At 43.9% G+C, this 576,716-nt stretch overlaps 16 protein-coding genes and 2 long non-coding RNA genes across 38 annotated transcripts; 8 read left to right on the top strand and 10 right to left on the bottom strand.

Annotated features, from left to right (window-relative positions):
- The first annotated feature begins 36,695 nt into the window (after positions 1-36,695).
- Positions 36,696-103,282, top strand: LOC124008637 (fidgetin-like). Its single transcript, XM_046320108.1, has 3 exons — positions 36,696-36,883; positions 37,757-37,787; positions 96,765-103,282. The coding sequence occupies exons 1-3, from the start codon at positions 36,770-36,772 to the stop codon at positions 98,951-98,953; spliced, it is 2,334 nt and encodes a 777-aa protein (XP_046176064.1). The 5' UTR covers positions 36,696-36,769; the 3' UTR covers positions 98,954-103,282.
- Positions 103,283-108,826: 5,544 nt separating this feature from the next.
- On the bottom strand, positions 108,827-120,006 carry LOC124008687. Of its 3 annotated transcripts, XR_006834133.1 has the most exons (5): positions 119,885-120,006; positions 119,700-119,747; positions 117,792-117,863; positions 111,467-111,615; positions 111,153-111,312 (listed from the first exon to the last, which is right to left on the bottom strand). It is a non-coding gene; the product is annotated as an uncharacterized LOC124008687 (long non-coding RNA). The 3 variants fall into 3 exon arrangements; XR_006834134.1 differs by lacking the exons at positions 117,792-117,863; positions 119,700-119,747; positions 119,885-120,006 and adding exons at positions 108,827-109,306; positions 112,775-113,578 and having other exon boundaries at positions 111,221-111,312; XR_006834132.1 differs by lacking the exons at positions 117,792-117,863; positions 119,700-119,747; positions 119,885-120,006 and adding an exon at positions 112,775-113,568.
- A 71,494-nt stretch (positions 120,007-191,500) lies between these two features.
- Positions 191,501-269,888, top strand: LOC124007879 (potassium voltage-gated channel subfamily H member 7-like). 5 transcript variants are annotated; one of them, XM_046318687.1, is made up of 18 exons: positions 191,501-192,027; positions 192,718-192,948; positions 207,809-207,964; positions 223,284-223,754; positions 225,698-225,718; positions 226,500-226,523; positions 227,376-227,590; positions 232,663-233,088; positions 238,326-238,564; positions 238,859-239,019; positions 239,249-239,448; positions 242,044-242,287; positions 259,939-260,144; positions 261,853-261,952; positions 262,913-263,209; positions 265,807-265,966; positions 267,378-267,576; positions 268,349-269,888. In XM_046318687.1, exons 1-18 carry the CDS (start codon positions 191,952-191,954, stop codon positions 268,628-268,630), a joined length of 3,708 nt encoding a protein of 1,235 aa, XP_046174643.1. In that variant the 5' UTR covers positions 191,501-191,951; the 3' UTR covers positions 268,631-269,888. The 5 variants fall into 5 exon arrangements, with proteins under 5 accessions (XP_046174643.1, XP_046174642.1, XP_046174644.1 ...); XM_046318686.1 differs by having other exon boundaries at positions 242,035-242,287; XM_046318688.1 differs by lacking the exon at positions 225,698-225,718 and having other exon boundaries at positions 239,249-239,449; positions 242,033-242,287.
- A 1,734-nt stretch (positions 269,889-271,622) lies between these two features.
- On the bottom strand, positions 271,623-278,450 carry LOC124007878 (grancalcin-like). The gene is made up of 8 exons (XM_046318684.1): positions 278,288-278,450; positions 275,373-275,555; positions 274,758-274,827; positions 274,524-274,567; positions 273,680-273,827; positions 273,180-273,293; positions 272,793-272,851; positions 271,623-272,517 (listed from the first exon to the last, which is right to left on the bottom strand). Exons 1-8 carry the CDS (start codon positions 278,309-278,311, stop codon positions 272,491-272,493), a joined length of 669 nt encoding a protein of 222 aa, XP_046174640.1. The 5' UTR covers positions 278,312-278,450; the 3' UTR covers positions 271,623-272,490.
- Positions 278,451-285,021: 6,571 nt separating this feature from the next.
- LOC124008774 (dipeptidyl peptidase 4-like) lies at positions 285,022-295,937 on the top strand. Its single transcript, XM_046320311.1, has 25 exons — positions 285,022-285,181; positions 285,324-285,411; positions 285,968-286,060; positions 286,414-286,505; positions 287,041-287,115; positions 287,374-287,426; positions 289,475-289,547; positions 289,948-290,068; positions 290,314-290,468; positions 290,901-290,998; positions 291,130-291,271; positions 291,475-291,513; positions 291,645-291,743; positions 291,846-291,970; positions 292,117-292,241; positions 292,606-292,656; positions 292,746-292,844; positions 292,956-293,025; positions 293,259-293,453; positions 293,986-294,040; positions 294,202-294,301; positions 294,430-294,488; positions 294,612-294,684; positions 294,934-295,007; positions 295,154-295,937. The coding sequence occupies exons 1-25, from the start codon at positions 285,179-285,181 to the stop codon at positions 295,244-295,246; spliced, it is 2,250 nt and encodes a 749-aa protein (XP_046176267.1). The 5' UTR covers positions 285,022-285,178; the 3' UTR covers positions 295,247-295,937.
- Positions 295,938-297,867: 1,930 nt separating this feature from the next.
- LOC124008771 (glucagon-2) lies at positions 297,868-300,796 on the top strand. The gene is made up of 6 exons (XM_046320307.1): positions 297,868-297,967; positions 298,164-298,264; positions 298,538-298,693; positions 299,269-299,385; positions 300,005-300,148; positions 300,363-300,796. The coding sequence occupies exons 2-6, from the start codon at positions 298,170-298,172 to the stop codon at positions 300,385-300,387; spliced, it is 537 nt and encodes a 178-aa protein (XP_046176263.1). The 5' UTR covers positions 297,868-297,967; positions 298,164-298,169; the 3' UTR covers positions 300,388-300,796.
- Positions 300,797-300,883: 87 nt separating this feature from the next.
- Positions 300,884-313,831, top strand: LOC124008772 (adenylate cyclase type 10-like). Its single transcript, XM_046320308.1, has 32 exons — positions 300,884-301,306; positions 301,450-301,554; positions 301,689-301,727; positions 301,835-301,978; positions 302,288-302,493; positions 302,612-302,702; positions 302,798-302,886; positions 303,122-303,313; positions 303,610-303,731; positions 304,115-304,191; positions 304,377-304,566; positions 304,785-304,840; positions 304,938-305,109; positions 305,382-305,574; positions 305,694-305,780; positions 305,899-306,179; positions 306,582-306,793; positions 306,958-307,089; positions 307,392-307,679; positions 307,827-308,138; positions 308,385-308,427; positions 308,519-308,732; positions 308,901-309,041; positions 309,153-309,319; positions 309,626-309,782; positions 310,144-310,348; positions 310,479-310,575; positions 310,650-310,765; positions 311,007-311,124; positions 311,330-311,525; positions 312,213-312,401; positions 313,040-313,831. The coding sequence occupies exons 1-32, from the start codon at positions 301,150-301,152 to the stop codon at positions 313,256-313,258; spliced, it is 5,007 nt and encodes a 1,668-aa protein (XP_046176264.1). The 5' UTR covers positions 300,884-301,149; the 3' UTR covers positions 313,259-313,831.
- Positions 313,452-373,111, bottom strand: LOC124008769 (sodium-driven chloride bicarbonate exchanger-like). 3 transcript variants are annotated; one of them, XM_046320305.1, is made up of 26 exons: positions 372,758-373,110; positions 370,818-370,865; positions 348,869-348,950; positions 347,262-347,417; positions 346,094-346,235; positions 345,850-346,010; positions 345,443-345,631; positions 344,605-344,693; positions 343,999-344,156; positions 343,727-343,814; positions 343,450-343,596; positions 342,955-343,049; positions 340,784-340,958; positions 340,302-340,435; positions 339,374-339,619; positions 337,431-337,536; positions 335,535-335,696; positions 334,900-335,013; positions 334,563-334,724; positions 333,971-334,222; positions 333,573-333,815; positions 333,168-333,290; positions 316,840-316,907; positions 316,440-316,553; positions 316,110-316,148; positions 313,452-315,528 (listed from the first exon to the last, which is right to left on the bottom strand). In XM_046320305.1, exons 1-25 carry the CDS (start codon positions 372,803-372,805, stop codon positions 316,136-316,138), a joined length of 3,315 nt encoding a protein of 1,104 aa, XP_046176261.1. In that variant the 5' UTR covers positions 372,806-373,110; the 3' UTR covers positions 313,452-315,528; positions 316,110-316,135. The 3 variants fall into 3 exon arrangements, with proteins under 3 accessions (XP_046176261.1, XP_046176260.1, XP_046176262.1); XM_046320304.1 differs by lacking the exon at positions 316,110-316,148 and having other exon boundaries at positions 372,758-373,111; XM_046320306.1 differs by lacking the exons at positions 316,110-316,148; positions 370,818-370,865; positions 372,758-373,110 and adding an exon at positions 368,331-368,793.
- A 10,752-nt stretch (positions 373,112-383,863) lies between these two features.
- LOC124008773 (T-box brain protein 1-like) lies at positions 383,864-387,858 on the bottom strand. The gene is made up of 6 exons (XM_046320310.1): positions 387,126-387,858; positions 386,716-386,870; positions 386,498-386,619; positions 386,079-386,231; positions 385,875-385,936; positions 383,864-385,307 (listed from the first exon to the last, which is right to left on the bottom strand). Exons 1-6 carry the CDS (start codon positions 387,653-387,655, stop codon positions 384,695-384,697), a joined length of 1,635 nt encoding a protein of 544 aa, XP_046176266.1. The 5' UTR covers positions 387,656-387,858; the 3' UTR covers positions 383,864-384,694.
- Positions 387,859-389,289: 1,431 nt separating this feature from the next.
- LOC124008300 (26S proteasome non-ATPase regulatory subunit 14) lies at positions 389,290-411,561 on the bottom strand. The gene is made up of 11 exons (XM_046319464.1): positions 411,407-411,561; positions 410,616-410,665; positions 408,692-408,763; positions 408,465-408,584; positions 408,273-408,343; positions 407,878-408,028; positions 390,797-390,904; positions 390,609-390,683; positions 390,184-390,309; positions 389,585-389,647; positions 389,290-389,470 (listed from the first exon to the last, which is right to left on the bottom strand). Exons 2-11 carry the CDS (start codon positions 410,661-410,663, stop codon positions 389,372-389,374), a joined length of 933 nt encoding a protein of 310 aa, XP_046175420.1. The 5' UTR covers positions 410,664-410,665; positions 411,407-411,561; the 3' UTR covers positions 389,290-389,371.
- Positions 411,562-412,895: 1,334 nt separating this feature from the next.
- On the bottom strand, positions 412,896-417,448 carry LOC124008480 (motile sperm domain-containing protein 2-like). Of its 8 annotated transcripts, XR_006834102.1 has the most exons (9): positions 416,939-417,055; positions 416,792-416,847; positions 415,405-416,442; positions 415,245-415,252; positions 414,779-414,839; positions 414,605-414,701; positions 414,328-414,457; positions 414,076-414,178; positions 412,896-413,749 (listed from the first exon to the last, which is right to left on the bottom strand). XR_006834102.1 is itself a non-coding variant. In XM_046319782.1 (8 exons), the coding sequence occupies exons 5-8, from the start codon at positions 414,834-414,836 to the stop codon at positions 413,738-413,740; spliced, it is 477 nt and encodes a 158-aa protein (XP_046175738.1). In that variant the 5' UTR covers positions 414,837-414,839; positions 415,245-415,252; positions 415,405-416,442; positions 416,792-416,847; positions 416,939-417,055; the 3' UTR covers positions 412,896-413,737. The 8 variants fall into 8 exon arrangements, 6 of the variants coding, with proteins under 6 accessions (XP_046175738.1, XP_046175737.1, XP_046175734.1 ...); XR_006834101.1 differs by having other exon boundaries at positions 415,245-416,442; XM_046319782.1 differs by having other exon boundaries at positions 414,605-414,839.
- Positions 417,449-417,540: 92 nt separating this feature from the next.
- On the top strand, positions 417,541-419,771 carry LOC124008097 (gem-associated protein 8-like). Its single transcript, XM_046319070.1, has 4 exons — positions 417,541-417,629; positions 417,885-417,930; positions 418,085-418,481; positions 418,768-419,771. Exons 2-4 carry the CDS (start codon positions 417,928-417,930, stop codon positions 419,025-419,027), a joined length of 660 nt encoding a protein of 219 aa, XP_046175026.1. The 5' UTR covers positions 417,541-417,629; positions 417,885-417,927; the 3' UTR covers positions 419,028-419,771.
- On the top strand, positions 419,074-458,503 carry LOC124008096 (neuronal membrane glycoprotein M6-b-like). 4 transcript variants are annotated; one of them, XM_046319069.1, is made up of 8 exons: positions 419,074-420,113; positions 421,887-422,092; positions 453,110-453,296; positions 453,455-453,614; positions 454,303-454,471; positions 454,976-455,049; positions 455,329-455,394; positions 457,181-458,503. In XM_046319069.1, the coding sequence occupies exons 2-8, from the start codon at positions 422,089-422,091 to the stop codon at positions 457,322-457,324; spliced, it is 804 nt and encodes a 267-aa protein (XP_046175025.1). In that variant the 5' UTR covers positions 419,074-420,113; positions 421,887-422,088; the 3' UTR covers positions 457,325-458,503. The 4 variants fall into 4 exon arrangements, with proteins under 4 accessions (XP_046175025.1, XP_046175024.1, XP_046175022.1 ...); XM_046319068.1 differs by lacking the exon at positions 419,074-420,113 and having other exon boundaries at positions 421,760-422,092; XM_046319066.1 differs by lacking the exons at positions 419,074-420,113; positions 421,887-422,092 and adding an exon at positions 434,578-434,733 and having other exon boundaries at positions 457,181-458,499.
- Positions 458,504-464,115: 5,612 nt separating this feature from the next.
- LOC124008210 (ras-related protein Rab-9A-like) lies at positions 464,116-467,762 on the bottom strand. The gene is made up of 3 exons (XM_046319322.1): positions 467,619-467,762; positions 465,642-465,679; positions 464,116-465,116 (listed from the first exon to the last, which is right to left on the bottom strand). The coding sequence occupies exon 3, from the start codon at positions 465,039-465,041 to the stop codon at positions 464,436-464,438; it is 606 nt and encodes a 201-aa protein (XP_046175278.1). The 5' UTR covers positions 465,042-465,116; positions 465,642-465,679; positions 467,619-467,762; the 3' UTR covers positions 464,116-464,435.
- Positions 467,763-470,650: 2,888 nt separating this feature from the next.
- LOC124008209 (transcription elongation factor A N-terminal and central domain-containing protein) lies at positions 470,651-472,437 on the bottom strand. Of its 2 annotated transcripts, none has more exons than XM_046319320.1 (2): positions 472,270-472,437; positions 470,651-471,949 (listed from the first exon to the last, which is right to left on the bottom strand). In XM_046319320.1, exon 2 carries the CDS (start codon positions 471,936-471,938, stop codon positions 470,793-470,795), a length of 1,146 nt encoding a protein of 381 aa, XP_046175276.1. In that variant the 5' UTR covers positions 471,939-471,949; positions 472,270-472,437; the 3' UTR covers positions 470,651-470,792. The 2 variants fall into 2 exon arrangements, with proteins under 2 accessions (XP_046175276.1, XP_046175277.1); XM_046319321.1 differs by having other exon boundaries at positions 472,304-472,434.
- A 49,698-nt stretch (positions 472,438-522,135) lies between these two features.
- Positions 522,136-533,469, bottom strand: LOC124008503 (ribose-phosphate pyrophosphokinase 2). 2 transcript variants are annotated; one of them, XM_046319821.1, is made up of 7 exons: positions 533,180-533,469; positions 528,276-528,459; positions 525,065-525,163; positions 524,702-524,826; positions 523,690-523,863; positions 522,890-523,049; positions 522,136-522,628 (listed from the first exon to the last, which is right to left on the bottom strand). In XM_046319821.1, exons 1-7 carry the CDS (start codon positions 533,299-533,301, stop codon positions 522,536-522,538), a joined length of 957 nt encoding a protein of 318 aa, XP_046175777.1. In that variant the 5' UTR covers positions 533,302-533,469; the 3' UTR covers positions 522,136-522,535. The 2 variants fall into 2 exon arrangements, with proteins under 2 accessions (XP_046175777.1, XP_046175778.1); XM_046319822.1 differs by lacking the exon at positions 528,276-528,459 and having other exon boundaries at positions 533,180-533,304.
- Positions 532,371-546,924, top strand: LOC124008504. Its single transcript, XR_006834106.1, has 3 exons — positions 532,371-532,429; positions 546,212-546,297; positions 546,494-546,924. It is a non-coding gene; the product is annotated as an uncharacterized LOC124008504 (long non-coding RNA).
- Positions 536,912-574,443, bottom strand: LOC124008502 (FERM and PDZ domain-containing protein 4-like). The gene is made up of 16 exons (XM_046319819.1): positions 574,313-574,443; positions 557,952-558,068; positions 555,635-555,798; positions 551,193-551,295; positions 550,300-550,345; positions 550,077-550,181; positions 546,546-546,653; positions 546,185-546,316; positions 544,560-544,679; positions 544,036-544,172; positions 543,630-543,756; positions 543,263-543,352; positions 542,893-543,075; positions 542,345-542,480; positions 541,184-542,230; positions 536,912-540,926 (listed from the first exon to the last, which is right to left on the bottom strand). The coding sequence occupies exons 1-16, from the start codon at positions 574,351-574,353 to the stop codon at positions 537,541-537,543; spliced, it is 6,042 nt and encodes a 2,013-aa protein (XP_046175775.1). The 5' UTR covers positions 574,354-574,443; the 3' UTR covers positions 536,912-537,540.
- Positions 574,444-576,716: the final 2,273 nt, after the last annotated feature.

The following is a 576,716-nucleotide window of genomic DNA, read 5'->3' as shown; positions in this document are numbered from 1 at the left end:
CCGGCAGAACAGCGACGCTACCTCTGGTAAGACGAGGGGTGTGTCGTTTTGTCAATAACAGCTGGTGCATGATGTCTAATATTAAAGAAGTCTTGAGGTATTGCTCGTCTGAGGTAGAGTACCTTATGATAAGCTGTAGACCACACTATCTACCAAGAGATTTATCATCTGTATTATTCGCAGCCATCTATTTACAATCACAAAGCGAAGCTGGCACTAAGACCGCTCTCATCCAACTCTATAAGACCATGAGCAAAGAAGAAAATGCTCACCCTGAAGCGGCACTCCGAGTGACCGGGGACTTTAATGCAGGCAAACTTAAATAAGTTTTACCAAATTTTTACTAGCAAGTCACATGTGCCAGGAAAAAAACCTAGACCACCTTTACTCCACACACAGAGATGCATACAAAGCTCTCCCCTTCCCTCCATTTGGCAAATCTGACAATAATTATATCCTCCTGATTCCTGCTTACAAGCAAAGAGTAAAGCAGGAAGTACCAGTGACTCGCTCAATACGGAAGTGTTCAGATGACGCAGATGCTACACTACAGGGCTGTTTTGCGAGCACAGACTGAAATATGTAACCAGGAGTCATCCAATGGCATTGAGGAATACACCACCTCAGTCATCGGCTTCGTCAATAACTGCATCAATGACGTTGTCCCCACAGTGACTGTACGTACATATCCCAACCAGAAGCCATGGATTACAGGCAACATCTGCATCGAGCTAAAGGCTAGAGCTGCCGCTTTCAAGGAGCAGGAGACTAATCCGGACACTTATAAGAAATCCTGCCATGCCCTCAGATGAACCATCAAACAAGCAAATTGTCAATACAGGATTAAGATTGAATCCAGACTACACCGGCTCTGACGCTCGTTGGATGTGGCAGGGCTTGAAAACTATTATGGACTACAAAGGGAAACACAGACACAAGCTTCCCAGTGATGCGAGCCTATCAGACGAGCTAAATGCCTTTTATGCTTGCTTTGAGGCAAGCAACACTAAAGCATGCATGAGAGCACCAGATGTTCTGGATGACTATGTGACAAAGCTCTCAGTAGTCAATGTGAACAAAACCTTTAAACAGGTCAACATTCACAAAGCCGCTGGGCCAGACGGATTACCAGGACGTGTACTCAAAGCATGCACGGACAAACTGTCTTCACTGACATTTTCAACCTCTCCCTGACCGAGTCTGTAATACCTACATGTTTCAAGCAGACCACCATTGTCCCTGTGCCCAAGGAAGCAAAGGTAACCTGCCTAAATGATTACCGCCCCGTGGTACTCATATCAGTAGCTGTGAAGTGCTTTGAAGGTTGGTCATGCCTCACATCTACAGCATCCTCCCGGACACCCTAGACCTATCAAATTCACATACCGCCCCAACAGATTCACAGATGATGCAATCTCAATTGCACTCCACCCTGCCCTTTCACACCTGGACAAAAGGAACACCTATGTGAGAATGCTGTTCATTGACTACAGCTCAGTGTTCAACACCATAGTGCCTACGAAGCTCATCACTAAGCTAAGGACTCTGGGACTAAACACTCCCCTCTTCCCCCCCTGCAACTGGATCCTGGACTTCCTGACGGGCCCCCCCCAGGTGGTAAGAGTAGGCAACAACACGTCTGCCTCGCTGATCTTTAACACTGGGGCCCCTCAGGGGTGTGTACTTAGTCCCCTCCTGAATTCCCTGTTCACCCACGACTGAGTGGCCAAACACGACTCCAACACCATCATTAAGTTTGCTGACAACACAACAGTGGTAGGCCTGATCACCGACAACAATGAGCCAGCCTATAGGGAGGAGGTCATAGCCTCATTATTGTTATTCTTATTGTGTTACTTATTATGATTACTTTTTATTTTAATCTACTTGGTAAATATGTTCTTCTTCTTGAACTGCACTGTTGGTTAAGGCTTAAGGGCTCGTAAGTAAGCATATCACAGTAAATACTACACTTGTATTCGACAATGCATGTCAGAGCAAAAACAAAGCCATGAGGTTGAAGGAATTGTCCGTAGAGCTCCAAGCCAGGAATGTGTCTAGGCACAGATCTGGGGAAGGGTATGAAAACATTTCTGTAGGATTGAAGGTCACCAAGAACACCATGGCCTCCATCATTCTTAAATGGAAGAAGTTTGGAACCACCAATAATCTTACTAGAGCTATAGTTGCCTGGCCAAACTGAGCAATCGGGGGAGAAGGGCCTTGGTCAGGGAGGTGACCAAGAACCCGATGGTCACTCTGACAGAGCTCCAGAGTTCTTCTATGGAGATGGGAGAACTTTCCAGAAGGACAACCATCTCTGCAGCTCTCCACCAATCAGGCCTTTATGGACGGAAGCCATTCTTCAGTAAAATGCACATGACAGCCTGCTTGAGGTTTGCCAAAAGGCTGTTGGTGGCAACATCATGCTGTGGGGATGTTGTTCAGTGGCAAGGACTGGGAGACTAGTCAGGATCGAGGGAAAGATGAACGGAGTAAAGTACAGAGAGATCCTTGATGAAAACCTGCTCGAGAGCGCTCAGGACCTCAGACTGGGGCGAAGGTTCACCTTCCAACAGGACAACGACCCTAAGCACACAGCCAAGACAACACACAAGTGGCTTTGGGACAAGCCTCTAAATGTCCTTGAGTGGCCCAGCTAAAGCCCAGACTTGAACCCGATCGAACATCTCTGGAGAGACATGAAAATAGCTGTGCAGTAACGCTCCCCATCCAACCTGACAGAGCTTAAGAGGATCTGCAGAGAAGAATGGGAGAAACTCCCCAAATACAGGTGTGCCAAGCTTGTAGTGTCATACCCAGGAAGACTCAAGGCTGTAATTGCTGCCAAAGGTGCTTCAACAAAGTACTGAGTCAAGTGTCTTAATACTTATGTAAATGTGATATTTCAGCTACATTTATTTATACATTTGCAAACATTTCTAAACACCTCTTTTTGTTTTGTCATTATGGGGTATTGTATATAGATGGATGAGGGGAAAAAACGATTGAATCCATTTTAGAACAAGGCTGTAACATAACAAACGCCTACTGTCAGTATTTGTCATTATATAAAGAAAATAAGATGTCCATGTAGGCCTATCTCACGATATCTAATGACTCAATATCATGACTCAACACCATATCATGTATGATATCCGGAGGGAATCCCAAAATGATTTGTGCATGAAAGAAAAATGTGGATTTCATAGTTGTCAAATTATTGACCATGTGCTGAAAACTCATAAATGCATCAGAAATCGTCGTTATTTTCGGCATATCAAGATCCAGATATGGACCTCAGCCAAGAAAAGCATATCTGGAATCAATATAGCATATCTTGAATGTGCTGAGAACACAGATATGCGATGTATACAGTCAGTATTTGTCAACATGAAGAGAGGAAATAGGATGTCGCACGTCTCAAGATATTGAATGAGTCCATATCCGGCCATAGGACATGTCCATGTGTGATATTCAGAGTAATTCCAGCATCATACATGTCTAAAAGACACGTCTGGATATGGTGCAAATCCACAAATGGTCTGTATTCTCTAGAATATCAAAAAACGTGTGAAGCAAAGATATCCCCTGATATGGACCCTTTTAGCCCAGTGCTTGCAACGTATACATTAGAATTAGAATCATTGCACATTGAGTAAGGCTATGTTTGTTTTAGCAGTAAGCTACAATATTCATTTCAAACTGTCAGATGCTGTTGCTGTCTGCCACACTCTGGTATCCCTTTTGTCCGTGTGTGTGTGTGTGTGTGTGTGTGTGTGTCAAAGACATTAGTCCTTCTAAGTGCTATCAAGGCATGCAGCATCCTGCCTCTTCTCGTTTGAATATTCAAAAGTGAATACTCAAAAGCGGCAAAATACAAAAAGTGTCAAACAGTGCATGGTCACGGCAACGAAAGCCTTTTTGTCTCGTCAAGAGTAAACCAATTGAAGACACTTTTCAATAGGCTTTGTGTAGGGCCCTATGTAGCACTGTGAAAGGTTCTTCCATCAGTATAGAGATATTGTGTCAATGGTTTTAGGTGTATTGAGGATGTGTCTTGTCCATGTATTAGCTTAGAGAGGTCGATAGCATTTATCCCTGACGGTATTTACTGATTTGTGATTATTTGTAACTTTTCATTCACCTTTTCTTGAGCCTGAAAAGACACGTTGAAATTGCGTATGGATGAAGTACAAAACAACTAAATGAATGTTTGCTTTATGACATTTGTTCATTTTTCGGACTTTTAGCTGAACAATATTGTTCTATAAGTCATGCCAAAACATGACTGTACTGTGGGAACAAACACATAGCCTATGCAGGGGATAAAGAGCATTGTGACATACCAGGAAACTGATAACACTAAAAAATGAGTGAAATGTATTAACCCATAGTAAAGTTCATCCCAATAGGAGCTAGCATTACACAGGAGCTATACCTGACCTTTCTGACAGCCAAAAATGTCATTGAAGGTTTAAGGCAAAGAAATCCAGTCATATTTAACCAAGCCTTCAGAATCTTTGACATTTTCTCTGATGTTACCACTGGATGGCACCCTGAATACTCTGGCTGGATCCCAAATGGTACCCTACTTCCTGTATAGTGCACTACTTCTGATCAGGGCCTATAGGGTTCTATTATACAAAGGATAGATTTTGGACGTACACTCTGCAGTGTTGGCCTTCCCTCGTAGCCTTTAAAGACATACAATCATCACAGGTGTTGGCAGAGCTCTCAGTACACTCAGAAACACCTCTGAAAGGAGGGGATGGTGACAGCTCAGATAAATCCTGGGTCCCGTCTTGCGATGTATGTATTGCAGTCAACACAACAAAGATGGATACAGTTGAAATTCAGGGGGGAAACACTTCACTGCAACACACATAATGATCTCAAAATAGGTGATTATTTAGCGGCAAAAACCACCTCTGGTTATCTATGACTTTATTTTTAAAAATGAAGAAAAATGTTTCTCCATTACCATGGTATGCACACAAGCACTTAACCCTAAACCTAACCCTAACCCTAAACCTTAACCCTAAAACTAAACCTAGCTCCTAACCATAAACCTTAACGTAAATCTAATCCTAATACTAATTCTAACCTTAACCCCAAACCCCCTAGAAATAGCATTTGACCTCGTAGGGACTAACAACATGTCCTCAGTTGGTTTGTTTGCTATTCAACTACCCTAACCCTAAACCTAACACTACCCTAACCCTAAACCTAACACTACCCTAACCCTAAACCTAACACTACCCTAACCCTAAACCTAACACTACCCTAACCCTAAACCTAACACTACCCTAACCCTAAACCTAACACTACCCTAACCCTAAACCTAACACTACCCTAACCCTAAACCTAACACTACCCTAACCCTAAACCTAACACTACCCTAACCCTAAACCTAACACTAACCTAACCCCAAACCTAACACTACCCTAACCCTAAACCTAACACTACCCTAACCCTAAACCTAACACTACCCTAACCCTAAACCTAACACTACCCTAACCCTAAACCTAACACTACCCTAACCCTAAACCTAACACTACCCTAAACCTAAACCTAACACTACCCTAACCCTAAACCCAACCACGTACTCTTTCCCTTACCCTAACCCAAAAACCTAACCTTAACCCTAAACTTAACCCTAACCCTAAACCTAACCCTAACCCAAAAAACCTAACCTTAACCCTAAACTTAACCCTAACCCTAACCCAAAAACCTAACCTTAAACCTAACCCAAAAACCTAACCTTAACCCTGAACTTAACCCTAACCCTAAAACTAGCCTTAGCTCCTAACCATAACCCTTAACGTAATTCTAACCCTAATACTAATTCTAAATTTAACCCTTAACCCCCTAGAAATAGCATTTGACCCCATGGGGACTAACAAAATGTCCCCAGTCGATAAAATGTTTGTTTGTTTACTATTCTAACACGTCCACACGCACACACGCATGCACACACACACACACACACACACACACACACACACACACACACACACACACACACACACACACACACACACACACACACACACACACACACACACACACACACACACACACACACACACACACACACACAGACATCTTCGCTGCCATTCACTAAACTGGAGGCATAGCTCATCTCTTCTGAGCCGGAACTTAAACCAGCAAGTTATAAGCCAGGGGGAGAATCAGAGGGGATCATGGGAGGAGAGGGTCTGAAAAAACTCCAACACCACTGGAGACCTCCATTCCACCACCCACTCACATTCCCTAATTCCAGTTGGCAACCCCTCACACAATCATGCACACACACACACACACACACACACACACACACACACACACACACACACACACACACACACACACACACACACACACACACACACACACACACACACACACACACACACACACACACACACACACACACCACCCCCACAATTAATTTCTGTCAGTCTTTCAGACTGAAGAGCATAGCTACCCTATGGACTAAACATTGGTGGTGATTGGGAGGAGAGGAAGGCTTGACTCAAAGACAGACTGCAGTCCTTTACACCTGCTGTGCTCTACATAAACTGTACCAGGAAGAAAGATACACTGTCATTGTTGGTCCATGTCTCTTGTTGATTCATGTGTGTGTTGTCTATGACTCTCTTTTGTTCACTGCTCTCTCTCTCTCTCTCTCTCTCTCTCTCTCTCTCTCTCTCTCTCTCTCTCTCTCTCTCTCTCTCTCTCTCTCTCTCTCTCTCTCTCTCTCTCTCTCTCTCTCTCTCTCTCTCTCTCTCTCTCTCTCTCTCTCTCTCTCCTGGGTGCTATTCCCTGCTACATGTGGTGATGTGACACCTCCATGCCTGACCAGGAGAGCTCAAGAGACATGCACACACCACACACCCCTGCCCTCTGGAGTGTTCCTGAGATATTCCCTGCTGGGAGAGATGACAGGGAAACAGAGGTCTAGAGACCTATGTCCGTCATTTCACATTCACAACCTTTCAGGATATTCTAATACTTGGGAACTCATACTTCCATCAGCATACTACACAACAGCCTGAATGTTAGAGTAGTAGAAGATACACACCTGTGTTAAGTGTTAACCTATAACCATTAAACTACTGGAATGCAACAAATTGCATCTCACTATTGTGTGTGTGTGTGTGTGTGTGTGTGTGTGTGTGTGTGTGTGTGTGTGTGTGTGTGTGTGTGTGTGTGTGTGTGTGTGTGTGTGTGTGTGTGTGTGTGTGTGTGTGTGTGTGTGTGTGTGTGTGTGTGTGTGTGTGTGTGTGTGTGTGTGTGTGTACACGTACGTATGTGTCCTTTGCATGAAAACAATCAATGTTACCTTCCCGCTCATGGCCATTTAGAGAGAGAAAGACTTTCTAAATGAATTAATTACAAATGATTCTAAATGTCAAGTGTAGATAAAGCTTAATACCCTGGCTCCTCCTCGCTGCAGCAAAGAAGCTTTTAAATGGCTCGCTGCCAGTCTCTATCTGCCAAACGACACCAAGGTTACCGGCAAAAGCGGAAATATTCATAATATATGCAAAACCGTCCGGCGCTACCCATGGACAGTGTTCATTTGAATTCAAGAGCTGATCTCAAACCTTTGACAACTGCTTAAGTAATTAGTTGGACGAAATGTTATGCTGGAGACCAAAAAAAAAACAGACGAGAATATTTTTCACGTTTTATCTTTGGCTTTTGATTCTAATTGAATGCGTTTAGGAACTTTCAGGTTTGACCTGGGTTTGATCTTATGGGTTGTACACATAGAGAGGAATTAGGATATCATTTGTTTTTACTTTTAGCAGATACATAGTGTACGGTTCTATGAGAAGACTGTTTCTTCAGCAAGTATTGCTCGTTGCGTCCCTCGTTTTTTGCATGTCTATTCTAATTCAGTAACGATCGATATTTGATAATCAACCACAGGAGGTTGGTGGCACCTTAACTGGGGAGGACGGGCTTGTGGTAATGGTTGAACAGAATGAGTGGAATGGTATCAAATACATCAAACACATGGTTTCCAGCTGTTATTACGAGCCTTCCTCCCCTCAGCAGCCTCCACTGTAATCAACATACAGCATGCAACAAATAAACATTGCTCTAGGTTTCTCCATTTTCCTAGCAGGAGAAAAGCAGCTTTGAGTACAGTAACATTGACTTGCAGATTTTGGCCAATGCATAATTAATATACGACAACACAACATCCTGTTTTGTTGTAAAGAAAAGCCAAGCTCAGTGTCGGACACAGGATAGTGCTGTTATTCTATTGTTTTTTTTTTTACTGTGCAGGCCTGTTCACAATGGTATTATTAGCGTCTGCCCATATCTCCCAGGTTGGGTGTCACAGTCCTATAATGAGAATCATACTCCAACTACTTGGAACTAGGCCAGAACCCATTGAAAGCCACCCTCCATGCCGAACACATTACCGCAGTGTATTCATCTAAAGAGACTCCGTGTTTGTGTTTACCGAGCTTGATTCACTTCCAATTAGAGGGAAATAATTACACTCCACGGGACGAGGGATGCAGCCGTGTGACAAAATGGGGAAGGGACAAGAGGTTGCTTGTGACACATTGAGAGGGAAAAAACAGGAAGCAGGACTTTAACAATTTGATTAGATGAAAAGGGGAGTGTTTAAACATTATGTTCTAGGAGTGCATTTTCTTTGACACTTCAATATTCATTGAGAATTGGTGGTTAGTTGTCTTTTTATGTATTCAATATATAAAAAAATATATCATTGACATTTTAGTTATATAGCAGACGCTCTCATCCAGAGCGATTTACAGTAGTGAGTGCTGGTCCCCTCAACCCTGGTATGGCAAGCACCATGCTCTACCAATTGAGCTATACGGGACATTGTAGTTCATATTTATAAGAAACACACTTGAATAAACAAATATCAGCACTTTTTATCGACAACACTGTGGTCGCAGTATTACATAAAATTTGAATGCCCTTGGGAATACTCAGTTTAGAAAAGCACCATGGCTAACACATAACACAACCCCACGGGGAACCCAGCCACGGGCTGTTCACTCCCTTACCATCGGGCAGACGCTATCGGAGCATGAGGTCTGATACCAACAGGCTCAGAGACAGTTTCTATCTACAAGTCGTCAGATTACTGAACTCTTGAGCTGGACTGACCACCTGCTCTGATTCTCCACACTTAGAACACATGCACTTACTCACTCACACATGCACACACACACACACACACACACACGCACGCGCACGCGCACGCGCACACACACACACACACACACACACACACACACACACACACACACACACACACACACACACACACACACACACACACACACACACACACACACACACACACACACACACACACACACACAGATATATATATATTCATTCATGCTAAACACACATCACAACTGCTGCTACCAGACTCTAATTTATAGTAATGCACAATTTAAACACTTGCCCCCAATCCCCTCTTCCACAAAATGTATAAATATTGGACTATAAATTGTTCCTTGCTGTACTATACTTGTGCTAAAATGTTTATTCTATTCCACTGAATCATTTTCTTTGTTTGTATTCTTATATTTGATTATTTATTGTAGTTGCATTGTCCTGAAGGAACCTGCAAGTAAGCATTTATTTGGACAGTGTATACGATGTGTATCCTGTACATATGACTATTAAAACATGAACGTTTTTATTTTCAGACTGAATGTATGCCGGCTTCAACAGAGGACTCTCTATGGAGAGAACATACAGCAACTCAATGAATATGGAATGTGCCTTGTTACCATTGCAAAGACATTACAATGTAAAAATTCATACAGTGCCTTGCAAAAATATTCATACCCCTTGGCGTTTTTCCTATTTTATTGCATTACAACCTGTAATTTAAAATGATTTTTTGGGGATTTCATGTAAAGGACATACACAAAATAGTCCAAATTGGTGAAGTGATAAAAGTAACTTAGTAAAATTAAAATTCTGAAAAATGAAAAACTTTAATGTGGTGCGGGAATATGTGTTCACCCCCTTTACTATGAAGCCCCTAAATAAGATCTGGTGCAACCAATTATCTTCAGAAGTCACATAATTAGTTAAATAAATAAATCTGTCACATGATCTCAGTAAATATACACCTGTTCTGAAAGGCCCCAGAGTCTGCAACACCCCTAAGAAAGGGGTTCCACCAACCAGGCGGGACCATGAAGACCAAGGAGCTCTCCAAACAGGTCAGGGACAAAGTTGTGGAGAAGTACAACATTGAAAGAATATGGCACCACAACAAACCTGCCAAGAGAGGGCCGTCCACCAAAACTCACGGACCAGGCAAGGATGGCATTAATCAGAGAGGCAACAAAGAGACCAAAGATAACCCTGAAGGAGCTGCAAAGCTCCACAGTGGAGATTGGAGTATCTGTCCATAGGACCACTTTAAGCCGTACGCTCCCCAGAGCTGGGCTTTACAGAAGAGTGGCCAGAAAAAAGCCATTGCTTAAAGAAAAGAATGAGCAAGCACGTTTGCTAAAGCAACACTCGTGTGGTATAAGGGGAAACATTTAAATGTCTTGGAATGGCCTAGTCAAAGCCCAGACCTCAATCCAATTGAGAATCTGTGGTATGACTTAAAGATTGCTGTACACCAGCGGAACCCATCTAACTTTAAGGAGCTGGAGCAGGTTTGCCTTGAAGAATGAGCAAAAACCCCAGTGGCTAGATGTGTCAAGCTTATAGAGACGTACCCCAAGAGACTTGCAGCTGCAATTGCTGCAAAAGGTGGCTCTACAAAGTATTGACTTTGGGGGTGTGGGGGGGGGGGGGGGGGTGAATAATTATGCACGCACAAGTTTTCTGTTTTATTTTGTCTTATTTCTTGTTTGTTTCACAATAAAAACATATTTTGCATCTTCAGAGTGGTAGGCATGTTGTGTAAATCAAATGGAAAAATGCCAAGGGGGGTGAATACTTTCGCCACTGTATATAGACAGATAAGTCACCAACAAGAAAATATACAGTAGCTAAAGGTATGATAATATGCTTGACTAACATGGTTCCAACAGGCACTATTTGTAAATATGTGTGTGATTGTACCAACCCTTTTTAGAGCTCAAGTGTCCTTGTCCTTGGGACAACAAGGGCATTGTGTACTTCCTCTCTGGCTACGCTAGCTCATCCTGGATGGCCATTCATTCCTACGTCCTTCTATAATAACATTTCCATCACAAACTGAGCTAGGCTGGAAAAAAACGACACATTTCTGCCTCTGCTTTTTAAACAGGTTGTCTATTGCAGCAAACGCTATTTAAAAAAAACCTTGTACAAGTCAATGCAGAGAGAGGAAGAGATCAGATGTGTACGGATGCCGGTGTAAAAAAAGCACACTGGATTTTCAAACTGCGACAGCTCAAGGGAAGTGGAGCTGTTAACGTATTCTGATGGTCAGTACCAAGGCCAGTACCAAGGCCAGTACTCCGATCCGTCTCTGGATCCACCCAGTGGAGGCTGACAAGGTTGGCTTCTATTTGATTCTGGGACGGCAGCGTGAAGATGAGGAGGCAACATACTGTAACATTCATCTGGACTCACTTTTCCTGTAGATAAGCAGCTTTGGAAACCAGACAGATACACAGTTAGAAGGACCAACGTTCTGAAATTGAGAGCTATGGAGAAAAAGATACAGACGGACAGACATACATCTATATTGGGATGCTACACACACACACACACACACACACACACACACACACACACACACACACACACACACACACACACACACACACACACACACACACACACACACACACACACACACACACACACACACACACACACACACACACACACACACACACACACACACACACACACACACACAGCGCTGATTGCGCTGTGTTGTGATAGCAGCCTTCTCTCTCCTCACACACACCTGGGGCTCCTATGAGGTTGCTACGGGGTTGCTACGGCATAGCTGTCACGTCCGGTCGCCATGGCGAGGGATTGATGACACCCATTGGCTGCTGAAGATGTATACATCATGTCTGTCTAGGGCTGCAGTAACCAGATGGACCCTGACCATCCATTCTCTGTCAGGGACACAGCTGCCCTGCTCCGCCCAAACCCCCTCCCTCTTGGGGCACTAACAAGTCTTCATTGCTCCATAGGAAGGTGGCAGGGATATATAGTGCGGGATATAAGGGTGGAGGGGGATGAGGGGGTGAAAGCATGCAAACTCAATCACAGGGTTTTCTGGGGAAGATGAGGCAATGTCTATCATAGTGGAGATTCTTTGCTACCAGGATTCTGGCTCGGCCAGGTCAGCTTTACAAAAGTAGCCTTTATTTGTGTTTTTTCCTTTTCAAACAGCAAATGTGGATAAACAGTATCAATTGTGTTATGTACTTTCCAAGGCTTTGGGCTTTTTGAGTGAATACTCAGAAGAGAGAAATAATCTGATGATTCATTTTTTACTATTTCGTCAGCTACATCTTCCCCCAATGGCAGTTTTAAGACAGAGACATTTCCCTTTGTTTGACAATGACAAACTGTAGTGTTCAGAGAAGGAATGCTTGCAGAAATATTCTCCAATATTCAATATTATAGTTTTGTGTTATTTACATTTGAATTAAAATGACACATTTGGTTATATACCCAATGTTTTTGATGTATCATGATAAGTGCAAACAGAGCATAATGTGGATGTATGAGTGTGTACATGTGTGTTGTTTTGTGTGTGTGTGTGTGTGTATGGGTCTATGCAGCTGTGTGTTTGCATCTGCCCCCCTGGGTATATGCGTGTGTACATATGTGAGTGTGTGTGTTTGTATGTTCATGTCTTGCAGGTGAGGGTTAGCGCATCTCCTGCCCGAGTTCATTGGTGCCCCCTATGAGGAGCGGAACGAGATCTCTAGATCTCTTAACACAGAGGGCCGTGTGGAGTTCTTCCCTGTCCACCCACTCCATTATAATAGTCTAGCTTAGTGTGACTGACAGAGCCTCTCTGTGCTGTGATTGAGTGTATCGATCTCCACCGCCGACCGCACTACTCCGGACACCGCAGAGGAGGAGACCAACAATCAGATCCTTCACTCGCAGAAAAAGCCTTCCTCATCTTCCTTAATCATTCCGTCAATGATTAGCGGCAGGCTACTGAGGGGTCTGACAAAGACATCTCCCACTGAAAGGGTTTCTTTTATTTTTTACTTCTATTCCTCGACTATGCCACCTGCCCCCTTTTTTTCATTGGCCTTTTTCTGTTGGAATGGTGTGTGTGTGTGTGTGTGTGTGTGTGTGTGTGTGTGTGTGTGTGTGTGTGTGTGTGTGTGTGTGTGTGTGTGTGTGTGTGTGTGTGTGTGTGTGTGTGTGTGTGTGTGTGTGTGTGTGTGTGTGTGTGTGTTGGAAGGGAGGTTTAGAGATGGGACCCCTCCTCCTTACCGAATAACCCCACCCAGTTGTTTGTCAATCGCCAATCCCAAACTGCCCCTTCCTTCCGTCACACCCCATTGTGCGACACTCAATGAGCTGGCAGCGGTCCACGTCCGTACCCTCCACAGTGCTCAGTCAAAGCTGTTTATCAGACAATGATCCTCCCTTTTTATCTGTATTATTAGAGCTTATGTTTGTGGAAGCAAGATCTTGTGACTGATTAAGAGATGTGGACGGAGTGGGATTTCGATGATATTGTTATCGGATTATTACAGATCTTGTGGGATCTTGTTTGAGGAATAAACAGGGCAGTTTAGTGTAAACCCTACAGCCAACTGCATGAATCCCATTGGAAGTCTATCTCTTGCTCTCAGTCCTTCGCAAGGCCTGCGTTTACACTCCTTATTCAACAGGAACAAAATAACATCACTTTCTCCTTCTGTTTACCAAATGTCTTGACCATATGAATATCTCTCACTGGCCTTTCTGTTAACCTTTCATTTTACTCAGGAATATGGTTCTACATTTTTCACCAGTATATTCATAGCTTGAATTTTGGTGGGAAAATCTCCACAAATATTTTGGCACATCATTTCCTTCAAGCTTATACGTGGCGGTTACAAATGACAAAACATCTATTCAATGGCTTATCAATTTGCCGCGATTTACAGTGCGGACATACCACTGTACCACTGTTATGAAAAGCAGCAGAGAGGACTCCTTTTGTGTGTCAACACAATCCCTCTCTCCTGAGTAGCTCTCCTACCACGACAATAGGCTCTTCTCTCTCCACATCAGCCCGGCCATTCCTCCACTTATTCACTTATTTTATTCACTCTTCGCTGATAGAATTGGACATTTGTCTCACTTTGGGTGGAAACTCAAGGTTGCAGCTCCTCTCGCCCACCTAACTTAGGTTTGCTGAATACCCATTATCGCCCCACACTCCAACCACACGCTGTCTGAAGGCTGCGGAGGGGAGAGGATAAAAAGAAAGCAGAAAGGTTTTAGCTATAGCTGCTACAAGCACTTGTGAGATCTCGCTGCATCTTAATTCCTCTCTTCCCCCGAGTCTGTCGAATAGGGAGATTCAGCGGGAGCGACTATAGAGGGAAGTGGAGACAGAGGAAGAGCACTGGTCGAGTTAATTAACTGATTGGTTAAGTCGGTGGCTCAGTGACCGGAGTACGTCGCACCACTCACTGCTCAATCCTTTATTATTCTCAGTTTATGGGCTGTAAGGTCCAACATTTTTCCTGGTCAGGCCCAATTATAATGACACCAACAGCTGTGTGAGGCCATGGCCGTTTGAACCATTTGGATGACTACATGGTAAGGATTGGAAGTCTAACACAAACACTCTATAGGGGACACACAGAAATATAAAATCAAATCAAATCAAATCAAATCAAATCAAATTTATTTATATAGCCCTTCGTACATCAGCTGATATCTCAAAGTGCTGTACAGAAACCCAGCCTAAAACCCCAAACAGCAAACAATGCAGGTGTAAAAGCACGGTGGCTAGGAAAAACTCCCTAGAAAGGCCAAAACCTAGGAAGAAACCTAACCGGGCTATGTGGGGTGGCCAGTCCTCTTCTGGCTGTGCCGGGTAGAGATTATAACAGAAAATGACCAAGATGTTCAAATGTTCATAAATGACCAGCATGGTCAAATAATAATAAGGCAGAACAGTTGAAACTGGAGCATAAAATGCATTTGAACAATTGTTATTATCGATGTCATACTCAAGAATAGTCTTTGTTAGGCTACACTCTCCTTGTTTTGCCTTTTTTCTTTCCATATACAATTTTCCAGACAGGTGTGATATTATTATTTTCCAATTTACATTTAGATCTAGACGTGGAATAAAGAGAATTTGTTCGACTGACTGAAGCGTTCCCTGGTTCGTTACGATAGGAAGTCTAGCACATGATTACACCATGGCCCTTCATCCAGGAGAACACTAGAGTCGACAGCCCAAATGTGCCCATTTTCAATTACCTCCTATTAGGAATTTCAATATCAACCCGCACTAGAAAAGGCTTCTCAAGCCCACCCTCTAACCTACACACACACTCAATACAGACCCCAAATGGGCCACTACGAGCCACTACGAGCCCGTAAAAACATGGCCGCCATTGAAACGATACAGTTATGTCATTTTGGAGACGGGGAATTGAGTGGTACTCTTCTCAGAGGAGGACCCGGCTTCGGTCCCTCTCGAGGAGTAGTGGGAGAAGATACAGGGAGGTAATCACTGCTTTTACAAGCTCCACTTCTTATGGATGGAGGCTGGTCCTTGTCTTTGGTGAAAGCAGCTCTTCAACTTCCTCCTTCAGAAACAATGTATTACTAGCAAAGCCACAGGTATGTAGTCATGTTAGAGTCATCCTCTGTAGTTACTATTTCGCTTCAACGGTGTGACCTATAAGTTGGTTTGGTTTTGGGGGAGTGTCATTGCAAGTGCATAATCAAATAAGAGGAAGGAACACATGTCGGGTATATGTATTTTTAAGGCTTATATTTGCAAGCGTCATTCTGAGCAGATGAGTACAGTACTGTTGGGTATACTTTGTGTTTTGGACAAGTTACCATGATGAGAAAAAAATACTGCAAAATTACAAAATGGTTGTAGGACTAGGCTAACGTTATTAGGGGTTTTCCCTGGACATATTGAAAACCCGTTGGACTAACAAACCAACCATTAACCAGACTGTGTGAGTGAGTAAACTGTGTAAGTACATAATGAGTGGCATCAGTCTTCACTAATGTCCTGCCGCCAGTCTATTCAGAGTGACACCAGACAATGGCACCTTTCTCTGGGAAACCAGGGTGCATCACAAATATCACCCTATTCCCAATGTAGTGCACTACTTTTGACTCGGGCCCATAGGGCTATAGTCAGAAGTAGTGCACTATATAGGGAATAGGGTGCCATTTGGGACTCATATCAGGTTATTCAGGAAGAAGAGTGGTTAAAGAGATGCTGATTGTATTTCTGTCTATCTTTTCTCATGACAAACAAGAGGCAAGGGATCCAATTAAATTCAATTCTTGAAGATTCTCTCCTCAACCCTGGAGACCGTAACTTTTCCTCTAGGATGACTTGTGTTCAACTACATTGCCTCTGTTTGTTTGTCAAAGGATTAATTAATGAACAGTTGCAGTGAGTTGTCACTAGGGAGGGGTTTGTGGGAAGAATATTATTGATTCATTCATTTATTGTATGTATATGTACAGTGTGTGTGTGTGTGTGTGTGTGTGTGTGTGTGTGTGTGTGTGTGTGTGTGTGTGTGTGTGTGTGTGTGTGTGTGTGTGTGTGTGTGTGTGTGTGTGTGTGTGTGTGTGTGTGTGTGTGTGTGTGTGTGTGTGTGTGTGTGTGTGTGTGTGTGTCCTTTTGAGAAGTGTAACTTGGTACGTGTGGATTTGACCTCATTTTAACATTCTGTCATAAAGATAACATGTTCAACCTAATAAAAAACATCTTCCCATCTCAAGAGGTTCATTTTTTTAAATACTGCAGTAGGTGCCTGTTAATTAAGTGCCAGATAAAGTAACAGTGTTGACTGTAACAGGGTTGACTGTAACAGGGTTGACTGTAACAGTGTTGACTGTAACAGGGTTGACTGTAACAGGGTTGACTGTAACAGGGTTGACTGTAACAGTGTTGACTGTAACAGGGTTGACTGTAACAGGGTTGACTGTAACAGTGTTGACTGTAACAGGGTTGACAATTTCATCAGATATCAGCCAGGAATCCCCTTGTGACAGGGGGAATGGAAACTTGTCGTGTGCAACAGGGAGGGGGAAATGAATGCTTCACCAAAAGAAATGACATTGGTAAAAGTCAGAAATGACTTTGTCAAAGCAACAACAAAAAACTAGGACTTTGAGATGATGGTAGAAACCTGGAGACATGTTTGAGCTCGGTGGGTTAAGATCTTCCGACAAGTCACAGAGGGTGCACGGAGGGACTTGTCAGAATGCTGAATTTTTACACTTTAGAAAGCCTTTATCCATGTAAAAAAAATCAGAATTATTGAATTCTCCATGCGGTCTATATTAATGGGCTTAACTTATTATAACAGGCTTTTTACAATTCAATATTTGTGCAAAATTCTACTTAAACTATCACAGGGCGCAAAAGGCATTCATTTCATGGAACGACACAGATATTTCTATCCTGCATGTATCCGTGTACAGTATGAAATACACGGTTTAGTAATAGCTGTTAACTCAGGTCCTGAGCAGTTCATTTTTGTTAAGAATATAACAGACTTGTTGGCAACATTGTTTAAATGGCACATCACATATGGTAGAGGAGCTAGGAGCTGTGAGACCCACTGTTGAATGTGATGGATAGTGAAAAGGCCTTCAGGCTAGCATCACTTTCAGGCAGTGTCTCTACTTATCCATGATTCATCTCCCATCTCCCATCTCCTCTCTCTCTCTCTCTCTCTCTCTCTCTCTCTCTCTCTCTCTCTCTCTCTCTCTCTCTCTCTCTCTCTCTCTCTCTGCCTATCACATTCTCTCTCTCTCTCTCTCTCTCTCTCTCTCTCTCTCTCTCTCTCTCTCTCTCTCTCTCTCTCTCTCTCTCTCTCTCTCTCTCTCTCTCTCTCTCTCTCTCTCTGCCTATCACACTCTCTCTCTCTCTGCTTCTCTCTCTCTCTCTCTTTCTCGCTCTCACTTTATATTAATGCAACAACTACATTGGTGGGGAATGAGATGTGATATAACAGGTAAAATATAGATTAAAACGTTCAGATGCATTACAATATACTCCAACCCATTCTCTGATATTTCTATACAACCTGTGGATTAGCTGTGCATCTGCCCTGAAAGCTGGAACATATACAAAATTAAACTCTCCAAACGTGGAGAGTCTCACAGTTGGAGTCTCACAGTGTTCCAGAATACCTGAGAAGTCTCACAGTGTTCCAGAATACCTGAGATGTCTCATAGTGTTCCAGAATACCTGAGAAGTCTCATAGTGTTCCAGAATACCTGAGAAGTCTCACAGTGTTCCAGAATACATGAGAAGTCTCCCAGTGTTCCAGAATACCTGAGAAGTCTCACAGTGTTCCAGAATACCTGAGATGTCTCATAGTGTTCCAGAATACCTGAGATGTCTCCCAGTGTTCCAGAATACCTGAGAAGTCTCATAGTGTTCCAGAATACCTGAGAAGTCTCACAGTGTTCCAGAATACATGAGAAGTCTCCCAGTGTTCCAGAATACCTGAGAAGTCTCACAGTGTTCCAGAATACCTGAGATGTCTCATAGTGTTCCAGAATACCTGAGAAGTCTCCCAGTGTTCCAGAATACCTGAGAAGTCTCACAGTGTTCCAGAATACCTGAGATGTCTCATAGTGTTCCAGAATACCTGAGATGTCTCCCAGTGTTCCAGAATACCTGAGAAGTCTCACAGTGTTCCAGAATACCGGAGAAGGAGGCAGGTTTCATGTTCCTGTCACGCAGGATTCCTACAGCACCGTGGTGACACCCACTCAGATCCCCCCAACCCCCCACTGATGACAGACCAGCACGCTGTTTCATATATTCTGCATGGGAATGAAAGGAAAAAGAGGAGGAGGAGGGTGGGAAGAAGAGGAGGGGAGAAGGAAGTAGAGAGTGATGGAAGGAGGACGAGGGGAATGAGGTGGAGGATGAGGGGACGAGGAAAGTATACAGGTGAAGAGGAGGATGAGGATAAGTGAATGAACAGCAGCAAGAGGAGGGAGAAGAGGAGGATTAGGAGGAGGGGGGAAAAAGGTTAGAGAGTAGGGTCTGGAGTTTTGATGGCGGTGCCTTCAGGCTCCTCCAGGCGATAAGAATCACTGTCTTCTGAGAAGTCCCCAACGTCCTCGCTTAGCTCGGGCCCCTGGAGCGGAGAGGAAGAGAGGGGGCCCGCAGGGCGCTCTGTGATCATTAGGATTCACACTGGCTTTGGCAGCAGGTCTCCCTAGCCACGGACACCGCATATTTAGACCCAGGGATGGCTCCCTCTCCCCCCTGCTTGTTGTGAGGGAGGGCTGGGGAGACGGTAGCCATGCAACAGGACTGAGGAGCAAAGGGCTCAGGCGGAGAGTTGGATTTCAACTACATTTACATCGACATTCACTATACTATACACTTCTCTGTGTAAGAGAGCAGCTTGGAATGTGCTGTTGTTGTTGCGTTGGACATTTGTTCTGTTGTTACTGTATGATATGATATATGTTGTTTTCTCAGAAGATGACGTTTGTGATTCATTCTGTATGATTCAGCCCTATTCAGATGAGTCGGAAGGCCTTTCATTGCTGTTTTGAATAATACATATGCTGTGACCATTAACTGGTTGTCATTGTGTGTTTAAACAAATGGCATAAATACAGGATGGGGTTCTTGTCTTCCACGTGATGTAAGTGGCTCAGGTGGTTAGAAAAGGACACCCCAAAACATCCCTCACCTCCCTCGCCTTCTCCCCTCCACCTCCAGCTACACAGCTGTTGTGTTGGTATCGATTTCTCCGGCCCCACTCTTTCCCCAGCATCGTTATATAGGCCAGGGGAACGACCATTGGGCCCAGCCAACAGCCTAGCAGATGGACAAACCTTTACCCGGCTCCTTCAGAACAGCAGTAGATGTCACGTTCTGACCTTAGTTCCTTTCTTATGTCTTTGTTTTAGTTTGGTCAGGGCGTGAGTTGGAGTGGGTAGTCTATGTTCGTTTTTCTATGTTGCGTTTATGTGTTTGGGAGAGGTGTGAGTGGTATGCACCAGATCTCCAGTGCTCACCCACATCCCGGTTCAACCTGTGCCTGCACTCTGGATGGTCCGGGCTAAAATGGTGATCCAGCCAGGAGGAGTGGTGCCAAGGCTGCGCACCAGGGCTCCAGTGTTCCCCCACAGCCCGGTCCATGCGGTGCCTCCTCCAAGCACCAGGCCTCCTGTAGGTCTCCCCAGCTTGGGGGGTCCTGAGGCAGCCCCACGCACCAGGCTGTCTCTCCGTCTCCTCCCTCCAGGTCCGCCCGTCTGTCCTGAGCTGCCAGAGCCGCCCGTCTGTCCTGTGCTGCCGGAGCCGCCCGTCTGTCAGGAGCTGCCAGAGCCTCCCGTCAGTAAAGAGCAGCCAGAGCCGCCCGTCAGTCAGGAGCTGCCGGAGCCGCCCATCACGCTCACGCTGCCGGAGTCTTCTGCCTGTCCAGTGCTGCCGGAATCTCTCGCCCGTCTGGTGCTGCCGGAATCTCCCGTCCATTCAGGGCTCGCTGCTAGGGTCCCCAGTCCGAGGTCGCCGCACTAAAGGCACCACTGAGGTGGGGAAAGAAGCGGCAAAGACTGTGGTGGAGTGGGGTCCACGCCCCGTGCCAGAGCCACCACCAAGGACAGACGCCCACCCAGACCCTCCCCTATAGGTTCAGGTTTTGCGGCTGGAGTCCGCACCTTTGGGGGGGGGGTACTGTCACGTTCTGACCTTAGTTCCTTTGTTATGTCTTTGTTTTAGTTTGGTCAGGGCGTGAGTTGGGGTGGGTAGTCTATGTTCGTTTTTTCTATGTTGCGTTTGTCGTTTTGTTCAGTGTTCAGTTATTTTATAAAAATAATGGACGCTTACCACACTGCGCATTGGTCCTCCTCTCCTTCTCACGACGAATATCTTTACAGTAGATGGATGGAACACTCCTTCTAGGCCCGGAGAGAGAGAGAGACGCAGAGAGAGACTCAGAGAGACAGTGTAGTTGTTTTAATTGTTTGTGGTGTTAGTTGGCCTGGCTCTATAGACTCCACGCTGCAGGCTAGTTCTCAGGGGACCGGCACCCGAATGCAGGTCGTGACCCCGGTGCTAGCGGTGGAGCCTGACACACGGCAGGATCGAACTGAGGTACATATCAATTAACTCCCCAATTAACAGACACAAACAGATGCTGGGCCCAGATACTGAAGGGACAGGACAGGGAGCTAGGTAGCAGGAGAACAACACCGAGCTGTTTGTCTATGTGGAACCAGTATGTTATTAAGGGCTGTTCAGCTCTAGCCGAGGTGGCATTGATTGTGAATGGAGCATTGGTCTGGAGAGGGCAGGTACATGAAGGTTAGGAGATAGACTCAATCTGGCCATTAGGAAATATATGCTTCAGCTAGTGTTCCAGAAGCTTTTTTGTCAAAGAATGGCCTATATATTTAGCCGACATATTGAGCTTGCAGACTACAGCCTATAAAGGACAATGTTGCTATGCTAAAAGCTGAAACATTGTTTACCATGTGAAGATGCTCTTTAAAATACAATCTATGCACTTTATAGTCACTCTATGTGACAGGAGGTTGGGTACTCAGTTAAGAAGCACTGCCATTTCTGTGGGACATTCAATGCCCACGTCTGTTGTTTGGAAAGGCCTGTCTGTCAGGGAAGCACATCTCCTGGTACAGAGGAGAGGGTCATGTGGCTGACAGTGCTCAACTAGTAGTTATGGCAGCCCTGCCACGGCTCACTGACTCCACACAGTCACAAGGAAGGAGATGAGAATCATCAACGGTGTCCTCTTCTGCTGCACACACACAGGCACGGTCGTGCGTGGCACACACACACACACACACACACACACACACACACACACACACACACACACACACACACACACACACACACACACACACACACACACACACACACACACACACACACACACACACACACACACACACACACACACACACACACACACACACACACACACACACAGAAAGACAGACATGCATGGACGGATGCATGTCCCACCCAAGCACACATACTAACAGACACGCGCACATATATGCACCAAAGTAACCCACAGGCAAAAACGCAAACACCTTGACTTTGTCTATCAAAATACAAATACAAATGGCTTGAAATACCTCATCAATATGCCGTAATGAATCAGAAGTATTTAACTTTTACTTTTGCCATTTTCATGGTAAATCACTACACTTTTAAGGCCTTTATATTCATTCAATTGTTTAAGCCAGGCTGTGGCGTAGTCGGCAGACTGCTATCAGACTGAAAATATGTCTCACCCCATGAGTGACTGCCCCAGTTATTAAGAAAAGCCAACAGTCCTTTAATCTCCTTTACTACTTAATGCTCCAAACTAAACGCTCCAGTGTGGAAGGCAGCGAAGCCTTCAAGTATGAAACATGAATATCTGCACTCAGGGGTTGGCCAATAAACTCTATTATAATGCATCAGGATCTATCTGGGGGCCACTTTGCACATGGTTCTAAATGTATCATACTATCGCTGTTCGAGACATGACTTCACAATCTTGTGATGTAAGTATTATTGCAATTCATGAAATTCAAATACTTATGTTGGGCCGTTAATTTGAACTGTAAACCGCAGGGAGAGATATTTACAACTGGATGCTGTGTGGAGTTGAGGGCCATTTTAATTTCCTTCCATTAAAGGAGTCAGTAGAAATAGGGAGAGAAAAGGGGGAGGACTGAGCCGTTGCGAGGTGTGACTGGCTGTCTTACTCTGAACTTCCCTATCCATGTCACTGAGGCATTTACTTACATCAGTTTCAATTGCAAAGGTCACATTCCTACACATTTACATGTAGTTGTGATAATGCAGCTATCCTAGTGAAGGCAGGCTTCTCCTGGCCTCCTGGTGTAGCTTGCTCTGTAGCAAAGCGCTGCATTTTGCATGAGCATTCTATAGTATTGTTTCCTGTTACGTCCTGAAGGAATCGCGCTACACACACTCTCGTGCCTGATAAGACGTGTGTCCTTGTAAGACATTAGAACAGGAACACAGTGTCCTGGGGGTCAAGACAAACAGACAAAGTTCTCTGGTTCAAACTGGCATCATCAGCCACTAGATTAAAGAACCCACAGTGGAAGCTCATGGGTGTTGTGGCCAGCCTATCACAAAACCGCATGTCTCCTCAAATCAACCAATCACAGATGATTTCACCCTTGTCAGTGGTAGAAATGATTGTTTGAAGGTTTTAGCCGCTGTTACTGTTGCATTCACAAAGTGTGGAAAGAAAACACGTGAAGGGCAACATCGTCTTTCAAATTCATTTGTGCTGCAGAAGTTTTACGGTATCTTTTGACAGATCTGTGCTCTTCTGCGTGATTAAAACGTCCCCCTCAGTGATTGCCTTGCAGACAAATCAGCTCATTCTATACCTGCACTGCACCTCCACTTCAAGCCGTGCTCATCCTCCAAAACATTGTCTGGACGGGGAGTTCCCGACGGCCTCACCTTAACCCACAATAATCTCCCATAAGTGGCCTGTGATCTCACATTAGCAGTCATTTGTCAGATGACGCGGGCCAATGCCACGGGTTCAAACTGAAATTGGAAATGCCTCAGTGCGCCCCAACAGCCCAGACGTAACCTCTCTTTACTCTCTGTAACCCAGGCCAAGATACCATTATCTTCAAGGTATTCTAAGAGAAAAGGCTTCTGAATCTTTTGGTCATTTCAACTGTTTTGGTGAGCTCTTTGTTATCTCTCCGAGGTTCTTTCATTCATGTTCAGGCTCCGAGAGGAATGTTTTTAATGAGCACAGATGGAATTCAGAAGTCATTTTGTAGAGAGGCTGGAGAATTAAATCCAGCGGGGTTTTTGAATGTCGTCTCTGGTATCCAATAGCACCATGGAAAGAATGGCGTAGACTAGACTCCATACAGTATGTGCCTTGGGTCCTTTTCTACAGACAGCCTTATGACAGCATGATAATCATCATGAGACTGTGAGTCATTTAAAAATCAAAAACAAATGAAAATAGAATCAACTGGAACACTCTCCACTCATAAAAGGAACATATACACTCAAGTTCAAAAATTTGGGGTCACTTAGAAATGTCTTTGTTTTTGAGTCCAGCGTCCCGGAGTCCCCTCTTCACTGTTGACGTTGACACTGGTGTTTTGCGGGTACTATTTAATGAAGCTGCCAGTTGAGGACTTGTGAGGCGTCTGTTTCTCAAACTAGACACTCTAATGTACTTGTCCTCTTACTCAGTTGTGCACCGGGGGCCTCCCACTCCTCTTTCTATTCTGGTTAGAGACAGTTTGAGCTGTTCTGTGAAGGGAGTAGTACAGTACACAGCGTTGTAAGAGATCTTCAGTTTCTTGGCAATTACACAACTAGCCTAAAGAAGGCCAGTTTTATTGCTTCTTTAATCAGGACAACAGTTTTCGGCTGTGCTAACATAATCACAAAGGGGTTTTCTAATGATCAATTAGCCTTTTAAAATGATAAACTTGGATTAGCTAACACAACGTGCCTTTGGAACACAGGAGTGATGGTTGCTGATAATGGGCCTCTGTACACCTATGTAGATATTCCATTAAAAATCAGATGTTTCCAGCTACAATAGTCGTTTACAACATTAACAATGTCTACAATGTATTTCTGATTAATTTGATGTTATTTTAATGGACAAAAAAAACGTGCTTTTCTTTAAAAAACAAGGACATTTCTAAGTGCCCCAAACTTTTGAACGGTAATGTATATTTCTGGTGAAATGTATTATCACTGATTATCACTATAGCAACTTTATTTTTCTTTATTTAATCACATTGTATCTACTCCTATTGTTGCAACACAATTGTTGTTGTGGTTGTGTCTGTATACACATGGTACAGTGTGGACACAGTAGTAGGACACTATCTGAAGACCAGGTACCTTCAAGCTGTGAACCTGCAGCACATCTGTAGCACATCCAAGTGGAACGCTATTGAATCAGGAGAGTAAACCTCAGGGACATGGTCTAGCACACCCTGCTATATATATATATATATATATATATATATATATATATATATACACACACACACACACATGCTGAACATACACAGCCCCTTGCTAATTGTGTAGACACATTGGTGACCATGAGATGTTGTGGAGTGCTGCTGCCTGTGCTGCACCGAGCAGAGTAAGTATAATACTGTGCTCTCTGTGACCTGTAACCCCCTCACTGTAACAGGAGGTACACATTCCCATACTGTATGAGCTAGAACTGCAGTGAACTTGTAATAACGCATCACTGAAATACTATATCTCTAAGGACCAAGATGCACAATCCTATAATGTACTAGAACATTACCTAAAAAAAGGTTGAATTTACACATACATTTGGGGCAAGTCAGGATTTGACCCTAATTGAAAGATTTGAGTGTGATACTATCAAGACAATCATTCACTCACACATTGTTTTATCCCTTGAGATTTTGACCCATTACCAGGCAGAGAATATACAAGATGCCAACTGTTTCAAAGGACTGCACCATGTCTGCTAAATGGCATATATTACTGTTGTTATCATATGAAAAGGCCAGAGCAGGACTGCATCATGTGAAAAGGCCAGGCCAGAGCAGGACTGCATCATGTGAAAAGGTCAGGCCAGAGCAGGACTGCATCATGTGAAAGGGCCAGGCCAGAGCAGGACTGCATCATGTGAAAAGGCCAGGCCAGAGCAGGACTGCATCATGTGAAAGGGCCAGGCCAGAGCAGGACTGCATCATGTGAAAAGGTCAGGCCAGAGCAGGACTGCATCATGTGAAAAGGCCAGGCCAGAGCAGGACTGCATCATGTGAAAAGGCCAGGCCAGAGCAGGACTGCATCATGTGAAAAGGCCAGGCCAGAGCAGGACTGCATCATGTGAAAGGGCCAGGCCAGAGCAGGACTGCATCATGTGAAAAGGCCAGGCCAGAGCAGGACTGCATCATGTGAAAGGGCCAGGCCAGAGCAGGACTGCATCATGTGAAAAGGCCAGGCCAGAGCAGGACTGCATCATGTGAAAGGGCCAGGCCAGAGCAGAACTGCATCATGTGAAAAGGCCAGGCCAGAGCAGGACTGCATCATGTGAAAGGCCAGGCCAGAGCAGAACTGCATCATGTGAAAGGGCCAGGCCAGAGCAGGACTGCATCATGTGAAAAGGCCAGGCCAGAGCAGAACTGCATCATGTGAAAAGGCCAGGCCAGAGCAGGACTGCATCATGTGAAAGGGCCAGGCCAGAGCAGGACTGCATCATGTGAAAAGGCCAGGCCAGAGCAGGACTGCATCATTTGAAAGGGCCAGGCCAGAGCAGAACTGCATCGTGTGAAAAGGCCAGGCCAGAGCAGGACTGCATCATGTGAAAGGGCCAGGCCAGAGCAGAACTGCATCATGTGAAAAGGTCAGGCCAGAGCAGGACTGCATCATGTGAAAGGGCCAGGCCAGAGCAGAACTGCATCATGTGAAAAGGCCAGGCCAGAGCAGGACTGCATCATGTGAAAGGACCAGGCCAGAGCAGAACTGCATCATGTGAAAAGGCCAGGCCAGAGCAGAACTGCATCATGTGAAAGGGCCAGGCCAGAGCAGAACTGCATCATGTGAAAAGGCCAGGCCAGAGCAGGACTGCATCATGTGAAAGGGCCAGGCCAGAGCAGAACTGCATCATGTGAAAAGGCCAGGCCAAAGCAGAACTGCATCATGTGAAAGGGCCAGGCCAGAGCAGAACTGCATCATGTGAAAAGGCCAGGCCAGAGCAGGACTGCATCATGTGAAAGGGCCAGGCCAGAGCAGAACTGCATCATGTGAAAAGGCCAGGCCAGAGCAGGACTGCATCATGTGAAAGGGCCAGGCCAGAGCAGAACTGCATCATGTGAAAAGGCCAGGCCAGAGCAGGACTGCATCATGTGAAAGGGCCAGGCCAGAGCAGAACTGCATCATGTGAAAAGGTCAGGCCAGAGCAGGACTGCATCATGTGAAAGGGCCAGGCCAGAGCAGAACTGCATCATGTGAAAAGGCCAGGCCAGAGCAGGACTGCATCATGTGAAAGGGCCAGGCCAGAGCAGAACTGCATCATGTGAAAAGGCCAGGCCAGAGCAGGACTGCATCATGTGAAAGGGCCAGGCCAGAGCAGAACTGCATCATGTGAAAAGGCCAGGCCAGAGCAGGACTGCATCATGTGAAAGGGCCAGGCCAGAGCAGAACTGCATCATGTGAAAAGGCCAGGCCAGAGCAGGACTGCATCATGTGAAAGGGCCTAGATAGGAGACAGAGAGCCATGGCGGTCAATGACGCCAGCACTCTACCACTCTCAATTAAGGGCGAACTCAAGAATAGACCTTTCAAGTAGTTAATTAGATAAAGCCAGTCGTTCATTCAGTGGAAGACTACGCCACAAACAATGAGGTGGTTACCAGCCATGAGCGGCATTCAAAAAAATACGGCTTATCACCATGGAGATGTGAGTTGGCTTCGATATCCCAACGTAAAAGAGTCGTCAGGTTGAAATGCAGATAGGATGTCATTATAATTTTTGGGGGCCTAATGATGGTCATTATGTGCCAGCCCTGATTGAATTCCATTTGTTAGTTCCACATTTGAGCCGAGTTGGAATAATTACCATTTAAGTGTCTCCATTAAAATTAATGTAAAATTGTTCATGGCCCAGACGTCTCTGGCTTTTTTGAGACTAACATGTTATTCTTTGATTGAGAACTGTTAAGAGGATGTACTTTAGTTTTAGTTATAATATAGAATGAAGGAGAATATGAAATGGATAGGTGGTTTTATGTTGATTTAATTTGAATATATTTAAATTATTGCAAAGTGTTAAATCAAATATCATATTAATTAATGTAATTTAATCATTAAAGCATACCACATGGAAAACATTAGACTATTTAAAGGTCTGCAATGATGAATTTACTGTGTTAAATGAGGCCTCACCTCCTGGTTACACTAGTGACCATATCCCCCGAGCATCCCGCTAAGGCAGAGGTGTTGCTAACATTTACGATAGCAAATTTCAATTTACAAAAAAAACAGTGACGTTTTCGTCTTTTGAGCTTCTAGTCATGAAATCTATGCAGCCTACTCAATCACTTTTTATAGCTACTGTTTACAGGCCTCCTGGGACATATACAGCATTCCTCATTGAGTTCCCTGAATTCCTATCGGACCTTGTAGTCATAGCAGATAATATTCTAATTTTTGGTGACTTTAATATTCACATGGAAAAGTCCACATACCCACTCCAAAAGGCTTTCGGAGCCATCATCGACTCAGTGGGTTTTGTCCAACATGTCTCTGGACCTACTCACTGTCACAGTCATACTCTGGACCTAGTTTTGTCCCATGGAATAAATGTTGTGGGTCTTAATGTTTTTCCTCATAATTCTGGACTATCGGACCACCATTTTATTACATTTGCATTGCAACAAATAATCTGCTCAGACCCCAACCAAGGAGCATCAAAACTCGTGCTATAAATTATCAGACAACACAAAGATTCCTTGATGCCCTTCCAAGACAAAAACCTTTACCCTTGCGCAATACCCTAGATGCAGTTGCACCCCTAAAAACTAAAATCATTTGTCATAAGAAGCTAGCTCCCTGGTATACAGAAAAAAACCGAGCTCTGAAGCAAGCTTCCAAAAAATTGGAACGGAAATGGTGCCACACCAAACTGGAAGTGTTCCGACTAGCTTGGAATGACAGTACCGTGCAGTATCGAAGAGCCCTCACTGCTGCTCGTACATCCAATTTTTCCAACTTAATTGAGGAAAATAAGAACGATCTGAAATGTATTTTTGATACTGGCGCAAAGTTAACTAAAAAGCAGCATTCCCAAAGTGAGGATGGCTTTCACTTCAATAGTAATAAATTCATGAACTTCTTTGAGGAAAAGATCATGATTATTGGAAGGCAAATTACGGACTCCTCTTTAAATCTGCGTATTCCTCCAAAGCTCAGTTGTCCTGAGTCTGCACAACTCTGCCAGGACCTAGAATCAAGAGAGACACTCAAGTGTTTTAGTACTATATCTCTTGACACAATTATGAAAATAATCATGGCCTCTAAACCTTCAAGCTTCATACTGGACCCTATTCCAACTAAACTACTGAAAGAGCTGCTTCCTGTGCTTGGCCCTCCTATGTTGAACATAATAAACGGCTCTCTATTCCCCGAATGTGTACCAAACTCACTACAAGTGGCAGTAATAAAGCCTCTCTTGGAAAAGCCAAACCTTGACCCAGGAAAAATAAAAAAACTATTGGCCTATATCGAATCTTCCATTCCTCTCAAAAATGTTAGAAAAGGCTGTTGCGCAGCAACTCACTGCCTTCCTAAAGACAAACAATGTATACAAAATGTTTCAGTCTGGTTTTAGACCCCATCATAGCACTGAGACTGCACTTGTGAAGGTGGTAAATGACCTTTTAATGGCATCAGACCGAGGCTCTGCATCTGTCCTCGTGCTCCTAGACCTTAGTGCTGCTTTTGATACCATCGATCACCACATTCTTTTGGAGAGATTAGAAACCCAAATTGGTCTACACAGACAAGTTCTGGCCTGGTTTAGATCTTATCTGTCGGAAAGATATCAGTTTGTCTCTGTGGATGGTTTGTCCTCTGACAAATCGGTGTTCCTCAAGGTTCCGTTTTAGGACCACTATTGTTTGCACTATATATTTTACCTCTTGGGGATGTCATTAGAAAACGTAATGTTAACTTTCACTGCTATGAGGATGACACACAGCTGTACATTTCAATGAAACATGGTGAAGCCCCAAAATTGCACTCGCTAGAAGCCTGTGTTTCAGACATAAGGAAGTGGATGGCTGCAAACATTCTACTTTTAAACTGAGACAAAACAGAGATGCTTGTTCTAGGTCCCAAGAAACAAAGACATCTTCTGTTGAATCTGACAATTAATCTTGATGGTTGTACAGTCGTCTCAAATAAAACTGTGAAGGACCTCGGCGTTACTCTGGACCCTGATCTCTCTTTTGACGAACATATCAAGACTGTTTCAGGGACAGCTTTTTTCCATCTACGTAACATTGCAAAAATCAGAAAATTTCTGTCAAAAAATGATGAAGAAAAATGAATTCATGCTTTTGTTACTTCTAGGTTAGACTACTACAATGCTCTACTTTCCGGCTTCCCGTATAAAGCACTAAATAAACTTCAGTTAGTGCTAAATACGGCTGCTAGAATCCTGACTAGAAACAACAAATTTGATCATATTACTCCAGTGCTAGCCTCCCTACACTGGCTTCCTGTTAAGGCAAGGGCTGATTTCAAGGTTTTACTGCTAACCTACAAAGCATTACATGGGCTTGCTCCTACCTATCTTTCTGATTTGGTCCTGCCGTACATACCTACACGTATGCCACGGTCACAAGACGCAGGCCTCCTAATTGTCCCTAGAATTTCTAAGCAAACAGCTGGAGGCAGGGCTTTCTCCTATAGAGCTCCATTTTTATGGAACGGTCTGCCTACCCATGTGAGAGACGCAGACTCGGTCTCAACCTTTAAGTCTTTACAGAAGACTCATATCTTCAGTGGGTCATATGATTGAGTGTAGTCTGGCCCAGGAGTGTGAAGGTGAACGGAAAGGCTCTGGAGTAACGAACCACCCTTGCTGTCTCTGCCTGGCCGGTCCCCCTCTTTCCACTGGGATTCTCTGTCTCTAACCCTATTACAGGGGCTGAGTCACTGGCTCTGTCGCAGCCAGCGGCGACCGGGAGGTCCGAGGGCGACGCACAATTGGCGTAGCGTCATCCGGGTTAGGGAGGGTTTGGCCGGTAGGGATATCCTTGTCTCATCGCGCACTAGCGACTCCTGTGGCGGGCCGGGCGCAGTGCACGCTAACCAGGTTGCCAGGTGCACGGTGTTTCCTCCGACACATTGGTGCGGCTGGCTTCCGGGTTGCATGCGGCTTGATTGGGTTGTGTTTCGGAGGACGCATAGCTTTCGACCTTCGTCTCTCCCGAGCCCGTACGGGAGTTGTAGCGATGAGACAAGATAGTAGCTACTAACAATTGGATACCACGAAATTGGGGAGAAAAGGGGGGAAAAAAATGTAAAACAAAAAAAGGAATAAGGCTGGAACATAACAAAATGTGGAAAAAGGGAAGTGGTCTGGATACTTTCCCTAATGCCCTGTGTTGACTACACTATGCATGCTTAACAAGTCTGACCTTATCATGTATGGATTAGACTGCAATCTAATTGGCAAACACTTCTCAATGTGATCATCTTTCCACTATGCTCTGAGTGATCCACTGTGCTGTATTGATGCCATGTGCTGTATTATAAATAATCCAATCAACAGCAGTTGATACGACACTCATTAGCTACCACCTGAAATCTGACTGACACGACATGTCTGCATGTTTATGAAAAGGACATGTTTTGTCTGTCTGGTTTCGCAGGCCTAAAAAGCATGTTTCTATCGTGCAGCAATAACAAACAGCAGCATGTATGGTGTCCTTGCCCGCTGCAGTGGGAGTCCTCTCATGAGCCTGTCCACCTGAGTGGATGTAAGTGTGTGTTTGTGTAGCAGGCAGCGTTAACACACACACACACACACACACACGCACGCACACACGCACGCACACACACACACACACACACACACACACACACACACACACACACACACACACACACACACACACACACACACACACACACACACACACACACACACACACACACACACACACACACACACACACACACACACACACACACACACACACACACACACACACACACACACACACACACTCCCCTAATATAGCCATTCCATAGCACATTCACACAGCAGCAGCAGCGGGCGGCCAGCCTACCAATGCACACGGTGAGGGGATTTGGCCAGCACCTAATCAATCAATGACAGATTACCTCGAAAGCCACTTCCACAGCCATTAAGGCAGGACAAATGCAGAAATGCATCTGAACAACTTGGAGTTTTAAGCCAACAGTGGGACTTCCTGGTTATTTGTCAAAGTCACTACTGCTGAGCCGCATGACTGGGTGCACAGGGCGAGTGTGTGGTGCGACTCACGTAGCAGACAGAGGCAAACCAACCGGGCGGGAGAGAGAGCGAGTGTGTGTGTGTGCCTGGAATGTGTGTGTGTGTGTGGGTGTGTGCGCGCGCGCTCGTGTGTCTCTATGTGTTTGCGCCTCTATAGCCGTGACTCAGTGGGCCCAGTGGCGTTTACAGTAAATCACATTGCCTTTATTGCCAGATTTAGTAGCTTATTCTCAATAGGCTCCGTTCAATCTAAGCTCCGACCCATCAGGGTCTTAGTCTCAGTCCATAAAGGACAGCAGACCACACACCAGCAGAGACACACAGACCTTTCAGCCTGTCTACTCAGTCTATTTACTTCCTGATTCTCTGAACACTAGGCACTATGGAACAGTGACTGGGTTTCATTGTAAATACTCTCATTTTTCTCCCTTAGGCTTTCATTGCTTTTTGAGGGTGTTCTTTTTATATCAGTGTTCTCTATTCACTGGGGGTTTCTATGCAATGTAACTGCACTTAATAAGAGACACCAACACAATCTTATTTCACATAGGTACTATTACCAAGGGAACGTATTGTATTGTAGGGAATTTAGAAAGGTGAGATTTTTATGTTAGATTTCAGCTTCATTCAAATTGTCCTTGACATCTTTATTTGTTAATAAGAATAGCAGGTTAAATGTTTGCATAATGATTTATAAATGAGGAATACAATTATATCTGTGATTTGAGGATTATAGACATCAAGGAAAGAAAATAGATTTGTATTCTTAATGTATGTAAAACACATTCTCTCAATTTAAATGTTTGATCTGTGTGACAGTTGATAAAACTACTTTGCCTTTATACAAAGCTGCTTGTTTTGTTTTTAAGGACGAGAAGCATCACAAATTAAGCTTTTTAAGATGTTTTTGGATCCGGCACTTCAGTGGCCCACTAAATAATGCATAATCCAATCATAATATGACACCAGACAATGTTTTTCTTTTCATTTTCAGGATGACTGGGGGAAAAAAACAGACATTCCTCCTGTAATTGATGTAAAACAAAAGTACAGCTTGTGGTCTTGAAGTGATGAAGGGTGACATCAAAGTCCCCGGGCGGAGGGGCTGTAATCCAGACAGTCACGTGACTAGGAACCCCTTCTCTAACCCCTGTGAGTGTAAGGAAGGAAAAAAGTTGTCAACGTCGAGGGTGTGCATGTGTGTGTGTGCGTCACCAAATGTCACATGCATGTGTGTGTCGACAGTGTGTGTGTGTGTGTGTGTGTGTGTGTGTGTGTGTGTGTGTGTGTGTGTGTGGTAGGACGGAAACGAGGAGGGTGGAGCGAATGTCTACTGTGGGTTTAGCATCACTGTACACCCCCTCCTATTCAATTAAGAGCTAAAGCTCATTAGTGGCAGCACCACATCATTACCTCTGAAATGGTTAATGACTTTAAATCCATTTAGATTAATGTAGCAGTAAAATCACGGCTAGGCCTGCTCAAATTCAACAAGGCCATGCTTACACATACAGTATACACACACACACACGCACGCACACACACACACAGTCTATCTAGCCTATCCATTACTCTTAAGGAATCATGTTGGTGGTGGCGGACTGAGCTTTCTTGCAAATTCCCTTTCAAATTGGACTTGTGGTTAATTTGAAAACTAAATCCGAATGATAGATGACTTTGGGAGATTCGTACACTAGGTGGTATTTTACCGATTAGTGTCAAATATTTCATGCCATCGTTGAATATTCAGTATCCCCTGAATTGCTGTCTTCACTGCAATTTGCAAATTAGATGCAAATATTCTGCCTACCACAGGAGGGTATTTTATGTGTGGAGACTACACAGTACTTTCTACATCAAGTCTGAAGTACTCTAGGTACTCCACCATTTCCTGCAAAAAAAAAATAGTGTAGTTGATCAAACTGAAAGGGACAAAGATATTACGCAAGTAGAGAGAAACCAACACAATTCGGAAGACATTTCTGAGTGTATGTGAAGTGTGGATATTATAAGGGAAGAAAAGGAGACAAATTCCATGTGTCCTGCCTGCTGACACAAGGACAAAAGGCTGGACACAAGGTGTGTGTGTCCTTGCGTGCGTATTTTCATGTATGTGTGTGCACTGTATGTGTATGCATGTGTTTGTGTATTTTTGTATGTATGCATGTGTGTTTGTATATGTGTGTATTTGTGTGTGTGTGTGAGTGTGTGTTTACACACCCACAGCACCGTCAAGAATCACAGCGTGGCTGTATCTCAGAATGACCTCCAAGCCAGTCGGCAGCTGTGTGGACCTCACAGCCACGTAGGTACACCATCACGGTGGCTGGCACACACAAGGGCGAGCCAAAACCCCCTCCATTCTCAGCCCCCAAACCCTCCTACTGATTCAACCCTCTGTCTCTGTTGCATCACTTTCTATCGCCACAGCAATACCACTCCTAGTAGTGTGACTCACATTCAGCTGTGGCCTCCTATCGGCCTCAGTCCAGTTTAGAGTCCAGGTTTCAACATAATGGGGGGGACATTCTCTCAATGTGTCAAGTACTTTTTTTGCAACAAAATAAGGGTGAGATTTACTCAGCATGTGAAGAAAATATGCAAATACAGTGAGTGTACAAAACATTAAGAACATCTTCCTAATATTGAGTTGCACCTCGCCTTTTGCCCTCAGAACAGACTCAATTTGTCGGGGCATGGACTCTACAAGGTGTCGAAAACGGTCCATGTTGACTCCAATGCTTCCCACAGTTGTGTCAAGTTGGTTGGATGTCCAACTTGACGTAAAACTGTTGAGCCTGAAAAACCCAGCAGCATTGCCGTTCTTGACACACTGAAACCAGTGTATCTGGCACCTACTACCATACCCCATTCAAAGGCACTTAAATATTTTGTCTTGCCCATTCAACCTCTGAATGTCACACATACACAAAACATGTCTCAATTGTCTCAAGATCTTTTTCTAACCTGTCTCCTCCCCTTCAGCTACACTGAAAGAAGTTGATTTTAAAGGTGACATTAATAAGGGATCATAGCTTTCAACTGGATTCACCTGGCCAGTCTATGGCATGGAAAGAGCAGGTGGTCCTAATGTTTTGTACACTCAGTGTACATTGCACCTCTTACTTTTAGCGTGGAAAATATCTGTATATCTGCTTGTCTGTCGGTCTGTTGGTCTATCTGTTTGCTTGACTGTCTGTTGGTCTGTCTGTCTGCTTGTCTATCTGTCTGTCTGCCGGTCTGTCTCACTGTCTGGAGGTATACCTGGGGACCACAAGGTGGTAGACCTACATTGGAACCTGTTTTGGGAGGTGTGATGGGAACTGGAGCACTGGGATTTGGAATAGCTCCATGCTGAACTGATGATGTCCAAACCAGAGGTCCCCGTAAAAGGCCAGTGAAACCCTACAGTATAGAGCCAGCCCTAGCCTGTCAGTCAGCCAGCCAGGCCATGTGTGATCAGGGGCTAAATTGAAGGGGAACAGAGTGGAACAGATGGGAGCATACAGTGGGAATTGAAGCGATTCTCTGTTAAAAATGGTCATCGAAATTGCAACCCCTTTTGGGGACAGTTTTATAGCACTTTAAAAAATAATTCACAATTGAACCTCTTTGTGCGTCTAGGTGTGTGTGCGCGTGCACACTCACACATGCGCGCCTGTGCAAGTTTGTGTGCGTTGTGCGTGTGCGTTTGTGCGTGCGTGCGCGCAAGTGTGCACTCAGTGTCGTCAACTGTTCTTTTGTGAGCACTGAAGACCATCTCACTATTTTTTAAATGAACGTATTCCCTTTATTTCAACTGTATACAAATCAAATTCCTCTCTCTTATTTGATTGTGTAAATAAATAAAAGATATCAGCCATGATAATTGGGATGTTTCAATTGAGCCTTTATTTGACACACTGAACTTCATCTGACAGTTGTTCCATCTTTGATGTCTTGTTTAAATGTGATCTCCCTACTGATGCTCTGATAGTGTGTTAACTGGGACAGCTCAGCTCTAATTAGGACTCAGATAGATAATTCTACATTGGTGCTATAATTATCATTGGGAGACACAGCACTAGGGCTAGTGGAATGAGTGCGTGTGTCTGTGTGTGAGCGCGCGTGTGTCACACAGCAATCACACATGCACACGATAGGCTACATTCCCAGATTGTTCTCTAAATATGGGACAATGGTTATTGATTTCTTATTTTCAATTGTTCTTTTTATCAGCAACCTATTATAAATGAACCACAGATTAAAAGTATCTGCTTAGACAGATCCAATCTCATAGCCTACAATAGTCTACTGTAGCTTTTACTTGAACACAATCACGAGCTTCTGCTTATTTCCCAATACAATGCCGCCTCGATGTCTATTGGTATAACAAGATAATAACCTTGCATAATTACCCCTTTACGCGGGACTTTGAATTTCTGGTCTTTGCATCTAGACGCATGCGCAATGCAAGGCATACTGGTCAGTCTCCGAAGCAGCTGTTTTAGGGTTTGAAATTCCAACATGGCAGTGGCTGTGGTCAGTGTTGCCTGCGCTAACTTGGAATGGTTTTAAATCGCAGGCAGGCTCGCTTAACCTACCGCACACTCATTCATCAGCAAGCTCCACCGTGGATCGATGTTGCTCTAACCCCAGAGGTCGACCTGTCGCACATACAGGTAAGCCTTTGCAGAACTAGTTTCGAGATGTCCGCAATTAAAGTAGCCGTTATTAGGCGAGTCTTGCCTTAAGCAGGGAACCCAAGCGCTTTATCCGTAAAGACACCACCACCCTCCGAGACGCAATGGATCATACGGGATTTAAGCATTCACAGTTAAAAACAAGTTTTAGTGGTTTTGCAAATCATTTATCAACGAGTTTGTTCATTTTAGAATTGTAAAGTAGTGCATTTGCGTTTTGGATTAGTGGTACTTAAAACCGCATGGGTATGTTGTGTTCTAATTTAGGCGATCCAAGGGCTATTGCTCGGTTCGAATGACAGTGCATGGGGAGGGGGGGGGGTTGAATTGTTTCAAAGTAGCCAACTTTTATACATGCACACGGTGATTACAACAAGTATCCATCCATATTGCATCTTATCGTTCGCATGAGCGGATGCAATATCACAGTCCTTATGACACGCTATCTATTGTTAAAGCACGAGAGTAGCCTATGCTAGAGCTTGTATATTTTTGTTAGGCGAGAGCGAATTCACCACATGTAACTTTCTCGATAACATAATAACAGTAATCAATGCGCAAATGATCTGGTGTGAACCAAGTGGGTGCACCATCATATGATTTGCCCCCCCCCCCCCCTCCCTCTCTCTCTACAGTGCTATCCAACAGCGTTTTGCAGCCAGGGTCCACTTTCCCTGTAATAGTATGCATGTAGGTTAGCTGAGTATTGAGTAGCCCTGACTAGAAGGTCTCACGTTAAACTGAAATGTGAGAGTGGAGAGTATTGCTTCTTATGTAAAACAACCTTTGGAATTCCTCCTCGTCCAAATTCCAATTCCAATGCTCTCCCCTCTTCTTCCCCGTTATTCGCAGCGAGACATGATCAGTAGCAACAGCGTCTATGGTAGGTTCTTTTTTTCCTAATCTTTCATTTGATGAACTGTTGTTGTTATTTATTAAATTGTGGTTGTTTTGACCGTGCTTGTTTTCAAGCATGCGTTTTGTGTCAGTTTCTTTAAAACAATGTCAGGAAATATTATTGATGTACGATGAGATATGTTGCATGCGTGTACATTGTTTTGTGAGAGTTTAGCAAGGTAGGCCTACATGTTGATTTTTCCACGCTATTAGGTCTACCATCCTCAGGCTTGTGTCCAAGTTAAAACGATTAAAATATCAAAATGATTTTGCATGATACTCCATCTTGGCCGAATTGTTGCCACTCTCGGAAAACAAATGATTACTGTAGTATACCTAATGGAATATGCCTCGCATCAGATGGTCGCCGTGAATGCAAACGGAACCTTGACGTCTGTCTGTCTGTGCTGGTTTTGAATGCACATCACTATGACGCCGATATGTTTTCTGAATTGCTGCACCCAGAACCCCTTTCACACGCTGTGCTTGGGCAATAGTAGGCTAACAGGAATGTCTCCCAGGTCCACTTGTTATGTAGGCTATATTCAGAATATATTAGTCTGCTTAAATTATGATTAATATAGCGGTACACGTGTTATACTAATCTTCAAGCGTTGTTATTATGGATACACTACTAGTAAATGAGTATAATCAAATTATTAGGAGAATAGACTGTAAGGTTAGCTTTTGTTAGTCTCAGGTGTGGCAAACAATCTGTAATGTAATCACAATATATCAGTCATTTATCCGTCATTTGTTTTAATAGAATGTTTCTTGTACCAGAAACCTACCCTACAAATAAGAATTATAGATAGTAATTTATTATTAACCTCATCAGAAATGACAAACGTCTGTTTTAAGCAGCTATTAATAACACATTAAGAGGTCACCTTTGTCACCATTAGGCCTTTATCAACATGGAACACTGAAATATATAGCCTAGTTAGGCTATTAGACACATATTTCAAATTGATAAAAGACCATTGAGATATTTTGCATCAAAACCAAAATATCCCGAATGAGCATGACAATAATTCCACTTTGTCCTGAATATGTGATTGTAGAAGATTTCGGCCTTATCCCATTCTCTGGACTGGCTTTGTGACGTTCATCCGTATGCATCGTACAAACTGTAATGTGAGGTGTGCGATTCAAAAGGGACAGGAATGAACTTTTTCGAGGTCACCAAAAAAGAGTGTTTGTTCTTTAGATAATGTCGTGGAACAGTCATCACAAGGTTGGCCAGACAGAATGTTATGCACCAAGTCTAATGTTGTATTTCTCTGTGTGTTCCGAGAAATAACAAATAAGGACTTAGCCTACTTTCTTCAACATCAACATTTTGTTAATTTGTCATGTTAATTTGTCACTGTTTTCACTTGTTGTTTTTTACCTTTAGTATAGAGATGAATGTTCATATTAGCCTCTCTCTCTCTCTCTCTGAAACGCACCACAGCTCGTGGTCACATATGTCGATTGATTATCCATTTCCACCCCCTTACTTTACTAATTCATTAATTTCATGTAAATCCACTGTATATTCGCTGAATGATAGAATAGATGAGTTTTCATTTGATTAGCCCACATAATGCAGCTTGTTATAGTGTAGGCTAATACAGCCAAGAACTTCTCTGGGATGAAGATGAAGACTGTTTCAGATGGAGATATTTCCACTGCATTGTAAAAATGTCCCCTTGCTATAGTGCTGTTGTTTGATTCATTCTCAAATGTATTTTGCTTGATTTATACAGTACATCTGTATTCTGTTTTCCATTCTATTACGCACATCATGGAGCCTGTTTGCAAATCCAAATATCTCCGTTTGGGCCCCTACAGATGAGTGATCTCTTGTCGCATAAGTCAAGGCAAAAGCCCGTGTGAACATTAAACACGATTTATTCCTTAAAAAAAAAAAATCAGGACAACTATCTGTACTGGTATTTACTGGATTTAATTAGGTTATTTCCTAAATAAGGAAGTTGACGTTCTACGTCATTTAGTGTAGTGATGGATAGCTGGTATGCACCGAGTAGTCTCTTAGTGGTGTTTCTACCCGGTGGTTCTCCTGATAAATTGATAGAGAGACGGAAGTTGTGGAGGCTACAGGCACAGAGAGTGACTTATACCCCGTGTCATTTATACTGGCTGTTGCTGATGTAACGAGAGTTGTGTGTGTGGGACGGGGGTGGGGGGGAGTGTGTGTATGTGTGGGTGTGTTGGATGTATGTGTGTGCATGTGTGGGTGTGTTGGATGTATGTGTGTGCATGTGTGGGTGTGTTGGATGTATGTGTGTGCATGTGTGGGTGTGTTGGATGTATGTGTGTGCATGTGTGGGTGTGTTGGATGTATGTGTGTGCATGTGTGGGTGTGTTGGATGTATGTGTGTGCATGTGTGGGTGTGTTGGATGTATGTGTGTGCATGTGTGGGTGTGTTGGATGTATGTGTGTGCATGTGTGGGTGTGTTGGATGTATGTGTGTGCATGTGTGGGTGTGTTGGATGTATGTGTGTGCATGTGTGGGTGTGTTGGATGTATGTGTGTGCATGTGTGGGTGTGTTGGATGTATGTGTGTGCATGTGTGGGTGTGTTGGATGTATGTGTGTGCATGTGTGGGTGTGTTGGATGTATGTGTGTGCATGTGTGGGTGTGTTGGATGTATGTGTGTGCATGTGTGGGTGTGTTGGATGTATGTGTGTGCATGTGTGGGTGTGTTGGATGTATGTGTGTGCATGTGTGGGTGTGTTGGATGTATGTGTGTGCATGTGTGGGTGTGTTGGATGTATGTGTGTGCATGTGTGGGTGTGTTGGATGTATGTGTGTGCATGTGTGGGTGTGTTGGATGTATGTGTGTGCATGTGTGGGTGTGTTGGATGTATGTGTGTGCATGTGTGGGTGTGTTGGATGTATGTGTGTGCATGTGTGGGTGTGTTGGATGTATGTGTGTGCATGTGTGGGTGTGTTGGATGTATGTGTGTGCATGTGTGGGTGTGTTGGATGTATGTGTGTGCATGTGTGGGTGTGTTGGATGTATGTGTGTGCATGTGTGGGTGTGTTGGATGTATGTGTGTGCATGTGTGCATTCACTCTCACATAGTATTATCATGTTGTACTAAAGATCTAAACACTAAAGATCACTATCCACTACACATCCCTACTATATTAGAAACGGAAACTGACAGCGCCAATGATTCCCCTCATTATGTACATATTGTCTCATTTTATGTCTTTGTCAGAAGCGCCGTAATAGTTGCTCAAAGAGATAATGAAGGGGAAAGTAGAGATATTAGAGAGGGTTCAAGAAAACGGTCTTCACAAACAGAGACACTAATATATAACAGTCTCCTCGCGATTACTTTGTTTATCTAGCTAGTGATTTTCCCTCTGACTCAGAGTGGTTACAGAGAGCGGTTTGGCGTTAAGGCTAGCTGGACTATTCCCTGTGGGACTAAAGACAGGAATTAGCCTGACAGTTTCTATCCGTCTGTAATGTTTACCATTAAAGAAGCCCTCTCTCTTATTAACGTTCCAAAATGACTCCCTTGCATATACTGAACCCTGGGGAATTACTGCTCAGGAAGATGTATGTAGATGGATTCCTTGTAATGTTAAAGAAAGAGACACTTGTCAGACGCTCTCTCTCTCTCTCGCGCGCGCAAATATCAGTGGACTTCTCTCGTCTGCAGCTCCTGACAAAGGCCGGCTTCAAATGAGATCTAGGCAGGGTTGTCATCTTTTAGCAAATATGTTAAGTGTTGTCTTTTGTGCTCTCCCCGTTTCAGCGAGCGAGGAATGACCCCAAGGGAGCCTGGCTCATGCAAATCTCCCCTCTCTCTCTCTCTCTCTCTCTCTCTCTCTCTCTCTCTCTCTCTCTCTCTCTCTCTCTCTCTTTCTATCTCTCTCTCTCCAAAAACTAGTCCCTGGACTTGTGGCAGCTGGCTATGTTGTCTTTGTGCGTGTCTCTCTGTGTGTGCTGACAACCCTCTCAGTGATCTAAGTTAGAGAGGCACACGGCGCTGGAAAAGGGAGGCAGCTGTCTGTTGCTATACTGTCTGTGAGACGAGGAAGCATTCGTTCTGCTGCTGCAAAGATGAACGGCCACCAATCCGTAAATCCTTGACATCCAGCCTGCCCCTCCTCGCTCTCCTCCTGCACCCCCTCCTCGTCTTCCTCCTCCTTCATTTCTTTGGATCCGTCTGTCAGCTCTGGCTGTCTGTTTAGATGTTTGTGTGTGTGTGTTTGGTGTTCCTCTGACTGACAGTGTATGGGCAAAGGCATTCTTTTGGGAAGTATGATAGTCCCAGAGACAAACGCCTAAATCCTTCCTCGAGCCATTTGAACGGTGATCTGTTTGTTCTTCCCCTCTGCCATCATACTGTTATCATTCTGAGTGCTGACAGCCCTGTGTCTTGTGGGGGTTTAGGAGAGAAAGAGGCCTCCTGATGTACAGTATCTGGTTTAGTACAGTAATACTTGTTACTGTATCTGGTCTAGGAGCATATATACAGTACAGTGCCCTCAGAAAGTATTCACACCCCTTGACCTTTTCTACATGTTGTTGTGTTACAGCCTGAATTTAAATTGAATTCAATTTAGATTTGTTGTCACTGGCCCACACACAATACCCCATTATGTCAAAGTGGAATTGTGTTTTTTGACATTTTTACAAATTAATAAAAAAAATGGAAAGCTATAATGCCAATAACTATTCAACCCCTTTTCTATGGCAAGTCTAAATAAGTAAATAAGGAGTAAAAAAATAAGGATTAAAAATGTGCTTAAGAAGTCACATAATAAAACAAGCACACATTTGATACACACCTTGGATGGTGTATCAATATACCCAGTCACTACAAAGGTACAGGTGTCCTTCCTAACTCAGTTGCCGGAGAGGAAGGAGACTGCTCAGGAATTTCACCATGAGGTGACTTGAAAAAAGTTACAGAGTTGAATATCTGTTATAGGAGAAAACTGAGGATGGATCAAAAACATTGTATTTACTCAACAACACTAACCTAACTGAGGATGGATCAAAAAGATTGTATTTACTCAACAACACTAACCTAACTGAGGATGGATCAAAAACATTGTATTTACTCAACAACACTAACCTAACTGAGGATGGATCAAAAACATTGTATTTACTCAACAACACTAACCTAACTGAGGATGGATCAAAAAGATTGTATTTACTCAACAACACTAACCTAACTGAGGATGGATCAAAAACATTGTATTTACTCAACAACACTAACCTAACTGAGGATGGATCAAAAACATTGTATTTACTCAACAACACTAACCTAACTGAGGATGGATCAAAAAGATTGTATTTACTCAACAATACTAACCTAACTGACAGAGGGAAAAGAAGGAAGCATGTACAGAATAATAATATTCCAAAACATGTATCCTGTTTGAAATAAGGCACTAAAGTAATGCTGCATAAAATGTGGCAAAGCAATTCATTTTGTGTGTTAATACAACACATTACTGAGTACCACTCTCCATATTTTCAAGCATAGTGGTGGCTGTATCATGTTAAGGGTATGCTTGTAATCGTTAAGGACTGGGGAGTTTTTCAGGATAAAAAATAAATAGAATTGAGCTAAGCACAGGCAAAATCCTAGATGAAAACCTGATTCAGTCTGCTTTCCACCAGACATTGAGAGAAGAATTCACCTTTCAGAAGGACAATAACCTAAAACACAAGGCCAAATCTACACTGGAGTTGCTTACCAAGATAACAGTGGATGTTCCTGAGTGTCCAAGTTACAGTTTTGACTTAAATCTACTTGAAAATGTATTGCAAGAGCTACAAATTATTGTCTAGCAATGACCAACAACCAATTTGACAGAGCTTCGTGAATTTTTAAAAGAATAATGGGCAAATGTTCCACAATCCAGGCGTGCAAAGCTCTTAGAGACGAAACCAGAAAGAGTCACAGCTGTAATCTTTGCAGGTGCTTCTACAAATTATAGACTGAGGGGTGTGAACACTTATGTAAATCAGACATGAATGTATTTAATTTTCAATACATTTGCAAAAAAAACATGTCTAAAAACATGTTTTCACTTTGTCATTATGGGGCATTGTGTATAAATGAAAAATAAATAAATGTAATACATTTTGAATTCAAGCTGTTACACCACGGAATGTGGAACAGTGTAAGTCAAGTGGCGTGAATACTTTCTGAAGGCACAGTACTTTAGGTACCACCATATACCCAGTAATAAGGGGAGGGATATCTTTTTTTGTATGTGTGGATGTTTTCATTATGGTGACGATAATCTGCACTTTGTATTCATTAGCCCATTTAGTATTTTGAGTATGCTATTTTAAGTGGGCCCCATTATTGTCAAATATATTGTTTTAATTTTTTAAAATGTAAAATACTTTCCCCACCATTCAACATTACAAGTGGGTTTCGGGGAGTTTTTTTTCTGACGTTGTAATTGGTGCAGAAAGACAAGTGTGAGAGCTCAGGTGTGTGTTGAGATTTGTGGTAGTAAATTAGTAGACAAGTAAAGAGATCAGAATGGGGCCTGGAAGGAGAAGCAGTGTCAGACAACAGTCCACTAGTGACCATCCACCGTTTAAAACACTTTTGCCCATCATGCAATTATACTCATCTGAGGAACACTGAGACAGACAGCACACATCTCAGGAACATCGCACAGTTTCTTCATCCCAAGTTCGGCTAAATTCACCTTGGTGTGAATACAGGAATTCAAATAATATCTTCCCTGTGCTTGGCAAGTACTCAAAGTGTTTGAAGTTCCCCTGTTTTTTATGTCATGCATTTTCATAGGTTTAATCAAATCGAAGCTATGGATTTTTCCCCTCCTTTTTTCACTGCCCATCCAGAATTTTAATCAGTCATTTCTCACCCCGCGTGGCTTCTCTCCTGCTCAATCTCTCCATACTACCCATGGCTAAGATTCTCCTGGATATTAACACATTCTACCGAGATGATGGGAAAAGTTAAATATGCTAAAGACTTATTAAAGCTAACGTTCTGCTACCGGATATTCGACTTCGTTAGATCCACTATAGACCACGGCTTATCCTGTACATTGTATTTTCAAATGAGACCTTCGATGGTTCTAATTAAGTTATTGATATGGACATCTGAGTTAAACGGTGCGTTGATATGCGAATTGCCTGATGAGGGAACCAGTTATTAAACGATGACTGCTTGTTCCAGGGCTGCTGGGGGGGAGTGAAAAAGACAGCAGCAGAGAGAGAGAGAGAGAGAATTGAGTCATCTCTCATCTGCCTGTGATCTGATCCTATATCTTACTCTGTGCGTCTCGGCTGGTGTACAGCTTGATTAGGCAGACGATCATCGGAGAATCACGCAATCTCTCTCTCTCTTTCTCTTGTCAGCCGCGGTCAAGTAAGTCCCTGCCTGGCATATTCATTCACCCAGCCCCTCTCTCCGCAGAGCTGTGTGTGTGTGTGTGTGTGTGTCTGACAGCTTGGCAGGCTGCCAGGGGGGTGGCACAAAGGACCTTGAGTGGCTGGGCTGGGTGTGTTATGTGTGTGTGTGTGCGGCACGGCCAGCACGGCAGCCTGTGGCCTGTCTCCGGGAGGGAGGGGAGAGAAACAGACAGCGAGGACGGAGGAGAGTAGTGTTTTGTAAAGTGCCGCGTCCAGCAGAAGCGTGTGCATAATCAGGTTGATCTGCGGGGGACCTGTGGAGAAGGGCGTGTGTCTGTGTGTGGCAATGTGTATGCAAGCATGTTTTTGTCTTGTGTGTGCTTGCTAATTTGTGTGTTAAGAGTCTCTATCAGTTTTTGTGTGTTTGTGTCGGGTGCGGGTTTGGCTGTGTTTGAGAATGTAGACTCTGCTAAGGATGGTACTGTATGCACTGGGTAATGAGATGCAGCTCTGAGCTCCTCAACCTGGTTTCATACATTATCCATATAGGCAGATACACGCGCGGTATTGACTTTAGAGTGGGTGCCCATCAGTCGTGGGAGTTGTTTTGGGTCAAAGAGGAAGATTTGTTTTTCAAACCCAACCGATGCAATTGCTTCCATTATTTTCAGAAGGTTTTGTTTTTGACATGTAGAAACTATATCCTCTTATACTTGTAACTCACCACTCACTTGTTTTTTAGTCTTATTAGATAGAAAACATGCAAAAATCAGTGTGTGTGTGTGTGTGTGTGTGTGTGTGTGTGTGTTCTTCTTGTATGTGTTTCTGTTCTTAGAGTGTGTATGGCAAAAGAACCTCATCACATTTAGACAGAGTGTTGAATTGAGAGACTTGGCTAACTTCCACCCTCCACCCGGTCCACACATTAATCCTGTTCTCCACACTCCTCCGGGCCAATGAGAACCCTGGGGGGTCTCAATGACATGATTACTAATGTGTGCTTTGGAATAAAGACTGCCGTTGTGTCCTGCAAAGCTCATAAACCACTGTATGATTTGTCCATTGTTGTCAAATCACTTTGCTTTCGCCAAGAACTAGGCATTTCACTGAGGGCTTAATGCTTTTGAAACTGTCAGCGACGTATTCGAGTTCCTCTTTTGTTACTTTGGCCGGGAAACTGCCAAGAGCGCTGCGCTGAATATTGTTGTCGGGATAGAAAAGGGGGGTTTTGCCAGAAGAGTCCATTGAGCAGACTGAATGGACCATTCATATTTAAGAAGAATTACCGAGGCGCCATATTGTTGGCGCAACAAGGCTAAACGCTCTCCAACAAGGGTGAGATTGTGCGTATTTTGACGAGTTGTGAAAGTGTAGAAAGCATGGGTCCTTAAAAAAGTTTCAAAAAGGACTGCGGTGGGCCGTATGAATGGAATTAAATCATTGTTGCAATATTATGAAAAGTGGTGTGAGTATTTTGAAAGTGGTAGTAGATAGGGCTGGTAATTGGCAGGGACCTCACGGTACAATATTATCACCATACTTAGGTGTCGATACAATATGTATTGTGATTCTCACGATTCTATATGTATTGCGATTCGAAGATGGAGAACAAGCTATGAAGTGGAAAATACTGGACTTTAGTGCAGGTACAGCCAACTAACGCAAAAATAATATTGTAGTTTTGTCAAAACGGTACGATGCGAAATATCTTCAAAAATAATATCCCGATATGTAACTGTATCGATTTCCCCCCCATCACTAACTGGTAGCTGTAGATTTATCTCAGGGTCGAACACATTTGTCATTTTAGAGACGGCTAGAGGTGATAGTTGTATGGTTGTACTTCAAAGCACCATATTAAATACACAATGTATTGTTAAGAAAGCAAAAGGTTCACTTACTGTTCTCCAGAATGGGTTTTATTGAAGCTCGTGATACTGCAACATTTCAACTGACCCACATTTGTCCTGTGCCAGTGTCAGTTATCCCTCTTTTCCCATGAATTCTGCAATGTAACCCAGTTATTTGCTACAGACACCTTTCCCCCAGCATTCTCCACTAATAATTCTAATAGCAGAATATTCTTAACAACAGACACAACCTTTAGAATGTACTACCCAGCCCAACACATTTTGATTCCAAGAACGTTGTAGGAAAACCAAAGGAGAACCATTAGGGAATGTTACGGGAATGCTCTGTGCTAGCTGGGTACAGTACCGCACCCATTCATTTGTTCTGTAAGCACTAGAATCTCTGCTCCCTTGGAAGGAAGTCCAGTCCTGTTTACAGTACGGTGTTAGCACGCTAGGCTATCCCTTAGCATAGTGTCATCTGGTCTAGAGCCTTTATGTCACCCTGGCCATGCATTCACCCGGGTATTAATCACCACTGTGGATCTGCGTATTAGAGGATTATCAGATGTATTGTTTGGCTGCCTGGGACTGTAATGGGTGTTTAATTACTCAATAAAAGCGCTTTTATGGATTCCAGTCCTCCCGTGTATCGAGCAAATGGTATTGATCTGGCTCTCCGCTGCAACATGATCGCCTGTGAAGGAGAATTAGAGCTGCCCGCCTGCCTGCCGATGGGCCCGCTCGTTCATTAGTAGCACATTACATACTGGGTTGGTTCAGACATAAGATTGGTAAGATCAGGGTCTGGACAAGACAAACAGTTAGCTTCTGTACCTTAAACGTGTAGATTTCCTATTACACTTTTTCCCGGAAGTTAGTCTGATTTCAATAGTATCATTATGAATATGGTTATGTGGTGTTCTGTTAGCACAATTAAGACTCTCTCCTATGACTTGCTATAGTCTAGCTGAGATATAGAGTTAAGCTCGGAGATGTCTACCTGCTAAACAGCTTGTTTCTGTAATCTGTATGCCCATTGTGGTCTCCCAGGCACAATGCTCATAATGCCGTATTTCTCCAGCCCTCCCCCGAACGATTACAGGGGTGTGAAATCATCCTAACACGGGGGAAAATGCATGTGTATTAGGAGATTATAGTAGTTGAGTGCTATCTTTAAGTAGGTCTTCCATTGTGTGTTCGCGCATGCGCACATGCGTGGAATGACAGTACCAAATATCTGATTTGGCAATCTCTTGGTTTTTAGGCCACACCTGAATAACGTGACAAAGACTACATCTAATCCTTAATACTGTACGTTTATAGGTCACCTAAGGCAAATCAATCGTAGTCTCTCTCATATCTTCAAGCATTTGAAATGAATGTTTCCCCACTTAACAGTGAGACAGAGGAGTCAGTGTGGAGACGTTAGTGGAAAAAAGAGAAAAGGCCGCGTAGCGTGGGGGAGACGGACCTCGACAGAACATAATAGCAGCACTGTCCAATATGGACTACAGTGCCTTCGTAGATAAAGGGATTTTCATGGCGATTCACTTGAACACAGACATGAGTGAAATGTGCTCGGACTGTGGATAATGTGAAGTTATTCTCACCTCTCGCAACGATAGTTGAATCCTTTGTACTGTGCCGGTGGTCAGGGAGAGATATTGTACGGTTGTATTTCATAGATATTAGATTTAGAGCTTAGTATCCATGTCCGGCCACATCAATCATCAACCACACTCTATCACTTGTAAATAACCTGAGATGATCATTACTTCAGTCCTGGGGTCATGGTTTTCCACCATTTTCACATTGTATATCCCTAGCTTCCATTAAACATCATATAGATTACTATATGGTTAGCAGCCAAATTATTATTTTGATGAAAAGAAAAACAAGGTTAATTTGACATAGAATGGGCTATCTACATACTTATGTGCACTTGCATTCGTCTATGTCTGATTAATGTACCTGAGCAATCTAGAACATAAAGATATGCATATTCCCTCCCCTTTTACCCTCATGTATCCCCCCCCCCCCAGTACCATCTCTGTGGTCAGAGTGAGTGTTGGAGAAGACTATTCATTCCGTGCTGAACCGGTGAACTAAGTCATCTGAATGTGCAAGAGGGACAGGCCTATTGGTTTACAAATCAATTGGCTGCATGTCCATGCCATTAGGTTGACATGTTACGGACGCAGTAAGAAGTGGTCGTAGAGGCAGGCTGTGGTTTGTTCCCCTGCTCCCCTGGACCTAGTCCAGCTACTAGACTCGCTTATCTCTGTTTCCATTCATTCTCTCTGTCTTTTCTTCGCTCCACCACTGTTTGGCTATTCTCAGTGGATGAGTGCTTCAGGGGATATTGCTTACGGGAAAGTGTTTGTGTGTGTGTGTGTGTGTGTGTGTGTGTGTGTGTGTGTGTGTGTGTGTGTGTGTGTGTGTGTGTGTGTGTGTGTGTGTGTGTGTGTGTGTGTGTGTGTGTGTGTGTGTGTGTGTGTGTGTGTGTGTGTGTGTGTGTGTGTGTGTAGAGGAGATATTTTGGCCAATGAACCCTTGTTTAGCTCCATCCTCCAGCTCTGCTTTCTTGGAGTGAGTAAGTGCTCCCCAGGGAGAGAGGGCTGTAGTTTACCCAGGCTTAATGCACACATACGCACACGCACACACACACACACACACACACACACACACACACACACACACACACACACACACACACACACACACACACACACACACACACACACACACACACACACACACACACACACACACACACACACACACACACACACACACACACACACACACACACACACACACACACACAGGCTCAGTGATGTGTGGTGCTGTGGGATAGAAAACAAAAGTAATCTTAAGAGATTCCCATGTTGGACACTGCCTCATAGCCTCATTTCTCTTGGCTGAAGTCAATTTAGGAATGTGTTTGAGTAGCTAATTTAATACACAGTTCAAAATTGCCCCCACCTCTATAAAAAATCAAATCAAATTTTATTGGTCACATACACATGGTTAGCAGATGTTAATGCGTTTGTAGAGAAATGCTTGTGCTTCTAGTTCCAACAGTGCAGTAATATCTAACAAGTAATCTAACAATTCCCAACAACTACCTAATACATACAAATCTAACAAGTAATCTAACAATTCCCCAACAACTACCAAATACACACAAATCTAAAGGGGTAAATGAGAATATGTACATATAAGTATCTGGATGAGTGATGGCCGAGCGGCATAGGCAAGGTGCAGTAGATGGTATATAATACAGTATATACATGTGATATGAGTAATGTAAGGTATGGAAACATTATTAAAGTGGCATTATTTAAATTGACTAGTGATCCATTTATTAAAGTGTCCAGTGATTGGCTCTCAATATAGTATATACATGTGATATGAGTAATGTAATATATGTAAACATTATTGAAGTGGAATTATTTAGAGGGGCATTGTTTAAGGTGACTAGTGATCCATTTATTCAAGAGTCCAGTGATCGGGTCTCAATGTAGCCAACAGCCTCTCTGAGTTAGTGATTGCTGTTTAGCAGTCGGATGGCCTTGAGATAGAAGCTGTTTCTCAATCTCTCGGTCCCAGCTTTGATGCACCTGTACTGACCTCGCCTTCTGGATGATAGCGGTGTGAACAGGCAGTGGCTTGGGTGGTTGTTGTCCTATAATAAGGCCCATTGCAAAATGTTATATGCAATTCACTACAGGTACCTGTGTGATCTAGTCTAGCTGGGCTAGGATGTTGTAATTCACTGCAGGTTGTCATGTACACTTTTTCCCAGGGTGGAATAGTTCTCAATCGTTCTAATTGTGGAGTCATATTGTAAAAAATTTCACAGCGTGGAAATGTTCCCCGTCAATAATTGCATGCTGAGCTTGTGTAGATGATTCTTTCACACCTCCTCGCTCTTGATTTAGCTAGCTAGCATAATTAGCTGTAAACTGGTCAAGATGACTTGTTCTCAGAGGTGTGCCATTTTAATTTGTTTGTATAGCGAGCTAACTAACTAACAAACAAATAGATGCACTGTCAATCGAAAATGTGGTGCCCAAGTCTTTGCAATCGCAAAAAATCTCTCCTCACATCAACCCTCAGCACTTTGATGCGCGAGTCCGGGTATTTATATGCTGAACTCACGCCTCAACAAGCTTCTGATTGGTCAGAGTCAACACTCCTGGCCACCGTTGATTGGCAGATGTGTGAAGCAAATGCACATGCCCACAGAACAGTTTTTCGAGGCAGGGTGTGAAAGAAACATCCACACGAGCTCAGCCATCCACATAAAGAGACAAGCTCAGCCACCCACATGAAGAGACGAGCTCAGCCATCCACATGAAGAGACGAACTCAGCCATCCATTAAGAGACAAGCTCAGCCATCTACATAAAGAGACCAGCTCAGCCATCCACATGAAGAGAGACTCAACCATCAGAATGGACGAGCCATCCATCATTAAGAGACGAGCTCCAGCCATCCACATAAAGAGACGACCTCAGCCATCCACATAAAGAGACAAGCTCAGCTCCAGCCATCCACATGAAGAGAGACAAGCTCAGCCATCCACATGAAGAGCCATCCACATGAAGAGACTCTCAGCCATCCAAAAAGAGACAAGCTCAGCCATCCACATGAAGAGACGAGCTCAGCCATCCACATAAAGAGACGAGAGAGACGAGCTCAGCCATCCACATGAAGAGACGAGCTCAGCCATCCACATGAAGAGACGAGCTCAGCCATCCACATAAAGAGACGAGCTCAGCCATCTACATGAAGCTCAGCCATCCACATAAAGAGCTCAGCCATCCACATTAAGAGAGCCATCCACATTACGAGCTCAGCCGTCCACATAAAGAGACGAGCCCAGCCTTCCACATGAAGAGACGAGCTCAGCCATCCACATGAAGAGACGAGCTCAGCCATCCACATAAAGAGACGAGCTCAGCCATCTACATAAAGAGACAAGCTCAGCCATCCACATGAAGAGACGAGCTTAGCCATCCACATAAAGAGACAAGCTCAGCCATCCACATCAAGAGATGAGCTCAGCCGTCCACATAAAGAGACGAGCCGAGCCTTCCACATAAACAGACGAGCTCAGCCATCCACATGAAGAGACGAGTTCAGCCATCCACATGAAGAGACGAGCCCAGCCATCCAAATAAAGAGACAAGCTCAGCCATCCACATGAAGAGACGAGCTCAGCCATCCACATGAAGAGACGAGCTCAGCCATCCACATGAAGAGACGAGCTCAGCCATCCACATGAAGAGATGAGCTCAGCCATCCACATGAAGAGACGAGCTCAGCCATCCATTAAGAGACAAGCTCAGCCATCCACATGAAGAGACGAGCTCAGCCATCCACATAAAGAGACGAGCTCAGCCATCCATTAAGAGACAAGCTCAGCCATCTACATAAAGAGACAAGCTCAGCCATCCACATAAAGAGACGAGCTCAGCCATCCATTAAGAGACAAGCTCAGCCATCTACATAAAGAGACAAGCTCAGCCATCCACATAAAGAGATGAGCTCAGCCATCCACATGAAGAGACGAGCTCAGCCATCCATTAAGAGACGAGCCCAGCCATCCACATAAAGAGACACTCTCAGCCATCCATTAAGAGACAAGCTCAGCCATCCACATGAAGAGACGAGCTCAGCCATCCATGAAGAGACAAGCTCAGCCATCCACATGAAGAGACGAGCCCAGCCGTCCACATAAAGAGACAAGCTCAGCCATCTACATAAAGAGACAAGCTCAGCCATCCACATAAAGAGACGAGCTCAGCCATCCATTAAGAGACAAGCCCAGCCATCCACATAAAGAGACAACCGCAGCCATCCATTAAGAGACAAGCTCAGCCGTCCACATAAACAGACCAGCTCAGCCATCCACATGATGAGCTCAGCCATCCACATGAAGAGACGAGCTCAGCCATCCACATAAAGAGACGAGCTCAACCATCCACATAAAGAGACGAGCTCAGCCATCCATTAAGAGACAAGCTCAGCCATCTACATAAAGAGACCAGCTCAGCCATCCACATAAAGAGACCAGCTCAGCCATCCATTAAGAGAGCACAGCCGTCCACATAAAGAGACCATCCACATAAACAGAAGCTCAGCCATCCACATGAAGAGACTCAGCCATCCACATGAAGAGACGAGCTCAGCCATCCACATGAAGAGACGAGCTCAGCCATCCACATAAAGAGACGAGCTCAACCATCCATTAAGAGACAAGCTCAGCCATCTACATAAAGAGATAAGCTCAGCCATCCACATAAAGAGACGAGCTCAGCCATCCACATGAAGAGACGAGCTCAGCCATCCACATAAAGAGACGAGCTCAGCCATCCACATGAAGAGACGAGCTCAGCCATCTACAAAAAGAGACAAGCTCAGCCATCCACATGAAGAGACGAGCTAAGCCATCCACATAAAGAAACGAGCTCAGCCCTCTACAAAGAGAGACGAGCTCAGCCATCCACATGAAGAGACGAGCTCAGCCATCCACATGAAGAGACGAGCTCAGCCATCCACATTAAGAGATGAGCTCAGCCGTCCACATAAAGAGACGAGCCGAGCCTTCCACATAAACAGACGAGCTCAGCCATCCACATAAAGAGACGAGCTCAGCCATCTACATAAAGAGACAAGCTCAGCCATCCACATAAAGAGACGAGCTCAGCCATCCACATTAAGAGACAAGCTCAGCCATCCACATTACGAGACGAGCTCAGCCGTACACATAAAGAGACGAGCCCAGCCTTCCACATGAAGAGACGAGCTCAGCCATCCACATGAAGAGACGAGCTCAGCCATCTACATAAAGAGACAAGCTCAGCCATCCACATGAAGAGACGAGCTTAGCCATCCACATAAAGAGACAAGCTCAGCCATCCACATTAAGAGATGAGCTCAGCCGTCCACATAAAGAGACGAGCCGAGCCTTCCACATAAACAGACGAGCTCAGCCATCCACATGAAGAGACAGTTCAGCCATCCAGCCATCCCCAGCCATCCAAATAAAGAGACAAGCTCAGCCATCCACATGAAGAGACGAGCTCAGCCATCCACATGAAGAGACGAGCTCAGCCATCCACATGAAGAGATGAGCTCAGCCATCCACATGAAGAGACGAGCTCAGCCATCCATTAAGAGACAAGCTCAGCCATCCACATGAAGAGACGAGCTCAGCCATCCACATAAAGAGACGAGCTCAGCCATCCATTAAGAGACAAGCTCAGCCATCTACATAAAGAGACAAGCTCAGCCATGCACATAAAGAGACGAGCTCAGCCATCCATTAAGAGACAAGCTCAGCCATCTACATAAAGAGACAAGCTCAGCCATCCACATAAAGAGATGAGCTCAGCCATCCACATGAAGAGACGAGCTCAGCCATCCATTAAGAGACGAGCCCAGCCATCCACATAAAGAGACGCTCTCAGCCATCCATTAAGAGACAAGCTCAGCCATCCACATGAAGAGACGAGCTCAGCCATCCATGAAGAGACAAGCTCAGCCATCCACATGAAGAGACGAGCCCAGCCGTCCACATAAAGAGACAAGCTCAGCCATCTACATAAAGAGACAAGCTCAGCCATCCACATAAAGAGACGAGCTCAGCCATCCATTAAGAGACAAGCCCAGCCATCCACATAAAGAGACAACCGCAGCCATCCATTAAGCCATCCACATAAAGAGACAGCTCAGCCATCCACATGATGAGCTCAGCCATCCACATGAAGAGACGAGCTCAGCCATCCACATAAAGAGACGAGCTCAACCATCCATTAAGAGACAAGCTCAGCCATCCATTAAGAGACGAGCTCAGCCGTCCACATAAACAGACCAGCTCAGCCATCCACATGATGAGCTCAGCCATCCACATGAAGAGACGAGCTCAGCCATCCACATAAAGAGACGAGCTCAACCATCCATTAAGAGACAAGCTCAGCCATCCACATGAAGAGACGAGCTCAGCCATCCACATAAAGAGACGAGCTCAGCCATCCATTAAGAGACAAGCTCAGCCATCTACATAAAGAGACCAGCTCAGCCATCCACATAAAGAGACCAGCTCAGCCATCCATTAAGAGACGAGCACAGCCATCCACATAAAGAGACGAGCTCAGCCATCCACATAAAGAGACGAGCTCAGCCATCCACATGAAGAGACGAGCTCAGCCATCCACATGAAGAGACGAGCTCAGCCATCCACATGAAGAGACAAGCTCAGCCATCCACATAAAGAGACGAGCTCAACCATCCATTAAGAGACAAGCTCAGCCATCTACATAAAGAGATAAGCTCAGCCATCCACATAAAGAGACGAGCTCAGCCATGCACATGAAGAGACGAGCTTAGCCATCCATTAAGAGACGAGCCCAGGCATCCACATAAATAGAAAACCGCAGCCATCCATTAAGAGACAAGCTCAGCCATCCACATGAAGAGACGAGCTCAGCCATCAACATGAAGAGACGAGCTCAGCCATCAAAATAAAGAGACAAGCTCAGCCATCCACATGAAGAGACGAGCTCAGCCATCCATTAAGAGACAAGCTCAGCCATCTACATAAAGAGACAAGCTCAGCCATCCACATGAAGAGACAACCGCAGCCATCCACATGAAGAGACGAGCTCAGCCATCCATTAAGAGACAAGCCCAGCCATCCACATGAAGAGATGAGCTCAGCCATCCATTAAGAGACGAGCCCAGCCATCCACATAAAGAGATGAGCTCAGCCCTCCATTAAGAGACAAGCTCAGCCATCCACATGAAGAGACGAGCCCAGCCATCCACATAAAGAGACGAGCTCAACCATCCATTAAGAGACGAGCCCAGCCGTCCACATAAAGAGACGAGCTCAGCCATCCACATGAAGAGACGAGCTCAGCCATCCACATGAAGAGACAAGCTCAGCCATCCACATAAAGAGACGAGCTCAGCCATCCATTAAGAGACAAGCTCAGCCATCTACATAAAGAGACAAGCTCAGCCATCCACATAAAGAGATGAGCTCAGCCATCCACATGAAGAGACGAGCTCAGCCATCCATTAAGAGACGAGCCCAGCCATCCACATAAAGAGACGCTCTCAGCCATCCATTAAGAGACAAGCTCAGCCATCCACATGAAGAGACGAGCTCAGCCATCCACATGAAGAGACGAGCCCAGCCGTCCACATAAAGAGACAAGCTCAGCCATCTACATAAAGAGACAAGCTCAGCCATCCACATAAAGAGACGAGCTCAGCCATCCATTAAGAGACAAGCCCAGCCATCCACATAAAGAGACAACCGCAGCCATCCATTAAGAGACGAGCTCAGCCGTCCACATAAACAGACCAGCTCAGCCATCCACATGATGAGCTCAGCCATCCACATGAAGAGACGAGCTCAGCCATCCACATAAAGAGACGAGCTCAACCATCCATTAAGAGACAAGCTCAGCCATCTACATAAAGAGACAAGCTCAGCCATCCACATAAAGAGATGAGCTCAGCCATCCACATGAAGAGATGAGCTCAGCCATCCATTAAGAGACGAGCCCAGCCATCCACATAAAGAGACGCTCTCAGCCATCCATTAAGAGACAAGCTCAGCCATCCACATGAAGAGACGAGCTCAGCCATCCATGAAGAGACAAGCTCAGCCATCCACATGAAGAGACGAGCCCAGCCGTCCACATAAAGAGACAAGCTCAGCCATCTACATAAAGAGACAAGCTCAGCCATCCACATAAAGAGACGAGCTCAGCCATCCATTAAGAGACAAGCCCAGCCATCCACATAAAGAGACAACCGCAGCCATCCATTAAGAGACGAGCTCAGCCGTCCACATAAACAGACCAGCTCAGCCATCCACATGATGAGCTCAGCCATCCACATGAAGAGACGAGCTCAGCCATCCACATAAAGAGACGAGCTCAACCATCCATTAAGAGACAAGCTCAGCCATCCACATGAAGAGACGAGCTCAGCCATCCACATAAAGAGACGAGCTCAGCCATCCATTAAGAGACAAGCTCAGCCATCTACATAAAGAGACCAGCTCAGCCATCCACATAAAGAGACCAGCTCAGCCATCCATTAAGAGACCACAGCCGTCCACATAAAGAGACGAGCCCAGCCTTCCACATAAACAGACGAGCTCAGCCATCCACATGAAGAGACAGCTCAGCCATCCACATGAAGAGACGAGCTCAGCCATCCACATGAAGAGACGAGCTCAGCCATCCACATAAAGAGACGAGCTCAACCATCCATTAAGAGACAAGCTCAGCCATCTACATAAAGAGATAAGCTCAGCCATCCACATAAAGAGACGAGCTCAGCCATCCACATGAAGAGACGAGCTTAGCCATCCATTAAGAGACGAGCCCAGGCATCCACATAAATAGAAAACCGCAGCCATCCATTAAGAGACTAGCTCAGCCATCCACATGAAGAGACGAGCTCAGCCATCAACATGAAGAGACGAGCTCAGCCATCAAAATAAAGAGACAAGCTCAGCCATCCACATGAAGAGACGAGCTCAGCCATCCATTAAGAGACAAGCTCAGCCATCTACATAAAGAGACAAGCTCAGCCATCCACATGAAGAGACAACCGCAGCCATCCACATGAAGAGACGAGCTCAGCCATCCATTAAGAGACAAGCCCAGCCATCCACATGAAGAGATGAGCTCAGCCATCCATTAAGAGACGAGCCCAGCCATCCACATAAAGAGATGAGCTCAGCCCTCCATTAAGAGACAAGCTCAGCCATCCACATGAAGAGACGAGCTCAGCCATCCATTAAGAGACGAGCCCAGCCATCCACATAAAGACACGAGCTCAACCATCCATTAAGAGACGAGCCCAGCCGTCCACATAAAGAGACGAGCTCAGCCATCCACATGAAGAGACGAGCTCAACCATCCATTAAGAGACAAGCTCAGCCATCTACATAAAGAGACAAGCTCAGCCATCCACATAAAGAGATGAGCTCAGCCATCCACATGAAGAGACGAGCTCAGCCATCCATTAAGAGACGAGCCCAGCCATCCACATAAAGAGACGCTCTCAGCCATCCATTAAGAGACAAGCTCAGCCATCCACATGAAGAGACGAGCTCAGCCATCCATGAAGAGACAAGCTCAGCCATCCACATGAAGAGACGAGCCCAGCCGTCCACATAAAGAGACAAGCTCAGCCATCTACATAAAGAGACAAGCTCAGCCATCCACATAAAGAGACGAGCTCAGCCATCCATTAAGAGACAAGCCCAGCCATCCACATAAAGAGACAACCGCAGCCATCCATTAAGAGACGAGCTCAGCCGTCCACATAAACAGACCAGCTCAGCCATCCACATGATGAGCTCAGCCATCCACATGAAGAGACGAGCTCAGCCATCCACATAAAGAGACGAGCTCAACCATCCATTAAGAGACAAGCTCAGCCATCCACATGAAGAGACGAGCTCAGCCATCCACATAAAGAGACGAGCTCAGCCATCCATTAAGAGACAAGCTCAGCCATCTACATAAAGAGACCAGCTCAGCCATCCACATAAAGAGACCAGCTCAGCCATCCATTAAGAGACGAGCACAGCCGTCCACATAAAGAGACGAGCCCAGCCTTCCACATAAACAGACGAGCTCAGCCATCCACATGAAGAGACGAGCTCAGCCATCCACATGAAGAGACGAGCTCAGCCATCCACATGAAGAGACGAGCTCAGCCATCCACATAAAGAGACGAGCTCAACCATCCATTAAGAGACAAGCTCAGCCATCTACATAAAGAGATAAGCTCAGCCATCCACATAAAGAGACGAGCTCAGCCATCCACATGAAGAGACGAGCTTGGCCATCCATTAAGAGACGAGCCCAGGCATCCACATAAATAGAAAACCGCAGCCATCCATTAAGAGACTAGCTCAGCCATCCACATGAAGAGACGAGCTCAGCCATCAACATGAAGAGACGAGCTCAGCCATCAAAATAAAGAGACAAGCTCAGCCATCCACATGAAGAGACGAGCTCAGCCATCCATTAAGAGACAAGCTCAGCCATCTACATAAAGAGACAAGCTCAGCCATCCACATGAAGAGACAACCGCAGCCATCCACATGAAGAGACGAGCTCAGCCATCCATTAAGAGACAAGCCCAGCCATCCACATGAAGAGATGAGCTCAGCCATCCATTACGAGACGAGCCCAGCCATCCACATAAAGAGATGAGCTCAGCCCTCCATTAAGAGACAAGCTCAGCCATCCACATGAAGAGACGAGCTCAGCCATCCATTAAGAGACGAGCCCAGCCATCCACATAAAGAGACGAGCTCAACCATCCATTAAGAGACGAGCCCAGCCGTCCACATAAAGAGACGAGCTCAGCCATCCACATGAAGAGACGAGCTCAGCCATCCACATGAAGAGACAAGCTCAGCCATCCACATAAAGAGACGAGCTCAGCCATCCATTAAGAGACAAGCTCAGCCATCTACATAAAGAGACAAGCTCAGCCATCCACATAAAGAGATGAGCTCAGCCATCCACATGAAGACACGAGCTCAGCCATCCATTAAGAGACGAGCCCAGCCATCCACATAAAGAGACGCTCTCAGCCATCCATTAAGAGACAAGCTCAGCCATCCACATGAAGAGACAGCCATCCATGAAGAGACGAGCTCAGCCATCCACATGAAGAGACAGCCCAGCCGTCCACATAAAGAGACAAGCTCAGCCATCTACATAAAGAGACAAGCTCAGCCATCCACATAAAGAGACGAGCTCAGCCATCCATTAAGAGACAAGGCCAGCCATCCACATAAAGAGACAACCGCAGCCATCCATTAAGAGACCATCCACATAAAGAGACGAGCCCAGCCATCCACATAAACAGACGAGCTCAGCCATCCACATGAAGAGACGAGCTCAGCCATCCACATGAAGAGACGAGCTCAGCCATCCACATGAAGAGACGAGCTCAGCCATCCACATAAAGAGACTCAACCATCCATTAAGAGACAAGCTCAGCCATCTACATAAAGATAAGACATAAAGAGACGAGCTCAGCCATCCACATGAAGAGACTCAGCCATCCATTAAGAGAGACAAGGCATCAGCCATCCATCCATGAAGAGACTAGCTCAGCCATCCACATGAAGAGACAAGCTCAGCCATCCACATGAAGAGACGAGCTCAGCCATCAAAATAAAGAGACAAGCTCAGCCATCCACATGAAAGAGACGAGCTCAGCCATCCATTAAGAGACAAGCTCAGCCATCTACATAAAGAGACAAGCTCAGCCATCCACATGAAGAGACAACCGCAGCCATCCACATGAAGAGACGAGCTCAGCCATCCATTAAGAGACAAGCCCAGCCATCCACATGAAGAGATGAGCTCAGCCATCCATTAAGAGACGAGCCAGCCATCCACATAAAGAGATGAGCTCAGCCCTCCATTAAGAGACAAGCTCAGCCATCCACATGAAGAGACGAGCTCAGCCATCCATTAAGAGACGAGCCCAGCCATCCAGCCATCAACCATCCATTAAGAGACGAGCTCAGCCATAAAGAGACCTCAGCCATCCACATGAAGAGACGAGCTCAACCATCCATTAAGAGACAAGCTCAGCCATCTACATAAAGAGACAAGCTCAGCCATCCACATAAAGAGATGAGCTCAGCCATCCACATGAAGAGACGAGCTCAGCCATCCATTAAGAGACGAGCCCAGCCATCCACATAAAGAGACGCTCTCAGCCATCCATTAAGAGACAAGCTCAGCCATCCACATGAAGAGACGAGCTCAGCCATCCATGAAGAGACAAGCTCAGCCATCCACATGAAGAGACGAGCCCAGCCGTCCACATAAAGAGACAAGCTCAGCCATCTACATAAAGAGACAAGCTCAGCCATCCACATAAAGAGACGAGCTCAGCCATCCATTAAGAGACAAGCCCAGCCATCCACATAAAGAGACAACCGCAGCCATCCATTAAGAGACGAGCTCAGCCGTCCACATAAACAGACCAGCTCAGCCATCCATTAAGAGACAAGCTCAGCCATCCACATGAAGAGACGAGCTCAGCCATCCACATAAAGAGACGAGCTCAACCATCCATTAAGAGACAAGCTTAGCCATCCACATGAAGAGACGAGCTCAGCCATCCACATAAAGAGACGAGCTCAGCCATCCATTAAGAGACAAGCTCAGCCATCTACATAAAGAGACCAGCTCAGCCATCCACATAAAGAGACCAGCTCAGCCATCCATTAAGAGACGAGCACAGCCGTCCACATAAAGAGACGAGCCCAGCCTTCCACATAAACAGACGAGCTCAGCCATCCACATGAAGAGACGAGCTCAGCCATCCACATGAAGAGACGAGCTCAGCCATCCACATGAAGAGACGAGCTCAGCCATCCACATAAAGAGACGAGCTCAACCATCCATTAAGAGACAAGCTCAGCCATCTACATAAAGAGATAAGCTCAGCCATCCACATAAAGAGACGAGCTCAGCCATCCACATGAAGAGACGAGCTTAGCCATCCATTAAGAGACGAGCCCAGGCATCCACATAAATAGAAAACCGCAGCCATCCATTAAGAGACTAGCTCAGCCATCCACATGAAGAGACGAGCTCAGCCATCAACATGAAGAGACCAGCATCAAAATAAAGAGACAAGCTCAGCCATCCACATGAAGAGACGAGCTCAGCCATCCATTAAGAGACAAGCTCAGCCATCTACATAAAGAGACAAGCTCAGCCATCCACATGAAGAGACAACCGCAGCCATCCACATGAAGAGACGAGCTCAGCCATCCATTAAGAGACAAGCCCAGCCATCCACATGAAGAGATGAGCTCAGCCATCCATTACGCGAGCCCAGCCATCCACATAAAGAGAGAAGATACGTAGAGACAAGCCAGCCATCCACATGAAGAGACAAGCTCAGCCATCCACATGAAGAGACCAGCCATCCATTAAGAGACGAGCCCAGCCATCCACATAAAGAGACGAGCTCCATTAGCCATCCACATAAAGAGACGAGCTCAGCCATCCACATGAAGAGACGAGCTCAGCCATCCACATGAAGAGACAAGCTCAGCCATCCACATAAAGAGACCAGCCATCCATTAAGAGACAAGCTCAGCCATCTACATAAAGAGACAAGCTCAGCCATCCACATAAAGAGATGAGCTCAGCCATCCACATGAAGACACGAGCTCAGCCATCCATTAAGAGACGAGCCCAGCCATCCACATAAAGAGACGCTCTCAGCCATCCATTAAGAGACAAGCTCAGCCATCCACATGAAGAGACGAGCTCAGCCATCCATGAAGAGACGAGCTCAGCCATCCACATGAAGAGACGAGCCCAGCCGTCCACATAAAGAGACAAGCTCAGCCATCTACATAAAGAGACAAGCTCAGCCATCCACATAAAGAGACGAGCTCAGCCATCCATTAAGAGACAAGGCCAGCCATCCACATAAAGAGACAACCGCAGCCATCCATTAAGAGACGAGCTCAGCCGTCCACATAAACAGAAGCTCAGATCCACATGATGAGCTCAGCCATCCACATGAAGAGACGAGCTCAGCCATCCACATAAAGAGACGAGCTCAACCATCCATTAAGAGACAAGCTCAGCCATCCACATGAAGAGACGAGCTCAGCCATCCACATAAAGAGACGAGCTCAGCCATCCATTAAGAGACAAGCTCAGCCATCTACATAAAGAGACCAGCTCAGCCATCCACATAAAGAGACCAGCTCAGCCATCCATTAAGAGACGAGCACAGCCGTCCACATAAAGAGACGAGCCCAGCCATCCACATAAAGAGACGAGCTCAGCCATCCACATGAAGAGACGAGCTCAGCCATCCACATGAAGAGACGAGCTCAGCCATCCACATGAAGAGACGAGCTCAGCCATCCACATAAAGAGACGAGCTCAACCATCCATTAAGAGACAAGCTCAGCCATCTACATAAAGAGATAAGCTCAGCCATCCACATAAAGAGACGAGCTCAGCCATCCACATAGCCAATTAAGAGACGAGAGACACGAGCTCAACCATCCATTAAGAGAGCATAAAGAGACAGCCATCCACATGAAGAGACGAGCTCAACCATCCATTAAGAGACAAGCTCAGCCATCTACATAAAGAGACAAGCTCAGCCATCCACATAAAGAGATGAGCTCAGCCATCCACATGAAGAGACGAGCTCAGCCATCCATTAAGAGACGAGCCCAGCCATCCACATAAAGAGACGCTCTCAGCCATCCATTAAGAGACAAGCTCAGCCATCCACATGAAGAGACGAGCTCAGCCATCCATGAAGAGACAAGCTCAGCCATCCACATGAAGAGACGAGCCCAGCCGTCCACATAAAGAGACAAGCTCAGCCATCTACATAAAGAGACAAGCTCAGCCATCCACATAAAGAGACGAGCTCAGCCATCCATTAAGAGACAAGCCCAGCCATCCACATAAAGAGACAACCGCAGCCATCCATTAAGAGACGAGCTCAGCCGTCCACATAAACAGAGCTCAGCCATCCAGATGAGCTCAGCCATCCACATGAAGAGACGAGCTCAGCCATCCACATAAAGAGACGAGCTCAACCATCCATTAAGAGACAAGCTCAGCCATCCACATGAAGAGACGAGCTCAGCCATCCACATAAAGAGACGAGCTCAGCCATCCATTAAGAGACAAGCTCAGCCATCCACATAAAGAGACCAGCTCAGCCATCCACATAAAGAGACCAGCTCAGCCATCCATTAAGAGACGAGCTCAGCCATCCACATAAAGAGACGAGCCCAGCCATCCACATAAACAGACGAGCTCAGCCATCCACATGAAGAGACGAGCTCAGCCATCCACATGAAGAGACGAGCTCAGCCATCCACATAAAGAGACAAGCTCAGCCATCCATTATGAAGAGCCATCTACATAAAGAGCTCAGCCATCCACATAAAGAGACGAGCTCAGCCATCCACATGAAGAGACGAGCTTGGCCATCCATTAAGAGACGAGCCCAGGCATCCACATAAATAGAAAACCGCAGCCATCCATTAAGAGACTAGCTCAGCCATCCACATGAAAAGACGAGCTCAGCCATCAGCATGAAGAGACGATCCCATCAAAATAAAGAGACAAGCTCAGCCATCCACATGAAGAGACGAGCTCAGCCATCCATTAAGAGACAAGCTCAGCCATCTACATAAAGAGACAAGCTCAGCCATCCACATGAAGAGACAACAGCCATCCACATGAAGAGACGAGCTCAGCCATCCATTAAGAGACAAGCCCAGCCATCCACATGAAGAGATGAGCTCAGCCATCCATTACGAGACTCAGCCATCCACATAAAGAGATGAGCAGCCCTCCATTAAGAGACAAGCTCAGCCATCCACATGAAGAGACGAGCTCAGCCATCCATTAAGAGACGAGCCCAGCCATCCACATAAAGAGACGAGCTCAGCCATCCATTAAGAGACAGCTCCACATAAAGAGACAGCCATCCACATGAAGAGACGAGCTCAGCCATCCACATGAAGAGACAAGCTCAGCCATCCACATAAAGAGACGAGCTCAGCCATCCATTAAGAGACAAGCTCAGCCATCCATAAAGAGACAAGCTCAGCCAACATAAAGAGACGAGCTCAGCCATCCACATAAGAGACGAGCTCAGCCATCCATTAAGAGACGAGCCCAGCCATCCACATAAAGAGACGCTCAGCCATCCATTAAGAGACAAGCTCAGCCATCCACATGAAGAGACGAGCTCAGCCATCCATGAAGAGACGAGCTCAGCCATCCACATGAAGAGACGAGCCAGCCATCCACATAAAGAGACAAGCTCAGCCATCCATAAAGAGACAAGCTCAGCCATCCACATAAAGAGACGAGCTCAGCCATCCATTAAGAGACAAGCCCAGCCATCCACATAAAGAGACAACCGCAGCCATCCATTAAGAGACCTTCCACATAAAGAGACGAGCCCAGCCTTCCACATAAACAGACGAGCTCAGCCATCCACATGAAGAGACGAGCTCAGCCATCCACATGAAGAGACGAGCTCAGCCATCCACATGAAGAGACGAGCTCAGCCATCCACATAAAGAGACGAGCTCAACCATCCATTAAGAGACAAGCTCAGCCATCCACATAAAGAGATAAGCTCAGCCATCCACATAAAGAGACGAGCTCAGCCATCCACATGAAGATTAGAGCTTAGCCATCCATTAAGAGACGAGCCCAGCCATCCACATAAAGAAAACCGCAGCCATCCATTAAGAGACTAGCTCAGCCATCCACATGAAGAGACGAGCTCAGCCATCAACATGAAGAGACGAGCTCAGCCATCAAAATAAAGAGACAAGCTCAGCCATCCACATGAAGAGACGAGCTCAGCCATCCATTAAGAGACAAGCTCAGCCATCCATAAAGAGACAAGCTCAGCCATCCACATGAAGAGACAACCGCAGCCATCCACATGAAGAGACGAGCTCAGCCATCCATTAAGAGACAAGCCCAGCCATCCACATGAAGAGATGAGCTCAGCCATCCATTAAGAGACGAGCCCAGCCATCCACATAAAGAGATGAGCTCAGCCCTCCATTAAGAGACAAGCTCAGCCATCCACATGAAGAAACGAGCTCAGCCATCCATTAAGAGACCAGCCATCCACATAAAGAACGAGCTCAACCATCCATTAAGAGCTCCACATAAAGAGACGAGCTCAGCCATCCACATGAAGAGACGAGCTCAGAGACAAGCTCAGCCATCTACATAAAGAGACAAGCTCAGCCATCCACATAAAGAGATGAGCTCAGCCATCCACATGAAGAGACGAGCTCAGCCATCCATTAAGAGACGAGCCCAGCCATCCACATAAAGAGACGCTCTCAGCCATCCATTAAGAGACAAGCTCAGCCATCCACATGAAGAGACGAGCTCAGCCATCCATGAAGAGACAAGCTCAGCCATCCACATGAAGAGACGAGCCCAGCCGTCCACATAAAGAGACAAGCTCAGCCATCTACATAAAGAGACAAGCTCAGCCATCCACATAAAGAGACGAGCTCAGCCATCCATTAAGAGACAAGCCCAGCCATCCACATAAAGAGACAACCGCAGCCATCCATTAAGAGACGAGCTCAGCCGTCCACATAAACAGACCAGCTCAGCCATCCATTAAGAGACTCAGCCATCCACATGAAGAGACCAGCCATCCACATAAAGAGACGAGCTCAGCCATCCATTAAGAGACAAGCTGCCATCCAGAAGAGACGAGCTCAGCCATCCACATAAAGAGACATCAGCCATCCATAAAGAGAGCCATCTACATAAAGAGACCAGCTCAGCCATCCACATAAAGAGACCAGCTCAGCCATCCATTAAGAGACGAGCACAGCCATCCACATAAAGAGACGAGCCCAGCCTTCCACATAAACAGACGAGCTCAGCCATCCACATGAAGAGACGAGCTCAGCCATCCACATGAAGAGACGAGCTCAGCCATCCACATGAAGAGACGAGCTCAGCCATCCACATAAAGAGACGAGCTCAACCATCCATTAAGAGACAAGCTCAGCCATCTACATAAAGAGATAAGCTCAGCCATCCACATAAAGAGACGAGCTCAGCCATCCACATGAAGAGACGAGCTTGGCCATCCATTAAGAGACGAGCCCAGGCATCCACATAAATAGAAAACCGCAGCCATCCATTAAGAGACTAGCTCAGCCATCCACATAAAGAGACGAGCTCAGCCATCAACATCCACATAAACAGACAAGCTCAGCCATCCACATGAAGAGACGAGCTCAGCCATCAACATGAAGAGACAAGCTCAGCCATCTACATAAAGAGACAAGCTCAGCCATCCACATGAAGAGACAACCGCAGCCATCCACATGAAGAGACGAGCTCAGCCATCCATTAAGAGACAAGCCCAGCCATCCACATGAAGAGATGAGCTCAGAGCTCAGCCATCCATTAAGAGACGAGCCCAGCCATCCATAAAAGCGTCTGCTAAATAAAGAGATGAGCTCAGCCCTCCATTAAGAGACAAGCTCAGCCATCCACATGAAGAGACGAGCTCAGCCATCCATTAAGAGACGAGCCCAGCCATCCACATAAAGAGACGAGCTCAACCATCCATTAAGAGACGAGCCCAGCCGTCCACATAAAGAGACGAGCTCAGCCATCCACATGAAGAGACGAGCTCAGCCATCCACATGAAGAGACAAGCTCAGCCATCCACATAAAGAGACGAGCTCAGCCATCCATTAAGAGACAAGCTCAGCCATCTACATAAAGAGACAAGCTCAGCCATCCACATAAAGAGATGAGCTCAGCCATCCACATGAAGAGACGAGCTCAGCCATCCATTAAGAGACGAGCCCAGCCATCCACATAAAGAGACGCTCTCAGCCATCCATTAAGAGACAAGCTCAGCCATCCACATGAAGAGACGAGCTCAGCCATCCATGAAGAGACGAGCTCAGCCATCCACATGAAGAGACGAGCCCAGCCGTCCACATAAAGAGACAAGCTCAGCCATCTACATAAAGAGACAAGCTCAGCCATCCACATAAAGAGACGAGCTCAGCCATCCATTAAGAGACAAGCCCAGCCATCCACATAAAGAGACAACCGCAGCCATCCATTAAGAGACGAGCTCAGCCGTCCACATAAACAGACCAGCTCAGCCATCCACATGATGAGCTCAGCCATCCACATGAAGAGACGAGCTCAGCCATCCACATAAAGAGACGAGCTCAACCATCCATTAAGAGACAAGCTCAGCCATCCACATGAAGAGACGAGCTCAGCCATCAGCCATCTCAGCCATCCATTAAGAGAGCCATCTACATAAAGAGCTCAGCCATCCACATAAAGAGACCAGCTCAGCCATCCATTAAGAGACGAGCACAGCCGTCCACATAAAGAGACGAGCCCAGCCTTCCACATAAACAGACGAGCTCAGCCATCCACATGAAGAGACGAGCTCAGCCATCCACATGAAGAGACGAGCTCAGCCATCCACATGAAGAGACGAGCTCAGCCATCCACATAAAGAGACGAGCTCAACCATCCATTAAGAGACAAGCTCAGCCATCTACATAAAGAGATAAGCTCAGCCATCCACATAAAGAGACGAGCTCAGCCATCCACATGAAGAGACGAGCTTAGCCATCCATTAAGAGACGAGCCCAGGCATCCACATAAATAGAAAACCGCAGCCATCCATTAAGAGACGAGCTCAGCCGTCCACATAAAGAGACAAGTCCAGCCTTCCACATAAACAGACTAGCTCAGCCATCCACATGAAGAGACGAGCTCAGCCATCAACATGAAGAGACGAGCTCAGCCATCAAAATAAAGAGACAAGCTCAGCCATCCACATGAAGAGACGAGCTCAGCCATCCATTAAGAGACAAGCTCAGCCATCTACATAAAGAGACAAGCTCAGCCATCCACATGAAGAGACAACATTAAGAGACGCAGCCATCCACATGAAGAGACGAGCTCAGCCATCCATTAAGAGACAAGCCCAGCCATCCACATGAAGAGATGAGCTCAGCCATCCATTAAGAGACGAGCCCAGCCATCCACATAAAGAGATGAGCTCAGCCCTCCATTAAGAGACAAGCTCAGCCATCCACATGAAGAGACGAGCTCAGCCATCCATTAAGAGACGAGCCCAGCCATCCACATAAAGAGACGAGCTCAACCATCCATTAAGAGACGAGCCCAGCCGTCCACATAAAGAGACGAGCTCAGCCATCCACATGAAGAGACGAGCTCAGCCATCCACATGAAGAGACGAGCTCAGCCATCCACATGAAGAGACGAGCTCAGCCATCCACATGAAGAGATGAACTCAGCCATCCACATAAAGAGACAAGCTCAGCCATCCACATGAAGAGACGAGCTCAGCCATCCACATGAAGAGACGAGCTCAGCCATCCATTAAGAGACAAGCCCAGCCATCCACATAAAGAGACAACCGCAGCCATTCATTAAGAGACGAGCTCAGCCGTCCACATAAAGGGACGAGCACAGCCTTCCACATAAACAGACGAGCTCAGCCATCCACATGAAGAGACGAGCTCAGCCATCCACATGAAGAGAGGAGCTCAGCCATCCACATGAAGAGACGAGCTCAGCCATCCACATAAAGAGACGAGCTCAACCATCCATTAAGAGACAAGCTCAGCCATCCACATAAAGAGACGAGCTCAGCCATCCATTAAGAGACAAGCTCAGCCATCTATTATTATTATTATTATTATTACATAAAGAGACAAGCTCAGCCATCCACATAAAGAGATGAGCTCAGCCATCCACATGAAGAGACGAGCTCAGCCATCCATTAAGAGACGAGCCCAGCCATCCACATAAAGAGACGCTCTCAGCCATCCATTAAGAGACAAGCTCAGCCATCCACATGAAGAGACGAGCTCAGCCATCCATGAAGAGACGAGCTCAGCCATCCACATGAAGAGACGAGCCCAGCCGTCCACATAAAGAGACAAGCTCAGCCATCTACATAAAGAGACAAGCTCAGCCATCCACATAAAGAGACGAGCTCAGCCATCCATTAAGAGACGAGCCCAGGCATCCACATAAATAGAAAACCGCAGCCATCCATTAAGAGACGAGCTGAGACGTCCACATAAAGAGACGAGTCCAGCCTTCCACATAAACAGACTAGCTCAGCAATCCACATGAAGAGACGAGCTCAGCCATCAACATGAAGAGACGAGCTCAGCCATCAAAATAAAGAGACAAGCTCAGCCATCCACATGAAGAGACGAGCTCAGCCATCCATTAAGAGACAAGCTCAGCCATCCACATGAAGAGACGAGCTCAGCCATCCATTAAGAGATAAGCCCAGCCATCCACATGAAGAGATGAGCTCAGCCATCCATTAAGAGACGAGCCCAGCCATCCACATAAAGAGATGAGCTCAGCCCTCCATTAAGAGACAAGCTCAGCCATCCACATGAAGAGACGAGCTCAGCCATCCATTAAGAGACGAGCCCAGCCATCCACATAAAGAGACGAGCTCAACCATCCATTAAGAGACGAGCCCAGCCGTCCACATAAAGAGACGAGCTCAGCCATCCACATGAAGAGACGAGCTCAGCCATCCACATGAAGAGACAAGCTCAGCCATCCACATAAAGAGACGAGCTCAGCCATCCATTAAGAGACAAGCTCAGCCATCTACATAAAGAGACAAGCTCAGCCATCCACATAAAGAGATGAGCTCAGCCATCCACATGAAGAGACGAGCTCAGCCATCCATTAAGAGACGAGCCCAGCCATCCACATAAAGAGACGCTCTCAGCCATCCATTAAGAGACAAGCTCAGCCATCCACATGAAGAGACGAGCTCAGCCATCCATGAAGAGACGAGCTCAGCCATCCACATGAAGAGACGAGCCCAGCCGTCCACATAAAGAGACAAGCTCAGCCATCTACATAAAGAGACAAGCTCAGCCATCCACATAAAGAGACGAGCTCAGCCATCCATTAAGAGACAAGCCCAGCCATCCACATAAAGAGACAACCGCAGCCATCCATTAAGAGACGAGCTCAGCCGTCCACATAAACAGACCAGCTCAGCCATCCACATGATGAGCTCAGCCATCCACATGAAGAGACGAGCTCAGCCATCCACATAAAGAGACGAGCTCAGCCATCCACATAAAGAGACCAGCTCAGCCATCCATTAAGAGACGAGCACAGCCGTCCACATAAAGAGACGAGCCCAGCCTTCCACATAAACAGACGAGCTCAGCCATCCACATGAAGAGACGAGCTCAGCCATCCACATGAAGAGACGAGCTCAGCCATCCACATGAAGAGACGAGCTCAGCCATCCACATAAAGAGACGAGCTCAACCATCCATTAAGAGACAAGCTCAGCCATCTACATAAAGAGATAAGCTCAGCCATCCACATAAAGAGACGAGCTCAGCCATCCACATGAAGAGACAAGCTTAGCCATCCATTAAGAGACGAGCCAAGGCATCCACATAAATAGAAAACCGCAGCCATCCATTAAGAGACGAGCTCAGCCGTCCACATAAAGAGACGAGTCCAGCCTTCCACATAAACAGACTAGCTCAGCCATCCACATGAAGAGACGAGCTCAGCCATCAACATGAAGAGACGAGCTCAGCCATCAAAATAAAGAGACAAGCTCAGCCATCCACATGAAGAGACGAGCTCAGCCATCCATTAAGAGACAAGCTCAGCCATCTACATAAAGAGACAAGCTCAGCCATCCACATGAAGAGACAACCGCAGCCATCCACATGAAGAGACGAGCTCAGCCATCCATTAAGAGACAAGCCCAGCCATCCACATGAAGAGGTGAGCTCAGCCATCCATTAAGAGACGAGCCCAGCCATCCACATAAAGAGATGAGCTCAGCCCTCCATTAAGAGACAAGCTCAGCCATCCACATGAAGAGACGAGCTCAGCCATCCATTAAGAGACGAGCCCAGCCATCCACATAAAGAGACGAGCTCAACCATCCATTAAGAGACGAGCCCAGCCGTCCACATAAAGAGACGAGCTCAGCCATCCACATGAAGAGACGAGCTCCGCCATCCACATGAAGAGACGAGCTCAGCCATCCACATAAAGAGATGAGCTCAGACATCCACATGAAGAGACGAGCTCAGCCATCCATTAAGAGACGAGCCCAGCCATCCACATAAAGAGACGCTCTCAGCCATCCATTAAGAGACAAGCTCAGCCATCCACATGAAGAGACGAGCTCAGCCATCCATGAAGAGACGAGCTCAGCCATCCACATGAAGAGACGAGCCCAGCCGTCCACATAAAGAGACAAGCTCAGCCATCTACATAAAGAGACAAGCTCAGCCATCCACATAAAGAGACGAGCTCAGCCATCCATTAAGAGACAAGCCCAGCCATCCACATAAAGAGACAACCGCAGCCATCCATTAAGAGACGAGCTCAGCCGTCCACATAAACAGACCAGCTCAGCCATCCACATGATGAGCTCAGCCATCCACATGAAGAGACGAGCACAGCCATCCACATAAAGAGACGAGCTCAGCCATCCACATAAAGAGACCAGCTCAGCCATCCACATGAAGAGACGAGCTCAGCCATCCACATGAAGAGACGAGCTCAGCCATCCACATGAAGAGACAAGCTCAGCCATCCACATAAAGAGACGAGCTCAACCATCCATTAAGAGACAAGCTGAGCCATCTACATAAAGAGATAAGCTCAGCCATCCACATAAAGAGACGAGCTCAGCCATCCACATGAAGAGACGAGCTTAGCCATCCATTAAGAGACGAGCCCAGGCATCCACATAAATAGAAAACCGCAGCCATCCATTAAGAGACGAGCTCAGCCGTCCACATAAAGAGACGAGTCCAGCCTTCCACATAAACAGACTAGCTCAGCCATCCACATGAAGAGACGAGCTCAGCCATCAACATGAAGAGACGAGCTCAGCCATCAAAATAAAGAGACAAGCTCAGCCATCCACATGAAGAGACAACCGCAGCCATCCACATGAAGAGACAAGCCCAGCCATCCACATGAAGAGGTGAGCTCAGCCATCCATTAAGAGACGAGCCCAGCCATCCATATAAAGAGATGAGCTCAGCCCTCCATTAAGAGACAAGCTCAGCCATCCACATGAAGAGACGAGCTCAGCCATCCATTAAGAGACGAGCCCAGCCATCCACATAAAGAGACGAGCTCAACCATCCATTAAGAGACGAGCCCAGCCGTCCACATAAAGAGACGAGCTCAGCCATCCACATGAAGAGACGAGCTCAGCCATCCACATGAAGAGACGAGCTCAGCCATCCACATGAAGAGACGAGCTCAGCCATCCACATGAAGAGACAGCCATCCACATGAAGAGATGAACTCAGCCATCCACATAAAGAGACGAGCTCAGCCATCCACATGAAGAGACGAGCTCAGCCATCCATTAAGAGACGAGCCCAGCCATCCACGTAAAGACACGCGCTCAGCCATCCATTAAGAGACAAGCTCAGCCGTCCACAGACAGAGACGAGCCCAGCCGTCCACATAAAGAGACGAGCTCAGCCATCTACATAAAGAGACAAGCTCAGCCATCCACATAAATAGACGAGCCCAGCCATCCACATAAATAGACAACCTCAACCATCCATTAAGAGACAAGCTCAGCCATCTACATAAAGAGACAAGCTCAGCCATCCACATGAACAGCCGAGCTCAGCCATCCACATGAAGAGACGAGCTCAGCCATCCACATGAAGAGACTAGCTCAGCCATCCAAATAGAGACAAGCTCAGCCATCCACATGAAGAGACGAGCTCAGCCATCCACATGAAGAGACGAGCTCAGCCATCCTCATGAAGAGACGAGCTCAACCATCCACATAAAGATATGAGCTCAGCCATCCATTAAGAGACAAGCTCAGCCATCTACATAAAGAGACAAGCTCAGCCATCCACATGAAGAGACAACCGCAGCCATCCACATGAAGAGACGAGCTCAGCCATCCATTAAGAGACGAGCCCAGACTTCCACATGAAGAGATGAGCTCAGCCATCCATTAAGAGACGAGCCCAGCCATCCACATAAAGAGACGAGCTTAGCCATCCATTAAGAGACAAGCTCAGCCATCCACATGAAGAGACGAGCTCAGCCATCCATTAAGAGACGAGCCCAGCCGTCCACATAAAGAGACGAGCTCAGCCATCCACATGAAGAGACGAGCTCAGCCATCCACATGAAGAGACGAGCTCAGCCATCCACATGAAGAGACGAGCTCAGCCATCCACATGAAGAGACGAGCTCAGCCATCCACATGAAGAGACGAGCTCAGCCATCCATTAAGAGACGAACTCAGCCGTCCACATAAACAGACCAGCTCAGCCATCCACATGATGAGCTCAGCCATCCACATGAAGAGACGAGCTCAGCCATCCACATAAAGAGACGAGCTCAACCATCCATTAAGAGACAAGCTCAGCCATCCACATGAAGAGACCAGCTCAGCCATCCACATAAAGAGACCAGCTCAGCCATCCATTAAGAGACGAGCACAGCCGTCCACATAAAGAGACGAGCCCAGCCTTCCACATAAACAGACGAGCTCAGCCATCCACATGAAGAGACGAGCTCAGCCATCCACATGAAGAGACGAGCTCAGCCATCCACATGAAGAGACGAGCTCAGCCATCCACATAAAGAGACGAGCTCAACCATCCATTAAGAGACAAGCTCAGCCATCTACATAAAGAGATAAGCTCAGCCATCCACATAAAGAGACGAGCTCAGCCATCCACATGAAGAGACGAGCTTAGCCATCCATTAAGAGACGAGCCCAGGCATCCACATAAATAGAAAACCGCAGCCATCCATTAAGAGACGAGCTCAGCCGTCCACATAAAGAGACGAGTCCAGCCTTCCACATAAACAGACTAGCTCAGCCATCCACATGAAGAGACGAGCTCAGCCATCAACATGAAGAGACGAGCTCAGCCATCAAAATAAAGAGACAAGCTCAGCCATCCACATGAAGAGACGAGCTCAGCCATCCACATGAAGAGACGAGCTCAGCCATCCATTAAGAGACAAGCCCAGCCATCCACATGAAGAGATGAGCTCAGCCATCCATTAAGAGACGAGCCAAGCCATCCACATAAAGAGATGAGCTCAGCCCTCCATTAAGAGACAAGCTCAGCCATCCACATGAAGAGACGAGCTCAGCCATCCATTAAGAGACGAGCCCAGCCATCCACATAAAGAGACGAGCTCAACCATCCATTAAGAGACGAGCCCAGCCGTCCACATAAAGAGACGAGCTCAGCCATCCACATGAAGAGACGAGCTCAGCCATCCACATGAAGAGACGAGCTCAGCCATCCACATGAAGAGACGAGCTCAGCCATCCACATGAAGAGACGAGCTCAGCCATCCACATGAAGAGATGAACTCAGCCATCCACATAAAGAGACGAGCTCAGCCATCCACATGAAGAGACGAGCTCAGCCATCCATTAAGAGACGAGCCCAGCCATCCACGTAAAGAGACGAGCTCAGCCATCCATTAAGAGACAAGCTCAGCCGTCCACAGAAAGAGACGAGCTCAGCCATCTACATAAAGAGACAAGCTCAGCCATCCACATAAATAGACGAGCCCAGCCATCCACATAAATAGACAACCTCAACCATCCATTAAGAGACAAGCTCAGCCATCTACATAAAGAGACAAGCTCAGCCATCCACATGAACAGCCGAGCTCAGCCATCCACATGAAGAGACGAGCTCAGCCATCCACATGAAGAGACTAGCTCAGCCATCCAAATAGAGACAAGCTCAGCCATCCACATGAAGAGACGAGCTCAGCCATCCACATGAAGAGACGAGCTCAGCCATCCACATGAAGAGACGAGCTCAACCATCCACATAAAGATATGAGCTCAGCCATCCATTAAGAGACAAGCTCAGCCATCTACATAAAGAGACAAGCTCAGCCATCCACATGAAGAGACAACCGCAGCCATCCACATGAAGAGACGAGCTCAGCCATCCATTAAGAGACGAGCCCAGACTTCCACATGAAGAGATGAGCTCAGCCATCCATTAAGAGACGAGCCCAGCCATCCACATAAAGAGACGAGCTTAGCCATCCATTAAGAGACAAGCTCAGCCATCCACATGAAGAGACGAGCTCAGCCATCCATTAAGAGACGAGCCCAGCCGTCCACATAAAGAGACGAGCTCAGCCATCCACATGAAGAGACGAGCTCAGCCATCCACATGAAGAGACGAGCTCAGCCATCCACATGAAGAGACGAGCTCAGCCATCCACATGAAGAGACGAGCTCAGCCATCCACATGAAGAGACGAGCTCAGCCATCCATTAAGAGACGAACTCAGCCATCCACATGAAGAGACGAGCTCAGCCATCCACGTGAAGAGACGAGCTCAGCCATCCACATGAAGAGACGAGCTCAGCCATCCACATGAAGAGACGAGCTCAGCCATCCATTAAGAGACGAGCCCAGCCATCCACATGAAGAGACGAGCTCAGCCATCCACATGAAGAGACGAGCTCAGCCATCCACATAAAGAGACGAGCCCAGCCGTCCACATAAAGAGACGAGCTCAGCCATCCACATGAAGAGACGAGCTCAGCCATCCACGTGAAGAGACGAGCTCAGCCATCCACATAAAGAGACGAGCTCAGCCATCCACATGAAGAGACGAGCTCAGCCATCCACATGAAGAGACGAGCTCAGCCATCCATTAAGAGACAAGCCCCGCCATCCACATAAAGAAACAAGCCCAGCCTTCCACATAAACAGACGAGCTCAGCCATCCACATGAAGAGACGAGCTCAGCCATCCACATGAAGAGACGAGCTCAGCCATCCACATGAAGAGACGAGCTTAGCCATCCATTAAGAGACGAGCCCAGCCATCCACATAAAGAGACGAGCTCAGCCATCCATTAAGAGACAAGCTCAGCCATCCACAGAAAGAGAAGAGCCCAGCCGTCCACATAAAGAGACGAGCTCAGCCATCTAAATAAAGAGACAAGCTCAGCCATCCACATAAATAGACGAGCTCAGCTATCTCCATGAAGAGACGAGCTCAGCCATCCATTAAGAGACGAGCCCAGCCATCCACATAAATAGACAACCGCAGCCATCCATTAAGAGACGAGCTCAGCCGTCCACATAAAGAGACGAGCCCAGCCTTCCACATGAACAGCCGAGGTCAGCCATCCATTAAGAGACGAGCTCAGTCATCCACATGAAGAGACTAGCTCAGCCATCCAAATAGAGACAAGCTCAGCCATCCACATGAAGAGACGAGCTCAGCCATCCACATGAAGAGACGAGCTCAACCATCCATTAAGAGACAAGCTCAGCCATCCACATGAAGAGACGAGCTCAGCCATCCACATAAAGATATGAGCTCAGCCATCCATTAAGAGACAAGCTCAGCCATCTACATAAAGAGACAAGCTCAGCCATCCACATGAAGAGACGAACTCAGCCATCCATTAAGAGACGAGCTCATCCACGTGAAGAGACGAGCTCAGCCATCCACATGAAGAGATGAGCTCAGCCATCCACATGAAGAGATGAGCTCAGCCATTCACATAGAGACGAGCTCAGCCATCCACATGAAGAGACGAGCTCAGCCATTCACATGAAGAGACGAGCTCATCCAACCATTAAGAGACGAGCCCAGCCATCCACATGAAGAGACGAGCTCAGCCATCTACATAAAGAGACGAGCTCAGCCATCCACAAGAAGAGACAAGCTCAGCCATCCACATAAAGAGACAAGCTCAGCCATCCACATCAAGAGACGAGCTCATCCATCCACATGAAGAGACGAGCTCAGCCATCCACATGAAGAGATGAGCTCAGCCAACCATTAAGAGACGAGCCCAGCCATCCACATGAAGAGATGAGCTCAGCCATCCACATGAAGTGACGAGCTCAGCCATCCTCATAAAGAGACGAGCTCAGCCATCCATTAAGAGACGAGCTCAGCCGTCCACATGAAGAGATGAGCTCACCCATCCACATGAAGAGACGAGCTCAGCCATCCACATGAAGAGATGAGCTCAGCCATTCACATAGAGACGAGCTCAGCCATCCACATGAAGAGACAAGCTCAGCCATTCACATGAAGAGACGAGCTCAGCCAACCATTAAGAGACGAGCCCAGCCATCCACATGAAGAGACGAGCTCAGCCATCTACATAAAGAGACGAGCTCAGCCATCCACAAGAAGAGACGAGCTCAGCCATCCACAAGAAGAGACAAGCTCAGCCATCCACATAAAGAGACAAGCTCAGCCATCCACATGAAGAGACGAGCTCAGCCATCCACATGAAGAGACGAGCTCAGCCATCCATATGAAGAGACGAGCCCAGCCATCCACATAAAGAGACAAGCTCAGACATCCATTAAGAGACGAGCTCAGCCATCCACATAAAGAGACGAGCTCAGCAATCCACATGAAGAGATGAGCTCACCCATCCACATGAAGAGACGAGCTCAGCCATCCACATGAAGAGATGAGCTCAGCCATTCACATAGAGACGAGCTCAGCCATCCACATGAAGAGACGAGCTCAGCCATCCACATGAAGAGACGAGCTCAGCCATCCACATGAAGAGACGAGCTCAGCCATCCACATAAAGAGACAAGCTCAGCCATCCACATGAAGAGACGAATTAAGCCATCCACATAAAGAGATGAGTTCAGCCATCTACATAAAGAGACAAGCTCAGCCATCCACATAAAGAGACGAGCTAAGCCATCCTCATAAAGAGATGAGCTCAGCCATCTACATAAAGAGACAAGCTCAGCCATCCACATGAAGAGACGAGCTAAGCCATCCACATAAATAGACGAGCTCGGCCATCCACATGAAGAGATGTGCATGCAATTATTTAACTGGGAACTATTTCACACTGGGAAGATTATTACATGACACAGGTACCTGTGTGAGCAAGGCTAGCTGGGCTAGCATGTTGCTCCATCCTCCAGCTCACACGGGTACCTGTAGTGGATTACAACATGCTAGCCCAGCAAGGCTTGCTCACACAGGTACCTGTAGTGGATTACAACATGCTTGCCCAGCAAGCCTTGCTCACACAGGTACCTGTAGTGGATTACAACATGCTAGCCCAGCAAGGCTTGCTCACACAGGTACCTGTAGTGGATTACAACATGCTTGCCCATTTGCAACATACCTGCAACATGCTTGCCCAGCAAGCCTTGCTCACACAGGTACCTGTAGTGGATTACAACATGCTAGCCCAGCAAGCCTAGCTCACACAGGTAACTGTAGTGGATTACAACATGCTAGCCCAGCAAGTCTAGCTCACACAGGTACATGGATTACAACATGCTAGCCCAGCAAGTCTAGCTCACACAGGTACCTGTAGTGGATTACAACATGCTAGCCCAGCAAGCCTAGCTCACACAGGTACATGTGTCGTGTAGCCCAATGTACATGGTCATTGAACACTTGCTCCCTTTAATAATGTTTACATAATGTTTTACCCATTTCATATCTATATACTGTTTCTAATCAAGGCTCATTTTATATAACTACTGCTGTACACACCTTTGATATTAATTTCACACCTTTGATGTCCATACGGTCAATATACAACATTTTTACGTTGTATATATTTATATATAGCTCGGGGCGGCAGGTAGCCTAGTGGTTAGAGCGTTGGGACAGTAACCGAAAGGTTGCTAGATTGAATACCTGAACATGGCAGTTAACCCACTGTTCCTAGGCGGTCATTGTAAATGAGAATTTGTCCTTAACTGACTTGCCTAGTTAAATAAAGGTTCAATAAAAAATACTTTCAACTCTGACATTGCTCGTTCTATTTCTTAATTTTTATTTTGGGGATTTGTGTGTATTATTACGTATATTGCACTGTTGGAGCTAGAAACACGAGCATGTCACTGCACCTGCGATAACATCTGCAAAATATGTCTAGGGACCAGTAACATTTGATTTGTAGTTGGGTGTGAGCTAGGCTAGCATGGCTATCATGTTGTAATTGGGCTAATGTGTAGAGCTAGGCTACCTGGGCTATCATGTTGTAATTGGGTTCATGTGTAGAGCTAGGCTACCTGGGCTATCATGTTGTAATTGGGTTAATGTGTACCTGGTCTTGGAGGGTCAGTCAAGTGGTGTGTCGCATGTCCTTTCCTTTCCTTTATTCTCTCTCTCTCTCTCTCTCTCTCTCTCTCTCTCTCTCTCTCTCTCTCTCTCTCTCTCTCTCTCTCTGATTGTCTGAAAGTGTGATCACAGTAAGGTAGGGGATGATTGACTTATTGCAGTACTGTGTTGTCCAGAGGAAGGAGGTAGACGTTGCCCATAGCAACTGATTTAGGGTCAGATATTTTCACCGAAGCTAATGATGTCATCTCCTCAGCACCGTTAAGGTTCATTGCACTCTTTCACTTTTACCATTACGAAGCCATTTTAGGCGTTCTCATTCAAATCAATGTCCTTGTTTTTTGAAGTGAGATACTGGACAAACGTTTGACGGTGCTCACACGAAAAGTGTGTTTCTAATATCCGCTTTACACTGGTTTATCTGTAGTACAGCTTAGACCACTCTAACACCTTTCGGGTACATTAACGGTGAATGTGATTAAAGCCAGAGATCGATAGAGACTGACACACTGCTGGTGGGTGTCACCAGAGGTGTGTGTGTTTACGTGTGCTCGTGTGTGTTTGTGTGTGTGTGTGTGTGTGTGTGTGTGTGTGTGTGTGTGTGTGTGTGTGTGTGTGTGTGTGTGTGTGTGTGTGTGTGTGTGTGTGTGTGTGTGTGTGTGTGTGTGTGTGTGTGTGTGTGTGTGTGTGTGTGTGTGTGTGTGTGTCACGGTGCACCCACCCCAGTAATATGAGAGCAGACACTGCCTGTTAACAGGCCTACAGCTGCTGTCAGGCACTCTCTCTAACTCTGTTAGGGCCCTTATTGATTGCTCATTATTACTGTTCCCTGAAAGATGAGCTTCCCTTATGATTACATTAAATCTGCTCTCTCTTATTCCTCTGAGACACCGTCTGGCTTATTGCTACCCCCCATCACGTTCCAACCTCCAAGATGCCATATTAAGTAGGAGGTAGGCGTTTTGTAATCGCCGTGGTTTTGCCTGTTTAGTTTGATGCTTCCAAAATACCTGTCTGGAAATTGTTTGAGGAATTGACTAACCTGGTCTCTCTGTGAAATGGAAATAAGCGATGATTGATATTCTTTTTGTCAATTGTAATTATACTTAAAATAAGAATTTCTTTATTTCCTCCCCACTAATTTGATGTAATACTAAAACACTTATTGTAGAACAAAAGGGAAAATAGAGGATAAGAGATGAAATTATGACTAATGACATTAAAGATATTTTCTTTGTCAATGAAGCAAGTATCTGTGTCTTTCCTCTTCCTGTGGTGTGATATCATGAGTGAGTTGTCTGAAACATGGATCCGTCAGTCACGGGCTGGTTCTTTTAAAGTTTGGACTTTTCCAAATCTACCCCTCGGTCTCAGAGCTGCATCAGAAGCCATCTTATCACTCAGTCCCAATGAATTATTCAAAGGAATCGACGGCGTCAGTTCAGTCTGAGAACCTGTGATGATGTTACACTGACTGCCTAGCTGGCTTGATATTCACTCAGAGAACTGTAATGGATGTCCTCATAGAGTTAAACTAACAGCTCATTCCAACTTCCAAAAGCACAAATGTCTCGGGAGCAAAGAGATTGAAATATATGTGGTGTAGTTTGGTTGGAGTTATTTATATTTTGAGAGTGTGTGTGTGTGTGTGGGGGGGGGGGGGGGGCTCCTCAGAGGTAGACTGGGGAACGTTAGTGAGAATCTCTTGCCCCCTCGACACGTCTGGCTCAGTCTCAATGCCACAGATCGATGGCCATATTGATCCACTGTTTGAGTGTTTAGACAACCTGTGTGAATTCCACCAGAATGAAATCCACATTGAATTCAAAGTAGAGGTATTTTAGACTACAAATGAGTCTGTAATTAACCAATGGTTTTTGTCATGTTTTACCAAATTGTAAAATATTATTAGCAATATTAAAGTAAACACATTTTTTTAAATTCCGTATAATTTCAGGCATGAATGAAATAATTGCAAACAGTCAATAATGTCCTTTTATGTGGTGTGTCTGTATCCCTTCATGTAGATGTTTGTTGGATGAAAAACCCGCCTGAGCTGGCAGTGCCTGATGTGAAGTGTGAAAGACTTGACACCTTTGACGTCCAAACTGATCCCATGCATTTACAGTTCAATATGGAGGTTGGGGTTATTTCAGAATGGTGCTGTTCAGTAGTAGAGACAGGCTGTGCTCTGCTGACAGCAGTTTTTAATCTGAGCCAACTCCTGTTTGGAGCGGGCCTCTCTGACCCCCATCTCACCAATACGCGGTCGCCCGCCTTTTCCTTTTTTGGAGAATTGTCAGGGTGGCTATCGTCAGATAATTAGCAGCAGCAGAACTCTTAACTGGTGACTCCTCTCTCTGTTGGAGGGGTTTGCACTGTTGGCTATGGCAGTGTATAGTTTATTCTGACACAAACCACTATCAAGAAGCGCATGCATTCGATGCACACAAGCACGCACGCACGCATACACACTCATTCACAAACAGTGTCACTTTGACAGCCATGCCTTGCTCGTCCGTTACCGTGCCAGCCGCAGCACACACACACACACACACACACACACACACACACACACACACACACACACACACACACACACACACACACACACACACACACACACACACACACACACACACACACACACACACACACACACACACACACACACAGACAGGAAGCCAGTGACAACAGACAACGTGATGCATCAGTGGCTGGTGTTCAATAACCATTCAAGAGGAAACTCTGGTTCCACTGTTGTCAGAAGGTTCAAAGTTATGTGACAAAACTCTTTCAAATGAAGATAATAGTAATTGTAGGTATTTCTTGTCCGTGAAATGTACCAAATTGGCTTTAATTGACATTTGATTTCCATGAACAATATTTTTCAAGTCGACACCAGACTGGCACTCAAGGAATCACATATCTCGAGTCCACATTCGTTGTAGGGGACTTTAACATAATAAATCTAAGGAAATTCCCAAAATTCCACCAACACATCTCTTGCCTCTCGCAGGAAAAATAAGTTGGACCATTCTCCATTCCGAGACGGGCACAAAGCCCTCCTTCAACCCCCCTTCGGCTAATCAGTCCACACCTTCATTCTGATCCTGCAGATTTGTTAAACGCTGGTCTGACCAATCAGAATTTATGCTCCAAGACTGAGACATTTTCTGGGTTGCCTCTGACAATAGCATCAACGAGTAAACAGACTCAGTCACAGGGTTCATCAGGAAATGCATAGAGGATGTTATCCCAACAATGACTACTCACACATATCCCAAACAGAAACTGTAGTTCAATAGCTACATCCGTGCAAAACTGAGAGCGCGAACCAGCGCATTCAACTTGGATTTCTGGGAATATGGATGAATACAAAAAGACCAGCTACGAGCTCTAGAAATAAAACCAAAGACGAAAAGAGACAGTACAGGGATTACATTTAGACGGATCTGGCGCTAGACGCATGTGGCAAGGACTCCAAACCATTACGGACTACAAGGGGAAAACTATCAGCATGGCGAACACAGATGCCTTTCTCCTAGACAAGCTAAACAACTTCTTCTGTAGGCCCGTTTCGAGGTAATCAACATTGAACCCTCTACGAGGCCCACTACTGCTGTAGAGGACTGAGCTCTCAATCTCTGTGACTGTTGTGAGTAGGACCTTCAAGCATGTGAATACTCGCAGAGTGGCCGCATCCTCAGAGCATGTGCAGACCAGCTTGCTGGAGTATACAAACTCTCCCTGTCCCCGTCTGTGGTGCCCACATGCTTCAAGATGTCCATCATTGTCCCTTTACCCAAGCAAACTAAGGCAACTCGCCTAAATTACTATCGCCCTTGTAAGACTATTCAACAATAAATACAAAACTCAGAGAACTAGAGATCAATGGAGCTAGGTTTTTTCAGTTCAACCGTCTGTTTAGAATCTGTGTATGGGTTCCAGTTTGGGACTCATCCAGGCGTGTGGCAAGTTCTCATTGGTCCAAACTATCTATACATTGAAGCCTGAAACAGGATACTTTGTATTTGGCCATTGGCCCAATTTTACTGCAGTGAATTCTAGTTAGTCAACCACAGGCTAGGCGTCGGTATAAACTACATCCTGTCTCAGTGGAGGAACAATGAGAACAGGGAAGAATGAACATCGAACATCCACTTTCAAGCATAACAACTATGAAATGTTCTCTTTGAATAAATCTATTCCCCCCCCCCCCCTGATTTGCTTTGGGGTCTGTGTTGTTGAAGAATAACATCAACTGCTAACATCCTGTAGCACTCACTTCTGTCATCATGAAGTGCTTCAACAGGCGGGTCAAGGACCACATCAGCTCCACCTTACCTGACACCCTGGACCCACTCCAATTTGCATACCTCCCCAACAGATCCACAGATGACGCAATCACCATTGCGCTACACACTACCCTCTCCCACCTGGACAAGAGGAACACCTATGTGAGAATGCTGTTCATTGCTTACAGCTCAGCATTCAACACCATAGTCCCCTTAAAGCTTGACACTAAGCTCAAGGCCCTGGGTATGAGGACCATCTGCAATTGGATCCTGGACTTCCTGACAGGCAGACCCCAGGTGGTGAGGGTAGGCAACAACACCTCTGCCACGCTGACCCTCAACACGGGGGCCCCATACGGGTGCATGCTCAGCCCCCTCCTCTGCTCCCTGTGGTGCAAGGGAAACAGCCTCTCCCTCAGTGTCAGCCAAACCAAGGAGCTGATAGTGGACTACAGGAAACAGGGGGAGGAGCCCTCCCCTATTGTCATTGACAGGGTTGCAGTGGAGAGGGTCAAAAGCTCCAAGTTCCTCAGCGTCCACATCACAGAGAACGTGACATGGTCCGATTACACTACCACCGTAGGTGCCTGAAGAAATTTGGCATGGGTTCTCGGATCCTGATGAAGTTCTACAGCTGCACATTCGACAGCCTGGTACGGCAACTGCTTCGCCCGAAACCAGAAGGCCCTATAGAGGGCCTAATACATCACTTTGGGCGACCTTCCTGCCTTTCAGGACATCTAAACCAGGCAGTGCTTGAGGAAGGCCCAAAAGATCATCAAGGACTCCAGTCACCCGAGCCACAGACTTTTTACTCTGTTACCATCCGGCAAGCGGTATTGGAATATCGGGTCACGGACCAACAGGCTCCGAGACAGCTTCTACCACCAGGCCATCAGACTGCTGAAAAACTCAACCTAGCTCTCCCTGCACAGACCTGCACATTAGAGACTATTTGCAGATTATATATGGACCATAGAAATTCTTTGCACTGACTACCACACACACACACACACACACACACACACACACACACACACACACACACACACACACACACACACACACACACACACACACACACACACACACACACACACACACACACACACACACACACACACACACACACACACACACACACACACACACACACACAGTCAACGCTGCTGTTCTATTATATACTATTGATCTCACTACCCACTTAATATTAGTAAATATTGTGTAAATCCAGTCCATTATTAATGTACAAATACCTCTATTACATCTACTATTTTGGACTCTTCTCATTGTTATTACTGATCACTGATTAATGTACTGCATTGTTATTATTGATCACTGGTTAATGTACTGCATTGTTATTATTGATCACTGGTTAATGTACTGCATTGTTATTATTGATCACTGGTTAATGTACTGCATTGTTATTATTGATCACTGGTTAATGTACTGCATTGTTATTATTAATCACTGATTAATGTACTGTATTGTTGTTACTGATAGCTGGTTAATGTACTGCATTGTTATTATTAATCACTGGTTAATGTACTGTATTGTTGTTACTGATCGCTGGTTAATGTACTGCATTGTTATTATTGATTGCTGGTTAATGTTCTGCATTGTTATTACTAATCACTGGTTAATGTACTGCATTGTTGTTACTGATCGCTGGTTAATGTACTGCATTGTTATTATTGATTGCTGGTTAATGTTCTGCATTGTTGAGGGAGCTAGGACATAAGCATTTCGCTGCATCTTGTAAATTGTGTTTGGGACAAATACATTTGATTTGACAGTGAGTTGTATGCATATTAGAGGTCGACCGATTATTATTTTTCAACACCGATACCGATTTATTGGAGGACCCCCCCCAAAAAAAGAAGCCGATACCGATTAATCGGCCAATTTTTTACATTTGTAATAATGACAATTACAACAATACTGAATTAACACTTATTTTGACTTAATATAAAACATCAATAAAACCAATTTAGCCTCAAATATATAATGAAACATGTTAAATTTGGTTTAAATAATGCAAAAACAAAGTGTTGGAGAAGAAAGTAATATGTGCCATGTAAAAAAGCTAACGTTTAAGTTCCTTGCTCAGAACATGAGAACATATGAAAGCTGGTGGTTCCTGAGTCTACAATATTCCAAGGTAAGAGGTTTTTAGGTTGTAGTTAATATAGTATTTATAGGACTATTTCTCTCTGTACCATTTGTATTTCATATACCTTTGACTATTGGATGTTCTTATAGGCACTATAGTATTGCCAGTGTAACAGTATAGCTTCCGTCCCCCTCCCCGCCCCTACCTGGGCTCGAACCAGGAACACATCGACAACAGCCACACTCAAAGCATCGTTACCCATCACTCCACAAAAGCCGCAGGCCCGTAATCATTCATTCAAACAGGAATTTCGTGAGTTTTGCCAGCAGCTCTTCGCAAGCACAGCGCTGTTTATGACTTCAAGCCTATCAGCCTAATGGCTGGTGTAACCAATGTGGCTTGCAGCGCAAGGGGAGTAACTACTCCAAATCTAAAAGCGAGCTACGTTTGAAACGCTATTAGCGCGCACCCCGCTAACTTGCTAGCCATTTCACATTGGTTACACCAGCCATTAGGCTGATAGGCTTGAAGTCATAAACAGCGCTGTGCTTGCGAAGAGCTGCTGGCAAAACGCACGAAAGTGCTGTTTGAATGAATGATTACGGGCCTGCTGCTGCTCAGTCAGAATGCTCTATCAAATCATACTTAATTATAACATAATAACACACAGAAATACGAGCCTTTGGTCATTAATATGATCGAATCCGGAAACTATAATTTCGAAAACAAAACGTTTATTATTTCACTGAAATACGGAACCGTTCTGTATTTTATCTAACGGGTGGCATCCATCAGTCTAAATATTCCTGTTACATTGCACAACCTTCAATGTATGTCATAATTACGTAAAATTCTGGCAAATTAGTTCGCAATGAGCAGGCAGCCCAAACTGTTGCATATACCCTGACTCTGCGTGCAATGAACGCTAGAGAAATGACACAATTTCACCTGGTTAATATTGCCTGCTAAACTGGATTAGTATTTATAACTATTGATTATGATTGATTGTTTTTTCTAAGATAGGTTTCATGCAAGCTAGCAATTTACCTTGACTTCTACTGCATTCGCAAAACAGGCAGGCTACTCGTGGAGTGCAATGGTTAGAGCGTTGGACTGGTTAACTGTGCAGTTGCAAGATTGGAACCCCTGAGCTGACAAGGTGAAAATCTGTCGTTCCGCCCCTGAACAAGGCAGTTAACCCACAGTTCCTAGGCAGTCATTGAAAATAAGAATGTGTTCTTAACTGACTTGCCTAGTTAAGTAGAAGGTATAAGAAAAAATATTTAAAAAATAAAATAAGAATCGGAAATCGGTGCCCAAAAATACCGATTTCCGATTGTTATGAAAACTTGAAATCGGCCCTAATTAATCGGCCATTCCAGATTAATCTGTCGACCTCTAATGCATATGTTGATATTGTGTCTCATTTAGAACCTACGGACCGTGAATCCGATGGCCTGCTCTGTGATTTCGTTGCGTTTGTACGCGTCATCATGTGGATTATTCTCTGACTAGTACATTAGAATAATGAGCCTTTCTCTTCTAGTGTCTCTTTGTGCTGCTGCGGTAACAACCCCGTGAATAGTTATTTTGGATTACCTATCAAAGTCTTCTTTCCCCAAGCACCCGATAGATGGTACTTCTAGAAATGAGTCACTTGAAAATGATCATCGTCCAACACCGTATAAGGTAATGGATAACCATCACACTCCATTTCCCTGCCTCCTCACCCACACAAACGCAGCACTCTTGAAATATGATGCATCTACTGTGCTTAGCGGGCACTTAATGTCTGAAAGCACCCTGTTTGCGTTGATTTACCGACCGCAACGGTAAAAAAAGAGTGCGCCTCGCGACGTTTAGTGTCTCGCCACTTGTTCACTCAATAATTATCTCATTTTATTTACGCAGACAGACAGCTTTAGACGAGGTGAGAGCCTTCCCCTCCATTATCTGTAGGTGGGCCTCTCTCGCTGCCTTTCTACTGCACCCCCACCCTCAGAGTCCACAGTCCCTTAATGACGTCCTCCACGTCGAGGACTTTTCCAAGTTTCGATTTCACGAGGAACACACAGTGCACATAGATATGTAGGCACGCGCGCGCACACACACACACACACACGCACACGCACACGCACACGCACACGTACACGCACACACACTCCACCTGTGTTAAAAAATAAACGTTGAACTGAATGACACAATGACTCTCCTCTACCGGTCGTCCAATCAATGTGGTTTCTAAAAGGATTAGGGCCTTCAGTCTGAAATCTATTTTAATTACTTAACAAGCAGGTAAACAAAGTCGCGGTGGCATCGCCAGTATAGATCCAGGCTGGGGTGTATCAATACCACCTAGCCCTGTGTTAACCCCTGCAGACCCTCTAAAGAAAGGAGATCTTGGGCCCCTCCCAAATTGTAGCTTATTACCTATAAAGTGCACTACGTTTGAACAGGGCCCATTTAGCACTGGTGAAAATTAGTGCACTGTATAGGGAATAGGGTGCCATTTGGAACAAAGTCCTGGACTACGCCACCAGGAGGATCCCATCACCTCTAAGAGGTTTAGAATATATGTAGATGAGGTCCCTCAGCAGTGGCTTACTGTTTTAAATGAGCCCTGTTTTTTTCTACCGTCCTGAGTGTCAGCACATTCTGGGGACGTATTAGGACATGTCCATGCTTGTTAAGGTGAATCTGCAGGATTGCAGTTTGTGTGTGTTCGTGTGTGTGGAAGGTGTTGGAGATGAGGGAGGAGTCATTACGTTGGCTAACAGCGGTGAAAGACATTGTCGGTGTTAACACTGGGTTAAAATGATGTCTCAGTGGGCTACAGGCCCGGTGTGTGTTTATGTATGTGTGTGCTGTGTCTTTGAGAGTGCCATCGTGGGTATAACCGGGTGATTAGGCACGGTGCGCCAGTCACAGGAAATGGACTGTCTGAATGACAGGCCCGACTGCATTAAAGATGAATGGCGAGGCGCTAGGGCGTTAGCGTCCCCGTGTCGCAGCAGCGGCGGCTTAGAGCTCACTCTGAATATCTCTCAATTTCCTCCCTGACTGACATGTGAAGCCATGCACAATTTCCTTGATCCGGAGCATTTGTTTAACTGCGCTCTCCGTTTAACCCAGAGCTCCGATAGTAGGTCTAGTAAAAGGCAATTTATCCCGTGTCAATTTATTATACAGCTCAGGGGAAAGTGTCACTATATTTGCCTAGGTAGATTTGTTTGTGCTCAATGGAGTAATCCAAAGTGTCTGTATTGTCATGTATCTGTATTGGCATGTGTCTGTATTGTCATGTGTCTGTATTGTCATGTATCTGTATTGTCATGTGTCAGTATTGTCATGTGTCTGTATTGTCATGTATCTGTATTGTCATGTATCTGTATTGTCATGTGTCTGTATTGTCATGTGTCTGTATTGTCATGTGTCTGTATTGTCATGTGTCTGTATTGACATGTGTCTGTATTGTCATGTATCTGTATTGTCATGTGTCTGTATTGTCATGTGTCTGTATTGACATGTGTCTGTATTGACATGGACTCTTCACAACATTAGCTCACTTTTAAGGTCTGAAAACATCTGGCAAACTTTTACTGGAGAGTGAACTATCACTTTAACTATCCCTGAAAACATCTGGCAAACTTTTACTGGAGAGTGAACTATCACTTTAACTATCCCTGAAAACATCTGGCAAACTTTTACTGGAGAGTGAACTATCACTTTAACTATCCCTGAAAACATCTGGCAAACTTTTACTGGAGAGTGAACTATCACTTTAACTATCCCTGAAAACATCTGGCAAACTTTTACTGGAGAGTGAACTATCACTTTAACTATCCCTGAAAACTGGCGGGTTATAGTTTCAAGAGCAAATCCATACATGAGGGAGAATTAGTAGGGATGAGGGATCACCAAATTACTAGGAATATTTAAAGGATATCTGTTGGATTTTCTAAAATGACGTGTCACTCAGAATTTCCCGAATTCCAGTTGGTGTTATAATGTTTTTTAATATAAAATCTAATTTTGGTTGATGACAGTTTATCTTTTGTGTCTGTGTTGTCATGTGTCTGTATTGTCATGTGTCTGTATTGTCATGTATCTGTATTGTCATGTGTCTGTAATGTCATGTGTCTGTAATGTCATGTGTCTGTATTGTCATGTGTCTGTATTGTCATGTGTCTGTATTGACATGTGTCTGTATTGTCATGTGTCTGTATTGTCATGTGTCTGTATTGTATTGTCATGTGTCTGTATTGAAAGTGGAAAGTCACTGCTCGCTGTCTGTACTTTTAACTTGCTCTGTTTTTGTGGTTCTTGTTTTCCCTCAGTCTAGTTGTTGTCATGGTAGGCCACCGGACAGCGGTTGGGCTTCAAAGGCTGGTGCTTGGGCTTTGCTTGGACTGTGGGGGTTCGTAACTAATTGGTCAGGTTTTGGGTTCAAGCTATTTTATTTTAATTTTGTTTTATATATATTTCTGTTTTGGAAGGGATCTGTGGAGTGACAGATAATATTTCTGGGATGAAATGATCTGATCCTCAGACATTGGAATTTAAACATTCACGCGAGGTGTTTCAGCTCCATCTTCTCAGACACAAAGTGCTTCTTTAAATCTGCATTTACATACCAACAGAAGAGAAACAAATACTTCAAATATAACTTCATTTGTTCTATTGTCTTTGAGGTTGAACCCCAGACTCCCAAGTCCTTGCTTTCCCTTCTGTTTCAAGCTCTATAAACAGGCAGCTTGATTCTAAGTGGAGTTTTCTGCCTGACAATCTATTGTATACAGGTACCCACATTTCTGAACAGCACTATGAGTATTAGTGGGCCACCACACAATAGTTACCTTCATTAGAAGTACACAAGCGTTTAGGAATCCAGATGACAACATTGATGCAATGTTATGGTTGGGTCATACACTAAGAGTCAAACAGTAACTTCTTAGCTTAGGGACCTGACATCAGTATTTGTAAGTGCAGAGGTTCAATCAATTAACCAAAACACTGAAAGAATTTTGATTGCAGTGTCTGACACTCATTCACGACTAATTACTTAATTAATTGCATTTTAGAGGGCTTAATCACATTATTTTACACGGCAGGTAGCGTGCCAATACGCCATCACCACTGGCTTAGTAACAGTGTCAACGTGGCAGCCTCATTAACAAGGTGACGCACACACACACGCACGTACACACACACAATATCTCGCTGAATTCGAGGTTAAACGATGCCCTCTGCTCTATTTCAGTAATTGCTGTGACCATTTCCTCATGAAATTTAATTGGTCTCTTATTCTCATTTGATGAAGTTAGATCACTTGTCAATCAGTTGCTGCCACAAATTCAGTCTTTCGCCACATTTCATTTCAAAACACACTGCCGAACATGTTCGGAATATATTGCGGCATAACTTGTTTGGCGTGCATAGTACGAGATGACTCGTCGGAAGAGAAGAGCTCTTTGGATGTGTGTTTGTTCACGTCTGTCTCTGTAAACGCACAGGTCTGAATTATGACAGGGCTGAAATAGGCCGTCGCTCACACTACACTCTCTGTGCAGAATCACACAGCAGACGGACTTCAAAGAGCTCATTAGTGCTTTCTAAAGAACTGTTTACTCCACACACACAGACACACACACACACACACACAGACACAGACACACACACACACACACACACACACACACACACACACACACACACACACACACACACACACACACACACACACACACACACACACACACACACACACACACACACACACACACACACACACACACACACACACACACACACACATACGCACACACACCCCTTTCTAATATGCAGCCACGTTGATGCCAATGTCCAGAAACAGAAATGAGTTAGATTTGACCTTCTATATGACGGACAGAAAGGACACAGACATGCCTTGATGCTCTCTGGACGAATCCAGATGTTGTTGGATGTTGTTGCAGATGAGCGCATTAATGCTCGGCCAGACTCACACACTCTCACTCTCTCTCAGAGAGCGCGCACACACACACGCACACACACATACAAACAGTTCCTGATCAAAGTCTAGTTGCTCTTGACAATTTTGCTACACGGCCATTCATGGTGATCCATATTCTTGCATTGGATGTTAATATTAAGAATGTTTTCAATTAGAGTGGCATAATAGTTTTTCTAAGATTAGAGATTTGTGTATTCCATGTTTTAACCATCACGTAGACTACAATGTATGATTCAAGTGCCAGTCTTAGGGCCTGTTCCATGTCTTTGTGGAAGTGCATGAGGTTCAAAGAGTTGAGTTCAAACTCATATGCCCTCATCTGAATAACGGGAGAGTAATCAGTGTTACCTGATTTAAATAGTGCAAGTTATCATTTGGCCCTCATTTGCATAGTGGAGGTAATCACTCTGCGTCTCAAATAGGACCCTATTCCCTATATATTGCACCTCTGGACCAGGGCCTATAGGGCTATGGTCAAAAGTAGTGCACCATGTAGGGAATAGGACACCATTGAGACGCATGCTGTGGCTTTACATTAACCCCCTGATTGGAGAGATGAAGGCACTGATGGAGCCTGACACATCTCTTAGAAGTGTTGGCTTTATTGATGATGGAATTATAAAGATTTCATGTTTTCTAAATGGATTTAAATAAGATAGGGGTGATTGAGGTTTTCTATGTTAATATTACGGTGATAAAAGGGAGGTTAGGTGGTTGTTTTAACTGGGCTGGAATTTGGAAGATGTGTTTTATTTTTTTTACTGCATAGAAGGTCGTGTGGGTGTGTATTTATTTGTGTGTGTGTGTGTGTGTGCTTGAATCTGTTGCACTGCATACCCTCTCTCTCACCCTCTATTTCCCCTATAGCTTCTCTCTCTCCCTTTGTCCCTCTCCCCCTCTGTCATCCCCCCTCTCTTTCCCTCCTTCCCTCCTGTGTGTTTCTCTCCATTGACATGCTGGCAGCTGAACCGTGGTCCCCAGAGCAAGGCCCAGTACACAGTACTAGGAGTCAGACTGTGAATTCTCCAACACAGGCAGGGAGGAGGGAGGGAGGGAGGCATCTCTAGTTAATAATGACACTGTGAGGGGAGAGACTAGCTAGCACTCCAAGGAGAGAGACCATGCTGCTGTGAAGAGAGAGAAAGAGAGAGATGTTGTTTTGGTAGACCAGGGTATTGTGAGAGAGATACAAAGAAGATATACTGTTGTGTTGAAATATTGAAGAGAGATACTGTATTTTTTAGAGATTACAGAAGGGTCTTTATCCCACCCAAACTGTTACTACCATAACCTCTGAACTACTTCATACTCTGCTATCTACAATTGAAATGATCATTCTTCCAATAAATTATATTTACCCCAAAAATTGAAATGCCATCGAAGTATTTTAGAACTTTAGACAAATATTGCAGCTATCGTATATTGGGGAAGTTGGGAGGTTTTTGAACCTCACAATTAGTGTAAAGGATGTGAGAAATACTGCAATAACCACCCACATAGCTATCGGGTGTAATGTCTTGCTGGGTACAAGACATAACCTTCTCCATTAGCTAACCATGACAAATATTATTATAAACCGGAAAATCACAGAGTTGAGAATAATATTTTCTGCTGATGCTTTTTTAAATGTAAATGTAGTTTAAATCCGGATGCATTATGTTTTAGAATTCTCAAATGAGCTGCATTGGCAAATGAATACCTTTTTGTTTTTAACTCCCATCCTTACCTAAACTTCAACTTTTTTACATTTTGGCAATTAGTTCTGTGTGGAACCTCTAAGCCCAAAATATACGTTGAGTATATCCAAACACATTTTACTTTTTTTGACAAAACAAGAAAATAATACAGATGCTATATGATTAATTATCAATGACAACAATTATTCCCATCATGCAGCAGTTCTTTTTCAGAAACCACTGTCAATGAAACGTCATGTTATGAAACACACCACCACCCTGTTCCGTTATATTAGCTGATTGCTGTTTATTGATCAATTTAATCCAGGTTGAAGTATTTCCAAGCCATTTCTGTCCGTCGAGGTTCATATAGTCATTACAATAAGGAGCGTGACATGTGTGCCAGCCCCGGCAAGACTCCCCTCGGCTAAAACCTTGTAAATGAACACAATTAGCACATCGTCATCCTGCTAATTAGCTGCTGGTGTCTGGCGAGACGTCTGGGAGAGAGAATCAGAGAGGAGTCTGGGGGATTTCCCCCGCTCTATTACCAAGCAAACACCATGCTATGCTGACACGCCGAGCGTACTGGAGATGTGTGTTTGTGAATATGTGTGTTAGTGAATGTGTGTGTGTGTGTGTGTGTGTGTGTGTGTGTGTGTGTGTGTGTGTGTGTGTGTGTGTGTGTGTGTGTGTGTGTGTGTGTGTGTGTGTGTGTGTGTGTGTGTGTGTGTGTGTGTGTGTGTGTGTGTGTGTGTGTGTGTGTGTGTGTGTTCACGCCAGTTCCACTTTTAAAAAACAAAAGGAACGTCCGTGGTACGGTAATTGTAAGGCATACAGTGCTTAAACGGCCTCCGACAGTGGATTCATAAGACATGCTACTGAGACTGAAGAAAGGACAGAGGATGGTCATAAATGATCCTCATAATCCGCTGTGTGTTAAATCAAATCAAACAGAGTCCGATCTGAGAGGAGGCTCCTACGACGATGTGGGTCTGGCCTTTGATAGCACCATGCTTTGATAGTGAGATGACTGTGTGTGTGTGTGTGTGTGTGTGTGTGTGTGTGTGTGTGTGTGTGTGTGTGTGTGTGTGTGTGTGTGTGTGTGTGTGTGTGTGTGTGTGTGTGTGTGTGTGTGTGTGTGTGTGTGTGTGTGTGTGTGTGTGTGTGTTAGTATTTGCAGATAGTCTTCGGGGATTATATAAAATAGTGGCTCTTGAGCCTCAGAGGCAACAAAGGGAGCTAGGTGACTGAAGTGTGTGTGAGATGTAGCGAACGAGCCAGAGGAGGGGGGAGAGGGATGAGGACAAAGATGGGAGGGGGTAATGAGAGATGGTGGACAGGGAAAAGGTGCGAGAGAGAAAGGGAAAGAGAAAGGTAGGAGAAAATGGAGATGGAAAGGCAGAGAGAGAAAGAGAGGTGACGGGGTGGAGGTGCAGTCCGGCACTGTGCGGTGTATAGCGGAGGCCTCATACACAGGGTGTTGTAATTCATAGCCAGCTGTGGCTCTGGTGTGTGTGTGTGTGTGTGTGTGTATTGATGAAAGCAGCAGAACACTGACGACGGGGGGAGATTGCTTTGCTGCACTAGGCGAAGCGCGTTCTGAAACCATCTCCGGCCGCCTGAGATGAGAGAGGGATTATGGAGTGACCTGCCATGTCTGTGTCATATTGTTCTGTGCAGGGTGCATTATTTTGTCCTAACCTGGTAGCGACCAGCCCGGTCCCAAGGCAGAGAGGCAGTGTCCTTCATGTGATCTGTCAGTACTCGTGTCATATTTACCATCCGTATTCCTAGAAACAAAAGAAATGCAATCAGAAAAGAATCAGACGACTTAAATGACGACTTAAACGACTTAAATGTCAAGAATGTTCGTTAGTTAGTCATTTTCATGAATGTAATATTTTACGTTTATTAAAGATGCACTTTGCAGAAATCGCTCTGATTTCCTGGCTGCAAAAATGATAATAGTTCGCCTAATTTCAGTTTATGTGACAAAACAAGCAATTATAGTATAGAGAATCATTGTACCATCTAAACCGCTGTGTAACATATTTTCCATAACCAAAATATTGTATTTTTAGCTGTTTGAAGTTGGTGAACAAAACCGAAAGTAAAAGACGTAAAAACTAAGCTTATGAACAGAAAGCATGAAAATAGTGCACATAGAACAGATCTACCGCTTCTTAGACTTGCTTTCAATGAGAATGACAGATCTATAAAATGCATTTCTACGTGAATTTGGTCGGGTCGCCCAAAATGTTACATATTGCCGCTTTAAGCCATTCACTAAATGAAACTGATGGACGTCAAAAATAAAATATACAATTATTATTCACAGTAATTATTATTCAATATACAGTAGCACGTAATGTAAAACTTCATTAAACTAGAACACGTTTTGCTCAGTCGTACATTAGTCATCATGGATGTTAATTATTGATCATGATGTGTGAATCATGTCATAAATGACCCACTGTATAACCTCATAAATGACCCACTGTATAACCTCATAAATGACCCATTGTTTAACCTCCGAGCTCAGATTCATATACACATTCATGAGTTGTATTCTCGATTTTATATTGAAGAAATGGCAGCAGTGAATCTCCATGATTAAGCAAAATACAGTGAGTACTATCATAAGCATGACAGTGTTTGATCACACCCAATAAACTGTCATCACATCACAGCCATTATAATCAATCCGTTGAAGGCATAGCGAAGACCAATTGACAGAGAGCCTAAGTGAAGAGATGCTGAATTTTGAGTGGCTGTACCTTGTCTTATAAATAAGACCAACCTAACTGTCCTGTCTGTCTCTATGCTCTTGCCGTTGCAGGCCTAAAGATGCAGTGGACCCCAGAGCACGCGCAGTGGGCGGAGCAGCACTTTGACATCACCTCCACCACGCGCTCGCCGGCCCACAAGGCCGAGGCTTACCGGGGTCACCTGCAGCGCGGCAGCAGCACATACCAGTACGCCTGGGCCAACGACGACATTTCTGCGCTCACCGCCTCCAACCTGCTCAAGAAGTACGCTGAGAAGTACTCAGGCATCTTGGAGATGCCCAGTGAGAGGGCCCTGCTGAACTCCTACTCCGAGGCCGGGATGAATGGCAGGAAGGGGGAGGGCGAGGCCTGGCAGGAGGGGGTCTACTGCGTCCCCGAGGGGATGTCTATGAGGAAAGGAGGGGTGGTGGCGGAGGTGGCTGGTATGTGCAGCTCTCCGTCCCCGAGCCTGGCCTCCAGCGGCCTAACAGAGCCTGGTTACTCCAGCAGCAGCTGTGGTAGTCACACCGCCACGGCCCTCCACTCCTCTGCAGGCTCCTCTCAGGAATACGGCCACAGCTACAGTGGCTCCTACCTGGGCTACAGCTCCCAGGTCACCACCTCCCCGCTGCACAGCTCCGGTCTCTTGCAGCCCCCTCCTCCGCCCCCACACCCCTCCCTGGTCCCGACCTACAATGGGGGATCCTCCAACCTCTCTGGCTACAATTACCCCCATGCCGGGTACCCCTCCCAGAGCGCTGTGGGGCCAGGCTACAGCCCCGGGGGAGCCCCCCCTCCATCCTCCTACCTACCGTCAGGGATCGCCGCTCCCACCCCCCTGCCCCCCTCCTCCACGCTCCCCGGGTACCCCTACCAGTCGCACAACCTCGGCCCCATCGCGCCCACGCCTCTGAATGGGAGCTCGTCCAACTCTCTGAAGAGAAAAGCCTTCTACATGACAGGGCAAGGAGAGATGGACTCCACTTATGGAAATTTTGTCTATGGCCAGGCGCGCAGCTCCGCAGAGAGCCCCATGTACAGGGTACCGGACAGCAGCATCTCAAATGCGGGCGGAGGGAACAGTTTTGACAGGATCGCTGACAAGTCATCTTTGCCGTTTAATCCCCACAAGCAGCCCATGGCCTCTGAGCAGTCTGCAGGCGGAGCACTCACCCCTCCGTCCTATGCCTCCACCCTGGGTGGCTCGCGCTCGGCTGACTCCCTGGGCAGCTTCACCTCTCCCTCCCTAAGCGACCAAGGGGACGAGCACCGCGTGCACCTCTCCCACCTCTCCCTGACAGGGGCGACCTCATCCTCCCGGCCCGCTGAGGAGCAGCTGAAGAGCAGTGACCCCCACCTCCTGGACATGGTGACCTCTGAGATCCTGCAGCAGGGACCCCCGGTGGACTGGAGTGACATTGCAGGCCTGGAGCTGGCCAAGGCCACTCTGAAGGAGGAGGTTCTCTGGCCCATGCTACGTCCGGACATGTTCAGGGGCCTAGGTTCGGCCCCGAGGTGCATTCTACTGTTTGGTCCCAGAGGGACGGGCCGAACGTTGCTGGGCCGCTGCATGGCCAGCCAGCTGGGGGCGCCCTTCCTGCAGCTCAGAGGTTCCACCTTGGCCACCAAGTGGCTGGCAGAGGGTGACAAGATCCTGCAGGCCTCCTTCCTGGTGGCGCGCTGCCGCCAGCCCTCAGTGCTGTTCATCAGCGACGTGGACATGCTGCTGTCGGCCCAGCTCAACAACGAGAGCCCCATTCACCGGCTCAAGGCCGAGCTCCTAGCCCAGCTTGATGCGTTGCTCCTGGGGCCGGCCGATGACTCCAACAACCACGTCCTGGTGGTCTGCTCCACCAGCAAGCCCCAGGACATGGACGAGGGGCTGCGACGGTACTTTGGACGGCGGGTCCTGGTGCCGCTGCCGGACGGTTCGTCCCGGCACCACATGCTGAGCCAGCTGCTGTCCCAGTCCCAGCGCAAGTACTGCCTCAGTGAGGAGGAGCTGGTGCTGCTGGTCCAGCGCACCGAGGGCTTCTCCGGCCTGGACGTGGCAAGGCTGTGCCAGGAGGCCCTGGTGGGCATGCTGCACACCTCCTCCCAAGGCCTGGACCTCTCGGTGAGCATTATGCCCACAGGCCAGATGCGACCCCTCACCTACCAGGACTTTGACAGTGTTTTTTGCAAATTCCAGCCCAGTATATCGCAGAAAGAGATCGACACATACACCGAGTGGAACAAAATGTTTGGGTGCGGTCAGTGAACCTCGGGAGGGGGGGGTGTCCTCAAGAAAGGGGCGTTGGGAATTCTTTGACCTGGCTGTGGTGCTAACCAGAGAGGAAGTCACACAAGAGGGGCGACGTAACCCCCCCACACATGAGACCTGACACCAGAGGTGGAGAAACATCAAGAGACTTAGTTGGAGTGATACCTGATGGTTTGGCAGGTAACGAGCAGAGATTTCATTAGGATGCTTGACATTGCTAAAGCCAGGCATTGTTTACACATTTTGAAGGGATCAACTTGAGACAGAGGAGGACCCTGTGTGTATATATATATATATACCTTTGTTGTTGTCCCCTAAAATGTAGTTGGCTAACCAAGTGCCTGTAGTGGTGCTTTCTAAATTCTAATTTCTTTTTTATGTACAATGATTTCGTTTGCCTCACAATCTACATTAATGGCATGTGCTGATATTAAGAGCTTTAAACTTCAACAGCGAGATTAAAATTAGAGTGGCGGTTGCCAATGGAGATGGTCAATTTTTTTCTCCTGCCATTTCACCAAGTATCAACAGTATTCCTCAGGGGGTGACAGTAATCTGGACCCCCGATCCATACACTTCATCTCTTTTGATCCTCTGTCTGCAAAGAAAAACTCAGGAAAGTGTTTGTGAATTGTACAGTACCTCAATGACATCACCACACATAAGCACTATGATCCTCTGAGAGTATTAAGACCAGGATTTTTGTCATTTATATCATATCTAGAGAAACAGTGTTAGGTTTACCTCGAACCTTCTAGGCAAGACGGTCAAGGAGATGAAAATGAATGTAACCAGATTTAGTTCTGGAACGACGGGACAAATAAGTCAATATGGAGGTGCTTAAAGTGAAGAATTTGGGGATGTGTTCCGTTTCCATTTGAAGTTTTTTCGAAAATGCGATGCCCTAGTGTGTTTTTCTGATCCTGCCTTGTGTATTGATTGAATCAAGAGCGTTGTTCACCTGGTGTTTTAATGAGGTACTGATGACCACGTATAGTGGATTATATTGTTGTCAACAACCCACAACTCTTTAGATGGAACAGTGGACATTTACATTTACATTTACATTTAAGTCGTTTAGCAGACGCTCTTATCCAGAGCGACTTACAAATTGGTGCATTCACCTTATGTGGACTTCGGTTGCTATTTCGTTATCGCAGGAAGCCATAGAACTGCTGTACTTGACGATGAAGCAGACACCAAATGAAAGAAAGCGAACGGTGCCGTGACACAGTTGTGTGACTCCGTATATTCCCAGGATAAATGCAACATCAGGATCACACATACTTTCTGTTTCACCTTGGTTGGTTTTAACTCACCTAGGAGGCAGCAGAGCCTCCGACCCAAATTGGCTAGTTGCTAATGACTGCTCTATGTCAGCCAGTTGAGTCAGTTTGAATGAGAAAAGGCTGCCATCTTTATTCATCACCGAGGTCAGAGGTTCAGCACCAGGGGCTCAATTCCAAACCGGTTTTCTGTTCCTTACCAGAGGTCCTCATTGGCTTAACCAGGTACAGATCTGACATGATTGGATTGTTCACAGCGGTATGGCTGTAGAGCCACCTAGACCTCTGGAATGCTCTGGGGATTTTCGGTCATATTGCTAACACCTATCCAGTTGTGTCATATCTGCAAGGAGACTCAACAAGGGCTTGCGGGTAGGAGCTAGAAATTGTTTGAAGATATTTGGCCAATCGCATCTTCGTTGTACAGTATGTGCACACATTACCCCAAGAACATGGTCAGGGTGAATATACTACTAATTTGACACTCGTCCTGGCTCTTAAAGGCCCAGTACAGTCAAAAATGTGATTTTTCTGTTTTTTATATATATTTCCACACTATGAGGTCGGAATAATACTGGGAAATTGTGAAAATTATGATAATGTAATTTTAGTGTAAGAGCTGTTTGAAAAGACTGCCTGAAATTTCTGCCTGTTTTGGTGGGATGGAGTTTTGGCCATTCGTGGTGATATCACCATGTGGTAAATTAGTTATTAGACCAATAAGAAAGAGAGTACCAAACCTCTCTGCCAATAACAGCACATGTTCTGTTTTCCACTCCACACTCAGACCACTCCCAGGATGTCCTAGCAAAATTCTTGCTTGAGAAATTGCCCTTTGCTGAGAGTTATATATATATATATATTATTTTGTTTTACCATTTTAATTGAAAGCAATCACAGTAAGGTACTTCAATGTTACCCAGAAATGATTTGATATTGAGATAAAAACAGCTGCATTGCACCTTTAAGAAACGTCCAGTCAGTCTAGTGTGGTCAGTTCCAAAAGACCCACAGAACAGTGATTCATAGCTCATTGTGTTGCATTTGAATGTATTTAGTTTGCTCTTCTTTTGTTCTCTGTGCGTGACTGTTGCTAAGCACCACAATGGCGATGTTGAAGTACCGTAGGTGTATTATTATTATTGTACAGCAGCTGCACTAGAGCATTCCTTTGTGTGTATTTCTGTCTCGTCTTTAATAATCACGGGTTTGCAATCCCCGAGCACTGAGATTGCCAGTACCACGTTGCTTGCGTTTACGTTTTTGTCTGTTTTGTCAACTTGTGACCAGTGTAACGTTTTACCTCTTCCTTAGATTGGTATTCTTTCCCGTTCTGATTTGCATACCTTTTCCATTTTAGCACTCAAAGGAATTTAGATGTAACTTGCTGTGGCTGCACATTGCACTCGTCTACCACGACGTCTCGGATATTTAAGATTGAACACTTCTCCAACTTCTCTCACCTCGGGTAGATTAAAGGGTGGATCCACGGAAGTAACACGACCGTAATATAACCACTTACATGGCCTCTGAAACTTTGACTCAAATGATGCTTCACTCATATAAAATAATGGTATGTGGGTGAAATGTACAATGTTTTATTGATATACTACAAACAAACAAACCTTAAAACACAAAACATCCATGTTGAGGTCTCCGCTTTTGTTTACCTCTGGAGTTACTTAAGAATTAGCTGGATGCACTTTCACCTAACTTTAATTCATCGGAATGTTCAAATGTTTCACACACCTTACACGGTGTCAACAGACTAATACACACAGCCTGAGTGTGCTGTATGTGTAAAAGCTCATCGCTAGAAGGCTTATTCTCGAAATAGAAAATGTAGTCTCCTACATTCTCCTTGACCCGCAGCCCAGGCGTGTGAATCTCACTTCTCCATTCACTCTCACTGAGGAGAGGAAAGGACACGCTGAGGTGTGTGTGTGTGTGTGTGTGTGTGTGTGTGTGTGTGTGTGTGTGTGTGTGTGTGTGTGTGTGTGTGTGTGTGTGTGTGTGTGTGTGTGTGTGTGTGTGTGTGTGTGTGTGTGTGTGTGTGTGTGTGTGTGTGTGTGACAGCGCGGCAACAGCACGTGGAAACTGCAGTGCAGTCTGTCAACAGCCTGACCAGAACGCGGTCTATCCCATAATTCAGTCTGCCATCTCTAAACTGGTGTACATGAGAGCACAAAGAGCCCATTCCTTCACATATACAGTACTTTCGACACAACCAAATCACTTGAATTGTACTTTCCAACCAATCTTATTTTCTTTGTTTTGTTGCTATGTACTCGGCTTCATTTTTGTCTTTGTACCAGAACTGGCAAGCAATGTTATTGGTGGTTTCTGTGTTTGTTTATTTTTCCCTTTCTATTCAATCATTTTATTATAGTGTTCTTTAAAACATTTCTACCTCATGGCTACATATTACACATGTAGTATTTCATTTATGTCTTTTGAATGTCCTACATTTGTTGAAAAATCTAAACAAAAGAAAAAGGAAGTGGGTGGGGAGCAGGAAATCACAGGTCCTTGAGCTTGAGTCTACCTCAGAGGCACTGAGCAGAGGAGATGGTGGTACAGTCTAACGTGTGTCTGACAAAACTGGATGCACACTCACTCAAGACACCGAGCGACATATAGACACACAACACCCGCAAGGAAACATTTTTGGTGGACGGGAGAAAACTGTTGGACTTTGCAGGTCCTCTCCGAGGTTTCTCTTGATGCATCAACCAATGCGTTGCTTTAATCTTTGGTGAACTGTAGTTGTGTGATTGTGTATATTACGTGGGCACACATGAATATGATTTGGTTTGTGTGGGATTTTATATATAATTAGTATATATAAAACACACTTGCACAAAACTTTAACTGAGTGTAACGTGTTTCTGTTGTACATATTTATATACATAAATACATACAAAATGCACCACATACATGTTTATATGTGTGAATATGTTGCCATACTTGGAGTCGACTTAAATGTATTTTCATGTAATCTGTCTGAGGTACAAAAGACAACAACTGATTCATTAAAGATGTTTTCTTGAAATAACATTTTCTGGTTGTATTTTTTAAGATCTAAGGTCTTCAATTGGGTTTTTGTGTTCCTTGAAAATAAAGCTTGTTTTCATGACATCCTCTAACTGTGTTGAATGCCAACATAACAGTAGAGTTTACACTCTTAGAAAAAAAGGTGCTACGTAGAACCACAGGGCTCTCCGGTTTGTCCCCATATGGGAACCTTTTTTGGTGCTAGGTAGAACCCTTTACCTAAAACCCTCTATGTAGGACTCTTAAAATGAACCCCATGTATATGGTTCTTCCTAGAACCCTCTGAAGGATCCTTCCAATAACCATTTTTTATAATCTAAAGGTTCTTCCTAGAACCCTTTATGAATGGTTCCACCAGCCTTTAAATGAATTATAGCAATACATTATACACTGATTGTACAAAACATTATGAACACCTTCTTACTAATGAGTTGCACCCCCTCCACCCTTTTGCCCTCAGAAGCTCCTTCATTTGTCAGGGCATGGACTCTACAAGGTGACGAAAGCGTTCCAAAGGGATGCTGGCCCATGTTGACTCCAATGCTTCCCACAGTTGTGTCAAGTTAGCTGGATGCTCTTCTTGATACACACAGGAAGCTGTTGAGTGGGATGAACCCAGCAGCGTTGCAGTTCTTGACACACTCAAACTGGTGTGCCTGGCACCTACTATCATATCCCGTTCAAATGCACTGAAATCTTTTGTTTTGCCCATTCACCCTCTGAATGGCACACATACACAATCCATGTCTCAATTGTCTACAAAAATCCTTATTTAACCTGTCTCCTCCCCTTGAAGTGGTTTTAACTGTTGACATCAATAAGGGATCATAGCTTTCACTTGGTCAGTCTATGTCATGGAAAGAGCAGGTGTTACTAATGTTTTGTACACTGTATATATCATGAGGCCTTTCATTGAGGGCCTAGTTATACCCTAACAGAGTGGTGTTAGGAAACCCTGGTTTACAGGCACTTCAGGCCTGCAATTCACATTATGCTATCTTGCAAAGTGATGTGTAATTCCTAATGGAATCCAGACAGAGTTAGGATATCCAACAAGTCTAATTTTTTATCACCCGCAACATTCATTCAGAATTAGGGAAGATTGAATACTGAGACTACCTCAATGATCTAAACGGTAACAACCATCTCTTTAACGTGGGCAATAAGTCCAACGACTAACAGATTGGTTTAGTTAAAAAATATGTTATTTGTCTTTGTGTAGCATGAAATTAAATCAACCAATCAATGTACATGCAAGAACACATTTGAAAAAATTCAAAAAATCCCCCTAAAATAGAACATGCTGGAAAATATGATATATGGTTCCATGTAGAATCCCTCTTGCCTTCAAAAGATCCCTTATTGCCTTTCCGAAGAATCCTTGCCTTCCAAAGATCCCTTATTGCCTTTCCGAAGAATCGTTCTTGCCTTCCAAAGACTCATCAAAGACCCCTTTCTTCCAAAAACGGTTCTTAGGATGTTATAATTCTAGGTAGAACTCTGCCTTACAAAGAAATGTTGTCTTCCTGAAGGGGTTCTTCAGATCAAAACAGTTCTTGGTAGAACCCCATCTCTCTGCAAAGAACCCTTTTTTTCTAAAAGTGTAGTTTCGATTTAAATCAAGGCTGTAATTTTGAAAAAACAAAGTCCCTGCTCTGCAAGATCTTAGTAATATATATATATATATATTTTTTTTGGGGGGGGGGGCTAATTGAATTGTTTAAATATACTTTAATGTTAAATATTGTTTTTACACAATGTACATTTCCTGTAGTGCAAATGATTTGATATCAAACACAAATAAAAAGGAATATCTTCACAGCAAGATGCCCTGTGTAAGCAGTATACAGTAGATAATGCACATTTTTTAACAAACCTTGTGCCACCTCAACCTGCAACGTGTGCAATTAAAATATTTCTGTTTTTGCAGTGCACCAAAAGTGTAGTCATACATTTCTCTCATTAAAATGTAACAATTCATTTATTTTTGTGGGTAAAGTGTCAAGTGAAAACACTAAAACCTTACCTCACACAAAGAATTCACATAAAATGACTACCATGAATGTAAATTAGGTGCTTTTTTCTCTACCATTTTTGAAAGCATCATTATATGGTTGATGGTAAGCGTAGGAAGCTAGCTACAGTGTAATTAGCTGTGCAAAGCAGACGGAGATTTCAGGTTGCTGAGCAATGGAGTTTCTGCTTGGTCTTTGTCTATTGTACTTTGCTACATGTTATCTCTATGAGGTCTGTGAGATTTGAGGTTCAGCCACTGCTCCTTTTTCTTGCCTTGCTTTTAAAACAAAACATGAAATGTTAACTTGATTTGAAAAGCTACAACCAGTCCCATCCTTACTGCGTGTATGTACATTCTACTACAGTTTGGCCCAATATGTTGCAGGTCCAAGGTCTTCTCATTACAATACAAAACTTGGATGGGCTTATAGATACAGTACATAATGTTAGCTCATTCAGGTTTCATTGAAACAGTTATATATGTATGTATATGTTATGGTAATCGTACGACTACCGGTAGATCATTGGTGGAGCTCTGTTAAATCAATGTGTTGTCATTTTGTTGATATCAAAGAGGCACTTACTCCTGTGCTCTTCATTTGCATTGCAAATATTGGTGTGTGCATGCCTGCGTGCGTGTATGTGTGAACTTGGAGGGTTACTCTGGTAACCACTGCACACCTAGAATCACCTGGCCAGAGCAAGACTCAATAGGATACACCTAACATACCTCTCCCCGCACAACAATTCACATATGCAACGTGATAATTCTCTTTATGTAGCCTTAAATGTGCAATAGATTCAAATTGTGAGAGGAAATTGCCCAAAGCTCTAGAAGAGGTGGATGGAAAGAATACATTATGCAAATAACACAAAGGACTGAAGCACTTGAAAGCCTAATTCCACTATAATCAGCATACTGTGTCGTTTAATATGTTTTCACCTCTTATTAAAAGTGACTGTTCTTCTGCACTGTCAGCCGGCTGGATCTGACATTGGACTCAGACCACGGACAGACCATCACACTTTCGCATTCCGCCGCCAGAGCTTTTAGATGATGGTTACATATCCCCCCCCCCCCCACAAGTAATTATGCGCCGGAGTCCAGAAATAAGGTTTAATTACACAGTAATCGCCTCTGATGGACACTAGGAAGTGGTGAGCACTGCCAGACTGCAATCCATCAATGACAAACCTCTGTCCACTTTTAATTCCTCCTCATTTGCATCATAACCTCCGCACCAAGTTGCACAACCGCTGTTAAATGCTAATGGGACCTGTCTCTCCACTCAAAATGAATGCTTAAGCCCCATTTCACTCCCTCGCTCTTTTATCCTACTCTATCCTTTCTCTCTCTTTTTTTCTCTCTCTCTGTCCATCGCTTCTCCCTTTCTCTCCCTCCCTCTCTCAGCCAGCGTTAACGGGTGAAGAAAACCCACAGCGTGGTCAGTGATGCGCTAATTGGGAGCAGTTTTATCTCTCCAGCACTAATAGCGGCCCTGCACCGACAACCCTCAGCATGGATGGTGTGGAGGGTGTGAGAGGAGGATGGAGAGAAGAGGCGAGGAAAGGAAAGGAGGAGCGTAGTGGGCATGTCCTGTATAAGAAATGTAGATCACAGCACAGATCTAAGTATGATTGGCCCCTCCAGTCATAGTTACTGCGAGTCTGGAGGGACCCCGTACACAATTTCCAGCTTCATTAATTGAAAATTGTGTTTTTCTTTTCCCTTTTGGTGGGGGGGGGGTGAATCAAATAAAACACCTTGGCCATTTATCAAGCATTTTGTCTGTTTTATTCCCACCACTCCTTGACGATGAAGTGGGGGACTATCTAATAATCGGTGCAGTCATGAGGAGTCGCTATAATCCAAGCCCTGATTGTTTCACCGCTCTAACAGAGAAGTAAATAACCACAATGTTTTGCTGTGTTGATGCAGAGACTGTGTGGAAAATAATAATTTGAAGTCTCATCACAACACACATCATGGAAATAAATCTGATATTAAATATTCCACACTGGCTCTTGATAGCGCACACAAACACCTTCTTTTTTCATCATTAGCGCATCTTGTTCATTGCATTTTACCGTAATTGGAATCAACATGTATTGTTCGAATTTGTGACCTCCTACTTGTTTTCCCTCAGATGCATAAAAAAAATATTCATGTTGAGAGGGACTGATAGCAAAGAACACAAGGTACTATTTTTTTAAATCAGCGTTTGTTTTATTAGCGTCGTGTTTCTTTAAGCAAAGTGTTGTTGAAAGAGGCCCTTAGTGGTTCAAAGTTCCTATTTTAATCAATTTCAGTGTTTTAGAATAAGAATTTTGCATTCTTAAGAAAATACATTCAACTACTTAATCTATCATCTGTGTGTCTGTTTTCAAACAGGTAATATTTTTAAGCAAATTATTTGGGGTGTAGGTTTTTAGAACAAAACGTAAGACACATTCTTAAGTATAATCTTGAAGAGTGCACAGACTTTGTTTCCTCAACAATGTCTGTTTTCCTAGAGCTGGTCTCTTCCCAACACTGTCACTCCTCAGGCAGCCTCGATGCCTCCCTGCCTCGCTCTCAGAAGACATAACATTAATTTGTGCCCTTTTAAAACAAGCGTGCTTGGAGGTTTCAGAGAGACATCGCAAAACAATATATATCTTAGCATGTTTTTAAAGGGATAGTTCACCCAAATTACAAAAAGCACATTTTTTTGTCATTTGAGTGAACAATCCCTTTAAGGTTGTCAAGACTGGATATTTTTTGCTGATGCTTAATATGTAACTCTGGTTTATTAGTCCTTTCCCTATGCAAATTATACATTATTAATAATGTATTATTTTTATGATAATACATGATTATGATAATGAGAGACATCTTTTAATGCATGACATTGACATTGAGATATTGATAACACGTTGCATTTTGCCATGCAAATTGTATGTCTGGAACTTATGGAATAAGCCTAATTGACACTTACTTCAGGTTGTCGATAAATACATGGACAGTTCAGTCTCAGTGATAACCGCCATTTGTTATACTCAAGCCAATACACCATTCACTTATTCAGTTTCATTCATGATGCCTTATCATATCCGATAGAGACAAGATCAAATGTTCTCTCTCTTCACTATAGCACTGCTATTCATAGATGTACAGTATCTTCATTGACTATCATCACAAGTCATCGGAGATGTAGCCTATCCGTATCCCTGCCCAAACATTTTAGATTAGAGTTGATAGAGCTAATAGACAATATGGCGGGTATAACGTCCCTTATCAGTGCGGCGCTCCGTCTATTACTGAGCCCCAAACGTTCGCTAATGACTCAAACAAGCGGAGATCAGTTTCATCCAGTCCCCCTCAATGACGGGGAGTCAGATGCTGATGTCTTCATTTCATCTCCCTTCTCCCACCGTTAATGCTTAAATGGGACTCTGTTGAGTCGGTCGTCACAGGAGAGTAGAGCTTTATTAAAAACAATGGCTATAAAGTAGAGCTTTATTAGAAACAATGGCTAGAGTAGAGCTTTATTAAAACAATGGTTATAGAGTAGAGCTTTATTAAAACAATGGATACAGAGTAGAGCTTTATTAAAACAATGGATACAGAGTAGAGCTTTATTAAAACAATGGGTACAGTGTAGAGCTTTCAGTTATTTTAGAGCTCTTACTGCTTTGTGTTGTCAGATTACACTGTGCTTTAACGCTCTCAGACACACAGGCAGAGGCTGTCATGTTTGACTCAGCCGTGACTGATGGACAGGCAGACAGATATGCAGCAGAGGCCTACTGTGGGGCATTAGCGTGTGTTCACATAGTGTGATAGCAGCGCTAGATAGCCTGACAAAAGACAGACTGTGAAGTTCTGAAGGGATTTTTGGTGGGTTTCTCCTCGAATCTATCGTCTGGTGTGTGTGTTTGTCAGACTGACTGCTTGACTGCTTTTTGTTCAGATCATTTCATAATAGTCTTTCCATCGTTTCTTCCTTCCTTTCTGTAGACAGTGGAGTAAAATAGTTGGGAGAAAGACCAAAAAAATGGGAGAAAGACCAAAAAAAACCTAGCACATGGAATTGAAGCTGAAGCAAAGGACATTCGTTATCCTTCCCGATCAACCTGGTCTCAGAGCATTTCATATTATTTTATATGTACAGTTGAAGACGGAAGTTTACATACACTTAGGTTGGAGTCATTAAAACTCGTTTTTCAAACACTTCCAGTGGGTCATAAAATGATGTCTTGGCTTCTGATAGGCTAATTGACATAATTTGAGTCAATTGGAGGTGTACCTGTGGATGTATTTCAAGGCCTACCTTCAAACTCAGTGCTTCTTTGCTTGACATCATGGTAAAATCAAAAGAAATCAGCAAAGACCTCAGAAAAAAAATTGTAGACCTCCACAAGTCTGGTTCATTCTTGGGAGCAATTACCAAATGCCTGAAGGTACCACGTTCATCTGTACAAACAATAGTATGCAAGTATAAACACCATGGGACCACGCAGTCGTCATACCGCTCAGGAAGGAGACGTGTTCGGTCTCCTAGAGATTAATGTTCTTTGGTGCGAAAAGTGCAAACCAATCACAGAACAACAGCAAAGGACATTGTGAAGATGCTGGAGGAAACAGGTACAAACGTATCTATATCCACAGTAAAACGAGTCCTATATCGACACAACCTGAAAGGCCGCTCAGCAAGGAAGAAGCCACTGCTCCAAAACTGCCATAAAAAAGCCAGACTATGGTTTGCAACTGCATATGGGGGGACAAAAAAACAAACATTTTGGAGAAATGTCCTCTGGTTTGATGAAACAAAAAATAGAACTGTTTGGCCATAATGACCATCGTTATGTTTGGAGGAAAAAGTGGGAGGCTTGCAAGCCGAAGAACACCATCCCAACCGTGAATCACAGGGTGGCAGCATCATGTAGTGGGGGTGCTTTGCTGCAGGAGGGACTGGTGCACTTCACAAAATAGATGGCATCATGAGGAAAGGAAAATTATGTGGATCTATTGAAGCAACATCTCAAGACATCAGTCAGGAAGTTAAAGCTTGGTTAAAGCTGGGTCGCAAATGGGTCTTCCATATGGACAATGACCCCAAGCATACTTCCACAAAGTTGTGGGAAAATGGATTAAGGACAACAAAGTCAAGGTATTGGAGTGGCCATCACAAATCCCTGACCTCAATCCTATAGAAAATGTCCTGCAAATGTGTGGGCAGAATTGAAAAAGTGCGAGCAAGGAAGCCTACAAACCTGACTAAGTTACACCAGCTCTGTCAGGAGGAATGGGACAAAATTCACCCAACTTATTGTGCGAAACTTGTGGCAGGCTACCCGAAGCGTTTGACCCAAGTTAAACAATTTAAAGTCAATGCTACCAAATACACTGAATACTAATTGAGTGTATGTAAACTTCTGACCCACTGGGAATGTGATGAAAGAAATGAAAGCGGAATTAAAATAATTCTCTCTCTATTATTCTGACATTTCACATTCTTAAAATAAAGTGGTGATCCTAACTAAGAAATCAAATTTTTACTAGGATTAAATGTCAGGAATTGTGAAACTGAGTTTAAATGTATTTGGCTAAGGTGTATGTAAACTTCCGAAGGTGTATGTAAACTTCCAACTGTAAATATCTGAATTCACATTTACAGTGTTACGTGAGACCTGGCTGTCAACATAGGCAGTTTGGTGCCACTTTCTATGAGGACCTCTGTTCATAGCAGTGGAGGCTGGTGACTTGAATAATTGAGGATGATGGGAGACCCACGGTATAGGCGCAGAATGCACGGAGACAACAAAGTGTGTTTTAAAAAATCGTCAAAGACTAATTATTTTAACCTAAAGCATTTAATAAAGTCATTTATGGTACAATATTATGGGGAATGAGGGGGCTACTTACATCATGTTGGAAAGGGATTACAGCAGTGATTGAATGAAGGTATGAGGCATGAGTTGAGTTATGAGGCTTGACCAGTGCAGGACAGGATTTGACTGGGAAGACAAAAAATCAATAACACAACACACTACACAGTTAGACAAAAGAGCTAACAATGAGTTAGTCCAAGCAAGGAGTCAAATCACTGATGTGTAATAATGTGATTGGTTCTACATACAGTAGTGGGAGAAAATTGATAGGGGTACTCACAGTGCTTGGAGGGGAAGTATTCAATGTGCGTGCCAGTGTAAGAGCGGGCACATGAGAAGGGGCTTCAGTTAATGTCAGGAGAAAGTTGACGATGGTAGTGAAGTGGAGTAGTCATCACCTCTTAAATCAGGGAACAGGAAGGGACTTGGCTGTAAATACAAATGTCAGATACATTCCATTACAGCTGCGCCATCGTAGGTTTGGACAACTTGCTCTATGAAGTCTCAAATTTAATAAAGTCAAACACGGACTACGCATCTCGCTCACTCGACACATCAAAGAAATGTTCCTGAATAAAGCCCTGATCATCCACATAACTGATGATAACTGACAACTACAAGCAGACTGGTGGCACCATAGGTCCCAGAGCGATGGGGCAATTTTATCCACCGAGACCTGGAGTTTTTCCTTATACAACTAGGAAAGCTCTATGACAGTGTATGACAGTGATTAATCAGTTGTAAAAAAGGTTTTATATGGGCTATGATGTGACCAGTTTTCCTAATCAGGTCACATGGTTTGAAAAAAATTCCTGGCCCTGAAAACACGGTCAAACTGCAGCTACCTTATATTTGTTCATCTAAATTATATTTAGACAAGATTAGGAGTGGGATTTCGTCGACCCAGACACATAGATAACAACTGATAGACCATAGAACTCACCGGGCTGAGCTTGCTTTATGCATGTTTTCATCATGCAGGCCTATGCAACTGTAGGCCTTATAAAAAAATGTACTCAAATCTGTCATCACTATTATGTTGATTAATTCATTCCAGTTAATCGTTTTGTATTTTAAAAATATAAGCAGCCAAGCCAGCCCAATTTTGAATAGAAACTCAATTTGATCACATACATATTTTCTACTGACACACAAATGGACTATAAATACATAACGTTACCAATTAGTTTACCCTGACCAGATGGACAGGGTGCATAGGCTGTATGCATCTGCTCTTATTAGTAGCCTACAGTTGATCAGACTGAAACATATCTGGGTTGAAAACGAGACTTTCTCATGTTTAGGTGTAGCCTAGGCTGCTGCAACATTTATGTAATGACTTTTTGCTTGTGTCTGTTCGGAGTGATTATGTGTTATCATTTTTGCTAAATAAATAGCGGAAGAAAGTGGAAAGTCTACTTGAGTGTACAAGAAAAAATGCGCTGCGTCAACCGCTCTCTTTAATCTAACTTGTAATGGATGATGCGATGGAAGCTATCAAATCGTTCGGAATTGTTTTCGACAAAGCAGAAAAGGCAGAAAGTTACATATGTTCAGCAAGTGTTAGTCCATCGTAACGTGCAATTACCTCTGCAAACTCGTTGTAGTAGTTGCCCTTGTTGGTGGAACTTTCCCTCTCGTCGTGTCCTCTAAAAGTAAATCATTACATGCCCAAAAACGCAGTGGTGTTGATAAGCAGCTTGATAACATCCCTGTTTCTTCTTACTTTCTCGTTGTGTGGTGCAGTTTGAATACGCAGACCTTTGTCATAATCGATGCAGCTTTTTCCCAGAATCTTGAATCTGATGTGGGCATTTATGTGCTCCCTGCTCCTGTTTTGCCATTTAGCTGAACGATCAATGTTGTTCAGGTCACTGTACCCACCTTTCGACCAAGGCTCAGACTTTCCAAAAAGCAGGTAAGGTCAGCAATAAATGCAGCTTCGATGAAAGTTCCCTGTTAACCAGATATACTTTTGATACCAGTTGGTATTGAACGCCCTCAACTTTTCATCCTTCATGAAGCTGAGCTCAGGCAGAGGTCGAACCCTGCATTTAATTTGCAACTTTTCCATGTCCCCCTGAAAATGAAAGGGGTTCTTCAACAAAACGTCCATAACATTTTCGGCAGCATTGGCCATTCTGGCAGAGAAAACTACACATTCGCGCTGGTAACTAGCTAGCTAGTGAAGTTAACAAGGCAAATTTAAATAAATTGCACTAACTGGACACAAAAATAAAGTTCTAAAACCAAGAAAACAATTCATAATATACCTCCTCCATCACCTGTAATTTGAAAAAAACTAATTTGAATGGAATAAAATCCCCAAAATGCTAAACTATCATTCTTCATTCTTAATTCAACAATGTCACCAAATTTCTCAACACATAGAATACCCATAATGCTCTGTGACACAATCCCAATTCAACACACTAGGTTTATTCTCTGATTGGATGGACAACATGTCAGTTTATACTGCAAAAGCTTTGATTGGTTGGAGGGCATCCTCCGGAAGTGGTCATAATTACTATGTATGTCTATGGAAGGGTGTGAGGCCTACGAGCCTCCTAGGTTTTGTATTGAAGTCAATGAAGCCAGAGGAGGACAGACGCTAGCTGACCTCAGGCTACACCATGGCGCTACCCCAGACAGTGCTTTTGAAGTTACTGTAGACCTTCATTGCAAAACCATGTATTTCAATCAATTATTTGGTGACATAGGAATATATTTGGTTTAGTTTTTATCTAAAAAGGATAACTTTTTTTAAATGTTTCACAATAATAATAATAAATTCATATCACTGAGGAGGATGGTCCACCCCTTCCTCCTCTGAGGGGCCTCCATTGGATCATAGAGGTTAGACGATGTGACTACTCTCTCGGCTACAGAATCACACCATGTATGACTACCAATGGTTACATCCATTTAGTAGTTTTCCTGGTTGTTTTATGTTAGTTAAGACAATTTACAGTCCACATTATCACCACACACTTGTCTTACATTTTCCACACGAGTTCACCCGTGTTAGTCCAGTGGGTAGTGGGGGTGGGTGGATGGAGGACCGCAATGGACAAAGAAGGGGGAGAGGGGATGTCAATGTCAATCAGGTGTGGATGGAATGACTTCATTACAACCAGTAGGATTCCAGACCAGACCCTGGAATTGTGTGTGGTTGGGAATGGGGGGTCAGTAGGGAGTGAGGGAGGGATGGAGGGATAGGCAGAAGAGGAATGAGATGGGAATCCCTGTTTTATCCTCTGTGTGATGGAGAGATCCAAATTGATGTCTGCCTGCCTGTCTACCTGTCTGTCTCTGTAGTTTGATAGCCTTCCAGTTACATTTACCAAGACCCAGCCCAAAATGTACAAACCTAGTAAAGAAGATGGAAACAGACTTAGTAGTGCTGTTTCAATAGGACAAAAGTAGAAGTATAATAGAGACAAACACACGCAGCTGTCTCTCTCAACGCCCTCCAAGGACAGTGACGAACAGCAGAGGAGAGGCAGACAGAGGCCGGCGAGTGTCAACAGACCAAGGTCATTTCAGATTGAGAAGTTTGTCAAAATGTGATGACATCAGCAGCAGTCCGTAAAGCGTTATTGCACCTTGCTGCAGGTGCCACTGTGAAACAGTCTGAAATTACAAAAACGCACAAGCTGCCAGAGCACTGCCAAGAATGATTGCCCCTGGAGTTTTTTCTTTCCTCTCTCTCGTTCTTGCTCTCTCTCTATTCCCCCTACCTTCTCTCTCCCCCACCCCAGAACCCCCCCCCCCCAACCTGCCCCTCCTCTCTCTATCTCCTCTCTCTTACACACATGGATAACTGCCAGATGTGAAATGCAGGGAAGGAGGGAGAAATAGGAGGGGGGATACAGATCTAGATTTAATGATATTAAACATGTTTCTTGATGCTCAATAAGAAGCCTATTATGATTGATACAAGGCCACTGACACTTTATCTACGCAGTAACAGAATCATCTGTCACCCAACTGTATTGAATCATTAATATCCGCTCTCTCACTGTGTTTTTTTCCCCTACTGTTAACAGTGACTAATCATCTGTCTAGTTGCCGATGTCTCCGGGTGCTTGATCGGATAGTGTTTGTGAAAACCGACGCAGCTGGGAAGATTGAGAGGGGCCCCATTATGTTTGCTAGCTGCCTGTAGCGATATCCGGCTCTTCTTCTCTCTACATAATACAATGCCAGTAAATAAGTCACGGAGTGTCCAGCGCCACTTCCACTCTTATTTTATTTTGAGTGCTTCCGGTGAGTTGTTCTCCACAGGATGAAATGCTGTTTTATATGTTGGGTGCCTGTCAAGACGCTCCAGCGGCAGACTAAGAGAGGCTGGTGTACAGTAGACTCTTCTAGGCTGAGCTGCATGCTCTATAAGGATACTGCCACGGATCCCTCCGGAACTTTCACCACACACACCTGTCCCCTATTCCAACTGATTAGTGTTTGTATATATGTGCCCTTTGATTTCCATGGTCTTGTCGATTATTGTTACAATGTCCGTTGGTGCAGGTGAGTACCTGTGCTGTGTGTTTTGGGATTTCGTGCCCTTGTGGATTGCGCAGATGATTATGGGTCTCGTCCCATGTGTTAATCATTGTGCGCTAGTGTTATTTATTTGAGGTATTCCTCGCTCTTTTGTTTGGGTTTCAACCCTGTGTTTTTGTAACGTGTTTAGTCTTTGTCCCAGTGCCTTAACACGGCACACCGTAATTTGGGTGAAATTTTAAATAACTGTTACGCTTTCCTGTGCCTGTCTCCCGAATCATTGTTACCAACGTGGCAGAAGAATTGACCATTGAGGGAGACAGCGGGAATGACCCGTCCGACGACGCTTCGACTGGTCCGTCCAGCGTCGCCGCAACTTCAGCAGCTGCGTCTGTGTCGTCCGACGTCGCCACAATGGGTCCATCAGACGACGTAACGTCAGCAGCTACAACTGGCCCGTTGTTCTTTGCTCTTTTGTTTGGGTTTCAACCCTGTGTTTTGTGTAAATGTGTGTGTTTGGTCTCCGTCCCCGTGCCCTTACACGACACGTCGTAATTCGGGGTATAATTTAAAAAAACACTATTACGCATTCCTGTGCCTGTCTCCCGTAACTCTTCATACCAACGTTGACAGATACAGTGTAGGCTACAGTATTATAGTACTTTACATGATTTGTTTGAACGTTGAATTGGCAAAATAAATATGTGTAGCCGGCCGAGGGAAAAACCTTCACTTCGTCAGATTTGGACTTTTCGATTTTTGCTAACTGAGATATCTTTATCAGAACCCGAGTTCTGAGATTTTAAAGTTGACTGCAGCCAAAAAGTTAAAACTGACGAAACAGCATTCAAAGATTTTTTCTAATTCCGCTGAGGCATGAGAGAAAAACACCAACACTCAGCTTGTTTCAAAAGAGATTGTCACTAGATTTATCATTTTGAAAGTAGCAACTGCTGGTATTGTTTGCATGTAATAATCATTACTAGAACACATTATTATACTGTACAATAATAGATACAAATATTTGAATTGGAGCTGAAATTATGTCAATTTTAGTCTGATTATGAATCATCAACAAGAAATCCTTAAAAATAAAAATATTATAGAAAGATCTGATTGATTTGACTATCTACAACACTGGATGGCATGAAAGATGACAAAAATTATGATAATCATTTCAATTCAGCTGTCAGGAACGTGTATTAGAATGAGTTGCCAACGTCTCAATGGCCAGGAGGGACAATCTCATTTGCTGAGAGATGAGATTAGTTTGTCATAAAGGCAAAGTAAAAACAATGCAATACTCACAACACTACAAGAAGTAAGCAAAATAGTACAGCACTAGTGTGCAAAAGCCAACAAAGTGACTGTGTAGTGTCGTGTGTTGACTGAGACCTGGTGTTGTTGAAGGCCGGATGGCAGTGGGCAAGAAGGATTTAATTCATATTGATAATAATCATTCATATTGAGAGTCATGATTATTATCTCTCTCTCTCTCTGACTAGCATGCAAAAAGAGACCTCTAAGACACACAAACACCTCTCCTTCCAGTTCTCTGCTGCCAATGACTGGAACGAACTACAAAAATCTCTGAAACTGGAAACACTTATCTCCCTCACTAGCTTTAAGCACCAACTGTCAGAGCATCTTACAGATTTCTGCACCTGTACATAGCCCACCTATAATTTAGCCCAAACAACTACCTCTTTCCCAACTGTATTTAATTTATATATTTATTTAGCTCCTTTGCACCCCATTATTTTTATTTCTACTTTGCACATTCTTCCATTGCAAAACTACCATTCAAGTGTTTTACTTGCTATATTGTATTTACTTTGCCACCATGGCCTTTTTTTCCTTTACCTCCCTTCTCACCTCATTTGCTCACATTGTATATAGACTTGTTTATACTGTATTATTGACTGTATGTTTGTTTTACTCCATGTGTAACTCTGTGTCGTATCTGTCGAACTGCTTTGCTTTATCTTGGCCAGGTCGCAATTGTAAATGAGAACTTGTTCTCAACTTGCCTACCTGGTTAAATAAAGGTGAAATAGAAAATAAAAACACAAACTACTAGGTCATCTTATTTACCTTACCTGAATGCTCCATGGTGACGACCACGTTGGATCCAGCGCTGGCCGCCAGATCCATGAGCGTCCCTTCATCATCTTACCCAGAGGGAAATAAACATGTTTCAGTACTTTATCAGTCTTTTTTATTTGAAGTCAATAGTCATGGAGACCCAATTTTTTTTTATACACACACATACTGTACACACACGCAAAGAAGGGTCTCTCTTCCTCTTCAAACTACTCTCTTATCTCTGTCTCCCTATCTCTCAATTAATTAACATGAACTTATTAGCTACCTAACGTGTTTTGTGGGATACAGGGATGAAAAATACCATGGCTGGTGAAATAGTCGGTGAAACATTAAAGCTAACGTTAGCTATAGTAGCTTGTCTTCAAACTTGTCTTCAATAGTACTGTCACTCCAACAACACTGGCTATAGCGTACATCGAACAATACAAAGAAGATGCAGGTAGTGAAATCCTTAAGAGAAGGGGTTGAAACCGGTTCAGGGAACAGTTTCCCGAAAACCATAAAATTATGGGTTTTTTTAAGGAACAGAAACAGAACATGGAGTGAAAGTGATCCATACTGTTCCGGAACAGAAGCGTTATTTTTAAAGCATGAGAACCGGTTAATAACACTATTTTACATTCCAGGCACAACAAGACGTAACAAAGCGCCTATGCAAAGCCCTCACTCTGCCACTCAGAAACCTATTCCAGTGTCTGCCAACAAGCTGGAAATCTTTGCATGTCGCCTGTCTGTGTTTTGGCTACCTGCTACCTGCTATTTATATTTTTGACTACTTTTACTTCACTACATTCCTTAAGAAAATATTGTACTTTTTACTCCATACATTTTCCTTGACACCCAAATGTACTTGTTATATTTTGAATGCTTAGCAGGACAGGAATATAGTCAAATTCCCACACTTATCAACCAAACATTCCTTGTCATCCATACGGCCTCTGATCTGGCGGACTCACTAAACACACACGCTTTGTTTATAAATTAAGTCTTAATGTTGGAGTGTGCCCGTGGCTTTCCAAAAATAAAAATAAAATTGTGCCATCTGGTTTGCTTAATATAATGAATTTTAAATGATTATACATTTTCTGATACTTAAGCATATTTTAAACCAAATACTTTTATACTTTTACTCAAGTAGAATTTTACTGGGTGACTTTTACTTGAGTCATTTTCTATTAAGGTATCTTTACTTTTACTCAAGTATGATGGTTGGGAACTTTTTCCACCACTGCCCCTCCCCCCTCCAAAGCATAGGCTACTATACTGACGTTACAATCGTGATTCAGAAAATAGAGAGATTTTTTTATTAGCTAGAGAAGAAATTGATAAACTTTTCTAATGCTAGTTAAGGATACTTTAGGCCTAGTTATCATGTCTCATGTCGGATGTATTAACTACAAAAATGTTCCGGTGCCGCTCTGCACACACAAGCTTGTTAGCTAGTTAGCTCAAGATTGTTGGCTAGCTAGCTCAAAGGACATTCAAAGTTCCCCCATAGAAGCTTCTCCTCCTAGGTATAATTCTGTGGACCTAATTCACATAATGCATGTCATAACAAAATCTCCAGCGCTTCAAGCTTCCTCCACATCTTGCGCCATAGGTTACACTTGTCTGTCCATCACGCATGTAAACAACTAGCTTGCCTGCTCTATCCACACTGATTGGTGAGGTCATTTAATGAGCTAAATGTAAACACCTGTTGAGTTCACAGGTTAAAAAGGGAACAGAAAGGAATGCTATAAACCTGTACTTTTTGTTGGATTCTAACCAGTTCAGAACTTTATTTTGCTGGTCGGAAAAGTGGAACAAAAATGAAGAAAAAAATAAAGAACAAAAGGATTTGAAAATAATTTACGTTCCAATCCCTGCTATTAGAGTGTGATGCCTGGCCGTAAAAATACCTTGCTTGCTCCTCGTTGAAGATGCTCTCTCATCTCTCCATCCATGATCTGAGGTGACAGACAATCGTTGGGACCACTCGTAAAATAATCCTTCATTACCAGTAATTCAGAGCATAGTGGCAACTTTGCTCAAAGTAATGACAACTAACTAGCAAAATCATACAACAAGCAACATGGCTATTTACCTGAGAAGTCAACGGTGATTGATGTCTAACTAGAAAACAGGGAGACAGCATAAGTGTGCATGCACCCTTTCTCACCTGTGCACTCATTCACAGCCCCTCGAAGATTAAAAGCAGTGGACTAGTGTAATCGTATTGGTAGACAAGCCATCTACACCTAGCCAATGCTTGTTCATCTTTGAGGGGAGTGAAGGCGAGTGGCCAGGTCTAGGCGGCTTACAAGAAATGGGATGAGGCTCAAAACGACATAGCTAACCAATGACAAGTTTAGGATAGGATGTCGATTGCTTTGCTTTCTAAAATCAAAATAATTCTGAACTGCTGAAATGACTGCAATACTGTTCATATATTTTGATCAATTTCATGTCATTTTGGCCAGATAATAGGCCTACCACTGATCAAGTAACAAGTGTGAACCTCTTTTATGAACGTTACTCGTTAGCTCCAGTGTACGGCTACTTGTAGACAAACTCTAAATCTGACCCTTCTACTCATAACTACATTGTTGATTGTAAATGATAACTTTATACTACCACTTTACTAACAAGCTAGCTATTTATTCTGTGTCTAAACCAACATGATTTCATTTATTTCTAGCATGTTATCTTAAATGGGCCAAGTCAGCTGCGACACTCTCAGGTCAGGGAAGTTCGAGCTAAAGTCTTCAAATTGGGCATGATAGCTAAATCAAATTTTAAAAAACATGGAAATTAACAGTATTTTATAGTATCCAAATAAACCACAAAAACAGTTTTCAGTTGCATTTTGGCTTTTTGCCAACAATGAGTCGGCGTGACATCCGGTGGTTTCTATAATAATCCATTAATGGATTATTATTTGGAAACACCTGATGAGATTGTATGTTATGATATTCCACCGGATTATTATTATTATGTGAATATCGACTCAGACTATAGTAATAACGCTTGAAAGAAGAACAAGAACAATCTTGTTCTTGTTCTTCTTTCAAGCGTTATTACTATAGTCTGAGTCGATATTCACATAATAATAATGATGCCCACAAATTGGGGAAAACAAGCATTCTTTCCCAGTGTAAAAGAGGCAACTTCATCGTCGATTTTTTGTGATACAGAAAATAACAAAACATGCCAAAAAGCTGCTGTGTTGTTCAATATACATGTAACCAGGTCAAAAATCCCGACCTACGATTCGCAATGCCCCCCACATACGGAAATAGAGCTTGCGAGAAGTGCCCTGTGGCTTCAGGCCTACCCTAGGCTACACGTAGCAGTGTGTGTGAAACATTTAATCACAGGTAAGACATTTGACTTCTTTAGCATAGCTTGTTTGTAACTACACTCACTACTTGAAGCTGTATAGTCCGTTTGAAGCTGTATAGCCCGTTTGAAGCCGCATAGTCCGTTTGAATCTGTATAGCCAGTTTGAAGCTGTATAGCCCCGTTTGAAGCTGTATAGTCCATTTGAAGCTGTATAGCCAGTTTGAAGCTGTATTGTCAGTTTGAAGCTGTATTGTCCGTTTGAAGCTGTATAGCCAGTTTGAAGCTGTATAGCCAGTTTGAAGCTGTATAGCCAGTTTGAAGCTGTATTGTCCATTTGAAGCTGTATTGTCCGTTTGAAGCTGTATTGTCCGTTTGAAGCTGTATTGTCAGTTTGAAGCTGTATTGTCCGTTTGAAGCTGTATTGTCAGTTTGAAGCTGTATTGTCAGTTTGAAGCTGTATAGCCAGTTTGAAGCTGTATTGTCAGTTTGAAGCTGTATAGCCAGTTTGAAGCTGTATTGTCAGTTTGAAGCTGTATTGTCAGTTTGAAGCCGTATAGTCCGTTTGAATCTGTATAGCCAGTTTGAAGCTGTATTGTCAGTTTGAAGCTGTATTGTCAGTTTGAAGCTGTATTGTCCGTTTGAAGCTGTATAGTCCGTTTGAAGCTGTATAGCCAGTTTGAAGCTGTATAGCCAGTTTGAAGCTGTATTGTCCATTTGAAGCTGTATAGTCCATTTTCTATCACTTAATCAAGCCATGGCTGAACCCTTCCTTCTCAACGTGTCAGTGAAATGGTGAACCCAGGTAAACCCTTGGCAGAGGATACGGCATGACTAGTAATCACCACTAATAAGATACGTCTTCCCTTGAAAGACTCCCAGAAAAGCCCTCAATTCATTCCGAGCACAGTCAAAGGCATGGGGACCCTATCCCTCTCTCTCTCTCTCTCTCTCTCTCTCTCTCTCTCTCTCTCTCTCTCTCCCTCTCTCTCTCTCTCTCTCTCTCTCTCTCTCTCTCTCTCTCTCTCTCTCTCTCTCTCTCTCTCTCTCTCTCTCTCTCTCTTCTATCTTTCACCTCTCCCCCTCTCTGAGGCCTCTTCATTATCATTCTCAGGTTATTCCCAGCTCAGTGAATCTGGGGCGCTCGTGAATTAAGGGAGAATTAAGAAGCTTTTGCGGAGCGAAGCCTCTCCAAATCTCACCCCAGATGAAAGGTGTACAGAGACAAGGCTGTATGTGTGTATCAAGTGTGTGTGTCTATGTGCGTGTGTGTGTGTGTGTGTCTGTGTTGAGTCCATGTGCATGTGTCCATGCCTTTTCCGGGCCACGAGCCAAGCAGAGCTCCCTGCAGGCCACAACTGCTGCAACCGTGGAAACATGGCCACGCGATGTAGCCCGTTGCTTTCTGACCGCAGGTGTGGCCACGTGGGAAACAGTTTTCCAGGGGACCGTGAGGCACGAAACCCTCCTCCCAAGTCCTGCCTCTCCTCCAGCCTCTCCCCCTCCCCTTCCCCATATCCCTCACTGGCGATTAATTAGAGTGTTGCCGGAGTAAGACCAAACCACCAGTTATCCGGGGCTAAGCAGCTCTATCATCTCTCCCCCACTACTCTATCATCTCTCTCCCACTCCTCTGTCATATCTCCCCCAATCAAAGAGCACTGAGCAGCAGAGAGAGAGAGATAGAAAGAGAGAGAGAGAGAGAGAGAATGATAGAATGGGAACAGAGTAGAAGAGCCTCTGCTGTGGCATTTAAGCTGTGGCATTTGATTTGGAATCCTCAGGTAGGGTGAATCTTCTCTCTCTCTCAACCTCCCTCTCACTCCAATCACTGTCTTTGTCAGTGACTTTCACCACCACTCTAATCAGAATGAGTTTCGGAGTGACTTGTTTGGGAGAAGTGGATGCCAAAAGTATGGGGTGGAGTCAGGATTGAGTGACGTTCCTACTGGAAGTGAACAGGTACTGGTCTAGCACTGTGGCCAGTTGGACTTTATAGCAGTTTGAAAAATACATGCTGTGTTCTCTCTCTCTCTCTCTCTCTCTCTCTCTCTCTCTCTCTCTCTCTCTCTCTCTCCACCCACCCACCCCAGTGGCCAGTGTCAACATACAGAGTGAGAGGTAGGTGAGGGAGGTCATTGTCAGTTCTGCATCTGTCCGTCAGTGGGGGAGAAGAGGAGGCGGGGGAGATGGGGGCTGGGGGGGGGGGGGTGACTTCCAGAGCTGTACCCGTCTGTCCCCTGCCCACGCTGGGCTGTCACATCACGCTCACTCCCCTCTCCTCCCCCTTCTCTGGAGCCATCTCCACTCACACCAGACCAGCCTTCACTCTGTTTCTTTTGTTTTTTTTAACCCTACTGTCTTTCTTCCATCCTTCCATCCAGATAACGCCAGTGATCCGTTTCCCATTTCTGCTGGAATTATTCTCTGGTCGTGTAATTATAAAATCACACCGCCAATGTCAAACAAAGCTGTTGTATCGATTGACCGAGCGGACGGATTGATTGAGGCGCATTTGCATGGAGATCAGCTTCGAGATCCTAATCGATCAGCCGGGATAAAGTAAAGTCGTCTCTGGACTCCTCGGCTTTCAGAGGTTGAGGTGAAAATGTATTTGTTTGTTTGATACACTTTACACATGAATTGCTCTAATGAATGATACAAATTCGCAAGGTACAAAGCAATGTGATATGACTTGTAAGTTTGTTTTTGACTTCATTATCTGATAGAAGAACATTGGAGAATGAATGCTAATGTGAATCGATGGGGATACACAGCATTACCATAACTCAGTACAACAGGCCTACCATAGTCCATCTTTAGGTCCATCAGCATTTTCCCCTCTCTGGCTTACAGCATCAACAATGGGATCTGTTGTTTCTATCATTGAAATGGCTACACTCAAAGACTTTGCCGGGAACATGATGCTTGTGTTGTTGATTGTTTGCTGGGAGCTTCTTATTTTCTCTTGGGTTCCACCCTAAACATTACAGTACCTCTCTTGGAAACAATGGCTTTCCACACGCCGACTGAATTTCACTACTGATAGGACCGTGATCGAATTCACTCATAAATCAATGTTGTTCAAAACCCAAGCTGTTTCTGTTTATTCCAATACAGCTCGGGCATAACAAGTAACGTGTCATATTGGCCCATACTCATAAATTTATATAACACATTTTCTCCTTGGCCAATGTAGCAAATAAAATCTGTAGTGGAGCCAGGAATGGTCACAGCCCCCCTTCTTTCAGATCATTGGGTGCAAGGGAGAGAGAGAGAGAGAGAGAGAGAGAAACAGAGAGGGAGGAGGGGGTGAGGTTTTTGGTGTACACTGTAGTATTGACTGCTGGACCGCAGCCACACGTACACAAGCGCAGCATCCAGATATGGAAAGCCTGAACGCTGCCTGTGTCTCGCTGCCTTCTGGCCAGGGCCGAGGGTGAAGGAGACGCTACCACACTCTCCTTGTCAGAGACAAGGGTAATTACTGCTGGCTGAAATTACTCAACATTTGTTTAGAAGCTCCCCTGAGCACCCCTTAAATAGATTGTTTCTACTAGAACGCCGATGCCGTTGAACCCCCCCCCCTTGTCTCTTGGTCTCTCCATCACACTGCAGTCCCAACAAACACACACACAATGCAAACCCCCAGCCTTGTCCCTTGTTAAAATAAACACAGTAGAAGACAGACCCTGTGCTAGCTGTGGTCCCCTCTGCTCTATGTATTGAATGGCAGGGCCGTGTTAGATAGGCTTTTCATTAGCTTCATTAACTCATTGGTTGATTTAGGAGGGGTATTGATTGGACTTTGCAGTGTTACACGCTCTGGTTGGTGTTAAAAACAGGTTGTTTTTGTGTATGTTCTTTAGTCATACTTACAGTGAACCATTGAAGAAACACCAAACCCTCCCTCCCCCCTCCCTCCACACATAGCTTTACATGTGGTTTGGTTGTTTTAATTCAATATTGATTTCTCTATACCTCTCTCTCTCTTCTCCTTTTTCTCCCACTCTTTTTCTGAAGGCTGGTTGAATTCACACAATGGATCCCCTCAGTATGCATATAAAAGGGAAAAACAGTTGAAGTCAAGGCCTGTCCCTGTATTTATTGTATGAGATGGTTCCTGTCAAAGATGACATTCTGAAACACTTGACCCACAAAAATGAATTCTTGGCCTGTGCCTAGTGACAGCAGATAGTAATTCATTCTTTTGAAATGTGCTGAGAAAGAGGGAGCGTGTGTGTGTGTGTGTGTGTGTGTGTGTGTGTGTGTGTGTGTGTGTGTGTGTGTGTGTGTGTGTGTGTGTGTGTGTGTGTGTGTGTGTGTGTGTGTGTGTGTGTGTGTGTGAGTGGGGTGGTAGAGTGTGTGAGAGAGGGGGGAGGTAGAGAGAGAGAGGGAGGTAGAGAGAGGGGGGCAGAGAGATGGATAGGGGGGCAGAGAGATGGATAGGGGGAGAGAGAGAGAGAGAGAGAGAGAGAGAGAGAGAGAGAGAGGGGGGAGAGGGAGAGGAAGAGAGAGCGATGGGTAGGAGAGAGCGGGAGAGAGAGAGAGAGTGAGAGATACGCCCAGGCCGTAAGCAGGCAAACAGGACCAACCCCCACTCTTACACTAGCCCAAGCCAATGGCATGTACCAGATGCTCAGCAGGCTCTGCTCACACTTACTGGCCTGAGGCCAAACCACACGACCAAAAACATTGGGCACTTTATGGAACACAAAGTCTTCACTAGCTCATCCTGGAATATCCAAGGCCTGAGGTCATCTGCCTTTGGCCTAAAGAGCAGGAACCTGGACTTCATCAAAGAAATCGGAAATACAGACATTGCCGTCCTACAAGAAACCTGGTATAGAGGAGACAGACCAACTGGTTGCCCTCTAGGTTACAGAAAGCTGGTCGTTCTATCCACCAATCTACCAGGTGTGAACCAAGGAAGGGACTCAGGGGGTATGCTAATTTGATATAGAGCAGACCTAACTCACTCCGTTAAATTAATCAAAATAAGAACATTTTACATTTGGCTAGAAATTCAAAAGGAAATGATCTTAACAGACACAAATGTCCTCCTGTGTGTTACATATATCCCCCCACTAGAATCCCCATACTTTAATGAAGACAGCTTCTCCATCCTGGAGGGGGAAATCAATCATTTCCAGGCTCAGGGACATGTACTAGTCTGTGGCGACCTAAATGCCAGAACCGGACAAGAACCTGACACCCTCAGCACACAGGGGGACAAACACCTGCCTGGAGGTGACAACATTCCCTCCCCCATATGCCCCCCTAGGCACAACTATGACAACATAACCAACAGAAACGGGTCACAACTCCTGCAGCTCTGTCGCACGCTGGGTATGTACGTAGTCAATGGTAGGCTTCGAGGGAACTCCTATGGCAGGTACACCTACAGCTCATCTCTTGGCAGTAGTAGTGTAGCCTACTTTATCACTGACCTCAACCCAGAGTCTCTCAGAGCGTTCACAGTCAGCCCACTGATACCCCTGACAGACCACAGCAAAATCACAGTCTACTTGAACAGAGCAATACTCAATCATCAGAGCAATACTCCAGAGGCATCAAAGCCAAAGCAACTGAGTAATATTAAGAAATGCTATAGATGGAAGGAATGCAGTTTGGAAACCTATCAAAAAACAATTTGCCAAAAACAAATTCAATCCCTTTTAGACAACTTCCTGGACAAAACTTTCCACTGTAATAGTGAAGGTGTAAACTTGGCAGTAGCAAATCTTACATTACATTACATTTAAGTCATTTAGCAGACGCTCTTATCCAGAGCGACTTACAAATTGGTGCATTCACCTTATGACATCCAGTGGAACAGTCACTTTACAATAGTGCATCTAAATCTTAAAGGGGGGGGGGGGGGTGAGAAGGATTACTTATCCTATCCTAGGTATTCCTTAAAGAGGTGGGGTTTCAGGTGTTTCCGGAAGGTGGTGATTGACTCCGCTGTCCTGGCGTCGTGAGGGAGTTTGTTTCACCATTGGGGGGGCCAGAGCAGCGAACAGTTTTGACTGGGCTGAGCGGGAACTGTACTTCCTCAGTGGTAGGGAGGCGAGCAGGCCAGAGGTGGATGAACGCAGTGCCCTTGTTTGGGTGTAGGGCCTGATCAGAGCCTGGAGGTACTGAGGTGCCGTTCCCCTCACAGCTCCGTAGGCAAGCACCATGGTCTTGTAGCGGATGCGAGCTTCAACTGGAAGCCAGTGGAGAGAGCGGAGGAGCGGGGTGACGTGAGAGAACTTGGGAAGGTTGAACACCAGACGGGCTGCGGCGTTCTGGATGAGTTGTAGGGGTTTAAATATACTGTTTCTTAACAGTATATTTGACCTCTCAGCTTCCCTATCAAATCTATAAAATCTCAAATAGAAAACCGAAGAAAATGAACAACACTGACAAATGGTTTGATGAAGTATGCAAAAATCTAAGAAAGAAATTGAGAAACCTGTCCAACCAAAAACATAGAGACCCAGAAAACCTTCACTACGGTGAATCACTAAGACATTACAGAAATACACTACGGAAAAAGAAGGAACAGCACGTCAGAAATCGGCTCAATGTAATTGAAGAATCCATAGACTCTAATCACTTCTGGGAAAATTGGAAAACACTGAACAAACAACAACACAAATAATTATCTATCCAAAATGGAGATGTATGTGTAAACCACATCTCCAATCTTTTGGGCTCTATAACAAAGAACAAACAGGACAAAATAAAAACCCTTGATACTGATGATACTTTCCAAGATGGCGTAGCAGTAACTCGTCCTGTCGTATCGTCTCTCTGTAAATATCGTCTCTTTTTCATTTTAGATATTTTAGATATTTTTTTCTTCGCATATCTTTAAAAACATTTTGCTAAACCTAAGCTTCCAAATACTCTTCTGCAACCCGCCAATGTAGCTACTTTTCCTAAAGTAGTTATATTTACTTCGAAACCGGAACCCTTCAACTGAAGCTAGCCAGCTATGCTAGCGGTCTTCAGCTAATCTTTAGCTCGGAAAGCTCTCGCCAGTTCGAACAACGCGACGCTAACCAGAGCATAACGGACCTATTTATTTTTTATTTTTTACCCCCGGATTCCCACCACAAACGGAACATTCTTCAGCTGGATCTTCACAACTAGCTATCGAGCTAAACAGCAACCCTGGTTGATTACTCCTGGCTAGCGTTTCCACCCACGTAGCTTGAAGCTAGCCCGGCCAGAGCTCCTAGCATACTCCTGGGCTACAATACCTTGACAACGACCGGTCTATCGATGTCACCGCATGAAGAGGAATAAACAGACTCACCCCATCGCAACGTCCTACAAAGGCTAACTCTCTAGCCCTCGCTATCTCCTTGCGTGGTCCTTCTCTAGCTCAGTTGGTAGAACATGGCGCTTGTAACGCCAGGGTAGTGGGTTCGATTCCCGGGACCACCCATACGTAGAATGTATGCACACATGACTGTAAGTCGCTTTGGATAAAAGCGTCCGCTAAATGGCATATATTATTATTATTATATAACTCGGCATGCTAACTGCTAGCTTGTTTAGCTTGTTTAGCCCAGAACACACCCAAGAACCTCCAGAAGCTAATCAGCTAGCTACAAGCTATTTAGCTACCAGCTAGCTAGCTACAAGCTATTTAGCTACCAGCTAGCTAGCTACAAGCTACTTAGTCATTGTTAGTTTTCTTAACCTGGATAACACTCGCCAGCCCCCCTGCCCCTGGACTCTGATCACTTGGCTACATAGCTGATGCACGCTGGACTGTCCATTAATCACGGTACTCGATTCTGCTTGTTTGTTTTATCTGTCGGCCCCGTTGCCTAGTCAATGCCATTTTACCTGCTGTTGTTATGCTAGCCGATTAGCTGTTGTCTCACCCACTGTTTTAGCTAGCTTTCCCAATTCAACACCTGTGATTACTGTATGCCTCGCTGTATGTCTCTCCCAAATATCAATATGCCTTGTATACTGTTGCTCAGGTTAGTTATCATTGTTTTAGTTCACTATGGAGCCCCTAGCCCCACTCCTCATACCCCTGATACCTCCTTTGTCCCTCCTCCAACATATGCGGTGACCTCACCCATTACCACCAGCATGTCCAGAGATAAAACCTCTCTCATCATCACCCAGTGCCTGGGCTTACCAACGCCATACCCGCACCCCACCATACCCCTGTCTGCGCATTATGCCCTGAATATATTCTACCATGCCCAGAAACCTGCTCCTCTAATTCTCTGTCCCCAACGCTCTAGGCAACCAGTTTTGATAGCCCTTAGCCGCACCCTCATACTACTCCTTCTCTGTTCCGCGGGTGATGTGGAGGTAAACCCTGGCCCTGCATGTCCCCAGGCACCCTCATTTGTTGACTTCTGTGATCGAAAAAGCCTTGGTTTCATGCATGTCAACATCAGAAGCCTCCTCCCTAAGTTTGTTTTACTCACTGCTTTAGCACACTCTGCTAACCCTGATGTCCTTGCCGTGTCTGAATCCTGGCTCAGGAAGGCCACCAAAAATTCAGAGATTTCCATACCCAACTATAACATCTTCCGTCAAGATAGAACTGCTAAAGGGGGAGGAGTTGCAGTCTACTGCAGAGATAGCCTGCAAAGTAATGTCATACTTTCCAGGTCCATACCCAAACAGTTCGAACTACAAATTCTGAAAATCACTCTCTCCAGAAATAAGTCTCTCACTGTTGCCGCCTGCTACCGACCCCCCCCCCCCCCCCCAGCTCCCAGCTGTGCCCTGGACACCATTTGTGAATTGATTGCCCCCCATCTAGATTCAGAGTTTGCTCTGCTAGGTGACCTAAACTGGGATATGCTTAACACCCCGGCAGTCCTACAATCTAAGCTAGATGCCCTCAATCTTACACAAATCATCAAAGAACCCACCAGGTACAACCCTAACTCTGTAAGCAAGGGCACCCTCATAGACGTCATCCTGACCAACTGGCCCTCCAAATACACCTCCGCTGTCTTCAACCAGGATCTCAGCGACCACTGCCTCATTGCCTGTATCCGCTACGGTGCCGCAGTCAAACGACCACCACTCATCACTGTCAAACGCTCCCTAAAACACTTCTGTGAGCAGGCCTTTCTAATCGACCTGGCCCGGGTATCCTGGAAGGACATTGACCTCATCCCGTCAGTTGAGGATGCCTGGTCATTCTTTAAGAGTAACTTCCTCACCATTTTAGATAAGCATGCTCCGTTCAAAAAATGCAGAACTAAGAACAGATACAGCCCTTGGTTCACTCCAGACCTGACTGCCCTCGACCAGCACAAAAACATCCTGTGGCGGACTGCAATAGCATCGAACAGTCCCCGCGATATGCAACTGGTCAGGGAAGTCAGGAACCAATACACGCAGTCAGTCAGGAAAGCTAAGGCCAGCTTCTTCAGGCAGAAGTTTGCATCCTGTAGCTCCAACTCCAAAACGTTCTGGGACACTGTGAAGTCCATGGAGAACAAGAGCACCTCCTCCCAGCTGCCCACTGCACTGAGGCTAGGGAACACGGTCACCACCAACAAATCCATGATTATCGAAAACTTCAACAAGCATTTCTCAACGGCTGGCCATGCCTTCCGCCTGGCTACTCCTACCTCGGCCTACAGCCCCGGCCCCCCCCGCAGCTCCTCGCCCAAGCCTCTCCAGGTTCTCCTTTACCCAAATCCAGATAGCAGATGTTCTGAAAGAGCTGCAAAACCTGGACCCGTATAAATCAGCTGGGCTTGACAATCTGGACCCTCTATTTCTGAAACTATCCGCCGCCATTGTCGCAACCCCTATTACCAGCCTGTTCAACCTCTCTTTCATTTCGTCTGAGATCTCCAAGGACTGGAAAGCTGCCGCAGTCATCCCCCTCTTCAAAGGGGGTGACACCCTGGACCCAAACTGTTACAGAGCTATATCCATCCTGCCCTGCCTATCTAAGGTCTTCGAAAGCCAAGTCAACAAACAGGTGACTGACCATCTCGAATCCCACCGTACCTTCTCCGCTATGCAATCCGGTTTCCGAGCCGGTCACGGGTGCACCTCAGCCACACTCAAGGTACTAAACGACATCATAACCGCCATCGATAAAAGACAGTACTGTGCAGCCGTCTTCATCGACCTTGCCAAGGCTTTCGACTCTGTCAATCACCATATTCTTATCGGCAGACTCAGTAGCCTCGGTTTTTCGGATGACTGCCTTGCCTGGTTCACCAATTACTTTGCAGACAGAGTTCAGTGTGTCAAATCGGAGGGCATGTTGTCCGGTCCTCTGGCAGTCTCTATGGGGGTGCCACAGGGTTCAATTCTCGGGCCGACTCTTTTCTCTGTATATATCAATGATGTTGCTCTTGCTGCGGGCGATTCCCTGATCCACCTCTACGCAGACGACACCATTGTATACACTTTCGGCCCGTCATTGGACACTGTGCTATCTAACCTCCAATCGAGCTTCAATGCCAAACAACACTCCTTCCGTGGCCTCCAACTGCTCTTAAACGCTAGTAAAACCAAATGCATACTTTTCAACCGATCGCTGCCTGCACCCGCATGCCCGACTAGCATCACCACACTGGATGGCTCCGACCTTGAATATGTGGACACCTATAAGTACCTAGGTGTCTGGCTAGACTGCAAACTCTCCTTCCAGACCCATATCAAACATCTCCAATCGAAAATCAAATCAAAAATCGGCTTTCTATTCCGCAACAAAGCCTCCTTCACTCACGCTGCCAAGCTTACCCTAGTAAAACTGACTATCCTACCGATCTTCGACTTCGGCGACGTCATCTACAAAATTGCTTCCAACACTCTACTCAGCAAACTGGATGCAGTTTATCACAGTGCCATCCGTTTTGTCACTAAAGCACCTTATACTACCCACCACTGCGACTTGTATGCTCTAGTCGGCTGGCCCTCGCTACATATTCATCGCCAGACCCACTGGCTTTAGGTCATCTACAAGTCCATGCTAGGCAAAGCTCCGCCTTATCTCAGCTCACTGGTCACGATGGCAACACCCATCCGTAGCACGCGCTCCAGCAGGTGTATCTCATTGATCATCCCTAAAGCCAACACCTCATTCGGCCGCCTTTCGTTCCAGTACTCTGCTGCCTGTGACTGGAACGAATTGCAAAAATCGCTGAAGTTGGAGACTTTTATCTCCCTCACCAACTTCAAACATCAGCTAGCTGAGCAGCTAACCGATCGCTGCAGCTGTACATAATCTATTGGTAAATAGCACACCCATTTTCACCTACCTCATCCCCACAGTTTTTATTTATTTACTTTTCTGCTCTTTTGCACACCAATATCTCTACCTGTACATGATCATCTGATCATTTATCACTCCAGTGTTAATCTGCAATATTGTAATTATTCACCTACCTCCTCATGCCTTTTGCACACATTGTATATAGACTCCCCTTTTTTCTCTGTGTTATTGACTTGTTAATTGTTTACTCCATGTGTAACTCTGTGTTGTCTGTTCACACTGCTATGCTTTATCTTGGCCAGGTCGCAGTTGCAAATGAGAACCTGTTCTCAACTAGCCTACCTGGTTAAATAAAGGTGAAATAATTTTTTTTTTTAAACCAAAAAGGCCTGTGGTGTTGATATATCCTCAATGAAATGATCAATTATACAGACAACAAATTTAAATTGGCTATCCTAAAACTCTTTAACATCATCCTTAGCTCTGGCATCTTCCCCAATATTTGGAACCAAGGACTGATCACCCCAATCCACAAAAGTCGAGACCATTTGAACCCAATAACTACTATGGGATATGCGTCAACAGCAACCTTGGGAAAATCCTCTACATTATCATTAACAGCAGACTCATTTCATCAGTGAAAACGATGTACTGAGTCAAATGGACTTTTTACCAAAGTATCATACGACAGACCACGTATTCACCCTGCACACCCGAATTGACAAACAAACAAACCAAACCAAAAGCAAACTATCCTCATGGTTTGTTAATTTCAAAAATGCCTTCGACTCAATTTGGCATGAGGGTCTGCTATACAAATTGATGGAAAGTGGTGTTGGGGGTAAAACATACGACATTATAAAATCCATGTACACAAACAACAAGTGTGCGGTTAAAATAGGCAAAAAACACACACATTTCTTCCCACAGGGCTGTGGGGTGAGACAGGGATGCAGCTTAAGCCCCACCCTCTTCAACATATATATCAACTAATTGGCGAGGGCACTAGAAAAGTCTGTAGCACCCGGCCTCACCATACTAGAATCTGAAGTCAAATGTTTGCTGATGATCTGGTGCTTCTGTCACCAACCAAGGAGGGCCTACAGCAGCACCTAGATCTTCTGCACAGATTTTGCCAAACCTGACAGTAAATCTCAGTAAAACCAAAATAATGGTGTTCCAAAAAAGGTCCAGTTAACAGGACCACAAATACAAATGCCATCTAGACACAGTTTCCCTAGAGCACACAAAAAACTATACATTCCTTGGCTTAAACATCAGCGCCACAGGTAACATCCACAAAGCTGTGAAAGATCTGAGAGACAAGGCAAGAAGGGCATTCTATGTCATCAAAAGGAACATAAAATTCCGACATACCAATTTGGATCTGGCAAAAAATACGTGAATCAGTTATAGAACCTATTGCCCCTTATGGTTGTGAGGTCTGGGGTCTGCTCACCAACCAATACTTATCCAAATGGGACAAACACCAAATTGAGAGAGCAGAATTAGGCCGAGCAGAATTAGGCCGATACCCACTAATTATCAAAATCCAGAAAAGAGCAGTTAAATTCTACAACCACCTAAAAGGAAGCGATTCCCAAACATTCCATAACAAAGCCATCTCATGGAGAAGAGCCTGGAGAAGAGTCCCCTAAGCAAGCCTGTCCTGGGGCTCTGTTCACAAACACAAACACACCCCACAGAGCCCCAGGACAGCAACACAATTAGACACAACCAAATCATGAGAAATCAAAATGATAATTACTTGACACATTGGAAAGAATTAACAAAAAACAGAACAAACTGGAATGCTATTTGGCCCTAAACAGAGAGTAGACAGTGGCAGAATACCTGACCACTGTGACTGACCCAAACTTAAGGAAAGCTTTGACTATGTACAGACTCAGTGAGCATAGCCTTGCTATTGAGAAAGGCCACCATAGGAAGACCTGGCTTTCAAGAGAAGACAGGCTATGTGCAAACTGCCCACAAAATGAGGTGGAAACTGAGCTGCACTTCCTAACCTCCTGCCCAATATACGATATTAGAGACACATTTCCCTCAGATTACACACATCCACAAAGAATTTGAAAACAAACCCGATTTTGATGAATTCCCATATCTACTGGGTGAAATACCAAAGTGTGCCATCACAGCAGCAAGATGTCTGACCTGTTGCCACAAGAAAAGGTCAACCAGTGAAGAACAAACACCATTGTAAATACAACCCATATTTATGCTTATTTATTTTCCCTTTTGTACTTTAAACATTTGTACATCGTTACAACACTGTAAATATACATCATATGACATGTGTAATGTCTTTATTATTTTGGAACTTCTATGAGTCTAATGTTACTGTTCATTGCTATTGTTTATTTCACTTTTGTATATTAACTACCTCACTTGCTTTGGCAAAGTTAACATGTTTCCCATGCCAATAAAGAGAGAGAGAGAGAGAGACTGGAAAAGAGAGAGAAAGAAAGAAAGATAGACAGAAAGAAAGAAAGACAGAAAGAAAGAGAAAAAGAAAGACAGAAAGAAAGAAAGAAAGAAAGAAAGAAAGACAGACAGAAAAGAAAGAAAAAGAAAGAAAGAAAGAAAGACAGACAGACAGACAGACAGACAGACAGACAGACAGAAAGAAAGACAGAAAGAAAGACAGAAAGAAAGAAAGAAGAAAGACAGAAAGAAAGAAAGAGGGAGGGAGGGAGGGAGAGAGATGGGGAGGAAAGAGAGAGATGCAGACAGAGAGAGAGAGAGAGAGAGGAAGAGAAACATAGGGATGGAGGGATGGAGGGAGAGAATGAGAGAGAGATGGGGAGAGAGAAGGGGGAGAAGGTGGTAGATGGACAGGGAGGGAATGATATCTTGTCGTTGTGAGACCTGGAGAAATAGAAAACTCTAAAGTGACACATTTTCTAATCACATAAGCTACTGTATGATGATAATGTCTCTATCCTACAGTAGAAATATTTGCGGACATACTATATGTTGCTGTAACATAATACCACATTCGAGGCCAATTTGTCTTAATTACAAGAGTATACAGAATCACCCCACAGAGAGAGACATTAGACAGAGCAGGGAATGAGAGCACAGTCTCTGTCTGTTAGAAAGAGTAGACACACACTGCCCCCACCCCCCCCCCCCCCACTCACACCACCAGCCTTCCGCACACATTCCCCCCTACACAAACTGCTGTCAGTTTGTCTAATAAAATCCCTTCTCTGTGGTGCTGTCCAGCCCAGCCGCCCCATCCCTTACCTCCTATGTCGGGGCCTAATGGTTGTCCACCACAGAGGTGACTGTGTGCAAATAAGGCCCGAGCGCTGGTGAACATCCATCACGGACCCCTGGAGGCACATTACACCCCTCTAATGGCCACTCTCGCCTTCATTATGATATTAATACGCCACGTTTCCACTGTGATTTCATTTGTTAAGTGGCAGAGGCTCGCCGTTGGGGGGAGACAAACTGTTTTTTCAGCAGCCTACACTAAAGCCTCCCTCCCCACACCCCCCACCTGCCACCCCCACCTCTCTCCCTCCCCTAGTCTCCTACCCTCCAACCCCATCTGATGTCTTTTAGTTTCTGTCCATTACACCATCTACCATCATATTGGTCTTTCTGTTGTTCTCTCTATCTTGTTTAAAAACTAAACAGAACAAATTCATTTTCAAGTTTTATCTTACCCCTGTTAAATTAAACAGTATGCTCCCAGATACTTCACCGTATTGCCAGATATGCAGGACAGAGAAAGGAACAGGTTTTGCATATATTCTGGCACTGCAATAAACTAATGGATTTCTGGTGCTCTATTCATACATCCACTCAGATTATTTTAGATATGGAATTGGTACATCCCCAAGCCTTTACCTCCTTAATCACATGCCAAGTACAACGCTTGACTCAGGCAAGACAAGGTTGCTGATAATTATTTCATACTTTGCAAAGAAATGTATTCTTGTGTGTTGGAAAAATCAAAACCTATCCACTTTTCAACTGTTGTTAAAAACAAGCAGATTTTTTGGGCCATTAGAAAAGTGAACAATGGACCCACATTCCTGCAAGTATGGTCACCTTACTGTCTTTTATTGAAAAAAGCTCTTCAAAAGTGTGATATTTCATCTACATAGTTGGTACTACTTGATTCAAAAAGCTCTGAAAATATATCTGCATTATGAAATCTGCTGCTATTTATTACTACGTTATAATGCTAACTGTACTTTACAATTATATCTGCTGCTATTTATTACTACGTTATAATGATAACTGCACTTTACAATTATATCTGCTGCTATTTATTACTACGTTATAATGCTAACTGTACTTTACAATTATATCTGCTGCTATTTATTAATACGTTATAATGCTAACTGTACTTTACAATTATATCTGCTGCTATTTATTACTACGTTATAATGCTAACTGTACTTTACAATTATATCTGCTGCTATTTATTACTACGTTATAATGCTAACTGTACTTTACAATTATATCTGCTGCTATTTATTACTACGTTATAATGCTAACTGTACTTTACAATTATATCTGCTGCTATTTATTACTACGTTATAATGCTAACTGTACTTTACAATTATATCTGCTGCTATTTATTACTACGTTATAATGATAACTTCACTTTACAATTATATCTGCTGCTATTTATTACTACGTTATAATGCTAACTGCACTTTACAATTATATCTGCTGCTATTTATTACTACGTTATAATGCTAACTGTACTTTACAATTATATCTGCTGCTATTTATTACTACGTTATAATGCTAACTGTACTTTACAATTATATCTGCTGCTATTTATTACTACGTTATAATGCTAACTGTACTTTACAATTATATCTGCTGCTATTTATTACTACGTTATAATGCTAACTGTACTTTACAATTATATCTGCTGCTATTTACTACTACGTTATAATGCTAATTGTACTTTACTATAATATCTGCTGCTATTTATTAATACGTTATAATGCTAACTGTACTTTACAATTATATCTGCTGCTATTTATTACTACGTTATAATGCTAACTGTACTTTACAATTATATCTGCTGCTATTTATTACTACGTTATAATGCTAACTGCACTTTACAATTATATCTGCTGCTATTTATTACTACGTTATAATGCTAACTGTACTTTACAATTATATCTGCTGCTATTTATTACTACGTTATAATGCTAACTGTACTTTACAATTATATCTGCTGCTATTTATTACTACGTTATAATGCTAACTGTACTTTACAATTATATCTGCTGCTATTTATTACTACGTTATAATGCTAACTGTACTTTACAATTATATCTGCTGCTATTTACTACTACGTTATAATGCTAATTGTACTTTACTATAATATCTGCTGCTATTTATTAATACGTTATAATGCTAACTGTACTTTACAATTATATCTGCTGCTATTTATTAATACGTTATAATGCTAACTGTACTTTACAATTATATCTGCTGCTATTTACTACTACGTTATAATGCTAACTGTACTTTACAATTATATCTGCTGCTATTTACTACTACGTTATAATGCTAACTCTACTTTACAATTATATCTGCTGCTATTTATTACTACGTTATAATGCTAACTGTACTTTACAATTATATCTGCTGCTATATATTACTACGTTATAATGCTAACTGTACTTTACAATTATATCTGCTGCTATTTATTACTACGTTATAATGATAATTTTACTTTGCAATTATATTTGCTGCTATATATTACTACGTTATAATGCTAACTGTACTTTACAATTATATCTGCTGCTATTTACTACTACGTTATAATGCTAATTGTACTTTACAAAAATATCTGCTGCTATTTATTAATACGTTATAATGCTAACTGTACTTTACAATTATACCTGTTGCTATTGGAGGTTGTTTTGTATGTCATATATTTTCTGTATGTCTTTCTTTCTTTTCTTTTTGTCTTTATAACTGTTATAAAATATATATATACTGTATATATAATAATAAACAGACCAGTGGGTACACTAAGTTAGCACAATGTTTCTGAATGTTTCTAGAATGACACAGTCTTCGATTTTATGTAAATCTGTGCCCACTCTGAATATGACAAATATCTCCACATACTTCAGGGTTGAGCTCATCTGCTAGTATGACCGGAGCATGTGAACTGATGGACCAGATGGCTAACTGTGTACCGAGCACAGTCACGTTGTCACTGCGCCTTCACCTATGTAGAGAATGTCAAAATCAGAGGCTGGCAACCTGTACATACATAGAGTGACACAGACCCAAGCACTTTCCTCTCAAAAATGCCATTGTGGAATGATAACCTTTTAAAGGGGAACTCTACAGTTGAACAATAACAAACCGGTGACCCTGCCACTGTTTAGGTAAAACGCTGAGGGATGGTGCTGGAGAAATGTAACCACTCTCAAATTCCTAAACGGAGCTCTGGATGCAACAACTGACCGGCCATGATGTCAACATTTTAGTTATAACCAGGTTTTGATACTATACATTGTGTTCACATTTACATAATTTACAAACATTGGAGTAAAACAAGCTTATTTGGGGTTCTGATGAGGTATGACAGGTGAACAAAGCTCAGGAATCACTCAAGATCAATTTTTTCAAGACTCAATGGGTATACATTATTCATTTATAAGTCCAAAAATGGATGTAGCAATTGCCGATTGCCCAATTAATGATTAAACCTTGACTCAAAATATATTGTGACCATGCATGGGTTTAAAGAGCTGTTGAATAATGGTGGTTGGAAAGCAATCCTTCTCTACACTCTAATAAACCAGGTCCCTAATGAACAAGTAGCTTACTCACCCAGGAACATATGTAATGCACACACACCACCCTGTCTGTCCACTCTCACTGCAAACTACAGAGGTTTCAAGTCTAAACAAGCATGTCCAAGGGAGACTAGCAGGCCCTTTTTAATGAACCCTAAATACACGTCTCATGTCACAAGGTGTTGTTACTACCATAAACATACTCCTGTGTCTGTCTAAGGATAGCTTTATCTCCTTGAAAAATAGAGGAGAAGAGTGTCATTTGAAAAAATATATTAAAAAAATAATAATATAATAAATAAAAAATTGCTGGCTGCAGATGAGCAGAGTGGTTGCAGACACGTGGGCGGAGGAGTGGAAATGAGAGAAGGAGAGCGGAGGAGAGAAGCGACGCTGTCTGTTGTTAGATGTGGCGGCACGAGGTCTCCACCAACCAGACACAATAACTCAGCCTGTGCAGCTTGTAAATGGTTCCCCCTCTAAAAAACAATGGAACCATAACAAACCTGGCTGGCCAGGGTAAGAAAAACCAACTGAGAAAATATTTAAAGGAACGTTCCACTGAAAATACAACCAACATGATTTTTCCACCTACCCTGGCTGTCTTAAGAAATCAACAACAGCCAGGGAAATTGAAAAAATCCTGTTTTATTTTGAGTGGACCACCCCTTTAAACATGTGCTAGCCTTGATGGGTATATAAATAAAGTCATGTGAAACTACATGTACTGGGTTGATGGCTATGGGTATTGTGCAAATTCGTTATCCCATTTTTGTGGTTAAAGTAAAGGTGTTGTATATAAATTGCGATTGTACTTTGAAACCAGAAGAGCACATTAGATATGATTATCTTAAAAGCTTGTCTTTAAATGTTAGTCTGTATGTCCTTTTTCCCCCTTTTCTCCTCGAACTTACAATGACTGCAACTGATGAAGTAAAGAGATGGGGAAAGGGATGGGGGGGAGACCAAAGAGAAACAAAATCGAAAGTGAAACAATTAAAATACTAAATTCCCTCTCTGTTTCCTGCGAAGAAATAACCGATGAGTGTGGCCCTCTACCCCGGTGAAAGACTGAATTCATCCACTGAGAAAATGAGAGAGAGAAAGAAAGACAGACCGAGAGAACGAGAGGAGTAGATGAAAGACAAAGAGAGCTGTAACTAAAGAGACCATTAGGATGTAGACAGAGAGAGAGAGAGAGAGAGAGAGAGAGAGAGAGAGAGAGAGAGAGAGAGAGAGAGAGAGAGAGAGAGAGAGAGAGAGAGAGAGAGAGAGAGAGAGAGAGAGAGAGAGAGAGAGAGAGAGAGAGTGAGAATGAGAATGAGAATAGAGAGGGGAAGAGAACTCAGAATGAAAAAGTTTTGGGGTTTCCATTGAAGTAAGAGGAGAAATAGTCGCAGAAGAGGCCAAGTAGGCCAGAATAAATAATCCTTGATTTAACGTCTAATTCTGAATCCCATATTAGCTGGCGAGGTTTTAATGTAAATATGCCATTATGCTGTCATTAGACTGATCAGACTAGCATGCCTGCAGGTCACTCCAGTCACTGTTAATTTTGCAGGCAAAGGCTTTTTTTCCCCTCTTGAAATGTTAATAACGTTATATTAGTTAATGTAGCGTGACTAAAATTCCGATTTGCTATAATTCATTTTAATATCTGTGACTGGCTGGCCTGATCATTTTTTGAAACGCCGCTTCCCAGCCCGAATACAAGATTGTAAATTGGACTCATTTGCATGGGCTGGTTAGACCATGTCTTCTCTCGCAATTTAACCATCATCAAATCAATTTGATAATTTTCTTTGCTCTTTGAGGTACAACTGTTTCCGAATTTGAATAATGCCAACCGTCACATTTAATGAGGTGTTATAGCGTTTGTCAGAGCAGGAGCGTGTGCTGCGATGCTTCAAATTCAATGAGACAACATTGACAGCCACATCTTCATCAAAGCAGATTATTACATGTTAGACAATTACTATTCCCTTTTATTCTTAATGATCTTGTATCTACATTAAGCTCTCTAGTTATTTGTATCTGTATCATCCTACAATATCACCAGCGATGTCTTATTTCCAATTGATAAGAATGGATTCAACACCAATATATCTATCATCAGAATCCATAACATCATGATATGCATGCAACTAATGGCAAATAATTCCACCTACCAAGGTCTAAATGACTTGAGGCTTTCACACCTTCAGCCAAAAGGCATCATGGGTAATGTAGTGTTTGTGTTCACCATGCACCCAAATTGCACTGGGGCTGCTCGTTCAGTGCACTCCACAGCTCACAGTAAATTACTACATAGGGGGGAGGGGATTTCTCTTGATGGCTGCCAGGGAATCCTCTTGACACAGCAAAAGAGCTCTCTGGGGCTCTACTCCTCCATGGTGGCTGAATCATAGAGCCAGACTGGACTGGGACAAAGGGACAAGAAACTGGGCACAGAGGGCTCCATACTGGGGGATGAGGGACTGGGATAGGGAGAGGAGTGGAGGGAGGGAGGCTCCTCTGGGAGATCTGCTAGGGTGGGGGAGACAGGGAATCAGTGGTGATTATGGGACAGAGACTCAGGAGGGAGGTGGGGGAGGAGAGGGAGTAGAAGGGGGAGCTGAAGGAGGAGAGGTAGGAGACGAAGGAGCGGGTGGAGAAGGAGGAGAGGGAGGAGAGGGAGGAGAAGGAGGGCAATCCACCATGGGGAATAGAAGAAAGCCAATAGAATTATCCAGTGATGTCAGAACAATGCCGACACTTAAAGCTTAATTCAACCGTTTACATTTTATGCAAATAGCATATTTTAAGGAAAAAAGAGAATAACATAAGACTCAACAACATTTTCCTCATGGAAGCTGATACATACATTTTTCAGCAAAACAGTCTGCTATTATTACTATTGATCCAGCATTGATCATTTACTCAGTTCTCCATCAGAACATATAAAAAAACTCTTGAAGCTGGTTAAACCGTAATAGAATAACATCGCTGTAGCCTCTAATGCCTTAGCTCCTATCTCCTCCCCCCTTCCCCGGTAGGCAGAGCATATTCAGTGCGGTTGATGTTTTAATCATGGCTGCTGGGCTCATTGTGATGTGCAGCCACCTCTGGGCTCTCTAATTGTCTCAGGCCAGGCTGGCTCTGCTGATCGCCCTGCTACGTCTGGAATGGCTAATGACTCACAACCAGGCAGAGCTAGGCACAGAAACCTCCACCATGCCCATGTTGGGAAGCGGCAAGATGTTGGGGAGGGATGGATGAGGTGTGTGTGTGTGTGTGTGTGTGTGTGTGTGTGTGTGTGTGTGTGTGTGTGTGTGTGTGTGTGTGTGTGTGTGTGTGTGTGTGTGTGTGTGTGTGTGTGTGTGTGTGTGTGTGTGTGTGTGTGTGTGTGTGTGTGTGTGTGTGTGTGTGTGTGTGTGTGTGTGTGTGTGTGTGTGTGTGTGTGTGTGTGTGTGTGTGTGTGTGTGTGTGTGTGTGTGTGTGTGTGTGTGTGTGTGTGTGTGTGTGTGTGTGTGTGAACGTCATGGATCAGAATATCATCAACTGCAGACAGACACCGTAGAGCCTGATTGCGTCTGAATCCTCCATGCTCTGAAGACCATGTTCATCCCATAGACAAACCCTGAGTGATTCCCATTCATTTTGACCACCTTCTAAGGAGACACATTACACAGGCTTCCAGACCATTCCGTTTCTCTACACAAACATCTAACAAACAGCCCACACTGTCAGTAATCTCTCCTTAACAACGGAGTGGAGCCCCATGTCTCCATGCCAGCCTGCAGGATGATGTGGACTTAAGGATAAAGGGCCTATTGCTTATGTTGCTGATTGTACACCCGTGGATAAGGCTTCCAGGTGTAGCAGCAGAAACCTAAGCTGCTTCGCTGTTAGATGTGAGGGCGTGACACACAGAGATCGACTCAGGCGTTCTTTAGGCATCATCAGACAGCGTGAATACAGTAAAGTACAGCCGCTGTTGGATGTGTAGCGCCGAGGGCTCGTATCTTTGTACCGATGTCTGGCGAAAAACTGTAGGGGGATTTACTGACCCACGACGCACCAATAAAGCGCTTGGTTTATGTCGATGAAGCAGAAACGTCAAGCTTCATGAAAAAGAGGTTAACGTCATTCCCAAGATACCTTCTACAGTATCTGACCTTGGTTGGAGAGGGCGATTCGCGTCTCGGCGAAACCAATTGTGTTGTTATTCTAATGTTTTGAAATGTGGGGCCTTGTGAAAAGACTAATAAGGCAGCCTTAGTAACACAAGTGCTACATATGCTTAACAGCCTAGACTATTCTCCTGCTGCATATTAGCATCCCATTTGAGTTCCGAGAGACTTCACAATGCAGGGGGTCAATAGCATGGATGGGGTCAATGCTGAAGACGGGGCCTCTCCGTGAACTGTACGTCTTTGCATACTGTAGGAAATCTATTGCATTGGAAGTCAAGTGGCCCTGAATGCCAATGGTAGACCTTCCAGGTTGCCTGCTTTGAAACACAAAAGCAGGTGGGCCAATAGTGTTCTGCTTAATTTTTTACTTTTTCAAGAGGCAATTCCGGAATTTAACCTCCGAATATGATCTCTTTCCCCCTTCTCTTATGCGATAGATGTGAACACTCGTCACGGAGAGACAAATACAATTTGGCCCCGTCCATCTAGTCAAGGGAGTGATAATCCAAATCCACATTTGGAGCTCTGATAAGACAACCTATTAAATGTCATTATAAAATGGGTGGTACAAATTGTTAGTGTTGTAGCTATCTTCAAATGCCTAATGTCTTGAAATAGCCCCGGTGATTTGAATCATTTGAGCATTTCCTTGCAATTAGTTTGCCCATAATAACGCTGTGGCTAATTTCTGTTCAACGTTTGACATTATAAATGTAATTGGCTTTCATTCAACGCTCCGATGTGACACATCTATCAAACCTCACAGGCCTCTGTGTGTGTGTGTGTGTGTGCGTGCCTGTGCGTGTGTGTGAACGTGCATGGTGCATGTGTCTAAACCCGTGTATGAGCCTTTGTACACGTGCCTGCGTGAACATGCGTGAGCAGCATGACAAATCTCACCTAAACACCCCCTCCTTTTTTCTCAAATACACATTGTTGACCAACACCCTCTCGGATGGTTATATTTACAGTTATTGCCTCAATAAAAAACAAGAATCTATAATGCGTTTTAATTATAGTTCTCAGGTGACCTGTGTAAAGACAATTTTACCCATTAATGAGTCAGTCAGTTGAAGGCTTTTGTCTCCTGGTACTTTTCATAGCCACCACACCATGTCCAGGGTTGCTTCCCAAATGGTCCTCTTTTATTCCCTATATAACCCCAGGGGCCCTGGTCAAAAGTAGTGCACTAGATTGGGAATAGGGTTCCATTTGGGATGCAGCCCACCATTCCATACAGCTGGTACATAACAGCTCTCATAACAGTTAACATGCTAGTAGAGCACATCGGGCCTGGCTAATTTGAGACGGCTATTTGGGAGGGTCACGTGGAAACGTCTCAGGGGGAAATGGTTCGCTCCGACACACACCCACACTACATCTACTGGTCCCTGCGGTATAGAGGATTATGGACAATGGTGATCTCGCCCAACCCCCAGTTAACATGGTATAACCTGAACCAATTCATTTCATCAAGGGTTCAACTATTTAATATGGGAGAGAACTTGGGAATAAAAGACAGATATTTAAATGGCATTCAGATTCAGATTCAGACAACTTTAATGTCCTCAAAGAGGCAATTCATCCGCAGTCATAAAACATATAAAAAATATTAAATAAATAGCAAAGGATATTTACAAACAAATAGGCAGGGTAAGTGCTGTTTCATAGTGCAAGTGCCAAGAGCAATTAGTCCAGCATTTGTTACGTTTCAGAATTGCATTCGGAATAAACGAGTACTTGGCCCTATTTTGTTAGACCTTGGATAGTCTGTACCTGCGTCCAGAGGGAATGAGCTGGAACTCAGGGTGGAGTGGAAGGGAAGAGTCAACTATTTTATTGGCCTTCTGGAGGCACCTGTCCAGGTAGAGAGATGACAGTTCTTGCTGTTTCTGCCCCATTATTTCTCCACAAATCCTGACTATCTTGCCCAACCTATTTTTCTGTGCAACCTTGATATTCCCAAACCAGCAGATTAAGCAATAGGACAGAACGCTCTCAATTAATGATTTACAATAGAGAACCATGATGGTTAGATCAACATTAAAACAGTGCAGTTTCTGTAGGAAATACAGTCTCTCTTGGCCTTTCTTAAAAATAGCGTCAGGACACTGATCCCAGGACAGCTGGTTATCAATGACTAGCCCAAGGTATTTGTACTCCTCCACTATTTCAATGGGCTCACCTTCTGTCAGCGATGGTGTGTGCATGGTAAATGTTCCTTCCAAAGTCAATCACCACGTCCTTTGTTTTTGATGTATTTCACACCAGACAGTAAAGTCATTTAGAGCTGGTCCGTGCTCCGTCTCATTCCCTATGAGAAGACTGACCGAAGCAGTATCGTCAGCATATTTGATCCGGTGGCACCCTGGGAACCGGCTCAGGCAGCTGTCTGTATACAGTATGTATAGTACTGGTGAAAGAACACTGCCCTGTGGGGTTCCAACTGAAGTAGTGTGCACCTCAGATAGTGTGTTGCCAACTCGTACCTGCTGAGACCTATCGGTTAGGAAGTCGGTGATCCATGTGATAAGAATAGCGTCAAGTCCGAAGTCTCCTCTCAGTCTGCCCGCGAGGACCAACGAATTGGTTGTGTTAAATGCCTGGGGAGAGATGCGCAAACATGATACGCACATGGGTTTTACCGCCCTCCAAATGCATGTACACCAGATGTAAGAGCGAAAGGATGGCATCATATGACCCCCTCTCTGACAGGTATGCAAATTGGAGGGGGTCAAGAAGGTGACTGGTGGTGTTGATGATGTATGTCTTGATGATCTTTTCAAGAGATTTAATCAGAAGAGAGGTCAGAGCGACAGGTCTGTAATCATTTGATGCAGACGGATGAGAGGTTTTTGGGACAGGTACAATAGATTTTTTCCCATAAAAATGGAAATTTCCAACGTATCCAGGCACCGCTGAAATAGAGAGCAGAAGACACCGCACAGCTGAGTGGAGCAGCATTTGGGTTCTAGACTCAATGACAGACATGGGATCTAAAGAGAGAAAGTCTGTGGAGAGTCATTAAGTTACTTTGTGATCGACATCAGTTGTTTCAAGGACGGATATTCTCTTTGGACATGTAGAATCTCTATTTCTTTGTTTTGTTTTCTTGAGGAAACATGAATATATTAGTATAAAGTAGTGATTTCTGTGCCTTTGCACTCTTAAAGAAATACAAGGTCCATAAAGTTGACAAAGTAAACATGAACATAAGGTAGTGAAGGTAAATGTATAGTTTGAATACTAAGGTGAGAATAAGGTCATTGCGGAGAACAGCCTTGGGCCAAACACAAAAGACGACAACTAATGCAAGACAATAACATCATCATTTCAATTACAGTTAAATGTGAATATAAAAAGCCATTTTCCTTTATATCACAGCTACCTCAACTTGAATCAATACATCCACTTACCAATTATTACGCTTATAAAGATTCTTATAACACCCAGTTTATTTTGTGGATTTGAATAGCTCTCCTGATGCGTGGACCTTGACCAAGCCTAACCATAGAAAGATGTGAATACATGAGTTTGTGTACAAGTAATGACAATTTTAGATTTGGAATAAAAGGTTACTGAAGTGATGATTAATGATATTGAACATAAAAAATTCACCTTGAGACTCTCTGGCGAGGCTTTTGCTAAGACAAACACATGAATCTATTACTAATGACCGTTAATGTGTATATGCTCTGTGTAATTTCCCAGTTTCATATTTTAATAACAGGGATATAATGAATTGGTATTTAGAAATGGAACTATCTCCATATACTCATTTAATACCATTACTGACCAAATTAACCTTGTACCGGGCTTAATTACGTTTAGTTCCATTTGGTTGATCATGCAATTTAGATAGAGGAGGATGTTACAAATGGACAAGCTCAAAATGCAATGCTTTTATGGAGTTTGTGTAGCTCTTGCAGCTTGCTAGGGAAGTCCTCCATTATTTCACACTTAAAGGGATACATTATGTTCCACTAAAGTGCGATGGACATGAACGTGCATTCTAAATAATAAAAGAATGATAAACTGAGACCATATTTTACAAGTATTACATTAGCCAAGATGTAACATGCACATCCATAATGAGATAGCTGTTAACCAAATGTTGCAGAAGAACCACAACAGCACAGACGCAGCGAGGGAGCTAAAGACCACAGCATCAATATCACCGTGACATTTTTCCCCTCGTTTGATTAAAACTCGCACTCCGACAAGCTGTCAACTGTCTGTCTTTCATCCGTCTACGTTGAGCCGTACGACATTATTCAAACGGGAGTCTGAATTCTAATGAGAATTCAATTGACATCTTATTGTTGAGTCTGGAGATGTAAATCAATTTAAATGAGTTATTGTACTGCAGACCTGGGTTCAAATAGTATTTGAAATCTTTGAACTACTTTTAGTGTTGGCCTGCCCCGAGTGCCAGATGGGCAGGGTTTGCAGTTTTGTGGCTATTCTATTGATTCAACTGCGCCAGGCAAGCTCAATAAATCCCTGCTAAACTATTTCAAATGATTTTAAATAGTATTTGAACCCAGATCTGCTGTACTGTATGCGTGTGGAGCTTTGGATCGCTACAGTCTAAGTCTAAGCTATGGGAGGAGAGAAGAGAGGGAGAGAGAGAGCATTGGGTCCGACGAGAACGGCCATCAATACACTGATACACCTCGTCATAAATCCTTACGGTGCAGGAACAATGAGTTGATAAGATCAATGGGCCTTTCACCCCGTAACATTTACAGATTTGATCTAGATCATACCGCTTGCTATCATTATTCTTCCTCTTTACCTCCCCCTCCCCTTCATCATGCAATCTTTATTACATTCATTTTTCCAACGGTGATATGTTCACTTTGAAAAATAGGGGATTCAAATGTCAAGAGGAAGGGGTTTTTCTCCCGAGAACAGGACTGTCTCATGAAATCTGATCAACCATCAACCCTCCAGTTCTTCCTTTTGCTAAATAAAGTGTACTTTTTAGTTTCAAGGACCAGTGCGGTCACAATTCTGTTTTTCCTGTGATTGGGCACAGGGCAGCGCACAATTGGCCAAGCATCGTCCATTTTTGACCGGGGTAGGCCGTCATTGTAAATAAGAATTTGATCTTAACTGACTTGCCTAGTTAAATAAATGTTAAATAAAACATTCAATATATCATATTGTACAACAGCTGATGAAACTAACATTGTAAAATAAAATAAAAATGTGATCAGTGTTATTTCCTGATAGTTGCTGGGAGAAAATCTAATCTACACAGGACCTTCTAATCAGAACAGGACCTTCTAATCAGAACAGGACCTTCTAATCAGAACAGGACCTTCTAATCAGAACAGGACCTTCTAATCAGAACAGGACCTTCTAATCAGAACAGGACCTTCTAATCAGAACAGGACCTTCTAATCAGAACAGGACCTTCTAATCTACACAGGACCTTCTAATCAGAACAGGACCTTCTAATCAGAACAGGACCTTCTAATCAGAACAGGACCTTCTAATCTACACAGGACCTTCTAATCAGAACAGGACCTTCTAATCAGAACAGGACCTTCTAATCAGAACAGGACCTTCTAATCTAACAGGACCTTCTAATCAGAACAGGACCTTCTAATCAGAACAGGACCTTCTAATCAGAACAGGACCTTCTAATCTACAGAAATCAGAACAGGACCTTCTAATCAGAACAGGACCTTCTAATCAGAACAGGACCTTCTAATCAGAACAGGACCTTCTAATCAGAACAGGACCTTCTAATCAGAACAGGACCTTCTAATCAGAACAGGACCTTCTAATCAGAACAGGACCTTCTAATCAGAACAGGACCTTCTAATCAGAACAGGACCTTCTAATCAGAACAGGACCTTCTAATCAGAACAGGACCTTCTAATCAGAACAGGACCTTCTAATCAGAACAGGACCTTCTAATCAGAACAGGACCTTCTAATCAGAACAGGACCTTCTAATCAGAACAGGACCTTCTAATCAGAACAGGACCTTCTAATCAGACCTTCTAATCAATCAGAACAGGACCTTCTAATCAGAACAGGACCTTCTAATCTAATCAGAACAGGACCTTCTAATCTAATTCTAATCAGAACAGGGACCTTCTAATCAGAACAATCAGGACCTTCTAATCAGAACAGGACCTTCTTCAATCAGAACAGGACCTTCTAATCAGAACAGGACCTTCCTTCTAATCAGAACAGGACCTTCTAATCAGAACAGGACCTTCTAATCAGAACAGGACCTTCTAATCAGAACAGGACCTTCTAATCAGAACAGGACCTTCTAATCAGAACAGGACCTTCTAATCAGAACAGGACCTTCTAATCAGAACAGGACCTTCTAATCAGAACAGGACCTTCTAATCAGAACAGGACCTTCTAATCAGAACAGGTGCTTTTAAGTTGTTCAGTTTTTGTTATTCTTTTGTTTTTTGATCTTGTGTTTGTTGTGTAGGAAATAATACAGCCTTTACTTTCATTGTTTATTTGTGTTTTCCTGTAAAGCACTATGTGTTGCCTTCCATGTCTGAAATGTGCTGTATGAATAAAGTTTTATTTAATTTAATTTGTGCATTCAAATCACTTGAACGTTTGCTACGTTGCGTAACGGTTTGTACTGAAAGACACATTTTCCCCGAATGTTCTTTTATGTTCTTGAACTGACTTTGAGGTATGTTTGCTGTGTTCGGTGGGTGTGCTGAGAAGTGGTTAGAAGCAATGAGTGACATATTTAAAAGGCAGCAGTACATTTTGAACCCAGTATTCAACCCCTCCCTGTTTTTCAACTGGTCATTCAGTACAACACTGTTTCCGTTCAATTGAACACTCTATTATGTTTTTATGTACTGAACATACTTATTACCCAGAAATGTTTTGAAATAAAAACTGCTGCTTTTGACCTTTTAACATGCATTCTTAAAAAATATTTATAGTGTGTGTTTCTGCATCTGTGCGTGTGCCTGTGTGTGCATAGGCTCAAATAAAATAAAATAAAATGTTATTGGTCACATACACATGGTTAGCAGATGTTAATGGTCACATACACATGGTTAGCAGATGTTAATGGTCACATACACATGGTTAGCAGATGTTAATGGTCACATACACATGGTTAGCAGATGTTAATGGTCACATACACATGGTTAGCAGATGTTAATGGTCACATACACATAGTTAGCAGATGTTAATGGTCACATACACATGGTTAGCAGATGTTAATGGTCACATACACATGGTTAGCAGATGTTATTGGTCACATACACATGGTTAGCAGATGTTAATGGTCACATACACATGGTTAGCAGATGTTAATCGTCACATATACATAGTTAGCAGATGTTAATGGTCACATACACATGGTTAGCAGATGTTAATGGTCACATACACATGGTTAGCAGATGTTAATGGTCACATACACATGGTTAGCAGATGTTATTGGTCAAATACACATGGTTAGCAGATGTTAATGGTCACATACACATGGTTAGCAGATGTTAATGGTCACATACACATGGTTAGCAGATGTTAATGGTCACATACACATGGTTAGCAGATGTTAATGGTCACATACACATGGTTAGCAGATGTTAATGCAAGTGTAGCGAAATACTTGTGCTTCTAATTCCGACAGTGCAGTAATATCTAATATATAATATAATAATATATGCCATTTAGCGGACGCTTTTATCCAAAGCGACTTACAGTCATGTGTGCATACATTCTACGTATGGGTGGTCCCGGGAATCGAACCCACTACCCTGGCGTTACAAGCGCCATGCTCTACCAACTGAGCTACAGAACGACCACAATATCTAACAAGTAATCTAACAATTTCACAACAACACCGTCTACACACAAGTGTAAAAGGATGATTCGGAATATGTACATATAATTACATGGATGAGTGATTGCCGTGCATCATAGGCAAGATGCAGTAGATGGTATAGAGTACAGTATATACATATGAGATGAGTAATGTAGGGTATGTAAACATTATATAAAGAGGCATTGTTTAAAGTGACTAGTGATACATTTATTACATCCAATTATTAATTAATAAAGTGGCTAGAGATTTTGAGTGTATGTTTATATGTTGCCAGCAGCCACTCTGTGCTAGTGATGGCTGTTTAACCGTCTGATGGCCTTGAGATAGAAGCTGTTTTTCAGTCGTTCAGTCCCAGCTTGATGCACCTGTACTGATCTCGCCTTCTGGATGATAGCGGGGTGAACAGGCAGTGGCTTGGGTGGTTTTTGTCCTTGATGATCTTTTTGGCCTACATCGGGTAATGTAGGTGTCCTGGAGGGCAGGTAGTTTGCCCCCGGTGATGCGTTGTGCAGACTGCACTACCCTCTGGAGAGCCTTACGGTTGTGGGCATAGCAGTTGCCGTACCAGGCGGTGATTCAGCCCGATAGGATGCTCTTGATTGTGCATCTGTAAAAGTTTGTGAGTGTTTTCGGTGACAAGTCTCATTTCGTCAGCCTCCTGAGGCGCTGTTGTGCCTTCTCCACCATGCTGTCTGTGTGGGTGGACCATTTCAGTTTGTCCGTGATGTGTACGCCGAGGAACTTAAAACTTTCCACCTTCTCCACAACTGTCCCGTCGATGTGGATAGGGGGGTGCTCCCTCTGCTGTTTCTCGAAGTCCACGATCATCTCCTTTGTTTTGTTGACCTTGAGTGTGAGGTTATTTTCCTGACACCCTCACCTCCTCCCTGTAGGCCACCCTCCCATCTCATCGTTGTTGGTAATCAAGCCTACCACTGTAGTGTTGTCTGCAATCTTGATGATTGAGTTGGAGGTGTGCATGGCCACGCAGTCATGGGTGAACAGGGAGTACAGGAGAGGGCTGAGAACGCACCCTTGTGGGGCCCCAGTGTTGAGGATCAGCGCGGTGGAGATGTTGTTTCCTACCCTCACCATCTGGGGGCGCCCCGTCAGAAAGTCCAGGACCCAGTTGCACAGGGCGGGGTCGAGACCCAGGTTCTCAAGCTTAATGACAAGTTTGGAGGGTAATATGGTGTTGAATGCTGAGCTGTAGTCGATGAAAAGCATTCTTACATAGGTATTCCTCTTGTCCAGATGGGTTAGGGCAGTGTGCAGTGTGATTGTGATTGCGTCGCCTGTGGACCTATTGGGGTAAATCAGCAAATTGGAGTAGGTCTAGGGTATCAGGTAGGGTGGAGGTGATATGATCCTTGACTAGTCTCTCAAAGCACTTGATGACAGAAGTGAGTGCTACGGGGCGATAGTCGTTTGGCTCAGTTACCATAGCTTTCTTGGGAACAGGAGCAATGGTGGCCCTCTTGAAGCACGTGGGCACAGCAGACTGGGATAGGGATTGATTGAATATGTCCTGGTCTGCGCATGCTCTTAGGACGCGCTAGGGATGCCGTCTGGGCCAGCAGCCTTGCGAGGGTTAACATGTTTAAATGTTTTTCTGGTAGTGTGCCGTGTCAGTGGCACTGTATTGTCCTCAAAGCGAGCGAAGAAGTTGTTTAATTTGTCTGGGAGCAAGGCGCGACGGGGCTGGTTTTCTTTTTGTAATCCGTGATTGAGTGTAGACCCTTCCACATACGTCTTGTGTTTGAGCCTTTGAATTATGACTCTACTTTGTCTCTATACTGATGCTTAGCTAGTTTGAATGCCTTGCGGAAGGAATAGCTTCACTGTTTGTATTCGGTCATGTTTTCGGTCGCCTTGCCATGATTAAAAGTGTCCCCCAGGGCTCTGTTCTAGGCCCTCTCATATTCTCGCTATACACCAAGTGACTTGGCTCCGTCATAACCTCACATGGTCTCTCCTATCATTGCTATGCAGACGACACACAATTAATCTTCTCCTTTCCCCCTTCTGATGACCAGGTGGCGAATCGCATCTCTGCATGTCTGGCAGACATATCAGTGTGGATGACGGATCACCACCTCAAGCTGAACCTCGGCAAGACGGAGCTGCTCTTCCTCCCGGGGAAGGACTGCCCGTTCCATGATCTCGCCATCACGGTTGACAACTCCATTGTGTCCTCCTCCCAGAGCGCTAAGAACCTTGGCGTGATCCTGGACAACACCCTGTCGTTCTCAACTAACATCAAGGCGGTGGCCCGTTCCTGTAGGTTCATGCTCTACAACATCCGCAGAGTACGACCCTGCCTCACACAGGAAGCGGTGCAGGTCCTAATCCAGGCACTTGTCATCTCCCGTCTGGATTACTGCAACTCGCTGTTGGCTGGGCTCCCTGCCTGTGCCATTAACCCCCTACAACTCATCCAGAATGCCGCAGCCCGTCTGGTGTTCAACCTTCCCAAGTTCTCTCACGTCACCCAGCTCCTCCGCTCTCTGCACTGGCTTCCAGTTGAAGCTCGCATCCGCTACAAGACCATGGTGCTTGCCTACGGAGCTGTGAGGGGAACGGCACCTCAGTACCTCCAGGCTCTGATCAGGCCCTACACCCAAACAAGGGCACTGCGTTCATCCACCTCTGGCCTGCTCGCCTCCCTACCACTGAGGAAGTACAGTTCCCGCTCAGCCCAGTCAAAACTGTTCGCTGCTCTGGCCCCCCAATGGTGGAACAAACTCCCTCACGACGCCAGGACAGCGGAGTCAATCACCACCTTCCGGAGACACCTGAAACCCCACCTCTTTAAGGAATACCTAGGATAGGATAAAGTAGTCCTTCTCACCCCCCTTAAAAGATTTAGTTGCACTATTGTAAAGTGGCTGTTCCACTGGATGTCATAAGGTGAATGCACCAATTTGTAAGTCGCTCTGGATAAGAGCGTCTGCTAAATGACTTAAATGTAAATGTAAATGTAAAAGCAATGGTTCGCGCTTTCAGTTTTGCATGAATGCTACCATCTTGTTAGTGAAAGTTTTAATAGTCACGGTGGGTACAACATCACCAATGCATTTGCTAATAAACTCGCTCACCGAGTCAGCATATACATGCGTGAAGAAACCGGGTGGCTGTACTGACTCTGATAACATATCCCAAGTGAGCCATGTTTCCATGAAACAGAGAATGTTACGATCTCTGATGTCTCTCTGGAAGGCAACCCTTGCTCGAATTTTGTCTACCTTGTTGTCAAGAGACTGGATATTGGCGAGTAGTATACTTGGGAACAGTGATAAATGTGCCCGTCTACGGAGCCTGACCAGAAGACCGCTCGGTCTGCCCCTTCTGCGGCGCCGTTGTTTTGGGTTCAGATCCATTGTCCTGGGTGGTGGTTACGAACAGAGGATCCGCTTCGTTTTCCTGGTCTTATTCCTGGTCGTAATGTTGGTAAGTTGACGTTGCTCTTATATTCAATAGTATCTTCCCAGCTGTATGTAATAAGACTTAAGATTTCCTGGGGTAACAGAGTAAGAAATAATACATAAAAAATAAAATAAAATACTGTATAGTTCCCTAAGAACGCGAAGCGAGGCGACCATCTCTGTCGACGCCATCTTGCATTTTGTGGTTGTGTGTGTTCTTGTACGTACCAAGGCTGGCTGGTAATAAGGAAGACAGCACTTTCAATAACCTTGACGGACAGATTAAAAAGAGGATTCAACAGCACTTCTTCCCATGAGCACTCCACACACACACACACACACACACACACACACACACACACACACACACACACACACACACACACACACACACACACACACACACACACACACACACACACACACACACACACACACACACACACACACACACACACACACACACACACACACACACACACACACACACACACACACAGGCATTGCCGATTCTCCCTGAACTGTCACTTATTTCAGGATGCAGGTTAGCAGAGACAGGGTAAAGCATAGAAATATAATGACTAAAATGGACATTCCTAGTCAAGTGTAACAATGAAATTGTCGTGTCTGTTCTTGCGATTCTACTTCTAAGGGGTTCAGGACCATTTACCCCTGATGGGAATGGGAGAGATGCACTATCCAGTCTATGCTATTTGTATCTTGTACGTCGCCCTCATGGTTACCATTGACGCAAAAGGGGACCTCTGTTATGCGAGTGATATTGTTGTCTAATGAATGGTGTGTGTCCCAGCTCCTGTTCCTCACTGTCATCCTCATCAACCCGCTCACCCCCTCCCACCTGTTTGGTGTCTCTCTTCCCCTCCTCTCCCTCTCTTCCTCCTCATCCAGGTAGTGTCTCTCTACCCCTACTCTCCCTCTCTCCCTCCTCGTCTGGGTAGTGTCTCTCTTCCCCTCCTCTCCCTCTCTCCCTCCTCATCCAGGTATCGTCTCTCTACCCCTCCTCTCCCTCTCTCCCTCCTCGTCTGGGTAGTGTCTCTCTACCCCTCCTCTGCCTCTCTCCCTCCTCATCCAGGTAGCGTCTCTCTTCCCCTCCTCTCCCTCTCTCCCTCCTCATCCAGGTATCGTCTCTCTACCCCTCCTCTCCCTCTCTTCCTCCTCGTCTGGGTAGTGTCTCTCTTCCCCTCCTCTCCCTCTCTCCCTCCTCATTCAGGTATCGTCTCTCTATCCCTCCTCTCCCTCTCTCCCTCCTCGTCTGGGTAGTGTCTCTCTACCCCTCCTCTGCCTCTCTCCCTCCTCATCCAGGTAGCATCTCTCTACCCCTCCTCTGCCTCTCTCCCTCCTCATCCAGGTAGCATCTCTCTACCCCTCCTCTCCCTCTCTCCCTCCTCATCCAGGTAACGTCTCTCTACCCCTCCTCTGCCTCTCTCCGTCCTCATCCAGGTAGCGTCTCTCTACCCCTCCTCTGCCTCTCTCCGTCCTCATCCAGGTAGCGTCTCTCTACCCCTCCTCTGCCTCTCTCCGTCCTCATCCAGGTAGCGTCTCTCTACCCCTCCTCTGCCTCTCTCCCTCCTCATCCAGGTAGCGTCTCTCTACCACTCCTCTGCCTCTCTTCCTCCTCGTCTGGGTAGTGTCTCTCTACCCCTCCTCTGCCTCCCTCCTTCCTCATCCAGGTAGCGTCTCTCTACCCCTCCTCTCCCTTTCTCCCTCCTCGTCCGAGTGGCCTTGTCAATCCCCATCAGCTTCCTGAATCCTCCAGTTCCTCGGAACGCTCCGGAGCATTCGAAGGCCGGGGGCTCAGATCCCGATCCCGCTCTGAGTCTCACAGAGGCTTTACGGAGTGAGCCAGCCCTTTGAAGGTTCACAACGTAGCTCCTAGGCACATAGTATAAAAATCTAACTGCTCAACACGGCCAGGTTCACAGGTGAATCTAGGAAAGAAAAGTTCCTGATGTGAATCCAACAGACAGAGAGAGACAGCAGAGGAGGAGAGGAGGAGTGGTGGAGTGAAGCAGAGGTGTAGTGGAGGAGAGGAGGAGTGGTGGAGTGGAGTGGGGGAGAGGAGGAGTGGTGGAGTGGAGGAGAGGAGGAGTGGTGGAGTGATGGAGGAGAGGAGTAAAGGAGTGCCAAATGTCTTGCATAGCACCGTTTGTCTCCGATGATTATTCAATCGTTATTCAAGATAAAGAAGATGTCATTTCCAAACAAAGGGGCAAGAGACTAATCATTATTTTAGTGTTGGACCTTGATAGGCAAATGTTACAGACCTGTACCTTTAGAGAAAAAACACATGATTTCACATGTGAAATCATATGAAAACATGTTTTAGAACAATTCACATGTGATCACATGTAAGACAGGGGTGGGCAATTCCAGTCTTCGAGGGCCTGATTGGTGTCACAGTTTTACCCCAGCCCCAGCTAACACACCTGACTCCAATAATCACCTCATCGTGATCTTCAGTTTAGAATTCAATTTGATTAATCAGCTGCATTTGCTAGGGATGGGGGGAAAAGTGTGACACAAATCAGGCCCCCGAGGACTGGAGTTGCCCACCCCTGCTTTAAGGTCTACAATATCCTAATTGGAAATATTGTAATTGCTAACTAGTTGAGTTAACTGAATTTAATTGCCTCGTAATCACTACACACATTGCCCTCATGCTACCCGATAGCAGTGGATATTTACCCTTAAGAGCATGAAACAAAGTAAACGTACTCCCTGGAATCTCCATGATTTCCTCTGAATGTCAGACAAGGGCATTAGTGCTACTAGGCGGGCCAGGACTAAGGATGAAAAGGTCAAAGAGGATTCCAGACATATCAACAATAATCTGCCGGAAATCTATAAACCCTTTTTAGAGAGAGTGAAGCATTCATTTACACTCCATTTGTTTATAAACACTAAATCAACATTGTTTCCGGTAAATCACCAATGTTTCGGCCTCAATGTGCCTCCTTCAGGGTAATGTCACTAATGCTTGATCCAGGCTATCTAGACAAAACAGGGCAATTAGTGCAACCAATGAAAATATTGAGGGGTGTGTCATAATTATTGGGTTGAATAGAATGAATTGAGTGAAATTGTTACAAGACAATAGTTTACAGCATATTGAATATATTAGGCTATTGTTATCATTATCATTAGCATAAGATTAGCATCAACATACATTATTGTTTAATTTAATTTCACATATTCTGTACAGTACCAGTCAAAAGTTTGGACACACCTACTCATTCCAGGGGTTTTCTTTATTTGGACTATTTTCTGCATTGTAGAATAATAGTGAAGACATATTAAATAACACATATGGAATCATGTGGCAACCAAAAAAGTGTAAAACAAATCCAAATATATTTTATATTTGAGATTTTTCAAAGTAGCCACCCTTTGCCTTGATGGCTGCTTTGCACACTCTTGGCATTCTCTCAACCAGTTTCATGAGGAAGTCATCTGGAATGCATTTCAATGAACAGGTGTGCATTGTTAAAAGTTAATTTATGGAACTTCTTATTTGGTGAAAGACCAGGTCCATTTTATGGCAAGAACAGCTCAAATAAACAAAGAGAAACTAAATTAATTAATTAATTTAAGACATGAAGATCAGTCAATAAGGCTAATTTCAAGTGCAGTCACAAATACTATCAAGCGCTATGATGAAACTGGCTCTCATGAGGACCGTCACAGGAAAGGTAGACCCAGAGTTACCTCTGCTACAGAGGATAAGTTCATTAGAGTTACCAGCCTCAGAAATTGCGGCCCAAATAAATGCTTCCCAGAGTTCAAGGAACCCGCACATCTCAACATCAACTGTTCTAAGGAGACTGTGTGAATCAGGCCTTCAAGGTCGAAACTCTGGAATGAAACCACTACTGAAGGACACCAATAAGAAGATGAGACTTGCTTGGGCCAAGAAACACGAGCAATGGACTTTCGACCAGTCCTTTGGTCGGATGAGTCCAAATTTGATATTTTTGGTTCCAACAGCCATGTCTTTGTGAGACGCAGAGTAGGTGAATGGAAGATCTCAGCATGTGTGGTTCCCAACGTGAAGCATGGAGGAGGAGGTGTGATAGTGTGGGGGTGATTTGTTGGTGACTTATTTAGAATACAAAGCACACTTAACCAGCATGACTACCACAGCATTCTGCAGCAGTACGCCATACAATCTGGTTTGTGCTTAGTGGGATTATAATTTGTTTTCAACAGGATAATGACCCAACACACCTCCAGACTGTGTAAGGGCTATTTGTCCAAGAAGGAGAGTGATGTAGTGCTGCAGCAGATGAACTGGCCTCCACAATCACCCGACCTCAACCCAATTGAGATGGTTTGGGATGAGATGGACCGCAGAGTGAAGGAAAAACAGCCAACAAGTGCTCAGCCTATGTGGAAACTTCTTCAAGACTGTTGGAAAAGCATTCCAGGTGAAGCTGGTTGAGAGAATGCCAAGAGTGTGAAAAGCCGTCATCAAGGCAAAGGGTGGCTACTTTGAAAAATCTAAAATATATTTTGATTGGTTTAACACTTTTTTGGTTACTACCTGATTCCATATGTGTTATTTCATAGTTTTGATGTCTTCACTATTATTCTACAATTTAGAAAATAGCAAAAAATAAAGAACAACAATGTTTACAATGTCATTAAATATTTGTTCCATGTAATCTTTTGATTCAACCATAATGCATAATAAGCATCATCAATAGCGGGAACATATTGGGTGTACGCTGATAAGCTGTAGATATAATATATTAATTTATAAGACTTGTTCAAATATAATTGTTAATGAAAAAACTCTCCTAACTCTAACATGCAATGATCATAACATGAATAGTGTAAGGAAGAGTACGAATGAGTCAGAGAACTTCCCAACTGCCTCAACGTCGTTATCAACTTGATGATGTGCCAAAGAGTGATGCCAATATAAGCTAGTCTAGACCATTTAAAGTTATTTCCAAACCCATTCGACATTGAAGTACTGAACCTATTCTAGTGTTTATCAGACCACTCAAGGGATTTCATCACATCGAACGCCCCCTTTAAAACGTAATCTATTGCTTAATTAAACTTGGCAAATGTGAAATGTGAATGTGTGTATCCGGCGAGGAGCTAGCACTTCATTGTCCCTTCATTTAGGACCAACGACACTGTCCTAATGAAGATGCCGTTGAGATTTATTGCCATTATGCGCCGCAATTAAAGCATTTTGCTTGAGCACATTGGGCTTTGACTCGGCTGTCGCACATCACATGTCGACATTTTCTGCTTCCGCGAGTCTCTGAGGAATTACAAAATCCCCAAGTCATTGGTCGACGGCGGGTGGTGGTGTCGTCTCGAAGCCGCTCCGTATAGCAACACAGTGAGCGCTCCATTGAAACGTGTGAAATTGTAATCAGAGATGATGCGAGGAGAGAGCTGTAATTAATGTCGTCTGTCACCGAGATTATGGCGGTAAATTTGGAGGACGTGCAAAGCGGCGAGAGAGACATTAGCTAAATTATGTGCTGTGGGGTGATGTTCGACTCAGTAATGCAGGCATGAGCATATTTAAATGTTACCATCAGAACATCAATCATTTAGTGCTAGTGAAATGAAATGTGAGTAAAAAAGTCAGGCGACAATCAGAAGATCTGGAGTATTAATTGAAACAAGGGAGACACACACCGGCTCAGACGCACTACTTGACACAACATCTTTCATGAAAACTCTCACACCAGCCTCTCACACCAGCCTTACAGACACATTGGCCAACACACTTACTGTACTCCACATACTTTCTCTCAAACCGATGTGGACTGATACTTCCCTTTCTCTCAAAACGATGTGGACTGACACTTCCCTTTCTCTCAAACCGATGTGGACTGACACTTCCCTTTCTCTCAAACCGATGTGGACTGATACTTCCCTTTCTCTCAAAACAATGTGGACTGACACTTCCCTTTCTCTCAAAACAATGTGGACTGATACTTCCCTTTCTCTCAAACCGATGTGGACTGATACTTCCCTTTCTCTCAAAACAATGTGGACTGACACTTCCCTTTCTCTCAAAACAATGTGGACTGATACTTCCCTTTCTCTCAAACCAATGTGGACTGATACTTCCCTTTCTCTCAAACCGATGTGGACTGACACTTCCCTTTCTCTCAAAACAATGTGGACTGATACTTCCCTTTCTCTCAAACCGATGTGGACTGATACTTCCCTTTCTCTCAAACCGATGTGGACTCTCAAACCGATGTGGACTGATACTTCCCTTTCTCTCAAACCGATGTGGACTGATACTTCCCTTTCTCTCAAACCGATGTGGACTGATACTTCCCTTTCTCTCAAACCGATGTGGACTGATACTTCCCTTTCTCTCAAACCGACGTGGACTGATACTTCCCTTTCTCTCAAAACAATGTGGACTGATATTTCCCTTTCTCTCAAACCGATGTGGACTGATACTTTCTCTCAAACTGATGTGGACTGACACTTCCCTTTCTCTCAAACCGATGTGGACTGACACTTCCCTTTCTCTCAAACCGATGTGGACTGACACTTCCCTTTCTCTCAAACCGATGTGGACTGACACTTCCCTTTCTCTCAAACCGATGTGGACTGACACTTCCCTTTCTCTCAAACCGATGTGGACTGATACTTCCCTTTCTCTCAAACCGATGTGGACTGATACTTCCCTTTCTCTCAAACCGATGTGGACTGACACTTCCCTTTCTCTCAAACCGATGTGGACTGACACTTCCCTTTCTCTCAAACCGATGTGGACTGACACTTCCCTTTCTCTCAAACCGATGTGGACTGACACTTCCCTTTCTCTCAAACCGATGTGGACTGATACTTCCCTTTCTCTCAAACCGATGTGGACTGATACTTCCCTTTCTCTCAAACCGACGTGGACTGATACTTCCCTTTCTCTCAAACCGATGTGGACTGATACTTCCCTTTCTCTCAAACCGATGTGGACTGATACTTCCCTTTCTCTCAAACCGATGTGGACTGATACTTCCCTTTCTCTCAAACCGATGTGGACTGACACTTCCCTTTCTCTCAAACCGACGTGGACTGATATACTTCCCTTTCTCTCAAACCGACGTGGACTGATACTTCCCTTTCTCTCAAACCGATGTGGACTGATACTTCCCTTTCTCTCAAACCAATGTGGACTGACACTTCCCTTTCTCTCAAACCGATGTGGACTGATACTTCCCTTTCTCTCAAACCGACGTGGACTGATACTTCCCTTTCTCTCAAACCGACATGGACTGATACTTCCCTTTCTCTCAAACCGACGTGGACTGATACTTCCTTTTCTCTCAAACCGACGTGGACTGATACTTCCCTTTCTCTCAAACCGACATGGACTGATACTTCCCTTTCTCTCAAACCGACGTGGACTGATACTTCCCTTTCTCTCAAACCGACGTGGACTGATACTTCCCTTTCTCTCAAAACGACGTGGACTGATACTTCCCTTTCTCTCAAACCGACGTGGACTGATACTTCCCTTTCTCTCAAACCGATGTGGACTGATACTTCCCTTTCTCTCAAACCGACGTGGACTGATACTTCCCTTTCTCTCAAAACGACGTGGACTGATACTTCCCTTTCTCTCAAAACGACGTGGACTGATACTTCCCTTTCTCTCAAAACGACATGGACTGATACTTCCCTTTCTCTCAAAACGATGTGGACTGATAGTTCCTTTTCTCTCAAGCCATGTAGATTGATAGCGCAACAACACACACTTTCATTAGGTGTCTCTCTACCCCGGCTTAGGGATGTGCATTACTGATTGCTTCGCCAACGGCGGACGCCTCGACAAGCTACAATAGATGAGAGACACAACATGTTGGAGAGCCGGATCACTGATAGGTCGAGGCGGAGTACGACAGGCTATCCCATCAGTCTCAGTGTGTCAGCCTCCTATCCCAGCAGACAAATGAAGGCCTGAGGTGGAATCTGGACGAGAAAACGGATCTCTCTCCCCCTGCTGAAGGATTCATCAATGGGCTGGGTTAAACAGGACTAACATGTATCAGTGTCATGTTATTCCTGTAAAGAGAGAGGGGAGAAGCTGGTGGTAGTGGGTTGGAAGTGGTAAAAGTCAACCCTGTTGGATTGATTTGTGAGACAGAGATGCTATTTGTGAGGAGTGTGAGGAGTGAGTGTGAGGAGGTGCGAGTGGGAGGGGACTCCCTGGGGTTGTGTGTTGAACAGAATGGCACTCAGCCCCGCATATTATGTCAACACCAACCAGCATCCTCGGTTATGGGTGCATTGTGGGAATTGTAGTGAAAAACTCAACCCAAATCAGTTGATAAGATAAACAAGACGAGGTCTTAAATAACCTTACAAAGAAGCGAGACCTCCACTGTCATGTAGACCATTATGATGCCTCTGGACAGCAGGATGAGAAGCTAGAGAAAGAGATGGAGAAAGGAGGATATGTGGTAAAGAAGGATGAGAACAGAGGACAGAAACCCCTCAGCTAATGACAGGCTACTCTGCATCACTGCACTGACTAATGAGCTCTCTGACAATGGTGAGCTGTAGGACTGGTAAGTGTGTGTGTGTGTGTGTGTGTGTGTGTGTGTGTGTGTGTGTGTGTGTGTGTGTGTGTGTGTGTGTGTGTGTGTGTGTGTGTGTGTGTGTGTGTGTGTGTGTGTGTGTGTGTGTGTGTGTGTGTGTGTGTGTGTGTGTGTGTGTGTGTGTGTGTGTGTGTGTGTGTGTGTGTGTGTGTGTGTGTGTGTGTGTGTGTGTGTTTGTGTGTGTGTGTGTGTGTGTTAGAAAGAGTAAGAGAGCGCATGATGGTGTGTGTTCACTCAAAATGTGGTGTGCTGAGATGAAGTGTGATTTACTAAGAGAGAGAGAGAGAGGGAGGGAGAGAGAGAGAAAAAGAGAGAGAGAGAAAAAAAAGAGAGAGAAAAAGAGAGAGAGAGAAAAGGAGAGAGAGTGTAAGACTGGCAGCTGAGTACAATATCTACAGTACCTTGCAATAGCCTCCAGACCCTGAGAACCGATCCTTGGTGCATGACAGTACTTCACTCTCTTAATAATTCACATCATATTGATTTAGCTACCTTAGTGCACACTCCTCCCATGCCCTGAGAGAGAGTGATAGAGGGAGAGAGCCAGAAGGAGAGAGAGAGAGAGAGAGAGAGAGAGAGAGAGAGAGAGAGAGAGAGAGAGAGAGAGAGAGAGAGAGAGAGAGAGAGAGAGAGAGAGAGAGAGAGAGAGAGAGAGAATATCCACCTGTATGGCTTCACATTAACATTGATAGAAGACAGCAGCATGTCAGAGAGATGAGGTGGTTCTCACATCGCCCGTACACTGCAGTTGGCTCGACTATTCAGGGAAATATGTAATCATTGCTTCAGACTGATAACATGTTTGGACACTGGTATTAGTAATGAGAAAAGCTTGTCAAAAAATCTTAAAAGGACCGTATAAGTGACTGAGTACTAAGAGTTTTAAGAACTTGATGATAATGACGATGACGATTCGTCAAAATGTACATTTTTGGTTCCATTTAATCACTTTGGAGGTAAAGCCGGATGAGAAAGATGAAATGGTAATGAGTGTCTGGCCTAACGTTGCTGTTCTATTGCTCACCCTCTTATCAGAGAGCCAAGAGGAGAATTAGTATTCCTCTATTGTCAAAACGCTGGTCCGTAAACTCTGCTCTTTAAATATTCATTAGCTTCTTCAAAAAAAAATCGTCTGGTGCTCTCCTCAGATTTATAATTCAAATGATGGGACGGTTGGATTTGGTGACATTTCCCTCCTAAAGACGCCTCTATCACTCACGCCAGTGAGGGTGGTTTAAGGAGATATTAAAAAGGTATCATTTACTGGAAGCATTAAGAGCGCTTTAATTCATCCTCCAGTTAATTGCAATAGAGGGAGAAAGATGTTCCCCAGGAGAGGAACTGGACCTCACAGCGGTTGAGTGTGCTGGTTTTTCCTCTATGTGTATCGCCATCTAGTGGAAACTAGTGGAGATTTGTGACGTTTCACAACCTGTGATAAGCGAGTGAGTGAGTTTCAAAACGGCTCGTCCAGGATCAGACCTTTCTTCATCCTCCTAATGGTTAAGGTTGGGTTTGAGGGTGGTTCTAGATCTGTTACTTAACGTCTACTTCTACCTCAAGTCTGTGAAGAAAGACTTCTCAGCTGGATCATACAGTGAGGACTATTTTAGACTTCTATGACATACTGTAGACATAGTCCATGTCTATGGCCTGGTAGATATCATAACCCAATCTTAACTAGCACGAAACCTGTGAAATATTTATAATATACTATATTAGTCCTAATAAAAAAAAGATTCCAAGATGCTCATGCATTGTTCTTCAATAATAATTGACAACTCTGTACACTAATAACAAATGCATACCAGTTGAATGAGAGTATGATGACATAATACATAACAATAATTATAAAGATTATTAATAAATATTACATATATGCCATTTAGCAGACACTTTTATCCAAAGTGATTTACAGTCATGCGTGCATATATTTTACTTATGGAATTAGCCATGTTTTACATATGGCATGGCATCAGAACATCAGTATTATCATGGGTAGTGTTCTGGCGTGGGTGGTCAGGTTGGTGGACTACACACACAGGTGCTGTCTAGAACTCAAAAGGGTTCTTTGGCTGTCCCCATAGGAGAATCCTTTGAAAATACCTGTTTGGTTCCAGGCAGAACCCTTTTGGGTTCCATGTAGACCATTTCCAAGGAGGGTTCTACATGGAACCCAAAAGGGTTCTACCGGGAACCAAAAAGGGTTGTCCTATTGGGACAGTCAAAGAACCCTAGACTGTCATGGTGGTATTATGCTAAACGACTGCCCTCTGCTGGATCTATAGTGGACTGTCCTATCAGTGGTAGGATGAGTATTACAGTATGATTAGCATTATGTATGATTAGTCAAATCACGCGTAAGCATAGAGCTAATGATCCTAAATCCTAATAATTAGGACCACTGATCATCAGGACCGCCAAACCTGAAGTTCATATTTACATCGACATTATATAGTGTGCTGTGCATAAAGAGTAGTATGAATGACGACTGTATGCCTGCCTTGTCATTCCTGTTACATAATGCCTTGAGTTTTTTCCTCCTTGTGTGTGTAATCTGACCAGGAAAAACTATGGGCTTAGTATGAGTTGTGATGATGCATGACTGAATTTTTTATATTTCAAATCAAATGTTACATTTGTCACTTGTGCCGAATACTTGATCCACCTTTCCAAGGTAGACAGCGGTGACATGCAATATGGGCTAAACGAATTGATGTTACCGAGACACTCCAACCTTGGTTTGATTAAGCGCATAATTGTGAACACTACACTCTGTTTAAGTAATGTTGTAATTTGATCAATAGAGTGTTTAATTGACAATGGGTGACTGGTGGAAAGTTACTATTGCATTTTCTCCCAGTATAAGATGTCTAAAGATCTGAGGACTGTATCAATATTTAAAAATCAATGGAATGGAACCAAGTAAGAGGAAAAACATTCAAATATGCTCTCTAGGTATAGACCACAGTAAAACATGGGGGTGTATATTAATATTTACTTTACCTAATAAAAACATTGGCCGGGAGGATTTGTCACAAAAGTATTGGTAATGTACATTGGGCTTTTCTCTAATTCCATTATTTATCCCTCACACTGTACGGTGTCCATATTAGGACATCTTCAGTCTCAGCGGAAACAGTCCTAATATGGACGACATGTCTTTAACTCAATCTGGAAGCTGAGGTGATACCAACAGTCTGTGTCTGTTTGAGAGGCCAAACAACCCAGGCACATTGAGTTGCCTTTCATCTCTGTCTCATCCAAATGATTCCAGCACCCAGCTCCATTCCACCAACGCCACTGTGAGTTTAATTGACAGGGGAACCTGGCTATTCACTCCCTGAACACTGTCCAGTCTACAGACTACAGAGTCGTTTCCATGTGTATTGCACCTCACCCCTGTGAGATCTTTTACCCTTGGCCACATTGGGGCGACCTTGTGGTATCAGTGTCCCTACTATGTAGGCCTAGAGCCAAGTGTAAAGCTGAGCTCTCCTCACACATGATACTGGGATGGAACCATTTAGGGATCAGAAGCACCTTCCAACTGGAGCAAGAGGAACGGCACTTTTCCAAGTGAAAGCTATTCTTTGACCTGCTAAAAAGCTTTGAATTGCAGTACTGCATTTGATGACTTACAATGAGTTACAAATGTACAATAGTATGTTAGCCTAATGGGTTCACTCAGTCTATGGTGAACTTATTTCAATGATGTTTTGGAGAAATGATAGACAGGTATTCTTGCTTAAAAGCTGTGGTACAGCTTCTTACTCGAGCTCCTTCCATGAACCTTTTACTGGACATAGTGGTAGATGGACTATATGTTGTAACAGCGTTGATACGGTATTATACGTAAAGCTTAGTCGTGTGACAAATGTGTTTCTCTTAGCTCAGCTGCTTTTGAGGAAGGGATCCTCTGTAAGAGGCTCATGGGAACCATGCTTGAAGGGGTTTGAGATAGGATGAACTAACAGGCCACTTATCTGCTATCTCCACCCTAACAGAGGAATCTGGGCTCTTATACGCTCAGTAAAATGCTGTGGCTGGGTATCTTAGGAGTTCAGCCTCTTGTTCATCCTCTAAGCGGTTAAGTTGACAATCCAATGGTCGAGAATCAGACACGACCTAGGGCTTCGAACAGAGAGTGTTTTTTTGTGTGTATATTATCTATAGAATTGGTTTTCAATAGTGATTCGCATGGGCAATCCGTAGGGTGCATGTTTTTGTTCTAGCCCAGCACTAGTGCAGCTGATTTATGTTGCGTGTCATTTTGTGGTTTTGTGGTGGACATCTATGCTTACCAAGAGTCTGCTCAGGTACAACAGTGTCAACAAAACAGTATCCCAGGTTGAATTTGATATGATAAATGATTGATGGATGGTTGTAATGTCCATTTGAATATGAAACTCTCAAGTGGCTACAGTGAGGAAAAGGCCATGGTCAACATCAGCTTTCCTTATCTCTGTCTTTAAGCAATTAGCATACCATCTCTTTATTCAACCAGTCAACAAGTCCATTTAAAGGACAAGCTGGAGCTCTCCTTTCAAATGACTTGTAGAATTACGTATTGTGTTTCCTCTTGAAGACAAAACCAGGTAAATGATGGCAATTCACTTTAAATTAGAGCCTTGAGCTTAATGAACGTCCAAGCCAGGGCTTCATTTCACTGTTTTAAACCCCCCTTTCTGGTGATATCAGTTGTTTTGGAATGGCTCTCTGGGTAATTATTGCCCCTCTTTCTTTAGGATTACTTGCGGGTCAAATTATTCTGTGAGATGTCCAAATGAATGGCCACTCCAGATGCCATGATTATGACACTATGACACTATGAGTTGTGGTGTCACAAATTTACTTTTGGCAAAGTAACTATGCCAACATTGATCAAGTGACACTCAGATTAAAGATTTAGTAAGGGGGAGCAAGGAGACAGTGGCATCGGTCTCAAATTACCCTATTCCATATATTACCCTATTACCCTATTCCATATATTACCCTATTACCCTATACCATATATATTTTGAGTCTATAGGGTTACTACATAACAAACTTGTTTGGGACGCAACAAGTGACATGCAAATTGGGGATTGGGCCAACGCTATTTGTTGATTGTGGATCCAGAGGGAGAGTCGATGTGATTGGTCGAGGAAGAGTGTTGACTGCTATAAGATGACAACATGTTCCTCGAATGATCCTCGTATGTCCTTATGCCACAGTCTGTTTACTGGATTGCGCTGAGAGCAACATGAGACCGAAGGGAGAAAGAAGAAAGGTCTCTCTATATATACAGTAGCATGGTTGAAGTGTGTTTAGTCACAATCCCCACTAGAGGGTGATACTAACGTTCATATGTTTATGTCAGATAGCATTAGGACATCTCTCAATCTATTGGAACTCAATTATTCCAAAATTATACTTGAAACCCATTTTGATGCGTTCAATATCAAGTCAAGGCCACAACGAGAATCGTCGATGATCATTCACAAATGTATACAGCTCATATTTGAAGATTGCTGAGTTGTCCAGATACCTCTCGTACCATATGTTCCCATAGTGTTTCTCCCTCCCTTTCTTTGTAGGGCAAATGAGTGAATAAATAATTGAGTTATGGTGAGGACCATGTACGCCAGACAATAAGCTGCTCCACAAATCAAACAAGTTAAACATCTCAGTATAGAACAATTCTTTGCAATGCTTTTCATGTTGCCACCTGGGCAAGATATCACTTTACCCTACAGTCTTAGAATGGGGCCATTCTGTGGCTGACTGCCCTATAAGGGAAACGGAATCACTCTCACCAGTACCAGTCATTGCGTAAGATTATAGGGCACTTCTATTTCCTCTGCCCTCAATACCCAACAGGCCTGGGCTCCGGTTTCACTAGCATGGCTCTCTCGTCTTGTCTAAATAAGGTGTACCCTGTGTTTGAATGTTCCAATTGATTCTCTTTGATGACATCCCCATAGGGAGTTTGACTGTAGCATTGCTGTACCATAGAAGCATAGCATAACCCCCTTACCAAGGGTTTTGTTAAGCAGTCTGCAATATATTTGTCACTTGAGCGTACGGGACAAAATGTATAACCAACTGACTCTCAAATAAAAGTGTGGTGGTTAGAGCGTTGGACTAGTAACCGGAAGGTTGCAAGTTCAAATCCCCGAGCTGACAAGGTACAAATATGTTGTTCTGCCCCTGAACAGGCAGTTAACCCACTGTTCCTAGGCTGTCATTGAAAATAAGAATTTGTTCTTAACTGAGTTACCTAGTTAAATAAAGATAAAATAAAATATAGAAAGGCATCGATATATCAATTTGAGTTGATCAATGTACACTCACAAAGTCCCTACCAATCAGTCCTGCAAAAGGAAGCAGAGGAGGCTAGTGGGAAAAGCTATGGGAAAACGGGCTCATCGTAATGGCTGGAAGGGAATAAATGGAACGGAGATAAACATGTGGTTTCCATATTTTTAATGTATTGGATACTGTTATATATATTCCATTCCAGCCATTACTACGTGCCAGTCCCCCTGTAGCTCCTCCCACCAGCGACACTTCCGTTTTTCTGCCGTAATTCCTTGTTTTGTATACTAAGAATGAGCCTCAAATGTGCATCGTCAAGAGAATGTATGGTGTGGTATACCTCAGGGCAGAGTCCTTGGGCCGTTAATCATCTCTATTTAAAAAAGATTTGCAACTTTTCTTTCAAGAAGCTAAAATAACTACATGTATGTTTGCTGATGATTGCACACTCTACACATCAGCACCTACAGCCAGTGAGCTCACTGAGACTCTTAGCAAGGAGCTACAGTCAGAATCAGAATGGGTAATTAACAATAAACTGGTCTTGAATGGTTCAAAGCATTCTCTTAGACCTAAACCTCAACTGGAGTTGTGCATAAAGGGTGTGACCATTGAACAGGTTGAAGAAGCTGTACTCCTAGAAGTAACAATGGATGGTCAGTTATCATGGTCAAGTCATATTGACAAAGTTATTGTTGTGAAGATGGAGAGAGGTATGTCTGTTATATAAAATATATTCTGTGTTTTTGACACAAAAATGATGGTACTAGTTGCTCAGGCTCTGGTCTTGTCCCTTCTTGATTACTGTCCGGTCATATGGTCAAGTGCAGCAAAGAAAGACCAAGAAAAGTTGAAGATGGCTCAAAACAGAGCAGCACGCCTTGCCCTTAACTGCACAGAACTAACATCAACAACATGCATGATAGTCTTTCATGGTTGAGGGTTGAGGATAAATGTACTTTTATTTATTTTATTTTTATTTCACCTTTATTTAACCAGGCAACTGCGACCTGGCCAAAATAAAGCATAGCAGTGTGAACAGACAACACAGAGTTACACATGGAGTAAACAATTAACAAGTCAGTAACACAGTAGAAAAAAATGGGCAGTCTATATACAATGTGTGCAAAAGGCATGAGGAGGTAGGCGAATAATACAATTTTGCAGATTAACACTGGAGTGATAAATGATCAGATGGTCATGTACAGGTAGAGATATTGGTGTGCAAAAGAGCAGAAAAGTAAATAAATAAAAAACAGTATAAAAACAGTATGGGAATGAGGTAGGTGAAAATGGGTGGGCTATTTACCAATAGACTATGTACAGCTGCAGCTATCGGTTAGCTGCTCGGATAGCTGATGTTTGAAGTTGGTGAGGGAGATAAAAGTCTCCAACTTCAGTGATTTTTGCAGTTCATTCCAGTCACAGGCAGCAGAGTACTGGAACGAAAGGCAGCCAAATGAGGTGTTGGCTTTAGGGATGATCAGTGAGATACACCTGCTGGAGCGCGTGCTACGGATGGGTGTTGCCATCGTGACCAGTGAGCTGAGATAAGGCGGAGCTTTGCCTAGCATGGACTTGTAGATGACCTGAAGCCAGTGGGTCTGGCGACGAATATGTAGCGAGGGCCAGCCGACTAGAGCATACAAGTCGCAGTGGTGGGTAGTATAAGGTGCTTTAGTGACAAAACGGATGGCAATGTGATAAACTGCATCCAGTTTGCTGAGTAGAGTGTTGGAAGCAATTTTGTAGATGACGTCGCCGAAGTCGAAGATCGGTAGGATAGTGAGTTTTACTAGGATAAGCTTGGCAGCGTGAGTGAAGGAGGCTTTGTTGCGGAATAGAAAGCCGACTCTTGATTTGATTTTCGATTGGAGATGTTTGATGTGAGTCTGGAAGGAGAGTTTGCAGTCTAGCCAGACACCTAGGTACTTATAGATGTCCACATATTCAAGGTCGGAACCATCCAGGGTGGTGATGCTAGTCAGGCATGCGGGTGCAGGCAGCGATCGGTTGAAAAGCATGCATTTGGTTTTACTCACGTTTAAGAGCAGTTGGAGGCCACGGAAGGAGTGCTGTATGGCATTGAAGCTCGTTTGGAGGTTAGATAGCACAGTGTCCAATGACGGGCCAAAAGTATATAGAATGGTGTCGTCTGCGTAGAGGTGGATCAGGGAATCGCCCGCAGCAAGAGCAACATCATTGATATATACAGAGAAAAGAGTCGGCCCGAGAATTGAACCCTGCGGCACCCCCATAGAGACTGCCAGAGGACCGGACAGCATGCCCTCCGATTTGACACACTGAACTCTGTCTGCAAAGTAATTGGTGAACCAGGCAAGGCAGTCATCCGAAAAACCGAGGCTATTGAGTCTGCCGATAAGAATATGGTGATTGACAGAGTCGCCTTGGCGAGGTCGATGAAGACAGCTGCACAGTACTGTCTTTTATCGATGGCGGTTATGATATCGTTTAGTACCTTGAGTGTAGCTGAGGTGCACCCGTGACCGGCTCGGAAACCAGATTGCACAGCGGAGAAGGTGCGGTGGGATTCGAGATGGTCAGTGACCTGTTTGTTGACTTGGCTTTTGAAGACCTTAGATAGGCAGGGCAGGATGGATATAGGTCTATAACAGTTTGGGTCCAGGGTGTCTCCCCCTTTGAAGAGGGGGATGACTGCGGCAGCTTTCCAATCCTTGGGGATCTCAGACGATATGAAAGAGAGGTTGAACAGGCTGGTAATAGGGGTTGCAACAATGGCGGTAGATAGTTTCAGAAATAGAGGGTCCAGATTGTCAAGCCCAGCTGATTTGTACGGGTCCAGGTTTTGCAGCTCTTTCAGAACATCTGCTATCTGGATTTGGGTAAAGGAGAACCTGGAGAGGCTTGGGCGAGGAGCTGCGGGGGGGGGCAGAGCTGTTGGCCGAGGTTGGAATAGCCAGGCGGAAGGCATGGCCAGCCATTGAGAAGTGCTTATTGAAGTTTTCGATAATCATGGATTTATCGGTGGAGACCGTGTTACCTAGCCTCAGTGCAGTGGGTAGCTGGGAGGAGGTGCTCTTGTTCTCCATGGACTTCACAGTGTCCCAGAACGTTTTGGAGTTGGAGCTACAGGATGCAAACTTCTGCCTGAAGAAGCTGGCCTTAGCTTTCCTGACTGACTGCGTGTATTGGTTCCTGACTTCCCTGAACAGTTGCATATCACGGGGGCTATTCAATGCTATTGCAGTCCGCCACAGGATGTTTTTGTGCTGGTCGAGGGCAGTCAGGTCTGGAGTGAACCAAGGGCTGTATCTGTTCTTGGTTCTGCATTTTTTGAACGGAGCATGCTTATCTAAAATGGTGAGGAAGTTACTTTTAAAGAATGACCAGGCATCCTCAACTGACGGGATGAGGTCAATGTCCTTCCAGGATACCCGGGCCAGGTCGATTAGAAAGGCCTGCTCACAGAAGTGTTTTAGGGAGCGTTTGACAGTGATGAGGGGTGGTCGTTTGACTGCGGCTCCGTGGCGGATACAGGCAATGAGGCAGTGGTCGCTGAGATTCTGGTTGAAGACAGCGGAGGTGTATTTGGAGGGCCAGTTGGTCAGGATAACGTTTATGAGGGTGCCCTTGTTTACAGAGTTAGGGTTGTACCTGGTGGGTTCCTTGATGATTTGAGTGAGATTGAGGGCATCTATCTTAGATTGTAGGACTGCCAGGGTGTTAAGCATATCCCAGTTTAGGTCACCTAACAGAACAAACTCTGAAGCTAGATGGGGGGCGATCAATTCACAAATGGTGTCCAGGGCACAGCTGGGAGCTGAGGGTGGTCGGTAGCAGGCGGCAACAGTGAGAGACTTATTTCTGGAGAGAGTAATTTTCAAAATTAGTAGTTCAAACTGTTTGGGTATGGACCTGGAAAGTATGACATTACTTTGCAGGCTATCTCTGCAGTAGACTGCGACTCCGCCCCCTTTGGCAGTTCTATCTTGACGGAAGATGTTATAGTTGGGTATGGAAATCTCTGAATTTTTGGTGGCCTTCCTGAGCCAGGATTCAGACACGGCAAGGACATCAGGGTTAGCAGAGTGTGCTAAAGCAGTGAGTAAAACAAACTTAGGGAGGAGGCTTCTGATGTTGACATGCATAAAACCAAGGCTTTTTCGATCACAGAAGTCAACAAATGAGGGTACCTGGGGACATGCAGGGCCTGGGTTTACCTCCACATCACCCGCGGAACAGAGAAGGAGTAGTATGAGGGTGCGGCTAAAGGCTATCAAAACTGGTCGCCTAGAGCGTTGGGGGCAGAGGATAAGAGGAGCAGGTTTCTGGGCATGGTAGAATATATTCAGGGCATAATGCGCAGACAGGGGTATGGTGGGGTGCGGGTACAGCGGAGGTAAGCCCAGGCACTGGGTGATGATGAGAGAGGTTGTATCTCTGGACATGCTGGTTGTAATGGGTGAGGTCACCGCATGTGTGGGAGGTGGGACAAAGGAGGTAACAGGGGTATGCAGAGTGGATCTAGGGGCTCCATTGTGAACTAAAACAATGATAACTAACCTGAACAACAGTATACAAGGCATATTGACATTTGAGAGAGACATACAGCGAGGCATACAGTAATCACAGGCGTTGAATTGGGAAAGCTAGCTAAAAACAGTAGGCGAGGCTAATCCGCTAGCACAACAAACAGCAGGTAAAATGGCATTGACTAGGCAACTGGGCCGACAGATAAAACAAACAAGCAGAATGGAGTACCGTGATTAATGGACAGTCCAGTGTGCGTCAGCTATGTAGCCAAGAGATCAGTGTCCAGGGGGAAGCGGTGGATGGGCAGGGAAGCTGGACTGGCGAGTGTTATCCAGGTTTAAAAAGAAACTAACAATGACTAAATAGCTTGTAGCTAGTTAGCTGGTTAGCGTCTGGAGGTTCTTGAGTGAGTCATAAAAATAAAATTAAAATTAAAAGTAATAGCGATTCCGTATCACAGTGGGTGAGGCAGGTTTCCGGAAGGTATAAACAAAATACAAATCAAAAAGAGATAGAAAGTAAATGGGTTCAGAGAGTGTTTGGGATGCGGTGATTCAGACGGTTAGCAGGCCTGTGCTATCAAGCTAACAGTTCGTAGGCCCGGGCTAGACAAGCTAGCCGTTAGCAGGCCAAATTAGCAAGCAGGGAGATAGCGAGGGCTAGAGAGTTAACCTTTGGGGGACGTCGCAATGGGGTGAGTCTGTTTATTCCTCTTCATGCGGTGACATCGACAGACCGGTCGTGGGCCCGGGTAATTGTAGCCCAGGAGTATGCTACAGGTGCTCTAGTACGCTAGGTGAGCTGGAGACACAGCGTTTCAGAAAGCTTGGCCAGCAGATGGATCTTTGGCGATGTCGCAACGGAAAAGCTTGTTGAAACCACCTCGGACGATTATGTCGGCGGACCAGTCGTGATGGATCGGCGGGGCTCCGTGTCGGCAGTAAAGGGTCCAGGCCAATTGGCAAAAGAGGTAATGTTGGACCTCTTCGGCTAGTCGGGAGATGAGCTTAGCTCGAGGCTAACTGGTGCTTGCTTTGGGGCAGAGACGTTAGCCAGGAGTAGCCACACGGATTGCAGCTAGCTAGTTGCGATGATCCGGTGTAAAGGTTCAGAGCTTGCGGTAGGAATCCGGAGATGTGGTAGAGAAAAAGCAGTCTGATATGCTCTGGGTTGATGTCGCGCTGGTGTCCTAGTTAGCTTTGAAGACCGCTAGCAGTGGCTAACTGACTACTAGCTAGTAGCTAGTTAGCTGGCTAGCTTCTGATGGGGGTTCCGGTTCTAAAGTTTAGAAAAAGCAGATCCGTACCACATTGGGTGATGCGGGTTGCAGGAGAGTATATTCAGCCTATAGTTCGAAAGTGAGATTAAAATACGTACGAAATATATACAGAAAAAAACGAGGAAAACTATATTTACACCAGACAGGACCAGACTACTTCTATTATAGTCTTTTTAAGAAACATTTATGTTTTGAAAGTGCCTTGTACAACCTATTTGCATACACTTCAAACAGACATACATACCCCACTAGGCACGCCACTGTGGGTTTCATCACGGTACCCAAAACAAAAACAGATTTAATGCATCGCTCAGTTATGTATAGAGCCATGTCATGGTGGAATGCTCTGTCACCAGAGGTTACTCAGTTATGTATAGAGCCATGTCATGGTGGAATGCTCTGCCACCAGAGGTTACTCAGTTATGTATAGAGCCATGTCATGGTGGAATGCTCTGTCACCAGAGGTTACTCAGTTATGTATAGAGCCATGTCATGGTGGAATGCTCTGTCACCAGAGGTAACTCAGTTATGTATAGAGGCATGTCATGGTGGAATGCTCTGTCACCAGAGGTAACTCAGTTATGTATAGAGGCATGTCATGGTGGAATGCTCTGTCACCAGAGGTTACTCAGTTATGTATAGAGCCATGTCATGGTGAAATGCTCTGTCACCAGAGGTTACTCAGGCAAAAAGCAAGTTTAGCTTTTAAGAAACAGATTTTAAAAAACATATTGTATCACAGCGCCTCTGCTCTTTCAATATACCTTATTTAACTTTAATGTACAGTACCAGTCAAAAGTTTGGACACATATACTAATTTCAGGATTTTTCTTTATTTTGACAATTTTCTACATTGTATAATAATAGTGAAGACATCAAACCTATTTATTAACACATATGGAATCATGTAGTAACCAAAATCAAGATATGTTTTATATTTGAGATTCTTCAAAGTAGCCACCCTTTGCCTTGATGACACCTTTGCACACTCTTGGCATTCTCTCAACCATTTTCAGGAAGTGGTCACTTGGAATGCATTTCAATTAACAAGTGTGCCTTGTTAAAAGTTCATTTGTGGAATTTCTTTCTTCCTTAATGTGTTTGAGTCAATCAGTTGTGTTGTGATAAGGTAGGGGTGGTATGCAGAAGATAGCCCTATTTGGTAAAATACCAAGTCCAAATTATTGCAAGAACAGCTCAAATAAGCAAAGAGAAATGACAGTCCATCATTACTTTAAGACATGAAGGTCAGTCAATGAGGATAATGTTAAGAACTTTGAAAGTTTTTTTAAAGTGCAGTCGCAAAAACTATCAAGCACTATGATGAAACTGGCTCTCGTGAGGACCGCCACAGGAAAAGAAGACCCAGATTTACCTCTGCTGCAGAGGATAAGTTCATTTGTGTTACCAGCCTCAGAAATTGCAGCCCAAATAAATGCTTAAGAGTTCAAGTAAGAGACACATCTCAACATCAACTGTTCAGGGGAGACTGTGTGAATCAGGCCTTCATGGTCGAATTGCTGCAAAGAAACCACTGCTGAAGGACACCAATAAGAAGAAGAGACTTGATTGGACCTGTGAGATCATCTGTTCTTTAGTCTGATGAGTCCAACTTTTAGATTTTTGGTTCCGTGGAGAGACGCCGAGTAGGTGAACAGATGATCTCTGCATGTGTGGTTTCCACCTTGAAATTTGGAGGAGGTGTGATGGTGTGGGGGTGCTTTTACTGGTGACACTGTCAGGGATTTACTTAGGATTCAAGGCACACTTAACCAGCATGGCTACCACAGCATCCCATCTGGTTTGCGGTTGGTAGGACTAAAATGTGTTTTTCAACAGGACAATGACCGAACACACCTCCAGGCTGTGTAAGGGCTATTTGACCAAGAAGGAGAGTGATGGAGTCCTGCATCAGATTACCTTGCTTTCACAATTACCCGACCTCATCCCAATTGAGATGGTTTGGGATGAGTTGGACCGCAGAGTGAAGGAAAAGCATCCAGCAATTGCTCAGCATATGTGGGACTGCTAGAAAAGCATTCCAGGTGAAGCTGGTTGAGAGAATGCCAATTTAATGTTGTTCTTGTGGTCTCTACATTGTTATGTATTTGTACATTTCATGTGGACTCCAGGAAGAGTAGCTGCTTGTGCAGTAGCTAATGGGGATCCTAATAAACTCAACTATACAGCCAGCAGGCAGGCTTACTCTCTCCAGTACAGTGATTGTGTAATCAATATCGGGTAACATTTTCCACCTATAAAGGGCTTGTAATGGGTTTATATCTAGTTAATATAAATAATCAATAAAAAAAATTATATAATCCTCAATTTTACAACCGCATCAATTCTAATATGTTAATAAAAGAGATGAGGGAGAGAGAGGTCCAGATACCCCTCCATTTATCATTTGATAGAGCTAACTATATAGTAGCCATTTGTGTTCATCCCTCTGCGTCCACAGATAGAAGTCAAGTTGGGCCTAGGTCGATAGCCTCCTCTGTCTCCAAATGAAGGAAACCTTGTCAAGCTCTGAATTGATCGTTTTTCCAACTGCACTGTCATTCTGAAGTCCTTTGTTTAACAATGGTTTATGACGGTTGTCTTTTGTGTTTGTGTTTGTTTGTGTTGTGTGTGTGTGTGTGTGTGTGTGTGTGTGTGTGTGTGTGTGTGTGTGTGTGTGTGTGTGTGTGTGTGTGTGTGTGTGTGTGTGTGTGTGTGTGTGTGTGTGTGTGTGTGTGTGTGTGTGTGTGTGTGTGTGTGTGTGTGTGTGTGTGTGTGTGTGTGTGTGTGAAAGCTTGAAATACTGAAGAGAGAGCTTTGACTACCAGGCAAACCAGGAGAGAGAGGAGATTGTCAATCAGTCTTCATCGTTTAGAACAGGCAATCCCTCTTCAACCATCCCTCCGACCTAGTGCCAGGGAATGGATTCAAACTAATGTCTGTACAAAGGACATATGATGGGAAATCCCATGCTGCGTTATGGCTGATCCTAAAGCTCTAGTCTTAACTGCCATTGATAAAGGCTTGGGTTCTCTCCCTGTCTGCTACAGACAGACCACACAAACCACCTAGAGGCCAGCAGCAGCTGTCTTAACACTGATCCCAGATCTGGCCTGGCTCCCACTCTGACTGACGAGGTGAGAGAGAGAGTGGAGGGGAGAGACAGAGAGAGTGAGAGAGAGTGAGAGTGAGAGGGAGAGAAAGGGAAAGAAAGAGAGAGAAAACATGCAAGATAGGAGGGGCGAAAGGGAGAGAGAGAGATCGGAAAGCATTAGTCTCTTAGAGGAATATTCTTATTTCTAATAGAGGGAGGAAGGGAGGTAGGGCGGGATGAGAGTAAGGAGGGGGGATCTAGGGATGCTCGAGACAGGGACAAGAGGAGTTGCCACGGCAACCTCCGAACACCCAGACTGGCTGGAGCAGGCGGAGAGAGACAAGATCGTGGGTTGACTCTGTGGGTTGGATCGCTGTCAGAGGTTTGACAAAAAAAACAGGGCCTAATGAACGCCAGAGGGGTGGAGGGGGGAGCAAGGGGAGTTTTGGAAAGGGGTGGGGGTGATGAGTCTGTCTCCATAGAGACCCTCCAATAGGCAAGGCAACTGAAACTGTACGTGCTGACAAGGATGGTTGTACACACACACACACACACACACACACACACATCTCAGCACACCACATTTTGAGTGAACACACACCATCATGCGCTCTCTTACTCTTTCTAACACACACACACACACACACAAACACACACACACACACACACACACACACACACACACACACACACACACACACACACACACACACACACACACACACACACACACACACACACACACACACACACACACACACACACACACACACACACACACACACCCCTGTGTGTTGGGACTACCCATGTCCTTGAATGCAGCTCTCAAGGAGCTCCCAGCTCTCCTGTCATTAGCAATCATTGTCAACAGAAAAACTAATTCCATACAGATTTTGGCTTATTTGCATATCACTGAAATTAGCCAAAATCTTCTGGAATGACCACTAGACAATTGTTTTGACCTTTGGCATTCTTAAAGATGCAGAAGAGATAGAAGTAATATTGTTTTTAGATAACTGTGAATGAGCCGCAAATATTTCAAATGTTTACCTTTTGCACAGAAGCAGTAATATAATCTGTATCACAAATGGCACCCTATTCCCTTTATAGTGCACTACTTTTATGGGCCCTGTTAAAAAGAAGTGCACTGTAAAGGGAATAGGGTTCCATTTGGGACAGGTGCATCATCTCCATTGCTGATGACTAAAGTAGCCATAGTCGACTTCCTGGACCGTAGTTCGCCTGTATGATGCTATAAATACATATGAGCATTCTAAACACTGCAGCTATTGTAGCAATGAACAAAACAAGGAATTTATAAATGATTAAGGATCTTATAAATGTTATATAAAGTCAGTATAAATGATACCTTTGTCTAATTATGTGAGTACTCTCTCTAGCTACCGATGGCCAGACAAAAGACAGGGGATTACAAGGAATGGAATCATTTGCCATGTAAACAACATCTAAAAATACGTTGCCCATGTGAGAGTGCTTTATGACTACACTAATCCGGTAGTATTGTCCATCTAATGTCCAGCCTGTGGTTCAGCCATTGATTTCTGTGGTCGGAATGGGCCACATCTGTATCCTCTTTCATTATCTGAGTGTCCGAGACATCCATTATTGACTCAGTACAGCCAAAAGACCCATTAGAAATATGCTGGGGATAAATGTTGCCCACAGCATGCAATACATTTAGTATTCCAGTTTCATTTCTCTGAATTCCTTCGTAAACTCTCAGTTTACGAGTATTCTGCGTGATCTGAGAAGAAGTTCCAAAGAATCACCCTTGCGGTGTGCTAGACCTGAAGAAGAGCAGCAAACGCACGAGGTCAGCGTGCCATGATAGAATGTCTTTGAGAGACATTCATGAATAATGGTTCACATTTGCATTTAAACATAGATCTAAACAATTTAGACAAAGGTCATGGAATTAACCAGCGAGCTCAAAAGAACAAAATCAGGATGACCTTTTAGTGGATTACAAGACATTCTTCAATTCATTATTATGTTGTTTCAGAACATTCTCCAGCTATTTCATTTGACAGATTTAGTCATCACCACCTGTGTGTGTGTGTGTGTTGCATAATAAACCTATTCATTAGATAGCTCTTTGTGAGTACACATCTATTGGATAAGGTAAGGCGTATCAGTCGTTCAGTATTCTACCAGAAGCAGGTTCCCAAGTGCTTACATATGTTTTCACCCCTAGAGGACATGTTCATGATTAGGGTGCTAAGCTATGCCTCCTCTCAACACCTTGCACAGCTTTTTACAGAGAAATCAGGCGGGCCCAAACTGCCTGATACTTACAATAGGGAACTAATAAACCCACTGAACACATTGTCCTAAATGTGTCCTGTTCATTCAATTCTACAATGTACTTTTCGTGTACCTTTCAACATCTCATGAGGCGACACATTTTTGCACAAGGAGAACATCCTATGTCGTCTCCACATTCCCCTCACTCTCACCCTGCTAGACACCCACAGTGGTTGGCCCGGAATGTTGGGTGTGTGGTGATTGAAACAAGGTACAGTGTTCCTGGTGATACATCTGAGGAATGGGGGGGGGGGGGGGGGGGGTGTCACATCTTGCTCTGGTGATGAGCTGTGGAAGTCACGGCCTGTTAGCCTGGATGGTGACAGTGACAGAAGACAAGGATTCAGATATGCACAAACACACACACACACACACACACATGTCGGTATCTCTGGAGGTGACAGGACAGGCTATCACTGCCATACCAACACCTTGGCCCCTGGGCTGCAGCCAGCCTTTCCCATCAACTCTGTAACCAAAGTGAAGAAGCCGGTGGAAAATGTGTGGGGCACAAAGAGGTTCTTACAGGTTTCCATCTATCTACATTTTCCCTGTTACTCAATGATCTTTGTTTTGTTGAATGTTTTCGTTGCATGTGAAATCGTACTGGTAACAAGGATCCATGTACCAGATGTAGGGAGAGAGATGTGAATGTGCAGGTACTGTAACGGCCCCAGAAATGTAAACACTTGAGTTAATGGGGGATACAACGTATATTGAAAGCAGGTGCTCCCACACAGGTTGTCACACCCTGACCATAGTTTGCTTTGTATGTTTCTATGTTTTGTTTGGTCAGGGTGTGATCTGAGTGGGCATTCTATGTTGTGTGTCTAGTTTGTCTGTTTCTGTGTTTGGCCTGATATGGTTCTCAATCAGAGGCAGGTGTTAGTCATTGTCTCTGATTGGGAACCATATTTAGGTAGCCTGTTTGGTGTTGTTTTTTGGGGGTGATTGTTCCTGTCTCTGTGTTTGTTTGCACCAGATAGGGCTGTTTCGGTTTTCCACGTTTGTTGTTTTGTATTATGTTCATGTTTAGTTGTCTTATTAAAAAACATGAACTTCAACCACGCCTCGTTTTGGTCCGCCTCTCCTTCGACACAAGAAAACCGTTACACAGGTGTGATCCTGAGTTAATTAAGCAGTAAATATCTCATCATGCTCAGGGTCATGTATAAAAATGCTGGGCGGGCCATTATTTTGACCATTATTTTGGCTATCGTTGGCTATGCCCCCATAGGATGACAGTGCCCCCATCCACAGGGTGGTCTCTGAATGGTTTGATGAGCATGAAAACTATGTAAACCATATGCCAAGGCCGTCAAGGTCACCAGATCTCAACCCAATTGAACACTTATAGGAGATTCTGGAGCAGCACCTGAGACAGCATTTTCTACCACAATCAACAAAACACCAAATTATGGAATTTACTGTGGAAGAACGTCCCACCAGTAGAGATCCAGAGACTTGTAGAATCCATGCCAAAGCACATTGAAGCTGTTCTGGCTCGTGTTGGCCCAACAACTTATTAAGACACTTTACGCTGGTTCTTTCTCTATTTTAGCAGTTACCTGTAGAGTTGACCTTTAAACGCTCTTTACTAGGCTAAATATGAGCATTAATATTTATGTTATTTATTTAACCTTTATTTAACTAGGAAAGTCCATTAAGAACAAATTCTTATTTACAATGACGGCCAACTGCGGCCAAACCAGGACGATGCTGGGCCAATTGTGCGCCTCCCTATGAGACTCCCAATCACGGCCGGATGTGATACAGCCTGGAATCTAACCAGGGTCTGTAGTGACACCTCTATCACTGATATGCAGTGCCTTAGATCCCTGTGCCACTCTAAAGATGTGCACAGAGAGAGAGAGAGAGAGAGAGAGAGAGAGAGAGAGAGAGAGAGAGAGAGAGAGAGAGAGAGAGAGAGAGAGAGAGAGAGAGAGAGAGAGAGAGAGAGAAAGAGAGAGAGAGAGAGAGAGAGAGAGAGAGAGAGAGAGAGAGAGAGAGAGAGAGAGAGAGAGAGAGAGAGAGAGAGAGAGAGAGAGAGAGAAGGAGAGATAGATTGATAGAGCAATAGATTGAGTGAGAAAAAAGAGGAGAAAGGGGTCATTCCTGGGAGCAGCGAGGTATTTGTCCTGGTGTGATCTGTGGATTAAAAGCCCTGGCTGCTGTTTCTAAATTGCTCCACATACTGACAACAGATTCACTAAAAATGAATGGGCTGACAGAGTGACAGATGCAAGCTTATGTTTGGGTATTCTCCTTTCAGCAAACAAACCGGGGGACACCCGGAAGTTAAATACATTGGCCTTTAGAGTACAGTATATCTAAATGCATATAAATCAAGAAATGGTGCTCTACAGATTTAGAATCTTCATTTGATCACACTTGATTTAAACAAATTCACTGAAAAACCACACTTACACACAGTTATATTAACAGTATTGCACTTTTCATATAGCCTATAACCAACTAACAGTGGTGGGAAAAGTACCCAATTGTCATACTTGAGTAAAAGTAAATATACAGTACTGGAAAATGACTCAAGTGAAAGTCATCCAGTAAAATATTTATTGAGTAAAAGTCTAAAAGTATTTGTTTTTAAATATACTTAAGTATCAAAGTATATGTAATTGCTAAAATATACTTAAGTATCAGTAGTAAAAGTATAAATCGCTTCAAATTTCTTATATGAAGCAAATCAACGGCACAATTTTCTTGTTTTTTTATTTACGGATAGCCAGGGGCACACTATGAGGGCACAAGGCGAGACCCAAATGCAGACACAGGAGGCAGATGGTAGAGCTCTGATATTCATTATAACAAAGGGAGTAGGCAAAGGCAGGTCAGGGACAGGGGAGAGTTCAGAGTCCAAACAATACCAGACGATAGGCAGTCCCGAGGTCAGGCCAGGCAGGGGTCAGAAACCAGATCCGAGTCCAAAAACAGTACACGGGGATAGGCAGGTTGTCAGAACAGGCAGAGTGGTCAGGCAGGCAGGTAGTCAGAACAGGCAGAGTGGTCAGGCAGGCAGGTTGTCAGAACAGGCAGAGTGGTCAGGCAGGCAGGTAGTCAGAACAGGCAGAGTGGTCAGGCAGGCTGGTAATCAGAACAGGCAGAGTGGTCAGGCAGGCTGGTAGTCAGAACAGGCAGAGTGGTCAGGCAGGCAGGTAGTCAGAACAGGCAGAATGGTCAGGCAGGCAGGTAGTCAGAACAGGCAGAGTGGTCAGGCAGGCAGGTAGTCAGAACAGGCAGAGTGGTCAGGCAGGCTGGTAGTCAGAACAGGCAGAGTGGTCAGGCAGGCAGGTAGTCAGAACAGGCAGAGTGGTCAGGCAGGCAGGTACTCAGAACAGGCAGAGTGGTCAGGCAGGCAGGTAGTCAGAACAGGCAGAGTGGTCAGGCAGGCAGGTAGTCAGAACAGGCAGAGTGGTCAGGCAGGCAGGTAGTCAGAACAGGCAGAGTGGTCAGGCAGGCAGGTAGTCAGAACAGGCAGAGTGGTCAGGCAGGCAGGTAGTCAGAACAGGCAGAGTGGTCAGGCAGGCGGGTTCGGAGTCAGGACAGACAGGGGTCGAAACCAGGAGGACTAGAAACAAACAGAGACCGGGGAAAAATAGGAGCAAGGAAAAACCGCTGGTTGACTTGGCAAACCAGATGAACTGGCACAGAGAGACAGGAAACACAGGGATATATACACCGGGGATAGTAAGTGACCCCTGGAGGGGGTGGAGACAATCACAAGGACAGGTGAAACAGATCAGGGTGTGACACACTCCAACACTCAGACATCATTTACAAATTAAGAATTTGTGTTTAGTGAGTCTGCCAGAGTCTGCCAGATCAGATGTAGTAGGGATGACAGGGGATTTTAAACCTTGTGGGGTGTTCATGTTTTTGTTATTCACCCAATATTCGCTGGTCTGATGAATCAACAACATTATTTGGCTTTTAAAATAATACAGCCATATCAATTTACGTAAAAATACTTAACACTTAATACTTAGATGTTGACTTATATCAATTACAAGCAATATAGACAGCATACATGGTTCATATTTGCCATTTACCTCTGCTAGATCACATTTATCAATAAAAGCGGTATTTGTTTTCTGGAATAAAATATGATTTTTGTAAACAAAAATCCATTATAATCGAGACATGGGTGGAATAAATCATGTTTCTCTTGAACAAATATAAATGAAACAAGGTTTTCATCCCTATTTATGTTTATTGCTTTGAACTAAACAAATTGGAAGGACAAATTTTGCATACAGTATTTAATGGAAATGGTAAGTGAGCCCCATTGAACACAAATCACGGCTGGTCTACACACCACATAAGGGACAGAGCTTTACTGTGTGTTGCAAATGCATTTCTTGCACTTGATGCATGTGCAATGTGTCTTCCTGTCCTTTTTGGGTCCACACACATCGCAGTGCTTCTTCTTGTTGCCACCGGCTGCAATCTAGAATGATGAAAACACTTAGATCAGGAATTTTACTAACATCTCACTCACATATATAGTTACAGCAGGCCAAGGTAGGAGAGTCAGACACACATACATGCAACAACTTACTTACGGTATTGGAGTTGTTGGTTCTGTGGGTCGGGCGAATGGGGCACCAGCATCCTCCTCCTGAATCCTCCTCACAATGGCTGCAGAAGCTGGGGTCCTTGGGATATGTTGCCTGCAGTGGATTTGTGGTCTTACCAATGCCTTGCCCAGCTCCTCAAGAAAGTGTCGTCTCCTCTGGAGCTTCCCTCTGTTCCAATCTGGGTTCAATGCCATCCAGATGACAAACACGTTGCATGCCAAGATGTCCAAGATGTTGAACAATTTCACAAGAGGCTAGCATAGGGTTCTTCTTTTGAAGCTGTAGCCAGTCACCAGTGTGTCTAAATTGTCCACTCCTCCATTTGTGGCATTGTAATCTATTATGATTTCTGTTTCGTTGATGTTCCTGGCCACAGATTCTTCCATCCCTATGCAGCGTACTCATGGGTACCACATTTTTGCCTTTCTTTGGCACATAGGACACTAGGGAAGTGTCGGCTGTGAACACAAACTTAGAGGAATTGATAAGCCTGTTCCGTGTATTCAACAGCTGAGGTGGGAGCTTTGGCTTGTTTTTTTGTACTGTTCCTACCATTTTCAGATTCCTCTTGAGGAACTCCTGTCCCAGCTTGTGCGAAGTAAAAAAGTTATCGCATGTGATGTTGTGGACATGGAGTCCCTGTGTCACTTCCAGGACAACCCACATCCCTTGGTTCTTCTCAGGGGCTCCTCCATCTGGCTTCCACAAATACACTTGCAAGTTCCACACATATGATGAAGCAGACCAGATCTTGATTCCATATTTTGCGGGTTTAGACTGTTTGTACTGCCGCGGCCCCTAAATGGCATAAGCTGCTCATCAACAGTAACGTTGGGTCCAGGGTTATAACACAGGGGAAGGCGGTCCACCCACTTGTCCCACTCTGACCTGATTGCAGCTGGCTTGTCTCTCTGCCGCCAAACTGGTCTGGTGTCTCGGTATCAAAGGGATAATCCTGGAAATAATGTGGAGGTTTTCTAGAGGCATTGTTGAACGGAAAAGTTCTCTGCCAGTTTCTGCATCCTACAAGGATCCTGTGGATTCCCCTTTGGATCTGAAAACACCAGCAAGGATAAGAACCCCAAAGTATGCATGTAAATGAGTTTGGTCCATCTCCTTCCATCTCTTTCCAAAAACACACCTTCCCTCCAAATGAGTGCAGTCCAGAATGATTTTCTGGTTGGTGTCTGGGATGAACAGTTCAAAAGAAGACTTTATGTTCTGAACATGAGTCACCACCATCCGCATCAGCCCTGGTTGCATCCTAATCATATTGGCAGCCATGAGGGGTGGCTCATTCCTTGGGCAAGAAGACCAGTCAATTTCACAATTTTTTGACATTCATATTTCTCCCCCTGCAGGCTGCTGATGGGCTGGTTGCTGACAGGCTGGTCCTGGGTCCAGCTGCTGACGGGCTGGTCCTGGGGCTGGCTGAAGGACAATCTCATCCTCTTCTTCTAACTCACTGTCAGACTCCGAATTGACAGAGACATGTCTTAATCTTCCAAAATGGAAGACGGTCCTTCCACACTAACTTCTCTCTCTGCAAAATGTATTTCTAAGGCCCTCTGAGCAGAGATTATTTTTGCCATACTGATTGATTGTGGTAAGAAGCCACACATGCAAAGCTATTTATTTGTTGTGTCCCTCCCTCAATTCGGATCTGGCTGGGGTGCAGTGTGGGAAAATACCGTTAAAAAAAATGTATCAAAACACCCCACAAAAAACAAACGGAAAATCCGTCCGCAAACCTGAACCTATAGGGGAGGGTCCGGGTGGGCATCTACTCTCGTGGGGGCTCCAGTGCGGGACACAGACCCCTCTCCGCTTTAGGCTCCCCTATAGGTGCGAGGATTGTCACCGGGACCTCTGGACGTAGATCGTCGCTGCAAGCTCTTGACTGGGGACCGTTGCTGCAGGCTCCGGACTGGGGACCGTTGCTGCAGGCTCTGGACTGGGGACCGTTGCTGCAAGCTCCAGGCCATAGATCATCACTGGATGCTTCGTGCCATGGATTATCACTGGAGGCTTCGTGCCATGGATCATCACTACAGGCTCCGGGCCATGGATCATCACTACAGGCTCCGGGCCATGAATCATCACTACAGGCTCCGGGCCATGGATTATCACTGGAGGCTCCGGGCCATGGATTATCACTGGAGGAGATGAAAACGGAAAATCATAATTTATATATGATCCCCAATCAGAGACAACGATAGACAGCTGCCTCTGACTGGGAACCATACTCGGGCAAAACAACAAAGAAATAGAAAGCATAGATTTTCCCACCCGAGTCACACCCTGACCCAACCAAACATATAAAATAAATAAGGATATCTAAGATCCGGGCGTGACAAAAGGGTAAAGAGTGTGAGAAAGGCGGGAGACAGACAGGTTATTAGTGCCATGTTTGAAACAGCAGGCCCATGGAGGAAGAAGACGAGTGAAGGCACACAGCAAACCTTTTTGTTTCATTTTTACTTGTTTTCACCCCCACACACACTTTTCCACATTTTTCAACCCTCAGGTGCAGTGGACCAGAACACCACATATGTAATATAAATGTGTAGTTGGGTGCACAGTGTGCACTCAATGAAAATGTGTTCTTTTACATGTTCTTCACAGAAAATGAACCAAGGCCAATGAGTCTCAGCTTGAAAACATGCTTAATTGTGTAATTTTTATTTTAGTAAACATTGAAAATGGGTCCCACAGACCAGAACACCACACAAGTGTTAAGAGCGTGAATTGGACCATTTTCCTGTCCTGCTTAGCAATCAAAATGTAACAAGTACTTTTGGGTGTCAGGGAAAATTTATGGAGTAGAAAGTACATTATTTTCTTTAGGAATGTAGTGAAGTAAAAGTAAAGGTTTTCAAAAATATAAACAGTAAAGTAAAGTACAGACACACCAAAAATCCAACTTAAATAGTACTTTCAAGTATTTTTTCCACTGCCAACTAATAACCTAACCATCGATCAAGCAACATTATGAACTAAACGTTCAAATCCTGTTGCTGCAGGATTATTTTGTTGCGACAATGCTGGTCAAATTAAGATCCTACATCTGTATATGCAGCGTTAGCCTTTTTCTTCCCATAATTAGTATGTCGTAAATATTGAACAAATATTGTGTAACATGGTGTAAAACAAGCCAGACTGTATCATGAAAAACTTTTTAAAAATACTATCCCTCCTCATCTCTTTTTAACAGCCCCCTCCTTTTTCCCTTTCCATCGCCCTTTCTCTTGCTCCACCTAAATAGCGCACTGTGAGTATTTGGGAGAATGGAACACAGCCTCTATCTCTTCTATAATCCCCCCCTCCCTCCCTCCATCCCTCTCTCATTCGAACATATTCAGCCACTGCCCTCTCTCTCTCTCTCTGCATTTCACTCTTGAATGAGTCAAACGTGACTCCTGAGAGAAGGATTACGCCAAGCTGTGTTTATTTTTAATAAATACTGTAACAGCTATCATGGACAAGAGTCAGGGGGAAAATGTCTCTCAGAATTGTTGCTAGCTACACGTCTTTTACTATTGCCAAGAGAAATCATTTTGTGGGTAATTTCAGTAAGCACTATCTGCCGTCACACCTGCAGCCTACGGGTCTCTCTCATCCAGATAAGATGGAGTGAAACTGTTCCTCGGCTTATTGTCTTGCTGGTGATTTAGGGTAGGTGAGAGCAGAACACATTCCTATTGGTCCACTTCATGTATAGTCGTAGGGATCACTGCCGCTTTCATTACATGGCTATAAGCCCTCCATGTGAACTATATTTCCCACGTCCATGTGTCTTAACAGAGAGGAAAAATAATCAACAACATACAGTATTGCAGACTGCCATTTCATTGAAGTAGAATGCTAGATTTCAGACACCTTTTGTCTTTTTTTGCTGTTTCTTGCGACGTTTTTGGAAAGGACAGTTTGTTCTTCTCCACACTCAAATATTGTTCTTTGTCTCCTGTTTCATCCATTTGAATAATCTGACCACATTAGATACAGTTCAGTGAATATAGTGACAGACTGCGCGGCAGTGCCAAAACAGTGCCAGTCCAATCAGTGAGCTGAGTGTGTGAAATAAGCACACTTCATAAAAGGCTGTCACACCGGCCCTTAATGTGATTCAGACTGTGGGGCAAGCATGCCCTTTTCAGTGGTGTGTGTGTGTGTGTGTGCGTGTGTGTGTGTGTGTGTGTGTGTGTGTGTGTGTGTGTGTGTGTGTGTGTGTGTGTGTGTGTGTGTGTGTGTGTGTGTGTGTGTGTGTGTGTGTGTGTGTGTGTGTGTGTGTGTGTGTGTGTGTGTGTGTGTGTGTGTGTGTGTGTGTGTGTGTGTGTGTGTGTGTGTGTGTGTGTGTGTGTGTGTGTGTGTGTAATGGTAATTTATGACTAAGTAGTTTGGATGTAGTGAACTACTTTTTCAAATGATCTCCAGTTAAGTAAACATAGGTTTGCAAAGCTATCCGTAATTTACCAAAGTTACCAGAATCCTCCTTAATATATAATTCATATATAATTAACAGGTAGTCTATGGTAACTTTTGTCATTTATACTTTTACAAATAAATATTAAATGTACAGCAGGGATGTTATAATATGTTTTACAATAAGGAAGAATGTTCTGTAAAATATATTACAGCATCTCTTCTGTAAAGTAAAATTACAGTATTAAGCTGGCAACTGGTACAAGTATAATGCTGTCGAACTACAGTGAAATTCTCCCTGAAATCTGAATGTAAGAAATAGAATACATTTGAACATAAAATACATTTATTCAAATTGGTAACAACATAAAAACCAATTAGCAACATAATCGACAATAGAAGTAACAACAGTTAACATATATGGTTAACTAAGAACTACTGTTTTTATTTATTTACTTTTCTGCTCTTTTGCACAACAGTATATCTTCCTGCACATGACCATCTGATCATTTATCACTCCAGTGTTAATCTGCCAAATTGTAATTATTCGCCTACCTCCTCCTCATGCCTTTTGCACACAATGTATATAGACTATTTTTTTTCCTACTGTGTTATTGACTTGTTAATTGTTTACTCCATGTGTAACTCTGTGTTGTTGTCTGTTCACACTGCTATGCTTCATCTTGGCCAGGTCGCAGTTGTAAGTGAGAACTTGTTCTCAACTGGCCAACCTGGTTAAATAAAGGTGGAATTGAAAAATAGAAAAAGAAAAAAGAAAACATGCAGTTGCAGTTAACTAAGAAAACAACAAGTTGTCAAGAACGATACTTATAAACAAGTCAAGGTGCAGTACCAAACCAGCATGTGATACGAATATTCTTCCACTTCACCACTGCTAAGAAGATACTTAATCAAATATTCTGAGCGTCACGTGTCTCACCCGACAGTATGACGTTGGCGTCTGAAACTGAAACATTGAATCTACTGTAGCTATAAGCTATTTAAGTGAAGAAATATAGTATGTTAGAGTCATTTTTACAGGAGGCTTCAAATAACAGTTAATAACAATATTTTTTTCTGCATTTGACCCATAATGCAGTGCAATCTACAGCATTAACGCTGTAAAACACATGTGCAGCATTTTACTGTACATTCTACATGGTTTTACTGTTGAAATGACAGACAAGTCTTACAGTGTAGAGAGACAAATCGGAATTACTGCTCTGTGTGGTCATCATTTGGGGATGCAAAAGTTCTAAATCCTGACTTTGTCTGCTTTTTGACTATCTTCCCCTGCGGCCTGGCTATTGTATTGTTTTCTCAGTTGGCCAGATTGATGGTGAGGTTGTGCAGAGATTCTGAGACAGATGTTTTTCAGAGGGAGTGCGTGTGTGGGGTGGGGGAATACAAATGAACTTGACATAGTCGTTCAAAACGGAGTTTTGTTACGACAACTTCAGCACCATGGACAGGGAACAGCATCTGCAACATTCTCCCCCTTCTCTGTAACTTGATATAATCATTAGTTTCATAATCATAATCACTGTTTCCATTGATTCATTTTGTCGAACTGTATCCTTTTCTGTATCTGATAAACAACAGTCATCTTGCAGTCATCTTATGCATTCTATGCATTGGCAGTTACAGGAATGCCACAGTCAACGGGAGACATACACCCACGTGTTTCCCACGGGTCAATGTAAAAATAGACGATACACCTTTATTGCCCTGGCCTGGAGTCACGCATAGCTCCTTCTCAACGCATGGATATACGATTTCCTCCACAGCCTTGATTGAGCTGAGCGCGAGGTGCATGAGCTGAGCGCTGCCTGAGCGGGGTAACGTCACTGTCCGTGGCACCGCAGCATCAGTCCATTCTCCACAACAGCAGCAGTAGCAGCGAGCGCAACGCTTTAGAGCGGCGGCAGGGTCCCTCACATGATCATTTTGAAATGTTGGAGAAACTACGCTGTGCAACAACCTTTTACTACAGAGTCAATGCGGGCAAAGTGGACTTTGAATGCTTCAAAATGTGCCCCAGTCGGACCATATTTATGTTGAAATAAGGAAAAGCTCGGAAGAGCTAAGAGGGGGAGATTTCCTAAGGATGAGTGTAGACAACGGGGAGACATTCAGGCTTTAACGGTTGGAACCACTACAACTTGAGTCTCAGGAGAAAGGTGCTTGGACAGCGGAATCTTTCTTATTTTTGGCAATAATCATGCCTGTTCGGAGAGGTCATGTTGCGCCACAAAACACCTTTTTGGGGATAATTATAAAGAAATTTGAGGGACAAAGTGAGTATTATCTTTGTGTTTTTACAATAATGTATCTTAAAATTCATAATATTCATTTTGTTGGGAAGTTGTATTTGCCTTGCTTGCGCACACATTGTTTTTATCTGAATATTGGAATTTCGACAACACATTTTTTTTTAACAATCAGTAAGAGTAGAGCTGATATTGTTGTGCTTGTGATACTTTAGAAGTGGGAGAGTTGAGGTTAAAATCATTTAAATATGGGATATCATTGAGCATTGTTTAAGGTACTTCGAAGGAGCAACAACGTATGTTTCTCCACAAGATTACATGGCAATAAGTAGTATCCAAACAACAGACATATAACCTTTTTCAAATACTCCCACATTTGAAATGGTTATGGTCAGGTGGTTATGTGCCAGTTATTCAATGTGGATATCTCAGTTTTATAGTATGGCTATGGCATAAACATGAATCAAGAGGAAATGAAGCACACACCTCCATTAACAAATACTAAAGCAATGCACCCTTAGCCATGATAAGACTAAAAGAGAAATGTTTAATTGATCATCTGTATATTTTGTGATTCATAATACAGTGAATATTTTATTCTGTATATAAAGCATCATGCAGAGTGGTATTATCTCACATACCTCTGATGCTACCATGAATGTGTTAACCATCCCATTCTTCCCCACTATGATCATACACTCTTCTACACCTTCACAGATAAGAAATTCATTATAGCCAATGCCCGGGTTCAGAACTGCGCCATCATCTACTGCAACGACGGCTTCTGTGAGATGACCGGCTTCTCACGGCCGGACGTGATGCAGAGGCCGTGCACCTGTGACTTCCTCCACGGAGAGTTCACCAACAGGCATGCCATCGCCCAGGTAGCCCAGGCTCTGATGGGGTCTGAGGAGCGCAAGGTGGAGATCACCTACCACCGCAAGGATGGTGAGTACAGACTACGGAGTCCTCCCCACTGGGCTTGTTGCTCATGCTTTTGCATTTATATGAGAAATTTGAAGCAAAATACGGGTCAGTGAATAGTAACAGAATAATGCAGGAGAGAGAGGTAACGGAATGGGCTTGGCTTGACAATGGACTTTTCTGGGCGTCTGAAGTAAACACTTCAGTAGGTCATTTGTGTTGAACAAAAAGACTTACAGTGTATGTATGACATCTCATTTAGTGGCGCTCAGATAGGGGGGTTTCTGTCTAGAGCTTTTGAAGTAGAAAAACAGTATCTGTTTGTGAAGACAATTGCATCTCCATTCACTGTATACAAAATTGAACATTTTAATACATAAAAAGGTGACATATAATTGAATGAGTCGTTTAGTTTAAGCCGCTTCTGAATTTTCCATGGAGATTATGAGTTGGCATGACAGCTGCTATTGTTTTGATGGGTCACATGCTTAGCGAGTGGCAGAGTGAACGTTTAAACCACCTCTCCCATATCCAATAACCAGGGTCACCCAGGGTGCATGCGGATGCCCTCTAACGATGAGATTCCTTCCTGTCCAGATGACTAAGCTTGTAGCCGTTGCGTAATGGTCAAGGTGTATGTAATCACTGGCCTGGCTGACATTTCCACCTACAAGGGCTGAACAGTTTTATAAGAGCTGGTTGAAGCCGGGTTAAAGTTGGTGACTGGTCATGAAATGTGGTTTGCTGTGTGCTGACGGGACATTTTCACCTTGTTAAAGAAATCCTGGTGAGAACGCTGCATGTGGATAGGGGGATGTGGACAGGTAGGGTGGAGGACAGTACTGGAGAGATGGATGACGGAGGTATAATGTGGAAGAAAGAGAGGACAACGTGGGAGAATGTTTGAGGGAACTAGGGACTTGTACTGTTACTAAGCCAGTCTGGGGGTCTGATAAAGTGATTTAGCTCGACAGAGGTGTGGATGAATAGCTGGGGTGTGAAGTGGCCCTGGTAATAAACACATCATTACCACAAACTCATATCAGTGCTCCAATGCTTCTGAATGGACCGTCTCTGCAGTATGTTTTTCCAACATAGGAGAGGCCTCACAGGCATCGATCGCTTAATGAGGACACAAATACCTTCATGTTGCATTGATCTTCAAACCTGCCGTGTTGGGAGAATAAATCAATAGTGTCTGTCCTGCTATCTTTCACTGGCCAGGCCGCCCCCTAGAGATGGGATGAAGGGATGAAAAGAAAGATTGGAGGGGTAGAGAGAGAGGGGTCCTCATTATTGTTGCTGGAGCTGTAAGGCTCTAATTACCTCCCGGGTCTAAACTTCCTGAATCTGTAAGTTGCGTTCCAAATAGATCCCTTTTTCCTATATAGTGCACTACTTTTGACCAGGACCCATAGGGCTGTGGTCAAAAGTAGTACACAAGTAGGGAATATGGTGCTATTTGGGAATCAGACCATGAGCCATCTTTCTAGGGAGGGTCACAAACCTCTCATAACACAGATAGGGTTTTCACCTCCTTATAACAATTGATTTGATCGTAAGCGTTACATTATAATAAACTCATATTTTGGGTTAAGTATTGGTAAAACGACATGACATTGGTATGCACATCAAGGACGTAGGCATGGGTGGGCCTGGGTGGACACAGGCCCACCCACTGGGGAGCCAGGCCCTGCCAGGCCACCCCCCCCCAATCAGACTGAGCAAAAAGACCCTGAGGAACATCAGGAAATTACGACCTTTCCAAAAAAAGGTCTAGGTACACTTGAGGGAATTTTTCAAAAGAGGATGTATGATCATGACCTCCTAATCATCCCCAGCATCAAATTAGCTCATTCATCCCTCCTAATCTCCCCTTTAGATATTCTCCAGGTCTTTGCTGTAAATGAGAATGTGTTCTCAGTCAATGTACCTGGTAAAAATAAGGGTAAAATAAATAAATACATTTCTGAAATCCGATTTCTCTCTGATATTGTATTGCCGAGGGAGATGTGATTGTGACGTGGGTGATTGGTCATTTAGTTGGATGCCCCGATGGACCAATTGGAGCCTGCAGGCCAATCTCCTCCAATTTACAGTAATCCCCTGGCCATTAGAGCCCGTTTCTGTCCGTTACAGCCTGTGAAGGATTTTCTTGCCTCAGCAGAGTTTTGTCAGGCAGATGAATCTGTTATGAGTTGACATCTTGACCTTTTGGTGAACCTTTGGTGTTCCTTTTCTAGCTTGGTTCTATTATAAAGTTACAGCACAAAGTCTCTCTCCTCCTCGAACCATTTCCTGTGCTTACATCAGACATTAGGTATTGCGTTGTCCTTTAGTAAGTGAGGTATGCCTCTCGCTCGGACCGGCTGTGCATTCAAGGATCCAAAATGGCTGCTTGCCTCGCGTCATACAGCATAGAGGTGCCGAGTGGGACGCCATGTTGTAATGATCTTAACACCGTCTGTATTCTGCTATCAACCTTGACTTCTTTCAAATGTACCACCCAAAGTGGCACATTTCAGTTGTGTCTTTCAGTTCCACGCTGTCTCGGTTTGTCCTGGATACTACAACGACAAAAACACACTTAAGGCCATGCAGGTTGTCATGTTTTGTCTTATATTGTCTTGTCATTTTGCTTTTCCTTCTGTTCGTTTTCCCCCTGCTGGTCTTTTTAGGTTCGTTCCCCTTTTTCTCTCTCCCTCTCTCTCTCTCTTCTCTCTATCGTTCCGTTCCTGCTCCCAGCTGTTCCTATTCCCCTAATCAATCATTTAGTCTTCCCACACCTGTTCCCTATCTTTTCCCCTGATTAGAGTCCCTATTTCTCCCTTGTTTTCCGTTTCTGTCCTGTCGGATCCTTGTATATTGTTCACCGTGCTGTGTCTTTGTATCGCCCTGTCGTGTCGTGTTTCCCTCAGATGCTGCGTGGTGAGCAGGTGTCTGAGTCTGCTACGGTCAAGTGCCTTCCCGAGGCAACCTGCAGTTTATGATCGAGTCTCCAGTCTGTTCTCGTCATTACGAGTGGAATTGTTCTTTATGCTTTATTTACCGCTCCGAATTGTCTAGGAGTACTGAATATTTACTTTACTGGATTAAAGACTCTGTTTTCGCCAAGTCGCTTTTGGGTCCTCATTCACCTGCATAACACAGGTGGCTTGTTCTCTTGGAGATGGAACAAGACAATCTCCTTGTAATCACTCTACATCTTGTAGTGTGTGTCGGTGGTAACGTCATTTGTTCCGATTCGGTCCCTTTTTCAAATGTAATCAAGAGGAAACCAGAGTTTGATGCCTCTGTGCTGCGATGGGATCCTTTGGCAATCTTCACATCCATCCGTGTTTCCGATTGGTCTTGATGAACGCTCACTGTAGAGTTCTATTCTGTTCTCCTTCCCTGTCTCTCACTCTGCCGAAGTAGTGTAATGACAGTCGTGACATTCTGTCACACAACAACATCCTGTTTTTACAAATGCTTCATCTCAACCTATCTTACTACATGCAGACACTTCTATTCAATTGAATGCAGTCGTCGCTCTGTGTGTGTGTGTGTGTGTGTGTGTGTGTGTGTGTGTGTGTGTGTGTGTGTGTGTGTGTGTGTGTGTGTGTGTGTGTGTGTGTGTGTGTGTGTGTGTGTGTGTGTGTGTGTGTGTGTGTGTGTGTGTGTGTGTGTGTGTGTGTGTGTGTGTGTGTGTGTGTGTGTGTGTGTGTGTGTGTTTTCTCAATTTGGATTTGAATTTCTCAACGTATTCACATATTCAAATGGAATAATCACACAGCCTTAACCTCTATTACGCAGAGCAGACTGTGGGGATCGGGTGAGTGGAGAAACCCATACATGCTGTGTGGCATCCCAAATGGCTCCTTATTCCTCATTTAGTGCACTACTTTTGACGAGGGCCCATAGGGTTTATTGGGCCCATATTTTTATTGTGTGCTGGGCAGGTCACGAGGGTGACACACACGAGAGTAAGTCAACATTCCATCTAGACCAGAGGGTCAGAACGGCCCAAACACATACACATTAGGTAAACAGAGAGGGAGAGGACCGACGAGTTAGTGACTGTAGAATTTCAGTGTTTTGCATACATGATTCAACACAAATTCTTACTTTTACTCCCTCTCTCTCCCTCTCTCTCTCGCTCTCTCTGCTCTCTTTCTCTCTCCATACTCTCCCTTTCTGTCCTCTGCTCTCTCTCTGCTTGCTCCCCCCCCCTCTCTCTCTCTCTCTCTCTCTCTCTCTCTCTCTCTCTCTCTCTCTCTCTCTCTCTCTCTCTCTCTCTCTCTCTCTGTTGCGCTGTCTGTCTAGATCTGTAGGTGCCACAATACTGACTCCTTCCAATCAGTGGCATATTAAAAATGAAACATTACATTGACTACCTCATGAAGCACAGTATTTCTGTATTTCTGAGTAAATGTGCCATTAGGCTAATCCTACACACTTGAGAAATATAACTCTGTCCCTCTATCCCTCTATCCCTCTATCCCTCTATCCCTGTGTGTGTGTGTGTGTGTGTGTGTGTGTGTGTGTGTGTGTGTGCGTGCGTGCGTGCGTGCGTGCGTGCGTGCGTGGGGGGGGTGTATGCATGTATTTACGTTCAATTTGTTTAGTTATTGTCTTTGTTCAGTTTTGTTTGGTACTTATAATATCAGTGAGACAATAATTTGCATTCATTGGCTACATTAAAGTCCCTATCATTCACTCTGGGTTTCCGCCATAGGCACTGAACACATCTAAATAGCATGAAGCGAAGCTCTCTGTCACCATTGGTATGACAAAGTACCAACCTGCAGTAGTATGCAAATTTCCTCGAAGATAAAAGGGCTATAACACCCACTCCGACCTATCCCATCTGGAATTATGAGTGGTGATACGAGCGATGATATGTGCATAAAGCCATCTATTGAATTGAATGACTTTCGAGCGCAGAGAGTGGAATGTCATTTTTATGTGGATTTGCTGTGCAAACAAGATCATCTCTCTGCAGTATGGCCTGTAGTCAAATCTGCTATATCAGGTTCCACAGTCTCACGGAATCAGGAGAGAAGACTGAGGTAATGTCAGCAACAGTGCATATGCTACTGAAGCAAAAGAGATTGAAATACGGGAGGAAGAAAGAGGGACAGAGAAGGAGAAAGGGAGGGAGGAGATGGAGAGAGATGGAGAAAGGAACGAGGGAGGGAGGGATAATATGGAGAGGGATACTGGGAGAGAGAGATACAGTGAGTGGGAGGGAGGAGAATTCAGGTGCTGCTTAATATTGGATGGATATTTCCATCACGGGGACACCCTCTTGATTTTAGTCCAAGCTCCTCTGAGCAGCCTGTCTCAATTATAGATGAGCCTGGCACCAGCTATCTCTGTCTCTCTCACTCTCTCTCTCCCTCTCTTTTCCCCATCTTTCTCTCTCTCTCTCTCTAACGCTCTCTCTCTCCCACTCTCTGCCCCCCCCCTGTCATGCTGAAACAGGAAAGGGCCTTTCCCCAAACTGTTTCCACAAAGTTGGAAGCACAGAATCGTCTAGAATGTCATTGTATGCTTAAGATCTCCCTTCACTGGAACTAAGGGGCCTAAACCAAACCATGAAAAAGAGCCCCATACCATTATTCATCCTCCACCAAACATTACAGTTGACCAATATATGCATTCGGGCAGGTTGAGTTCTCCTGGCATCCACCAAACCCAGATTTGTCTGTCGGACTGCCAGATGGTGAATCGTGAGAACTCGTTTCCACTGCTCCAGAGTTCAATGCTGACGAGCTTTACACCACTCCAGCCGACGCTTGGCATGATGGAGCTCCCAACGAAACAGTTATTGTGCTGACGTTGCTTCCGGAGGCAGTTTAGAACTAGGTAGTGAGTGTTGCAACCGAGGACAGATGATTTTTACGCGCTATGCAATTCAGCACTCAGCAGTCCTGTTCTGTGAGATTGTGTGGCCTACCACTTTGCTGCTGAGCCGTTGTTGCTCCTAGACGTTGCCACTTCACAATAACAGCACTTACAGTATTCGAGGCATCAGTTTAGCCTTTTTATATCCTCGTATTTGACAAACGGACTTTTTGTAAATGTGGCATCCCATGATGGTGCCACATTGAAACTCACTGAGCTCTTGAGTAAGGCCATTCTACTGCCAATGTTTGTCTATGGAGGTTGCAAGGCTGTGTGCTTGATTTTATACACCTGTCAGCAACGGGTGTGGCTGAAATAGCCAAATCTACTCATTTGAAGAGGTGTCCACATAATTTTGTATATATAGCGTACAATATGACAGGGATGAATAGCTGTGATGTTGTGGATAGGTTTTCCTTGTGCACCCGTTCGATTTGCACGACCGTCAAGGTTTATGACTTCCTAGCCTGTTGGTCGGTGTGTCGGAGAGCAGGCAGCTTGCATGTTGAAGCAATAAGCAAACTCTTGCATTGGTTAGTTATGTATGACAATACATAGTGTGAAACAGGACAAATATAACCACTCCCTACATTGGGTGTAGAATGTAGGCCTATTGTAGAATGAAACAGTAAAATAATTTATTTCAGGCTACTTCCTTTAGGGGCAAATTTTCCGCTGTGTCTTTGCATGGCCATTTGGAAATCAGTTACATTTCACAATGAATTCCTCTCTTGCCTATTGTGCCCCTCCCCCTCCTCATGTACCCCTAAACCAGAGATTGTTTTAGTCACAGAGTTACCGCATAGTGTTGTCATAGCAACAGATGGAGGATGGAACCAGCCAACATATATTCTCTTGTCCTCTTCTCTAATCTATCATGGCATGTCTCTACCAGCACCTGAAGCACTGGAGCTCACTGTAGCCATGACAATTGTCAATTCCATTCTCATGAGATGTGCAGATTGCTGAGTCGTGCTGTTTGAGCTGTTCAAGGGATTATGGGACGTTCAATGAGACATTTTGTCAAAAGAATTTGAGAATTTTGTTCTTAATTCTGTTAATTGTCATTAGTACCCTAGTTGTGATACTGGATATGCCTAAGACTTAGCCATAGGGTAGCCTACATAGGGCCATGCCCGTGTAAGACACTATATACAGATGTAGGATCTTAATTTAAACCAGTCTGCTCCAGCAGGAAAATAATCCAGCAGTTACAGGGAATGTGAATTATTATGTGGATTATAATTAATGGACATTTTGTAGGGGTTGATAAAAAAATGTTTTCAAAGTGGAAATGACAAACTTTAAGAAGTCTTTTTTAACCAGAAATACACTAGAAGAAAGTTATCCTGCAACAGGGTGATCAAATTAAGATCTTACATCTGTAGACACTCCTATATTCTATCTCCACAAATGTCACCCGTGGGGAACCATGGGTATCCGACCTGATGCAGAACTCTACCCTAGGAGATGCCATGCCTGGTTGAGTATGGATGGATGTAGGGCAGGGTGTCCAGGCTTTTAAACATCTGAATCAATGAATGAGATCCTTGTTGATTTGTTGTATTTTTGAAACAGGTGTGTTACTTCTGAACAGGAACTAAATTGATGTATTGCTTTGACTAACTGACTGATTGACTGACTGATTGACTGACTTGATGGCATTACAATGACCTCCAAGCAGCAAACAAAGTAGCCAGCCAGGCAGGCAGTATTCTTCCCCCTTCTCTCTCCTCCTCTCTCTTCCCACCATCCCCCCTCTTTTCTCTCCTCCTATTTTCCCTCCACCCTCTCCCCATATGGCTACAGTCCTAGAGGCTATCTTATCCAGATCCTAGCAGTGCACCAGATCCCTGCAAAACAACACCCTGCCCAGCAAGCTACCGTCAAAGAAGATCAGCCAAACGACATATTGACAGGGAAAAGATAAATATTTTGTAGGTTATTCACTCTCCATTTTGATATATATTCTACATATGGAAATCAATATTTCCAAATGAGCTTAGATATCTCCTCTTAGGGTTGTCAGTGAAATGCATATAGGCGTAGGTGTACAGTTGTGGCCAAAAGTTTTGAGAATAACACAAATATTAATTTCCACAAGTTTGCTGCTTCAGTGTCTTTAGATATTTTTGTCAGATGTTACTATGGAATAGTGAAGTATAATTACAAGCATTTCATAAGTGTCTAAGGCTTTTATTGACAATTACATGAAGTTGATGCAGAGTCAATTTTTGCAGTGTTGACCCTTCTTTTTCAAGACCTCTGCAATCCACCCTGGCATGCTGTCAATTAACTTCTGGGCCACATCCTGACTGATGGCAGCCCATTCTTGCACAATCAATGCGTTTGTCAGAATCTCCGGGTTTTTGTTTGTCCTCCCGCCTCTTGAGGATTGACCACAAGTTCTCAATGTGATTAAGGTCTGGGGAGCTTCCTGGCCTTGGACCCAAAATATTGATGTTTTGTTCCCCGAGCCACTTAGTTATCACTTTTGCCTTATGGCAAGGTGCTCAATCATGCTGGAAAAGGCATTGTTCGTCACCAAACTGTTCCTGGATGGTTGGAAGAAGTTGCTGTCGGGGGATGTGTTGGTATCATTCTTTATTCATGGCTGTGTTCTTAGGCAAAATTGTGAGTGAGCCCACTCCCTTGGCTGAGAAGCAACCCCACACATGAATGGTCTTAGGATGCTTTACTGTTGGCATGACACAGGACTGATGGTAGCGCTCACCTTGTCTTCTCTGGGCAAGCTTTTTTGAATGGAATCAGATTATGTTACTGACTTTGGGGAGTCCAAAAGTTACGTTACTGACTAGTAACTGTAACGGATTACATTTAGAATGTAACCTACCCAACCCTGGGCTTGCCTCACAGGAACTCACCAGTCCATTACTAATGCTAAATGCCAAGCTGGCATCCACACGGTAGCCCAGCCCAAGGACGGCCTTTGACAGAGATCAAATCAGCCAACCCTCCGATGCCATAAGAGAACGCCCCGGGCACCGCGACCTATTTCATCACTTCATCATTTCTGCCATTCTTCTCAATTAGAGTTGACGCCCAGATTATCAAAGCACATTTGCATTGGCAAAACGCCGACATTTACTGCTTGCTATTTCTCCTCGTTTCTGTCCATTTGAATCTGCGTCAAGCGTTGCGCTCCAAAGGAGAGGTGCTGTATGATAACCGTGTCTCGGTGCTCGAGACTCAAAACGTGGACTAAACACACGGACAAGTGCGGGTATTCGGACACGGCCATAGACTCTCCCTACTTGAAGGTTTGGACAAACGGTGAAGAAGTGACATTGAATGAACAAGATACTGTATGTGTGTATGTGTTCGGTACAAACATCTAGCTGCCAACACATTTCCTGCAGGTGTTCTCTACATTTCAACATCTGTAAAATTCTGAAATGAGCATGTAGTATGTTGAAGCCTAGTCGAGTGTCAATCAGTCTCTTTGAAAAGACGATGGTAGCTTTATGCAACGCCTATGTAGCGCCAGCATATGTCTAGTCTAATTTTGTCTGGAGTGTGATGATGTATACACTGAGTATACCAGACATTGGGAACACCTTCCTAATATTGAGTTGCTGGCCCAAGTTTACTCCAATGCTTCCCACAGTTGTGTCAAGTTGGCTGGATGTCCTTTGGGTGGTGGACCATTCTTGATACACAAGGGAAACTGTTGAGAGTGAAAAACCCAGCAGCGTTGCAGTTCTTGACACAAACCGGTGCGCCTGCCACCTACTACCATACCCTGTTCAAAGGCACTTAAATATTCTGTCTTGCCCATTCACCTTCGGGAATGGCACAAAAACACAATCCATGTCTCAATTGTCTCAAGGCTTTAAAATGATTCTTTAACCCGTCCCCTCCCCTTCATCTAGACTGATTGAAGTGGATTTAACCAGTGACATCAATAAGGGATCATGGCTTTCCCCTGGATTCACCTGGTCAGCCTATGTCAGGTTCTTAATGTTTTGTAAACTCTGTGTATTTCTTGCTCCGTTCGGAGCGTGGCTCTTTCCAAAACCCACTGAGCCTTCAATCACTCTCCATGGTCTTCTAGACAAGTCGACCATTTGCGATTGCAGGGACACTGTATGGTGCTGGATGCATCAAACAGATGAACAAAACAAAAGTAGCATCACCTCATCAATCCATTCAGGGCATGGACAGGGTCGTATTCACCGGGCACCAAACTAAAGAAAAATGGACGGAAACGGGGAGCAACTACCTGAACCGGTCCAATAACAAGCGCTTGTTTTTTCGTTGAGAAGCGTTTTGCTACGTTGTGCATTAGCGAATACAAACCAGAGCAAGGACACAGAGCTGCATGGGAGGGGCCCGCCTAATGGAGTTAGGTCATAGGGGAAACCCTGGGGTAGAGTAACGCTTTCCCTTCCCTCCAGGATCAGTTGCTCTCCTCTCTTTGTGTTTTTAAATGTCCCCTGGAGGGAGGATTACATTTCTGGAGCCTCCATGGGCTGCTTGAGTGTCTCTCTCTCTCGCTCTCTCTCTCTCTCTCTCTGAAGGTGGGCGGAAAGAGTCTAGTCGACCATTAAGGAAGCTTTGACAATTGAAGAGAAGGAAGAGCATGCACATCCAACATGTGGGTGCTGGAGTAGGAAATGATACACAGATGAAAAAGGACCAAGCAGCATGTGGATTCTCCTTCCTCCTTTCCTTGTCAATTGCCTTAAAAATGTCTAATCCCGACGACAACTTGGATTGAAGTGCGGTACTCTACAGTGCACAGATCAACTAGAAGAGGGACTGTGATTTCCACCACGGAGGTGAAATAATCTCGTCCTGAGCAGTTCCTGAAACAGCTCTCTCCTTCTCCCCTGCAGTGACAGCTGTCAGGAATTAGCTTCTACTGTGGTTTCTGCCCTCAGGCCAATACGGTACCAACCATCAGCTAGCTCCCCCATTGCTGCACGCCTCAGCTCTCATCAGTGTCACTTCCCTACCTCCCACTACTCTAACTTCCCACCACCGTCCCTGTCCTCTGAGAGGGCAATCTAAAATGACTCCCACTGCAGGGAAATTCACAGTATATACCTATCTATGGAACCATCTGTCAAGAACTATCCATACGCAATTATCTCCTAGGTGGGTTGTTGTACTGCAGTGTAGATGGTAAAAGCTGTGGAACTGGCAGAGATGGAGGGGGAGAGGGAGCGAAGGGGGGGGGGACAGAGAGAGAGACTGACAGACAGACAGAGAGATAGAGAGAGAGAGAAAGAGAGAGTGAGAGAGAGAGAGAGAGAGAGAGAGAGAGAGAGAGAGAGAGAGAGAGAGAGAGAGAGAGAGAGAGAGAGAGAGAGAGAGAGAGAGAGAGAGAGAGAGAGAGAGAGAGAGAGAGAGAGAGAGAGAGAGAGAGAGAGAGAGAGAAGATGACTTGACAGGGTTGATGATTCTCTCTTAAAGGGACCAGGGACTGACTGTCTGTGTGCTTCAGCTGCTGAGATGGAGCCTCTTGATGAACACCATTGTTTTAATTATTGATAGTGGAAATAGAATCTAATGACATTTTCCAGCATCTTGAAACGGAAATTAATTATGAGCAGTAAGCACACATAGGCCACTTTGTTGTGTATTCACACACACACACACACACACACACACACACACACACACACACACACACACACACACACACACACACACACACACACACACACACACACACACACACACACACACACACACACACACACACACACACACACACACACACACACACACACACACACACACACACACACACATAACCTTTCGAACCAGGATGAATGATCACACTCCCAAACCCCCTGTTGTTCATCAAATGGATTTCAAGGCTTCAGTCACTACAGTAGCAGTTTCAATTAGACGTACAAAACTTGACTGGGACAGGAGAAATAACATAAATGATTAGGAATCGTCCTTTTCCTGAACTTTTCTCAATGTGGCGAATGCTGCAGTTGAACAAACATCAAAATGTATCTTGAATTTGTGAGATCATTGGTGCTTTTCCATTAACTACCGTCAATGTAATTTGAATAAAAACACATGGTCTTTTCTCTCTTCCTGTCATTTACACCTGCTGTGGCATGTATAGCCATAACATTTGGCCATCACTAGCTAGACATTGTTAATGTTGTAAATGACTATTGTAGCTGGAAACAGCTGATTTCAGCCCCATCCTCTGACTCAGAAGAGGAAAGAGATTGTAGGGGGAGGAATAACGTTAAATCTTTCAAATGCTAAATCATTACTTGAATAAAAAATATATGTTCATGTTATTTTTTAAGTTTCCAATACTGCGGTTGTATGTTACTGTATACAGAAATACCCACTAGGTACAATACTGTAAAGACCAGCGCCCATTTTCACAAGATTGGACAGACAGAGAGGACCTGATCGTAGATCAGCGCTCCTACTCTGAGACGCTTCATGAATACAGGCCCATGTCTTCCTCAGTGATGTATTGTGTTTACAGGTGTGTTCTCCCATTACACAGCACCATGTAAATCAGCTTCATCATGGCCTATTACATTTAGTTGGACAGGGAACATCTGCCTAATTAATGCCACTGGTAGGCTGTGTGTGTGTGTGTGTGTGTGTGTGTGTGTGTGTGTGTGTGTGTGTGTGTGTGTGTGTGTGTGTGTGTGTGTGTGTGTGTGTGTGTGTGTGTGTGTGTGTGTGTGTGTGTGTGTGTGTGTGTGTGTGTGTGTGTGTGTGTGTGTGTGTGTGTGTGTGTGTGTGTGTGTTGAGACTGAATATGATCAGATCTGCTGTTGAGACTGAATATGTAGGCGGAAAGCAGAAATTAGCATCAGCACCTGCGGTGATCTTTTGATCTGTCTGTTTATAATACATCAGGTGTCTTCCTGAAGAGAGGCTGAGTGGATATCTTATTTCTTACATCACAGAGAGAGTGAGAGAGAGAGAGAGAGAGAGAGAGAGAGAGAGAGAGAGAGAGAGAGAGAGAGAGAGAGAGAGAGAGAGAGAGAGAGAGAGAGAGAGAGAGAGAGAGAGAAGGAAGGAAGGAAGGATAGAGAGGTAGATGAAGATAGGGCTGGGAAAGGAAGAGGGACTGAGACAGATAAATAGATAGATAGATAAAGAAGAGGGACTGAGACAGATAAATAGATAGATAGATAGATAGATAGATAGATAGATAGATAGATAGATAGATAGATAGATAGATAGATAGATAGATAGATAGATAGATAGATAGATAGATAGATAGATAGATAGATAGATGGATGGATAGTGGATGGATGGATGGATGGATGGAGTGTGCTTGTATTTTGCATGCATTTGTAACCCGTGATTGATATGGGATTTCTGCAGTGCTACATATGGGATTGCTCCATTCATGACTCCTTCGTGATAATAACTCTCATTTGAATAATTTGAATTTGAGAGAGATTGATTTAACCCACACACGCCACAACGCAGAGCCACACTCAGACATACACAGAAGCACACCCACATGCAAAGACAGACATGCAAATCTAGTGTCATCAAGGTCAGTCCAGATTACACGATGAAATGTTTAGAAAGCATGATCATTATAATCACACCCTCACAACACACACACCCCAGCCTCCATACACATCCCAGCCTCCACACACACCCCAGCCTCCACACACACCCCAGCTTCCACACACATCCCAGCCTCCACACACACCCCAGCCTCCACACACACCCCGGCTTCCACACACCCCAGCGTCCATACCACCTCAGCCGCCACACACACACACCCCAGCCTCCACACACACCCCGGCCTCCATACACACCCCGGCCTCCATACACACCCCACCCTTGCAGCACCAGGGTTGTGGGATCGATTCCCACAGGGGACCAGTATTAGAACGTATGCACTCACTACTGTGAGTCGCTCTGAATAAGAGTCTGCTGAAATGTAAATGTGTGTGTTTCCTAGCGGTAATGTGTGTTTTTCATGGTGTAAAACTGGCAGGGCTGGTTGTCCCATGGGACCATGCCGAGCTATTAATAGGCTGGCGGTGACAGCAAGACTTTGATCTGCATGAGAGAGAAGCACTTTAAGAGAAGAGATGCCATGTGATCTATATATAAAACATATGACACAGGCCATCACAGTAATGACAGAGGTTCCACCTCCATTGTAGGCAGAGGATATGTTGAACAAAATCTATTTGTCTTCACTCTCATCTCTCAGTGTCCCTCATTCATTTTGACACTGTGGCCAATGCAAAAGCGTACAAGTACTGCATGGCTTATCATTTGCAATGCACATTCAGGGTTTTCAGTGTGCTTGAAATACACCTGTGGGACTATTTTAGTGTTATTGTCTGCCATTTCAATCTCAATTTAACCCAGAGTGTTTTAAGTGCATCGTTTTCCTTTTTCATACGGGATGCGTCGGCCATATCCTGCCCACTGGGCTTCGATCACAAACCACCGCTAACTCTGGGGGCGATGCTGCCTTGTGATGAAGGGGGAACATTAACACATGTTAATTACACTTTAAGGGATGACGTCGTCTCGTTTATTTGAGTCCCGGCGATGACTTAAATGTCGTTAATGAGACAGGGATTAGGTTGATTGCAGTGAACCATAATTGGTATTAACACAATCCATTTTGGGGTTTTAGTGAACACTCATCCACAGGAAGGGACTAAGACTCAGGGAGGAAGACTGAATGCATTTGACAATGAGAATCTATAATAGTATAATGTTAACAGTGATAATGTTTTACCAGCCTCAACATACTTCTGATAATAATTGATTGAATTCATATAGGGCTTCTTACTAAATGCCTTTAGTTTGGAATAACACAATGTTCACATATTTGCGATCACACCCCAGAAACATTTCTCTCTTGACCTTTCCATTTGTTCTCTTTTATCCCCACCTTCCTTTATCTAAACCATCCTATTTGGACAAAGATATCTAAATGTCAATGAGCATCAACTCTAGTGTGAAACCTGTGTCTCTTTTTCCTCTCCCGTAGGCTCTGACTTCCTGTGTAACACCCACATCATCCCAGTGAAGAACGAGGAGGGCATGGTCATGATGTTCATCCTCAACTTTGACTACATCCTAGAGGAGGACAGCAGTGACTCTCTGGAGGGACTCAACCACACGTCTCCTGCCAAAGCTGAGCCAAGTGAGTAACCTGTCAACGCCTAGGCTTTAGCTCAGTCGGCTAAAACCCTACATTCAAATGAAACTTTACCAGAAAAGGGACTGAATGTCTCTGACACTCTGTACAGGAGTAACACAGTAGTATATCCCAAGGAAAACTAAACAATGGATTGAAACATTACTCTTTCATTTACATTACATTTAAGTCATTTAGCAGACGCTCTTATCCAGAGCGACTTACAAATTGGTGCATTCACCTTATGACATCCAGTGGAACAGTCACTTTACAATAGTGCATCTAAATCTTAAAGGGGGGGGGGGGTGAGAGGGATTACTTATCCTATCCTAGGTATTCCTTAAAGAGGTGGGGTTTCAGGTGTCTCCGGAAGGTGGTGATTGACTCCGCTGTCCTGGCGTCGTGAGGGAGTTTGTTCCACCATTGGGGGGGCCAGAGCAGCGAACAGTTTTGACTGGGCTGAGCGGGAGCTGTACTTCCTCAGTGGTAGGGAGGCGAGCAGGCCAGAGGTGGATGAACGCAGTGCCCTTGTTTGGGTGTAGGGCCTGATCAGAGCCTGGAGGTACTGAGGTGCCGTTCCCCTCACAGCTCCGTAGGCAAGCACCATGGTCTTGTAGCGGATGCGAGCTTCAACTGGAAGCCAGTGGAGAGAACGGAGGAGCGGGGTGAGTTCCCTTAATGAGTACAGTTTCATACCGTTTCCCCTTGGCTAGTTTAATGTTAGATGTTCTTTACCGTACGGCCATCAGATTTGCCACCAATGCTCCTTATAGGACACATCACTGCACTCTATACTCTTCTGTAAACTGGTCATCTCTGCATACCCGCCGCAAGACTCACTGGTTAATGTTTATTTATAAAACCCTCTTAGGCCTCACTCCCCGCTATCTGAGATATCTACTGCAGCACTCATCCTCCACATACAACACCCGTTCTGCCAGTCACATTCTGTTAAAGGTCCCCAAAGCACACACATCACCTGGGTCGCTCCTCTTTTCAGTTCGCTGTCGCTAGCGACTGCAATGAGCTGCAACAAACAATCAAACTGTCACGCCCTGACCTTAGAGAGCCGTTTTATTTCTCTATTTGGTTAGGTCAGGGTGTGATGTGGGGTGGGCATTCTATGTTTTGTTTTCTATGTTTCTTTGTTTCTATGTTCTGGCCGGGTATGGTTCTCAATCAGGGACAGCTGTCTTATTCAATTATTCAAATAAAAAGAAAATGCACGCTCACCACGCTGCTCTTTGGTCTACTTCTTACGACACCCATGACAGAACTACCCACCACAAAAGGACCAAGCAGCTTGGTAAAAAGGAGGACTGGACATGGGATGACATTCTGGACAGCAAAGGATCCTGGACATGGGAGGAGATCCTGGCCGGAAGGGATCGCCTTCCATGGAAACAGGTGGAAGCAACCAGGAAGGCGGAGGCAGCTGGTAAAGGGGCTCATCGTTACGAGGGAACACGGCTACCAAGGAAGCCCGAGAGGCAGCCCCCCCAAAAAAATTAATTTGGACAAAGTGTTGGAAACCTGAGCCAACTTCCCGTGCTTACCGTGGCGAGCGTAGTACTGGTCAGGCACCGTGTTATGCGGTGGAGCGCACGGTGTCTCCATACGGCCCACGGCCCAGGATATCCTGCATACTTAGGTATCCCTTTTTTCCTCCTTTGATTGTGGGTAGTTGACTTTTGTTAGTGGCACTATACCCCTGTAAGCTTCACGGTCATTTTGTATTGTTTATTGTTTTTGTTGGCGACATTATTCAACTAAAAATCAAATGTACGCTCACCACGCTGCGCTTTGGTCTACTTCTTACGACGCCCGTGTCACAAACAGGACAGTTTTACCTCAATTTCTTCAGTCAAAGACTCAATCATGGACACTCTTATTGACAGTTGTGGCTACTTTGCGTGATGCATTGTTATCTCTACCTTCTTGCCCTTTGTACTGTTGTCTGTGCCCAATAATGTTTGTATCCACCCAATGTTCATATGCTACAGCAACTAGCTAAATGTTTTGACATGGCCCCAAATGAATATAGTTGGGTTACAGTTTTCATATTTTAACCGACGTGTTACGAACGCGTCTGGTGTAGATTAACAAAATCAAATGTCCGGTTTGTATGAAAGACACTTGGCCTTTGTTTTTTGTCATCCCCAGATCTACAGTAGTCCCACCATGTGTTCACCACTCACTCGACCTTGTGAACTACTGTACACCCACAGTTATTCCTCGGCTTGGCAGGGCTGTCTCTGTCTAATGCTTCCCAGTGGTGCTGTACTTGCTCTCATTGCTTCCTCTACAGGCATTGACATGTAAAATGGCCCCCACAGACCCAGAGAGAGGTCATTCCTTAGATCAGAGTAATTGGAGGCCCTTACAGGCTTTAGTGCTTGAGAGAGAGAGAGAGAGAGAGAGAGAGAGAGAGAGAGAGAGAGAGAGAGAGAGAGAGAGAGAGAGAGAGAGAGAGAGAGAGAGAGAGAGAGTGTGTGTTTGCGTGTTTCTATAATCATATTTGCGTAGTAGACAGGTTTTTAGGATTTCCACACATGGAGAATTTGTTTTAGCAGCCTTTATAAAAGCGCATTTCATGCAGTTCTACATAATTTACATGATATTAGCAGAACACTTTTTATCCCACACCTCACTATTCAGGTACTGTAGGATGCCATTTTGGAACTTCAATTATTTTTTAAATATCTATAATTATTTGTTTATTATTATTATTATTATTGTACATCATTGTTATTATAGTAGGCCTATTTATTCATCTAAACCTCTTCTTTAAATATGCTAAATATGTTTTGTTTCATTCTGTTGAAACATTTTCTTTGAATAAATTAAGTTCGATCTGTCTAGGTTATAAGTAAGCCATTTGTAAAATATATATTGCTTTAATTTGTTGGTTACGGAAGGCACTAGGTTTTCTTTGAAAATGCTGCAATATAGCCTGTTCAATAATGTTTGTGGTTTAAACCAGTTCACAAGGTTTTTGGTTCATTCCGTCGAGTTATTTTCTTTGGCCAAATGAAGTTCCAACTGTATGATGTGCCTATAAACGATGGCCTGACTTACTGCACTTTTGATATGACCTTAATAAAGTTTAGAAACGTTTGTGAAGGTTTGGTGTGGTGTGGCTATTAGCTTATCATACTGTAGGCCTAAGACATGAAGGCAGTGTGCACCAGCTGACTGACTGGTGTCATAGCATGCCCCCTCCATCTCTCTCTCTCTCTCTCTCTCTCTCTCTCTCTCTCTCTCTCTCTCTCTCTCTCTCTCTCTCTCTCTCTACCTCTCTCTCTCTCTCTCTCTCTCTCTCTCTCTCTGTCTCTCTCTGTCTCTCTCTCTCTCTCTCTCTCTCTCTCTCTCTCTCTCTCTCTCTCTCTCTCTCTCTCTCTCTCTACCTCTCTCTCTCTCTCTCTCTCTCTCTCTCTCTCTCTCTCTCTCCCCTCTCTCTCTCTCTCTCTCCCTCTCTCTCTCTCTCTCTCTCTCTCTCTCTCTCTCTCTCTCTCTCTCTCTCTCTCTCTCTCTCTCTCTCTCTCCCTCGCTCTCTCTCTCTGTCTCTCTCTGTCTCTCTCCCTCTCTCCCTCCTCTCTCCCTCTCTCCCTCTCTCTCCCTCTCTCTCTCTGTCTCTCTCTGTCTCTCTCTCCCTCTCTCTCTCCCTCTCTCTCTCTCTCTCTCTCTCTCTCTCTCTCTCTCTCTCTCTCTCTCTGTCTCTCTCTCTCTCTCTCTCTCTCTCTCTCTCTCTCTCTCTCTCTCTCTCTGTCTCTCTGTCTCTCTCTCTCTCTCTCTCTCTCTCTCTCTCTCTCTCTCTACCTCTCTCTCCCTGTCTCTCTCTGTCTCTCTCTCCCTCTCGCCCTCTCTCTCTCTCTCTCTCTCTCTCTCTCTCTCTCTCTCTCTCTCTCTCTCTCTCTCTCTCTCTCTCTACCTCTCTCTCTCTCTGTGTCTCTCTCTCTAAAGTTTTGCACATGTTACACATCAGAACACAAGGAATAGTGTTTTTGTCATTTGTTATAGACTGTTTTTAGGGACATGTAAATGTAACTCATTTGACCAAAATCCCTTGTTTATTGATGGTGCTGGCTGCGTGGGTGGATGCCCTAATCGGTTACGCAACCATTGCAAATGATTGACCGGTAAATGTATCAAATGTCCGATAAATTCAAATCTTCCCAGTCACTTGTCCGGCGCCAGATTTTCCTAACGGAAACCCTGATATACAGTGCCTTCGGAAAGTATTCAGAACCCTTGACTTTTTCCACATTTTACAAGGTTACAGGCTTATTCTAAAATATATATATTTTTAAACGTCCCTCATCAAGCTACACACAATACCCCATAATGACGAAGCGAAAACAGGTTTTAGACATTTTTGCTCATTTAGAAGAAAAATAAATAAAAATGAAATATGACATTTACATAAGTATTCAGACCCTTTACTCAGTACTTTGTTGAAGCACCTTTGGCAGTGATTACAGACTCAAGTCTTCTTGGGTATGACGCTACAAGCATGGCACACCTGTATTTGGGGAGTTTCTCCCATTCTTCTGTGCAGATCCTCTCGAGCTCTGTCAGGTTGGATGGGGAGCATTGATGCACAGCTATTTTCAGGTCTCTCCAGATATGTTTGATCGGGTTCAAGTCCGGGCTCTGACTGGGGCACTCAAGGACATTCTGAAACTTCATCCCAGTCTGAGGTCCTGAGCACTCTGGAGCATTAAGGATCTCTCTGTACTTTGCTCTGTTCATTTTGCCTCGATCCTGACTAGTCTCCCAGTCCTTGCTTCTGATAAACATCCCATAGCATGATAGTGCCACCACCACCATGCTTCACCGTAGGGATGGTGCCAGGTTTTCTCCAGACGTGACACTTGGTATTCAGGTCAAAGAGTCTAAAAACCTGTTTTTGTTTTGTCATTATGGGATGTTGTGTTTAGATTTTTTATGATTTAAAAAATATATAAAATAAGGCTGTAATGTAACAAAATGTGGAAAAAGTCAAGGTGCCAAAGGCACTGTTTCCAATTATAAATATTAAGCATTGGCTACTCATCTGTGATGGCCTATGCGCTCGTACCAATTTCTCAGATAAGCTACTTTGAAAAATAGCTCTGTTTTCTCAGAATCACTGTTGTTGTTGAAAATGTTTTTTTTGTTAGCTTCAGATTAGTCTTCTCTTTTCAGCAGTAGGCATTTGCTTTCAAATTTAGAAATGAAGTATTTTGAAATTTGCAAGAAGGCTAATTTACAGCTGCAACCAACCATAGAAATATAATCCATCGATGGCCGTTCCCATTCAAGTCAGGACTGGCAGCCATTGCTTGTGTACCCATTAGTTTAACAGTCAAGTGCCAGGGTAAGAGGTTCCAAAATCCTTCAAAGGAGGATTTTGGCCACAACGCAACAAGCTGTTCTGTATTTGGCACACGTGCAGCCCAAATTGCAGCCTTCCCAACTATAAGTGCTTGTGATGAAACGTAATCCCCAGCTATTTGTTAGACACTATTGATCCTCTGTAGCTCTGTTATGCTCTCTAGTATTTTGATTTATTTTATGTATGTCGGTTCAGACAGGAGAAATATAATTTTGGAGAAAGAATATTTTTTATATCGGCTGTTCTTATAAGGGTCTCACTCCCAGTTCCTCAAAAGCACCTCTGCCAAAAGTGTGGGGCGGGCAATCCCATAATTGAACGGAGCATGAAAATAAACGATTCAGGACAAAAAACATGAATTTCTAAACATCTCGGCAGTGTGAATGCTGCTGTCAGACTGACTCATTTACAAGGTGGAGTCTTGCTCTGCTCACCTACCTTCACTCTCACCTTCTCTAAAAGCCTCTTTAAACTGGTACAGGGAAATTATCGTTTTCGCACTTTGGCTATTTAGGTTGGAACATTTAGCCCTTGCACATTTCAGGACACCATTTTTTCCTCATTCTTCCAGAAGAATTGTTCCTTTTCTTCTGTTAGCAGATAGATGATGGTCATGACTCATAGCGGTCCCTGCATAATTAAAGACCACAATTAGACCTGGTCCAATACAGAATTCTGTTACGCATCACCCTCTGTGGTTTAGGGCAAAAACCGGATGCAATGGAAAGAGAGCCTGTGATATGTCTTCCGCTTTCGCAAGTTAACAAGGGAACGCTCCATCTTAACTCCTCCACATTTACTGGATTGGTTCAACAGTGCAGAAAAGAACCTCCCCCGACAGTCATTTTTATCTTGACCTGCCAGAAAGAAAGAAAAGCATTTCAGGCGTTTCTTTTCCACCTGCTTACGTCGGGTTAGCCATGCAGAAATGCTCCTACGTGAACATTGATTAAGCCCCATGCACACAAATGACGTAAGGGCTCAGCGAGGGAGTCAGAGAGAGAATGATGCTGTGGCCTTAGCTTGACCCAGGGAGTGCTCGGCCATGCATTAGGTGCTGCTGCTACAGTATGTATTGCTGCTTTGTGGTGTGTTGGTCAACCATAGTCTAATTTCACACCCCGTCTTAGTCGGTTTTCTCTTTGTATTGATCAGGGTTGCTGGAAATGGTGCTTGGTATGGACCCAATAATGGCATTGATGTTTGGATGGTTTGAGAGCCAATAGAATGTATTGCCGGTGGTCAGTCGTGTCTCTTTGGCTTCGTGTCGTAAGGGTTGGAGATGTCAAGGAAATGTTTCCATTACTTGTTGAGAGGAGCGAAGGTACAGGGGCGGTCATTCAATGTTATAGGCATATCTATGTGATATTGAAGTACTATTCATTCACCCCTGGGGTTCTTCTGAAGACATTGACTTCTATACTCTTAGAAAACAGGGTTCCAAAAAGGTTATTGGTGGAGATATATTTTTATTGAACCTTTATTTAACCAGGCAAGACAGTTAAGAACAGATTCTTATTTTCAATGACAGCCTAGGAACAGTGGGTTAACTGCCTTGTTCAGTGGCAGAACAACAGATTTGGACCTTGTCAGCTCAGGGATTCAATCTTGCCATATTTTGGTTACTAGTCCAACACTCTAACCACTAGGCTACCTGACACAGTGTGGGGGATGTGTTGTTACCTACCCTTACCCCCTGGGGCGGCCCGTCAGGAAGTCCAGGATCCAGTTGTAGATGGAGGTGTTTAGTCTCGGGGTCCTTAGCTTAGGGATGAGCTATGTGGGCACTCGGGTGTTGAACGCTGAGCTGTAGTCAATGAATAGCATTCTCACATAGGTGTTCCTTTTTTCTTGGTGGGAAAGGGCAGTATGGAGTGCAATAGAGATTGCGTCATCAAAGGATATTTTGGGGCGATATGCAAATTGGGGTGGGTCAAGGGATTCTGGGATAATGGCGTTGATGTGAGTCATTACCACCCTTTCAAAGGACATGGCTACAGACGTGAGTGCTGCGGGTCGGTAATCATCTAGGCAGGTTACCTTGCTGTTCTTGGGCACAGGGACTATGGTGGTCTGCTTGAAACATATAGGTATTGCAGACTCGGTCAGGGACAAGTTGAAAATGTTAGTGAAGACACTTGCCAGTTTCCGCATGCTCAGAGTACACATCCTAGTAATCCATCTGGCCCTGCAGCCTTGTGAATGTTGACCTGTTTAAAGGTTTTACTCACATCGGCTACGGAGAGCGTGTTCACACAGTCACCCGGAACAGCTGGTGTTCTCATGCTTGCTTCTGTGTTGCTTGCCTCAAAGCGCACATAGAAGCCATTTAGCTCATCATTTAGCTCATCGTCTCGCGGCTGTGCTTCCCTTTGTAGTCTGACTAGCACCGGAGCTGGTGTAGTAGGATTCAATCTTAATCCTGTATGGACGCTTTGCCTGTTCGATGGTTTGTCAGAGGGCATAGCGGGATTTCTTATAAGCATCTGGGTTAGCTCAGTGGAAACTAAATATAAAATATAGTCGATGCATAAGTATTCAGCCCCTTTGTTCAGGCAAGCCTAAATGAGTTTAGGAGTCAAATTCTGCTTAACAAATCACATAAAATTTGTAAGAACTCACTCTGTGTGAAATAATAGGGGTTGACATGATTTTGAAATGACTAACCCTCCCTCTGTCCCCCATACTGTACATACACCATCTGTAAAATCCCTACGTCAAGTATTGCATTTCAAGCACAGATTCAACTACAAAGACTGAGCTGCAAGACAGGAATAAGACTGCTCAGGGATGTTACCATGAGGCCATTGGTGATTGTAAAACTGATACAGAGTTCAATGGCTTTGATGGGAGAAAACTGAGGATGGATCAACATTGTAGTGACTCCAAAAGAATAACATAAATATACACAATTTTAATATTCCAAAACATGCATCTTGTATGCAACAAGGCACTAAAGTAAGACAACATGGCAAAGGAATACACTTTTAGGCTTAAATACAAAGCCTTATGTTTGTAACATATCCAACACAACACATCACTGAGTAATTCCTATCTAATTTTCAAGCATGGTGGTGGCTGAATATTGGTATGGGTATGCTTGACATCGGCAAATACTGGGGAGTTTTTCAGGATAAAAAGAAACGGATAGGGCTAAGCACAAGCAAAGTCCAAGAGCAAAACCTGCTTCAGACGGCTGTACACCAGAGACTGGGAGAGGAATCTTACAGCAGAACAATAACCTACAACACAAGGCCTACACTGTGTTGCTTACCAAGAAGACAATGGATGGTCCCAAGTGGCCAGACAGTTTTTAAATCTGCTTGAAATACTATGTCAAGACTTGGAAATAGCTGTCTAGCCATGATCTCCAACATCTTGACAGAGATGGAAGAATTCTGAAAATAAAAGTAGGCAAATAATGCACAATCCAGGTGTGAAGCTCTTAGAAACTTACCCAATAAGACTCACAGCGGTAATAAATGCCAAAAATGTTCTAACATCTATGGACTCAGGGAGATGAGCACTTATGTTTAATTTATTATGTTTTTATTAGTCCCCCCAAAAAATCGAATTTGTCTTCCACTTTGACATTACAGAGTATTTTGTATAGATTGTTGACCAAAAATGCAATCCAATTGAATCCCATTTTGTAACACAATAAAATGTGACGAAACCCAAGGGGTCTGAAATCCAAGGGGCAGTGTACATCCTCCAAAAGGAGAGACTGTATGGAAATCAGAATGAGTGCACTAAGCACCTAAACTGCATGGCTGCATATCCACTTCAAACCATCCATCTTCAGCAGAATCACAGCTTGAGGGAGGAGATCCATTTTTTTGAATGCTTTCTATTCTGCCTCGGTGAGGATTGAAAGCATATCTCTAGATATCCCTCTCTGATATCCCTCTCTTTACTTCATTATAATGATTATTTCATTATAAAGTCACCATTTCACTTCAGGACTGGGGGATCTGAGTTCCATTTAATATTCAATGCAAATATTACGGACTAGCTGGTATCATAGCAACGGGGGATGGTGTTTGTGCATGCACTGGCTGCTGTGCAGTGTTATCTGTGTGTGTTTGCAGAGAGAGTGCCATGCTCCCTGCCTGTAGTTCTACTGCAGTGGGCTAAATCAGGGTCACACAGAGTGATTCTTGTTAGTCTTAAACAAATCTACTTTGAAACAAAAGTATATACCTCACACACATGGTTATGGTTTTAAATAAAAGAAGACCCAAATCAAACCAACTCAAATATTCTTGGTCACATACATGTGTTTAACAGATGTTATTGCGGGTGTAGCGAAATGCTTATATTTCTAGCTCCAACAGTGCAGTAATATCTAACAAGTAATATCTAACCATTTCACAACAATACACACAATGCACACACATCTAAGTAAAGGAATGGAATTAAGAATATATAAATATTTGTACGAGCAATGTCAGAGTGGCATAGACTAAGATACAGTAGAATATAATAAAATACAGTATATACAGTTGAAGTCAGAATTTTAAATACACATTACCCAACTAGATTTAAACTCAGTTTTTCATAATTCCTGACATTTAATCCAGGTAAAAATACCCTGTCTTAGGTCAGTTAGGATCACCACTTTATTTTAAGAATGTGAAATGTAGTTGTAGTAGTAGTAGAGAGAATGATTTATTTCAGCTTTTATTTATTTCATCACATTCCCAGTTTACATACAGTCAATTAGTATTTGGTAGCATTGCCTTTAAATTGTTTAACTTGGGTCAAACATTTTGGGGTAGCCTTCCACAAGCTTCCCACAATAAGTTGGGTGAATTTTGGCCCATTCCTCCTGAAAGAGCTGGTGTAACTGAGTCAGGTTTGTAGGCCTCCAGTTCTGCCCACACATTTTCTGTAGGATTGAGGTCAGGGCTTTGTGATGGCCACTCCAATACCTTGACTTTGTTGTCCTTAAGCCATTTTGCCACAACTTTGTGGAAGTATGCTTGGGGTCATTGTCCATTTGGAAGATCCATTTGCGACCAAGCTTTAACTTCCTGACTGATGTCTTGAGATGTTGCTTCAATATATCCACATAAATTTCCCTTTCTCATGATGCCATCTGTTTTGTGAAGTGCACCAGTCCCTCCTGCAGCAAAGCACCCACACAACAGGATGCTGACACCCCCGTGCTTCATGGTTGAGATGGTGTTCTTCAGCTTGCAAGCATCCCCCTTTTTCCTCCACATAATGATGGTCATTATGGCCAAACAGTTATATTTTTGTTTCATCAGACCAGAGGCCATTTCTCCAAAAAGTACGATCTTTGTTACCCATGTGCAGTTGCAAACCATAGTCTGGCTTTTTTATGGCGGTTTAGGAGCGGTGGCTTCTTCCTTGCTGAGCGGCCTTTCAGGTTATGTCGATATAGGACTCGTTTTACTGTGGATAAATATAATTTGTACCTGTTTCCTCCAGCATCTTCACAAGGTCATTTGCTGTTGTTCTGGGATTGATTTGCACTTTTCACACCAAAGTACTTCATCTCTAGGAGACAGAACGTGTCTCCTTCCTGAGCGGTATGACAGCTGTGTGGTCCCATGGTGTTTATACTTGGGTACTATTGTTTGTACAGATGAACATGGAACCTTCAGGCGTTTGGAAATTGCTCCCAAGAATGAACCAGACTTGTGGAGGTCTACTATTTTTTTCTGAGGTCCTGGCTGATGTCTTGATTTCCCCATGATATCAAGAAAATAGGTACTGAGTTTGAAGTTAGGCATTGAAATACATCCACAGGTACACCCCCAATTGACTGAAATTATGTCAATTAGCCTATCAGAAGCTTCTAAAGTCATGACATAATTTCCTTTAATTTTCCAAGATGTTTAAAGGCACAGTCAACTTAGTTTATGTAAACTTCTGACCCACTGGAATTGTGATACAGTGAATTATAAGTGAAATAATCTGTCTGTAAACAATTGTTGGAAAAATTACTTGTGTCATGCACAAAGTAGATGTCCTAACCGACTTGCCAAAACTATAGTTTGTTAACAACAAATATGTGGAGTGGTTGAAAAACAAGTTTTGATGACTCCAACATAAGTGTATGTAAACTTCCAACTTCAACTGTACATATGAGATGAGTAATGCAAAATGTAGTCATAATGTAAACATTATTAAAGTGGCCAGTGATTTCAAGTCTATGTATATAGGGCAGCAGCCTCTAATGTGCCTGTGATGGCAATTTAACAGTCTGATGGCCTTGAGATAGAAGCTGTTTTTCAGTCTCTCGGTCCCAGCTTGATGCACCTGTACTGACCTTGCCTTCTGGATAATAGTGAACAGGCAGTGGCTCAGGTGGTTCTTGTCCTTGATGATCCTTTTGCCATTCCTGTGACATCGGGTGCTGCAGGTGTCCTGGAGGGCAGGTAGTTTGCCCCTGGTGATGTGTTGGACAGACCACACCACCCTCTGGAGAGCCCTGCGGTTGCGGGCGGTGCAGTTGCCGTACCAGGCGGTGATACAGCCCGACAGGATGCTCTCAATTGTGCATCTGCAAAAGTTTGTGAGGGTTTTAGGTGCTAAGACAAATTTCTTCAGCCTCCTGAGGTTGAAGAAGAGCTGTTGCGCCTTCTTCACCACATTGTCTGTCAGTGATGTGTACGCCAAGGAACTTGAAGTTTACCACCTTCTCCACTGTGGTCCCGTCAATGTGGATAGGGGGGTGCTCCCTCTGCTGTTTCTTGAAGTCCACGATCAGCTCCTTTGTTTTGTTGACGTAGAGAGTGAGGTTATTTTCCTGGCACCACACTCCCAGGGCCTTCACCTCCTCCCTGTCGGCTGTCTCATCATTGTTGGTAATCAGGCCTACTACCGTTGTGTCATCTGCAAACTTGATGATTGAGTTGGAAGCGTGCATGGCCACACAGTCATGGGTGAACAGGGAGTACAGGAGGGGGCTGAGCACGCACCCTTGTGGGGCCCCAGATTTGAGGATCAGAGAAGTAGAGGTGTTGTTTCCTAACTTCACCACCTTGGGGCGGCCCATCAGGAAGTCCATAACCCAGTTGCACAGGGCGGGGTACAGACCCAGGGCCTAAAGCTTAATGGTGTGCTTGGAGGCTACTATGGTGTTGAATGCTGAGCTATAGTCAATGAACAACATTCTTACATAGGTATTCCTCTTGTCCAGATGGGATAGGGCAGTGTCCAGTGCGATGGTGATTGCATCGTCTGTGGATCTATTGGGGCGGTAAGCAAATTGATGTGGGTCTAGGATGTCAGGTAAGGCAGAGGTGATATGATCCTTGGCTAGTCTCTCAAAGTACTTCATGATGAAATGAGTGCTACGGGGCGATAGTCATTTAGTTCAGTTACCTTTGCTTTCTTGCACCTGTACCGTGTCAGATATAGAGTTGAAATGTATTACATTTTGAGTTTGCATCCCAATATTACACATCACAGAAGACTGAAAAATAACAAAACTGTTTGACATAGAAACACAAGATTTTACGAGTTATTTCGCCCATGAGGCCACTAAAGGGACATTTGGTCATTTGAAAGGGCTACAGTGCAGGAAAGGGCTACAGTGGAACTCAGCACGGCAAGGAGCATCATTCCTAGTGACACCTTTAAAAATGATAACAGGCCAATGCATATATTCTTTTGCCACAAATACATTGGCATATTATTTGGCATGCTTCATTTTCTATCCAATTAAGGGATTCTTAGCCTGTAGGTTTTTATCCTTTTGAAATTGTGTGTGTGGGGGGGGGGGCATAAAGTGGATATGCTTATGGTGAGGTAGATGTGTTGTCTTTCCTATATTTCCATGAATATATTGATTATGCACTTCTTCATTCATTTATTTGATAGGGACAGATACAATTAAACCATTGACAAATGAAAAATAATAAGAACCAGATGCACTGGAATATGTGTTGATTTTCATTGGAATCTAGTTGGTGTGTGAAAGTAACACCTTCAAAGTAAGTGACCCACGTGTGACCCACAGTGTCGAAAACTGGTTGTCTACTCCTCGTCATGACTGTCAACAAAGAAAGACGAGCTAAGGGCACAACAAAAGAACGCCTGCTGAACATTGTCAATCATCTCTCTGCTATTCCCCACACTGCCTTTAACAATTCAACCTCTGAAATGTCATGTCGCAGGCACGTTAGCTCACTAAAGCCCAAATATCAAGAGGGATATGGAGCGGAGAGTATTTTCTTTTTCATACTTTATGCTTGTTTTTTTTGTATTCGCTTTTAGATTCATAGAGTAAAGTAATACTTCATCAGGAAAATTACTTTTGGAAGTTGTGTTATTTTATGAAATTCTTCACTTATGTTTTCAGTTTTTAATAGAACATGTACTGTTTTAATTACAGAAATAAAGACGTCAATGTCTCCTGCAGTATATAGATTGTCCATTTTCCCTTTTTTCCATTACTCAGTGTTAGGTAGCTTCTGTAAGGGTGCTTGGATGAGGCTGAGAAGACCACTGGTAATAACATGGGATTTTTGTTCCGGGAAAGAATGCTTCACTAGACTCAATGGCCCTGAGCTGGCACGAACTGGCTTAATCAATGTATGTACTATACGTTCTGTTGCCATGGTGCGATGTCGTGTTCACATACATTACGACACATGTACTGTAACATGTTAACTGTGTGCACAGACTAATGATGGTTTCTACAGACTAGGAGGAGAAAACACACATGCCTCGTAGTTCTGACTGGGATTGTAGTTTCAAACATGAGCGTGCGTGTATGTGTGTGTGCGTGCACCTGTGCATGTTTGTGTGTATAGCCACTGTATATCTGTGTTAGGTCACCCCGGGAACATCTTATACATTTGAAATGAGATCTTCTGACAAGGTCCCCAATGTCCTTGAACGCAAGATGCCTCCACTTCAGACTTCCTAGCGCATTGACAGATCCATTAGTAACATCATTTGGACAAAGATGATCTCTTTCTCCAAGGGTATTAATCAACCATCGGAAACCTGTTGTAATTTTATATTTTATGGGACTCTAATATATTAATGGCGGTTTCGTCAAACGTCTGAATAATTGAAGGAAGCTGAAGGTGGAAGCTAGGCCGTTGGGATAAGAGGCATTTGTTTTGATCTTGCTGCTCTTCTTGAAATAAATGTTGGCTAGCTCCTTTTGAACAATATTGGCACTCACTGCTTGATATCTGGGGAGTGAGCTGGAAACTGAGGATTAGCATGAGCTACAGAGCATCCCTCCAGTTCGCCATCTTCCCCTACTTGTTTCTACCTAGTCACAATTTATATTTACATTTACATTTAAGTCATTTAGCAGACGCTCTTATCCAGAGCGACTTACAAATTGGTGCATTCACCTTATGACATCCAGTGGAACAGTCACTTTACAATAGTGCATCTAAATCTTAAAGGGGGGGTGAGAGGGATTACTTATCCTATCCTAGGTATTCCTTAAAGAGGTGGGGTTTCAGGTGTCTCCGGAAGGTGGTGATTGACTCCGCTGTCCTGGCGTCGTGAGGGAGTTTGTTCCACCATTGGGGGGCCAGAGCAGCGAACAGTTTTGACTGGGCTGAGCGGGAGCTGTACTTCCTCAGTGGTAGGGAGGCGAGCAGGCCAGAGGTGGATGAACGCAGTGCCCTTGTTTGGGTGTAGGGCCTGATCAGAGCCTGGAGGTACTGAGGTGCCGTTCCCCTCACAGCTCCGTAGGCAAGCACCATGGTCTTGTAGCGGATGCGAGCTTCAACTGGAAGCCAGTGGAGAGAACGGAGGAGCGGGGTGACGTGAGAGAACTTAAATTAAACAATCAAATGAAGAATTCCTCCGCAATGAATGAAGTCATCAAGAACCACTCTGAAAAGCGCAGTTTTGTAAAAAATGATTTCTCTTATTGTTGGAGATATTCCAAGCATCACTGTTGAAAAATTGTACTCTCTCTATCTCTTTCTCTCTCTCCAGGGAAAGGTAGATTGTTTTGTTTCCGGCTCCCAGCCTTACACCTCCTGGGCATCAGTAAGCAGTCCCTCCCTCAGCAGGACCCTGACGCCGTCATAATCGACTCGCCCCGCCGCAGTAAAGAGTCGGTGGCCACCCGCGACTTCCAGTCACTGCCCACCCGGGAGAGCTGCAGCCCCTCCTACGCCAACGACACGCGGGCCCTCATTGGCCCCAGCCACTGCTCCACCCCTGTGTCGGGACCCCTGGACCACTCGTCCCCCAAGGGGCCATTCTGGGACAGGCTGGTTCCTCAAGCGGTTCCCCAGGCCCAGCCCCAAACTGTGGGCCCTCTGGCCCCCTCCATCCCAGACCTGACCCCCACCGCGTCCAGGGAGAGTGTGTGTAGTATCCGGAGGGCCTCCTCTGCTCAGGACATGGAGGGTTTTGGCTCCAACTCCAAGATGGCCTTCAGGGACCGACACGCAAGTGAAGGTATGTAAGTCAACACCACCTCCATGGTCAGAAATGCTTGTCTCCCCCATCCGCCTCATCCTGAGATGTTATGCTATATTAAATCAATTTGACCTTGCTGTTCTTACACAGTAGATTTGGTCCCAATCCCAACCATTGTTATCATGTGGTACCAATCAAAGCTGACCTTGGATCAGTGAATGAGGTTAGCTCCCCCAGCTCAACTTTACCTACTCTTAGTCATCAGGCAGCGCCACATCTGTCCTGACTCCTGAATTACCACATCTATCCTGACTCCTGAATTACCACATCTATCCTGACTCCTGAATTACCACATCTATCCTGACTCCTGAATTACCACATCTATCCTGACTCCTGAATTACCACATCTATCCTGACTCCTGAATTACCACATCTATCCTGACTCCTGAATTACCACATCTATCCTGACTCCTGAATTACCACATCTATTCTGACTCCTGAATTACCACATCTATCCTGACTCCTGAATTACCACATCTATCCTGACTCCTGAATTACCACATCTATCCTGACTCCTGAATTACCACATCTATCCTGACTCCTGAATTACCACATCTATCCTGACTCCCGAATTACCACATCTATCCTGACTTCTGAATTACCACATCTATCCTGACTTCTGAATTACCACATCTATACTGACTTCTGAATTACCACATCTATACTGACTTCTGAAATACCACATCTATCCTGACTCCTGAATTACCACATCTATCCTGACTCCTGAATTACCACATCTATCCTGACTCCTGAATTACCACATCTATCCTGACTCCTGAATTACCACATCTATCCTGACTTCTGAATTACCACATGTATCCTGACTCCTGCATTACCACATCTATCCTGACTCCTGAATTACCACATCTATCCTGACTCCTGCATTACCACATCTATCCTGACTCCTGAATTACCACATCTATCCTGACTCCTGAATTACCACATCTATCCTGACTTCTGAATTACCACATCTATCCTGACTTCTGAATTACCACATCTATCCTGACTCCTGAATTACCACATCTATCCTGACTCCTGAATTACCACATCTATCCTGACTCCTGAATTACCACATCTATCCTGACCCCTGAATCACCACATCTATCCTGACTCCTGAATTACCACATCTATCCTGACTTCTGAATTACCACATCTATCCTGACTTCTGAATTACCACATCTATCCTGACTCCTGAATTACCACATCTATCCTGACTCCTGAATTACCACATCTATCCTGACTCCTGAATTACCACATCTATCCTGACTCCTGAATTACCACATCTATCCTGACCCCTGAATCACCACATCTATCCTGACTCCTGAATTACCACATCTATCCTGACTTCTGAATTACCACATCTATCCTGACTTCTGAATTACCACATCTATCCTGACTCCTGAATTACCACATCTATCCTGACTCCTGAATTACCACATCTATCCTGACCCCTGAATCACCACATCTATCCTGACTCCTGAATTACCACATCTATCCTGACCCCTGAATTACCACATCTATCCTGACTCCTGAATTACCACATCTATCCTGACTCCTGAATTACCACATCTATCCTGACTCCTGAATCACCACATCTATCCTGACTCCTGCATCACAGATCACCTTTCCACCCACAGTCAACAAGAGGGGTACAGTACCGCCTCAGAATCTCCCTGTCTCTGTACCCAGCTAATATTTCTATCCCTCCCTACACCATTGTATCTGCATTTCTCATTCCAAGGGCCCCAGCGGCTGACACTGTAATACATCTACTTCATGACAATGAATGGTGTGACGGCGATAGGGCTTTTATGTGGGTCGTCTCTCATCACTAGCTAGCTACGTACAGATCTGGAATCTCCTCTCACTCCTCCACCTTACTCCCATCCCCCTCTCTCTCCCTCAACACTATCCAATCGCAGACAATGGTCGTAATATCAAAGGTAACAACCCCACGTTCCTTGAACATAGCACGGATATAGAGTATATGGCCTGAACTGCTTGCTGCATGGATTTTTCCATTCAACAACAACATAAGCCTGTGTTGAATGCTAATGCATGGAAACCATATGTTTGATACCATTCCAGACATTATTATGATCTGTCCTCCCTTAAGCAGCCTCCACTGAATTCTATGTCAATGGAATGTTATCAAATATCCGAGAGCCTTTTAACCTCCAGAAATAAATGAAATGACTGTACTCTCCTCTGAAATCAATGTCTTTACGAGCCTAAAAGTGCATTCTGGATCAATACCTACCAGAGGAGGCTGGTGGAAGGAGCTGTAGAAGGACGGGCTCATTGTAATGGCTGGAATGGAATTAATGGAACGGAGTCAGACATGGTTTCCATATGTTTGACATGTTTGATACTGTTCCAATATTCCATTTACAATGAGCCCTTCCTCCTATAGCGCCTCCCACCAGCCTCCACTGATACCTACTCCATTTAGAGGAGCATCTGATAAATGTTATCCGCTATCATTTTGTATTCTTAACTTTAGATATTATGTCTCCGATTTCCAGGATATTTTTAATTACCATAACATAGTGGCCAGATTTTTTTAACCTAAAATCACTCTGATGTTGCTCAAATAAATGTAACATGACACTCAGGAAGTGCCAGCAGAATTATCCTGACCTTTGACCCCTCCCCTCTCTCTGAGGTCACTTCCTCTTTACGCTGCTCTCTACCTCCCTCCCTCTCTCTCTCCTGATTCGCTAGTGTCTCGGTCCTGGATGGCTGGGGGTATGGCTTGAGCTTTTCCTATATGTCTGTAATGCACACATACTGTACCGTACAATGCTGCTGTAGCATGAATTCAAGCTGCGCATGTCTTTTGTGTGTGTAAGTATCACTCACTGTAGTCTCAACACTCGTTTGTGAAAATGGGAGAATGAGTCATCCCTCCATCTTCTCCTTTTGGATCAGCAGTTGACACATTCCCTGTCTTCTCCATATTGCCCACAGAAGTTACTATGTGTGACAGTGTGTATGTTGTTCAACGTGGTGAGGTTTTATGGCACTGTTGTACTGTATTTTCACATAGTAACATAGAGTATTTGTGGATGTTTGAATCACAAAAGCCATATCCATATGGTGTCAATGAGTCAAAACCTTGACTGAGATATAAGTATATAAGTATATATTTCCTTTGTTCGTGGACATAATTATGTCACACTAAAATTGTTCATTACACCAAGTTTGTCATTTCTACAGCTGTTGAATGGGAGGTAACAGGATCAAGCAGAGGGTCGGGGTGGATCTGTCTGACTGTTGTATTTCTACTGTTGTCCTGTGGTTGTTCACTTGTCTTGTGGCAGCAATTGAGTTCACTCAAGAGCAAAAAAATACTCACGCTCCCACGCATAACAAATAGACACAGCAGCCTATTGACACACCTACCACATGAACTGCACTTGAGGTCCCCTTTGTAAACCATTAGCATACCGTGAAACTCTCAAGCTGTGTCAGGCACTACCTTGCTAGCCTAGCCTAGCATCACCGCACTAGCCTACCATAGCATTGCCGCTCTAGCCTAGCCTAGCATCACAGCGCGAGCCATTTCCAAACCTCTCTCTCCATTAAATTCTCCTCCAGGGCCCTTCAACCAGATCAAATCCAGTCTTCTGGGCTCCACGTCTGACTCTCACCTCAACAGATACAGCACCATTAACAAGATCCCCCTCATCACGCTCAACTTCTCAGAGGCCAACAACGACAAGAAGTGCCCCTCCCCTCCGTCCTCCGAGAAAGCCATCATCGCCCCAAAGGTCAAGGACCGAACGCACAACGTCACCGATAAGGTCACACAGGTAAGAGGTAATGAAAGGCCATGTGCCTTGTGCTCAGTAGCGTTGGTGCTCACTGACATAAGCCAAGATGTTGGAGCTTCACTCAATCAAGTATAATGTTGGAGTTAGAATCCATTCTCTAGAATCTGTTCCATACAGAGGACATGTATTTTCTGTGTGTTTGTTCTGTACAGACAGTTACAGATGTATCGTGTGCTGTAGCTGGATGGACTATTACCTCATTGAATAATCACATGAATAGTCATCTGCCCCAATGTTATACAGTAGAGAGCGGTAATTATCCCCTGCCCCACACACACACGGAACACCACCAGGTCAGAACACAGTGTCTGTACACGCTGCTCTGTTGTTACTGTCTGACGTTATCTAATACATTGAAACTCAAGCGGCTTGTTTTAATAAGTAAACCGGTGAAGGTGTATATCACCCGTAGGGGGGGGGTTCAGACAGATTCTCTTACCAGGGCTCAGGGATACACTCTAGTTACACACAGGTTAGAGGTCATCCTCACCATCCTGTCTGCCGGCCTCCAGGCCTCCAGGCCTCCAGGCCTCCAGGCCTCCAGGCCTGTCTGTCTGTCTGTCTGTCTGTCTGTCTGTCTGTCTGTCTGTCTGTCTGTCTGTCTGTCTGTCTGTCTGTCTGTCTGTCTGTCTGTCTGTCTGTCTGTCTTCCCCGTGGTGAGTGTGTGTGCACAGTACACTGACGCCTCCTTGTGTGGGTCCCTTTGGGGGAGGAGGGAAACCAGGCTGCCTGTGTGTACTCCTGCCTGCGTGCTTGTTTGTCTGTGTGTCCGGGTGTGTCACTATGGCAGAGCTGGTTGACCTTTAAGATCTGTCAGGGCCACTTTGTCCAGAACAGATGAGGATGTTGCTTTTTCTACTGATAATGTGTATAAAGTTGGCAGTCGGTTTAAGATGAGGGAGGATGATAATTTTTATTTTATGAGCATGGCCTTATTCTATTACAGAATATTGGATGACAGTCATTCATATTCCATACACCCAGTTCAATGTAACATCGATAGGTTTAGCCTACTACATGATACTGTACCCATCATAAGGTTGCTACAACCTAGCCTATGAATTCAAGTTTACAACGTGCCTAGGTGCATAGGCCGAGGGAATTTTGAGCAGTCAAGGTGAGAGGCAGTGAAACATTCAATACCGCCTTGCACACTCTTGCCTACAGCTAGCTAATGTAGCGTGTAATCATTAGTCCAACAATTGCAAATTAGAGATTCTATTGGACAAATTCAGGTATGTTTATCCCCATTTTGTTATGTTTGCGAAATGTTTTTCAACAGAATCGGTGGTATGAATACACACCTGATCACACGCAAACAGTTCACTTTCATAGCAGCCACATAATAACATCATGATCACTTCGCTCGTTGTAGATGTAATTCCTTCTCAAAACTATGTGTACAACACAGTGGCTGTCTGTGACCAGGCGAAAAAGCCTTTCCAAGCCAAACCTTAATACAATGACCGCTTACCTCTACACACAGACAGTTGTCACATCATAGTTAACTAGAACTGCCCCTGAACAGGCAGTTAACCCACTGTTCCTAGGCCGTCATTGAAAATAAGAATTTGTTCTTAACTGACTTGCCTAGTTAAATAAAGGTAAAATTAAAATTAAAATAAAAAACTAACACGTTAGTAAACTCGCTACAATCATGCAGTACAGTGTACAGTTTATCAGTTACACTGGCAAGCCACGGTGGCAATACATTAATAAAACCAAAGCTTACCTTGACTTGGAAGAGTTCCAGTGTTGGATAGCTATAGCCAGCTAGCTAACATAGCATCCCTCTCTGTTTGAGCCAGGTGTTTGAGTAGGCTAAACTAGCTAGCTGCATTCGCTAGCTAAGTGAAAGCGAATGTTTTAAAAAATACAACCAAATCTCTCTCTCGCTCTTGCTTCTCCTTTAATATTGGAAGAAATTAACTTGTTCAAAACTGTTCAACTATGGTCTTTCTCTCTTTAAGACAACTACTCACAACATTTTATACACTGCAGTGCTAGCTCGCTGGAGCTTCTGCTTTCAGTACTAGATTCATTCTCTGATCCTCTGATAGGGAGGACAGCAAGTCAGTTCATGCTGCAAGAGCTCTGATAGGTTGGAGGACGTCCTCTGGAAGTTGTCATAATTACTGTGTTAGTCTATGGAAGGGGGTGAGAACCAAGAGCCTCCTAGGTTTTGTATTGAAGTCAATGTACCAAGAGGAGGACAGATGCTAGTTGCATTCCGGCATTCACCAAGGTGCTACCCTACAGAGTGCTGCTGAGGCTACTGTAGACCTTCATTGCAAAACAGTGTGTTTTAATCAATTATTTGGTGATGTGTGTGTGTGTGTGTGTGTGTGTGTGTGTGTGTGTGTGTGTGTGTGTGTGTGTGTGTGTGTGTGTGTGTGTGTGTGTGTGTGTGTGTGTGTGTGTGTGTGTGTGTGTGTGTGTGTGTGTGTGTGTGTGTGTGTGTGTGTGTGTCACATCTCAATAGTGGGTTGCGGATCTTAGTATTTGTTGTGATTATTTATATAGTTCAGGGATGGGATACTCCAATCCTCAGGGGGCCAGAGCAGTGTCACACCTTTCCCCCATCCCTAGCAAACACAGCTGATTCAACTAATTGCATTCTAAACTGAAGATCATGATTAGTTGGCTATTGGAGTCAGGTGTGTTAGCTGAGGCTGGGGCAAAAGTGTAACACCAATCAGGCCCCCAAGGAATGGAGTTGCCATCCCTGATATAGTTCATATTGGATATACCTACTGCAGTGGAACACTGTTGTTATACAGCAGGCCTATGTCAGATAGAGTTATAGTTGATGATCTAGACTCATAACAGACTCTTGTTTCTCTTTCCTGGTTGTATGTTTGGTTAGAAACCATCTGCTGCTTACTATTGAACAGATTACATTGAACATGTTTTTTCCTTTTCACCATCTCATTCTGTCATTTGATCAAACTAGACAGTTGCTTGTTTCTTTAGTATTTTATATATTTCTCTGACTGTGAGGCCCTGAGCTGCTGTTCCCTGTTCCTCCCCTGTTGTCTGAATGTGACGCCCTGAGCTGCTGTTCCCTGTTCCTCCCCTGTTGTCTGAATGTGACGCCCTGAGCTGCTGTTTCCCTGTTCCTCCCCTGTTGTCTGAATGTGACGCCCTGAGCTCCGGTTCCCTGTTTGTCCCCCGTTGTCTGGATGTGACGCCCTGAGCTGCTGTTCCCTGTTTGTCCCCCGTTGTCTGGATGTGACATCCCAAGCTCCTGTTCCCTGTTCCCTTGTTGTCTGGCTGTGAGGCTCACACTGTTCCAGGCGATGTCTGGAGACCAAGTCTCTCCAGAGTTTGTGCTCTAGGCTGCAGAATAAACCCAGAACTCAACCAGACTAAACAGATGGATGATTGACATGAGTCTGTGCTGTAGATTGATAAGCGGCATCAATGCATGTTGATGCTCTACATAAAACAACACGTTTGATACTTAATGTTCGCTCCATGAAGGTTTTATTTCTCCAGGTTTTGATGGGTTTGCTTCAGTTTTACCAGTTGTTATGTCATGGCTTCGCTTCAGTTTAGCCTATTTTTATTTATTGTCAACAATACATGTTGCGGGTCACATGACAAAACAGCACTGGCCAAGACAGGAAATGACACTCCAGTATTCTAAATACTCCAACAATACAAACAAATAACGTGAGAGGGTGAAATGAACAGACCACTCATTTGCATACCGTTATTCCAGATGACAGAGTTCCTTCGAATCCACACTAGGTGCATCAAATGATTATGTCTGAATCATTTATTCAGTAACAGATCAGGGGGAACGACGTGCTCAACTGAGCTCTCGTTCTATAACTTGACTCCTCCCTGGGCTTGCCAGCAGGCTCAGAGACAGTTTATCTATGTAACCGTGTGGCTCAAATTAGATGTTGCCACTAACCACAGATATCGGATCAGATCACCCAACCCAAAATGGATTAACAGGATCATCTAGGCCTAGAAACGTCTGACATTGAATCAGAGATTAGGTACTCCTTTTACCAACTCCTTACGAATGCAGCAGCCCAGTAGGCCACATCGACTAATCTATCCACATGGTATGTGATTCTGCCTGATTTAGGTGGTTATGTCATCAAGAATCACAAAACAGCACGATCGTTCAAAAAGAGGTTTCTCGTGACAATCACTGCCTTTTGCTTCTTTTCCACTTAGAGCAAAGGGCAGTTTGATGAAATAAATCAAACTGCCTGTAGCCTACTTACCAAAACTTTTAATGAAGATAACTACTGTAGCTGGACATGAATAATGAAAAGCTTTTTTCTCTCTCTGCCCTTTATTTGGTGATTTACTTTAAAGGGTGTGATATAGTGGAGGGTTGTTCTATTGACCTGTAATCACACAGGGGAGGGGACAGAAGACATCTAATAACCAATTTCATTATAATCACATAAGCCCGCTGCCCTTCATCCCACTCACACACAGGGGTTGCCGAGGCGATCCCTGCCAGGGTGCGACTAGGAGTAGGCCTAGATGATGGAGGAAATAATTGGAAATAATTACTTGAATTGACCATCATGGAGCATCGACTTGAATGGGGATTCCCATTCTAGTAATTCTGGTTCTATGGTGAAGTCGGCCAAAATGGAGCCCTAATTCCATTTCCAAGGCTCTATTTCAGCTCGCGCTTCTCTCCATCTACAATAATTACTTCTCTGCCCTTGGGTGAAGCACTTTACCTTTCTCTCTCCTCCTCTCCCTCCCTCTCGCCACAGTGATAATCAGCCATGAGAAGCAGAGACAGAAATGTCTTCCCTGGCATTGAAGTGTCAAGCTGCAGAATGAATGACTATATCCCACAACGATAATCACCTTAGTGTCATTGAGACTACTATCTGCTCTGTGATATTGATATTAAAAGTTATTCAGGGACAGGCCATACTGCAACTGGAATATTTGGGATATTGATGCAATTCAACATTCCTTAAATAGTGCTTTTCCTACATAGAAGCCTCCATTTTCTTCATGTCTTCACTTTACGTCCTCTTAACTCTTCCCTCCTTCCTCCTCAGGTGCTGTCGCTGGGCGCAGATGTGCTTCCCGAGTACAAGCTCCAGACGCCCCGCATGGACAAGTTAACCATCCTCCACTACAGCCCCTTCAAAGCGGTGTGGGACTGGCTCATCCTGCTGCTGGTCATCTACACGGCCATCTTCACGCCCTACTCCGCCGCCTTCCTCCTCAACGACCTAGAGGAGCAGAAGAGGAGGGAGTGCGGCTACTCGTGCTCGCCGCTCAACGTGGTCGACCTCATGGTGGACATCATGTTCATCGTGGACATATTGATCAACTTCAGGACAACCTATGTGAATCTCAACGAGGAGGTGGTCAGCCACCCGGCGAAGATAGCCATCCACTATTTCAAGGGCTGGTTCCTCATCGACATGGTGGCTGCCATCCCCTTTGATCTGCTCATCTTCGGCTCAGGATCGGAGGAAGTAAGAGAAAACGCGTAGACTCTTTTTACACTACTAAGCCAAGCTGAAACTGAGTCAAACCAAGTTGTACTATGCTGTGTTGGCCTGGTTACATATCCACCATAGTTACGGGAACAGTGCTTGAAAGAGCCATTTGCATCGGCCTAATCGAGTGAATCGGGCATTAGTCACTTAGTCGCTTACTCACAGACACGTGTCACTAGGCCTCGGGTCCAAGTCGTGATGACATGGTGCTCCTCTAGTTTTCCCTCATTCTCTGTAATGTTTGAATTAAAGTCGCTTAGTCACTTACTCACAGGCACACGTCAGACAACCTCAGGGTCCTCGTCGACATGACGGTGCCCCTGTAGGTTTCGCTAGTCAGGCGCCTCTCGTTTTCACATCTGATTTGGTCTCAGTCTGTAGCTATGGCAGATTGCCTCGGGCGTCCTAAAACTGTTGAACGGCGTCTGCCTCTCAAATAGCTAAGACTGAACTGCTAAACTGCAGTTTGTTGTTGTTCATTTGTCTGTGTTGCTTTTGGCTCCCATCAGGTGGAACAGTAGCTTTCTAAGTTCTCAACTCGAGAAAAGGAGAGAGGGAAAGACAGAGCAAGAAAGATGCAGATTAAAAGAAAGATTGTTGAACTGCAGTGAGAGGGAGAGATGTGCTCCTGCGTATGAGAGGGAAAGAGGAAGAGAGAGGGACGATTTATCTACTCTGATTACACCCACAGGATGTCAATATCTCAGCCGAGCAGCGACTGCTAAGTGTGTCCCTTGCTGGCACATCACAGAGCGGGACAGAAGAGGGTACATGATGTTCCAGAAAGAAAAAAAAGATGTCTCCTGCAAAATGATGACAAGTGAGCATGTGTAGGGAGCAGTGGTGTGTCAGAGCAGTGATTTGTCGAGTCATTATTTACCATCAGGTGTCTTGTACCAGAGAGTTACCCTCCGTCTGGGTTTGTCAGTGAATGGCAGGAAGAGGAAGTGGAACAGACAGACGAGTGGTGCCATGCCACAGCGTGTGTCCAAAGTAATATATTGTTTCTCACTTTTCAGGAAATAAGCAGCAGAGGCGACATTTTATGATAACACGTGCAGGCTTTTTGTGTAAATCCTGCAGCAACAACCAATTAAGAAAATTGACATCCAAATTGAATTCGTTGATCATTTGAATGAGGTGTGTATCAGTGCTGGGCTGAAACAAAAGCCTGCATACCCAGACAGTAGTTTTCCAGGACCCAGATTCATGCCCGAGTTGAGCATGCGTAAATGCAACGTAGTTGCCTTTTTATGGCCTTTTCTCTCTATGCGTAGTCTTACTTTAAATTGAAACATGAGAATAGCATGCTATTTACCCACTATTTGTTTGAGGTGGAGCTAGAATAAATGAAGGTGTGGAGGAGGTGTGTCTACAGATTCTGACCTTTACCTAATTCCCTCATAATTCCACCACCTTGACGTGCAATGAAACCATGAACAAGTTTAGCGAATTTACCGGTTCCAAGTGGAAAATGCATCTACTTCATTTCTTTCTGATAGAAATAGTACCGATCTCCGTGCACTGTAGTTTACAACTTGGTAGGATCTATTGATAAGAGCTAGGTAAATGACTAATCCGTTTGGAGAAGGGAATCGTAAATACACATAGCAATTGTTTTTTAGATGATTTTTCCTTATGGTCCCTGGAGACGAATGTGAAACCAGCCATATGGAAGAAAACTGAAAATCATATTTTTCACAGTGAAATAAGATATAAATAGCTGTGCCGTTATTCAGAATTGTTATTGTGTGCCCTCATAATTTGAAAAATTTGGAGACCCAAGCTATAGGCTTCTGTAGGGCTGGAACCTCCCAAGTTGATGTTTACGCTTTATAATGTTTTGATTATATGCTTTTCTCTGTTTTATTTTCCAGTTTGTATCATGATAAACATTAGCCACTACCAGGAGCCGCAGTCAGTAATACCCATATGGATTTCTTTTCGCATCATTCATTTTCTTGAGGGTCGCTAGCATTAGTGGATCATATCTGGCTAACGTTGCGCAATATTTTGGGACATGTAGCCTATTTGAATCATTATGGAACTCAGACCAGCCGGTTAAACCTGGAACCTGGCACAAGGCTCACAGCAACTAGACCGTTGTCATACATTTCCATGATTAGTGAGAATGAAGGTTATATTTATACAAAAAGGTAACTCCTTTTGCCTTCTTCCAATATTTCATGGATTGAATTTGAATATGACAGCTTTCAGGATGAATCAAACCACTGTATTCTTATTCATCAGTATCCAGTATTTAGTGCGTAGACTCCCCCCCCCCAAAAAAAAAAAAATGTATGATTCATACATACTTTCCTAACCCTAAAATGTGCCGAAATAATCTGCAAGAGTATTTTTAAATCTTGTTGGTACTGAAACGGAGAACAATATGCATAGATGGCTTTCTTTCATTGATCCCCATATTCTGAACCTGTTCTCTTCATGTTTTCCATTGAGTCTGTTGACAATTGTAATTAAAACCTTATTTAAAGAGATACATGTACTGAAAATCCCATTGAATGAAAACTCCACGGGAAAATATGTTGGCCAGCAAGTGGGAAGGTTTTCAGCAGTTGAATTAAATGTATACATAGTGTGCAAGGTAGCCAACTAAATAAGGTAAATCTGTATACTGATGAGTGCATAGGAAAGGCGTGCGTGATTGGCTATGAAAAGCCAACTGACATTTACTCCTGAGGTGCTGACCTGTTGCACCCTCGACAACCACTGTGATTATTATTATTTGACCATGCTGGTCATTTATGAACATTTAAACATCTTGGCCATGTTCTGTTATAATCTCCACCCGGCACAGGATGAAGAGGACTGGTCACCCCTCATAGGCTGGTTCCTCTCTAGGTGTCTTCCTAGGCTCTGGCCTTTTGGGGAGTTTTTCCTAGCCACCGTGCTTCAACACCTGCATCGTTTGCTGTTTGGGGTTTTAGGCTGGGTTTCTGTACAGCACTTTGTGACATCAGCTGATGTAAGAAGGGCTTTATAAATACATTTGATTGATTGATTGCGTAGGAAAGGCATCAATTCCTAAATCGGGATCGGGCCCCAGGAACGTAGTTAGAAAACCCTGTTGTAGCCAGTAGCCTATGGGATTATGTCTTCTATTTCAGACCACAAGCCATCATGTGTTGTCTGCCTATCAGGGGTTGTGGAGAGTGGACAGGCCAACACAGATGACTAGCAAACCCCATCCCCGGATTTATCATCAGGGTTGTTAGGGAGAAGCTTTAGCTCTCCACTCTTCAACTCACAAGCACTGCAGACTTAAGCAAGTACTTTAATCAACCATACACTAATACAGCCTACTAAAGCACCCCTTTTCACTCTGCACATCCGACATTCCAGTCAAGATCAACAATTAGGACCAATTCTAAAAACCCGGAAAGAATTTCTGATTGATTTAGGATATGCCCTGTCTGTCTGAGACTGATTTCTCTTCCCGGTTGAGAAGTACACCCTTAGAAAAAAGGGTTCTTCGGCTGTCCCTATAGGAGAACCCTTTTTGGTTCCAGGGTTCTACATGCAACCCAAAAGGGTTCTACCTGGAGCCAAAAAGTGTTCTTCGTAGCGTTCTCCTTAGCAGCCTTTAATGAACACTTTCGGAGACAGAGAGCTGGTTTCAAGCGCAGGGCACAGCAGATGTTTATTGTAAAGGACCACAGAAGGAGTCAAGTAGTTTGGTCCAGGGGCAGGCAGAAGGTCATACACAGGGGGTCCAAAAAGGCAACAGTACAGACAGGGAAAAGTCGAATAACGTCATCTGGGAGATCAGGCAATAGGTTGAGAACAGGGAATCCGCTAAAGTACAGGCAGGGAATAGGCAAAAGGCATCGTTAGTGAGACAGGCAGAAACTATCATACACGGGAGGATTAAATTATGGGGAAACCAGCGCTCCAATTAGAAGTGTGTCACAAAACAAACAATACCTGACAAAGATGGGGTGCAAAGAACTGAACTAAATAGTGTGTGAAATGACATACAGGTGTGTGAACAGGTGATCAGAATTCAGGTGATTGGGATCTGGAGAGTGAGCTACATTCAGGGGATCTACGTGTTTGAGAGTGTGAGTTGGAAGCAGACGTTACAGGGACAGCCAAAGAACCCTTTTAGGTTCTAGATAACACCTTTTTTTCTAAGAGTAAAATAGACTAAATCTGCTGTAAATGATTGCAGCGATCTAGAGGGAAGATCTGGGCGGATGGCCCGGGCGGGTTTGTAATGGAGCTTTCAGAGACTCAGCAGTAGCATCCGTGTCCCTCACCAGAGCACATTCACCTGTGACAGAGTCAAGTCAGTGTTGTGCCATAAATCAGACCCCCTTCTATGAGACAAGGAACCATAGTCACTGTCAAATTGAGTCTCATGTGTAAACGGGAGAAGCACCCTGTAAATAAACGTGTGCAGGTGCAGAGAGCTGAGTGACTGTAGAGGACAAAAAACAGTAGTAGTAATGACTTCCCTCAGGATATTACTATAATCGTTGGTCCTGAGGAGACGAGGAACAAACTATTAGAATTTCCCTAAGACTCACTTATGCTGTTTGCAGACTGTGCGACACTAATAAATCAGCTCTTATCTCATGGCAGGCCGTGGTCGTTTTTGTTGTTGTTGTTGTCACCGTGTTCATTTAGCTGGGCAGGAACCGAGATGGAGAGATGCCAGGATGGAGACTGTTGAAACTGAACAGAAGGAGGGGTGGGAGGACAGGAGAGGCGTGGTGTTTGCTTTCATGCTGCCTGGCTGGAAGACTTGGACGTTCTCTGTCAAAAGCTCAGTTCTTTTAGATTTTCTTTTCTTTATTGTTCTTTAAAAACATTTTTTTTCTGCAGTCGTCTTAGTATGTAGCATGTAGGCTTGATAAATCCCCCTTTCCCCTCATTCCTCCTAACAACATTTTAGAATGACGTAAATATGTTTAGACAGCAGTCTATTTTTTGCAGAGTTCCCTTCCATGTTCAGTGATTTAGAAACTGGAATTAGAAACTGGATTGTGGTCATTTAGCCAAGCTTGATTGTAAACAGTACTATCTTAACCCTAACTCCTAACCTTTGATCTGACCTTAAGGTTACCCCAAATAACAACAAATTGCTTCCTGTTGTGGTGCATCCAATTAACAAATAACTTGCCTGGACTGTACTGCAACACTCAAACCCCCAGCCAATCACAGCTCTGTTTACTTCTATGTCCCCTCAGACCACAACTCTGATTGGGCTACTGAAGACCGCCCGGCTGCTCCGACTAGTTCGCGTGGCCCGTAAGCTGGACCGATATTCAGAGTACGGCGCCGCCGTCCTTATGCTCCTCATGTGCATCTTTGCCCTCATTGCCCATTGGCTGGCCTGCATCTGGTACGCCATCGGCAATGTGGAGAAGCCCTATCTGGAGCACAAGATTGGCTGGCTGGATAACCTGGGCGTGTCCATTGGAAAGAGGTAATAGGCAAGCCAAAATATACTGAATTACTGAATATCATAACAACATGTACCATGGACTTGTGCCTCAATTTACCCCAATACTATTTACTGTATCACATGACTCTTTAATAACGATGCAGTTGAATGATCGGAAATAACTTTAGGATTTGTTAATTACACTAAGAAATATTGGTACAAAATCAGATGTATAAAAAAATATACTTTCCCCATTATTATGTTGGGATAATACTGTAGAAAAAATACAGTGAAATGTATCGAACCATGAACTGAGTGTACTGTCTCACCCCCTAGGTACAACTACAGTGACCCCAGCTCTGGCCCGTCCATCAAGGACAAATACGTCACGGCCCTCTATTTTACCTTCAGTAGTCTGACCAGCGTGGGCTTTGGCAACGTCTCACCCAACACCAACTCCGAGAAGATCTTCTCCATCTGTGTCATGCTGATTGGCTGTGAGTGTTTAGACTGAAAACAGATGGAATGAATGAACGAACAAACAAATGAATACATTATACATATTTCGACAATGAATCACTATTACTGTAAAGCCAAGTAGTACTACTCAATAAGTTATTGTACTACTATATTCCTAGCTACTGATTAATTAAGGGAAATTAGAATATTGCTAACAGTGATGACGACATGATGACCACCTGTCTGGTGTGATTCTCCCTCTCGCAGCCCTGATGTACGCCAGTATCTTTGGTAATGTGTCGGCCATCATCCAGCGGTTGTACTCTGGTACGGCGCGGTACCACCTGCAGATGCTCCGGGTCAAAGAATTCATCCGCTTCCACCAGATCCCCAACCCACTGAGGCAACGCCTGGAGGAGTACTTCCAACACGCCTGGAACTACACCAACGGCATCGACATGAATATGGTGCGAATGGGGGGGGGGTGTGGGGGGTTGTGTAGGGAGGAGGGTGGGGGTGGGTGGGTCGGTCGGTGGGGGTGTAAGGGAGGCTGTGTGTGTGTGTGTGCGTGTTTGTGTGTGTGTGTGGGGCTAATAAGTCTTCCAAGTGAGACTTTGGCAAAAATAAATGCTCATATTGGGACATAATGTTAGTCATATGGTGGGATAAGGGAATAGATAATGGTTAAGTCTCAGATTGATGACTCAGATTGCTGCTGTTCTTCAATAGGTTTTTCATGTTCAGCCCCACAGTTTGACGATGCGGTTATGTTACTGCCTTGCTGTGTTTCTCCTACAGTACTTAGCTTCTCGGTGAAGCTGTTCAATGTATTTTTCTGACCTTAAACAACCTTGTCTCCAAGACGGTTCTTACCATTAACATATGGCCCAGTGTGTTCCCTTAGCGACATGGTTATATGACATTATTATGATCTTGATTAGGATTCTAAACTCTAGAATGAAAGCCATGGATACTGTATGTAAACCGGCTTTTCCCCTGGTGATGTTAACTGTACTTATTTAAATGTGTCTTTTCCTTGTCTGCCTCATGTCAAATGGAATGACTTCATCACTCTGGTAAGAGCAGGAGGTACTGTGTTCAAAGAAACGTGTTGTTTTCAAAAAAAGGCATAGTGTAGTAAATCGTTGACCAAGACGGAAATCAAAGAATACCTTTGTTAAAATCCATAACTTTGTCTTTATAGTCTAGGAAAAAAGCATGATAATTTGAAGGCATGCTCCCCAGTTACTTTTAAATAGTGTAGTCCTCTCTAGATCATGCCTTGTACACTGAGTATAGAAAACATTAAGAACACCTTCCTAATACTGAGTTGCAACCCCCCTTTTGCCCTCAGAACAGCCTCAATTCGTCAGCACATGGGATTCTACAAGGTGTCGAAAGCGTTCCACAGGGATTACTGGCCCATGTTGACTCCAATGCTTCCGAGAGTTGTGTCAAGTTGGCTGGATGTCCTTTGGGTGGTGGACTATTCTTGATACACATGGGAAATTGTTGAGCGTGAAAACCCAGCAGTGTTGCAGTTCTTGTCACACTCAAACAGGTGCGCCTGGTACCTACTACATTACCCCGTTCAAAGGCGCTTAAATATTTTGTCCTGCCCATTCACCCTCTGAACGGCACATATACACAATCCATGTCTCAATTGTCTTAAGGCTTAACAATCCTTCCTTAACCTGTCTCCTCCCCTTCATCTACACTGATTGAAGTGGATTTAACATGTGACATCAATAAGGGATCATAGCTTTCACCTGGAAAAAGCAGGTGTTCTTAATGTTTTGTCCACTCAGTGTACATACTGACTTCCCTATTGCATGCCAGCCAGTAGTATAACCCTCAGTGCTTCTAGCAGCCCATATTGTCCATCACAGATTGACTTGCATGTGGCTTGCCACAAGGTCGCCGTTTGCACGAAATCTGTGTGTTCAAACACAATCACATAATTTTATATGGCAGTTAGAGGCACAGACAGCCTGGCACTGCCAGGTTTCCCTCCATGTGGGAGGCTTGGCACACATGTCCAGCGATATTGCACCTGCACTGCACTTGCCAAATGTTGTTCAATCTCTCCTTTCCAAAATCTTCTGCTATGATTTTATTCCCCAACTATTGAAAAATAGCCTCTCTTTTTCAAGAAATGTAGATTTGTCCAGATTAGTTTTTTGTTAATAAGGTCATTGTTTTGTATGTGATATAGAGTAAGAATGTTTTATTGTTTAATGTTCCCCTTTTGTGTGTTTGAAGCCTTCCCTTGCCCTCTGGTCCTCTGTGATTTCACAGTTCAAGATTTGATCCTCTGTTTACAGTCATCTCGTGACCTTTAACCTGTAACCTTTGACCCTGTGTGGTGTTCAGTCCCAGGCAAATGACTTGTTTTCCAATTGAGGGCATTAATGTCACTGAATCATTTAGGTGACATTTTTTCCAGTGATACTATTTGCATTTAAGCATGTAGTAATTTAAATAGTTGAAATACTTGTCACTCTGATCCTTAAACTCTAAATGACATGACAGGTTAATTCAGTTTTGAGGTAAGTATTTTATTTATTCACTTTTATAATAAATCTGAATCACAGACACTAATGATACCCCACGAAGATAGAAAGTTCCCTCATGAGCACACTTGTGCTAATTATTTATTTATTTATCAAAGGGAAGGTGTGTTTCCATGTCTGTTTCCATGTTTTCCTAGTTTGTTGTGTCTTGTATAGCAGTGTTGGATATCCATCTGTTTACCCCACCTGCTATTACTCTGATTAAAAACTATGGAAAGATGCCATAAAAATACCCCCTCAAACAGTCACATACGACAATGCAGTATTTAGATTTTGAGAAGAAGACCAAAACACAATTGGCAATTGTATCAACCCACTGGATTCCAAACCAAATCTGTCTTGCAAACTCAAACCAAACCCACACCCAAAGACGTCTCAAGTTAGTTTGACAGCACACCTCTGATAACACCATAAATACTTCCGTCCCAGTCCTATCTGACCATTCTCCTATTGCTGTGGCCTGTCTTTTCACGCCCCCAGGTCCTAAAGGGTTTCCCAGAGTGTCTCCAGGCTGATATCTGCCTCCACCTCAACGCGAGTCTGCTCCAGGGCTGCAAGGCATTCCAAGGGGCTACTAAGGGCTGCCTGAGGGCCCTGGCCATGAGGTTCAAGACCACGCACTCCCCACCGGGCGACACACTGGTCCACTGTGGAGACGTGCTTACTGCCCTCTACTTCTTGTCCCGGGGGTCCATCGAAATCCTCAAGGAAGACATTGTGGTGGCCATTTTGGGTATGCGCTACTCAAATGTGGACGTTGTTTATTGTTTCACATTGTTTATAAATATATCTTTATTTAACCTGGTAGGTTATTGAATACACATTCCCTTTCACAAGAACAACCGGAAGAAAGGTTGCAATTAAAACCAAGTTTCATTGTTTACATCCATTTGACACTTCAGAGGTATTTTGTGCTTTGTAAAAAAAGTCCCAACCGAAATATACGCGAGACACTAGTTACTGCAACAATAACTTTGTCCTTGTATTCATGTCGGGCTGTGGAAGGTGTGCTGTTCTCCAGTAAATTGACATCCTGAAGATGTGGCTGTGTGAATACCTATGGCTGTGTGAATACTTCCTTACTAGATGTTCACACTACTCAAACACTTCTAATGATTTCCCTCTGCCTGAAGGTCAGCTTAATCAGGCTGTTTGGATGAGAAACAGTCTTAGAACAGCAGCACTGCAGGCACACTTTCAAACACTGTTTTTGTCTCTGAACAGTTCAAGCGGTACTGGAAATGAATAGTAACACAGCACAGTTCAGGTGTCCCAGTGCTGCACTTCTCATCAAAGTGTGTGTGTGTCTCTTGCCTCTGTGTGTGTCTGTATACCCTCTGTGTACTATTTATTAGAGGCTAGTCTCGCTATTCTGCTATGCCTGGGTGAGCAGCTGACATCTCTAATGAGCACAGATTCTCATGGCTCCTTCCAAGAACAAACTGTGATAGACAATAGCGCTGTATAGGAGGGTTTTATAGCTGGGAGAAGAGAGAGAGAGGTAGCGGATAAAGGAGAGTGCGATAGAGGGGAAGATAAAGAGTGGGGGGTGAGATGGGGGAGAGAGAGAGAGAAAGGGGCGGGGGGGGGGGGACAGAGAGAGTAGAGAGTGGGTGGAGGGAGAGAGGGGAACGTAGGGTGGTTTATTGGATCATGTATTATGCTATCTAATTGCCTGCTGAGGGTGATGGAGTGTTGGTGGGGTTAGCAGTCGCTGCTCGCAGGAGATATTGACATCCCTGGGATGTAATCAGAGTAAATCTCCCCTTCATCTCTCCTTCCTTCTTTCCCATCTCCTTTATCTCTCTCTCTCCTTTTCTCTCTCTCTCTCTCTCTCTCTCTCTCTCTCTCTCTCTTTCTCGGCGTCAGCCCAGCGCCAAGCAAGTGTAACAGGCTAAGCATTGTATAAACTGCTCATTTCTCACTCGGCCAATGAGCTTCAGCAAAACGCAGCGACACAATAGGGTCATGGGAAGACGGCGGTCGTGTTCCCCTGCTCAGACATTGCTGATGCATGCCAGATCTTACAACTCCTGGATAAGTATTTTGCGCATCAGTTAACCAGATTATACAGTATGTTATAGCAATCAGATGGCTGACGTTACAGTTGATGACATGGCAGGTAACCATTGGTTGACACATGCAACAGCTAAGCAGGGGAAAAACCACAGGTGTGTTGAATGAGATGGGTTTTAATAAGGACTCGTTTACCAACGGTAGTCACACAAATGCTAGTCAAGTATTTCTATGCAAATTCTATTGTGAATTAGTAATTGCAATTAGTGTGTAATCGACAGAGAGCAATAAACAATTAATTGTATCTGTAAAATAGATGTTGCATCGAGCTTTTGAAGTTAAATTGGTGAACTGACCAGAGGAAAGACTAGGTGCTTGTCCTTACTCTCACCTTAACGCCTGCCCAGGTTTGGACAACGCTGTATTCGTTCATTTGACCATGGAGATCTAGGCCAAGAGCCAGGCCATGCTGTGGGGCACGTACACACACACACACACACACACACACACACACACACACACACACACACACACACACACACACACACACACACACACACACACACACACACACACACACACACACACACACACACACACACACACACACACACACACACACACACATGTTGGTATCTCTGGAGGTGACAGGACAGGATATCACTACCATACCAACACTGTAAACTGACAGGTCTGGAAAGGTGACAGGAAATAATGATATCACTACCTCTTGGTCATTCCAGGTCAGCCCTATAAGTCACTGACAGGTCTCCCTGTTGTCATATAGTCACAGCCCTATAGACATCAGCGTTGTCATATAGTCACAGCCCTATAGACATTCACAGCCTCTTGTTGTCATATAGTCACAGCCCTATAGACATTCACACTACCTCCCTGTTGTCATATAGTCACAGCCCTATAGACATTCACACTACCTCCCTGTTGTCATATAGTCACAGCCCTATAGACATTCACACTACCTCCCTGTTGTCATATAGTCACAGCCCTATAGACATTCACACTACCTCCCTATATAGACATAGTCACACTACCTCCCTGTCACACTACCTCCCTGTTGTCATATAGTCACAGCCCTATAGACATTCACACTACCTCCCTGTTGTCATATAGTCACAGCCCTATAGACATTCACACTACCTCCCTGTTGTCATATAGTCACAGCCCTCCCTGTTGTCATATAGTCACAGCCCTATAGACATTCACACTACCTCCCTGTTGTCATATAGTCACAGCCCTATAGACATTCACACTACCTCCCTGTTGTCATATAGTCACAGCCCTATAGACATTCACACTACCTCCCTGTTGTCATATAGTCACAGCCCTATAGACATTCACACTACCTCCCTGTTGTCATATAGTCACAGCCCTATAGACATTCACACTACCTCCCTGTTGTCATATAGTCACAGCCCTATAGACATTCACACTACCTCCCTGTTGTCATATAGTCACAGCCCTATAGACATTCACACTACCTCCCTGTTGTCATATAGTCACAGCCCTATAGACATTCACACTACCTCCCTGTTGTCATATAGTCACAGCCCTATAGACATTCACACTACCTCCCTGTTGTCATATAGTCACAGCCCTATAGACATTCACACTACCTCCCTGTTGTCATATAGTCACAGCCCTATAGACATTCACACTACCTCCCTGTTGTCATATAGTCACAGCCCTATAGACATTCACACTACCTCCCTGTTGTCATATAGTCACAGCCCTATAGACATTCACACTACCTCCCTGTTGTCATATAGTCACAGCCCTATAGACATTCACACTACCTCCCTGTTGTCATATAGTCACAGCCCTATAGACATTCACACTACTCCCTGTTGTCATATAGTCACAGCCCTATAGACATTCACACTACCTCCCTGTTGTCATATAGTCACAGCCCTATAGACATTCACACTACCTCCCTGTTGTCATATAGTCACAGCCCTATAGACATTCACACTACCTCCCTGTTGTCATATCACAGCCCTGACATTCACACTACCTCCCTGTTGTCATATAGTCACAGCCCTATAGACATTCACACTACCTCCCTGTTGTCATATAGTCACAGCCCTATAGACATTCACACTACCTCCCTGTTGTCATATAGTCACAGCCCTATCATTCACACTACCTCCCTGTTGTCATATAGTCACAGCCCTATAGACATTCACACTACCTCCCTGTTGTCATATAGTCACAGCCCTATAGACATTCACACTACCTCCCTGTTGTCATATAGTCACAGCCCTATAGACATTCACACTACCTCCCTGTTGTCATATAGTCACAGCCCTATAGACATTCACACTACCTCCCTGTTGTCATATAGTCACAGCCCTATAGACATTCACACTACCTCCCTGTTGTCATATAGTCACAGCCCTATAGACATTCACACATTCACCCTCCCTGTTGTCATATAGTCACAGCCCTATAGACATTCACACTACCTCCCTGTTGTCATATAGTCACAGCCCATTCATAGACATTCACACATTCACACTACCTCCCACTACCTCCCTGTTGTCATATAGTCACAGCCCTATAGACATTCAGACATTCATTCACACTACCTCCCTGTTGTCATATAGTCACAGCCCTATAGACATTCACACTACCTCCCTGTTGTCATATAGTCACAGCCCTATAGACATTCACACTACCTCCCTGTTGTCATATAGTCACAGCCCTATAGACATTCACACTACCTCCCTGTTGTCATATAGTCACAGCCCTATAGACATTCACACAGCCCTATAGACATTCCCTGTTGTCATATAGTCACAGCCCTATAGACATTCACACTACCTCCCTGTTGTCATATAGTCACAGCCCTATAGACATTCACACTACCTCCCTGTTGTCATATAGTCACAGCCCTATAGACATTCACACTAGTTGTCATATAGTCACAGCCCTATAGACATTCACACTACCTCCCTGTTGTCATATAGTCACAGCCCTATAGACATTCACACTACCTCCCTGTTGTCATATAGTCACAGCCCTATAGACATTCACACTACCTCCCTGTTGTCATATAGTCACAGCCCTATAGACATTCACACTACCTCCCTGTTGTCATATAGTCACAGCCCTATAGACATTCACACTACCTCCCTGTTGTCATATAGTCAGCCCTATAGACATTCACACTACCTCCCTGTTGTCATATAGTCACAGCCCTATAGACATTCACACTACCTCCCTGTTGTCATATAGTCACAGCCCTATAGACATTCACACTACCTCCCTGTTGTCATATAGTCACAGCCCTATAGACATTCACACTACCTCCCTGTTGTCATTCATAGTCACAGCCCTATAGACATTCACACAGCCCTATAGACATTCTCCCTGTTGTCATATAGTCACAGCCCTATAGACATTCACACTACCTCCCTGTTGTCATATAGTCACAGCCACACTACCTCCCTGTTGTCATATAGTCACAGCCCATTTCACACTACCTCCCTGTTGTCATATAGTCACAGCCCTATTCAGACATTCACACTATAGACATTCTCCCTGTTGTCATATAGTCACAGCCCTATAGACATTCACACTCCCTGTTGTCATATAGTCACAGCCCTCATTCCTGTTGTCATATAGTCACAGCCCTATAGACATTCACACTACCTCCCTGTTGTCATATAGTCACAGCCCTATAGACATTCACACTACCTCCCTGTTGTCATATAGTCACAGCCCTATAGACATTCACACTACCTCCCTGTTGTCACAGCCCTATAGTCACAGCCCTATAGACATTCACACTACCTCCCTGTTGTCATATAGTCACAGCCCTATAGACATTCACACTACCTCCCTGTTGTCATATAGTCACAGCCCTATAGACATTCACACTACCTCCCTGTTGTCATATAGTCACAGCCCTATAGACATTCACACTACCTCCCTGTCACAGCCCTGTTCATGTCATATAGTCACAGCCCTATAGACATTCACATATAGTCACAGCCCTATAGACATTCACACTACCTCCCTGTTGTCATATAGTCACAGCCCATTCATAGACATTAGTCACAGCCCTATAGACATTCACACTCCTCCCTGTTGTCATATAGTCACAGCCCTATAGACATTCACACTACCTCCCTGTTGTCATATAGTCACAGCCCTATAGACATTCACACTACCTCCCTGTTGTCATATAGTCACAGCCCTATAGACATTCACACTACCTCCCTGTTGTCATATAGTCACAGCCCTATAGACATTCACACTCCCTGTTGTCATATAGTCACAGCCCTCCACACTGTTGTCATATAGTCACAGCCCTATAGACATTCACACTACCTCCCTGTTGTCATATCCCTGTTGTCAGTCACAGCCCTATAGACATTCACACTACCTCCCTGTTGTCATATAGTCACAGCCCTATAGACATTCACCTCCCTGTTGTCATATAGTCACAGCCCTATAGACATTCACACTCCCCCTGTTGTCATATAGTCACAGCCCTATAGACATTCACACTACCTCCCTGTTGTCATATAGTCACAGCCCTATAGACATTCACACTACCTCCCTGTTGTCATATAGTCACAGCCCTATAGACATTCACACTACCTCCCTGTTGTCATATAGTCACAGCCCTATAGACATTCACACTACCTCCCTGTTGTCATATAGTCATTCAGCCCCCTATAGACATTCACACTACCTCCCTGTTGTCATATAGTCACAGCCCTATAGACATTCACACTACCTCCCTGTTGTCATATAGTCACAGCCCTATAGACATTCACACTACCTCCCTGTTGTCATATAGTCACAGCCCTATAGCCCTATAGACATTCACACTACCTCCCTGTTGTCATATAGTCACAGCCCTATAGACATTCACACTACCTCCCTGTTGTCATATAGTCCAGCCCTATAGACATTCACACTACCTGTTGTCATATAGTCACAGCCCTATAGACATTCACACTACCTCCCTGTTGTCATATAGTCACAGCCCTATAGACATTCACACTACCTCCCTGTTGTCATATAGTCACAGCCCTATAGACATTCACACTTCCCTGTTGTCATATAGTCACAGCCCTATAGACATTCACACTACCTCCCTGTTGTCATATAGTCACAGCCCTATAGACATTCACACTACCTCCCTGTTGTCATATAGTCACAGCCCTCATTCACACTGTTGTCATATAGTCACAGCCCTATAGACATTCACACTACCTCCCTGTTGTCATATAGTCACAGCCCTATAGACATTCACACTATCCCTGTTGTCATATAGTCACAGCCCTTAGACATTCACTACCTCCCTGTTGTCATATAGTCACAGCCCTATAGACATTCACACTACCTCCCTGTTGTCATATAGTCACAGCCCTATAGACATTCACACTACCTCCCTGTTGTCATATAGTCACAGCCCTATAGACATTCACACTCCCTGTTGTCACCCCTCCACTGTTGTCATATAGTCACAGCCCTATAGACATTCACACTACCTCCCTGTTGTCATATAGTCACAGCCCTATAGACATTCCTATCCCTGACATTCACACTACCTCCCTGTTGTCATATAGTCACAGCCCTATAGACATTCACACTACCTCCCTGTTGTCATATAGTCACAGCCCTATAGACATTCACACTACCTCCCTGTTGTCATATAGTCACAGCCCTATAGACATTCACACTCCCTGTTGTCATATAGTCACAGCCCTATAGACATTCACACTGTCCCTGTTGTCATATAGTCACAGCCCTATAGACATTCACACTACCTCCCTGTTGTCATATAGTCACAGCCCTATAGACATTCACACTCCCTGTTGTCATATAGTCACAGCCCTCATTCACTGTCCCTGTTGTCATATAGTCACAGCCCTATAGACATTCACACTACCTCCCTGTTGTCATATAGTCACAGCCCTATAGATTCATTCATATAGTCACAGCCCTATAGACATTCTCCTCCCTGTTGTCATATAGTCACAGCCCTATAGACATTCACACTACCATCACAGCCCTGTTGTCCCTGTTGTCATATAGTCACAGCCCTATAGACATTCACACTACCTCCCTGTTGTCATAGTAGTCACAGCCCTATAGACATTCACACTACCTCCCTGTTGTCATATAGTCACAGCCCTATAGACATTCACTACCTCCCTGTTGTCATATAGTCACAGCCCTATAGACATTCACACTCCCTCCCTGTTGTCATATAGTCACAGCCCTATAGACATTCACACTACCTCCCTGTTGTCATATAGTCACAGCCCTATAGACATTCACACTACCTCCCTGTTGTCATATAGTCACAGCCCTATAGACATTCACACTACCTCCCTGTTGTCATATAGTCACAGCCCTATAGACATTCACACTACCTCCCTGTTGTCATATAGTCACAGCCCTATAGACATTCACACTCCTCCCTGTTGTCATATAGTCACAGCCCTATAGACATTCACACTACCTCCCTGTTGTCATATAGTCACAGCCCTATAGACATTCACACTACCTCCCTGTTGTCATATAGTCACAGCCCTATAGACATTCACACTACCTCCCTGTTGTCATATAGTCACAGCCCTATAGACATTCACACTACCTCCCTGTTGTCATATAGTCACAGCCCTATAGACATTCACACTACCTCCCTGTTGTCATATAGTCACAGCCCTATAGACATTCACACTACCTCCCTGTTGTCATATAGTCACAGCCCTATAGACATTCACACTGCCTCCCTGTTGTCATATAGTCACAGCCCTATAGACATTCACACTACCTCCCTGTTGTCATATAGTCACAGCCCTATAGACATTCACACTACCTCCCTGTTGTCATATAGTCACAGCCCTATAGACATTCACAGCCTCCCTGTTGTCATAGTCACAGCCCTATAGACATTCACACTACCTCCCTGTTGTCATATAGTCACAGCCCTATAGACATTCACACTACCTCCCTGTTGTCATATAGTCACAGCCCTATAGACATTCACACTACCTCCCTGTTGTCATATAGTCACAGCCCTATAGACATTCACACTACCTCCCTGTTGTCATATAGTCACAGCCCTATAGACATTCACACTACCTCCCTGTTGTCATATAGTCACAGCCCTATAGACATTCACACTACCTCCCTGTTGTCATATAGTCACAGCCCTATAGACATTCACACTACCTCCCTGTTGTCATATAGTCACAGCCCTATAGACATTCACACTACCTCCCTGTTGTCATATAGTCACAGCCCTATAGACATTCACACTACCTCCCTGTTGTCATATAGTCACAGCCCTATAGACATTCACACTACCTCCCTGTTGTCATATAGTCACAGCCCTATAGACATTCACACTACCTCCCTGTTGTCATATAGTCACAGCCCTATAGACATTCATATAGTCACAGCCCTATAGACATTCACACTCCTCCCTGTTGTCATATAGTCACAGCCCTATAGACATTCACACTACCTCCCTGTTGTCATATAGTCACAGCCCTATAGACATTCACACTACCTCCCTGTTGTCATATAGTCACATTCACACTACCTCCCTGCCATATAGTCACAGCCCTATAGACATTCACACTACCTCCCTGTTGTCATATAGTCACAGCCCTATAGACATTCACACTACCTCCCTGTTGTCATATAGTCACAGCCCTATAGACATTCACACTACCTCCCTGTTGTCATATAGTCACAGCCCTATAGACATTCACACTACCTCCCTGTTGTCATATAGTCACAGCCCTATAGACATTCACACTACCTCCCTGTTGTCATATAGTCACAGCCCTATAGACATTCACACTACCTCCCTGTTGTCATATAGTCACAGCCCTATAGACATTCACACTACCTCCCTGTTGTCATATAGTCACAGCCCTATAGACATTCACACTCCTCCCTGTTGTCATATAGTCACAGCCCTATAGACATTCACACTACAAATCCTGTTGTCATTAGTCACTCCCTGTTGTCATATAGTCACAGCCCTATAGCCATTCACTATGTTGTCATTCACAGCCCTATAGACATTCACACTCCTCCCTGTTGTCATATAGTCACAGCCCTATAGACATTCACACTACCTCCCTGTTGTCATATAGTCACAGCCCTATAGACATTCACACTACCTCCCTGTTGTCATATAGTCACAGCCCTATAGACATTCACACTACCTCCCTGTTGTCATATAGTCACAGCCCTATAGACATTCACACTACCTCCCTGTTGTCATCACAGCCCTATAGACATTCTGTTGTCATATAGTCACAGCCCTATAGACATTCACACTACCTCCCTGTTGTCATATAGTCACAGCCCTATAGACATTCACACTACCTCCCTGTTGTCATATAGTCACAGCCCTATAGAGCATTCACACACTACCTCCCTGTTGTCATATAGTCACAGCCCTATAGACATTCACACGGCCTCCCTGTTGTCATATAGTCACAGCCCTATAGACATTCACACTACCTCCCTGTTGTCATATAGTCACAGCCCTATAGACATTCACACTACCTCCCTGTTGTCATATAGTCACAGCCCTATAGACATTCACACTACCTCCCTGTTGTCATATAGTCACAGCCCTATAGACATTCACACTACCTCCTGTTGTCATATAGTCACAGCCCTATAGACATTCACACTACCTCCCTGTTGTCATATAGTCACAGCCCTATAGACATTCACACTACCTCCCTGTTGTCATATAGTCACAGCCCTATAGACATTCACACTACCTCCCTGTTGTCATATAGTCACAGCCCTATAGACATTTGTCATATAGTCACAGCCCTATAGACATTCACCTCCTCCCTGTTGTCATATAGTCACAGCCCTATAGACATTCACACTACCTCCCTGTTGTCATATAGTCACAGCCCTATAGACATTCACACTACCTCCCTGTTGTCATATAGTCACAGCCCTATAGACATTCACACTACCTCCCTGTTGTCATATAGTCACAGCCCTATAGACATTCACACTCCCTCCCTGTTGTCATATAGTCACAGCCCTATAGACATTCACAGCCCTACATTCACACTGCCTCCCTGTTGTCATATAGTCACAGCCCTATAGACATTCACACTACCTCCCTGTTGTCATATAGTCACAGCCCTATAGACATTCACACTACCTCCCTGTTGTCATATAGTCACAGCCCTATAGACATTCACACTACCTCCCTGTTGTCATATAGTCACAGCCCTATAGACATTCACACTACCTCCCTGTTGTCATATAGTCACAGCCCTATAGACATTCACAGCCCAGCCCTATAGACATTCACACTACCTCCCCCTGTTGTCATATAGTCACAGCCCTATAGACATTCACACTACCTCCCTGTTGTCATATAGTCACAGCCCTATAGACATTCACACTACCTCCCTGTTGTCATATAGTCATTCAGCCTCCCTGTTGTCATAGACATTCACACTACCTCCCTGTTGTCATATAGTCACAGCCCTATAGACATTCACACTACCTCCCTGTTGTCATATAGTCACAGCCCTATAGACATTCACACTACCTCCCTGTTGTCATATAGTCACAGCCCTATAGACATTCACACTACCTCCCTGTTGTCATATAGTCACAGCCCTATAGACATTCACACTACCTCCCTGTTGTCATATAGTCACAGCCCTATAGACATTCACACTACCTCCCTGTTGTCATATAGTCACAGCCCTATAGACATTCACACTACCTCCCCTCCCTGTTGTCATATAGTCACAGCCCTATAGACATTCACACTACCTCCCTGTTGTCATATAGTCACAGCCCTATAGACATTCACACTACCTCCCTGTTGTCATATAGTCACAGCCCTATAGACATTCACACTACCTCCCTGTTGTCATATAGTCACAGCCCTATAGACATTCACACTACCTCCCTGTTGTCATATAGTCACAGCCCTCATTCACACTACCTCCCTGTTGTCATATAGTCACAGCCCTATAGACATTCACACTACCTCCTGTTGTCATATAGTCACAGCCCTACATTCAGACATTCACAGCCCTATACATTCACACTCCTCCTGTTGTCATATAGTCACAGCCCTATAGACATTCACAGCTCCCTGTTGTCATATAGTCACAGCCCTATAGACATTCACACTACTCCCTGTTGTCATATAGTCACAGCCCTATAGACATTCACACTACCTCCCTGTTGTCATATAGTCACAGCCCTATAGACATTCACACTACCTCCCTGTTGTCATATAGTCACAGCCCTATAGACATTCACACTACCTCCCTGTTGTCATATAGTCACAGCCCTATAGACATTCACACTACCTCCCTGTTGTCATATAGTCACAGCCCTATAGACATTCACACTACCTCCCTGTTGTCATATAGTCACAGCCCTATAGACATTCACACTACCTCCCTGTTGTCATATAGTCACAGCCCTATAGACATTCACACTACCTCCCTGTTGTCATATAGTCACAGCCCTATAGACATTCACACTACCTCCCTGTTGTCATATAGTCACAGCCCTATAGACATTCACACTACCTCCCTGTTGTCATATAGTCACAGCCCTATAGACATTCACACTGCCTCCCTGTTGTCATATAGTCACAGCCCTATAGACATTCACACTGCCTCCCTGTTGTCATATAGTCCTCCCTGTTGTCATATAGTCACAGCCCCCTATAGACATTCACACTACCTCCCTGTTGTCATATAGTCACAGCCCTATAGACATTCACACTACCTCCCTGTTGTCCTCCCCTGTTGTCATATAGTCACAGCCCTATAGACATTCACACTACCTCCCTGTTGTCATATAGTCACAGCCCTATAGACATTCACACTACCTCCCTGTTGTCATATAGTCACAGCCCTATAGACATTCACACTACCTCCCTGTTGTCATATAGTCACAGCCCTATAGACATTCACACTACCTCCCTGTTGTCATATAGTCACAGCCCTATAGACATTCACACGGCCTCCCTGTTGTCATATAGTCACAGCCCTATAGACATTCACACTACCTCCCTGTTGTCATATAGTCACAGCCCTATAGACATTCACACTACCTCCCTGTTGTCATATAGTCACAGCCCTATAGACATTCACACTACCTCCCTGTTGTCATATAGTCACAGCCCTATAGACATTCACACTACCTCCCTGTTGTCATATAGTCACAGCCCTATAGACATTCACACTACCTCCCTGTTGTCATATAGTCACAGCCCTATAGACATTCACACTACCTCCCTGTTGTCATATAGTCACAGCCCTATAGACATTCACACCTCCCTGTTGTCATATAGTCACAGCCCTATAGACATTCTCACAGCCACACTGTTGTCATATAGTCACAGCCCTATAGACATTCACACTACCTCCCTGTTGTCATATAGTCACAGCCCTATAGACATTCACACTACCTCCCTGTTGTCCCAGCCCTATAGACATTCACACTACCTCCCTGTTGTCATATAGTCACAGCCCTATAGACATTCACACTACCTCCCTGTTGTCATATAGTCACAGCCCTATAGACATTCACACCCTATAGACCTCCCTGTTGTCATATAGTCACAGCCCTATAGACATTCACACAGCCCTATAGACCTCCCTGTTGTCATATAGTCACAGCCCTATAGACATTCACACTACCTCCCTGTTGTCATATAGTCACAGCCCTATAGACATTCACACTACCTCCCTGTTGTCATATAGTCACAGCCCTATAGACATTCACACTGCCTCCCTGTTGTCATATAGTCACAGCCCTATAGACATTCACACTACCTCCCTGTTGTCATATAGTCACAGCCCTATAGACATTCACACTACCTCCCTGTTGTCATATAGTCACAGCCCTATAGACATTCACACGGCCTCCCTGTTGTCATATAGTCACAGCCCTATAGACATTCACACTACCTCCCTGTTGTCATATAGTCACAGCCCTATAGACATTCACACGGCCTCCCTGTTGTCATATAGTCACAGCCCTATAGACATTCACACTAGTTGTCATATAGTCACAGCCCTATAGACATTCACACTACCTCCCTGTTGTCATATAGTCACAGCCCTATAGACATTCACACTACCTCCCTGTTGTCATATAGTCACAGCCCTATAGACATTCACACTGCCTCCCTGTTGTCATATAGTCACAGCCCTATAGACATTCACACTACCTCCCTGTTGTCATATAGTCACAGCCCTATAGACATTCACACTACCTCCCTGTTGTCATATAGTCACAGCCCTATAGACATTCACACTACCTCCCTGTTGTCATATAGTCACAGCCCTATAGACATTCACACGGCCTCCCTGTTGTCATATAGTCACAGCCCTATAGACATTCACACAGCCCTATAGACATTCACACTACCTCCCTGTTGTCATATAGTCACAGCCCCCTATAGACATTCATTCACTACCTCCCTGTTGTCATATAGTCACAGCCCTATAGACATTCACACTACCTCCCTGTTGTCATATAGTCACAGCCCTATAGACATTCACACTACCTCCCTGTTGTCATATAGTCACAGCCCTATAGACATTCACACTGCCTCCCTGTTGTCATATAGTCACAGCCCTATAGACATTCACACTACCTCCCTGTTGTCATATAGTCACAGCCCTATAGACATTCACACTACCTCCCTGTTGTCATATAGTCACAGCCCTATAGACATTCACACGGCCTCCCTGTTGTCATATAGCCTCCCTGTTGTCATATAGTCACAGCCCTATAGACATTCACACTACCTCCCTGTTGTCATATAGTCACAGCCCTATAGACATTCACACTACCTCCCTGTTGTCATATAGTCACAGCCCTATAGACATTCACACTGCCTCCCTGTTGTCATATAGTCACAGCCCTATAGACATTCACACTGCCTCCCTGTTGTCATATAGTCACAGCCCTATAGACATTCACAGCCCTCCCTGTTGTCATATAGTCACAGCCCTATAGACATTCACACTCCCTGTTGTCATATAGTCACAGCCCTATAGACATTCACACTACCTCCCTGTTGTCATATAGTCACAGCCCTATAGACATTCACACTACCTCCCTGTTGTCATATAGTCACAGCCCTATAGACATTCACACTACCTCCCTGTTGTCATATAGTCACAGCCCTATTCAGACATTCACAGCCCTATAGACTCCCTGTTGTCATATAGTCACAGCCCTATAGACATTCACACTACCTCCCTGTTGTCATATAGTCACAGCCCTATAGACATTCACACTACCTCCCTGTTGTCATCACAGCCCTATAGACATTCACACGGACATTCACACTAGCCTCCCTGTTGTCATATAGTCACAGCCCTATAGACATTCACACATTCACACGCCTCCCTGTTGTCATATAGTCACAGCCCTATAGACATTCACACTACCTCCCTGTTGTCATATAGTCACAGCCCTATAGACATTCACACCCTGTTGTCATATAGTCACAGCCCCATTCACACTGTCCCTGTCATATAGTCACAGCCCTATAGACATTCACACCTCCCTGTCCACAGCCCTATTGTCCCTATAGTCACAGCCCTATAGACATTCACACTACCTCCCTGTTGTCATATAGTCACAGCCCTATAGACATTCACACTACCTCCCTGTTGTCATATAGTCACAGCCCTATAGACATTCACACTACCTCCCTGTTGTCATATAGTCACAGCCCTATAGACATTCACACTACCTCCCTGTTGTCATATAGTCACAGCCCTATAGACATTCACACTACCTCCCTGTTGTCATATAGTCACAGCCCTATAGACATTCACACTACCTCCCTGTTGTCATATAGTCACAGCCCTATAGACATTCACACTACCTCCCTGTTGTCATATAGTCACAGCCCTATAGACATTCATATAGTCACAGCCCTACATTCACCTCCCCCTGTTGTCATATAGTCACAGCCTCCCTATATAGTCACATTCACATTCACACTACCTCCCTGTTGTCATATAGTCACAGCCCTATAGACATTCAGACTACCTCCCTGTTGTCATATAGTCACAGTCCTATAGACATTCACACTACCTCCCTGTTGTCATATAGTCACAGCCCTATAGACATTCACACGGCCTCCCTGTTGTCATATAGTCACAGCCCTATAGACATTCACACGGCCTCCCTGTTGTCCTATAAGGAAGTGCCAGGAGGACAGGTATAAATTTAACAGTGCATTTGGAAATGATTCAGACGCCTTCACTCTTTCTACATTTTGTTACATTACAGCCTTATTGTAAAATGGATGAAATAGTTATTACGTCATTAATCTACAAAATTCAAAAGGCACTCGCACATCTGAGCAATCTAATTTGCAGGTGCATGGCAACAATTGAACAAGATGAAGGAAACAGGAAACCGCACACTGCTCTTGATAGTATCACCGGTCTCAGAGCTCGGACGAAGGCCGTGTGGCCGATACGTCAGCTTATTAAAGATCGGTGATACTACCAAGAGCAGTGTGCGGTTTCCTGTTTCCTTCACGTCATTAATCTACAAAATGCCCCATAACAACAAAGTATAAACACGTTCTTATACATTTTTGCTGGTGTCTTTAAAACATGAAAACTGAAACATGTCACGTGTGCTCCCTCTCCGGCCTCTAGGTCACCAGGCTGCTCATTATGGTGCACACCTGTCACGCGCGTCAGCACCTAATGACAATCATCTGGACTCCATCACCTCCTTGAATACCTGCCCAATTTATGTCCCTCCCTTTGGCTCCTTCCCCAGGCGTTATTGTTCCTGTTTCAGTTTCATGTCTGTGTGTTGTTTGTGTTTCTTGTTTTGAATGGTGTTTCATTTATTGATTAAACGTTTCACTCCCTGAACTTGCTTCCCGACTTCCAGTGCACATGTTACAAAACATCACATTTACATAAGTATTCAGACCTTTTACTCAGTACTTTTTTGAAGCACCTTTGGCAGCGATAACAGCCTTGTGTCTTCTTGGGTATGACGCTACATGCTTGGCACACCTGTATTTGGGGAGTTTCTCACGTTATTTTCTGCAGATCCTCTCAAGCTCTGTCGGGTTTAATGGGGAGCATCGCTGCACAGCTATTTTCATGTCTCTTCATGTCTCTTCATGTCTTTCCTCCAGACGTGACGCTTGATATTCAGGCCAAAGAGTTCAATCTTGGATTCATCAGGCCAGAGAATCTTGTTTCTCATGGTCTGAGAGTCCTTTAGATACCTTTAGGCAAACTCCAAGCAGGCTGTCATGTACCTTTTACTGAGGAATGGCTTCTGTCTGGACACTCTACCATAAAGCCCTGATTGGGCTGCAGTGATGGTTGTCCTTCTGGAAGTTTCTCCCATCTCCACAGAGGATCTCTGGAGCTCTGTCAGAGTGACTATCGGGTCCTTGATCACTTCCCTGACCAAGGCCCTTTTCTCCGATTGCTCAGTTTGGCCTGGCGGCCAGCTCTAGGAAGAGTCTTGGTGGTTCCAAACTTCTTCCATTTAAGAATGATGGAGGCCACTGTGTTCTTGGGCACTTTCAATGCTGCAGAAATGTTTTGGTACCCTTCCCCAGATCTGTACCTGGACACAATCCTGTCTCGGAGCTCTACGGACAATTCCTTCATCCTCATGGCTTGGTTTTTGCTCTGATATGCACTGTTAACTGTGGGACCTTATATAGACAGGTGTGTGCCTTTCCAAATCATGTCCAATCAATTGAATTTACCAGAGGTGGACTCCAAGTTGTAGAAACATCTCAAGGATGATCAATGGAAACAGGATGCACCTGAGCTTGATTTCACATCTAATAGCAAAGGGTTTGAATAATTATGTAAATAAGGCGTTTCTGTTTTTATTTTTCGATAAACCTGTTTTCGCTTTGTCATTATGGGGTATTGTGTGTAGATTGATGTGATAAAAAATATATATTTTAGAATAAGGTTGTAACGTAACAAAATGTGGAAAAGGGGTCTGAATACTTTCAAAATGCACTATTAGATGACCTCAACAGACAGCTGAGCTGCATTATGGGAAATACACCAGGTGGTTCAGCTGTTTGTGGGTCAAGGCATGTGTGTCATTACGTGCATGTTATATTTCACCATGTTTATCAAACCTTTATCTTTCTTTCTCTCCCTCTCTCCCTTCCATTTACCTCTCCCCCTTTATCTCTCTACCCACTCCCCCTCTCCCTTCCCTACCTCCCTCTCCCTTTCATCTCTCTACCTCCCCTCCTGTCTCCCTCTCTCCTCCCTCCCTCTCGTTTTCTCCCCCTCTCTCCTCATTCTCTCTCTCTTCCAGGGAAGAATGACATCTTTGGGGAGATGATCCACCTGTACGCCAAGCCGGGGAAGGCCAACGCGGACGTGCGGGCGCTCAGCTACTGTGACCTGCACACCATCCAGAGGGAGGAGATCCTGGAGGTGCTTGATATGTACCCAGAGTTCGCCGACTACTTCCTCAGCAACCTGGAGCTGACCTTTAACCTCCGAGACGAGAGCGGCAAGGTAAATACAGACGGACTGACAGACAGACACATACAGTGCCTTGCGAAAGTATTCGGCCCCCTTGAACTTTGCGACCTTTTGCCACATTTCAGGCTTCAAACATAAAGATATAAAACTGTATTTTTTTGTGAAGAATCAACAACAAGTGGGACACAATCATGAAGTGGAACGACATTTATTGGATATTTCAAACTTTTTTAACAAAAAAAAGTTGGGCGTGCAAAATTATTCAGCCCCTTTACTTTCAGTGCAGCAAACTCTCTCCAGACGTTCAGTGAGGATCTCTGAATGATCCAATGTTGACCTAAATGACTAATGATGATAAATACAATCCACCTGTGTGTAATCAAGTCTCCGTATAAATGCACCTGCACTGTGATAGTCTCAGAGGTCCGTTAAAAGTGCAGAGAGCATCATGAAGAACAAGGAACACACCAGGCAGGTCCGAGATACTGTTGTGAAGAAGTTTAAAGCCGGATTTGGATACAAAAAGATTTCCCAAGCTTTAAACATCCCAAGGAGCACTGTGCAAGTGATAATATTGAAATGGAAGGAGTATCAGACCACTGCAAATCTACCAAGACCTGGCCGTCCCTCTAAACTTTCAGCTCATACAAGGAGAAGACTGATCAGAGATGCAGCCAAGAGGCCCATGATCACTCTGGATGAACTGCAGAGATCTACAGCTGAGTTGGGAGACTCTGTCCATAGGACAACAATCAGTCGTATATTGCACAAATCTGGCCTTTATGGAAGAGTGGCAAGAAGAAAGCCATTTCTTAAAGAGATCCATACCAAACATGTGGAAGAAGGTGCTCTGGTCAGATGAAACCAAAATTGAACTTTTTGGCAACAATGCAAAACGTTATGTTTGGCGTAAAAGCAACACAGCTCATCACCCTGAATACACCATCCCCACTGTCAAACATGGTGGTGGCAGCATCATGGTTTGGGCCTGATTTTCTTTCAGCAGGGACAGGGAAGATGGTTAAAATTGATGGGAAGATGGATGGAGCCAAATACAGGACCATTCTGGAAGAAAACCTGATGGAGTTTGCAAAAGACCTGAGACTGGGACGGAGATTTGTCTTCCAACAAGACAATGATCCAAAATCTACAATGGAATGGTTCAAAAATAAACATATCCAGGTGTTAGAATGGCAAAGTCAAAGTCCAGACCTGAATCCAATCGAGAATTTGTGGAAAGAACTGGAAACTGCTGTTCACAAATGCTCTCCATCCAACCTCACTGAGCTCGAGCTGTTTTGCAAGGAGGAATGGGAAAAAATGTCAGTCTCTCGATGTGCAAAACTGATAGAGACATACCCCAAGCGACTTACAGCTGTAATCGCTGCAAAAGGTGGCGCTACAAAGTATGAACCTAAGGGGTCTGAATAATTTTGCACGCCCAATTTTTCAGTTTTTGATTTGTTAAAAAAGTTTGAAATATCCAATAAATGTCGTTCCGCTTCATGATTGTGTCCCACTTGTTGTTGATTCTTCACAAAAAAATACAGTTTTATATCTTTATGTTTGAAGCCTGAAATGTGGCAAAAGGTCGCAAAGTTCAAGGGGGCCGAATACTTTCGCAAGGCACTGTATGGAAGGACAGAAGGATGGATGGATGGATTGGTGGGTGGATGGATGTACCATGCGACCGGTAGGCAGCACAGATAAAATGTTAAGTGGTGTATTTTCTTGTATGCAGCCTCAGAATGCAGAGTCAGTCTACCCATCCCCCAGTGATTCTGATGGGGATGACATCAAATGCAGAAGAAGGCTCACTAACAAGAGGAAATCTTCCGCAGGTGAGTTGAGGTGGTTTTTATGACAACTCTTTTTCAAACAGTTCAACTGAGCCAGCCTGTTTTATACAATATCATGCATTTTAGTTATTTAGGAGACACTCTTATCCAGAGCAATTAGGATTAAGTGCCTTGCTCAAGGGCACATCGAGAGAGAAAAATTCTCCACCTAGTTGGCTCTGGGATTCGAACCAGCGACCTTTCACTTCATGAAAGTGTCTCCAAGTTTGAGAAGACTGTATTCATACACAGGGAATAGTTTTCATTTGGCTTCTAAGAGCTCTGTAAGTTGGGAGGCATTGTTGCAACACACCACTCAACAGTTTGGTATCCATTCAAACTAATTAAATTGGTCACCATGGTTACAGTTTTTCAGAATACAGTTCCATCTCCTAAAATAAACCCCTCTCCCACCATGTCATGTTGACCTGTACTGTAGATTGTCCAAATGTGTTTTTGTCTAATTCAGACAGATTGTACCACATTAAAAGTATGGCAATTAATGTTCTACATTTTTCAGCCATATCATATCCTTCAATGCATGCCATTGGATGTTATCTCTCCTGTACTTATTTTCCTTCACATTTACTGACAGTTTCCCTCTCCGCTCACCTTCCCTCTGCTTCTGTAAAGGCAAAGTTGCAAGCACACAATGAAATATATAGAGTATCTTTAAGGCAGCAAGACTCTGAGGCAGCAGCAGATCTGGTGGGGACCGTTTAGAGCACGACACCTTCCTATTGTTTGGGCTGCCGAGCTGCTGCCTCCCAGAGGAGCTGTCTGTAACAAAGAACCCAGTGTTCCTCCAACACACACTCACTCACACACAAATGCACACACACACACACACACACACACACACACACACACACACACACACACACACACACACAGAGACATGCATGCATGCCCACACGCACGCACAGACACACTCATCCTGATTGCCCTCCTCCTTCCCCACAGGGACCCAGATCAAAGAGACGTCGGTGTTCTGCGATGGTGGTGAGCGGGAGAGGCAGCTCTACCCCTCCTCCCAGGCTGTAGCCACCGTGGTGGAGGAGAGGAGAGACTCAGAGGAGGAGAGGGAAGAGGAAGAAGAGGAGGAGGAGGGAGGGGAGGGGGAGGAGCAGAGGCCTCTGTGCTCAGGGGGGCAGGGTTACCCCTTGGTGAGGGACCACACCTTGGGACTTGGGCTGGAGGACGTTGTTCCGGACGCGTCGGGGGGAGGAGACAATGTGGAGAGGAGCCAGTCTTATAAAGGTACAGTTAGAAGCCTCTAAAAATCCCTACAACAATGCTTTTAATGGCTCGGCCAAAAGCTGACCCACCAATTCAAATGAGCTCCATAACCATTAAAAGATCAAAATAACATTTTATCTTGCAACAACGACCTGGTAAAATGTCCATACCAGAAATAACCTTCAGTGAGTGTATGGGTAGCACAGCACGGAGGCCAGAGGGCCCAAAACAACCAATGGTCACACGACAAGACATGTCCTTTCAAGCCCTTTTCTACAGAATATTGAGTAACTGTACTGTAATTAATTTGGATAAAGGAAATTACCCTGGGCCACTGGAGCAGGATGTCACACATATTAAAAATCCAAACAAGGATTAGGGCTCATCGCCACGGCAACTACCATTATAAGAGGATTATTTATACCCGACAACCAACCAGGGTCATTGGTCTGGAAATGCAGGGTTTCGAACACACTCTGTTAGATGTTTTCATTTACTGTATATATACTGTTATTCAGTGGTAGAAAATGCATCAATGCTAATATTAAAGCAGAGTGCTTCGACTGACACAGTATCTATTGAGGTACTGTTCTAGCACGGTGTTAAGGCGTCATCTAAAACCAAGCAAAACAGGAGGTAAACTAGCTATGAAAATAGAATTAATATAATATATGCCATTTAGCAGACGCAATTAAGCTCCTGGGGCCAGGAGTTTTCCCTGGTTAGGAAACATGGTCAGGAAAACCTCAGGCCCTACATGGTCAATCCTAGCACTGATCCCAGACCATTTTTTCCCCAGTGAGTAAGAAGAAGACAGGACTGGTGAGGCTGGCTTCTTACAGGCCATAGGTTCATTTCAGACCTGGCACTCTTACAGGTTTGTTGGAAAATCCTGTTCATGTTTTATCCCTCGCCAATTTGCCACCAGATGCCAGCTCATTACCTTGTTGATGCCTGGTTGGCATTAAAGATGGCAGGATCTATGGTGACCAGCTTGTGAAAGAGATCATGAGCTTAGCTTGTTTGTTTAATGCTTTGTTTATCGGCCCTACACACCTATGACACACACACACAGAGAGACACATACACTTTCTCTACTCCCCCAAACACGACTTTCACAAATAATTATCCCTAACATAACTACTTTCTTTGTAAAATCCTCAACTACTTTGTTAATATGTTAACATCAATGTGGTAAAAATGATTAAAACTGCCTCGATATGCACATAGCCACTGTAACAATAACAATTGGGAAAATGAAATGACACGTTTCTATTTGCGTCTCCAGAGTATTGCGCTCCACGATGAACATTCCTGTCAGCATGTGGTGATTTGAGAGTAATATGCTGTAATTCAGTTCTTAAGCGGATGATGATGATTCCTGGTTTGAGTAGGAGGCAGGCAGTGTTGCCTGCTGGATATTGATTCCTGTAATCACCTCAGCGTGGAGGCAAAATAAATGGTAGCTTCTGTTCTTGACATCTTTCATTACTGTAAAAGCTATCTTCCAAGCATGATCAACTCAATCACTGAGTCTAGTGCAGTGCTTCGGTCATCACTAGTCACCACAGCCACAAATTCATAAACCCTGCCTACCCTTCTACAATTTCTCCACTTAAAATCGGATTTTAAACCTAACTTTGACCCTAACCACACTGTTAACCCTAATTCCTAACCCTAACCTTAATTTAAGACCAAAATACCAATTTGTAAGTCGCTCTGGATAAGAGCGTCTGCTAAATGACTTAAATGTAAATGTAAATAACATTTTGGTTTTCATGAATTTTTACGACACAGCCATTGTTGACATTGTGGCTGAGGTTTCTAGTTACAACCCAATGTCTTGCACTGGGTTAAGGTTAGAGTACATATTTGTTCTAGGCCAGCAGTAACACATCTACATATCTAGCTGTTGGTTAGTTGAATTGGTTGTTTTACTACTGGGCTACAACAAACATGTGCAACCTTTTGGGGTACCCAAGGACTGGAATTTAATCCAACAAAGGTGCAGGTTTTACTTCTAGCCCTGCACTAACATACCTGCTTTAAGGGCTGGATGATTGTGGTATTTCTTTCTATATCAGATTTGCTAGTGCTGGGCTAGAGCAAAACGGTGCACCCCTGTGGGTCCACAGTACTCGGACTGAAGAACATTGTTGGCATTATAGCGATATAACACAGTGGTAGACATCTATCAGGTGTGTACTATTCCTATCGACACCCACTCAGTAGCTGTAAAAGACTAGACCAACTTTTTTTGTGCCTGAGGGGGAAATGATTCTGGACACAGTGCTGCTATTACAGTATCTAACAACCAGGTAAGAATGTGAGGGAGAGAGTGATTGATGCTATAACTGCTGGTTATACAGTGGGCCTAATGTACCCATTGATCAATTAAATGGTAGCCTTTGACAGGACTGGTATGGATGAGGGACCGCTATCTATTGCTGGTTAGTACTCTGTACCTTCTCAAGCCACTACGGTCATCAGACAATACTGTTGGCAAAGGATCATACCTAACTAAAAAGGATTCAATGTTCTGTGGGAAATGATTGGTGCTGTGATTTAGTTGTATATATAATGGTATATTAAATGCGTTTGTGCATGTGTGTGTCTAGACCTGCGTGGGGAGGAGTGGGGGTGCGTGCGGCCCAGGGAGGTCCTGGAGGAGTCGGCCCAGGACTCCCGAAGTGGGGTCGGAGAGGAGGACAGTGAGCCGGACAACACCTACGGAGAGGTGGAGCAACGTCTGGACCTGCTGCAAGAGCATCTAAACAGGTGAAGGGGAGATACGAAATTCTGATCTGATCGTAAAAAAAACACACAACTTTAACCAAGCCGTTCTGGTGGTAAACAGACTACACCGTCTTCAAATAACCCGAGCCCAACTATCACTACATCCCACTGCACTGTAGACTAGATACACAGCAAGGTTTTTCCAGTACAACAGCCATCAGAATACAACTGGGTTTACCGTACACATCCACGGTCCACGGTAAAGCATTGCTTGTAAAGTAAGGCTCACTATATAACACAGAGAGTTGACTTCTGCATACGTTCTATATGGAAGGGATCCAGCTGCTACAGACAGCAGACAGCATCGCCTATTTTTAGCTGCCGCCCGTGAGACGCAATCGCAACACAAAGACAGCAGACGTCACGGCAGAGTTTGGAGGGGAGGGTTGGGAGATGGTGCGGGGCAACAGCAGACAAAGGGAGGGGTCAAATCAGCCAAAAAGTGGGAGGAGGCCTCTGAGTCAGTCCGACTCTTTCTCTTTCTTTCTCTCTCTCTCTCTCTCTATATATATATATACGTTCCATCTATATATAGCCTATGCTCTCTTTCAGTTTTTCTCTCTCTCTCTCTACTGTATCTTCCCTCCCATATCCCTTCTTCCACTGGAAGTGGCGGTTACAGACTGGCCACCTCAGGCTCTTTGTAGGCGTACGTCGCTCTCATTTCTCCTGCTTTAGGGAGGTAATGGGCAGATGCCTGGCCACTTAACAGACATGGCGGCCACACTACCCTGCCTCATCTAGCTGGAGCACGCCTGCCGGGGGTGTTGATCGGCTCAGATTGTCTTACAGCTCAACAGCAACTGTGACAAACACTGGCTTGTTCTCTGTCCGCAGTGCTCTGAAGGCAGTATGGGAGTGTCGTGTCTAGATACAGTACACAGGTCTGTGTGTTTGTCATTGGAAATAAATCCATTAAAGTTATATATTTCAATATTAGCTTTTCGAAACCTTGAAGGTGTTGTAAGCAAAAATGGAGAAAAATCAAGAAATGATCATTCACAAAATAGAAAAATAATTGAAATTGTGATGACATTTTGCTTGGGGTGGAAAGATCTGAAACAGATAAAGATGTGCTTTTGGACAGGTTTTGCAGCGTGTGTCTTCTCTGAATTGTAAGGGTTGGGGTTCCCTCTAGTGTTTGCATTGAGTATTACTGACTGCGCTCTCCCAATACAACCCCAGACACATGCATAAAACGAAACCAACAGTAGCTTAAGCTAATACATAGCTAATACACTGAGGACATATTTTAAGGTGCTCAAACTTTTACATAAATCACGCATTGACGTAAGTGGCAGATTTATTTTTAAAATGTGAGTGACGCATGTGGATCGCAAGCTAGGACCCACCCCTGATGCTGTCTCCCTGACTCCCCCCACCCACCATCCAGGCTGGAGTTCCAGATGACGTCAGACATCAAGGCCATCCTCCAGCTGCTGCAGAGGCAGAGCACCGTGGTTCCCCCGGCCTACAGCATCGTCACCTCCAGCCCAAAGTACCAGAGGCCTGCCATCAGGGTGCAGCCTGTTTCTGCCATCAGGATCTCAGAGCCTCAACACAGCCTCAACCCTGCTTCACCACTGGCTCAGGTATACTGAACCAGCCAAGTCTACACTAGCCCTCAGAGCTGTATACTGTGTTATGCATAATGGCTCTGTATATACCGGCTAGGCACATTACACTCCCCAGTCGATATACTGGTCTATAGGTGCATTATCACTGTCTGTTCTGTATACTGACGGATGGTTACATTATTTGCTGACCAGCCTGGTCTCAGAGCAAAACGTATTATATTTGACTAAAAATCCATGCCATCCATTTAGTTTGATATGTTACTTTATGTTAGGGTACATTACATTGACTATACATAACATAGTAAACATAAATCCGGGACACTCAAATTAGCATGATATGTTACGTTTGGTACGGACAAAAACGAAAGGAACGTCTAGCAACCTAAATATTGCGTATTCAAACCTCATCACAGACAACTTTTGTATTTTAAATCATTAGCAACTACTTGCTACTTTTTAGCGAATTTGCCACTAATTAGCATGTTCACTAACCCTTTCCCTAACCCTATAACCTAACCCCTAACCCGAACCTTAACCCCTAACCTAACGTGGCATATCATACTAAAGCAGTCAAGCATAATATATCATACTAAACGGGTAAAATGCAATCAAGACGTAGGATACTATACGTCATGCAATTATTTTATTGTACGGCCGTTATTACATTGGTCGGCCAATGTAATGTAACCTAACGTAAAGTAACATATCATACTAAATGGAGTGGCACAGATTGTTTTGAATATAATACATTTTGCTCTGAGACCAGGTTGTGCTTACTGCTTCACAGAATCCTGACATGGAGAAGCCGCTGAACAAATCCAAAGAATCTATGTCGGGCCAGGGTCCCACGGAAATGACCCCGGAAGAGGACCTCGGAGCGGGACTGCTAGAGAAGGACACAGAGCCCAGACACATACAAAACAAAATTGACTCTCCAGAGAAACAACAACAACCTAGTGCCCTCTTCCCCTCTGCCAGACAAGCCTCGCTCCCCGACGCATCACCTGAAAATTCAGAAACGTCAGGACTCCACAGGCCGGTATCCGACCCTGGGCTTCTGGGAAGGTAGGCCATTTCGCCTACCTGCGCCCCTCTTTCTCACTACGGAAAACTTGGGCTTCTCTCAAAGTTTGACTCAGGGTCTTAGAAGGAGACTGTATATGCAAGGAATACTGTCAACTTTCTTCCACTCCTTTTCCAATATTTTCTGCCGGTCTCTGATTTAGATGTGTTATATAGTACATTTATACAGCGGTATTTATACTGTATATTACTAATATCTGTAATGATCTACCATGTACATATTTCAGATGTAACACTGCCAGCAACACAAAGGCACCTAACATGCTTGTTCTTCCAAGAGAGAAAAGTGCATGTTTTGGAAGTGTTTTCTGTTGCATGTTCAAAACACAACACCATCTCATGCACTGCACAGTCATGGTGTGAGGTCGGCATGCTTTCAGAGTAATGAGTATCCGTTATATCATTTTTCCCAATCGATCGGGACAAAGCCACGTGAAACTCTCTTTCAAAGGCATTTTCAATCTGAAAATAAGTGTGTGGTTTTAAACTCATCGCGTTAATGACCTTATCAAACAGACACCATGTAATGCATTTGGCTAATTAACAATCTCCACGTCCGACATGATATACGATAATATTTCATCATATACTGTGCCTAAGTACCTAACGTCCACATGTCTTTCAAAAAGTCATCTGATCATAAGAGACAAAGAACCACTATGTAAAATACATTATTCTATTGGATTATAAATACACAGATATGCAAATGAATATGATTTAAATGGTTGGGAAAGCTCTTCTACAAAGTATCCCGTACACTGCTAAAGTATTCCTGGGAGAGTTTATTTGTGATCACTTTGCACCACAAGTCTCTTTCATGGGGCCATGAAAGCAATAACGACAACATTAAAACATTCATTTACACACATGAATAATATACATATTTGATTAAATCTAGAAATGAACACGGGTAGAAGCCCAAAAGTCGAAATGGTCTTTAAAGTGTGTATGGCATCAACTAAAACAGAAACTAAAGTACTGTATTTCAAGTTCTGTATTCTTGTAAAAAAAAAAATGCAAATGGTCTCTACTGTATATTTGAATTTACAAAAAGGGATACTTATCCACTTGATATAGCTACTTTCCTCCCTGAATCACTGAATATGTTTTACCATTGAAAATATTGTCAAAAAATAATTTGGTGGGAAGTGTGTGCATAGTTGTTTTGATATTGTATTACTGTAATGACACACACAGGGGCATGAACAGGGTGGACTGTTTTTTCCGATATGTAATCGATGTGCAGGATCATTTCTCTCTTGAAAGGGCCTGCACTTAACGAAATGCATATCATTGTATAAAAGGAGTTGGAACGCAACATTACATGTTCAGATGTAGAAAACTACAATGAACAGCAACTCTCTAAAGCTGAATTGCTCAGATGTATCTTTTTGGAATTGTAATAAGAGGAATCAGGCCAAATTCTATTTCATTTTCCTAACGAGTTATTGAGTAGTTACATGTAACGGTACAGTAGACATAGCAGTATGACTTCATCATAAAGACATCCAAGTTCCAGAAATCAACTACCACATTGTAATCAGTCACTATTGTCCGTTGCCAATCATGCAAAGGAAGAGCCAATAGCAGTTTGACAGATTTGATTGTTGTCGAAAAGCAGGAAGTCAACCCGCTGAGTCTACCTTTAATTAATACCTTTCATAAGTACTGTACCCCACAATCTTTACAAGCTTAAATTTTTCTTTCCATGCATGTTTAGGGGCTTCCATTTATATTCCAATAAAACGGATTTTATTGCTGTTTCTAGCCAAGTGACAAAATCAATGCTGAGACGGTGTCAGAAACCGACAACGTAGAGATTCAGGCTGAGATGGCAGCTTAGCCCTCGCTAGCCTTAGCTTTACTAACCTATATTAGCCTTCACAAATGTCCTAAACACATTTATTCAGCTGAATAATATGCATTCAATTCAGCAATGTAAATGTATTGAATATGGACGGATTCTGCATGTTGCAAAGTAAGTCATTTTAGTTATGACTTATTTTACACCTACAAACATAGTCAGATGTGTGGTATTGCATGGATCAACATCTGCCGGCAATTTGTTGTAACAGATTTCAAAACAACGTGTTTGTGATTTATCATGAAGGGGAGAGCTGGTGTTATAAAATGATAAACAATGGTAATAAATACTCAATGTTTCTAGAAGATAACACTTAATATTCCATCATTTTTAAGTGTTTTGGTTCAATTGTGTATCAGCCCAAGAAGTGACAGATACAATATGAAGAACACATATCATGCTCCCATATGTAGCAATTAACATATATACAAATAACTTTGTAGTCAGAGCAAATGGAATATAGGGAAGTCAAATTCATTGGGAATACTATAGCTATGCATGTTTTGTAGCAGTACTTAGGTTTGAATTAAAGGCAGACTCAGCAATATGACATATTGCTGAGTCTACTTTTAATGTCAGATCTTACCGGCCATATCCTATGAGTTGCGCCCATACACAGCTATAAGCCTTTCCCGAAGGCACAGGTCCTTCGCTGCATTTCATTGTAATGCCAGTTGAGTGGCCACAACTACTCTATCGGTTTTAAAACCCACCACAGATGGGCTGAAACTCACGCAACCCTGGCGAAACACGCTAAAGGGTTTCTAGTAGAAGCGTTCCAGAGCTCAGACGCGATACAAAGTAGCTGAAACATGACGTGTCCAATGAAGAGGGCCCCACTGAACTTTTCATAGAGTGGCTACCTGCACAGGAAAACATTTATAAAATGTGTACTTTAGAGCTAAATGTCACTTTTTAAATCTAGTGCTGTTCACAATTGTTTTTATGCATTTTTTAAAATGTTTGCCACTGTATTTTATACAATGCAACACTTAACAGCTAATATGAATGTTGTCCTGGAATATACTGTACTTAAAGACATTTAATATATTGTGTACATATATTGATGAAAACCATTTGTGGAATTGTATAAATGAATAAACAGAACACAGACTGACTACAAACTGAATTTATTGTGTTGTGAATGACACCAATATCACTGATGAATGGCCCAACGGTCATGAAGCACTTAACTACATGTCTGATAAATATTTCATCCTGAGTTATGCAAATTGGCATCACAAAATTAGAGACATTGTCATTGTTAATGGTAGTTAATGCATGCTTTTCTTCGCAAAGGAATAACAGTGCCCGTTTACCACAGTGCGTGTTATTCATTTATATTTGTGAATTCCATAATGTTTGATTCATTTGTTTATCATGCTAGGCCACATTTGATTTAAATCAAGAGATGCATATAGTTACCTTAAACAAAAAGGCAAAGCTAGCATAACTGTATATTTGTAATAAAAATATGATATATACCTATACTTTAAAATGTGTTCAATGTAAAACTAGTTCACACCTATATAGTGGTTATAAAACAATATAGTGGTTATAAAAACAGACCATATACAGTGATGGGGATGAATATGGAAACCGTATGATCTGAGGCACAAAAGTCATCATCATAAAGATCAGTAACAGCTTTGCCATCCCTTTCTTTATTCAAATCTACCACTGTCCTTTAGCAACAGAATTTACAACAAGCGGATACATTTAGAAACACGCCATATGATACCTGGCAAATCTGCACATTCTTGCATAGCGTACAAGAAAGGCAGACATTATGGCAAGCAAACAGTTTCTGTTGTAAACTCCTTCCCCATTTTAAGTTGGTTATGGGACTCAACCTAAGAAAAATTGGCTAATATTGATTGGTGCCTTCCCATCATTTAGGGGAAGTGGTCAGCGAGCCCCAAACTGCCGGTCGAAGCACCCCACTCTCTGACTCCAGCACGGTATGGGCCGGACCACACCACTCAGATGGACATCGTACACAGGATAAACTTCAGGAGGAAAAATCAAGAGAAAATTAGCTAATTTCGATGTAATTACTATAGTCAATACTGTACTAATTACTATAGTCAAGTCAGGACAGGCTATTGGGAATCACAGTACAGGCTGGGGAATGAGAGAGAGGAGAAAACTGGGATGTGTTCATCAGGGCATACTAAAGTTTCAAAATGAAACCAAAAACACGTGTTCAGATAGTACCTCCCCGTTTCAAAGTGTTTTCGTCCGTATTGTGCCTACTGAACACAGCCCTGAATTGCACACTTACGTCATCGTATTGGAAGTTGACAGCCCCCTGCTGCATCTGGTCTCTCCTCCTGAAGCTCTCTGTGGAGACGCATAGTAAAGATGTAGGTGTACTGTGGTGAAATTTGAATGCCATTCATTGGACAACAATAACCTAGCGAGACACGCACTGTGTTAATGAGCCTGTGAATGTACAGACACAAAAGAGACCAGGACAAAACAAGACAGATTACACCTCAAAAGACAAAAGGATTGGAATGAGTAAAAGTTTAATGAATGACAGAATTTATTTGATTTTATAACGAAATCCATAGCTCTGGATTGTGAGGAAATGTGAAATGCTGGTCAATAAAATAAAAAAACTGAAGTTAAACATCTTAATTGGCAGCCTCCCAAGTCACCATCTTACCTGTGAGGGCGCGAAGCTTCACAGCACATGCCACATAGTCGTCAAAGTAGATCCGGCCAGCCTTGCTGTAGCGTTTGATGACAGCGTTCAGAGCTTGCGGGCTGATCCTGTAGCCTGTAGTAAGAGATCACAGCATGCATTCAATTAGTCATAAGCCAACATAGTATTAGGATTCATCCATAGTGACCACTGCATTTAGTTGACAATGATCATAAACATCAGCCTTTGCCTATTGTCCATCTACTTTGCATCAAGAAGGGACTCACGGACCAATACCTTGCAATTATCTCCAGCTACAACAAAATTATAATTATTGTAGGAGTCTATCAATAGTTTAAATCATTTAAAGAAGTCAAACCTCCCAACCCCTTTCAGATGCTGCATCTGAACCAGGCCCTGGAACGTTGCCCCTCTTTGGATGACAGAATGGACTGTCCCATGTCGTCATCCTATCAGAATGGACTGCCCCATATCATTAGCCTGGCAGAGCACCGACTCACCCATAGCGGAGATGGACTGGGACATCTCATGGGGTTCCACCGTGCCACTCCGGTCCTGGTCGAACATCATGAAGTTCTGCTTCCAGCTACTCAGGGCAGCAAACAGCTCCTTGAACTCAATGAAGCCCAGCTTTCCGGTCATGTCTCTCTGGTGGGAGGTTAGTTAAAGGGTTAACTTTGTTCGTTAGGTAAGAAACTAAAAACGGCCATGTGAACTGGTCTCACAAAGGATATGATGAGTTGTGTTAAATGTGGGAGAACTTGACCTTTCTGCGACTAAATCAATTCCATAAGTAACCCTCTGTCTCAATACAGCCCACTTACAAATCGCATCATGTGCTTAATCTGAAAATACATTATATAGAACATCCCAAACTGCAAATGCTGACTGTTGTACATCCTTGTCGTAACGTCTATTACTCTACATAAGAAGCATGAACATGTTCAGGGAGAAACAGGACTCGCTCTGAAAATGGAGCTACAGGCATGACGCAACTAGAGCATGAGGCAAGTTCTATCTTGCAAATTCATTGGCAAATGCATACTTGAATGGGACCCAGTAGACTAGGCCATGAATAGGTGTGAAATATACTGCAGCCAGGAAGTCATTTAGGGGAATTCAAATGAATCATCCCAAGTCACCTCCTGCTCAAAGCTTTCTCACCTGTTAAAAGAGAAGGATGAACTCGGCACTGACACATTAGGTTTATTAGTTCAGTCACATTTATGACTGCTATTCATTTTTCACCAGCAAGTCAAAGAAGCAAAGTGCAATACCAAACAAACTTCAAATGACACTGGCCAGAGGCCCAGTCCAAGAGATTCATTGATATAGAAAGGATACATCCAGCATTGCGATCATGATTCTACATGTCTCCAAACTGAAGGCTGTTGGAGAAGAGAAACCATGATCACACAATGAACAAACAAACATACAATGACAACAGAAAACCAGTGACAAATCTTTGTAAAGACTATATTAACGCGGGATACTAAAATCATAAAACACACACAACATAATCTAATCATTTATGAACCACAAAGTGAACCTTGATCATGGGACTGGGTGTGAACTTACGAGTATAGGTCCCACTGATACCAGTCTGTGTAAGACACCTCTGAAGCTCCTCTGCATCAATCTCACCATCCTGCACAGAGGAATATATATATCCCTGTAAGATTACTCTCCAGCAACAACATATCATTACTATGCAATGAATTTAATTTTTAAATGTAAAAAAAAAAGACTTGAATGTCTTGAGATCACTTTGTGGTGTAACCATGACATCACCATGCATGTGCCAGTAATGTTGCATTCTTTTTGTTGTCGTTGCATTTTACCCCCTTTTTCTCATGATATCAAATTGCGAACTCGTCTCGTCGCTGCAACTCCCCAATGGACTCGGGAGAGGCGAAGGTCGAGTCATGAGTCCTCCGAAACATGACCCGCCGAGCCGTGCTTCTTAACACTCGCCCGCTTAACCCGGAAGCCAGCGGCACCAATGTGTCGGAGGAAGTCAAGCCTGCAGGCGCCCGGCCTGCCAAAAGGAGTTGCTACAGCGCCAAGCAATGCGATGCAGTGCCTCAGACCGCTGCGCCACTCGGGACGCCAGTAAATGTTGCATTCTATCCAAAGAGGAATATTTACTGTACCCATGATCATGAGTTTAAATGAAAATCATTGATCACTCACCTGTCCTGCTATGGTAGTAAAGTATCCCCACATGGGGTCATTAACAGGCTGCCGAGGAGGAGCAGAAAAGGTCCCAGGGTAGCCTCCACCATTCTGGGGGTAGCCTGCCTGGGGTGGGCCTCCCATGGGTCCACCCTGCATGGGCATACCCTGGAGTTGCATGCCTTGCATTGGTCCTCCATACTGACAGGGACAGAAGAGTACAGTCATCATGTAACAGGGCTTAAGGAAAACTTCCCAAAAAGGACTAATTCAATAGGATTGTAGCACTCAACAAACAAGCAGCTATATACGGCGCCTTCACCATATACTTTTTCACACATTTTTTGTGTTAGTCTGAATTTAACATCGATTCAATTGAGATTTCGTGTCACTGATCCAACACACAATACCCCTTAATGACAAAGTGGAATTTTGTTTGTAGAAAATGTTTGAAATGAATAAAACATGTAAAGCTGAAATGTCTCGAGTCAATAGGTATTCAACACCTCTGTTATGGCAAGACTAAGTAAGTTCAGAAGTAAGAATGTGCTGAAAAAAAATAAATGTAATCACATAAGTTGCATTGACTCATTCCATGTTCAATAATAGTGGTTACCTTGATTTCTGAATAACTACCCCATATCTGTACCCCACACATAAAAGTATCAGTAAGGTCGCTCAATCGAGTAATGAATTTCAAGCACATATTCAACAACAAAGACCAGGGACATTTTTAAATGCTTCACAAAGAATGGCACGAATCAGTAGATGTGTAAAAAAATATCTGCTTTCCAACACCGGGAGGCGAGGCAAATTCACCATGCAGCAGGACAATAACCTAATACAAGGCCAAATCTACACTGAAGTTTACTTACCAAGATGACATTTAATGTTCCTGAGTGGCCTAGTTACTGTATTGACATAAAAACCAGCTTGAAAATCTATGGCAAGGCAAGAAAATGGCTGTCTAGCAATGAACAATGACAGAGCTTGAATATTTTTTTTGTAAAGAATAATGGCCAAATATTTTACAATCCTGGTGTGCAAAGCTCTTAGAGGCTTACCCAAAAAGACTCACAGCTGTTATCGCCGCCAAAGGTGCTTTTACAAAGTACTGGCTCGGGTGCGAATACTTATGTAAATGTTTTTACTTTGTCGTTATGGTGTATTGAGTGTAGATTGGTGAAAAACTGTATAATTTAATCCATTTTGAATTCGGGCCGTAACACCAAAATGTGGAATAAATCAAGGAGCATGAATACCTTCCTGAGGCACTGTAGACGTTCTTACACTAAGGCCTGATGCCTTGGTGGGAAGCAAACAGGTGTACTATTACTGACGTTTGGACAGGACGTCTTCCTCAGTAGTCATTCTTAAAGGATATAGTCAGGTGATTGTTTATAATTGAGTGATGTGCATTCTTTCCATTTTACCCATTTCAAAATATTTTCACTGTCAATATTAGCAGGTTGTGGACCTATTTCTAAATGTAGTGAGGGGATATTTGCACTGACAATATAAGCAGGGTGTGGACGAGACCATGACTCCAACTCCATTCCGCCACTGGAAATCCCCTTTCAACTTGTGCGGAAAACGCCCGGCGCTCCAACGCTGCCCAAATGTTCGGTCTAAATGTGACAGTTTTGTAAACATTTGGAACTTAACTTTCATATAAGTGAGAAAAAAATGCCATATACACTTACGGTACGCAGTTTAGGAAAATTTCACCCGGCTGTATTTTCAAGAACACCAACTCCAACCGAGACGACACTTCCTCACCTCCAATTTCCACTTCAAAAATCTGCAATGGAGCATAACTAGGGAGGACGTTTTGTACCTCAGCTGAGGGCTGTGTTTTTGAAATTATGTCTGGTAAAACGTTGCATAACTGCATACAGTAAGTGTATCTTATGGATTTGAAAGACTCTTTCTCCCGATGTGAAAGTTCCAAAGGTTTCCAAAACTGTATTGCAAGCAAGGATTATAATGTTTCTAAATGTTAAAAACAGAGCATTGGGATTGTAGTTCATTGATCCAGCTGAAGTCCATATGTTCAATTGAGTCCCAGACTCAAGATCTGGGTATAAGCCAAGTCCCACTTGGGTTCTTGGGGGCTACTGTAGGTGTGGACATATATCCTAGGTCAATGCAGTGACCATGACAGCGGTTGAGAGGTTGAGCTGTGGGCCATGCTAGAGGGGTTGAAACAGTGTATGTAGCCAAGACTAGGCTACTAACTACAGATAGGCTAACTAGTTACAGTAGCCTAAATAGCCACCTACTTAGTGCATTTACATGGGGTGATTTGAAAATACAGCATTAAGTGCTTCTAAAGACTGAATTTTGCCAGCTGGTATTTTGTCAATTATTAACATTACTCAAAAATAAACAAAGCAAAAGTAAACATGTCCTCCCCCAAGAATGATGCAGTGCCACCCTTGGGCAAATTGAGAAATACACATTTCAGTCAATTACATAAACTCCCACATTGGGCCAATCCGTGTAATTTTGTAAATTCCGGATGACAATGACAAGACGATTATTTCAGCTAAGTTTAATCAACATCGACCCAAAGCTGTCAGAGATATCGTGTGTGACTAATGTACAGGGAGACAGATCCACAGTCCCCTCAGAGTTCATCGAGGTCAAAAACTATTACTGAGGGCAATATCAACTTTTGTCACAATCAAGATGTAGCCTAACAGCTACTTGCCAAAATGACTGTGCCTTGAAAGATGCGAAACCTTTTAATGTCGATACTTAGAAACGATTGCACTTACAACTGACCGTGTTCCAATGTTTCATCACAACAAAGATACATTTTAGGGGTCTTATCTGAGCACTCCCCATATCGGAAATGGAATAGGCCAAACTCCTGATGTATGTAGACTACTGTAACACCAGGTAAAATAACACATGAAGCGTTTACTCACCCCGCCATATCCTGGATAAGCCATTTGTACACTATAAAGAATTGCCACAAAACGATTCGATGCACTGAAATGTTTCGATGTCAGTAAATGTAAACCAAAACCGAACTCGTTACTTGAAATGCACTGCAACAACGTAACGTGTACATAATTTCCGGTCGTCACTAGTTACTACAGCCACAATATATAAAACCCGCCCATTTCTACAATTTATCTTCTTAAAATGTGATTTTATACCTTTTATAACTTAATCTTAACCACAATCTTAAACACACTGCTATCCTTATGCATAACCCTAACCCTAAATTAAGACCAAAAATCGAATTTGTATATATATATCTTTTTTTTACGATATAGCCAACTTTGACATTGTGACTGTGCTATCTAGTGGAAACCATAATATCCGATAAAGTGTTGCGAGAAGGCGGAAGTCCGAATTGGCTAATTGACTGATAGTGAAGATAGCCAATGAGGAAGCTCATAGCATTCAATTAGCTCCAGCAGCATTCTTGGTACTCTGTTGACAGGCAGGTAGGCCTGCTGGCCATTAAAATAGAATAGAATATAAGGCATCCAAATAGCAATGTTCTTGTTCACCGGCTCCAACCAAGCATCACTCAGAAATAGACCTTGATAGAGTTAAACATAGTCTTATTGAAGCCAATAATGGTGTATTATTTCAACATCCAATAAATTAAATTAAGATTGTGAGGTTGTCTTGATTAAGGCAAGTAAAAATAGGAAAAGCTATCAGATATTTATATTTTTCCTGCACAATAATCGGATCTAAAATGTACAAGGGCTGACTGGCCTATAATGAATAAGCATTTACATTCACCAATAAGAACTACACAGACTAAAAAATACCACTATCTTCTTCACACAATAGTCAATAGTCACCACAAGAGGGTACCCAAGATGCAGCTTTAAAGGCCATTTCATTAGGCTACCAAAACCAGAAGCTTCACACTTTTCAAAATTGACAATCCTCACAAGAGATTACTTTTGAGAAAATTGTATCACAAAAACATAATAGTACAACAACACATTTGACTAGAATAAAACACATGCAATATGCATGCAATATGTAACTTTTTAGGCGACCTGACCAAATTCACATAGAGATGTGAGTTATAGGTCTGTTATGCTCATTGAAAGCAAGTATGTGCGCTGTTCTATGCTTCCCGTGCTTACGTTTGTTTTTGCACCTTTTACTTTCGTTTTTCTAAACTAGCTTGAAACAGCAGAAAATATATTTTTGTTTAGCGGTTTAGATGGTACAATGATTATTTACACTATACTTGGGTGTTTTGTCACATAAACTGAAATTAGGCACGCTATTAGAATTTTTGCAACCAGGAAATGGCAGAGCGATTTCGACATAGTCCATTTTTAAAGCATTTCTACAGGTATCAGACATGCCAACATATAGAGGCTTACACAGACTCACAGAATATAGAGTACCACAGTATGAGTCTGAATACCCATAAACCCTAGCGGTCAAACAAGAAATGTTCCAATCGTTTTTCCACCATTCATTTTTCACATAGGGGGTTTTAAAAATACTTAAAATAAGGGCTGTGTTTCGTGTAGGCTTACCCTGGTGTGATCAGACGTGCTACCCTGCTGTTTTCGACTCTCTCTTTCTACCGTACCTGCTGTCTCTTACTGAATGCTCGGCTATGAAAAGCCAACTGAAATTTACTCCTGAGGTGCTGACCTGTTGCACCCTCTACAACCACTGTGGCTATTATTTGACCTTGCTGGTCATCTATGAACGTTTGAACATCTTGGCCATGTACTGTTATAATCTCAACCCGGCACAGCCAGAAGAGGACTGGCCACCCCTCAGAGCCTGGTTCCTCTCTAGGTTTCTTCCTAAGTTCCTGCCTTTCAAGGGAGTTTTTCCTAGCCACTGTGCTTCTACATCTGCATTGCTTGCTGTTTGGGGTTTAAGGCTGGGTTTCTGCATAGCACTTTGTGATATCAGCTGCTGTAAAAAAGGCTTTATAAATACATTTGATATGATACCCAAGTAGACTCGCGGATGTAATCGCTGTCAAAGAGGCTTTAACAAAGTACTGAGTAAAGGGTCTTAATACTTATGTAAATGTGATGTTTTGTAACGTGTGCGCTGGGAGTCGGGAAGCAAGTTCAGGGAGTGAAACATTTAATGCATTTTTGCTTTGTCATTATGGGGTATTGTGTGTAGATTGATGGGGGGGGGCAATTGAATCCATTTTAGAATAAGGATGTAACATAACAAGATGTGGAAAAGTCAAGGGGTCTGAATACTTTCCAAATGCTCTAGACAGTAGTCACTACGAGTAGACATTGAATAGACATCACCAGGTAACATTGATTAGACAGTAGACATTGATTAGACAGTAGAAACCACCAGTAGACATTGAGTAGACACCACCAGGTAACATTGATTAGACAGTAGACACCACCAGGATACATTTATTAGACAGTAGACACAACCAGTAGACATTGATTAAACAGTAGACATTGCTTAGACAGTAGACACCACTAGTAGACATTTATTAGACAGTAGAAATTGATTAGACATTAGACACCACCAGCAGACATTGATTAGACAGTATACATTGATTAGACAGTAGACACCACCAGTAGACATTGATTAGACAGTAGACACAACCAGTAGACATTGATTAGACAGTAGACACCACCAGTAGACATTGATTAGACAGTAGACATTGATTAGACATTAGACACCACCAGTAGACATTTATTAGACAGTAGACACAACCAGTAGACATTGATTAGACAGTAGACACAACCAGTAGACATTTATTAGACAATAGACATCACCAGTAGACATTGATTAAACAGTAGACATTGCTTAGACAGTAGACACAACCAGTAGACATTGATTAGACAGTAGACATTGATTAGACAGTAGACACCACCAGCAGACATTGATTAGACAGTATACATTGATTAGACAGTAGACACCACCAGTAGACATTGATTAGACAGTAGACACAACCAGTAGACATTGATTAGACAGTAGACATAACCAGCAGACATTGATTAGACAGTATATATTGATTAGACAGTAGACACCACCAGTAGACATTGATTAGACAGTAGACACCACCAGTAGACATTGATTAGACAGTAGACATTGATTAGACAGTAGACACAACCAGTAGACATTGATTAGACAGTAGACATTTATTAGACAGTAGACACCACCAGTAGACATTGATTAGACAGTAGACACTACCAGTAGACATTGATTAGACAGTAGAAATTGATTAGACAGTAGACACCACCAGTAGACATTGATTAGACAGTAGACACAACCAATAGACATTGATTAGACACTAGACATTGATTAGGCAGTAGAGACTACCAGTAGACATTGATTAGACAGTAGACATTTATTAGACAGTAGACACCACCAGTAGACATTGATTAGACAGTAGACACTACCAATAGACATTGATTAGACAGTAGACACTACCAGTAGACATTGATTAGACAGTAGACACCACCAGTAGACATTGATTCGACAGTAGACACTACCAGTAGACTTTGATTAGACAGTAGACACCACCAGTAGACATTGATTAGACAGTAGACACTACCAGTAGACATTGATTAGACAGTAGACACTGCCAGTAGACATTGATTAGACGGTAGACACCACCAGTAGACATTTATTAGACAATAGACATCACCAGTAGACATTGATTAAACAGTAGACATTGCTTAGACAGTGATTAAACAGTAGACATTGCTTAGACAGTAGACACAACCAGTAGACATTGATTAGACAGTAGACACCACCAGTAGACATTGATTAGACAGTAGACACCACCAGTAGACATTGATTAGACAGTAGACACTACCAGTAGACATTGATTAGACAGTAGACACTGCCAGTAGACATTGATTAGACGGTAGACACCACCAGTAGACATTGATTAGACAGTAGACACCACCAGTAGACATTGATTAGACAGTAGACACTACCAGTAGACATTGATTAGACAGTAGACACTGCCAGTAGACATTGATTAGACGGTAGACATCACCAGTAGACATTGATTAAACAGTAGACATTGCTTAGACAGTAGACACAACCAGTAGACATTGATTAGACAGTAGACACCACCAGTAGACATTGATTAGACAGTAGACACCACCAGTAGACATTGATTAGACAGTAGACACTACCAGTAGACATTGATTAGACAGTAGACACTGCCAGTAGACATTGATTAGACGGTAGACACCACCAGTAGACATTTATTAGACAATAGACATCACCAGTAGACATTGATTAAACAGTAGACATTGCTTAGACAGTAGACACAACCAGTAGACATTGATTAGACAGTAGACACCACCAGTAGACATTGATTAGACAGTAGACACCACCAGTAGACATTGATTAGACAGTAGACACTACCAGTAGACATTGATTAGACAGTAGACACTGCCAGTAGACATTGATTAGACGGTAGACACCACCAGTAGACATTTATTAGACAATAGACATCACCAGTAGACATTGATTAAACAGTAGACACCACCAGTAGACATTGATTAGACAGTAGACACCACCAGTAGACATTTTACAACTGTATGTCGGTAGTTACTACACTTTTTCATTCTTTCAATCCTAGCCTACTGATAAACTATCACAGTCAGTGAAGGCTGCTGAGGGGAGGATGGCTCATAATAATGGCTGAAACAGCACAAATGGAATGGCATCAAACACATGGAAACCGTATGTTGGATGTATTTGATACCATTCCACTTATACTGCTCCGTCCATTACCATGAGCCCGCCCTCCCCAATTAAGGTGCCACCAACCTCCTGTCATCACAGTGTACCTTCAAATGCCACAGTTTTCCATCTACTCAAGGGACAATAGGAAGCTATAGGAGACAAGGACTGTGTGTTGTAAAAACCAAGGACAGAACAGCCAGAGAGAGAGGAAAAATCACCAGTATCAACCATGGCTTTGTGGTATGATGTTGCGCCATAGTGCTCACTGTACTCCACTATTAACCCCTCCTCCCCCTCTCTCATTCCAGGAACGCCAATAAAACCTAAAACGTGTTCAAAGTGACACCTGGAAACAATTTCATTAGCCCTTAACCATGAATCTGAGAGTAGATACTGTAAATGGAAAGATCCGCAGTGTAATGCTCCTCAAACTATACTGCATCAGGCAAAAATAGAGTGATCTATTTGTTTGCATAGGAAGTCCGGTCTGAGAGAACGAGAGCAGCAAAGGCTGCTAGTGCTCAGGTCAATAAAAAAAAGAACCTGATATTTGTGAAGCTTTTAACTGGCTTTTAGTCTTTATCTTCAAATGCTCATCACTTATGGACTCATCAGTGACCCTTCCACTAGTTATTGAGCTTTTCAACCCATGTTACTGTATCCTTCCTCATCAAGACAGCTATATAAGTATTCCTCTCTCTCTCTCTCTCTCTCTCTCTCTCTCTCTCTCTCTCTCTCTCTCTCTCTCTCTCTCTCTCTCTCTCTCTCTCTCTCTCTCTCTCTCTCTCTCTCTCTCTCTCTCTCTCTCGGTCTCTCAACAAAGAGCTTTTTCTTGTAAAATTGCTTGTTTGTCTGTCTGTTGACATGTTGTAAAAGTTAACGTAACCCCTATCTATTTTTGTTGCCTTGTACACAAAGTCCATGAGATGGAGTAAGTCCTACGCAGAGAAACTGGTTGAAACCGATAACCAGAAGCATAAATTCACAAGCTGGGGGCCTCTGACATCATGATCATAATTGTGAGTCATGTAAAAAATCAAATGTGATGACAATGTCATAAAACCCTTGAGAATAAAATAGAGGGGGCTTTGTTGTTGACCATGAAGTAAAGGCATTACATCACCACAGAAATTGGAATTAAGCTTTGAGAATCATTCCACCACCTTTGGTTGAGTTACAGCTTACTGTGACAATTCAATTAATCTAAAGAAAAATGTTAATAGGAAAGCAGCCAATAAAAAAGTCACTAAATTACACTTAATATACACTCATTTGGTTCTCAGATATACTGTATCTGAATGTAGACCGGTATTTGTTTTCACACTTCTGTTGGGATCCCACGCTGATTAAAGAGGGGAACCTGACCTGAACCCCAAGTAGGAAGTTCATTAATGAAGTTTGTAAATATAATTTGTAGCCATGAGTAGTTTAGAGTAGTGATAATCTTTGACCCAATGTGCAGGGGGATGCGCATTAGATCTCGCCCAACTGTGACGTCAGTGTCATCCAACGCAGTTGTGAATTAGGCTACATTGTTTTTATACCATTAGCAGTGAGACAGGAAACGTCAGTTTATTGTTGATATTCACTCAAGAGTCATATGTGACTACCCTGCCCTCACAAGGACATATGCCTTACAAAATGCCCAAACAATTCCCTTCAAAAAGGGAGATAAAACATGTATGCCTAATTCAGATTGAATGGAATTATAAAATAATTAAATACTGTAAATGCAGTGTCTGGATGCCGTTGTAGAACAAGAATAGCCATCAATTAATCATTTGCGTGTTGAAGGCTATTCTTGTTCTACAACTGTTCAACGGTTTTGTGTATGAAATTTGTGTATGGATGCAATCCGACAATAGTCAATAAGTAACCATAAACTTCACCACAAAAACAGGCGCTGGGGAAAAAAATAGACACGTTCAAACTTCACGAGCTTTACCTTGGACTTCGGAATTTTATTGCCCCAGCTTTATAACCGACGTTGAGATAATATTTTACAGAAATTATCTTGCGCAGAACTTTATTTTGCACCATTTACACTTCAACAGTTTAGTGGGTAACGTGTTTACTGTCAATGTGATTTTGAATATAAACGGCTTCACCACCTTCAAATCGGCAGGATGGTAAACTTCAAAACTTCAATGACAATCATTTGTTTATAATACAACATAACATTTCGTTGATGAACAAGTGTCGCAAATCTAGATACCTCAAACAACGATTTATTTCATAACATTTTTCCATCATTCTATTCACCTTTGACAGAATACCATAGGTAAGGTGGTGTTGGGACTTTTGGGGCTAGCTGTCGTCATCATCTTGATAGCAGTGCCCACGGCAATATATCTGAACGGTGAGTGGTTCCACTTTCAGTTGCTTTCAGTGACCCATTAAATTGTAGCCTACCATAACTGTAAAAAAAAACTGTTTAGAATATGTATTTTATTATTACAATAGAACATTGCATACACTGGATAATAATATTGTATTATTGTAACAGAACACTGCATAAATTAAACACTTTTACATAATCCATGTGCCATACTAACATGTAGACCTAGTCCTTTATTGCTTTAGAAATGTAGGACCTTGTTACAATATCACATCTTCTATGCAGGTACCACATTTGTGTAGCCTACTAGCACATTTACCTCAGTTATAGCAGCTCTACAAACCCAGTCAAATGTACATTGCTCTTACATTGTTATCTGTTACAATCTTATAGTCCTCCTCCCATGATCCATATCTATTTTTACCAAGACCCTGTTTAATCATGTGTAAATGCAGTGTAGTCTTATGAGTCATTATAGTAGCCTATGACTTGCTGTCATTTTCACTGATACATTCCTCCTAGTATAGAGTATAGTACAATACATAAGTGAATGCTAACTTTGAGCCCCATGTTTCAGAGGACAAAGTGACGGCTCAGAGGACGTTCACTCTCAGTGATGTCTTCAATAGCTCCATCAGGGCCAGATCCTACAACATGCGCTGGATCTCAGGTAAAACACCCTAGAAGCCTAATCAATCAACTGTATGTAAATGAGTGGATGGCTGTTATGTTCAATCCAGTCAGTAATTGTGTGCCTGGAATGTATTACACAACACTCTCTCCCCGGTAGGATGTACGTTTAGATATAAGTCAACAACACAAAGTTCCCATTAAAAAAAGATAAGAAACAATAAAGAACAATACTAGGCCTACGTACTGCATCTATTTAAATGGCACACTTTGGCTTTTTGTTAAATCATCAGTGCTAGGCAGAGATCCGAGTAGCAACACTGCTGATATTTCAACTTAAACGTCAGTTAGTTGGTTATTATTAAACTCCTCTCTTCTTTCCCCTCCTCATAGACTATGAGTATCTGCATCAAAAAGACGGTGCAGTCTTCCTTCACAACCTGATTACAGGAAACAACTCAGAATTCCTGAGCAGCATCACATTTGTAAGATACCCCTCATGGGTGTGTGTGTGTGTGTGTGTGTGTGTGTGTGTGTGTGTGTGTGTGTGTGTGTGTGTGTGTGTGTGTGTGTGTGTGTGTGTGTGTGTGTGTGTGTGTGTGTGTGTGTGTGTGTGTGTGTCTGTCTGTCTGTCTGTCTGTCTGTCTGTCTGTCTGTCTGTCTGTCTGTCTGTCTGTCTGTCTGTCTGTCTGTCTGTCTGTCTGTCTGTCTGTCTGTCTGTCTGTCTGTCTGTCTGTCTGTCTGTCTGTCTGTCTGTCTGTCTGTCTGTCTGTCTGTCTGTTTCTCTGTCTGTCTGTCTGTCTGTCTGTCTGTCTGTCTGTCTGTCTGTCTGTCTGTCTGTCTGTCTGTCTGTCTGTCTGTCTGTCTGTCTGTCTGTCTGTCTGTCTGTCTGTCTGTCTGTCTGTCTGTCTGTCTGTCTGTCTGTCTGTCTGTCTGTCTGTGCATATTTGGAAGTAAGCATGGTGAAGGAAGGAGTGTTTGTGTCGTGTATAACACAGCTCTTTTTTTGTTGAAAAATAGGATCAAGTGGCTGCCTCTGATTATGTAGTGTCTGCTGATAAAAGATATGTTGCTTTCAAGAGCAATTGGACCAAGGTAATGTATTGTGCTATTTAATGATTTGTTGCTGCTGTGCTATCCTGCTGTGAAGTAGCTATGTGTGGCATGTCATTGTGGTGTGGTTGTTGTTGCAGAATCAGACTTATGTGCCCAAAGTAATTGCCCTGCAGGGATAAATACAGTTTAAAAATAAATACATCTAATTGAATTAATGTATTAATTCATGTATATAAGTAATTGATCTGTGCTACTAATCAAATTCCTAATTATACTTTGCTTCATTTATTTAAACAGATATGGAGACACTCCTTCACAGCTTCATATTCTCTCTATGATTTGGCAGACTCGTAAGCCTCTTTCAACTGTTCTTATCTGCAAATGTGTACTATACACACATCTTCAATATCCCTTTGACTTTGAGAATTACATATGCAGTGTAGAGAACATAGGGAGTTTAATTTTATTCATGGGACTAGTGCAGGAAATGGTCACCAGTACTCAACAAATAGAGGAACTGAAGAGGGCCATAAAATGTATTGTTTACTGCAAATTATTCATAGGGACGCAATTACAGTGCATTCGGAAAATATTCTGTCCCCTTCCCTTTTTCCACATTTTGTTACGTTACAGCCTTATTTTAAAATGGATTAAATAACAAAATCCTCATCAGGGTGGCAGGGTAGCCTAGTGGTTAGAGCCTTGGACTAGTTGGACTAGTAACTGGAAGGTTGCAAGTTCAAACCCCTGAGCTGACAAGGTACAGATCTGTCATTCTGCCCCTGAACAGGCAGTTAACCCACTGTTCCTAGGCTGTCATTGAAAATAAGAATTTGTTCTTAACTGACTTGCCTAGTTAAATAAAGGTTAAAACATTTTATAATAATCTACACACAATAACCCATAATGACAAAACAAAAACCTTTTTAGAAATCTTAATTACAAATAAAAAAACAGAAATACCTTATTTACATAAGTATTCAGAGCCTTTGGTGAGACTCGAAATTGAGCTGAGGTGCAAACTATCTAAAACATTTTAGAATAAGGCTGTAACTAGAGGTTGACCGATGAATCAGAATGTCCGATTTAATTAGGGCCGATTTAAAGTTTTCATAACAATCGGAAATCGGTATTTTTGGACACCGATTTTGACAACAAAAAAAATACACCTTTATTTCATCTTTATTTAACTAGGAAAGTCAGTTAAGAACACATTCTTATTTTCAATGAAGGCCTAGGAACGGTGGTTCCTAGGAACGGTGGAACGGTGGTTCTGCTCCTTCAGGGGCAGAAGACAGAATCTTGCAACCTTACAGTTAACTAGTCTAACGCAATAACGACCTGCCTCTTGTTGCACTCCACAAGGAGACTGTCTGTTACGCGAATGCAGTAAGCCAAGGTAAGTTGCTAGCTAGCATTAAACTTATCTTATAAAAAACAATCAATCAATCATAATCACTAGTTACTGTAACTACACATGGTTCAGGATATTACTAGATATTATCTAGCGTGTCCTGCGTTGCGTATAATCTGACTGAGCATACAAGCATACAAGTATCTAAGTATCTGACTGAGCGGTGGTAGGCAGAAGCAGGCACGTAAACATTCATTCAAACAGCGCTTTTGTGCGTTTTGCCAGTAGCTCTTCGTTGTGCGTCAAGCATTGCGCTGTTTATGACTTCAAGCCTATCAACTCCCGAGATGAGGCTGGTGTAACCGAAGTGAAATGGCTGGCTAGTTAGCGTCACTCGCTCTGAGACTTGCAGTGGTTGTTTCCCTTGCTCTGCATGGGTAACGCTGCTCCGTGGGTGGCTGTTGTCGATGTGTTCCTGGTTCGAGCCCAGGGAGGAGCGAGGAGAGGGACGGAAGCTATAGTCCTATAATTCCTATAATAACTACAACCTAAAATTTCTGACCTGGGAATATTGAAGACTCATGTTAAAAGGTACCACCAGCTTTCATATGTTCTCATGTTCTGAGCAAGGAACTTAAACTTTAGCTTTCTTACATGGCACATATTGCACTTTTACTTTCTTCTCCAACACTTTGTTTTTGCATTATTTAAACCAAATTGAATATGTTTCATTATTTATTTAAGGCTAAATTGATTTTATTGATGTATTATATTAAGTTAAAATAAGTGTTAATTCAGTATTGTTGTAATTGTCATTATTACAAATAAATAAAAATCGTCCGATTAATCGGTATCGGCTTTTTTTGGTCCTCCAATAATTGGTATGCGGTGTTGAAAAATCATAATCGGTTGACCTCTAGCTGTAACATAACAAAATGTAGAAAAAGTCAAGGGATCTGAATATGAACTGTATATGGTGTTTTGTCAAACTGAAAGACATTAATAATAATTAATACTGTTAGTTTTTATTTACTCTCATTTTAGGACATTTCTCAGTACACCAGACATCCCTCACCGAGTCCATTTGTTTGCATGGGCACCAATAGGGAACAAAATGGTAGGTTAAAAGGACACTTTGAGAGAAACCATTGGACTTGTTTATATACTATGCTTCTCTGGTGGCTGACCCATTACACTCTTATGGGTCAGCCACCATATGCTGTCAATTCAACACATCCTCCAAACACTCATCATCAATAGGACTCACCCAACAATTCAACATGTACTTTTGTTCAAAGCTGGAATGCTCAAAAATCACATTTTCATCATGCTCCAAATAAATTACTTATTGACAACATGTAATAGGTTACTGTTACTCTAAACATAAGACTGCGGGTTACTTGGAAAACCAAAAGATATTCCACACTAGTGTGCATATTACAGTGTTATACCTTTGTTTAAAGAGGAACTCGAGTCATTAAGACTTATCTCCATATCTTTGTTCCTCTCACATGCAGGCCTTTGTGTGGGAAAATGATGTCTATGTGAAGACCAGCCCTACTGCTAAGGCCATACAGGTGACCTCCAATGGAAAACACAACAACATTTTAAATGGCATCCCAGATTGGGTGTATGAGGGTAAGCATTACATACAAGAAGGCAGCTGTGAATCTTACATACCTCTTACTATAACTAGTAGATATTAGTCAGCACTGTGATGTGAATTGTGTAACGTGTGATTTATATAGTCCCTAGTGAACAAGTTTCTCTTTTGACAACACAGAAGTCTGTGAACAGTTTAAGCCACACAGGCAAACACAACACACACAATAGATGTGCCATCCTGATGTAGGCCTAACAGTGTTTTTTGATTGTTTTGTTAGAGGAAATGTTCTCTTCTTACGAGGCAATGTGGTGGTCACCTGGAGGGAGGTATCTGGCCTATGCTGAGTTTAACGACACTCTGGTCCAAAACATAGAGTATTCCTGGTATAGGAAGGAGCCGTATCCCGACACGGTCATTTTCCCCTATCCTAAGGTAAGATAACACTTAATGTATGTTTGATGTGTATCTAAAAAGTGTGCTGGAGTAGGTCATATTATTGGCATGAGGTTCTGAGGCAGTTGATAAGGGAACTGGACTCTGGACCATAAGGCCTCTGGGTTAAAAACATGTTTTATCACAACTCAGGGTACATTCAGGTCTAAGCTGTCCCAATAAAATTATATTGGTCTGTGATTTCCCAATTCGGAAACCTCTCTTGATGACTGTGTATTTGAGTCATATACTCTGTATTTGCACATATTAATGCATTGATACTGTATCTATAGTCATTATAAAACAAGGCATTAAAAAAATACATTTTAAAGATGTGCTTGCATGTAAGAAAGAAACCAATAAGACCCCAAGTTTTTATTTTATTTCATCGTAAATGTTTTGCATAAATGTATTTTCTTCTCCATCTTCTAGCCTGGTACTCCCAATCCAGTGGTGAAGCTGTTTGTGTATGATACTACAAACATATCAAACATCACAGAAGTTGTTGTGCCAGCTTCAGTTGGTGCGGGGTAATGAAACTCTGTAGTACACAATACGTTAAACAATGTATTCAGTAGGAGAGAAATGCATTGCATTGGAATTTTAAAATCTATTTTAGGTGTAAGCTGTGAGACATGTGGTGTTTTTTTTTTTTTTACAGTGATCACTATTTGGCCACAGTCACCTGGGTAACGGATGAACGCATCGCTGTCCAGTGGCAGAAGAGGAAACAGAACGAGCTCCGCTTTCAGATCTACGACTTCAGCATAGTCGGAAACACCTGGGTCGAGAATGCGTTAGAGGTGCGTCATAAAAAACCCCACCCCACGCTTTCCCGCCGCCCTCCCCTCCCCTCCTGTCCTCTCATCACCCTTACCTCAGAGAACTTGTTGGGGTCCTAATATGTCACACAGATCGGATCAGACTGTACGAACGACAAACAATACATTTCCTATTAAATTGCAATAAACCATCAAATCATGTACTGTTTTTGTTGTGTTTTCAGAAACTTGACATGACAAGCAAGACAGGTTGGATTGGACGGGTATGTACTTTATACGAACACAACAATGGGAACATGTTTACACAATCCCTGGGCCATAACAACATCATTTACAAAGTAATAAGCATGGATTATTCCTGTAAATAAATACATTATCTTTGGTTTTTTTCTAGTTTTCACCTTCTAATCCTACATTATCGGCAAACAAAGACGGTTTTTACATTGTGATGAGTGACAATAACGGCTATAAACATATTCATCACGTAACAGGTGTAAGTACTAAGTAGTACACTTCTCTTCATGCACCTTCTCAGTAACCCAGACATGGTTATGATACACACTTGATTTGTAATATTTGTATGGGGTCCTTGCAGGGCACAGCAACAGCTGTCACCTCAGGGACTTGGGAGGTCATTGACATATTAAAAGTGACGAGCAACACCATATACTATTCAAGCAACCAATATGGTCACAAGCCAGGAGGGAGAAACGTTTACAAGTAAGAATATCACTCTTTCGCTTTCATGCCTTCGTTCTGTCCTGCTCATTCAGTAATTTCCAACATGCATATTCTATGACTTACTCTCACTCTATATTTGTAGCCAATAGAATCATGTCAGTTGTTTGTGTGTGTGTGTGTGTCAGGATCACTCTCGGAGCCACTCCCCCCACCACCCAGTGCCTGACCTGTACCCTGAATGAGGACAGGTGTCAATACAACTCAGCTTACTTCAGCCATAATGCCTCTTTCTTCCGCATGGACTGCTCAGGTCCGTCAGCCACACAACATACAAGCGCACACACACACACACACACACACACACACACACACACACACACACACACACACACGCACACGCACACGCACACGCACACACACACACACACACACACACACACACACACACACACACACACACACACACACACACACACACACACACACACACACTACACAACCCACTATCCCAATAGTGTTTGTGCAGTCAAGTCATTGGAATACTGGTGCTGTGACATCCCTAAACCAAATCCCAGCCGGGGTATTTACTTTAAAATGATATGTTCTGTAGTAGTAGTGCCTCTAGATCATTTGTTTGGACACACACTATATTAAATATGTGTTTGTCTCCACAGGTCCTGGACTACCTCTGTATACTCTCAGGGACAACAGGGATGCTGGTTCAGGTAGGCCAGTTCCATTTACTAGTGTGTGATGGAAATAAATGATATAAGCCAAGCAACGTCACAGTGCATCTTCTCATCGCCCTGTTTAGAGATGCAGGTTCTTGAGGACAACATGGCTTTAGAAGGCCTTCTGTCTGAGATCCACATGCCCACCATGCAACGCGGCTTCATCAAGCAAGGGGAATTCAGTAAGGTCTTCGACTATTAAAGACTTTAATTGAATCTTTCATCTGATATTAAAACCATGGGACATCCCTCGCTCGATGTCCACTGATGGATGTTTCTGTTTCTCCCGACAGATCTTTGGTACCAGATGACCTTGCCTCCTGGATTTGACAAATCTAAGAAATACCCCTTACTTATTGATGTGTACGAATGTTAATTCATTAACTTCTGTGAATACATGATCTGCTTTATCTGATGATGAATTCCTGTAGTAGTAAGGTGGGCCTGGAGTTAATCCTGACAACATGACTTGAGCAGGAAATACTCTTGGCCCTAGTTAAATTCAGAAGTCTGCAGTGTTTTCTGGTGAGCTCAAGTGGTCAGGGAAAACTCTGGGCGCTAACCATAACGTTTGGTCTTCCTCTTTTGTGTTCCAGGTATGCAGGGCCTTGCAGTCAGAAAGCAGACTACCGCTACAGGTTAGGCTGGGCCGCATACCTGGCGAGCACGGAGAAGGTCATCGTTGCCAGCTTCGATGGAAGGGGAAGTGGTTACCAAGGTGACAAGCTAATGCACTCCATCTACCGACGTCTGGGAACCTATGAAGTGGAAGATCAGATAACGGCCGCAAAGTAAGGTTGACTCAAACAGCTTGCTTTGTATTATACTGTGTCACACTGCAATAGTGACATTTTGATAACATGATTTAACACAATATATTTCTACATGGATATTTAGAGATTCCAAGGCTATTGTGGTTTGAGTTTTATGAGCAAAATAGCCTGGTGGACAGATCTTTATGTGCATTATCCAACTCCTCTTCATCTCCACTTTCATGCTAAATGTTTCCTGTCTGTCAGGACAACGGATGTGACAGAGGTGTTGGTTAAAGAACATACAGATCTGACCACCAGGCTAATAATGTGACTGATCAGACGTCACACGTGGTCAGCTGGAATGCAACATTACTACTTACCTCTCCCTTATCTCACGTCAGAGGGACAGTGATGACTCACTGACGAAGGACAGTAGAGATTAGAGTTAGACCATGGACCATCAGTGGTCGCGATCCAATAGAACCCCTTTTAATTGACCATCACGTTTAAATTCATTTGTGTTTGTAATGGTGGTTCCCAATCACAGCAAGTCACTTTTCTCTTTCAGAGAATTCACCAATATGGGCTTTGTCGACAAAGGCAGAATAGCAATTTGGGGTTGGGTAAGTTAAAGCATAAGGTTTGAACATATGATCAGTTGGAACCATCAAGTGCAACGTAATGAAATGCAGCACGTGTGCAATCATCTTGTGTGTATGCCTTGAGTAATGTAATCTTATCTGAATTCAAGGCCAACGTGATCAGCTGGTATTGTGTTTTATAGTCCTATGGAGGTTATGTCACGTCAATGGTTCTGGGAGCTGGGAGTGGAGTTTTCAAATGTGGAATGGCAGTTGCCCCAGTTTCCAAGTGGGAGTATTATGGTATGCCATTCTGTTATTGATATGTTCTTAATATATTTACAATAATATACATGTTAGCTAAATATCTAATTGTAAATCATTGCAAATGATCCATAAAATGTCCCCCCCCCCCACGTTCAATATTTCAGATACAATCTACACAGAACGTTACATGAATCAACCTTCTGAAAATCTTGAATTCTACAAAGTAAGTGTACCAAAGCCAACGTTTTAAATGGCTATTTATACACATGATTTTATACTATGGCCTGTGTTATCCAAACGGGTATTACTCTCCACGGAAACAACTGAATGTAGATGTGTTTTACAGAACTCCACAGTGACAGCCAGAGCCAAGAACTTCAAATCAGTGCAATACCTTCTGGTCCATGGGACAGCAGATGGTGAAGCCTCCTCTAGTATTTCTGGAATGTTCTGTAAAAACACACCACCTGTGCAATTAACAACCGTGCAATGTTTAGAGTCGAGACTATTCATTGGACTCTGTAAACCCATTCGTTTTAGGAAGCTAAAAGTGTTAACTAAGCAGTGTGCATACTTCTCCTGAGGCTTCACCAAATCATGCGAGAATAGGAAAACACTACACATCGGATACTGTTAAATTGTTATTTATATCTCTCTATTTGTTTCAGACAACGTCCATTTTCAGCAAGCTGCTCAGATCTCTGCAGCTCTGGTTGAGGAACAAGTGGACTTTGAGGCTATGGTAAATATTTAGATTTTAGATGGATGAGTTATCTACACAATCAGTGGTTGTACAGCTTTATACCTCCATGAACCTGCTCCATGAAAGCACTTCTCCAATAAACACATGATCTGTGCTTATTCCTTCTTTCTATCACTTTACTACAGTGGTACACGGACAAGGACCATGGTCTTGATGGTTCAGCCAATCAGCATGTCTATACCCACATGAGTCACTTCCTACAGAGGTGCTTCGCCTGATGCCATTCGAACGAATGATGCCCAACCTGATGCTTGCCGAACGATAACCAAACTGCCCCAAATTCATTTGCAATTCATTTGGACAGCTGGTAGCCTAGAGGTTAAAACCGTTTGACCAGTTACCAAAAGTTTGCTGGTTTGAATCCCCGAGCCGGCTATGTGAAAAATATGCCAATGTGCCCTTGAGCAAGGCACTTAACCCTAATTGCTCGTGGAAGTAGTTCTGCATAAGAACGTCTACTAAATGATGTAAATCTAATTGAATGTTGTCCTATTTTCTGATCAATTGAATTGTTTGAGCCAGTACCCAAACATACACTCCAAACGACTCTCCTCTCTCTATACAGTTATAAAACAATGACATCAGCAGGATTGATCTATCGTTGTTTGTTCTGAGCCTCACTGCGAGTTATGGGGTTACATTTGAAATGAAGGATGTGATTCTATTGAAATACCAAAGAGCTTTGTGAGAACTGATCAGCCAGTGACTAAGCATGTCTGACTTGTATTCATTAAGGGGCCTTGATTGCACTGTTTTATTTATGAGGTATCAACATGAATGTCCATACATTATATTGCTTTGTATTTTACATTGTACAAACATACTGTATGTTTTTATAAAGGGAATATTGGAAGACCTTTGTACCTACAGTGTGTGTGTCTACTGTTTCAATAAAATTGTTTAAATCTAGATTGTGGATTCTTACTGTAGGGGATTGACAGTACATACAGTACAGTACACCTACTCATTCAAGGGTTTATTTAAATGTTTTACTATTTTCTACACTGTATAATAGTAGTGAAGACTTAAAAACTATGAAATAACACCTTTGGAATCAGGTAGTAACCAAAACAGTGTTGAACAAATCAAAATATCTTTTAGATTTTAGATTATTCAAAGTAGCCACCCTTTGCCTTCATGACAGCTTTGCACACTCTTGGCATTCTCTCAACCAGCTTCACGAGGAATGCTTTTCCAACAGTCTTAAAGGAGTTTCCAGATATGCTGAGCACTTGCTGGCTGCTTTTCCTTCACTCTGCGGTCCAACTCATCCTAAACCATCTCAATTGGGTTGAGGTTGGGTGATTGTGGAGGCCAGGTCATCTGATGCAGCACTCATCACTCTCCTTCTTGATCAAATAGCCCTTACACAGCCTGGAGATGTGTTTTGGGTCATTGTCCTGTTGAAAAACAAATAATAAGCCCCACTAAGCGCAAACCAGATGGGATGGCGTATTGCTGCAGAATGTTATGGTAGCCATGCTGGTTAAGTGTGCCTTGCATTCTACATAAATCACAGACAGTGTCACCAGCAAAGCACCCCCACACCATCACACCTCCTGCATGCTTCACAGTGGGAACCACACATGCAGAGATCATCCGTTCACCTACTCTGCGTCTCACAAGGACATGGTGGTTGGAACCAACAATCTAAAATTTGGACTTGCTCATGTTTCTTGGCCCAATAAAGTCTCTTCTTATTATTGGTATCCTTTAGAAGTGGTTTCTTTGCAGCAATTCGACCATGAAGGCCTGATTCACGCAGTCTCCTCTGAACAGTTGATGTTGAAATGTGTCTGTTATCTGAATTCTGTGAAGCATTTATTTCTGTGGCTGGTAACTCTAATGAACTTATCCTCTGCAGCAGAGGTAACTCTGTGTCTTCCTTTCCTGTGGCGGTCCTCATGAGAGACAGTTTCATCATAGCGCTAGATGTTTTTTGTGACTGCACTTGAAGAAATGTTCAAATTTCTGGACATTTTCCAGATTGACTGACCTTCATGTCTTAAAGTAATGATGGACTGTTGTTTCTCTTTGCTTATTTGTGCTGTACTTGACATAATATAGACTTGGTCTTTTACCAAATAGGGTTATCTTCTGTATACCACCCTTACCTTGTCACAACACAACTGATTGGCTCAAACGCAGTAAGAAGGAAGGAAATTCCACAAATTCACTTTTAACAAGGCACACCTGTTATTTGAAATGCATTCCAGGTGACTACCTCATGAAGCTGGTTGAGAGACTGCCAAGAGTGTGCAAAGCTGTCATCAAGGCAAAGGGTGGCTACATTGAAGAATTTGAAGTATAAAATATACTTTGATTTTTAAAAACACTTTTTGTTGGTTACTACATGATTCCACATGTGTTATTTCATAGTTTTGATGTCTTCACTATTATTCTACAATGTAGAAAATTGTAAAAATAAAGACAAACCCTCGAATGAGTAGGTGTGTCCAAACTTTTGACTGGTACTGTATAAACACCCCAAAAATATTTTCCACCTCTGATTCTATCATAGTTAATAAAATCCACAAACACTGACTCAGCTTCCCATTTACAGTAAACACACACACACACACACTATTTGACAGGATGTCATCTTGTTTGATTTCTACACCTAAGTGACAGCTGTTTTCTCGCATGGATAATGCCACATCTTCCATTTTAAACAGACGTTTCATTGCGAGTTAATCCAATGCAACCAAACGGGGCCCTATGTGTAATGGATTGAGAGTAACAAATGGGTGTAACAGAGTGGGAGAGTGGGAGGATTGGGCCACCGGAGCAGACCTGGCCTCATGGCCATGCTATATAAGACCCCCACAGCTAGTCAGGTCAACAAGATACAACCACAAGGAACCAGGACTGAAGAAGAGGATCTCACTCTCTCTCAGATACACATTTCTTCTCATCTACCCGGATATTAACAGGAACAGGTGAGTTTCTTGCATCCAGGACACGTCTTAATTGATTTAGGAAAATCTGTTTCAAAACTGTATGAGTTTTTCCATTGTGAACAAAACCTTTGATTTTGTCAATGGATGTATGATTGATACGGAGCCTTTTGCTTGTCAATGTAAAATGGACATGACTGTCTTCGGCTAAGTTACTCAATTGTAGTTCTGTCTGCAGGTCACAATGTTTGGCATCCACTCCCTGGCTGGTGTTCTCCTCCTGGTCATCGTACAGAGCAGTTGGCAAGTTACTCTGCAAGAGGCTGAGGACAACTCAAGGTTCAGCTCAAAAAGTGTATATTTTCCATGGGGGGGGGTGATCACAATTCTCCATGGGGGGGGGATCACAATTTTCCATGGGATATTTTAACAAATATGTTCAGAACATATCAGAGAAAAAAAATGTACAGTATCAACGTAGAGTACAGACGGAATGACTAGTGTTTAACACATCATGTACATGTATCCAACAGCAACTGTCAATCATAATTAGACTATAATGAGGTATCTATCAGCAGAATTTCAGCATGAAAGATTATTCTTCTCCTGCAGCTTAGAGACAGCAGACTCACTATTGGAGGATTTGGTGGGCGTGCCTAACATGAAGAGACATTCCGAGGGAACCTTCTCTAACTACTACAGTAAATACCAGGAAGAAAGGATGGCTCAGGACTTTGTTCAATGGCTTATGAACTCCAAGAGGAGTGGGTGAGTGTTTCATCAGAGTAATATTATATATTTCTAGGCTCATGACTGATATTATACTGTGGGGTCGAGAAATAATAAGATATTTCTCATAATGACAACAAGAACAGTTCTGTTTTTTTTATTACACTTTTAATGTGATGAATACGGCATATCTTGAGATGAACAATCAAAGATTTGTTTGGAGAAGTTACAGATGCAAACTTCATCCCACAAACATGTGTCTAAAGCACCATGTATATTATGTTTATACATACAGAGAAAGGATAGTACTGAGCAACATATTCATATACACAGTCTTTCCAAGTCAAACAAAGTAACATGACGTCATTAACACTACTCATCACTTTGAAACTAATACCACCCATCCATTTTCATTATCAACTTATCCTCAACTAGTGTATTAATACATACACTTAAAACACAATGTTTGAATGTTTTACTAGCAAAGTTAGTGACACACAGTTATAAGAACTCAAGAGGCCATTTTTAGCTGAGCCAGAAAGATTTCACAGTACTATAATTGGTTGAGTGGAGTTTCGTGTTCATCACACCATTTCCTCTCTACCTCCATCTAGTGCTCCATCCAAACGCCATGCCGATGGGACCTACACCAGCGACGTGAGCACCTACCTACAGGACCAGGCGGCCAAGGACTTTGTTTCCTGGCTCAAATCAGGACCGGCCAGACGAGAGTAGGCCTCCCTTCACCCTACAGTACCAACCTCTTGTGTGTCATGTCTAACGCGAGAAGAAGAGAGAAAAGATAATCAACTACTTAGCTAATTGATCCATTGCCACACCGTCGCTTTCTGCTTTCTTAAGGCCTGTGTTGACATTTTATGTGGTCGTGCCCAATAAATCCCATGAAACTATGCTCTGCATTTATTGATACATTTATTGATATTTGCCCCTCGGATGGCTGTATTGACTTGGTTGGAAGAGAGCATATTACACAGTTACTGTGTGCACAAACACCTGTTCAGGGAGCCAAGGTGTCCTCTAATGCACAATGAATGACTACAGCTACAGATCACTACTTCAGAAATCATCCAATAGTCATAAGGCGCAACTAGAAAAGGGTACATTTCCTGAAGAAAATGTGTTCGGCCGACTAAAAGTTGAACCCAACCTGGTTGGTAATCATGTACAGAAGTATTGTGTATGGAAGTATTGAGTGTGGAAGTATTTTGTGTGGAAGTATTGTGTGTGCAAGTACTGTGTGTGGTAGTATTGTGTGTGGAAGTTTTGTGTGTGGAAGTATTGTGTTTGGAACCACTGACAAGTGTGTGTTATCTTGTGTACTGTACCTAGATCTGCAGAGGAGAGCAGCAATGGTCCAATGAGCAGAAGACATGTAGATGGAAGCTTCACCAGCGACGTGAACAAGGTCCTAGACAGCTTGGCTGCCAAGGAGTATTTACTCTGGGTCATGACCTCCAAACCCTCAGGGAAAAGGTAAACATCAGAACACAACCAGAAGCTGTATGAAATGGGACCCTGCTGCATTTATCGTGCACTGGGGCTCTGATTAAAACGAGTGAATTTGGTGCCATTTTGATCAATGATTTATTGTTGTCACACTCTTTTTCTCTGTATCTCACTCTCACACACTAAACTGTGTTACTGTACGGTGTCACAGTTTGATCATTTGGTTTATTGTTTATTTCAGTGACAAACGTCAAGAAGATCATTGAAAGAAGACAAACGCTTCCTTGTTCAAGAGAAACTTGGATACTGTGCTACAAATGATAAGCCTTGACAAAAACTGAAAGCCATACTAAAAAAGCCATACTGCTTAGCATTGTTGTAACGTTGATACAATGTTGGAAATACTTACATTGTTTACTCTACATTATGTGATAAAAAAAACAGATAATGTATTCTTCCTTAACTTTGTGGTGCATTTATGCATCAGTTGTCAAATTCTACAAATATTTTTCTATAAATTAACATTATTTTCTATATTTGTAATGTTGAAAAAAAGGGAACATGGTAAAAACTCAGATATAATGTGCAAAATTATCTGGTAACATTTGTGTGAATTAGGTTTTTTATTCTATATGTATCAAAACCTGCTCTGCAAAATTAAACTCTTTCATTGTGTTTGCTGTACTGTTTTTGACTAGCCATGCATCCATACCAATGGAATCCCAAACTATTTCACTTCATGGTGCTGACATTCAACTGTTGTGCCAATGATCGTAGTTTATGTACTAGTCTAGAGTTGAGAAGCTGTGTTTTTGCGTCTCGAAGAAGCTCTGTCCATGGTTCTGAAACCGAAATGCATGGCATTCAAGTAAGGTTTAGTTATCAAAAAAATACTTTTCATAGCTACTTGTTTTTGAATTGGTGAACCAGTTTATAGTGAAGAGTTGAATTCTAGAACGTTCACGGAAAAAAACGACCGTTCAGATTCGCTCAACGGAAAAATATGATGCCCCTAAACTACATCTAAAATGGGTTGGATAAAGGGAGAGGGTGAGATAGAGGACTCGTACAAAATAAGCAAAATAGCTGCCCATGTACCTGATCTTGTTGTCTACAGCACCCTCACCAACGATATCCCCTACGCAGAGAACTTTCATGGAGTCCTTCTCTTCGCAGATGTCTCAGGCAAGCTAATTTAGCTACATTAGCTATCTCGCTAGCTAACATGAGCTGGAATCCCGTTTCGATCTACATTTAGAAGCTAGCTAGCTAACGTTTGCTAACCCACCAGCTGGAAATCAACTAATCCATTTTGTATATTTTTTTAGGCTTCACTAATCTGACTGAGAAATTCAGTTTGAGTAGCAAGAAAGGCTATGGAGCAGACGAGTTGACACGCACACTCAACAGCTACATTGGCGAAATAGTCAGTCGTAAGTTAGCGATGGTTTTATTATTATTGCAACACAATATCAATCTAACGTGATGTACCGTTAGTTAACTTAACTTAGAATAAGTTAGTCTAAAAATAATATTACCAAGCAATGCTTTGTTGCCTGTATTTCAGATATCCTTGATGCTGGGGGAGATATTCTGAATTATGCAGGTAACAATAGGCTTCCATCTCAGCTTTTAGACACATATTCACCATGATCACAATTCCTAGTTACAGTGCTTTTCAACTCTTCATGGCCAAACAACGTTTAATCACAGGCGATGCCATCTTGGCTCTATGGACGGTGGAGCGGGTCCAGCTCAGTGAAGTAATCTCCCTGGTGGTCAAATGCAGCCTCAACATCCAGGACCAGTGTGGAGTCCGGGAGACGGAAGTGGGCTGTCAGCTAAAAGTTAAAATAGGTGCTTGTCTGAGTCTCCTACAGGCCGAGAGACATGTTTGTGCTATAACACCAGGGCCTGTATTCACAAAGAGTGCAGATCTAGGATCAGTTTTTCCTATTAAATCATAAGGAACACAATGCATTTCGCTGCACCTGCAATAACATCTGCTAAATATAACATTTGATTTTTTAATTTGAATAAGGGGGACCTGATCCTAGATCAGTACTCTACTCTTTGTGAATTTGTGCCCTTATTATCCGGTTACACTTGACTTTATAGGTAACTAGAACTTCAAATATGATACCCTTTCTCCTCTGCTGTCCCAAGGTATATCTGCTGGGAAGCTCTCCAAGGTGATCGTAGGAGACGAGATCAGTCAGTACTTTGTGGTGATTGGCCGGGCGGTAGACGAGGTGCGGCTGGCAGAGGGTTTGGCGGTGGCCAGCACAATCATCTTGTCACCTAACGCCTGGGAACTATGTGAGAGGGACAACATCGCCATTGACCCCATAGAGAACGAGAGAGCCGTGAAGGTGTGTGTGTGTTTGTGGATGGATGGATGGATGGATGGATACATTTATGATGAATGCCGTTTCAAGCAGGCAGGTGGTTGCTAGATGACTATATGTAAATGGTTGTCATTCAATGCAGGTGCGATACATTAAGCGAGAGCCCAGTTTCTCTGTTGAGAAGTACCAGGATTCAATAGGAGCGTCTGTAGAGCATGAAAAAGTGACAAGAGGTACCGTAACGAGAGTAGCTAGATATCAGCCTGTGATATTTCTACTTCTACGGTGGTGTTGTAACATCCTAACCAGACCTTTTTTTGGTCGACAGATTGTGCGAGGAGAGCATCTCGACTGATGCCAAACGCCGAGCTTGAGAAAACTTTACGGAAGTACATCATGAAAACGGTTTTGCAGAAGGTAAGAACCTACCTACTACCGTCCTCTTTCTGTACAATAGCAAAAGTTGTCCGTTTTTTTCCCCAAATCAGAATCACTATTTGTGAATGTATAAATGTAGGCTCTGTTTTAATGTCCACACTACCACTTACCTAGAATTAAGAAATGTATTGACCTAAACATTCTACTAAGTATGTTAGTACGGTCAATGGAACGCAGCCATGGTTTTCTATTCTGACCTCTCCTCCCTCGGTAGATAGATGACGACCAGCCTCTGGAGTATCTTTCTGAGATGCGTCCGGCCACCATAGTGTTTGTCAACATGCAGTTCAAGGGAGGAGAGAGTGACCAGGAGCAGTGTATGACCATCCACCAGGCTGCCATTGGCATCGGTCAGCAGATAGTCAAGCACCACGGGAGGGTCAATAAAGTGTTCATGTTCGACAAGGTCAGTTAGTGGTTTGTTGAAGATGGAATCCTGGGGGTTTATTCAGTAGGAACCAAATGAACGTAAACAGGCTGAAACAGGGAGGGACTAACCTGAACTTGTCCAATAAGAAATGCAAAATGTTTTGGTACGGTTTGAACAAATGAAAACAACCCAGCAATTCTCTGTTCCTGGTGGCAATGAGAAAAACTACAAACACAATTAACCGGAAACAGAAACAATGGGTGCACTCACCAATACGTTCTTCTTCAGTCAAACCCGCTGTATGTTTTTAAATAACAAGGAGTTTGTTGCAGGGCTGTACTTTCCTCTGTCTGTTTGGGCTCCCTGGGGACAAGCGGGAGGATGAGAGTGCCCACGCCTTACAGGCTGCCTATGGAGTACATGACCTTTGCCAGAAAGAGATCCGCAGCCTCAAGTAAGTCCCATTTGATCCTAATATTCTAAGACCACATGCCTTTAATTTTTATCAAGCTACAGATGTAGGATTTTAATTTTATCACCCTGTTGCAGGATCATTTCCCTGCAATGCAGGACATGTTAAACTTGTAGTGTATTTGAGGTTTAAAAAGGCTTTCTGAAGTTTGTAATTTCCACTTGATTTTCCCTTACGAAAAATGTATAAACTCCTACAAAAATGACCATGAATTATAATTTGCATAATAATTCACATTTTCTTTTGCTACAGGACTATTTTCCTGCTCTAGAAAACTGGCTCAAATTAAGATCCTACATCTGTATTACACTTGAGGGCAATATGTTGTATAGTTAGTTAACAAAAGGTCCAATGTTGTCCAACAGGACTGTCTCTGTTGGAGTAACCACAGGTCCAGTGTTCTGTGGTGTAGTAGGACATCCAGTGAGGCATGAATACACAGGTACAATCCACCATGACATCCTCTTGAACTCTCAGCTGGAACTGTGCTTTGCCACTGCCACCTTACTATAACCTGTTGTAGACTCTTTTATATATATTTTTTAAACTCACATAACTATTATGCTCAGATTTTGACCCGTTTGACCTATGCACTTTGAACTCTATCTCTGTGTCCTTTGCCGTTAGTGATTGGTCGTAAGGTGAACCTGGCGGCACGGCTGATGATGCACTACCCCGGGGTGGTGTCATGTGACAGCGAGACTTGCTACTACTCAAAACTGCCTGCGTTTTATTTTAACGAACTGCCCAAGAAAGCCATGAAGGGAGTCAAGAACCCTGGAGTCCTTTATCAGTTCATGGCCAATAAGCAGCAGATGTATGACCATCTGATGTGACCAACATCATTTATACTCCATTAACTCTTGACTGGTACTCACTTTCATATTGAGGACTGTACTATTGTCATGTTAGATAATTAAGTGTATTGTCGTGGCTTTCTTGTATTGAAAAGCTACATAATGAGACATATTGCAATTGTAATAAGACATTAAATAAAGGTTCATACATGCTTATAAAACAGAATCTCATCTCCAGAACTGTTGGTAAAGCACCCATGTCCGTGGAGAGAGAGGAGGGATATCCTCTTTTGGGTGAGTTTTCTCAGGTATTGACGATTATGAATGACATGCATTCATCGTGGAAGATCACATTGATTTGAATGATATGTTGCGCTCAAATGCTCCCTAGGCCGAGAGAAGGAAATTGAAGTGTACTCCAGCATGTTGAAGGGCTTCTTGGAGGCCAGGGCTGCAGGTCACAAGAACTACAACAATGTTTTGATCTACGAGGGACCTATCGGCTATGGAAAGAGCCGCCTACTGGCTGAGGTGGTATACAGAACAGCCAAGGAGGGAGTCAGGTTAGTGCCAGCTGGTAGTTTAGCCTGGTCCCAGATCAGCCTGGTTAGTTAGCCTGGTCCCAGCTCAGGTCTTGGCAACTACGATGGTCATTGTCATGCCAAATGCACAAACAGATCTGACACCAGGCTCGTTGATAATACAAACAGATATGTGCTGTATCCCAAGCCGTGGTCATTTAATTTCGTTGTAAGTCAACTCCAGTAGTGACAAAGAAAAATAGACATCAACGATGGGGGATTGGAAAGCATTTCTTCTGTCTCCTCTCTTTCAGAGTGATCTCTTTTGAGCTGGCCAAGACGGACATCAAGCAGTCCAACTACGCCCTCCAGACCCTACTGGCCATCGTCATGTCAGTTCAGAACTGTAAGAGCTACGCCGAGCGAGAGAGAGTCCTCCTCTCCAAGATCCTAGACCCAAAGATGAGGCAGAACCTCTGCCTTCTCAATGATATCCTGTTAGTCAAGGTAGGTCCTTGACTAACAGGTCTCTGAACTGTTGCTTTTCTAAAAGTTCTTGTTCTGTTTTCGTAGTAGCTAACGAGGGTAGGTGGGTCTTTTCTGTAAGATCTGTTCTATGCTTTTAGTTTCCTGTGTCGAAGGATGTGTCACTCATGGACAGTCAAACGAAGAACAAGAAGATGAGGAACTACTTTCTGGAGTTGTTTTGCAAGGTAATGTAGAAGAAAATCATGTGGATGATGTAACAACACGACTTAGGTGGGGAATTGATTGTTTGATTACTTAGAATCCAATTGATTGGTGATAACTACGTGTGTGTGGTCTGTCCAGTTCGCCGAGGACGAGCCGTGCGTGTACGTGCTGGACCAGGCTCACTTTGTGGATCGGTCCTCATTGACCTTCCTGCTTGAAGCATGTGAAAAAGCCTCGGTTCTGGTGTGTATGGCCCTTCTCCCCCACACCAGTCAGAGCGGGCCCTTCTCGGAGCTTAGCCGCATCATCAAGGACCCCCGGACCCTCTACCTTAACCTGCCTGGGTTGGAGCCCCCCGTCATCGCCCAGCTAGCCTGCCAGATCCTGGGGGTGGTCCGCATCCCTAGCGAGGTGGAGCTGTATGTGTACACGAACACACACACACACTGTGGTAATATACATACGTTACACATATCGACTCGCCGAGGGTGTCTCGGGGGGGAGTTGGGAGTTTCACACCTCACACACGTTCAGGTTACCCACTTGTACATACAGTGAAACAGGACAAATATAAGCACCGCAATTTGACCTTTGACCCCTCAAAGACAACTGAAGCATCGAATTCCAGAGGTAAGTAAAGTAAAAAGTGATTTATTTGAATTTACATTACATTTGAATTGGCTTGCCGACTGTATAGCAATTTTCTTAAGACTCATTCTAAGGCTGTCATTGTCTCAGAACATGAATATCTCACAGAAGAAGCCGGAGTTACCTCATGAAAACATGCCATGTATCAATTAAAAGTGTCATCTGTTTTATAGGTTCCTGGTGGAGAGAAGCCATGGAGTTCCATACTACTGTGAGGAGCTCTTAAAGAGTCTGTATCTGGGAAATCTGATCGTGATCGAGGAGGTGGAGGGGGAGGATGAGGCTAAAGACGTAGACATCCTGTTCCCTGAGCCCACCCTGGTGGTACACTGCTCCAAACCCAGCCAGGTGGGGCAAGAGGAGGACGCCAGGGCCGGAGCGCTGGGTAGGAAGATGGATCTGTTGGCTGAAAATGTCTTGAGTGGGAGGTCTCCCGGCCTATTAACACCCTTGTCTGTGAAACGGACAGACCTATTGGCTGAGAATATATGAGTGGCAGGTTTCCCAGCCAGTCAACACCCTTGTTTGTGAAACACTGTAATGTTGCAGGTCCACCCAAGGCATCCATGTTGAAATCCCGCAAGATCACAGCCCTGGACCATTTTGTTGACCGTGCTTTGGTCTGTTTTGTCGGAGAAGCTGCCAAATTCCACGAAGTTCCCATCCCTCTGACATTGAAAGGTGTAGTACAGGGTTCCTGCATTCTGCCCCCAAACACAATGCAACCTCATCTCATTAGTCTTATTTGATAGAAATGACTCATAAATAAAACACTAAAATCATTAAGGATGTTTTCTGTTCAGGCATGTCTATTGGCCTACTAATAATAAGTTCCATTTAGCTGACACTTTTATCCAACGCGACTTAGTCATGCATGCATACATTTTACATATGGGTGGTCCCGGGAATTGAACCCGCTATTCTGGCGTTGTAAGCGCCATTCTCTACCAACCGATCTACTAATAAAAGAGAATTCTATTCAGGCATGGCCCTGGCCCACCTAGACCACCTGCAGCCGGCCGACCAGATGGTGGTGAAGTGTGCTGCCATCATCGGCCAAACCATCACCACGCAGATGCTCATCAACATCCTGCCAGAATCAGAAAACCCCGACAAGCTCAACCTGTCGCTCACCTCCCTGTTCAAGTCGGGCACGTTTGAGTGCGGCTCCAAGCCCAAGCAGTTCACCCAGCAACTCACCAAGGAGTCAGAGTGTTGGGATGCACTCAACTGCTACTGTGTCCAGGACAGCCAAGAAGACGTCCGTGAAGGTCAGTAGTGGAGCTGAGGCTAGTGCAAACAAGGAAAACTTTCACTCTCTCTACCTCTCTCTGTCTCCCCTCTGACTCTCTCTACCTTCCTCCCCCCAAATCTATCTCCCACTCTCATGTATATTTCTCTCGCCCCCCCCCTCTCAGAAGTGTCAGGCAAGGCGTCTGTGGACGGTGCGTGGCGCTGCAGGGTGATGCGTTTCTGTACGGCCCTGGTCAAGGAGACGGCCTACGAGCTGTGGCTGAAGGAGCAGAAGAGAGAGATCCACCAGAAGTGTGCCAGCTACCTCCTCAAGCAGGCTCACCGCTGCAGGGACTGCGGCATCGCCGAGTTTATCTTCGGCCACAAGGCGGCTATAGGGAACAACCTCATCGAGATCCACCCGAGTTTGCTCAACGTACAAGAGTCTGGGGAGGCCCTGTTCCTGGGCCAAAGTACTACACTGGGGCTCCCCAAGGGTGAGTGATGGACCCACTGACCTCTCCGCTAGAGAAGCACACGCAAGCTGAGAAAACGCACACAAACACTCCCTGAGAGGCAGACGCAAACACTCATGCTCGGCCAAACACACACACACACACAAACACTTCACACGCACGCTCATGCAGATTGACACTAGTGACGCTGTAACCAACTGATCTAAGTAACCATTGAGGGTTGATTTGACGTGTGCTGTTGGTGTTGTTCTCCTCTCCACCTCTCAGAGACTATACAACTGAACCAGGTCAGCCCTTTGCATCCCAACAGGTAAGGTTTTATATTCTACCCAGATCAGCTGGCCAGTAATACAAGTGGGCTGATTCCATAACAAATGTATTTGTGTGTTTGCGTGTGTCAGTGAGGAGGACGACTTCTTGTTGAAACTAGATTCTATGATGAATGAGTACAACACCACAGTGGACAGAACCAGGAAGTGTAGGTGTGCCCAGGTGACGGAGTGTGTGCTGTGCCCCATGGTGCGCCACTGCACAGGCGTGGGCGACGTACCCAAAACCTTTTATTACCTGCTAGAGACCGCCGCAGCATCGGCTTACCTCTCCAACAACCTCAAGGTGTGTGTGTGTCCTTTACACTTTTTTCTGATCTGTTCATGCTCATACATAAATTCTCTCTCTCTCTCTCTCTCTCTCTCTCTCTCTCTCTCTCTCTCTCTCTCTCTCTCTCTCTCTCTCTCACTCTCTCTCACACTCTCTCTCTCACACTCTCTCCCTCTCACACAGGCCCTGTCCTATTTAAACGAAGCCAAGATCATACTGGATAATCTGAAAGTGGGCAAGCCAGCCTTTGAGACTGCCGACCCGAAAGTCAAAGTGAAAATCAACAACTTTGAGAGAGCCTGTATTTTCCGTCTCAGAGGGGAGGTAACAGTTCACCGAAATGATATTTATGATCTCAAAGGATAAGGACGATTTGAATGTATACGAAAATAGTGCTTTTCTCAAACTAAAGTGTATAGTGTGTTGTACATTTAGGTGTTGTACAACACAGGCCAAATCGAGGAGGCTGAGAGCATGTTTTCCAGCGCCCTACGGCTTCTGAACAGACGTCTCCCTACGAACCGCGTGGCCATGTCCCTGAAGTATGTCTGTGAGAAGATGAAGCGTCTGTGCTACAGATTCAAGAACCCTGACAACCCTGGGTGTGTTCTCTGTTCAACAAGCCCCTATAAAGATTAAACCAATTTTATATACAGCAAGCACTATAATATCAACTATTTTCCGTTTATTGACGACAAAATACGACAACATACCGTAACCTACAATTAAGTCATTTATCTGCATTCAACTCCAACAGTAAAAAAAGTTTTATAAAGGTAAACTCTAGCACAGTGGTGATGTAGGCGCTCCACCCTCAATTGAGTGGATCTTACAATCGTGTGCATGCTGCACTTTTTAAAGGTTTTGTTGTTTAGATGTTGTTATTGTTGTTGCCTTGGTGTCCAAAGAGAGAAGAAGCTGGCGTTCCTCCACGAGCAGATCTGCTGTCTGTCGTACATGTGGCAGATCGGCTGCATGAGGAGAGCTCCCAAGAACATGCTCAACGCATCGCTGGCCATCACTATGGAGATGAACTCAGCCCAGAAGAGTGCAGAGGAGACCAAGGTGGATTGTTTACTCTGCTTCTCTGTTTTTTACAGGTAAACGGGGGGGGGGGGTTTGTTCGGTCAGTGGAAATCTCAAATACAACGTGGCTCAGTGTGTTGAGAGGGAGAGGGGGGAGAAAGAGAGACACTGTTCAGAGATGGATTCATCAGGAAATACAGATTATCTGACATTGTCTAAGTCTTCCATCCTTAAGAGAGTATACAGCTGGGATCGTCAACTAGATTCAGCCATGGGACAATTATATTCTTGAGCGGATGGGCAGGGGGCTGGAACATAATTACAAATCATTTGTAGACTGCAAATTGACCATAAGAATCCCATTGACTAAAATTCGCAGACACACCACCTCTGTCTATAGATCATCTTCTCGTGCATCGACTACCTCCAGTATTGTCAGCTGAATGGCCAGGACGACCGGTGTAAGATCTATGAAAGAATGCTGTGTGGAACCTGTGTTGAGCTGCCTGACTGCATGGAGGGCCTGATCCTCACCAGCTACTTCATACGCTCCCTCTCCATCGTCAAGCTCTGCTCCGGAGCCCTGCACGACTCCATCCAGTATGGTGAGGAGAGGAGTGGATGTGTGTGTTCGGTTTAAACAAATAAGTGTGTAAGCAAGCAAGCAAGCGAGACAGATGGAGAAGAAATAAATAGCAAAAAAGTTTCAGTATTGAAAGTAGTTCTACTTCTCAGGTCTCCGAGCAGAGCAGATCAGCAAGCTGACGAACCGCCGGGGCCTGGACATGTTGGTGATCTCTGTCCTTCACACACCCCTCCTCCTCACACAGAGGTGAAGCACTACTTCTACTAGTTTCTTTTACTGGGGTGTGTACCTTTTCTACTGTTGAATATTATGATACCCAGGTATGAGGAGTGTGTCCAGCTGATGCAGAGTCTGGAGTACCTGGGAAACAGGACCGGCATCAGCACGGCTAAAGGCTGGTTCTATGCAGGCTGCTTTGACTTCCTGCTCTACTCAGGCAAGTTGGATATTCCATCACTGTGGGACACCATCTCCACGTGACATATGTTAGTTAATGAACTAATGGATAATGATTAGAAATGCCATTTAGTTTTTATCCAAAGTGACTTAGTCATGCGCGCCTACATTTTACGTATGGTTGGTCCTGGGAATCGAACCTCCGTTGCGAGCTCCGTGCTCTACTAACTGAGCGACAGAGGACCACTAGCATAGGTTGGGTCTCATGGTGTGTGTTCCAGGCTTTGCCTTCCGTCCGTTTGAGGAGTGCTACACCTTTGTGGAGGAGTCCCAGTCAGACCCTAACCTGGTGGCTGACAAGAGTCTGATGATGAACCTCTACTCTGCTCTGGCTCTGTGGTCAGTGGACTGATAGAAGTGTTATGAGTAGAGCGCACATGATAATTTTCTCTACTTGCCAGAGAGGCATTTCTGTTCTACATAACATATTTCTAGCTGAACGTTGTACAATGTTGTGCCTTTCAAAATGCAGCCCTAAGCTATACTCTAGTCCACCCTACTATCTTTGCTGTCTGTGTGTGTGTGTGTGTCCCGTTCGGCCTAGGTATGCCCGTCTGTGTGAGTGGGAGAAGGCCTGTTTCTTCTACACCAAGGCCTGTGGAGTGACCCGACAGGCTCCCTCATCCATCCACTCCATCAACGGCGTGGTCATGTTCCTGGAGTGTCATGTGCTGCTGTTCAGAAAGGCCCTGGTGGAGCACAACCAACACATCAAAGCCATCTACCAGAGCACACAGAAGGTAGCCTAGCGACGGGTAGCCAAGCGACAGGTAGCCTAGCGACATGTAGCCCAGGTAGCCTAGCGATTTAGAGCGTTGGGCCAGAAACTGAAAGGTTGCTGGTTCGAATCCCCAAGTCGACGTGTTGAAAAATCTGCCGTCGTGCCCTCGTCTGCTAAATGACTAACATATATGCATGAGCAGGTTTATGCACACACTCACACACACTCACACACACACTCACACACGCTCACACACACTCACACACACGCTCAAACACACTCACACACACGCTCACACACATGCTCACACCCACTCACACACACGCTCACACATGCTCACACACACTCACACACACACTCACACACACGCTCACACACACGCTCACACACACACACACTCACACACGCTCACACACACGCTCACACACACTCACACACACTCACACACACTCACACACACACGCTCACACACACTCACACACACGCTCACACACACTCACACACGCTCACACACACTCACACACACGCTCACACACACCCACATTAGGACGCTCTGTCTTTCTCTCAAGCTCTCCCTCACGCACATATGCCTTCACATGCCCCCACACACACAGTTGTGAATAATGTACCTTTAGAAAACTCACACAGCCAAATGATAAATGTTTTCCCTGAAACTGTCCTAATAGCCATAGTATTTCTTATGCAGCACTTCACAGAGTTCAACCGGAAGTACTCGACCAGCAAGATGTACTTGCCCCGGGTGCTGCACCTCAGAGCTTACATGTACGTGCTGGCGGGCCACGAGGATCTGGCCAACGCCATCCTCAACAAGGCTTTAAAGCTGTGTCAGCAGCACGGCAACAAGCTGGAGGAGAGCTGGATCACACAGAACCAGGTACAGTACTGGAGGAAGGGCCTGAGATGACAAAACTCACACACACACACAATCAGGCAGAAGGATGTATTGGATGCATGGCTCATCTCACACACCGCGTAATGAGTATTCACAGGAGGCTGCTGAGGGGGGGACGGCTCATAATAATGTCTGGAATGGAGCGAATGGAATGACAGACACCTGGAAACCATGTTTGATACCATTCCACTGATTCCGCTCCAGTCATTACCACGAGCCCGTCCTCCCCAATTGAGGTGCCACCAACCTCCTGTGATGTGTATGCAGTCATCACACACACAGAACAGAAACCTCAACCACATGCATTTAGAAGACTGCAGTTACACGTCGTATACCATGTAGTACAAGCCAGTGGAGGCTGGTGAGGGGAGGACGGCTCATAATAATGCCTGGAATGGAGTGGTTGGATTGGTATCAAACACATGGTTTATGTGTATCATGCCATTCCATTTACTCTATTCCAGCCATTATTATGAGCCGTCCTCCCCTCACCAGCCTCCACTGTAGTAGATGTATTTTCTCCTTGACAGCCTACACAAGTAGAGTGTAGTGCGTATTAGTATGTATTATTTATTTCTTTATTTAAGGACATTTCTAATATTCTCTGTCTACCTCTTCAGATTTCGTGGTTTGGCGTGTTCAGGCAGAGTACCAGCAACTGGTTCACTTCCACTTTGACCATGCCCAGCTGGGAGGAGGCTAGGGGGATGGACCCAGAGGAGCTGGCCCATACCCGCTACACCCTAGTGGGTGTGGGGGGCGAGATCTGGGCTGACAACTCCAGCCTGCACCTCGCCCCAAAGGCAGAGGACACCCAGCTCCTCAAAGGCCAAGGATAGGGACCCGGTTCCTTTATTGAGAGTGTGGAGAACACTGTATATAGGGAAAGCTATTGGAGCAGATAGGAAGGAAGTAAGGTCATTGGCGATTTGGTTTTGAACTGTGATGTGTTAGGGGTTAATGAGTGTTGGTATCGTTTCATCTCGATCAGAAGTGGTTGTGGCCAAGATATGAACGTTCACCAAATGAAAGGATGTTTCAGTCACTTTATTGTTTCCTACATTTCTCTCTCTGTCGTATATAACAAATCACATTTATAATAGAACAACAAATATCTGAATTGATCATTTTCCACAGATGAGTCGATAAACTCTGAAACATAACCTTGTTTTCAGCTATCAATACTAAATTTAAAAAGGCAGATTTCCACAAGTAAAGTGGCCAAAATTTGATATTGATCCATTCTTATTTCTCTAATAAGTCAAATCCATCAACAACACAGTACAATGGGATAGACATCAACGACATAAAAACCACGAGTTTTCACTTACCCCAATTCAAAGTTTAGTAACATATTAGTAACACTTTACACATGAATAAAATATACTATGTATAGTACATCGTTAAGAGTCTTCACTTTATTACATTTTGCCCTTTCTCACAAAGCTATTATTGCATTTCTATCAATTAATCACAACATCCCTGTCGAAAGACACTGCTAAGTTTGATTCACCTTTGTGCAGGTGTTTAAATACAGTTACTGGTAGTTCAGAATCAGAACACAACATCACTTTGTAGGTGTCAAACAAACTGGAATGCAGGAGAAGATATCACATAATGTACCGACAGGGTGACTGAAACAATATGCCGGTAAAGACACATTTGTATGCCCGTGGAACACACAGGTACAGTGCCTTCTTGAAAGTATTCACAGCCCTTGAATTTTTCCACATTTCGTGTTACAAAGTGGGATTAAAATGAATTTAAATACAGTAATATATCTTGATTAGATAAGTATTCAACTCCCTGAGTCAATACATTTTATCTTTTCATTTTGAATGAATTTGTTAATTTCAAAAAACAATTCCACTTTGACATTATGGGTTATTGTTTGTAGGCCACTGACCAAAAAAATCCAAATGTAATTACATTTTAAATTCAGGCTGTAACAACAAAATGGGGAAAAGGTCAAGGGGTGTGAATACTTTCTGAAGGCATGGTATCTCTACATGGTCATCAAACGACTTCAAAGACAATTTGATCGTTAAAACCAGAGATCCTATAAATGACTACATGGTGTTCATTGAAAGTCTATGGTTAAAACCCTAAAGGAATCACATTCCCAATAGGTACAGAATGGCAGGGCTATGCTGCTACGCTAACTGGAATGTAATGGTCCCCAATGCCTGAAATATAACACTGGCCTGTAATGGAGAAAGAATACTATCAACAAATCTTCTGGAAAATGGCAGTGAAAATTTTACAAATGAGATTTCAAGAAAAAAAAAACGTGTACATTTAACACTTTCATTTGATACATATACAGTATACTGTTTTCGTATCGTTAAGTGCAGAGACCCGACAGTGATGTCAAATTATAAAACTAAACACATCGATTATTCCATGAACAAGATTTTTGTTGTATACTGTAATTGATTTTTTTTAAAGGATTACTATGCTGAAAAAATAGAAAAAAACATACAAAATACAAACGATTCCATTAAAAAGTAAGGTTGCTTTAAAAACTATTTGGTTGAGACAGATGTAGGATCTTAATTTGACCACCCTGTTGCAGAAATACTAAACCTGTAGTGTATTTACGGTTTAAAAAGCCGTCTGAAGTTTTGTAATTTCCCCGTAAAAATGTCAGACTTGATTTTACCTTATGAAAATATGTTCAGCCCTTACAAAAATGTCCATTAATTATAATCCATACTTCAGGATTAATTTCCTGCTGTAGCAAACCTGCTCAAATTAAGATCTTACATCTGTAATAAATTGGCCCACGGGTAGATAGACATAATAATATGAATTCCTTGCTTCCTCTGTTGCTGGTATCACCATACATTGACATACATAGAAAATAATCACAGTTAATGTTTGTTGGTTCCTCCATAGGGTAACACTGTTTCTAAAAGATTTACACGAGTTGCACATACACACACAGTCTTACATGACGAGAATGCATGGTGCAGCACAGTTCAGAGGTGGTCGAGTGTGGCACGTTAGGAGTTATTTTCCACAAAACGGTGACGAAGCCGGTATGGATCACAAACTCGTCTCTCTGTCCAACTTAGAGTCCTTCCTCTTTTGTCTTCTCTCGCAACCACTGGAAAACAGAAGGCTATGTGTCACAAACAGCATTAGAGGAGACACGACATATACCACTGAACTGACCAGCTGGATGGCATTGTGTATTGGAGCCTTGCATGGCAAAAGTGTCACGCACTCCATTGACTTGGGGTATTATTACCATCATGCATAATAACCCTAGAGATGCAGTTGTCCCCAACCACCACAGAGGCAAACCACACCAGAGCATGCTATGTGTGTGTGTGTGTGTGTGCGCGCGTCTGTCCACCATACGCATGCATTCACATTCCCCAAACCAGTGAGCATGAAACATTCAAAACAAAGAGAGACGCCTTGGGACATTTGTTTAGACCTGAGTGCCAACTTTGAGTTGGTGGTTTCTACTGTGGATCTTTATGGGTCAAGAGATAACAGGTTGCTGCAGGGTACTTAAGACTGAAGTCCCACACTCAAACTACAGGCACACTTGCACGACAAAATACCATCACGTTCATATTGTCACCTCCACATCATACAAACTGCACGTTGGTTTTAGAAAACTGCAATGGAGGGACAAGATATGTAACACCATGCCACTGAGGATTGGGAGCCACTTACCTTTGGGATAATGAGCTTCTGAGAGGTTAGGAAGGGGAGCTTATGATGGGAATGGAATGAAAAAGGATAGGAGTCAAGATAGAAGTTAATGACCATCTATATCTCTACAACGAAGGGCAGGACAAAATCCACCTTTGATATCCACATGAAATATGTTTTACAGTATTCACACCATGAACAATAGAAAACAGGACAGTAGTTGAGATTGGACAAGTAAAATGGCCTGCGGCTAATATACAGGTCCAATAAATAGATGAAATGGCATTTTTGGTGAAACGTTGATATTGATTGATTGATTGATTGATTGATTGATTGGTGGACACTCCAAACCTTTTGGAGCTTGGCTCCTTCTTGGCGCCGTCACTGGGACTAATACTATTCCACACGTTCCCGAAGGAGCCTTTGGACATCTCGTCGGAAATGTTCACCGTCGCGGGATCGCTCCTACAGCACACAAAAACCAAGGATGCTCTGTCAGTCACTGCAGGTTCTCATGGCCAAGACATCCTCTGAAAAACGTGTTGATGCTTAGGCCCTGATCTTGAATTAGCTGAAATCGTTTTTTTCTGTTGCTGGCTCTAAAAAAAAAAGTGTGCTTGTGCCGCGGTATTGACACAACTCATGCGCAACATGGCCCTCTATATCGTTTTTTTTTTTTTTAACGGTACATGTTTTGGTGACTAACTTTTTAGTGCCCACAGTCTCTGGATGTTTCGTTAGTTGGACTTACTTGTAATTTCCTTCCAGTGGCAAAGTAACTATCCCCTCCTCCTCCTCCACTATAATACTGGGCTCCTCCTGGAGAGAGAGAAATGAACAAAGTAACTATCCCCTCCTCCTCCACTATAATACTGGGCTCCTCCTGGAGAGAGAGAAATGAACAAAGTAACTATCCCCTCCTCCACTATAATACTGGGCTCCTCCTGGAGAGAGAGAAATGAACAAAGTAACTATCCCCTCCTCCACTATAATACTGGGCTCCTCCTGGAGAGAGAGAAATGAACAAAGTAACTATCCCCTCCTCCACTATAATACTGGGCTCCTCCTGGAGAGAGAGAAATGAACAAAGTAACTATCCCCTCCTCCTCCACTATAATACTGGGCTCCTCCTGGAGAGAGAGAAATGAACAAAGTAACTATCCCCTCCTCCTCCACTATAATACTGGGCTCCTTCTGGAGAGAGAGAAATGAACAAAGTAACTATCCCCTCCTCCTCCTCCACTATAATACTGGGCTCCTCCTGGAGAGAGAGAAATGAACAAAGTAACTATCCCCTCCTCCACTATAATACTGGGCTCCTCCTGGAGAGAGAGAAATGAACAAAGTAACTATCCCCTCCTCCTCCACTATAATACTGGGCTCCTCCTGGAGAGAGAGAAATGAACAAAGTAACTATCCCCTCCTCCTCCTCCTCCACTATAATACTGGGCTCCTCCTGGAGAGAGAGAAATGAACAAAGTAACTATCCCCTCCTCCTCCACTATAATACTGGGCTCCTCCTGGAGAGAGAGAAATGAACAAAGTAACTCCCCTCCTCCTCCACTATAATACTGGGCTCCTCCTGGAGAGAGAGAAATGAACAAAGTAACTATCCCCTCCTCCACTATAATACTGGGCTCCTCCTGGAGAGAGAGAAATGAACAAAGTAACTATCCCCTCCTCCTCCTCCACTATAATACTGGGCTCCTCCTGGAGAGAGAGAAATGAACAAAGTAACTATCCCCTCCTCCTCCACTATAATACTGGGCTCCTCCTGGAGAGAGAGAAATGAACAAAGTAACTCCCCTCCTCCTCCACTATAATACTGGGCTCCTCCTGGAGAGAGAGAAATGAACAAAGTAACTATCCCCTCCTCCACTATAATACTGGGCTCCTCCTGGAGAGAGAGAAATGAACAAAGTAACTATCCCCTCCTCCTCCTCCACTATAATACTGGGCTCCTCCTGGAGAGAGAGAAATGAACAAAGTAACTATCCCCTCCTCCACTATAATACTGGGATCCTCCTGGAGATAGAGAAATGAACAAAGTAACTATCCCCTCCTCCTCCTCCTCCACTATAATACTGGGCTCCTCCTGGAGAGAGAGAAATGAACAAAGTAACTATCCCCTCCTCCTCCACTATAATACTGGGCTCCTCCTGGAGAGAGAGAAATGAACAAAGTAACTATCCCCTCCTCCACTATAATACTGGGCTCCTCCTGGAGAGAGAGAAATGAACAAAGTAACTATCCCCTCCTCCTCCACTATAATACTGGGCTCCTCCTGGAGAGAGAGAAATGAACAAAGTAACTATCCCCTCCTCCTCCTCCACTATAATACTGGGCTCCTCCTGGAGAGAGAAATGAACAAAGTAACTATCCCCTCCTCCTCCTCCACTATAATACTGGGCTCCTCCTGGAGAGAGAGAAATGAACAAAGTAACTATCCCCTCCTCCTCCACTATAATACTGGGCTCCTCCTGGAGAGAGAGAAATGAAGAAAGTAACTATCTCCTCCTCCTCCACTATAATACTGGGCTCCTCCTGGAGAGAGAGAAATGAACAAAGTAACTATCTCCTCCTCCTCCACTATAATACTGGGCTCCTCCTGGAGAGAGAGAAATGAACAAAGTAACTATCTCCTCCTCCTCCACTATAATACTGGGCTCCTCCTGGAGAGAGAGAAATGAACAAAGTAACTATCCCCTCCTCCTCCTCCACTATAATACTGGGCTCCTCCTGGAGAGAGAGAAATGAACAAAGTAACTATCCCCCTCCTCCTCCACTATAATACTGGGCTCCTCCTGGAGAGAGAGAAATGAACAAAGTAACTATCCCCTCCTCCACTATAATACTGGGCTCCTCCTGGAGAGAGAGAAATGAACAAAGTAACTATCCCCTCCTCCTCCACTATAATACTGGGCTCCTCCTGGAGAGAGAGAAATGAACAAAGTAACTATCCCCTCCTCCTCCACTATAATACTGGGCTCCTCCTGGAGAGAGAGAAATGAACAAAGTAACTATCCCCTCCTCCTCCACTATAATACTGGGCTCCTCCTAGAGAGAGAAATTAACAAAGTAACTATTCCCTCCTCCTCCTCCACTATAATACTGGGCTCCTCCTGGAGAGAGAGAAATTAACAAAGTAACTATCCCCTCCTCCTCCTCCACTATAATACTGGGCTCCTCCTGAGAGAGAGAAATGAACAAAGTAACTATCCCCTCCTCCTCCACTATAATACTGGGCTCCTCCTGAGAGAGAGAAAATGAACAAAGTAACTATCCCCTCCTCCTCCACTATAATACTGGGCTCCTCCTGGAGAGAGAGAAATGAACAAAGTAACTATCCCCTCCTCCGCCTCCACTATAATACTGGGCTCCTCCTGGAGAGAGAAAATGAACAAAGTAACTATCCCCTCCTCCTCCACTATAATACTGGGCTCCTCCTGGAGAGAGAGAAATGAACAAAGTAACTATCCCCTCCTCCTCCTCCTCCACTATAATACTGGGCTCCTCCTAGAGAGAGAGAAATGAACAAAGTAACTATCCCCTCCTCCTCCACTATAATACTGGGCTCCTCCTGGAGAGAGAGAAATTAACAAAGTAACTATCCCCTCCTCCTCCTCCTCCACTATAATACTGGGCTCCTCCTAGAGAGAGAGAAATGAACAAAGTAACTATCCCCTCCTCCTCCTCCACTATAATACTGGGCTCCTCCTGGAGAGAGAGAAATGAACAAAGTAACTATCCCCTCCTCCTCCTCCACTATAATACTGGGCTCCTCCTGGAGAGAGAGAAATGAACAAAGTAACTATCCCCTCCTCCTCCTCCACTATAATACTGGGCTCCTCCTGGAGAGAGAAATGAACAAAGTAACTATCCCCTCCTCCTCCTCCACTATAATACTGGGCTCCTCCTGGAGAGAGAGAAATGAACAAAGTAACTATCCCCTCCTCCTCCTCCTCCACTATAATACTGGGCTCCTCCTGGAGAGAGAGAAATGAACAAAGTATCTATCCCCTCCTCCTCCTCCACTATAATACTGGGCTCCTCCTGGAGAGAGAGAAATGAACAAAGTAACTATCCCCTCCTCCTCCTCCACTATAATACTGGGCTCCTCCTGGAGAGAGAGAAATGAACAAAGTAACTATCCCCTCCTCCTCCTCCACTATAATACTGGGCTCCTCCTGGAGAGAGAGAAATGAACAAAGTAACTATCCCCTCCTCCTCCACTATAATACTGGGCTCCTCCTGGAGAGAGAAATGAACAAAGTAACTATCCCCTCCTCCTCCACTATAATACTGGGCTCCTCCTGGAGAGAGAGAAATGAACAAAGTAACTATCCCCTCCTCCTCCACTATAATACTGGGCTCCTCCTGGAGAGAGAGAAATGAACAAAGTAACTATCCCCCTCCTCCTCCACTATAATACTGGGCTCCTCCTGGAGAGAGAAATGAACAAAGTAACTATCCCCTCCTCCTCCACTATAATACTGGGCTCCTCCTGGAGAGAGAGAAATGAACAAAGTAACTATCTCCTCCTCCTCCACTATAATACTGGGCTCCTCCTGGAGAGAGAGAAATGAACAAAGTAACTATCCCCTCCTCCTCCACTATAATACTGGGCTCCTCCTGGAGAGAGAGAAATGAACAAAGTAACTATCCCCTCCTCCTCCTCCACTATAATACTGGGCTCCTCCTGGAGAGAGAAAATGAACAAAGTAACTATCCCCTCCTCCTCCACTATAATACTGGGCTCCTCCTGGAGAGAGAGAAATGAACAAAGTAACTATCCCCTCCTCCTCCACTATAATACTGGGCTCCTCCTGGAGAGAGAAATGAACAAAGTAACTATCCCCTCCTCCTCCTCCTCCACTATAATACTGGGCTCCTCCTGGAGAGAGAGAAATGAACAAAGTAACTATCCCCTCCTCCTCCACTATAATACTGGGCTCCTCCTGGAGAGAGAGAAATGAACAAAGTAACTATCCCCTCCTCCTCCACTATAATACTGGGCTCCTCCTGGAGAGAGAAAATGAACAAAGTAACTATCCCCTCCTCCTCCTCCACTATAATACTGGGCTCCTCCTGGAGAGAGAGAAATGAACAAAGTAACTATCCCCTCCTCCTCCACTATAATACTGGGCTCCTCCTGGAGAGAGAGAAATGAACAAAGTAACTATCCCCTCCTCCTCCACTATAATACTGGGCTCCTCCTGGAGAGAGAGAAATGAACAAAGTAACTATCCCCTCCTCCTCCACTATAATACTGGGCTCCTCCTGGAGAGAGAGAAATGAACAAAGTAACTATCCCCTCCTCCTCCACTATAATACTGGGCTCCTCCTGGAGAGAGAAAATGAACAAAGTAACTATCCCCTCCTCCTCCACTATAATACTGGGCTCCTCCTGGAGAGAGAGAAATGAACAAAGTAACTATCCCCTCCTCCTCCACTATAATACTGGGCTCCTCCTGGAGAGAGAGAAATGAACAAAGTAACTATCCCCTCCTCCTCCACTATAATACTGGGCTCCTCCTGGAGAGAGAAATTAACAAAGTAACTATCTCCTCCTCCTCCTCCACTATAATACTGGGCTCCTCCTGGAGAGAGAGAAATGAACAAAGTAACTATCCCCTCCTCCTCCTCCACTATAATACTGGGCTCCTCCTGGAGAGAGAGAAATGAACAAAGTAACTATCCCCTCCTCCTCCACTATAATACTGGGCTCCTCCTGGAGAGAGAGAAATTAACAAAGTAACTATCCCCTCCTCCTCCACTATAATACTGGGCTCCTCCTGGAGAGAGAGAAATTAACAAAGTAACTATCCCCTCCTCCTCCTCCACTATAATACTGGGCTCCTCCTGGAGAGAGAGAAATGAACAAAGTAACTATCCCCTCCTCCTCCACTATAATACTGGGCTCCTCCTGGAGAGAGAGAAATGAACAAAGTAACTATCCCCTCCTCCTCCTCCTCCACTATAATACTGGGCTCCTCCTGGAGAGAGAGAAATGAACAAAGTAACTATCCCCTCCTCCTCCTCCACTATAATACTGGGCTCCTCCTGGAGAGAGAGAAATGAACAAAGTAACTATCCCCTCCTCCTCCACTATAATACTGGGCTCCTCCTGGAGAGAGAGAAATGAACAAAGTAACTATCCCCTCCTCCTCCTCCTCCACTATAATACTGGGCTCCTCCTGGAGAGAGAGAAATGAACAAAGTAACTATCCCCTCCTCCTCCTCCACTATAATACTGGGCTCCTCCTGGAGAGAGAGAAATGAACAAAGTAACTATCCCCTCCTCCTCCTCCACTATAATACTGGGCTCCTCCTGGAGAGAGAGAAATGAACAAAGTAACTATCCCCTCCTCCTCCACTATAATACTGGGCTCCTCCTGGAGAGAGAAAATGAACAAAGTAACTATCCCCCTCCTCCTCCACTATAATACTGGGCTCCTCCTGGAGAGAGAGAAATGAACAAAGTAACTATCCCCTCCTCCTCCTCCACTATAATACTGGGCTCCTCCTGGAGAGAGAGAAATGAACAAAGTAACTATCCCCTCCTCCTCCACTATAATACTGGGCTCCTCCTGGAGAGAGAGAAATGAACAAAGTAACTATCCCCTCCTCCTCCACTATAATACTGGGCTCCTCCTGGAGAGAGAGAAATGAACAAAGTAACTATCCCCTCCTCCTCCTCCACTATAATACTGGGCTCCTCCTGGAGAGAGAGAAATGAACAAAGTAACTATCCCCTCCTCCTCCTCCACTATAATACTGGGCTCCTCCTGGAGAGAGAGAAATGAACAAAGTAACTATCCCCTCCTCCTCCACTATAATACTGGGCTCCTCCTGGAGAGAGAGAAATGAACAAAGTAACTATCCCCTCCTCCTCCACTATAATACTGGGCTCCTCCTGGAGAGAGAGAAATGAACAAAGTAACTATCCCCTCCTCCTCCACTATAATACTGGGCTCCTCCTGGAGAGAGAAAATGAACAAAGTAACTATCCCCCTCCTCCTCCACTATAATACTGGGCTCCTCCTGGAGAGAGAGAAATGAACAAAGTAACTATCCCCTCCTCCTCCTCCACTATAATACTGGGCTCCTCCTGGAGAGAGAAAATGAACAAAGTAACTATCCCCTCCTCCTCCACTATAATACTGGGCTCCTCCTGGAGAGAGAGAAATTAACAAAGTAACTATCCCCTCCCTCCTCCACTATAATACTGGGCTCCTCCTGGAGAGAGAGAAATTAACAAAGTAACTATCCCCTCCTCCTCCTCCTCCACTATAATACTGGGCTCCTCCTGGAGAGAGAAATGAACAAAGTAACTATCCCCTCCTCCTCCTCCACTATAATACTGGGCTCCTCCTGGAGAGAGAGAAATGAACAAAGTAACTATCCCCTCCTCCTCCTCCACTATAATACTGGGCTCCTCCTGGAGAGAGAGAAATGAACAAAGTAACTATCCCCTCCTCCTCCACTATAATACTGGGCTCCTCCTGGAGAGAGAGAAATGAACAAAGTAACTATCCCCTCCTCCTCCTCCACTATAATACTGGGCTCCTCCTGGAGAGAGAGAAATGAACAAAGTAACTATCCCCTCCTCCTCCTCCTCCACTATAATACTGGGCTCCTCCTGGAGAGAGAGAAATGAACAAAGTAACTATCCCCTCCTCCTCCTCCACTATAATACTGGGCTCCTCCTGGAGAGAGAGAAATGAACAAAGTAACTATCCCCTCCTCCCACTATAATACTGGGCTCCTCCTGGAGAGAGAAAATGAACAAAGTAACTATCCCCCTCCTCCTCCTCCACTATAATACTGGGCTCCTCCTGGAGAGAGAAATGAACAAAGTAACTATCCCCTCCTCCTCCTCCACTATAATACTGGGCTCCTCCTGGAGAGAGAAAATGAACAAAGTAACTATCCCCTCCTCCTCCTCCACTATAATACTGGGCTCCTCCTGGAGAGAGAGAAATGAACAAAGTAACTATCCCCTCCTCCTCCTCCACTATAATACTGGGCTCCTCCTGGAGAGAGAGAAATGAACAAAGTAACTATCCCCTCCTCCTCCTCCACTATAATACTGGGCTCCTCCTGGAGAGAGAAATGAACAAAGTAACTATCCCCTCCTCCTCCTCCACTATAATACTGGGCTCCTCCTGGAGAGAGAAAATGAACAAAGTAACTATCCCCTCCTCCTCCTCCACTATAATACTGGGCTCCTCCTGGAGAGAGAGAAATGAACAAAGTAACTATCCCCTCCTCCTCCTCCACTATAATACTGGGCTCCTCCTGGAGAGAGAGAAATGAACAAAGTAACTATCCCCTCCTCCTCCACTATAATACTGGGCTCCTCCTGGAGAGAGAGAAATGAACAAAGTAACTATCCCCTCCTCCTCCACTATAATACTGGGCTCCTCCTGGAGAGAGAAAATGAACAAAGTAACTATCCCCTCCTCCTCCACTATAATACTGGGCTCCTCCTGGAGAGAGAGAAATGAACAAAGTAACTATAACTACCCCTCCTCCTCCTCCACTATAATACTGGGCTCCTCCTGGAGAGAGAAAATGAACAAAGTAACTATCCCCTCCTCCTCCACTATAATACTGGGCTCCTCCTGGAGAGAGAGAAATGAACAAAGTAACTATCCCCTCCTCCTCCACTATAATACTGGGCTCCTCCTGGAGAGAGAGAAATGAACAAAGTAACTATCCCCTCCTCCTCCACTATAATACTGGGCTCCTCCTGGAGAGAGAGAAATGAACAAAGTAACTATCCCCTCCTCCTCCACTATAATACTGGGCTCCTCCTGGAGAGAGAAAATGAACAAAGTAACTATCCCCTCCTCCTCCTCCACTATAATACTGGGCTCCTCCTGGAGAGAGAAATGAACAAAGTAACTATCCCCTCCTCCTCCACTATAATACTGGGCTCCTCCTGGAGAGAGAAAATGAACAAAGTAACTATCCCCTCCTCCTCCACTATAATACTGGGCTCCTCCTGGAGAGAGAGAGAAATGAACAAAGTAACTATCCCCTCCTCCTCCACTATAATACTGGGCTCCTCCTGGAGAGAGAAAATGAACAAAGTAACTATCCCCTCCTCCTCCTCCACTATAATACTGGGCTCCTCCTGGAGAGAGAAAATGAACAAAGTAACTATCCCCTCCTCCTCCTCCACTATAATACTGGGCTCCTCCTGGAGAGAGAGAAATGAACAAAGTAACTATCCCCTCCTCCTCCTCCACTATAATACTGGGCTCCTCCTGGAGAGAGAAATGAACAAAGTAACTATCCCCTCCTCCTCCACTATAATACTGGGCTCCTCCTGGAGAGAGAAAATGAACAAAGTAACTATCCCCTCCTCCTCCACTATAATACTGGGCTCCTCCTGGAGAGAGAGAAATGAACAAAGTAACTATCCCCTCCTCCTCCACTATAATACTGGGCTCCTCCTGGAGAGAGAAAATGAACAAAGTAACTATCCCCTCCTCCTCCTCCACTATAATACTGGGCTCCTCCTGGAGAGAGAGAAATGAACAAAGTAACTATCCCCCTCCTCCTCCACTATAATACTGGGCTCCTCCTGGAGAGAGAAATGAACAAAGTAACTATCCCCTCCTCCTCCACTATAATACTGGGCTCCTCCTGGAGAGAGAGAAATGAACAAAGTAACTATCCCCTCCTCCTCCACTATAATACTGGGCTCCTCCTGGAGAGAGAGAAATGAACAAAGTAACTATCCCCTCCTCCTCCTCCACTATAATACTGGGCTCCTCCTGGAGAGAGAGAAATGAACAAAGTAACTATCCCCTCCTCCTCCCACTATAATACTGGGCTCCTCCTGGAGAGAGAAAATGAACAAAGTAACTATCCCCTCCTCCTCCACTATAATACTGGGCTCCTCCTGGAGAGAGAAAATGAACAAAGTAACTATCCCCTCCTCCTCCACTATAATACTGGGCTCCTCCTGGAGAGAGAGAAATGAACAAAGTAACTATCCCCTCCTCCTCCACTATAATACTGGGCTCCTCCTGGAGAGAGAGAAATGAACAAAGTAACTATCCCCTCCTCCTCCACTATAATACTGGGCTCCTCCTGGAGAGAGAGAAATGAACAAAGTAACTATCCCCTCCTCCTCCTCCTCCACTATAATACTGGGCTCCTCCTGGAGAGAGAGAAATGAACAAAGTAACTATCCCCTCCTCCTCCACTATAATACTGGGCTCCTCCTGGAGAGAGAGAAATGAACAAAGTAACTATCCCCTCCTCCTCCACTATAATACTGGGCTCCTCCTGGAGAGAGAGAAATGAACAAAGTAACTATCCCCTCCTCCTCCACTATAATACTGGGCTCCTCCTGGAGAGAGAAATGAACAAAGTAACTATCCCCTCCTCCTCCACTATAATACTGGGCTCCTCCTGGAGAGAGAGAAATGAACAAAGTAACTATCCCCTCCTCCTCCACTATAATACTGGGCTCCTCCTGGAGAGAGAAATTAACAAAGTAACTATCCCCTCCTCCTCCTCCTCCACTATAATACTGGGCTCCTCCTGGAGAGAGAGAAATGAACAAAGTAACTATCCCCTCCTCCTCCACTATAATACTGGGCTCCTCCTGGAGAGAGAGAAATGAACAAAGTAACTATCCCCTCCTCCTCCTCCACTATAATACTGGGCTCCTCCTGGAGAGAGAAATGAACAAAGTAACTATCCCCCCTCCTCCACTATAATACTGGGCTCCTCCTGGAGAGAGAGAAAATGAACAAAGTAACTATCCCCTCCTCCTCCACTATAATACTGGGCTCCTCCTGGAGAGAGAAAATGAACAAAGTAACTATCCCCTCCTCCTCCTCCACTATAATACTGGGCTCCTCCTGGAGAGAGAGAAATGAACAAAGTAACTATCCCCTCCTCCTCCACTATAATACTGGGCTCCTCCTGGAGAGAGAAATGAACAAAGTAACTATCCCCTCCTCCTCCTCCACTATAATACTGGGCTCCTCCTGGAGAGAGAGAAATGAACAAAGTAACTATCCCCTCCTCCTCCACTATAATACTGGGCTCCTCCTGGAGAGAGAAATTAACAAAGTAACTATCCCCTCCTCCTCCTCCACTATAATACTGGGCTCCTCCTGGAGAGAGAGAAATGAACAAAGTAACTATCCCCTCCTCCTCCTCCACTATAATACTGGGCTCCTCCTGGAGAGAGAAAATGAACAAAGTAACTATCCCCTCCTCCTCCTCCACTATAATACTGGGCTCCTCCTGGAGAGAGAGAAATGAACAAAGTAACTATCCCCTCCTCCTCCTCCACTATAATACTGGGCTCCTCCTGGAGAGAGAGAAATGAACAAAGTAACTATCCCCTCCTCCTCCACTATAATACTGGGCTCCTCCTGGAGAGAGAGAAATTAACAAAGTAACTATCCCCTCCTCCTCCTCCTCCACTATAATACTGGGCTCCTCCTGGAGAGAGAGAAATGAACAAAGTAACTATCCCCTCCTCCTCCTCCACTATAATACTGGGCTCCTCCTGGAGAGAGAGAAATGAACAAAGTAACTATCCCCTCCTCCTCCTCCACTATAATACTGGGCTCCTCCTGGAGAGAGAGAAATGAACAAAGTAACTATCCCCTCCTCCTCCTCCACTATAATACTGGGCTCCTCCTGGAGAGAGAGAAATGAACAAAGTAACTATCCCCTCCTCCTCCACTATAATACTGGGCTCCTCCTGGAGAGAGAGAAATGAACAAAGTAACTATCCCCTCCTCCTCCACTATAATACTGGGCTCCTCCTGGAGAGAGAAATGAACAAAGTAACTATCCCCTCCTCCTCCACTATAATACTGGGCTCCTCCTGGAGAGAGAGAAATGAACAAAGTAACTATCCCCTCCTCCTCCTCCACTATAATACTGGGCTCCTCCTGGAGAGAGAGAAATGAACAAAGTAACTATCCCCTCCTCCTCCTCCTCCACTATAATACTGGGCTCCTCCTGGAGAGAGAGAAATGAACAAAGTAACTATCCCCCTCCTCCTCCCACTATAATACTGGGCTCCTCCTGGAGAGAGAAAATGAACAAAGTAACTATCCCCTCCTCCTCCTCCTCCACTATAATACTGGGCTCCTCCTGGAGAGAGAAAATGAACAAAGTAACTATCCCCCTCCTCCTCCACTATAATACTGGGCTCCTCCTGGAGAGAGAAATGAACAAAGTAACTATCCCCTCCTCCTCCACTATAATACTGGGCTCCTCCTGGAGAGAGAGAAATGAACAAAGTAACTATCCCTCTCCTCCTCCACTATAATACTGGGCTCCTCCTGGAGAGAGAGAAATGAACAAAGTAACTATCCCCTCCTCCTCCACTATAATACTGGGCTCCTCCTGGAGAGAGAGAAATGAACAAAGTAACTATCCCCTCCTCCTCCTCCTCCACTATAATACTGGGCTCCTCCTGGAGAGAGAAAATGAACAAAGTAACTATCCCCTCCTCCTCCACTATAATACTGGGCTCCTCCTGGAGAGAGAAAATGAACAAAGTAACTATCCCCTCCTCCTCCACTATAATACTGGGCTCCTCCTGGAGAGAGAAATGAACAAAGTAACTATCCCCTCCTCCTCCACTATAATACTGGGCTCCTCCTGGAGAGAGAGAAATGAACAAAGTAACTATCCCCTCCTCCTCCTCCACTATAATACTGGGCTCCTCCTGGAGAGAGAGAAATGAACAAAGTAACTATCCCCTCCTCCTCCACTATAATACTGGGCTCCTCCTGGAGAGAGAGAAATGAACAAAGTAACTATCCCCTCCTCCTCCACTATAATACTGGGCTCCTCCTGGAGAGAGAGAAATGAACAAAGTAACTATCCCCTCCTCCTCCACTATAATACTGGGCTCCTCCTGGAGAGAGAAATGAACAAAGTAACTATCCCCTCCTCCTCCACTATAATACTGGGCTCCTCCTGGAGAGAGAGAAATGAACAAAGTAACTATCCCCTCCTCCTCCTCCACTATAATACTGGGCTCCTCCTGGAGAGAGAGAAATGAACAAAGTAACTATCCCCTCCTCCTCCACTATAATACTGGGCTCCTCCTGGAGAGAGAGAAATGAACAAAGTAACTATCCCCTCCTCCTCCACTATAATACTGGGCTCCTCCTGGAGAGAGAAAATGAACAAAGTAACTATCCCCTCCTCCTCCACTATAATACTGGGCTCCTCCTGGAGAGAGAAAATGAACAAAGTAACTATCCCCTCCTCCACTATAATACTGGGCTCCTCCTGGAGAGAGAAATGAACAAAGTAACTATCCCCTCCTCCTCCACTATAATACTGGGCTCCTCCTGGAGAGAGAGAAATGAACAAAGTAACTATCCCCTCCTCCTCCACTATAATACTGGGCTCCTCCTGGAGAGAGAGAAATGAACAAAGTAACTATCCCCTCCTCCTCCACTATAATACTGGGCTCCTCCTGGAGAGAGAAATGAACAAAGTAACTATCCCCTCCTCCTCCACTATAATACTGGGCTCCTCCTGGAGAGAGAGAAATGAACAAAGTAACTATCCCCTCCTCCTCCTCCACTATAATACTGGGCTCCTCCTGGAGAGAGAGAAATGAACAAAGTAACTATCCCCTCCTCCTCCTCCACTATAATACTGGGCTCCTCCTGGAGAGAGAAATGAACAAAGTAACTATCCCCTCCTCCTCCCACTATAATACTGGGCTCCTCCTGGAGAGAGAGAAATGAACAAAGTAACTATCCCCTCCTCCTCCACTATAATACTGGGCTCCTCCTGGAGAGAGAAAATGAACAAAGTAACTATCCCCTCCTCCTCCTCCACTATAATACTGGGCTCCTCCTGGAGAGAGAGAAATGAACAAAGTAACTATCCCTCCTCCTCCACTATAATACTGGGCTCCTCCTGGAGAGAGAAATGAACAAAGTAACTATCCCCCTCCTCCTCCTCCACTATAATACTGGGCTCCTCCTGGAGAGAGAGAAATGAACAAAGTAACTATCCCCTCCTCCTCCTCCACTATAATACTGGGCTCCTCCTGGAGAGAGAAATGAACAAAGTAACTATCCCCTCCTCCTCCTCCACTATAATACTGGGCTCCTCCTGGAGAGAGAGAAATGAACAAAGTAACTATCCCTCCTCCTCCTCCACTATAATACTGGGCTCCTCCTGGAGAGAGAGAAATGAACAAAGTAACTATCCCCTCCTCCTCCACTATAATACTGGGCTCCTCCTGGAGAGAGAAATGAACAAAGTAACTATCCCCTCCTCCTCCACTATAATACTGGGCTCCTCCTGGAGAGAGAGAAATGAACAAAGTAACTATCCCCTCCTCCTCCACTATAATACTGGGCTCCTCCTGGAGAGAGAGAAATGAACAAAGTAACTATCCCCTCCTCCTCCTCCACTATAATACTGGGCTCCTCCTGGAGAGAGAGAAATGAACAAAGTAACTATCCCCCTCCTCCTCCACTATAATACTGGGCTATCCTCCTGGAGAGAGAGAAATGAACAAAGTAACTATCCCCTCCTCCTCCACTATAATACTGGGCTCCTCCTGGAGAGAGAAAATGAACAAAGTAACTATCCCCTCCTCCTCCACTATAATACTGGGCTCCTCCTGGAGAGAGAGAAATGAACAAAGTAACTATCCCCTCCTCCTCCTCCACTATAATACTGGGCTCCTCCTGGAGAGAGAGAAATGAACAAAGTAACTATCCCCTCCTCCTCCACTATAATACTGGGCTCCTCCTGGAGAGAGAAATGAACAAAGTAACTATCCCCTCCTCCTCCACTATAATACTGGGCTCCTCCTGGAGAGAGAGAAATGAACAAAGTAACTATCCCCTCCTCCTCCTCCACTATAATACTGGGCTCCTCCTGGAGAGAGAGAAATGAACAAAGTAACTATCCCCTCCTCCTCCACTATAATACTGGGCTCCTCCTGGAGAGAGAGAAATGAACAAAGTAACTATCCCCTCCTCCTCCTCCACTATAATACTGGGCTCCTCCTGGAGAGAGAGAAATGAACAAAGTAACTATCCCCTCCTCCTCCTCCACTATAATACTGGGCTCCTCCTGGAGAGAGAGAAATGAACAAAGTAACTATCCTCTCCTCCTCCACTATAATACTGGGCTCCTCCTGGAGAGAGAGAAATGAACAAAGTAACTATCCCCTCCTCCTCCACTATAATACTGGGCTCCTCCTGGAGAGAGAAAATGAACAAAGTAACTATCCCCTCCTCCTCCTCCACTATAATACTGGGCTCCTCCTGGAGAGAGAGAAATGAACAAAGTAACTATCCCCTCCTCCTCCCACTATAATACTGGGCTCCTCCTGGAGAGAGAAAATTAACAAAGTAACTATCCCCTCCTCCTCCACTATAATACTGGGCTCCTCCTGGAGAGAGAGAAATGAACAAAGTAACTATCCCCTCCTCCTCCACTATAATACTGGGCTCCTCCTGGAGAGAGAGAAATGAACAAAGTAACTATCCCCTCCTCCTCCACTATAATACTGGGCTCCTCCTGGAGAGAGAGAAATGAACAAAGTAACTATCCCCTCCTCCTCCACTATAATACTGGGCTCCTCCTGGAGAGAGAAAATGAACAAAGTAACTATCCCCTCCTCCTCCTCCACTATAATACTGGGCTCCTCCTGGAGAGAGAGAAATGAACAAAGTAACTATCCCCTCCTCCTCCTCCACTATAATACTGGGCTCCTCCTGGAGAGAGAAAATGAACAAAGTAACTATCCCCTCCTCCTCCTCCACTATAATACTGGGCTCCTCCTGGAGAGAGAGAAATTAACAAAGTAACTATCCCCTCCTCCTCCACTATAATACTGGGCTCCTCCTGGAGAGAGAGAAATTAACAAAGTAACTATCTCCTCCTCCTCCTCCACTATAATACTGGGCTCCTCCTGGAGAGAGAGAAATGAACAAAGTAACTATCCCCTCCTCCTCCTCCACTATAATACTGGGCTCCTCCTGGAGAGAGAGAAATGAACAAAGTAACTATCCCCTCCTCCTCCACTATAATACTGGGCTCCTCCTGGAGAGAGAGAAATTAACAATGCAACTATCCCCTCCTCCTCCACTATAATACTGGGCTCCTCCTGGAGAGAGAGAAATTAACAAAGTAACTATCCCCTCCTCCTCCTCCTCCACTATAATACTGGGCTCCTCCTGGAGAGAGAGAAATGAACAAAGTAACTATCCCCTCCTCCTCCTCCTCCACTATAATACTGGGCTCCTCCTGGAGAGAGAGAAATGAACAAAGTAACTATCCCCTCCTCCTCCACTATAATACTGGGCTCCTCCTGGAGAGAGAGAAATGAACAAAGTAACTATCCCCTCCTCCTCCTCCACTATAATACTGGGCTCCTCCTGGAGAGAGAGAAATGAACAAAGTAACTATCCCCTCCTCCTCCACTATAATACTGGGCTCCTCCTGGAGAGAGAAAATGAACAAAGTAACTATCCCCTCCTCCTCCACTATAATACTGGGCTCCTCCTGGAGAGAGAGAAATGAACAAAGTAACTACCCCCTCCTCCTCCACTATAATACTGGGCTCCTCCTGGAGAGAGAGAAATGAACAAAGTAACTATCCCTCCTCCTCCACTATAATACTGGGCTCCTCCTGGAGAGAGAAATGAACAAAGTAACTATCTCCTCCTCCTCCTCCTCCACTATAATACTGGGCTCCTCCTAGAGAGAGAGAAATGAACAAAGTAACTATCCCCTCCTCCTCCTCCACTATAATACTGGGCTCCTCCTGGAGAGAGAGAAATGAACAAAGTAACTATCCCCTCCTCCTCCTCCACTATAATACTGGGCTCCTCCTGGAGAGAGAGAAATGAACAAAGTAACTATCCCCTCCTCCTCCTCCACTATAATACTGGGCTCCTCCTGGAGAGAGAGAAATGAACAAAGTGACTGATAAAATCCCACACTATTGCACCACAAGCCCAGATGATTGATAGAGTCATAATGTGCTAACATATCTGTATAGCTTCAATATGTTTAAGAGCACCAAGTACTGTATACCTCTTCCTCTCCTTCCTCTAGTTTCTTCTTCTTCCACTCAGGCATCAGGTCGTCCAGCCAGCTCAGCTCCTTCTTGGTGAACATGAAGTCCAGCAGCTTACGGATGAACACCAGAGCCAACACCTAGAGAAGAGAAGCACTTCTCCTCACATTCTCCTCCTATCAACTCAGTGTGGTGAATGACGTCGACACAGGCTGTACCTACTCTACGTAAAGCTTAAGGTGAATACCAAATTAAATCTAAAAGCTAAATAAATGCCAACATACTCAGACATAACGTCTCTTTCTCAATCGCTCTCTCGTGCACACGCACACACACACACAGACCCCCCCCCCCCCCACCAACACGCCAACCCTACCCACCCAAATACAACCCCACCGTCCACACACACACACACACGTTACCATCATGGGGAAGACGATGGCATAATTTGAGGTCTTGATGACCCACAGCAGGACCAGGCAGCTGAGCTGGATGATGGTGAAGAGGTGGACCTTCCTCAGGGGGACGTGTCTCAGGTAGATGAAGTCTGGCTGGTGCTTGGCCGGCATGCCAAACAGCTTGAGACGGTCAAAGAACTGGATACCTCTCAGCGAAGACGCTCCCATGTACAAGAACACTCCATACAGTACAGGCATAGGGATAAACTAGAAACAGACAGACAGCTCTCCATTTAGTCTTCAACAGTTACTGTATGTATGCTCATGCACGTGCGCTTGTGAGCATGACTGCTAAAGTGTGTGTGTTGTAACTGATCTCATGTATATCTGAGGTCTGCCCTTTGACCTCGCACCTCCCTCACCTTGAGGACAGAGGTCATGAAGACGGAGCAGCCCATGAGTAGGAAGATCATGAGGCCGGTGAAGCGCTGCTCTCTGATCCCCAGGAACTTGGGCTGTTCCCCGGGGGCCGAGCACTCTGACTCCAGTTTCAGGCTGTTGACGTGGGAGATGGAGAGCACGGTGGCCGCCACGAACCAGGGCAGGCCCATCACAGAACACACCCCCAGCATCACCCCCACCACAAACAGGTCCAGGTGGTAGCCACAGCCCTTCTGTTGATGGGCACCAGAGATGTGGGGTTATGGCATCCATATTGCAGATATACAGGCAGTATATATATAATACATGAACTATAAGGAGATATACTGTTCACATCTTTAGTTATGGAGAAATGAGGAACAGTAACCTAGGCTTTAGTTGAAAAGGCAGCCATAGTCAAATGGCACAGATTTTAAATAGTCCACAAAAAATGTTTGGTCAAAACCCCAAAATAGAATCAGCCTTTAGGGCTTTGACTGTTCATTATATTGTAATAATGACCGGTTTCATTTTCAATTTCACATTTTAGCTGTAAAAGCTGACAGTACAATGACTTGAATTGGCAGCCATCACCTTCAGTTTGTGCTCCTTCCTGTTGATGATAACAGCCGTGATCTGTTGGTCCATGAAGATGAGGATGGTGCAGAGCAGCGCAGGGAGGACCGCGATTATGGTGGTCCACCACGGGTTGCGTCCTATTGGGTTCACGATCCAACCACGGTCGTCTCTGGTTGGCTGTGGGAGGGAGTGAACATGATTTGTGTGTGTGTGTGTGTGTGTGTGTGTGTGTGTGTGTGTGTGTGTGTGTGTGTGTGTGTGTGTGTGTGTGTGTGTGTGTGTGTGTGTGTGTGTGTGTGTGTGTGTGTGTGTGTGTGTGTGTGTGTGTGTGTGTGTGTGTGTGTGTACTCACCTTGAACTTGTTGGGGACCTGCAGTTTGGGTGAGGGGATTCCCAGGGCATAGTCCACTAGGACCATGGTGAGGATGGTGATGAAGACAGCAAAGTCACTGATCTGGGCTCTCACCTGAAGAGCAAGAGAAACTCACAGTCAAACCAGGACCTGAGTTTATGGCCAATCTCCTATTGCTCAGTGTCATTTGAATACAAATGACTTGTCTGCTTTGTCTGTAGTCTTCACTTGTCTGCACAGTTGTTCACATCCATCGTGTTCAGGTCGTTGTCGTAAAAGACTATGTGTTCTCAATGACCTACCTGGTTAAATAAAGGCAAAAAATCCGAATCATTAGAATGATGAAGTGCAAGTAAATGTAGGATCTCTTAGATGCCACAAGGAGGCATCAATATACTGCAAAATCTATTCTTACTCATGCGGCACACAGCACTCATTGACACATCATCGAAATAGAATGGGTAGATTTTCATATTATGACGCACCAGTAGGCAGTTTAACACTGATACATCCACCAAAGCCTGAGAGATTATTTGGCAAGCATCAATCAATCAAATATCATTGAAATCCCTGCACATGTGGCTACCGGTCCACATTCCTTGCACTCAGGAAGCCTGAGGTGTAGATGGACGTGCCTTGGTGGGGAAGTAGCGGCTGGTCTTGAACTCCTTGAGGAAAGCGGACATGAAGACAGTGGAGAAGAAGAGGACCACGGACCAGAAGAGGACATCAGGAATGTAGGGTCCGTGGGGGCCACAGGCGCTGCCCTCAAACTCCCCCCGGAACACAAAGCACTCCTACAGCAGATACAGGGAGATATGTGAGTGAAACTCCATACCCCATATATTTCCTATGAAGTTAACAGGATAGACTGGCCATCTTACCTACTACCACTACATACTGTGTATTAACAGTACTACGTTCAAATATCAACATACTACTCATTCATACTGAGAAGTCATCATCTTAATGCACAATCCCGCTTGTTCCCCGCTATTTGTCTATGTTTATAGAGCACATCTCCTATTCTGATTATCAGCTGTTGTCAAACACACGTGGGTGTGAAAAGACGATTCTCTTCCTCAACAGTGTGCAGCAAATTCTACTTGATGAAAAGCCGAACTGAGTCTGACATCCTGCCATTTAAAGCATACGTATTTATTTAAATTTCACATACAATAAAACGTTAGATTTTTGCATACCCAAAAAGTCTACTATTTAGAACGCAAGTATGGGTATTTGGACACGGCCACTGTAAGGTATACGTTATATAGATAGGAAAGATAATAAGACCCAGTCGAAGTTAGCCTCTTGGTCCCAGATCTGTTTGCAGATAGCCAACTATTACTGTATGGTTGCCACAACCATAGGCTTTACACACTTAACAGATCTGGAACCAGGCTAATTGGAAATGCATTGGCACACTCAATGTTAGGTCAAATGTTTGTACATGCTGCACAGTGCTTATATTCTGTAGTACTACACCACTGACATGTCATAGGAATGGCTCCACTATAAATATATTTCATGCACCTCTATGCACATTTAGACAGAATCAAAGTGCATGAGTGACTGGCCAAAGCTGAATCATGTCTGTGTGAACCCAGTCATTCATGTACGCTCACATGCACTTTGGATTGCAATCACATAGTGTGTGTGTGCGTGCAGGTGTGCATACAGTATGTGAGTGCATGTGTGTGTGCATATGTGTGACAGAGTCACAGTGAATACTAAAAGAATGCTCTACGGTGACTGTTTCTCTATGGTGACTGTACATGGTTAAATCCTGTTGAAATCCTGCCTACATGCCTTTAATCCTGTCACGCTGTTCTGTTCCCTCTGGGGAAACACATTGTACTATCCCTATAGCCTCACATCCCTCTCCAGGGGACAGCTATTTCACCATGAAAAATACACTATATGTATACAATATAATATGTGTCGCAATTTGCTGATGAGTGATGTTTTAGAAGTAATTGAGTAAGGAGTGTTAGCTACATTTTACACATTTAACTAGGCAAGTCAGTTAAGAACAAATTCTTATGTATAATGACGGCCTACCAAAAGGCAAAAGGACTCCTGCAGGGACGGGGGTTGGGATTAAAAATAAAATAAAAATACTACAACACGACAAGAGAGACAACACTACATAAAGAGAGCCCTAAGACAACAACATAGGAAGGCAGCAACACATGACAACACAGCATGGTAGCAACACAACTGGACAACAACATGGTAGCAGCATAAAACACGGCACAAACATTATTGGGAACAGACAACAGCACAAAGGGCAAGAAAGTAGAGACAACAATCATGTATCAATATTACTTCAGGGGGTGGTTATTGGTCAATAGTCCCCCATGGTGCCTGACCCTGCACTGCACTGTAATACTTCTGACCTCTAGAAGTTCATGTGATGATTGCACAGTGCAGCTGGTGCTCTGCTACAGAACGAGGTAGTCAGTGACCTTACAAAGCATGGCTTCATCCCCCTGAACCCAAGAGCTTTTAGGCTTCAAACCCCTCTTTACCTTGACCTCCATGCTGGTCCAGTTGACCTCTGATGCAGTGATGTTCCTGTCCTCCCAGTACCTCAGAGTGGAGTTGCTGGGATCCTTTGGCTCCACACACGCACACCTGCCAGAGCACAACACACATATGCATGGGAACACACACACACACACACACACACACACACACACACACACACACACACACACACACACACACACACACACACACACACACACACACACACAGTCTTCATGTTCCAGCCTCAGTCTACACATCTATGTCCTCTACTATATAAGTTGTTACACCTCAAAAAGCACAAGAAAGGGGATTTTGACCCCCACTGTCTCAGATTGTTCTGAAATCATTTTTGTAGTTAGAAACGGATAAGATTAGCGTTCCTGAAATATTATTTTGTTGAAATATAATTTGATCTCTGGGAAATTACAGGATTGCACCAAAATTGGCCATTTTAATTTATAGGATTTATATGAGCAAAATCAATTTGTTTTCTACCTAAAGTAGCAAAGAAAATGTTGTGATCCATTTAATAAACACAAGAGACCAGCAAAATGGATAAAGGGGTGTGGTGGCAGTAGCAGGAACAGCTCCATCTAGTGGGCAAAACTTGGTACGTTCACACTAATTTATGGTATAGAATGCAAGTGACTTCAATGACTAATTTCTCTGAACAATGGGGAAACGACATCACCAGATTCACAGGGAATACATTCAAAAGAATGAAGAAGCAATACTCCAAGCAGCAGCTCCGTACTACATGTCAGACATAGAGAACTGATACTGTATACTGGTTGTTGGGGTGAGTTCGGTGTGGGATGTTGGGGTTCCGTGGATGGCTTAAATGTCTTACTCTTTGTTATGAAGAATTATGGTCCAAATCGGATGTTAGGTACTATATTTATTTAAGATTATATGAATCCTATAAATTAAAAACAGCCAATTTGGGTGACATCAATTAGCTTAATTTCTCAGAGATCAAATTATATTTAGACAAAATCATGTTTCAGGAATGTTAATAGCATCTGTTTCTAACTACAGAAACAATTTCAGAACAATCTGAGATGGCGGGTGACATGGCTTGACGATGGACATGGAATGACCCATAAGGATTCCTCTCTATGACTTCACCAATGTACGGAAAACATTTACTTGACCGTACATTACATCGACTTGGAACAATTACATCATGTATTAATGTATGTCCCTGGGTTTACACATGGGATTATTCAGCCTACTGCAATAATCTTGTAGCATTACCAAAAAACTGGATAAACTGCCCATATTGCCCATCTGTGCTTTGATGATGTAGCTAGCTAACACTAAAACTGTGTACAGGACTCTGGTTTACTGTCTGTGTTTTGGCCCCAAAAATGGACTGTTTTCCACCTGTAGTATTGTAGGGGGAGTACTCCTTACACTTACGAATGCTACTTAAACAAAGAAGTACAATATACTCCTACCACTACTAGTTCCACTTAAGATTAGCGGTAGTTAGTGGGGTACTGGTTCCATTAATGAGTACACTCTTAGAAAAAGGGTTCCAAAAGGGTTCTTTGGCTGTCCCCATAGGAGAACCCTTTTTGGTAGGACCCTTTTGAGTTCCATGTATAATCCCTCTGTGGAAAGGGTTCTTTCTACATGGTACCCAAAAGTTCTACCTGGAACCAAAAAGGGTTCATCAAAGGGTTCTCCCATGGGGACACCCGAAGAAGCCTTTTAGGTTCTAGATAGCAGCTTTTTTTTCTAAGAGTATACTACAGGTTAAGAGTACTAGTTTAATTTGTTGGCAGTTAAAAGAGTACTACTTCCCCCTATGAGTACTACAAGTTTACTAGTTGCACTTAAAATTACTGGTAGTTAGAGGAATACCAGTTCCACTTATGACAATTTGATCCACTTACGAGTATTAGTTCCACTAACTAACATTATTTCCATGACTTACGAGTACTGGGTGAGTTTCTGCAGGTTGTTGTTCATGTTGATGGGGTAGTGTTCCCCCAGGTGGATGAGTTTCTCCAGGGCCTCGTAGATGAAGATGATGCAGATGAGCGAAGCGAAGGCCTCCTCTGTGAAGCGGGTGATGTAACAGACCAGGGAACTAGCGTCTGTAGCCACCAGGAGCAGGCAGAGGAACGCCGTCCACAGGCCGATACAGGCCCTCAGGGAGAGGTAGGACAGGTCATAGTCCCTGTAGACAAACACACACACACACACGTGTAACTGGTGGTACGCGAACCCCCCCCCACTAGGAAGGCCAACGTCTTAACCTTTAGACCAAAGGGATATTTATTCATTTTTTATTTGACCTTTATTTAACTAGGCAAGTCATGCCTACATACATGGACACACACACGCATGCGCACACACACCATATGTGACTGCAATCCAAAGTGCGAGCGTGCATGAATGACTGGGTTCACAGAGACATGATCCAGCATGAGCCAGTCACTCATGCACACACTTTGACTCGGTCCAAATCTTTGCAGAGAGGAAATGGAGTCACTGACATGAAATATATTTATAGTGGAGCCGTCCATATGAAATGTCAGTGGTACAGTGCTACAGACATTGTACCTAACACTGTCTGCCAATATATTTCCAATTAGCCTGGTTCCAGATCTGTTCGCATATATAGCCATAGTCATAGTACCTGTTGACAAACACACACACGTGTAACTGGTGGGACGCGAACCTCCATCTCCCACTTGGAAGACCAACGTCTTAACTACACACACACACACAGACAGCCTTAGAAAAACCCATATACTTAAAGTCTTCCTGAATGCCAGGAACAACGTACTGTAGCCACGTCACAGTGATGAGAGCACCTGAGACAACGTGACAACGTATCTGAAATGGGGCAAACTCACTTGCAGAACTTGAAGAGAATCTTCTCAAACACTAGAACAGGGCCTGTGCTGCCTAGGATGGTGAGAGGCTGCCCAGCGAACAGGGAGTAGGCTATCCCCGTCATGGAGGCTCCGAACAGCGACTCAATTGCACTCTGGCCAAAAGGGGAAGTGACAGTAATGGGTTAATGGACCACAGGTTACATAGCACTTTCATAATAACTGCATAGCAGTCTTTATTTGTTGAAGTCGGGGATCTACTAGGGGATACGGCAACCAAAACCTATCTGTATAGTTCAGCTTCACCGGGACACCATCGTTGCTTACCTAACGTGTGAATATGAAAGTGCTTTATTGTTGTGCAGAACTCCATCAGAAATCCAAAAACCAACAAACACATGAAGTAAGGCCTTCAGAAAGTCTGTTCTTCTGCCATTCGGGACAACATGTTGTTAACGCAGCAAAGCCAACGCGTGTCATGTGGTGTGAGCGGTGTGTCTTACTATGCGTCCCTCGGTGGCTTCCCCCAGCAATCCGCCAAAGGTGATGACAGGAGACATGCAGGCACAGTAGAGGAAAAGGAAGGAGGCCAGACACTGCAGGCTCAAAGCGTCCGTGTAGTCAGACAGGTAGTGGGGCGCCTTGCGCTTGATGTCCATGAAGAACCCTCCAAAGAACCTGGACATGACACACACATGTACACGTGCACACACACACACCACACCACCTTAGTGAACCAGCATCAAATACCATATGAAGTAAAAAGGAGTCAAATCTGTGTTCCCTTTCATTTTTCCGTTTCAATGGGAAAATGTATGCACCATAGCGTGTTTTTAAATGTATGCACCATAGCGTGTTTTTAAATGTATGCACCATAGCGTGTTTTTAAATGTATGCACCATAGCGTGTTTTTAAATGTATGCACCATAGTGTGTTTTTAAATGTATGCACCATAGTGTGTTTTTAAATGCATGCACCATAGTGTGTTTTTAAATGCATGCACCATAGTGTGTTTTTAAATGTATGCACCATAGTGTGTTTTTAAATGTATGCACCATAGCGTGTTTTTAAATGTATGCACCATAGTGTGTTTTTAAATGTATGCACCATAGTGTGTTTTTAAATGTATGCACCATAGCGTGTTTTTAAATGTATGCACCATAGTGTGTTTTTAAATGTATGCACCATAGTGTGTTTTTAAATGTATGCACCATAGTGTGTTTTTAAATGTATGCACCATAGCGTGTTTTTAAATGTATGCACCATAGTGTGTTTTTAAATGTATGCACCATAGTGTGTTTTTAAATTTATGCACCATAGCGTGTTTTTAAATGTTTCTTTTTTTTAAAAACACATTCTCACAGGCCACACACTAGGAGGAGGGTTGGAGAGAGGGAACATTCTGATGTTAGAGGAAGCACATGGCGTCCTAGCCAGAGGCGGTTGCCGGGGTAACGGAGGGGAGGCGTGACTTTGAGTGGTATTTCAACCGTGCAGGGATGGATGCTACACTGTTGGCCCCCCCGGGAGATCATAGCTCACAGCAGAACTGGGCTGCAGGACAATCTACTTTACACGTCAGGATGAGTTCCTCAGAGACCTACTGTAGCAGGGAGCATCCCTTACAACTACATCACTTCAAAACCCACAACATACAGCATCCACTTACTACAGCTACACATAGCCTACTGCCTCCCTCTAAATATACTGTATTACACTACTGCAGCTTCCACCTCGCTCTAGATACACTCTACTACACTACTGTAGATACCCAAAACACATGACACCTACAATAAAGTATTGTTAATAAAGTTGTAACACTGTATTGTGAGTGTCCGTCAGTACTCATAAGCTACTGCTATTAAGTTACTAATACTTCATGATTTCATACATGATTTTGCACTGTTAAGTATTTATTAGGCATTTTCAGAGATCAAAATGCTTATGAGCGAATGCTGTAGGCTATTAACTATTGAACTAATTATCACCTATAAAACAGATTCAGGTCAGCACTTTGTTAATGCACACTTAGTGCTCGTATAATAAGTGGACATGATTACATGGCGAACTAATAATTGCTTAATAAAAGATTCAAAATTGACCCTTAGTTAACGCACACAAATTGTACAATGAAGTGTTACCAAAATAGCTAAAGTGTTTTCGGCAGGATTGTCGAGGCACATTTTAATAAGTGATGCTGGTCTTATGTCGGAAAGTACGCATGGATGATTCCAAATGCATGTATCACACTGAATCAATCACAGCTATTTTTAGGAACGCAGAGCTTGAGGAACGAGAGAGAACCATAAGGATGTGTGGTTTTTTTAAAGGGTGGCTAGATGTACTGCTGGGGACAGTGAGAGCCGGAGAGGAGACAAACAGGGGACTGGAAGACAGACAGAGAGGACCAAAGATGGTCCACAGTGCTGTAGATCACACACACACACACAGTGCTGAAGATCACACTCACAGTGCTGTAGATCACACTCACAGTGCTGTAGATCACACTCACAGTGCTGTAGATCACACTCACAGTGCTGTAGATCACACTCACAGTGCTGTAGATCACACTCACAGTACTTGCCGGCCTAATCTCAGCCCAAACACACACACCACTTCCCTTCAACTCACAACCACCACACACACACACACACACACACACACTCAACCCTACCTTCCTGTGCGCTGTAGCTCTGGGCCTCCATGGCCACCAGGTTCCTCTGCTTCTCCCAGATCTCCGTTGGGTAGAGGAGGGACCTTCCGCTTTTCCTGTGTGGTAAAGAGTAGAGTTCAGAGGTCAGCTGGAAAATAAATATTTATTTGCCAAAAATAGCTATATAATTTATTTTCTCCACTAGTAGGAATTGGCCTAAAATAGCCTGTCAGGCAAAACATTCCTTCCAACAACACAGGACTGATTTTTTAAGGACAAGCCACCTGGCTTGTACCAAAAACAGATGATAATAGAAAAACAAAACAAATGGATTCGGAGGGAATTAGAACACGTCCTTGGGGTACACCAGCCGTTAAATCCGAAAACAATTCAGATTGGGTTTAGCCAGTGATGCAGTTGGAAGCAAACTAACAGATGATGGCACAGGGTCAGAGCATCTCAAAATAAGTCTCTGGTTAGGGGTGTTGTCATGGACAGTACCAGGAAGAGGCTCACCTGAGAGGGCACGTTTTTGGGCGGCTCTATCCTGATGGAGGGGTCCCACTCCCCAGGTGGCAACACAGTCACCTGGTCCAGGAACTCATCGATGCCGGCCACCAGGTCGTTCCTGTCCTTGGCTTTATACGCCACGTCATGGAACACCTGGGAGGAGCAGAGAGGGAATGGGTTTAACCTGTATGTGTCATCACGAGCTGTTATTAAACTTGTCTAACATAACCAAAGGCCACGCAGGGAAAAGTACACACAGGACTACTGCGACGAGGCTACTTACCTCGTCTGTCATCAGAGTTGCGATGGATCGACCAATCTCATGGTACTGTGGTCCTTTTCCCAGAGGCCCCAGCAGAATGAACAGGAACCTGAGGGAGAACACAGAAGAAGGTTTTAACCATAGTTTTACCTGAATAGAGTGCATCCACTCTAACTTACCCAATGCAAAAACACCAGTCCCAATTTAGTTACGAACAAATAAAATTCCTAGTACTAACCGCAATCATCATGAAACAACAATATTTTTATAAAATAAGAGGGTGTGTGTCTGACCTGGTGGTGATGGGGACCTCAGCCAGGCCGTTGAGCAGCACGGCGGGACACAGACGGACAAAGGCCACCACGGGCTGCTCCAGGAACTCTAGCTCCCCCACCAGGACGTTGGATGCCTCTGCACCGGGGGGAATCTTCTTCATGAAGTGGAGGTCAATCTACAGACATGATGATCCTATTTAGCTAATAGGAGATAGGAAAATATGCTAAATAGGGTCGACTGAAATGAAGGCCAGGGGATCATGGATAGGCCCACTGAGAAATCTGTCATACATAGGCTACAGCAGATGTTTGGCTAGATACTGGGTTGTGACTAGAATCAGTGGGTTTATTATTCACTGAGCTACAGAGAAATGGCTCAACACTGAGTGGGTCACACAGCATAGTAAATGCACTGGTCTAACACATACTAACTGGTGGTTAGTCACAGTAATGTAGCTACTTGCTAATGCACTGCATGTCGATGAAAAGTAGCATTGTGCTTAGTGGAAACTTTTGGGTGACCTGGTAGCCTGGTAGCCAACCTTGATATTACAACAACCATAGGAGTTGGCTATACAGAACATAGAAATATGGTGCGACCAGGCTAGATGAGTGGGGCCTTAACTTGCTGAAGTCCACATGGCTGTTCTCCCGGCTGACATGTTCCTTGCCCTCTGTGGTAGCTGGCTGGGACTGGGGAGATACTGTCTGACCTGGGAGACATCAGGACAGGAGAGCCAGCCTGTTAGTCACTCTCACTGGGCAACATCCTGCACAGTATTCAGATTAAGGCCTTCAGTGTAACACTATAATCTAGATGAAATTCATCAATTGATTAATCCTACCTAGATTAATGAAGGAATGAGGCCTTGACGATAGTCTTTGTGACCAAAACGATGCACTTTCTAAGTTGAATTTGAAGTAGTACTATTCTACTTTTGAAGGTTTGGTACTGCCCAAGAGGTTAGAGAAAACACATGGAGGTTATTAATGGATAAACAGGAGGTAATGAAGTGGACACAGACACACACACACACACACACACACTCACACTCACAGACACAGACACAAAAGGAGAGGATGTAGATAGTAGTTGAGATATTAAATCAGACAACACAGCAAGTCACACAATACAGAGACAATACAGCACGACAATCAGAAAAGCCACAATACTGTGATTGGTTGGTGTGTGATTGGTTGGTTGGTGTGTGATTGGTTGGTTGGTTGGTGTGTGTGTGTGTGTGATTGGTTGGTTGTTTGGTTGGTGTGTGATTGGTTGGTTGGTTGGTTGGTTGGTTGGTTGGTTGGTTGGTGTGTGTGATTGATTGGTTGGTTGGTTGGTTGGTGTGTGATTGGTTGGTTGGTTGGTTGGTGTGTGATTGGTTGGTTAGTTGGTTGGTGTGTGATTGGTTGGTTAGTTGGTTGGTGTGTGATTGGTTGGTTAGTTGGTTGGTTAGCTCACCGTTCTTGTCCATAGAGTGGGGCTCGGAATGCTTCTTGCCGATGTCGGCGAAGGAGCGTACGATGGGGATGCGGTTAGCCAGCTTCTTGTGGTTCTGGTGGTGATGCTGCTTCAGGAGCGCCTCACGGATCCTCCTCCTCACATCCTCCCCCACTGCGCCCGACACCTCATGCTGATCCAGGACCATATCTGAGAGAACACACGCATAGATTGGTTAGGGGTTGACTGCCTTGCTCAAGAGCACAACGGCAGTGGTTGGCACCTGATATTCTAGTATCAGTAACTAGTATAGTAACTCCAGTATCTCTCCAGTTGCAGACTCACTCCCGCCAGATTTTCCCCATCGACACTAGGATTTAAACCGTCAACCTTCTGGCCACCCTCCACTCCAGCACCACTCTACGTACCGGCGATCTCCTCCAGTGAGTTGGCCCTCATGTCCAGCAGCACGGTGCCGTTGAGGATGCAGCTCCTCAGCTCAAACAGGCTATGAAGAGACAGGGTGGCCACGTAGGGCTTGCTCCAACGCTCGCCTCCATCCTCCACGTCCTCCTCAAACTTCAGCCACCTACACACACAAACAGATACGCATAAGCCAGAAATGGACACCTGATTGGCTGTGGAGCTGGAGCGGGTCGTGCGATTTGTTACCTGGCGGTCTCCTTCCACTCTGCGTCCTCGCCCTCTCTCAGGCAGATCTCATCCAGCTCAGTGAAGAGGGCGTGAGATATGTGCTCCTCGTCACCATCCTCTGTGCCCAGCAGGAACTGCACCCTCTGGGCAGGAGTGTCTGCTGTAGAGGGGTAGTGTAGGAGGAGGAGAAAGTTGGGGATGTGGAGAGGGGGGGGGGTGGGGAGAGGGTGGAAAATGAGAAAGAGAGAAAGAGGGTGGAGAGAGAAAGAGAGAGAGAGAGAGAGAGAGAGAGAGAGAGAGAGAGAGAGGGAAAGAAAGGGATAAAAAAGAGAGAAAGAAAGAGCGACAGATGAGTGCAGAGAAGTGGTGTGAAGAGACGCCAATCAATGTGGCCTGGGTGCCAGTCTGATCTGCACTCTTGCCAACGGTCTGGCCTCGCGGCAATCTCAACGTTCATTATGCAGACAGATTTTGTGCAGGGTCACCGATTTAGTTTAAGAAATTTGACATGAGCTAGCAACTATTTGTCAGGACAGACAAATAACAGTTGCTTAGCAACTTGAGAAAAAAAGGATTTGTGGTCCAAAGCGATAGTATTCCAATATTTGCATAACCCTTGTATATTTGCAGAACCCAATATTTGCATAACCATTGTATATTTGCATAACCATTGCGTTATTGAATCAGGATCACATCTTCTGTTCTCTTTTGGCTCATTTTGGCAAGAGCACACAGATATCTGGAACCTGGCTAGTGTCAATGACGGAGAAACAAGAACAAATGACAAGTCACATTTTCACAGGGAACATTTTGTCAGTACACTGCCCCCATAGACTTACAGTTCACGCTTAGAATTATTTTGTTGGATGAACCCTTGTTGGTTCCAGGTAAAACCCTTGTTGGTTTCAGGTAAAAACCCTTGTTGGTTTCAGGTAAAAAAACCTTGTTGGTTCTCCAAGTAAAAACCCTTTTGGTTCCAAATAGAACCGGTTTGGGTTCTGCATGGAACCCAAAATGGTTCTACACGGAACCACAAGGGGTTTTACATGTAACCAAAAAAGGGTTTTCCTATGAGGACAGCTGAAGAACCCTTTTGGAACCCTTTTTTCAAAGAGTGTTGTTTGGTCACATTTCCACAGGGAACCTTCTTTGCAGCACCCCCCCCCCCCCCCCCCCATAGACTTACTGTGGGAGGGTGAATCTCTGCCATCGCCGTCCACCCCAGATTCCCTCTCTTTGGATCTCTTCCTGCTGTTTTTGTTGTGGCCGCCATGGTGACGGTGACGTCGGTGGGACTTCCTCCCCAGGGGAACGTGGACCCCAATGTAAAGAGTCCGGTGGCCTGGGGACACAATGAAAATGTGGCATCAAACTACAATCACTGTAACCCCAGAAATGTAGGGCCTCCAACCGCAGGGCCTACAATAAGTGCATTTACTAAAATGTACTTTTAACATGTGATGCATTCGTTAAGACGCAGGGTCCTGATGGAAGGAAAAAAAAAAATCACTTGGGCCAGATTCATACAAGATAAATGACAATTTAGTATCAGCTGGAAATGAAATACTGAAGCACTGCAATGATAACACAGCCTTTCACACTCTCTCTGGTCCTCACAACCCCCCACCCCCTCCATCTTTCTCTCTCCCTCATTATATGCCACACTCTCTCTCGTCCTCACAACCCCCCCCCCCCCTCCATCTTTCTCTCTCCCTCATTATATGCCACACGCTCTTCCCTGTTCCTTACTCTCTCTCTCTGCCATGGTGAGCATAATCTATCCTGACTCCAATGCTGAGCTAGAACAACCAAAATGGCCTGCCCTAAAGGTCTCAAACCAACTCTGGGAGAGCGGAGGTGCACATGGTGACATGGACAAGACCGTGGCCACTCATCTCTCTGTCATATCTCTGTCCCTACCTCCAGGCCTGCTCTAACAGCACTACTCAGTGGAAGTACTGTTTAACAAAAACAACCATACCCAAAGACTAAGGCAGTAAGTCAAGGACAGGATGATTCTAGCAATATGTCTCCCTGAAACGTCTTGTGTGACAGCATTAGCGTGTGGCCTGTTACAGTCACAACAACAACAACATGAATCTCTGAGTCAGCCGGCAACACACTGACATCAACAAAACATCTAACATGGTATATCACAGTGCAATAGAGTATATCTCCCTTTGAATGTGTCGTAGAGACTATTATGAAAGACATTAGGGCAGCCTAGGACATTCCTGGTTGAAACACTGAGGACCCCGGAGGACCCTGGCTGCAGCTTACAGTCTGTGAGTCAAGATGGGCTGTTTTCTCTAAAAATAGCACAACATCCCTCACGCCTGTGAACTTCCGAGTGTGATGGAACGTCTGTTCTCTCCCATCCTGCTCTCTGTGGCAAGAAAGTGGCACGCGTATTAAACATGATTGCGTTTGTGTGTGTGTTTGTGTGTATTCCTTGTTTTCACTACAGTGTCCTCTCTCACAAGTCCATAGGTTCTCCTTATGGGGCAGCAGGGAATACTACACCAGAGCAAATACAGTGTCACAGTTTCCACTGCAGGTAGAACAAATAATCATGGCAACCATGAGTGTCTGAGAAAAGTCACAGGGTGCATCCCAGTTTCCTAAACCTGCTCCCGGTCCTTGTCTACTTGTGTCTTCTCCTTCCACCCATAAGTGATATGAAGTCACAAACTACGTAAAAGCAGAATATGGTTAGGTAGAGGTGGAGACAAGCGGAGAAAGCCGGTTTAGACTAATTGAGATGCATCCCTTAAGCTGTTAATGTTGACTCACCTTCCAGCTCCTCCTTCTCAAAGTTGGTGTTGAGCATGGAGCGAGTGCCCCCTCTGTCCAGCACCGCCTCCTCATCAGTCCTCTATAGAAGAGAGAGAGAGAGAGAACGATAAAGAGAGAGAGAGAGATAAAGATAGAGGGAGAGCGAAAGAGAGACAGGGGAGAGAGAGGGGAGCGGTGAGAGAGAGGGGAGCGTTGAGAGAAGAGAGAGAGAGAACGATAAAGAGAGAGAGAGAGATAAAGATAGAGGGAGAGCGAAAGAGAGACACGGGAGAGAGAGGGGATCGGTGAGAGAGAGGGGAGCGTTGAGAGAAGAGAGAGAGAGAGAGGAGCAGTGAGAGAAGAGAGAGAGGGGGGGAGCGGTGAGAGAAGAGACAGAGAGGGGAGCGGTGAGAGAGAGGGGAGCGTTGAGAGAAGAGAGAGGAGCGGTGAGAGAAGAGAGAGAAGAGCGGTGAGAGAAGAGAGAGAGAGAGGGGAGCGGTGAGAGAAGAGAGAGGAGCGGTGAGAGAAGAGAGAGAGGGAGGAGCGGTGAGAGAAGAGAGGAGCGGTGAGAGGTGAGAGAGGAGCGGTGAGAGAAGAGAGAGAGAGAGAGAGAGAGAGACGGTGAGAGAAGAGAGAGGAGCGGTGAGAGAAGAGAGAGAGGGAGGAGCGGTGAGAGAAGAGAGGAGCGGTGAGAGGTGAGAGAGGAGCGGTGAGAGAAGAGAGAGAGAGAGGGGAGCGTTGAGAGAAGAGAGAGGAGCGGTGAGAGAAGAGAGAGAAGAGCGGTGAGAGAAGAGAGAGAGAGAGGAGCGGTGAGAGAAGAGAGAGGAGCGGTGAGAGAAGAGAGAGAGGGAGAGAGCGGTGAGAGAAGAGAGGAGCGGTGAGAGGTGAGAGAAGAGAGAGAGGGAGGAGGAGAAAGAGAGAAGAGAGAGCGGGAGAGGTGAGAGAGAGAGAGAGAGGTGAGGAAGAGAGAGGTGAGAGAAGAGAGAGAGAGGTGAGGTGAGAAGAGAGAGAGAGAGGGAGCGGTGAGAGAAGAGAGAGAGAGGAGCGGTGAGAGAAGAGAGAGAGAGGAGCGGTGAGAGAAGAGAGAGAGAGGAGCGGTGAGAGAAGAGAGAGAGGGAGGAGCGGTGAGAGAAGAGAGAGAGGGAGGAGCGGTGAGAGAAGAGAGAGGAGGAGCGGTGAGAGAAAGAGAGAGAGGGAGGAGCGGTGAGAGAAGAGAGAGAGGGAGGAGCGGTGAGAGAAGAGAGAGAGGGAGGAGCGGTGAGAGAAGAGAGAGGGAGGAGCGGTGAGAGAAGAGAGAGGGAGGAGCGGTGAGAGAAGAGAGAGAGGGAGGAGCGGTGAGAGAAGAGAGAGAGGAGGAGCGGTGAGAGAAGAGAGAGAGGGAGGAGAGGTGAGAGAAGAGAGAGAGGAGGAGCGGTGAGAGAAGAGAGAGAGGGGGAGCGGTGAGAGAAGAGAGGAGCGGTGAGAGAAGAGAAAGAGGGGGAGTGGTGAGAGAAGAGAGAGAGAGAGAGAGAGAGAGGGGGAGCGGTGAGAGAAGAGAGAGAGATAGATATATATAAAGAGAGGGAGAGTGAAAGAGAGAGAGGGGTGCGGTGAGAGGAGAGAGAGAGGAGCGGTGAGAGAAGAGAGAGAGGGGCGGTGAGAGAAGAGAGAGGGGGGAGCGGTGAGAGAAGAGAGCGAGGGGGAGCGGTGAGAGAGAGCGGTGAGAGAGAAGAGAGAGAGAGAGAGAGGGGGAGCGTTGAGAGAAGAGAGAGAGAACGATAAAGAGAGAGAGAGAGATAAAGATAGAGGGAGAGCGAAAGAGAGACACGGGAGAGAGAGGGGAGCGGTGAGAGAGAGGGGAGCGTTGAGAGGAGAGAGAGAGAGAGAGAGAGGAGCAGTGAGAGAAGAGAGAGAGGGGGGGATCGGTGAGAGAAGAGACAGAGAGGGGAGCGGTGAGAGAGAGGGGAGCGTTGAGAGAAGAGAGGAGCGGTGAGAGAAGAGAGAGAGAAGAGCGGTGAGAGAAGAGAGAGAGAGAGGGGAGCGGTGAGAGAAGAGAGAGAGAGAGGGGAGCGGTGAGAGAAGAGAGAGGAGCGGTGAGAGAAGAGAGAGAAGCGGTGAGAGAAGAGAGAGGAGCGGTGAGAGAAGAGAGAGAGGGAGGAGCGGTGAGAGAAAGAGAGAGGGGGAAGCGGTGAGAGAAGAGAGGAGCGGTGAGAGAGGGGGAGCAGTGAGAGAAGAGAGAGGGAGGAGCGGTGAGAGAAGAGAGAGGGGGGAGCGGTGAGAGAAGAGAGGAGTGAGAGAAGAGAGAGAGAGGGGGAGTGGTGAGAGAAGAGAGAGAGAGAGAGAGGGCGGTGAGAGAAGAGAGGAGCGGTGAGAGAAGAGAGAGAGAAGAGCGGTGAGAGAAGAGAGGAGAGGTGAGAGAGGGGGAGCAGTGAGAGAAGAGAGAGAGGGAGGAGCGGTGAGAGAAGAGAGAGAGGGGGAGCGGTGAGAGAAGAGAGGAGCGGTGAGAGAAGAGAGAGAGGGGGAGTGGTGAGAGAAGAGAGAGAGAGAGAGGGGGCGGTGAGAGAAGAGAGAGGAGCGGTGAGAGAAGAGAGAGAGAAGAGCGGTGAGAGAAGAGAGAGAGGGAGGAGCGGTGAAGAAGAGAGAGGAGGAGCGGTGAGAGAAGAGAGAGAGAGGAGGGTGAGAGAAGAGAGAGAGAGGAGCGGTGAGAGAAGAGAGAGAGGAGCGGTGAGAGAAGAGAGAGAGAGGAGCGGTGAGAGAAGAGAGAGGGGGGGAGCGGTGAGAGAAGAGAGGAGCGGTGAGAGAAGAGAGAGAGGGGGAGTGGTGAGTGGTGAGAGAGAGAGAGAGGGGGGGAGCGGTGAGAGAAGAGAGAGAGAGATAGATATATATAAAGAGAGGGAGAGTGAAAGAGAGAGAGGGGTGCGGTGAGAGAAGAGAGAGAGGAGCGGTGAGAGAAGAGAGAGGGGGCGGTGAGAGAGAGAGAGAGGGGAGCGGTGAGAGAAGAGAGAGACGGGAGAGGTGAGAGGGGGGCGGTGAGAGAGAGAGAGAGAGAGGGGGGAGCGTTGAGAGAAGAGAGAGAGAGAGAGAGAGAACGATAAAGAGAGAGAGAGATAAAGATAGAGGAGAAGCGAAAGAGAGACACGGGAGAGAGAGGGAGCGGTGAGAGAGAGGGGAGCGTTGAGAGAAGAGAGAGAGAGAGGAGCAGTGAGAGAAGAGAGAGAGGGGGGAGCGGTGAGAGAAGAGACAGAGAGGGAGGTGAGAGAGAGGGGAGAGAGAAGAGAGAGGAGCGGTGAGAGAAGAGAGGAGCGGTGAGAGAAGAGAGAGAGGAGGAGCGGTGAGAGAAGAGAGAGCGGGGGGAGCGGTGAGAGAAGAGAGGAGCGGTGAGAGAGGGGGGAGCAGTGAGAGAAGAGAGAGAGGGAGGAGCGGTGAGAGAAGAGAGAGAGGGGGAGCGGTGAGAGAAGAGGAGGAAGGTGAGAGAAGAGAGAGAGAGGGGAGTGGTGAGAGAGAAGAGAGAGAGAGAGAGGGGCGGTGAGAGAAGAGAGGAGCGGTGAGAGAAGAGAGAGGGGAGGAGCGGTGAGAGAAGAGAGAGAGGGAGGAGCGGTGAGAGAAGAGAGAGAGGGAGGAGCGGTGAGAGAAGAGAGAGAGGGAGGAGCGGTGAGAGAAGAGAGAGAGGGAGGAGCGGTGAGAGAAGAGAGAGAGGGGGGAGCGGTGAGAGAAGAGAGGAGCGGTGAGAGAAGAGAGGAGCGGTGAGAGAAGAGAGGAGCGGTGAGAGAAGAGAGAGAGGGGGAGTGGTGAGAGAAGAGAGAGAGAGAGAGGGGGGAGCGGTGAGAGAAGAGAGAGAGATAGATATATATAAAGAGAGGGAGAGTGAAAGAGAGAGAGGGGTGCGGTGAGAGGAGAGAGAGGAGCGGTGAGAGAAGAGAGAGGGGGCAGCGGTGAGAGAAGAGAGAGAGGGGGGCGGTGAGAGAAGAGAGAGAGGGGGGGGTGAGAGAAGAGAGAGGGGGGAGCGGTGAGAGAAGAGAGAGAGGGGGGGAGCGGTGAGAGGGGGGGGGCGGTGAGAGAAGAGAGAGAGAGAGGGGGGGAGCGGTGAGAGAAGAGAGAGAGAGAGATAAAGATAGAGGGAGAGTGAAAGAGAGGGGGAGAGAGGGGAGCGGTGAGAGAAGAGAGAGAGAAAGAAGAGAGAGGGGGAGAAAGAGAAATAAAGATAGAGGGAGAGCGAAAGAGAGAGAGGGGAGCGGTGAGAGAAGAGAGAGAGAGAGGGGAGCGGTGAGAGAAGAGAGAGGGGGGCGGAGAGAGAGAGAGAGAGAGAGGGGGGAGCGGTGAGAGAAGAGAGAGGGGCGGAGAGAGAAGAGAGAGAGGGGGGGGGTGAGAGAAGAGAGAGGGGGAGCGGTGAGAGAAGAGAGAGGGGGAGCGGTGAGAGAGGGGGTGTGAGAGAAGAGAGAGAGAGAGAGAGAGAGAGAGGGGAGCGGTGAGAGAAGAGAGAGAGAGATAAAGATAGAGGGAGAGTGAAAGAGAGAGGGGAGAGAGGGGAGCGGTGAGAGAAGAGAGAGAGAAAGAAGAGAAAGGGGAGAAAGAGAAATAAAGATAGAGGGAGAGCGAAAGAGAGAGAGGGGAGCGGTGAGAGAAGAGAGAGGGGAGCAGTGAGAGAAGAGAGAGAGAGATATATATATAAAGATAGAGGGAGAGCGAAAGAGAGAGGGGAGAGAGGGGAGCGGTGAGAGAAGAGAGAGAGAAATAAAGATAGAGGTAGAGCGAAAGAGAGAGAGGGGAGCGAAAGAGAGAGAGGGGAGCGGTGAGAGAAGAGAGGGGAGCGGTGAGAGAAGAGAGAGGGGGGAGCGGTGAGAGAAGAGAGAGAGGGGGAGCGGTGAGAGAAGAGAGAGAGGGGGAGCGGTGAGAGAAGAGAGAGAGGGGGAGCGGTGAGAGAAGAGAGAGGGGGGAGCGGTGAGAGAAGAGAGAGAGAGAGGGGGAGCGGTGAGAGAAGAGAGAGAGGGGGAGCGGTGAGAGAAGAGAGAGAGAGGGGAGCGGTGAGAGAAGAGAGAGAGGGGGAGCGGTGAGAGAAGAGAGAGAGAGAGGGGGAGCGGTGAGAGAAGAGAGAGAGAGGGGAGCGGTGAGAGAAGAGAGAGAGGGGGAGCGGTGAGAGAAGAGAGAGAGAGGAGGAGCGGTGAGAGAAGAGAGAGAGTAGGGAGAGAGAGAGAGAGAGGAGCGGTGAGAGAAGAGAGGGGGGAGCGGTGAGAGAAGAGAGAGGGGGGAGCGGTGACAGAAGAGAGAGGGGGAGCGGTGAGAGAAGAGAGAGAGAGGGGGAGCGGTGAGAGAAGAGAGAGGGGGGGAGCGGTGAGAGAGGGGGGGTGAGAGAAGAGAGAGAGAGAGAGGGGGGAGCGGTGAGAGAAGAGAGAGAGAGAGATAAAGATAGAGGGAGAGTGAAAGAGAGAGGGAGAGAGGGGAGCGGTGAGAGAAGAGAGAGAGAAAGGGGAGAAAGAGAAATAAAGATAGAGGGAGAGCGAAAGAGAGAGAGGGGAGCAGTGAGAGAAGAGAGAGGGGAGCAGTGAGAGAAGAGAGAGAGAGATATATATAAAGATAGAGGGAGAGCGAAAGAGAGAGGGGAGAGAGGGGAGCGGTGAGAGAAGAGAGAGAGAAAGAAGAGAGAGGGGAGAGAGGGGAGAGAGTGAAATAAAGATAGAGGTAGAGCGAAAGAGAGAGAGGGGAGCGAAAGAGAGAGAGGGGAGCGGTGAGAGAAGAGAGGGGAGCGGTGAGAGAAGAGAGAGAGGGGGAGCGGTGAGAGAGAGAGGAGCGGTGAGAGAAGAGAGAGAGGGGGAGCGGTGAGAGAAGAGAGAGAGGGGGAGCGGTGAGAGAAGAGAGAGAGGGGGAGCGGTGAGAGAAGAGAGAGAGGGGGAGCGGTGAGAGAAGAGAGAGAGAGGGGGAGCGGTGAGAGAAGAGAGAGAGGGGGAGCGGTGAGAGAAGAGAGAGGGGGGGAGCGGTGAGAAGAGAGAGAGGGAGGAGCGGTGAGAGAAGAGAGAGAGGAGGGAGAGAGAGAGAGAGAGGAGCGGTGAGAGAAGAGAGAGAGAGGAGCGGTGAGAGAAGAGAGGGGGGAGCGGTGAGAGAAGAGAGAGAGAGGGAGCGGTGAGAGAAGAGAGAGAGAGGGGGAGCGGTGAGAGAAGAGAGAGAGGGGGAGCGGTGAGAGAAGAGAGAGGGGGAGCGGTGAGAGAAGAGAGAGGGGAGGAGCGGTGAGAGAAGAGAGAGAGGAGGGAGAGAGAGAGAGAGAGGAGCGGTGAGAGAAGAGAGAGAGAGGAGCGGTGAGAGAAGAGAGAGAGAGGACCAGTGAGAGAAGAGAGAGAGAGGAGCAGTGAGAGAAGAGAGAGGGGGAGCGGTGAGAGAAGAGAGAGAGGGGGGGAGCGGTGAGAGAAGAGAGAGAGAGAGGGGGAGCGGTGAGAGAAGAGAGAGAGATAGATATATATAAAGATAGAGGGAGAGTGAAAGAGAGAGAGGGGTGTGGTGAGAGAAGAGAGAGAGAGAGAGAGAGAGGAGCGGTGAGAGAAGAGAGGGGGGAGCGGTGAGAGAAGAGAGGGAGAGGGGGAGAGAGAGATATAAAGATAGAGGGAGAGCGAAAGAGAGAGAGAGAAGCGGTGAGAGAAGAGAGAGAGAGAGGGGGGAGAGAGAGATATAAAGATAGAGGGAGAGCGAAAGAGAGAGAGGGGAGAGAGAGGGGAGCGGTGAGAGAGAGAGAGGGAGGGAGAGAGATAAAGATAGAGAGAGAGAGAGAGAGAGAGAGAGAGAGGTGAGGGAGCGGTGAGAGAAGAGAGAGAGAGAGGGGGGGAGCGGTGAGAGAAGAGAGAGAGATAGATATATATAAAGATAGAGGGAGAGTGAAAGAGAGAGAGGGGTGCGGTGAGAGAAGAGAGAGAGAGAGAGAGAGAGGAGCGGTGAGAGGAGAGAGAGGAGCGGTGAGAGAAGAGAGGGGGAGCGGTGAGAGAAGAGAGAGAGAGGGGGAGAGAGAGATATAAAGATAGAGGGAGAGCGAAAGACAGAGAGAGAAGCGGTGAGAGAAGAGAGAGAGAGAGGGGGAGAGAGAGATATAAAGATAGAGGGAGAGCGAAAGAGAGAGAGGGGAGAGAGAGGGGAGCGGTGAGAGGGAGAGCGAAAGAGAGAGAGAGGGAGAGAGAGGGGAGCGGTGAGAGAGAGAGAGAGAGAGAGAGAGAGAGGGGAGGGAGGGAGAGAGAAAGAAAGATGGAGAGAGAGAGAGAGAGAGAGAGAGAGAGAGAGAGAGAGGGAGAGAGAGATAGAGATATAAAGAAATATAAAGATAGAGATATAAAGAGAGAGAGAGAGAGAGAGAGAGAGAGAGAGAGAGAGAGAGAGAGAGAGAGAGAGAGAGAGAGAGAGAGAGAAGCGGTGAGAAAGAGAGAGAGAGGGGGGAGAGAGATATAAAGATAGAGGGAGAGCGAAAGAGAGAGAGAGGGAGAGGGAGAGAGAGAGAGGGAGAGAGAGGGGAGCGGTGAGAGAGAGAGAGAGAGAGAGAGAGAGAGGAGAGAGAAGAGAGAAATATAAAGATAGAGATATATATATATATATATATCTCTGAGAGAGAGAGAGAGAGAGAGAGAGAGAGAGAGAGAGAGAGAGAGAGAGATAAAGATAGAGATATACAGAGAGAGAGAGAGAGAAAGATAGAGGTAGAGCGAAAGAGAGAGCAAAAGAGAGAGAGGGGAGAGAGAGATATAAAGATAGAGGGAGAGCGAAAGAGAGAGAGGGGAGCGGTGAGAGGAGAGAGAGAGAGAGAGAGGAGCGGTGAGAGAAGAGAGAGAGAGGAGCAGTGAGAGAAGAGAGAGGGGGGAGCGGTGAGAGAAGAGAGAGAGATAAAGATAGAGGGAGAGCGAAAGAGAGAGGGGAGCGGTGAGAGAAGAGAGAGGGAGATGAAGCCAGGCTGATAAGGCCCCCATTAACATCGACTGGGCTGTAGTGGAGCGGGTCGAGAGTTGTGTCCACATCACCAACGAACTATCATGGTCAGAACGACTTAATATGCACATGTATTTACAGTATAAAGAGAACCATTCTTTTGCACATCACAGAAAAAGCTCAGAGGGCTGTTTTTTAACGGGCCAAACACACCAGTGGTGAACTTGTCCCATTGACCATTCTGTACATAGAACCACAACTCTTATATAACAGGCCTCTGGCATCCTGCCTTCCTCCTGCTGCAAGAGGATGAATCCTTAAATAAACACACCGCAGCTTCATGAGGCTAACTTCATCAGACAGTCACCATGGCAACTAATGTGGCCAATCACAATTTTTATGAATTCATGTTCCCTGACTACCCAGATAGCTTTATTGTTTTAGTCCCGTTTATTTTTTTACAAGGATGCTTCCTCATGCGTGTGGTCAGATAAATACTGACTCTCACACAGCTGCCGAGAGGAACACTGTAGTTGACCCAACAGACCATCCTGATAATGGCTAGGATTGTTGTAGGAGGGTTATGGGGTCGAGGGTCACACACCCCATCAACCCTCTGAAACCCTCGACCCCACGCACATACAATTGAAGACGGAAGTTTACATACACTTAGGTTGGAGTCATTAAAACTTGTTTCTCAACAACTTCACAAACATCTTGTTAAACAAACTATAGTTTTGGCAAGTCGGTTAGGACATCCACTTTGTGCACGACACAAGTAATTTTTCCAACAATTGTTAACAGACAGATTATTTCACTTATAATTTACTGTATCACAATTCCAGTGGGTCAGAAGTTTACATACACTATGTTGACCTTGCCTTTAAACAACTTGGAAAATTCCAGAAAATAATGTCATGGCTTCAGAAGCTTCTGATAGGCTAATTGACATCATTAGAGTCAATTGGAGGTGTACCTGTGGATGTATTTCAAGGCCTACCTTCAAACTCAGTGCCCCTTTGCTTGACATCATGGGAAAATCAAAAGAAAATCAGCCAACACCTCAGAAAACCAATCGTAGACCTCCACAAGTCTGGTTCATCCTTGGGAGCAATTTCCAAACGCCTGAAGATACCACGTTCATCTGTACAAACAATAGTATGCAAGTACAGTGGGGAGAACAAGTATTTGATCACTGCCGATTTTGCAGGTTTTCCTACTTACAAAGCACGTAGAGGTCTGTACTTTTTTATCATAGGTACACTTCAACTGTGAGAGACGGAATCTAAAACAGACATTCAGAAAATCACATTGTATGATTTTTAAGTAATTAATTAGCATTTTATTGCATAACATAAGTATTTGATCACCTACCAACCAGTAAGAATTCTGGCTCTCACAGACCTGTTAGTTGTTCTTTAAGAATCCCTCCTGTTCTCTACTCTTTACCTGTATTAACTGCACCTGTTTGAACTCGTTACCTGTATAAAAAGACACCTGTCCACAAACTCAATCAAACAGACTCCAACCTGTCCACAAAGGCCAAGACCAGAGAGCTGTGTAAGGACATCAGGGTAAAATTGTAGACCTGCACAAGGCTGGGATGGGCTACAGGACAATAGGCAAGCAGCTTGGTGAGAAAGCAAAAACTGTTGGCACAATTATTAGAAGGAAGTTCAAGATGACGGTCAATCACCCTCGGTCTGGGGCTCCATGCAAGATCTCACCTCGTGGGGCATCAATTATCATGAGGAAGGTGAGGGATCAGCCCAGAACTACACAGCAGGACCTGGTAAATGACCTGAAGAGAGCTGGGACCACAGTCTCAAAGAAAACCATTAGTAACAGACTACGCCGTCATGGATTAAAATCCTGCAGCGCACGCAAGGTCCCCCTGCTCAAGCCAGCGCATGTCCAGGCTTGTCTGAAGTTTGCCAATGGCCATCTGGATAATCCAGAGGAGGAATGGGAGAAGGTCATGTGGTCTGATGAGATAAAAATAGAGCTTTTTGGTCTAAACTCCCCTCGCCGTGTTTGGAGGAAGAAGGATGAGTACAACCCCAAGAACACCACCCCAACCGTGAAGCAAGGAGGTGGAAACATCATTCTTTGGGGATGCTTTCTGCAAAGGGGACAGGACGACTGCACCGTATTGAGGGGAGGATGGATGGGGCCATGTATCGCGAGATCATGGCCAACAACCTCCTTCCCTCAGTAAGAGCATTGAAGATGGGTCATGGCTGGGTCTTCCAGCATGACAATGACCCGAAACACACAGCCATGGCAACTAAGGAGTGGCTCCATAAGAAGCATCTCAAGGTCCCGGAGTGGCCTAGCCAGTCTCCAGACCCGAACTCAATAGAAAATCTTTGGAGGGAGCTGAACGTCTGTATTGCCCAGCGACAGCCCCGAAACCTGAAGGATCTGGAGAAGGTCTGTATGGAGGAGTGGGCCAAAAACCCTGCTGCAGTGTGTGGAAACCTGGTCAAGAATTTCAGGAAACGTATGATCTCTGTAATTGCAAACAAAGGTTTCTGTACCAAATATTAAGTTCTGTTTTTCTGATGTATCAAATACTTGTCATGCAATAAAATGCTAATTAATTACTTAAAAATCATACAATGTGATTTTCTGGATTTTTGTTTTAGATTCCGTCTCTCACAGTTGAAGTGTACCTATGATACAAATTACAGACCTCTACATGCTTTGTAAGTAGGAAAACCAGCAAAATCGGCAGTGTATCAAATACTTGTTCTCCCCACTGTATATACACCATGGGACCACACAGCCGTCATACCGCTCAGGAAGGAGACGGGTTCTGTCTCCTAGAGATGAACGTAATTTGGTGCGAGAAGTGCAAATCAATCCCAGAACAACAGCAAAGGACCTTGTGAAGATGCTGGAGGAAACTGGTACAAAAGTATCTATATCACAATAAAACGAGTCAATGTATATCAATGTAACCTGAAAGCCCACTCAGCAAGGAGGAAGCCACTGCTCCAAAACCACCATTAAAAAAAGCCAGACTACAGATTGAAACTGCACATGGGGACAAAGATCATACTTTCTGGAGAAATGTCCTCTGGTCTGATGAAACAACAATAGAACTGTTTGGCCATAATGACCATCGTTATGTTTGGAGGAAAAAGGGGGAGGCTTGCAAGCTGAAGAACACTATCTCAACCATGAAGCACGGGGGTGGCAGCATCATGTTGTAGGGGTGCTTTGATGCAGGAGGGACTGGTGCACTTCACAAAATAGATGGCATCATGAGGATGGAAATGTATGTGGATATATTAAAGCAACATCTCAAGACATCAGTCAGAAAGTAAAAGCTTGGTCGCAAATTGGTCTGACAAATGGACAATGATCCCAAGCATACTTCCAAAGTTGCGGCGAAGTGGCTTAAGGACAACAAAGTCAAGTTATTGGAGTGGCCATCACAAAGCCCTGACCTCAATCATATAGAACATTTGTGGGCAGAACTGAAAAAGCGTTGTTTGAGCAAAGAGGCCTACAAACCTGACTCAGTTACACCAGCTCTGTCAGGAGGAATGGGCCAAAATTCACCCAACTCATTGTGGGAAGCTTATGGAAGGCTACCCAAAACGTTTTGACCCAATTTAAACAACTTAAAGGAAATGCTACCATAATTCCCAATTTAAACAACTTAAAGGAAATGCTACCATAATTTGCAAATAAATTCATCAAAAAATCCTACAATGTGATTTTCTGGATTTTTTTTCTCATTTTGTCTGTCATAGTTGAAGTGTCCCTATGATGAAAATTACAGGCCTCTCATCTTTTTAAATGGGAGAACTTGCACAATTGGAGGCTGACTACATACTTTTTTGCCCCACTGTATATATATATATATATATATGTGTGTGCGTGCGTGCATTTATACTGTGTCTATATACTATTCGCTTAGTGAGCGTTCCCAAAATAACATGTTTCTGTCCAGGGGGTTGTTGGCTTAATCTTTTTGCCAAATAACATGAGGTGACATAGGAGGTTCTGGGTGCCAGCGGTAAGCTGGTAAAATATGAGAGGCAGGGCTATACTCACAGATGCCGAGTAATGCTAGCTAATTCCCTTTGGTAATCAGCCACACTTCATTCACAATCATCTCTGAGAACAAGTCAATGCTACACTCAAAATCATTTCCGGTCACTGCTGAGCTTTTCCATATTGCATCATTTGACAATCTAATCAGACTAGAATGTAAATCAGCACTCAACGTGATTGGGAGACAGTGAACCTACAGCACTTCGGTTAGACAGTGTAGATACGACTGCAGTGTATTAGTAATACAACAGGCATGGAAATGAGCTACAGATACAACAGTGCTTGTATTATTCCTATCACATCGCTTAATTCTAGAACTCGTTGATGTTTTCAGGCCTGCAGCTGGTGGAAGCACCTCAGAACCTGCCCCTGGACACTGGCTCTATGCCACAGCTTCCAAAGGTAAGATACCAGAGCCTAGTAACATAACAAAATGATACCACAGAAGTCAAATGTGAAGCATCTATGCAGTTCAGATCAATCTGGACAGTATTACAAAAGACTGTGTATTATCTGCATTGCATTTAGAATTCTGGTCAGAAGCGGTGCACTATACAGGGAATACAATTCCAATACATACGCATCCCGTGACTGGATGACTGTGGCTACAGACCAATCAAAGACGTCCTACACTGCCAGTCCTGGGTGCTGAAGAAGATTAGGCTAGCCCAGGCCAGGTTGCTGGAGAGAGGAGGCACCCACACATGGACGCCCATGTGACTGAGCCTAGAGGATCATGGGAATGTGCTGGACAGATGGTGATGGGGATGGGTGGGTTGTGGCCGGGTGGGCTTAGACATCACATTAGACAGTCTCAGTCTCAGGAGGTTGATTTCTCCTAGACAGACGGAGATCAAGGAATTACCAATAGAAAGTATACAAACGTTTTCAGCGCTAGTTTGTTTGTGAATGTGATATTGGATGTCAAGTTATTTACATCTTGCTTCGAGGAATGGACCACTGACCCATCTTGTGGGCAGTGTCAGTGTGCTCAATGATTATCTTAGAAGTCGGACACAAGCAAAGCTGTTTCCACATACACAGCTGAAACAGTCTGACTGAGATCTCTAGTATAGAGGCTTTGGGAGGAAGCATCAAAAGAGGAATGAATGAAAGACAGACATCCTAACCAGAGTCCTTTTGGTGTCGGGCACGAAATTTAAAAAGTAATAAATACATATTTTTGTTTATTCAATGGTGTAGAGCAAAACTGTCATGTATACCCATTCGATTTATCAGGCAATATGGCTGTCAGAGTGTGGAGCGCGAGAGACCACCCTTGGAGAAATGTGAAGGGTGACCAGGGGCAGACCCTGCTGCTTCTATCCCCAGGAGGACCCACGGCCCCCTGGGAAATCCCCTCGTTCTCAGTGACACCATAATGAAATCCCCCACCTCCTGCTCTCTGGCTGCTAGCCCGTGAGAAAAATGTTTGGTCTGATATAACAACAATGAAATAACCTACGAGAACGTCTTGTTATAAATTCTGGGTCTGATCAAATATTTGTTATCCTCTTCAGGGTTGAGTGTCAATTCAATTTCAATTCAGTGAATTCGGGAGATGAATCTCAGTTCATTTCAGAAGTAGAAGTGTCATTCACTCAACTTACATGATACTCATTTTATTAATGAATCAAATTTCAATTCACTTCCTGATCCGAGGGAGTTAGAATGGAGAGGACTCCACCACTGATCCCACAACACAATCTTAACAGAGACCTGCTCATGAATTCATGTTGAAGTCTCGTTAGATCAACATGATGAGAAAAGCGGTCAATAAATCCTAGAACGCCAACTGTCTTTCTCTGTGCCGGGACCACTATAGGAGGACCGAGTGGTGTTCCGTGTCTTCTGTTCAGTTTGACAAATGAGACCACATCTCCGGCCTGCAGCAGGTTTCTGTCTCTATCTATTAATAGCCTGGTGTGGGGACAGGATCTCCTGCAGGCTGCAGAACACTGATGTAAGAGGGGCAGAGAGAGCTTCCCGCCAAAGATTTCATCTCCCCACAAATGCTAACCTTTTGCCATTAGGTGTGTATATCCCAGGATCTAACCCTGGAAAGAGACATACACAGCACTGACTAAATCAGTTCCTATCATGCCCTCTGCCTGGTGACGACATCAGAGCAGCCAGCGCGAGGTGGGAGTTGCTCTCCATGCACGCACGCACGCACACACACGCATAAATGCACAGAGAAATGAGCACACACCATGCATACGCTAACAAACGCATATCCAGGCCTAGTTCTGCAGGCAGTTAGTCAGCATGATGGGAATGAGCAGAGAAACACATGTAGGGGACAGCTGCTGTAGCCCGGGACTGAAAACCAAAGGAGGATGAGGAGCTTGACATCATGTAGGGGGAAGGGGACAGCTGCTGTAGCCCGGGACTGAAAACCAAAGGAGGACGAGGAGCTTGACATCATGTAGGGGGAAGGGGACAGCTGCTGTAGCCCGGGACTGAAAACCAAAGGAGGACGAGGAGCTTGACATCATGTAGGGGGAAGGGGACAGCTGCTGTAGCCCGGGACTGAAAACCAAAGGAGGACGAGGAGCTTGACATCATGTAGGGGGAAGGGGACAGCTGCTGTAGCCCAGGACTGAAAACCAAAGGAGGACGAGGAGCTTGACATCATGTAGGGGGAAGGGGACAGCTGCTGTAGCCCGGGACTGAAAACCAAAGGAGGACGAGGAGCTTGACATCATGTAGGGGGAAGGGGACAGCTGCTGTAGCCCGGGACAGAAAACCAAAGGAGGACGAGGAGCTTGACATCATGTAGGGGGAAGGGGACAGCTGCTGTAGCCCGGGACTGAAAACCAAAGGAGGACGAGGAGCTTGACATCATGTAGGGGGAAGGGGACAGCTGCTGTAGCCCGGGACTGAAAACCAAAGGAGGACGAGGAGCTTGACATCTATCTGATTTCCACGTTTGGCGAGTTCAAGGTTGACCTTGGAAAGATGCCTGCCATTGGCTTCTCTCCCTCCTCCTCTCTGTTTACTAAACACCAAGGCCGTTCCCAGGCTTATTCTCCTGTTCTCTATGCACTCCACAGAGATGCAGTAGAAACAGCGTGTAGCTACATTTTCTGCATTTCCCATCAGCAATTGTCCATGATTTGTTATGTGTCATTTGACCATTTACTGAAAGCGTCGTCCCATTCTTATCCTAAAGCGTCTCTCTGTGAGACAGAAAGAGACAGAGGAGGAGAAACGCGTGCAGTTGTTTGGTATTCAGTTCAGGGCTACAGCAGCCTCCCCCCCATGTCCCTACACGTGTTGCTCACTGATGCACGCTGCTCTTTCCTATCAAGCTGACTAACTGTATGTATCATCTGTGCAGTGTAGGTCCACAGGGCCATTTGGGACAGAGCCCTGAACAGAGCCCTGAACAGAACAGGGACAAGGGAGAGCTTTATCCTACTATTTCCTTGAAGTTTACAACAATCTCCCCTTTAATCTGGACTGCGTCCAATACGCTTATATTTACATAGATATGCAGATTTGGCGGTAGAGATGGGATGGGAATCGGTCGTCTATTTAGTTAAGTAAGCTTTGTCTGAGCCAGAAAGGCCAATTAGGCAGGGGTCTATCTCCTGTTTCTGTAGCGTGAGGCAGATTGATGTACAAGTACTCCCGCTGGACTATCACAGGACCGATCCAGCGTATGTGACAAGAAAACATCTAAAAAACCCTGTAAGCAGGTTTCCTGCCATGAATCCAAACCATCAAGGACACCAGTTCTTTACGAAGTGAAAAGGTACAAAAGTGAATATTGACACAATTGTTTTATTTACTCCAGTAACTTGATTACCGGGTTTTTGTCCGTCAAATCATACTTTTTGTAGATTTTTTTCCCGTGACAGTGACGAAGCAACAAAAAACAAGAATCGAGCCAAAAGCCTCCGAAACCAAAATCCCTCTACGGATTACAAACAGCAGGTGGCACGGAATAGAATTACAGTTTCACAGGTGGCGCTTTCATTCCCCCAGCCAGCTAGCCTATCAATACAATACACCACTGACCCAAATCAGTCCCCAACCCTGGGACACAACAACTGACCCAGGATAACCTGGTAGTCTGTATCCCCACCAGTCACCACTCATTCTGATGAGTTCTGACATCTGACATTAATGGACTATTATGGAGTGAGTGTGACTGTGACCGTAGGAATCAACAAAGTCAGTCTGTGTTTCCTGAGAGGAGTCTGACCACGAGGAAGCTAACTGACCTCGATAAAGGAGTACAGCTACCACCGGAATGTACTTTTCGTAGAAGGTTAGGAGAGCATTTTAGCTCACCCTAACCCTTTTCCTAACCTAATTGGGTCCTAATAGGGTTTTCTATCTGTTGATAAGCAAATGCTTGGTTAGGTTATGGTTAGGGTAATGGTTAGGGTAAGGGTTAAGTTTAGGGTTAGCATAAGGGTTAAGGTTAGGGTAATTCTCCTAACCTTCTGCGTAAGTGCTCCTAACCTGCTACGAAAAAGTCACTTTGTAGCTACAGCATATACCATCTAATCAAAACTCTAGATAAGCTGTACTATCTGCTACTGGTTAAAAGGACAACCCATGAAGGAGCACGGGAGGCTTGGAGGTGATGATAAATGAGGTAGTATACACTGGTCCTATGTTTCCTGAGCAGATGTAAAGAGATCCCAGAGATGTTCCATACGCACAAATAGCTTATTTCTCTCAAATTTTGTGCACACATTTGTTTACATCGCTGTTAGTGAACATTTACCATTTGCCAAGATATCTATCCACCTGACAGGTGTGGCATATCAAGAAGCTGATTAAACAGCATGATCATTACACAGGTGCACCTTGTGCTGGGAAAAACTAATTCTGATTGGCTAGGCCTATGCCCTCCCAGGCTCACTCATGGCTGCACCCCCGCCCAGTCATGTGAAATCTATAGATTAGTGCCTAATGAATATATTTCAATGTTCTGATTTCCTAAGGGCTCCTAAGTGGCACAGCGGTCTAAGGCACTGCATCTCAGTGCAAGAGGAGTCCCTACAGTCCCTGGTTCGATTCCAGGCGGTATCACATCCGGCCGTGATTGGGAGTCCCAATCGTCCGGGTTTGGCCGGGGTAGGACGTCATTGTAAATAAGGATTTGCTCTTAACTGACTTGCCTGGTTAATATGTATATATAATCATAATAATAATATGAACTGTATCTCAGTAAAAATATTTTAAATTGTTACATGTATATTTTTGTTTATATTTTTCTTCAGAACCCGAGTGAGCAAACACACACGCACACAAACAGGCACAGTTGCAACACGCACACACACACCATCTGGTCCCTGTGTGTGTAGCGATAGCACCTGCATTCCCCTCATGTTAGGTCAAGGCCTACACCTTGGACAGTACGAACCGTAGCATTCTCTTCATGTTCAATTTTGTGATAATGACATGTTCTCATCAAACCGACAGATGGTCAGGTGGCTTTCAACAAAGAGCATGGCGTGTAGAGGTCTCTCAACTAGCGACTGATGTGTTCTGAAATAAACTGCACCCAACACTTCCAGTTCCCTTAAAATGACTGGCAGCTTAAAAACGACTTCCTTTCTCGTCTTTACCTCCCACACACGCTGCTGGACGTTAATTCCTTTCTTTGAGAACCACTCTAGAACCTTGCTTGAGATTTCCTTTTCCTTGAGCATTTCATTTTCAAATGACCGTATTCAAGGAGACGGTGATTTTCAGCACAGGATATACATGGTTTTCTTGAGTTCGAACAAGAACTGGTTTGATAATGCACCCACTGTAACCAGTTGAATCAGAAGTGTTAATGCAGGGCTGGAACAAAGGCCTGCTAACACACAGTCTGGAACCCCAGGGCCAGGGTGGCACATCCCGGTTGTGAACAAAGTCTTTGTTTAAAATGTAAACCACCTACAAATCAAAATGACATCCTGGGACTTCAGGTCGACCTCCGGCAGAGAGAACAATATGATTGGCTGCTGCACTAGAGGAGGTGGTCTGCTGATGTTATCGTTCAGGGGGAGGAAGTATTATGGAACTCATTAAGAAACAATAAACACAGAGGACGTCTCCTAATGTTGACCGAAAGGTGTGCCTGGGTTATGTACCCATATCCTTGCCAGTAAAAATCACAGACCTATCTGTTCACACGGGTGTAGGGTGAAGTTGCCCCTCGACGCTGACCTGAGGTCAGCTACGCTTTTCCCCCACTAAAGGTTTAGGTTAGGATTGGGGGAGGGGACGCTGATCCTAAATCTGTACCTAGGGGAAAATTCAACCCGGAGATTTCACACGAACCGTTTCCAGGAAGCCGTTTCGGTGAGAATACAGCCTTCCAGGACACATACACACACCAGCCTTGTGACCCAATTTCCACGTTCCTCATATGTCTCTCAGGGAGTTCTGTGATGCACGGAACCTGCAGAGATGATCAACATTTACCTTCATAGGATATCTAGGCCATCAGGTATACATTAAAGAACTTCTCTACTTATTATTTTGAACAACAACACCTATACAGGTCAGAGGCATATAGCATGTGACTTTTCACAAAGCCTCAACTACAGGATAGAGGATTACTGACTGTAGATCAGTCTAATGTGGATGAGAGTACTGTACATGTGTCTCAAGCCGGGGGGATTCTATACAGCTGCAGCTAGTGGATTAGCATGGGCGGAGCCCCTTACACCAGAGCCATGGGATTGGATAAGGGCAGACGTCGTCACGCATCTGATCCCTACAGATGGCCGTAGTTACCGTGGCAATGGCAGTGTGCTCAGCATCAGCATCCCAGGAGAGCTTCTCAAAGCCACACCCATCTAATCACAGACGTCCTATTCACTTTGTGACATCAACACAGTTGAATACAAAGCCTAAAAGACATCAACAAACAGCAATACTTCTGAAGTAGCCATAAATGGACAAAGACAGAGACAAACACAAACAGTTTAGGTCATTTGGTTTCCTCTGGCTTCTCTCAAAGGCCAGTCGGGTTCATGGCAGTGGGTATAATCTCTAGCTCGATCTCCCCCCAACTCGCAAAATGAGAGTGCTGGAGTCCCATCTGTCAGTAGCTCCTCAGAACCTTTTCCTATGCATGGAGATCTGCAGCACCTCTAGCCTCTACTGCATAACAACAGCAGTGATCAGGCATCGCATTAACCAACACTATACTACTGAACTGGAGGCCATTCACTCTGCCCTGTAGTGACTTCAATGTTAATAGGCAAGAGTGTCCAGGAAAGCGTCAAATGGCCCGTTTGCTATCCATCAATAATGTTGTATAGTGTTTCTGTCCAATGTCACTGTTGATAAATGATGACGTGAATGTGTGCATGATAAGTCTGCAGTGGTATATTTTCATAAACCCAAATATGAGCTAAAACACCAATCAGGATATATTCTTACATGACCACAAACAATGTTGTGATGTAACAACCAATAGTTTAGGCCACCTCAACATCATCAGCATTTCCATCCCATTCTTTGTGCCACCCCCTATGTGCCAACCTCCCTCAGGTGGCACAGGCTAAACCCAGAGGCGTACCTGGCAGTTAAATCCATTAGAGTTGGGATCCAAGCTCCCCGATAACATGGCGCGTCAGTGTGGGCAAGGAAGCCCGAGATTTCCCCTTGGATGTACAGTGGTCGAGAGACCGCAAGATGGAAGCTCAGAATCCAAGCCCCCTGACAGAGTCTGTGTTTGTCGGCTGGAGATATTGGCAGTAAGGTTGAGCCAAGCTCTTCTCACCGGTTCCACTTCCCCATGCCAGCCAGCCTCCTCCTGACAGCAGCTTTGCAACACAAACAAGCGCTCAGACTGCCCAGCTCTGATCCAGACGGGCTCCGATGTTTTCTGACAAGCATCCGTCCACCAATCCCCTGTGAGATTAGCGAGCTGCTGACATCACTGATGCTGGGCTGTGTGGTGTTGTGGCCCTCTTATCTAAGAGAAGCTTGTAGCTAAGTGACGGTAAGCAAAACACACACACAGACCCTTTTTCTGTGAGGTTTGAAGAGAAAAGCACTAGGACTCCTCACCGCTGCACCTGCCACATCTGATCCATCCCAAATCCACAGGGACTTGCTATGAGGCGGTTCTACTCTGCAGTCATCCTCTCTGTGTGTGTGTGTGTGTGTGTGTGTGTGTGTGTGTGTGTGTGTGTGTGTGTGTGTGTGTGTGTGTGTGTGTGTGTGTGTGTGTGTGTGTGTGTGTGTGTGTGTGTGTGTGTGTGTGTGTGTGTGTGTGTGTGTGTGTGTGTGTGTGTGTGTGTGTGTCCTGCCTAGGACACTACTGTACTCAGTCTGTGCTGCATGGTCAGCGGAACACTGTGGCAGAAACATGCTGTACTGGAAATGGATCCGTCGCTTCAAGCGATTCTTCTGCTACACTATCTAATGACATACATTCTGAGTGGCAGTAGTACTGGATCAATAACAATTTAGGCACGGATGATAAATAGGATTGTTGGGGAAACTATCAGAAATGTGAAGGAAAGGCACTAGCATTTCTCTCCCCCTCCCCCTCTCCCTCTCCCTCTCCTTCTCTCTGCTATAATTAAACATCCAAAGGCACACAGTCGGTCCAGGCACTTAGCTCACTACAGTGGGGCTGTCTCTGCACAGTCGGTCCAGGCACTTAGCTCACTACAGTGGGGCTGGCTCTGCACAGTCGGTCCAGGCACTTAGCTCACTACAGTGGGGCTGTCTCTGCACAGTCGGTCCAGGCACTTAGCTCACTACAGTGGGGCTGTCTCTGCACAGTCGGTCCAGGCACTTAGCTCACTACAGTGGGGCTGTCTCTGCACAGTCGGTCCAGGCACTTAGCTCGCTACAGTGGGGCTGTCTCTGCACAGTCGGTCCAGGCACTTAGCTCGCTACAGTGGGGCTGGCTCTGCACAGTCGGTCCAGGCACTTAGCTCACTACAGTGGGGCTGTCTCTGCACAGTCGGTCCAGGCACTTAGCTCACTACAGTGGGGCTGGCTCTGCACAGTCGGTCCAGGCACTTAGCTCGCTACAGTGGGGCTGTCTCTGCACAGTCGGTCCAGGCACTTAGCTCGCTACAGTGGGGCTGGCTCTGCACAGTCGGTCCAGGCACTTAGCTCGCTACAGTGGGGCTGGCTCTGCACAGTCGGTCCAGGCACTTAGCTCGCTACAGTGGGGCTGGCTCTGCACAGTCGGTCCAGGCACTTAGCTCACTACAGTGGGGCTGGCTCTGCACAGTCGGTCCAGGCACTTAGCTCACTACAGTGGGGCTGGCTCTGCACAGTCGGTCCAGGCACTTAGCTCACTACAGTGGGGCTGGCTCTGCACAGTCAGTCCAGGCACTTAGCGCACTACAGTGGGGCTGGCTCTGCACAGTCTGTCCAGGCACTTAGCTCACTACAGTGGGGCTGGCTCTGCACAGTCAGTCCAGGCACTTAGCTCGCTACATTGGGGCTGGCTCTGCACAGTCGGATCACCCAGTCAGACAGAGATGTCCCACTGATCCAAGAACATTATGTCCAAGAGAACAGGCCTAGCTCTGCCTGCTATACCCACTCTGCTCTACAGACCTCCCCCGTCTGTTCACACTAGATCCACTCCAGCCAGAAGACCAGCCAGGCTCACTGCCAGGCTCACTGTGCCCAGGTTTAGGACTCAGCATTCAGACCCATCGTTACTACATCACACCCTCTCCATCTCCTGTCCCCAGCCCTAGCTCCCAACACCCTCTCTCTACCCAATATATACCATGTATTTCTGATGTGGAATCGGAATATATTATCAAGTTTTTGCTGAAGTACTCCCATTGACGTCAATGAATGATTTCTGTGAAAGTCTTGGTTGGGAGCTCTTATCTCAAGTCTGACTTCGAAAGCTTGCCAGAAGGATTTTCAGTGATATTCATAACCAAGACTGTTTCAAATGGATGCCTACACATTTGCTGCATGAAGTGGCTTTATCTGTAGTGGAAATCAAAAGGAATCACTGAGCAAAAGTAGTAGGACGTATCCTGCATGCTTGGCTTGGTATGAAAGCAGAAGTACTCACCACATTCGTGTCTCCTTGAGGTACCTGAGGGCTCTGGGGGCCTGGTTCCTGTAAATAACAAGGTCAGTATAACGTCAATCCACAGGACATTGTTTACATGCATAACCCAGTCTTGCTTAGCTACGCATCTTCACACTGGAAGTCATTGAGTGCTATGCAATCACTGCCGATCCCCAGGTTTCTAATACAAGTTTACATGCCATTTTTGTTTGTCGTACACTGAGGATTTCCACATAATACTCACTCCTACTATCCCCTCACATACCCACACACAACCTTCAGCAACTATGGCAACACATTGGGATGCAGGACACACGCTACAGCTAGGCAGCCAAGAGTTATGATGACAGGGCACTGCACTCTGCATTGTGAGTCAGTGACCAAAAGCATCCCATGTTATATTCAACCCGTGGTCAATCCACAGCACTGGTTAAGTAGGCTCGCACGGGCGACCTGTTTTATCAATGTCTTTTTTCAATGTCATGTTTGGTTTTCCTTTTTATAATGACCTATGCATAAAGGGAAACAATGTTTTCAACAGTGTTTGAGCAAAAGCCATATTTCTCCTCTCCCTGGCTTTAAGGCGAGAATCCAGCACGGCGGCCATTTCTCAACAAGCCATCACCGGAATGCTAAACAGGACCTGACCGCTGAAACAGGCAGTCTTTGGACACCACTGGGTGTGGTCTCTATTCAACATGTATAGATTATGATTCATCAGTCTAGTCTATGACCGTGGATTGACCATAGAAAGCACTGGTTGCACTGGCACTGATTGACCATAGAAAGAGTATGTCCTATAGGGTGAGAGAGAGAAAAAAAAAAAACTCTAGTTCTTGTCTGTGGCTTTCCTTAATAATACACCTATAGATCCTAATGGGTCCAATCAGATATCAGATGAGCCGACATCTACTGTCTAGTAGTAAACTACCGTAACAACATGGGGCCGGTGAATTTACAGCTGTCCACAGTTATAGGACCTGGCTCTGTCCCAAAGCTCTTAAATGGCTTCTTTTCCTGATCTCCTTCGCATCATAACCCCTGATTGGCAGACAGACTGAGTAGGACTTCACCATAGTGCTTCTATGAAGTACTTGGTTATCATTTGGGATGTGTCTGACTCCGAGTCCGGATGAACAAGATGACAGACGTTCTAATCGGCTCCACCGTAAGGTAATCCAGCAGGGGGACCAATTGAACTGGAGCCACAGTAGGCACAGGAGGTTGGTGGCACTTTAATTGGGGAGGACAGGCTCATGGTAATGGCCGGAGCGGAATGGGTGGAATGGTATCAAATAGATCAAACACACAGTTTAATGCCATTCCATTTGCTCCGTTCCAGCCATTAGTATGAGCTGTCTTCCCCTCAGCAGCCTCCACTGTCAGTAGGTGCATCAACAAGACATGGGCCTACATCATCCTTTATCAATAACAAAATGTGTCAGCTATGGCATTAGAGGAGAAATTAGTGGATATAAAGAAAATGAGGCATTAGTAATTGGTAAATAAATACGGCCATATCTTTCTAAGTCAGGTTAATTACAGTATTCTATAGGTACTTGATGTAGTAGACTATGCAATAAAAACGTCAACATTGTGGAGTTTTATTAGCCCACGTTGATGACGATATTAATGCACGATGTCTCGATATTTTCGATAAAACAGTTGTCTTGGCAAACCGGTCTATAAAACGAGGTTATAACCTACTTACCTATATTAGGTCTACTACAGTTTTGTAATTTTCTAACACTATAAAATAACCGATGTAATAACATACATAGACTATCTAGGATTTATTTCAAATGTATTACACACATAGGCTGATCTACGCAGGTGTGTTCAATCCCCACATCAAGCCATTCTCAATCAACGATATGAAATCCATTTTCAGTGAGAACACAATGGTTGCCTATCGTAGGTTGTCTATGGGACATCCTTACCGAGGGTAGTAGCGGCTCCATTTGTGCTCCTTGGTCCGTTAGGTCCATATTTTCCTTTCCTCGCTTTCTCTGTAGACTTGATACGCTCCTAATGTATTCTTCTATCTAGTGTTGCCGGGCTATATCAGGGTGAACCCTTATATAAACAGGGACGATTTTCTCAAATGAAGGTAAGCATCCTCCTCGTCCAGTCCTACATAATTTAGTCATGGGGTAGCGATTTCCCATTCACGCGCTCAAGCTTGGAGAGTGCAATTTGCGCTCCATGACGAGTTGGAGTACACGTGAGGCAATGAAGCGCAGCACGATATAGATTTCGTCCACAGTGGCGTGCGTTGCCCCAAGATTGCACACATGTCGACCTATTCTTAAAAATTATCCACAGAATATTGTTTTAGGACGATTTGCACTCAATAGAACAGGATATGAGCGCACAACACCGGAGAAGTTCAGGATAAAACAGAGGTAGGCTCTAGTTGCTATGTTGACAGATATTTATGTTAATTTGGGACAATATAGAATTAGGTAGGCTATTATACGCCATTCTACCATGGTCCTATTGTAATCCAAATTAACCACACACAAAAACACGTAGGCTACCATATTTAATTGTTGTCTATTTTGGTTCTGTCCGTATGATGTGGTTAAGGAAGGATCCTAGGATTGATGCCTGACCCATGAAATTAGCCTATACAGTAATTAATTTGCTCTATTGCAATCGACAAGGGAAATTTGGGACCGTCATCGAATGGCCTACTTCATGAATTGTAAAATACATGCAGATAACCATGAACCATTTATATCATGGCCCACATGTGTGCGCAGTGCGATGGGATATACAGCACATTGATTCAATTCATGTACCCATTTGTGAAGTCGTTGACTGACATCCTTTGAAAAACGTTACATTGGTGCCACCTAGTGTTCAATGGGATGATGCGTCATATCAAACTGAGCAATTTGATTAATCAATTGGCGTAATTTTAGCCAGCTCATTTTCTTTAAAATGCAATTGATCAACATTAATCAAGCAGGAATATATTACAAACATAAAACAACTATCAATAGAACAAACACACATATCTCCAATCACATCGAGATATTAGATTGAAATGAATAGCCGTTTCAAGTCAATTATATTTCTATGGTACAACTCAAGATAAAGTTGTTGATCAACTGATAAAATGTATTGGATAATCAAAAGCAGTTAGGCTGCTCCAGCAGGAGAAAACATTACATCAAAAAATAATTGAGGATAAAAACACAATGAAACCCGATGGCTTAGTTCCATTGTGGTCCTCATTGTTCAGCAAGATGGCAGGTGGGAAAGACCAACACTGCACATGCACTCAATGCAATTAAAAGCAACAAAAGCCATTTACAACAACGACATCTACAGCACAGGGGAGCCCGTTTACGAGTTACCTCGTGGGAGAATACCCCTAATCAAACCGCCACGGTGTTTCTCAGATATTTCTGGTTTGTTTGTGACACCTTAAAGCTGTTCTCTGGTGAGTTTTTAGGTAGCTTGGGAAACTGTTCCACAGAACTGCAGCAAAATACACACATTCGTTTTTCGTCAAAGTGCTTAATGGGCATATTGGTCCAACCCTAGATATTTGGAGACAAGAGTTATGGACAATTTTGCGGGTAAACCCCAATTTAATCAGAGTGCCTCCTATTTCCACCTTGAGCCATTTCAGTTCTTCAAAGTAATTTCTACACTGCCACCGTAGGGCTGCATGATATGGGCAAATAATCTAGTATTTATTTTTAACCAAATGTTGCAATTGAGATTTGACTTGCGAATTAGAGTAAAACTGTTGGAATCATGGAAATAGAATGACTATTCTAATTATATAGTTAGAATATAATAGTGGGCACTTTGAATAGAGCGTTGTTTGGGGTCCCAGGGGACCCTATACGTTTTGGCTACGTTGCATGTTTTCTCTTAGCTACTGCATGTAGCTAACATATTCTTGCTTTGCATATTCCTCTTTGATTTAGAAGACACTGTTGCACAAACATGCCGACTTAGGTCTACACCATCACTGGTATTGTCAGGATGTATTAGCTAGCTACGTTTGCTCTTACTCTGTACATTTATTAGCTAGCTAGCTATTAGCATTAGCAGCTAACAATTAGCATCTCACAAGATTTAGGGCAACTTGCTAAGAAAATACAAACTAGCTGTTTGCTGATGTAAGAAACACAAACTAATAGTGTCATTATAGAACGCTAGTGGATTTATATTAAGAAGCAAAGTGAAAACATCATTGTTGTCATCAACATTGTTGCATGTGCTGCATTCATCGTGCAGACAGAACGCAAGTGTCTCATGGTTGAGGAACATCAAACGCGCTCCTTGAGTGACAGGGGGCGTGGCTAGGGATGTGTGAAAGTGGCACAGAGAGAAAGCTGAGAGCGATGACTCAAGTAGCGAAGTAAACACTAAAAATGTACATTACACATGGCGTATCACATTTAACAACCCAAACATTCAAATACCTGTATAGAAGGTCAAGTAAAAACCAAAACGGTCCCTGCATCAATACCGGTATAACTTAAAATAATGTATATGGTTATGGTATTGGTAGGGACTTCAGTAGTAATGGTAGTGACTGGTTATAGTGTAAAAAGTAGGTACATGGACAGATTGATTGATAGAACGATGGATAGGATAACAAGGACATGTGAAATTTGATTTTCTGTCTAGATTGAACGGTTCAAGAGATACTTGTTATTGTTGGTGGGTTATTATATGTTCATTTATGATCAAACAAATAATCTGAACGGAGCTATCTCATTTACACTAGAGGGGTTTTTATATATATATGCATTTTTAAAATGTGTTATTTAATATTATTTTGTATAAAAAATGTTTACCCCTTTTTCTCCCCAATTTCGTGGTATCCAATTGGTAGTTTACAGTCTTGTCCCATTGCTGCAACACCCGTATGGACTCGGGAGATTGAAAGATCCCCCGATTAGCCAAGCAGACAATGCCGTTTAACCCGGAAGCATTGTCAGAGGAAACAAAGTACATCTGGCGACCGTGTCAGCGCAAGGCCTGCCACAGGATTTGCTAGTGCGTGATGGAACAAGAACATCCCTGCCGGCCAAACCCTCCCCTAACCCGGACGACGCTGGGCCAATTGTGCGCCGCCCAATAGGTCTCCCGGTCGGGGCCGGCTGCGACAGAGCCTGGACTCGATCCAGGATCTCTAGTGGCACAGCTAGCACTGTGATGCCGTGCCTTAGACAACTGCGCATTACTGCACCATCGAATAGTCCCCGCGATCTTAGGGAAGTCAGGAACCAATATACAGGCAGTTAGGAAAGCAAAGGATAGCTTTTTCAAACAGAAATTTTCATCCTGTAGCTCTAAATCCCAAAAGTTTTGAGACACTGTAAAGTCCATGGAGAATAAGAGCACCTCCTCCCAGCTGCCCACTGTACTGAGGCTAGGAAACACTGTCACCACCGATAAATCCACGATAATCGAGAATTTCAATAAGCATTTCTCTAAGGCCAGCTATGCTTTCCACCTGGCTACCCCAACCCCGGGAGCAACTCGCCCAAGCTCCCCCCGCTTCTCCTTCACCCAAATCCAGACAGCTGATGTTCTGATAGAGCTGCAAAATCTGGATCCCTACAAATCAGTTGGGCTATACAATCTGGACCCTCTCTTCTTAAATTATCCTCCGCCTTGTTGCAACCCTTATTACTAGTCTGTTCAACCTCTCTTTCGTATCGTTTGAGATTGCTAAAGATTGGAAAGCCTCATCCCCTCTTCAAAGGGGAGACACTCTATACCCAAACTGTTACAGACCTATATCCATCCTGCCCTGCCTTTCTAAAGTCTTGGAAAACCAAGTTAACAAACCGATCACCAACCATTTCGCCACTGTACCTTCTCGCTTTTTTCCTAGCTGGTCATGGGTGCACTTCAGCCACACTCAAGTCCTATGTAACAGATAAAGACAGTACTGTGCAGCCTCGTAAAACTGACTATCCTACCGATCCTTGACTTCGGCGATGTCATTTACAAAATATCCTCCAACACTCTACCCAACAAATTGGATGCAGTCTATCACAGTGCCATCCGTTTTGTCACCAAAGCCCCATATACTACCCACCACTGCGACCTGTATGCTCTTGTTGGCTGGTCCTTTCATATTTGTCGCCAAACCCACTGGCTCCAGGTCATCTATAAGTCTTTGCTAGATAAAGCTCCGGCTCAGCTCACTGGTCACCATAGCAACACCCACCCGTAGCACGTGCTCCAGCAGGTATATTTCACAACACCCCCTTTGGCCGAGTTCTCTGCTGCCAATAACTGGGCCGAATTTCAAAATCACTGAAGTTGGAGACTTAAATCTCCCTCACTAACTTTAAGCATCAGCTATCAGTTTGTGCAGCTGCACATCTGTAAATAGCCCGTCCAACCTACTACCTACCTCATTCCATATTTGTTTTTGTTTGGCAAAGTATTTCTACTTGCACATCCTCATCTGCACGTCTCCAGTGTTAATTTCTAAATTGTAATTACTTTGCCACTATGGCCTATTTATTGCCTCCTTACTTCATTTGCACAAACTATATACAGATTTTTCTATTGTGTTATTGACTGTAGTTTTTTTTATCCCATGTGTAACTCTGGGTTGTTTATGTGGCACTGCTTTTGCTTTATCTTGGCCAGGTTGCAGTTGGAAATGAGAACTTGTTCTCATCTATCTGGTCAAATAAAGGTGAAATAAAAAAAATAAAGCTATGGAGGCTACACTAGAGTGGATTTGAAGTCGGTTCCATGTTTGTAGCTCAAAGTGTCTAGAACCCCATTGAAAGTAATTGGAACCCAAGTTAATTTATGCAAATATATGCAAACCTAAATATCACTTTAAGTTAATAGTTATGAATCTTTAAAGTGTTTATATCATCCTGAAGTTAGTTTGGTGTTTCTATCCAGGACAGCGGAGTCAATCACCACCTTCCGGAGACACCTGAAACCCCACCTCTTTAAGGAATACCTAGGATAGGATAAAGTAATCCTTCTCACCCCCCCTCCCCCCCTTACAATATTTAGATGCACTATTGTAAAGTGGTTGTTCCACTGGATGTCATAAGGTGAATGCACCAATTTGTAAGTCGCTCTGGATAAGAGCGTCTGCTAAATGACTTAAATATAAATGTAAATGTATACCGCCCAGCCCTAATTTGAAGATGTCTGAACAACTGAAGCCATGACCTGGTGAGAAACTCAAAGTTAGGATATGCAATTAAAGATGATTACCAAAAAAGGTTTGTTCTTTTTATAGGCAATTAAACAGTATAAGTGTAGCTTAAACCAGTCAAATTTTGATTCTCACCTGACATCTTCATCACAGGCTGAGCAGTGGATGGTAGATTGATGTTTCCAATGGGCCTCTCCAGTGGCCTTGCTTTAGAAAGTCAGTCAGACGGCTGGTATGGGAAAGGACTGCTCTAGTAGCAATGGGCCTTAGGAGAATACATAGCAAATCGTTATAGAGCCCCTTTAGCTTTTTTGGAGCCTTGTTTGACAGCATACCATTACATTTTTGGATACTCACCCCTCAGATTCCCGAATGTGTTTCTATTGCTCATTAAAAAAACTATGTTTCAGTCTTGGGTGTGATTCGATGTGGTAGTTAATGATGTTTGTCCCCCATGGGTCACCATAGGAACAAAGTCAATACTTAGTCAAAATAGTGAGAATCTTTTTTAAATCTGTAATTAATTTGGACGTTTTTGCAGGTTGTAGTCAGCCAATTTTACATCTAGCTAATGTGTTTGGTGCAATTTTTATTTAATAAAAAAAAACTTTTTTCAAATCAATACAGGAAGTACACGTGGGAACACAAGTATATATGAATAATATACAATGGAAAATTGGGCTAGGGGGTACAATATCACATTACACAAGCACCTTAAGGGACATATAATCCTAAAAGCTTTTTAAGTATTTACAATACAGTTCAATTTATTTTTGTAAGATAAGAAAATGTGTTTTTTTGTTTGTAAATTACAGTTGTGAATATGAAATTTGGCCAACAGAATAATGAAATTAATTACATAAAAAATATTTCAGCTTATTTCTATCGTAGGTAAAGAATCCAAGCAGATCTTCATAAATGTGTTAAATTATAAATCTACTGATGTCTTGCCACAGTTTTCTTACATGAATACAATGCCAAAAAAGAAGCAACACTGTTTCTGGGTGGTCATTACAAAAGGAGCCATTTTAGTTGATGTTTTAATGCCACCAAAAGTAGAGAAGACATGATGAGGAATAAAATTCCATATAGAAATGGGTCTTCTTAGGAATTGTTTTATCCAATTGATTTTAAGAGTATTGTTTAAGGTAGTAAAGTCCAGAAAATTCAGCCCACCATTCTCATAAGTGTTCATTACAACATGTAATGGGTATGGTTTCTCCACAGAAAGTTGAAAAGCATCTGGTCTATCTCCTTGCTTATTTTACTGTCAAGATAGAGTGCCATATGTTAGTCTAGAGATGCCTTCAGCCTTGGTTATTAGGACTCTACCTTTTAAAGATAAGTCCCTCTGTAGCCATTGATTTAGCTTCTTCTAGTTTTTTTTAATAAGAGGTTTAAAATTTAGTAAGACTTTTGATCATTTGTAATGGTTATGCCTAAATATGTAAGTTCTTATTTTACTGGAATACCATAATATGAAGGTGTCACACAATCTTTGACAGCTATGAGTTCACGTTTATTAATGTTAAGATATAGACCAGACGCTTTGGAAAAGGATTGTAATAACATTGATCAATATAGGAATTTGGTTAGCATCTTTCAGAAAAAGTGTAGTATCATCAGCCAGCTGGCTTATAATAATTTCTTTACCAGCTATGGAAATACCTTGTACAGGACTATTATTTAAAGAATTTGTAAGAAGTTGGGTGATTAATAAAAACAGGTATGGAGAGATAGGACAACCTTGCCTAATTCCTCTATTTTACTCAAATCTAGCTGAGGTGCCATTTTTCAATTTGAGCTGTTACCATTTGTATAGATTGTCTTAAAAGCCTTAGAGAAAAAAATCCCCAAAGCCAAGTCTCTCAAGGGAGTGGAAGAGGAACTGATGCTCTACTGTATCAAATGGTTTATTAAAATCTAAAAACAATATGAAGAGATCCTCGGTTATTAGGTCCGAGTAGTCAAGTATGTCTAATACCAGTGTGACATTGTTAGAAATATGTCTGTTCCTCATAAAGCCAGACTGTGTTTCATCAATGATTGCATCCAGGACTTCCTTAATTATTTTTGCAAGTAGTAAGGCTAATATCAGTCAATATTAAGAAGACAAATTGGACGCCAGTTATCGATGAGCAGCACTTATTTTTTAGGCTTAGATATCAGTGTTATTAACCCCTGACTCATTGTAGGAGGGAGAACATTGTTTTTAATACTCTCTAAAAAGACTTCAAATAGGAAGGCAGCTACTTGTTCAGAAAATAATTTTAAAATTCTGATGTAATTCCATCAACACCTGGTGATTTATTGTTCTTTACATGTTTGATAGACTCTATAATCTCTTCAACTTTGATGGGTTCATCACACTGTTTAGATTCTATATCACTGATAGAGTGAACATTATTCAGTGAGTTAAAAAACATATCTGTGTTCCTGACAGTACGTAGAGCGATACAATTTTCTGTAAAAATTGCTACAGTATTTAGCTATTAAGTTTTGGTCATCTGTAATAACACCATCAATGTTTAACTTATGGATAGTGTTATTTTTAGATTGCAATTTTTCGAGTCTAAAGAAATAGGATGAATTCTGTTCTCCCTCAATCCATTTTTCCTAGATCTAATAACGGCTCCTGCTTTTAATGTATATATATTATCCAGTTTATTTTGTGACTCAATTAGTTCCATCTTCTCCTCCCCCAAGAGGTTGACTGGGGACCTTTGAGAAAGAGAAGTTATCTTAATCATCACCTTTTCCTCCTCATCTCTTCTGGTCTTAGCAAGATTACTACCATATTTTCTAAGGTATTTGGACACCTCAAATTTAAAGAGCTCACAGTTCTTGCAGTAAGATTTTTCTTCACAAGCCCTTTCCCAAAAGTGTGAGAGCAGATCTTTAACCTCAAACTTAACTATCAGTATTTAATAATGAGCTATTTAGCTTCCAGTAGGATGCTCTACCAAGGATAGTATCAGGGATAAATATTTTGATATCAATGTAAATGGCCCTATGGTCTGTGAGGGGAGTAGTACAAATATTTGTAGTAACACACTCACTATCAATACATTTGGATATAAGTCAAAAATCAATTCTGGATTGTCTGGAATCTGTTTTGTTATTCCAAGTGAATGATCTGTCGGCCAGAAGCCTCTCTCTCCATATATCAGTAAGATCAAACATTACCATAAAAAGTATTAAACCCAAATTCTGATTGGTTGGCCTACCTGGGGGCCATCTATCAGTTGAATTATCTATAGTAATGTTAAAGTCCCCTCCTATCAATAATAACGAATTGGGAAATTTAGATAACCAATGAAGTATATGTTTCTCTATAGATTCAAGCAACTCATCATTCTCATGTTTGGTGTTGTACCCGTAGAAGTTTACAGTAATGAGCGTAATGTCATTGTAACTGATCACAAGACAAAAAAAGTGACCAAAGGGGTCACATTCCGAGTGTAGAATATTACCACCAAAGGTATTGTTCATTGTAGTGACACCGGCGGAGCGTTCAGATCCATGGGAAAGCCAAATATCGTTGCCCCACTGTGACCTCCAGAAGTTGGCATCAGCCGAAATTGAGTGAGACTCGTGAAAAAAGCAAAACTCTGTTTGAAATTGTTTAGCAAATAAAAATAAGGTCTTGCGCACTGTAGTAGGATGAGTCAAATGTAGGAGCAGTGAACGTAAGCGATAAGGAACCGATATCTGCACCATTTAAGTCAACATAAAGTGAAAATAGCTTATTCTATCAACTTTGAGCTAAGTGTTATCCAGCTTTTGAAATTCAACTCAACAGAAAATTAAGACCAAACCAAGGGTTATTGTAGTAAGAGAGACTAAAAACCCTCTTTAGTGTAATCAGGAACTATTCTGAGAAATAAAATACAAAATAATAATTTAAATAAAAGGGTACCTACTATTTTAAGTGCATATGAAAACTGATCATATAAAACATGTTTTACATATAAACGTTCCTGAGACCTTTTTCACATGGAAATAAGTATTAATAACGAAATAGAAAAATAAACATGTAAAGGCAGAGCAGACCTGTATGCCCTTTGAAACAGTATCTTATTTATATATGCCATTTAGCAGACGCTTTTATCCAAAGCGACTTACAGTCATGTGTGCATACATTCTACGTATGGGTGGTCCCGGTGATCGAACCCACTACCCTGGCGTTACAAGCGCCATGCTCTACCAACTGAGCTACAGAAGGACCACTATTTACTGTATACATAAACAATTAATACAGCTTCTTCGTAAGTTTATAAACAAAATAGGTCTTCTGGTCATACAAGAACAAACTAATAAATTGAAGTACCTGAGTATTCCGAAAAATAGTCACCTGATGCTTGTTAGGTAAAGTTAAACAATGCAAGGAAAATGAGAATACTGTAACGACCCTGGGTTTATAAGTGTGGAAATGCTGTTTCATTACAATACCATGGGCGAAACCATCAATCTGTTTCTTCTGGTGAGATTTTAGGGAGGAATATGGATTTCTGAACCGTTGATGAAGCCTCGTCCTCCGACCAAGTAAGCAACCTTTCCCTCATTTCGTGCTATCTTGATCTTATTGTTTGAGGAGAGTGCACAATTATGAACTTGAAAATGTTTGAATAAACCAATTAGGCACATTTGGGTAGTCTTGATACAACCTTTTGAATAGATATGCAAGATTTCACTGGATCACTCAAAACTTTGCACATACAGTGCTGTCATCTAGTGGTCAAAGTCTAAATTGCGCCTGGGCTGGAATAATTCATTATGCCCGTTCTCTTGCTTTTCAAAGATGAAGGTACAAAAAACGCTTTTTTTCTTTGTATTATCTTTTACCAGATCAAATGTGTTATATTCTCCTACATTCCTTTCACATTTCCACAAAATTCAAAGTGTTTCCTTTCAAATTGTATCAGTAATATTCATATCCTTGTTTCGGGGTCTGAGCTACAGGCAGTTAGATTTGGGTATGTCATTTTAGGCGACGATTGAAAAAAAGGGGCGGATCCTTAAAATGTTTTTAAGCCTATACCTAACTATTTTCCTAACCGTAACCTCATTTTCCTAGCCTGTTATGTTAATTCCAACCTGCCACGTGTTTTATCCTAACCTGCCAGATTAGTTATCCAAACCTGCTATGTAAACAGTCCCTGGTTTGGGATTGGGCCATGACTACTTTCTGTTAATCTCTCATAGAAAGACTACTGGAAAGACAACTCGGAAACGTCCAATTTGGCCGAGTTTTCAAATAAAATCAAATGTATTTATATAGCCATTCATACCTTTCCACTTGGAAAGTATCATAAACAACCAATAGGAAGCTCTTTGCAAATAATTTACGTTATATGTAAATATGTAAACACAGTTGAGCAAATTGCGCAATATTTTTGTTCTGGTTTAACCGAGATTAATTTTCTGTAAATACCTGAAGGTTAAAGTAACTGTCCAGTGACAATATCGCTTAAAAGTTCATTGTTTGTTAGCTCATTCTCAAATAATGTTGTTGACTCGTCCTATACTCGTATTTGACGCCAACGCATTTGAGAAAAAACCCATCTCAAAAATGCTTACTATTTCAACATATAATGTGAACTCACTGGCTGTGTTGGCCAATCAGCGGTTGACTTGTGATTCATATTTTTAATGACCTGTTTACACCCCCGTCATTGTTTTTGGGTTACGCCCATATCATTCAAACACCGAAAAGCTTATTTTCAACATATTTAATTATCTTTTGGTAGGTAAAGTGTTTTACTCATATTGTAAATTATAGGTCATATTTCGTAGAAATCTGGAAACACTGGGTAGTTATTTTAACACAAAATATTTTATTTTTAAAGAAAACGTCAATAGTCGCCGAATAAATGAGCTATTTGACAAATGTAAAATACAGATATTGAATCAGCTATGTGAGTACAACAATACACACATTAAACATTATCAAGGATTAAAAAACAAGTTCCGATCTTTCATCTTCAATTTGTTCCATTGTTCACGCATCTGCAAGCAAAGCAGCAACAGCACTGATAAACCATCATACCTGGTATAAACACATTTAAAGAGATAAGGAATTGCAACTTCTCCATCTGCTTTTAATCGAATTTATATTTTTACTTCATTTTTAGATAATTAATTAGTGCACATCCTATCAAAGACTACAACAAATTCCCTCTTCGCCTTTGTTTGCGTTGGGCGTTGATTTATTAATATGTCCATTTTGTTTTGAAACATTGGGCTACTTACTTTTAGTACAGTTGTTATAACTCAGAACCTTGTTTTTTTGCGCTAGTAAAGACATTGTGGATCATATATAGCTTACTAAAGCCAGCACAATAAAACATAATGCCAAGGAAACTCAACGCAGGCTAAGACATGAACACGTTCCAGAAATGTATTCAACAAATCAAAATCAATCAATCAAATCAGTCAAATTAAGAGCGTCTGCTAAATGACTTAAATGTAAATGTATTCAATGAAAACATCTAGAGTGGGACTACAGCTAATGTTATATAGATACATTATTATAGCTTAAATAGACCATTTTGTCGTTAACATTTGAATACTTCAGTCATATCCACAGCCCACTGTAGGCTAATCCAAAAATGCAGTCTAATGAAAAAACGAATGAACGATTTCCAGATGACTATTTAGACTGGTGCCAATAACCTAGGATGGGATATCTCTTCAATTCAGTTTATGACGTCTCTATCCAACTAGACTCGGATATATCTTGTGGTTTTGCGTCTTCAGAGACACTCGTTGGCAAACTCTCCTTTGAAAGTGAGAGGACCTCGTCAAAGTCCGCAGTACCAATAGCGTGTCCATTAGTCCAGCAGGACAGAGCCGGGCTAGACGCACCGCAATACTGGGGTGAGGTAGGCGCAAAATCCGTTGGTTCTGCGTAATAAGTAAGGGCTCTACCCGAATTGTCCGTTGCGGACAGCTGTAGTGCTTTTCCAGCTGTTGCATATGACAGCAAAGTTGCCGTGTTTCCAGTCGCGTCATTTGTGCGGGAGGCATAGTCCAGTCTGTTGTTGGTCGGTGTCACAAACCATCTCGGGGATGCCGCCATCGTGTCCTCTTCGCTGATTTGCGGTGACAGCATGCTGTTAGTTAAGGGGACGTTATAGTCTAGTCCAGACGTAGCTCCTGCGCTAGGGCGGAAACAGGACTTGGCATAAGTGCTGACGAATTGGTGCTGAAGGAAAGAATTAGCAAGTGCATATCTGGCACCGGGCACAAACTGGGCGTAGGTCGAGTCACTCGGTGACGGCGTCAACCGGTCACTATCGTAGCCTGTGTAGATTCTAGAGACATTCAAAACAATCAATTAGGAAATTGAAAAATAATACAAATGAGAAAGACTTAAAATAAAACTCTTCCACAAGGGTGAAGTAACAATGGCATGCAATTATTTTTAAAAAAATGAACGGACGTCTTACACCATTAAGCCTAATTAATCTCCAATAGTTATTACATTAGATTTAAAACACTAAATATTTGAAAATAATATTGGCAAGAAAATTGAACTTGTCTGTCTACATAAATATCCAATTGAACAAAAATATGCGCGTATCCAAATCCATAATGCATTTCAAGCTCGTTTGCATCATAATGTAGTCCTTACCTTTAAAGCTGGTATTGAAGAAATCATAAAAAAAAACATATGGTTGTTTTAGGAGTGACAGCAACGTCAAAAATAAATGGGGAAAAGTCGTGCGTAAAGCATAGTCTAATTTCGGAACAAACTACATTAAATGTGTTAATATTTTAGTCACAATTTGTGATATGAATAATTTCAATAGAATAATATGTAGATATGTAAGGATATTAAAAAACAAAACAATGGCTAGGCTAATATATTTTTTACTTACTTGTCATAATTGTCCCGAAAACCTTTTGCGAAAGGATTGTGGTCTATTTTCAGCTGTGTTATCTGAAAGAAGAAAAGAAAAACATTAAAAAGGCCTCTCCTAGTCTAATGTCAATTTGTGAACCACTTTTACCCCAATAGGAAAATATTTGCCTAGCCCCAATTTAAAAAATGAATCAATATTTGAAAAAACGAATTTCCTTACGTCTGTGTTCTGGTATGCTGTGACTGCAACGAATTGGGTCTCGGGGAACGTAAATGACTGTCTGGGTTGACTGGCGTTCTCGGCCCCATCCTCGTGCACCTCGACCACATTAAGACGGGGTTGGTACCTATGGAGGGACTGAACGACAACCATCTGAACAGAGGACATGAAAAACAGGTGTTAATTGGGGCATCTGTGATCATCTCTAGAGACAAAGCACAATTTGAAGATTTGTGTAAAAAAAAAGACAAATAAATTCGGAATTATTTCATACAATATGGTTGATAAATACATAAACTATTTTTTTATATAGACAATCTTCAATGAAACGTCTCTAGACTTGAATATAGCATATTTTCAAGACCTCTTTCACCGTATATATATGAGCCTGTACGAAATAAGGATTATATTAAACGTACCTGCCCTGCACTTTCCAATGCCCCTTTATTATTTGCCAACTTCAGTTTTCCAAAAGATATTTCTTGACGCATCCAGTGCGCGCCGGTGTTCGGAGAGTCTGGATGCATGTAGGCCCTGTTCCCTATAAATGGATTATTGAAGACATTACTCACTTTCTTTGTCAGAAAATCTCACTTGGAGAGGATAGAAGGGGGACAAGAAAAGTAACATCACTTGCCTGTCCCATTTGACTCTGCTTTACCGCAGGGTACCCACTGTCCTCCTTGGAAACGCCAGTGATTAGGGTCCGCGAGACTGACGTCCACAAAAATATTGTAATTTGCCGTCGGATCAAGTCCAGATATATTAAAGCTCAGGAATGGAAACATTCGTCTGGAAGAATAAAAAATATAGAGTTTTATTTCCTTTACAACTTCCTAAAGCCCGCTAAAACTTTACTTAATGAGACAACGAAAATCATTCTAATTGGGACTATTGCTGTGGCCATATTTTGTTAATAAACCCCAGGCGTTTTCAATAAACAGGTCAATTTGACTTCGTCCAAATAAGTACGGCAGTTTGCCCACTATGTTGACATTAGCTAACATTATGCAAGGCAAGCGAGAAAGTGAACGGGTCAATACTCACCGCCCCTGTTTAGTGATGATCATCTCTGTTTGGTGCCTGTGAAACGTGAGCCATAGAGCCCTATTGCAGAGATAAACTTGCGCTTTACCAAAAACCATCCCGGTTTGCATTGCTGAGGTCTTGTGGAAAGCACCTCCTTGGTGGCCATGCCCGTATGGCTGGGCGTAAAAATATCCGGGCGCTGGGAAGCCTTGAGGTGACGTAGTGGTCAAGAGGCTATTATATGAGCCTTGCGTGACCACAGGATGGTGTGCCATGTAGTGACCCGAACTGGTGATGGCGAGGGCCGGGTAGGTGGCTCCGTGCAGTGTCCGGTGTGGGAACATGGTACCAGGCGAGGCAGCAGACGCGGACTGAGCTTGGCTGTGGCTGGGCTGAGACGAGGGATACGGTCCCTCTGTAGATCCATGGAAGTTATGACGATTGTCGCAGACGGTCTCTTGAGCAGACTGCCTACTGCTTCCCTTGTCGCCGTCACCAAATGAGTCCTCCGAGTCGATAAAGTCGTCTGCGTCTGACAGATTTGTCATCCCTGTGGTTTCTTTATTAGAACGTGTTAGGTTCCTCTTTTCAGTTCAGCCCTTCACTTGAGTAGAGCATAGGGTGGTACTGGGTAGCAAGTTCAGACCTGTGGTAGTCGCTATCCAGATTATTGGGCGTTGGATGTTGAGATGCGAAGATATTGGAGCTGCGCAAGGAGAATTACGCTCAACACAAAAACCAATTTGGTTAAGGTTACGCGTATCACATGTAGGGAATATGAACTCTAAATACTATTGGAACGAAACTAATGAAACGTCTACAGTTGTTACTCTTTACATTACAGAATAGGGATAAGGTTTTAGAAGTAGCCTGTACAGTTATATTTATAACAGTTATATAAATCTCCCTGATCATGTTTGTTTTGCTGGAAGAACAAAATACTGCTGTTTTTATAACTATAGTACCACGTGGCAGGTATATTATATATTTAAACATGTTGATAGTTAATGACAACATTCATATTTCATTTGATTTTTTTAAAATCAGGAAATATGACTATTGAAAGTGGGCATCACCTCACATCAAATGGGGAGGGTCATTTTAATGTTATTGGAAAACAAGGCTCCAAGGAGTGTCAAATGTCAACTATGGCATAACTAATTGAAACATGACAGCTAGTGACAGCTGGCAGCTAGGCAAGATTCACAGGGTGTGTCGGAAGTGGCACCCTATTCACTATATACAGTTGAAGTCGGAAGTTTACATACACCGTTTAAACTCAGTTTTTCACAATTCCTGACATTTAATCCTAGTAAAAATTCCCTCTTAGGTCAGTTAAGATCACCACTTTATTTTAATGTGAAATGTCAGAATAAGAGAATGATTTATTGAATCTTATTTCTTTCATCACATTCCCAGTGGGTCAGAAGTTTACATACTAATTGAGTGTATTTGGTAGCTCGCACACACTTTTTCAGTTCCAAAGTATGTTCATCTCTAGGAGACAGAACACGTCTCCATCCTGAGCGGTATGACGGCTGCATGGTCCCATGGTGTTTATACTTGCATACTGTTTGTACAGATGAATGTGGTACCTTCAGGCATTTGGAAACTGCTCCCAAGGATGAATCAGACTTGTGGAGGTCTACAATATTTGAGGTCTTGGCTGATTTCCCCACGATGTCGAGGAAAGATAATTTTCCAAGCTGTTTAAAGGCACAGTAAACTTAAGTGTATGTAAACTTCTGACCCACTGGAATTGTGATACAGTGAATGATAAGTGAAATAATCTGTAAACAATTATTGGAAAAATTATTTGTGTCATGGTCCTGTGTACAAAGAATGGCGCTTGAACGCCAGTCCTAACCCATACGAGAATGTATGCTTGTAAGTCCAAAACTGTTAACAAGAAATTTGTTAACAAGAAATTTGTGGAGTGGTTGAAAAACAGGTTTTAATGACTCCAACCTCAGTGTATGTAAACTTCCGACTTCAACTGTACACACAATACATTTGACCAGGACCCAGGGAACTACATAAGGATTAGTGTGCCATTTCAGATGCAGCCATTCTGTATATACGGACCAAAACTTTCTCTCAGACCCATCTGAGACCAACCAGTCGAACCGCAACACGTCACCCATGCTGCTGTTCTGTATATTATAGATACAAGTCCACGGTCTACCTTTCATACACATTTATTTTTTATAAAACAAAACAAAGAGTTAGAATATGAACAGTTAAATGCTGGGGTAGGGGAGGCTTCACTGAAAGACCACAGTATCCAACATGGCGGCGAGGCACTGAACAATGTTGGACGTCATCAGGACGTCCACGTGCTCCTCCAGGTGCCTCTTGGGATCCTGCGAGAAGAACGCAGTTAACAGGTTAAGGAAGGTCATTGCAAAGATTTTCCATGGGAATTTATGATGATCGCAAAACAGATGTTGTACTCATGTTACAGCGAGGACGGATACCTGCTTTCCGACATTTTTGATGGCCAGCTGCTCAGGGGTCATCTTATCCTCTTCTTCGACCGCCTGGGTTAGAACACGGGGACATTGATTCTCACTCAGACATTAACATTTAAAGCTGGGTCTTGTTCATTACAGCATGTAAAGAATAAAACATTTTGCAACAGAATATGAAAGTGTTTTTTATTTGGTTTGACCTTAAGAAACACAGAACATCATAAACATCAGTTGCATCACACCTGGCCAGACCGCTCACTTTCAATATTTAAATAAATCATTCAATTTTCCTTTGTGTTACTGATGGTGCATTGATTGATTTCCACGTTTTTAGTTTACGCTTTTTCAAGACGAGAGATGAGAATGGAATCGTCCAACACATCACGTATCTCACTACACCCCCATACACCATGCCTATATCTTGAAAGGTAGTGTTTCTGATTGGACAAGTCCAGGTAGACCCTCCCTGTTTCAGTCCATTTTATTCTATTTGAATACTAATGAACACCACCCGGGAGAACTCATGCAGTTTGCCCACGCAGACCCCTGGTCTCAAAATACTTCCAGGCCCTCCCACTTTCCCCTTCTGATCCCTGCCTGCTCACCTTGTTGTAGTTCTTGGCCAGCTCCAGCATCTCCTTGACGATGTTCTCGTTGAGCTTGCAGTGCTCGCTGTAGTCCTGCAGGGTCAGGCCCTCCATCCAGCTCTTCTTGTGCAGGTTCAACAGCATCTGGGAGGTCAAGGATCAAAAGTAACTCAAGGATCATATGTTAATGTGGCACATGCGACTAAGAGAGGATAGAGGCACTGTGTACATATGTTTAACGGTCACACAGAAGATGACATCACCTGTCATTCAGGCAGGAGTACATACGGTAGGCATATTATGAAATGTCACTCTCAGCGGTGTAATTATAACTAACTCATTCAACTACGACAGTCAACAGTCCTCATCTTTTTCTGATATTCTATACTCCCCTTAAAATGTCATTTTGACATATATAGTAGATTTTCAGAAACTCTTCACACCTTTTGCTCGAGTTCATTTTTCCTGTAGTTGATGGTGATGGAGTAGTAATGCCTGTTCAGTCCATGGATCAGAGCCTTGGAGGAGGACAACAGATGATTGAAATAAGAACAGAAACTCTACATTCACGTGCATGTTAAAAACACAGAGGTGTTCAGATGCGTGCTGGTCAACGGCTCCATGGTCTTACCTGGATGGAGGGCTTGTTCAGATGGCCCAGGTTAGAGGTGGTTTGCCTGGGCTCGTGTCCCAGAACCATCATGTTGGCATTGATCAGCCGGAACGCATCGATAACAACCTGCCCGAAAGAACAAAAAGGAACCACGTTATCTCACAGAGAGTAGAGGAACAGTGTCTGTGTCAATTCCATTTCAATTCAATTCCTAAGCAGAAAAATAAATAACTAAAAAAATTGAAAGAATGCTTTGGATCTAAGCCATGAGGGTAGCGTTAGTGTGAGAATACTGTGAAAGGGAGAGTAGATGACCGGGGACGGAGAGAGATGGTACCATCCCCGATCTTATGTTCACTAACTGCTGTAACCAGGCTGTCACTCCAGATGTGTGTAAACGACACCAAAACCACGGCTCTGCCTGAGTGCCGTACATGTCCCTAATCACATCCTATTACTAGGCCCTAAGTTGCATCCTTCCAGGTGAGTAGACATTGCATAGTCACAGCAAGGTAAAGATATGCCACCATGCTATGAGAGGCTCTGCCAACTGCGGTTATGTGTGAAAGCATGACAGATGAGTAGCTCATGGTTACATTCATGTTAAAACATTGATGAGGATGATGGGTTTATGGCTGTCCTGACTCACTTATGCCTTGTTTAGTAGATGTCACCCTGAGACCTGCGTCCATAAATCACTGAAATCCTTTTACTACAAAGCATAGGAAATTAGTGTATTAAAAAACATTTAGCCCTTTTCTCTCACTGGTCTTGGCTGCATTAGCCAAATATTAAAGTACTCAACTTTTATAACCTGCATCGCTCCAAATTAACCCTAGGTTATCGTGTCTTGTGGGGAAATGGTTCACACGAAGGAAAGGTGCCTGAGCGCCGTGAAACGACTGGCATTATTGTTATGTTCCATCTATGTGGTTATATTGGCTGCTCATTCAATGGACCGTAAAGTATTGTGTACAACAATATTCCGAGTGGCGGACAGAGTGACGAGAGACGATGAATGTGACAGGGAAGTAGGACACTGCCATGTTCTGAGCATATCAAGAGGAGGCTACATCTTTCCAGAGATTGGAAACCCAAATTGGTCTACACGGACATGTTCTGGCCTGGTTTAGGTCTTATCTGTCGGAAAGATATCAGTTTGTCTCTGTGAATGGTTTGTCCTCTGACAAATCAACTGTACATTTCGGTGTTCCTCAAGGTTCTGTTTTAGGACCACTATTGTTTTCACTATATATTTTACCTCTTGGGGATGTTATTCGAAAACATAATGTAAACTTTCACTGCTATGCGGATGACACACAGCTGTACATTTCAATGAAACATGGTGAAGCCCCAAAATTGCCCTCGCTAGAAGCATGTGTTTCAGACATAAGGAAGTGGATGGCTGCAAACTTTCTACTATTAAACTCGGACAAAACAGAGATGCTTGTTCTAGGTCCCAAGAAACAAAGAGATCTTCTGTTGAATCTGACAATTAATCTTAATGGTTGTACAGTCGTCTCAAATAAAACTGTGAAGGACCTCGGCGTTACTCTGGACCCTGATCTCTCTTTTGAAGAACATATCAAGACCATTTCGAGGACAGCTTTTTTCCATCTACGTAACATTGCAAAAATCAGAAACTTTCTGTCCAAAAATGATGCAGAAAAATTAATCCATGCTTTTGTCACTTCTAGGTTAGACTACTGCAATGCTCTATTTTCCGGCTACCCGGATAAAGCACTAAATAAACTTCAGTTAGTGCTAAATACGGCTGCTAGAATCCTGACTAGAACCAAAAAATTTGATCATATTACTCCAGTGCTAGCCTCTCTACACTGGCTTCCTGTCAAAGCAAGGGCTGATTTCAAGGTTTTACTGCTAACCTACAACGCATTACATGGGCTTGCTCCTACCTACCTCTCTGATTTGGTCCTGCAGTACATACCTACACGTACGCTACGGTCACAAGACGCAGGCCTCCTAATTGTCCCTAGAATTTCTAAGCAAACAGCTGGAGGCAGGGCTTTCTCCTATAGAGCTCCATTTTTATGGAACGGTCTGCCTACCCATGTCAGAGACGCAAACTCGGTCTCAACCTTTAAGTCTTTATTGAAGACTCATCTCTTCAGTGGGTCATATGATTGAGTGTAGTCTGGCCCAGGAGTGGGAAGGTGAACGGAAAGGCTCTGGAGCAACGAACCGCCCTTGCTGTCTCTGCCTGGCCGGTTCCCCTCTTTTCACTGGGATTCTTTGCCTCTAACCCTGTTACGGGGGGCTGAGTCACTGGCTTGCTGGGGCTCTCTCGTGCCGTCCCTGGGGGGGGGTGCGTCACCTGGGTGGGTTGATTCACTGTTGTGGTCGGCCTGTCTGGGTTCCCCCCCCCTTGGGTTGTACCGTGTCGGAGATCTTTGTGGGCTATACTCGGCCTTGTCTCAGGATGGTAAGTTGGTGGTTGAAGATTTCCCTCTAGTGGTGTGGGGGCTGTGCTTTGGCAAAGTGGGTGGGGTTATATCCTTCCTGTTTGGCCCTGTCCGGGGGGTGTCCTCGGATGGGGCCACAGTGTCTCCTGACCCCTCCTGTCTCAGCCTCCAGTATTTATGCTGCAGTAGTTTATGTGTCGGGGGGCTAGGGTCAGTTTATCTGGAGTACTTCTCCTGTCCTATTCAGGTGTCCTGTGTGAATCTAAGTGTGCGTTCTCTAATTCTCTCCTTCTCTCTTTCTTTCTCTCTCTCTCGGAGGACCTGAGCCCTAGGACCATGCCCCAGGACTACCTGACATGATGACTCCTTGCTGTCCCCAGTCCACCTGGCCATGCTCCTTTCAACTGCCCTCCAGTTTCAAGGACTCTGGCCATGCTCTGCTCCAGTTTCAACTGTTCTGCCTTACTATTATTCAACCATGCTGGTCATTTATGAACATTTGAACATCTTGGCCACGTTCTGTTATAATCTCCACCCGGCACAGCCAGAAGAGGACTGGCCACCCCACATATGCTCTCTCTAATTCTCTCTTTCTTTCTCTCTCTCGGAGGACCTGAGCCCTAGGACCGTGCCCCAGGACTACCTGACATGATGGCTCCTTGCTGTCCCCAGTCCACCTGACTGTGCTGCTGCTCCAGTTTCAACTGTTCTGCCTTATTATTATTTGACCATGCTGGTCATTTATGAACATTTGAACATCTTGGTCATGTTCTGTTATAATCTCTACCCGGCACAGCCAGAAGAGGACTGGCCACCCCACATAGCCCGGTTCCTCTCTAGGTTTCTTCCTAGGTTTTGGCCTTTCTAGGGAGTTTTTCCTAGCCACCGTGCTTTTACACCTGCATTGTTTGCTGTTTGGGGTTTTAGGCTGGGTTTCTGTACAGCACTTTGAGATATCAGCTGATGTACGAAGGGCTATATAAATAAATTTGATTTGATTTTTGATTTGATCTTTCACCAGCAAGACTTGGCCCGGGAGACACCCTTTCCTCTAAGGCAGAGGGGTGAAACCTGCTAAAAACACAAATATTTCAAAACAAGGATTAGCAAATGTGCCCTGGTATTTGTAGGTTTGTAAAAATGTAATGTATATATTTTAATACGCTCTCTCTCTCTCACGCTTGGGTGGCAAAATATTATTAAGACTAAAAAGGTTTTAAACCATCCTCTCGGTCAACACACTACTCCTAATAGCAATCTAATTAAATATCTTTATGAGATTGCCTGTGCTTAGAAACCATTTCTAATGTAAAACATTGGAGAGCTAACTTTCATTTCTAGTGGTGCACTCTCCTCTGAGCGGAGATAACACATTGAGATGGAATTGGCTCTCACACCCACAGACAGCTCCGTGGAGGTGATAATAGACAGCTCCCCGGAGCACAGAGGCAGGAGGAGATGGAGGAAGTGCCATATGGGGCCCGTGAGGGTGGAAGAGAGAGAAAGAAACATAACAAGGAAAGGAGGGTGGTGGGGATGGGGGTGTATGATCAGTTCTAGATGAAGACATCTCAATCCCAGGAGATGTAAGAGTAAACAACCTTAGATGGCTACACGGGCAGAACGCTGTTAGCTAAAATCTCGAACGATTTGAGTTTCCACCCAATCAATCACTTGATTTTATTATTGGCTTGATTGAAGTTTGCAGCCCTGAGAAAGTCAACCTGTCACACAATTTGCATACAAATTAAATTAGAACATTGCTGAATAAATCATGGTGGTTCAGGGATGCAAACTGATGAAGGCCCAAAAAAGGTGAGAAATCTTTTTTTGCGCAGAAACACGTGAAAAGAAATGTGTAAACGCCTGTTCCCATTTTCTATACGTGTGACTATTTGTGCAGCACCTCTACTCAATACAACACATTGATTTTCACTTCACACAATTTTACTGTATGATAGAAATGGCTACTGCAGAATATAGCTCATTTGTTCATACCCAAAGGCCTACCTGTGCTCGGGCAGGAGGAATGCAGTAAGGAATACAACTGCATAATGATCTGCATTTATTTCCATTGTGGCAGTAAGGGGAAAACACTCTAGGCCTAGATGAAACCATCTTTAGCCTACTCTCCAGACAACTTTACACACATAGCCTACACTCACACCTTCTCTCTCTCTCACACACACACACACACACACACACCAAATGTTAGGCACCAAACAGAATTTAAATTGACACTGACAGTGTTTGAACTACTTTGCAGATATGAAACAAACAGACAACCAAAATATGAAAAATATAAAATTCCCATTTTATGCTTCAAAACCAACTTTATAAGAGGTTTTAAAAATAGGTTATAGTTGACTCAGAATTCCATGGCATACAGTAAGGCATTATTGGCAGAATAGATGTATGCAGTTCAATGGATGATTCATATCCACCAATACATTTCTTGGTAGTCCAAAAAATATTGTTAGCAGGTTGTAAATCAAAACTGGCCTAGGTAATCTGCCCAAACAGATTATCAAGGTAGATATGGATTATTTTAAATATGTTATTGGACAATAAACAGATATGGCTTATTAACCTATACGGTCCGAATAATGATGATCCAAGCTTCTTTGAAAATATAAGAATTTATCAACTCTACAAGCAACACTAGACTCTTATTATGGTGGGAGATTTTAATACGGTCTTAAATACCTCTATGGACCGGAAAGGAAATCACACTAAAAACTATCCCCGTCAGGCACTTAAGGAAATCATGAATGTCATGGATATATTGGAATTAGTGGATATACGGAGACTTAAATAGCCTGATCTAGTGAGATACACATGGCGGAGGCTTAATCAAGCTAGTCGTCTTGACTACTTTCTTATGCCATTCTCTCTGGCACCAAAAGTCTGTAAAAGTGTTGATAGGGGATAGAATGAGGTCGGATCATCACATTATTGGCATATTTAATTAAAGCCTTTCAGATGATAAATTGTTTAGAACTAGGACAGAATAATTTATAACTGACTTTTTCAGACATAACATAGGTACAACAGATCCCCTTACTGTATGGGACACTTTTAAATGTGCCTTTAGAGGCCATGTAATTCAGTACTCATCTATAAAACAAAAGCAATTTAGATCAAAAGAGTATTAACAAAGGAAATTGAAGGACTAACAGTACAGTTAGATAGCAATAAAAACGGTACTATAGAGGCACAGAATAAATTAGAGGAAAAACAAAAATAAATGGAGGAACTTATTCAAGAAAGATCTAGTGTAATATATTATAAAAATAAAGCGAACTGGATGGAATATGGGGGAAAATGCACCAAATTCTTTTTCAATCTTCAATATAGAAATGCTACCAAGAAAATGTATTAAAACTTGTTACAAATGATGGAGTCACGCATGACTCACCAAATGATATTTTGAAAGAGGAAGTAAAGTACTTTAAGAATATGTTTTCATTTCAGGCTCCTCCATATCCACTAACTGAAAGTAATTGTATGGATGTTTTTCTAATAATATTGTAAAATTAACATCTGTACAGAAAGACTCGTGAAGGTCAAATTACAGAGGAGGAACTGCTTGATGCAATTGGGGCCTTTAAGGATGGGAAAACACCAGGGCTGGGTGGCATAGCAGTGGAAGTATACAAAACCTTTTTATATATACTCAGAGGACCATTATTTGCATGTTTTAACCACACCTATATAAATGGTATATTATCAGAAACACAACCAGAAGGTCTGATATCATTATTACTGAAACAAAGATCCAGTCCATTTAAGAAATTGGAGGCCTCTTACACTTCAGTGTTGTGATGCAAAAATCCTAGCAAAATGCTTGGCGCATAGAATTTAGAAAGTATTGTCAGATATTATTCATCCTAATCAGACAGTTTTTTTTACATGGACAATACATTGATAATACACTGCTCAAAAAATAAAGGGAACACTTAAACAACACAATGTAACTCCAAGTCAATCACACTTCTGTGAAATCAAACTGTCCACTTAGGAAGCAACACTGATTGACAATAAATTTCACATGCTGTTGTGAAAATGGAAGACAACAGGTGGGTGGAAATTATAGGCAATTAGCAAGACACCCCCAATAAAGGAGTGGTTCTGCAGGTGGTGACCACAGACCACTTCTCAGTTCCTATGCTTCCTGGCTGATGTTTTGGTCACTTTTGAATGCTGGCGGTGCTTTCACTCTAATGGTAGCATGAGACTGAGTCTACAACCCACACAAGTGGCTCAGGTAGTGCAGCTCATCCAGGATGGCACATCAATGCGAACTGTGGCAAGAAGGTTTGCTGTGTCTGTCAGCGTAGTGTCCAGAGCATGGAGGCGCTACCAGGAAACAGGCCAGTACATCAGGAGACTGGGAGGAGGACTGCGACCTCCGCCTTTGTGCAAGTAGGAGCAGGAGCACTGCCAGAGCCCTGCAAAATGACCTCCAGCAGGCCACTAATGTGCATGTGTCTGCTCAAAAGGTCAGAAACAAACTCCATGAGGGTGGTATGAGGGCCCGACGTCCATAGGTGGGGGTTGTGCTTACAGCCCAACACCGTGCAGGACGTTTGGCATTTGCCAGAGAACACCAAGATTGGCAAATTCGTCACTGGCGCCCTGTGCTCTTCACAGATGAAAGCAGGTTCACACTGAGCACGTGACAGACGTGACAGAGTCTGGAGACGCCGTGGAGAACGTTCTGCTGCCTGCAACATCCTCCAGCATGACCGGTTTGGCGGTGGGTCAGTCATGGTGTGGGGTGTCATTTCTTTCGGGAGCCGCACAGCCCTCCATGTGCTCGCCAGAGGTAGCCTGACTGCCATTAGGTACCGAGATGAGATCCTCAGAACCCTTGTGAGACCATATGCTAGTGCGGTTGGCCCTGGGTTCCTCCTAATGCAAGACAATGCTAGACCTCATGTGGCGGTAGTGTGTCAGCAGTTCCTGCAAGAGGAAGGCATTGATGCTATGGACTGGCCCACCCGTTCCCCAGACCTGAATCCAATTGAGCACATCATGTCTCGCTCTATCCACCAACGCCATGTTGCACTACAGACTGTAGAGGTCATACAGGCACGGAGGCCACACACACACTACTGAGCCTCATTTTGACTTGTTTTAAGGACATTACATCAAAGTTGGATCAGCCTGTAGTGTGGTTTTCCACTTTAATTTTGAGTGTGACTCCAAATCCAGACCTCCATAGGTTGATAAATTTGATTTCCATTGATCATTTGTGTGTGATTTTGTTGTCAGCACATTCAACTATGTAAAGAAAAAAGTATTTAAAAAGAATATTTCATTCATTCAGATCTAGGATGTATTATTTTAGTGTTCCCTTTATTTTTTTGAGCAGTGTATAAGACAAGTACTGGAAACAATAGAATACTATGAAATATCGGGGACACCAGGCCTGGTTTTCATAGCTGATTTTGAAAAGGCTTTTGATAAAGTACGGCTGGAGTTTATGCTCTGGATAAGAGCGTCTGCTAAATGACTTAAATGTAAATGTAATGTAAATATATAAATGCATAGAATATTTCAATTTTGGGGAATCTCTTATAAAATGGGTTAAAAAGGTATGTATAGTAACCCTAGGTGTAAAATAGTAAATGGCTACATCTCAGAAAGTTTTAAACTATCTAGAGGAGTAAAACAAGGTTGTCCACTATCGGCATATCTATTTATTATTGCCATCGAAATGTTAGCTGTTAAGATTAGATCAAACAATAATATTAAGGGGTTAGAAATCCGTGGCTTAACCTATTCGAGATAGGGGGCGCTCTTAATTTTTGGATAAAAAACATTCCCGTTTTAAACAAGATATTGTGTCACGAAAAGATGCTCGACTATGCATGGAATTGACAGCCTTGGAAAGACAAACTCTGACGTTTCCAAAACTGCAAAGATATTATCTGTGAGTGCCCCAGAACTAATGCTACAGGCTAAACCAAGATGAAGTTTCACACAGGAAATGCCCCAGATTCTGAAGGCGCTGTGTTCCAATGTCTCCTTATATGGTTGTGAATGCGCCAGGAATGAGCCTGCGCTTTCTGTCATTTCCCCCCATTGCCTGCAGCATTGTGACGTGTTTGTAGGCATATCATTGGAAGATTGACCATAAGAGACTACATTTACCTGGTGTCCCGCCCGGTGTCCTGTGTCAAAATTATTGCGTAATCTGTAGGTCCATGCTCGTTCCATTTCTTCAGAAGAGAAAGTAAACTGCCACGATGGATTTTATCGTCGATAGATATGTGAAAAACACCTTGAGGATTGATTCTAAACATCGGTTTGCCATGTTTCTGTCGATATTATGGAGTTAATTTGGAAAAAAGTTTGCGTTTTAATGATTTTTTTCCCCTTACCCAAACGTGATGAACAAAACGGAGCGATTAGTCGACACAAATAATATTTTTTGTAAAAACGGAACATTTGCTATCTAACAGAGTCTCCTCATTGAAAACATCTGAAGTTCTTCAAAGGTAAATGATTTTATTTGAATTATTTTCTGGTTTTTGTGGAAAATGTTGCATGGTGAAAGAGAGGCATAATACTATGCTAGGCTATCAATACTGTTACACAAATGCTTGTTTAGCTGTGGTTCAAAAGCATATTTTGAAAATCTGAGATGACAGTGTTGTTAACAAAAGGCTAAGCTTGAGAGCAAATAGATTAATTTCATTTCATTTGCGATTTTCATGAATAGTTAACGTTGTGTTATGCTAATGAGCTTGCGGATAGATTTACACAATCCTGGATACAGGTTTTTTTTCGTAGCTAAACGTGACGCAGAAAACGGACCAATTTGTCAACACAAATAATATTTTTTGTAAAAACGGAACATTTGCTATCTAACTGAGAGTCTCCTCATTGAAAACATCTGAAGTTCTTCAAAGGTAAATGATTTTATTTGAATCCTTTTCTGGTTTTTGTGAAAATGTTGCCTGCTGAATGCTAACGCTAAATGCTACGCTAGCAATCAATACTGTGACACAAATGCTTGTTTTGCAATGGTTGAGAAGCATATTTGGAAAATCTGAGATGACAGTGTTGTTAACAAAAGGCTAAGCTTAAGAGCAAATAGATTAATTTCATTTCATTTGCGATTTTCATGAATAGTTAATGTTGCGTTATGGTAATGAGCTTGAGGCTGTAGTCACGATACCGGATCCGGGATGGCTCGACGCAAGAAGTTAAAAACTAAGGTGTCATTGAACGCTGATGATTCATGTTTTCTTTTAAAACCACAATTAGAATCCCTCCACGGCCTCAGAGGATCTAGATACTTTTTCTATCCTCTCTGGATTAAAACCAAATTATGATAAGTGTAATAAGTATTGGATCACCAAAAAATTTACATTTTACATTACCATATAGTTTACTAATAAAATGGTCTGATGGAGATGTGGACATACTCGGTATACAAATCCCAAAAGAAAAATGATCTCACACAAATACATTTTTATAGAAAGTTAGCAAAAATAGATAAGATCTTGTTACCATGGAAAGGAAAATACCTGTCTATATGTGGGAAAATCACAGTTTACCTATTTGTTTATGGTTTTGCCTACACCTAGTGACCTGCTTTTTAAATTATATGAACAAAAAAAATAACATTTTATTTGGAATGGCAAGCCAAATAAAATTAAAAGGGGACCACCCATACGTAGAATGTATGCACACATGACTGTAAGTCGCTTTGGATAAAAGCGTCTGCTAAATGGCATATATTATTATTTTATTTGGAATGGCAAGCCAAATAAAATTAAAAGGGCCTATTTAATAAACGAATATGAATTTGGAGGGCAGAAATGATTAAATATTAAAGCATTAGACCTCTCACTAAAGGCATCAGTCATACAAAAGTTATACTTAAATCCAAACTGGTTCTCTAGTAAATTGGTATGAATGTCTCATCCTGTTCAAGAAGGGCCTTTTTCTCTTTATTCAGATTACACCTGCTCACTTTCGGTTGTTTGAAAAGGAAATCATCTCCAAAATATCTTTGTTTTTTAAACAAGCCTTAGAAAGTTGGTTGCAATTTGAGTTTAATCCACCTGAAAAGACAGAACAAATAATACAACAAATATTGTGGTTAAATACTAATATAATAATTGATTAAAAAAAACATTTTTCAAAGAAATGTTTAAAAAATATATAATTTTAGTGAATGATATCATAAATAGGACTGGTGGAGTTATGTTACACATGCAGCCAACACAGACATATGGAAATGTCTGCTCTACCCAAAGTAGAAAGGGGAAAAAGTAAGGAACTGTATGATGGCCCTGTATTAAAGAACATAAATGGTTAAAGAAAAGTGTGATAAATAAAAACATATACCAATTTCATTTAAGGACCAAAAAGCTGACAGCTGTGCCATATAAATTGCAAAATAGTTGGGAAGAGATTTTCGATGTACCCATTCCATGGCACATGGTTTATGAATTGATACGCAAAACAACGCCGGATTCAAAACTTCACATTTTTCGATTTAAATTACTATACAAAATTCTTGCAACTAATAGAATGTTATATATATGGGGGTTACAATCTTCCCAGCTCTGCAGATTCTGCTGTGGGAGGCAGAGTCATTAGATAATTTATTTTGGTATTGTCCATATGTAGCTTGGTTTTGGTCACAGGTCCAGGAATGGCTGAAGAATTGTAACATTGGACTAGAACTAACGCTACAGATGGCAATACTGGGTGATTTGAAAAGCCATAGTCAATCAATCAATAATATAATAATTATTTTAGCAAAGATGATTGTTTTTGGTTTACAATCTGTGGAAGCTATGAGAATAGAAAGGTTCAATTATTTTGTGAGGCATCACAGCACAGTTGAAAAATATATGACGGGTCGAGATCCGAAGTGGGTGGTGTTGAGAGATCGATGGGGGGGGACTAAAAACAAACAAAAAATAACTATTGTAAGGTAGACTGTGTCTGTAAAATGTGTATAAAATGTATAAATTGAAGGTAAAAGCCGAAGTGTTTATTAGTTTACTCCAATTGGGGGATCGGTGGTAGGGTTTGCTGGGAATAATAATAAAAGGTATATTCTTTAAAAAAGTATGTATGTCTATATTAGGTATGTCTATATGTATGCATGCGTGTATGGATATATGTATATATTTACCCCAAAAATATATGGGGGATTGGAAATGATGCAGACAATTACATTGATGGAAGCAACATTCTTTCCGCAATATTAAGCTGATCCACCCCTTATATCAAAAAAAATGTAAAAGCTGGCCAGAGTACATCGTTTGCTGCCTCCACCCGTTTGGGGTGCACTGTTTCAGTTTCAATGACTGAATATTTTCAACAAAAACTGATGACTGTAACTAAGGCTGGGAATGTCAATACAATCAAACTATACTGTCGCACGCCCTTCATCTGCCACCATCACATCATGTTTCAGAATAATAATACACATCCCCATGTCGCAAGGATCTGTACACAATTCCTGGAAGCTGAAAATGTCCCAGTTCTTCCATGATCTGAATACTCACAAGTCATGTCACCCAATGAGTATGTTTAGATGCTCTGGATTGACGTGTACGACAGCGTGTTCCAGTTCCCGCCAACATTCCGCAGGCCACAATCAACAGCCTGATCAACTCTACGCAAAGGAGATGTGTCGGGCTGCATGAAGCAAATGGTGGTCACACCAGATACTGACTGTCTTCTGATAAACACCCTTACGTTTTTTTTTACCGTATCTGTGACCAGATGCATATCTGTATTCTCAGTCATGTGACATCCCTAGATTAGGGTCTAATGGGCCACTGTGTTCACAACGTTGAGATCAGCAAACTGCTCGACCACAACACCATACACATGGTCTGCGGTTGTAAGGCTGATTGGACGTACTACCACATTCGTTTGAGGCGGCTTATGGTAGAGAAATTACCATTCAATTATCTGGCAACAGCTCTGTAGACATTACTGCAGTCAGCAAGAAATGTGAATTGCTTTGCTATCTAGCTATGATGAATTTGAACAACATCCACAGTTAGCATATCGCTTAGTTCCGTTTGTATACATTTGGCATTGATCAAATTGGCAGGCAGGCAAGTCCCCATTCAGTTGTCAAAACGTGAGTTGGGACAAGCATGCATTGGCAGGCAAGCTGCAGAAGGACGAACAGGCTAATATTCCCCATAATTTATCAGTGCAATTGAGACGGCCACCTAGCTGAAAAAGTTTTAGAAGGTTTCTCTAATGTTCCCTCGTTAGATTTTAGCTCATCACATCCTGGCTAGCTAGTTGTTGATCTTATTGTTGTTGCTGTGCCTACCTTTTCATGGTTGTTTGATCAGTAGGACTGAAGTTCCCAAATGTAAGAGGACTCCTGTGGCATTTGCAGAAATCCATTCAGGTGTATTTTATGGCTTTTGGCAAATGCGTTCTAATGATATAAAGTCATGCTGTTGCTACTGCCTGTAAAAACACAGTGCAGATCAAATTGAATGTCGGAAGGCCCGCATGGCAAATGGCTTATTTGCATATAGGCCTACTGTAACTGATTGTCTATGGCGCACTGGTCTGCGAAGACTTAAGGTTTTATTTACCGCAGCGTCTAATAATTATCCAAACGCACGGCCGCTTTCCCACTTTTCACAAATGCCATACATGACTATACGTCATTCGAAAACAATCTATGAATTTATGAAAACAACCATATCCAAGTGCTCGCTTGTCAGAAAATGTAAAACAATGGTGTTATATTCTTCCTGGGGGTGTATATGATCAGATTTTAGTAAGACTTGTTGCTAAAACGCTGTCAGTTCCAATTTAAGGATCACCAGAAAAAGAGTGACTTTTGATTAAGATTTGAATTACATTGATTAGGCACATGAATCCTAACCAACCTGCCCTCTAAATACACCTCTGCTGTCTTCAACCAGGATCTCAGCGATCACTGCCTCATTGCCTGCGTCCGTAATGGGTCTGCGGTCAAACAACCACCCCTCATCACTGTCAAACACTCCCTAAAACACTTCAGTGAGCATGCCTTTCCCAATCGACCTGGCCCAGGTATCCAGGAAGGATATTGACCTAATTTTGTCAGTAGAGGATGCCTGGTTATTCTTTAAAAGTGCTTTCCTCACCATCTTAAATAAGCATGCCTCATTCAAAAAAATGTATAACCAGGAACAGATATAGCCCTTGGTTCACTCCAGACCTGACTGCCCTTGAACAGCAGAAAAACATCCTGTGGCGGACTGCATTAGCATTGAATAGCCCCCGCAATATGCAACTTTTCAGGAAGTTAGGAACCAATATACACAGGCAGTTAGGAAAGCGAAGGCTAGCTTTTTTCAAACAGAAAATTACATTCTGTAGCACAAGCTCAAAAATGTTCTGCCACACTGTAAAGTCCATGGAGAATAAGAGCACCTCCTCCCAGCTGCCCACTGCACCGAGACTAGGAAACACTGTCACCACCAATAAATCTACGATAATTGAGAATTTCAATAAGCATTCATCTACGGCTGGCCATGCTTTCCACCTGGCTACCCCTACCCCGGTCAACAGCTCTGCACCCCCCACAGCAACTTGCCCAAGCCTTCCCCCAAATGCAGATAGCGGATGTTCTGAAAGAGCGGCAAAATCTGGACCCCTACAAATCAACTGGGCTAGACAATCTGGACCCGCTCTAAAATGATCCGCTGCAATTGTTGCAACCCATATTACTAGGGAAAGACAGACACTCTATACCCAAACTGTTACAGACCTATATCTATCTATCCTACCCTGCCTTTCTAAGGCCTTCGAAAGCCATGTAAACAAACAGATCACCGCCCATTTCGAATACCACCGTACCTTCTCCGCTATGCAATCTGGTTTCCGAGCTGGTCATGGGTGTACCTCAGCCACGCTCAAGGTACTAAACGATATCATAACCACCATCGATAAGAGACATTACTGTGCAGCCGTATTCATCCACCTGGCCAAGGCTTTCGACTCTGTCAATCACCACATTCTTTTGGGCAGACTCAACAGCCTTGGTTTCTCAAATGACTGCCTCGCCTGGTTCACCAACTTCTTCTCAGACAGAGTTCCATGTGTCAAATCGGAGGGCTTGTTGTCCGGACCTCTTGCAGTCTCTATGGGGGTGCCACAGGGTTCAATTCTCAGCCCGACTCTTTTCTCTGAATACATCATTGATGTCGCTCTTGCTACTTGGTGATTCTCTGATCCACCTACCTTTACACAGACGACACCATTCTGTATACTTCTGGCCCTTCTTTGGACACTGTGTTAACTAAACTCCAGACGTGTTTCAATGCCATACAACTCTCCTTCCGTGGCCTCCAACTGCTCTTGAATGCAAGTAAAACTAAACGCATGCTCCTCAACCTGGCTGCCCACACCTGCCCGCCCACCCAGCATCACTACTCTGCACGGTTCTGACATAGAATATGTGGACACCTACAAATACCTAGGGGTCTGGTTAGACTGTCCTTCCTGACTCACATTAAGCATCTCTAATCCAAAATTAAATCTAGAATCGGCTTCCAATTTCACAACAAAGCATCCTTCACTCATGCTGCCAAACATACCCTGGTCAAACTGACTATCCTACTGATCCTCGACTTCAGCTATGTCATTTACAAAATAGCCTCCAACACTCTACTCAGCAAATTGGATGTAGTCTATCACAGTGCCATCTGTTTAGTCACCAATGTCCCATATACTACCCACCACTGGCTCCAGGTCATCTATAAGTCTTTGCTAGGTAAAGCCCCGCCTTATCTCAACCCACAAAGCAGCACCCACCCGTAGCACGTGCTCCAGCAGGTATATTTCACTGGTTACCCCCAAAGCCAATTCATCTTTTTGCCGCCTTCCCTTCCAGTTCTCTGCTGCCAATGACTGGAACGAATTGCAAAAAAAAAAAAAAAAATCACTGAAGCTGGAGACTCATATGTCCCTCACTAACTTTAACTTCTTGACGCTACCCATCCCTTAAGCGGGATAATTGTCATCAGCAACTGCCGAATAGCATAGCGCCTCAGTCAAATAATATTACTAAAAATATTAATATTCATGAAATCACAAGTGCAATATTGCAAAACACAGTTTAGCCTTTTGTTAATCCACCTGTCTCAGATTTTGAAATTATGCTTTACAGCGAGCGAATCCAAGCATTTGTGTACGTTTATCGACCGCATGACAAAACATTAAGTACACTTAGCATCAGGTAGCTTGGTCACGAAAATCAGAAAAGCAATCAAATTAATAGTTTACCTTTGATGATCTTCGGATGTTTTCGCTCACAAGACTCCCAGTTACACAACAAATGTTCCTTTTGTTCCATAAAGATTATTTTTATATCCAAAATACCTCAGTTTGTTTGGCGCATTATGTTCAGAAATCCACAGGAAAGAGCGGTCATGACAACGCAGACAAATTCCAAATAATATCCGTAATGTCCGCAGAAACATGTCAAACGTTTTTTATAATCAATCCTCAGGTTGTTTTAAAAATATATAATCGATAATATATCAACCACAAATGTCTTTCACAGTAGGAGAGGGAAAAGCAATACCTATCCAAACTCTGTTGCGCGAGCAAAACTCATGTGACCACTTGACGCGATGTTATCGTTCTGGCTCATTTTTCAAGATAAAAGCCTGGAACTATGTCTGAAGACTGTTGATGCCTTGAGGAAGCGATAGGAAAAGGAATCTGGTTGATATCCCTTTAAATGGAGCAATTGGAGGCTATGGAACATGTAATTTTCAAAATAGAAGCCACTTCCTGGTTTGATTTTTCTCAGGGTTTCACCTGTGATATCAGTTCTGTTATACTCAGACAATATTTTGACAGTTTTGGAAACTTTAAAGTGTTTTCTATCCTAATCTGTCAACTATATGCATATTCTAGCATCTGGTCCTGAGAAATAGGCCGTTTACTTTGGGAACGTTATTTTTCAAAACATAAAAATAGTGCCCCCTAGCTTCAATAGGTTAAGCATCAGCTGTCAGAGCAGCTCACAGATCATTGCACATCTGTAAATAGCCCATCCAACTGCCTCATCCCCATATTGTTTTTTTGTACCCCAGCATCTCTACTTGCACATTCATCACTCCAGTGTTTAATTGCTAAATTGTAATTAATTCGTCACTACGGCCTATTTATTGCCTTCACTCCCTAATCTTACCTCATTTGCACACACTGTATATAGACATTTCTATTGTGTTATTGACTGTACGTTTGTTTATTCCATGTGTAACTGTTGTTTGTGTCGCACTGCTTTGCTTCATCTTGGCCAGGTCGCAGTTGTAAATGAGAACTTGTTCTCAACTGGCCTACCTGGTTAAATAAAGGTGAAATATATATTTTTTTTATTTTAAATATACGTGTTCCAGTAGGTTGTTACACACAGACAGTAAAGTGAAGTAAGCCCGAGCAACGCAAAGTTAGCCGAGGCAAGTGTGTGGTAATGCTAGCTTGCCAACTTAGATGCTAATGTAGCTAGCTAACATTTATTACACACAAAGTTGTTATTTGCACTATTGAAACATACATCCTTCTTATCAACTATAATCACAGCATTATTTTGCAGCCAGGTTGCAAAACGTAGAATATCGTTGAAATGTGATGAGTTTGCATGCCTGTGGTTGTTGGACGTACCTTTCCTTTGACGCTCTGGATGGGGTCCACCACCACGGCCACGGCTCTCTCCGACAGGGCCTCGAAACTCTGCTGGGTGTTGATGTCAACGCCGGACAGCCAGCAGCCGAACCCGGGGTGACTGTGGTACCAGCCCACCACCATCTCTGGTCTAGTTGGAGGAGCCACCACACAACCACCTCTATTTTAGTTCAACACTATTACTGCACAGATGCCTTTCTTTGTGTCTATTTTACACATTTAATTTTTGTTTTATTGTTACAAATGAAATGTTTCTGTTTTTAAGTGTATCCTGGAGTGTAGAGCATGTGTGTAACTTTGTCCTGGAGATGCTATGCCAAATCGAGTGGCGTGCTAACTAATAATTTTGTATTTTTAAGTCCATATGCATTTACCTGCCAGTCTGCTTAAGCATATCCAACATTTTAGCTTGGAAGACGGGGTCCACGGCCTCCACACTGACACCCTATTGGAGAGAGAAGTGCTATTACGCAAACACCGGTGGAGAAAACATCACATGCATAACTATAGAGTTACTCAACATTGTCCTGCGAGGTCTGTTAGGGGAAATGACTGGGAAAACGTACAGTTCCTGACTGCGGCATGGCGAACACGTCAATCACTCGCACAGTGTAGTCGTCCACAAACTCGCCCAGCATCAAACCCATGACCTCCATGGGCACACCAGCACGCCCGTGCTTCAGCATCTGAAGGAGATGGAAATACATGGTGAGACATAGACGACTGCCATGGACACACAAGTAACAAGTTGCTATAAATTATAAATGGCAACTGCGGTTTATTTCCTTCTTACCTTGAGCAGTGCCAGTGAGGAGATGTACACCTGTTCTGCAGTGTCTACGGCGGGGGCGTCTGTAGGTGGGCCCTGAGGGGAAAATAACAGCTTTTAGGCTATAGTTGACTATCACACAGAGCTGGTTAAGGATGACAAAATACAGCTTCACTGCAGTTTATGATATATTAGTATTATATTACTGACAAACTGATGATCATTGTTTAAAGGGAGACTCAGCGAAATTATGTTGCCACGAGCGGCACCGCAGATATTGAGATGAGTGAGATGCAAGACTTCGCTCTCTCACAGTGTCTGCGCACGTCCACGGGGAAGTTGAGCCTCGTGCTTCAACGCTCTTAGTTGTTGCGGAAATTGACCAACTATGCTGCTTACTTTATGCTTCTACGTCATATCGTTTTGTCTACCTGTAACATATTTTGTTGACAATAAACACCACCTTCAAATTGACATTAGCCTAGCCACTAGCCAGTGAAAACCCCAGCAGCATTGCAGTTCTTGACACACTGAAACCAGTGTATCTGGCACCTACTACCATACCCCGTTCAAAAGCACTTAAATCTTTTGTCTTGCCCATTCACCCTCAATGGCACACATCCACAATCCATGTCTCAATTGTCTCAAGGCTTAGAAGTCCTTCTTTAACCCGTCTCATCCCCTTCATCTACACTGATTTAAGTGGATTTAGCAAGTCACATTAATTAGGGATCATGGCTTTCACTTGGTCAGTCTGTCACAGAAAGAGCATGTGTTCCTTCCTAATGTTTTCTACACTCAGTGTATGTTCAATATCCTGAAAGTAATTTTGTAATTTAAACGGTGATCTGAAACCCTGCATGTCAGAGAGGAAGAGGTTAAAAGAAGACACCCCCCCTATTTTTAACACCTCTGTAGGGTGCCAAGGCAGCCACTTACTGGAGGTGTTAATTGGCAAATTCAACGCCAGTTGGGAGCAAGCTCCTCATTGGCCTCGCCTTGCAAGGCTTGGCCACTGCGAACACAACAAAGTGGGCTCTTTTTATTTCTCTCACCAAAGAGCGCCCCGGGCTCTTTTGATTGGGCAGGGCTACACTACTCTAAAAACATGTTCCAACAAAACATGCTCGATAATAGTGCAAGGGAGACACTGCAGTGGTTAGTCAGCCTACACCATAATTCTTTACTTTCGATTAGGCTACTTAGAATTTGTTAATAGATATTGAACAGAATGCCTTGACAATCTATTCTCACTATCCAGTTCACATGAAAAATACTGTGTAGAGCTAATAGGCTATAGCTAGGAAAACTATTCAACTTTGCAGAGGTTATTGAGTGAGGCAATTGGCTCCCGAGTGGCGCAGTGGTCTAAGGCTCTGCATCTCAGTGCAAGAGGCATCACTACAGCCCCTGGTTCGAATCCAGACTATCACATCCGGTCGTGATTGCGAGTCCCGTAGGTCGACGCACAATTGGCCAAGCGTCATCCAAGTTTGGCCTGGGTAAGCTGTCATTGTAATTAAAAATGTGTTCAACTGACTTGCCTAGTTAAATAAAGGTTAAACAAAAACAATCATATAAGTTTGGCATTTTTATAACTAACTCTTAACATGATTTTGTGGGCTATAGACTACATAACATTCCAATACTTACAATATTTAAGACAGCTAAGCTGTGCCAGGTCCCTTTCAGTCTGTGGATAAGAACAACAAGGTCTACCCTGGCTACAGCCCCTCACTTTTCATTTGTAGTCGCTTCTGCCTATTCCACCCATCTCAAGTCAGCATCACTCCCTGTTTGGTGATCAGGAATACGATAGGTGTTGTAGTGAGGCTAGGATAGATATAGCCCAATATTAGAGCTCTGATTCATTATTGAATTAATGAGACAAGGTCTAAAGGCATTCCATAGCAACAGGGTGCGAGATAAGTCATGGCAGAAAACACACCTGACCCAGTCCAGGCATTCCTCCTCCAAGCCTCAGCAGCCTATCCATTTCTGTTGAGGGGAAAAAAACAGCAATGAATGTCAACCCTATTTATCATCTTCAACCCGATTACTTTTAAACAATATGCATTGTTGTTAGATAGTAAACTACAAAACAGTTAATCTATTTCACCAAAAGGCAGTAAAAAGAACAGGATAGAATGACATGATGGCATAGTTTGACAGGTAACGTTAGCTCTCAGACAATATGATTTTGTGACAAACCCATCTGTTTCACAGGGAGGTAGCTGATTTTCCTGATTAATCTGGAACGTCTGCTTTCAGACAGTACCATCTAGTTATTTTTTCCTGCCTGTTATATAACGAGATTCAAGAATTTGTGATGAGACAATTTAATGTTAATGACAGTCAAGTCACTCCGCTAACTAACATCGTTGACAGTTAGCGTTAGCTACATATAATAGGTAGTTGGCTAATCATCTAGCCTTCTACGTTAATGTTATCCACCAGAACAAATAAAATAAATGTTAAAACACGGTATAACATCAAATTCTTAATAAACAGTGGTCCTTGTCAACTATCCAACATGTTTGACTAAGTTTGCTAACGTTAACCAGATAAACTGTCTTAGCTCGCTAGCTAGCGGTAACGTTAGCGACAGTTAGCTAGCTAACGTTAGCTCTTTCGTTGCACGAGAGTCGAAAACCCGAACTAACTAGATAGCAACTTCTTCAGCGTGGATTATTTTCTGCTAGGGTAGTGATCTAAAAATTTGTGGGAGTGCGATCTTACCTATTCAATCTGTAAAAATGTTGGAAAGAATACTCGCGTGTGATAACTATTGAAGTCTAGCTTGCTACAATGAATCAGCCAGAATTCCTCATTCAAAACAAATTCGTCGGAACATTGGGTACTTCCGGCGCCTTGATGACCACTTCCACCCTCCGCAGCATTCTGCTGTAGGTCGCTTTCTAGAAGCAAGGGGGAGCTGAATGCAGCTGACTCCGTGTCCCTTAAGCTCCACCAGCTCGTAAAGCAGTTTGTGCATTTAATACAGACCCAAATTGATGCTCAAAGCACCAAATATTAGTGTGATACAAACTAGGCTAACAAACCTGTTCCAACCTTTGTGAGAATGTATAATTGCCATTGTCCCTAGCTACCAACGTGGGCATCCTAGTGCAGCCTGCTATAATTGTCAAATCATACGATTATATTCCCCTGAGATTTGTAGCTTGTTTGTCGTGCAATGACTAAAAGCTGTTTTTGTTCTGCTTCCCTTCTCACATAATATATAACTGTTGGTCCCCCCATTTCCATCCCTGGGGTTTTGACACATTGTAAATTAGCTTCTTACTACACCCCCAAAATGGCTCGCATACTCTTCTCTTTACGGATTTCTAGTTTAAACCAACATTTGGGGGGCAGGCAGACATAGCCTACACAGAATGAGGACACATCACAAAACAGTTGTGGAACATGTTCTTTGGTTTCAAGCCAAGACAGACCAATAGCTGATATCCAAAGTGTCCAATAGAAGTATACGAAAATAGTTTAAGCTACAGAACCATGGTCAACAATGACAAATAGAAGTTGGGGGCAATAGTATCACCACTTAACAATCACACACACTGTATCTAATGTGCCAGTTGCTGTAGATCTCCACATCTGTTCTTGGAAGGCCGTACCTCAGCATCAAAGGGGGAGTCAAATAGTGAATCACACTCAATTAGTACAATAACAGTCAAGATAATTACACAAGCAAACTACCAGTGAGAGAAAAAAACACCTAGTGACCACATCTGTCACATGGAATGCGTGTCAGCCATTAAATTGTCTATCTTTGTCTGAGGTGTATCACCAAGCCGCCATGTCCCCAGCTAATCAGTGGAGGTGTTGGCAGGAGAACGTTTGTTTCTCTCTCCATCTACACCTCCCTCCAGAACGCCTGTCACATCAGCGGAGGTGAAAGGTCACCCCGGCGCCATCTGCTCAAGGCGGGGGTCCTCCGCCAAAAGATACCAACCACACACTGTGCAGTAGAGTAGACCAATTAAAAACAATGTTGCCTATTTCGTTCAGAAAAATGTATGAACGTGTCACTCCTAATTCCTTGAAGTGAGTTGGATGTGGAGTGCATAGTGACAGACAGGTGGTTTAAAAAACAACAACCCATTGATTACTTCCGTAAATATCTCAGAATGTGCATCAGAGCACAATTATTTTGCATTGGTGACAATGGGAGAGAAGTGAGTGAGTGTTATTATCTTTTAATCAAATCAATAAATGTGTTTATTTCATAGAGTACATGTAGGTATTTGGCTGGTTCTGCTTCTTCAGCTGAATTGAGGGGAAATGCTACAGGACTGTTCCAATGTAATGTAACAACGTAAATTACACTGTGAAAACACCAAGATGACATGTTGGCTATAAAATTATATCCATGGTCTTGCATTCATATAAACCCATAGTAAATAGTTATAGTTAGACATAATTCAGAAGATAGGTTGAAAAGGACCAATGCAGCTGTTTTTATCTCAATATCAAATCATTTTCTGGGTAACAATTAAGTAGCTTACTGTGATTTTAACTGAAAACATGGTCACCAGATAGGCTAAAACTCCATATCATCAAAACGGTCATGGCGAGAAGGGCTCCAGCTTTTGTCAAATTAATGTAAAAAGTTTCCAACCATAACCTAATTTTCCTAACCTGCTACGAAAAGTCAAGACAAAAGCTAGATCCCTTCTAGCCATCACCCACTCAAACAGCTCTTACACTAAAAGGGCATTATTATTACTTTCATAATTTCACAGTATTATTCCAACCTGATAGTGTGGAAATATAATTAAATTCAGTGTCCAAAGGCCATAGAGTGGATTGCGAGTAGTTCCTCATATTTCTGCTCCAATCAGAAATCCACTTTCATCCTGACTCCACTGTAACTGGTCTTTGGTCTTCTTCCTCCACTGTAGGAAAGTTTCAAAATGGCCACTCCCCAGTGTACTGTATGTAGAGGGCGGAGAAGCCCAAGGCCGTCAGTGCAGTCACCAGTACAGTCAAGAGCTTCTGCCACCACAGGCAGCAGTCCATCTTCTGTCCCAGCCTGGAGCTGCTGGCCATCTACTGAAAGACCTGGGGGAGGAACAGAGAGCACCAACAGCAACCGGGGCATATTAATTTGGCACCAACTGGAAGATAACAGACCGAAACATGGTGGGACTACCTGCCCTTGTATTCAGCTGCAAAACATTTAAAGACGTTTTCCCTTCCATATGGAACACGACCCAGGTGAAGTATCGGACCTTTTTCAGACCACAGACTGACTTCAGATGGACTTGATAGATTGAAAAGCATTTCAGCAGGCAAAGATAATAGTAAATATGAAATTGTCCTACTGATACATTTGCATAATAAGGATGTGTGTGTGTCAGTGTCTGTCGCCTGAGGTCACAACTCACCATGGTGTGCTTGTCTTGGTAGCCATTGATCTCCATTTTGTGAGACCTGTCAGTCAAAGGGCTGAGTGCCGACTTGATGTCCTCCAGCATGCGACACCGCAGCCTGAAGGTAAAGAAAGTAGAAGACCATTGGTAAACAGTCCCTACACATGCGTCCTCGAGGCCTTGTTGCTTTTAGTGACAGTCAACAAACCAGTACTCATAAAAACTGGTTTGAGTTGTGTTCTATGTGTGTACAATGGATGATGCTACCTGTGCTCCATTATTTTAGCCTTTGGGACGCCCTTCCAGAACTGGGCGAGGTCTGTGCTCCCCCCACTGCTACGTGGCTCCATCTCAGCAGCCATGATTAAGAAGCGATCCTGAGGAGAGCACAGGAACCCTAAGAGCCAATCAGAGAGGATGGAATTTGACCACAAACAATCAGAGGACAGCAACAAGGTCCTTGACCTTCTCAAAACATGAATGATGGGTTTGTATTACATAGCGACAGAGGAGATGAAAGAATTAGGGCTACGATATGTCGTACCTCCATGCAGGGACACAGTGATTTCCATACTCTCGCCCGCCCCACAACTGCTACTGCTTGGCTTCACCCTGTAATTCTCTGGGGCTGTGGTCCGCACCTGTGGCAAAACACAAACAAGGGTGCTCTCATACGAGTACATGTGACGGAAGCCCACCAGAAGAAAGGGATACTTACAGAACAATCTAGGGTAATACACCTGGAAGCAATTGATTATATATTTGATCAAATCCATGTCCTACAAGAGAAAAGAAAAGAGAGAATTCCTATTGTTCAAATATTTTCAACAAATAAACCAATAAATGTTTCAACCCGGCATGTGAGGATAAACTTGTTTTGAAAGCACATAGCTGTACTGTATGTCTCATGACATATTTTGAGCCCCAAGCTAAGGCATGACCCAGATTGGGCAACTCTACTTTGTCTCAATGTACTCCAGACAATGCTACTGTTTATACTGTCTTAGGCTCCTAAGAAACCACTCAGAGAGAAAAATGCAATAATACATTTAATAGTCAGCATCTAGTATTTCAGAGCTCGCCATCTACCACATGTTTCTGCTTGTCATGCACAGTACATAATATGGAAAATAAATAACAGAACATGAATGAGTATAGAATAGGTGAGGAAAGTTCAGGTTTACCTTAGTGTCTTCCCAACGGTAGTTTAAAAGGAAACCAAAAGACAAGCATTAGTGTGTAAAGATCCATTCAGTGACTTGTTAACACAATGTTTGGACATTGATACCAAGTTCCACAAAACAAATCAGCTAGAGGGGAATGAGAGGAGAGCAGACATCTTACAACGCAGTTTAGACCCGCTTCGGACATGTCAAAGATCACTGTGAGGGGAATCCCCGGTTCCCGCCGGGCGTAGCTCTCCAACCAGAAGGCCACGTACATTTTCTTCTCCGTCAACATCTTCACATCCTTCATGTGCAACTTAGCCCTGAACCAGACTGGGCAGACAACATACAAGCAAACCTCAGTCGCCTTCAAGGCAGATACCCAAATAGCTCAAAAAGACTAACTGTAATCCACCATACAAAAACACAAGATTGCCAATCCCAATCCTAATTTGAATCAGGAAACTACAATCTGAATAGTGAGATGGATGGAAAAATGATCACAGCACCCCAGAAGATGAGGCTTTTACAAGAGATAAAATGATGAGGGTGGCCATAAGTTAGGTCTCAGAAACAACATTTCTGAACCTTCTTGATTGTCCGTGTTTAATTATTATTATTATTATTTAAATACATACACAGTTTGTTGCAATCTTCATCATAGCCGTGGAGATAATGCATGCCAGACTCAAATAGAGACTTTGAACAGAGCTTTCATGATGTATGGAAGAGAAAGGGATATTAAAAACATGAATCAAACTGGACTATCAATGCTGTCTATAATAATAATAATAATACATCATTATACATATTATACTTATAAAGCACTATTCATTACATGAAGACATTTCAAATCAGGAAACATCTTATCAACACCATCATGTTCAACCAGTGGAAGTTTGTCAGCAATTTTCAAGAATGCCCAATAACAGGGTACGTGTCCTAGCCAAGCTATTCTACTGTTCTTTGTTGGAGCTATATATTAATTAATACAGCTATACAGTATGGGACAAGGCCACTGGTTGACATCAAGTCCCTGTAAAGGCAAAGGTCAATCCACCATTCTGTTTGAATTCTTTTCTCCACTGAAGACTCTCATCGATCATCTTCAAGGTGTCCTCCACCACAAAGTGGCGCCACTCCAGATAACCGTCAACCAAAACATCATCCTTCCATAACCTGTCCACATCCCTGGAGTCATACTTGTCTGACGAGTCTGTGGGAAAATGGATGACACTCAGTATTATTACTCTGTGCATTTGTGTGGTGCATTGAATTCAGTTGAGCTGCGGTGCACTGCTTCTGTCTTTAATTAAAAATATGTGATAGTTTCAGGTTAAAATACTCGATTTATGATTGGTATGGACAACTATGCAGCATCAAAACAGTGGCATATACTGAACACAGACACACACCTGGGTTGATATACACTTGAAAATGTGTAAATGCACATGGATTTCAGTGTTCTCTGGAGAAATGTTTGCTGATGTTGCGCAATCCTACTTTATCCTAATCTATACACAAACAGCTGTCCCGGGACTCCAAGTGGACACCAGAGTGCTCACCTTGTACATATTCGATACGAGATCGTTTTCTTGTTTCCTGTTTTCTTTTGAATGTCCTGTTTGAGAAGAAATGTTTCAAAATATCGCAAATTCTACAACTTTTACAAATAGCATGTCAACTTTGACTATTTTTATTATTAGGCTTACCTGCTCTGATAAAGCCGATATTGCATCTCTCGTGCTCAGAAGACTAGAAACCAAAACCAGTTGGCTGACGCGCTGTCTGGGAGGAAGTAAATCATGATGTTTCAATGTCAACTGTTACAGACAACTAACAGACAAACTGACACTCAAAATGCTTAAAAGCCACAATTCCATTTCGACAGTCTGACCCTGCCACTTTAATTGGTAAAGGCAAAATGGATGCAATGATTGTACAGTATGAGGTTGGATAGTTTTCAACATATTTTGTAGTCAACACTGAACACTCAAACATTATAATGACAACAAAAACAAACGATTTAATTTGGACTACAGCTGTAGCAGAGCACATGCATGACGCACAAATTGCATATAGAAAATATTCGGCACCTGTGTGTGTGTGCCACTGCCAATTGACAGGTGAACTTCTCTAGACCAGAGTTTTACCAAACTTGGTCTTGGGGCCCCCCATTACTGCACGTTTTGGGTTTTGCCATAGCGATACACTCAAATAACAAACTTGCAATATATGTATTCGTTTTAACTACCATCCACTAGGTGGCACCATGTAGTCGTGAACTAAAGATATATATATATATTTTTTTCAAAGGCTTCTGGGAGATTTTTCACCTGGTTCTTGGTTGCTGTATGCAGCGCGTGCGTTTGTCATCGCTTGGGTGTACTGCACTAAATGAAGGTAACTAACTATATACGTTATGTATCGTGCATTTATTCACAATGAGATCCCGTCTATAATAATGTTATAGCTATTGATGTTTGAGGATTTATCTATTTTATTTCTGGCGTGTGTCTAACCGCCAGCTTCCTCCAATCTTTGGATTGATATCGTTGTTCGCTGCTTCCCTGGAGCTCCTATGATAGCCAGCTAACGTTAGCCTGTACTTGTTTTGAAATAAGGTGTATTATGACCACAATGCATTTCCCTTTACAGACACTAGCTGCGATCTAAACCACGCTGCAGGAGAAGCACCACCATGGTAAGGTACCACATTGGACCTTTTTGGTTGGCCTAGTTCTGCACATTTCGGTTAGTTTTGCACGTGAACGTTGATGAAGCAATGTATGTTGGTTGGATGTTATCAATGAATCATGGTGATAACAATGTCATCCATCCTCTGTTGTCCTGGACAGGAGGACCATGGTAGCATCTACTCCTGGTTTGCCCACCCTGTGTATGGCCACTACTGGCAGCATTACCAGCAGGCAATGAACTGGCACCAGAGACACAGGCAGGCCTACAGAAAAGCCTGGGAGGCTGCCTACGGGCCAGGTTACCCCCAACAGTACCCCACTGCCCCCCAACGCTATGCAGACTGGCATGGGGGAGAGAGTGGGGGGAGGAGGGCAGAGAAGACGGTCGCTGCTAAGGACCATGTGGAAGAGGATTTGGAGGGGGGCACAGATGACGAGGAGGGGGGCGGAGAAAGTGGCTCGGACAGCGAGATCGAATGTGATGTCAGCAACATGGAGATCACAGAGGAGCTGCGCCAGTATTTTGCCCAGACTGAGCGGCACAAGGAGGAGCTCAGTGAGTGTGTGTGTGTGTGTGTGTGTGTGTGTGTGTGTGTGTGTGTGTGTGTGTGTGTGTGTGTGTGTGTGTGTGTGTGTGTGTGTGTGTGTGTGTGTCAGTCAGCTAGTCTATACTTTTAAAAGTTCCACAATGAGTGTTAATAACTCTATCATCATATTGCTGTATAAGTAGACAACTTAATGCACCAATACAACAACATTTAATGAATGAATTACATGTCATGAATTATGAAGTATTCTGAGGCTGACTTTAAAAGCCTTGTGTCTTGTGTTCCTCCCCACAGAGAAGCAGCAGCAGCTGGAGGCGGAGCAGCAGGATAATTACGTGTTGGCCGACCAAGACCTGCACAGAATATCCTGGCACAGCAGGTCGCTGCCCCCCTCTGAGCGGCCGGGCGAGCGCCGAGGCGCTGAGATGAAGAAGCTGTACGGGGAAGACGCGGCAAAGGTCCAGGGTATGGAGGCGGCCATGCAGCTCACCTTCGACAGAAACTGTGACAAGAAACAGCCCAAATACTGGCCTGTCATCCCTCTAAAACTGTAGCTCCACTACGGACGTCCATCTTCTTCCAATGGAGCCCACCGATACAGTTCCAGTCGAGACAACCCCCTGAAACATAGAGCTGAGAAACTGGGTCATGTTCAGTAGGGAGGAAACTGATTGAAACGGAGAGGTACTCCCTGCAACCTGATCATAAGTGCCTAAACATTCCCCTCTCACCATAACATCTTATGTCAACCAACATTTTGGGGGGGAATTTTGTTTCTGTCGTTCTTAGCCAGTTATTTCCGTTCTTCTGGTTTCACAATGAAATGACAAAATCATAAGATGCAGGCAGAAGAAGAGGACAGGTATACACAATTTGCATAAATGTTAAAGCTCCCCCAGCAAATTGAGTTTACAGACTCAAAAGTGAATCTCTTTTTCAGGCCACCTGTTCGGTCAACAAGCATGGTTTCACGTCCAGGTAGCCTTCAATCTATGATCCTCTTATTGTAGTTTTTTTTTTTTTTTGGGGGGGGGGGGGTTTAATTCCTAGTTAATTCAACCCTAAATGAAGAAAGATTGCTGCTAATTTGGTTTCACTAGATCGTTTTGATATCATCTTCAGACGCTGCTTAATAGCCTCCGACTCGATGTTTGTCTGCTTCTTTCTCAACATTCGGATGTCTGCCTCAGCGTGCTCAGGTAGAACAATGTGTTGGTTTCTTCCCGTGTGTCTTTCATATCAAAATCGTAAGCTTATTGATCTAGTTTTGAATAAAGAATGTTTGTGATGAATTGAAACTCTAATACGTTATCAGATTTGAAATGTCAAATTCTGTGTCAGTGAGGCTAATGATCATTTATGGCCCTGTAAATTGAATCTTGGTACATTGATTTAATTGGGTCTGTGTTCTGTTATATATGAGAATCCAGCCACTGAGTCGATTCTGGCATAGTTGTAGTGAAGGTTTTGGCCTGATTTTTGTTTAATGCAACTTCACCTAACCTTCGTCTTACTGTCACAGGAAACCAGGTGGTCCAACTGCTAGAAAAAAGGCCAGCACACAGAACCAGGTCTACACACGCTTGACATTTACATTGGGGTCATGGTGCAACAAACCATTGGTGGCGTTCTGTGTCAGGGTAGGAGTTGCAGAGGTCTTCCGTCACCTGCCATTTCACTCTTAGCCCACTGGCCATGGTTGCCAAGCCAAGAGGTCAAATGTGATATTTTATAGAACAGTGCCTTGCGAAAGTATTCGGCCCCCTTGAACTTTGCGACCTTTTGCCACATTTCAGGCTTCAAACATAAAGATATAAAACTGTCTTTTTTTGTGAAGAATCAACAACAAGTGGGACACAATCATGAAGTGGAACGACATTTATTGGATATTTCAAACTTTTTTAACAAATCAAAAACGGAAAAATTGGGCGTGCAAAATTATTCAGCCCCCTCAAGTTAATACTTTGTAGCGCCACCTTTTGCTGCGATTACAGCTGTAAGTCGCTTGGGGTATGTCTATCAGTTTTGCACATCGAGAGACTGAATTTTTTTTCTTCCTATTCCTCCTTGCAAAACAGCTCAAGCTCAGTGAGGTTGGATGGAGAGCATTTGAACAGCAGTTTTCAGTTCTTTCCACAGATTCTCGATTGGATTCAGGTCTGGACTTTGACTTTGCCATTCTAACACCTGGATATGTTTATTTTTGAACCATTCAATTGTAGATTTTGCTTTATGTTTTGGATCATTGTCTTGTTGGAAGACAAATCTCTGTCCCAGTCTCAGGTCTTTTGCAGACTCCATCAGGTTTCCTTCCAGAATGGTACTGTATTTGGCTCCATCCATCTTCCCATCAATTTTAACAATCTTCCCTGTCCCTGCTGAAGAAAAGCAGGCCCAAACCATGATGCTGCCACCACCATGTTCGACAGTGGGGATGGTGTGTTCAGGGTGATGAGCTGTGTTGCTTTTACGCCAAACATAACGTTTTGCATTGTTGCCAAAAAGTTCAATTTTGAACATCTGACCAGAGCACCTTCTTCCACATGTTTGGTGTGTCTCCCAGGTAGCTTGTGGCAAACTTTAAACAACACTTTTTATTGATCTCTTTAAGAAATGGATTTCTTCTTGCCACTCTTCCATAAAGGCCAGATTTGTGCAATATACGACTGATTGTCGTCCTATGGACAGAGTCTCCCACCTCAGCTGTAGATCTCTGCAGTTCATCCAGAGTGATCATGGGCCTCTTGGCTGCATCTCTGATCAGTCTTCTCCTTGTATGAGCTGAAAGTTTAGAGGGACGGCCAGGTCTTGGTAGATTTGCAGTGGTCTGATACTCCTTCCATTTCAATATTATCGCTTGCACAGTGCTCCTTGGGATGTTTAAAGCTTGGGAAATCTTTTTGTATCCAAATCCGGCTTTAAACTTCTTCACAACAGTATCTCGGACCTGCCTGGTGTGTTCCTTGTTCTTCATGATGCTCTCTGCGCTTTTAACGGACCTCTGATACTATCACAGTGCAGGTGCATTTATACAGAGACTTGATTACACACAGGTGGATTGTATTTATCATCATTAGTCATTTAGGTCATTGGATCATTCAGAGATCCTCACTGAACTTCTGGAAAGAGTTTGCTGCACTGAAAGTAAAGGGGCTGAATAATTTTGCACGCCCAATTTTTCAGTTTTTGATTTGTTAAAAAAGTTTGAAATATCCAATAAATGTCGTTCCACTTCATGATTGTGTCCCACTTGTTGTTGATTCTTCACAAAAAAAGACAGTTTTATATCTTTGTTTGAAGCCTGAAATGTGGCAAAAGGTCGCAAAGTTCAAGGGGGCCGAATACTTTCGCAAGGCACTGTAATTTCCTCCCCTACCATAAACACTGAATTTACTTCTCTTGTCCCCTTCAAGTTTATTACATTTCACAAGACCCAGCATCGACGTCACTCACCCTTCCCCAGTCCCTACGGGATGGGGTGCATTGAATCCGGGGAGAGCGTGTACTGGTGCTCCAGTGTGCGACCTGCTACCCTGCACGAAACAGCTCCCTGCTTGCATAACTTTTTGACACATCGCATCCGACCAAGCACTGAAGTTCTACGAAAGTAACACAATGGGTAGGTGCAATTATTCCCAAATACTTTCCTTTTCTTCAACTGGAAAAGACATGCCTACACAAGTTGTCTTTTTTTAACTTCTTCATGCTTGGGTACATTTTTAATGTCATAGCAATAGTGTTCAACAGGTTAGTGCTTGATTTAGTGGGCACGTAGACAGCCTACAAGCATGATCAATTGACAAGATTAAGGCGATGTTAAATGGATTTTCTTTATGGTGTCAAGTATAAATTCTGTCTGAACTGCGCTCTCGTAGTTCATTTGCCAAATCTAGTCTACAGGCTAATGCATGAATGCTGAGCACGTTCTGTGATTTGACTGATTTTACGCACAACAATAAAAAATAATAATCCAATTAACTAATAGGTTTACAGAATGTTTTGTATTTTGTTTTGTATTCTGTATTATATTTGATATTATATCAGCTTTTTCTGTTTACACTAATAAATGAAGTGCATGCGGTGACAGATCGTGTCTGTGTGAATCTGGGTGCACGTCCTCGTGTGTGTGTGTCCTGGCCCCTGTTGTAGCCCAAATGGATGGGACAGAATTCAAGTGATCTGTCTCAGCTGTGGCCTTGGAATAATTCAGTGAATACTGTACATTTTCTCCGCCGTGTATCCATGGAGTCTGATGGCAGACTACTCTCTGCCCCAATAGAGCCTGGGGATATTCTCGGTGCTGTGTTGAGCGCTGAGTTATAAATGCAATGAATGAGTTTGACTTGTGACACGGGACTGAATAATCAAAAGGGAACTATCGCGCTCTACACTGACTGACTACCCATGAGGATCTCACTTATTTGTCACTGCCCTCTCTGTTGAATGGAACCCAGATAGCTTTGTTTCTAGCCATGTCGTGTCATTGTTTCAGCCTTGGTCTGTTGTTATGGCTGACCGTGACAGATTTGCATGACACTGGCTGTGCTCTCTAGCAACAGCAGCCTTTAACACTCTGACGTCAGCCAACCTCTCCAACAAGACACCATCTCTCTCTCCCCTCTCTTTGCTCTCCTCTCTGGTTGGTTAGGAAGCTGTTGAGTTACTGCTTCATGAAGCGCTTCACAGACAGAGATGGCCCCAATTGGCTAATTTCTCTCCCCTGAAACTATTCCACAGGTACTGTGGAAATGAGAATGTGTTCTCGGTCAATTTACCTGGTAAAATAAATGGCCATTGTTTATTTAACTAGGCAAGTCATTTAAGAACAAATTCTTATTTACAATGACAGTGGGTTAACTGCCTTGTTCAGGGGCAGAACGACAGATATGTACCTTGTCACCTCAGGGATTCGATCTAGCAACCTTTCAGTTACTGGCCCAACGCTCTAACCACTAGGCTGCCTGCTGTTGATTGTGAGTTGAGCAGCGAAGAGCCTCTTAAACACACACATTGACGAACACAAGCAGATACACACACACACACACACACACACACACACACACACACACACACACACACACACACACACACACACACACACACCACCCTAGGTGAACTAACGTAGGATATTTGGGTAAACAGAGGACTGGAGCGGAGGTCTTACTCCTCTCTCTTTCCTCTTTTACTCCACTTCTCACTGTAAAGAAATCTCCATGACTGCCATAGGCTGTCTGGCTACTGTAGCCAATCCCGTGGTAGGAGTCATTTCTGAGACTTTCATGCAACCATTGGTTTCTCTGGTCTCTGAGATGGAAGATGGAGGGATCGTTGAGATGACTTGTTGCCATAGCGACACCTATGTATGCTGGGAGTTTAAAGGCACCATCTCAATCCTGTTACGTGTGATCTGGGAACACTCATGTGCGCGAACATACACAGGCCGAGCATGCCCATTTGTAGCCCTGTCATTCTTTCCATCTACATGGGAACCATAATTATGACAATACTAACCTCCGAGGCCTGTACGTTCTCTCTCCTGCAACATTACTTATTATTGGCCTCTGAATGATCGCTGTAAAGGATTCCATTGGAGCGACAGGCAAGGTGCAACATTTTAACATTTTCCTGGGTGGTGGGGGAGCGGGATGTTTTGAAGCAGAGGCCCTGGTCATGTGACCCTGGCTTCCTGGCGGATATATGAAATGGGGAAGGGGAGGGGGGGTACCTGCTGTGGGGATGTGATGTGACATCATGTTGAGCTGCCTGCAGTATCTGGGCCAGAGGGATTACGGGGCTAGTCAGATAAAACAGTGGGGGGCGGGGTAGGAGGGCTGGGTTAAGCATGTCAGCAAAGACAGTGGTGAGATATTGTGAGTTGTTAATGGAGACCCCACGGTCCCGTCTCAATTTCCATCCTCAGCTCCTTGGCTTTTGAGCTCTCTGATGAGAAGATGTTGTACGAGATAGACGGGAAAGCAAAATGCATTAATGATCTGTTTTATCAAACAAATCAATTTTATTTATATAGCCCTTCGTACATCAACTGATATCTCAAAGTGTTGTACAGAAACCCAGCCTAAAACCCCAAACAGCAAGAAATGCAGGTGTAGAAGCACGGTGGCTAGGAAAAACTCCCTAGAAAGGCCAAAACCTAGGAAGAAACCTAGAGAGGAACCAGGCTATGTGGGGTGGCCAGTCCTCTTCTGGCTGTGCCGGGTGGAGATTATAACAGAACATGGCCAAGATGTTCAAATGTTCATAAATGACCAGCATGGTCGAAATAATATTAAGGCAGAACAGTTGAAACTGGAGCAGCAGCACGGTCAGGTGGACTGGGGACAGCAAGGAGTCATCATGTCAGGTAGTCCTGGGGCATGGTCCTAGGGCTCAGGTCCTCCGAGAGAGAGAAAGAAAGAGAGAAGGAGAGAATTAGAGAACGCACACTTCGATTCACACAGGACACCGAATAGGACAGGAGAAGTACTCCAGATATAACAAACTGACCCTAGCCCCCCGACACAAACTACTGCAGCATAAATACTGGAGGCTCAGACAGGAGGGGTCAGGAGACACTGTGGCCCCATCCGAGGACACCCCCGGACAGGGCCAAACAGGAAGGATATAACCCCACCCACTTTGCCAAAGCACAGCCCCCACACCACTAGAGGGATATCTTCAACCACCAACTTACCATCCTGAGACAAGGCTGAGTATAGCCCACAAAGATCTCCGCCATGGCACAACCCAAGGGGGGGGGCGCCAACACAGACAGGATGACCACATCAGTGAATCAACCCACTCAGGTGACGCACCCCCTCCAAGGATGGCATGAGAGAGCCCCAGCAAACCAGTGACTCAGACCCTGTAATAGGGTTAGAGGCAGAGAATCCCAGTGGAAAGAGGGGAACCGGCCAGGCAGAGACAGCAAGGGCGGTTCGTTGCTCCAGAGCCTTTCCGTTCAACTTCCCACTCCTGGGCCAGACTACACTCAATCATATGACCTACTGAAGAGATAAGTCTTCAGTAAAGACTTAAAGGTTGAGACCGAGTTTGCGTCTCTGACATGGGTAGGCAGACCGTTCCATAAAAATGGAGCTCTATAGGAGAAAGCCCTGCCTCCAGCTGTTTGCTTAGAAATTCTAGGGACAATTAGGAGGCCTGCGTCTTGTGACCGTAGCGTACGTGTAGGTATGTACGGCAGGACCAAATCAGAGAGATAGATAGGTAGGAGCAAGCCCATGTAATACTTTGTAGGTTAGCAGTAAAACCTTGAAATCAGCCCTTGCTTTGACAGGAAGCCAGTGTAGAGAGGCTAGTACTGGAGTAATATGATCACATTTTTGGGTTCTAGTCAGGATTCTAGCAGCCGTATTTAGCACTAACTGAAGTTTATTTAGTGCTTTATCCGGGTAGCCGGAAAGTAGAGCATTGCAGTAGTCTAACCTAGAAGTGACAAAAGCATGGATTAATTTTTCTGCATCATTTTTGGACCGAAAGTTTCTGATTTTTGCAATGTTACGTAGATGGAAAAAAGCTGTCCTTGAAATGGTCTTGATATGTTCTTCAAAAGAGAGATCAGGGTCCAGTGTAACGCCGAGGTCCTTCACAGTTTTATTTGAGACGACTGTACAACCATTAAGATTAATTGTCAGATTCAACAGAAGATCTCTTTGTTTCTTGGGACCTAGAACAAGCATCTCTGTTTTGTCCGAGTTTAAAAGTAGAAAGTTTGCAGCCATCCAAAAGCAGCACTAAGGTCTAGGAGCACGAGGACAGATGCAGAGCCTCGGTCCGATGCCAGTAAAATGTCATTTACCACCTTCACAAGTGCCGTCTCAGTGCTATGATGGGGTCTAAAACCAGACTGAAGCATTTCGTATACATTATTTGTCTTCAGGAAGGCAGTGAGTTGCTGCGCAACAGCCTTTTCTAAAATTTTTGAGAGGAATGGAAGATTCGATATAGGCCAATAGTTTTTTATGTTTTCTGGGTCACGGTTTGGCTTTTTCAAGAGAGGCTTTATTACTGCCACTTTTAGTGAGTTTGGTACAAATCCGGTGGATAGAGAGCCGTTTATTATGTTCAACATAGGAGGGCCAAGCACAGGAAGCAGCTCTTTCAGTAGTTTAGTTGGAATAGGGTCCAGTATGCAGCTTGAAGGTTTTAGAGGCCATGATTATTTTCATCATTGTGTCAAGAGATATAGTACTAAAACACTTGAGCGTCTCTCTTGATCCTAGGTCCTGGGAGAGTTGTGCAGACTCAGGACAACTGAGCTTTGAAGGAATACGCAGATTTAAAGAGGAGTCCGTAATTTGCTTTCTAATAATCATAATCTTTTCCTCAAAGAAGTTCATGAATTTATCACTGCTAAAGTGAAAGTCATCCTCTCTTGGGGAATGCTGCTTTTTAGTTAGCTTTGCGACAGTATCAAAAAGGAATTTCGGATTGTTCCTTATTTTCCTCAATTAAGTTAGAAAAATAGGATGATCGAGCAGCAGTAAGGGCTCTTCGGTACTGCACGGTACTGTCTTTCCAAGCTAGTCGGAAGACTTCCAGTTTGGAATGGCGCCGTTTCCGTTCCAATTTTCTGGAAGCTTGCTTCAGAGCTCTGGTATTTTCTGTGTACCAGGGAGCTAGTTTCTTATGAGAAATGATTTTAGTTTTTAGGGGTGCAACTGCATCTAGGGTATTGCGCAAGGTTAAATTGAGTTCCTCAGTTAGGTGGTTAACTGATTTTTGTCCTCTGGCGTCCTTGGGTAGACAGAGGGAATCTGGAAGGCCATCAAGGAATCTTTGTGTTGTCTGTGAATTTATAGCACGACTTTTGATGTTCCTTGGTTGGGGTCTGAGCAGATTATTTGTTGCAATTACAAACGTAATAAAATGGTGGTCCGATAGTCCAGGATTATGAGGAAAAACATTAAGATCCACAACATTTATTCCATGGGACAAAACTAGGTCCAGCGTATGACTGTGACAGTGAGTGGGTCCAGAGACATGTTGGACAAAACCCACTGAGTCGATGATGGCTCCGAAAGCCTTTTGGAGTGGGTCTGTGGACTTTTCCATGTAAATATTAAAGTCACCAAAGATTAGAATATTATCTGCTATGACTACAAGGTCCGATAGGAATTCAGGGAACTCAGTGAGGAACGCTGTATATGGCCCAGGAGGCCTGTAAACAGTAACTATAAAAAGTGATTGAATAGGCTGCATAGATTTCATGACTAGAAGCTCAAAAGACGAAAACGTCATTTTTTTGTCCCAGTGGTTGCTTCTCGAGAGGAGAGTTGTGACCTGTCCCCTGAGTTATTCAGACACTTTTATCCCAATGTGTATGTAACTCCCCTCTCCTCCCTATATGACTCTCCTTCCCTATGTAACTCCCCTCACTCCCCAGCATCCACGTTCAGAGTCTCTGATGAGAGGGAGCTAGGCGTCTCCTTAGCGACCGCCAGCGTAGGGGCGGGGCGAGAGCATGCAGAGAATGGCCTGGTGGGAAAGTGGGTCATCCTGCCAGATTACGTCCCGTGTGCCTGGCCCTGTCCTCTCTGCCCCGTCTAACCAGGGGAGCAGAATTAGGAGTCGCTGCTGTGTTACAGCCCTCAATGTCCCCCTAGTCCCAGCTGTGGTTGACTTAATCAGAACACCCACAGGCACTCTCCCAGCCAACGTTTCCCTTTTACAGGGAGCAAAGTCAATTAAAACGGCCAGGATTAGATGAAGCTTCAGCAGGAGGCTCCTAATGCCCACTCCCAGATAGTGTGTGTGTGTGTGTGTGTGTGTGTGTGTGTGTGTGTGTGTGTGTGTGTGTGTGTGTGTGTGTGTGTGTGTGTGTGTGTGTGTGTGTGTGTGTGTGTGTGTGTGTGTGTGTGTGTGTGTGTGTGTGTGTGTGTATTAGTTAGCTTTTTTGGTTGCTGGTGTTTGTGATCAGTCGTATGTGTATTGATGAAACTCCGTCCCCACCCGATAGGCAGTAGACACGCATATCATCACTGGACAGGTTGCTGCTATCCCAGGTGAGTACGATACGAGACTCAGACGACGGTTCAGAGAGGGTTCAGGGGTCAGACAAGGGCAGCCCATTGGTGGAAACGCAGTAGGCTGGAGTAGGGTGACCTAATGGGGGTCATGAGAATCATGGGAACTTGTTCAAGAACATGGGTGTGTCGCAAATTGCACCCTATTCCCAATAAAGTAGTTCACTACTTTTAGAGAACCATTAAATAGGGAATAGGGTGCCATTTGGGATGATGCAGATGCATGCAGACTGCCTCTGGGGGTGGTATGCTTGGTGTTCTTGGTGCATTGAGAAAATCCTGTTTTCTCTCCTTCTTTTCTCTAATGGATGGAGAGCCCCGCAAGCGGTGGAGGGGAGCAGGCCCCCGGGGGCTTTAAATAACTCTGAAGAGGGAAGGAGCCAGAGACAGCTTGAAGCGTAAACAAAAAAAACATGACCGTGCGTTCCAAAGCCTCTGTCAGGGTGGCCATCCACTAACTCTGGGGAGAAGGTCTGTAGATGATGCCATAAGTTGACCTGCTGATGACCAAGACAGAACATCCACCCACAGGGCTGATTATATCGGCTGCTGTTTCTTTTCCAAACTTGACCGGGCGCTCTTTACAGCCATCCGTATTTAGCTCGGGATTTCAAAGATTTGCACTTCATTGACTTCAGCTGTCGGAGAGAACACCGAAGACGTGTCCTAGGAACCGATCGCATCATTAGATTAATAGATTTCAACCAGCTATGACTGTCGTCAGGTTGACATGTCACCATAGCAACAGCAATTGACATCCCCCTTGGGCTGACATAATCTCTCTGTTGAGTCGATATTTGAATCGACTCACATGTTGACTTGTAGAAGATCGGACCGATCCGTTTTGCCAAGTCAGACACCCATACATATCCTTAAACGGAATTGGTTAAGTTTTGTAAACCGATTTCCAAAATGGAGGTGCTTTGGGAGTGGGACAGAATTAGAGGACATAACTGCAGTGTTGTTTCCAGGGACATCAAAGGGAGGCCAGGCTGTTCCTTTCTCCCCATTAACTCCACATCGGAGGGCATAATGGAGCCGTAATGGCCTCATTACTGGGAGATTGACGACCCCATTGTGGCTCCAGCGGCTCTAGTTCCTCTTTGTTCCACAGTAATGAGGAAGGAGAGGCGTCCCGGTCCCGCTCCTTAATTCATATTCAGAGTTTTTTTTTAAACTGTTATTTTGTGGTCATAAGAAAGTAAGTAGTCATTTCCTCTGAGGAATTAAAGGCACGGTTCCATTGTTGAGCTCTTTTATAAAGGGAAGCCATGTAGCTGACATCTTTGGTTCAGTGCATTTTCTGGGACATAGAATGAGTCAGCAAAGACTAGTGATCAGGGTAGCCTGATCTAAAGAGAGAGCGACAGAGAGAGTTAGTTCTTGGCCTGTCTAGACCGCATTTGTTAGTCCTTAGTGGATAATTCAGTCAGTATACAGGATGCAGTCATATGGCTACAGAGGATTAATATACAGGGATATTAAATCCCTACATTCCCCAATGACCCTCCCAACCACAGACTAACCATAGAAATATAATAACTAGAACAGCTGTTTTTGGTTTGACACTATGGTCAAGGATTCTATGATTGGGGCTGATATCTACTCTACTTGACCAAAGCCCAATGTCTAACTCTGCAGGAGATTTCCAGAGAGGATATACAGTATTGGCTTGACCTGTTATATCTCCTAAATTGGAACAGATTGGATCTGAACCTCAAAGAGTGTGTAGTGTGTGTGTGTGTGTGTGTGTGTGTGTGTGTGTGTGTGTGTGTGTGTGTGTGTGTGTGTGTGTGTGTGTGTGTGTGTGTGTGTGTGTGTGTGTGTGTGTGTGTTTATGTGTGCGGAAGGAGAGAGTGCCAGGGCCCACTGTATCTCATCTTCTGGACAAGTGCTTAATCTGTTACCCAGCATAAGGGATTATTGGATGTGGGGGGAAATGGACCCTGAGGTTCACCCAGGAGGTTTGCTGTTTGCTCCCCCTCTATGACCATTGGATGGTGTGTGTGTGTGTGTGGGGGGGGGGGGGGGGGGTGTCTATGTGTGCATGTGTGTGTGACGATATTCAACCTTCAGGAGCTATAGTGTTGGAACTGCACTGCCCAGTGCTCAGCTCAGCCTGAGCCTCCATGTGAAGATTTTTCCACCACATATTGGACCCTCAGAGTCTGACTCCTGATGACATTCTGTAAAACACCTGTTTGTGCTCTGAAAGCCCCTTTCCTGGACAGTTGTGTGGCTCTGCTACAACAGACAGAGCACGAGGCTTTGTCCAGCTAGACAGCAAGCGTTTGAGCTGCATTAGGCCACGTGCATCAGAATTAATACCTTATTTAAGAGGATTCGGGGCAGATGGCGTCCCTTTGTTTGAGGATGTCTGTGTATTAGAAAACGAGCTGAACAATAGTACACAGAGAAAATGAATTCAAATTAAATATGAATATGTAGTTTTCTTTGTAATTTTATTGTCCAGCATGAATTATCTTATATTTTGTTAGGATGGGGAAGTCTGAAACCATCCCCCAAACTGTAGGCCTATACACCAGAACTACAGACCAAATAAAGCCTAGACTACTCTGTATTATATTCTCTCTCAGTATCTCCCTCTCTCCTCTTCTCCCTCTCTGCTCTTCTCACTCTCTGCTCTTCTCCCTCTCTCCTCTTCTCCCGCATCTCCCTCTTCTCACTCTCTCCTGTTCTCCCTCTTCTCACTCTCCTCTTTTCCCACAACTCCCTCTTCTCACTCTCTCCTCTCCTCTTCTCCCTCATCTCACTCTTCTCCCTCTCTCCTCTTTTCCCACAACTCCCTCTTCTCACTCTCTCCTCACCTCTCCTCCCGCATCTCCCTCTTCTCACTCTCTCCTCTTCTCCCTCTCTCCTCATCTCCCTCTTCTCCCACATCTCCCTTTCTCCTCTTCTCCAGCATCTCCCTCTTCTCCCTCTCTCCTCATCTCCCTCTTCTCACTCTCTCCTCTTTTCCCTCTCTCCTCTTCTCACTCTCTCCTCACCTCCCTCTTCTCCCTCTCTCCTATTCTCTACTCTCTGTAGATCACCCACTCTCTCTTTCTAGCCCTCTAGTCACCAGATGGAGAGTGGGCTCTTCTCTCCCTCTTCTCACTCTCTTCTCCCTCATCTCCCTCTTCTCCCCCTCTCCTCTTCTCCCCCTCTCCTCTTCTCCCTCATCTCCCTCAACTCCCTCATCTCACTCTTCTCCCTCTCACTTCTTTTCCCACAACTCTCTCTCCTCTCCTCTTCTCCCTCTCCTCCCGCATCTCCCTTTCTCCTCTTCTCCCACATCTCCCTTATCTCCCTCTTTCCTCATCTCCCTCTCCCCTCATCTCCCTCTCCTCATCATCTCCCTCTTCTCACTCTCTTCTTCTCCCACATCTCCCTTTCTCCTCTTCTCCAGCATCTCCCTCTTCACCCTCTCTCCTCATATCCCTCTTCTCCCTCTCTCCTCATCTCCCTCTCTCCTCATCTCCCTCTTCTCACTCTTTCCTCTTCTCCCACATCTCCCTCTCTCCTCTTCTCCCACATCTCCCTCACTCCACATCTCCCTCTTCTCCCTCTCTCCTCATCTCCCTCTTCTCACTCTCTCCTCTTCTCCCACATCTCCCTCTCTCCTCTTCTCCCTCTCCTCTTCTCCCTCTCTCCTCATCTCCCTCTCTCCTCATCTCCCTCTTCTCACTCTCTCCTCTTCTCCAGCATCTCCCTCTTCAACCTCTCCCCTTTTCCCGCATCTCCCCCTTCTCACTCTCTGCTCTTCTCCCTCTCTCCTCTTCTCCCGCATCTCCCTCTTCTCACTCTCTCCTGTTCTCCCTCTTCTCACTCTCCTCTTTTCCCACAACTCCCTCTTCTCACTCTCTCCTCTCCTCTTCTCCCTCATCTCACTCTTCTCCCTCTCTCCTCTTTTCCCACAACTCCCTCTTCTCACTCTCTCCTCACCTCTCCTCCCGCATCTCCCTCTTCTCACTCTCTCCTCTTCTCCCTCTCTCCTCATCTCCCTCTTCTCCCACATCTCCCTTTCTCCTCTTCTCCAGCATCTCCCTCTTCTCCCTCTCTCCTCATCTCCCTCTTCTCACTCTCTCCTCTTTTCCCTCTATCCTCTTCTCACTCTCTCCTCACCTCCCTCTTCTCCCTCTCTCCTATTCTCTACTCTCTGTAGATCACCCACTCTCTCTTTCTAGCCCTCTAGTCACCAGATGGAGAGTGGGCTCTTCTCTCCCTCTTCTCACTCTCTTCTCCCTCATCTCCCTCTTCTCCCCCTCTCCTCTTCTCCCCCTCTCCTCTTCTCCCTCATCTCCCTCAACTCCCTCATCTCACTCTTCTCCCTCTCACTTCTTTTCCCACAACTCTCTCTCCTCTCCTCTTCTCCCTCTCCTCCCGCATCTCCCTTTCTCCTCTTCTCCCACATCTCCCTTATCTCCCTCTTTCCTCATCTCCCTCTCCCTCATCTCCCTCTCCTCATCATCTCCCTCTTCTCACTCTCTTCTTCTCCCACATCTCCCTTTCTCCTCTTCTCCAGCATCTCCCTCTTCACCCTCTCTCCTCATCTCCCTCTTCTCCCTCTCTCCTCATCTCCCTCTCTCCTCATCTCCCTCTTCTCACTCTTTCCTCTTCTCCCACATCTCCCTCTCTCCTCTTCTCCCACATCTCCCTTCCACATCTCCTCTTCTCCCTCATCTCCCTCTTCTCACTCTCTCCTCTTCTCCCACATCTCCCTCTCTCTCCTCCCTCTCTCCTCTTCATCTCCCTCTCTCCTCATCTCCCTCTTCTCACTCTTCCCTCTTCTCCCACATCTCCCTCTCTCCTCATCTCCCTCTCTCACTCAGCATCTCCCTCTTCACCCTCTTCCCCTTTTCCCGCATCTCCCCCTTCAAACTCCTCCTCTTTTCCCTCTCTCCTCTTCTCCCTCTCTCCTCTTCTCCCACATCTCCCTCACTCCACATCTCCCTCTTCTCCCTCTCTCCTCATCTCCCTCTTCTCACTCTCTCCTCTTCTCCCACATCTCCCTCTCTCCTCTTCTCCCTCTCTCCTCTTCTCCCTCTCTCCTCTTCTCCCTCTCTCCTCATCTCCCTCTCTCCTCATCTCCCTCTTCTCACTCTCTCCTCTTCTCCAGCATCTCCCTCTTCACCCTCTCCCCTTTTCCCGCATCTCCCCCTTCAAACTCTCTCCTCTTTTCCCTCTCTCCTCTTCTCCCTCTCTCCTATTCTCTACTCTCTGTAAATCACCCACTCTTTCTTTCTAGCCCTCGAGTCACCAGATGGAGAGTGGGCGGTGTGTGTGCGTGTGTTTTTGTGTGATAGTTTTGTGCGTTAGTGCAAGTGCATATGCGAGCGTTGACGTGTGCATTTTTGTGTGTCAGTACTGTGAGTTTGCACATTGGTGCATGTGTGTGCTAACATATACAGCCTGCGGTGCAGTAACCTATAACCCCAATTTAAGGGGGGTGACCACCTCACTATCTGTATATCTCTCCTTTTTTCTCTCTCTTTCTCTTGTTTTCTCTCTCTTTCTCTTGTTTTCTTTCTCTCACCTGTGTGATATAGCTGTACACTCTTAGAAACAAATGTGCTATATAGAACCTTGAAGGGTTCTTCGGCTGTCCGGAAAACCCTTTGAATAACCATTTTTGGTTGCAGGTAGAACCCTTTTGGATTCCATTTACAGAGGGGTCTACATGGAACCCAAAGGTTTATACCTGGAACCAAAGAGGGTTCTACCTGAAAAAAAAAAAAACGATTTATCATATGGGGACAGCTAAAGAACCCTGTTGGAACCGTTTTTCCACAAGTGTAGGGATGCAATGTGCCTGGAGGCAGGGATGGGTCATGTGGTTGAGTTCATTCTATACTATAAAATAGGGTGGGCGCTCAAAAATCTACCGTGATCAACGTTTTTATCCATCGCCGAATTGGGATTGCAAGTGACATACAGCCAAAGCGTTCGCTGGCATCGTTTAGGGACCGCTAATCTGTGCAAAATCGGACAAGACCTTTGAATCTTGAAATGGGATTGTAGCCTAGTATATACAGAGGAGCTAAGCTCGCAAGGGAGAGAGGGAGGGAGGGAGGGAGAGAGAAAGAGAGAGCAAAGTCAGAATCCAAAAGACAGGGAGAAAAAGTATTCAAAGGAAAACATTCCAAAATGGATGGGACGAAGCCAGTCATGGAGTCTACCACAGAGGAAAACCAAGAGGAGAGGGAAGAAAGCAAAGGTACGGAATGGTCGTAGTTGGGATACGTAGCATTTTTTTGCGCGTTTCAACCGCACTGTTAGACTACTGCGCGATTTAACCTACTTGCAATGGCTTCGCTTCACGTGACACAAAAGCGCTGTTTTCTCCTCCGGCACCGTGGGGCATCTGTTTTGTTAATTAAGAGCCTTTTGCAAATGACAAAGAATATTAAATTAACATTCATGTTTTTTTGTGTCCCATCGACTTTGGTTTTTATGTGGACATGTTTTGCGCGACCAAGATAGAGGGGAGGGCGGAAGGCGCGCGCTCGGTTTTATGGAGCAGAGTTAATGCCAATTTGCTTTGCTTTGCTGCAGCCATGTAGAATCACCATTACCCTGCTTTTCAATAATGTGAAAATTATAAATGAGTCGGGTGGCCCATCAAAAGGTGGGGTTGTCTCCTTTTGTATTTTTTTTTGTCTCAGGTGAGCGTATTGGTGTGGGCTAATGGGCAGGTGCATGGACCACTGCTGTCATCATTGCGAAATAACCGTTTCACAAAGGGATTTTGCCATAGACGTGGTCCTCAATGTGACTGTCATTGTCATCTTTGGTTTATGGAATAGAGAAATTCGGATTTGAGTCTTTTGTTCGAGTATAAGAGGATGGATGCAGCGCAGGGCGCCCGTGTGTTGACGACCCGTGTGTGATGTTGATAAAAAAATACAAATAAAACTCATCACTCTGTGAACAAGGGATCAGCGACACATAAACTGGGGTCCCGATCCACTTGACACATGCGAGCTCGGTCCTCTCGTTTCGCATGATAACACTCGTAAAAACAGCAGCTTTTGCCCACCATTGTTCATGGAATGACAAATTATAAATGGTAGCCTTTAGGCAAGACATAATATTGTTTCCGATATATGTTGGGTTGTCGTTGCCTTTGTCCAGCTACAAAGCAGGGGGTGGGGCCGACTCAATTTGCCCAATGTATAGGAATGTACATAGGGACTACATTTGTTTTTGATGTAGGCTACTGGGGCAAAATAACACCCTTGCCCAGTCATTACCTCTCGGTAATCAGATAACAGGCTGAATTCATCACCTCAATTAGGCTACACTATTTTACAATCACTATTTCAATCAATGTGTTTTATACAGGCTATCCCTTGGTGCTACAGCCTACTAAATCTAATAGCAGCTGGTTATATTACCTCCCTGTGGCTGAGGTCAGGAGTTGAATGCACAAATCTGATCCTAAATCAGTTCTTAGGGGGCAGTGTTATGTAGCAGCTAAAGCTGTGTCCTCAGGGCTGCTCCTTTACCCCGCCACCCCATCCATCCACCCTTCTGTTTCTAGACATTTAACCCTACACTCTTCAGGGGAAAAAGTGTTCCAAAAGCGTTCTTAGGGTGTCCCCATAGGAGGACCCTTTTAGGTTCCAGGTAAAACCATTTTTGGTTCCACGTAGAAATGGACTTATTTGGAACCAATTAACCAAAAGGGTTATACCTGGAACCAACAAGGGTGCTTCAAAGGGTTCTCTTATGGGGACAGCCGAAGAACACGTTTAGGTTCTAGATGGCACCTTTTTTTTCTAAGAGTGTACAACATACACCAAGGCTTTCACTCCATCCCCCATCCATTCAATGCGTTGTTCAGATGTGGTTACGTTTGAATATGTTTTACATAGAGATTTACATTCAGTAGGCATAAATGCTACATACTGTATGTCATAGGGCTTTCCATAGCCAACAAAAAGCCTACATTGACCTAACCATAATTACTAACACTAACTAAATCCGTGTTTGGGAGTAATGAACTATACATATAGATTTTGCAGCAGCTTGGTGGTAGTTGAACTAAATTCAGATCTTGACAGTGTTTTCAGTAGTTAATTACTGTTTTGCCATGTATATAGCAGTGTAGCTAACTACTGGAACTACACACTACTGTTTTTGCTAAATGGAAATATGGGTGAAGTAGGCTATAGCATCCTTGCTGTTTCAGCATCAGACCTGCCTAATTCTCACTTAAAAGGGTTTTTGTGTGTAATAGGCCACATCACACATGATGTTAACATCTGACTCCTCAGTGGTCTGTTTTTGCATCTTCTAGTCTATGACATTTCAGATTTAGATATTATAATTGATCAAAAAGTAGTTTGGAGGTAGTGAACTACAATTTCAACGTAACTTTAGTTAAGTCAACTATGTTTTTCTTAAAGGGTAGCTTTAGTGTCATTTAACTTCAGTTTGAAGTAGTTGGTAGCTTGGTAAATTGTATTTTCAGAGTAGCTTCCCCAACATTGTATAACATCTCCTTATGAAGTTCTCCTGTGGTGAATCATCTTGCATGACACTTGCAGAACTAACGTTCTACAGGATATGTAGCTTATCTCTACAAAAGTCATGTAACATGATATCCTATGGTTTGGTTAGGGGTATGGCTGTGGATGGCATTCACAGTGAGGGAAGGGGCTGTGTGGCTGGCAATCTTTTCACGATCTACAACTGGAATATATTCTACAACTGTTGACATTCCACCATAATCCTCAGCATCTCTAAAATGGAAGAGATTTATAGGGACAAGGGCAAGCAGTTGAAGCTCTGCCATGTCTTGTATGTTTCAAGTGCCTCGCCTCCATTGGGGATCCAACAACATCAGTTGCACAGTAACAGCTGTAGATTCAGGCAACCAGACAGCCTCGAGGTATCCAACCAAAGCGTTCTTGTAGGCCTAACACCTCAGTTGAGGCATCCGTCACAATTTCTAATGTAATCCGATCAAAGATGTGACCTGACATCCCAGCCCCTTGCAATGGAGTCTATAAATCATATCTGCTGACATCTGTCACGCCCACCTTTCAGGCTGAAGACAAACTCAACCACACACATTGGCTGTGATTTCGAACACCCAATTGGCATCCCTCCCTGTGTTTCTGCCAAACCCCTTGGAGTTTCAGTTGGGTTTCATTGTACTCCAATATAGTAGAGGCTGTGAGAGAGTTTAAATTATTATAGGCTATATCCCTACTATCTGGACCTGTGGTGCCTCAGTACAGGGACTCCTCTCTGACCCTTTTGTAAAATACAGGATAGTTAGTAATTCTCTCTCTCTCTCTCCCCTTTGGCCTTTCCTATTCCCTCCTCTTCCACTCACTCTCTGCCACCATTTGCCGCTCGGTCAGTTCACCTCCGCCTCTCCCTCCCCCTCTTCTTCTCTTTCTCTCTATGATGGCACACTGACTTAGCCGGGCATACACCTCCTATTCTCCCTGCAACGCACAGGAAAGTAGGGAGGGGGCAGGGGGTAGTATGTTCTCTCTTACGTAACGCTGCGCTGCGTTGCCATCCACATCTTCAGATCACAACCGTGAGGGATTACATCATCATCACCACGGCGAAAGGGCGTAACAGTGGAGAGCTGATGGGTTCTGTATAACATATGAGTCGTAGAGCATTTTTCTCACTACCGTTCAAGCTTAACGCAGGCAGAACACACGCAGCGCTATGCTCCCTTGTACTAGTCCCTCTACTGTACTGAACCTCTGTGTAAAGATTCTCAATGCAATGTATCCAACTGCAGGATAAGTGGATGCCATCAAATCAAATTATATTGATCACATACACATGGTTAGCAGATGTTAATGCGAGTGTACGGAATGCCATTGGAATGTAGCACTGTAGGTGGTGTGTGTGTGAAATTCCCTGGTTACATTGAGTGCTGTTACATGCACACAATAATGCAATTTCTGTGGAAAGTCAGATTAATGTAATAGTTTGATTTAAATGTTTACATGCTTTGGAAGAAGAATGATTTCCCTAATAATCCTGTTTACATGCATACATCTGCAACCAGACTACCTGATGGGACTGATGGGATAAATGTGGGAACATCGCCAATCAAAATAAACGTTCTACCACAGCGACCATTTCTTTTTTTTATTTGGACATATGAAGTTTGTATGTGAAAACTAAACTGAACAAAAATATAAACGCAACATGTAAAGTGTTGGTCCCATGTTTCATGAATAAAGGGGGGGGGGGGGGTTGATGCTGAGAAGTATTTCTGTCTGTAATAAAGGCATTTTGTGGGGGAAAACTCATTCTGACTGGCTGGGCTGAGCTCTCCAGTGGGTGAGCCTGGCTCCCAAGTGGGTGGGCCTATGCCCAGCCCTGGCTGCACACCTGCCCAGTCATGTGATATCCATAGATGAGGGCCTAATTAATTTATTTCATATGACCGTTACTCAGTAAAATCTTTGAAAATGTTGAACGTTCCGATTGATATTTTTGTTCAGTATACTTTAAGACACATACATTCAGTTGTCCCGACTATTGCCTAATCTGCCTACTGCCATAATCAGTTTAATATACAATTATTACTATGCATGTAAAAGTACTGATTGAGACACATTCAATGGTGATGACAGTGTTGAGAGTGGGCCTATGTGAAATATTGTGACCAATGTTGATAATGAGTCTCATTAAGATTATCAATGGAGAACTTCTTAGGTGTCTTTGTTTTCTTGATGAGACTCTGCCTCTATCGGCGTGAGCGGGGCGCGATGTCACAGTGTCTAGGGTGGTGTTCTGCTATCTCCATGACAACATACTGTATGTAGCCAAGGAGGTGCTATAAGGGCATGTTCAAGACAAACACTCACCCACACAGTCATTCAGCTCACAGAAGGGTCCGGAAAGGTCCAACTGAGGCCCTGTGTATATAAAGGTCCCTAACCCTTCAGGCCTGTTTGATGAACGTGGGGGAGGCGGAGGTGGGAGTGAGAAGGGGTGAGGAAGGTGTGAGCAGGCTTCCAAGTTCTTCGTGTGTTGGCTTGGTATCTCTCTCATGTCACGGTTGTCATCGGCAGGTCTCTCAGGAAAAAAAGGTGCTATCTAGAAGGGTTCTATCTGGAACCAAAAAGGATTCTCCTATGAGTGATGCTTTCACTTGGTAGGATTTTCATGCTGCTGGCTATATGTTTTTTTTTTTCTCTCTCTCTCTCTCTCTCTCTCTCTCTCTCTCTCTCTCTCTCTCTCTCTCTCTCTCTCTCTCTCTCCCTCTCTCCCCATCTTTCCCTTTCTATCTTTTTCTCTGTTCATTTATTCTACCCAGTCTCTTCTAATTTCTCTCTCTGTCGCTCTCTCTTTCGTCTCCTATTGCTCTTTCATTCAGCTTGCTACATCCCTCCGTCACCCCCATACTGTCATCTCTCTCTCATCTCCACTATCTTAATTCATCTCCAAGCCCTTCAACCGTTTCTCTCTTGCTCTCTCTGACACACACACACACGCTGTCAGCCTCCACCTGGGGAGTGTGTGTGTGTGGGCGTGGGCGTGTGTGTGTGTGTGTGTGCGTGCGTGCGTGTGCGTGCGTGTGTGTGTGTGTGTGTGTGTGTGTGTGTGTGTGTGTGTGTGTGTGTGTGTGTGTGTGTGTGTGTGTGTGTGTGTGTGTGTGTGTGTGTGTGTGTGTGTGTGTGTGTGTGTGTGTGTGTGTGTGTGTGTGTGTGTGTTCATGCATGCATAATATGTGTATTTTAGTGGGAGTGTATCCACATGCAGCTCCTTAGTCTGTGTGAATCAAATGATGTATGTTTTAGTCCTTTGTATGTGTCTGTGTGGATGTTAGTGTGTTTATGCTGTGTGTTCATTTTGTCTACAGTATGCTCTATGTGGGTATATATGAATAGAACTGAGTGACAGGTTGGCACAGCATGCATTGTTCTTATGCAATGCCAGTCTCCCTGGCCCTCTTCCATCGCCTACTGATGCCCAATCTGCTCGCTCTACTCACATCCCATAAACCTCAGTGTGCCCGATTTAACTCTCGTCATCGTTAACGATGACATCAATACATCCAGGATCATAAAGAGAGACAGCTAATGTGATTTTGCCCAGCGACTACAAAGACTTGGGAAATGGAGCGAAAGACAAAGAGGTCTATGGTGTATTAATGGGAACATTGAGTGGAAATCTATTCTATGGAAATGGGCTCCATGATACTATGTGTTATTCCAAAATTGTTAGTAAAACCATTCTCTTTAGACTCTGGTTCACTTGTATCTGTATAGTAGGGAGATAGTAGTAGGGAGATAGTAGGCAATAAATAGACCATAGAGGCGATGATCTGTGAGCTGCTCTGACAGCTGATGCTTAAAGTTGGTGAGGGAGATATGAGTCTCCAGCTTCAGTGATTTAATTTTTTTTACATTTTTGCAATTCGTTCCAGTCATTGGCAGCAGAGAACTGTAAGGAAAGGCGGCCAAAGGAACAATTGGCTTTGGGGGTGACCAGTGAAATATACCTGCTGTGAGCTGAGATAAGGCGGGGCTTTACCAAGCAAAGACTTAAAGATGACCTGGAGCCAGTGGGTTTGGTGACAAATATGAAGGGAGGGCCAGCCAATGAGAGCATAGAGGTCGCAGTGGTGGGTAGTATATGGGGATTTGCTCATAAAACGGATGGCACTGTGATAGACTACATCCAGTTTGCTGAGTAGAGTGTTGGGGGCTATTTTGTAAATGACATCGCCGAAGTCAAGGATCGGTAGGATAGTCAGTTTTACGAGGTTATGTTTGGCAGCATGAGTGAAGGAGGCTTTGTTGCGAAATAGGAAACCAATTCTAGATTTAATTTTGGTTTGGAGATGCTTAATGTGAGTCTGGAAGGAGAGTTTACAGTCTAACCAGACACCTAGGTATTTGTAGTTGTCCTCATATTCTAGATTAGAACCATCCAGAGTAGTGATGCTAGTCTTGCGGGAGGGTGCGGGCAACAATCGGTTGAAGAGCATGCATTTAGTTTTACTAGCATTTTAAAAGGAGTTGGAGGTTACGGAAGGAGTGTTGTATAGCATTGAAGCTCGTTTGGAGGTTTGTTAGCACAGTGAAAGAAGGGCCAGATGTATACAGAATGGTGTCGTCTGCGTAGAGGTGGATCAGAGAATCACCAGCAGCAAGAGCGACATTGATATATACAGAGAAAAGAGTCGGCCCAAGAATTGAACCCTGTGGCACCCCCATAGAGACTGCCAGAGGTCCGGACAACAGGCCCTCCGATTTGACACACTGAACTTTATCTGAGAAGTAGTTGGTGAACCAGGCAAAGCAGTTATTTGAGAAGCCAAGGCTATTGAGTCTGCCGATAAGTATGCAGTGATTGACAGAGTTGAAAGCCTTAGCCAGGTTGATGAAGACGGCTGCACAGTACTGTCTTTTATCGATGTCGTTATGATGTCGTTTAGGACCTTGAGCGTGGCTGATGTTCACCCATGACCAGCTCGGTAACCAGATTGCATAGTGGAGAAGGTTCAGTGAGATTCGAAATGGTCGGTGATCTGTTTATTAACTTGCCTTTTTCGAAAGAGAGGTTGAATAGGCTAGTAATAGGGGTTGCAACAATTTTGCTGGATAATTTTAGAAAGAGAGGGTCCAGATTGTCTAGCCCAGCAGATTTGTAGGGATCCAGATTTTGTAGTTCTTTCAGAACATCAGTTGTCTGGTTTTGGGCGAAGGAGAAGTGTGTGGGGTGGGGGGGGGGGGCGTTGGAGAAGTTGCTGCAGGGGGTGCTGAGATGTTGGCCAGGGTAGGGGTAGCCAGGTGGAAGCGTGGCCAGCCGTGGAAAGATGTTTATTGGAATTATCGATTATTGTAGATTTATTGGTGGTGACAGTGCTTCCTAGCCTCAGTGCAGTGGGCAGCTGGGAGGAGGTGCACTTATTCTCCATGGACTTTACAGTGTCCCTAATTTTTGGGGAATTAGTGCTACAGGAAGCAAATTTCTGTTTGAAAAAGCTAGCCTTAGCTTTCCTAACTGACTGTGTACATTGGTTCCTGACTTCTCTGAAAAGTTGCATGTCGCTGGGGCTATTCGATGCTAATGCAGAACGCCACAGGATGTTTTTGTGCTGGTGAAGGGCAGTCAAGTCAAATCAAATTTTATTTGTCATATACACATGGTTAGCAGACGTTAATGCGAGTGTAGCAAAATGCTTGTGCTTCTAGTTCCGACAATGCAGTAATAACCAACAAGTAATCTAGCGAACAATTCCAAAACTACTACCTTATAGACACAAGTGTAAGGCGATAAGAATATGTACATAAAGATATATGAGTGAGTGATGGTACAGAGCGGCATAGGCAAGATACAGTAGATGGTATTGAGTGCAGTATATACATATGAGATGAGTATGTAAACAAAGTGGCATAGTTAAAGTGGCTAGTGATACATGTATTACATAAAGATGCAGTAGATGATATAGAGTACAGTATATACAAATGCATATGAGATTAATAATGTAGGGTATGTAAACATTATATTAGGGAGCATTGTTTAAAGTGGCTAGTGATATATTTTACATCATTTCCCATCAATTCCCATTATTAAAGTGGCTGGAGTTAGTGTGTTGGCAGCAGCCACTCAATGTTAGTTTAACAGTCTGATGGCCTTGAGATAGAAGCTGTTTTTCAGTCTCTCGGTCCCAGCTGTGATGCACCTGTACTGACCTCGCCTTCTGGATGATAGCGGGGTGAACAGGCAGTGGCTCGGGTGGTTGTTGTCCTTGATGATCTTTATGGCCTTCCTGTGACATCGGGTGATGTAGGTGTCCTGGAGGGCAGGTAGTTTGCCCCCCGGTGATGCGTTGTGCAGACCTCACTACCCTCTGGAGAGCCTTACGGTTGTGGGCGGAGCAGTTGCCGTACCAGGCGGTGATACAGCCTGACAGGATGCTCTCGATTGTGCATCTGTAGAAGTTTGTGAGTGCTTTTGGTGACAAGCCGAATTTCTTCAGCCTCCTGAGGTTGAAGAGGCGCTGCTGCGCCTTCTTCACGATGCTGTCTGTGTGGGTGGACCAATTCAGTTTGTCTGTGATGTGTACGCCGAGGAACTTAAAACTTACTACCCTATCCACTACTGTTCCATCAATGTGGATAGAGGGGTGTTCCCTCTGCAGTTTCCTGAAGTCCACAATCATCTCCTTAGTTTTGTTGAAGTTGAGTGTGAGGTTATTTCACTGACACCACACTCCGAGGGCCCTCACCTCCTCCCTGTAGGCCGTCTCGTCGTTGTTGGTAATCAAGCCTACCACTGTTGTGTCGTCCACAAACTTGATGATTGAGTTGGAAGCGTGCGTGGCCACGCAGTCGTGGGTTAACAGGGAGTACAGGAGAGGGCTCAGAACGCACCCTTGTGGGGCCCCAGTGTTGAGGATCAGTGAGGTGGAAATGTTGTTGCCTACCCTCACCACCTGGGGGCGGCCCGTCAGGAAGTCCAGTACCCAGTTGCACAGGGTGGGGTCGAGACCCAGGGTCTCGAGCTTGATGACGAGCTTGGAGGGCCTATGGTGTTAAATGCCGAGCTGTAGTCGATGAACAGCATTCTCACATAGGTATTCCTCTTGTCCAGATAGGGCAGTGTGCAGTGTGGTTGAGATTGCATCGTCTGTGGACCTATTTGGGCGGTAAGCAAATTGGAGTGGGTCTATGGTGTCAGGTAGGGTGGAGGTGATATGGTCCTTGACTAGTCTCTCAAAGCACTTCATGATGACGGAAGTGAGTGCTACGGGGCAGTAGTCGTTTAGCTCAGTTACCTTAGCTTTCTTGGGAACAGGAACAATGGTGGCCCTCTTGAAGCATGTGGGAACAACAGACTGGGATAGGGATTGATTGAATATGTCCGTAAACACACCAGCCAGCTGGTCTGCGTATGATGTGAGGGCGCGGCTAGGGATGCCGTCTGGGCCTGCAGCCTTGCGAGGGTTGACACGTTTAAATGTTTTCTTCACGTCGGCTGCAGTGAAGGAGAGTCCGCATGTTTTAGTTGCGGGCCGTGTCATTGGCACTGTATTTGTCCTCAAAGCGGGCAAAACAGTTATTTAGTCTGCCTGGGAGCAAGACATCCTGGTCCGTGACTGGGCTGGTTTTCTTTTTGTAATCCGTGATTGACTGTAGACCCTGCCACATACCTCTTGTTTCTGAGCCGTTTAATTGAGATTCTACTTTGTCTTTATACTGATGCTTGGCTTGTTTGAGGGAATAGTTACACTGTTTGTATTCGGTCATGTTTCCGGTCACCTTGCCCTGATTAAAAGCAGTGGTTCGGGCTTTCAGTTTAATCGTTGCTATGGGAACGACATCTTCAACGCACGTTCTAATGAACTCGCTCACCGAATCAGCGTATTCGTCAATGTTGTTGTCTGACGCAATACGAAACATATCCCAGTCCACGTGATGGAAGCAGTCTTGGAGTGTGGAATCAGATTGGTCGGACCAGCGTTGAACAGACCTCAGCGCGGAAGCTTCTTGTTTTAGTTTCTGTCTGTAGGCAGGGATCAACAAAATGGAGTCATGGTCAGCTTTTCCGAAAGGAGTGCGGGGCAGGGCCTTATATGCGTCGCGGAAGTTAGAATAGCAGTGATCCAAGGTTTTTCCAGCCCTGGTTGCACAATCGATATGCTGATAAAATTTCATGAGTCTTGTTTTCAGATTAGCCTTGTTAAAATCCCCAGCTACAATGAATGCAGCCTCCGGATAAATGGATTCCAGTTTGCAAAGAAAGTTTGTTCAGAGCCATCGATGTGTCTGCTTGGGGGGGAATATATACGGTGATTATAATCGAAGAGTCTGGGGTGAAACAAGGGCTATATCTGTTCTTAGTTCTACATTTTTTGATTGAGGCATGCTTATTTAAGATGGAGAGGAAAGCACTTTTGAAGAGCAACCAGCCATCCTCTACTGTTGGGATGAGGTCAATATACTTCTAGGATACCCGGGCCAGGTTGATTAGAAAGGTCTGCTCACTGAAGTGTTTTAGGGAACATTTGACAGTGATGAGGGGTGGTCGTTTGACCGCGGACCCATTACGCACGCAGGCAATGAAGCAGTGAAGCTGAGATCCTGGTTGAAGACAGCAGAGGTGTATTTAGAGGGCAAGTTGGTCAGGATGGTATCAAAGAGGGTGCCCGTGGTTACGGATTTAGGGTTGTACCTGGTAGGTTCCTTGATAATTTGTGTGAGATTGAGGGCATCTAGCTTAGATTGTAGGAAGACGGGGTGTTAAGCATGTCCCAGTTTAGGTCACCTAACACTGAAGATAGATGGGGAGCGATCAATTCACATATGGTGTCCAGAGCACAAGTGGGGGCTGAGGGGGGTCTATAGCAAGCGGCAACGGTGAGATACTTGTTTTTCTGGAAAGGTGGATTTTAAAAGTAGAAGCTTGAATTGTTTGGGCACAGCCTGCATAGTTCTGTCATACTATCCAGGTCTATCTCTGCAGTAGATTGCAACTCTGCCCCCTTTGGCAGTTCTATCTTGTCAGAAAATGTTATAGTTAGGAATAGAAATTTCAGGACTTTTTGGCTGCCTTCTTAGCCAGGATTCAGACATGGCTAGGACATCCGGGTTGGTGGAGTGTGCTAAAGCAGTGAATAAAATAAACTTAGGGAGGAGGCTTCTAATGTTAACATGCATGAAACCAATGCTTTTACGGTTGCAGAAGTCAACCAATGAGAGCGCCTGGGGAATGGGAGTGATGCTGGGTGCTGCAGGGCCTGGGTTAACCTCTACATCACCAGAGGAACCGAGGCGGAGTAGGATAAGAGTACGGCTAAAGGCTATAAGAACTGTCCGTCTAGCATGTTCAGAACAGAGAGTAAAAGGAGCAGGTTTCTGGGCGCGGAAGAATAGATTCAAGGCATAATATACAGACAAGTAGGATGGTAGGATGTGAGTACAATGGAGGTAAACCTAGGCATTGAATGACGATGAGAGAGGTTTTGTCTCTAGAGACACCATTTATACCAGGTGTGGTCACAGCATGTGTGTGGGTGGGGGGGTATAAGGGCGAGCTAAGGCATATTGAGCAGGGCTGGAGGCTTTACAGTGAAATAAGACAAGAATTACTAGGCATATTGACATTAGGGAGAGGCATTTGTAACTTGGCTTTCTTGAGCACAGGGACGATGGTGGTTTGCTTGAAACATGTGGGTATAACAGACTGGGACAGGCAAAGTTTGTAATATCAGAGAAGACACTTGCTTCAATACATCTGGCCCTGCGATCTTGTGAATGTTAACCTGTTTAAAATACATACTCACATCAGCTACGGAGAGTGTGATCACACAGTTGTCCAGAACTGCTTGTGCTCTCATGCATGGTTAAGTGTTGCTTGTGTGTGTGTTTACGTGACTCCCCAGCTATCACATAACATTCGGAGAACCATATGTTTCTTAGAGCTTGGCGAGAGCATGGTTGTCCTATGGTTATTTTGCATACAACCTTCCCATAATGTTCTGGGAATGGTGCAGGATACCCAGCTAGCACATAATGTTCTAAGAACCGTGTGTTTCTTAGGTGAGAATGTCAGTCTAACGTTTCCTGCAGGTTTCCTCAGGGTTCTATTTAAAGTAACGTTCTCAAATTGTTCCAAGAACGCTAAGAAACAATGTTTTTTAGTGGGACTTTTTGTACTTTAGCATAACATTTTCTGCAGGTTTCCTCATGGTTCTACTTAAAGCTATGTTCTCAGAACATTAGGAAAACATTCCATAAAAACCGCAAGAAAATGCTAGTGACGTTCAAAAATATTATTTAAAAAATATGAACATTCTATTCTCAGCCTCTACAAAACTCTCTCTATCCTCTGTCTTATTAAGTATTTTCAGGTGTGTTGGCCGCACCCACTAATTGGCCACATCTGATCTTAATGAGTGCATGTTTCCTTTGAAATGGGGTCTGTTTGAATAGACTAAAATGAACAGCTTTGAGTTTAAAAAAATAAAAAATAACATGGCATGCTAGCTCCATCCTGGTGGCGCAGTGGACTAATTCCATGGGTAGAGAACAGAAGATCATAAGCTCAAATCTCACTGATGCCGTGCCACAATAAACAATAAATGTGTTTGCATGATTAATGCCTAAGCAAATTAATTAATACAACTTTCAGGTAACAATAGTCAAATGTTCTCAACCTCCCTGTAATGTAAAAATGTATGTTCCCAGAATAGACTGAATGTTCTCAGCTTTACCGGTCAGGAAACGTATGGCTTTGTTCCCAGAATCAATGGGAAACCAAAAATGTACATTCCCACAACTTCCAACTTCCAATAAACTTAATGTGCAAGCTAGCTATATTGTACATGACACTGTATGTCATGTATATGTGCCTGACTAAATAGAGCTAGTTCTCTGTGTGCATAAGTGTATGATGGGAGTCCCCTGCACAGCTGGCTAGGTTTATCCCAGATTTCCCATACCAGTACACTGGCTGATGGGGGTGGACAGGCAGGCAGGGAGTCAGGCAGGAAGACAGACAGCTAAAGAGCGAAGGTTACAGTAAGTCCACACGGTTAGGGATCACTGCTGGGGTGAAGGATTTATCAAATTATAGGAGTGTAGTAGACAAGGGCTGAGGGGGGATTTAAAAGCTGTACACTTAATTATGCGTGAGCAGATACTGACCTTGTTGCCCGGTGTCCTTCATATTAATGCTGGACCAGGGTAAAACTTGGCTATAGGATGTAGACCAGTTTAGTAGGTTCAGAGGGAAAGGTTCTATGGATGTGGCAGATGTTTGATGAAGGTCACTTTTCACATGTGATCCTCTAACTGTACCGTCCTTTGATATCCGACAGAAATAGCCCGAAACATGCTGTCACGTGTCGCTAAAACCGTTGTATTTACAATATTTATTTGGTCTATATTATTGTGACTGGCAGTTGTAGAATAAGGATATAACATACATGAGAAACACAGAGTAGCCTAGAACATGCCGAAAGTATTAGTCATAATTTACCAAAATTCTAATCATCTCAAATAATGACACGTGTCGTGTACCTGTTTTCTATCCCAAGCCTGTTCACTTTTTAAACAGATGGGGTTTCTCTTTCATCAACGCCTCATTGAAGCGGACATTTTTCCCCCTGCTGTAGAGAGGAGACGTGTCTCTCTTCGTGATCCACAGATCTCTGTTCGGAATCTTCCCGCAATGCAATGCAAGCGGAAGCTGTCCTGTAATGAATACGGAGCTTCTAAACTGGAATAGTTCCTGAGACTTTATTAGACGCTAAAACTAGTCAATGTAGAGTTGAAAAATATGTTGTTCATTTGCTGTGTCACTGTAACGTCTCATAATATTTAGTCGTGTCATAATGTGACTCATAATTTGGAGGAGGAAAAGCCTTCGGAAAAGTATCAAGTACAGTAGCTATTTTAAATAGATATGTCCTTTTGCAGGACTTTAATTTCTTTACCCATCAACGTATGAACGTTAAAGTGGCGTTTCCTCTGGCTGGGGAGGCTCCATTTCCCAAACGGGATAAAACCAATCACCTGGCTACTGAATAATGGATGTAGGTGTAGTCACACAGCCACAATTCTCTCTGTCTGTTGTCGCTCTAAACGCGGTCACAACAGCTTTAGTGTACTCTCACAGCTGGTCCCATTACGCACCCTCACCGTCCTTACCGGTTTGATGTTTGCAGATCTGAAGGGTCTGGATAGGTATAAGCATATATAGCTTCCATCTTACAGATCTGCATTGAAGTGCCAAAGGAAAGGGGTAGAGAGTGCATTGGGACCGGCTGACAAGAGTGCTCAGACCACTTTTGGACCACGCACATTCTCCTCTACCTGTTCAGTCTCACTTTGCTTGAAACGCGGTCAGACCAGGTTAAGGTTGAGAGTCATGTCCTCATCCCTGAACCCTCTACTCTGAACCCCGGGTGGGAGTTCACGTCCTTTTGCTGTGTACGCGTGGGAAGGAAAGCGAGGAGCCGCGGAGGGATGTAGTCAGCTAGCTTCAGGCCCTGCTCAACTGGGTCGTGGGTAACATGCTGCCATGGCAACCACTATTCACTGGCCCCCGGGCCAAAAAAATGCTCTTTGCTTACTCTCTCTCTCGTTCTCACTTCATCTAACATGTTCTCTCTCTCTCTCCCATTTGCTTCCTCTCTCTATCTGTTTTTCTCTCTCCATCTTGCTTTCTCTCTCTCTGCCCCATTCGCTATCTCTCTGATTTTTTTTTCTCTCTCTCTCTCTGGCGGTTTGTCTCTCTCTCTCTGGCATCACAAAGCAGTGGGCTGAACTTCTTGACAGCAAAACCACTGTACTGAAAGAAGTTGGTGAGGGAGCCCTTGGAGGGCCTTGCTATTCTCTCGCTGCTGGCAGAAAAATAGGCAAACGAAAGACATTTTCCTATTTTGCCAATGTAATTCTCCAACTGAGCCTCAGGCTCATAGGGAGGGGGGGTGTGGTGTATATGGTCATGGGCTGTTCTTATGCACAACGCAACATGGAGTGCCTGGATACAGCCCTTAGCCGTGGTATATTGGCCATATATCACAAACCCCTGAGGTGTCTAATTACTATTATAAACTGGTTACCAATGTAATTACAGAAGTAAAAATAAATGTTTTGTTATACCCGGCAGTCAGCCAATCAGCATTCATGCCTCAAACCATCCAGTTTATAATTGTAAATATACCATAGTATTTCATACTCTGTCATTCTGAATGGGTTTAAGGTTGGTTTTATTATAGTGTCAGATTTCACCCAAACAACATGGGAATCATTGAAGGTGGAGAACTAGACAGCCTTGTGTCTGGCATGAGGCCTCTGTCCTTAGATCTACTGGGCATATAGATAGATATATAGCCTTGTGTGTGGTCTGAGGCCTCTGTCTATATTTCTACTGGGCATACAGACATATAGCCTTGTGTCTATATGTCCATATAGCTTTGTGCCAGCTCTACTGGGGCCCTGTAGTTCTCATATTTCACCCCAGAGAGAGCAGGGCAGAGTGAGAGAGATGGACTCGACCTCGCTCTGTCACCTAAATTCTCCTCTAATGAATAGCCCATCGATTTCCGTTCTGCTCCGCCGCGGCCGTCCGCTCATGCCTTTCTGTTTCCCATTAGTGCACTTTAACTGTGATGATAAACGCTCAGCTCAGCTGGCATCGCCACAAGCAGCCGAGCCCCGGATGAGGCCCCTCGTTTAAAGCAGGAAGTGGAGTAGTAGTGGAACATTCCATTTTACAAGGGGGCACAAGACTCAGGGGGGGCCCGACCTGTTTGTCCAATGTCGACAAAGCCGCTTTGAGTTCTGGTCATTTAGCCAGTTTCTCTGCTGAGATGGTAGGGTAGTTAGTGCCCCGTTCGCATCCATCCGTTCCTTGCCTTGGTACTTCATTAACATTAATGGGATAGAGATCCGTTATGCAACGCTTTCTCCGTCTTCGTACTATGCAACCAACTAACGCCTCATCTTTCAGCTTCCCCCTCAGCAGCAGCTGCCTGCTAGGTTTAACCCTTTGTGTTTTCTGGATAAGCCAACCGTAGTGCTGTCTGGAAGTATTCCCATTAGGCATAGCATGCAGACAAGATTCTGTAGCACTCTCATCTCGATGCCTGTAACAAGCTGTTCATATCCAGTTGACGTTGTAGTCCATAGTCCTGTGAATCGTCAGTTGGAAGCAACACTAATGAGGGCGACTAAATGCTATGCCGGATATTATGGGATTCCATTGATGTTGGCATGTGGATGTCATTAACAGTCAACTCTGTCACCCGTCACTATAGAAACGGTCACCCGTCACTATAGAAATAGCCTATAGGCCCCTTCTATTCAGCCGGGGTCTGTCCCGACATTCATTTCAGCCTCATAAATTGAATTTAATAATAATAATATAATATAATAATAATATAATATAATAATAATATATATGCCATTTAGCAAAGAAAATAAAAAAAAGAAACTATGGGTACATCCTCCAAAATTGAAAATATAAAATCACAATTTGTTTATTTGGAGGAATAATTGTAAAAGAAAGAGACATAACACTCCTGAAGAAATTTGCCGGTCTGTAATTAGTGTGAGAGATGCCAATTGGAGCAGGTTGTCATGGAAACAGTGGCACATGTAAGGGAGTGCAAAATCATCCCCGAGTAACTTCCCACGTTTGCAATGCGGAGCTATTTATAATGTGTAGTTACATAAGCCTGAACACTTGTCTTCAGTGCAATGTTTTTTTTTTCTTCTCATTTTTGGTTCCTTCGTTCTCTCTTTTCCCCTCTAACAACACTGCTGTTGCCACCTTCTCCGAGGTACCAGCAACCATAGCACTGCCAAACCCGCTCCACTGCCTCCCACAATGGTCCTTCATTATAACCCTGCCCGTAACTCTTTGTGAGCTTATCACTGTGCACTGCCAATGTGACGTCAGATTTAAGATAGAAGTCATGGTTACACTGTAGAGTTCTGGTTTTGTAGCTGCCGTAGGCAAAGCATTGTACCGTTGACTCACCATATGACACAGTATCATTTAATATAGCATAACCCTCATAACTCTTTCATCCTGCCTTTGTTGAACTAGTAGTGTCCATTAGATGGTATGACTGGGTGCTGTGCACAGAGGACTGGTCAGGGATCTAATCTAGCAATATGTGAAGTCAAAGGTTAATGATAGAATCTCGTGTTGCTACCACTGGTTAGCTTTGGTTCTGTATATGTTCTATGAACATCCAATAGGAGATCTTGAGGAGGATTTGACCTATCGGCAGTTCCACACATCTGGGTGGTATTCATTAGGGCACACCATAGGAAAACGCGTTGCAAAGGAAAATGAAAACAAGCTGAAAATGAAAACAGGTTCAGGTAGTTCCTCCCTGTTTGTCTGTTTTCTTCCGTTTGGTGCCGAATGAACACAGCCCAGGTCTGTTTGCCTGTGGCCCAGAAACCACTGCTCTGACAATAAGTAGCAATCATTTATTTAGAATTAGACGGTGCATTATTCATGCCATTGGTCCAAAGTGCTTTGTGTATGTTTCTCTATGAAGTCAACGGAAAGGGATCTTTTGGGGGGAGTAGATTGGAAGATAGGAGCTTGTACTACGGAGCACATGTAATATTTAACACTCTTGGGTGCCAGAGCGTGTCAATTCTAACTGGTAAAGTTGCAATGATGAAGTGAAAATGGTTCCGATATGGTAAGATGAATGAAGAGAAGACATGTTGTGGCTCTTGGTTGGAGACAGTGACACTACTGTATCTGTCAACTTTACTGTAAATGTGACTTGGTTGTTTCTGTCAAAGCATTGTTTACTCCACACAGGTTAGCAGGAATGCGTATTCTCAAGGCTTTCAGGCTACAGCATACAGTGAATCCCTTTCTCAGTCAAATATGACATGGGCAGCTAAATCGGATCACATTTAGCATTTATGAATTCACTAATTCATGATAAATTAAGCAGTGACGGTTGCTCTCCAGGACATAAAACCTACATAGTATAGTTCCAATGTATGCCCACATTATAATGTAGCAAGTTATAGGCTAATGTAGCTCAACAACAAAAAACATTGACCAACTGTGTAGCTAAGCAAGGTGCTCTCTGTCTCCCCCTGCAGGTTGCTTCGAATGCTGCATCAAGTGTCTGGGCGGCGTGCCCTACGCCTCGCTGGTGGCCACCATCCTCTGTTTCTCGGGCGTGGCTCTGTTCTGCGGGTGTGGTCACGTGGCGCTGACCGGCACACTGACCATGCTGGAGAATCACTTCTCTCAGATCACCACTGACCACGCCACCCTCACCATCGTGTAAGTTGTGTGTTGTGTGTGTTGTATCTCCTATATGTCTTTACCTATATGTCAACCTTTACCGTTTGTTAAGGTATATGTCTTTGAACAAGTCTTGTCCAGGTTATTCAATATGAATGTGCCTGTCTTCACATTGTTTACTGTATCCGTCCGAGCAGGATCCAGACCATGCAGTACGTCATCTACGGCATCGCCTCCTTCTTCTTTGTTTATGGGATCATCCTGCTGGCTGAGGGCTTCTACACCACCAGCGCCGTCAAGAAGGAGCTGCAGAGCCAGTTCAAGACCACCGTGTGTGGCCGCTGCATCACGGCCACGGTGAGACATGAACACACACGTACAGTCACGTGCATGCATACATGCACACACACGTACAACCGCACACATGGCGTTCATGACGTGCATGCGTTTACACACATACAGCTGTACACACACACCCCGGAGGGTAACTGGCACAGTTTGTACTCTCTAGCCTGATGAGTGTAATCGCTGCAGATGTTCAGTAACATCAGCCTTTAAGGCTGCTATGAGGACGGCTGTATCCTCCTGAGTGTCGTCAAGCTAACGTCGGATGGAACTTTTTTATCTTCCCACCCTTCTAACCAGTATTGTGTCATGTATCAGGGAAATGTGGATGACGATATGGTGATGAAGATGATGACGAGCTTGGTTATAAATATCCTCTGTCATTAGGTGATGTCGTACTGATGGATACTTATACATAGTACAGTGTTATGTTAGGCATAGCAGTAGATTTCAATGTCAAGGTTGATGATGATCAAGACAACGAGGATGATGATGATGATGATGACGATGACGAGGATGATGACGATGACGAGGATGATGATGATAACTGACGATGACGATCAAATTGCATTGGTCACGTACACATTTTTAGCAGATGTTATTGTGGGTGTTGCGAAATGCTTATATGATGATGATGACGACAACGATGGGGATTACAACGAGGGTGATTATGTCACTAGCTCCTCTCCCTCTTCATCAGTTTGTGTTCCTTACGTATATCCTGGGCCTGGCCTTCCTGGGGATCTTTGGCTTCTCAGCCATTCCCGTCTTCCTCTTCTACAACATGTGGACTACCTGTGCTGCCATGAAGTCCCCCATGGCCAACATCACCGATCCCGACTCCATCTGTGTGGACGTCAGGCAGTACGGTGAGTGTCACTCAGTAACACACACACTGGTCCGTGTAGTAACATTTCAACCTGGTTGGAGTATGGAGTTCTGCCTATAGCATCCAGCAGAAAACGCCCATGTATAGATTTGTCACATCCCGATATAGCCCTGCATAAGGGCCTAATGTGTGACATACATCCTACCACTGCCAAGTGGATGTATCCTATTAACATTATGCCTTCGCTACGGGTGCTGATAACACTTAGCCTTTACATGTCAATATCTATAGGGTGTTTAAGTCATTTACGGCATCGATATCTATGTCATGTTTATAACTATTACCATCACCCTGAAGCAGTGCGCCATCACCATCTGTCCACTTAAATGGCAGATGGTATAAACAGTTAACATTTACTATCACATGAGGTCAACTCAACTGTTTTTTCCAACAAATGTTGTACAAGTGAAGTGATTGATCACTCTGCGCTGAATAGGGCCTGTCTGTTGGTCCTAACCGATATCTCTTGTTCCTGATTGTCTAGGTATTATTCCATGGAATGCGACACCCGGCAAAGCCTGCGGATCTACACTAGGAGACATCTGTAGCACCAGCGAGGTGAGAACGGCAACCCCCTCCTCCTGTAAATCTTTATGCACATCATATGAACCTTCATGTACCTCATATTATAGGAACATCATATAAACCTTCCTATTTACTACTTTTTTTTCTTTCTTTTTTAAACCCATGTTTTATACATTTGTCAAAAGCGCAAAAATAGAACATTCTTCATCACTGTATTGTAATTATACAGAGGCTGATTGTGGAAAGGACATATTTTATGAGTGTCAATCAAAGTATCATCACTAACCAGAGATCGGTCTCCATGTTTTCCAGTTCTACCTGTCTTTCCACCTGTACATTGTTGCGTGTGCTGGGGCAGGCGCCACCCTCATTGCGTTGGTAAGCTTTGGATGCCCTATATCCCGAATTCCCCATGTTTGAATAATTTGCATGCGTTGCCATGGTACACTGATCTGTTGCCATGGTAATCCCTCCTCCCTGCTTCATGGTTCTGACTCAGTTTTCCTGAGGGTGTAAGTCTGCCTTATAGCTTCTGGCTGGACACACACTGACATAGCCAGGAGCTCTTTCATCTGGCCTAACACGCATTGAAGAGGAATGCCTCACAAGACTCTGTCCATACAGTATTTTGTACCAGAGATGATAGAACACAAACTGCATGTCTTCATAGGTGGAGCTAATGATTTGTACATAAACATTTTTTTGCAAATAATTAAGTTGTTTTATCCCATCGGTGTGGTTGTCATTATGTGATGGCTAGTTGAACTCAGTAATGGGGTCATGAGGCCATGCTCTCCACTGAGGCAACAGGGCTTAATAAGGTCTTTCAGCTACTCTACCAAACTTGGATTGCTCATTAGTGCGTGTGAGAAGATTCAGCACATAGACGGCCATCTGAAATTGTGTGCGCTGTGGCAGTCTAACTTTGTTTGTAGATGTAGATCCATGCAATATGAAGGTACAGTACTGCACAATCTAGCCAGATGCCACCCAAGAACAGCACTGGCCTCCCAAAGGCCTCCTGGTCATTGACTTTGTTTCTCACCCCAGTCTGTGTTCTCATCTCTCCCTCCCAGCTGATCTACGTGATGGCCACCACGTATAACTACGCTGTTCTCAAGTTTATGAGCCACGGCAACCGCCGCTCTGCAAAGTTCTCCGAGCCGTATTAGAGCGCGAGAATGAGCGCGAGAATGAGAGAAGAGAGAGAAATGAGAGAGTTTAAAAAAGGAAGAAAGGGTGGGGAGGAGAGTATGTACTGCAGCACGTAGAGAAAATGTGTGCGACTGTTAGTAACGTAATACAGATAGATCTATGTGCCTTTGCGTCCAAGCCTATTGCCACGCACGCCTTTTGAACCACACTGAGGGACTAGTGAGTGCATGATTAGCAAACATGGCTGAGGTCCCTCACATTCTCTCTCCAGACATTTCCTAGAAGTACTGATCTAGTACAGCAGGAGTACAGTACCATGTGGGACCACCAGTCAAGGCTATGGCTAGGCTGACCCGTTCATTCAAGTAGAGCAGGCACAGAGCATTGAGGACGGATAGATTATCAATACAAAGGGACAACGCCAGTGTAAGAAGAAGGGAATATTTGTGTTGCTGTAATCGAGCTTCAGATTACTACAATATTCTGTAGTTATTCTAATCGAAGGATATAGTTTTCTTTTCAATGAGACTTCAATATCTTTCCGCCAAATTCCAACTGTATAGCTTGAAGTTAGTCTTTTTTAGCCTGTCTCTTTTTGTGATATTTGTTATGAAAGACGTTGTGCCTTTTTAGTTTATGCAAAATAAACATAAAATGTGAAGGAAAACCAAGACCATTGTCCTCTCTTTTTAGGATAGTGACTGTTTGGAGAAAATGAATCCCCACTCACTTGGTGTTTTGTCATTTAGTAATACTAACCTAGCCAACCTAACCAAAAAATAGACATTGTACAGTAGCAATGCTAATGTGTCTCATTTGACATCTGGTAGACTGGTCAACATGATATGTATCTTCTACTTATATAGTTGGCTTTGGCTAACTAACCCTCTCACTGGCCACCACCCTGTGCACTTTCCTTTCCCTCACTCCCTCCCTCCCTCCCTCCCTATTTCTGTTCTCCCTTCCTCTCTCCTCTCTGTGCCCCCCCCCCCCCCCCCTCCCCACACAGATCCACTATCTGATGATCCTGTCGGCAAACTGGGCCTACCTGAGGAGCTCCTGCAACCAGAACGAGTACCAGGACATCAAGACAAAGGACGACGACGTGGAGGAAGGTGGCTCCAAGGAGGGTCTCAACTCCTCTTACTCATAAGAACCGGCCAACCACCCCTTCACACACTTCCTCTCCCCTAACCTCCAACCCCCCTTCTGGGTAAAACCAACACCTGGGTCTCCTTCACTATGGGCAGTGTTCTGACTTGAGATATGTTCACTCAACTCAAATTTTCACACGTTGGCTACGTTTACACAGGGAGCACAATTCTGTTATTTTTTCCCACTAATTGGTCCTATGACCAATCATATCTTTTCACATCAACTCTTTTTCGGAGCTTATCTGATTGGTCAAAAGACCAATTAGTGAACAAAATATCAGAATTGGACTGCCTGTGTAAATGAAATGCAGCCCATGTCTTCCATTAACAGCAATGGACAATTTAAGCTAAGGTCTGAATTGAGCACACTTTTCTCAAATCTGAATCAGGTCCTTTGTCCAAACAGGAGCAAACATTTTCAAACGGAACAGGTATATGAGAAGTTCCTATTGGATGAGCTCAGGTTAGGTGGTACCTCTTCCTGTTTGCTCTCGATTGGACCGTTACTGAGCGCAACCCTGCTGCCATAGCCTAACTGCTCTGAATCAATCACAGCACAGCACTAACACAGCGAATAACCGCCTAACAATAAGGTCACTGTCTGCACAACTTCTGAGGAAGCGTGCCACAAAATGTCCTGTTTCTTTGGTGTTTTATATATATATGAATATATTGTGTGAATGTGTATGTATGAATGTTTTTTTTTTATACTACTTCAAAATATGACAGGTTTACTATTATATTTATCTGATCTTCTCTTATTTCTGGTATTTTTCTCCTTTGGTTATCTTATCCCTGTGCAAATGTTTTACCTGATTTAGTTTTTTGCTTTTTTTATGGTAATGCTTGTATCAAAAATATAAAGATGTAAAGTAGACTTCCAAAACCCATGTAAACATTACATACACAGCATCTCAGGGTGCCTCTCATAGAATATAGTCCTACTATTACATTAACTTTCCCAATCCTTTGTTGACATCCAGCAATTTCTGTTAAGTAATTCTTCATTTTGGCCTGAGGAGAAAAACGTGTGCTGTACCCTAACCGGATTGGACACATTCACTAATGTGACTGTTGGCCCAAAGCAGCAGTTCTGTCAGCAGCTGTCTGCAGTGTTAACGCATTACCTTGACCCGCAAGGGAAACATCTAGCCTGGTCCCAGATCTGATCGTGCTGTCTTGCCAACTCCTATGGTCATAATAACACGTCAATGACTATAGGAGTTGGCAAGACAGCACGATCAGATCTGGGACCAGGCTAGATGTTTCCCTTGCGGGTCAAGGTAATGCGTTAACACTACAGACAGCTGCTGACTGGCAAGACAGCACAGACTGATCTTGGACCAGGCTAGTGAACCGCCACCTAGCCCTCTGTATGGCAGTTTTTCTCTGGAAACGACATTGCTTCTAAACCCACAGGACTAACCAACACTCAAGGTCAGATTGCCTTGTTCTGTTTGTAAGTGATACATTATACATACCTCAGGTACTAAACCAAAATAAAAACTCCACTAGCCTGGTCCCAGATCTGGTTGTGCTTTATAGCTCCTATGTTTGGCATGATAATGACCATAGGAGTTGGCAAGACAGCGCAAATAGCTCTGGGACCAGGCTAACACTTCACTGATTAAGCACACACTTGTTACAAGGCCAAGGCCACAGCTGAAGTGAACATAACAAAAGGCCCAATGTTTGTTCATTGTGTTCATTGTACACAATTGTGAAGGGTGGATTTCTTTCTCCTCCCGGTTTTTGGAATCATACATTCACTTTCCTCAAGACAAGTCCACCCTTAAAGGGGAGAAGTTCACCTGTATATATATATGGACCGCCCCCAAAGGAAGTTCTATTGACTGACACGTCCTGAATGTGGAGAGCACGGTCAATGTTTTACCATGCTATTTTACCTTTTGATGATCAATATGTAAATGTTTCCTTTTGGAGTATATGTTTAGCATCCAATTACTTGTTCTGCATTAAATATAATAGTACTGTGACATCTTTTAAAATGGTATGTTGTGAGAAGGAAGCAAGTACAGAGTCATGATGGCGGTGGTGCTTTTGTCTTGTGTACATTTTGAAATGTGAAGGGAAAAAATGTACAAAATGGTTTTCAATGTTTTTTTTTAATCAGTTTTAGGCAGCTGAATCTTTCCCTGTGCTAAAGTAATGAATAACTTGTCTTTGACATTATTTGTAATTATTTTACAATGGCAAGCCAAATGAAAGTGACTCATCTGTCATACTTTTAGGCCTGTTATATGAACAGATGCCGTTTTTTGGATGTTTACAATATAACAAGTCATGAATTTTATCCCCCCCCAGATATCATTTGATTATCATGACCTATTCTATAATAATGATCACTGAGTAGTTCAAGTGCTTCGGGCTATAAGTTCTCTGCATTTTTAGTCTAAATTGAGTTAGTGACACAGCCTTGTTCTGTTCTACCTACATACAGTGTACTCTAACATGAATTGGGGTAAGTTCAAACTAATTCAAAAGAATACAAGATAAAAATGGCTGACCCCATTCAAACCGACGAGGGCTCGAAACTGTAAAGCCAATTATCTCAGAATCATCTTTTTGCAAGTAGAACCTTTATAGTCCCAAGTGATCTTCCTCACACCAGTGAAACGATGATTTCTTTAACTTTCATATGAAAAGGCATGTCGGTATTGTCCACGTGTGCAAACGTCTAAATACTGAAAAGGGGACTATATTCCCATGTGTGTTATGTTTGATATAATACAGTGTGCTTTGCCACCAGGTTGATGTAGGCAAGGGCATGTGCCGTTTCATATAAGATGCGTGTGTTGTCGTTTCCTCGTTATTGCATGAAGGCGACATGACTATGTCTTTGCAGTTTTTCAGGTGATGTGTAGTCAATTGTACTGACAACTATGGTAGGCAGCGTTTGCCCACACTCAACTCTTTTTTAAAGATATCCATTGTATCTTGATGACATTGTAGACCCTGTAGTTGTTTCATTGTTTTTCTTTTTAAAGTTTTAAATAGTTATATGACTCCTGTATAGTGATGATTTTTGTAACCTTCTCTAGTAAAACCGATATTTTATCGTGAAAGAGCTGCTTTCTGTCGCTTTCTTACAAGTTTGGACTTCCTGTTAAACACACACACAATGGGATGAATGACATATATGCTTTGAACAGTTCAGTTGCCAAACGTTGTAGAATGTTGCAGATAGAAATGCCATTTATATAGCTGATGTGATTCCTTATTCTATGTATCAGAGAGGCGTGTTTGTGCTACATAGCCTATTTCTATCTGAACATTCCAAAATGTTGTGCCCCAGCGCTCACCCTCAACCACAGTGATGGGACAACCTTGGGGTGTTGTCTTTGTAGAGTTTTGTGAGATGCTGAGTCCACCTGGTGGAAAAATTTAGCATCGTTCCATTCCTAAAATGGTAGTCCAAAGCTATTGATTAAGACCAAGGAAAGCTCCGCAGTAAAGTTTTCCCTAGGTACAGATCTAAGATCCCCTCCCCAAATCATAAACATAACCATTAGTGGGGGAAATACATACCTGACCCAAGATCCCCATCTAGGGGCAACTTTCCACTACACCCCTAGAAGGGGGTCTGCTCAAATTAGGATAGCAGTGTATTTGGCCTACAGTTGACCGACAGTAGTGGTCAGTGGAAGAACAAACGCACTCCACAGATGGAGCACATTACTTCAACATAGGTTAAAAAATTGCCAACTTTTTATTTCAACACACACGCAAACATACATTTTAAGACCGTATTGAGTGTTTCAGGGTGGTTCATGTTTTAATGCAAGACACTGGAACAGGACAATTTTTGTTCTTGAGCGGATGGTCAGGGGGCCAGAAAATAAATTATTTTTAGATTGCAAATTGACCACAAAGTCCAAAGATTTAATATTTGACGAAAACATACATTTCAAACCTTGCTTACATTTGTATACATCTTTCTATAATGCGTGGGAATACTTTGGAAGACTTACTAAATAAAAATCACTTGGAGCTGATTTGCCAGTGTTTTTACAGTCTTACATGCAACAATAAAACAATAACTATACATAGTATCGGTTAAAAGTTGAGACACCTACTCGTTCAATTTTGTTTCATTATTTTTACTATTTTCAACATCCTAGAATAATAGTGAAGACACCAAACTATGAAATATCACATGGAATCATGTAAACAAAAAAAGTGTTAAACAAAACCAAATATATTTTAGATTGTTCAAAGTAGCCACCCTTTGCCTCTGACAGCTTTGCACACTCTTGGCATTCTCTCAACCAGCTTCATGAGGTAGTCACACGGAATGCAATTCAATTAAGACTTGTGAAAAGTTAATTTGTGGAATTTCTTTCCTTAATACATTTGAGCCAGTCAGTTGTGTTTTGACAAGGTAGGGATGGTATACAGAAGATAACCCTATTTAGTAAAAGACCATGTCCATATTGTGGAATGAACAGATCAAATAAGCAAAGACGAACAGTCCATCCTTACTTTAAAACATGAAGGTCAGTCAATCTGTAAAATTTCAAGAACGTTGAAAGTTTCTTCAGGTGCAGTCGCAAAAACCATCAAGCACTGGTTCTCATGAGGACTGCCACAGGAAAGGAAGACCCAGAGTTACCTCTGCTGCAGAGGATAAGTTCATTAGAGTTACCAGCCTCAGAAATTGCAGCCCAAATAAATGCTTCAAAGGTCAAATAACAGACACATCTCAACATCAACTGTTCAGAGGAGATGGTGTGAATCAGGCCTTCATGGTCAAATTGCTGTAAAGAAACCACTACTAAAGGACAATCAGAAGAGACTTGCATGGGCCAAGAAACATGAGCAATGGACATTAGACCGGTGGAAATATGTCTGATGAGTCCAAATTTGAGATTTTTGGTTCCAAACACTGTCTTTGTGAGACGCAGATTAGGTGAACGGATGATATAGTTGGACTACAGTGAAGGAAAAGCAGCCAACATATGATCAGCATATGTGGGAACTCCTTCAAGACTGTTGGAAAGGTGGTTGAGAGAATGCCAAGTGTCCAAAGTTGTCATCGAGGCAAAGGGTGCCTACTTTGAAGAACCTCAAATATATGTTGATTTATTAAACACTTTTTTGGTTACTGCATGATTCCATATGTGTTATTTTATCGTTTTGATATCTTCACTATTATTCTACAATGTAGAAAATAAAGAGAAACCCTTGAATGAGTAGGTGTCTCCAAACCTTTGACTGGTACTGTATATGCTCAGAAAACTTGGTGTGCCGTGGGCTACCAATTGGGGAACCCTGCTGTAGAAATTACTGGTTCGCATTTGAATACTGTTAACATCACTGTTGGGGTCTTTTGACAAATAACCAACAATATTTTTTTTTACATAAAAAAAGTACAATAGGCCTATAGTTTTTAGTGTGTCATGGTTGGTCTTGTTTTACAGCAAAACATAGAAACAACTGGTATGCCTTTACGACTGGTTTCCTTGGGGCTATAGTACACAGAACTCATGATGGCACAAGTCAGCCTATAGCCTACTATAATAAATTGTGGTGCAATGGCCCGGGATTTGCTGCTGAATTCCTAAATGGTTAGTCCAGGTCCAGGCAACATAACATTAAAAAGCCTCTCATTTCCAAACTCTCCGAAAACAGTTAGGCTAGCTAATGCACTTACGTCCTGAGTCATCAGGTGCACTAGTTTGCGTAGTGAGTGACTGTAAATACATTTAAATAAATTAACATTCCTAACGAACACACATTAACATGGCTATAAAAAGGCTTTTGACAGTTTATCTGGAAATTGGATGAGATTAAACATGTTAAAGCTATTTTGGTCATTATGATGGCTGGACATACGTTGGTCTCTATAGAGCACGCAATCCAGCCAATGAACGGCTTCGAATTCACACAGCCAAAATTTGCATGGCTGGGTTGAGTGGGTTTAAAATCTAAAATCAGCCCATCAAGTGAGAATAAGCAGAGAAATTAGTTTGACTGAAATTTTCTTTCCATTTGTACAATGATATAGACTGGACAGAACCCTCTGGTTTTCCCCCCAACACATACTGTAGTTCAGTCAGTCTGTGTACTGACTACCACCACTAACGTTAATACAAAATACAATTATTTTAAACAATCAACAATATTAATATACATTTGGCACATTCAGCCCATTTAATAGATGGGATGACAATGTAGTATTTCCCATGTGGCTCAATTGGTAGAGCAGGGCGCTTGCAACGGCAGTGTTGTGAATTTGATTCCCACGGGGGACCACTATGAAAAACTAAGTTTCTCTGGATAAGGGTGTCTGCTATGACTAAAAATGTAAATATTTAGTCATTACTTGATTGCTGGAGGACAAGCGCAGAACAAAGTAATCTCTTGATCGTAGTAGTCACTGATAAAACACACTCGCCAGCGCAAAGGAACGTCAAATAGCAGGCCCAACTATGAGCACTCCTGTGTATGATAAAACTTATATAGCCTAAGTGGGTTTGGGTGTGTATAATGCCATGAACAGGCTGTGTGCCTGCGTGCACATGCAGTCAGGTAAACCAAGGGAGGAGCACAGAGCAGAACGAAAGCATTAACCACAGTTAAAAAAGGAGAACTTGAACCAAGTGGCCGTTGGTATCATCAGAACTCACAAGTTACGGCCAGAGTTGGGCAGCAGAAGTTCAAATATGCCCCTACTGTCTCTTTGAAGGCCCAGTGAAAGTCAAAATTCTAATTTTCCTGTGTTTCATACCATATTGTATAAACAGCTGATGAAACAAACACTGTAAAATTGTGAAAAAATGTGATCAGTTTATTTCCTGATAGTTGGTGGTTGAAAATACAATCTGCACAGGACATTATAATCAGCAGGTTTGCATGGACGGGAGTTTCAGCTTCCAATGGTGACATCACTGTTCGGTAGACTGGTTAATATACCAATAACAAAAACTATTCCAAACCTCTTCCAATAAACAGCTAGTTTTCCCAGTCTTAGCAAAATTCTTGCTTGAGAAATAGTTTTTTTGCTAAAAAGCTATTTTTGCCCATTTCAAATTGAGATAAACAGCTGCATTGGGCCAGTCAAATAAAGGTAATCAACCCTACATCTCCTCAGCAGCAGGAGGCGCCAGAGCGCGGCTTCCTGTGCAGGTCCACTGTGTCCGTCGGGATGAGGTGCTCCCCCCGTTCCTCCTGCGCCAGCACTCTCCTCACCGCCTCCTCAAACGCGGCCGCCACGTTGGTCGAGTCCTTGGCGCTCGTCTCAAAGTACGGGTGGCCACCGTTGTCGCGGCACCACTGGCGGGCGTCCTCGCCCGAAACCTGCCTCTCTGGCACATCCAACTTATTACCCAGGATCACGAATGGGAACTTCTCAGGTTCCTTGACATCAGCGTAGTAGGCAAACTCCTTCTTCCAGTTGTTGAGATTGTGGAAGCTCTGGTTGTCATCCACGCTGAAGGTCAGGAGACAACAGTCGGAGCCACGGTAGAAAGGTGTCCGGAGCGAGCGGAAGCGCTCTTGGCCCGCCGTGTCCCAGATTTGGAGCGTCACGGTGCGCCCGTCCACCTCCAGCTCCTTGTTTAGGAACTCCACGCCAATGGTGTGGAAGAGATGCGTGTCAAACTTGTTGGTGACGTAGCGGTTCATGAGGGAGGACTTGCCCACGCCGCCGTCCCCCAGGAGGATCACCTTGAGCAGGGACGACTTGGCTGTCATGGCTGGGCCTGGGCTGAAGGGTTGGTGGAGTAGCTGGCTGGGGCCGGGGGGGGGTCTGTGAAGAGCTGCTGTTACCTGACAAATAGATGACATAGTCATTCAGTTTAATCAATGAACTGCTCTGTTAACAGTCAGAAAAGAAAATAACATGTGACACAGATTAACAAACATAGATTAACAACCTCATCTGTAGTCAGCTAAAGTCAAATCAGTCACAATGTTATACAGTCTAGTAGTTGATATCTTAACCAATGAAGACGTAACATTTTCCTGCCGACATTAACTGTTGTAGGAGCTGTAATATTCTCAGCATGTCACATGGACAATGATCAGGTGACCATCTCTTAGAGAATCACATGAGCAAAGCTGTGGCCACAGGCCACAAGAACGTTTTGTCTGCATAATGCTTGGCTTCAGGAGCAGACATGATGCATTAAACACGTGGGGTGAGTTTGGCCGACTGTACAGTACAGCAGACCTAGGCCTAGAACTTAGCTTAGTCTACTACAATACAGCAGCACAGTAGAGTATAGAAAGCATTGTGTAAGGACACAAGAAGAGACAGTGACAGTAATACATTCTTAACACGTCATTTCTTACCGTTATGTATCAGGGCAAACCATAGCCTAATTCAGCACCTGTTAGAAAAAACAGAAGGTATGATGTTAGGTTAATACCATGACGATGATGAACTATGTGAACATGTCAAAGGTTTCCAAGACGTGCATTTAATGAGGACTTTAAGTTCCTGTAATTAGAGTGAATGTCGTTCATTTCAACTCTATTAGTCTGACAGATGTCTGGTTTGGGTATTACAATTCCAGGTTCCAGGTTGTTGTAGGCCTTGGTTTTTAATACAGTAACACACTGAAGGGTTAAGCAATGACTAACATTACAGGCTGCTGAGAAAGTAAAGACAAAGGTTATCCTTTAACAAACAAAGACCCCAATTCGTCCAAGAGACCAGGTGGGTCAACCCACTTGCAATTCTATGAATTATATTTCAAGTTTTTTTTTTGTTTAAGAGAAGAAATAGAAAATCCGATCATCCAATTCCTACCATCCCTGTGAGACCAGAGTGACGATTTTAAATGGGGCTCCAACTGTTGGCGATGAAGGGGTTAGAATGAGTAGAGAAATATGAGCTTATCACCACCTCAATGCCTCTCCATCACATAATCGATCAATGCCTTGTTTCTGATTGAGGTAGTGTTCAGCAGCCACAAATACTGTGACAAACAATGTGCCGTTAAATTGAAATGACTTGCACCACGACCTTTAGTCAATGGAGTTAACTACTTAAGAAATCTTCTCTAGCCCTCTATCCATTTCCATAATGATATAATAACATCCAAAAGGGTAGTGAAATGGGCTAATCAGCCCAAATAGGTCAGAGACATAGGTAACAGACGCACATCCTGTTAGTCAAATTGGTTAAAGACTCTGCCTATTGTTAGCTGCCTCAGCCAACTACAGTGAAATTAATGTGCTGGAGTATATCTGGACAAGGGAGGACACTGACTGACTGCACCTTTGTTATGCTGCCTTTCTGCAGCTGTGGTTCACACACACACACACACACACACACACACACACACACACACACACACACACACACACACACACACACACACGAGAGAGTCATGTGCCCATATCAGCACTGGCTCTCACCAGTCACAAGATTTAAAGGGGAAGTAGGCCTACTGTTCAGGTTCGAATTAAATAAATAAAAAATTGAGCATTATCAGCATTGTAATCAATGGTGTTTTTTAAAACCTTTATGCAACTATGGTAATGCTCCATCTATTAAACAAAGAGCCCTATTCAAATATCCTACCTTAGATTTGTAGAACAAGACACTCTGGCCCTATCCCCAGCATAACTTCCATCACTAGCCAACAGAGAACTTGGTTGGATAGAACATGCGCAGAAGCTTGGAATGTTTGTGCTTTGTTTGTTTGATGACACACTTAGATAAAAGTGAACACATATCCATCGCGAGGATGATCTGAAAAGGGACGTAGGCTATAGCTCTGTGACGGTATAGGCTATTGGAAACAAACTTGCTTTGGTAGTAGGCTGATTAGCAGGTACACAACAAGACTGTCATATGGAGTAAGTATAGCGGGCTCCCACGGTCTAAATAACAAACCAACATTAGGAATAAAGACTGCTAATGAATATACGCGTTCAAAAACAACTGGGAACTCGGACATCCTTGACTTCAATGCGTTCAACACAACTAGGCAAAAACGAGCTCTGACTGGAGAACAAAATCGTTTGAACGGTCATCCAACTCGGAATTACAATTCGGAGACTTGGGCATCTTTCTTAGAGCTCCGACATTCCGATCTGAAGATCACTGACTGATTTGACCTCGTTCTTTTTTCAGTTCCCAGTTGTCTCGAACTGCTCGCTTGCCATGAACCACGTAGTCTGTGAGATCATGCGCGAAGCCTAAACATCAGCTGGCTTCATGTAGCTGGCAAGGCTAACTGGTAAACAAATAGAATTTCCGTTAAATGTGAAAGTCTGAAATATCTATCTACGAAAAGTATCAATTGGTTGCAACTGTACCTTGATGTTTATAATGTACGTCGCCGTACCGCTCCATCCCTTTGCAAAATCCTCACGAGCGGCCGAGGTTTCCCGGTGACTTGGCGCTACTGGGCAGGACTGCTCGAGCGCTACTGACGCTCATATGACCAATCGTTTGTCACGCCTACTGTGGGCTAAATGGATAAAGGAAGCTATTAATGTGTGTGCAATGGTGCTTTTACTACTGAAAAGTATCGCAGAAAATTGACATTCTAAACACTGATGCGTCATGGCATTTGAATGTGGCCGTTGCAATGCCCATACAAAACATCTCTGGCAATATTGTAATGACAGGAGTTGCATACACATGTCAGATCTTATAATGCAATGGATAGTTTTTTAATTACAACATATGTTATAGCAATATTTTAGTCGATGACACAGTCAATCACTCAAACACTGCACTTTGTCAAGGATAGCCAAGCCCCGTTGTGACAAGAATACGGTTTACACTAGAAAGCACAACCACAAAGTCAGAATTGGCCACAAAAGTCTAAATATTAATTTAGGTTAAGCATAACGTTAGCGGTGTAGTTAAGGTTAGGGTTTGGTTTAAAATCAGATTTTAAGGAGATAAATTGTAGTATGGGGTAAGTTGTGAGCCCCGGGAGAAGGTAAATTATGCAGCATACAAATGCTTAAAACCATGTCTATATTTATTTCCCAAACACAATTCAACAGAATCACAATAATTTTTTATATTTTAATAATTCTAAGCATATTTTAACACAGGCTTAACACCTAACAAACAATTATTATTATTTTACACTTTTAACAGACCGGGCCCTGTTGTTATCTCATATGCCAGCGATAATGCATTACGCCTGGGAACAAAACACTTCAATTTACTCAACTTGCCATTGGCTCAACTTACCCCAAGGCAAACATTTGACTATTTTAGCCCACACAGCTACAAGGATGCAATTTCATGCTAGGTTTAGGACCTCATATTGACCCCAACTGATGTATAGAACTATCTTAAAATGATCTACTTTGGTTTAGATACAATAATCATGAAACCTCTAACACAAATCCCTATAACTTGGTGAAAATCTGTTTTTTTTTGCAAATAACTTTCCTGCCACTTTTTCCATGTGGTTTCCTCCTTAACAGACTCCATGAAAGGATGGCCTCTCCCTAAATATTTGGTAAAAATATACATTTTGTGTATGGTTTGCCTAGAAACAAGGGTGGCTCAACTTACCCCTTTTCAACCAACTTACCCCACTCTCCCCTACATTTCATTCTGCTGTACCTCAATGTACAGTATCAGCAATAGTATGCTCTTTGAAAGATATGAGAATGTGGACTTTTACATTTACATTTACATTTAAGTCATTTAGCAGACGCTCTTATCCAGAGCGACTTACGACTTTCCACTTGATAATGTTTATCTATTGTAATATTATCAGTGTGGGAGTGGGCAGAAAAGCCTGCACACACAAAGTATTAAACAGTGTGAATGTGAATGATTGTAAAGGTGTGTCTATGTTTGTAAGTACCACCATGTGCAGTACACACATACTGCCTGAGCATGCATGTGTGTGTCTCTCAAAGAAAGAAAGTCGCCAGACAATGATTGAAAAGTTAAAGGCTATAAACAGGGAGACTATCAATAAGATAGGGAACTGCATGGACTTTGGAAAAGACACTCCTTGAAAATACACATGACATACTGATAGTGAAACACAAACTTAATTCAGTTGATAAAACAGAATGTTATCTCCAATGACTCCGATACAGATATCTCTAATGTACAGACGGGTCGGCAGGGTAGCCTAGTGGTTAGTGTTGGACTAGTAACCGGAAGGTTGCAAGTTCAAACCCATGAGCTGACAAGGTACAAATCTGTCGTTCTGCCCCTGAACAGGCAGTTAACCCACTGTTCCTAGGCTGTCATTGAAAATAAGAATTTGTTCTTAACTGACTTGCCTAGTTAAAGATAAAGATAAAATAAAACACACATTACAAAAACACAGATGAGAACAAATAATATACAACAATTCCTACTGTTCAATGGCCATTTCAATTAAATATATACCCATTAAACATAACATTAATTAATATAATGGGTATATTAATTGATGTAAAAATGTATAACTAGCCACTTTATGTTTATATACTGTACTCTATTGCATCTTGCCTTTGCTGTTCTGTACCATCACTCATTCATATATCTTTATGTACATATTCTTTATCCCTTTACACTTGTAGGTATAAGGTAGTAGTTGTGGAATTGGTAGGTTAGATTACATGTTGGTTATTACTGCATTGTCGGAACGAGAAGCACAAGCATTTCGCTACACTCGCATTAACATCTGCTAACCATGTGTATGTGACAAATACAATTTGATTTGATTCTTTAACAATATAACTATTTATTATAATCTTATGTAAAACAAAATACTGCTACCATTCCATATATTCTCAAACCACTATCCCTGCCTACAGAGAATAGCTCATTTAGCCAACTTTGTCCAATTAGCACGGATCTTTCTGGAATTCTAAGACTTCACTGTCATCACAATGATGGGATCCTGAGTCATTAGCACTGGCTGTGGGCTAGAAAGTGAGGGATCATGGGAGATCAGCAAACCTCCGGCCGGAGCAGGTTAGGAGAATTTACGCAGCAGGTTAGGAGAATTAACATAGCAGGTTAGGATAATTACGTTTAGGTCAGGAAAAGGGTTAGCTAAAATAAAAGTCTACTTTTGACATAAACTGTATGCCTTCTAGACATGACCCTGCCAGAGTTGTATCTTGGGCTGATTAATGGGTCACATGCTCCTTGTGCTGCTCACAGGGTCACGTGGCCACAGGAAGGCCACATGGGTCTTAATCTGCAGCTCAACAGAAATGTCAACATCTTCTGTTCTCACACACAGAAAGACCCCATTCTAAACACACAGTACCTATTAATGCCAAATTGAGAAATAAATAGTAAAAGAAAGAGAACCACATTTGTATTACAGTATGTAGCGCAGCAAGTTTAATGACAATGTAATGCATAATCATGTGGTAAAATGTCCCTTTATTTCTGTGATTAAAACATGACATTATTCAGTTTGACATTATTCAGGGTAAAGCCATTTCAACAGAATCTCGACAAAAACAAAGCAGGCATTTTACATGTAGTGTGGTGAGGATGGCCTATCAGAGGCACACCCAGCCGCTGTGGTACCACTGCTCCCCACACCTGCTACAGGTCACAAAGGTCATGGCATCCTGGTCTGCGGTGGCCTGGCGGACCCACGCCGGCAGAAACAGAGTGCCCCGGGACACCTGCGTCACTCTGCAGTCCGACCCATCGCACCGCCTGCACCGCAACTTCTGGGTGGGCGTCCCCTCCACCCCCTGGGGTAGCTGCCTCTCACTCACCCCCTGCGATGAGTACTCCTCCCTCAGACGCTGGAGCTCCTCGTTGGCCATCTCCTCCAAAGACATCCCGGCGAAGACTTCCGGCCCCAGGCTGCCGCCCAGGAGACCACACCGAAGGTGGCCATTTTTGGGGTTCCTTAGGTTGGCCACCTTACTCCTGATGCAGGCCTTGTATTTGGCCTGGTTTGCACGGTGCATGGCGTGGATGTGCACCTCTATGACGCGGGCCAGATCTGCAGTCTTCCCCTCTGCTTCCTTGGAAGTTTCTGGATCGAGGGCACCATGGAGAAGCTGGATGCACTTTGTCCTCAAACTCAAATCAGAGGAATCCTTACAGAGGGGAGGGGTATCCAGGGAAGTGGTGGCAGGAGGTTCATACTGCTTTGAGAGGGTGGGAAAAATTGACCCCGAAGACGAATCACCAGCTGCCTGCCACGATGACAACCCTTCTCCCTTAGCTCTCCCACACTTGGTCTCATTTTTGAGTGTTCTGTCCTCTGACCCAGTATGGAAAACCACATGTTCACAAGACACACCCAACTCCACTGGTTTACTAGCATCACCAGCAGTTAGGCCACCTCTGTCTGCCAGACACAGTTTATCAGCCAGCATACTCTCTCCAATGACAGTGGATTCTTCCTCACTTCCATTCTCCTTTGAGATATGATAGGGGTGACTGTAGAGTTTCTTCCATTTTGACAACAGGTGCTTGGCTGTTTTTTTCACTGAATTGTCTGAGCAGGTTTTGAGGAGTCTGTAAAGGACCCTGACAATGTCTGTGCCTTGCAGCTGCTCACAAGTCACACAGGCATTATCAAGGGCGGTCAGGAGAGGCATAATGTTGCCATAGTTACCTGCCCTGTTAAATTTGTCCATTTGAAGAGCATGATGAGTGATCTGTTTTGTGTCCTTGGTGGTCATATTCTTAGAGACTGGCGGGAGAAAGATATTGATATTTAAATGCCATTTAGGCTACATATTTTGAAGGGTCATGACATTTTGTTTGATATTGTCACCCGAAACCCTTGGGCCTACAAACATTTCTGCAGTTAATACATCTTTTTATGCAATGCTTTGAAGTGTGGCAGACACATTTGAACAGAATTTTGCAACCAGATTCTAAATTGCAGCTAATGCTCTTCAGGGCGGGCTACACTAAAATGTATGTTGGGAAACGGAAGCTTTGATGCAATATGTTAGCTAAATTCTATCACACCAAATATAATTTAAAAGCACTAAACGTTATTCATACCCCTTTTCGGTTCGAAAATTACAGCGCAGCCTACCACTCGAATCGAATTGCAGTTCTTGAGCCGTCAGCCGCCATATTTGTTTTGTTTTGCGGTGTCCAATTGTCACTTGTTGCAACGTTGTAGCACAGAGGAAGAGGCGACGCGAGAGGATTTACTCCGCCCAAAATCTGTCTACGAAAATAATACGTGAAGTGAGATATTTTTGTATGGAGGTTAATGAGAGTGTTGAATTTGCTAAAGCAAAATAATTAATATATAATTTGCTACGTGAATCTTAATTGATCGAATATAAGTTTCGTAATTGTTATTTTGTTACGAATGTATTGATATAAGTGGACGTACATGGAATTTCGGCAAAAAAACAACGATTTTATTTTGGAGTTTTGCCTGGTCCCACGCGTGTATCTGCCCTTTCATTGGCTAGAATGGTCCCACCTGATCGTGACTCCTCCCGCCTGCTTCCGTGTCTGAGGAACATTTCCATTGTTAGAGCGTTCACTCGACTATCTTGTCAATATAATAGAACCACTTTGATCGTAATAATGTCCATGTGACATTTTGCCATGTACGTTTACATTTCCTTTATAGAACATATATTGTAGGCTAGGTTGAAAAATGTATTAAGTAGAAAATAAATAATAATAATTCATATGAGAACTTGTTCTCAACTAGCCTACCTGGTTAAAAAAAGGTGAAATAAATAATAAATAAAAAAATATTATATAAATAAAGCCATATATACCCATATCACATTGTTTTAAAGTATTATTTTGAGGTCACACCTTGGTCAGCCATAATAGTGTTTGTTGCTTTGTTGTGTAGTTGTTCATGGACAGTAGATGACATGTTGGAGCATGCTCTCAAGCAATAGTGCTAAAACCAGTTACTTTTTCTGCAATTCAGCCAATGGATGAAAGCTAAGAAAAGGAAGTTTTACAAGCAAGAGGAGGCAAGTCTGTCAGTTGTGAAATGGAATAACTTCATGTTATGTAATAATGTTAGCAAGTTGAGGGAGAACTGTGGAAATGGGGCACATGCCATCTGGGTTGTGAAATTGTAGCTAGCAAGTTTGCCGCTAAGCAAATGGTAGAATGGCTAAAGTAGAATAGGCATGAGGATCGGTGTTAGATGAATAGGATTTGAGCTATACTCTGTTTGGTATGACATAAAGAAGGAAGGTAAATGTTTGTGTGGCATCGTACAGGTTTAAGGTGTGACACCTGTACGATGTCACACCTTAGTAAGGCCTACTGCTCTAACTATAGACCTACCAATATTTGTCTGCCAATACAAATGCAACACAAACATTTATCTTGTTAAGTTATCCAGGATAAAGTTTCACACACTGACTGTGTGAATGTGGCTTATATTATATTATTCAAATGTTATCATTTGTATTTATTTGATTGAACCTTTATTATTTCATGGGCAGTGTGTTTAATGGTATAACTTACCTGGTCTATATTACATAAGCAGCTGTGCACAATGCATTTAGTCCATTAACAGAGAATGGGTTGTAATGTAAACACTGACTTCAAAAAAATGTAAAATAACAAAAACGAAAATAGTATAATAAATCAATAAAAATAACAAAAACACCCTGACTTCAACATTTGGCATTGTTTTGCCATGACATCGTCGTTTGCATTGAAGAAAAATATATTTTTTATATTCATGCAGTTATGCTCTAGAGCAGGGATTCCCAAACTCGGTCCTGGGGCCTTCCCTGGTTGCACGTTTTGGTTTTGGCCATAGCACTACACAGTTAATTCAAATATTAAAAGCTTGATGATGAGTTGGTTATTTGAATCAACTGTGTAGTGCTAGGGCAAAACCGAAATGTGCCCCAAGGGGGTGCCCCAGGACCAAATTTGGGAATCCCTGCTCTAGCGCTACACCCATTGGCCATAGAAGGTAAGCAGACTAAAGGTATTGGGAACATGTCATTGGTATAGTGAGCTCTTGTGTTGTGGGGATTTAGCTCTATTTTTAATTTGATGAATACAAGGTGACCTTTTCAATAAACTAAGGGAGAGTTTCACCTTTTCTCTGAAAGCCTACTTGCAGGTGATAGTTACAATACTCATAATCTTCTCACAAAATCTTGCCACTCCTATATGTTTAGGCCTTTTGTACTGTTTACAGCAGGTAGACAGGTATACAAAGGTTGTGCATGAATATATATTTTTTTTAATACAAAGGATCAGTGGGGAATAAAACGTCATTCTCAGAACACGTTAAACTCACCCTTATCATGCTACAATATGGGGAAGGAGATGGGTGGAGTCAGGTTGGTCTGTTGATTAGTCAAGGGGAAAACCAGCTGTAGGTCTACCACAACAATGACTGGCCCCAGTGTGCTGATCTAACTGCAACCAGGAATGACAGGACCTCCTAAAAACTCGCACCAGGCTCCTTTGGATCTTATTGAATGATTTGCTTGGCCCGCTGCCGCAGTCCGTCCTCCCTGCACTCGGTGCGTTCCTTGTTCATGGGAATGGAATTTTACCAGATCGTAGTGATGATGATGATGATGATGATGACGCTCAGATGTGTTATGGCCACAAGGAGGCGCTCTCTGCCTTCTGATTTGATCAGATATATAGACGTGATGGCGTAATCTGCTTTGTCACGTTGTCTCCTCCTCCATCGAACACAACCACATCCAATGTCTCTGCTTGACACCTCATAAGGAGGGAACTTGTTTTAAAGTATGAAGATTTTCATACAGAATGAGCAGGTAGAAAAGGAATGTGGCCAGTCCCCAAGCCCCCATCCCTTACACCCAAATATTACCATTGCCTGCACCATGTTACCTCCCACAAATGTTTCATTTTCCCCCTGCTGCCATCTTGCTAAGTACTCTTACAGTAGTCACACTTGGTTTTTTTTAAATGCCACTTATTCTGAAAATGATTTATGTTATTTGTTAATCACATTTAGTGAAAGGATTGTGTCTATGATGAATGTGTCACGATGTCTGTTAAGCCAGTTCACATTAGACTCACTTACAGCAGTGCTATAACTGCATCATCTCTGCATCAGTCTGTTAGGGGAGACTGGAGAGATGGATCCAGTCAGTATTGCAGACAACACAGTGTACCGGAAGGGAGAGGGAGGCTGACTATCCCGGCCAACACACACAAGCACGCGCACAAACGCACGCACAGTGACCTTGAGAGCAGACAGACAACAGGGATGGGGAGGGGGTCGGTTAGTGTGTGTGACAGATTTTGTTATCCCACGGGATTCACCATTGCTCGCCTAGCCTGAACTCTACGCATCTGTGTGTTTACTAACAAAGAGTCTCACGAGACATGAGTACATCACCTCAGGATACTATTGGACCGCCTGTCTGTTACTGTATGTTTGACCACCCCCCCCCCCCCAAACTCCCATGCCTCAGTATATGAGACTCCACAAACAGCCAGCGAGACTAAACTATGGACTGATATGTCTGAGCTGGGGAGACGTTTCACTTATGCTGATAAGAGACATTATTGTTTTTAATCTAGAAGTATCTAAGAAGAGATGTCTCCTGTCCTACTTTGTTGTTATTAAATCAAATCAAATTTCATTGGTCACATACACATGGTTAGCAGATGTTAATGTGAGTGTAGCGAAATAATTGTGCTTCTAGTTCCGACCGTGCAGTAACTGGTACAGTGTGTTGTGTTTTATTTATTTATTACTACTGTGTCTGCTTTCCGCTTGTATTAAGCTGCATTGAGGCTCTTACAGCCCTCAAACTCAACTCTGGAACTCAAAGCCAGTTCCACTGCATTGTTTCATTGTTCCCCTCTAATCAGTGACTGATTTGTACCTGTGACACCAGGTGTGTGCAATTCATTACCAGGTAGAACAGAAAACCAGCAGGCTCTGGACCTCGTAGTGTAAGAGTTGAGTACCCCTGCTCTACAGCATGTTCCATATTTAAGATGACGATATCGAAACTGTCCATGGGAAATCTGGGTGAAAGTATGACTAATTTCAAGTGTGCTGCACACTTGATTAACATATTCCATTACTGTGCTTACTGCCTTTCCATTGTCAAGTGAATGGGAATGATTGCACTTACTAGCGAAAGTATATATCTCTGCCACTCTCACATTGTTTGAATTACGTATTTTGATCCATCCTGCTCACCGTAGGCCTCGGATCACAGTAAGGTATTTTCTGGGAAGGAAAAATTGATGATGTTTCTGCTCAGCCACTGCTGTGGTTTTTAACACATGCCCACTGGATCGGCTGTACAGTGTATTTACGATTTGCCACTGTGGTGACTCATCACATTGTTTTCCCATGAACTCACATCGGAGAGATGATTGGTCTCACGGGAAGCCGCAGCCCACCAGGGTCCTTGTAGACACAATCGCCCACATCCTCCCACAATGCCTAGAGATATCTATCTACATATAAGTCCAAAAGGGCCTGCAAATGAAGTTAGTAATGACTCCAATGCCTGAGGGCTTGGATAATACTTTTCTCGTCAATCATCTTGAAAAAACGTATACTTAAAAATTGGAAATCAACCAAATCCTTCATCGTTAATAAAATGGAAAGGTCAAATGCTTTATTATCTAAATGTTGAAAGTGCGTGGGCGTTAGAGAGAAACAAACTGGCGCAGTTTCAGACCATGTGGCAGAGGTTGATGTGGGTGCTGTAGATGGGGGGTTTGTGTGTCAGTAGGTGTGATGTCGTTGATGTTCGTATGCGTCTGTATGCTGTTGTTTGCGTGTGTTTGTTTTATATTGTTTGATGAAATGTATAAAATATCGTACAAAAAAAAAGGTCATGCCTCCAATGCCTGACCCTGCTCGTCATGATGTATCTGGAGGTTTACGGTTGATTCATGGTCACTGTGATGTGGTATGAATTAAATGCTTTAGGGGCGGAATCTGACTGGTACTGTGTGTATTGTGTTCACCAACACTATCAGGCATATGTTTATTTTGCATACTCAAACCGTAGTGAGACCACAGGCACCCTTATTGTTTCAACAGACACCCAGTCTACTGTTGCTGCAAATTGCATCAATACTTTTCCCACACTCAATCGCTTACATTCATTACATTTTAGTCACATAGCAGACACTCTTATAGGAGCAATTAGGGCTAAGTGCCTTGCTCAAGGGCACATTGACATCTTTTTTTTCACCTAGTAGACTCTGGGATTCGAATCAGCGACCTTTCGGTTACTGTCCAACGCTCTAAACCGTTACTCTTACTACACAACCTTCACTTCTCCTAACTTGAAGAGAACAGGAAGTCCAGCCTCATATGTATTCCAAGGGGTGTGACATAGATGGAACTTTATCAGTTGTGGTAACACATTTACTTATTTAACTGTGTGTACACAGGTGTGATGGATAACCATGGTCTGATAAGAGGTCTGACAGTGGCACTTTGTTTTGTACGGTCACACCATGTGTGTCATAGACTATTCCACTATAAGTAACATGGTTGTTGTATTATGGTTTGAATTGGCCCGTTACTCTAGTCACTTTAGAATGCATGCACATTTTATAGTCATGATATGTATAGGTAGGGGTTGGGTTTTTTGGACTTCAAATACTTTTTGTGGGCAGTGTACTTGAACATATCAGAATTTGCACACATAAAGGTGTTACAAAATGAATATTCTGCAGGAGCTCTTGGATAATATTATATTTGCATTCGATGCATGAAGCTGTTTATGACGACTGTAGAAAATATACTGATTGAAAAGTAGCTGTCTGTATACACAGTACCAGTCAAAAGTTTGGACACACCTACTCATTCAAGGGATTTTCTTTATCTTTACTTTTTTTTTTTCATTGTTGAGTAATAGTGAAGACATCAAAACTATGAAATAACACATATGGAATCATGTAGTAACCAAAAAAAGTGGTAAACAAATCAAAATATATTTTTATTTTAGATTGTTTAAAGTAGCCGCCCTTTGCTTTGATGACAGCTTTGCCCACACTTGCCATTCCTTCAACCAGCTTCATGAGGTAGTCACCTGGAATGCATTTCAATTAACAGGTGTGTTAAAAGTTCATTTGTGGAATTTCTTTCCTTCTTAATGCGTTTGAGCCAATCAGTTGTGTTGTGACAAAGGAAGGGTTGGTATACAGAAGATGGCCCTATTTGGTAAAAGACCAAGTTCAAATTATGGCAAGAACAGCTCAAATGAGCAAAGAGAAACAACAGTCCATCATTACTTTAAGACATGAAGGTCAGTCAGTACGGAAAATGTCAAGAACTTTGAACGTTTCCTCAAGTGCAGTCGCAAAAACTATCAAGTGCAGGCCTCCCGGGTGGCGCAGTGGGAAAGGGTGCTGTACTGCAGCGTTTGGCTGGTAGGGAAATCCTTGTCTCATCACGCACCAGCGACTCCTGTGGCGGGCTGGGCGCAGTGCGCACTAACCAAGGTTGCCAGGTGCACGGTGTTTCCTCTGACACATTGGTGGGGCTGGCTTCCTGGTTGGAGGTGCGCTGTGTTAAGAAGCAGTGCGGCTTGGTTGGGTTGTGTATCGGAGGATGCATGACTTCCAACCTTCGTCTCTCCCGAGCCCGTACGGGAGTTGTAGCGATGAGACAAGATAGTAGTTACTAAACAATTGGATACCACGAAATTGGGGAGAAAAAGGGGTAAAATGTTTTTAATTTTTTAAACGATCAAGGGCAAAGATGAAGCTGGCTCTCATGAGGACCGCCACAGGAAAGGAAGACCCAGAGTTCCCTCTGCTTCAGAGGATAAGTTAATTAGTTACCAGCCTCAGAAATTGCAGCCTAAATAAATGCTTCACAGAGTTCAGCGTTCATCTCAACATCAACTGTTCAGAGGAGACTGCGTGAATCAGGCCTTCATGGTCGAATTGCTGCAAAGAAACCACTATTAAAGGACACCAATAAGAAGAAGAGACTTGTTTGGGCCAAGAAACACGAGCAATGGACATTAGACGGGTGGGAAAACTGTCCTTTGATCTGATGAGTTCAAATGTGACATTTTTAGTGTCTTCGTGATTCACAGAGTAGGTGAACGTATGACCTCCGCATGTGTGGTTCCCACCATGAAGCATAGAGGAGAAGGTGTGATGGTTTGGAGGTGCTTTGCTGGTGACACTGTCTGTGATTTATTTAGAATTCAAGGCACAGCATGGCTACCACAGCATTCGGCATCGATTTGCCATCCCATCTGTTTTGCGCTTAGTGGGACTATCATGTGTTTTTTCAACAGGACAATGACCCAACACACCTCCAGGCTGTGTAAGGACTATTTGACCATGAAGGAGAGTGAAGTAGTGCTTCATCAGATGACCAGGCCTCCACAATCACCTGATCTTAACCCAATTGAGATGGTTTGGGATAAGTTGGACCGCAGAGTGAAGGAAAAGCAGCCAACAAGTGCTCAGCATATGTGGGAACTCCTTCAAGACTGTTGGAAAAGCATTCCAGGTGAAGCTATTTGAAAGAATGCCAAGAGTGTGCAAAGCTGTCAAAGGGTGGCTACTTCAAAGAATCTAAAATATATTTTGATTTGTTTAAAACTTTTTTGGTTGCTACATGATTCCATATGTGTTATTCCATAGTTTTGATGTCTTCACTATTATTCTACAATGTAAAATAGTAAAAATAAAGAAAACCCCTTGAATGAGTAGATATGTCCAAACTTTTGACTGGAACTATATATACAGTACATTACTTTTCCCAAGAGGACAGGACAAAGACTGAATGTACTGTACTGCTGTCTGTTTTGCCCCCCCACACCCACCCCTTGTCTTTTATGGTAATGATTTACATTGCCTGATTTCGCATGAAAACCAGATATCCCACAGTGAGGATTCTTTGGCCTGTGGTGTGTGTAGGACGTTACTCAACTGCCCCCTCCCTCCATCTCTCAGCACCCCCAGCCCTCCCTCCTCCACTTCCTCCCCTGCAGATTTCCCAACTGTGCATTCCTTGGACCCCTGTTATACTCACAGCGCTCCTCCTCTCCCCCTCTCCCCCTCTCCTCTCCTCCACAGGCAGATCCATGCATGATAGACAAACATGCAAGAAGAAGAAAGGAAAAAACAGTAGACAGTCACGTGACAGAGGGCGGGCACAGTGAAATAAGAGAAGAAAGATAGTGGATAGGGAGGGGGTAAAAGAGTGTTTTGAAAAACAAGGGGAGTGAGTATAAAGGGAGAGAAAAGGGAGAATGAGAGAGAGGGAGAAACAGAAGGTGGGGAGAGTGCGTTCAGTTGGACTGGTTCTTCAGTGTTTGATGTAGCTTCTTGGGTCAATCGTCAATTGGGCTATAGTGTGTGTGTAGTAGGGAGGAGCTTTGTTTCGTGGGTATGTCGCGGGGAAGTTGTTTGGCTTGTCTTCAATGCAACTCCATCCGCACACACACCTCCTAGCCACTCTATGAGCACATTATATTCCTGCTTGCTCATGTGGCAAAGGCATAAACAAAGAGGAGAGCCCTCACACTCTCTCTTCCCCTTAGTGTCTTGAGGAAAGACCCTCAAAGATGTTCCACTCCTGCAGGCCTACCAAACACAGCTGGTGTGTGTGTGTGTGTGTGTGTGGTAAGGGTAGTTTAGCGCTCTGGGGTTAAAAAACAACTCAGGAGGACATCCAAAGACACTTCACGTCTCACCCTCTACAACCAGTAACCTCTTCAAGCTCTTTCACAAATGTATAGATACTTAACCTCTGACCCAGGGTTAAGGCCATCTGTCTCCCAAAAAGGACTAGTAAACAGAAAGAACACGTGTTAATATAAATAATAATATGCCATTTAGCAGACGCTTTTATCCAAAGCGACTTAGTCATGTGTGCATACATTCTACGTATGGGTGGTCCCGGGGAATCGAACCCACTACCCTGGCGTTACAAGCGCCATGCTCTACCAACTGAGCTACAGAAGGACCGTCAACTTAGACAATCAAACATGTTGTTGGGGTTGGTTTTGAGTAGATGGGACAATTGGTTGGATGTACAATATTGGTAGGATGTAGGCCCACTGTACCAATCCTCACTTCTCTTGCATATCTATGGACTGAGATCAGTGTCTGGAACTGTAAACACCAGAGCCAGTTATTAAGTTTTGTCTGATCTCTGATCTCTCTGTTCACTCCCCTCATTAGCACAACCATCAGTTGTCTGTCACTTTGCTAATTTCAAGGGAATCGTGTAGAAGTGACAAGTTTCATTTAGAGAAGCCTCTCTCACTCACTTCCCTGTGAACATTTCACATGCAACCTCACCTCATTGCCAAACAGGAACTGAGATGATCAAGTGAGAAATCAACATCTCATGTTTAAGGAGAAGTGTTAATGCAGGTCTATAGTAGCCTGCATATAAACTAGTTAGACGAGGCAGATCATATGAGCAGGGCCTGATTAATGCAGGGGCCAAAGCCCCAGGTCCAAGCCCGTGGGGCAGAGAAAAATGGAAATGTATGTATGTACATACAGTCTGAAATTTACATACACCTAAGCCAAATACATTTAAACTCAGTTTTTCACAATTCCTGACATTTAATCCTAGTAAAAATTTGCTGTCTTAGGTCAGTTAGGATCACCACTTTATTTTAAGAATGTGAAATGTCAGAATAATAGTGGAGAGAATGATTTATTTCATCTTCTATTTCTTTCATCACATTCCCAGTGGGTCAGAAGTTTACATACACTCAATTAGTACTTGGTAGCACTGCCTTTAAATTGTTTAACTTGGGTCAAACATTTCAGGTAGCCTTCCATAAGCTTCCCACAATAAGTTGGGTGAATTTTGGCTCATTCCTCCTGACAGATCTGGTGTAACTGAGTCAGATTTGTAGGCCTCCTTGCTCGCACACACTTTTTTAGTTCTGCCCACAAATTTTCTATAGGATTCTTATCAGGGCTTTGTGATGGCCACTCCAATACCTTGACTTTGTTGTCCTTAAGCCATTTTGCCACAACTTTGGAAGTATGCTTGGGGTCAATGTCCATTTGGAAGACTCATTTGCGACCAAGCTTTGACTTAAAGAAATGTCAAAGCTGATGTCTTGAGATGTTGCTTCAATTTCAATTTTCCTTCCTCATGATGCCATCTATTTTCTGAAGTGCACCAGTCCCTCCTGCAGCAACGCACCCCCACAACATGATGCTGCCACCCCCATGCTTCACATTTGTGATGGTGTTCTTCAGCTTGCAAGCCTCCCCCTTTTCCTCCAAACATAGCAATGGTCATTATGGCCAAACAGTTCTATTTTTGTTTAGTTTTGTCAGACCAGAGGACTTTTCTCCAAAAAGTATGATCTTTGTCCCCATGTGCAGTTACAAACCGTAGTCTGGCTTTTTTTAATGGCAGTTTTGGAGCAGTGGCTTCTTCCTTGCTGAGCGGCCTTTAAGGTTATGTCGATATAGCAGGACTCGTTTTACTGTGGATATCGTTACTTTTGTACCTGTTTCCTCCAGCAGCTTCACAAGGTCCGTTGCTGTTGTTCTGCGATTGATTTGCACTTTTTGCACCAAAGTACGTTCATCTCTAGGAGATAGAACTTGTCTCCATCCTGAATGGTATGATGGCTGCGTGGTCCCATGGTGTTTATACTATTGTGTCATGACGTTGGCCTGGGGGATAGGTTTATGACAGTCAAATACCTCTTACCCCCCTTTTCCTCTCTCTACCCTACTGAAGTTACATTTGCAAAACCCTTGGTTAACATAGAGATTCTGGGAACATCAGTAGGTGGGGGGAAATTAACTATATTCTGGTAATCTGAACAATTGAACATATGCGGTGGTACTTAATGAATATGATGTCAGTTCGGTTGTCATCTGAGACATTCTCATCAATGATAAGATGACAAACTCTACAGTGGAAAGTCTACACATCAGAGTTATCGGATTCACATGGAATTGTTGTTCAATTTAAATGTTTGAATATGAAATTATTTGTGATGGGATGAAATGTGATTTTAGCTTCTAAAATTAGAGATTTGGATTTTCATAAAATAGGGCTGCTCAATCAGTGGCCAGCCCTGTGAAGGGACATGGGCTATAAAACTTTTCAAACACGCCCTCCTCTCCCTTCCTATATAAGCCCTTGACGACAACATAACTTCCTGTTCCGATGATGTGAGGACGAGGGTCCTACGTCAGAATGGTTCAGATAATAACTACAGAACGAAGCCAACATCAGCATGAGCTTTGGTTGAGAATGGTATGAACTTTGAACTCTTATTCACTATAGAAGTGATACCTCCTAGCCGTTGAGTTAGCAACAGCTGCTGCAAACGAGGGTTAGGAAGGAACAGAGAGTATCCCGTCTATCACACAACAACGTTACTAAAACTTATCCAATTGACCACCAGAGACATTCTTCAAATGACTTGTTTTGGCAACACGGCCTTCCATCTACCACCAACCTACTGCAGCACAGCTCAGAGTAAATATTTATTGCATTTTCCTTTTCCAAATGGGCAGTAAATTAGAATGCATAAGATACGGTATTTACGATAGCCCAGCTTCTTCCCTTTGTTCCTCAGTCTTCCCGCTCTTTTACTCCAACCAGCCCTTTTCTTTTGTGTAACCAGCTGTCATATCCATTCCGCCCGCTAGAGATGTTGTCCTTTATGACGTAATTTGTAATCAAGTTATGATTAATTGTGTGTATGTGTAATTTTGTGTGATTAGTTAGGTATTTAGTAAATAAATAATTGAACCCAATTTTGTATTGCTGATTCAACTTGTTAGCCAGGGTTTGTGCAGATTAAATCATTTACAACTTTCAGATGAGACTGAATTAAGATGACGATTGATATTGACTGCTATTGATGTAAAATATTGCTAGGTCTTTAAGAGTTTATTCGGAAGATAACAGCTCTATAAATATTATTTTGTGTTGCCCGACTCTCTAGTTAATTACATTTACATGATTAGCTCAATCAGGTCAAATTAATTACGGATAAATTATTTTATAGAATAGCATGTCATATCAATTAATCTGGCATAGCCAAAGACACAACAATTGTTTGTACAGATGAATGTGGTACCTTCAGGTGTTTGAAAATTGCTCCCAAGGATGAACCAGACTTGTGGAAGTCTACATATTTTTTTTCTGAGGTCTTGGCTGATTTATTTAGATTTTCCCATGATGCCAAGCAAAGAGGCACTGAGTTTGAAGGTAGGCCTTAAAAAGCATCCACAGGTGCACCTCCAATTGACTCAAATGTTGTCAATTAGCCTATCAGAAGATTCTAAAGCCATGACATCATTTTCTGGAATTTTCCAAGCCGTTTAAAGGCACAGTCAACTTAGTGTATGTAAACTTCTGACCCACTGGAACTGTGATACAGTGAATTATAAGTGAAATAATCTGCTGTAAACAATTGTTGGAAAAAGTACTTGTGTCATGCACAAAGTAGACTTGCCAAAACTATAGTTTGTTAACAAGAAATGTGTGGAGTAGATGATGTAAACTTCCGACTTCAACTGTATATATATATACAGTGGGGCAAAAAAGTATTTAGTCAGCCACCAATTGTGCAAGTTCTCCCACTTAAAAAGATGAGAGAGGCCTGTAATTTTCATCATAGGTACACTTCAACTATGACAGACAAAATGAGAAGGACAAATCCAGAGAATCACATTGTAGGATTTTTTAATGAATTTATTTGCAAATTATGGTGGAAAATAAGTATTTGGTCAATAACAAAAGTTTATCTCAATACTTTGTTATATACCATTTGTTGGCAATGACAAAGGTCAAACATTTTCTGTAAGTCTTCACAAGGTTTTCACACACTGTTGCTGGTATTTTGGCCCATTCCTCCATGCAGATCTCCTCTAGAGCAGTGATGTTTTGGGGCTGTTGCTGGGCAACACAGACTTTCAACTCCCTCCAAAGTTTGTCTATGGGGTTGAGATCTGGAGACTGGCTCGGCCACTCCAGGACCTTGAAATGCTTCTTACGAAGCTACTCCTTCGTTGCCTGGGTGGTGTGTTTGGGATCATTGTCATGCTGAAAGACCCAGCCACGTTTCATCTTCAATGCCCTTGCTGATGGAAGGAGGTTTTCACTCAAAATCTCACGATACATGGCCCCATTCATTCTTTCCTTTACACGGATCAGTCGTCCTGGTCCCTTTGCAGAAAAACAGCCCCAAAGCATGATGTTTCCACCCCCACGCTTCACAGTAGGTATGGTGTTCTTTGGATGCAACTCAGCATTCTTTGTCCTCCAAACACGACGAGTTGAGTTTTTACCAAAAAGTTATATTTTGGTTTCATCTGACCATATGACATTCTTCCAATCTTCTTCTGGATCATCCAAATACTCTCTAGCAAACTTCAGACGGGTCTGGACATGTACTGGCTTAAGCAGGTGGACACGTCTGGCACTGCAGGATTTGAGTCCCTGGCGGCATAGTGTGTTACTGATGGTAGGCTTTGTTACTTTGGTCCCAGCTCTCTGCAGGTCATTAACTAGGTCCCCCCGTGTGGTTCTGGGATTTTTGCTCACCGTTCTTGTGATCATTTTGACCCCACAGGGTGAAGTCTTGCGTGGAGCCCCAGATCGAGGGAGATTATCAGTGGTCTTGTATGTCTTCCATTTCCTAATAATTGCTCCCACAGTTGATTTCTTCAAACCAAGCTGCTTACCTATTGCAGATTCAGTCTTCCCAGCCTGGTGCAGGTCTACAATTTTGTTTCTGGTGTCCTATGACAGCTCTTTGGTCTTGGCCATAGTGGAGTTTGGAGTGTGACTGTTTGAAGTTGTGGACAGGTGTCTTTTTGACTGATAACAAGTTCAAACAGGTGCCATTAATACAGGTAACAAGTGGAGGACAGAGGAGCCTCTTAAAGAAGAAGTTACAGGTCTGTGAGAGCCAGGAATCTTGCTTGTTTGTAGGTGACCAAATACTTATTTCCCACCATCATTTTCAAATAAATTCATTAAAAATCCTACAATGTGATTTTCTGGATTTTTTCCTCATTTTGTCTGTCATAGTTGAAGTGTACCTATGGTGACAATTACAGGCCTCTCTCATCTTTTTAAGTGGGAGAACTTGCACAATTGGCGGCTGACTAAATACTTTTTTGCCCCACTGTATATATTAATGCAACCACCAACCACATGAGCATGTTGCAGTTTTAAAGCAAGTTTTCTGACATTCTACACATTTTGCAATGGGGCAGAGAGTAATTTTAGCAGTCTTAAAGCCAATTATCTGCAATTCTACACATTTTACCACGACTTATGACATGTTAATGATATCTGAGTGACTAATAAAATCAATGTGGGCCTCCTGAAGGTAAAATCAATCAAATCAAATCATGCCATGCGGTTGGTATTCGGCCATGATTACTACTAAGTTTAGATAGCTGGCTAGACTAACTTACCAATCAAAAAATTGTTAGCTGACAAGGCTAATTGAGTGACTGTCAGTGACTGACATAACAAGGGAAAAACTGCTGATGCACAACCAAATTTAGAAGTAGTATATTTCTAAATATCCTACGACAGACACACATTGTGCAATTCTAGTTGAAGGGCCCCTTTTCCCCAAACCCAGTCAACACTCTCCATTTTCCTAATTTAGGCTTAGTTCTAAAATATTTTTTTATGTGTAAATGAAAACTCTGCCCAAAATAAAAAACATGTCTATTTCTTGTTGACGTTCTTTACTCACACAATGAAAGCTAGTGAAACAGAGCAGCTGGCTGCAGAGTTGAAAAGGGAAAAAACAGAACATTTTTTCTCTGAGCAGTGCAAAGGTTCACTATCTCCCTGGCCAGTATAACAGAGTTACATTATACAGAGCGTGTAAAAATGCAGGATAGAGGTACAAAAAGGAGGGGGGAGAGAGAAAGAAATGATAATGTCATCCATCTCATAGTACGTGGCTGGGGTCATATCTCATAGTCAGCGGGGTAAACATAGTGAACACACGCACGCACGCACGCACGCACGCACGCACGCACACACACACACACACACACACACACACACAGCTTCATATTTCAGCATATGTGGCAAGCCCAGGCCATATTTAGCATAATGGCGGAGAGGAAGGAAGGAAGCTCCAGAGAGCCAAAATTCCACAGCAGGTTTTTATCAAACGAAGACGAACTTAGCATTAGTTAGCGTAGCATTAGTAGCCTATCAACCCAAGCCTGACCAAGGGGCATCTGCCCAGCCTAGGACTTAAAGGACTTAAGAATAACATACCTTGCGTTATCAGGATCTGGCATCTTAAAGAGCACAAGAATTACAGTGTGTTTTATGCCATAACATGGCTTCAGGTTAGGTCACTGCATACCTAAGAAAGATTCTTGACCTCAGTTATCTCGGAGCCGTCAAGTAGGTTAATAGCGACAGCTTTGAAGTTGTGTCTTTACTGGCAGACTGACCTAAGGGATAGGAGGGGGTAGGATGGTTTAAGGCAGGGGGGCACAACTTAAGTGCGCGAGTGCCAAAGTCCCGCTGGGTTTGGTTTCCCTCTGTTTCTTAATTGACCAATCAATGGCCCTGCTTAGCCAGAGAGCGCACACACCTGCTTTCCCAGGCCTGTTTTAACAGACTGTGGCTGTGTCTCGAGGACAAGAGTTTGGCACCGAAGTTTTAAGAGAGTGAAAATAAAAGCGATATGGTACAAGGTACAATAGGACACACACACACACTACACACTACTCCGCTGACCTAGTCTGACACCATTTCCTGTGCGAACCCAAATTCTGGCAGTGCAATACACCAGCCAGCCTTTCTTCACATGACCATGTGAGAGAATCAGCCCGTCTGCACAGGACATACGAGAAACACTCCACTGTCTCCGTCTGCCATTTCTTCCTCTATTACCTTGCTGACTTGTCTGAGGGAGGGTTCTAACTTTGAAGCTGCACTAAGGGTTTATTAAATAGTGTTCATAACATGACTACTGGGTCCAGGCCTCAGAATATTGCAATCCTGCGATCCACTCTAACTCAGCAAAACACCACCCTTTAACCTAACTCAAACTATAGTCCATTTGCTGACAATCATCAAACAGGAAACATGAAGGACACATCTCTGTGTACCCTGTGGTCAGTCCATCTGAAATGTTCACCCAGTATGATCCCCTAGCTCAGACTTCCTGTAGCTCTACCGCCTGCTGTGACACAAGGGGTTCTGGGTAGTAGAGGACCCATGATGTTCATCACCGCGACAGGAGGCACAAGGGGTTCTGGGTAGTAGAGGACCCGTGGCGTTCATCGTCGCGAAAGGAGGTCATTGCTCCTACTTCCTCTGCAGTGGTGAATGCAGAAGTGGACAAGGGTCGGCCATGAGGGCTAGTGTTTTCAGTTCTCCCTCCATTCCTCCTCTTCTTCCTCCTCCTTCTCCCTTTTGTGTTTACTTTTCAGTCGTGTGCACGGAGAGGAGTTTGTGAATAAAGATAGGCTACTGCATAAAAGTGACTAGGATTGGTTGCACCTTCGTTAATATAACATGTTCATGAAATGCAAGAGAACATTTGTGATGGCCACAGTACACCATTTCAGTAATATTGTACCAGAGACCATCATCATTAACAGGTTAAACCCATCCAATCATTTCAGGTATGAAATGCTGCCTCATGGTTTCAGTAAAATGCTCTCCCTCTAATCCAAACATGTTTTGGGGAAGCATGCTCTGCTGCTTACGACTGCACTACAAAATAACAGCTGCTGTGGCACACTTAGCACCAAGATTTTTCTCTAAGCTAGTATAGAGTGGGGTCACATGTCTAAACTTTAAACCAATCACTGTGGGTTTAAACAATGAAGTCAGAGCTAAAGAATGTGGGCTGTCCTTATTATTCTGAAAGTCGACAAATGGATCTGTACAACCTGTCCATTTTAGGGACAGTGGGCTACCATGGCGGTGCCCTCAAGAGTAGTGCACTATATAGGGAATAGGGTGCCATTTGTGACTCAGCCTACTTGTAACGATGTCAACAGAGGTTTTATCTCTGGGGCTGTGGGTTACAACACTGTTCATATGGTAAAAAGTGCATTATAGTAGGATTGTTGTTTGTTTGTACAATGACAAGAGAGTTTCCTCACTGTTTAGATCAACCTAATTTCGTCCATGTTGCTTTGACCTAACCTGTCTTATCAGATCTGTGAAGAGGAGGGAGGGAAGACGGAAGGAGACAAGGTTTTGGCATGAAATTCAGGCTCAGACCCCTCCCGTGATCTCCTTTACTTGGTTTCTAATATTAGTGCCTAATGGAATAATATCTATCCATCTCGTTCACTTGCTCTCTCTTCTCTCTCTCTCACCCTCCCCTCTCACTGAAACACAGCGCTGGCTCTTGTACCCAGCCAGAAGGATTTGTTATCATCTTCACTGAGTGCTGGGAGATAAGGAGCTGAATTGAGACATTTCTGTGCAGATAAAAGGTCATGTTCTTTCACATCCTAATATGGCTGTGTGTGCTAACACTCCAAATAACTAGACAGGGGAAGAGAGAGAGTTATTTTTTTTTAAATTTCACCTCTATTTAACCAGGTAGGCTAGTTGAGAACAGGTTCTCATTTACAACTGCGACCTGGCCAAGATGAAGCAAAGCAGTGCGACACAAACAACGACACAGAGTTACACATGGACTAAACAAACATACAGTCGATAACACAATAGAGAAAAAAGGTTATATACAGTGTGTGCTAATGAGGTAAGATAAGGGAGGTAAGGCAGTAAATAGGCCAATAGTGGCAAAATAATTACAATTGAGCAATTAAACAGGTGTGCAGAAGATGAATGTTGGAGTTGATTGTTGGAGTGTTGGAGTTGGAAAGAGCAAAGCTCCAGCTAGCATATAACATTCTGAGAACCATATGTTTCTTAGAGCTTGGTTGTCCTATAGTTATTCTGCATACAACCTTCCCATGACGTTTACTACAGGTTTCCTCAAGGTTCTAAAGAAACGTTAAGAAACAACGTTCTTCTGTTGGAATTCCAGTACTTAAGTGTAACGTTTCCTGCAGGGTTCCTTGTGGTTCTGTTTAAAGGCATGTTCTTCAAACATTAAGAAAACACGAGTAGCGTTCAAAACACTTTCTAAGAATGTTATTCAAAAACATACATTCCATTCTTAGCATCAACAAAACTCCCGGTAAGGTTCTGCTTTTCTTTTTCTTGGTCAACCTTGTGTTCTTTTTCTTTGTGTTCTTGAACGTAGCCCTGTTTCTTTGTGTTCTGGAATATATTCCTGTCTTTCATTTTTGTTCATTGATTTCACCTGTTTGTTTCTCACCTGATCTCACCAGCTCCCTATTTAGTTCAGTTCTTTCTGTTTGTATGGTCGTGAGGTATTGTTTGTTTTTTACTTCCTACCTGTGTTTGACCATTGCCTGCCTGCGACCACAATTCCTGCCTTCTGTGAAGGCCTAATAAACATCTGTGTGTGAATCTACACCTTTTTCTCCCTGAGTATTCATTACTCTCTCTATCCTCTATCTTGTGTTCAGGTTTGTTGATGTTTATGAGGGCTTGTTTCCTTTGATATAGAGTCTATTTAAAATGAACATGATTGTATGAGTTTAAAAAATAACATGTTATACTAGCTCCATCCTGGTGGCGCAGTGGACTGATTAGAGAACAGAATATCATAGATTTGAGTCTCACAGACAACATGCTACAATAAAAAAATTAATGTGTTCGCATGATTAATGCCTAATCGATATTGAATTTCTATCTGTGCTTGGAGTTCAAAACAGTTAACCCAAATTATGCCAGCAGTGTTATTAAAGGTCAAATAACCTATAATTTCCCAGGAAAACTTTCAGTGAACCATAGAAATGTTCTCAGAACCTACATGTAACCTAAAAATGTACGCTCCCAGAACAGGTGACATTTTCACTTCCGTTCTCAGAACGTTGAGGAAAAACATTTTAATGGTCAGGAAACTCATGACTTAATTCCCACATCTTTCAAGGAACCAAATGTGCTACATGGGGTGAGAGAGGAAAAGAGCAAGAGAAAAGAGAGACCAAAAGTCAGAAGTGAGAAGACAGAGAGAGATTGGAGCCCATGTGATGAATGTGTTCCACTCAGGCCTCCCAGAGGAAAAGGCCCATTTGAACGCCTACCCCCGAAAACAAGGGAACGAGCCTGTGGCCTCAGATGGCACTACAAAGAGTGATGAAAGAACACTGAAAGAGTGTTGAAAAGTGACATTTTTCACTGTGTTCATGCTCCATTATGTTGGAAAAACAAATGGTCTGCATCAATTTTCAATCGGTCAAATTCGCTATGCTTCCCCCTGACTCTTTCTCCATCTCTCTTTCTCTTTTTTACTTACACACACACACACACACACACACACACACACACACACACACACACACACACAGAGTCATGATGAGCAGAAATGTCCTCAGTTCATTTGAATGACACGGCAGCTGTCCCTGCAGGGGGTCCTCTCGTTGGTTGGCTGTTTTCCTCGGCATTGGTGCCCCCAATCAGAAAATGGCATGCTGGACTTTCCCACCATGGGTATGCTAATACTGTACAAGGAGAGACAGAGAAAATAATATATTGATATATTTTCACTGTATTCTTTCCTTGAAGGGAGAAAGAATTGAAAGCATTAGATTTAGCTTTGAAGACTCCTAGAAATGTAAAGCAATTATACAGTAAAACGAGAGACTGGACTAACAGCATGACACATAATAGTTACTTGATAATTCCCACTGTAAGGTACTTTATGGTTATCTTATTGGACGATTGAAAAGGAACTATGCACATCAGTAATGCACATTTATAGTGGGGCAAAAAAGTATTTAGTCAGCCACCAATTGTCCAAGTTCTCCCACTTAAAAAGATGAGAGAGGCCTGTAATTTTCATCATAGGTACACTTCAACTATGACAGACAAAATTAGGGGAAAAAATCCAGAAAACCACATTGTAGGATTTTTAATTTATTTATTTGCAAATTATGGTGGAAAATAAGTATTTGGTCACCTACAAACAAGCAAGATTTCTGGCTCTCACAGACCTGTAACTTCTTCTTTAAGAGGCTCCTCTGTCCTCCACTCGTTCCCTGTATTAATGGCACCTGTTTTAACTTGTTATCAGTATAAAAGACACCTGTCCACAACCTCAAACAGTCACACTCCAAAATCCACTATGGCCAAGACCAAAGAGCTGTCAAAGGACACAAGAAACAAAATTGTAGACCTGCACCAGGCTGGGAAGACTGAATCTGCAATAGGTAAGCAGCTTGGTTTGAAGAAATCAACTGTGGGAGCAATTATTAGGAAATGGAAGACATACAAGACCACTGATAATCTCCCTCAATCTGGGGCTCCACGCAAGATCTCACCCCTTGGGGTCAAAATGACCACAAGAACAGTGAGCAGAAATCCCAGAACCACACGGGGGAACCTAGTGAATGACCTACAGAGAGCCGGGACCAAAGTAACAAAGCCTACCATCAGTAACACACTATGCCGCCAGGGACTCAAATCCTGCAGTGCCAGACGTGTCCCCCTGCTTAAGCCAGTACATGTCCAGGCCCGTCTGAAGTTTGCTAGAGAGCATTTGGATGATCCAGAAGAAGATTGGGAGAAAGTCATATGGTCAGATGAAACCAAAATATAACTTTTTGGTAAAAACTCAACTCGTCGTGTTTGGAGGACAAAGAATGATGAGTCGCATCCAAAGAACACCATACCTACTGTGAAGCATGGGGGTGGAAACATCATGCTTTGGGGCTGTTTTTCTGCAAAGGGACCAGAACGACTGATCCGTGTAAAGGAAAGAATGAATGGGGCCATGTATCGTGAGATTTTGAGTGAAAACCTCCTTCCATCAGCAAGGGCATTGAAGATGAAACGTGGCTGGGTCTTTCAGCATGACAATGATCCCAAACACACCGCCCGGGCAACGAAGGAGTGGCTTCGTAAGAAGCATTTCAAGGTCCTGGAGTGGCCTAGCCAGTCTCCAGATCTCAACCGCATAGAAAATCTTTGGAGGGAATAGAAAGTCCGTGTTGCCCAGCAACAGCCCCAAAACATCACTGCTCTAGAGGAGATCTGCATGGAGGAATGGGCCAAAATACCAGCAATAGTGTGTGAAAACCTCGTGAAGACTTACAGAAAACGTTTGACCTCTGTCATTGCCAACAAAGGGTATATAACAAAGTATTGAGATAAACTTTTGTTATTGACCAAATACTTATTTTCCACCATAATTTGCAAATAAATTCATTAAAAATCCTACAATGTGATTTTCTGGATTTTTCTTTCTCATTTTGTCTGTCATAGTTGAAGTGTACCTATGATGAAAATTACAGGCCTCTCTCATATTTTTAAGTGGGAGAACTTGCACAATTGATGGCTGACTAAATACTTTTTTGCCCCACTGTAGGTATTGTGCTGACCTAACTTTAATTGTACAAGTCTCCCACTTCCATATAGGGGACTATGAAGATGTCAGTGGAATAGTGGAAGTCCTGCTGAAGCTTTAACCTGAGGCGCAGGCCTGGATTTGGGGTGGAATGTTAGTAATTATATCTGGTATGTGTCCAGAGCCAGGCAAAAGTGTGTGTGTGGGGTGTGTATATTGAGGGGGCTGTACTATTGGAAGTTTTGGGTACTGTACAAAAACAGTCATTCCCCATTCCTAGGCCCCCCCACACCAACGTCCAGGGCCTCTTATTCACAGATCTTTTCAATTGAAAACAATTGAAGTCAAATACTTTTAGACAGGGGGAACAGAGCTAGGTAGTGGAAGGGAGAGCCCCGACTCTACAGTACAATGGTATGGGAAACACTGACCCAGCATGTCCAGCAAAATAACCTTGGTACAACTACTGTCCAATTATTTCCACTAAGTTAGGCCTAAAAAAAGTATAAGTAATGCACCCCTGCAAGCTAGTGTGTTGAAAGGATGCCACTGATTTCACATGCCATCTGTTGTAGGTTGGCTCAATATCAATTTCCATGACAACACCGGGTTGATACATATAAAGATATAGGCTACTAATTCAACCCCAATGAAATCTGTTCACTATTCGCTAAACAACTAAATCTAATTTCCATCACTTCCTTTGTAAAATATATTTTGTAATAAAATATTTGTAATTGATAATGGGATTGGTTATCCATTGTTTTTCTTAATAGAAGACATACATTGATCTGGTTGTACTCCCCCCCTTTCCCCTCCTGAGGAATTCACTATGATAATATATAGCTATTTAACCAACTCTTTGCATGATAAGATGCCAACGGCCAATAAAGAATTGTAAGTAAAGCCTGCTACAAAGTGGACACTATCCCAGATTAGGCCAGAGGCAGCTAAAACAGAGGAGGGAAGCCAGAGGGAAGTTCCTCTTCGAAATTCCTCAACAGTGATTTGCATAAAAATCTGAATGCGTTAAGAGTTATACAGTATACACTGTATGTGGAACTTAAATAGAAACGACACTCTCTCACACGCTGTTCAAATCAAAATCAAATTGTATTTGTCACATACACATGGTTAGCAGATGTTAATGCGAGTGTAGCGAAATGCTTGTGCTTCTAGTTCCGACAATGCAGTAATAACCAACAAGTAATCTAACTAACAATTCCAAAACTACTGTCTTATACACAGTGTAAGGGGATAAAGAATATGTACATAAAGATATATGAATGAGTGATGGTACAGAGCAGCATAGGCAAGATACAGTAGATGGTATTGAGTACAGTATATACATATGAGATGAGTATGTAAACAAAGTGGCATAGTTAAAGTGGCTAGTGATACATGTATTACATAAGGATGCAGTTGATGATATAGAGTACAGTATATACGTATGCATATGAGATGAATAATGTAGGGTATGTAACATATCAGGTAGCATTGTTTAAAGTGGCTAGTGATATATTTTACATCATTTCCCATCAATTCCCATTATTAAAGTGGCTGGAGTTAGTCTGTTGGCAGCAGCCACTCAATGTTAGTGGTGGCTGTTTAACAGATTTTAACAGATGTCCTTGAGATAGAAGCTGTTTTTCAGTCTCTCGGTCCCAGCTTTGATGCACCTGTACTGACCTCGCCTTCTGGATGATAGCGGGGTGAACAGGCAGTGGCTCGGCTGGTTGTTGTCCTTGATGATCTTGATGGCCTTCCTGTACCATCGGGTGGTGTAGGTGTCCTGGAGAGCAGGTAGTTTGCCCCCGGTGATGCGTTGTGCAGACCTCACTACCCTCTGGAGAGCCTTACGGTTGTGGGCGGAGCAGTTGCCGTACCAGGTGGCGATACAGCCTGCCAGGATGCTCTCGATTGTGCATCTGTAGAAGTTTGTGAGTGCTTTTGGTGACAAGCCAAATTTCTTCAGCCTCCTGAGGTTGAAGAGGCGCTGCTGCGCCTTCTTCACGATGCTGTCTGTGTGGGTGGACCAATTCAGTTTGTCTGTGATGTGTATGCCGAGGAACTTAAAACTTGCTACCCTCTCCACTACTGTTCCATCGATGTGGATAGGGGGGTGTTCCCTCTGCTGTTTCCTGAAGTCCACAATCATCTCCTTAGTTTTGTTGACGTAGAGTGTGAGGTTATTTTCCTGACACCACACTCCGAGGGCCCTCACCTCCTCCCTGTAGGCAGTCTCGTCGTTGTTGGTAATTAAGCCTACCACTGTTGTGTCGTCCGCAAACTTGATGATTGAGTTGGAGGCGTGCGTGGCCACGCAGTCATGGGTGAACAGGGAGTACAGGAGAGGGCTCAGAACGCACCATTGTGGGGCCCCAGTGTTGAGGATCAGCGGGGTGGAGATGTTGTTGCCTACCCTCACCACCTGGGGGCGGCCCGTCAGGAAGTCCAGTACCCAGTTGCACAGGACGGGGTCGAGACCCAGGGTCTCGAGCTTGATGACGAGCTTGGAGGGTACTATGGTGTTGAATGCCGAGCTGTAGTCGATGAACAGCATTCTCACATAGGTATTCCTCTTGTCCAGATGGGTTAGGGCAGTGTGCAGTGTGGTTGACATTACATCATCTGTGGACCTATTTGGGCGGTAAGCACATTGGAGTGGGTCTATGGTGTCAGGTAGGGTGGAGGTGATATGGTCCTTGACTATTCTCTCAAAGCACTTCATGATGACGGAAGTGAGTGCTACGGGGCGGTAGTCATTTAGCTCAGTTACCTTAGCTTTCTTGGGAACAGGAACAATGGTGGCCCTCTTGAAGCATGTGGGAACAGCAGACTGGTATAGGGATTGATTGAATATGTCCGTAAACACACCGGCCAGCTGGTCTGCGCATGCTCTGAGGGCGCGGCTGGGGATGCCGTCTGGGCCTGCAGCCTTGCGAGGGTTAACACGTTTAAATGTCTTACTCACCTCGGCTGCAGTGAAGGAGAGTCCGCATGTTTTTGTTGCAGGCCGTGTCAGTGGCACTGTATTGTCCTCAAAGCGGGCAAAAAAGTTATTTAGTCTGCCTGGGAGCAAGACATCCTGGTCCGTGACTGGGCTGGTTTTCTTCTTGTAGCCCGTGATTGACTGTAGACCCTGCCACATGCCTCTTGTGTCTGAGCCGTTGAATTGAGATTCTACTTTGTCTCTGTACTGACGGACGCTTAGCTTGTTTGATAGCCTTGCGGAGGGAATAGCTGCACTGTTTTTATTCGGTCATGTTACCAGTCACCTTGCCCTGATTAAAATCAGTGGTTCGCGCTTTCAGTTTCACGCGAATGCTGCCATCAATCCACGGTTTCTGGTTAGGGAATGTTTTAATCGTTGCTATGGGAACGACATCTTCAACGCACGTTCTAATGAACTCGCACACCGAATCAGCGTATTCGTCAATGTTGTTATCTGACGCAATACGAAACATATCACAGTCCACGTGATGGAAGCAGTCTTGGAGTGTGGAGTCAGCTTGGTCGGACCAGCGTTGGACAGACCTCAGCGTGGGAGCTTCTTTTTTTAGTTTCTGTCTGTAGGCAGGGATCAACAAAATGGAGTCGTGGTCAGCTTTTCCGAATGGAGGGCAGGGCAGGGCCTTATATGCGTCTCGGAAGTTAGAGTAACAATGATCCAAGGTTTTTCCACCCCTGGTTGTGCAATCGATATGCTGATAAAATTTAGGGAGTCTTGTTTTCAGATTAGCCTTGTTAAAATCCCCAGCTACAATGAATGCAGCCTCCGGATAAATGGATTCCAGTTTGCAAAGAGTCAAATAAAGTTCGTTCAGAGCCATCGATGTGTCTGCTTGGGTTCTCTTGGTAGATAATGTGGTCGACATTTGATTGTGAGGAATTCTAAATCAGGTGAACAAAAGGATTTGAGTTCCTGTATGTTTCTTTCATCACACCATGTCTCGTTAGCCATAAGGCATACGCCCCCGCCACTCTTCTTACCAGAAAGATGTTTGTTTCTGTCGGCGCGATGCGTGGAGAAACCCGCTGGCTGCACCACCTCCGATAGCGTCTCTCCAGTGAGCCATGTTTCCGTGAAGCAAAGAACGTTACAGTCTCTGATGTCCCTCATAGAGGCTGCGTACACGTACAGTACGAGCATGAGAAAGTAAAAGGAAAGCTTATTATTGTACATTTTCTGTAATGATATGGAATGGAAACTCCTGAGCCCTGTGAATCCGGAACATTCTACCAGCATACTGACTGACCAATATAGTTGATTTGCGTACTGTATGCTCATGTCATCAAAATGACATGCTCCCTCGTAGCAACTTATTTTAATTCAATTGCCCACTGAGGTTACCGTGGCAACGCCCAATGCCGTATACCCCATCCCCATTGAGTCTCTCGCTCAGCAGAGAGAGGGCACAATGTTTTCCACCACTGCGCTGACATCATCCATGACCACTCCGCTATTTATAACCCGAACCACTGTGATGTAGATCATTAGGCAAGGAGACCGCTCTCCTCTCCTCACCTCAGGCCAGAGTAAACACTGAGCAGAGAAAACACTGAGTAGATAAAACACTGAGCAGAGAAAGAAGCTTAACCACACCTCCAAAGGGGGAAGAAAGTCACAGTGAGTTTCTGAGTCAGTGTTAGTCTCATGTCACCTGGTTAGTCTCCATCTCTCCTTTGTTACTTCTGTTTGGGTTTCCTGGTCCGGTCACATGGTCAGGGAAACCTCAGGGCCTCTAGTAACTTAGAACTGATATTGATGACAGGCCATCTGTTCTCCTTTATCACTGTAGAGGGAAAACTTGCACATCCATTGAATGACACTTTGAGGTGTAGTCTAACCTTAACTGCATTTTGATTCCTGTTTGCAATGGGATTATTTTCTCCAAGAACGTGCTATTAGTATCACCGCGCCAAGGGGGGTGGAAGGGGGGATGTTTGTGTCACATTTGGCCTGGGAGGTAGGAAATAAGATGGCAGAGACATAAAAGATTGGAACATTACCAGGGCAAACCAAAACAGTACTACTCTCACAGCCGTTGGGGTGGGGGGGTGGAAGGGGGGATGTTTGTGTCACATTTGGCCTGGGAGGTAGGAAATAAGATGGCAGAGACATAAAAGATTGGAACCTTACCAGGGCAAACCAAAACAGTACTACTCTCACAGCAGTTCCCATGAAAACAGGCTTGTCCCCGTTATGCCTAAAGAGATTACATCACTTCCTCTGACCTTTCCCTTCTTATCTTATCTCTTTACAACATTGTTTTCCTACAAGGTTCCTTCTCCACACAAGGTTCCTCCTCCACACCTTGTTTTCCTACAGGGTTCCTCCTCCACACCTTGTTTTCCTACAGGGTTCCTCCTCCACACCTTGTTTTCCTACAGGGTTCCTCCTCCACACCTTGTTTTCCTACAGGGTTCCTCCTCCACACCTTGTTTTCCTACAGGGTTCCTCCTCCACACCTTGTTTTCCTACAGGGTTCCTCCTCCACACCTTGTTTTCCTACAGGGATCCTCCTCCACACCTTGTTTTCCTACAGGGTTCCTTCTCCACACCTTGTTTTCCTACAGGGTTCCTCCTCCACACCTTGTTTCCTACAGGGTTCCTCCTCCACACCCTGTCATAGGTGTGAATGGTCTCCAGTCACTACATTGAACACCTTTGCGTGTGTGTGTGTGTGTGTGTGTGTGTGTGTGTGTGTGTGTGTGTGTGTGTGTGTGTGTGTGTGTGTGTGTGTGTGTGTGTGTGTGTGTGTGTGTGTGTGTGTGTGTGTGTGTGTGTGTTTGGAAAATGGACATCCCTTCCATCTGTCAAATTAAGCTTGGTAAAATGTGAACGTCAGACTTGACCAGGTAGCAGATTAGCTATAGCTATAACTAGATGTACTATGTTTAGCTGATGCTCCTCCTTACAATGGGTCTTTCTATAGACTTAAATACAATTATCTTCCTGGTCAGGTAATTTGGGCTCCAGAGTGGCGCAGCGGTCTAAGGCACTGCATCTCAGTGCAGTGTATGTCACTACAGACCCTGGTTCGATTCCAGGCTGTATGACAACCGGCCATGATTGGGAGTCCCATAGGGCGGCGCACAATTGGCCCAGCATTATTAGGGTTTGGCTGGGGTAGGCTGTCACTGTATAAGTAGGTAGTAAGTAGGTAGTCATATGATATTGTTGAAAACTAAGGCCCATCAACTTGGGTTAACAGTTCATTCAAAAGGGTGACGCTTTACATTACAGTTCATTCAAAAGGGTGACGCTTTACATTACAGTTCATTCAAAAGGGTGACGATTTTCCACTTTGGTAACGCTTTACATTACAGCGTCCATGTTACGGTGTAATGTATTATATTGCTATTCACAGAATAGCTGAGTTGAAGGGGGATATTTTGACTTTAGGGAGAGTTAACATACCATGCCTCAGGCTCTTGGATCCAGCCTGTCTGTTATGTAAACCCTTCTGTTTCCACCCAATTCTAAACCCTCGGGACGTATGGAAGCTTGAGTGACATTTATGGTGTGTGAAGTGTGCCTCCCTGCATCCTGCTGTAGGTCTATCTGTCATGGTACAGGATGAAACGCTTCACACTTCATAAAGGAATGCCATGTCAAAATAGAAGTGCTTGAACACCAGATCAGATGAGTGGAAGAGCGCAAAGTAATTAACACACAAGCCTGGAATTCCCTTGATTAGATCTGAAATGTTCATAAGAACCACTTGGCATTGTCTCGGTATTTGATGATAATAACACACTGGGACATGTATATTTAAAGACTACTCTTGAGGAGCATATTAAAACTAAAGATAGTAAACCTCCAGACACCAACGACCAAACTCCCAGAAATGGTAGAAAACAAGGCTCTTAGCTTCAGTTTAAACATGGAATTGTTTCACTTATATTCAGACTGAAATGACATTGCTATTGTAGCTATAGCAACACCAGTTGCCCTATATTACTGAACCGAACACTCAACTGACTCAATGACCCCTCTGGGCTCTAGCAGCCTTCTAGCTGTACCCATCCACCCTGACACGGCCATCACATCCAGAATGTGACACTGGGTGGACACATTTAACAGGGCTCTTCCCGTCCCTGTGCAAATTGATTGGGTTCTTAATGGGTCTGAATGGATGGTCAGTGGGTCTATCTCCATCTATCTGACTGCACAATGCAGGAATGTCAGAGGCGACTGGCTACCAGCCAGCTAGCCCATAACATTAGACCATTGTTTCAGTATCTCACAGTGCCCATCTGATAGAGACAGATAGAGACTGTATTGTTTTGGCTCTTTGTTGTGACTTGGCTAATCTCATCTATATATCTGCCATGGGACTGTTAGAAGAAATGGAGATCGGAGTCGTAAACCACTCTTGGGCCCTGGGACGGTAAAAGTACCAATGCACGTCCACAGCTCTCATTCTATTCTATTCTATTCGGTTTTATTCTATTCTATTGGTTAGTGTTGGTCTAGCACCTCTCTGCTGTTTAAAGTACCCTCTTTGTGATGCTATTGGAATCTCGTGTCAACATACAGTAACTGAGGCCTTTTCAACCCCGTTACCGAAAAGCACTCAACATCAAGGAGATTTGTTTTACACAATCAATTTTTTTTATGGACATCTTGGATGAGGTCTTGCCCTGAAAGCTAGTTGTACCTCATGAAATCAGTATGTTAGATTTTTTACATTTTTTAAAATTTAACTAGGCATGTCAGTTAAGAACAAATTCGTATTTACAATGACGGCCTACCCCGGCCAAACCTGGACAACGCTGGGCCAATTGTGCACCGCCCTATTGGACTCCCAATCACGGCCGGATGTGACACAACCTGGATATACCACCTTACATTACTGGAACACCACACAAGGCTCTGTAAAAGCACCTAAGGGAATGTTGGTATGACCCAGCCTGCCAAGAGGTTAACCATTACACACATTAGGTGAAAAGTGTGAACGGGAGGGACTTCCCTGAAGGGAAAGAGGCTTCCTGACTCACTGACCAGTCCAGCCCACAGGCTCAGAATGCTTGTGGCTCTAAAACAAACAAGCAAACCAATAAAAGCACACACACACACACACACACACACACACACACACACACACACACACACACACACACACACACACACACACACACACACACACACACACACACACACACACACACACACACACACACACACACTAGCTGTTGCTAAAAACTAGCTCAATCACTCAAGTGTATTTAGAAAGCCCTTCGTAAATCAGCTGATGTCACAAAGTGCTATACAGACACCCAGCCTAAAACCCCAAACAGCAAGAAATGCAGGTGTAGAAGCACGGTGGCTAGGAAAAACTCCCTAGAAAGGCCGGAACCTAGGAAGAAACCTAGAGAGGAACCAGGCTCTGAGGGGTGGCCAGTCCTCTTCTGGCTGTGCTGGGTGGAGGTTATTTCAGAACATGGTCAAGATGTTCAAATGTTCATAGATGACCAGCAGGGTCAAATAATAATAATCACAGTGGTTGTAGAGGGTGCAACAGGTCAGCACCTCAGGAGTAAATGTCAGTTGTCAACTCTAGAGAGTTGAAAACAGCAGGTCTGGGACAAGGTAGCACGTCCGGTGAACAGGTCAGGGTTCCATAGCCGCAGGCAGAACAGTTTAAACTGGAGCAGCAGCACGACCAGGTGGACTAGGGACAGCAAGGAGTCATCAGGCCAGGTAGTCCTGAGGCATGGTGCTAGGGCTCAGGTCCTCAGACAGAGACAGAGACAGAGACAGAGAGAGAGAGAGAGAATACTTAAATTCACACAAGACACCGGATAAGATAGGAGAAATACTCCAGATATAACAGACTGACCCTAACCCCCTGACACAAACTTTTGCAGCATAAATACTGGAGGCTGAGACAGGAGGGGTCAGGAGTCACTGTGTCTCCGTCCGACGATAAGCCCGGACAGGGCCAAACAGGCAGGAAATAATCCCGCCCACTTTTCCAAAGCACAGCCCCCACACCACTAGAGGGATATCTACGACCGACCACCAACTTACTATCCTGAGACAAGGCAGAGTATAGCTCTTGCTAAAGTACCTGCAAATGGCTACTGGGAATTCAAACAGACTAATAAACGCCCATAGGTGTGCACAAACATAGAAACACATTATGAAATCCACATGAAACACATGATGAAACCTTCATAATCAAGCCAGTTTAACTGGATTGAGTCGGGTGAAGACAGTCTAGTTAGTGTGGTAGCAACTACATGTTGCAAAATCACAAATCCTCACCAGATGGTTGAGATCACTGTCAGTGTAGAATGTTTGTTTTGATTTAACATTGGTCCACACTTCCTCTTTCCCACATAGTACACGTAGTGTGGTAATATAACCCAAATGTTTGTATGATCCTGTCTTTAAATACATTATAATTCAGTATTATCCTAATCAGTATTCCAGAGCTTTGTTATGGAGAGCTGTGGAGGGTGGGACCACTTCTGGGAAGGAACCCCAAGTCTAACCTCTCTGAGAGAGAACCTGGGTGTTTGGAAGAATGCTGTTTGGAGGGAAGGAGGCCGTTCTTTCTTTATTCAAACTCTCTCTCTCTCTCTGTTGCTCTCTCTCAGATAATCCTCTTGTTTCCCCCCTCACATTTCCCGTATGAACTGGATGCAAATGAATGTTCATAACAAGGAGCGTATCCCCAGCCAGTCTACAGAGAAGTACACTCAGTTTAATTATAGAACCGAAGGGGGAAATCCGCAAAGGCTGTGCTCTCTGGGATTCACTCAAAGTTGACCTGAAACGCTTCTATTATGTTTGGCTCAATGAGTCGGTATGCGGCAGACCACTCAAGTCCACTTCCGTCGTCAACTGATACGACCTCTAGAATATCAGAATAGCTTATTCTGATTGAAAATATATCTCCTGAAGTCATGGGGGGACTTGAAAGATGAAATAGTTCTAACACTGTCTGTTTAGCCTACGGCTGAGGCCTCCCAACACTCCACTCAACTGACTGCACAGACAGGTGCAGCATCAGCTATCTTCAGGGGGACAGACAGGTGCAGCATCAGCTATCTTCAGGGGGACAGACAGGTGCAGCATCAGCTATCTTCAGGGGGACAGACAGGTGCAGCATCAGCTATCTTCAGGGGGACAGACAGGTGCAGCATCAGCTATCTTCAGGGGGACAGACAGGCCGTCAGACCTGATCCTCTGTCTCATCTGTCTCCTTTGTGCTATGAGGTGCCTGGGTTGAAATATCTGTTGGGATGCTCCATGTCTGACATTCCCTCTCCTCCACCTCATTCTCTCTTCTTATTCTGTCTCTTCCACCTTATTCCCGGTTCCTCCCGTATTCCTATAATACTACTCCACTGAACCTTATCCGGATGCTTCCCTGTTCTCTCTGCCCCCCCCAAGCCAAATTGATTTAATATGAATGGATTGAAAAAGTAATTATACAAAAGACCCAATCAAGGAAAAATTTCTCAGTGCACGGACTCTTCATAACTCCACTGTGTCCGCTCTGCATTCTCCTTTCTCTATCTATGCTTGAGTGGGTAGCCTATTGTAGTTGGGGACAGTCTGGCACCGTGCCCACATTGGGATGGGGTTGATGGGGGGGCATGGGGGGAGCTGGGAAAAGAGGGAACAAGGGTTCGTGGGGGAGTTTGGAGCCCGGCCCGTGGGACCAGGTGCCAGACAGGGTCATGCGCCAGGTCGGCAAGCAAAGAGGGTGAGTTGGGCGTAGAGTTTGGCGAGAGGCCGGCCCCGGGGTTGGGAGAATGCATCCAAAGACCTCTCTGATGAAGAGGGAGACACATGTCTGTTTCACCCGCCAAAGCTCAATGTATCTGGATTCCTTTCCCCCGGGCAACCCTTGTTGACATGCTCTTATACTAATTAAAACATGCTAAATGAATACATTAACAGATGCATGCTGGACGCTCGTTTGTAGTGGTACACGCAGTACTGTCATCGGCAACCCTAGAGTGCACCATTTGTTTTGACCCACTCTTGTCCCTGCAAATCCATTTTTTTTTTAAATCATGTGGGGAAATTGAGTATTTGTAATCTCGGCACCAACAACCAGCTACTTGATTATAATGTTGTAATGTTTGACCCACTCTGTCACAAGAGACTTAAGTATCTGAAGTTCTGAAGAGTGTTGGCCAATGCTCAGTCGACTACACAGCCGTTCAACGGTCTTCCTCCCAGCATGAGCCGACTGAGTCACCAAGCCACACCTCTGTAGTGGTTTTCCTTGTGATATTTACCATATGGACTCAATGGTTGTAAAGATGGGGAAAGGTCTGTCTGTAATAAAGAGATGCTCTGCCTTTTTGACACGTACTCTCCAAAAAGCAAGTCCCGCAGACTCTAGTTTTGTCTTATCTTGATTATTGTCTAGTCGTGTGGTGCTGTGCTGCAAGGAAAGACCTAGTTAAGCTGCAGCTGGCCCAGAACAGAGCAGCACGTCTTGCTCTCCATTGTAATCAGAGGGCTGATATAAATACTATACATACCAGTCTCTCTTGGCTAAGACTTGAGGGGAGAATGACTGCATCACTTCTTCTTTTTTTTGTATGTAACAATGTGTTGAAAATCACAAATTGTTTGCATAGTCAACTTACACACAGCTCTGACACACATACTTACTCCACCAGACATGCCACCAAGGGTCTTTTCACAGTCCCCAAATCCAGAACAAATGCAAGAAAGTGTACAGTATTATATAGAGCCATTATTGCATGGAACTCCGTTCCATCTCATATTGCTCAAATAAACAGCAAACCTGGTTTCAAAAAACAGATAAAGCAACACCTCAGGGCACAACGCCTCTCCCCTATTTGATCTAGATCATTTGTGTGTATGCATTGATATGTAGGCTCCATGTGCCTTTAAAAAATGGAGCTGTTCTTTTCTAATAGGGTTCTGTATTATGTCATGTTTCGTGTGGACCCATGGAAGAGTAGCTGCTGATTTTGTAACAGCTAATGGGGATCCTAATAAAATACCAAATTCCAAACAAGGAGGAAACTGGTCCAAAAGGAGAACGGTAGGCTGCTAGGTGGCCAAAGAATCTCATCCAAAACAGGAAGTATAATCAACTCCTTAAAGCCGACTTCCTTGTGCAGAGACAACAGAACTTCAGACACGTCACAGTGTGTATTGTTTTAAATTCACTCAGAGAGGAACCACAGGGGTTTGTCAAGCTCACAGTCACACAGACCTGAGCTCAGGAAGTCTAGAGGAGGACCAACCTCAAATCAACAAAACCTCTCAGAGAAACAAAGTACTCAATGACATTACTCGCTTTGTGTCCATGTAATCTTGAAGAGCAGGCAGGATTCAGATGATGTCCTGTTTTCTAGACAATGTAGCGTGAACACCTGCATGCTAGCAGGTTTTCCACATGGGAAAGATCCTATCTGATTCACCTTATGCATTATACAAACACAGAGGAGGCTGCTGAGGGGAGGACGGCTCATAGTAATGGCTGGAACGGAGTAAATGGAGTGGCATCAAACACATGGAAATCATGGGATTGATGTATTGGATACCATTACACCTATTCCTCCCCAATCATTACCAAGAGCCTGTCCTCCCCAATTAAGGTGCCACCAACCTCCTGTGTTCAATCTTCATGAAGTTAAGCAATGCCTTATCGGTGCAGCGCCAATAGTCGGAGTCAGGCACAGTCAACCAGTCTTATCTACATTGATATCAGATTGGCCTACATGGCTACTGTATCGTGGGAGAATGAGTTCCAGCCTAAAGTAGATTGCCTAATCAATGTCATAGTCAATGACTCATAGATAGGCCTAATGGTAATGTTGCTAACAAGGTGAATTAAACATATTGCAGTATGTTTAATGGTAATGTTGCTAACAGTCTACAGTATGTCATGGAAAGAGCAGCTGTTCTTAATGTTTTGTATACTCGGTGTATATCAGAGATGGCAAATTATTGAATTGTCCTATCACATAACCCTATTACACTGATCTAACAATCATTTTGAAGTGAATTCAGACAGTTTCACACCTGAAATGATTGCTCCACTAGGTCAGGCTAAATACATTACTGCCCCCAGGCCTATCACAGCTATCAGATTGAGAGGTACATCATCAACACATCCTGAGGGGACTAACTGGTCTGTTGCCATGGAGACAGCACTGAGGCCCAGGCAATCACTCTACGGATCTGAGAGGAGATGGGCAGTGATAAGGGAAGAAAAAGAAAGAGACACAAAGAGTCCATTTTGGAGCTCCACTGCTGTGTCACTTCCTGTTTCGCCTCATACGACACTGGCGTCTTTGAGGGTGACTCCACCCCGTCACCCTGATTTGACCCCACATTGCATTTTCGAACTTGAGTGTCTTTTGCTTCTCGGGTATTATTAAAACAAGCAGCATTCAATGTGTTCATTTTCAGTGGAGGACACAACATACATCATATAATGCAATTGCCAAACTGTATTCGAATAGCTCCTGTTACTTTTAAACTGTTGAGCTGAAATACCCTGAGAGGAAGTGAAATCCTTGACTTCTTCCTTTTTGTTGTTTAGACAGAGCTGACAAAAGGCCTCATTCATCTGTAATGGAGGAAGAGAGAACATTCAGTCCTCTGGTGAGAACGGAGGAAGCTTAGCCAGACCTGGCTGTGATTGGTGCCCGGCCCATGCAGCAGAAGGATTGTCGAGAGAGTGAGAGTGAGAGAGTGAGAGAGAGAGTGCATTATTTCAGCCACACCATATAGCAGCCTTGTGGGTATATGCAGTTTTCAAATGCTGGTAAACATATTTCTTAGGTTCTTTTGAAAACTTTAAAGTACACAATTAACTGGCCGGCCTTCTGACAGACAGGAGTGGACAATTCTCACTGATCCTCCTGATAAAAAGCATGATGAGGTCAGCAAACACCATTCATTATGGATTAAAGTTAACATACAGTGTGTTTCAAACAATTGCAAACTCCAACTTAATTTCAGCAACAGACACATTTCTAAGGAGAACATGTCCTTGAATGTCCTCCGTGATAAAGTCGGGTCCAGCTCTATGGCCAATTCCCACTAAGTCTGTGTGGATCAATAAGAGAATTCACTCGTCTAAGAAAAAACAGCATGTGGCTGAAAAAGATGCCTGCAAACTAGTACATAAAACGTTGTGTGTACGTTCTGTGTGCACATGCGCACGTACATGTCCTTAAGTGTAATAAGAGGCTGTCCTAGATAACAAAATATACCAATTATCAATTCTGTTTATGCTTATCAAAGCAGGATAAATATTGACTTAGCAGGACCCTACTGTAGATTAACATAGTCTAAGACAAATCCGACATCTTAGTTTGTGTTCCAGGGGGGCCGGAACTGATTGAATCGGCCCGGAATCAGATGTCGGACTCGGCCCGGAATCCAAATGAATGACTGCCCAGAATCGGCCCGTTTCCGTCTACCAGAATTCAGCCACTTTACCGGTATCTTACCAGAATGCAACTTTAATAAATGTAAACAAATGACCCAATTTACTCATTTTAAATATTACTATTATACATTGTGTACATATAAATTATACCCATCCACAAAAAAACACATTTTCAGTTGGAGGAAACACCATACACCTGTGTGACCGTGTCAGCGTGCATGCACCTGGCCCGCCACGGGAGTCGCTACAGCGCGATGGGACAAGGCCATCCCAGCTGGCCAAACCCTCGAACTCAGACGACGCTGGGCCAATTATGCATCGCCTCATGGGTTTCCTGGGCACAGCCGACACTGGTCTCGAACCAGCAAAATATGGAAAAACAAATAATGCAATGTTAATTATATAAAGCAGCCCATGTAATCATCTGCAAGAGACTAGCCTCAATCGGCCCGACGCCCAAGTAATATATTTGGGACAGATAACGAACACCGGAATCGGCCCGAACTCAATCGCCACATCCTAGCCATAAGTAATACTGCCGAAGGTGGCCCAAACTCATAATATAACATAACATAATTATTTGTCTTCCAATGGCTCCCCTGTCTCCTGTTTCAAGACTTAGGTGAAACTTCAATAAACCCCTACAACCTGACAATTAATGAGAAAAATATCTGCCAATGTCCCCTTTCAAAATCTTTCATGCAACACAGCCTGTGTGTGTGTGTGTGTGTGTGTGTGTGTGTGTGTGTGTGTGTGTGTGTGTGTGTGTGTGTGTGTGTGTGTGTGTGTGTGTGTGTGTGTGTGTGTGTGTGTGTGTGTGTGTGTGTGTGTGTGTGTGTGTGTGTGTGTGTGTGTGTGTGTGTGTGTGTGTGTGTGTGTGTGTGCGTGTGTGAGACATTATGTACATGCTGCAATGCTACAATCCTTCTCACAATTCTACCTGGTTTAGTCAGAAAGCAAAAAAAACAGCTTCCTCACTGCATATACACTAATCACCATATTCACAGCATAGCCGTGCTGTTCACCTTGGCTCTGCATGCACTCCACTACAGCTAGTTCCCGCTCCCGTGATTATGGACCAACTTCCTGGATTGGTTACATTGTGCTGGAGAAATGTGTGTCTGCTGTTGTAGATTCTGCGTTTGTACTGACCTTGACCTGTTTGCATAATCAACGTACCAGAAGACGCTATCGCAGCCGTACCGGCCTTCGCGCTCAAAATGGAAGCTCAGAACAAACAAATTCCCTATAAGGTGTTAGGGAGGAGTCATGCGTATTAACCAGACTGACAGTCATCTCATCATTAACCTTTGAACCCCCCACAAACACACACAGCCAAATGCATCCGGAGGTTTCTGTGGTTGACCCCTCCTTCTGGCAGAGAACCCCAGATTAATTTGGACACCGTGATGTCATTGTATACAGTTTTCCTAAGGGTTCCCATCTCAAATATAGAAAGTAAAATGTTTTCTTTCTCATGTGTGCGAGACTTACAGCTGGAATCCTTAATGGTGAAACAGCCACGTCCGTTTACAATATTACAACAACAAAGTACTCCTAGTTCTTGTAATGCAAACAACAAACACAGTTTTTTCCCCTCTGACATTATTGTACACTTGATAGAAGAGCACAATATGTACTGTATGTACTGCAACAAAAAAAATGTACTATGATGTGCGATGCTCCTTAGCTCAGCAACAAAGCTATAACAACGGTGGTGGGGCAGTCAGTGTCACTGTTTCCTCCTCCTGTGGATTCCAGCCACATGACTCATGGATGGCCTCTGGCGTTGTAGTCCGTTGTATGTATACATTTCAGGAGACCAATAATATACTGTCCAATACATGTCTTTCAACACTTGTGTCACCCGAACAGCCCACACAAGTCTATTTTTTTTGTGTCTTAGTCAACGAAACAAGATGCTGAGAACGATAACGTCAGACTTGACACGCAAATAAGAAAGCTATCGACCTTTTGGCTCAAGGGCTCTGGCAAGAGATGAATCATAGAAAATGAGCCAACAAAAAAAGACAGTTTTATGTGTCCCTATTCGTCATCACTACACTATTGACCATCTCCAGAGGCAGCAGACAGAACCAGGCTGAAACATATTCGACCTAGATAGAGTTCAACATGAACACATATCATTGAGCAATGTTTGGGCCAACAATGTAACATCACATTCACTCCTGGGTTCCACTGCTTTAGTTAAAGCTACAGTCTGGGATCTGGGAATCTGTTCAACCAAAACAAGTGGTTCGCTATTCTGCTATACAACAAATCCCAGACTGTAGCTTTAAGGGATAAGAAATAGCACATGGACCCAAACAGCAGATTCAGGCGGATTGATGTCTAATGCTTAATCCTAATACAGGAAGAGTGTTATAAGGGAACACATTAGCATTTTGTGGCAGATAGTTTGTGTTATAAATCACACAAACAGTGACTGAGTATCCTGTAAGATTGATTCACCAGTTAGCGCTATGGGCTCATGCTCCCACAAGGACACGGTAGCATTTGAGGTGAGCAATGCTACAATGAGTTGGCACAATATTTTCCATCACAGACAAAACACACACCACACATTCATGTGCACAGACAGACACACATGCACTCATACAATGGAAAAAGGGCCCAGTTTTATCCATTGGAAATATTCACATGGAACGTTCCAGTTCCACTCACCTATTCCTTCACATATTCCCAAACCAGCATGATAATTCTGCTCATTTTATTATTGTCCCGATGACTAGTTGTTGAGGATCTCCACACTGTGTCGTTCCGATGGCCAAGAGATATTCTGGTAATAGTTTGTGCGTTAAGCAATCACACGAGACTTTATGCACTGTTATATGTTAACTAAGGCATATATCAACTTCACTTCAGAAAGCATTCATACCCTTTGACTTCATCCACATTGTGTTACAGCCTGAATTCAAAATAGATTCAATATTTTTTTTCTCAGTATTTACACCCCCGAGTCAATACATGTTAGAAACACCTTTGGCAGTGATTACAGCTGTGAGTCTTTCTGGGTAAGTCTCTAAGAGCTTTGCACACCTGGATTGTGATTCTTAAAGCTCTGTCAAGTTGGTTGTTGATCATTGCTAGACAGCCATTGTCAAGTCTTGCCAAAGATTTCCAAGCCAATGTAAATCAAAACTGTAACTATGCCACAGGAAGATTCAATATCGTCTTGGTAAGTAACTCAAGTGTATATTTGGCCTTGTGTTTTAGGTTATTGTCCTACTGAAAGATTAATTGATCTCCCAGTGTCTGGTGGAAAACAGACTGAACCAGGTTTGACTCTAGGATTTTGGCTGTGCTCAGCTCTATTAAGTTTATTTTTATCCTAAAAAACTCCCTAGTCCTTGCCGATGACAAGCATACCCATAACATGATGCAGCCACCACCATGCTTGAAAATATGAAGAGTGGTACTCAGTGCTGTGTTGTGTTTGCTCCAAACGTAACACTTTGCATTCAGGACATAATGTTTGTTTCTTTGCCGCATTTTTTGCAGTTTTACTTTACTGCCTCATACAGGATGCATGTTTAGGAATATATTTATTCTGTACAGGCTTCCTTCTTTTCACTCCATCATTTAGGTTAGTATTGTGGAGTAACTACAATGTTGTTGATCCATCTTCAGTTCTCTCCTATGACAGCCACTAAACTCTGTAACTGTTTTAAAATCACCATTGGCCTCATGGTGAAATCCCTGAGCAGTTTCCTTCCTCTCTGGCAACTGAGTTAGGAAGGACACCTGTATCTTTGTAGTGACTGGGTGTATTGATACACCATCTAACTTCACCATGCTCAAAGGGATATTCAATGTCAGCTTTTTTTACCCATCTACCAATAGGTGCAATTATTTGCGAGGCATTGGAAAACCTCCCTGGTCTTTGTGGTTGTATCTGTGTTTAAAATTCACTGCTCGACTGAGGGTCCTAACAGATAATTGTATGTGTGGGGTACAGAGATGAGGTAGTCATTACAAAATCATGTTCAACACTATTGCACACAGAGAGAGTCCATGCAATGTATTATGTGACTCGTTAGACTTTTTTTAAATTCCTGAATGTATTTAGGCTTGCTATAACAAAGGGGTTGAATACTTATTGACTCAGCTTTTAATTTTCTATTAAATTGTAAACATTTCTAAAAACTAAATTCCACTTTGACCATTTAGGGTATTGTGTGTAGGCCAGTGACACAACATCTACATTTAAACCATTTGAAATGCAGGCTGTAACATAACAGCATTTAATAAAAGTCAAGGGGTTTGAATACTTTCTGAAGCCACTGTATATAATGTTGCTTTGATTAATGCATAACCGAAAGGTAAACATGACACGAGGGCTGGTAATTAACCAGAGCTCTCTCTCTCTCTATCCTTCTCAGGCCCTACTGTGACATCATCATTAATACTGTGACTCCACAGTCTCACTGCAAACCCAACACCAGACACACAGTCTCACAGAGACAGAGACAAATCTGAAAGTGAAGAGAGCTGCAATTGTCTCAGAGGAAGAAGAAGTTGAGAAATGGCTCAGATATCTCAGTGGTTTGACGCATTAACAGACACACACATGCATGGGGGCACACACAGGCACACACTTGTTTTTAGCGAGTCGAGCAGAGTTATACTGCAGTTATAAAGAGAGATTGTCCATGTTTACACCTCCCTCCTCGATGGAGGTGCTGCTAAAGGTGACTCACGCACACGTGAATGCGGAACATCAGATTGGATCATATACGCACGTTTACGTGCAGAGGCACAGACATACAGATATAGAAGGACAGACAGACAGACACGGGGGGGGGTCAACATCTTTGAGTCAATAGCAACATCAAAGTCGATATCTTTGAGTCGATAACAACTGTCAGCAGCACCAGCTAGCCACTTCATCAAACCACCATGAGTCGATCTGCAATGGGTGGACTAATGCTGTGCTTAGCCGTGCTGTCCAAGCAGTGCCCATCGATTTCCCCTCTACTTCGGCTAATGCATTACAGTACAGACATGGAATGGAGAACAGTCAAGACCACTAGCCATCATTGATCTCCAGCCTACTGAGGCTAGTCTAGTAGAGTAGGGTGTAGACTACAGGAGTGCTGTCCATAGTTTGGCAGCAATCTCTTTACTTTAGCCAACTATGCAGTGCTACACCCTTTTCTCCTGCACACACAGCACATAGATATGAGGGCAGATCCATTTCTCCCCAACTTATTCTGCAGAGACAAGCATTGACACACCTTTCTTTCTTGGGGCAGAGCAGAGAAAACAGAAAATATGTCTTATCTACAGTATGATCTCAGAGCCAAGTCAAGATACAACTGATTGCAGAGATGAAGATGTTGTTCATGGCCCGTGCTTAAGGCCACGCCACGGTTTTAGAAATGACATAACATTTGATGTGGAAGACACAGACAACCGATGACACGGTGACAGATGAGAGATTGATAAGAGATTGTTTCACGTATCTGTTTATTATACCTGTTGTCACAGGGCTCATATGTGAAACTATTCTAAACTGAACATTTTCTTTCACAGTGACACTGACTCCGAATGGGAGCCCCCAGTGCCAAGGTGTCCATCCCCCACTGAAGCTGGTTCATCCAGCCGAACACCTGTTGTCTCAGCGCTACTGGGGCATAGACCACAAAAAATGTCCCCATTCCAATTGCAATAAAGGACAACAACAAGAGCATGGGAGGTGTGGACCTGTCAGATGCGCTGATAGGCTATTACAATGTTCTCCATAAGATGATGAAATGGTACAAGACTTTCTTCTATCATTTCATCGACATTGCTGTGGTGAATGCATTCATCCTACACAAGGAAATGGCTAAGAGCTGTGGAAAGCCCCCCATCTTACAGCTAGCCTTCAGAGAGCTGCTCATCAAGGAGCTTGCTGGCTACAGCACCACAGCACCACATTCTGGCCCCTCTACCTCTGTCCCTTCTGCTTCTGCCACAAGTGGTGTTCATCTGCCCAAATGTATTTCTGCAAGCATGGATGTGCCTCAGGGTCAAAAGGGCACAGCATTGAGTCGTCGCTGTGTTCTTTGCAAAATGAAGTCCCCCATCACCTGCACCACATGCTTGGTGACCCTCTGCTTTACAGCAGAAAGAGACTGCTATGGCACCTGGCATCAGCAGCACAATATTGTGTAGAGGACTGAGGGTCTTCCAAATATTGAAAGTGTTATTTTATAAATGTATATATTTTTTTCATGTTTCTTCTCCATTTTTTGGGTGTGTGTGTTAGAATACCATTTTGGTATTTTGTATATAGTTATTCCATTCAAAATGTATAACTTCACCAATTTGGCCACTTGGGTACATTTGGGCTACTTGTGTGGGACACCTGTGTGACTTCATGATAATTGTCATGTAGCACACTCATTTTGGAAGTTATCATTCTGCACAAGTACTGTTACTCTCTTGTGCTTTTCACTGAAATTGTCCCCATCATCCTATCTGAATGTTTGTTTTGTCTTGTTCATTTTAAAGATGATGATACAACAATAAAAATCAAAAACATATGTTTTTTTTCATTGTATTATCTAAACCAGATCTATTGTGTTATATTCTCCCACATTCAATTCACATTTACGCAAACTTTAGAGTGTTTTCTTTCAAATTAAACCAATAATATGCATATTCTTGCTTCTGGGCCTGAGCTACAGGCAGTTAGATTTGGGTATGTCGTCAGGCGGAAATTGAAAAAAGTAGGGGGGTAAGAGGTTAAAGAGCACTGACCCTGTGCAACCGGCTGTGAAGAGCTAACCGGCCTCCCAGCCTCTGCAGGGTATGTCTGCAGCCAGGGAAGGAATGATTGTTCAGGGACCATTAATCAATCTATCAATCCATCAATGAATGTGGCCATCGCTCTATCTGTGCCCAGTTTCAAACAATAGATGACTGTGGAATTGAACCCAAGGAGGCGGTCCACAGTGGAGAGGGGGATGAATTTAAGAGATGGAATGAGCTCGTTCTAGATGGGCGCCCTAAATGTTTGTCTATGTATTTCTTTCTCACAGAACTCTTTATATTAACAATATGGGATATTTCCTGCTGTTCAATGATCATTTTAATAAATGATATAGGACAACCAAACCCATTGACTGCAGTTGGAATGAAATGCAAAGTCCAGATTGTGGCTTTAAAATGAGTAGAAATAACAATAAAGGTTTTTCTATTTAGACTGCAAACCCAGGGAAAGTGCTTGGTAGGACACTGCAATCATCCATGACAAGCATCAGGGTAATAAACCAGGAAGTGACTCAGCAGCAGTTCCATGCAGCTGTTACCACGGGTTACGGGGTAGGTCATCCCAGCCCCGGTGACACATCTGACCCGATGTACAGCCCTGTCCTCTTCCCACCCCCGCCTCATTATGCACGCCCAAATGAACATAGGCATTTCACATATGCACATACTTGGACATAAAATATGAATCACCACACTATTGGATTGCTAATATTATTTAGAGATAATTATACAGTACATTCATCTTGGTAAATAACGTCCTTCAGTAGGGTTGGTCAGTTGCTGACTACGAACAAGAGAGAGACACACAGAGAGAGAGTTAGTTATTAGGTTAATCCAGGGAGGTCACGGTGCCCATGCATGTGAGCAGCGTGAGAATGAGGCTGTGGCTCTGGCCTACTCTCTCTCTCTCAGACTGTCTCAAGAGTCGTCAGCCTCGTCCAGCCCGAGCAGCAGATTAATGCCCTATTAAGAGTAACTGATTTAACATCAATCCACTTACACTGACGTGTGATTAACCCGCTGTTAGGTCTTGGACATCTTTTGTGGACACTGCAGGCCGGAATGAGGACTGGATTGAAATCCTTATACAGTACTCAGTGTTCTTTTGTCTTTTCACCAGCACATGGCCGATGGACAGAAATGTCAACAGAGTAGACTGCAGGATTCATCTTCATTATTTCATTATTCATTATTTTCAGTCATTATAATTGATTGCTGTCGCAACATAGTGTGAGCAGTGTCATCATTAAAGGCCCAATCCGCAACTTGTCTTTTTTATATTGATAAGGAAGTGAAGTGAAACAGTCCTGGCTTGTGTATGGTATGTTTGTCATCTGTCTGTCTATTTCCAGAAAGTGGAGTGTCTGATGTCATGATAATACCATTAGGCTTTGCAGGTGAACACTAATTCAAGCTGAAGGGAGTTGGGCTGAATAAATCCCCAACTTAGAGGCAACACCCTATTGACCACACCGAGGACAAAGAACTGCTAACTCATACAAAATCTAATTGAGAGGTGAATCTTACTCATGTTTATTATGTGCTTACTTCATTTCTTTGAACATTTGAGATAAAGTCTTCTGTCAAGAGTTTATATCTACACTGTGTCATTGAAATGTGTACATCCGTACACTTGTTCACCTGGCTTGCAAACAAATACTCTGTGAATCAATGTGCATTTCATGAATAACAATAGATATGAACGCAGCCACTCCTTTTCCACTCAACTCTAAGTGCCTACAATGCCTGAGCTGATACTGAATGTGTGTGATAATCAATAAGGAGTCTGAGACATCTTACTCCCCAATAAACATGGGATAAAAGGCCTTAATCATCAACGTGCCCGTGGATCTTTCTGCAAATAGAGTACTGCGTTGTTACCTGAAATGTCCTGGATATGCCTTTAAAAAGGGAACATCTACTCAAAATCTCTTTAAAAACAAATGAACTAGTCCACTGTTGATACAGTCCCAAAATGTTTTGCATGTGAGCAGTCAGGTTTTCAAGATATAGGATTTTCAGTAAGCAAAGAGTCACCTGCCACATCATCATCATGTTGCGTTTTGAAAACATGACTGGTGACATGCAAAAAAATGTGGGACTGTATCGACAGTGGACCAATGAGTAACATAACCAAAGATAGTCGTTTTAGAGTGGATTTTCCCAGTGCAAACAGCCTCATCGCCTTGCAGGTTCAAGGGTCATGGCCCATGTAGAGTACGAAATGTGGGTTACCGTCGGCAGACCAGAGAATTGGCCTTAGTTGACAAACACAGAACGTGGGTGGTCCACTAAGTACGCATCCCTCAATGTAAAAAAAATGCATGGATAAAGAAAGCATGTCGCAATTCACTTCATAGAAACACATTTTTTTATTACAACATTTCAAGGTTTCCATTCTTGGTAAAGGTATGTGGCAGATTAACATGAGTTGGGACTTTAGAAAACTCCAAATAATTTGATCAACGCAGAACACATGGAATTAATTTCCAGTAATGATATGTTTTCCTTACAATATTAAACAATTCAGAGACCGGGTGCAACACAAAAAGCTTTCCCAAATCACATTGATAAAAAAGGTCATCGTACAATAACGTTTTGAAAACATCAATGTAAATAAAATCCACACGAGTATCACCGAAGACTAGATGGATTCCATTTTTTCATCCTTGGTTCGATAAAAAAATATCTGACAGAAAACCTGTATTAACCGATGGGTATGTTAATCATATTACCTGCGTAAAAACAAAAAAAGGTTGTGCATTTTCCCCGAAAATGAAATAAAAGAAGCCGCGACGCCATTGAGGCGTGTGTTACCAGGTCGACAAGAGGCCACACAGGAAATTGGATGTCGAACGAGGGATGTAACCTCCTAGATCCAAGACCACGCCCCCATCCTGTTGCCCTCTCTACCCAGTATTGATGTTTGGACACCACAACCAACACCTTTGGGCCCGTCCACCGTACCGCCCCTGGTTGGTTGGTAGTACTTCCTCATTCCTGGCCTGGCGAGGGCCTGCTCCTCTATTGGTGGAGGTGGTAGGAGGGGTGGGGTCAGCGCCTGGACATGGATGGTCATCCATAGCAGTGCAGCTTTGTGTTGTTGGTGTGGATTTTCTTGACAAGTTATACAGCTAAAAACAAGTGAGTGAAAAGAAGGCAATGCAGGAGGAGGGGGTTACAGTGCATGACGGAGGGATGGTCTTCACGATGACGCCTGCTTCTCCTGTTCAATGGCTGGGGACAGAGTGAGAGACAGAGAGAAAGAGAGACAAAAGAACAGTGATGAAAATCTCAACACCCTTGAGGCATAAATGGTCTTTCACTTAGCCTAGGCCTATCATGTCTAATGTAACATAGCCTAGACCCAAAATGTTAATGTTGAAAAGGTAGGATTATATTCTATAGGAGTACCAGTAGCACTACAGTACAGTAGTCTTCTTATGATGCATCCCACTGGGCACGGATGTCAACTCAACTTTTATTCCACATTGGTTCACGGAATTTAATTGAAATGACGTGGAATCAACGTTGATTCAACGACTGTGTGCCCAGTGGGTTAAGTCTATTCAAAAAAGCAAATTAAGTTTAAAATATAGTATTCATGTGTCATATCATAATGTCAGACTGTAGCATAAATGTCTGCATCCTTACTTTCTTTAGTCGGCAGCGGATTCTTCTCCTGCGTCTCGGTCTTTTTCAGCTTGGTCTTGTCGAAGCTGGCAACCTCCTCGAGATTTGGCTTGTCAGACATGATTGCGAAGTGTCTGTCAAAACGAGAAGCATTAGTTTTAATTAAACATATGCGCAGACAGCACTGCAGCCACAATCGCTGTTCCTCAAGTGCGCAACGAGACCAAAACGTGAAAGTGGTGCGCCTGCATTCTTTTGTTCGCCTCAAGCAGAGCCTGATGCAATTTGCCTCACATCCCGTTACCCAATCAATTTAGGGACCATGTCACACACAGGGGCACAAAACCGCACCCCACAATGAATGGCGCCTAATATTCCCCAAAATGTACATTTACATAACAATACGCGTTCCCATGCTGAGAACGCCGAAAAGAGGGAAAAGCGGTTGGCCACACATAACCAACCATGCGTTCACATCAACGGCTAAAGTATAAAGATACACTGTATTAAATGTATTACTTTTTTTTGTCTTCAATGCTGATCAGACTTTAATTCCACGTGTATGGTCTAAGACTCGCCTCTCCCTTGGGCAGCGCAATCTGGAGAACCACCGCCCAGATCCGCTTTATCTTCGAACATCGTCTCCCAAAATTGTACACCAATTCCCTCAAATAGGCCCATTCATGTCACAACATACTATCTAAAAGGCACAGTTCAAATGTTATTACGCATGATTTAGACAATTGACCGTAGCCTACCACCACCACAACTAATCTGAACAAAGGATGTGGATTCATATGGCTAGTGTCACACAGCGAAACTGAAATAGAACACATATCCATTAGTTTCTATTTACTAGTTAGATGTTTCTTTAAAAACATTTTTTTAAAGATGTTGTATCCATCCAAACATCTTTATAGTCGCATCTTTTGTCCTTGGCATGGTACAGGTTAGAATATTCTCGCAAGGATAAATTCAGGTTAGTTACACTATTCTGGCAGCATTTCAGCATATATCAGGTATCCTACTTTTATATGACCAATACCTTAAAGTTAATATGAATATCAGTGCTTACCAAAGTTGGACTGATTGACTAGTGGTACTTCTCCAGGCTTTGCGTTGCAGCAATGTGTCGCGCCTTTGCGCAAGCATAGGAGATATACTGAGCAATATGCAAATGACAGAGTCTGACGTCACAATACAGCACCCATCCAAGAACGATTTGGAAATTAAACACACGGTATATTAAAATTAGATTACATTTGAACCTCATTTTTCAACGGCGGGAATTAGAACAAATTTAGGAGACGTGACACATGTGTCCAAAATTCCACAAATGTGTTTTTAAAAATCACTTTATTCACCGAGTTTCAGGCACCGCTGAGAGAAGTATGCACAAGACGCCACCTGTCGGAAAACGGAGGTATGTACCGTACCACATATGGTATTTATCATGTTACTTTTTCTTGCACTCATTTCTAAGAGAGCAAAGAACATGTCCATTCTATTAACTCGATGTTAATGGTCTCTATAAAACAGACGCATATGATTATTACCACTGGCAAAGATAACTATAGATTATAACTCACATTACTTAATAAATATCTAATAGCACTTGTCTTATTTTCTCGATGATCCTCTTTGTGAAGTATGTTATGGTTACGTGACAGTTTGGCCTGGTTCAGATGAAACACCTAGTAAGCACGTGGGTGCCAGCTATGGAGCTTTTCAGCCACTATCCATCACCATGAAATCAAACCTGACATCACGGTCCTCATGCCTACTGATGCCCCTCAGGGCAGTGTATATATATATATATGGAAGACAGTCAGCAGTATGTAGATGTCACTTTCATATATATATGAAATATTATATATGGCTGTAGCCATCAACCACACCATCCCGCATCACCCTTGTTGTCTCGGCCTGAGCCTAAACAAGGATATTCACCCTGGTTGGTCCTTGGATGGGAGTCCAGGGCAAAGCGTCTCACACCAGGAGTGCTGATCTAGGACCAGTTTTGCATTTTAGATCACAATTAATAAGATTACATAGTCAAGGAGGACCTGATCCTAGATGGTGGTTGGGCCGTGGTGTTGCATGGCTAGTTTGGTGAACTCACCCTTTTAAGACGTGTGACTGACAAACGATCAACCAAGGTCCTTTACTTTCCCATGGCACTGCCACAAGATTCTGGTGCCGTAAGTAGCAACACGTTCCTCATATGGCCACCCAATTACTCCCATCTTCCAATGGGATCACACAACTCCTGCCCATAGGGAAAATAACAGTGTACTGTCTATAACAATTCATCTGAGGAGCCTCAAAGAAAGGAAGACAGTCAGCAGTATGTAGATGTCACTGTCAAAGTTTATTGTCAATGAAAACCCTGGTGGCGAAAAAAAATAAAGAGTGGCTGCCTGTCCACCAGCAGTGTTCAACCAATCCGCGAAATCATTCTGAACACAGCCTTTGGAGCACTCAGCATACAACAGGGGAAATTAACCCTGAGGAGTTACCCTCCTACATTAGAACTTACGCTACAAGTAATTGGGGGGGGGGGGGGGGGGATAACACTTAAGACGCGGGGAAAGTAGAACTTTGAAATTCGTGACCTTTTGGGTGAGGGTTGTTTGACCAATCACCCTTTGAAAAAATGGATAAACCTGATGGAGAAACTGGGGACAGCCCCTCTAAGTTATCGGATCTAATTAAATGGATAAACCTGATGGAGAGACGGAACAGCCCCTCTAAGTTATCGGATCTAATTAAATGGATAAACCTGATGGAGAAACTGGGGACAGCCCCTCTAAGTTATCGGATCTAATTAAATGGATAAACCTGATGGAGAGACGGGACAGCCCCTCTAAGTTATCGGATCTAATTAAATGGATAAACCTGATGGAGAAACTGGGGACAGCCCCTCTAAGTTATCGGATCTAATTAAATGGATAGAAATAGAGCGATTGTATCATTGACTTGAATGTGGACACCCCTTCCATTCATTTAATCCTATCCGATTGCCGACATCCTATCAGATATCTCTTGCTGCCCAGTTTTTCAAAAGTTTAGAAGTGGTGTTGGAGTTTTAGTAAATGAGCAATTTCAAGATTGTAGTGGAGAAAATGTGATCAGAAATACAAAGGTGAGCATGAGGCCCTGCAATGACACCAGTCCGTCACTAGAGTGCACCACTAGGTGCATACTAAATGAAGGAAACTAAAATGACAAATCAGATTTGGCCTTGTTACGTGGCACTAAAGTAGAGTGTTTTAACTAGAACATGTGGAAATGCTTACGACAATTCTCTCTCATATCGCAAGTTGAATTCCATGATACAATTTTGGGACTTTAAGGAGACAATTCTAGACGCTTATAGACATTACGTGGGTATCTGCTGGTTGAACAAATACAGCCTCTACTCTGGATCTTTCGGAGAAAAAAACTGAACTCCAACACTAACCAAATGTTGCTGGTTAAAGGAATTAAAAATCAGCTGTTGATGACTAAACAACCCTGGGTGGCATTGATTAGCACACACCGTAGCAAAACATCGGATAGATAGTCCCTCCCCGTTCACTACCGTTTTGAGTCAAGTGATCGGCGTCTATTGATTAAACAAATGTGCCTCTAAAACCAGCAGCGTTGCAGATTCCCCACGGAACTGGTTAGAACAGTCAGATGACTCAAGAAGTGACATCACACAATGGAATGCTTTCATTTATAGTGAAATGGACAAAAATGAGGTACAACAAACAGGAACATCGTTAGGCAATGGACCTTTGGTTAAAATGACAGCCAGATCCTTTGGCTGGCAAAGCATGATAATGAAAACAAACACAATAAGGAAATCTTAACATGGTATTATGCATAAATAGAAACTTGCTGGTCTCAAAGAGGTGATACTCTTTCTTGGGTCTCCACACGGAACGGAGCTGGGAAAGTGGGCGTGGCCTTTAGGAACCGTTCACATGTAATTGGCCCAAACCGTCAGGGCTTAAGGACTTCCGGGAGGGCGTGGCCACTGAAGGTGCGAGCTGATTGGACCACGAGGAGAGAAACGGCCTAAATTGGCCATTGTGACCTCTTCCTTGTGACCATCCTTTATAAGGGCACGTGGCTGAAGAGGTAGGACACCGACTCGCCATTGTGGGTTCTCCTGATCGCCTCAGCCAGGATCATGGCTATATCTATGATCTGGTGGAGACCACAAAAATACAACATCATATACATCTCTATGGCAGACCGCCGTATACCAGTGCCTCAGGTCAGGCAACCTACAGGGCAGCCAATCAATCCTGGTTGGACTGGTTAGCTTTAACAACAGCAGCAAGCTACAGGTGCTTCAAGACATGGGAGAGGCAAAATGCTGCATGTATCAACAAATGGATTCCTCATTGGCTAAAAGGTAGAAGGACATGTGAGAAAACAGGAAGTGCCTATCTGGACTGGGGGTACCTGTATCTTTGGGCAAGACTTCATCTTCTCCTCCTGGGGGATGGTGTTGGTGACCACCACGGCCTCGAAGGGAGCGTCGTTGATGCGCGCGATGGCCGGACCGGAAAATATGCCGTGCGTGAGGATAGCGTAGACCTTGATCGCACCGGCATCAATCAATCTAGAAAGAGATATGAGTTGTGTAATGAAAAATCAAAAAGTGACAGTAATTCGGAAACTGTGTTTGAAATAATGCATATGAGCAAAGTAGAAAATTTAAAAAGGCACAAGCATCAAATAGAAGAGTGAAAGGTTGAGGATTTTCAGACCGTGAAAACGGGAGCTATGGTTGAGACTGGAACAAACGAAAACGATAATGATTTTTATTCCCCCCCCGGGCCAACTATGTCCAAACAGTAAAATAAAAACAGCAGAGATAAACTTGCTTTAAAACAGCTACATTTTGTCACTGCAGCAAACAGGAGGGCCCTACATGTTTAGGTCAGCGACAGTACCGTTGGCCACACCCACGCCCCCATTTTGACAAAGAAAAAAAAAACCTGAGTTGATTTTGAATCCCTAAATCACTTCTCACCCTCTACACAATCTCTCTCATTAGGTTTGATAGAATGGGTTCAGGTCAACAAACCATACGGTGATTTGAGATCAACAGATGCTCAACAGATGAGCCTACATAGCAACCATCTATAAATACAGACTTTTATTGACAGCACAAGCCAAACACAAATAACCTAGAGCAAGGCCATGGTAGAATAACTTTGGGGATATTAGGATCTGTGTGAGGGGTCGCTGTGGCTCACTTCTCAGCAGCTTTGCAGATGGTACCGCAGGTGTCGGCCATGTCGTCGACCAGGATGGCCACGCGGTCCTTCACGTCTCCGACCAGGACCATGCGGTCCACCTCGTTGGCCTTCTTCCTCTCCTTGTGGATGAGGGCAAACTCCACATTCAGACGGTCAGCGATGGAGGTCACTCTGGATACAAGGAAATTAAAACAAAGATTTAGGAAATATGAGATGTGCATGTCAGCGCTCAGCTGAAATAGCACCGCATTCGCATGACCCCCGGAAGTCGGGCATAAGTCATCTCGGAGATGGACAGGTACAAAGAAACACCCAATGAAAACGGTAAAACGAGGGAGAGATGAACAGGTCCAAACACTTCTTCCTCGTCGCTTTGCCACATTGTTGAAGACCTCAGGACCAGCCGTATCCGGTTCATGTGACCCTGCCACATTGTTGAAGACCTCAGGACCAGCCGTATCCGGTTCATGTGACCTTGCCACATTGTTGAAGACCTCAGGACCAGCCGTATCCGGTTCATGTGACCTTGCCACATTGTTGAAGACCTCAGGACCAGCCGTATCCGGTTCATGAGACCTTGCCACATTGTTGAAGACCTCAGGACCAGCCGTATCCGGTTCATGTGACCTTGCCACATTGTTGAAGACCTCAGGACCAGCCGTATCCGGTTCATGTGACCTTGCCACATTGTTGAAGACCTCAGGACCAGCCGTATCCGGTTCATGTGACCTTGCCACATTGTTGAAGACCTCAGGACCAGCCGTATCCGGTTCATGTGACCTAAACACATTGTTGAAGACCTCAGGACCAGCCGTATCCGGTTCATGTGACCTTGCCACATTGTCGAAGAACTCAGGACCAGCCGTATCCGGTTCATGTGACCTTGCCACATTGTTGAAGACCTCAGGACCAGCCGTATCCGGTTCATGTGACCGTGCCACATTGTTGAAGAACTCAGGACCAGCCGTATCCAGTTCATGTGACCCTGCCACATGGAATTGGTTATTACCGTTTGGCTCCTCCAGCGTCAGGGGACACAATGCAGCTGTTCTTCCACTCTGGAATGTTCTCCCGGATCCACTGGAGGACCGCGGGCTCCGCATACAGGTTGTCCACGGCGATGTCGAAGAATCCCTACAGACAGAGATACAAAAAGTTAGATTTTCCATGATAATATACCGCCTTCTTTGACTAGCCTAATATTGAGCAAAAACGTAGCGACAACTTTAGACTTCACTACATTAACTAGGAATTAAACAAATCTAGCAACTACTACTAGTCGTTTCAATGGAATATAACTTCATTTATCGGCAGGTGAAACTGCACCTTGCAATTGCATTGCTGTGACGGTGATGTGTTGGATGCTGCCTACCTGGATCTGCGAGGCGTGGAGGTCCATTGTGATGATGTGGTCGGCGCCGGCTACAGACAGCATGTTGGCCACCAGCTTGGCTGAGATAGGAGCACGACTCTGGGACACAGAGGGAGTTACAGGCTCTTTCAAACGAAGCACACTATTCAATTATTCAGTGTGACAACAATTGTTGTAATACAGTAAAATGCTCTGGATTTAAATAACTAGTGAAGTCTAAATCGTTTGCTCCTCCACAAGGAACACAATCCAGGTCAGGCGACAGACAACAGATGACGATTGGCTACAGGTTGTCGTGTGTTTAACACAGACATCTCGGTCTTCTGTGGTTAATGCACACAGCCCTCTGTAGCAAAATAGCAGCACAAGGTGACCGTAGAGATTCTGGTTTCAGGGGACAAATCACAACTCACAGGTTACTTTATTTACACACACAAGTTCAACTCTGGCAGGACGCTTGTTTCAACATCTATTTTGTACTAGGTCACATTCCACAGTGCCATGTATTGATTTAACATGCCTCGGGGAAAAGACAACAGTGATAGGCCAACATGTGGAATTAAACAGCCACCATTTGGTATAAGCAAGCATACCCCGTCTAAATCCTTCTTGTATTAAACTTGATTTACAAATATAAGTAAACCCTCTGTCGGAAATCTGTAATGGCCTGTTCTAGAACTTGTAGTTCTGAGTGTTTGTATAGGCTACAGATGTATTTCCCAACTCCAGACCTCCAGTAACCCCTGCAGCACACATTTTTGTTGTAGGCTCAGACAACCAGATGCAACTTGTCAACTTATTATCAAGCCCTCAACGAGTTGAATCAGGGTTGACTAGATGGGATGCCTCTGATGTCAGAAGTGACCTTTTCAAAGCAGGCTAGGTACATCAAATGAAGGTTAGGAAAAGGGTTAGGGTTAGCTAAATTGCAAAGATTCTCCAACATGACCTAGAATATGCAAGTTATGACGTCAATTTGACATTAGCAAGATCCCTGCTAGACATGACCTTGAAACCTGTTACACTGGAGGACAAGAGTAGGGAAACACTGGGCTACAGTATGCCACTACGTTAGAGGGGCCTTTGAGATCTGGCATGTTACACCTTGTTACAAAACATAATAGGGCTCCCGAGTGACGCAGGGCTCTACGGCACTGCATCTCAGTGCAATAGGCGTCATTATAGTACCTGGTTCAAATCCAGGCTGTATCATATCCGGCCATGATTGGGAGTCCCATAGGGCGGCACACAATTTGGCCTGGCGTCGTCCGAGTTTGGCCGGAGTAGGCGGTCATTGTAAATAAGAATTTGTTCTCTCACCGGACTTGCCTAGTTAAATAAAAGGTTAAATATGCTCCACAACAGAGATTGCGTGCTTCGGGTCTCATGATAGTAACTGGTGCTTGATACACTGTCTTTGGGTTGATAGAGAAAGAGGGAGAAAAGGTGGAATATAGGTTAGGCCTCAGAACAACTGCGGGTTGCTACATGAGGAAACTCGTTTGTTACTTTATTAACTGGAACAGTGTGTGAATCATTTACCAGATAAGCGGTGGTCTGAACCTTTTCTCCCTTCTTGGAAAGCCTGACGTCACCTCAGGCGATGAACCATGCTCTAATTCAAACCGACAGATTTATTTGGCCGGGGCTGTATTTTTCGTATGTCTTTTGTGTTATAACACAGAAGTTATTGGATGACATGCCTATCAACTGTGTCTGGGGAAAACATTCAATAGGAGGAGATGTGTGTATGTTTATATACAAAGTACCAGTCTAAAGTTTGGACAACTACATGGGTTTTCCTTTTTTAAAACCCTTTTCTACATTGTAGAATAATAGTGAAGACATTAAAACGATGTGGAAATGGCAATCAATAAAGTGTAAAACAAATTCAGAGATACCTCAAAGTAACCACTCTTGCCTTGACAGCTTTGCACACTCTAGGCATTCTCTCAACCAGCTTGACCTGGAATGCTTTTCCAACAGTCTTGAAGGAGTTCCCACATATGCTGAGCACTTGTTGGCTGCTTTTCCTTTACTCTGCGGTCCAATTCACCCTAAACCATCTCAATTGGGTTGAGGTCGGGTGACTCTGGAGGCCGGGTCATCTGAAGCAGCACTCAATTACTCTCCTTATTGGTAAAATAGCACTTACACAGCCTGGAGGTGTGTTGGGTCATTGTCCTGTTGAAAAACAAATGATAGTTCCACTAAGCGCAAACCAGATGGGATGGCATATCGCTGCCGAATGCTGTGATAGCCATGCTGGTTAAGTGTGCCTTGAATTCTAAATAAATCACGAGTGTCACCAGCAAAGCCTCCACACACCATCACACCTCCATGCTTCACAGTGGGAACAACACATGCAGAGTTCATCCATTCACCTACTCTGTGTCTCACAAAGACAGTGGTAGGAACCAAAAATCTAAAATTTGGACTCCTCAGACCAAAGTATAGGTTTCCACCGGTCTAATGTCCATTGCTTGTTTTTCTTGGCCTAAGAAAGTCTCTTCTTAGTGTCCTTTATTAGTGTTTTTTTACAGCAATTAGACCATGAAGGCCTGATTCACACAGTCTCCTCTGAACAGTTGATGTTGAGATCTGTGTTAATTGAACTATGAAGCTTTTATTTGGGCTGCAATTTCTAAGGCATGTAACTCAAATGAACTTATCCTCTGCAGCAGAGAACTTCAGGTCTTCCCTTTCTGTGGCAGTCCTGTTTATTTGAGATGTTATTGCCATAATAAGGACTTGGTCTTTTACCAAATAGGGCTATCTCCTATATACCACCCCTACAGTGTCACAACAACGCACGAAGAAGAAATTCCACCAATTAACTTTTATCAAGGCACACCTGTTAATTGAAATGCATTCCAGGTGACATCATCATAAAGCAGGTTGAGAGAATGCCAAGTGTGTGCAAACCTGTCATCGAGGCAAAGGGTGGCTAATTTGAAGAACATCAAAACACTTTTTTGGTTACTACATGATTCCATATGTGTTATTTCATAGTTTTGATGTCTTCAATATTATTCTACAATGTATTAAATAGTACAAAATGTAGAAAAACACTTGCATGAGTAGGTGTGTCCAAACTATTGACTGGTAATGTATATATGCTACGTTTTGCACTACATACTGGACACTACACATGGTGAATCATTGTAGTAGACTTTGGGCCTGCGAGCAGCCCGTCAGGCAACAGGCTTACCTTGTCTTTTTTGTCCTGCCGGGCGTAAGGGAAGCAGGGGATGACAGCGGTGACGCGGGACGACGAGGCGATCTTGCACGCGTTGATCATGATCAGCAGCTCCATCAGGTTGTCGTTGATCTCGCCGCAGCCGCTCTGCACAATGTAGACGTCCTCGCCGCGCACGCTCTCCCCGATCTCCACACTGACAGAGACGCAGCAGCATAATTTAGTGTCACCTTAAGGAAAACTCTTACCACCACGGAACCACTCACTCATCTCCACACTGAGGTAGAGAAGATCATCCTCATCACCCTGCTCTTATCACTCCACGCTAGGCATATAGCTCGTATACCCTGACGGAGAAGGCTGATCGTAAACTTCTCGCCATGGACATTTATTTAACTTGGCCAAATCCCTCCCTACAAGTTATGCTTAGGGAAAAAAGGGTAACTGCTACTCACTCATGAACGATACAGCACCACAAATCACTTTCCAACAACACAGTATCATAACTGCACGCCAACAGACGACTGATGGAGGTCTGGTGCAGTAAAATGGAATGACCAGAACAAGCTTAACGTTGACAAACTAACTCTCATTTGAAAGTGCGTGTGGAAAAGCAGACTTCTGGGAATCAGTGCACACACACACACCATCTCTCCATAAGTTGCAGGCTTCAAAACAAGTCAACAACTGAAACATTCCAGACAGGACAACCCCCTTTCCCTGCCTCCGCTGGAGTCATGTGCTCACATCTGACCAAGAGATGCAATTAATGCAACAGCCGGTCTACCTATCTGAACCACCCAGAAGAGGCACGACGTGAGGAGACACGAGACCCACAGCTACTGTATAGACTAGGACTGTCGCAGAGTATATTTTAAAAATGTGGTCGACCGTGTTCTTTCAACCAATCGATTAGGCGAAAATTTTAAAACTTGTATTCTTCCCATATATTGGCACACCCTAAGCTAATAAATCAACAATATGCACCGAGCTTGTCTGATGCTTTAAGCACACTGTTTGATGAAATAATTATGACAGAACTGTTCCTGACCCTCCTCCCGCTGCTGACCATCGCAGATTCTGCCGCAACGCTCCTGGAGTTCATGGTAATAGGCCTGATTGTAACTATATTTGAAAAGGCTAAGTAAAAATGAAGAAGTAAGTTGTTTAACCGTTTTCCAGAACTTCTTGGGGTTAGACCCACAGAGAGAGAACTGCTCCTTAAAGTAACCAACTTTGGCCTTCCGGATTGCCCGAGTACACTTATTTTTCATTTGCCCGAAAGACAGCCAGTCAGCCTGAGTATGCGTGTGCCGAGCCTTTCGCCAATTCCTGAGTTGGAGTAACTCCGCAAGATCAAGGTCAAACCAAGGGCTGAACCCGTTTTTATTTGTGATTTTCTTTATGGGGGCGTGTTTGTTAACAATATCACTGAAAATATCCAAAAAGAAGGTTCAAGTGTCTTCGAAAGGGGATCAAGCTGATTTCTATACCATTTTACAGGCCAGTTCACGAAAGAAGGCTTGCTAATTCATTTTTTTTTTATAGCTAGGGTCTGACAAATCAGGACAGGTTGTTTCAATACTATGTACTTGCTCCCACTTTCACCGAGCAACCATTACGAACACAGGCTGTAAAACAGTGATCACTAAAGTCATTACAGAAAACACCAGACTGATACCTATCAGGATTATTTGTGACGATAACAGAGGAGAGTAGCCTTTTCTGGGTGTTTGGAGTCATACCTTGAGGGATTTGTGATAATATAAGAAAGATTTAGGGAGTCCCATAAGCTTTAGGACTTGGTCAGGTGGTTTAAGCATGTCCTAGTTTAGGTCACCTAGCAGGACAAATTCCGGCCAGGAGAGAGCTTAGGGCAGGTAGGGTACAGGCCAGTGCTGATGGAGGACGATAGCACCCAGCAACAGACAACAAAGAGCTATTTGAAAGCTTAATGCTTAAAACAAGCAAATCAAATTGTTTAGGGAAAGACATGGTGGAGACAACCGAGCACTGAAAGTGATCCTTGGTAAAGATCGCCACTTCCCCGTCTTTGGAAGATCTGTCGAGCCAAAAAAGGTTATAACCAGAAAGTTGAACATCAGTATGCTAAACTCTTCCTTAACCATGTCTCAGTAATGACCAACACATCTGGATTGGATCTGTGAACACACACTTTCAAATGATCCATTTTAGGTCATGAACTTCTAGTGTTAACATGTGAAAAACCCAGGCTTTCACGAGTTCAGCAACCAGTGAAGCAAATATCAGAGCACAAGTCAGAATTGGGGCTAGCAACAGTAGGTGGGCCAGGGTGTACATGCACATTTCCAAATATCATCAACAGCAATACAATCAAGGCCTGGCATAGCACAGGGAGAGCTCTGCAGTGCTGATTTATGACATCTGAATGTGTATCAGATGGCAACAAGATCATATTGTACAGCAATTCTATCAGGTAACATGAATACAAAGCCGACGAGAGGTGGTTAGAATAGGATGGGAGGCCAAAGGTCAGTGTAACCAATAGAGAGTCAGAGTCCCGAGGGTGGGAACAAACACGGTCTGTCCCACGGTTGGGTAAAGGAAGTTTGTAGTCAACAAAGTACACATGAGTCAAATATCAAAATGCACCATTTTTTTTTTCATATAACGAGGGGGGTAGCCATTGTAAGTTCAGAGTCACTCGCCCAAACAGTGCGTGTGTGCTGGAGGCGAGTGAAAGCTCGGGAGAAAGGGGTGAGTGTGGTGAAACTGCCTGTACCAGACAGGGGGAGACAGGCCAGGGAGAGAGTGTGGTCAAACTGCCTGTACCAGACAGGGGGAGACAGGCCAGGGGAGAGAGGGGTGAGTGTGGTCAAACTGCCTGTACCAGACAGGGGGAGACAGGCCAGGGAGAGAGGGGTGAGTGTGGTCAAACTGCCTGTACCAGACAGGGGGAGACAGGCCAGAGCACACTGAACAGATCGCCAGGTGGAATCCAAGCAGCAGTGAGGCAGGCAACGGGAGTAGGTGTCACACCCACTTGGGAGAAGCTTTTATTTCTGGAGGCAGATTTCTTGTAGAAAATGCCAGTGAATGGACTGAACAGCAGGAGGGGGCTTCAGAGGACGCTTCAAAGACCCCTGACATTTGTTGGGTCAAAAGCCCTCTTACGTCACACCTTCGAGTTAATTGAATTTGTATCTGGTCTGTCCTTTCAAGTCTGGGAGCGCGGTTCCAGGTTGGATGGTGTCCTCAGGTCTCTGCTCTTTGTTTGCTAGACTTGGAAAAAGAAAACACTGGAAGCAGTAATCTATCCGGTTAATTTTGGTCAAAATGAGGTTGTGGGTTAGGAGTTTTGATCTGGAACAAAGACCATGCTGTGGAGAGTAGCATCCTGCATATGTACCTGCCAAAGAATCCAACTCCAAATCTATCCCTTTGTAAAAAAATAAATAAAATAAAAACATGTGAGCTCTCACATCTTTCAACATTAAACTGTGTGTCTCTCTCTCTCTCTCTCTCTCTCTCTCTCTCTCTCTCTCTCTCTCTCTCTGAGGGGGGTGTGTTTCACAATCTTTGTTTTGGAGGTGTTCAGAACAAGGTTAAGGGCAGAGAAAGCTTTGTTGTTGAGCGTTTAACACAAAATCCAGGGAGGGGCCAGCTGAGTATAAGACTATCATATATCATGTCAGATCATCTACTCAATACTATGTACTTTCTCCCACTTTTCATCCTTGCAAGGAGGACATCCCACAATAATATCTCATTTATCTGTGTCCTTGTACTCACTCCCACTATCAGGCCAAACTGTATCCAAAAGCACCCACAAATTTGAAAGCAGATCATTGTATTAATATAGCTGACAAAGACCCACTATTGCACATAAGGGGACAAGTAATGAAGCTAGGCTAAAAATCAATAGGAGACCGTAGCTCACCTTGGTTCATGGGGCAATGCAGTGTACTCGCTCACACCCATTGCATCATATTGCTAGTATTGTAAAGTCTACATGCACCAGAGCAGGTTTATGTAGTTACCATCGCTACTGAACAATTAGGTCAGCTTGCTTACTTGCTGGAAATGAACCTAGATTACGTGCATGACATCATTTAGGCTAAAATGGAACCAGGGGTGGCAGCATGGCAAAACAATATTGGAACAATACAGATCAGGAAAATTATGTATGTATGTATATGTATTTCTTATACAGAGCGACAGGTGCAATTAGGTTTAAGTGCATGACATTATTTAGGCAGAGATTGAATCTGGGGTTGCAGCAGGGCGAATAATTATAGGAACAATTTGGATAACACATGTATACATTTGATCAGAGCGACTTACTGGTACAATTAGGGCACATCGAGCGATTTTTCACCTAGTCGGTGCAGGGGGTTCAAACCGGCGGGTTTTTCGTTACTGGCAGAAACTTCTTACTCGCTAGGCTACCTGCAGTTACCACTATTTTCATTCTCTGTTCATTACACTTTATCTGCAACGTTTCAAGACGGCTTGCCTACTGAACGTGGCCTCGTTCTCTGTTGCTGCAGTAGTTGGTTCTGTTTACCTGAACTATGTTGGCTATTATTAAGTCACGTGAGTCTTTTCGCAAACTAGCTGGCATGGTGCATCTTGCAAAGTTACGACTCAACAATGAACACCAGCACGCGTGACCATGGGATTACATAACTAACTTTCCAATGTAGGTGTTGATGTAATAACGGCAGCACGCTAACGTTATTCAGTGCCGTTAGCATAGCAAACTTACTACTCCTGCGCGTGCACACTACTCATGCACACGTGTATGCATGACCCAGGCTGCAGTAAGTTAACGTCCAGCACCAGATAGCTTGCTAGGCTAGCTCGGCAGATCAATTAGATAATCATGCACGTATTTAAATGCAGACGATAAATGCGTAAAAAACGAAACCTACCATGTTTCTTGGTTGGAGAATTTCTTCGTTATCACTTTCCCCAATTCCAGTCCGAGGCGATCAGCCACTTTTTGTGACAGGTCTTGGTGGGAGCTCCCGCTGAAAAGCACGATGTTTGGCATGTCCTAAATATTTATTGTGCAATTTGGTAATGTGAGTAGGAGATTTTGGATGCAACAATTATCCCTCAAGGGGCAAGTTAGCTAACAAGTTAACTTATTTTCGCTGTTGCCAACGCATAGCAGATCAGCACGACAGGACAACTAAAACTGAAAAAGGAAGTTAGAACAGTGTTTGCATGGTATATCGGAAGTGTCACTTCCTAATTCTTATTCTTATTCTTTGGGATTGTTTTGGCGGATCGCGTCCGAGTTCAGGTTCATGCACTGCCACCTACTGTATTGGAGTGTGAGGCTATTCACAGCCAACCAACATTAAGTTATTTGTGATACAGTATTATACAATTGGGGAAAAGGACAATGTATCCTGCCATCTATTAGCCCTAACCCCCCCCCCCCCCCCCCACCGTATTCCATTATTTACCCAATCTAATCCTACTATGGTCTGGGGGGACAGAACACGACCAATCAACACTCCCTGCAACTGTTCTGCAGTAAAACCTAGCAAACCCAAGTATTTCTCTACGGCTTCCATCCTCTTCCTAATTGGACAAAATCGATGCCTTTCTTCTTAGGTGTTTTTTTCCCACGGTTGGCATTAAACGTTATGGTCCATGCTATTTGGAAGGCCAAAACTCCATCCCACCAAAACAGGCTGACATTTCAGTCAGTGTTTTCAAACAGCTTTTACACTAATATGGCATTATAGTCATTTAAAACATTTCACAGTATTATTCCAACCTCATATTGTGGAAATATATATAAAGAAAATCTTAATTTTGACTGCACTGGGCCTTAAAAAAAATATATATATATTTGTTTGTCCTGCCACACATACATCAGGCCTACTATGACTGACTAACGCCCCAATCACACGGACAGCGTGATTGCATTTTGGTACATCACAAGTACATTAGTTTCCAATGGAACGCTGCGTTTGCCTTGCAGCATTGCGTTGCAGAGGCATTTGCAGTGTGTTCTGTGTGGGGCACACATTGGATTTATTGAACGTATGTGCCAAACTGTATGTGTAGACAGCTTGACAGACATGGTAGCAGAAGCTGAATGTTGAACTTTTGTTGCACGCATATCCAGATGATGCTTCATACTATTTTGAGCAATGACACTATTGGTGTGATCAAGGCATAATAGTTACATGTACTGTTGGTTTGAAAAGCACATTGGCCAGAGATTCAGAAAGGAATTGTCTCTTACAGGGGTCCCCCCCCCCTTTACCCTTTAAGGCCTTTGGATCTGTGTGTTTTATCTTGATTTAACTCTGAGAGAGATTGATACTTCAAGTGCTTATTTTATCCACACACAGAAACCTTTGTCAAACCCTTGGTGATACACTCCCTCTTACTATGTTCACATGAGAAGCATCACGCTAGGAAAGAAGGGCCTCCTGTTCACTTGAAATGAATAGACGGTTTTATGTCCAAATGAATAAGACGTAGTTTGGAATGAAACATTTTCATGTTCAAAATGGAATTAGCATTTTTTTTTTGTAGATAGAGAAAGCTACTAGGCCTAGGGTGTAGAAAAATGAGACAGTGCACAAGTTAATATTTTTTTTACTGAATGGAGTTCTTCTACAAGATATTAGTGGAGCAAATTAAATAGCAAGTGAAGACACACCATGACCCACAGATATGTAAAACGTTTTAATGGGTCAGAGAAGCTGAAAAAATATTGAGTGGATTTTTATGTTTATGGTCGGAGAAATAAAATGTAATCTGATACATACAGCTGAAGTCGGAAGTTTACATACACCTTAGCCAAGTACATTTAAACTCAGTTTTTCCACAATTATTGACATTTAATCCTAGTAAAAATGCCTTCTTAGGTCAGTTAGGATCACCACTTTATTTTAAGAATGTGAAATGTCAGAATAATAGTAGAGAGAAGGATTTATTTCAGCTTTTATTCCTTTCATCACATTCTCAGTGGGTCAAAAGTTTACATACACTCCATTAGTATTTGGTAGCAAACGTTTCGGGTAGCCTTCCACAAGTTTCCCACAATAAGTTAGGTGAATTTTGTCCCATTCCTCCTGACAGAGCTGGTGGAACTTAATCAGATTTATAGGCCTCCTTGCTCGCACACACTTTTTCAGTTCAGCCCACCATTTTTTTATAGGATTGAGGTCAGGACTATGTAGTGGCCTCTCCAATACCTTGACTTTGTTGTCCTTAAGCCATTTTGCCACAACTTTGAAAGTATGCTTGGGGTCATTGTCCATTTGGGAGACCCATTTGCGACCAACTTTAACTTCCTGACTGATGTTTTGAGATGTTGCTTCAATATATATGCATAATTTTCCTGCCTCATAATGTCATCTATTTTGTGAAGTGCACCAGTCCCTCCTGCAGAAAAGCAGTTGGGATGGTGTTCTTCGGCTTGCAAGCCTCCCCCTTTTTCCTCCAAACATAACGATGGTCATTATGGCCAAACAGTTCTATTTTTGTTTCATCAGAACAGAGGAGATTTCTCCAAAAAGTACGATCTTTGTCCCCATGTGCAGTTGCAAACCGTAGTCTGGCTTTTTTATGGAGGTTTTGGAGCAGTGGCTTCTTCCTTGCTGAGCGGCCTTTCAGGTTATGTCAATATAGGACTCATTTTACTGTGGATGTTAGATACTTTTGTACGTGTTTCCTCCAGCATCTTCACAAGGTCCTTTGCTGTTGTTTTGGGATTTATTTGCACTTTTTGCACCAAAGTATGTTCATTTCTAGGAGACAGAACACGTCTCCTTCCTGAGCGGTATGACGGCTGCGTGGTCCCATGGTGTTTATACTTGCAGACTATTGTTTGGACAGATGAACATTTTGGAAATTGCTCCCAAGAATGAACCAGACTTTTTGTGAGGTCTTGGCTGATTTATTTTGATTTTCCCATGATGTCAAGCAAAGAGGCACTGAGTTTGAAGGTAGGCCTTGAAATACATCCACAGGTACACCTCCAATTGACTCAAATTGGAGGCAGCAGCATACCACCCTGCATACCACTGCTGGCTTGCTTCTGAAGCTAAGCAGGGTTGGGCCTGGTCAGTCCCTTGATGGGAGACCAGATGCTGCTGGAAGTGGTGTTGGAGGGCCAGTAGGAGGCACTCTTTCCTCTGGTCTAAAAAAATATCCCAATTCCCCAGGGCAGTGATTGGGACACTGCCCTGTGTAGGGTGCTCTCTTTCGGATGGGATGTTAAACGGGTGTCCTGACTCTCTGAGATCATTAAAGATCCCATGGCACTTATTGTAAGGGTAGGGCTGTTAACCCTGGTGTCCTGGCTAAATTCCTAATCTGGCCATCACGGTCACCTAATAATCCCCAGTTTACAATTGGCTCATTCATCCCCCTGTAACTATTCCCCAGGTCGTTGCTGTAAATGAGAATGTGTTCTCAGTCAATTTACCTGATAAAACAACACAATAAAAGTAAATTAGGCTATCTAAAAAGCTATAATGTCATTTTCTGGAATTTTAAAACTTTAAAGGCACAGTCAATTTAGTGTCTGACCCACTGGAATTGTGATACAGTGAATTATAAGTGAAATAATCTGTCTGTAAACAATTGTTGGAAAAATTACTTGTGTCATGCACTAAGCAGATGTCCTAACCGACTTGCCAAAACTATAGTTCGTTAACAAGACATATTGTGGAGTGGTTGAAAAACTAGTTTTAATGACTCCAACCTAAGTGTATGTAAACTTCCGACTTCAACTGTAGATGTTGAAGGACACCATTGAGTCCAGAGAGGATCATATTAAAACAAATACAATGAAAGAACTTTTTAAAAATTATTAAACATTACACACTGACTTAAAAGCGCTTTAATAAGATACTTGCTTACATATTTTATGTCTTTTCATTATAAGTTTTTGCCCTCTGTATTTTAAAAAAACATGTCAAAATAATTTAGAAATTACACGAAGGAGTGTTAAATGCAGTGCAATTTCAGTGCTACGGTACATCAATCCTCTCCACATTGCAACCTATAACTGCATCCTCAATATCACATTAAAGAGTACATGTCTTCCCAATGACCACTCAAAATATCTTTAGTAATTTATATATTCATATAGTGTATCATATCTACTGTATGTACATTATATACATGGGAAAAAATGTACACAGGAAGAAGCGTGTCTATAATAACATCAGTCCTTATTACAAAGTTCTGGACTTGTATGGCTTCGTATAATGTTCATAACACTAAAAGATGGTGCCGCCGGCTGGGCGTCCTACTACTTGCTAAGCAGCGTTTTGAGAGAGCGGGTGAGTGTGTTGGCAATGGCTGACATGGTGCTGGAGTGGCGGACCAGGGCATTGACGCTGTGGTCGCTGGGCGCTCCGATGGACGCCGCCTCAGCTGCGCGCAGCAGGCAGATGTAGTTCATGACCAACTCGTCCACCTTGGCCACCACCTCCCTCTGCTGTTGGGCGGCTGATGCCCCCAGGCCCCTCACCAGGCACATGCAGGCCTCAGACAGGCAGCACAGCACCTGGAAACTGCAGGTGATGGCCAGCAGCATCTCCTCTGGGCTGCCGTGGGCCTGGGCCATCCTGTGACATGCCCGCCCCAGCTCTTTAGACTCGATGGATAGCAGCTGCTTGTATTGGGACAGGTCTGCTGTGATCTGTGGCACCTGGCCGCTGCGGTCCCCCCTGCCTACGCTTGAGCGCACTAGAGCGATGAGCTCGCTGGCGTCGCGGTGTACATCCGAGAAGCCAACGGGGAAGACGTACATGCGGTCTTTGAGTGTGTTGATGCGCGACAGCCGGTCGCTGAAGCTCATGTTGGTCAGGACCTCGCTGTAGAGCTGGTCGCCTGCTGCGTCCATGGCCGGGCCGTAGGTAGACGCTGCTTCTTCCATTTCCCCGCCACGGCTGCGCCTGGACCTCTCGCCCTTCTCGTCTCTCTCTACCTCATCCTCCTCCGCCTGGCTCTTCCTCTTGAAGAAGCAGTAGCTGAAAGTACCATGGCACCTCCAGGGGCTGCCCGAGTCCAGCTTCTGCGAGCCCTTCATGTGCTTGGTGTCCTTCTGCAGGGGGAACATCACTGAGGCCCTCCGGCTGTCTCTGCCCCCAGCCGACCAGCAGGTGGACGCTACCGAGCCCTGCGAGTAGCTCTTCGACAGCCTCTTCCTCGTCGGTCTCCTCTGTAGTTTGGGGTCAACTGGTCTTTGCTGCTGCTGGCACTTAGTTCTGCCTTTGTCGAAGAGCACCTCCACACTCCCGCAGCCCGCAGTTACATTACTGGTGCTCCGCCTGAGCTCTCTGCCCCGCTGCAGGCTGTTGGTGCTGGGCTCCCTGCCCAGGTGGAGGCTGTTGGTGCTGGGCTCCCTGCCCAGGTGGAGGCTGTTGGTGCTGGGCTCCCTGCCCAGGTGGAGGCTGTTGGTGCTGGGCTCCCTGCCCAGGTGGAGGCTGTTCACACTGGAATCCCTGCCCCGCTGGAGGCTGTTCATATTGGGCTCGCACTCGTGGTGGAGGCTAGCTGTGACTGACTGGATGTGGTTTTGTCTGTATGTGACGGTGGACTCCTGCTTTGGCACAGTGGAGTTGATGGTGCTCATGTTGGCTGGTAGGGGAGGTGGAGGAGGTGGTGGAGGAGGAGGAGGAGCCGTGGCACAGGCTCGGGCCTGCTTAGTGAAAGCTGATGGGTGATCTCCTGCTTCCACTCCCAGTGACGTCCCCAGCTGCTCTGTGCGAGCTACACTAGGGGCAGTAGAGAAACAGAGAGAATCGTTAAGAGCCTGTCGGACGGCATGCTTTGTCCTGCAGTCAGACCTGAGCCAGTCCTCTGGGCCACAGATGCTGGCACCCCTTTGGAACATCACACTCCGCGCCCTGGAGGGGGATCTGTGGACCATGCCCCCACCCCCTCCATGGATGCTGTCCCTCACGGACAGGAACCGCTCGACCTCAGGGTCGATGGCGCCCCTCTCTAACTCACTCTCAAGGCCCGAAAAGGAGCTCCTCCTCTCTGTGCCACTGGGCCTTACTTCAACACTGTCAGCGGGTCTCTGAGCATGCAAGTCAGGATAGCTCTTCAACTTAGCGGGCAGCGTGGCGGAGTGATACAGTCGGGAGCCTTTGTCACCCCGTGAGGTGGCTGCATTGGGGTTCACTAGACTCGGGCTGAGGAAGGACGAGGAGGGCATGCAGGGATAGCGGTGAATGGTGTTCCCTTTACTCCTAACCATCTCTATCAGTTGGGGATTACTGGTAATATATCTCCTAGTGTCCTTCCTGACTCCCCCTCCCAGGCCTGCACTGTGCAACCTGCCTCCCTGGTGCATCTGGCTCACTGTCAGGTAGTTAATGAGCTGCCTATAGGACTCATTCCCCTCCTTGGAGTTAGCACCCCTTACACAGGCTGTCTTGGCATGCAGATCATTTTGAAGGTTACTCCTTCTAGCTGTACTACCTGTGGTTTCTTTCATCTTGGCCGACCGGATGGAACCCTCTCTGCTGGTGTCTGACCCAGGAGGGTGTATGTTGGGCAGCATCTTCCGCAGGAGTGTGGGGTCTGCTTGGGGGTGGAGGTCCCTGCCCCCAGGGATCTGGCCCGGGGTGCAATGGGGAGCCTTGTCCTCGTAGGTGAAAACCCTGAGGGACGTGGAAGATTCGGAGAGCGGATGGTGGTTGCCGTCAGGGGCACAGAGGGGTGAATCCGTTGGGGTGCCACAGGCGCTGCTCCCCGTGCTGCAGCCTGCGTCCAGTGATGAGCACTGGGAGCCCTGCAGGGAGTTGTGGGCCTCGCTCTGGAGGGATGAGATCCGTTTGGCTAGGTGGTACTCACACAGCCGGGCAACTCCTTGCCTCACTTGCTGCAGCTGCTCCCCTGGGGCATCTCCCTGCCCACCGGGGGGGTCCCGGGGCTTCTTGGTTGGGGAGGAGGGGAAAGGACCTGCCACTCCCCCCAGGTACCCTTCCTCCTGGCCGCCCATCGCCCCAGTGTCCCCCCCTGCAGCCTCCCCAAGTTCCTCCACAGGCTCTGTCTGTTCAGGGTGTGGGGGAGGGGGGCACGGCAGCCTGCGGTGACTCCTCGGCAGGCTGTTCACCGCCAGGTTCTCCGCCATGATGGAGATTGAATTCTCTGGTAGAGGAAGAGGCTGCCTTCTCTGCAACCTCTCGCAGAACGAGGTACGCTCCACATCCAGCTGGCTCCCCATGTGGCCGTCTCTGGTACTGAACGTGTTGAACTTCCCGTTGGTGTCGGCCAACTTTTTTAGCTGTTTCCCTCCAACAACTACGGAGTTGGGTCGCTTGCTGAAGCCGGAGGAGAGGTTAGTCAGAGAATCAGTGGTTTCTGGATCCAGCTCTATGCCATCTGGATGGAGGGTCTGTTTAGGGAGCGTGGCGGACGACGGCGGCCCGATGTCTCGATAGTGGGAGGGGCTGTGGGCTTTCTTTTGGGTGGCCACTCTGGGCGAGACAGGGAAGTCTGTCTTTTCCTCCATCAGAGGCTGGTAGCCCTCGGAGGTGGCGATAAGGAGGCGCCTGTGGTTCTCGTGGATGAGTTTGTGGGCGGCGGCCTGCTCCATGGTCTCGGTCATCTCTGAGGAGTTGGTCTCGTTGCCTGAGTCAGAGGAAGACTCAGGACTGAAAGCCCGAGACATATGCACACCTATGTGAGCCAGAGAGAAAAAATATTATAATTTGAGCTTCTTTCAACCGTAACTACATAAAAGTAATATAATTCTATTATATCACTTTAAACAAAGTTCAACATATAGTTTGAAGACATCCTAATTTGGGCCAGGTCTGACCACAAGCATAACAGTGAGCAATGAAAAACCAAAACTAGAGCAAGGCCATGACACTGTATGTACAACAGCTGTAAACTATAAGTGATGTTGGCACAATGATGGTAGAACTAAAGACCTGGGTTACTGTTGGGCTGTGGTCGCTGTGGGCGTGGTGGGCGTGGCCTCTCCTCGGACACAGTCAGGGCTTCCAGTGCCTGCAGGGTTGTCACCATGGCATCCTCCAGCCTCCTTTCCCCGCCGCACACCTCGACACGTGACCCCGTGGGGACAGCGTCGATCAGCGACACGGGCATGTCATCGTTGTCGGCAGTGGCCAAAGGGCGACCCTCGGGACTCTCCTCATCAGAACTGTCTCTGAACCCCGGGGGAGGGGCGGCAATGGCGAGATTTAGGGAATGGAGGACACCGTCAGTATCATCATCGTCGTCATCGCCCCCCTCGGGGGGAGGAAGTGAGGTCAGGTCGATGATGTCATCGCTGGAGCCTGAGAGGGTGAGGAACGTGGCTTTGCTTGCCGCCGTCGTGCCGCCCTCTCCACCTCTGCCGTCATCCTCCCCCCCTCCCCCCCCGGTAGAGTCTTCCTCACAGCTGGCGTCATCCTCATCCTCGGCGTCGTCCGTGGTGTCTGCATAACAAAGGTCCCTGAGCAGCGGTTCCTCCACCAGCTCCTCACCGATGTTGCTGTAGACCACATGCGAACTGCCGTCGGCGAACTGATAGGGCACGGTCACCTGGGTCCTGAAGTCCCCCGTGTTGTTGACGTTGTTGTGCAAGTAGGCTATGGGCCTGTTCTCGGGCACCTCGGGACTCTCATCCATCAGGCACTCGTAGCCTAAGTTCTGGGGGTTCACAGTGTTCAAAGGGGGGTCTCCGAAGATGAAGGAGACCTTGGCGCTCCGGGGGGAGTCTTTGGGTTTGTTTCTGGCGGGGGGGAGAGGTGGGGGCTGGGGACTCCTCCGCCCCTCCAATGGCCTCTCATTCTGCTGCAGGGTTAGGGTATGGTTTTGGGGCTCGGGGACGTGGGGAGAGATGTTGTTCTCTCTCCCTCCATTGTTAGAGAAGTCCATGTCACTGCTGTAACGCTCGTCCTGGCCGGCAGCATTGGGGTCCTCACAGTTGCCTAACGAAGTGCTGTACGGCCACTCTAGAAGATTGTCCTGATCTGTTGTTTAATAGAAGAACTCACTTCAACAATTTGGCGAAATTCTGATAATAATAGACATTTATACAGAAGCGCACACGCACACACACACCGCATAGTAATAGGTTGACCAACCCATTTCTTCAGCAATGCTGTTGCAGTGGGCCATGTTGAAGATAGATCTCCTAGAGTCCACTAGGAGTCGATAGTACCCTGCTGTCAGACACGCCAGGTTCATTGCATCACTGGACTCCATTATCAATGTGATGGGCTTCAGATCAAACATGAAGAAATACAAACATTACAGAACACAAGGATGTGGTCTTGCAAGAATAGCATTTATGTACAAACTGGGTTTTTTCTACTTAATAGCCAGCTAATATTGACCAGGGTATCTGTACACTTTTACCTAGTCAGTTGCACAACTAAATGCATTCAACCAAAATGTTTCTTCCGTATTTAACCCAACCCCCTTGAACCAGAGAGGTTTGGGGGGCTGCCTTAATCGACGTCATCGGCGCCCAGTTGTTGTTGGGGGTTGACTGCCTTGCTCAAGGGCAGAACGGCAGATTTTCCCACCTTGCCGGCTCAGGATTTGAACGAGCGACCTTTCGGTTACTGTTCCAAGCCTCAAGCCACTCAGTTAACTGTGTCAACTCGACACCTCAGGCCCCACTCCTTACCCTGACATCCATGACGTGTAGCTCCACGCGGACGTTGATATCATCCTCTGTGAGGATCTCGATGCGGTTCACGTGGCTGAAGTCTGCCAGCAGGGCCATCAGGTTGGTCTTGGTGTTGATCACGTGACTGATGCCGTACCTGGGCCCCACTAGCAAGGTCACCTCTGTCTGCTTCTCCCCTTGCTGTGAGGGTGTGTGTTGGGGGTGAGGGTGTGTGTGTGTGTTGGGGTTGAAGAGGGGTGTGTATGTGTGTGTGTGTGTGTGTGAGAGAGTGTGTAAAATAGAGAAGGCAGGATATGGATTTGGAACAATATTGTTTTTCTATTTGACAAATGACTGAAATAGGGACAGATACAACTAGTGGCCTTACCAAAAGTATGGATTTGAACACTCTCCCTCCATACAACCTCAGGTCACTGAGATACTTCAAGTAGTGCACCTTTGCCTGCAACGCAGTCAACTGCAGGGGGAAAAAGCCAGAGGAAAATGTCTTGGGGTTAACAAAAATACACTAACTGTTTATAGGTTTGACTGTGTCTCTGTCTCAAATACACAACTGACATTATCATTGACGATGAAGAAAAAAAAAGAAAGCAAACACACAACTACACTCCTCTAGAGGGCAGCTCTGCTAAGCATACGAGAGAGGAGAGAGAGAGAGAGAGAGAGAGAGAGAGAGAGAGAGAGAGAGAGAGAGAGAGAGAGAGAGAGAGGTGATGATGGAATCCGTACTGTACCTTTTTTCCCGGAGGCACTAGGTTCTGATTGGTTTTGAGGATGTGCGTCAGTGCTTTCTTGATGTTCTTCTCCTTCATGCTGGTCATCACCGCTGGTGGGATGAAAAGGGCCAGACCCCACTCCTTCCTGGAAATTAAGAAGGCATTTGATATTCAAGGGCGTGGAAATAATGCAAATTAGTGTTCACCCAGTGAAGTCTAGTGGTTAGAGCGTTGGACTAGTAACTGAAAGGTTGCAAGATCGAATCCCCCGAGCTGACAAGGTAAAAATATGTCATTCTGCCCCTGAACAATGCAGTTAACCCACTGTTCCTAGGTCGTCATTGAAAATAAGAATTTTCTAGTTCTTGCCTAGTTGAATAAAGTAGGTAAAATTAAAAAAATTACAGTAAGGAGCTGAACTTACTGGATGTATTTGAGCGAGACCTTCTGCGTCTGCCTGGTCGTCATAGTGAGGACGTACATTTGCAGAGCGGCCAATCGGAGCGCGGCGTCATACTTCAGCTCCGAGCCGAAGCGCTCAAGAACCACATCGTTACAGCTCTACGGAAGACCAGGAGGGGAAGATAGAACCAGTGGATTCAAATCCATTCAAAATAGATACATTTTGTTCTATTTACAAGTTGATGAAGGACAAGCTAGAAACCCGGCATTGTTGTCAGGAACATAGAAGCGATTTTGCTTTGAATAGTCAATCCCAAGAGAACAGAAAATATTATGAAGTTCTGAATGAGCCTAAACCCTTGGACAACTAACCAATTTTGGATGGGAACCTTGAACTTGATATGCATGTATTGTCATTGATCAAAAGGCCATTATTGACAAGCTAAAGTCTCAATGCTTGTTAGACAAGTTCACCTGAGAATACAGGAGTGCGGTCTTGTGTTATGCTCCACTATGATTGGGCCAGGTCTCCTGTGGTGCTCTCACCTGAACGTAGAGGTATTCAAATGCCACGGCATCCCGCCTGAGCAGATCCACCGGGTCCTTGGGGACAAAGCTGATTCTGAAGAAACATTTCATCTTATCAGACCCCGGCCTCTGTGTCACCTGAAACGAAAAAGGGGACGAGAGGATGTGCGAAAGGAGGGGGAGGAATTGAGTGTGTGTTATAGAGAAAATATTAAAATGTTTTACTGCAATGTAAATGTACACTGATGTGAAAGAGACACAGACACATCAAAACGGAAAACATCAAATGCAAGATCCCTCAAGGTGCTACGTCAAACTTCATCAAATGGTCAGGTGAATTCATTCCCGAGGACATAATGGGATGGTAAGGCCAGTGCTAAGGACAGGGTGAGTCATTGTTGCAAACCCAAGTCAGGCAAATTTACATCCATTGGACAGGTTCTTGGCCTCTGTCAAGGGACAGGAATTCATTAAGACACGCAGAGGGAGATATATTGTAAGTGCTACACTGGTCAGTAATTTGCCCTCGTTCCCTATTTCCTTGAAAGGTACACTCTTAGAAAAAAGGGTTCCAAAAGGGTGCTTCGGCTGGCCACATAGGAGAACCCTTTTTGGTTCTACGTAGATAGCGCCTTTTTTTCCCCTAAGAGTGTAACGTCTTGAGCATTGAGCTTACAGATTTCAGCCCCTTACGCGAATCATAACAAAACCTATTACATAACTATTTTCATCCTTGAAAAGAATAATAACATGTTATTCGAGGGTTAGTCCCGTTATTGCTTATCACCAAAGGGCTGTCTATGCAGGATGATGGTGATGCATATTAAAAGTATCCTCACTATGATCGCAGCACACTTTCATTAAAACATTGAAAGCAGAGGCGCCCTGCTGTGCCGGACTTGATAAATCACGCTGTGTTCTTGAGTCGCTCTATGAATACTGAGCAGGAAGTGTTTGCGCACGTCCCAAATGGCACCCTATTCCCGAGTGCACTACTTTTGACCAGCCCTCTATGGGACGCTCTATGGGCCCTGGTCAAAAGTAGTGACCTATAATGGGAATAGGGTGCCATTTGGGATGTGTACTTTGTCTGTCTCAGCTAGAAGCTTGGAGTGTGATTGTGCGGTAGTGCTGGAATAGAATTGCCTCTTATCTATAGGATACTAAGTGAAGAGGCCGAGGTGGGAGTGTGTTTAGGAAGCAGAATGGGATCACTGAGGGTGACTCTGGGCTAGCAACAGATTAATGACTTTCATTCTCTCTATTCTCTCTGGGACGTTGATAACCTGGACCTGTAGCTATAGAGCTCCATACTGAGACCTATCCTCCTGAAATGGGCTAGGGGTGTCTAGTTCAGTTACATATATTATTCTCTTTCTTCCGCTCTTTTTCAAACTATTAGGACTTATGGCAGAAAGCAGAAGCTCCATTTGCTTCGTGTTAGATGTGTATACTGCAAAGCACTAGTAAAAAGGGCTTTATAAATTGATTGGTTGATTGAGTCATTGATTGATCTCTGTCATGAATTGCCCTCTTGGCCGGGTATACCTTACATAAGAGGTCGCTTGACCTCAATGGGACTTCCTGGATAAGTAAAGGTCAAACCAATGACTTAGCGTTAGCATGCCTACAGTAATTCCTACCTGAGTTAGCATCTCCTGTTCATGCAGCAGTAGCAGCCTGTTGCCCGATCCCTCCGTCCGCTGTTCCAGCATCAGGGAGAAGTGCTCAATGCACTTGATGGACAGCTTCTCTTGTAAGGTCATGATAACATCCTATCACACCATAACCAAAGGTCAATTTCAATGTCCTAATACCAAATTATACATTTTGTATTTGTTTTCTTGTTTTCTGCCACTGTGTATCTAAGATGGTTAGAATGCAATTTGCATTTCAAGTCAAGGTTGAGTCCCCACGCCATATTACATTAATTTCCTCCCATTTCACCACAGCAATTATAGAAAGAGTGCCACTCCAACCCCCTCCACAAAGAGCCACACACACCTTGATGGATGTGCTGCAGTCGAACCGGAAGGACTTGGTCTGCCCGTTCTCCAGGTACACCTTCAGAACGTTCTGCATGAAGAGGAGAGAGTTGTCCTTCACTGTGTTCTGGGTGGAAAGGAGACACAGAAGAATGACATACAAGACATACAGTAGCCTACATGAAGAGAACAGAGTTGTCCTTCACTGCATTCTAGGTGGAAGCAGGACTTACAAGGAATGACCTTATATTGCTTGCTAGCATTGTTGAACTGTCTGGATGTAGTCAGATAAACAAGTGTATATCATCACAGAAAGTATTCAGACCCCTTGACTTTTTCCACATTTTGTTACATCCTTATTCTAAAATGTATTAAATTGTCCCCCCCTCATCCAGCTACACACAATACCCCATAATGACAAAGCAAAAACAGTTTTTTTGAAATGTTAGCAAATTTATAAACATTTCTAACGGAAATATCACATTTACATAAGTATTCAGACCCTTTACTCTGTACTTTGTTGAAGCACATTTGGCAGTGATTACAGACTGAACTCTTCTTGGGTATGACGCTACAAGCTACAGGCACACCTGTATTTGGGGAGTTTATCCAATTCTTATCTGCAGATCCTCTCAAGCTCTGTCAGGTTGAATGGGGAGCATCGCTGCACAGCTATTTTCAGTTCTCTCCAGAGATGTTTGATCAGGCTCAAGTCGGGGCTCTGGCTAGGCCACTCAAGGATATTCAGAGACTTGTCCCGAAGCCACTCTTGCGTTGTCTTGGTTATGTGCTTAGAGTCGTTGTCCTGTTGGAAGATAAACCTTTGCCCCAGTTTGAGGTTTTGAGCTCTCTGGAGCATGTTTTCATCAAGGATCTCTCTGTACCTTGTTCCGTTCATCTTTCCCTCGATCCTGACTATTCTCCCAGTCCCTGCAGCTGAAAAAAAATCCCCAAAGCATGATGCTGCCACGAGCATACTTCACCGCAGGGATGGTGCCAGGTTTCCTCCAGATGTGACGCTGGGCATTCAGGCCAAAGAATTCAATCTTGGTTTCATCAGACCAGAGAATCTTGTTTCTCATGGTCTGAGACTCTTTAGGTGCCTTTTGCCAAACTCCAACCAGGTTGTCATGTGCCTTTTACTGAGGAGTGGCCTCCATCTGGCCACTCTACCATAATGGCCTGATTGGTGGAGTGTTGCAGAGATAGTTATCCTTGTGGAAGGTTCCCCCTTCTCCACAGAGGAACCCTATTGCTCAGTTTGGCCGGGGCAGCCAGCTCTAGGAAGAACGTTGGCAGTTCCAAACTTCTTCCATTCATGAGTGACGGAGGCCACGGTGTTGGGGATCTTCAATGCTGCAGAAATGTTTTGGTACCTTTCCCCAGATCTGTTCCTCGACACAATCCTGTCTCGGAGCTCTGCGGACAATTCCTTCGACCTCATGGCTTGGTTTTTGCTCAGATGTGCACTGTCAACTGTGGGACCTTATATAGACAGGTGTGTGCCTTTCCAAATCATGTCCAGTCAATTGAATTTACCACAGGTGGACTCCAATCAAGTTGTAGAAACATCTCAAGGATGATCAATGGAAACAGGATGCACCTGAGCTCAATTTCGAGTCTCATAGGCAAGGGTCTGAATACTTATGTAAATAAGGTAAATCTGTTTTTTAGGTTTAATAAATGTGCAAAAAAATCTAAAAAACAGTTTTTTTTGTATGAGGTACTGGGTTGATAAAGAAAACCTTTTGTTTAATCGATTTTAGAATAAGGCTGTAATGTAACAAAATGTGGAAAAAGTCAAGGGGTGTGAATAGCAATATCCATACTAGCACACCATTTACAATGCATCCCCAATAAATTGTTTCATTTGAACTGATATGCTGATGTGTATATTGTAAGAGAGCCTTACTTATACAAATAAAATACAAAGATATAATTCATGTGAACCAAATATACAGTTGAAGTCAGAAGTTTACATACACCTCAGCCAAATATATTTAAACTCAGTTTCACAATTACTGACATTTAATCCTAGTAAAAATTCCCTGTCTTAGGTCAGTTAGGATCACCACTTTATTTTAAGAATGTGAAATGTCAGAACAATAGTAGATACAATTATTTATTTCAGCTTTAATTCTTTCATCACATTCCCAGTGGGTCAGAAGTTGCCTTAAATTGTTTAACTTGGGTCAAATGTTTTGGGTAGCCTTCCACAAGCTTCCCACAATAAGCTGGTGAAACCGAGTCAGGTTTGTTGGCCTTTCCAGTTCTGCCCACAAATTTTCTATGGGATTGAGGTCAGGGCTTTGTGATGGCCACTCCAATACCTTGATTGTGTTGTCCTTAAGCCATATTGCCACAACTTTGAAAGTATGCTTTGTAGACATTGTCCATTTGGAAGAACCATTTGCAACCAAGCTTTAACTTCCTGACTGATGTCTTGAGATGTCTTCCTCATGATGCCATTTATTTTGTGAAGTGCACCAGCTCCTCTTGCAGAAAAGCAGTTTGTTCTTCGGCTTGCAAGCCTCCCCCTTTTTCCTCCAAACATGATAGTGATGATGGTCATGATGGTCATTACGGCCAAACAGTTCTATTTTTGTTTCATCAGACCAGATGACATTTCTCCAAAAAGTACGATCTTTGTCCCCATGTGCAGTTGCAAACCGTAGTCTGGCTTTTTTATGGTGGTTTTGGAGCAGTGGTGAGCGGCCTTGCTGAGCGGCCTTTCAGGTTATGTCAATATAGGACTCGTTTTACTGTGGATATAGATACTTTTGTACCCGTTTCCTCCAGCATCTTCACAAGGTCCCTTGCTGTTGTTCTGTGATTGATTTGCACTTTTTGCACCAAAGTACATTCATCTCTAGGAGACAGAACACGTCTCCTTCCTGAGCGGTATGACGGCTTCGTGATCCCATGGTGTTTATACTTGCGTACTATTGTTTGTACAGATGAACGTGGTACCTTCAGGCATTCGGAATTTGCTTCCAAGGATGAACCAGACTTGTGGAGGTCTACAATTTGTTTCTGAGGTCTTGGCTGATTCCTTTTGATTTTCCCATTATGTCAAGCAAATGGGCACTGAGTTCGAAGGTAGGCCTTGAAATATATCCCCAGGTACACGTCCAATTGACTCAAATTATATCAATTAGCCTATCATAAGCTTCTAAAGACATGACATAATTTTTGGGAATCTTCCAAGCTTAAAAGGTTTAAAGGCACAGTCAAATTAGTGTATGTAAACTTCTGACCCACTGGAATTGTAATACAGTGAATTATAAGTAAAATAATCTGTCTGTAAACAATTGTTGGAAAAATAACTTGAGTCATGCACAAAGTAGATGTCCTAACCGACTTGCCAAAACTATAGTTTGTTAACAACAAATATGTGGAGTGGTTGAAAACCGAGTTTTAATGACTCCAACCTAAGTGTATGTAAACTTCCAACTTCAACTGTACACAAATAACTTGCTCAGTTCAGTTGGTGGTTAAAGGTCAAATGGATCAATTCAATGGTCAACCATGTGACAGGAGGAGAACTTACCGGAACCTGACCGTTAATGATGACCTCTTCTGCAAAGCGCACTTTGACCGGATTGGACTTGAGCTTGGCTTTTTTGGCTGCACTGATGAACGCTGATTTGGGCGACTGAGAACAGAGAGATTTAGCATGGAGGTCAGGATGAAACCAAATCCCCGTGTCGGGTGTGCAACAATGTTACATCCTGTTATTATAACCAGCAGTTCTAAAAAATAAAGATACTCACAGGGTACGGCTGGACAACAGTCAACATAATGGACTCCTTACAGTTTCTGGAGGGAGAAAAGCACATTTAATTGACTGATAGTCACAGTGAATGACTTCAATTTAATGGCAACGTAAACAGGAAATCAATGATTTCCAATCCAATATAATGAACTACACGCGCACACAGGCACAGACGCTCACACACGCACGCATGCACACATGTTTGGAGGCACACACACGCATGGACATACATACACACACCATATTCTGGTATCTGGGAGGGATGAAATGTTATTAAAAATGTTCACGTCTCCACAAACAAACAGGCAAGAACACAGCCTCACTTCAGACTCTGACATTTATCCATTTCAAATGAAATGTCATGTCTGCTATGTTAGAAAGTATAATTACCCAAGCTTTTGGCTGAGTTCTGTTCAGTACAATTGGCTCTGAATATGTGAGAGATGCCCAATCAAGTAATGCAGTCACGAAAATGCAATGTTCACTTTTCAGAATTGAACACATAAAAACGACCGAAGGCCTTTTGAGAAAGTCTGGTCATCCTTCAGAAATACAACAACTGTCAGCCGTGTTTACACTCCACAGAGCATAATCACAAAATAAAAACTACAACGTGAAGGACAGGACACAAGATGTTCCCCCCCCTAAGGGTTCGGATGTGTCTGGGAAATTACAGCCATCAAATTACAGAATATTTTGTAACGTCTCTACTTTGTTAAGGAGACAGAAATAATGGTTTATGAAATTATTTTCTCAAAAGGAAAAAAGTGCCTGTAAAGTCTGGCGTCTAAAGGGCCATGGGAGATAACAGCTGTTGGCACAACTGGACATAGTTACCCATGATGAATACCCTAGATGAACAGAGACAATAAGACAGACAGACAGGGTCACCTGACGAGGTCGATGACTCGTTCCCTGGGCACTGAGCTGACTGCCTCGTCGTTGATCATGATGATCTCATCTCCTGGGATCAGCTTTCCCTCCGAGGGACCTCCTGCAAACACACACACACACACACACACACACACACACACACACACACACACACACACACACACACACACACACACACACACACACACACACACACACACACACACACACACACACACACACACACACACACACACACACACACACACACACACACACACACGAATGCACAGGCACACACACACACACACACACACTGTCAGGGATTTGTACATACATTTGTCGTAAACAATGCTGATGCACTGAGACGTTTCGGCTCCGTGTTCACGTTGTCTTCGGTTCAAATCTGGTTTCAAACATCAGCCCTACCCGCTAACACCAAAGAAAAAATGAACTCATGACATTTTTCTCAAAAACTCAGGTTCACTCAATTCCCAGGTGTGACACAGTCTCTCTGCGTCCCACTCTCTCCTGTGGAGATTACGAGCTTCTCAACCGGCTCTGGCAATTGAATCTCTCTGCTTGTGTTGTAGAGGCACAATGTAGTGGCACAGATGAAGATGGGCCTTTGTTCCCGATGCCTGCACCGATTCTGAAAGCGCTAATTATTTTCCAACAAGAAAGCCTGTTTCCCGTGATAGTGAAGTCCTGAATAAACGGATTGATGGATGACACTGGCTGAGGAGAGGAGACGTGGGGAGAGAGCGTAGGGGGCTTCAGAAACTCTCCCATCATCTGAATAGAATAGAGAGACGCTGAGAGAGAATCCCTCTGCCTTACTGTTTTGTCGTCTCAGTCTGTAGTCACACTAAGCACCGGATGAGCAACACTCATAAGTTGACTGACAATGTTACCTGTGTCAAAGTCTTTCAGTAGATTATTGGGATAAAATGAAAACAACATGGAATACCTAAAGGATCGATTGTCCAAACAACCATCATGTACTCCATCAGTGACTGGTGTTTCTCACCGACTAATATTCGCTGTACCTCACCAAAGATGTCAGATGAGAACAAAAAAGTAATTTGATTGGTGTCACTGCATGTCCAATTGCATCGTGTCATTTTAATTATCACACTAATTGACAGGGAAAAGCCACCACTACAGCACTGTGTTTCAGTGAGCTCATATACAGCCTAGCGGAGATTCAGTTCAAGAGGTAATTGTTCTGTCGAGAATTCATAATTGCTCAGAGGCTGCTATAGGCGAGATACAATCCATGGCAGTGGCTGCCTTATGCATTTATTGAGGCAGACAGATAGGTGAAATAAAAAATAAAAAATACATCAAATCAAATCTTTATTTAACCAGGTAGGCTAGTTGAGAACAAGTTCTCATTTGCAACTGCGACCTGGCCAAGATAAAGCAAAGCAGTGTGACACAGACAACAACAACAGAGTTACACATGGGATAAACAAGCGTACAGTCAATAACACAATAGAACAAGTCTATGTAGAGTCTGTGCAAATGGCATAAGGAGGTAAGACAATAAATAGGCCATAGTAGCGAAGTAATTACAATTTAAGAAATTAACACTGAGGTGATAGATGTGCAAGTAGAAATACTGGTGTGCAAATGAGCAAAAAAGTAAATAAAAACAATATGGGGATGAGGTAGGTAGTTGGATGGGCTATTTACAGATGGGCTGTGTACAGGTGCAGTGATCGGTAAGTTGCTCAGATAGCTGATGTTTAAAGTTGGTGAGGGAGATAAGTCTCCAACTTCAGCGATTTTTGCAATTCGTTCCAGTCATTGGGACGGCAGGGTAGCCTAGTGGTTATAGCGTTGGACTAGTAACCGAAAGGTTGCAAGTTCGAATCCCTGAGCTGACAAGGTACAAATCTGTCATTATGCCCCTGAACAGGCAGTTAACCCACTGTCATTGAAAATAAGAATTGGTTCTTAACTGACTTGCCTAGTAAAATAAAAAAAAATATAAAAAAATTGGCAGCAGAGAACTGGAAGGAAAGGCAGCCAAATGAGGTGTTGGCTTTGGGGATGACCAGTGAGATATACCTGCTGGAGCGTGTGCTACGGGTGGGTGGTGTTATGGTGACCAGTGAGCTGAGATAAGGCGGAGCTTTACCTAGCAAAGACTTATAGATGACCTGGAGCCAGTGGGTCTGGCGACTAATATGTAGCGAGGGCCGGCCAACGAGAGCAGACAAGTCGCAGTGGTGGGTAGTATAAGGGGCTTTAGTGACAAAACGGATGGCACTGTGATAGACTGCGTCCAGTTTGTTGAGTGGAGTGTTGGAGGCTATTTTGTAAATGACATCGCCGAAGTCGAGAATCGGTAGGATAGTCAGCTTTACGAGGGTATGTTTGGCAGCGTGAGTGAAGAAGGCTCTGTTACCAAATAGGAAGTCGATTCTAGATTTAATTTTGGATTGGAGATGTTTCATATGAAACTGGATGGAGAGTTTACAGTCTAGCCAGACACCTAGGTATTGTAGTTGTCCACATATTCCAAGAACCGTCCAGAGTAGTGATGCTAGTCAGGTGGGTGAGGGCAGCGATCGGTTGAAAAGCATGCAATTAGTTTTACTTGCGTTTAAGAGCAGTTGGAGGCCACGGAAGGAGTGTTGTATGGCATTGAAGCTCATTTGGAGGTTTGTTAACACAGTGTCCAAAGAAGGGCCAGATGTATATAAAATGGTGTTGTCTGCGTAGAGGTGGATAAAGGAATCACCCGCAGCAAGAGCGACATCATTGATAAATACAGAGAAAAGAGTCGGCCTGAGAATTGAACCCTGTGGTGCCCTCATAGAGACTGCCAGAGGTCCGTACAACAGGCCCTCCGATTTGACACACTGAACTCTGTCTGAAGTAGTTGGTGAACCAGGCAAGGCAGTCATTTGAGAAACCAAGGCTGTTGAGTCTGCCGATAAGAATGCGGTGATTGACAGAGTCGAAAGCCTTGGCCAGGACGATGAAGAAAGCTGTATAGTACAGTCTTTTATCGATGGCGGTTATGATATCGTTTAGTACCTTGAGCGTGGTTGAGGTGCACCCATGACCAGCTCGGTAACCGGATTGCACAGCGGAGAAGGTACGGTGGGATTCGAAATGGTCAGTGATCTGTTGATTAACTTGGCTTTCAAAGACTTTAGAAAGGCAGGGCAGGATGGATATAGGTCTGTAACAGTTTGGGTCTAGAGTGTCACCCCCTTTGAAGAGGGGGATGACTGCGGCAGCTTTCCAATCTTCAGGTATCTTGGACAATATGAAAGAGAGGTTGAACAGACTAGTAATAGGGGTTGCAACAATGGCGGCAGATCATTTTAGAAAGAGAGGGTCCAGATTGTCTAGCCCAGCTGATTTGTACGGGTCCAGGTTTTGCAGCTCTTTCAGAACATCTGCTATCTGGATTTGGGTGAAGGAGAAGCTGGGGAGTCTTGAGCAAGTAGCTGCGGGGGGTGCGGAGCTGTTGGCTGGGGTTGGGGTAGCCAGGAGGAAAACATGGCCAGCCGTAAATAAATGCTTATTGAAATTCTTGATTATCGTGGATTTATCGGTGGTGACAGTGTTTCCTAGCCTCAGTGCCGTGGACAACTGGGAGAAGGTGCTCTTATTCTTCAAGGACTTTACAGTGTCCCAAAACTTTTTGGAGTTAAAGCTACAGGATGCAAATTTCTGTTTGAAAAAGCTAGCCTTTGCTTTGCTAACTGACTGCGTATATTGGTTCCTGACTTCCCTGAAAAGTTGCATATCGCGGGGACTATTCAATGCACGGGGACTTATCGCAGGGACTAGATAGATGACATCACACCAGGGCCAGAAGTCTCATTAGAATTAACACGACCCTCATATTCCTTAATAATTCTCAATCATGACATTTGTGGTTATTGAATTGTATTGTTGATCAAACAGTGATTATTGGATTATTGATATACACCCTAGGCTGATAGAGACGTGACATGTGCTTGGAGCCAAGGACCACTGCTTACAAAGTGCGGAGCGTGAAAAGCCCCATGGCATCAATGTCATACTACAAGCATGTGACAACGATTGAACTGCTCTTATTAACCAAAATACAGATAATGTTACCGACACTTGAAAGGTCGATGGGAAAGCCAGAATTAACCCAAGGATGTGAAGGTATCCATAACACATACACTAGAATGTAATTTCCATTGACTAAAATGCCTTTGAACACTTTGTACCAATATCATGTTCAGTAGATTTCTAAACTTCATGTAGGGATAATATCTGGATATGATCCCATGAAACAGCTACGGCCCTGTTCTGACATGAGAGTGTCATGTATATTGATATGGTTTTAAATTAGAGCTCTTCAGGTGAGTTCGGTCAGTGATGATCATGGGAGAGGGAGGCAGAGGGATATACCAGGAGGGGTCATGGGAGATGTAGGCAGTTGGTGGGACGTTGATGCATACCAGGCGTAACAGAGCGTACCACCACCGGTTTCTCACTTCCGGCCACGAAGCCAAACCCCAGGACAGGGTCCCGTCTCATCTCCACCAGCCGAGGGTCAGGGGGCACCAGCTGCACCCCATCCAGACGGTGCACCTCCTCCAGGGAGCTGCTCTGGGAAACGTGGCTGAGAGGAAACAGGAACAGGCAACGCATCATCAGAGACAGACTCAATAGGGGAGCTTCTCAGTCCAAACTGATCCAACTGGAGACTAATGACACCAGAATGATTCTGTTATTAACTCAAGTAATTATTATTTGACCTTTATTTATACAGGTAAGTCAATTAAGAACACATTCTTATTTAAAAACAATCAGCAGTCTGGCACCCTGCATCTGGGTGGGGTCAGCAGTCTACAAATAGACACTTCCCACTTAGATAACTCACACATCTAATTTACACTGTGCTACATAACACTCCTAAACCATCTGACACACTTCCTCATGCAAGCATGTACGCACAATGGGTCAAAGGTTGAAGTTCACTGTCTGGCATTAGTGATGTGATCGGGTGTGGCATCCTACATTTGTGCTTCTGATGTACCCACTTGCACCATGTCCACAGTCCACATCCTCCATGTTCGTGTTTTTTTGCCCTCTCTTTACCTATTCCAATTGGTTCTGTCCACCCCCCCTTCTAAACTAATGTCTATTGGTTCTGTGATAATATGAAGTATCTCTGGGTTATATAATCCATTACGTTTTTTTTGGCACCTCCATTCTCTCTCTGTTCAAGTCCATTTTCTCAGGACTAGTTTCAACACATTTTCACTACTTTACTGTAGCTCTCCCTCTCCTAAATCTGTATTCTGATGAATCGTGTTCAGTCCCGTACCCTAGGTGAGCTACACGCAGGCATATCGATCACGGTTTCATCTCCAAGAGCTGGGCAAATGGTCAGAGTTCATCTGTGCCATGGAAGGTTAAATGCTGATGTTGCAGCGGATCCACACAGACCGGGACCAGGTAATCCATACATGGGTATACCAAGGGCACAGTAAACACCGGAATGTCTAATATTCCCTGGATATCAAAGGATAATATCAATAGTGTGGACTGTCTGGGATTCAGGATTCAGTGTACTATCATTATCCCAAGCGCACAGAGAGGGTGATGTATTTGAAATCCACTCAGTCCTTTATGCCCAACAGGGAGACCCATCTATTACACTCGGGCCAAATCAGAGAAAAATATCGCCACAAAGCCAGATATATTGCTCTGAGACCAGCCATATATTATCCTCCTAATAGCTGTCTCATACCTCCGATGGTACGGCTCGCACATACACACCCACGTGCACACACACACGTAGGCAGGCAAGCACACACATTCCCCTTTGCCACGAAGGAGAACAGCAACATTCACTAAACCTGTAACAGGAGGTTGTGCTAGGTTAGGTTAGGAGAACAATCCATTTATTTCTCGCGCCTAGAAATCCAATTGTCACGCTCCCTTATCTGCACTCCGGTGTCACCTCTGTGAACGCCACCCCATCCTCACTTGGGATCAAAGAAGTCTCCGTGCTAGTGACACGTCTAGAGATAGGAGACAGCAGTCTTTCCTTGTTCAGAGCTCCTGTGTCACTCAGTGGGGAAAAGGTGTGTTTTATGTATCCACAGAGGTAGTAAAAGAAATCAGTATTCTGAAAGAATTCAAGACACTGAGGCAGTCTACGTCAGACAGGGATGAGGGGATGGAGGTGGGGTGGGGGGGGGGATCAGTATTCCAATGGCATACTGTTGATACAGGACACGGGAGAACATGACAAAATTGGAACGACGGACCTTTAAAAAGATAAACACTACACTAGTCCTCATAATCCTTAGGAATCTCCATTACAGCGCAGGTGTTCCCTAGCACCTGTCATAACTGACGTTTTGAGTAATCACACTATGAAGCATGTAGTGGAAACTTGATCAGAGGTTAATTTCAAGTAATCATACAATGTAGGTGATCACACACACACACACACACACACACACACACACACACACACACACACACACACACACACACACACACACACACACACACACACACACACACACACACACACACACACACACACACACACACACACACACACACACACACACACTCGCTAATTATACTGTAAGGCACACTCAATGAGCAACAGTGTGTCATGTGTTATAATGCTACAACAAGTGATTTGAATGTTAATAGCTGAGTGAGGTGGACTTGAATTAGGCCTAGAATCTGCAACTTTTTTTTTGGGGGGGGATGTTGTTGTACACCCCCCTGGGGAGGGATGGTACTTACTTGCTGAAGTAGTCTCGGCCGTCCCTGTAAGAGCCCATGTCCCAGCCATAGGGGGGTCCCGGCAGGGAGCCCCAGGATCCAGAGGGGTGAGGCCAGCCCGATGATTTGGTCTTGTGGCTGAAGCAGAGGAAAATGAGGTGTAAGGATGATCGTATGGGCATCTTACTAATATGTGATGTTGCTGTAAGGAACACCTTTCTCAGAGCCTACCCACTACTGGACCACGGGACATTATTGTTCCTAGTCCTTCGAGCTGGATATCTACATAGCTTAACATAATTGGCTGCTACGGTCATTACATAGCCGCTGTAGCCAAGTCCTGCCATGAAATTCTGTTAAGAGTGTGAATGCATGAGGCGGTCAGAGAACCCCGAGACGACCGTCGGACGGCTCACCGTAAATTACATTAATGGTGCAACCGAGACGTCAAGGCACAACAGGCTTCAAACTAATGCTTGGAGATTTGTGAAATTGGTTGCGTATTAACAGCACTAACATTGGCATCCTCTCTTGGATAAACTTTGCATCAAGTGTGCCTAGAATCAAAATGTATATCATTGTCATTCTCGACTCTTCACAGGGCCAAATCATACAGAACATACAATAGCCACCATTTGTTGATTTGTTATCACAGACAAAAGATTGGCTTCCAAGCCTTGAGGTAGAAATAACACTGTCATGACAGTTCAATGACAACGCCAAGCTAGGGCACAGTGGAACACGGAGGACATCATGTCAGAAACACACAGTAGGTGACAAACACCCACAGATTGATGTGTCACAGTGTATTCATTCACACTCTGGCCTCCAGCCACGCCACGCTGCATTGATGTCTGCTGAAAGACTTTACACATGTAAAGCACAACGTGGTAGCACAACGTGGTAGCACAACGTGATAAGGCACCATACGGCAATATGTAGAACAATAACGACAAGATCAGACAACATGTTTTCATCAGTAACCTTTCTTTATGGACACAAAACCCCAGTGAAAACAATTTAGCGTGGATTTTAATCAGCTGATACTTAAATATCCCTCAAAAATATCATACTTATAGACTTAATGGGTTGACTACATTAAGCCATCAGTGGGACAATATCAACCCCATTATCCCATCATGGGGGTGGGTTTCAGAGAGCCAGCTCTGCAGTCGGTCGGCATGCTTGTGTCTCAGCGTGTGTCTCATTGTGTTGAAGAGGCTTTTGGTCTAAACCAAACTGCTGTGGCGGATTCCGAGCTGAGGCCTTCATCTCCTAATCCTCCACATCAGAGCCAAAACAAATCTACCACTGTGTGTGTGTGTGTGTGTGTGTGTGTGTGTGTGTGTGTGTGTGTGTGTGTGTGTGTGTGTGTGTGTGTGTGTGTGTGTGTGTGTGTGTGTGTGTGTGTGTGTGTGTGTGTGTGTGTGTGTAGTAAGAGGATTTAAAGGAAGAGGAGGAGGAGAGGGAGTGTATGAAAAACGCCATTCCACTAGAGATCTGATGTCACAGCCTAGCAGGGAGCAGAAGGGGCGAGACTGTTCCTCAAAAACAGTTGATGTACAGAAGGCAACGGGATTTGGGTATTGATGTGGGAACCCTGTGGTCAATTGTTTTTGCAGGAAGGAAAAGTTGTGGGAGTTAAAAAGAGGAGAAGACTATGAGAATAAGAGATTCAAATGATCAGTTCAATGATCATCATCATCATCATCATCATCATCATCATCATCATCATCATCATCATCATCATCAATCAGAGCGGCTGTACTTTGTATGAATAAAAAAAGCAACCATTGACCCATGAAGCCTGTAATCAATATGAAACGTGGGCCATGTAGCAACACTTTTCAAGGAAATCGAAAAGCACTTTCCCTTTCAGAGGTAGAATTGGTCATTTCTGAATAGCTTTTGCTGCAACCCCCCCCCCCCCACCCAAAGATAGCAGAACCACTCAAGGCCTTGAATCAATCATTCTGATTCAACGGCAAAAAGGTCCCAAAGAACTAAAACTGAGCAACAAATCTAAACGTAGACCGATTATCTCTTGGCCATTCTGAACAGAATGATGGTGAATCGAGTCATTTCCAAAAGTTGTTTTAAGATTTGGGCTCATAGCCTAATGCTTAGCTGTGAATGACAGCCAGTCTCATGATGACACATAGTCTGTTGTATGATGGTCATAGCCTCCTGAATGAAGTCTTACATCCTATTGCTTGGTTATACCTTCAAAGCCTGCTATTACATCCACTGATTTTCCCCTCTTTTGAACAGGTCTGTAAAACACTTGAAACAAACAATGGCCTACAGTGGCATATTGCACAATCTGCAATCTCCCTGAACTGGATGTGTGTGTGTGTGTGTGTGTGTGTGTGTGTGTGTGTGTGTGTGTGTGTGTGTGTGTGTGTGTGTGTGTGTGTGTGTGTGTGTGTGTGTGTGTGTGTGTGTGTGTGTGTGTGTGTGTGTGTGTGTGTGTGTGTGTGTGTGCGCGCACTGGGAGGTAACAAGTATTCGGGTCACTGGACAGTTTACTCATTGCGCAAGCATTGCCTAGTGAAATATCTTTGCTATGTATAACCTACATGCTTTGAAAAGGGTCTTTCAGATCACATGTCTCACGCACACTCTCCAGCTTTTCTCCAGCATTTCTAAAACCATCTATGTTGGAGCAGAAAGGTTTTCGAGAGGATGGAGTCCAGCATTGTCCTATTCTTCAAGCAAGAAGTGTGTCAAAAGCCATTTTCCTTTTCCCGAGTGCTCCCATCCTCATATACCCATCTAATTGTGGACTATTCTGTGGCACCACCGCCAGCTATGATCATCAGAACAATTATCGCTTGGTTCAGAGAATCACATTCTTGTCGAGCTCTGATGGCTGAGGAGACCTCATGCCGTTATTGCTAGCAGGCTTTCGTCACACTCCACACAGCAGTATGTTCAGCTTGGACGGCTCCTCACTCACCATGCTCCAGCAAGCAGGGGTAAAGAGGCTAGACCGAGAGAGAGAGAGACAGTGAGAGAGAGTGCGAGCCCTGGTTAAAAACCTGTTCTCCCCCCACTACCTAGGTCTCTACCCAGACATTCAGCCAGCCACACACATGCTAATAGCTTTTCCATGATGTGTTCGTCTCCATTAGCACAATGTCAAAAAGAGATGCTACAATCTCCCTCCCCGGGCCCTGCCTCTCTTTTTACACTCTAAGGAATAACTAGGCTAATACCCCCCTTCGCTCCAAGACTGGATGGAGGGCATAGAAATATTCAACGACAAGAGAGCACCTCAGTCATACAATTGAGACAAGTCTCGACCTTGGCCTTTTAAGGAACCAAAACGAGCACTTTTGGGGACAGGAAACATTAACATTTGTGAAAAATCTGCCTCAATTTTGTGTTTCTTTACAGCATATTTTCACAATATAGTTGTTTTTCATTATTTATTGGCTAAAAGGCCTCCCTTGTTCGGTGGGAATTCTACAGTTGCAGAGAGCAAAGGCTAAAGTGATCCTGGACGAGGATATTTTAGGCTTTTGTTCCACAAACAACCCAGGTTACTCTCCCTCCATCTGGGGATCATCCATCTAAAGTGTGTGGAGGTCTGGTTCCCTGCCATGAATTATAGAAAAGGACACAAAGGCAGTGGCTAGAGAGCATCAGTGTGTCCCTATGTGGTTCTGCAACATTCCCTGTGGATGACTAAAACACTCTGCTCGGAGCCATTTTATCACTTCTGCACTCTGCTCCAAACTGTAGAAATAGACACGGCAGAATGGAGAGGGTTTTAAATTCTACTTAGACCTACCTAGACAGCGTACATCTTCACAGGTCATGTGGTCAGAATGTGGTATGAGATACAAATAGCCCCACCAATATGGTTGCCATCGGCCACGCTTAATGCAAATTGTACACATCGTAAATCTATGATCTTGACTTCATCCCCATCCAAGAGCTGTGACTCAAGGCATCCCATTAACTTTTTCCACCACCAGCAGCCTACTAGAGATTCCTCTCCCCTCCCATGTCGGTCTGTGGTGCTTCAGAGAGTCATAAATGAAACATCCCTCCATGTCTTTAAAAGATGCCCTCAAAGTGCTCCCTATTAATACAGCATGGCTTTCTGAAGAAGACAACATGCTTCAGCTCTCACAGCGACATTTTATGTAACCCGGCCATACCACAACCCATGCTCTGCTCTGAACATTTTGTCCAGGGAGGATACACCATAGGCCTGGACGAGGGAATGCCGAGGACCACAAGAAAACTGCAAGCGTTTCGCAGAGGCAGCTGTTGTTAAAAGGCAATGTATGGAGGCTTTGAGTTATCAAAAATGTATATTTTAAGTGGATAACCTTGCAGTTTTATTGGGATTTTGTTACTCAGAGTTAATTGCTATTCATTTAGAGTTCATTGCTTTAGAGCATGGGAAAAGCATGATGTTCCACTATGTAAAACACAGGGTTTAGGTTTCCATTCAGCACCACTAGTAGCCCTGAATTGTTCAGCACCATGGACAGCAATAGTGCTCAACCCAGCCACCATACTGAAGCCGCACTACTCACTGCAATCACCTTGATGCAGCAATTTCCTCAAATGGAAGGTCAAAAAGCACATTGCTGGAATGACAAAGCCCGCAAATTCTCTTTCTTCACTGTCACTTAGTGACTCTCTCTCGCTCTCTCGGTCACTCACTCACACACACTAACATAGCCCCTGAGCCTTTTGGCCTCCTTGCCGGCACACACAGACCATGACAGGCTATGGTTCTCACAGGCCTCCCCATGCTCTTATTTACATTGCTATTCATTCATGGCTTTGCTATGTATAATGATGTACGTCAACTGGCTAAATGAACAGTCTTGGTAGTCAGTAAAGAATGCAATAATACAGTTACATCTATCAGCTACATTCTCTGGGTGGCGCCTTGATACTCCTTCGTTTCCGTGTAGTTTACAGTCGCATCAAGTCAAGTGTGTGTATACCGCACACGTGCACGCACACACACCCTCCATTGACGCCGATTGCTCTGATCTTACAATAAATGACATAACCTGGTCTGACATCCCCATACCTATCACACTGTGCTTCAAGGGGGCACAGATCAGAAGGAGAAGAACCTGAAAGGCAGAACAAAACAAAGCCATGCCCCTCTTCCTGTCCCTGAGTGACAGTAGCAGGAAACCCATAGGCAGAGCAAAGAGACAGAGAGAGAGGGTCATGGGGGTGTGCGCGCTGTAGGAGGCTGCCATGGAGGCTGCTGGTGGTAATGGTGGTAGTAGCGAGGGTTGTTGTTTTAACTCTGGCACATGGTCTGGCAGGAAGCCCACAGCAATGCATGACCCTCTGCAGCAGGACAGTAAGAACAGTACATCCTCAGTTGGCTCCACCAGCCAGCCAGCCAGCAAGACTCACTCACACACAGAGGGATGGAGACTATCAGTATTCAGCTCATGACTCAAAGGCTGGTGCTGAACACCTTTGAGATTCCGTTCTGAAGAATGGTTCCCTAAGGAGCTGATCCTTTGCCCTTAGTCTTATGGCAAGTGTGTGTGTTTTGTAGTGCTCTCTCTCTATATTGTTTGTTCCTAGTCCTTTAAACAACAATCATATAGGCCAAATGCCCTCTTCAAGGGGTGTCCTTGAGTACTGAATGATGTGGAAAGGAAATATTCTACTAGGGCACTCAATATATTTGGTTTGACTTCCTATAATCTAGAGGCACCTGTCCATTGAATATTTCAACCTGTATCATCCTTCAGTTAAAGGATGCATTAACATAAAGTTATGACATTGAATTATAGCCCATTATTTGGCCCCTTATTTGGCCGGCCGGCTGACACACACCTCACTCATTAACAAAGTGATTCAGAGGACTAGGTCACATCTGTGATAGTTTGCAACGGCCGTGTTAATTCTGAATAAAACAAACTCTGTAGGTCATTCAAGAGGGATATTTCAAATCCACAGATTAGGGATAATCACTGTCATTTTAATTGTTGGAAAATCATTTAATCCAGCCATTTGTCACATTGTTCTCCTCCCACTTCAATGTACTGGTAACCCTGAGATAACCTGATCACTTGTATGTTAGTAGTACAATGTGGACGTGATGTGTTTAGATACCATTGTTTACAATATTGATATATTATCAGTTGCAGAACAAGATGTATTTGTAAATCTTCTATTTTCTGCCCAAACTGATGTTGGGGTTAAATAAAACACATTCCAGACAGTATGATTCTAGCCTAGCCCTGGTCCCAGACCTGTTTGTGCAAACATGTTCAGCATGCCAAAGTGTGACAGGGAGCTGGAATGTTAGCCAGGCTGGCACATAGGATAGTATAATTCATTTCAGTATGAAAACTGACTAAACATATCACACACATACGAAAAAGGGAGCGCGTCCATTGCAGTCAGATGTTGTAGACCTAGATTTCCTAAATGGCTCATAAAAGCTTGTTTTGATATTCATCCATTTTAATAAATGCTCCAGGTTGCCAGATTGGGTTCAGTCATTATTATAAATTGTCCGGAAAGCCAGATTGGGTTCTTCAACTTTCTTAGACAATAAGGAAACACAAGTCTTGTGAAGCGATCATTAAGAGGTCTGTGCAGGTTCTGGTTGACAAAGCCCCAGCTGATGGTAGCAGCTTGTGTGCATACATACGGATTTTGTGGTGGGGTTGGGGTGCATCACGTTCGCCAGTGTTAAACACAGATGAATGCAACATCTGCAATAGCAAAACACTGGAGCACAAATCCCACAGATAAAAATCCCACAGAACAAGCATCACTAAATACAAGACAAATATATCCCAAACAAGACCACAAAAGATAATCATTAGTACCGAAGAGCAGTGTTGTTTCAGTGCTGTTTCAGCAGTAGTATTTAAGTGGTGTAAAGTAACTAAGTAAAAATACTTACTGTACTTCCGTGTCTGTATTTTGATCATTTTTACTTTTACACTACTACATTTGTAAAGAAAATCGGTAGTTTTAACTCCCATACATTTTCGCTGGCAACCAAATGTACTCATTACATTTTGAATGCTCAGGCAGGACAGCAATATGATCAAATTCTATGCATAGTCACTTTACAAATGACCTCGACACACCTGTACCCCACACATTGACTCGGTACCGGTACTCAGCCTCGTTATTGTTATGTAATTTTATTGTTACTTTTTGATAATTTTTTAACTTAATTTGATTTAGTAAATATTTTCTTAACTATTTCCTGAACTGCATTGTTAGTTAAGAGCTTGTAAGTACGCATTTCACGGTAAGATCTAACCTGTTGTATTTGCGCATGTGATAAATAACATTTGATTTGAATTCATGTACCTATCAATATAATCCGTTATCTTACCTACTGCCTCGCAGACTCACGGACTCACTAAACTGCCTCGCGGACTTACTAAACACTAAAGTAGTATTTTACTGGGTGACTCACTTTCACTTGAGTCATTTCCTATTAAGTATGACAATTGAGTACTTTTTCTACCACCGTTAATGTAGTCTTCAGCGAAGGGACAGGGGGGTGGGTATGTGTATGTATGTTTGTCTGTCAGTCTGCGTGTCTGTCGGTCTGCGTGTGCCTGTTGACATCCACTAATGTCTTGGTCTCTTTCTCTCAGCTTGTCGTTAACTGTGAATCCATGTAGTGAGTGAGTGATACTATCTAGCGCAAAACAAATCGCTGAGTGAGTTGACATCATTAGCGGATTAAACGCTAGACTGGAAAGTCCTAAACCAAACAGGTCCCAGACACACTAGACTAGAGCATGAGACAATAACTATATTCTAATGAGATGCAAATGACCAATTTGAATGAATCGCATAAAACATATGAATAATATAAATCATTTTTTTTTACGTAAATGTGTGTACCTCCATTAAAATAAATCCTCTTGGGGCTCGGGGGGCAGAATTTTCACTTTTGGATAAATAGCATGCCCAATTTCAACTTCCTGCTACTCATGCCAATAATATAAGATATGCATATTATTCATAGATTTGGATATAAAACACTCTGACGTTTCTAAAACTGTTTGAATCATGTCTGTGAGTATAACAGAACTTATGTAGCAGGGAAAACTGTTCAGAATGCTTTTAAATTTTTGCCTCTCTCTGTTCCCTCTGTTATTGCCAAGGGATATTTCTTAGGAACCTATTTTCAGTTCCTACCGCTTCCACTGGATGTCACCAGTCTTTGGAATTTGGTTGAGGTTATTCCTTTTTTGTAATGAAGAAGTAGGCCAACTAGGAACTGGGTGCACTTTTGTGAGTTGCGCAAGACGTGAAAAGTGGCGCTGGTTTGTTTTCATTCCAGTATTGATCACAGATTGCCCCGTCTACAATCTGATAGATTATTAACGTTTAAAAATACCTAAAGTTGTATTACAAAAGTTGTTTGAAATATTTTGACAAAGTTTATAGGCAACTTTTGAAATATTTTGTAGTGATGTTGTGTTTTTTGTAAGCTGTTTTTTTCTGGGTCAAATGCGCTTTATAAATGGACAAAATGAACAAAAGGACCAATTGTGATGTTTATGGGACATATTGGAGTGCCAACAAAAGAAGCTCGTCAAAGGTAATGCATGTTTTATATTTTATTTCAGCATTTTGTGTAGCACCTGCAGGGTTGAAATATGCTAACTCCTTTGTTTACTGCTGGTGCAGATGGCGCAGGCTATCAGATAATAGCTTCTTATGCTTTCGCCGAAAATACTTTTTTAAATCTGACATGTTGGCTGGATTCACAACGAGTGTAGCTTTAATTGAGTATCTTACATGTGTGATTTAATGAAAGTTTGAATTTTATAGTATTTTATTTGAATCTGGCGCTTTGCATTTTCCCTGGCAATTGGCCAGTTGATACATTTGCGTCCCGCCTATCCCTAACTAGTTTTAAGTCGTGTTATGTTACATCAAGAACGGTATGGTTACAGAAACCAAATAAATGACAGAAACTAAAGTAGGGGGGTTGGTCCGTGCAGACCTGGCGCCAGAACGAATCAGTTGGTTGCAATATGCGGTCCAGTCATTTTTCACCGGACCTCCTATGTGTGCACGTGCTTGCGCATTCACACCATTTTGTAAATGGGTGTTATAGTAAAGACCATAGGCAGCTCGTGAGTTTCAAGTTTGGGAAATCTTATAATTTTAACCTAGAATTTCTACCGATCTAAATGACAGTTATGAACTTTCGTATATGCACATTTTCGTGGAACAGTTTAATTTCATTAATAATGTTTACGTTTCTAAAAGTCATTGTCACATGGTTAATCATACAAATCTGAAGCAAAATGATACAAATCTAAAAGTTCAAATTCAACTATGAGAACACAAGCCTCTGCCATATGGACACATTGACACACGGTGATCAATTGGCGGCTACTCACATCGAGGCTTGGTGATTATCGTGGCTGGGAGTGTTGGAAAGATTTTTAAAATACTGAGGAAGTGTAATTCTCAATGGATGTGAAAAAACAAAAAAAACAGACTTCGTTGACTTGTGTGAGGCGAAGAAAAAATGTATGTGGTGAGTTAAGACAATCAGAAATAAGACATTGCCAAATGGGCACTCAAATATGCATGCATAATGGAGAGAGACGCACCATATCTTCGCCACACTCCCTCACCGTCTTCTTGATGCAACATTTTAATGTATACATTTGAAGTGATCTTCACACATATTTGAGACGCTTTTAACTGACAGCCGCGACTCAATCAGCTAGACCTATTGTCACGCGCACTACCCAAATTGCGTGCTTCCCAAATACTTGAAACAATCAACAGCTATATATATATATATATATATATATATATATATATATATATATATATATATATATATATATATATATATATATATATATGTGGCTAATGCTTCCTGGTAAAGTATTTTCAATTACTTGATTTAGACAGGAGTACTTATATATGGGGGCAGTGGTCTAAGGCACTGCATCTCAGTGCTTGAGGCATCACTACAGACGCTGGTTCGATTCCAGGCTGTATCACAACCGTCTGTGATTGGGAGTCCCATAGGGCCGCACAATTGGCTCAGCGTCGTCGTCCGGGTTAGGGTTTGGCCGGTGTAGGCAGTGATTGTACATATTGTGAGTGAACCCTCTTGTTTTGCCTCTTCCTCTCTGCTGAAACTATATCACCGGAGAAAGTTTCCAAGCGAGCGAAACAGCGCCCCTCTATTTGTAGCTCATGTATCTGATGCTGTCTGGACAGAAATACTATGACATGTTTTGGTATTTTGGTCCAGACAGCATCAGATACATGGTCTACACATACTGAGACAGAGTGGCGCTGTGTCACTCACTCAGATTAATTAGCTGAGATTGATGAGTGTTTCTGTCGTCGTGTGTCTCGGTCAAATAAATTATCAATATTTCAATATTTTATTTGGACTGGCAAGGAGATACGGCAGGCCGGGCTAATTCTCTAAGGCCCGCCCATAACGCCGGCCATGGGTCGGGGAGGATTACAAGGACCGTCTAGCAAACCAAGGTTGCTTGTTCGACGGGAACTGTACACTTTTTACTAACCCGTCCCCTAACCTTAACCTAATTCACATAACCTGCTATGTACATTCTCCTAACCTTTGTCATTAGTTCTCCATACCAGCAACGTAAATTCACCTCGGAATTGTCCTTTGTTGTTACAGAGCAACAAGCAGCCTGGTCTCAGAGAAATATGTATAATACTATACGTCCCTAAAAATATAATACATTACTTCATCCAATTCCTATGATATTGTATGACTGGGTAAGATGTATGACACTAGAATTTCTCTAATTCGTATCATAGTGTACGGCCACTATTTAATTCATAGTGTAACTTAATGTAATATATCATACTCAATGGATGAAAGAAATGTATGTACTAAATCTTACAAATTACCCTGAGGCCAGGTTGGTTGAGCACAGAGTGCCAATATGTCCCTTATAGATGATTCTCTCTTCAAACATAGAGGCTTATTTATAAATCCTACTTTAGCCCACCACTCAGAGAGACACTTTCTATATACTCCAAAACAAAGATGCTATATATTTTTAAAACAGCTCAGTTCCTCAGAACTGAAGGCTGTGGTTGTAATCTAACATAGAAGCTGATATCACCCACTTAACTGTAGAACCCCCAATTGAAACGTGAAGGTCAACATTAAAAACATGAAACATTTTCCGAACAGGATAAGTCTAACTTGATCAGTGCTCAGGAACAGAAACACTCCCCTCCACAAATGCATGGAAAGTAAAACAGAGAGCAGTTGGAAATAGCATCTGCTAAAAGGCACTATCGAAGAGCATGTAGGGATCAGACCAAAATCGGACAATTACTTTGACACAAACTGCTGTCAAAACAAGGCCTAAAGAAAAATAACTAGAGGACTTGGGACCCAAAGTTCAGTCCTGTTCCTTTCAGCTGCTTGGTGCAAATCAGAATGTAAGTGGTTAGCCAGTGAACTCTCCCTGAAAGCAAATGTATTTTCCTGCCAGAGCGGGGTAAGCAAGAATTTAAATTGAAAGCAAAAAAAAGGTTGTTTGCTTGCTTTATTTCCATAATTGATCTGGGGGACACTGGTGATAAATGGAGGAGAGAAGAGGATGTGCTTGATCTCCTCAGTGTTACCAGAAGTTAGAAATGCTACTGTATGATTAATCCTCTGTCTGTACAGGCTATCATTTTGAATATGGTGTTGTCGGCCGTATTTGTCTCTTCGACACCACATCTGATTAAGACTTGGTGCATGTAGATGGCTTCCCCCGAGACGAATGTTGCTTCCACTAAAAACAAAACAAGCAAACTGATTTATTCCAAGCAGTGGACTTAATTTCCTTGGCTGAAGATGACTTTCTAGTTTAAATCAATGTTTTGGAGATCCGCGTTCATGAGATCAAGTTTGGTTGCTAACTATGTTACTCTATACCACTGGAAGGTGGGCAGGATAATCAAACATGCATTTCCTTCTTGTTGCTTGGCAAAGGCAAAAAACAACAACAATTGAACAGATAATTACAATAGCTTCATTTCAAGATATTGCCAAAACCCCAAACAGCCCAGTGGCCATTTTCTATTCCAAGTATCTTCTTACAAACATATAACTTACACCAGCGTTTCCCAACTCGGTTCTCTGACTTACACCAGCGTTTGACACCCAGTGACTAATATTTTCCACAATGCCTATTGGGACATAATCAACAGTAGAAACTACATAATCAACAGTATAAACTACATAATCAACAGTAGAAACTACATAATGAACAGTATAAACTACATAACCAACATTATACCATGGCATTGTTGAATACTCATTTCTTATAGGCTTGAAGGGCATTCTAGAGCATGCATTATTAATGTGATAATGCCTGAGAAGATGGTGTTTGGAGGATATATTGGCACGGGTGTTGTTAGGCCCGAAACAAAGTCGAGGGCCGGCGAACCGTGCCAATATGTCCTTCAAACACTGTCCTCGAGGGCATTATCACTTTTATACAACGGGTTACCAACATATTCAAATAATGATTGACATATTTTCATATTTTATTTTAATTTTTATACATTTATTCATACTATTTCCTCCTTCTACAAGATATAGTCCCGACACAAATCTAGGGTTGCTACCCAAGCCGGCTGGTTGTTCTATCGGTTTGGTTGCCAGAGACGCGACCCAGTCGTTCAGTCTTTTTGTTTTGTATCTATGGACATACTGGCTGGCAACGTTCTTATCCCTTGCTAGCTAGCGAACTACGTCAACAGTGCAGCCAGAATAACAACAGTAGCTGCATTTGCATTTGTTTAAGCTGTTTTGTAGCAATTTCGCCTTGCAGAGAAAACGTGCTCTCTCGTCAGAACACTATTGTTCAGAGGAGCTAGCCAACAACACAGCTAACACAATCGCGTCAAAGTGACGCTGGAAAGACTGCAAACTAGCTGCACTTCATTTCGTTAGACCTTTTTTCAATTTACATTTGTTTGTATATATCCATAAAAACGAGGCCAGCTGATTCATGATTTCGACTGGCTGAGAAACGCTGCCTGCCTGTCTGTTTCATCCCGACTCCCAACACGTTCATTACTATGGGACAGCTGGAGATTGAATTTGAATATTGAAACAATGTTGCTATTGTCAGAGAGACAGGCAGCAAGGTTTATACACATCTCAACTGTTGAAAACGAAATGTGAGATAATGTCGAGATGCTTTTTATAGTGAAGATCACGTTTATAATTTGCTTGGCTGGGCTGATGAGACAGTGCATTGCGCAGTCTGATGGAACAGAGTAAATAGGCATTTTAACATCATATATTTAGCCGGTGGTAACTTGTGGAAAAGACACCGGTTTGAATGCGGTTTTAACCAATCTGCATTCAGGATTAGACCCATCCATTTTCTAATTCCCTATAACGCACAGTATATCGGCAAGGTAGAATTAAATGGCTATAGTTAATTCTCACATATTTGGTTTGAGCTGCTTTTTAAAGCAAACATTATATTGAAAAAATTATTGGTGCTGTTGAATTCGATTTTCATAACATAATAGCATGCTAGGACTGATGGTTTGATTAGCTAAACAAGCAAGTATGTTTGTGTGGTTACCACAGCAACTAGTATAGCTATCTAGTTAACTTGCCAGATGCTTCAGTGGATGTTGAACACTTTTCTCCCGGGAAATTGACACATTTCTATTGGCAAATGTGTTAAATTAGAACCATGGTATAAAAGGGATAATCAACTCAGGGCTCTATGTGTTCTCTTCCACATCTTCACAGATAGAACAATGAGAAAGATATTTCACTGGATGTATAATTGTGAAGCATCCGATTAGCATTTCCACTCACTACCAAATATGGTAGTGAGAGGAAGCCCACTGGTGGGGCAGTGGGAGAAGATGGAATGCGATTCTGCAAATGTTCTCATCCATTAAATATTTGATCTCAAGACAGCTTTCTGTTCCCAAAACTAGAATCTGTTATGAAAAGGGTGGACTAAGTTTAGTAGACTTTACCCTTTGCAAAGTTTTTTTTTTTAATCGCTCTGTTTAGAAGATGTGCAAAGGCAAATTGAGTTATTGCACAGGCGCCTACCACCTTGCTTTTTCTGCCTGCTAAGACTCATTTGTTCCCATTGTGGTCTATCTTGGTTTAGTTATAAAAATCTTTGACGTCATTCATTATTTTCCACAGAACGCATAGCCCCTCGTTGATTATCCCTTTCGTAGACTCTACATAATCAACACTAACTACCCACACAACATGCGGGTGTCTTTACAGTGTCCCTACTCAGACCTCCACGAGCAACAACCTCCTCTTAGAAAATCCCTCAATCTTTTCTTTCATAATACAAGGCCGCATTGTTTTGTATTTATTTGTTCCTCTATTCTTGTCTGTCCTTTCTTTCTCTCTCTCGCTGACTGACTGACAGACACACGGACAGAGGGTGACATGCTTCAGCGATTTCATCCAGTCGAATGAAGCGGGGGGTCATGTGTGCAGTGGTGATCACCCGTCAAAATCCCTTGGGAGGATTAGCGTGACTCAAATCAAGAAATGTGTGGTTTTCCTGCGCTAACCTATTGGTTTCTCCCGGCTGGCTGCCTCTCTGATATCTATATTCAAACATATCTGTGACGCTGCTTGCACCTTGCACCTTGCTCGGAGAAACAGCAAGTTCATAGAATAATTCAACAGTCGACTGTGGCGGTAAAACTTGAAATTATCGTTATGATCTTTTATCGATGGAACCACCAAAACTTGACCTTAGAATTCAAGGTGCACTTAACCAGCATGGCTACCACAACATTCTGCAGCGATACGCCATCCCGTATGGTTTGGGCTTAGTGGGACTATCATTTGTTTTTCAACAGGACAATGACCCAACACACCTCCAGGCTGTGTATGGGATATTTGATCAAGAAGGAGAGTGATGGAGTGCTGCATCAGATGACCTGGCCTCCACAATCACCTGACCTCAACCCAATTGAGGTGGTTTGGGAAGAGTTGGGCCACAGATTGACAGAAAAGCAGCCAACAAGTGCTCAGCATATGTGGGAACTCCTTCAAGACTGTTGGAAAAGCATTCCAGTTGAAGCTGGTTGAGAGAATGCCAAGCGTGTACAAAGCTGTCATCAAGGCAAAGAGTGGCTACTTTGAAGAATCTCAAATATAAAATATATTTAGATTTGTTTAACACTTTTTGGGTTACTACATGGTTCCATATTTGTTATTTCATAGTTTTGATGTCTTCACTATTATTCTACAATGTAGAAAATAGTAAAAAATAAAGAAAACCCCTGGAATAAATAGGTGTGTCCAAACCTTTGACTGACACTGTGAAAGTTGCGCACCCTGAAAACAATATAGAGACATCGATAAGCATCAATGACCCCCATTTTGAACTTTTCTAGCCAATAACAGCCCCAATTAGATCCAACGAGCTGCCTCATCTCTCTTAAAGGAATCCCTCGAAGGAACCCAGAAGATCCCGGCCTCTGCAAACTTGAGGTCTGAGCTACGCCACACACTCCCACTACTTCACAAGAGAGAGAATGATTAATTCCAGCTGTAGACCTCTCTCTGTGTGCAGAGGTTTAAAATATTTGTTTTGAGCCATGTTTAGTGGGTTTAGTGTTGCGACCCCACTCAAGTGAGGGATCATCCCAACGTCTGTGTGTGTGATTGTGTTAGTGTTTGTGTGTGCTACAGGCTCTGTTTGCGTGTGTGTGCATGTGTGTGTGTGGACTAGAAACACAGAGATCAGGAAGTAACAGAGATCAGGAAGAATTGTGCTCTCTGCTATTCATCATTACAACAACATTCTACTTATAGAACCTCTTCTGCTTCAAGTAAATGAAGAGCCCCCCCCTATCTCTTTCACATTCCCTGTTGGGCCTTCTCTTTCTACTTCTTCACTTTACTTACCTTGCTTTATCTTGTTGTTACTCTGTTCTTCCTTCCCTCCTCCCTCTGTAGCTCTCTGGTACATCATCTCCATGTCTGCTTTCTATCCTTTCTCACTCACATAAATGATGACTTCTCTAGTTCACACACTTCCCCTTAGTCTTTATCTTACTCTCTCCCACTCTCTATATCAAACTATCTCTTGCAACTTATCTAACTATCCGGCCAAACACAGTCGCTCAGCTCATTATATATATATATATCTCTCTCAGAACTTTATGGATCAGCCACAGAGCCATGGTCTGAGTCCTGACTCACTGCTTGTGTTGCAGTCCACACTCCGCTCCCAGGCACAACAGACTGCTCGCTCATTGGTCACACACACCTTGTTCCTATGCAGAGACAACCCCCGCCACCCTCAACCCCTCCCAGCGCGCCCGCTTAGTTTCCGTCGTCCCGGCACCGTACACACACTCACCCTGACAGCTTTGCCATCTTTGCGAAACCAAAGACGTCCATGCGTTCCAGTTACGGCTGTAAAAACTCAGGCACTCCAGATGGCGATTAGATCCAGATTCAAATCCAGAGTAGGGAAAACCACATTTGCACAAACTCCATAATCAGGATTCAGTAAGTATACGTGCTAAAATATTGGAGAAGTCCAACAAGCAGAAGTGTCATTCCTTGCTGAAAGCGCAAAGCCTTAAGACCTGTCCTGTTTCCTATCCAGAGTACTGCCCTTGAGAGCGTATAGGGTGGGCCAGTGAAGGACCCCCCTCTGACTAGCCAGTCCGCTCTACCCCTCTCTCCCCCTGGCCGCGGTGGGCAACACTGAGCCCTCTCTGGGTGGTCTCCATCTCAGCTGAGGTGAAAGATTGTGCCGGTCCAGATCTACATGGAGAATAAAAGCGAAGAATGAGAGGGAGGGGATGAAGAGGAGGGGGGATGGAGGAGTGAGAGAGGCAGGGGAAGGAAAGGAGGAGGGACTCAAATCCACATGACGGATGCTCCCAGCACTCACACGTCCTCCGCAGAGTAGAGAGGAGCCATCCGTCCCCCTGGTCTTCACCCCTTTTCGAAAGTGAGAGGGGTGGAGAGAGATAGGGAGGGTTGCTCGGATTGCCTGGGGAGGAGGGAGTGCAGCAGAGGAATGGAAAGGGAGAGAGAAAGAAACAAACGAGAGAGAGACGTGACGAGCGTTAGGAGAGGAGCGCTGACTCTGCAGAACGAGAGAGGGAGGGAGGGAGGCTGGCGGGAGCAGGACCCTGTCTCTCTGGTTTATTTGTGTTGCTAAGTGAGCCACAGCAACCACACTGACATATAGAAAGAACACCAGCACACTGCTAACTTTCATCTAATTACAAACCTGAAACAGAGCTATGCTTGACGACTCTTTGATGAGTCTCAGAAATATATGTAGTTACATATGAGCCTAGACACAGCTGTTAGGATTGTTTGTGTTTTGTGTAATTACTCCTTGACATGCTTTGTATGCATTTTATGTACGTCGATTGCACACTGCTCTGTCTCTCTTTCTCACTAGCTCTCTCTCGCATGCACGCACGCACGCACGCACGCACGCACGCACGCACGCACGCACGCACGCACGCACGCACGCACGCACGCACGCACGCACGCACGCACGCACGCACGCACGCACACACACACGCACGCACACACACACACACACACACACACACACACACACACACACACACGCACACCCACCCACCCTCAAACAGGAACGCATAAGTCCATTAGGACCCATCCTCATTCGCCATTTGACCTGAAGCAGTGACTGTGGTCCTGCAGATGGTCCAGGGAGCAACAGGAGGCTCTACCTTCTGTGAGTCAGCCCACGGGGGCCAAGGACAGAACATGGCAGCCATTAGGAACGTGCCTCTCAGCCGCAACACACTGTAATCAAATGCAAAACTGCCTAAGTCTATTTACCGTACCATGTACTACAATTCAACACACAAACCCAATGCAACACAACCAAAAGGCAAGTCTGTTCAGTTCTGCTCTGATTGTTTCTGTGCCGTGGTGTTTTGTTCGCGGTTTTACTGCATTTTAGCCTGGGTGTCTGTTTCTACTCACTTGCCAACCCCTTATGGAATTGTCATGCCAAGTGTTTTTTGGCATGACAAAGAGTGACAATTTTGGCACGAAAGCACAGACAGACTGGCATTCAAGGTTAGCCTACTGTTAAATGATATTGTTCTAATTGTATATTTTATCATACCATATTATTTCATCATTCCTTTTCACCTATATCCTCTTTTTCCTATATTAACTAATAGTGTAGATCTGTTTCTGATGCCCTGTACTGTGTCATCCTCTTCAGGGGTAGAATCAGGGGTGAAAGTAAGCTGAAACGGTCTCGTATGGAGTACAGGCAAAATAAACCAGTAAAACATGAGCCTATCACAATAATTAGAACATAGATTCTCCAAAAACTGTAGGCTATTACAGTATTTATCATTGCCGCATGCGAGATGTGAGTCGCATGAAAAATGAGCGAATAGACTTGAAAACTTGTGGAATACGCTCCAAAATGCAGTGTGGTTCCATGATAAGGCAGAGATGAGTGGCCGAGACCGCAGCAGCATCAATTCAGGTTACAAGACTTGTGCAGGCCTAATGGATGACAATAACAGACTGTCATTCATAACACTTTGTGGTGTTTTGTAAGTGGTCTCTTTCAATTGATCAAATGCATGGATGGACGGCAGAATTGAATGGATGGCAGAATTGAAGTAACCTAATAGTTGGAATAGTAACTGTCTGGACACTGACTGTAGGCCTCACATGTAGCTTATTATAATATTAACTGAAGTCTAGAAAAGGACTGTAAGCTTCACTTGTAGCCTATTATAATA

The sequence above is a fragment of the Oncorhynchus gorbuscha genome, linkage group LG21 (genome assembly GCF_021184085.1).
Source record: "Oncorhynchus gorbuscha isolate QuinsamMale2020 ecotype Even-year linkage group LG21, OgorEven_v1.0, whole genome shotgun sequence".
Taxonomy (NCBI): domain Eukaryota; kingdom Metazoa; phylum Chordata; class Actinopteri; order Salmoniformes; family Salmonidae; genus Oncorhynchus; species Oncorhynchus gorbuscha.
This window is presented reverse-complemented; position numbering and strand designations above follow the sequence as displayed.

What these genes read in the sequence shown, in the direction of transcription:
- LOC124008637 (XM_046320108.1), top strand. Translation starts at nt 36,770, where the DNA reads ATGGTTTTAAATCGCAGGCAGGCTCGCTTAACCTACCGCACACTCATT. An exon ending in TCGACCTGTCGCACATACAG is followed by an intron (nt 36,884 to 37,756) that starts GTAAGCCTTTGC and finishes CGTTATTCGCAG; the next exon opens with CGAGACATGATCAGTAGCAA. An exon ending in CAGTAGCAACAGCGTCTATG is followed by an intron (nt 37,788 to 96,764) that starts GTAGGTTCTTTT and finishes TTGCCGTTGCAG; the next exon opens with GCCTAAAGATGCAGTGGACC.
- LOC124007879 (XM_046318686.1), top strand. Translation starts at nt 191,952, where the DNA reads ATGCCTGTTCGGAGAGGTCATGTTGCGCCACAAAACACCTTTTTGGGG. An exon ending in CTGTGTCATGCTGATTGGCT is followed by an intron (nt 239,020 to 239,248) that starts GTGAGTGTTTAG and finishes TCCCTCTCGCAG; the next exon opens with CCCTGATGTACGCCAGTATC. An exon ending in CAAGAGGAAATCTTCCGCAG is followed by an intron (nt 261,953 to 262,912) that starts GTGAGTTGAGGT and finishes CCTTCCCCACAG; the next exon opens with GGACCCAGATCAAAGAGACG.
- LOC124007878 (XM_046318684.1), bottom strand. Translation starts at nt 278,311, where the DNA reads ATGGCTTATCCAGGATATGGCGGG. An exon ending in TATCAGTGGGACCTATACTC is followed by an intron (nt 274,568 to 274,757) that starts GTAAGTTCACAC and finishes CTTCTCCAACAG; the next exon opens with CCTTCAGTTTGGAGACATGT. An exon ending in GAAGCTTCGCGCCCTCACAG is followed by an intron (nt 272,852 to 273,179) that starts GTAAGATGGTGA and finishes GCGTCTCCACAG; the next exon opens with AGAGCTTCAGGAGGAGAGAC.
- LOC124008774 (XM_046320311.1), top strand. An exon ending in CACGGCAATATATCTGAACG is followed by an intron (nt 285,412 to 285,967) that starts GTGAGTGGTTCC and finishes CCCATGTTTCAG; the next exon opens with AGGACAAAGTGACGGCTCAG. An exon ending in AAAATCTTGAATTCTACAAA is followed by an intron (nt 294,489 to 294,611) that starts GTAAGTGTACCA and finishes TGTGTTTTACAG; the next exon opens with AACTCCACAGTGACAGCCAG.
- LOC124008771 (XM_046320307.1), top strand. Translation starts at nt 298,170, where the DNA reads ATGTTTGGCATCCACTCCCTGGCTGGTGTTCTCCTCCTGGTCATCGTA. An exon ending in TCAGGACCGGCCAGACGAGA is followed by an intron (nt 299,386 to 300,004) that starts GTAGGCCTCCCT and finishes TACTGTACCTAG; the next exon opens with ATCTGCAGAGGAGAGCAGCA. An exon ending in TCCAAACCCTCAGGGAAAAG is followed by an intron (nt 300,149 to 300,362) that starts GTAAACATCAGA and finishes TGTTTATTTCAG; the next exon opens with TGACAAACGTCAAGAAGATC.
- LOC124008772 (XM_046320308.1), top strand. Translation starts at nt 301,150, where the DNA reads ATGGGTTGGATAAAGGGAGAGGGTGAGATAGAGGACTCGTACAAAATA. An exon ending in AGATATTCTGAATTATGCAG is followed by an intron (nt 301,728 to 301,834) that starts GTAACAATAGGC and finishes GTTTAATCACAG; the next exon opens with GCGATGCCATCTTGGCTCTA. An exon ending in GGAGGGATATCCTCTTTTGG is followed by an intron (nt 304,841 to 304,937) that starts GTGAGTTTTCTC and finishes AATGCTCCCTAG; the next exon opens with GCCGAGAGAAGGAAATTGAA.
- LOC124008769 (XM_046320304.1), bottom strand. Translation starts at nt 372,805, where the DNA reads ATGGACCTAACGGACCAAGGAGCACAAATGGAGCCGCTACTACCCTCG. An exon ending in GAGTGGAAGGAGACCGCCAG is followed by an intron (nt 346,011 to 346,093) that starts GTAACAAATCGC and finishes TTGTGTGTGTAG; the next exon opens with GTGGCTGAAGTTTGAGGAGG. An exon ending in CCACTCTATGGACAAGAACG is followed by an intron (nt 344,694 to 345,442) that starts GTGAGCTAACCA and finishes GATGTCTCCCAG; the next exon opens with GTCAGACAGTATCTCCCCAG.
- LOC124008773 (XM_046320310.1), bottom strand. Translation starts at nt 387,655, where the DNA reads ATGACAAATCTGTCAGACGCAGACGACTTTATCGACTCGGAGGACTCA. An exon ending in CATTGGAAAGTGCAGGGCAG is followed by an intron (nt 386,232 to 386,497) that starts GTACGTTTAATA and finishes TCCTCTGTTCAG; the next exon opens with ATGGTTGTCGTTCAGTCCCT. An exon ending in CAGCATACCAGAACACAGAC is followed by an intron (nt 385,937 to 386,078) that starts GTAAGGAAATTC and finishes TTCTTCTTTCAG; the next exon opens with ATAACACAGCTGAAAATAGA.
- LOC124008300 (XM_046319464.1), bottom strand. Translation starts at nt 410,663, where the DNA reads ATGGATAGGCTGCTGAGGCTTGGAGGAGGAATGCCTGGACTGGGTCAG. An exon ending in CCTCACTGGCACTGCTCAAG is followed by an intron (nt 408,585 to 408,691) that starts GTAAGAAGGAAA and finishes CATCTCCTTCAG; the next exon opens with ATGCTGAAGCACGGGCGTGC. An exon ending in TCAAAAATGTCGGAAAGCAG is followed by an intron (nt 389,471 to 389,584) that starts GTATCCGTCCTC and finishes TTCTTCTCGCAG; the next exon opens with GATCCCAAGAGGCACCTGGA.
- LOC124008480 (XM_046319778.1), bottom strand. Translation starts at nt 414,836, where the DNA reads ATGGATTTGATCAAATATATAATCAATTGCTTCCAGGTGTATTACCCT. An exon ending in CACTGTGTCCCTGCATGGAG is followed by an intron (nt 414,458 to 414,604) that starts GTACGACATATC and finishes ATTGGCTCTTAG; the next exon opens with GGTTCCTGTGCTCTCCTCAG. An exon ending in GCTAAAATAATGGAGCACAG is followed by an intron (nt 414,179 to 414,327) that starts GTAGCATCATCC and finishes CTTTACCTTCAG; the next exon opens with GCTGCGGTGTCGCATGCTGG.
- LOC124008097 (XM_046319070.1), top strand. An exon ending in GCGGCACAAGGAGGAGCTCA is followed by an intron (nt 418,482 to 418,767) that starts GTGAGTGTGTGT and finishes TCCTCCCCACAG; the next exon opens with AGAAGCAGCAGCAGCTGGAG.
- LOC124008096 (XM_046319066.1), top strand. Translation starts at nt 434,664, where the DNA reads ATGGATGGGACGAAGCCAGTCATGGAGTCTACCACAGAGGAAAACCAA. An exon ending in GGAGAGGGAAGAAAGCAAAG is followed by an intron (nt 434,734 to 453,109) that starts GTACGGAATGGT and finishes CTCCCCCTGCAG; the next exon opens with GTTGCTTCGAATGCTGCATC. An exon ending in GCGCCACCCTCATTGCGTTG is followed by an intron (nt 455,395 to 457,180) that starts GTAAGCTTTGGA and finishes CTCCCCACACAG; the next exon opens with ATCCACTATCTGATGATCCT.
- LOC124008210 (XM_046319322.1), bottom strand. Translation starts at nt 465,041, where the DNA reads ATGACAGCCAAGTCGTCCCTGCTCAAGGTGATCCTCCTGGGGGACGGC.
- LOC124008209 (XM_046319320.1), bottom strand. Translation starts at nt 471,938, where the DNA reads ATGACCACCAAGGACACAAAACAGATCACTCATCATGCTCTTCAAATG.
- LOC124008503 (XM_046319821.1), bottom strand. Translation starts at nt 533,301, where the DNA reads ATGCCAAACATCGTGCTTTTCAGCGGGAGCTCCCACCAAGACCTGTCA. An exon ending in ATCTGCAAAGCTGCTGAGAA is followed by an intron (nt 523,050 to 523,689) that starts GTGAGCCACAGC and finishes ATCTCTTTCTAG; the next exon opens with ATTGATTGATGCCGGTGCGA. An exon ending in AGTCTTGCCCAAAGATACAG is followed by an intron (nt 522,629 to 522,889) that starts GTACCCCCAGTC and finishes GGTCTCCACCAG; the next exon opens with ATCATAGATATAGCCATGAT.
- LOC124008502 (XM_046319819.1), bottom strand. Translation starts at nt 574,353, where the DNA reads ATGGACGTCTTTGGTTTCGCAAAGATGGCAAAGCTGTCAGG. An exon ending in GGCCGAGACTACTTCAGCAA is followed by an intron (nt 555,799 to 557,951) that starts GTAAGTACCATC and finishes GTTTCCTCTCAG; the next exon opens with CCACGTTTCCCAGAGCAGCT. An exon ending in ACAGCCCAACAGTAACCCAG is followed by an intron (nt 540,927 to 541,183) that starts GTCTTTAGTTCT and finishes TGGCTCACATAG; the next exon opens with GTGTGCATATGTCTCGGGCT.